This window comes from Dipteris shenzhenensis, chromosome 10 (genome assembly GCF_047967505.1).
Source record: "Dipteris shenzhenensis isolate YYH24624 ecotype China chromosome 10, Dip_SZ_1.0, whole genome shotgun sequence".
Lineage (NCBI taxonomy): Eukaryota > Viridiplantae > Streptophyta > Polypodiopsida > Gleicheniales > Dipteridaceae > Dipteris > Dipteris shenzhenensis.
The window spans coordinates 55,742,409-56,319,124 of NC_141605.1; the positions used below are offsets into that span (position 1 = coordinate 55,742,409).

Genomic DNA, 576,716 nt, shown 5'->3' on the forward strand with positions numbered 1-576,716 from the left:
GTACCTTTCCCTTTTTCTTGCTCCTCCTTGTTGAGAACCCTTGTTGCAGCTCACATCTCACCTTAGGGCTTAATGCTATTAGTTGAGGGAGCATGATGCTCAAAGATCGATGAGCAAGGTCCTGAATGACCGAATAGTCCTCTTGCCTGAGCCGATGGGAAAATCCAAGGGCGACCACTTACTCCTACGAGATCTTTTAGCCTTCTCTGTTGGTGGGTCTGCCATCTCAGCATCTGAGGGCTCTGAGAAGGACACCTTCTTTTTGGGGTAGCCCGGTCCACAGTTTGGAGAGGGGTTTGAGGTGGTATGACTTCTTTTCCCAAGGTCAAGGATCTCTACATTAGAATCCTCAGTGCCTGATTCACTTAGAAGATTCACCCTTGGAATGTTGGGACATTCCGTGCGAGAATGACCCTTCTGGTGGCACTCGTAGCACACAACATTGGCACGTTCTCTTGGAGGGCAATTGGCTTGATGCCATCCGATTTCTTTTTTAATTTGTAGACCCACCGGGTACCAATGGCATGCTTACCGAGAGGGAGATCTACTAATTCCCTTGTGTCATTTTTGGCAATAGATTGTAGCTCAGCTCTCATTGCATCCATCCACTCTTTGCTGTCAAAAGCATCTTTATGGCACAAAGGCTCTTCATTGCAAGTTGTAGAAGCAAAGAGTGCAAACTCAAGAAAATGACCATGCATCTGTCTATTCCGTGATCTTGTCCGAGCAGCAAGAGGTTGATCTTGTTTGTTGTCCCTCAATGTGTCAAGAAGCCATCTGGGAGCTTGCCTTTGCTGTGTATTGATAGCTCTTTCTTCAATCACTGCATCATGAATAGTGGGATCATTTTGTGCTAGAAGAGGAATCTGCAAATCAGCATGGGGTGTTGGCTGATCGGAGGATCTGCAGGAGGCTCATGTTGTTGGTCAAAGTCCCCCTTAGACGAAAGCAGAGGTAACCAAGAGTTAAAGGCATCAAACATGTCAACTTCTGGCCTAGATTTGCAGTCCACAAGAGGAGAAGCCGAATGTTTAGCAAAGATTACATCTCTAGTGACAATAATCTTCCTAGTATTTGATTGATACAACCGATACTGTCTGCTCTCCTGGTTGTAGCCAATAAATATGCATTTTATTGATTTGTCATCAAGCTTATGTCTCAGATGAGATGGTACATGAACATATGCAAGAGACCCAAAAACTCTCATGTGTGAAAGTGAAGGCTTCCTACCTTTCCATGCTTCATAAGGTGTAATAGCCCTCAATGCCCTTGTATGTGATCTATTCAGCACATAGTTGGCACACATCATTGCATCAAGCCAAAATTTATTGGGCAAGGAATTGGCCTTAAGCATGCATCTGGCCATCTCCATAATGGACTTGTTCTTTCTTTCAGAAACAAGATTTAGCTGAGGAGTGTAAGGAGTAATGCATGAGTGAACAATGCCCCGTGAATACAAAAGTGCATCAAACTCTTTTGATATATACTCTCCCCCCCTATCTGTGTTGAGGGTGAAAAGCTTGCATCCTGATTCATTCTCAACCATATTCAGCCACCTCTGAAAGCTTGAGAACACTTCGAATTTGGTGTTTAAAGCATATACCCAACAATGTCTTGTGAAGTCATCAATTAGAATCGTGAAATATTTGTACCCTCCAATGGCATTTGTCCTCATTGGGCCACAGACATCACTGTGCACTAGCTGCAATTTCCTTTGTGAGAATTTTGGACAATTCTTTTGAAAAGGAAACCGATGCATCTTTCCCAAAAGACAACCCCTAGCAAATTCTTCAAAGTGGTTGTGAGTGCACTATACTCTGCAGGCATGCTTTTAAGAAGAGTTGCAAGTGCATCTTTTTCCCCTACTTTTGCATTTATGCCTTCTAGTTGGGTCATAATGCTTTTGATTTTATTGACAAATTGTGCCATGGATTCATTAAAACCCATGTGCAAACCACAGAATTCAATCTTAAGATGGATTTCTCGGTTTTTGGCTTTTGCACAAAACACTGTGTTCAACTCATCCCATGCATCCTTGATCCTTGGAATCTATATGATGAATTATGTTTGGACCCAAGTGCAAACCAATGAGTGATAGTGCTACTTCGTCTTTTTCCTTCTAGGCATCATTTTGAGCAGTGGGGTATGTCTTCTTTTATAGTCTTCCAAAGATTTTGATGCATCAAGAGATAGCTCATTTGTGTAGACCACTTGTGAAATGAGTTGACAAGCGCGTAGAGCTCAAAAAATCGGTTATTTTTTGTTTTTGGAGCGTGTGCAATTTCCTCTTGGATTCCAAGTTATGCCTTGTCGAAGTTTCTATGAAGAAGAGAAGGCCTTTGCTAATGTGGCACAAGGATTCACATGTAGAATTCCATACTATGCCTAGCAACGATTATTGTGTGCTTAGGTGACACTATGCCATGTGGTAATTTCTTAATTGAATTGATTTAACCCATGTCTAAGCAAACTTAACCACAGTTAATTGACCAAAAACTAACCATGGTGATTCTTTACCACAGTTACTTGACCACAGCCTTATCTACCATGTGGCATTTCCAAGTGGCCTGAGGTTATCAAACCTTTGGCTTCTTGATGGTTGCACAGAGACTATGTCATGATGGAGCACAGACGTCGGTGGAGGTGTCTTCCTCGAAGCGTGTGGAGGTTGGAGTCGGGCTAGTCTGCAAAGTTTGATAGAGGTAGAAGGTCGTTGATGAAGCATGTCTGTTCGTAGTCTAGAACTATGGCATGGCTGGAGACTATAGTTTGTTGCACAGCCACAGAGCCGGGAGCTTTTGGAAGAGGCTAGAGGATCTGTGCTGATGGGGGAATGCCATATATTGGTCGTGCTACCACAAAGAGAGATTAGAGGTTGCTGGGAGAAGGTGTTGTTGAAGGCGATCTCTTGTGAGGGAGTCGGTTGTTGGGGTAGTCAATTGTGGAAGCCGAGCATAGCTTCAATCGGAGGCTTCATTGCCTCTGCTTGGTGGCTCATAGGAGAAGTTGAGGCATCCACAAGGAGCTAGGGGCTAATGGAGCAACGGGAAGCTACTACGGATTGGAGATGGCAGACTGTGTCAAGCATGAGGAGCCGTGTGAGGTGGCTACCTTGTTGCCATTGCTAAAGAAGATTATGTTGAGGGAGCGTTGGGCTGTAGGATGGCGCTACAGATCAACGGTGTTGAAGGAGGCTGTTAAAGCTCTGCGTTGGCGACTTGGAGCTATGATGAAGCCTAATGTTGAGTGTCCTCTTCTTTCATATCTCTCAGAGAATCCATCACACTGAACCTCTCCATCTCATAGAAGGAGCCTCAACACAAAAATGACCATATCTCTCTCTCCATAGCTCAAAATGATGAGCTTTCTGAACTGAATTGGAGAGGAAGACTAGCTCTACAAGACGAAACTCTCAAGGTAAAGAAGATGCCTGAAATGGAGGGCTTATCACTCATGAAGGGGGTGGGAGCACCATCAGCTCTAATACCATGTCAACGTGAGGGATCAAGGAGGATCAAAGCACCACAAGTGAGACATAGGGTAGCAAACACTCAATCTATTGTAAATGTGTATACTCAACAATACATGATAGGCTTCTTATATAGAGAGAGCCTTTAGAATAGTCAACACATGTGGGATCCTCTCATCCACATCTCTCCTTGTGGATATCATCAATCCACATCTCCACATCATGTTGTTCACATCCTAGGGTGGCTACTTTGATTCTTTCCTTAGCATATACCTTAGCCTCTAATTATGTGCTCATGGCACCACAACTCTCAACATGGGGATCTTGTCAGAATGGCGACGAGTACTCCTCCAAGCTACTCTATGTTGAGAGCAAATGCATGCAAATGCCATAGGTCTAGGAAGTTGTAAAGATGGCGAGGTAAGAGAAATGTGCAAGAATTCAGAGAAGTGCAAAGTTCTGATCATTCACAACACATATAGACATCAATGAGAACAAATCTCCATCAACATTTATGCTGAGGGATACGACCAAAGAGATGCAAAAAAGATTGTAAGTTAATGATTTTTTGCCAATGCTTTTGTTTCAATGTTCTTAAATTGATGATTTTTAATAAAGATAATTGATATGGTTATTACAACTCCCAAGATGTCATCGAAGCGATAAGTAATGTTCGGGTCCAGGCTAAGGCATAGGTGTGGACTTAGCACTAGGCTAGTACATGGGGATGTTCAATCGCCAAAGCATTGTGTGCATACATCCTACATTTTTGCATCATGGAGAGAAGGAGCTGATAAAATGTAGAACAATTTTAAATATGATATCCATTTTTCCTTTCCATGCATAAATATATAGCATTTGTCCCAAAATGATTTTGGGGGAAATTGGCCATTTTGCCCCATGTCCAAGCAGGCGTGAAAATGGGCTAGATAGCATTGCGTCTGGCCCATTTGCAAGCCCATGTGCACATGGGGGAAAATGACCAATTTCCTCCTAAAGTTTTTTTGGAGAAAATGCTTAAAATGGTGCCCAAAACTAACCCCCTAAAAAGTTTGGGAGAAAAAAGTTCATTTTGGTCCCATGTGCAAATGGTTCAATCATGTACCAATCCATATCCATCCATGCCCTACTTTACATTCTTTACCTTTCTCAACATACCACTTCAAACACCCAATACATTATCCAAGGCACAAAAAGTTTAGCCATCTATTTACAAAAAAGGGCCCTATCCTTGACTGCCACATCTTTTATGCCCTATCCATCCTTGGATTTTGGAACCTTCAAAGAATCCCATGGAATTAAATTAATCCTTTGCTTCCATTACCATGAAAGGTCGCTCTACCTTAGCCCAATGAGACTTCTTGAAATGCTAACAAGAAACTTGATAAACTATAGTTACTAGCTATTAACACATGTTGAACCATAAATCAGTGAAATCTCTATTTCAAGGTCAAATCCAGACCTAATGGAGTACCTAGGTACTTGATAATGGACCCTCTTTCCACCCACTTAACTCGAAGTGATTCCAAGCACAATGGCCTGTCCCCTTGCCACCCAACTACCGAAACCCTTACTCCAACTACAAAATAATCCTAAAATAAAGGAATGATGTTCTTTCATCTTCTAAATCCATGATCATGAGATCATCACAAAGTCATCAATATATCATTGAGAGCAAAATTGCTTTCCCAACTCGAGCACCAGACCTAAAATTCTGCCTTGTGGGGTTCACTATATGCAAATCCTCTAATCAAGTGTTCAAGGCCAGTTTTAACAAACCTTTATCTATAAACTTTTCATATATAAAACATGATATGTTTCAATTCAAACTGTGAATGTCCCCTTTAAAGGTACCCTTCTATAGGTAAAAACAATGTTAAAAAGGTCTTTAAAAGTCCCTTAGACTATTCCAACCAACGTGATGCATGTATTTATGACTAGGTCCATGTTTCATGCCAAATTAAAACACATTAAGGTGCACTATCACTTCATCAAAGGAGAAGTTATAAGTGCAGAAATATATGCTATCCATGGTTTGATACAAGGATACTTGTTAACATCTTCATAAGCCACTTATGTCAACTTGTACTCTATGTAAATCTTTCTAGTTTGCACTCAAAGTGTTTGTGCACCTGATGTTTTTACATATACATTATTTTTCTTTCAAATCTTTCATTTCTAAAAAGATTATAGACATGTTGCAACACACTTCTATGTATGTATTGACTGAGAGGTTGTGTTGGATTATTTAAGTATAATTGGAACTAATAGACTTTGACATTCTAGTTTCGGTTTTCTCACGTTGTGACCTTTGTCAATGCATAAGAGTTGAAGTGCATAAGTGACACATGCAAGAGGGAAGACGAGGACAATGAAGGGAAGGGAGCACAAAATTCTTCATGAAGCTAAAAAAGAACATCCCATTGATCAAGATTACAAGAACAGGAGTTAGGATATCTACCCAGTAGATACCTTCACCCTTTGGTGACATAAGGAAATGGGTTGCCATCAATTGTCTTTTTAGGTGACTTTTGATAAGTGTCCCATCAAAAGATTATCATGAGTCTTTTATCCCTCCCTATTCCACATGTCAACATCCTCCATATTCCACAAACAAATTCCAAAAGGATTCCTCTTGATCCCACACTCCTCCCTACACTTGGTAGATGGTCTTTGTATTATTTTAAACATGATTGAGTCTATGTAGGCATTTGGCTCATTCTAATTATATGACTCTTTTCTATTTCCCTATACGATCCAATAATATTGCACTGCCAAATCATTATATTCCCATACCAAGGTATTTATAATTCATACACATGGTATTTATAATTATCCACTCCACTCTATGGACATGCATGATCAATGAAACTAATTATAAACCTGTATTTATTACTACATGAGATATAGTAGTTGGCATCAAATGATAATCTAGTCACAAATCAACATAAGTTGCCAAAAGGTGTCACCTATTTTGTCGAGTTGTCCATCATGCTTCTCAATATTCCACGTGTCTTGGTTGGTCTATCCTACAAACATATCTCTTCACAAATTAAGTCTCATTCCAAGGGAGATTTCTAATATTCCATCTCACCCATAACAAACTAGAACTCTTTCCTTAGAGTTTCCTAGCCTTACCAGATTAGAACCAGGATGATGAAATAAAGAGAGTTTAGGTTGGTTCACCTAATGAGAGTATGTACCATCAAGCTCCTCAAATTCATGCATTCCATTGTCATGGTAAGATTCCTTCATACGATGATGGGCTTTTTGTGTGAGGCCAATAGCTTTTTGTAAAAGGATGAAATGTCATGTAAGTCACATGTAGGAGCACCAGTGTATGGTAGTACTAGCAATGATATGCACACATGTTAGCTAATATAGATAAGACAACATATGATAGCTAGGGAGTAGCCATAGAGACTTCTTTTATTTTTTTGTGATCTTGTTTCGTATGGACCATGTCTTCATAAATAAACTATTTTCTTGTATTAGATCCCTAATTGTGGGAAACGATGACATGAACTTTGCTGCCATATGTTATGATTGCATGACCATTGAAGTTAGGATGCAAACTTTGGGATCTTGCCTTTGGTATATGGAGTGGATAGTGGAATGAGTAAAGACCATAAAGGGAAATGTGCTCTCAAGGGGATTCGAGTAGTGAAGGGAGGGTGAAATGGCACAAAGTCATGAGGCAACCAAAAGGCTTTACTATAAAGCTATGAGTAAAGGATGATGGTGAAGTGCTCCCTTGCATGTTCTACAAAAAAGGGTTGGTTCCAATTTTCTTTAGGAAAAAGGGATTGCATAGGATGGTAAAAAGAAGGGTCGAGTATAAAGGGTTGCGGATACAAAGAGCCAATCACAAAAGGTAAAGGTTGGCAAGAAAAACGACAACCATGTAAATCGAAAGGTTGTGAAATGCTTTGTGAACAAAGGCAGTTCTCCTATGGAGGGGTGAGGGTTGAGTGAAGGTGAGGTCAAAAAATCTCCCCCCCTCCCCCCTTTTTTTAAATAAAAAAGGGCGGTTCTCCCACATGGGGAACTCAGTGTGCTTGATGGTAATGGCAAGCCCTTGTGTGATTCTAGCTGTGTATGATACAGAGGAGTTCTGCATTTGATTTATGAAGGTAGACAGTTCACTAGGAATAGCTAGACCCTCTATGTGAGATGAGTAGAAGCAATTGTTGGGGATAAGCTCAAGTAATTGCATGCTGGCTATCATGCGGATAGTTGCACGTTGATTAAGAGTGACCCTTGTGCACACTTGCTTGGTTGTACTATAGAGCCATATAGTTCTTCTTGTAGGTAGTAAAACAGCTTTGATGTGCATGCTATGTATGCTCCAACTATACATGTTTTAAAATTTCTCGAATCTCTCATCTCTCATAAGTGCTAAAATGAATATTTTCTTTTTTGTGCAAATTCATGACTACTATCTTTTTTAAGGGTATATATTAGATATGTCAATGGGACAAAGTGTTTAGTCACTAGACATTGTCAAGAGGTGTCTTTGTATAGGATGAAAACAGACACACACACACACACGCACGCTGTTATGGATAAATTTATCTAAGAAAAAAAAGGCATAAATATGTGTGTGTGTTTGTATGTGTGGTAATAGTATAATAAAATATGGTGTGCATAGGGCCCAGGGTTGAGGTGGCAAGGCATGACCATGTGCCACCCTTCCACATAAGAGGACCCATAAGGTGTGATGTACATAATCCACGGTAGTAATATTATAAAATGCAAGGTGGCATGGTTCCTCCATGTGCCACCCCTCCACCTAGGCGGTCCCATGCTTGCATTTAGTGAGATATGGCCCAAAGTCCATGGGAAAAGTAATATAAAATAGGTGGAGATGGATATTATATTGGGTTATTCCCTCCATGTAGGATAGGCCCATGTGGGGGGGGTATAGATAGTCCAAGAGTTAAATAATGGGGAAAGTAGGATGAGGTGGCAAGATTCCTTGTGCCAACCCTCCACTTGTCCTCCTAGATGTTTGAACGTATTATAAAATTGGGAAGAGACCAAGGGAGTATCATAGACTTGGGATATGGGAGTTGATATATGTGGAAAAATGTTGCCAAGTGTTATCGCACACAATTGAGAGTGCGTAACCGCCTAGCCCACATGGGAGACTCTTCCACACACACCATGCATGTGGGAGGATGCATTTATTGGGAGAGACCCTCTCTCTTGGCTATAAAAGGAGGGGGCTATTCCTTGATGGAACACGCTCATTCTTGTAAAGCCACCTAGCTAGTACTTTGATTCCTCCCTTTCCTTTGAAATAAAGCATGGCCCTCTTCCCTTGATGTCTCCATCTTTACATTCCTCCTCCCATCATGTACATGCTTCTCTTCCCCCTCTCCCTTTCTCCTTGTGCCATAGTCTCCCTCTTCATTCCCTCCCCTTCTAATCCCTTTTCCCCTCCCATGATAATGTTTTGCCCTCATGTTCTCCTTTCCTCTATGGCCCTTGAGCGTTGCCATGCTTAATGTCTAGCCTCTTGTCCTGATTTCTTTTCTAGGTAATAGAACTGGTGTGGCTACTGGGATTAGTTGCTTGATGTGATGTTCTTGTTTCTTTTGTAGCCCAAAAATGAGTGCCGAGTACTCAGCTTGGTTGCAAGTACTTGTAGGTGCAGATTTGCTATAACAATACTCCTCACCACCCGGTGAAGTGAGCTTCACACCCACGCCAGCAGCCTTGGTCGAAGGTTTGTAAGCTCCATCAAATTGAAGAATCCAAGATGTCATCACACCAAGACTAAAATCCGGACATCCCAAGTTTCTCGGTAGCCCAAGATAGGTAGAAGGAGAGGGTGGGGAGAATTCAATACTTGAGCCAAACATTCAACACCAAATATAGTTTATCTTTAGACCAAAAATAATTACAACTTGAAGCTCAAAATGAGGCACAAAGGGTTGATTAGGTATAAAGGGATTCCTTGGTCGAAACATTACCAACCATAGTCGAGCCCTAGAAACCTTTGTAGTGAGATTGAGAATAGACCATTCAAGACGAGCTAATCCATAGGAATTAATAAGCAGATGCGCCAAATCTCCCCCCAAGCGTGGGGAGCATCCCACCCTTTTTTGAAGGACACCCTTTTAATTACCTCCGAAGCAGCAAGTAGCTCGATCACCGCACAATGAGTAGAATTGAAATCAAAGTCCTCCCAATGTATCACTAGTTCTTCACCTTGAATCATCCACGGTGTTCCATCCCACCCATCGTCTCCTTGAGCAATGCACTGTACAATCAGTTGTTGAAGATCGACATGAAGATCAATAAAGAGATCACGCCCATTGGTAGCCGTAAGGTGCGGAGGACCAAGCACCAAATCCTTGAACTCGTCAAGAAGTGACATAAATATCCACCCTCCTCATGTGATGTGCATCCGTGAAGTGAACTTGAAAAAGTTTAGAATCTGCAATCTAGTAGGAGATATGAGTAGAGCACATGAAGTGAAGTACTTTTGCTTTTTACAGCATGTGAAAACTCCCCACGGTTAGAGAGTTACAGTTCCCGAGATTTTAATATATAAGCAAAAATCATTACATTTTTATCACTTCTTATCTGCTGGCCCAATGATAAGTCTCCCTTTTGTGAAGGGGGAGGTCTTGGGTTCAAATCCCACTCTTTAATAAAAAGAGAGGAGAGGAGAGGAGAAGGAGAAGAGAAAGAGAAAGAGAAGAAGAAGAGAAGAGAGGGGGGGTGCGGGATCTGTTACAGTTTTGCAGAAGCCCAGAAAACTGTCCGTGACCAAAAGATGCAGGAGCCCATAAAACTGTCGCGATCTGTGTTCGCGATGCATGTGGGTGTACACAGTAGACGCGCAAATACATGTGCAAGAACTCAGAGGGAGCACGGATGTTATAGTTTTGTGGATGCGACCGGTACGAGCAGAAGATTCGCAAGCCAGAATACACGTAGGAACCGCGAGTAGAAAGCAGGCAGACTAGAAGCGCAGAAGTAGGGAGGTTTTGTAGCCGTAGAGACAGGAAAGACACGCAGTTTGAAGGTGTAAAAGTAGAGAACTGCGCACAGAAGAGGCCGCAGAGCCGCACCTAGTCATAGGAGTAATAGGTTTCTTGGTAAAAATTCAGCATATCCCTCGATCTCAAAATCTAGTTGCTGATTTCTTGGCACGTGAAGCTTGTACTTCAATCACGCATAAAGCGAGTGGAAGCACCACCCCGATAAAGCCGCAAGCCATGAAGGAGGGTGATCATTTGTAAGGAATGCAAAGGTTGTGGTCATCATGAAACTAAGTGTTGGGCATATTTGATACGAGTTTACCGACTTTGGAAGATCATTCTGGCCAAGGTTGACAGCGGCGATGATTGAGTATTTTACCAAAGAAGAGGAGCCAAAGAATGTGTAACTGCAAGTGGCAAACTTGAAGCAGTCAGAAGGTGAGACGGCGCATCGATATGTGGATCGAATGGTCATGCTCCTGGACCGTTTGATTGGCACGCAAGAGGACAATGCTAGATTTTGAGCTGGAATGGCTCAGCATGTGTTGGGCTACCTTGTAGCATGAGCAAGTGACGAATTCCGCCTCAAGCTTAACTGGCAGAATCGAGAAAATATGGTGCTAGCACATGAGATTGCTCAAAAGTTTGATAAAGTACAGTCTGACCTCGCTTCAAAGAAGATGATTGTCCCTCCGCAACCCCCTCCGCTCTGGCAACAACAACCTAGGGGGTCCACCCCAGGGGCATACTCCCACCCCCCATCAGGGATGTATCCACCGCCTCCACCTCAAATGTATGGTCCTCCCTTAGATGCTTACCCTCAATAAGGTGTATATCCTCACACTCCGCCTGGAAGATTTTCCCAGCCTCGCCCATGACCCCTCTAGCTAAAGAGGCCCCTCCTGCTAAAGAACCCGGAGTCAATGACCTAGCCAAGGCCCTGAATTGATCTTCGGCTTGAGATGGTGGGAATCAAAAATCAAGCCAATGACCCTCCAAGAGAACGTGCCAATGTTGTGTGCTACGAGTGCCACCAGAAGGGTCATTATCGCACGGAATGTCCCAACATTCCAAGGGTGAATCTTCTAAGTGAATCAGGCACTGAGGATTCTGACATAGAGATCCTTGACCTTGGGAAAAGAAGTCGTACCACCTCGAACCCCTCTCCAAACTGTGGATCGGGTCGCCCTAGAAAGAAGGTGTCCTTCTTAGAGCCCTCAGATGCTGAGATGGCAGACCCACCAACAGAGAAGACTAAAAGATCTCGCAGGAGTAAGTGGTCGCCCTTGGATTTTCCCATCGGCTCAGGCAAGAGGACTATTCGGTCATTTAGGACCTTGCTCATCGGTCTTTGAGCATCACGCTCCCTCAATTAATAGCATTAAGCCCTAAGGTGAGACGTGAGCTGCAGCAAGGGCTCTCAACAAGGAGGAGCAAGAAAAAGGGAAAGGTACGAGAGGTCTCTTCTATCTTTGAAGAAATTGATCGGCACCCACGTATAGTAGATGTCATCATAGATAATTGCCGTGTCAAAAGTGTGTGTGTTGATGGGGGAGCCGCATGTAATATCATGGTGCCCCGAATCATGAAGAAATTGAATTTGAAATGTACAAGGCATTCCTCCACTCGAATCAAGGTAGTAGATGGTCAACGACTTGCCACCCTGGGAGTCATTGAGGATTTGCCCATCACTGTCAATGGGTTGACCACCACCCTCAATTTCTATGTAGTGGATATTGAAGATACATGCATGAGTTACCCAACCATACTCAAGAGACCATGATTGAGAAAGAGTGATGCAGTCAGCTACTAGAAGATAGGACACATGTGTTTTGGTGCTTCTAAGGAGAAGATCCTGGTACAACCAAGTGCCACAGAACCGAAAGAAGAAGAGGAGCAAGACAGTGATACTCTCTCATCCTCGGTGTCTGAATCAAAGGAAGAATCAGACAAGGGGGAGGAGTTCTCAGAAGAGGAAGTTTACATGATGGGGGTGTCTTCAACCCTGCCGCCTGCAGAAAAGGTAACAGCTAGTCCTCAATAGCTTGAATCTATGCTTTCCCCAGACCTCGCTCCAAGTGAGAAAGACGAGTTCCTAGAAATGTTCAAAGATTTCCCTGACCTCTTTGCAACTAGCTACCGCCACCTTTGCCATGTGACTGCCATAGAGCACAAGATAGAGCTGAAGCCTGATGCGAAGCCTGTGGCTCAGAAGTATCGGAGATTAGGACCCCTACAAACTGATGCTTTGCGCTCAGAGTTGCAAAAACTTGTAGAAGCTGGGTTTATTGTTTCGGTTCACAATACTGAATGGGTTTCACTAGTGGTCGTTACCCCAAAGAAAAGCAACAAGTGGCGGTCTGCATCGACTATAACAAAGTCAATGCAGCCACCAAGAGGGACCATCATCCTCTTCCATTTCAAGACCTCATTCTTGAGAAGGTAAGTGGTCATGAGATGTATACTTTCTATGATGGTTACTCTGGGTTTTATCAAATCAAAATTGCCGAAGAAGATGTGCTTAAAACCACATTTGCCACACCCTGGGGGACGTTTGCATTCAAAGTAATGCCATTTGGCCTCACCAATGCTCTTGCTACCGTTCAAAGATTTATGCAGATGGTGTTTGCTCCTTATTTGGGAGATTTCTTGGAGGTGTTTTTAGATGATTTATGTATATTCTCGTCATGTGAGGAGCACGTCATGAAGGTTAGGTTGGCCTTCCAAAGGGTCAATGATGCGAATGGCAGTCTCAACCCTGAGAAATGCACCATTGGAGCCACTCAAGGGAGGTTACTGGGACATATTGTCTCATCTGATGGCGTCAAGCCTGACCCCAAGAAGGTAGAAGCTATCCTCAAGCTCTCCCCGCCAACAACCAAATGTAAGGTACACTCATTTGTCAATCTAGCAGGATACTATCGCTACTTCATTGATCAATATGCTACTTTGACATGACCCATGACTATGCTATTGAAAGAAGTGGTTGATTTCTCTTGGAATGAGGATTGTGATCATGGGTTTGCACAAATCAAGAATGCTCTGGCTTCAGAACCCATTCTACGCAATCCAAATTGGTCAAAGACTTTCTATATCAATCCTAGGTTTGGTGAGCACACTCTGGCAGGTATTCTTCTCTAGCAAGGGGAGGATCGGTTCATGTGTCCTGTTCGATTTGCATCTTGACAATTGCTCGACACCAAACGACGCTACTCAGAGGCTGACAAGCATGCCTTGTCTTTGCTATTCTGCATTGAGAAATTTAAGCATTATGTGGCTGGAAAGTCCTTCATTATACTCACACTAGCACTGGTCTTGCAAAGCAGGTTCTTCAATCACCAAATCCCATGGGCCGATTGGCCAAATGGTTGGCAGTTTTACAAGAATATGATTTTTCTTTCAAAATTGTAAAAGGGGGTTGTTCCAACTTAAAGAATGCTTTGATTGATTTAGAGGAGTGCCTTGATGTAACCCTTGTAGCGGCCATAGAAGTTGGGGATCCATGGTATGGCGGTATCTACAGGTTTCTGACTGCTTTCTCCTTTCCTCCAAAAAGTACTAGCTATGAGAGAAAGAAGATCCGCAGAGATAGTAGGTGCTACACTCTCTTTGGTGGGGTGTTGTATCGTCAAGGCATGGATGGGATACTAAGATGGGCCATTGATGCAGATGAAGTACCTAAGGTATTGAAGCATTATCATGATGGATTTTGTGGAGGCCACTATGCCAGTGACTATATAGCTAAGAAGATTTTACATGCTCGGTACTATTGGCCGACCTTGTTCAAGGATGTCACTATGCATTGCAAAACTTGTGAACCATGCCAATTCTTTGGTAGGAAGGATTTGTGCCTTGGGCAACATCACCCAGTGATGTCCATCCATCCATTTTAGAAGTTGGTTTTAGAAGTGGGGAATAGATTTTGTCGGGCCCCTGCCCATGACTACGCACAAAAAGAAGTATCTTTTGGTAGCCACTCAGTATGTCACTAAGTGGGTTGAAGCTATTGCCCTCCCCGAAGCAAATGGTAAGGCAGTTTCAAATTTCATATTTGAACGTATCTGCACAAGGTTTGGGACACCCATGGAAATAGTATCTGACAATGGGAGTCCACTCTTAAATAAAGCAGTGGAGTTACTCATTTACCGCATGGGTATTGATCATTGCACTTCTAGCATCTATTATCCCGCATCCATGGGTCAAATGGAGCAGACCAATGGCCTCCTTTGTAAAACCATGGGAAAAATGGCTACAGGGAACAGGAGCCAGTGGGATCAGAAGGTCACAGAATCTACTCCCTCGGCCCCTCTAGCTAAAGAGGCCCCTCCTGCTAAAGAACCCAGAGTCAATGACCTAGCCAAGGCCTTGAATGATCTTCGGCTTGAGATGGTGGGAATTCATTTAAAGATACATGGCTTGCAACGCTACCGGCTTTATGAAATTCCTATTGAAAGATTACCATGGATTTACAAACCTTGGCTCACTAGTGAGTGTTGGGGGACCTAATCCAAGGATCTAACTCCTATCCTCCAGTTACACCTAACTTTTTTCCAACACTTGACAATCCATCCCTTAAGAACTATCAAGTTGCTAAATCCATTTGCCATGCTCTCCCTCTACTTTCCACCAACATCCCTACTTCTACCTTTTCCAATTCACTACTTGCTTCGACATCAAGTTTTTCCCCTATAACCTCTTCCTCTCCCCCAAGACCACATATTCCTCCAATCTCCCTTGAGTTTTCAATGGAAGACACCATTAATGATTCCATCAATGAGCTTCAAGAATTGGATAATCCAATTCAAACACCCACACGGGAGTTGCAACAAGATACAAATAGGATTCCCATGCCTGGTAATTCCATTGGTGATGTTTGGAGATCATGCGGTACCTACCTCACCTAGCTAACCAGGTGAGCCTCTGATTATAGCAATCACAAACACTCACAGCAAACCCTCTCTTTATGTCATTCTCGATAATTATAAAGATCTTGAATAACCCAAAACTTAGATGAGGCTCATATCATACTCTAAAGCTGCATGCCAATGTCTAATCTCTACAAGCGTATAGAGCACGAAAGAGATCAATCTGATTAGAGTGCGCAAGATATTGATGTCTCAAGTTGCAATATGAATATAACTATTGAAATTCAGGTAATATGCAAGTATCTTATCCATTCACAAGACTTATTAGTGACACTACTTGATGCAATATTCTCGATGTTCTGAAACTCGATGCATCTGGAAGGGCCTGTTTCCTCGGATTATAAATCTTTGGGAAAGGAAGCGTGTCACCTCCTTGCCCACTCTACGTGTGGTTATAATAATTATATTAATATTATTATTGAATATTTTTAATTGTTTTTCTTACCCTTTTACTTCAATCTAAATTCTTACAACATTCCTTTCTTTTGATGCATGTCATGATGCGAGGGAACGTTCGGATAAGGTTGAAGGATGACAATTCATATGTTTGTAGTTCATGTATAATATTATATACGTTGCAGCCAAGGATGAATTACGAGCTCTTATGAGCATAGCCTTATTCATATATTTATTGGGCTTCAATTCTAAAAAAACACAAGTCTTTGGACATGACCACCCTTGACATTTGCAAGGATAGTCGGGTCCAAATGGAGATATTTCAACTCATTCTTTCTTTTTCTTTAAATTTTTTTCATAAAAATATTGGATTCAACTTCAATTCCAAGTTAGTAGTTACCTGCTCCGTGATAAAAATGGAGTAGGCCATAATCTTCTATTTTTAGGTTATATGTTATTGTCTATATTTTGGCCTGCGTCGAAGGGGTAGGGCTTAGTAATCGATTGATGGTGAAAGAGAAAAAGCACCCTTTTTGTTGATTTTTTTCTCCTCTCTTTTTTGGCTTCCTCCCATTCGCACAAGTGTTTTTGGAGTTCCGTTTGATGCGATATTCTTGCAAATGGTGAGCTGTGCCATACTTCCCTTCCTTTGCTTTCTCGCTGTGTAGTTTTGTCCTACTCCTCTCTCTCAAATTCTTTCGCAATTCATTTTTTTTTCGCTATTTTGGATTCCTTTTCTGCTCTATGCGCTCTTTAGGTCAGAGAATTCGTGATGGCACAAGCATCGCAAATCCTTCTGGCAGTCTTCTGAAATCTTTACACAATTTTCAACTTGGCGTCTCTATCATGGACATTGCCGTTGGCTTGTGTATAAAGAACACCACTGGCAGGATGTGGAGGTCCTTGACTTCCCATTTCAACGACTTGCCACTGAGTCCGTTCCTACTAAGTACGAGCCCTTCGTAGTAGTTCTTCTATCCTTGCTGCTCTTGCCCTAGGCCTCAACCCAGCTATATCTTGTGGATGGAGAAGAAAGCCTTCTCATGAGCAAGGGAAATTTAGTCGTCAAGTTTACAAAGGAGTCCATCAGGAACTACTAATGCCAGGTAAGAGGGGAATTGTTGGGTTGCGTTTAATCTACTGCACTTTGTGTGTGGACAACGTTGTGTTTCGAGTTGTAAAAGTTGCACTTACTGCGGTTATAAACAACTATCATTCCTTAAGCCTCTCATTGCCACCCTCTTCCTGGTTGTCATCTTTTTTTCCCTCCAACTGTCTTCTTAGCAGGGGCCAAGGCCCACTGAATGTAGTTCAACTTGTTAGCACTCCCTTCCAGGTAGCGCTCTACTTACACTTGCATTAAAAAAGCGTCCCACGCAACCTTTTGCTGTGTGGAGTAGCCCATTTCTTTCTATTTTTGTGCTGTCTCTCTCCCCCCCCCCCCCTTCCCTTTCCCTGCCCTTCCCCCTCCCGTTCGAGTAGTGAAGTCACTCCTTCTCTGCCTCCCTTCCGAGTCCCCCTTGCTCCTTCCCTCCCTCCCTCCCTCCGTAGTAAAGGGAGTGCTCACGAGTATGTGTAAGCGCTTGTTTCCTAAATTGGTTTGTGCTTCGTGGATGATGGTGTCTAGTGTGGTAACTCTAGGTGAACCCAATCTAGGTCGGGGTCTATGGGGTGGTGAGAATCCAAACCTGAGGACGAAAGTTTGATGGCGGATAAAATGAGTTGGAGGACAGGAGAAGAGAGGTGGTAGCAGCAAAGAGAAGAAGAAGATGGCGATGGCAAAGGCCATGACAGACTCGCTCGCCTGCCCTCGCTGCTCCGCAGCTGCCTTTCGATGCTTCTGGACTTTCACTTCTTCTTCTTCTTCTTCTTCTTCTTCTTCTTCCCGCTCGCTCCCGTTTCCTCCTTCCATTGCCTTTGCTTCTCGCCTCCCCGCCCCCCTCCTTCCCCGACCTCGCCTCCATATCCGTTGCCTCAGCACCGTTGCTCCTCACAAACACTCCCTCGTCTCCGAACGCCGCTCCCCTGAATCTCCCTCTCCCGGCTTCAATGCAGCCAGCGTGCCGACCTTTCAGCAGGCTACCCAGCGGCTGCAGGCAAGTAGCTATGCTTCTTTCGGTTTTGCGCATCAGTGCAGTTGCGCCACACGTCAAGTTTTGCGAGCGACTGGCTTTCGCTTCCACACGAGTGTTGCGATCACCTCAATTATGGCTGTTGGTCACGCCAATCAATACCGAGAGAAAATCATGCTTTATTGCTTTGTTTTCCGAGCCAGTTATACCAAAGCCACTGTGAGAAAAATTGGCATATTGCTGCGCACATAGGTGTCTATCACACACGCAGTCAATCTTGAGTACCGATTGGCTATCGTAGGGCTCGCTTTCGTCACAGACGTCACAGTTAAAAGCGTTCTGAAGTATGCAATCTTTTAAATTCATTTGATCCGAAGTAAGTCTTCGGTGTGCAACTTTTTGCGACTTCCGATCTCCGTTGAATAACGTCACTATTTAGGTGGTTCAGCTCCCAATGTGTTTCACGCCAATTAGTATCTCTAAGGCATGCGCAAAATGCTTGCAGGTTATTTAGGATGTGCACATCCAAAATACGAAGTTAGGATCGTTTAGAAATTAGCACCACTTGTGTGAATGATCCTTGTAATTAATGAACTCTTAAGTACTCTTTACGGTTCTAAGCGACACTTTCGAAGCAAGTATTAGCGTAAGAGAGTTAATGCCGTAACTATAATACTGCACCAGAAAACTCTCTTACGATCGTCTTGGGCTATTTGTGCGTCCACAGGAATACTGGGCATCGGTTGGTTGCGCCGTCATGCCATCAAGCAACACAGAGGTACTATGAAAGTTTTTGCTTGTGCTTCTTCGACATTTGCCATATTCATTAGCGCAGTCGACGTTAGTTACATAATACAATCCTTGATTAGTACACGTCATCAGTTGTGACTCGAGCTGACTGGAATAGGCTCTGCCTATGCTGACCTCAAATCAATATTCTGTGTTATCCACTAAGGCTGTCTACATCTCCCTTTTCACTTCTATCGACGTCTTGCAGGCATCTCCTCAAAAGTTTTAGCTGGCAGTCTAATTTATTTGACTCCAGTCAACAAATCTAGAGTAAATATGCGTTCTGCTCCTACAATTCAATCATGTCTCTCTGCTTGAAGCATGTGTTGTAATTTGGGAAGTTCATGATTGGAATACAACCATATTTAAACAGACATGTGCCTATTAGATCATGTCACATGCATCTTTGTTTGTCAAGTTGCAATGTGCATGCTTCCCATCATTTGTGTCCTTTTCCTGCTTTAGTACTTCGTAGTACCCCATAGAGTAGTTTTTTTGGTGGCCTTTCTTCCCAGGAAGGGAAGTTTCAAATATTTTGGTGCATGTCCTTTGAATAAGATAGTGTTGGGAAGTATGGGAACAAAATGGTGGCAAAGCAAGTAGATCTTTATTCATGATATGAGCCTCTTATATAGGCAAGAAATTACAAACCACCAAAGTCCTCAAATCTCTCAATCAATCCCTACATTGTCTCAATAACTCACCACACACTCCTTGATTCACTCAAATCACACCTACTAGAATCCTTACCCACTCTAGCACACCTACTCTCACACACTTGTAGCCCTTAGGCACACACCCATACATCAATTTGACTCTACATACCCCGCCACAAATTGATGACCTCATCCCTCGGCAATAGTACATGGGATGCTCCATGATGGCCCCTACCAATATCTCACTCCTCTCTCGGTAGTAGTATCTGGGATGCTCCAAGTCATGGCCTCAACCAATACTCACTCCTAGGACTCTTGGTTTCTTATGTATCTTGGAGTTTTCTTGGTAAATTGACTAAGGGTATAGACCTAGGACCTAGACATCTTAAAAACACTCAAAACCCAATACAATCATTTTAGGAGGACTATCCATGGAAGAGTACCATTATTGACACACACAAAATATTCGTAATTTGAATAGATGGGGAAAACTCCCTCCTTGATGGAAGTCCTTTTGCGTCTTCATTTCCATGCCACCATGGTGTCGGTTCCATATATGTAAAATGAAATATTCGATGACGTCCATGTGGATGATGATGTCAATCGTGCCCATGTCGATGTAGACTCTTGTCTGTACCTCGGTCAAATTCTTAATAGATAAAGAGTTTCGAGGCTTGGAAAGTTTGATGATGTGACAGTTCTGTTTCTATGTAGAACCTGTGCTTAAGAGGCACTGTGCTTAGCAGGAAATATCTGTGTTCACATGCAGTAGAATAACTGTGCTTGTAGAGATCTGTGTGCCACGTGGCTGCTGATGTGACAGCTGTGTTCCTATGCAGAGGAAACTGTGCTTCACTGGAGGTTATTGTGTGCCAGGTGTCAGCAATCTGGAGGGTCTAGAAACCAGGCAAAGTCCTCCAGAAGAAAGCGCGCTGATTTGCTTCAGGTTGGAAATTGACAGAGATGAGAGGCGGAACTGTCACATGGGTTTACAGCAGGTAAAGGGCAGCAGTCGGGCAGATAGGCAAGCTGTTGGGCGGCGGAAATGATAGAGCGAGAATATGAGTGGCTGCTGATAACGATATGAGAACCTCTTCCTCTAGCCACAATATATGAGGAGCTCATGGGAATGGGCAACCAAAGGAGGAAGACCAACTTCCATTTGCGGGTAGGCCTTCTGCAACACGGAAGTCTTCTTGTGATCTCAGCCAGACTAAAAAATGCGACAAGGATAAGGTACCAAGGATAAGGTACCAGGGTGTGAGAGAGAGAGTAACGGAGAGTTCAAGGAGGATGGAGGCAGAAATCCATGGTTTAGAGAGAGAGAGAGTACACGAGATAGAAGCAATGGCAAGTTAGCATGATTGCGGGACAGTTGCTGAGTGCTCAGTTTCACGTAGGTAGATGCAGCAAATGGCAGCTAAGTGACTGAGGCATTGCGGGCAAGAATGCTGAGAAGAATGGCCGGAAATGTGCAGCAAAGCATGGTTCTGAAAACACTGAGGAAGATGGGCGGAAGTTCTCACGTAGCAAACACTATGTCGGGGCAGTAAATCTTTCAACTCAGGGCAGCTCCATGTTGGTGAGTGAGCTCCTCTTCATCGGTGAGGCTAGGGTGGAGAAGAGGAGAGCTGAAGGTGGAATGGAAGGGCTCTCATACCACATGTTGGGAAGTATGGGAGCAAAATGGAGGCAAAGCAATTAGATCTTTATTCATGATATAAGCCTCTTATATAGGCAAGAAATTACAAACCACCAAACTCCTCAAATCTCTCACTCACTCACCACACTCCTTGATTCACTCGAATCACACCTACTAGAATCCTTACCCACTCTAGCACACCTACTCTCACGTACTCCTAGCCCTTAGGCACACACCCATACATCAATTTGACTCTATAGATAGTCACGAGAAACTATCCAGTGAGAGATCAAGAATCTCCTGCCCAGTGAGAGATCAAGAATCTCCTGCATAGGAAAGTCTAAGCCGGTTCAATTTCTGGACCAAGGGACTATCAGTGGTCAACCATGTAGTCATTTATGTTTACAGTCATTTGTCAGCAGACACAACAGCTTGAGAGAACACATGGAGAATTGCTTCAGCTTGGAGGACTGGCCATGTGGCATATGGTGGCTGGCCTATTTACTGTGCAGTGTGTGGAGATACTATGTGGTAAGTGTAGGTGAAAGGAGATCCCAAGTCAGCCAAAATGGCAATGAGTTCATTCATGAATGGGAGTCATGCTTGATGTAGGAAGCTAGAGACGAGAGACAAATAGAAGCAGACAGGAACCACTTTAGGTTAAATCATGACTATGTACATTAAGGAGACACTCCTTAATTTCAACAGTTGATTAGGTCTTAGGCCTTAAATTGCTGCATTTTCAAGCTTATGTGCTTAGAGTTGAAGTCTATACCAATAGTTGGGAGTCATATGAAGCCCAAAATGCTGATGAAAAGCCCAATCTGCACAGCAATTAAGCACTATTAAGTCTTATGCTCTCATAGACTTTTTGCATGGTCCCCATCCGCTTATAGTGTATTTGGAGACTTGGATTGTGAACTCTTGGTCAAGGAAAGGTTTTAGTGTTACTATTGTGAGGTTCCTTTGCAAGTACGGAGTGCACCTCTTCCCTTCAATCATGTGTAAGAGAGTGACTTGTAGCCTCACAAATTCAACCCACTCGCCTCTCTAAGGTCTATTGTCGAGAAGGCTAATTCTGCTAGTACGATATTGCGTGGAGTGCATGTCTTCCCTTGAATCATTCATGAGGTATGATGACCTCTAACCTCTTGATGCTCAATATAGCGCTTTTGGTCTCTAGAGTTAAAAGGGAGGGGTTTTGTGTTCACATGTAAGTGCGCGTGGAAACTATGTCGCTCCAACCTCACTAGAGATGCATGTCGACTGGTCAGGTGTGCCTGGGTGTCACGTGCCCCAGTGCAAGGCACAGGTGGCAGTGACACCTGGCTGCATAGTCATCAACTTGCGGCAAGGATTAAGGGCATTTAGGGCTATCCAAGCACCCAGGGTCGGTTCAAAGGGCTGACCAGGTCGGGTCAAAACGTGCTGGAGGAAGGCTAGGAAAAGGCAAGGCAGTAAGCCCTCGTGCGAGATTCGTCATACAATAATCAAGCGTCATATTCCTTCTTTGAAAGATGAGCCACAGGGGAATCTCAACCAGCCAAAGAAATCCAACGATTTCACTAGTTATCTGCGCATAACTGCCAATCCCATAGGATCTTCAGAACATCAAGGAGAATATGAAAATCCTATGCATCATACTTGAAAATCACTTGCGCTTACTTACCTCTCTACCTGTTGTGAAAGGGCGGCTCTGATACCAAATGACATGACCCGCATCATCTAACCCTATCATTGACCTGGAAACTCATCCTTAATCAGGCGCCTCGATCCTTGTGACCACCCTTGAGCACGTGGGCTACAACTCGACTCATCCATAGGCTCGTATCTAACTGAGGCGTCCCATACCGCCTGAGTCCCCCTTCGATGTAGATGGCCAGAGTCCCGGCCTGGGTCCAAGCCACATCCATCAGTTGAGGAGCGCTCAACTGAATTGCCACAATAGCACTGGCCCTCCCTCTATATAGAAGGAAACCCACTATAGATAGCATGATGCTATGAATAGCTCCCCATATAAAGCAAGCACTATATATGAAGCAATCTCTATATATAGCAATCTCGGCTAAGAATAGCCATCCAGCCCTATTCTATCATATAACCCACGTTCACGTGCTATCCAACCTTATGCACAGCATGCACATGACACTTATCCTCTAGCTTATGCCTGATCTGAGATGGAAGATGTGTATATGCCAATGACCCAAACACCTGCATGTGGGAAATCACAGGCTTCCAGGCGGTCCATGCTTCATAGGGAGTAATTGTCTTCAATGCACGTGTGGGTACTTTGCTGAGTACATAGTTGGAACACATAATGCCATCCAACCAGAATTTGTTTGGCAAAGGCTTGCTCTTAAGCATGCATCTGCCCGTTTCCTTTTTGTCTGATTTTTATGCTCGGCAAGGCCATTTTGTTGACTACTCCCCCAACGCCTGCTGCTGCCGCAGACTCTCCAACACCCGAACAGATTTGTGGGGATCAAAGAGATGCACAGGCACATGTAGTGATTGCTATGAGTAGCAAGAGGGAGGTTATACCTCACATTCAGTCTTGCAAGACATCCAAGGATGCATGGGATACTTTGGGCAGTCTTTATAAGATTTGCAATGAGGCCCGGGTTAAGACGAACGAGGGGGGACAGCCTATCTCACCAAGATTAGGGATTTTAGAGAGCATCTCATCGATGTTGATGAGATTGTACCAGATTCACAAGTTTACAACACTTGATGGGCTCCCCGACTTATACCAAGGATTCGCTATGACACTGAGGCTACAACCACTATAGCTTCAATCAGCTTGTTGTCCTGCTGCTGCAAGAGGAGCAGAGCCGCTCCAATCAGGCTGCCTCCATTCATGCAGGTCAAGCTTTTTCTATAGATCACCAAGGCAAAGGTAAAGGGGCCAAGAATTTCAGCAAGCCCAAACCTTTTGGCACTTCGTCTACTTCTGCCCCCTGATGGGGGAAAAAAATCAAAGTGCTATAATCAAAGAAGCCCTTCGTGACATCTCAAAATGTCGCAAGCGCATTGCTTCAGAACAGAAAAAACCACAAAAAGATCTTGCTGTCACAAATGCTCCTACTGCCTCTGAACATTCTCATGCGGCAGCAAACATGGCTCATGATGAGTGGGAATTTGTTGTGACATGTGAATACCATCCGGAGAAGTATGCTTCAGCCTTATCTATTTCAGACTCTAAGTCAGATTGATATTTTGACAGCGGTGCATGCATGGGGGGGAGGTCTACCACCATATCATTTGAATGATTTTCACCAAACTTTTGTAATTTTGGAATTTTGCATGCTGTAAGGGACAAAATGCATCAGTTCTCATTTCCCAAAGATGGGACCGTTGGTGCATCCAGGAAGTTGCATCTCGAAGGCCAAGTCAAATGTCTTCTCTTGTTTCAAGCGCTTTCTTGCCATGGCTGAGAATGAAAGTGGGAACAAAGTCGAGTCTCCACACTGGGTGAGTATATGTACTGTGAATTTTTAGATTTTTTACCTGCGTGGGGCATAATTCACCAATGCATAGTGCAACCAAAAGTGGTATAAGTGGCTGCCTGTGGTGCAGAGACAGGTCTAGTCTTTGATCCATTTACAATACCCCAAAAGTTCTGGGATACCAACAAGTGGTGCACCAAGTATGACCACATGGGGTAGTTGGTACCATCAAGCTTGTCTTCATGGGCAAGCATTCCAAGAGATTGATGGTGGGCCATTGTAAAAGAGAATCCCCAAAAGAAAATGACTTGCAAATGTCAAAGCCTCAAGGCTATCTCCTCACAGAGTTGGTTGCTCAAAGTATCTGATTGCTAGCTACAAATGTTAGGTAAGAATTGACAGCAATCTCTGCAAATGTGAATGCCAAAAGTGGCTGCTCATACATTGAGCAACATGCACAATCTGTCCCAAAAATCTGTTGCAAGAATCTGTCCAAAATACACTGGCCTGCAAAAGGCTGTTTTGCAAAAGTGACCAACCCAAATCAAAGGGCAAATACGTGCAAATCTATCCAAGGAAAATTTGAGTACAATGTGCACACAAACTGTGGCTAAATGTCCCTGCAAAGCAACTTCCAAGGTGCAAGAGCCAAGTGGAGTGCTCGGGAGGCAAAAGGCCCAAATGCTAAAGGCAAAGTACCCAAATTAAAGGGCAAATGCAAATCAAACCCAAATTTGGCTGTATCAAGTAAAAGTCACTACAGAAAACCCTATATTATATCAAAGCAGCCAAATGTCATTGCAATGAGTGCAAATGTGACAAAATAACTTGCTAATCTGAAAACATCCCGCAATTTGCTAGCAATAGATCTAAAATTCCCAATTTTGGAGTCAAAAGAGGGCAAATACTGCAAAAGCCCCAAAATGTGACCAAGAGGAGCAAATGTTATTGCAAAATCTGCAAAAATTGTACGGGATAGATATCTAGAGGCTGTACGGACTGTGCACAGTCAAAAACACCGATTTCATACAATTGTACGGATGTGTACGGACATCCCTATGGACTTGTATGGACATAAGCAGAATGGTGTCGCTTTTGCGCAGAAACAGTTCAAAACTGCAAAAAAAGTCAAAATTGGACATGAAATCGTCAAAAAATAGTTCTTGGACTTTTTTTTTGTGCCTAAAACAGTTTCCTGCAGTCAAGGCTGCTGCAAAGTTGTTTCAACACCAAAGAAAGTCTGTGTAGGTGCTGGCTGAAGGTTTGGAGCAGGCTGGAATGCAAGACACGTTCAAAATGAGTTTTAATCAACAAAAATGAGCTGTTGAAATGCAAAAACGAGCTGCACTGTTGGCTGGCTGAACTGAAGGTGAGCATGGGAGAAGGCAAGAATGAGCAAGAGAACTTGCTCTGGTACCACTGTGGGTACAGGGAGCAATGGAATGGAGATGGAATGCAAGGGAGCAAACAACAAGCTGAGGAAACGAGGAGTACTTGCAAGTGGATAGTGTGAAAGTACAAGAGGTGGCTAATATAAACCCAAAGTCAACCATAGGGGTTGACCAAAGAAGTCAACCTAAGGGTTAACTGATGCACTACATAGGGCTAAGTGCTAACAAAGCACATACCAGGGTTAAATGCTAACAAGAGTGCGTGGTCGTCCCCATGAACAACTAAGGCATGTAACCGGTATAAGCCATCCTCCTTGACACCTTGGGCCACCACATTTCCGTCTTCTTTGAAAGTGACGGTGACTTCTCCATTTTCGAAGAGTACTGACATCATGTGCTTATCCATCTGACTCACAGAGAGCAGCTTCTTGCAAAGATTTGGAACAAACAACACACCAATATTACCATTTCTTCTCCTGCTGTCGTATGGAATATTGCCTATCCCCTTGACAGGGCATGTTCAGCTATCCCTGACGGTCATCTTCGAATCAGGATGGGCCTCGTCCATGGTACTTGAACCACTCCTTCCTGTTTGACGTGTTTTGAGGCGCCGCTGTCTGCGTACCAAGCCTCCTTGTTATTGCTCGCTACATGAGCGAAGCAATGCTCTATGCACAAGAAAAGCTCTCCTGTAGTGACATTGGCTGTGTCTGTCTGAGGCTCCTACTTGCTCTTGGACTCCTTTTTCTTTTGATCTGCCTTCTTCTTCTGGCAATCCTTTGCATAATGATCGAGTTTTTCACAATAGAAACATTTTACCTTATTTTTCTTCTTTGAGTCAACGGCCTTGCCTTTGGAGTCCGTGGGCTTGCCCTTACCGGGCTTGTCCTTTGCCAGAAGTGCTTCATCGTCGTCCTTGTTGTACAACTTCTCCTAGGCTTCCTCCTGCAGTAACAAGGACCCAAGCTCTTTGAATGTCAGGGAGTTGATCCTTTCGCCTGCTGTCATAGTGGTGACGAATCCCTTGAAGTTGCACGGTAACATCCCAAGTGTTAGCAGTGTCAGCTGACTGGAGCCCACCTTCTGACCAACCGATGCGAGTTGATCTCTTACCACTTTGTCTTTCATTAAGTGGTCTTGTACCAACTCTCGCTCATCCATGCTCATATTGAAGAGTTGGTGTTGTAGAGTCAATATACGAGATGTATTATATGCCTCGTACAGGTCGTGTGGAGTGGCCCACGTCTTTACTGGTGTATGTGCCATCTGGATATGAGGAATTGTAGAGTCCGTTGTCGTCCCTATGATTAAAGCCAGGGCTTGGGCACCTCTATCCTCCCATGCTTCGAGTTCATCTTTGTCCACCGGCACAAGAATCTTGCCCTTGTTGTCTACAACATCCTCCGGCTTTGTGTCCGCTCCCGTTGTGAGCTTCCACAACTTCCAAGCCACAAGATGACTCCAGATATTTTCCTTCTAGATGGGGTAATTTGTCCCATACAGCTTCCCGGACTCTCCAAAGTTAGGGATGGTATAAGAGGGAATATGACTAGAGGAGGAAGTAGGAAGAACAGAGGCAGAAGAAGTTCTTGACTGAGACATGTTTGCTGCAAATTTCATAGAGTAAAGAGTTGCCAAATACAGTGTGTGGTAGATGAAATAGAACTCTGCAAACCTGATTCGAGGAGTTGCTTTCGAGAAGAAGAACTCCTTCCTTTGATGTGTGAGCATCAAGAGCTGAGAATTGTGCTTTGATACGATGTGGAAATGAAGGATAGAATCTTGGTATTAGAGCGCCCCTTGCCCCCCTCATTTCCCATCAGCCATTGAAGCCAGACAGGCAGCACGGAGCAGGAGTTGGATATCTTGTGCTCACTTTGGGCTTGGTTTTGCCCACAATTTAGTGGAGGAAAACATTTGAGTTCTCTTTCATATTCCCTCTCTTATATGCTGTCTACACCCTATTTTCTGCGTGAGGTGTGGTCTGCATCATTGAGTGTGTGAGACGGTGCTGTTCCTATTCCGCATAGTTTGTGATGTTAGAGAGATTCTATCCTTCATTTCCAACAGGTTGACTCAACCATTACTTTGGATGCATGGTCTTGAAGGGAACTGAACAAGCAAAAGGGGGAGAAAGTAAATGCATTGAAATTGAGATAGGTGGATGAACTAAGCAACTATATGAGAAAGAGGTCACTGTTTAAAGATAAATTGGTAACGATTGAGCAGGGGATGAGGTGTCTTGAATGAAGTATACTTTTACTATATCATAACAAAGGAAAACACTTTATTGAATGGGCTAGTTGTGGATAATGCTTGATAGCTATGTTTTAGGTAGGTTTGGGCTAGAATAAAATTTAGCATATAATAGTTTCAAGATGTTCAAAAGGGACAAAAAGTCTTAAGGGACAAAAAGTGTTATTTAGACTTTGGTAAGTGTGGATGTATATGTATTTGATCTTATAGCTCTCTTTTAAGTTAGACTTTGTTTTGGTACTTGACCACAGGTTGGAGCAGGAACAATGAACCCTGCAACCTTTTTGAGGGTGCTTGGACCAGAGCCTTGGAATGTTGCGTAAGTGCCTTGCTTGTACGAGTTCTTGAATGGGTGTATCTTTAGTATATTTGTGTGCATGTTCACATTCCACATCTTTTTCATGAGAAGCATGTTGTGCAATCTTTTGGAACTCTTGCATGTAGTTTGTAGGCTAGGGTAAGCAATGGAAGCTCAAGAAAAGAGGTAATGGAAGAAAGAACGAGCTGCTGAATTGTATTGCTGCAATGAATGAACAAGTACAAAGTACACCCAATATAACTAAACCCTAGGACAAGGTGTCCTAGTTGGACTAAGTCCTAATTGGTACGTGTACTAACTGTACCAAGTGTCCTAACTGCCTATAACTAGGCCTACAAGGCACATACAAGGCACATACCAAGAAATGAGTGGCACCTATGGATAGCCCATAGAATGGCTTACAAGCCCCCCTCCATGGTATGGGCTGAAGTATCTAGGACACGTCTTAGAATATGTAAATAACTAATGTCATGGTTGCACATGTTCATCCTATAGCACTGCCATCCTGAGATAAGAAGTGAAAACGAGGCTCTAATGGTGTGGATACTGGCTTGCAATCTTCAAGCTGAAAACGTTGCAAAAGCTGTCCAATATACTTGGATTGTGACATCAGAATACCCCCCTCACTGCTAGCAAATTGAATGCCCATATAATAATGCAAAAGACCAAGATTAGACATAGCAAATGTCTTCTGCAAGTCAAGCTTAAAAGCTGCAATTCTCTCAGCATGTCCCCCAGTCACAAGCATGTCATCTATGTAGAGTACCAAAATCAGCAAATCTGTCCCATTGTTACAGATGCAAAGGGTAGCCTCTGTAGGGCTGTTTTGAAAGCCAAGACTAAGCAAATGAGCTTGTATCCTGGAATACCAAGCCCTGGGTGCCTGCTTTAATTTATAGAGGGCTTTCTTTAAATGGCATACCTTCCTTACAGAACCTTCAACCTCAAAGCTAGGAGGTTGGGTAACATAGACTTCCTCATGAAAGTGCCCATGAAGAAAAGCTGTCCTAATATCAAGCTGATGTACCTCCCAATGAAAGTGGGCAGCAAAGGCAATAACAATGCTGACAGTAGTGATTCTGGAAGTGGGGGCAAAAGTCTCCTCAAAGTCAATGCCTTGTTGCTATGCATAGCCCTTAGCAACATAGTCCACTGAACCATCAGCTTTGTGTTTAATCTTGTATTCCCACTTAGTTCCAATGGCATTCTTGCCAGGAGGCAAGTCACACAACTCCCACGTGTTATTTAGATCGATAGAATCCCATTCAGCTTGCATAGCCTGCAACCAACATTCATTTTGAGAGGCATCCTTATGGCATAATGGCTCTCCATTGCATGCTGTAGCAACCAATGCAAAAGCAACCAAAGTAGCATGTTCTTTCTGGACAGCTGCTCTAGTACGGGCTGGCAGAGGAGCACCTTGTTTGCTATCTTTTAGAGTTTCAAGAAGTCAATGGGAAGCCTTTTGGGTTCCTGAATTTCAGCTCTCTCTTGGTCAGTAGCCCTATGCACAATATCTCGATCAATGTGAGGCATATCAGGCTGTAAATCATGCTGATTTTTAGACTGCACATGTGCTGAAAATGACCAATGGAAGAAGGTGGAGTAACCTCAGATATGACATTATCATGAGAGTGTGACAGAAACAAAGGCATCAAGTTGTTAAAGAGATCTAGGGCATCAACCATGGGCTGTTTTTGACAGTCCAGCAAAGGCATAGATGAAGATTCATCAAAGGCAACATCCCTACTGACAAAGACCTTGCCCGTGTGGGGCTAGTAGAGCTTGTAGCCCTTGTGTTCTGAGCTATACCCAATAAGAATGCATTTGACAGCTTTACCATCCAACTTTGTGTATGTCTGAGAAGGCACATGTGCATATGCCAAGCATCCAAAAGTCCTCATGTGAGAAATCCTGGGCTTATGACCTGTCCAAGCCTCATAAGGTGTGATGTTTTTCAATGCCTTTGTGGGACATCTGTTCAAGATATAGTTTGCAACCATAACAACATCGAAACACAATTTGTTAGCAAAATGCTTGCCTTTCAACATACACGTGGCCATCTCCATGACTGATCTATTCTTTCTCTCAGCCATGGGATTCTGTTGAGGAGTATAAGGCACATTACATTGATCATGTATGCCACGTGAGGCCATAAAATCAGCAAATTCCTTTGACATATATTCACCCCCCCTGTGTCTATTGATGTGGGCAATTTTCAGCCCGCTTTCATTCTCTACCAAGGCAATGAAATATCTGAAACATGCAAAAACTTCAGAATTGGATTTCAAGGAAAAATCCCAAGTATATCTGGTAAAGTCATCAATGAAGGTGACAAAATAGTAAAATCCACCAAGAGCTGCAACCCGAAATGCAGCTTGTGAGATGCACCAACTCTCCCATCCTTGGGAAATGCAAAGCGATGCATTCTTCCAAGCAAGCATGCTTCACAGACATGCTTTGAAGGCATATGCATTTTAGAAAGATCAACAACCATATCATCCTTTTGTAACTTCACCAAAGCCCCAAAGTTGAGGTGCCCAAACTTCTTATGCCACAAATGAGTATCTGCAATGGTAGAAGCATAGGCTAGGAGGCTGGCCCAGAAACCGACATAGGGGCCGCCATTTTGTACCCTTCAGGGGTCGGTGCAGTAGGCTGCAGCCTGGCCAGTTTGAGGCCTCCTATAAAAAGGCCTCCACTCCTCCTTCATATCACCTGCACAGAACAGCCTTGCACAGGCAAGCACGCAGGGAGAGGAGTAGACTCAGGATTTGGCCCAGCATCTCTTGGCTGGTTGTATGCTCACCTTGGAGCTTTTGTCTGCCCACATCTGTGGATGAATATATATTTGAGTTTTGCTATCTTTCTCTCCCCTTCTCTTTGAGTGTTGTTTGAGCTGCGATCAGGAGTGTGAGGAGTGAGTGATTCTATCCTCTACTTTCCAACATGGTATGAGAGCAAGGTTTCCAGCTCTAGAACGGAGTACTGAGTTTCGTGACTACGGTCACTGCAGGACAGAGAACCAAGCCTCTCACCTTGGAGGAGCTTGGCCCTTTACTATTGCAGGAAGAGGCTCGGGAAAAGCTATTTACTCAATCGGACGAGAAGGCTCTTGTGGCAAGGGACAAGCCTGGCAAGGGTAAGTTCACGGACTCCAAGTGCAGAGAAAAAGAGGCAGATGAAGTCCTTCTACTGTGAGAAGCTTGGTCATTCTGCTAAGGAGTGCCGCAAGAAGAAGGCGGACCTCAAGCGAAAGGAGTCCAAGTCTAAGGAGGAGCCAAAGACTGAATTGGCAAGCGTCATGATCGACGCTCTCTTCATCATCATTGAGTATTGCTCCGCTTATTCAGACAATGAAGGAAAGGAAGGTAGGTACGTGGACAGTGGAGCATCAAAGTACATGTCCAACCAAGAGTGATTGAAATCCATGGAAGATACGCATCCCGATTCCAAGGTCATTGTGGGGGATAACCAAACATGCCCTGTGAAGGGTGTTGGTAGTATTCCATTCATCACGACTGCAGGAAACGAGGAGCTGATTTTCGAATTTCTGCAAGAACCTTTTGTCTGTCAGTCAGATAGATAAGCACAATATGTCGGTCTTATTCGACAACGGCAAAGTCACTGTCACATTCCACAAGGAGGCTGGAGCCTGAGAGCACGGAGGCTGGAGGAGCCTGGAACGAGGAGCCTGGATGAGCCTGGAGCGAGGAGGCAGAAGCCTGAGGCGAGGAGGCTGGAGCCTAGGAACGAGGAGGCTGAAGGAGCGTGGAGCACGGAGGCTGGATGAGCCTGCAGCGAGGAGGCAGGAGGAGCCTGGAGCAAGAAGGCTGGAGGGGCCTGCAACAAGGAGGCAGGAGGAGCCTGGAGCAAGAAGGCTGGAGGGGCCTGCAACGAGGAGGCAGGAGGAGCCTGGAGCAAGAAGGCTGGAGGGGCCTGCAACGAGGAGGCAGGAGGAGCCTGGAGCAAGAAGGCTGGAGGGGCCTGCAACGAGGAGGCAGGAGGAGCCTGGAGCAAGGAGCCTTGAGGAGCTGCTGGAAGAAGTGCAGAAAGAACTGAAGGGAAGGAGGCCCTTTTATAGGGCAGGCCAGGGGGGGAGTCGGCCAGTCTGGCTGGACCGACCAGCCTGGTCGGTTAGGCCAACTGGCCCGACCAGCTGGTCGGCCAGCCTACCCCCTCTGGCCCCCCTTGCTGCATGGGGGCTGGCCACTCCTGGAGATGCTGATTCTCAACATCGTTTGGCCTACGTATCGTTTGGCGTAGACTATCTTGACGGAGATCTCATACGGTCCTTCGACATCGGTGCTTGGTGGCTGACCAGATAAATACGAAGCCATGGGAAGGAACGTGGTCCGTCAACAAGTACGGGACCTCTTTTAGTCAGCGGATAATCTACCTCGGGGGATTTTGACGGACGACTGCATGGAGAAAATAGTTGACGTAACGAAGACTGTACGGGACGGGACCTGGTTGACGAGCACTTACGTTTATTTACGCAGGCCTCCCTCCATCAGAACGCTGTCATCTATAGCTTACAGAGATCCTGGTTGATTGACGGTGTAACAAGAAAAACAGGAAGAGTCGTCATCGCCATTGTCTGCCAGTTTTTCGTACCTAATTGACATTACAGGTCCAGAAGGTTGCAGGTGAACCGACGCGCATCAGAGGCGCTTTGGTATCTTTAACGGTGGATGGAAAAGATTGTGGTTAGCCCAGGAGGGTTAAAACCCGATCATTGAACTCGGGATATATATAAAAAAAAACGAACCAGAGATAAATACGACAAAGAGGACCAATCGAAATTTTGAGGAGAAATCAGGGAGCACCTTCTTTCGATACAGTTTTTATATATGGTCCTGTTATTTCTGCACCGTAAAAGGAACGTTCAGAGTATTTTATAATTGGGAGTTTAGGGCGCAAGAGGAAGAAAAACAGGAAAGCAGAATAGAAAAGAAGTGTATATATATCTTTTATAGTGAATGCTGGTCAGAACGAGATCAGGGAGATGGTACAAGCCTTGTTGGCTAGACCGTCTAGAATTGATAAGGGCAAAGCTCCAGCAGAGCCAGAGCCCAGTATACATTCATTAGAGCGCGCAAGGGTCAAAGTGCCTAATATCGCTAATTATAGACCAGAGAAGTACGCTGGTCGGATGACCGAGCGCAGCTCTGATGTGATCGAGGTTTGGTTACACAAGTGGGAAGAAGCCTTCGCCATTTGTGAAATTAGATCTGATCTAAAGATAATCCGTGAGGCCACACACCTGTTTATTGAGGCAGCGGATAGATGGTAGATAAAGCAACAGAAGGATCAAGTTGCTCCTACCACCTGGGAAGGGTTTAAAGCTGAATTTAAGAAACACTTTCTCCCACCTGATGAAGAGTCCCGAGCTTGGGATGCTTATAGAAATCTTCGTCAGAGGAGTCTGTCGGTGGCAGAGTACACCGATAAATTCAGGGAATGTGTCATGAAAATAACAGACCCTCTCCCTATGTCGGTTCAGTTAAAAGACTATATCTATGGACTAAACGACAAAATCAAAATGGAAGTTCGGGCTAAATATGTGACTACATTAGATGAATCTATTGCAGTAGCCTTGAACTATGAGGATGCTAGGGGCAGATCTGGTGGATTTGTGCAGGCAAGGACTCAGTATGAGTACCCGAAAAAAGGGGGATTTCAGAGGAAATGGACTTCAAAGACAAGTGTCTCGCAGCCAAGTGGCCAAACCAAGTAGGTGAAGCCGGTTGAGGGACCAGTAAAAACAAGTACCACCGTTGGGGTGAAAAGGAAAATAACTCCAATGGCAGCCCGGGCTTGGTCAAAGTCCTCGTTGACCCATGAACAAAAAGAGAAAGCTAGAAAAGAAGGACTGTGCTTCGGCTGCCTTCAGCGACATCAGTGGAAGGATTGTCCACTGAATAAAGACCGTCGCACGGCTAATATGATAATATCTGAATGAGACGCGGAAATGCAGGAGAGTCCCAATGCGGAACATATGCAGATGCAACTGGCGGGACCTTCTCAGAGGTTAGTACCTTGTTTGTTATGTGTATCTGTTGCTAAGTTAGTGACGAGTGCACCTGATAACATCCTATCTAAGCCCGCAGCAACGGGGTATACGGCCTTTAATGATACGGAGTTAATTAAAATGAAAGGGCAAGTGGCCAGTCATGATGTCATTGTGTTGTTTGACTCGGCGTCAACTCACAATGTGATTAACTCCAAGCTCGTGAAGAGGCTGAAATTAAAAACAAGCCCATCTGACTATGCGTATACAGTCAGAATGGCAGATGGAAGTTCAACTGAAGTATGGGACCAAAGGGTTACCCAGTTGGAGCTTCGGATTCAGGACTATGCTGAGAAGCTTGATTTTGAAATGACCAAGCTTGCTCATGCAGATATAGCCCTGGGTATGGCGTGGCATTCTAGGAAGAATCCAGCCATTGATTGGAAAAAGCACGTATATCAATTCAAGATGAATGATGTGCTTTATGTCTTGCGAGGTGAAAAAGATATACCTCAGGGACCGTTGGTTTCCGTGATGGAAATCAGAAAAGCTCAAGTAGAGTTTTTATTCCTTTGCATAGCATCGGTAGAGCCGGTTGATGATTCTTCGGCTAGCACTGATGTTACGCAAAGTGGTGAGATGGTCAAGCTGGCTAATCTTATAACAGAGGAGTTCTCTGAATGTTTTAGGGATGAACTACCTTATGGGTTACCTCCAGAGCGGAAAGTTGAGCATAAGATTGAGCTGATCCCGGGGGCAGAACCTGTAAATAGACCTCCCTATAGAATGAGTTTTACCGAAGAGGCGGAGGTGCGTAGACAACTGGAAGAATACCTCAAGTTGGGGCAGATTCAACCAAGTTTCTCACCTTTTGCTTCGCCAGTGATATTAAAGAAGAAAAAGGATGATACGTTTCGTCTCTGTATAGATTACAGAGCATTGAATAATATCACTGTTAAGCACATGTATCCGATGGCTCGGATTGATGATTTGCTAGATGTATTACATGGAGCCGTGATTTTTAGCAAGATAGATCTTAAGTGTGGCTACCATCAAATCCGGATTAGAGCCGAGGATGTGCATAAAACCGCTTTCAGAAGCAGGTTTGGTCATTATGAGTTTTTGGTAATGCCCTTCGGACTTACCAATGCTCGAGCGACCTTCGTCATGCTTATGAACGATTTACTACGTCCGTATATCGGAAAGTTCGTAGTACATTTTATTGACGATATCCTGATATTCAGTAAAAGTATTACTGAGCATCGTGAACACTTAAGAATAGTGTTCAGTACTTTGAGGAAAGCTAGTCTTTATGTGAATAAAAAGAAAACTATACTGTCTATGGTTAGGCTTGAATATTTAGGGTTCATAATTACTCCACAGGGGGTAGAAATGGATCCGAAGAAAGTGGCTGCGATACTAACTTGGCCAATCCCTCAGAGTCTGACCGCGTTTGCGATCATTCTTGGGATTTGTCCAGTTTTATAGAAGGCATACCAAAGGATATTCCGGAATAGTATCGCCATTGACTGATCTGACCTCAGATAAAGTACCTTTTATTTGGGGACAGAATCAACAAGAAAGTTTTAACACCATAAAACAAGCTGTGGTCACAGGACCGGTGTTAAAAATAGTTGATCCTCAGAAACCGTTGTTCCTAGAAACCGATGCAAGTGGCATTGCGGTAGGAGCAGTTCTCCTTCAAGAGGGAAGGCAAGTAGCCTTTGAAAGCAAGAAGCTTTCTCCCTCTCAAAGGAATTGGCCAACTCATGAATTGGAGTTGTATGCTGTTATCCATGCTTTGAAAACATGGAGGCATTATTTGTATGGTTCAGAGTTTTATGTGGATGTAGATCATGATACTCTGAAACATTTTTGTAAACAGCCTGACTTGAGGGGCCGCCAAGCTAGGTGGGCAGAGCTCATGCAGGAGTTTAATCTAACGATTCGGTACCGAAGAGAAAAAGACAATAAGGTTGCTGATGCGTTGTCTCGCATTATGCACAACCTGAGTTTCACGGTATTAGAGAGTGCTCTAATGACCGAGATAAGAGAAACTCAAAAAGTGGACGAGTTTGTCCAGAGCTTGTGGCCTAAAGCTCATGTGTTAAAACCCGGGGAAAATGAAAAGGATGACCTGGCATCCAGAAAAGGCCAAACTTATGCAAGATATACCATAAGGGATGGTATGCTAGTTAGAAATGGCAAGGTTGTAGTACCTAGTCAGAATGATCTCAGGCAGAGAGTCATTCGACAGTGCCATGATAGCCCATGTGCAAGACATCCAGGTGTCGAGAAGACATATGATCTCGTGAAGCGAGATTTCTTTTGGCCAAAAATGAAAAAGCATATTCATGAATATGTGACACGGTGTTTTTCGTGTCAGGTAAGTAAGGCCGAGTGGGTGAAGCTACCCGGACTTTTACAGCCCTTGGAAATACCACTAAGTAAGTGGGAGAGCATTTCCATGGACTTTATAGTAGAGCTGCCTACGACGCAAGGAGGGTATGATTCTATCCTTGTGGTGGTTGATCGTCTAATCAAGATGGCTCACTTCATTCCGACTAGAGAGTTTGTTAGTGCCCCGCAAGTTGCGGATTTGTTCATTGGACATATATTTCGTCTGCATGGATTGCCTAGATCCATAGTGTCAGACAGAGATTTGAGATTTACCGGTCATTTTTGGATAGCGGTATTTGAGACACTAAGGACTGAGTTGGGAATGAGTAGTGGGGATCATCCTGAGACGGATGGTCAGACGGAGAGAGTCAACCAGACTTTGGAGGATATGTTGAGGGCATATGTGTCATTGAGGCAACATATGTGGGATAAGTGGTTGCGATTGTTAGAGTTTGCCTACAATGATAGAAAACATTTATCTACAGGGTTCAGTCCGTTTGAGCTGAACTATGGTTATAGACCAGTCAATCCAACTATAGTTGGAGTACCTCAGAAAGTGCCTAGTGCCGCGAACTTTGTGGTTCAGATGCGGGAGATGCTAGCACTTGCGAGAGCTAATATCCGCCAGGCTATGGATAGAGCCAAGGTGTATGCGGATGAAAACCGGTCTATAAGGGTATTTAAGGAAGGGAAAAAAGTTTTTCTCAGAGTTCCTTCGCACTCGAAGTCGTTGACTTCAGGAGAGTGTGCTAAGTTATCACCTCGATACTGTGGGCCGTGGTTAATTCTAAAGAGAATAGGCAGTGTAGGCTATAAATTAGAATTGCCACAGGGGTGTAAGGTGCACCCGGTTTTTCATGTGTCGCGCTTAAAGAAATTTTTGCATACAGATGACTCACTAATCGAAGGTGTGGTTTTGTTTCAGGAGATAGAGGATATTGCAAGGCGCAAGCCAACAAGAATCCTGGATCGAGGAACAATGCTAATACGAAATCGGAAGATACCCACGGTGTTGGTTGCATGGCATGGTCAGCCTCTATCGGAAGCTGCCTGGGAATCCGTATACCAGTTACGGAGAGTGTTCCTAGATTTCATCATCGAGGACGCTGATGCTTGAAGAGGGAAGGAATGTTATGCTCTAGCCGAGATAGCATGACCTCGGAAAGATCGGTGGGCATTTTCTCTTAGATGACCAACTTTTGTAATAGTTAATGTGCGTAAATGAAATGGTCAAGAGAAGTAACTGCCAAGGTCCTAGGTGAGGGTGACATGGCATTGACTAGGTAGTTCTGAGTGCTAAGGCCAAGGTGCACCTAAATGTGCAATAATGCCAAGGGGCAAGTGGTTTTAAATGGGCCCCAAGAGAGGGGTAAAAGGTGCACCAAGTGGAAAGGCTAAAATGATGACATTTGGCAAGGGGAACTATCTAGGGAAATGAGGGCCTCGTGGATATGCATGAAAAAAAGAAAAGAACGAATTAATCAGAATACATGTGATCTACGAGAGTAGGCTGGGAGGAAAATACAGATGCCATCGCCCGTGATCTGTGTCAACAAAGGAATAGAGTTTCTTTCAGTAGAGATAGAGTCTTTATCAGTGGTAGATCCAAATTGTGGCATGAGCGGTTCGGTCACGTCAATTATGGCACTCTTGCCGAGATGCATAAGTCAAAGATGGTGGATGTGTTTGCAGGGCTTGCTTGGAGGGGAAGCAACACAGGGACAAGTTCCCACAAGAGGCCTCATCACGGGCCAAAAAGCCGCTGGAGTTGGTTTTTTCTGACATTTGCGGCACAATGTCAACAAATTCATTCGCAGGTTCGCGGTATTCTCTTTCATTTGTGGATGACTACAGTCGCATGACGTGGGTATTCTGCCTAGCCATTAAGTCTCAGGCTTATGAGAAATTCAAAGATTGGAAGGCCCAGGTAGAGAAGGAGAGCGGAGAGGTAATCAAAGCCTTCCCCACAGACAGAGGGGGAGAGTTCACTTTTACCGAGTTCAATGGATTTTGCAAGAAGCACGGGATCAAGAGACAACTCACTACAGCTCGCACTTCTGAGCAGAATGAAGTTGCTGAGAGGAAGCACAGGACCGTCACAGAGACAGGTTTGACCATGTTGCGAGGGGGGAATCTCTTGAAAGCTTACTGGGGTGAAGCCGTGAACAATGCCGTTCACATCCTCAACAGAACCAAGACCAAGGATGTTGATGACAAGACTCCAGATGAAGCTTACTATGGTAAGAAGCCAATAATATCTGATTTACGGGTTTTTGGTTTTAATGCATTTGTTCATGTGCACAAAGATGAGCAGACGAAGCTTGATTCCCATAGGCAAAGATGTATCTTTGTGGGATACAGTGAAGAATCCCAGGCCTATCGTCTTTTTGACTCGGAAAAGAAGAAGATCCTTATTAAGAGGGAGGTGATCTTTGAGGAGTCAGATCCACAGCCTGCAGAAGAGGTTCCTGAAGTTCCGTCATTAGCCCCACCCAAGGTCACCATCTAAGAGGTGGAGATGACTGAAGATCTTGAGGAGGAGGAGGAGGAGGAGCATGCTATTCCAGAACCGTCTCCTAAGGTGACTCCAGCAAAGGCACCTCCATTAGAGAAGAAGCTACCTCAGTGGTATCTGAAGACTTTAGCAGACTCACGGGTCACGGACATTCCCGAGAGCAGTTCCGGAGTGCGACTGTCTTAACGCAACATGAAGACTCCCTCCGTGAACTATGCTATGGTGGCTCAGCTTGAGGAGCCCCGTTCCTTCTAGGAAGCGAAGGATATTCTAGAATGGCAGGAAGCCATGCAAGCGGAGATGGATGCCATTTTGAAAAATGACACCTAGGATTTAGTGCCCAAACCAACCAAGCGGAAGGTCATTGGGACTAAATGGGTGGACAAGCTTAAGTTCAAGTTAGATGGGAGCTTGGACAAGTACAAAGCGAGATTGGTGGTGAAAGGCTATGCATAGTCAGAAGGACTTGACTTCAACGAGACCTTCGCTCCCATAGCTAGGATCGTGACCATTCGGACAGTCATTGCCTTGGCTGCTCATCACAGTTGGCCTATTTTTTAGATGGACGTCAAGTCTGCATTTTTGAATGGAATGTTGGAGCAGGAGGTATATGTGGCAGAGCCACCAGGATTCAGATTCCAGGATCCCCATCAAAAGTTTGCAAACTGTGGGTGTGTGGATTTGTATGAGTGAGAGCATATTTTTATACTATGGTCTACACCCATTGTTGGGCGCTGACGACATCAGTGGGGATGTCATAGTAGCTAGTCCCTACTATGCGTGATGGAGTTTATGGTTTTCAATCTTATGAGTGACTATCGTGAGATTGAAACTGCACTATGTTGTGTTTTTAGAGGATGAGTTTGGGAATGTTTTTGGATTCATCTAATTATATGCTACTGCCGTATTAGCGGACATGCAAATTTCACCTTGTGAAGTTTTCGTCCAAGTTGCGACCTGCTGGTATTGTGATAATTCTTTCATCTTAAATGGTAACTAGATTTAGATGCTCGTTTGGGAGAGACTAAAATGAAATTGTTTAGACTTCACAAGTAGTTGTAGCTTGAATGAAGAGATTTTAGACTACTTTTTGATTAGCCTTCTCCTTTAGTGCTAGCCTTCGTCATGGCTGAGTCTGCCCTTCACCTCCGGAGTGCCGACAGAAACTCAGTACAAAGACTTTGTATAAATGTGTGCTCGAGTATGTGTGGATGTGTGGATTTGTATGTGTGAGAGCATATTTTTATACTATGGTCTACACCCACTGTTGGGCGTTGATGATGTCAGTGGCGATGTCATAGTAGCTAGTCCCTACTATGCGTGATGGAGTTTATGGTTTTCAATCTTATGAGTGACTATCGTAAGATTGAAACTGCACTATGTTGTGTTTTTAGAGGATGAGTTTGGGAATGTTCCTGGATTCATCTAGGTATAAGGCCTTATACGGGCTGAAACAGGCCCCTAGAGCTTGGTACCAACGGATAGATGTATTCTTTTAGAAGATTGGGCTTCAACGGAGTCCATCAAAAGCAAATCTTTATCTCGACATAGAGGGGGATTTGCGGCTGGTATTAATTCTATATGTGGATGACCTCATCATTACAGGGGATCATACGAAGAAGATTGCTATGGTCAAGAGACTTCTCATGGAGGAGTTCGAAATGACTGACTTAGGCATACTTCACTACTTTCTTGGAATTGAGGTGAAGCAAGGAAAGAGCTGTATCTTTATTTCACAGGAGAAATATTGCAGGGAGCTGCTCAAACGCTTTCAGATGGAAAATTGCAAAGTAGTAGTGACTTCCATGGAAACTGGTCTTAAGCTGGGTGTGCGACATCCATCTCAGCTGGTTGATTCATCACTATATTGATGCATGGTGGGGAGTTTGCTTTACCTCACCAATAGCAGAGCGGATATTTTCTACTTAGTTGGATTTCTCTGTCTATACTTGGCCACGCCCAAGAAGGTCCATTGGGACGCAAGTATGAGGGTGCTAAGGTACTTAAAGGATACTTGAACCTATGGCATCACTTATACGAGAGGCATTGAGTTGGGAGGTTTTTGCGATAGTGATTGGGAAGGTGATATTGATACCTGGAGATCGACCTCTGGATATTGTTTCTTACTCTCATTAGGAGCTGTGTCATGGCTGAGTAAGAAACAACCCACTGTCGCCCTTGCATCTACAGAGACGGAGTACAGGGCTGCTTGTACAGCGGCATGCGAAGCATTGTGGCTCAGGTCGATCTTGGAGGACGTGAATGTGGCCCAAGAAGATGCGATGGTGGTTATGTGCGACAACCAGAGTTGCATAGCGATTGCCAACAACCCCGTGTTTCACACACGGACGAAGCACATCGATGTCCACTACCACTTTGTTCATGAACTCATCGACGAAGAAGTCATAGAGTTGATGTACTGCCCGACCGACGACAACATCTCGGATGTCTTCACGAAGGCGCTTTCCAGGGAGCAGATGGAACACCTCATTCCACGCATTCGGATCGCGATGCCTGCAGTTGTGTCATTGAGAGGGGGTGTTAGAAATGTCACTGCCCCACCTGTGAGCCCCCAATTTGAGGTGACAAGGGGGCAGGAGACTATAGGGGGATAAGGGCTGAGAGAACCTGGCTGTTTGGAGGCAGATCTCTTCCAGATCTGTGACAGCACCCTGCGTGGAGGATTGCGCCAGCACCATGGGCCCATGCGGGGGCATTTGCAGCAGTACTAGGACCAGCCAGCAGCATCCCAAAGGTCCAGCATATGGGGCCACCAGAAATCGACCTAGGGACGGCCATTTTGGGGGCCCCCTTCAGGGGTCGGTGCAGTAGGCTGCAGCCGACTGGCTTAGTCGGCCAGGTTGAGGGCACCAGGCCCTCCTATAAAAAGGCCTCCACTCCTCCCTCATTTCTCATCACTTGCATAGAACAGCCTTGCACAGGCAAGCACGCAGGGAGAGGAGTAGACTCAGGATTTGGCCCGGCATCTCTTGGCTGGTTGTATGCTCACCTTTGAGCTTTTGTCTGCCCACATCTATGGATGAAATGAGTTTTGCTATCTTTCTCTCCCCTTCTCTTTGAGTGTTGTTTGAGCTGAGATCGGGAGTGTGAGGAGCGAGTGATTCTATCCTCTACTTTCCAACACTCTAGTCAATGTGCCAGTCAACATATGGTAAAGGCATGTGTAGCATCATAGACTGCACACCTAACACCATCAAAGAGAACTTGATATCCACAAGTAGCTATGGCTGAAATGGATATCAGGTCTTTGCGGATGCCTAGTACATAAAGTACATTGTGTGGAGTGACTAGACCACCAAAAACAGAAGTAATGGTAACTTGCCCAATGCCTTTCACTGAATAAGATGCATTATTGGCACATGTAACTATCCCCCCCTTTGGTGCATTAGCAAGTGAGGTGAATAACGTTCGACAGGAACTGATGTGCTTGCTAGCACCATTATCAAAGAACCAGGCTCAGAAACATGTGAAACGGGTGATCATCCGGACTAGGAGTACTAGAAACTACAAGAACAGACTGCTTCTTTTCTCTTCCTGCACTCAGAGATATCATGTTCGAGGTTTCTTGCAATAGTTACATCGCTTTTTCTTCTTCTTCTCCCAAGAAGTAGATGCATCATGGAAGTGACAAGCATGTGTATGAGGGGGCTTCCCAGCTGAAACCTTGCCTTTGCTCTTGTTTTTATGTTGTGCAGCAAAGGCTTGATCACTAGCCATAGAAGCATTTGTATTAGCATTTGTAACCAGGCGGTCAAAGGAGTAATGGCTAACACTGCAACTAACATTGCCACTTGCAACGAACCTCAAAGTAGTAGCAAAGACCTGGTAGGAATCAGGCAACCCATCAAGTGTTATAGAGACAAGCTAAGAATCAGGAACCACCTCATCAATGTTGGTCAGCTGCTCTTTCAAATCCTTCACAGTGGCAAGATAGCTTTCATATTACCACCCTCTTCAAGCTTTCAGTCTTTCAACTGTTTGCAGAGATAGGCAACCCTCGCATCGTTCCTCACCTAATATAAGGATGCAAGCTGATCCCATGCTTGCTTAGCTATCTTGCATGAATGGATATGAGGGATACTGACCCTTTTCATTGAAAGAGTAATCTAGGCATATATGCATTCCTTCTACTATCACTAAACAGCTAACTGGCACTTTGGTTGGATGAACTTCACCAAGGCATTGTTGACTGAGTGTTTTGCATCCGAGTCCTATCTATATGAGGAACAAGTGCTTGGTACGGATTCGCTTTGCTCCCATTGTACAACTTGGAGAATACATTTCCTTGCAAATCTTCAAGTTGTGCTTTCACATCATGTCCATCCCACTGAATCTGCTCCTGAGTAGGAGGCAAAGTACTGTTGGTGCAGAGACGAGACACACGAGGAGAGAGCAAGCACAAAAAGCTCGAATGATTGATTGATTCAGAAGATGTGACTAAAGTCACATCATATACATGGAAAAGGTTGTGCTTGCTAAGCACACCTTGCAGTTCACATGGAAGTGTGCCTGCCAAGCTCGGGGGAAAAAACCTCCACTAGTTGGAGTAAAAAGTGCCCCGGGCCTACACCTAAGGTGTCACCCTACACTCCCAACACATAGGTGCTAACAAACCCCCTGGAGTGATGTGGTGACAGTGTACAAGGCAAATGTGATATCAATCACCAAAAGGAAGTAAGTTCAGAAGCTTGCGAAAGCCTTCGAACTTCTCACGAGACAATGCTTTGGTGAATATATCTGCCACATTGTCATGTGTAGGCACATAGATCATGCTGATTTCTGAGGCAGACAATCTCTCTCTGACATAATGATAATGAACCTCAATATGCTTTGTGCGAGCATGGAAGACGGGATTCTTTGCAACTGCCAAAGCACTCTGACTGTCTGTAAAAATAGAGGTAGCAGACTCCTGTCTCATACCCAAATCAGCAAATAATCGCCTGAGCCAAACACACTCAACGGTGGTTGTGAAAGCTGCCCTGTACTCAGCTTCACAACTGGAAGTGGCCACGGAGGGTTGCTTCTTACTCAACCAAGAGATGCATGACTGCCCAAAGTAGAAGCAAAAACCTGAAGTGGACACTCTTGTGTCAAAGCATCCTGCCCAATCGGAGTCACAGAAAGCATGCAGCTGTGGATCAGCCCCCTTGGGAAAGAATAAACCAAGGTGCATAGTACCGTGCAAATAGCGGAACACCCGCTTAACAGCCTGCCAATGCTTGGTTCCTGGGCAATGCATGAATCTGCTCAATAAGGAGACCCCAAACTGAATATCTGGCCGTGTATTGCATAAATAAATCAAACAGCCCACAGCCTGCTGGTACAATGTCTGATCAAAAGCATCCCCAGAATCTTCAATGCTGAATTTCATCCCAGTCTCCACAGGAGTTGCAACTAGCTTGCAATCTTGGAAAGAGAACTGCTGAAGCAACTTCTGGATGTACTTAGTTTGTATCAGAACAATACCATCATCCCGCTGTATAAACTGAATGCCCAAATAAAAATGCAAAGGGCCCAGATCACTCATCTCAAATGAGGAATGTAATTCAGCCTTGAAGGCTGCAATATTTTGCTCATTGGGGCCTGTGAGCAGCATGTCATCAACATATAAAACAATGACCAAAAAAACATTCCGAGTCCTTTTAACATAGAGGGTACTCTCAGTTGGACTGTTGCTGAATCCCTGGTCAACCAAATATGTGTGTATCTTTTCATACCAAGCTCTAGGTGCCTGCTTAAGGCCATACAGAGCTTTGCGAAGCCTGCACACCAAGTGTTCCTGTCCATCCTGCACAAATCCACGAGGCTGTGTAACATAAACCTCCTCATGCAAATCTCCATGTAGGAACGCTGTTTTGATGTCCAACTGATGTACTTGCCATCCATGATGGGCTGCCATGGCGATCATGCATCTGATAGTGGTCATGCGAGAGGTAGGGGCAAAGGTTTCATCAAAATCAATACCCTTTTGCTGAGCGTACCCTTTCGCAACGAGTCTTGCTTTGAAGCGGTCTACTGAACCATCAGCCTTCCGCTTAATCTTGTAGACCCACTTAGTACCAATGGCCTTTTTGCATGGAGGCAATTCAGTTAAGTGCCATGTTTCATTTTGCATGATGGAATCATATTCTGAATGCATGGCTGCCATCCAATTACTGTCCTCTGCAGCATCCTCAAATGTCAGAGGTTCTTCATCACTGCATGTGCTCTGAAAGGCATAATCAGTAAACAACCCAGATGCATGATGAGATTTTGCGCGAGTCCTCGCAGGTAAAGAGGAGTATGTAACCTGCTGTCCCGTAATGTTTCAATCAGCCACCTGGGCACCCGTTTTGATGACTGAATGGCTGTCCTTTCCTCATCAACTGCCTGGTCAATATTTGCCTCATCTATAGGCATATGTGGTTCAGCCACAATAGGCTGATTAGTTGCTGTACCGGCCTGCGTAACAGCATCGGGAATCAAACTGGAATGTTCTGAAAATGAGGGACCTTCAGTTGTCATGGGCAGCATTTGTTCAAACACATCCCTGGAGTAGACATCAGGCTGTTTTTGACAGGACAGCAATGGTTGAGTGGAATCCTCAGCAAAAATGACATCCCTGCTTGTAATAATCCTCCTGCTGGATGGATGATACAGCCGATACCCTTTGCTTTCAACACTGTACCCCACGAAAATGCATTTGAGAGCCTTATCATCAAGTTTAGTACGATGTTGCTGTGGCACATGTGCATAGGCCAAGCAACCAAATACTCTGAGATGAGCAACAGAAGGCTTCTTACCATGCCATGCCTCATACGGGGTGAGATTATGCAAGGCCTTTGTGGGACATCTGTTAAGTACATAATTTGCACACATGAGAGCTTCCATCCAGAACCTGTTGGGCAAACCTTTGCCTGTGAGCATACATCTACCCATCTCCATTTCCGACCTGTTTTTCCTTTCAGCGAGCCCATTTTGCTCTGGGGTGTATGGAGTGGTACACTGATGGATGATGCCTCTCTTGCAAGATATGCATGAAATTCCTTGGACATGTATTCTCCCCCTCTATCAGTGCGAAGTGTCCCCACTTTTTCTGAGGCATAATTCTCAACCTGAGTAATAAAATGTCGGAATTTTGTAAACACCTCTGACTTCTCCTTCAATGGGTAGAGCCACGTGAAATGAGAGAAATCATCAATGAAAGTGACAAAATACAGATATCCCCCAATAGATGGAGTCCTCATAGGACCACAAACATCACTGTGTATAAGCTGTAATCTACGGACAGCTCTGACAGTCCCATCTTTGGGAATCGGTGTGCGATGCATCTTCCCCAAGATACATCCCTTGCATACATGGCGAGTCGGAGTATGTATGTGTGTCATCTCGGACACCATTTCATGGCTGTGTAAACGCAGTAAACTTCTGAAATTGAGATGGCCAAATGGAGCATGCCATAATTCAGCATTTGCCAACTGTGATGGGGTGGTGGTGAATAAAGCATCATGCAAAGCACTCTCATAGTGATCAAGTCTGTAAAAACTGTGGCATAAAGTTCCAGAAGCCACAATTGTATCACCATCACTAATGTCATGTATGGTGCATCTGTCATCCAAAAACTTCACCATTAAGCCACCACGGGCAATGGCTGAAACTGAAAGCAAATTCTTTTTGATGCCAGGCACCCATAGCACATCAGAGAGTGTAAATGCACCACCATTTGCTGCGGTAAGTACAATCTTTCCCACTCCTTGCACAGGATGGGAGGAGTTGTTGGCACATGTCACCGTGCCTCCATGAGAACCAGCTGCATAAGATGTAAACAAATCCTTCTGTGAGGTAATGTGCTTGCTAGCACCACTGTCAAAATACCATACATTGGCATCACTCACAGATAGGCATGCATCATGAATAGACGGATTGTAACTGCATAACACTGCAAAAGCCCATTTCTCATCATGGGAGGATGTATAAGTGTAATTTGCAGCCTCTTTGTTATCCGACTTGGGGACATTATCCGTCACTGCCATGCTGGCCCCTTTGCTCTTTTCCTTCTCAAGCCTCTTGCGACATTCATTAATGTAGTGTCCTGGCTTCCTGCAATAGTTGCACTTCCCCTTTTTCTTGGGTTTATCACCCTCTTTTTCATACTTGCTAGATGGCTGGCCTGCATCTTTCTTGGGCTTGCTGCCTCCCTGAAACGCAGCCTTACCTTTGCCTTTTTGGCTGGCAATAAAAGCCTGATCAGCCACACGCATCATGGTCCTATCATATCTGGACTGCTCCTCTTGCAAGAGTACAGAAACAAGCTCATCGAAGGTAATTGAATTGGGATTACCCTTCATCATAAGCCGCGTAGTAGTGGACACATTCTGATACGTGTCGGGGATGGCCTGCAACACTGTAGAAACCAACGAGGCATCCGGAATAATTTCATCCACAGATGCTAATTGCTCCCGTAAATCCTTTACCTTCGTGAGATAATCATCCATGGAATCACCATCAAGCATAGGAAGAGTCTCCAATTTCCTCTTCAAGTATGCCACACGGGCTTCATTCCTGACTTGGTACAACTTTGCCAAATTTTCCCAAGCTGCCCTTGCTGTTTTGCATGATCGGATGTGAGGAATAATGCTTCTTTTAACAGATAATGCAATCAAGGCATGTGCATTGGCATCTCGGCCATCCCATCAACTCTGCTCTGGAGTAGGTGATTGTGATATCTTTGTAATCCGAGATGACTCACCCTCTGAACTAGGTGAAGGAGTATTTGTTGGTGCATGTGGACGCAACTGAGTGCCATCCACAATGCCCCAAAAACCTTTGGCCACAAGCACATGTCGCATCATATACGACCAGAGAGGATAGTTGGTCCCATCCAATTTATCTTCTGCAAAGAGCAATCCAAAAACATCCCTTTCTGCCATTGTAATTGCACAAAATTTTCCCAAATTTCTTCAAGAAATTGTACTGCAAAACTGAAAGCCCCAAATTTCGAGCTTGAAATTGCGATTAGAAAGGGGCAAATTCACTAAAAGCCCCAAATTTGCAATTTTTGAACAAAAGCCCCAAATTTTAGACCAAATCTGCAGATCTGTGTGCAATGTTTGCTTTGCAAGTAACTGTGAACCTGAGAATACCCAAATGACAGCAAAGAACTGCAAATATCTGCACAAGTACCACGAGATCTACTGGTACTGGAACTATACGGAAGTAGGACTGACGACCTACTGTACGGAAGCAGAAATGAAGGACTGACGACCTGATGTACGAAAGCAGAAATGAAGACCTGCTGTGCGGAAGCAGAGCCTGTACGGAAGCAGGAATGAAGACCTGCTGTACGGATTGTACGCGCAGGTACAACTGCTACGTAAGGCGATGACGTAGGTGATGACTGCAGTAGGTAGATCAGGTACACGATGGTACGGTAGGTACGACGACGATTACGCAGAAGGTACAAGTACCACACATACGGCAGATATGGAATCAGGACTTGTACGCAAATAGGTACGACAACCTGTTGTACGGTGTACTCGTGCAGGTACGGCAATAGCAGGTACAGCGCCCGTACGAAAGGTATGTCGACGGTACGGAAGGTACGTCGACTTTACGGACGGGGCAAGCGTACGGCGTAGACACGTACGTGCCTTCAGGCTGTATGGCGCACTTGCAGCAAGCTGTACGGCAGAATCATTCGAAATGTACGGACGACAATTGTACGGATGGCATGCTCCAATGAGAATACAACGTACAGACAGAATGCAACAGGAAGAAGAGCACGAACTATCCGGGCAGGTGGAGCTTGGGCTGGAAGCAGGAGCTCAACGAGGCTCTGATACCATTTGTTGGTGCAGAGACGAGACACACGAGGAGAGAGCAAGCACAAAAAGCTCGAATGATTGATTGATTCAGAAGATGTGACTAAAGTCACATCATATACATGGATAAGGTTGTGCTTGCTAAGCACACCGTGCAGGTCACATGGAAGTGTGCCTGCCAAGCTCGGGGGAAAAAACCTCCACTAGTTGGAGTAAAAAGTGCCCCGGGCCTACACCTAAGGTGTTACCCTACACTCCCAACATATAGGTGCTAACAAGTACCTGTAGTGGAAGGTGCAGCTGCACCAGAAGTAGCAATAGACCCATCCGCAGATGAGCCTCTGTAAGAGAGGTCACGTTTCTAACAAGTATATGGAGGACAGATGGGTCTCACACGCATTGAGGATTGCCATCGGATAGATATGGGTCTCATCCCACCTGCTAAGGATCGAGGTCATGAGAGCCACAAGCATGCCTAGGGAGCAGAGGATAGCAGGCTATGCACACTAGCAGAGCTATAGACAGAGTAGCACTTTCTATACGCTTGCCCAGCATACTATGAAGAAGGTACCACTGTCTCTTTTAGAAGGGTCATGACTTTGGGCCACTCTCTTGATTGATCCACTTTCATGACCGGATGTTATTATAGCAGATCAGGCAATATGAGTTGGCAGTTCCAATGAGGCTGATCGTGCACGATTTTTTTGCTTTTGAGTCATCTACAAGACAGTGTGGAGTAGAGGAGGAGGAGATAGCAGACATGAGGACAGCGTGGATTAGCAGGAAGAGATGGCACAGAGCGGTGGAGCCAGAGACATAGAGTCACACATGATGTAGAGGATGACCAGAGCACGCACTATGGAGGTGTAGCTCATCCTAGCTCTACTCAGAGGGAACAATTTCCGAGGTGTTACTCTTGACATGGCCCACTAGATACAAAGATCTCGAAGACCACCCCTTCCGCCCTGCGAGAGACGATTCTATAGAAATGAATCCGAGACATCTTCACAGCTCACAAGAGATCCACCATGGCACTTGGTTATATCTTTGGAGTACTAGCTTGCAATACTAGTTTTTGAGTTTGAGTTTTTGTACCATAGCACTCAGCAAAGGCCTTAGCGAGCCCTTTGCTTCAGCCTATAGTGGCTTGTATGAGTTACACTTGGATTGTACTTCTGTCTCATAGGATCGCGAGGCCTCCTAAAGACGGTAATACATCTTCCTTTCTTTCTTTCTCCAAAGTTGACAAGATGGATGCCACCAGGCTACCACACAAGGCACTGGAAGCTACGCAAATCATGGGATGGCATAGAATGGGAATGAAATGGATGGAATCATGGGGCATAACAGCCACTAATAGCCAACGCAGTCCCATAGATCCTGACGCGGACTTTAATGCAATTATATAAATCATATCGTTGCATACGGGATAGATACCTTAGCCCCGATCTTAGCAAAGCTCTTCAATGCAGCAGTTTGCACAAGCTTCCCACACACTTGGACCCTTAACACCATCACACCCATACACAAGGTAGGAGATCCCATGAGGACATCCCACGAGTCATGAAAGCTACAGGACCATTATGATTGGAAATGTTATATCCAAGATCTATGCATGAGTTTTCGATGCAGAGGTTAGCTTGGGCTTAGACCTCGGGGATTTAGAGCCATGGGGCATGCAAGATTCCGTGTAGATCAACAATGGACCAGATACTCACACGTAGGAGGATCATTGAGGAGGCAAGGGCATGGAGACATAAGGTGCATTGATGATTTGTTCCGCAAGGCTTTTGACATGCCGAGAGCCAGACTCATCAAACACCTATAAGAGTTGAGATACGATCGAGAGATCATCGGGGAAGTCATGGCACTTTATTAGAGAGTCTCAGGTATGGTTTGGATCTGTGCAAGGTGGACAGAGGAGATCATGAGCACCATCGGGGTCAAACAAAGTTGTCCAGTATCACCAACCTTGTTCGGCCTTTACTTAGATGAGCTTGAGACCTTTATTGGGACTCTAGGAGGCACATAGAACACTTTGCCTTGGATGGGTTGCCAGTGGAGGCAGTTGCAACGTACACATACCTTGGGGTCCTATTCTCGGCCTGATTTTTACGATGTGACCATCACTACAGGCTCGACTGAGCAGGGGGGTCCACTACGCAAGCTAGACTCGAGAGTCAATGCTTTTATTCTCACTACTAGGATCCTTAGACCAAGACTCTTCTCTTCAACTCTTTGGTTCGACCCGCGGGTATGTATGGCAGCCCTTGTTGGGGGCCTGATCTATTTGAAAAGGAGTGGGGGCTCGAACTGAGAGGCTTCAGGTTCTTATGCTTTCACGGATGGTCCACACTAAGCTTTTTGCTTCACATCAGATAGTTCTGGCTGACTTCGGGGCATCCCCAATAGCTTGATGCAACATTCTAGGTCATCACATATCTCTTCAGCATTCGGCAGTATGGATCTTACACCACAAGGCGACGTAGGCTTCCTTGGCTGGCTTTATCCTTCTCCATGGCATTGGCAGGAGAGGGTGACAAGAGGTGTTGGTATGCACGCACTTGCAGATGGTTTGAGAGTCTTGCGCTCCATATAGACAAGCTACCTCCCTTCCAATATAGTGTTGAGGCCCCCTGTATCCCACTCACATATCACAAGGTAAACCAGTCATCTGAGAGGATCTCCTACAGTTACACAGATTCAAGGCTTGATTGGCACCTCATGAGGTCCCTATGAAGCTCAGCTTCTATAGAGACCACTGCCTACGGATTTGAGAGGAGGGCTTCACTCATAGACCCTCCAGGATACACACGGATCAACACTCCATGAGAATTTTGATCGGGCAGTTACGGGTCTCATTACACCGTCTCCGTATAGAGAAATGGTCAAGCGAAGGGCATACTCGGAGAGGGTCGCGTTTGCACCTTGTGCGATTCCTGTGAGAACGAGTTAGAGAAACATTTTGCTTTGAGGTGCCCGGGGTACTACGAGATTAGAGGTCGGTATCATTGCCATTTCAGAGATGGCTTTGGCCACCTACCCAGCTTGTTGTTTTTATATCTAGGGTGCTTGTTGGCAATCTTTATTCATGAGGCCGTACGACAAGGGAGCGGTTGATCAGGGTTCGTATGGGAGATCATTCACACATAGCCAAGCTCCACTCATTGCTTTTTTAAAGCCGGACAATACTGAACAACAGTTGTCATGGTGGCGACGGGTATGGGGACTTGAGGCAGAGTTAGAGACATGACAGACTCGTCAGCGTATTGAGGCACCGATCACGCTAGGGGACCTTCTCTCCATGCTTACTAGACCAGATGCACAACCCACAGGAGTGACCGTGGCACTAGTTCACTGCCGCAGGGTAAACCCCACCCGAGAGAGAGAGACGCGAGGAGACGGGCCATGGGGGGGCCGTGGAGAGGAGGGGACAAATCGGTGCGGCGGCAGGCTGAATCTCAGTGGATCGTAGCAGCAAGGCTACTCTGCCACTTACAATACCTGGTCACATATTTAAGTCGTCTGCAAAGGATTCATCTCCCCGATCGTTTGGAATTGCCATTCAGAGTCCACGAGGCGGCTCCTTCGGCCACCTCGAGGGAGACTCTTGACACATGCTCTCGGGGACGCACAAGCGTCCCTATTATCAGTCGGGTAACAACTGGGGAGGTAGAGAGCGCTGCATCTAGCACCCAGGGTTAACACTCCTTGGCTTTCCCTTAGAGAGCTTTCTTTTTATGTACAGATGTCGTTATTGGCAGGATAATGGTTTGTCTTTGGGAGACTTTAATAGACTCTCTCTCTCTCTCTCTCTCTCTCTCTAATTGATCGTCTAGTCTCTAGCTGCAGACATGACAGAGACCCCAACCCGACGACCGCAACATGACACACGAGGCATCGAGGGGACACACAGATCACTCTGGGGGACCTCCCGTCACTATTTAGACCTAGGACACGTTCCACGGGAGTCACGGTGGCTCTGGTCTTGAGTCGAGCCTCCTCCAGGAGACCGAGACACACGGCACTCCTTGACAGACACCAGCATCCATCACTGGCTACGCACCAGCCAGGGCGACATGACATACGGAGGATTCAGCTCCGCTCCAATATTTTTCCTTTTCCTTTTCATTGTCACACCCAGATGTATTTGACTATGTATGATTAGATTTAGGACTCAGCACGGGTGATGATGCTCGTTTAGTAGCTCTACCCTTATTGTGGTTTGTATCAGGTTTTCTTTCAGTCTTATAGACCCATTGGTCTTCCGAAGACTCTAATAAAATTTCTTTCTTTCTTTCTTTCTCTCTCTTTTGTGTACCTTGTCCCATAAACCTGTGAGGTCTCCCGCGGACGTTAATAGATCTTTTGTTCTTTCTTTCTCTCCCGCACCGTCCCTCCCGCAGCAGCCTTCCTTCCCCGCTTCCTTTCTCCGCCTAGCTCCTCCCGTCGATTTTCCCGCTCCCGCTTCTCCCGACTGCTGTAGTCATAGAAGCACAACACACAGCAGCAAGGGACGGCCTCCAGAACTAGTTTGCAGCAGCAGCAACGTCAGAACCAGCAGCTTCGAATCCAGGTCGCACAGGAGGGGGCAGCCCTCTTTTCGCAGATCATCAGCCTAAGAGAGGTACAGGAGCAACCTATCTTGAGCCCCTAGGCTGAGCTGAGCTGAATAATGGCAAACAAGACATCATACATGATGTACTACAGATACACAAGGAAGCAACACCTCCACCACAGTTGGTAACCTAAGGCCATGATATGGTTACCAATGACATCAAATCGATCAAAGAGGACATCTCAGCAACAATGGACAACAAAATCAACAAAAGTGAAGTATATGGAGAGGTACAAGAACAGGAAAAAAGGGCGGCTAATGCTCGATGTCACGCATTGGAGGATTACTTGAAGATTGGCATGAAGGGAGCCTGGCAGAAAAATTGATAATATCATCACAGCAACCCCTCAGATTGAGTGGGACTTTAAGGATATAACCATTGTGGCTCCTATTGGGACACAAGCTAAAGTGGTACTCAATGACAAGAAAGCAAGAATCAAGATTCTCATGCAAACAAATAAGTTGAGAGGCACAAAGTTATGGATATCAGAGGAGCTCACCTCGATTCAGCTCAAGATGAAGTCCACAGCATTGAACAAAGTGAAGGATGCTTGCAAAGAAGGGAAATGGGCTGTCTATAGAGATGGAAAAGCACTTATCAAAGATTCAAATCCAAACCCAAGGGCTCTCAGTCTTAAACTGATGTAATACAGGCTGACTATGTCACCTAGTACAATGTAGCTTATCTATAATAACTTTTGGAAGTGGTATATGCACTCCCAAGAGACTCTTAGTCTATAATCGATGTTTGGAAGATGCAGATCAAACATAATAGTGAGTGGAGGAATGTATGTCTGGACTCTTGAATAAGAGAGAGGCTTTATGGCACTCACAAGTAGCAATGAAGTACCTTTTATGAATTTATTTTCTTATCAATATCTCGCTGTTAGAGTATGTGGACATCTTCCCTTGTTTTCTTCTGACTTGCACAAGAAGAGTATTTTGCGGTGAAGTAATCAAGCAGCTAAGTCTGATTTCTTTCATATAGTGCTTTTCTATGGAAGTGCTTCTCTAAAAAATATATAGAGTATATACTGGGGTTATGGATATTAACATCTACTTTATTCTAGATATGCAGTATGCTTTTGTACGTAATTGAATTTAAATGATGCTAAGCAACATACTGAGGCTAGCATTCTAAGTTTGAGTGTACTTGTGCTTTCTAAGTTAGAAATGTATTTTTGCCTTTTTGTAGAAACGATACATAAGTGTAAAGGGCCATTTAGCTTTTTATGTTTTAAATAAGAGAGAGAGAGAGAGAGAGAGAGAGAGAAAGAAAGAAAGTTTATTAAAGTCTTCGGGAGACCGTGAAGGTCTATGAGACTAAAGAGAACTGATACAATGAGCATAACGGTGGTGGTCTCAAAACGGGCCAACCAACCGTTTCTACAAAAAAGAGGTTATGAAGGACTGTGTGTCTAGTCCTGATACAAAAAATATGTGTCTACCTCCAGATGATACAAAGAAGAAGGGGGGGGCACCAAAAATGGGGCAGAGGGGGGAGATAGTGCAGGTGGTGATCGTCAGAGACCAATCATAGAGGGGCCATTAAATGGGAGGTCGGAAAAAACCCTGCGATAGATGATTGGCCTCTGACGTCACGCGGCCTAGTCGAGCTCGGTCGTCGGGGGCGGCGGTTGGCCCTGTGGATGAGGGCAACGGTAACCCCGGTGGGGCGGACAGAGAGCAGAGACGAGATGTCATGGACCTGGATGTGTGAGTCTGTCCGCTGACGCAGCTGTTGTGGCTCTGGCTCTCGCTCACGCCCGCGTCGTCGGCTAGACTGAGAAGAGGTATCCTGTGACTGAAAGAAGTCAGTGATAGGCCGCTGGGTGTCCTCACGCTGTGTGTGCTGCTCGTGTCGCCGTGCTCGGAGAGAGGTATCTCGGTGGCGAGTCATCTCATGTAAGAAAGCGGCTAGGCATCGGCCTCGAATGGCATAATAGATAGGACATCTGAAAGCAAAGTGCTTCTCCGACTCGATCTCCTGCAAGTCGCAAAGTGGGCAAAGGCGGTCCTCTCGTGGGATACCCTGTGCGCGTCCGCTCTCAATCCGTAATCGGTGTGACGAGACCCTAAACTGATCGAGGGAGATCCGGAGCGCATGTGGTAGATGAAGCTGTGTGTAACCCGAAGGTGTGATGAAGCCCTCCTGTGAGATCTGGAGGCAGTGTCGACGGTAGAAGTCGAGCTTCACAGGAAGCTCGGAGTGAAGAAACCATGTTCGCCAGGTGTGGAGCTGGAGCAGATCCGCTCGAATGAGCCGGTTGACCTCCTGGTCAGTGGGGGAGAGGGGAGATGGTGGAGCGTCGAGGCTGTACTGAAAAGGAGGCAACCGGTCTAAGTCGAGGCCCAGTCGAGTGAACCAACTGGAAAGACGACTATACCAGCGTCGCTGGTCCCCATCAGCGGATAAGGCCATAGAGGAGGATAGGGCTAACCAAGGTAGGCGGAGGCGACCGCTAGCGGAGGAGCTGGAATCCCTGACTCTGTGGAGATAGGTGATAGTCTGAAAAGCCGCATCAAGCTGTAGGGGTGAGGCGCCGAACTCTGCTAGAATGATCTGGTGTGGTACCGATGGTTTGCTACGGATCATCTGAGCAAACATCAGTATCTGTAGGCGCTCAACTCGAGCCCACTCTGTGTCTGAAAGGTCGACTCCCCACCAAGGGCTACCGTACATGCCTGCTGGGCGGACCAAAGAATAAAAAAGGAGAGACTTGGTCCGCGGGTCCTGGAAGTGGGAGTGGTAGCACTGTCGCTCCAGCCTGGCAAGAGCGGCGTATCCCCGGCTGATCCTGGCCTACATGGCCGGGCGCATCGTGAAGATCGGGCCTGAGAAGACAACGCCCAAGTATGTGTAAGAGTCAACTATCTCAACAGGGTCGCCGGCGAAGAGGAACTGCTCTCGGTGCATAGCGGGTCTGGAAGTGTTGAAGATCATCACCTTGGTTTTCCCAAGGTTGACCTTCAAGTCATGTGTATCACTGAAGACCTGAAGTCCATCCAGGTGTCGCTGAAGACCAGTAGCAGAAGAGGATAGTAGTACTACATCGTCTGCGTATAGGAGAATCTGGATGACAGCCTCCGCAAGAGAGCAGCCTGCATCTCCGAGTGTCCTGATGGTGGTCTCGAGCTCGTCGATGTAGAGGCCAAATAGAGTCGGTGACAAGGGACATCCTTGTTTGACTCCGATAGTGCTCGTGATCTCTGGGGTCCAGCTGGTGCCAATCTTGACCTGCCCCGTCACCCGCTCATAGAGAGCTACTACTGCCCAGATAATCACCGAGTTGTAGCCTAACTCCTGTAGACGTCTGATGAGTCGGGCGCGGGGAACGGTGTCAAATGCCTTGCGGAAATCCACAAAGCAACAATATACTCTCTGTCTCCTGTGTCTGGCCTCCTCAATGATCCCTCTAAGTGTAAAAATGTGATCGTAAGTCGAGTGATCCGCCTTGAAGCCGGCCTGTCCGGATGCCCTGAGCCCCTGTACCTTTGCGCGAGCACTGACCTCGCCATCTAACACTGATGCATAGATCTTGGACATAACATGTCCAACCATGATGGTCCTGTAATTCCCTGGATCCATGGGATCTCCTGCTTTGTGGATGGGTGTGATAGTGTTCAGGGTCCAGGCTCTGGGGAACCCGTGGCAGACAGCTTCATTGAACAGTGTTGCCAGGATGGGGGCTAGAGTTTTGATGCCATAGGCAACAAACTCTGTGCATAGGCCCTCATGATCCTTAGCTCGACCGTTATGAAGCTTATGCGCTGCGTGGGTGACTCCCTGGGTTGTGAAGAGGATACAAGAATTGGGGCGGGGGGTGGCTGAGAGGTCGGGAGGAGGCTGATCAGGGATATCATATAGTGTGTGTGCGTAGGTGTGCCAGAGGGAAGTGTCCGTGAGGGGGGAGGGGGATCGGCGTTCTAGGAATTTCCTCCAGAAATCCTTGGAGTTGCTACTAAACAGAATGTTCAGTAGCGTATCCTCATTCTGGCGCAGGAAGGCTAGCTTCTTGCGACGGACTAGTCGACGATAATCCCTGGTGAGACGTGGGTTGGCCCTAGCGTTTCGCTGGGTCGTGAGTCGGAGTGTGCGGCGTAATGCTTTGCACTCGTCATCATACCAGCTGTTGCAAGGGGTGGAGCCAGCGGGTGGAGGGCGGGTGGACCGAGTAGTGGAAGGAAAGATGTGGCGGGCTGCATTGTGAAGGGAGTGGGTGATAAGGGTGGCTCGGTGATCTAGAGAGGGTATGGTATCTATGTGTCTGAGGAGGGAGGCTAGGTGGGCTGAGTAATCAGGTGAGAGGTTATGATCGAAGTGTATATCATGATAGGTAGTGTAGTGCGGGGTGTGGCTGGGAGGGGCTCGGGACGCAAGTATATGAAAGAACATGTAAGTGTGATCGGCTCCTGGAGGTAAGGGTGCAGTGCGGAAGTCAGTGATCTGTGGGGCTAAAGCAGGAGATCCCAGAATTTAGTCGACGACACTGGCTCCTCCGCCATGTGGGAAACATGTGAAACCAGAGGAGGTAGGCCACCGGTCTAGTCCATTGTAGATGACCAGATCATGTATACGTCCAAGGTCCAAAAGAGCCTGCCCATACCCAGTAACGGGAGCGCGACTGTCAGCCGAGGAGCGGGGGAAGCCGGAGTCCTCTGTGTCCATCTCAGGTAATAGGACCTGATCTGAGTGGAAGTCCAGGAGTGATGTCTGACGTGCACCTGTCCTTGCGTTGAAATCCCCAACTAGGAGGACCTCTCCGCGTCTGGAGAACTCCACAATGTCTGAGTAGAGATCTAGATAGGGGGATACCCCCGTATCCTCACGAAGCATTCGTGCGAAATGTGACGTCTCAGGAGGAAAGTAGCAGACTGCAATAAAGAGGTCGCGTGTGGAGGGGCGTCGGAATCGGAGCCATAGGTAACGGGCATGGACATCCCGTCTAACCATGGATGTCAAGCTCGTGAGCGCTGAACGAAGGAGTACTGCAACTCCACCTGACCCTCGGACCCCCCCAGTATATCTAGTCTCCTCACGGAATACTGACTCCCAGGTATAGCCACTGACCGAGGGGAGAGGGCGCTCGGGGCTCTCATGTGTCTCTGTATAGAAAACGATGTCGCGTCCAGTGTATGACTCTAAGAAGTTCCCAGGGTCAGACCTAGGGTACCATTACAGTTCCATATGGTGCATGCCAAGGGTACTGTGTGCTGAGTCTGAATCTCATAGACCATGTCTCCCTATTTGGGGGGAGTCTGCTATCGTGTCTGGAGTACTTGGTGGGGCTCGGCGGCGGGGGCCAACTAATAGGCGGCAATCTCGGACGACAGCCCACTTCCCCTCTGACGGGCTACATCTCGCTGCTGAAGCAGGGGGTGCGCCGCTCTTCCACTTGCATAGGTGTGAGATCCTCATCCATGAAGATAGTAGGGTGGTCCCGTAGTGTAGCACGCTGCCTGAGTGTTGCAAGTCGAGAGAGAGTTTCTAGTTTTTTGGAAGTTTTTGTTTCTTGACTTGCTTGTTTATTTTTGCTTAGTCACCTGCTTCGTTTCTTCTTTATTTCTTGTTTTCATTCTCTTTTGTTTATTTGACGTATTTTAGTAAGCACTGGGTTTGTCCAAGAGACTCCGCGGGTCTTTAGAAACCCAGTATAGCTGCTTATGCTTGGGCACTGATGACGACATAAGTGTTGCTTTGCTTGCTAAGTATGTCTTTCTTTTGTTTTTCATAAAAGTTTTTGTTAACCTCTTTTTTCTTCTCTTTCATTTTCTCTTTTATTTTCTTTGTAGATTTTTGATCTTTAGAACAACAAAAATTCTAAATTTTTATGATTGGACTTATTCTAGTCTTACAAAGGTATATATAATCGATGTTTGGTGTTTACTCTTTTGATGTGTGCGCTTTGTCTCATAGTCCCGTGATTCTGAAGACATTAATCTCTTTGTCTCTCTCTCTCTCTGTCTCTCGGTGATCCTTTAGGAGTGTTTAACTTGGGCACCTAGACTTTGTCTCTCTCTCTCTCTCTGATTTACTGGGAAAGAATAGAAACTTTTACATAAACGCTTTTCATAGGGGAGTTAGGGGTTAAGGCACAGACACCCTAACCCATCCTTAGGATACCATGCAAGGCAATGGAAGCTCCACAAATCATGGGGCGGCACAAAGAGGGGATGAGACACTATACTCTTCTACATATTAGGAGTCATCTTCCATGGCTCCAATATCGGTATTGCTCCTTCATGGTTGTTGTGCACTGCCCAATTCACCCTCTAAGGGTCCTTTCCATTCATGCATGTGAATGTTTCACACTCACCATTGGGCGCTGATGGCATCAGTGGGGATGTCATAGTTAATCCCCTGCTATGCATCATGGAGGTTATGGTTTTCAACCTTTGTGAGTGACTGTCATGAGATTGAAACTGCATTATTTGTTTTGTTTTTAGAAGATGAGTTTGGGCATGTTCTTGGATTCATCTAGATATATGTGAATGTTTCAAGCTCCTTATCTTGGCTCTAGCTTAGAAACATCTACAATGTCTATAGGTCAAAACATCTAGATTTCGTTTGGCATGCCTTTGCATAGCTCAAGGAAGATGCACCTGTTAATTAAGACACTACAATATTAGATGGATATTTATAATATCGATTGGGCAAGTTTATCAGGAATAATTATGTGAACTTTGTCCAAGCTGTTCATTTCTAGATCACTAGTTGCAGCAGCTAAGTATTTTCTTGCAAATGTCTGGCCAACTGGTATATGGGGTACTGATAGCCCTTGAACCTATTCTCTTCAGGTATGTGGAGCCAAGTGTAAGACCGGATGATAGTCGGTATGGAGACAATCCAAATAGGTTACAACGCCATACACAATTTCAGGTAGGTGCAGATTTGTAATGGGAACTGTTTTTTACTGTCTATCTAGTTTTGTTTTTTACTGTCTATCTAGTCTCTTGATATGATTGATTTCATTCATTCAGATACTATATCAGTTAGCTGTATCAAGTAATTGTTCAAGATCATGTATTTTTTCTGAAGTGCTATGTAAGTATGATCCAAACTTGAACAGTATAGTGAACCCAGCCCATCCCATGACTAAATTGCAACTATCCCTGGTCACTTGCAGGTCATTTTGAAGCCTGATCCAGGAAATTCACAGGAACTCTACCTTGGAAGCCTTGCTGCTCTTGGTAGGACACTAGAAGTGGATAATTAATTGAGAGTTTGATGAAAGTGGCAAGGACTGGAGCGCTCTATGTGTGAACTTTGTCCATTTGAATCCCTGGAGTCTGTCTATTTCTTGTTGTACTTTATGCAAGATTCCCAAAGCTAATTCTTGGGATCCTGTGAGAAGGATGCGACTGAACAGTCTGCATGTGTTTGAATGTTTTTCTAGCTAAATGCTTAAAGCTTGCATATCTTCTTTTCTTGATGGACTTTATCTTCTGTTTTCTATACGGGTTCAGGAAAGTCAAAACTCCACAAGCAGGGTGAAATGAGACTAATACTATTAATAACAAAAACATGGACTAAGAATATTCTAGAACTTAGAAGTAGCTGCCACAAGAGCTCAGCCAAGGAGCTGACCTGTAAACCTCAACCAAGGGGATGGAAAGCAGATGATGGACAGTTATCCCTCTCCACAAGATGCGCACCCTATCAACAGTAGTTTAGAGAGACAGCCAGTAAATTCCCAGGGAGGCAATCCTCCCCCCCCCCCCTGACACGGACAGCAATGATGCCCCGAGATCAGGCTCTAGTCCAGGCTAGACCAAGCCCAAAATGAGCGGGCCTAGCAAATGTTAGCTTCAACCAGCCCTTCACAACCCTTCAAATATTCCTGGTTAGGCTCAAGACATGTAAACCACTGTGGGCACATATCCCCTCATCCTATCTTAAATCTAGAGCCCTCAGATCTTACTACTCACTGAGAATTTGGACTATTCAGCTCACACTTACTGGAGCAAGCATTGCTGTTCATCTTTTCTGTAATTTCTGCTGTTCTTGGACAAATCTGCTTTTTTCTTTCATACACTTGTTGGTGTGAGTTTGAAAGTCTTTTGCTCTTCTACCTTCTGCTGTGGCAGACTCTGATTCAATTAAGTGTTCCCTCCTTTTATCTTTGAAACATTCAACTGCACGGTGCGAATATGATATATTTTCTGTTGTCATTGCTTTACGTTTGCCTATCCCCACTTTTATTTTTTGTATTTTACTATTGGTGGGTGATGGGTGAAAAATAGGGAGGGGGGGCATTTGCAAAGGTGAAGATGCGAAGCCATATGGTGGAAACCAACAGGAATAATGGGTTGCCTTTAGAGAGGCATAGTTACTGCTGGAGAGAAAAAATGAATAGAGAAGGTACTTATTCTTCGCTCATTCTACAATAGAATTGTTATATATTCTACAAGGTTGGGAGTGTCCTTGAATAGGTCCTTCACTTGGGTTTGCATAAATTGTCTTTCATGATGAGAGACGGTATGCACTTCTTTACTGCGAGAGGAAGAGTTTTTTTCCGTTTTTGGGTAAATTTGCAATAGGAGTATTTTGCGTTTCTTGTGGTGGTGCAGGCCATGCTTACTGAACCTTTAGTTGAACATTGGCAAGGTCTTATGAGCTCAGTGCATCACATAGTATTTGGGAAGCAAAGGAAGGCAATTGAGGGTGCTTCCCTAGATTAAGTGAGAGTCCAGCAATTATTTCGGCATACGGGATAAGCTGTAACTTGCATTTGATGGCTGATTTGGACTGATTTTGATGACCAGCTAGATTCCCATGTTTTTGCTTGTATTTTTTCTCCACCTTTTTTGGCTCCTCTTCTTTGATCGAAGTGGCCCGTTGTCAGCAATTTTACTGTACAAGTTCATAAACATTGGGTGATACGGGACCCAGAAGCTTTTGCAACCACGATGGTAGCTTGTGCTTGAGTAATTTTAAGATCATGACCCTTTCATTTACTAGGTTTCCTTCATGTTAATTTGGTTGGACTTGTTCAGTTGTCTTGTGCTACATCTTGAATTTGGTGTAATCTGTCTTCTAAAATGTCACTCTTTGTTTGAAATTTCTTCCATTCGGTACTTTTCACTACTTGTCAACTTCATAAGTTTGAATTTAGTCTCTTCTTACAAATTATTTTGTCTTTTTGTTGGATTGTATGTTTTCAGGGATAGATATTCAATCTCATGATGTACGCTTTGTGGAAGACAATTGGGAGAGTCCAGTTATGACATCATGCATTATCTTTCTAAGTTGAAGTTCGTGAAGGGCATGCCGAGCACTTGGCTATAGCTATAAAGGGGCATGCTATTGCTATAAGTTTCTTGTCCTTGGTTCTTAAACATTATTATCATCACTTCTCACCTATAATGATGCTCAATATCAGGTACTAGGTGCATGGGGTTTGGGTTGGGAGGTCTGGATGGATGGAATGGAGATTACACAATTTACTTATTTTCAACAGGCAATTACGCACCACCTTTGCGATGATGTTAAATTAGCATTCCATCAATCATGTGTTCTATAATAACGCGTTTTCCTTCATCATGAAGAATCTGTTGTGATGGTGTTATGGTTGAAAAAATCCATTGGTTAGTATTGTCTTCTTTGGATATCTCTATTGGGAGTGTCTACTGGGCTGGCAGAGATCATCAGAAGGTTAAAGGACACCTGATGTTAGTTTTTGCTGTGGTCATATTACTCCTTTGAAGCCATAGATAAAAGTGTAAATTTTGTTGACCAAAATTTCCAAAGCTGCAATTGGGCTTATGGGTCTGTGGGTATTCTTCGATAGGCTGGAAGCATGCCCTTAATGCCTATTTCTGTGGAGATAACTTATGGCCTGGAACGGATTCTTATGGCAGTACAGGTGTTTATCCCTTAAAACCTCTTGTTTTTATAGATTGGTTCTCTTGACATTGTTTCTAAGGAAGGAGGGCCTCACTGTTGGGTTGCAGGGGGTGGATCACTTCAAAAAAATCCAATATGCGCCTGGAATCACATATGGCGAGTTGTTCTTTGAAAATGAGTATTGCAACCTTAAACCGGTGACGTTTTGAGTTATTTTCACAGTAATTTAGCAGTCCTGATAGGCAGGCCAAGAATACTTGCCTTTTGTGAGGGATAGTGCTCCATAGTTTGTTGCATGTGGTACATACGACTTTGTGAAAAGAAAGAAATTGGTGTGAGAAAAGCCAGTACAGATCATTTTATTGCTAAACTTTGGGCCATTCTTCTGAGTTTTTTTTTCTTCTGGTTCTCATTTTTAAATTTCAAGACTTTAAAAAATGCTTTCAGGAAGGAGATGAGTACCTACTATCTGGATTCTGCGACTGTAGAAAGAATTCAGCTGCAATTTGATTTATTTGATGCAGAAGCACAGGCTTTATTAGACAAGGGTCTGGCTATTCCTGCGTAGGTTTTTCCTTTGAAACCTCTTTGGAGCTTATGTTTTGCAAATATATCGCATAATCTTTATTGTTTGCATAGCCTTAAGAAAGCTCAACATTTTCAATTAGATTTTCTTGTTGATATACACCTTGTATATATGTGTGTATGTACATTCACACATACATACATACACATATATGTTATGTCTTCACTCAGTGCTTTTTATGCATGTATGTGGCAGGTACGATTATGTATTGAAGGCTTCTCACGCATTCAACATTTTAGATGCTCGGGGTGCTATTGGGGTCACAGAAAGAGCAAGATTTTTTGGTCGCATGCGCAGGTGACGTCTTTTCTTTGTGGGCAGAAATTCTACGTCTAAAGTGTCTATGTGGATATTTTAGTGATTCTTGGCCATGCTACTATGGAAGCTTTGACAGACTAGATTTCCCTTTTTTAAGGGAGGATAGCATATCACCTAGGGGGACACAAACATTATAGCAATAGTTACCAGGTTGGCCTTATGAAACCTTTGTGGATGAGTAGATTCATCGGCTATTCTGCACAATATCATACTCAATGAAGCTGAGAAATGGGATTGTTCTCTCCCTGTAACAGTCTCTACTAGAATTGAGCTGCTGTTTTGTTTTGCCCTTTGTAATCGATCTGTTTTAATAAAGGAAGAAGCCGTGGTTGTACCTTGCTTTCTCTTGGAAGCCAAGAAAAGAAGCAAATTTTATGAATCTGCTAGTATCAAACTTAGGCTTGATGTCTTTGGACGTTGGGGATGGGGGTATACTTTCTAGATCCACGGATGATATTCTTCTAGAGGTTGCCTTTCAACCTGTCAGGATTGCTGGCTTTGTGGATCATGGAGCGGGCTTGCAGTGGTATTTAGACCCTGACCCTCTGCTCTTGGCCCTGGGATCTTGGAGATTGTGGTTATATGGAGGTGTACCTATCAGGTGCTTACAGTGGGACCCAGTAGAGTGGGAGTGGATATATCATGGGCACCGAGAGAGGGGGATTCCCTTCTTTCGTTTCACGGTTGGTAATGCTAGGAGATTTCAGTTGAGCAGTAGGGGTTGGATTCCCTCTAGAGCGCCTCCTCCAATAGGCCGGACGATCATGTTTGCACGTGGGGGCATATACATTCAGGATCCCAATCTTGGACTCTCCCATCTTGACTCCCATCCAAACTGCCCACCTTGGGATAAGCTCACCTTGATCGTAGACCTCTGGGGCCACCACGGAGATGCAAACCCCTCCGCCCCGTCCTATGGCAGGAGACCACACATCCAGGCCTCTCTTCGGAAGAAGGTGGTGGCGTCGTCAAATGTCTGATGCTGAGAACATGTGCTTCTGCATCAAAAGGAAGTCCACTGCTTGCCCTACCACTGCCCTCTGCAACTCTTGCCAAAGGATTAGGTAGTGCGGCTAACTACGAGCATAGTCCTGGAGCCCGTGCACGTTCCAACTCACGCTGCGGTTGCTGGACCTCCACTAAGGAAGGATCACCTGGCCGGATAGTGGCCCCTACCACTGGGGGGAGGGGTCTCCAACCAAGAGCTCCTGTAGCTGCTCCTCCGCGGGCGCTTCTCGATCTGTTCTCTCTCTCTCTCTCTCTCTCTCTCTCTCTCTCTCTCGGGAGGCAGTAAAATGGGCTGTATATAGAGATGGTAAAGTCATTATCTGCGAGAGACCAGCTAGGGAAGAGAAGGAAGATGGGGAGTTATGACGGTGTCGGACCAATGGGATGAATGCACATAATGAACTCAAGATGGCAGTGTGGAACTGCAATGGCACACTCTGGTCTAACCTAGGAGGATTCTCGGAGACATACACTGGGAGAGAGATGATCTTTTACACCGAGACACATGAGAGTCCAGAGAGAAGACTGCCCACTATGGCAGGATATACATGGGAGTCAGCCCACCGGAAGGAAATGAGGGGAGACAGTGGAGTGCGTGGCTCTGGAGGAGTGGCCATCCTCTTCAGATCACATTTGAGACCCCTCATTTCAGTGGTTCGGAGAGAGGAACACGTGTGACATATGTGGGTCCGTGTCCAGATACCTGATGCCCGACCAATCTACATGGTAGTGTGCTACTTTCCCTTAGATACATTACATTATGCACACGCAGTCACTACAAAGGGACATAGCCCATATGAGACGATACATGATGATCTCATTGAGTTCTCTAGACTAGGAGACAACCTCCTTCTTGGTGACTTCAATGCACGCACAGGTGACAGGCAAGTGGGCCTACTTGACTTTACATCAGACTCTCTCATAGTACCAGAACTAGACACTACAGAGCTTGGGACAGTGAGACACTCAGCGGATGCATCACACGTGATGGGATACGACCGGCATCTACTTGACCTAGGGGCTATCCATGACCTAATCATATATAATGGCCTACAGAGATGGCCATTATCTGGTGGGTTCACTTGTTTCTCGCATGGCGGAGGTAGTAGTACAGTGGATTACGTACTCGGTCCACTATCCTTCACCTCATGGATACATGACTTCGTTGTGCCCCCTCCCCCGCTAGGTGCTGACCACTCATACCTATCCTTCAGATCTCCACCACTATGCCAATCACATGGAGAGCCCCCCCCACTCCCACTTGTGTACAAGTCCACTTTGACCGGATCCTTGACCGCGTTTACGTGAGCCATTTGGCATAGGAGCTCCCAGGTTTACTACTTGGGGACGAGGTAGACCTCGCCCATGCATCGGACATCCTTGCCACAGTGGTCACGAACGTAGTTATCAGATCTTTCCCTCTGCCTGGGCGCGTTTCAGTAGGAAAGATGCCTCAGAACCCCTGGTATGATGATGAGTGCAGAGAGATGAGAGCTCACCTCACACGTGAGCAAGCCCTTGGCCACTTGATACCACCTGAGGCATAGAGGATCTCACGATGCTGACACACCCCAAGCGGCGGGCTTTCCTCACCCATAGGATGGACGAGGTGATTAGAGGAGGGGATCCTACTATTGGATTGGGGCTCCTATTGGAGAGGAAGCCACCTATCCCCATCACAGACCTGGGTGTTTGGCACACATACGCATGCTCTCTCTATGATGTTCCGATGTAGGCACCACCTGATATGTCCACTATGCCTAGACCCGCCACTTGTCACTTGTTCACTGCACAGAATGGCGGCACTCCGTCGGCTACATAACCGGAGAACATAGGATCATGAGGGGCTACAGACGGAGCATTTCGCACACGGGCACGAGGTTTTGGCCCCGATCCTAGCGCAGATGTTCAACCATGCCATATGTCACGGCTTTCCACTCTCCTGGAGCACTACCACCATTGTCCCAATACACAAGGCAGGTGACCCCACGGACACTGGGAGTTACCGCACTCTCATGATTGGCCACAGTTTGGCCAAGATCTATGGATCTGTACTACAGAGAGAGATCAGTAGTCACACAGAGGCACATGGGCAGCGTGCCCTAGGACAGGCATGATTTCGGAGACAGTATTCCACCTTAGACCACATCTTCACACTAAGGGCTATCATTGAGGAGGCTTGGTCGAGGCGTTAGAAAGTCTTCGGAGAGAGATCAGTAGTCACACAGAGGCACATGGGCAGCGTGCCCTAGGACAGGCAGGATTTCAGAGACAGCATTCCACCCTAGACCACATCTTCACACTAAGGGCTATCATTGAGGAGGCGAGGTCGAGGCGTCAGCAAGTCTATGCCTGCTTCGTAGACTTTTGGAAGGCTTTCGATACTGTCCCACGATCCCGCATGATCAGCAAACAGGCTGGGTGGAGAGCACGATTGGGATGAAACAGGGATGCCCCCTCTCACCGACTCTCTTTGGCCTCTACATTGATGAGATCACATCCTTCATAGACTGCCTGGGAGGCGAGGGGTCACTGCTGGCTGATTTGTTGGTACCGATACTACTATATGCCGATGACATAGTCCTCTTGTCGTCCTTAGCAGAGGGTTTACAGAGACATTTGGAGGCCCTTGAGGAGTTCTGCACAAAGAGAGATCTAACAGTTAACCTTGGGAAGACCAAGGTTATGATCTTCAACACCTCATACCCTGTGCTCCATCGACATAGCTTCACTTACCGAGGTCAGCCAGTAGAGATTGTGCAGTCCTACACATACTTGGGTGCAGTTTTCACTAGGCCAGCTTTCACGATGATCCATGCAGCCCGAGCACGCCTCACACGAGGATATGGTGCTCTGGCCCGACTAGAGCGATAGTGTTTCCAGGCGCACTTCCAGGACCCAGTGACGAAGTGCTGGCTTTTCGACACCCTAGTGAGACCAACTGCCATGTATGCAGCACTGTTCAGGGGGTGTGATATTTCAGCAGCAGAGTGGAAGAGATTTGAGCGGCTACACCCTCAGTCCCCCATGAGATAGTACAGGTAGAGTTTGCTATGACCCCTCTTTAGATCGATGCCACCTTTCAGACAATGAACTTCCTCCATAGAGTCTGGGATCTACCTCGTGAGAGGCTACCGAGACTGGCATTGGAATCCTCTATCCGACTAGCATAAGAAGAAGAAGAAGAAGAAGAAGAATATATTATCGTCCTCTGAAGACCAAAAAATCGGCCTATGGGACCTGAGCAATACAAAATCCTCGTACACAAAGACTCCTCCCTTGGAGGGGAGGGTATTAAGAGAAACTACCTTTATGTCTTAGGTGAGTTCCTGTGCTTGAAAAGCTTATAGACAAACGTTCCTAAAGCTGGGGGTGACCCGCTATGTAGCATATCAGCCAGTCTGTTATGTCCCTCGAGAAGAGAGCTAAATGCTTTCCGGATGTGAGTATAGTAAGGGCATATCATTACCATGTGTTCTTCAGTTTCTGCCATTCCCTGGTCACATAATTGGCATATTCTGCTCTCTTTTGGCATATCTTTCCATCCTCCTATTTCAATCTGCAGCTGGTGTGATCGGGTGCGAAGTGAGGCCAAAGCTCTTCACTTATGTATTGCCATAGGTGTGCAAATGTACTTCTGCGTGGCTGTTTCTCTTCTTGTATAAGTAGCCCAATATTCGGGGTTAATAAATGTACGGTAGTACTCAAACTTATCTCTGTTTTCAGCTGTTTGCCATTTCCTGTGTAGTGCATTCAGCAGGTCATGATGAAAGGCATCCTCATCTACCTCCTCTGGAGAGTAGTCCAAGTACCTCTCTACCTCCCATTTTTGGAACCATTTTTTTAAATCTAGTGCCCATCCAGATGCCAAAATCTTACCCTTATTCGTCTTTTAGGACTTTTGACTTTCTACCCATGCCCTCTTTGGCAGCCTTTCATTATTCATGCGCTTGACCTTTGCGATGTATCTGAGTACTCTCTTCAAGGCATGGTATGCAGAGAGTGGGTTTGATACAGCATGGTATGCACGCGTCTCTGCTTGGTTCGCCAGTCATGGCATTCAGATGGACAGGCTCCCTCCTTTTCAGTATAGCATGGATGCACCCCCCGAGCTGATTTCGCGAGATGAGATTAACCACATCATACGATTAGACCTCCTCCAGCTTCACACACTTCGGACTTGGGGGGGGACTATGATTTCCCCACCAAGACCCATCTCTACTATGACCATTTCTTGAGAGTATCGGAGGATGGCCTCATCATCAGACCCCAGTATCTTGAGGACAGACGAGTCTCACATGCACTAGGATTGCCATTGGACAGATGCGAGTCTCCTCCCATCAGCTGAGGATTGAGGCAGGGAGAGCTGCAGGCATACCCAGAGAGCAGCGGGCTTGTATGCTATGCACGATGGGTCAGGTCAAGATCGAGGAGCATTTTCTTTGTATATGTCCCGCCTACTACGAGTTCCGAGGGCGCTACCATTGCCTTTTTCAAGAGGGACACGGGTTTGGCCCACTCTCACGACTGATCCACTTCCATGATCAGGTCTGCATTGGGCTCTACCTGATGGAGATGTGGAGACACAGAGAGACACTATTGCGACAGATCAAAGAGCAGCATGATGCGACCACCACGTCACAGGACACTGAGGTGGACCGAGCACAGAGGCAGGTCACCGACTTCTATGCATTTGAGTCAGCCCCAGGGCACTCTGGAGTAGAGGAGGAGGAGGAGCTAGCTGACTTGAGAGATAGATGGGTCAGTAGAGGGAGTTGACACGACACCACTACTTCTTCTCAGAGGCGACTGACAGAGACGCACCCAGGCGCCCTTCTCACCTCGGCCTCCCAAGATTTGGTGGGGACATAGCGGTTGGGGGGATGTTGCAGTGGAGATCGAGGAGACCACGCCCCCCATGACAGTGCCAGACAGGTCGATAGATGCAGATACGTGAGCTCTTTGTGTCACACCAGAGAGCTATCACGGAGCCTGGATACATGGAGCGAGATCATGTTCTTGGATCATTAGCCCTGAGCACTTGACATGCCCCACTCATGTTACACACTATTTGGCTTTTCTGGCCTGACTTGATATGATGTACTACATTGGTATTTCAGTTTGTGTGTTTTCTAGTACTCAGCTAGGGCCTTAGCGAGCCTCTCGCTCTAGCCCACTGTGGCTTGTATGAGTTTACTTTGTTTCTGCACTTTTGTCCCATAGGCCCGCGAGGCCTACCGCAGACGTTACTACATCTTTCTTTCTCTCTCTCTCTCTCTCTCTCTCTCTCTCTCTCTCTCTCGCTATGTGTGTGTGTGTGTGTCCCCGCGTCTATCCCATTGCCTACGGCGCTTTAGAGCCAATTTGCTTGGTTTCTTTTCTTGCCCACCTGGGTCCGCTCTCCCGGAGAAGGTGTCACCCAGGGGGTCTGAGACTCCTGCTGCTCTTGTTTGAGGTGGTGTTGGGCCCTGGCCTGCTGACTCTGCTGAGCGGGAAGGAGCCCGGCCTTGACCTTGAGGGCGGTTTCGGGCTAGGTGGTCCATTTGTGTGCAAGGACGACACTGGCCTGGTAAACCTGAAATCTCCACTCTTTGACGAAGTGTACCCACCTCAAGGGTCTCGAGGAGGATAAACTCTGGGAGGAACTCTGGGCTCTCAACCACTAATCTGGTCCTGGGGACTCCGTCGTCTACTACCACTGATGCTGCCGAGTTTGACGGGGACTCTAGCATCATGCCAAACGCTCCACCAATGGAGGGGAGGATGGCTTTGTATTCCTTATGGGAGCCTCAAGAAGCGGAGTGTCACCGGGAATTGGGGAACATGGTGTCATGTCCATGTCCTCCATTGTAAAGGCATGGTACCAAGGGACAAGGTACACCAAATGAGGGCCAAAGAGGATGGGGCTCTACTCCACAAGTGTCAAGGCGGTAGCGAAGTGTTGGAAAGGTCACCTCCCCATCTGTAAGCCCCCATATGAGGAGAGCATGGGGGAGGGAGACCTAGGGCAGAAGATGCCCAGAGGAGAGAGAGAAGGGGCTGCCACATGGGCAGCGCACAGGCTGTTATGTGGGCAGCAAGCCAAAGAAAAGAACCTGGCTGTCAGGGGCAGATCCATGGAGGACTGTCTCGCTGGAACAGGTCACGGATGACGTCAGCAGTAGTACGGAACTGTGGTGCACACGTTTGGGCAGATCAGGGTGCCGGCAAGGGGCACAACAGGACAGGGCAGAGCAGCAGAGGGAGTCGGCTATATGAAGACGCTGGTTGGGCTGGTTGGAGCCAGCCAACCAGGCCTTATGTAGGGAAGACCTAGGGGCTGGGACCCTGCCTTGAAGTGTGGGCCAAAGGCCCTAGAAAAGAGGGCCCCAAAGGGGCATTTATAGGTAGACCAGGTCAGGGCCTGGTTGCCCTGTTTGGGTCGGCCATAGGCAGCCTGACTGGTCCGTTTTATGACAGGCCTTAGGGCCTATAAAAGCAGAGGCACTTGCCTCATTTCATCATCCAGCAGCCAGCAGTTCCAGGGCAGAAAGGAGCAGCAGGAAGCCTACTCCCTGGGCCTATCTACAGGAGGTGAGAGAGTGCAACAAGGGCTGCAGACTTAGCTAGGAAGGGCTGGACCTTGGCTGTCTTCTAGGGCAGCAAGGTGCTGAGATAATCACACCTTCTGGAGCACCCATTCACAAGCAGGTTGGAGCAGTGGAACAGCTATCTTGGGGCCTACATTTAGGAGGACCAAGGGGACTTGTGTGCTGCAGACAAAGCTTGGCAGGGGCTGCCCACCTAGGCTGATTCACAAGCAGTAAGTTGGAGAAGAACACACTGGACGGATAGTCTACAGAAGCTCGAGGTGGAGCACGCGGGCTCGAGTCTAGAGATAGCCAGCAGATAGGAGAAGTACCTTGTGGTAAGATTAGAGGACCACACCATTGGTGGGACTCTGGATCTATATCTTTTGTATTGTGTCCATAGTTTTGGACGGAAATATATTTTGGTGGTTTTTCTATCTGGGTGGTTCATTGTCTATTGATGAGTCTGCACATCTATGTGATGCACATTAAGTAAAGAAGTTTGTGATTCCACACCCCACACCACAGTGTGTGAGCTCATGGGCATTACTATAAGTCTTCCGCTGTGCGTACCCTCTGTATGTTGTCGCCTTCTAGTGCCAAGCTCGCCTGGATTCACTCTCTCACATGTCTCCGTGGCCCACACTTCTGCCCATGACTTCCTTGTCCTGAGGTGACTGAACTGCATGCTGCACCTGTTGCTTGTCGGTTGGAGAAAGAATGCATTTTAGGGTGCTGCCACAAAGCCCCTCTGGCTAGACCAAGGGTCACCACCAAGATTTTCTTTCTCCGAACAAGCACAAAACTCCCGCTGCGAGGAAGGGGAAAGAAAGAGAAGGGCCACCTAGAAGGTGGGCAGGGAAGCTGCCTCACCCCCAAGAAAGGCTAGGGAGAGCCCTTGAAGAAGAAAGAGGCACCTTGAAGAATCCCCTGCGACCCAAACCCGAACACACCCAAGGCCCGAGGGTCGATGGAGGAGTCGAGAGAGGACTCGAAGGCTGCAAGGAGGTCCTTTGGAAAAGGAAAAAAAGGCCCAGCCTGCTTCCTACAAACGGGCTATAAGCAGCACGGGGGCTTACTAAAGCAGCACCTAGTATGGGTTTCTGCTCCAAGGTACACGGGGCTTTGCAGGCAGCTCTGAGAGTTGCCACCCACAGGCCACAAACCAAGGGGCGAGGCACAAGTACAAAAGGTGGGCTGGAAAGGACAGGGCGGGGAAGAAAGAAGGGCACGGGAGGGAGGCGAAAAGGAGGAGGCGGGGAGGGAGAAGTCGCAGGTGGGAGGAGAGAGAAGGTGGTAAGGGGGGAAACGGGGGAGAGGAAGGCGGGGAAGGAGGCAGGGGAGGATGCTGAGGGGAGGCGGAGAAGGGGTGAGATGGAGGCCGAAAGGGGGGGAGGAGGAGGGGGAAGGAGGAGGCAGAAGAGGGATGGAGGGAGGAGGGAGATGGCAGGGAGGGCAGGCAGTGGGAGCAGCTAAGGTGCAGCAAAGACCGGAGGGAATACTTTTAGAGGAGATGTTAGAAACAACACATTACTTTCAAACTCTTGTGCCGACATGTGACTCTTCCTGTGAGACCTCCTCGCGTTGCTGAACCAGTTTGGGCCTCATTGGCGTTTTGTTGAACCTAACCTTCACAGGCTATTACAATGGACTTTGACTTATTTCCAAATGGAAGGTAGGGTAGAATCAGTTCAGCATAGTACGGATTGTTTCTGTAATCATTTCAAATTTTGTGTGCCAAGGAACTATCTGAGTTGTTTGATGACTGACTGATTGCTAGATTTTCATTATGTAAGACAAACATTGATCATTAGTCTTTCATAATTTTTTGTGTGGTAAACAGAAAATGATCAATGTTTATGCTAATTAGTGAAGCAGATTCCTTGTGCAAACAAGGTGGGCTAAGCCTTCCTTTCTGGATTACAGGCTGGCACGTGAATGTGCCCAGCTGTGGGTTAAAACGAGGGAGGATTTGAAGCATCCTCTGGGCGTGTGGGAGGCAAAACCTCTTGTTGAACATCCTCGTGAAAGTATAAGAGAAGCAGCTTCAAAGGTCAGATTTGAATTTTTTTTTTTTGGGGGGGGGGGGGGGGCGGGGGTGGGCAAGAAAGGAACCTCTTTTAAGTATAACCAAATTACAAAAAATCGGAATAAGATTCTGTAAAAGCCTCATATTAAATTATGCGGAAAAGAACTGAGTTTGTTGTAACCATCTGGGATGAGTGGAAGTTCCATGAAGGCGCTGCAGTGGAGCTGCGTAAATGAGAGCGGTGAAGGGAGCACCAAAAGTTGAGAGATATGGAGCTTGAGAAAACTGTGTGAAAGCTGAGAGATGCAGAGCTAAAAGAGAGCTGAGAAAAGAGCTAAGAAAGAGCTGAAAACTGGAAAAGAAAGTTGCTGAAACTGGACCCCAAACCTCTACTTCGAGCCCGGCTATGGTGTGACGTGGACACTCTCCTAGAATCACAATTGGGACTGCCGAGTATGCTGGCGTCTTGTAGGGATTTTTGGAGGGGCTAGAGGCTGCTCCTGAGCTGCAGAGGGAGGCTTGTTTGCTGAGGGACTGAGTGAGGAATGAGGGCAGCAAGCCCCCTTTTAAGTAGGGTCTGGAAGGGCTTGGGTGGCTAGTCCAATCAGGACAAATCAGCTGACCAGCCAGTCGGCTGGTTGTGGCTGGCTGGTTGGCCTTAAAAGCCAGCCTTCCAGGCTGCCTAGGGAGTGGCAAATGGCAGCCTATAAAAGGTGCCTTTCCCCAGCCCTTTTCCCCTGCTGTGGAGCTGCCTCAGGGGGCCCTTTTGGGGCTCCTTCCTTGGCTGCTCCTGTGTTCTTCTCTTAGTCCAGCCCTTGGGGCCCTTCTGGGCTCCTACCCTAGGCTGAGACGTAGACCTAGATGAACCCTAAGATGGAAACACTAGCCTATTGAGTTCTCCAGTCGGTACCAGTGAACAAGGACTGATCTAAGGCTTGAGAGACTGACCTACGTAGCTCGTGCTTGACTGTCCCTAGACTAGGGCTCACACTGGATCATGGCATATGAGAAAATCACCAGATTAGGGATCTCCTTGCACTTGTCGATGTAGACAGGTGTCACCTAGCACCCAAGTGCATGGGTGCATGTGACAACCTGCCAAGTGCTCACACTTGGGATTGTACGTTGTAGATTTAGGTAGGTTGTAGGCTCCATGCCGTAAGCCTTTATCTCGTTGACCCTACCTTCTTGTGCTGCCAGCCTGCATTGCCTTACCTGCTGCTTTTCCCTTGCATGTCCACCTTCTCCTCATATCATGATGTGCCCCCTCGCCTACAACCTCTTCTCTCCCTCCCAACCTTTCTATTCCTCTATACAATTGTCTCATGCAAAGCATCCTGGCTCAAGCCAAACGAGATTAAAACTGCTGCTCATGGAAAAATCCAGGCTCTTTTCATTTCATTTTCTTTCACGAGCGTATACACAATGCCCCCTAGGTCTAGGATCCGAAAGTGCTCGAAGATGCCCTCAAAAAACATAGGCAACCAGGAGCCTTAGCATGAGAACTTCAGTGGGTGGAAAAGACACAGCTTGAAAATGCCGGGAGGGTAGGGAAACAGGTTACAAGGGAGAGGCTCCTCATTGTCAAATTCAAACATGCATGAAGAAGGCAAGAGTTGCTTATGAGGATGGCTGTCCGGAAGGGGTCAAATGCCTATGTCAAGGAAAACCTTATGTAAATGCAGGTGCAGCATAAGAGAGAGAGGGTCTCATGAAGTCTATGGAAGCTCAGGAGAAAGGCAGGCCGCAGATGTGCTGTTCATCGACATGGGAGTGTCATCATGCAAGGTAGGAAACCTCCAACCCCTCCCAAATAAGGACATGTTGTGTGAGACCACTAGTACTTTAGCAGTCAAGTCTTTGGAATGCGAATGGGGGGATTGACTCCACACCAGGCATGTTTTGAGAGTTGTTCCAAGGAACGGATCTTGTGTTCTACACAAGAACACACCCCAAATGAAGGTTGCCTACGGTATGAGTGGCTATCCTCTTCTTGGTTGAGAGCCCTCATGAGGAGTTATGATCGTGGATAGTCATGGATGTCAATCCATAGGACAAAGACTCATTTCAGTGGAGGGGTGAGAGGATCAGGAGGGTGATAGCTCTAACCTGCTTCCATTTTCAGCCTTATGTCAGAATGTGTGCCAGAGGCTTGTGTATCTGCTTTAGGAGACCTTTCGCCTGAGGTGTATATTGCAGCACGCTAATTCCCTTTGGAGTCATGAGAGTAAGTTGAGCTTGCCATGGGTAGGGCATGGATCTCATCTTCCTTTGAACTGTATGAGCACGTTCAGAGATATGGACCACATGGAAAGATCTTATGCTTCGGGGCTTAAATGCTAGAACCCACACCATATAGGTAGTGCTGTTGGACAGAGAAGTCATCTTGCTGCCATAGGTAGATATCATGCATAGTCTTCAACGGGTATATGAGGACATACATGGGAGGGCAGATAGGATAGTAGAGGGAGCACTTTGCACATATGTGTACAACCCATAGGCTGATAGTATATACTGGCCTGTATAGATGGCCAGGCTCAAAACAAAACCCTGGTGGACACTGTGATGTCGATTATATCATAGGATCATGTGCTTTTTCTTCCCAGATTTGACCTCTTCGCAAGGCACTGAGTTATATCTAGAGCCAACCACGTGCACACCTCATTCAACAAATCCCTTTCATACTCCTTCCCACCTCTTGCTCCACATCCTCTGTTTGGATATTACCACTATGACTTGGACCACTCTCTAGATCACACATATGACAACCACTTTGCTAGATTCTTAGAGCACTTGGCACATTCTGTCCTACCCAACACTTGATTATAGAGCCTGATTCCTCACTCATGCCATCACACTACTGCACACCACTCGTTCCCTTACATGGTCAAGTCCATGTGAAAACCGATTGAGGTGTCTGTTCCGCAAATTGGTTGGTACAATGATGAGTGTAAGGTGTTTGGATAGCATTGGCATCTCTCAACAATCAAAAGCAACTCGTAAGAAAGAAGTGGACTAGCGAAAACCGATTGAGGCGTCTGTTCTGCAAATTGGTTGGTACAATGACGACTGTAAGGTGTTTGGATAGCATTCGCATCTATCGACAATCAAAAGCACCCGTAAGAAGAAAGTGGACAAGCAGACAATACGGGCTACTAGTGAGGTGCAGGAAACAAGATTTTCTTACCTACCACAAGTAGGAACTCTTGAGCATCCTCTACAATGGCAATTCGAAGGAGTTCTGGATGAAACTTCTAGAGAAGAAGTCATAGTGCCCTATTCAGGTTCATGCTCTCTCCAAGAGCTATATCGATACCTTAAATGGTATCTTGAATCAACCCCTACCAGGGTCTTTCTTAGAAGTCTGCTCTTTCTTCCTAGAGGCCTCACATTTTTCCAGGGAGGTGAGATGTCGCCATACATAGCGTTGTACCCAGATATATGGATTTCTCAAGCCATTGGGAAGTTCTCCTTCTTGAGAATTGCAAATGACCAGGTATTGATTATTGACTTTCAACATGACTGAATCATATTGCCTGACATTGATCTAGATGAGGCAGGTATGTGTGAGAGCATAATTTTATACTATGGTCTACACCCACTGTTGGGCACTGATGACGTCAGTGGGGATGTCATAGTAGCTAGTCCCTGCTATGCGCGATGGAGTTTATGGTTTTCAATCTTGTGAGTGACTACCGTGAGATTGAAACTGCACTATGTTGTGTTTTTAGAGGATGAGTTTGGGAATGTTACTGGATATATCTAGGTATATCCCGAGTCTCCACAAATATGTCCTAATTACCTCATATGGGTACTCAATTATGGATATGGTTAGGATGCATGACTTGATTATCTAGAGTGCCCCTAACCCACTTATTACATTACATTGGCCACTGCCTAGAATATGATAATAATTCTAACACGGGTTTGGTCTCTCATCCTTATGTTACTATATATAGAAGATGTGGTTTTACTCCTCTTCAGTCGAGGGTCTCCAGTGAGACCCAGATGCACTATATGGCTGTTTGTGAGACACATGATCTGAAGGCGACCCTTATTAAAACCAAGGTGCCAAAGACTACACTTCGAGAGCAGTACTTCGAGAGCAGTTTAACTTTAATGAGGCACTGGTTGGGATGGTTACGATATCTACATGGGGTTCTCTTTTTAGGCTGTCAATGCTTTTTGTACCCAGACCAAGTCTCTCCTATTCGATTCTCTTGTTTACCCAACTGGGATGAATGGTAGTGCCCAGATTTAATTGATACAAGGTGGTTCCATTTAGAGAGACTATAGGTTCTACTTCTTGCATGGATGATCTTTAGAAAGCCATCGGTCCCACACCATGTATTGCCAGAAGACTGTGGGGCCATCCCTCTACGGCTTGATGCATCTTTTCAGGTGGCTATCTATCTTCACGGTGGCAAGGACTTTGGTACTACTACATCGGTACACTCAAACACACAGGTGATGTGCAGGTCTTTGGCTGTATATGGATAGATTGCCACCGGCATTAAAGGTAGGGGAGTTGGTGCATTCGGACACAGAGGTGGACTACAGGCCTTTGGCTGTATATGGATCTCAATTGGGCAGTTCCAAGTATCCTCTCATCGGCTATGGATTGAGATAGGATGGAAGAGGGCATTCCGCTTGAGAGATGGATCGGGATCGGCACTCTATGCGGCATGAAAGAGGTTGAGATAGAAGAGTGCTTTGCATTCAAATGCTTTGTGTACTATGAGATCCTTGGATGACATTACTGTCATGAGGAGTGGATTTGGAGCACTTAGATTTCTTGGCCCATCTTGATCAACGAGGCATGGCAACTTTTCCTCTTGAGGCTCAACGTCGGAGAGACTGACTCCTCTGATTGCAGAGGCAAGATGAGGGCCTGAATGGAGCCCAATTTGAGAGCGATCATCGGCTTCTTCCTCCTTGGTACTCGAGCCAGAGACAATAGGGGACATGACACTGTCGGGATTCAGAGAGCACGACATGACAAACTCGCCTTCGAGTCGACTTGTGCATGAGAAGCTTATATATCTCTTTTTAGTACTCGACTTGGGGAGTCTGACTCCCAAAGTGACAATGGTGCTCGTTAGACAGCGAGCTACTGCTCGAAGACCACAGTGGAGGAGAGAGGTCCAGACAGACCGATTACACTTAGCATCAACAATGCTCTATTTCTTACTCCTGCCTTGATGACGCTAGAAAGAAGAAAGAAAGAAAGTTTATAAAAATGTGCTAAAGGCCAATGGGTGTATGAGACTGATAGAAAATCTGATACAATGAGCAAAAGGGTGGAGCTACCAAGCGAGCATCCTAACCCATGCTAGAACACTGTGTGGAGATAGTCAATGCCATCCTCATACATGTCACCATAGTCATAGTCCTCCCTGGCATCATCATCATTATAACAGATGCAATTTGATCCGATACAGTACAATACAATGCAGCACACACATGGTATGAAACATCAAGGTACGCCCGACGAAGGACTAGGCAGTGTAGGCAAGAAGCCTATTATAGATAGTTGTCTGTTGTCTGGAGGACTAGTCTGTCGTGCCCTCCTGGCGGCTACTCTATGCTTGATAAGCACCACAATAATTCCTGTCGGCCGTATCCCAGGTCTTTTTATAGATGAGATGTCAACTAGTAGCGCGATCTGTGCGTCTGTCCTCTGTTGAGTGTGCTGCGTCTTGGTCTCAAGGTCTTTGCCTCTACTATTATGTTGTTTCAATGATGAATGATACTTGTTTAGAGTTGGTCTTCTAGATGACATACATAAGTTCTGACACTTAGATTTAGATGACAGATTTGCTTGATGATGGAGATCTTCATCCCACTTCTATAATGTGTTTTTTCTCACACAGATAGCCTTATGTGCACTCTCTCACAGAGATAGCGCTGTGTATTTCTCTTTATTGACATTCTCGTCTGAGACATTAGCCTTGGGAGTGGATGGCGGCTTTAGTGGCCCCACCTCTTAGCTTTTTGTATCTAGTTTTTCTTTCATTCTCATAGACCCTTTGGTCTTTTAAAGACGCTAATAAACTTTATTTCTTTCTTTCTTTCTCATTGCTACCTCCTTCTTGAAGAATGAAATAAAAAGGCTTCAATTAGGGCATATTCCCAGTGTTAAGTCACGGGCCTGGCTTGAGGCTGGTTGGAAGTGTGATTTGAGGCATTCAGGCTGCTCGAGTTTGTTTGGTGTATTCTCAGTTTTCTGTTCGCATCCGCTGCACTTTGACATGCTGTCACAGCAGCTAGTCGACTAGAAGCTGGGACCTGGAGAGCGGTTGGAGCAAGCAATAGTTTGGATTTCTGGGTGTTTTACGCTGGCATGGGGATATTGTTTCATACCATATATTCCACCCACCCTTACTACAACATGCATGAACGAAACATTGCTACTGGCTTGAGCAAGATCATGTAAAGATCCAGTTGGGGCCGACGGAGTTAGCTGCTGGAAGCAGAGGAACGCTTGAAGAAGCGAGCTTAATTCGGGGTAAAAGGCAATTCTTTGGAGAAGGTGTTGCAAGACGTGGACAACAAGAAACTATTGAGAAGGTGTTGCAGGCAGCAAGCATTAGAGCAGCCTCTTGAGTCCTCTCCCTTCCCACATTCTCTTCTAGCCTCCTTCTCTCTTCTTTCCCTAGCCTCCTATCTGCTCTTCCCTACCCCTCCTCCCCTCACAAGCGCTAGTTCTCCACCCCTGTATGATGCTAAGTTTACTCGAGATGGCTGAGAACAGGCCAAGACCCCCATTCTACCCACCTTTCCCATTGACTGTCAGCTGGATGGCAACAACTACGAGGTTTGGAGAGTGGATGATGGAGTCTGTTCCATTCTATGACTTAGCTGACTTCAGTCTTGTCAATATCAACAAGCCAGATCAGCTTGCAAAGCACCTTGGGTTATTTGAACAGAAGGAGGCCATGACCTTGGCCCAGCTCTAGGATTAGGTAAATGCATGTGTTTGTTCCTTTATTTTCTTGAATTGTTCTCCACACGTTATCAACGACGTCAAGCACATGATTCTGGTCAAGGGGATGTGGGAGCACCTGGTGTCCCTCTACAACCGAGTCTCCTCGATGAAGAGAGTCTCCCTCGAAGTGTAGATGAGAATGTTGAATCCCGCTAAGTCTACCACCATGTGGGAGCGCATGAACAAGCTTTAAGCACTTCAGTAGGAGGTTTTCTAGAAAGGGAAAGAGATCTCATCTGAGGACATGGCCATCACGCTGGGATGCGTCAATTTTACGAGCAAAAACCTATGAGCAGGTTTATCTGAGCGTGTTTTTCAAGAGATTTAAAAAATTGTATTTCTTTAGGAAACATGGTTTTTACACGTTTATTTTCACTAGAACTAGATTACTTTATCATAAAAATATACAAACTAGTCACTCATTCATTTTTACATAACATAAGTTTTCTTATTCATAGACATCCCTTTGTACCCCTGTTATTACCTTAAAAAAGTATTGAAAAATAATTCCTTTAAGAAACATCCCTCATAATCACTCTCAATGTAATAATATTATACATATGTAATTACTTATTAAACACATTTATATCATATGGCAATATCTTTCTAGTGTTTTTAAAGCATAAATAACAAGATATTTATGGACATGTTTCTAAAGAAGTTTAAATTACTATAAATAAGTATTAAATTGGGCTTATATATGACTCTCATAAAGTACACTTAATATTTAATACTCTATATGCAAGATTTTCCACCCCTTAGATGTGCTCAAATGGGATTTTCCAATCAATTTGAGTGGTTGAATGATTATATTTGGATATTGGATGTGAAAGTTATGTCACTTTTAAAAGTGCTGTCCAATGTAGTTTCGCCAGCGAAACTACCTTCGAAGACCTACTTCAAAGGGGTTTCGTTGGCGAAACTACCTTGATGGCTTGCTTCAATGAGTTTTCTTTGGAGAAACCCTTTCATGAAAATAGGTTGAGAGAGTTTTTCAATGTTACCCCCTATTAAGTTAAAGTTGTAAGAAGGATCATAAGGGCATTCCACATGGGGGGGGCTCCAGTGTTGTTGATTACATCATGGGATCCCCTGTCTTCACATCTCGCATTACTGACTTCACTGTAGCACCTCTCCCCCCAGGGGCTGATCACACATACCTTTTCTTTCGCATCTCCACCTCCCCTCGCAGAGCACCTTCCACCCCACTCAGGGCTTACTCCACCTACCACGATATACGCTTTGATCGGGATCACTCACCTTCTTACTCTGGCCGTCTGTACATACTTCTCGCTTATATTGACTTCATACTCCTTTTAGAGGATTGTGCTGCCCTCGTCACCCGCTCACTACACGAGGCTCCCATTCACGCCTTTCCCTACACCACCCGCTCCACCCGCCCACCATCCCCTGGAACCGTACCGTGTAATAGTTGGTATGATGATGAGTGTAAGGCCTTACGCCGTCAACTCAGATTCGAAACCAAAAACAGTCTTCCGAGTGTACCAGATACGCTACGTGAATACGGTAGACTGGTACGAAGGAAGAAACTAGACTTCGTTCTTCGAAACGAGGAGGAGCTACTGAAGATTTTGTTTAGTAAGAACTCTAAGGACTTCTGGCGGAGATTTCTAGAAGGACGGTCCCCTCCGCCACTCACTGACACCCAGATCTGGTTTGATTATGCACGCACACTTTTTGACATCCCAAATCAGCCAGTCCCTAGCCTCTCACACATGCCTCGTCCCACATCCTGCACCCTCTTCACTAGAGGAGGGGTAAAGGATGCTATAATGAAACTTCATAATGGCCGAGCAAAGGATCATGAGGGACTATGTACTGAGTTCATTGCATATGGGATTAACCTCCTAGCCCCGATCTTAGCAAAGCTTTTTAATGAAGCGGTTTGTTTGGGACTTCCACACACTTGGACCATTAACACTATCTCACCCATCCACAAGGCAGGGGATCCCATGAGCCCTGAGAACTACAGGACCATTATGAATGGACATGTCATGTCCAAGATTTATGTATCAGTACTTGACTTTGAGATTAGCAGACTTGCAGAGTGTCGAGGACTCAGAGTAGCAGGACAGGCCGGATTCCGGCGTGATCATGGAACCATGGACCACATTCTGACGCTTAGATGTATCATCGAGGAGGTGAGATCACGGAAGCAGAGGGTTTATTGTTGCTTTGTGGATTTTCGCAAGGCATTTGACACAGTCCCGAGAGCCCGCCTCATACGGCGCCTACAGGACTTGAGTTATGACCAGGAGATCATTTGGGCTGTCATGGCACTTTACGAGAGAGTTTCTGGCAGAGTTCGGGTAGGATCCGGGTGGACAGATGAGATCATGAGTACCATCGGGGTCAAACAAGGATGTCCTTTGTCGCCTACCTTGTTTGGCCTCTACATTGACGAGCTTGAGACAGTGATGCAGACACAGGGCAGCAGGGATTTACGGCAGTGCTTGTTGGGGACCAGACTTGTCGGATACAGAGTGGGCCCGTGTGGAGCGGCTACAGGTTCTCATGCTATCACGGATGATTCGTGGTAAGTCATCCGCGTTCCTCACCAGATCATTCAGGCTGAGTTTGGGTCACCCCCTTTACAGCTAGATGCTGCATTTCAGGTCATCACATATCTGTACTGAGTTAGGGAATATGGGGATTATACCTCGGGGTGTAGCAGGCTACCATGGATAGCTTTATTTTCTTCTATGGCACTTGCAGCAGGAGGAGATCAGAGGTGCTGGTATGCACGTACAGAGAGATGGTTTGAGCGACTGGGGCTCCACATGGATAGACTACCTCCCTTCCAGTATAGCATGGATGCTCCGTTCTCTCCCCTCTTATCACACGAGGTCAACCAGGTTATCCGTGAGGATCTACTACAGCTACACACTTTTCGGACCTGTTTGAAACCGAGTGAACTCCCAGTGAGGCTTAGCTTCTACAGAGATCACTTCTTACATATCACAGCGGAGGGTTTCATTGACCCACCAGGATACACACAGATTCACCTACCCCACTCGATGAGGATTTCTCTTGGGCAGTTTCGGGTCTCTTCACACAGACTTCGCATCGAGAGCGGCAGAGCAGAGCGACTATCCAGGGAGCGGCGCATATGCTCACTATGTGACATACAGGAGGTTGAGACAGAGGAGCATTTCATCTTCAGGTGTCCTGTGTACTATGAGATCCGAGGACGTTTCCACTGCCTCTTCAGAGATAGTTATGGGATTTTAGCCCATTTCCTCTCGTACCCAGACCAGCGGTGTTTGGCAGTTTTCATTCATGAGGCACTTAGACACCGCGAGAGGATACTCCGAGCACGGAGACAGGAGCAGACTTCTTCCTCGGTTGATCCCTCTCAGAGCTCTATCACGGAGTTCTTTCAGCTAGATCACATGGATCCCAACGAGACGAGGCCTTGACATGATCGTGACCCGAAACCCGTGACCCGACAGCTCAGACAGAGGGTCGACACACAGATCACACTTGGAGACATCCCCTCCTTGTTTAGAGTTGGAGCCCGACCGACGGGGGTCACAGTAGCCCTGGTTAGACGTAGAGCTACGACCAAGAGACGTGCCAGGTCCGCACCTCTGAGTGGCCGACAGTACTCTATTGCCGACTTCATGCCTCCACTGCCTCATCCATCTTGATATCTTGCTGTTGCTGGGGATGATGATGATGATGATATTGATGATGATGCTGAGATTGATATATAGTCGACCACCGACATCACTATGTTGTACTAAGGACTTAGTACTGCCACTCTGCATTTTTGGCATTTTGCATTTTGCATTGGTATGGACGCTCGTTTAGTAGCTCCACTACCACAGCTCGTTGTATCAGGATTTTCACAGTCTCATAGACCCATCGGTCTTCCGAAGACTTTAATAAACTTTCTTTCTTTTCTTTCTACATGTGGGTTCCTTCAAAAGCCATCCCATTATGTTCTTACCATTCCCAAAGATTCACGTAAGGAATTTTGTATACAATAGGCATTGCTATAATACTTTTCATATTTCTAAGTGAAACTGTGTTTTCTTTTGATCTATTTTTGCCATATTTTTGTGTAGTTAGAAAGTTTTTTTCCCTTTGCTCAGACGCTCGGAAGATTTTGCTTGGAAAATACTCGTCCCCCATCACGCTGTTGTCCCATCTTTCATCCCAGTGCACATCTTTCTATTCTTCTCTTATTACTAGTGGGAGGTTGAACACTCTCACATGGGAAGAGCTCATGCCAAATGGTGGTTGATCAAGAGGAATGTTTTTAGAGTCCTAGGAGATGCGGAGGCTTTTGGCTGCCTTGCAGAACCAAGGACAGAGCAAAGGGAAAGGGAAGTGGAACCTTCAATTCTCATCCTTAGAGAAGATTAATGTAGAGAGAGAGGCCTTGAAGGCGAAATGTACACGCAACCATTGTTGCTAGAAGGGTCACTATGGAGAAAGTGTCCTGAGAGAAATCGAGGCCAGGGTACTGGCTCCTTGGCTGCAACTATAACCCTGCCTTTGTTCATTTGCAAGGCATGGATTCTTTATCTTCTTCAGGAGGAGAGGGAGTTGCCCTCAAAGTTTGTGAGACTAGGGAGTGTATCCTTGATAGTTGTGCCTCTCGGCACATGTCTCCATTCTTGGTAGAGTCCTAGGACTTTTAGTTAAAGTCATGTGACGTGGCTCTCGGTGATGGTTGTCCCATCTTTCATCCTAGTGTACAACTTTCTATTCTAGTCTTATTACTAGTGGGAGGTTGAACACTCTCACATGGGAAGAGCTCATGCCAAATGGTACTTGATCAAGATTCAGGGTGAACATTTTTAGAGTCCTAGGAGATGCGCAGGCTTTGGCTCTACAGAACCAAGGACAGAGCAAAGGGAAAGGGAAGTGGAACCTTCAATTCTCATCCCTAGCAACCATTGTTGCTAGAAGGGTCACTATGGAGAAAGTGCCCTGAGGGAAATCGAGGCTAGGGTACCGGCTCCTTGGATGCAACTATAACCCTGCGTTTGTTCATTTGTAGGGCATCCATTCTTCATCTTCTTTAGGAGGAGAGGGAGTTGCCATCAAAGGTGGTGAGACTAGGGAGTGTATCCTTGATAGTGGTGCCTCTTGGCACACGACTCCATTCTCGGCAGAGTCCTAGGACTTTCAATTAAAGTCATGCGACGTGGCTCTCAAATGTTTGCTGGTATTCAACCTAGGGCACATTGTCCTCCTCTATGGCACTTTCAGTAGGAGGTGACTAGAGATGTTGATATGCTCGCACACAGAGATGGTTTGAGCGACTCGGGCTCCATATGGATAGACTCCCTCCCTTCCAATACATCATGGATGCTCCGTTTTCTCCCCTTCTGTCACACGAGGTCAACCAGATAATCCGTGCGGATCTCTTACAGCTATACACAATCCGGACCTGGTTGGATGTGCCAAGGAGGAAGTCTGCTCCTGTCTCTGTGATCGAAAGTATCCTCTCGTGATGCGTGAGTACCTCAATGTATGAAGCCTGCCAAGTATCTCTGGTCTGGATAGGAGAGGAGTCGGGACAAAACCCAATAGCTATCTCTGAAGAGGCAGTAGAAACGCCCTCGGATCTCATAGTAAACAGGACACCTGAAGATGAAGTGCTCCTCTGTCTCAACCTCGTGCATGTCACATAATGTGCATATGTGCCTCTCCCTAGGTAGGCGCTCTGCTTTGCCGCTCTCGATACAAAGTCTATATGAAGAGACCCACAACTACCCAATAGAGATCCTTAGTGAGGGGGGTAAGTGGATCTGCCTGTATCCTGGTGGGTCAACGAAACACTCCTTTGTGATATGTAAGCAATAAGCTTCACTGGGATTGGATAGATTGATTGATTTGGCCAACTATGCAGCTGTAGTTGACGATTTCTATGACTATGATTTTGTTAGCATAGATTAGTACTTAGCAAGGGTCCTAGCGTACCCTTTGCTTCAGCCCACTGAGGATTGTATGAGTTCGCTTTTTGTGTACTTTGTCCCATAGGCCTGCGAGGCCTCCCGTAGATGTTAATATATCTTTCTTTCTTTCTTTGTCTCTCTCTCTCCAGCCCCCTCCCTCCCCCTCTGAGGAGGGATAGTGGGGTACAAGGATCCGGAGGTGTGGCTGTCCTTTTCAGATCACATCTGAGGCCACTCCTCTCTATGATACGAAGGGAGGAGCATGCACGACACATGTGGATTCGGATCCGGTTACCAGACACACATCCAACCTTCATTGCAGTATCCTATTTTCTCCTGGATACACCATCCTATGCATGAGAGGTCACCACTGATGTTAGACTATTCATGATGATATCACAGAGTTCTCCAGACATGGGGACACTCTCCGCTCTGGTGACTTCAATGCACGAACTAGAAACAGAGAGGTGGGCTTGCTAGATTTCGATGAGGATTCCCTCATAGTACCGGAGATGGATGCAGCAGAGCTAGGGATCGTGAGGTAGTCGGTAGATGCAGATGCACCAGTAACAGCGTATGGGCGACATTTACTCGAGCTTGGTGCTATACACGACTTGATCATATATAGTGGTCTTCGCAAATGGCCATCATCTGGCGGGCTCACCTGTTTCCCACATGGAGGGGGGAGTAGTACGGTAGACTACCTGCTCGGTCCACTAGCATTCGCCCCACAGATACATGATTTTATGGTGCCACCTCCTCCACTTGGAGTTGACCATTCATATCTCACTTTTTGTATATCGGTCGCCATGCCAACCATGAGGAGGGCCGCTCGTGTTCAGATTCATTTTGATCGTGCTCTTGACCTGGTGTATGTGAGCCACCTGGCTTCTGAGCTTCTAGTACTACTTGGCGATGGGATGGACCTCGTGCATGCATTAGACACTCTTATATTGGTGATACATGATGTTGCAGCCAGATCCTTTCCCACAACATGATCTGCACGTGTCCCAGATGGAAAGATGCCCCAAAATCCCTGGTTTGATGATGAGTGCAGAGAGATGAGAGCCCACCTTACACATGAGGTAGCACTGGGACATGTGACTTCACCATAGGCGCAACGGATCTCACGCCGAGTGGTAGGGCGTAAGAAACGGGCTTTCCTCATGCACAGATGGATAAGGTGACTCCACAAGAAGAAGAAGGGAAAGGGGAAGGAGGAAGGAGAGAATGAGAAGGGGAGGGGAAGAGGAAGAAAAGAAAGGAAGGGGATGCAAGTGTGGTAATCACAAAAGGAAATACATGGAACCAAGATCAAACTATAAGAAAAGAAAGGAAGGGGATGCAAATGTGGCAATCACAAAAGGAAATACATGGAACCAAGATCAAACTACATGAAAGAGAAAGAGAGAGCATATGAATGACACGATGCATAGGAATGCACAAGTGTAGATCACACAAAGAATGCTTCTTGAGTATGCAGAGTTATCAAGGAGCTTTAATCCAATTCAACCATTTTTCAAATGTTATAGGAGAAATTTGGGTGGGATAATGAAGAGATGGTGTGGATCTTGCATGCTTCAAATGTGGTCTCCAAGGGGATCCTTACGCTTGTATCAGCTCCTTTCGCGGAGGAGATTCTACTACGGGATGGGGACTCTTATCAGAAGGAAAGCCACCCATTCCGATCACAGATCCCACAGTTTGGCACACATATTCTTGCTCCCTATATGATGTCTTAGGTCAGGCATCACTTGATATGTCCTTTATGCCCAGGCCCACCACATGCCATTTGTTTACTCCACAGAATGTACGAGCTGCTCTTCTCCGGCTTCATAACTGACGATCACCAGATCATGAGGGATTACGCACTGAGCATTTTGCGCATGGGCAAGAGATCCTGACCCCAATATTAGCACAGCTGTTCAACCATGCCATATGCCATGGCTTCCCACCTACCTGGAGCACCATCACTATAGTACCGATACACAAGGCAGGTGATCCCATGGACACTGGGAACTACCGTACTCTTATGATTGGCCATATTTGGCTCAGATATATGGGTTGGTACTAGAGAGGGAGATCAGCAGCCGCACAGAGGGTCACGGACAGCGGGCACTTGGGCAGGCGGGATTTCGAAGACAACACTCCACCCTGGATCACATTTTCACCCTGAGGGCTATTATTGAGGAGGCGAAGTCGAGGCATCAGAAAGTCTACACTTGCTTCGTAGACTTTCGTAAGGCAGGTCCCCAGTCCAAAAATCGGCTGTTCTAGATGAGTTGGAGGCTAGGAGCAGCCCCGAAAATGCTTCTGGTATAGGCGATTCTGCAGCACCCTAAAATGACTAAAAAATGCAATAGCAGATCCAAACTAGGTCGAAAAAGCCTCCAAAAGCCTTGAAATTCTGGAACCAATGCACGTAGATGGACAGCTCTGCTGCAGCGGCTTGGAAACCCTAGAATCGGCGTTGCAAAGCTCCAAAACGGCTTCGAAGATCCACACGTGCACGCGTGCCTTGAACAGTGTGCCGACCAGCAGATAATAGGGCCGCTCGTAGCTCCAAAAAGATCCGAATAGATGCGAAAAGAGGAGGGGAACGGAGGCGACAAGCTTTGGAGATTGTAGACAGACAGAAACAAAAGGAAGTGGTTATGGAGGAGGCTGAATGAAGGCAGCAATGAAGGCGGCTGTGCAGAAACCCTAATCGGGTAGGAGCAACTGAAAGGAGTAAGCTAGACGAAATTAGGGTTAGAGCTGAAAGGATGATGACGTTACGAAGGACGGTGTGTCTAGTCCTGATACAAAAAATATGTGTCAACCTCCAGATGATACAAAAAAAGTAGGGGGGGGCACCAAAAATGGGGCAGAGGGGGGAGATACAATATATATGTGCAGGTGGTGATCGTCAGAGACCAATCATAGAGGGGCCGTCAAATGAGAGCCCGGAAAAAACCCTGCGATAGATGATTGGCCTCTGACGTCACGCAGCCTAGTCGAGCAGAACGAGAGGAAAGGGAAGAAAGAGAGGGCCCAAGGGAGGCTAAGAATAGCAGTGTGGAAGCGCAATGGTACCCTTTGGTCCGACCGTGGGGGTTTCTTAGAAACATGCACCCACATAGACATGATCTTCTACACCGAGACCCATGAAAGCCCGGAGAGAGGGCTGCCGACAATGACGGGATATACCTGGGAATCAGCCCACAGGAAGGAGATGACATGAGATAGTGGGGTACGTGGGCAGGAGGTGTGGCTGTTCTTTCGGGATGCAGTGGAGCTGGGGATCGTGAGGCAGCCGGCAGATGCAGATGCACCAGTGACAGCATCTACTCGAGTTGGGAGCTATCCATGACTTGATCATATATAGCAAGATCCGGAGATGGCCATCATCTGGTGGGCTCACTTGTTTTCCACATGGCGGGGGGAGAAGTACAATGGACTACTTGTTGGGTCCACTGGCCTTTGTCCCATGGATACACGATTTTATTGTGCCTCCTCCTCCACTAGAGGTTGACCACTCATACCTTGCCTTTTGTATATCGACCACCATGCAGCCATGAGAAGGCGCCCCCGCCACCCACTCGTGTTCAGATCCATTTTGACTGTGCTTTTGACCCGGTGTACTTGAGCCACCTAGCTTCTGAGCTTTCAGTCTTACTTGGAGAGAGCATGGACCTCGCACACGCATCAAATACGCTTGTCTTAGTGATACAGGATGTTGCCACCAGATCCTTTCCGACGACTTGATCTGCACGTGTCCCAGATGGGAAGATGCCTTAGAATCTACTGGTTTGACGATGAGTGTAGAAAGATGAGAGCCCACCTCACACGAGAGCAAGCACTGGGACTTTTGACTTTACCAGAGGCACAACGGATCTTACGCCGAGTGACATGGCGGGCCTCATACACAGGATGGATGAGGTGATCGGATTCTTTCGCGGTGGAGACCCTACTACGGGATGGAGGCTCTGGTCTAAGGGGAATTCGCCCATCCCCATCACTAATCCAACAGTCTGGCATACTTATGCATGCTCTCTCTATGATGTCCCAGGTCAGTCACCACCTGATATGTCCTCTATGCCCAAACCCACTACGCGTCACTTGTTTACAGCACAGAATGTGCGGGCTGCTCTTCTCCGACTTCATTACCGGATTTCACTAGATCATGAGGGACTACGCATTGAGCACTTTGCACATGGATAGGAGTTCTTGACCCTTTGATCTCTATATATTTGTATTTGAAAAGGGATATTTTGTACTATGGATTTGTCTTCTTCATTTTGTCCCCTAAAAGCTCCCGAGAGTGACATGTTTTTTATAGGTTCTAGTTTAAGATGGAGTTATTTTACCAATCTATCACTAAGTCATAATTACATCCATCATCTAGGAGAACCACTATTCTCTGTCCATTCATGAATCCATGTACCTTAAAAAGATCACGAGGCCCAAAGGTATTGGCTGAATGGACAGCTTTCACTATTGGCTCAATAGTCACGCCACATGGTAGATTTCAAGGATGACTAGGTAGAAGCCTCACCATCTTGCTTGGATACCTTGGCTTTCCCTTTTACCGAATTCGTCTTGGCAATTTTACCCAAGAGAACATGACACTTATGCCATACGTGCCCTGGCTTATGTTTCTTACATCCGAAACATTTTCCTTCCTTAATAAACTTGTTCTTCTCTTCATCCGTCATAGAAGGAAATGGCACCCATCTAGGACGTGATTGGCTGTTCACATTCCTTACAAGAGCTTTACCCTTCCCTTTATTATTCTTAAATTGGTTTGGTTTCCTAAAAATGGTTATGTTGTTGGTCTTAGATGTTGGCCCAACCCCCTTATTGAAGGGCTTATGAGGATTCAATTTCCTCTCAGCTATTTCAGCCAGCTTAGAGAGGTCCTTAAGCGTGGTCGGGTTAAACATTTCAACTTCGTATCTTACTTTTGGGCTTAAGGCTGCTAAATACTTCTTTCTCCTATCTTCCTCACTCTTTTCAGATAACTCTAGAGAGAGTTTCCAAAACCTGGCTGTAAAATTTGCATTACTCTCATTATCGAACTGCCTAAACCTGTCCCAACGAAAGGTTAGGTTCTCTTCATGCCTCGGTGACATGAAAGTGGCTTTCAATTGCTCCACATTCACGAATAGGCTCTTTTCTTATTTGTGACAAAGACCACCACATTAGGGCATCCTTTTGCCGATGCAATGTGGCAAGAGCAAGCTTCTCTTGCTCGGTCTTGTCTTGATGGGCAAAGTATAGCTCAAAATGGCGAATCCAATTGAGGATTCTGCCAGCCTCCCTTGCCCCATCATATTTGGGGAACTCGATTCTCTCTTGCGGTTGGAATTTGGATATTTTAGGAGTACTCAACTCTTCATCCCCAAAGTTTAGAGACCTCTTAGTCTCTAATCTTGTCATAATGGACTGTTCAATCATATTGCTAAGCTGGAAAATCAGTTTATCAACAGGAGTCTCCTCTCCTCCTCTTGCACTTGGATTATAATCTATGTGTGCTGGGTTTCAAGTTGAAGGCGTAAACTCATCAGCTTGTTCTTGGATGGTCTCATTTCTTCTTTCATTACGAAAGGAGAACTCCCTATCAAGAGGTTCTTGAAGGAGACACTGCTGTAAATCTATTTGTGGGTTATCCTACTCAAGTTGTGTGTGACTCTCACCTAATTTATCCTCTTCAGGAGGGGGTGAAGGTGTTCTTTCTCTCTCTCCTTCGGGTAATGGAGGAAACGGATAAGGTTCATTGTTATATCTCCCTTCCCCTTCCATTCTTTCCTTTTAGTAATACAAGAGAGAAAATGAGTTGCTGTAATTTCAGAATAGGGGTTAATTTTACAGAAAAAGTCAAGTGTTGTAGAGATGGCGGTACTTATCCGACTCCTGCTTCGCTTGTGTATAAAAACCACTTCAAATGACCTCTTTTTCGCTCTCTTTTAGGCTTTTCTTCTTCTATTTCTGCTGTAAACTGGTACACTCTGTCTGGGCTACTTATATTGAGTGGATTGGAGCTCTAGATACCGTTATAGGGGATACTTGGTGGGTGGATCACCCCCCTAAAATCCTATTCCAATCGGACTTTCCGTTGGGGAGAATGGGGGGGTATGTTTTCCTCACAGTTTAAGGATTTTAAGTGTACATTCACACGGGGGCCGGGGGGGGGGGATGCAAGTCATTTTCTCTCAGACACCATCAGACATCTCTCAGAGCAAGATCACAAAGTTCTTCCTATTGAGTGACATTGATCGTCCAGTCTCTAGCCGCAGACGTGACAGAGACCTCGATCGGACGACTGCAGCACGACACACGAGACATCGAGGGGACACACAGATCACTATGGGGGACCTCCCGTCATTGTTTAGACCCGGGACACGTCCCACGGGAGTCATAGTGGCTTTGGTCTTGTGTCGAGCCTCCTCCAGGAGACCGAGACACATGGCACCCCTTGACAGGCACCAGCGTCCCATCACTGACTATGCACCAGCCAGGGCGACATGACATATGGAGGATTCCGCTCCAATCTTTTTTCTTTTCATTGTCACACCCATATGTATTTGATCATGTATGATGATGAGACTTAGGACTCAGCACGTGTGATGATGCTCGTTTAGTAGCTCCACCCTTACTGTGATTTGTATTAGGTTTTCTTTCAGTCTCATAGACCCATTGGTCTTCCGAAGACTCTAATAAATTTTCTTTCTTTCTTTCCTTCTCTTGTAGTTTTAGCTCTCAGATTGTTGTCATTGATCGCACGTTGTGCGCCGCTTGTCGTCGAGTGCCTTCGCACACTATGGTGTCTTTCGGACGTGCCTTTCTACCGTCACGTTCGCGATCTCTGTCGTGCCACGCTCTTCTTCGCGCCACCCTCTGCCTTCCTCTCCTGCTTCTCATCCGCGTCGTGGATTGTCACCACTATGATACCAAATGTGAAAACCAAACTTCTCGAGAATGCAAATTTGTGCAATGCATGCAGAATTTGAATGCTGATTGGCCCTCCAATGAGGAAGAGCGCCCTCGTGAGAGTACTTGTTTCTATTTCGACCTACATGCACTATGAAGGGTGATACCCTTTCATTAATGTCCCTTGAGATCACTCAAGTTCTATCTTCCCATTTACACCTACTGTTATCCTATGACCCATGCACCTACCATTTAATGCACTCTTATACACCCCTCCCTTTCCTATTGCTCCTAGGACCTAGACCCGTTTGAGCACATCTTTATTACTAATCATTGGCCAATGTTACATAGTTTAGCGGTACTATTTACACCGATTGATCGATCATAAATACAAACATATAACTGCACCATCAAATTAGCGCCTAATAATAATAAGGTTCTAATGACTATTAATTAACTAAATAATCATTTCTCTTGTCATGACATTTTCACCTTGAGGGCTATCATTGAGCAGGCGACGTTGAGGCATTAGAAAGTCTACACTTGCTTCATAGACTTTCGTAAGGCATTTGATACTGTCCCACGTTCTCGCCTGATTAGGAGGTTACAGGAGGTGCAACTCCCAGAGATCATGATCTGGAGGGTCATGAGTCTATATGAGTCCGTCAGAGGGAGGGTATGTGTCCCGGGAGGTCTATCAGATTGGGTTGAGAGCACTATCAGAGTGAAACAAGATTGCCCCCTCTCATTGACTCTCTTTAGGGTCTATATTGATGAGATCACTTTCTTTGTAGATCGCCTAGGTGGAGAGGGTTCACTCTTGGCTGAGCTAATGGTGCAGATACTCTTGTACGTAGATGACATAGTCCTCATATCATCCTCAGCAGAGGGATTGCAGAAACATCTAGAGGCTCTGGAGATGTTCTACAGAGAGAGACTTGACAGTTAACCTTGGGAAAACCAAGGTTATGATCTTCGACACCTCGCGAGCAATGTCCCGTTGCCATAGCTTCACATAGCGAGACGTGCTAGTGGAGATAATGCTGTCTTACATATATTTAGTGATAGTGTTCACCGGACCAGGCTTATGATAATCCATGCAGGGAGGACGGGGTGCTTTGGCCCGACTAGAGAGGCAGTGCTTCCAAGCATACTTCCAAGACCCTGAGACGAAGAGTTGGGTTTTTGACACGCTGGTGAGACCGACTGCCATGTATGTAGCACATTTCTGAGGGAGTGATATTTCAGCGGCAGAGTGGAAGAGATTTGAGAGGCTACATGTGATTATGGGATCGAGGTTGATTCGGAGGAAGCCCTCAGTCCCTCATCATATTATAATGGCAGAGTTTGCCATGATCCCTCTCCAGGTTGATGCCATCTTTCAGACATTGACTTTCCTTCACAAAGTCTAGGCCTTACTCTAGTGGAGATTACTGAGGCTAGCATTGAAGTCCTCCAGGTGACTAGCAGAGAGCAGTGTTGATACAACATGGTACGCATGGGTATCCACATGGTTCGGTAGTCACGGCATTCAGATGGACAGACTTTCCTCCTTTCAGTAGAGCATGGATGCAACACCCAAGATCATCCCACGAGATGAGATCAACCGTATCATACAGTTGGATCTTCTCCAGCTCCACATATCTAGGGCTTGGTGGGGAGAGGAGCTCCCCACCAAGATCTAGCTCTACCATGACCACTTCCTGAGGGTCTAAGAGCATGGTCTCGTCATGAGACCTCGGTATCTGGAGGATATGAGAGTCTCACATGCATTGAGGATTGGCATCGGTCAGTTGCGAGCCTCGTCACATCAGCTGAGGATCGAGGTAGGAGAGCTGTAGACTTACCTAGAGAGTAGAGGATGTGCACACTATGCCGGAAGGAGGAGATCGAGATAGAGGAGCACTTCCTATGTGTTTGCCCAGTCTACTATGAGATCCGAGGGCGATATCACTGCCTCTTTGAGGAGGGGCATGGCTTTGGTCCACTTACATGGCTGATCCATTTTCTTGATCAGGTTTGTGTTGGGCTCTATCTGATTGAGGCGATTGGGAGATATACTGATGCGATAGACCAGAGAGCAGCAGGGATTGATGCCATAGTTCACCGAGATTGAGAGAGCACAGACACTTGTTATAGATTTCTAAGCATCTAAGTCAGCTGTTGGTGATGCTGAGGGAGAGGAGCTTGATGAGATGAGAGCATGATGGATTAGTAGTGGGAGTGTCCGCAACGATGCTGCCAGATGAGAGATACGCACTCCACGTGGGACACGGAGAGGGAAAGTTAAAAATCGTTAGTTGATCAATCTGTTGGTGATGGGGTGCAAAATTGTCTTGATGTGCGGTTTTTTTTTCCTTTCTAAAAAATATATAATCAAAATAGTCGGTTTATGGCATGCTACATCATTTTCTTTACACTGTTTGAGTGGACATGCACATCGTATTAAACTTTGTAGCATGAATTTGTAGATCTCTGTGGGAATTGAAATTTTGTTTTGCATTTGGAGAAATTGTGTCACTATGTAGAGGTAATCTTTTTTTTTTTTTTGGGATCCATTTTCTTGGTCTTTAGGTGTTGACTGCTCGCAATTTCGTGCTTGAGATTGGTTCAGAGGAGTTGCCTTCAGAAGATGTAACAAGTGCCATTGGCCAGGTATGCTAAATGCGCCTCTTTGATTTATTTGGAGTTCACCTTTTTGAGATTTTTGATGTCTTGACACAATGGGTGTTAGCTAATTGCATGTATTCGTGTTGAAGGTAGTTTTGGTGCTTATTTCCTAGTTCTATATAGCTGTATTTAGATAGATTTGGAGATACTCTGTGATGAATGTTTGTAGGTGTGATGAAATATATGTGTCCATTGTGCAGCTAGAAGAAGCAATTCGATCATTCCTGAAAATGCGACGATTAAAATACAGCCGTGTTTCTGTATTTGGAACCCCTCGACGCTTGGTGGTAATGCTACATCCTGAAAATTGTTGCTGAAATTAAAATGAATGATACTTGTGGAAAGCATGTTGGGCAGAGGAGGACATAATTTAATCTAGGGGAAACTATACCTATGGTGGGAAGTCTCATTATAGAATGGGCGTGACAATCTAAAGCAGGTCGTTCCTATGTTGTACTATGTGAAACCTAGCCAAAGATATGCTTTGCATGCCAAACCAAGATGAAAGGCGTTTTGGTTATGCCATTAAGTAGATTACTAGGATCCATGCATAGCCAGTTCATGTGAGCGTGCTATTCGGCTTTGGGAATGGAGACCTCTTTCTTGATGCAGTGGCCCCCTAAGGTGGGCATTGAGCCAATTTTGCCTTTGGCACTCATTGCACAGATATTGAATATGATGGAAGAATTAATGAAGGAACCTAGTTCAGACTGCATCACTTTCACCGAAAATGGTTTTCCAAAAAAATCTGTTTGTCTGATGTTCTTATATATTGAGCTGTTAAAATAACTACATCTATGTCAACTTAAAGGGCTACAACACCAAGTCAATAGCAGCTCTGAAAATGGTAGATACCAAGATGGCATCTGAGCTGGACCATAAGAAGTGTGACATGCGCGAGTCGCTCCTTTGGCCCCAAATGAACTACTGCCCTCATCTATCTTGCGAGAAGGCAATATTCAACATAGTAATGTGACCATGGTTATCCATAGTTCCTTCCCTTGCTGTCACAACCACTCCTTTATCATATGGAACATATGGCCCCGCATCATAAGGTCAAAGAGAAGGGGATCCATTGCTGCTCTCTTGTGGCTACAATGTTGAAGCTCCAAAAAGGACAGGAGGGGCTCCCACTTACTTTGATGGAAGCCCCTCTCTGGGGCAATAGGTGTTAGCACTTAGCCCTGGTATGAGCCTTGTAGGTCAGGTCAACTCTCTGAGTTGCCTTCTTTGGTCAACCATATGGTTGACTTGGGGGCCATATAGGCCACCCTTTGTATTTTACTCTTATCCATTTTGAGCAGTACTACGTTTTGCTCCAGCTTGTTGTTTGCTTTCCCCACTCCACTCTCTAGGGAGCATCGCATATGCATATTGTGCGACTATCAGGAGGTCGAGTCGGAGGAGCATTTTATTTTCAGGTGCCCAGTGTACTACGAGATTCGAGGTCACTACCACTGTCTCTTCAGAGACGGCTCCAGGCTCTTTTCTAGATTCCTCACCTACCCAGATCAGAGATGCCTCGCGGCCTTCATTCACGAGGGGGTCCGACACACAGAGCACTTACTCAGGCGATGGGGCTTGGCCACACCATCAGACACCTCTTAGAGCAGGATCACAGAGTTCTTCCCACCGAGTGACATTGATCGTCCAGTCTCTAGTTGCAGACGTGACAGAGACCTTGACCCGACGCAGCACGACACACGAGACATCGAGGGGACACACAGATCACTCTGGGGGACCTCCCGTCATTGTTTAGACTCGGGATACATCCCACGGGAGTCACAGTGGCTCTGGTCTTGCGTCGAGCCTCCTTCAAGAGACCGAGACGCACGGCACTCCTTGATGGACGCCAGCATCCCATCACCGGCTATGCACCAGGGCGACATGGCCCTCTCAGATTTTGGGGTTTTGCCAGATTTGCTGTCCATTGCAGTGACATTTGCTTTATTCACCTCAATTTGGGTATATTATGCATTTGCCCCTTGGTTTGAGCTTGTTGTCTTGTCAGATTTGAGGCACGCAGCCTCCATGTGGGACATTTACAGCTCAATTGATCATTGGATACCTTTGCAGACATTTGCCCCTTGTTTTGGGCTGATATTTTTGCAAGACAACTATCTTTGGCAGGGGGTTCGTTTAACCGGACAGATAGTGTTTTGCAGGTCATATTTTTGGGGACAGCACGTGCATTTAGCTCATTGTTGGAGCAGTCAATTTTTGGTTTGTCACTGGCTGACATTTGCTGTCATTTTTGGACAGCCAGCTAATTTTGCATTGAAAGCCTTGAGGCTACTCTTGAGCGCACATTTTTCCTTGGCAAATTTGGTGGCTGAATCTGTAATTTCAGATTCCCACTTATAGCATGCGAGGTTGGTCACCTCAACTACAGAAGCTTGGTTAAAATGCATTCACAAAACATGATGGTTACTCTCCCACCCATGCATGCACTGGTTAAGCATGTTTGTGAGGGATGCTTGTTGGGCAAAATGCACTGTTTCTCATTTCCAAAGGATGGGACAGTTGGTGCATCCAGGAAGCTTCACATTGTGCATAGTGATGTGTGCGGGCCGATGTGGACAGCATCTCTTGGGGGCTACCTTTACTTTTCTACCTTTGTGGATGACTACACCAAATTTGCTTGGATATATGGCATGAAGGCCAAATCTGATGTGTTCCCATGCTTCAGACATTGGCTTGCCATGGCTGAAATGAATTAGGGAACAAGCGGGTCAATGCTAGAGAGCTGCTGCTGCTCCCCGACTCCCTTGCTGCCCCCTCTCAGCCTCCTCCTGCCTTACTCCCCGCCCCCTCCCTCCTCTCAGCCCCCTCCCTCCCTTACCTCTCCCTCCTCCCTCAGCCCCTCCTTGCCTCCCTACCCCCACCTTCTCAGCCCCCTTCCCTCGCCCTCTACCCCCGCCCACTACCTCGCTGCTCAGCCCTCTCTCCCCTGCCCCCTACCCCCGCCTCTTAGCCCCTCCCCTACCCCCTATCTCCGCCCCCTACCCCCGCCTCTCAGCCCCTCTCCCCCGCCCTCTACCCCCTCTACACCCGCCCTCTACCCCCGTCCTCTACCCTTACTCCTCAGCCCCCCTTCCCCCGCTCTCTACCCCCGCCCCCCTCCCTCGCCCCCTTAGCCCCTACCCCCACCTGCTCCCCTCGCCCCCGCAGCCCCTTTCCCTCGCGGCCCCCTCCCCCCGCCTCCCTCCCTTTCAGCCTACCTCTTCCCTCCCCTACTCCTTCATCCCCTCTCCCTTCATCAACATCCTCACCCTTCCCTTCTTCCTCCCTTCATCCTCACCCTCACCCTTCTTCACCCTTCATCCCCTCTTTCTGCCTTCACGCCCTTCCGAAGCAGCTTTTTAGTCGGAGGGTGCTGAACAGTGTTCGAGTCGGCCTTTCCACCCTGATAGACGATGGCTCTGACAATCCTCGTCCGCTTCCACCGGTCGCGAGAACCATCACATTCTCAAAAGACGAGCAGCAGCAGCCCAAAAAAGGTACTGAGCAGGAGAGCTTGACATCGCTCTTTGCTCGCATCCATGGGTCCCACCCTTCTAGGTTACAGGCCAGGGATTGGATGCTCGCAACTCTACCTGGAGACCTTGCAGGGCACTTCACAGATGTTCGTCTGCTTGGGCAAGGTTTCTTCCAGATTGTTTTTGACGACTCGGAGGTAGCACGTACAATGCTTCAGGCTAGTTTGCTAGCACTGGGATCCAGGAGGATTTTTCTGACCCCCTTTTCACTGGGGCTTGATCTTGTCGAGGAAGACAGCCGGACGACGTCACTCTTTATCAGATTTCCAAGCCTTCCTCACGTGTACCATCGATTGCCACATTCCATTGGAGCCGCCTGTGGAGTGGTTACTGAGATCCCCCCTCTCCCTGAGATGCGTTCTTTAGCAGCAAAGGCAGTCAAGTCTGATGAGGTACCGCGTGTTAGGGTCATTGTCTATGACCCTAACATCTCGGATGACCACATTATGCTTCAGCGTCCAGATGACTCCTCCTTCAGACAGAGAGTTGAGATTATAGGATCAGTGTAGGATTTGCAGGACCCTTGGGCACTTTGCCAGAGATTGCCCAAGGAAAAAGAAAAGACCAAAAAGATCCACGGGTGCACCTCATAGCTTCAACCGACTTGGACCTTCTTCACGACCAGTTCCTACCGCCTCGCGCTGCTAGACCTTCGACTTCACAGCCAGGACCATCAGCCTCTCGTCCTGGTACTTCTACAGCGCGGACAAGACAGTCAGCACGTCCTGCTTTGGTCGTCCTCCGTTGGGTGCCTATCAAAGTTGGTGAGCCAGTACCTCAGGTGACCACTGACGAGGCCACAGACCCGTCTCTTCAGGCAAGAGACATCCCTGTCCTGGTTCCATGTGTAGATGAGACTGTTCCCAACCCTGTTCAGATGCAGTAGTGCTCATCTAGGGAGAACCTTTCTGCAGAGACCCTTGCTTTATGTGAAAGTAGTGACAAAATTGTGGCTGAGGTCATGAATTTGTGGCCATGTCTGTCTACACCTGACAGAGGTAAGGGGGTTATTGGTTCCACTCCTCCTTCTGCAGGGCTCCTTCGCACTCCTACGCCAAAGGTTCTTTGCAAGAATTCTTTTCAGTTCTGGCAGACTTGGCTGAGTTTGAGGCAGAGGAGGAGTTTGTACCCTCCACGCTTGGGGAGCATATCTTGCAGGACAGAGTTTACCCCTCAACAGAGGGGGGTGTGCTTTTTCTAGTTGAATTCCCTCCTCTTGATAGGAGGAATTTTTCGTAGGAGAGGGTTTTCTTCGCTACCAGGTCGGGCAGGATCTTCCATCCGGCCTCCTCCTCTCGCAGATGAGGATTGTCAGTTGGAACGTTCAGGGCCTTGGGGGTGTACCTCACTACTGCCGGAGGCAGTTGATTTGTAACCAACTTCATCCAGGTGTTACTAGGGGTCCCTTGGACATTCTGATGATTCAGGAACACAAGTTGGATGCCAGGGGGATTGTTCCAAGTCGGGTAAGCTTCTTTCAGGCCACACTTTTTGGTCACCCGCCTTGGGCACCAGGGGAGGTACTTGCATTTCTGTTTCTTCTTCTATACTCCCCTTAGTGATTGGACACGGGATCATAGTCCGCTCTAGAGCTGAGTGGATTATACTTTTGATTGATGGGCATAAGGTTGGTCTCTTAAACCTTTATGTACCCAAATCTAGAGGGGATCTTGTTCTTTTTTGGAAGGAACTGCTCTCTTGGTGACATATTGCAGATGCTTGGATTATAGGGGGCAATTTCAACATGGTTGAAATGCCCTCTAACAAAAGGGGTGGTAGGGAAGGTGGCCTTTACTCCCTAGAGAGAGCAGCATGGGATGCCTTTCTTTTTTAGTATAGGGGCAGGGATGCTTGGCATGATGATGCTTTTCACACTCAGCCACATTCTCTCCTGTTTTCTTGGTGAAACAGGAGATTGCAGATATGCCTATACATGCAAGGATTGACAAATTTTATGTGGATGATTGGGCTCTTGATAGAGGCGGTACTGTTTGCATTGCAGTTGGGGTGTCCACTTCGGATCATTTTCCAGTGGTTTTGATGGTCTTAGATCCCCATGTGAGGCGCCGCTCTGCCAGTGTTAGGATTTCGGATTCTTCTATGCAGAGGAGGACCTTACAGAGACAGTGTTGAGGACTTGGGTATCTGATTTGCAGGTGGGCTCTCCTTCAGACTTAGTCGCAGCCCTCTCTGATATTAGTGAATTTTATCTTTTAGTTGCTCGTATCAGAAGGGGTGAGATCCTCAGGCGTGAGATAGGTATCTGCCAGCAGTTGGCTGCCCTCCAGAGGGATGAGCAAAAGAGGCCTACAGATGCTTGGATTCAGGAACGGCTTACTACAACAAGGGCTTAGCAGCAGCCACTTTTAGATCAGAGAGTAGAGTATGCCTTTCACGCCAGAGAGTCATTTTGCACATAGAAGGGAGGTAGGGTTAACAAGCAGTTCTTCTCTACTCTTGGCCCCAGACGTAGTAGGGAGAGCGTCTCACAGCTTGTTTACTCAGGTGGAGTTCTTCAGAACATCCAGATGTCGTCTTCCAAGTTATCACCGATTCCTATGTCTCCCTTCTTACAGCAGATCAAGACACTCAGGCCACAGATGAGGCTAGAGTGGTTATTTGGCGACACTTACCTGGGTTGGTGATAGGGGATATGACTGTTTCACTTGGTGCACCCTTCACCAATGTAAGGTTTAGGACTACTCTCTCTACCCTTCACAAGGGCAAGTGTCCTGGTTCAGATGGACTTAACCCCTTATTTTTTATTACTTTTTGGGATCAGATTGGGGATCATATTACCTCAGCCCTGCAGGGTGTATGGGACTCGGGTGAGATGCCAGACCAACTTACGGAGGGCCTCCTTCATTTGATTCCGAAAGGGGGTTGCAGGAATTTAGTGTCTCAGTGGCCCCTAAACCCTAAACCCTAAACCTTGCTAGGTACCTTGTACAAAATCCTAGCTAAAGCTATCAGGCTTCGTTTGCAGCTCTTTCTGCCAGATCTTATCCATGATACACAGACGAGGTTTGTGCATGGCAGGAGCATCTTTGATAAAATCTTCTCATTTTGGGAGGCTTCGGAGTGGGCCATGCATAATGGCCACAGGCTGGCCATTCTACTCTTGGACTTTGAGAAAGCTTATGATAGGGTAGACTGGGGCTTTGTGGAGGGCACACTTACTCGCTTTGGCTTCTCAAATGCATGGATAAGAGGGGTGTTAGCCCTCTACAAATCAGCCCAGGGCCAAGTTCTTATTGGTGGAGTTAGGGGAGACATGTTTGAGATTACCAGATCAGTCCATCAGGGTTGCCCCCTAGCCCCCTTTTTATTCCTTTTTTTGGCTGAGGCTATGAACTATTACATTAGAGGTCAAGCTGGAATCGTAGGGCTCAGGCTTCCTCTGAGGTAGGAAGATGAGCTCTTAGACAGTGAGTTGGCAGATGACACGGCTGTATTTTTGGATGCCACTCCACAGACACTGAATTCATTCAGGACAGCATTGGATTTGTTTTGCATTGCGGCAAGTGCACACATTAATTGGAATAAATCCAATGGCTTTTGGATCAGTGATGATGAGGACACTGCAGTCTGGGGGATTGACATAGGGTTCACTTGGACTCAGAGGGGAGTCTCCGTCAGATATTTGGAATGCCAGGTTGGGTTGGGCATCTCTCCGGCACATCAGTTCGCTTCTGTGTTGGAGAGTATCAGGAGGAAACTCATCTTTTGGAGTTCAGCCAGATTTGACCTTGCATCCAGAGTTGTGGTTGTGAACCAGGTATTGTTGGCCACTGCTTGGTTTGTTTGCTCATGTTGGTGCAGATCTAGAGGTTGTATCGCTTAGCTCATGAGACCTATCAGGAACTTTCTATGGAGCGGTTTAGATGGCACCTCAGATGTTGTAGCCAGGGTGTCTTTGGAGACCCTGATTCTTGTAGTGCATGGCCTTGCTCTACAAGTTTGTAGTACGTGGATTGATGCCTAGACAGGACCCTTGGAAGGATTTCTTCTCATGCAGCATTCAGTCTTGCACCCCTTCTCATGGGGGAGATTGGTTGGACAGCAGCAGATGGATCTTTACTTCAGCCCATCTCAAATCCCCCCCTTCCCCTATCATGGCTGCTATTCTGAAAGCTTGGGGCTGCTTCAGAAACACACTTCGTAGAGTTCCACCCACTTCTCGTGACTAGATTCATAGGCAGCTGGTCGTGTGGAATTACTCGATTTTGGATCATCATGGCAGGTAACTTGGAGTGTCACATTATATGCAGTGGTCTAGATGGGAGAGGGGACCTTCGTCTACTGTAGGTGCTTGGCAGGCCTGTATGAGACTTCTAGAGGATCAGAGACTTTTAGCAGTTTGCCACCTCAGAGGGAGTGCACTCAAGATACTGTAGATACATGCAACCATTCCGTCAGAGTGTATTGACACAGATGACATGCCACTTACAGAGTCCACTTGGTGGGGAGCGTTCTCACGGATGGGCATTCCGTTACAGCTCATTGCATTGCAAAATGCACATGAGGATACGCTTGTCTTTGATGTTCAGTCCGAAGGGAGACTTGTCTGATCTTCTGATGATATTCTTTTGGAGGTTGCATTTCAGCCTATCAGGATTGCAGGTTTCATTGAGTGTGGTAGGGATTCATAGTGGTATCTTGACCCTGATCCTATTCTCCTTGCGTTGGGGTCTTGGAGACTTTGGCTGTATGGTGGTTTCCCTATTAGGTTCTTGCAGTGGGACCCAGGGCATTGGGAATGGTTCGATGAGGTACACCGAGAGAAGAGCTTTCCCTTCTTTTGCTATACAGTTAGAAATGCCCGGAGGTTTCAGCTTAGCAGTGGAGGTTGGAGGCTCTCCAGAGCGCCACATTGGGATAGTTTTCAGATTTTCGTAGCTGTGCGGAAGAACTTTTGGCGTAGGCTCTGAAAATTCCTTAGGAATTTTCATGGAGGGATTGCAGTGAACCTGTGGAGATCCAGGTTCGGGGCTGACCCTACTTGTCCTCGTTGTCACATGGCAGTCAGTGCAGCATTGCCTTTGGGAGTGCAAACAGGCGAGGACGATCTGGAAAGGACTTGCTAGGATTTTCAGCATCTTGCATACATCACCTTTCTATATGACCTGGGGTTCAGTGGCTTGGTTATCTCTTACTGGCCCACAGGTGTTTTTCGAGGGATATGATCCAGATCGAGCTTTCATTGTATGGCAACATTCAGTGGAGTCTTGTTCTCTCCAGGATGTTTCCCTCACTCCTTTCAGAGCTGCTCATGCCTTTCACGCGAAAATCTGCTAATCTCCTAACTGATTCTTGATTCACGGGCATAGGCACCTCAATTTTCCTCCCAGCCAACCTCAGTGGTAGCAAGCTCTTAGCCAAATCAACCGTTACGTGAAGCTCCTGCCTACTAAATTCCACCAAGCCCCTAAATTCCCTAGATGGATCTAGTATGCCACATGTCTGCAAATTAGGGTCCTTCCTTAATGCATCATTTACCCCTCTCTTGGGATATCTATGAAACCATTTGCCCCTAGGCACATTTAATGCATTTAGGTCCCTTTAGTCTTAGATCCACCTAGTCTAGTGCCAAATCACCCTCACCAAGGACCTTGACCTTTATTCCTTTTTGATCATTTACATGAAGCCCAAACAAATATAATACAAACATTGATCCTTTAAAGGAAAATGCCGATTGACCCTTCCGAGGTCATGTTACCTCGACTTGAGCGTAACATTCCTTCCCTCTTTAGGCATCAATGCCCTCGATGATAAAGTCTGGGAACACTCTTCGTAACTGGTATATGGATTCCCGGGTAGCTTCTGATAGAGGTAGACCATGCCATGCAACCAACACCGTGGGTATCTTTCGATTGCATACTTGCATTGTTCCTCGGTCCAGGATTCCTGTTGGTTTGCGTCTTGCATTATCCTCTATCTCCTGAAACAAAACAACACCCTCGATTAGTGAGTCACCTGTATGCAAAAATTTCTTTAAACGAGAAACATGAAACACTGGGTGCACCTTACTGAGAGAGAAGGAAGAGTGAGAAGCACAATGGGGAGAGAGTCAGAGAGAGAGTAGACACCAAAGATGCGGGTGTGAAGTGATGAGCCACACCACAAACTCATTAGTTTTATTAGGATTAGGTTTTACCCTATGACTGTCTTAAGACAGTCATAGGTGTCCTATCTTTAATAAAGGGGTGGCAATGTGCCTTTACCCCAACAACCTCCCACCTAACGGCCAATGTGCCTAAAGGGGAGAAAAGAATAAAAATTACAGCAATATACAGTTACTGTATACAAGACCATAAAATAAGAATGGTCTTATCCTAATCCCATGATGTGGCGGCAATGTGCAAACCGCTCTGTAGGCAAGCTCTTAGTGAGCAAATCTGCAGGATTATCATCAATGTGCACTTTCACAAGCTCGAGTCGCTTGTCTTCCAGTACCTCCCTGATAAAATGATATTTCACATAAATGTGCTTGGTCTTTTGATGAAAGACCGGATTCTTTGCCAACATGATAGCACTTTGACTATCACAATGCAAAACTGGCATATCTCCTGTAATGCCCAAATCTCCCACCAGCCGAGTAAGCCATATTGCTTCCTTGCAAGCCTCAGTGGCTGCAACATATTCAGCTTCAATGGTTGACAGTGCAATGCATTTCTACAACCGAGACACCACCTCCTGCAAATGTGAAAATATAACCGGTAGTAGACTTCCGGTTATCTGCATTCCATGCATAGTCTGAATCTGTAAAACCATGCACCAATGCATCCTGCCTACCATAGCATATGCACAAGTCTTTGGTACCCTTGAGATACCTCAAGACACCTTTCACTGCTTCCCAGTGCCTCTTGCCTGGATTTGCCATATACCTGCTGATGACTCCCACCGCAAAAGCAATATCCGGACGAGTGGCAACCATGGCATACATCAAAGAACCAACTGCAGATGCATACGGAACCTTGGCCATTTCAGCCTTATCATCATCTGATCTGGGGCTGTCCTTACTGCTGAGTTTTAAATGTGGAGGCAACGGGGTACTAATAGACTTCCCCCCCTCCATTTTAAACCGCTGCAGTACTTTGTCAATGTACTCCTTCTGTGACAGAAACAAAAGTCCCTTGGACCTGTCACGAGTAATCCGCATGCCAAGAATATGATTTGCATCACCCAAGTCTTTCATGTCAAAAGACTTATGCAGTTGTTTCTTCAAAGCACTAATCTCATGCTGAGATTTACTGGCAATAAGCATGTCATCCACATATAGAATGAGTAGCATCAAACTGCCATCCTTTGCCCGTTTGGTGTACAAGCAATGATCGGTCTCACACCTATGATACCCTTGGGACTGCATGAAGGCATCAAACTTCTTGTACCATTCTCTTGGCGCCTGTTTGAGTCCATACAAGCTCCTCTTGAGCTTACACACAAGCTGCTCTTTCCCTTTAACAGCATATCCCTCTGGCTGACTCATATAGATCTCATCATGGAGATCTCCGTGAAGAAAAGCTGTCTTCACATCCATCTGACATAAATCCATGTCGTCATGAGCAACAAGAGCTAACACTGCTCTCAAAGTAGTCATCTTGACTACAGGGGAAAAGATCTCATCAAAGTCAATGCCCTTCTCCTGCTTAAATCCCTTGGCAACCAATCTGGCCTTATACCTCGGTAAAGCATTTGAATCCACTTTGACTTTGTAAACCCACTTGCATGGCAAAACCTTTCTGCCTGCAGGTAGCTGCACCAAGTCCCATGTATCATTTTGAAGTAGGGAGTCCATTTCTGACTGCATGGCTTTCTCCCACTTCTTTTTCTCTGTTCTTCCCATAGCTTCCTTGAAGCTGGAAGGCTCACCACAATCTGTCAGCATGATAAAATCAGCCACATTATTGGCTCCTGGAACAGACCTGGCAGGAGGCCGTTGTACACGGGTGCTCCTCCTAACAAAATGTTCCGGATTAGGCTGCTGTCCAGCCTGTTCGTCATGCATGACGGGTGGCTGTACCACCATATCTGGCTGTTCTACAGCCCCATCTGCTGGCATATCCAGTGGTGCATCATTGGCAAAATTATCTGGCTGATTTTCAGCCTGTATACCCTCTTGAACAGGGTTATCTGCAGCAGCCTGCTGCTGCATATAAATGGGCATTCTTTGTTGTCCGACATCATCATAAATAACCCTCCTGTATTCCACAGGTTGCACGGGTTCCTTGTGTACACTATCCTCTTTAAAGATGACATCATTGCTGCGTATAATCTTCCGTTTAACGGGATCCCATAACCTGTACCCCATTTCACCTTCGTCACCATAACCCATAAAGATGCATCTGATAGACTTTGGATCCAGTTTGGTGCGCAGTTCTTTGCGTACATGAGCAAAGCACTCGCAGCCAAATGCACGTAAGTGCTTATATGAAGGTGGCTTGCCAGACCACACCTCCTCTGGCACTTTCAACTCCAAAGCCTTGTTTGGCGACCTGTTAATAATGTGAACTGCTGTTTGCACGGCTTCTGCCCAAAAGCCATGGGGTAATGCAGCATAAAAGACAACATACATCGAACCTTCTCCTGAATAGTTCGATTCATCCGCTCACTTGCACCATTTTGAGATGCATTATGAGGGGCTGTGAGTTCCTGTTTGATGCCCTTAGCTTCACAAAACTGCACAAAAGCATGTGACACATACTCACCCCCATTATCGGATCTGAGGCATTTCAGCCTGCGACCTGTCCGATTCTCAACCTGAGCGACAAACTTCTTGAAAGCATCTAAAGCATCGCTTTTATGCTTCAAGAAATAGATCCACACTTTGCGTGTGGCATCATCAATAAAAGTAATAAAATACTTTGCACCCCCTAGTGATAACTGTGGCATCTCACACAAATCAGTGTGCACTAGATCAAGCGGTGCTCTATTCTGGGGAGTTCTCCTCTTATGAGGAGTCAAAGAATGCTTGCCAAATATGCAATGATGACAAGTAGGTAAATCTGAAAAAGAAAGAGACGGCAGATAACCCAAACGTGACAGTTCTTGCATTCCTTTAACAGACATGTGTCCCAACCGGCTATGCCACAATGAAACCTTTGGCAGCTCGGTTATGGCAACAACATGATTACCCACACTGGAAACATAAAGAGGGTACAAGGTATCACTCTTATAACCCTCAGCCACTACAACCTGGCCATCAATAATCACCCATTTGGAATCCCCAAATGTGGTGTGGTAACCACTGTCATCCAACAAACCAGTGCTAATCAGATTTTTCTTGATTTGCGGCACATGGCGGACACCATCAAGCATAAATATGCGTCCATCAGGGAATACTATCTGTATACTGCCAATCCCTGCAATCTGACATGCATAGTTGTTCCCAAGATGAACAACTCCATAAGTACCTGTGTAGGAAGTAAACCACTCCCTATGAGGAGTAACATGAAAAGAAGCACCTGAGTCCAAGAGCCAGGTGTGCATGTCATGGCCATCAATAACCAAAGTATGTGCTATTACAGCAGAAGAGCATAAAACATCATGTATGTCACTGTCACTGTCCTCTGCTGCAACATTCACTGCATCCAAGTCATCTGCCTTGGCCTTGCCTTTGCCTTTGCTTCCATTGCCTGCATCCTTTGTTTCAGCCTTCTTGCTTTCTGATCCCGTATGAACTTGAAGCACTTAGACTTCACATGTCCCTTCTTGCCACAGTAAAAGCATTCAATATCCTTTTTACCACGGGACTGACTGCGGGATTTGGACTTACCAGCAGATCTGCCCTTCTGCTGAGTCCTGCCTCTATCCTGTACCTGCAAGGCATTTGAAGACTTGCTGATCGCATTATTCTTCCTGCTCATCTCCTCCATAAGGAGAGAGCTCTCTACATCAGCATACATAAGAGTGATATTCGAATTTGACAGGGTGGTCTTGAAAGTGTCCCAACTCTCAGGGAGGGTACACAACAAGAAAGTAGCCTTGAACTCCTCATCAAGGTTCAATCCCTGTGCAATAAGCTGTGTAAAGAAGGCATTGAACTCACTCAAGTGTGAGGTCATAGCTGTACCTTCCTTCATGCGAAGATCAACCAGCTTCTTCAACCAATAAACCTTACTGGCTGAGCTCTTTTGGGCATACAACTCTTCTAGCCTCTGCCATAGGCCATAAGAGGTCTTTTCAGCCTGAACATTGAACACAAGAGTATCAGAAATAGTGAGCATGATAGCTGCCCTTGCGGACAAATCAAGCTCTTCCCAGTCATCATTTGTCATGTCAGATGGCTTGACACCCTTCACCCTTATGGGCTTAGAAATCTTCTTTAACAGAAGTACATTCAAACACTGTTCTGCCCATAATGCATAATTGTGTGCCCCTTCCAACTTCTTTATGTTCAGAATTGATGATTCACTTCCCCCTGATGCCATATCAGATAAGGAAAGTGCCTGATTCCCTGGAAGTAAAAAAAAACTGAATAAAATTCTGATTTCTCAGAAAAAACCTGCTCTATCAAGAGCCAGAAGCACTCACAACAGAAGGTACAGTAACTGGAGGAATTTTTACTGTTTTGCTGCAGATTCTTTTGACAGTAAGAACAGCACACTGTACCGTGCTCAAACAGGCATAAAATTCTGATTTCTCAGAAAAAAAAAATTTTCAGAATGCTGCAGTTGCTCCACAAGTGCTTTAACAGTGCATCATCAGCTGACAAAGCACAAAACACTGCTGTAAACACTGCTGTACTGATCACTTCTCCCACCTCAGATGAGGTATTGCACTGATTTAATATGCATAAACCACTTGGCATACACTATTTTGTTCACCAAAAAAAAATCAGACACTTCAGCCTGTCACAAACCTGCAACAGAAAATGGGATAAATCCCAAGCAATCACCCTTCTGCCAAGGGGATAAAAGGCATCTGAAGATCTCTGACGATAACCCAAGTGTTCTCAAGCAAAATCTGGGCAAAAGTCCCTTGATCTGACACTTGTACCAAGTGAAAACAACCTCAACAATGAGGGATAAGGCATACAATGTGCAAATCTCTCTGACAAAATCAACTAACAGTGTAATGCAAATACTGCCCTGTGTAGAAAAGGCATACACAGATCCCAACGTACAAACACTCAATGAGGAACCTTTTGAGCACTATCAACGATGGACAGTTAGGGACCGAGTAAACTCGATGCGCCCTGGCCAAGCGTGGCTCAACTGAGGTTCTTTGAGTGTTGCACAAGAAATGTGACCTGCATGAAAATGTCACCTCCACGCTGCGGAAATCGAGACAAATGTGTGCTCTCTGGCACCACACTACCTCAAGGCATACAAAGCATCAACTGCCAGGCAAAAGCCCTATGATCTGCTCACCCGTAAACTGAGATTCAAACCCAGTAAAAGCATAAAAGTCCTCTGCAAAATCAAGGCATTTCCTTCACGAAAACAGATAACTGTGCAATCAACCACACACTGTGGTTCTGTTCACCTCAAGCACGAGGGAGATGAAGGTACTTGCTGTACTTTCAAGAAAACACAGTTTTGAGAACTGAAAGATGATCCTGAATGAAGAGCAGAGTGCTCTCTTTCCTTTCTTTTCACCCCCAAAGAAAAACTGATGTACCTGTTGTACTTTTGTACCTTTGTATCTGTGTAGGGTACAAATGTACCTGCTGTACCTGTGCAGGGTACAGAAAAAAAATTTCGAGAAAAAGATTTTCCTTGATGCAGATCCCTGACGTACGGCGGTTCCTGACGCTGCTCCCAATCGAAAAAAGACACCTCCCTGTCGCCATATGTACGGCGGTCCGTACGGTACGGTCGACAGTACGGTGTCCGTACGACCGTACACGCCGCCCTGTACGAAAGCCCGAAGGCTGTAATAGCTAGCAGCAGCTAGCTGCTGCTGTGCAGCTAGTGGCGCTGCTCGGCGCCGCCACCCTGCTGGCCCGCGCTGTCGCCCTGCTGGTGCCCGCGCTGCCCCCTGCGCGGTCTGCTGGTGCCCGCGCTGCCGCCTGCTGGTGCCCTGCGCTGCCACCTGCTGGTGCCCTGCGCTGCAGCCCTGTCCCGCGCTGCAGCCCTGTCCCGCGCTGCAGCCCTAGCTGCTTGTGCAATGCCAAGGGCACAAGTCCCGAGGGGGTTAGAGGGGATGGTAGGCAGGAGTAGAAGGGAAGAGAGGCTGGGAGGTTGGCTCTAATACCAGTTGAGAGAGAAGGAAGAGTGAGAAGCACAAGGGGGAGAGAGTCAGAGAGAGAGTAGACACCAAAGATGCGGGTGTGAAGTGATGAGCCACACCACAAACTCATTAGTTTTATTAGGATTAGGTTTTACCCTATGACTGTCTTAAGACAGTCATAGGTGTCCTATCTTTAATAAAGGGGTGGCAATGTGCCTTTACCCCAACACTTACAACCCTGTGGCAATTCTAATTTATAGGCTACCTTGCCTATTCTTTTTAGAATTAACCATGGCCCACAATATCGAGGTGATAACTTAGCAGACTCTCCTGCAGTCAAAGACTTAGAGTGCGAAGGAACTTTGAGAAAAACTTTTTCTCCTTCCTCAAATTCTCTAGCGGATCAGTTTTCATCCGCATACGCCTTAGCTCTATCCATAGCTTGGCGGATGTTAGCTCTCGCAAGTGCTAGCATCTCCCGCATCTGAACCACAAAGTTTGCGGCACTAAGCACTTTCTGAGGTATTCAAACTATAGTTGGATTCGCTAGCCTATAACCATAGTTCAGCTCAAACGGACTGAACTCTGTAGAGGAATGTTTTCTATCATTGTAGGCAACCACTTGTCCCATGTATGTTGCCTCAATGATACATATGCTCTAAGCATATCCTTTATAATTTGGTTGATTCTTTCCGTCTGACCATCCGTTTCTGGATGATCCCCACTACTCATTCCCAACTCAATCCTTAGTGTCTCAAATACCGCAGTTCAAAAATGACCGGTAAATTTGACATCTCTGTCTGATACTATGGATTTAGGTAATCCATGCAAACGAAATATATGTCTAATAAACAAATCCGCCATTTGCGGGGCACTAACAGACTCTCTAATTGGAATGAAGTGAGCCATCTTGGTAAGACGATCAACCACCACAAGGATAGAATCATATCCACCTTGTGTCGTAGGCAGACCTATAATAAAGTCCATGGAAATGCCCGAAAAACAACATATTCATGAATATGCTTTTTCATCTTTGGCCAAAAGAAATCCTGTCTCACGAGATGATATGTCTTCTCGACTCCTGGATGTCCCGCACATGGGCTATCATGGCATTGTTGAATGACTCTCTGCCTGAGATCATTCTGATTAGGTACTACTACCTTGCCATTTCTTTTCAACATACCATCACTTATGGCATATCTTGCATAAGTTTGGCCTTTTCTGGATGCCAGGTCATCCTTTTCCCCGGGTTTGAACACATGAGCCTTAGGCCAAAGGCTCTGGACGAACTCGTCCACCTTTTGAGTTTCTCTAATCTCGGTCATTAGAGCACTCTCTAATACCGCGAAACTCATATTATGCATAATGTGTGACAACGCATGAGCAACTTTATTATCCTTCCCTCTTCGGTACCGAATCTGTTGGAATCGGAGTCCTAGTGTGTGTGGTCCTAGTGTGCGTGGTCCTACGGAGTCCTAGTGTGTGTGGTCCTAGTATGCGTGGTCCTAGAGTCCTAGGAGTGTCCTATAGTTGTGTGTGTGAAGAGTCTTGAGGCCACTTGTGCCACCTCATGTGGTAGATGTGATTCCTCACCTAAATTATAGGATCTAGATTCTCTTCTGTGTGACCTCATCTATGAGGTGTCTGTGTGGGAAGATAAGGCTTGCCCAGCCTATAAAAGAGGCTATGTACTTGCTGTGATTTAACCCATCTATCAATCCACATCAGTTCATGCCTCAGCTCGTCTCCAATCATGTGTCTCTCACCTTCTCCCCATTTTCAACAGTTGGTATCAGAGCCACGTTGAAGCTCCTGCGTGATGGCATTCCTCTTGCCCACTATCTCCTCCGCTGCACCACTCTTCTGCTGCGCCACTCTTCTGCTGCGGATCTCCTACCCGCTCCTTTGCTCGTCATCTGCTCGCACAACATGCCTGGTTCGTTGCTCTACGCTGCACCTCTCTGCCCACGGTGCTGCTCCTGCAACAGTCGCCATTCAACCCTACACCCCGAGCCTTAGCAAGGAAGGTCCGTGCGGATCTGCAGCACCCACCATCAGAGCACATAGGCGCCCGCATGACAGGCGCTGCATCCTGAGTACTACCGTAACTCCCCATCTCTGGTTGAGCGCAACAACTCGTAACCTGCCCGACATATCCTTTGAAGTTGCATCACTTCCGCTGCGTATCTCTTGGGCTGATCTCCTGAGTACAGGTCGCCAGGTAGGCAAAGGTTTTCTACGTGGCTGCTCTGCGTTTGCATTCTTACCACGCTTTCCTGTGCAAACTACCCAGTTCGTAATTACCTAATTTGCAAGTTGGAGTCTAGATTCTGATCTTCTTCGTAATTACCTACCCAAGCCTCATCATCGATTGCTCTTTAGCCTCAGCATCAGTGTACAAGAGCCCGTATCAGCCCGGACCTATGCCTCTCCATTGACTAGCAAACAGTCCCTCTGAGATATTCTGCGTTTTTGAAGATTTTTGCCTCATTTTGGGTGAATTTGTTGGGGATTTTATGATCTGAAGCTCCCCTAGTGTTGCTAGAACACTATGCTCTAGGAAATTTTGAAAAGCCCCAATTTTCTGCAAACCCTAATTTTTGCAGCAACCCTAACCCAAAAATTTAGGGCTTTTCTGTCCTATGTCTTCCTTTGGCATAATTGAAGCTTCTACCATGTAAAATTTGGGATTTTCTTGAAATTTGAGTAAACATTGTAGGGGATTTAGACACTGGCTGTAATAACAGCTAAGACCTTCCCACCAATGGATAGCATAAAAAACTCCTCGTTCATCGAGAAATTCTCAGGGAGCAATTTCCCAACTTGGCAGACAAAACTCCGGCTTCTTCTTATGCGAGAAGGCATATGGAATATCACCAATGGCAAGGAGCCAAAACCCCAAGGTGATGATGCTAGAACCAGTTGGTGGGAGAACCAAAATGATAAAGCAATTGCTATCATTGTCCTAGCTTTAGCTGACAACCTTATCCACCATGTGGATTTTGATAAGACAACAAACGACGTTTGGGAAAAGTTAGAGAAATAAGATCAATAATTCCAAAGTATTTCTCAAACAAAAACTCTTCAAGCTCAAGATGAAGGAAACTGAAACCCTCAATGAACACTTGAGCAATCTTGGGTCAATTCTCCAACAATTATCTGCCATCCGAGCCATTGTTAAAGATGATGATCAAGTTGCTGTACTTCTCTCCAGTATTGAAGACATTTCCAAGTACAATGAGATCCTTGCTGTCCTAAGAGTCAGCCGCAATATGAGCTTTAAGGATATGGTAGCTCATCTCATTGATGAGGACCGTAGGCTTACAGAGAAAGAAGAATCTTCATTCGAATCTGGCAAAGCATTCTTTCTCAAGAATAAGCCCAAGAAGAACGGAAAACCTCTTAAATGTTATTACTGTCAGAAACTTGGCCATCCAGAGGATCGTTGCTTCAAGAAAATGGCAAAGGTACAAGCCAAAGAACATGCCAATCTGGTTGCGGAGCAGAGCGAGGACGAAGACGATGAAGCTACACCTTCTGGACCTGAGGAACAAGCCTGCACTGCTGCTATTTCTGGTCTATCCCTCCATGAGGTGATAGATGAAGTGTGGGCTTTCTAGAGTCATGTGTGTTAGGTACTCTGCCTTGGGTAGTCCCCCTAAAATGATGTAATAATTTGTCATTTTGTGTGGCTTGTCCTATAAAAGGCTCCACTTATTTCCATGTACCCAGTTAGGAGACAGGGGGGTTGTTGTGTCTTTCCTTTATCAGGCCTGGCCGAGTTCGAGGATGCGGGTGTACTCCCTAGACCTATGAGTTGGTCATGCATCCATGCTCAGATTTGAGTCTCTGATCACGTTGACACCTAAGCCATGAGAGTGCTTGGTTCAACCTCTGAAATATGCTCAGCTGTTAGCCTCTGAGATTGCCTGGGATGCACAGTCTGGATGATGTCATAATTTCTCACCCTAGCTCCGAAGGGGGGTTGCTGGAATCGGAGTCCTAGTGTGTGTGGTCCTAGTGTGCGTGGTCCTACGGAGTCCTAGTGTGTGTGGTCCTAGTGTCCGTGGTCCTAGAGTCCTAGGAGTGTCCTATAGTTGTGTGAGTGTGAAGAGTCTTGAGGCGACTTGTGCCACCTCATGTGATGGATGTGATTCCTCACCTAAATTATAGGATCTAGATTCTCTTGTCTGTGACCTCATCTATGAGGTGTCTGTGTGGGAAGATAAGGCTTGCCCAGCCTATAAAAGAGGCTATGTACTTGCTGTGATTTAACCCATCTATCAATCCACATCAGTTCATGCCTCAGCTCGTCTCCAATCATGTGTCTCTCACCTTCTTCCCATTTTCAACAAAATCGTCAAATTAAACTCCTGCATGAGTTCTGCCCACCTAGCTTGGCGGCCTCTCAAGTCAGGTTGTTTACAAAAATGTTTCAGAGTATCGTGATCAACATCAACATAAAACTCTGACCCATACGAATAACGTCTCCATGTTTTCAGAGCATGGACAACAGCATACAACTCAACTCATGAGTTGGCCAATTTCGTTGAGAGGGAGAAAGCTTCTTGCTTTCAAAGGCTACTGGCCTTCCCTCTTGGAGGAGAACTACTACCGCAATGCCACTTGCATCGGTTTCAAGGAAAAACAGTTTCTGGGGATGAACTATTTTTAACACCGGTCCTGAAACCACAGCTTGTTTTATGGTGTTAAAACTTTCCTGTTGATTCTGTCCCCATATAAAAGGTACTTTATCTGAGGTCAGATCAGTCAATGGCGATACTATTTCGGAATATCCTTTGATATGCCTTCGATAAAATTTGACAAATCCCAAGAATGATCGCAAAGCGGTCAAACTCTGAGGGATTGGCCAAGTCAGTATCGCAGCGACTTTCTTTGGATCCATTTCTACCCCCTCAGGAGTAATTATGAATCCTAAATATTCAAGTCTTACCATACACATTATAGTTTTCTTTTTATTTACATAAAGACTGGCTTTCCTCAAAGTACTGAACACTATTCTTAAGTGTTCATAATGCTCAGTAATACTCTTACTGAATACCAGAATATCGTCAATAAAATGTACTACAAACTTTTCGATATACGGACGTAGTAAATCGTTCATAAGCATGATGAATGTAGCTGGAGCATTGGTAAGTCCAAAGGGCATTACCAAAAACTCATAATGTCCAAACCTACTTCTAAAAGCGGTTTTATGCACATCCTCGGCTCTAATACGGATTTGATGGTAGCCACACTTAAGATCTATCTTACCGAAAATTACGGCCCCATGTAATGCATCTAGCAAATCATGGATTCGAGCCATCGGATACCTATGCTTAATAGTGATATTATTCAATGCTCTGTAATCTATATAGAGACGAAAAGTATCATCTTTCTTCTTCTTTAATATCACTGGCGAAGCAAAAGGTGAGAAACTTGGTTGAATGTGCCCGAACTTGAGGTATTCTTCCAGTTGTCTTCCCACCTCCGCCTCTTCGGTACAACTCAACCTATAGGGAGGTCTATTTACAGGTTCTGCCTCCGGGATTAGTTTAATCTTATGCTGAACATTCCGCTCTGGAGATAACCCATAAGGTAGCTCATCCCTAAAACGATCATAGAACTCCTCTGCTATTTGATCAGCCAGCTTGGCCATCTCTCTATTTTGGGCAACATTAGTGCTAGCCGAAGAATCATCAACCGGCTCTACCGATGCTGTACAAAGAAACAAAAACTCTTCTTGAGCTTTTCGAATTTCCATCACAGAAACCAACGATCCTTGAGGTATATCTTTTTCACGTCGTAAGACATACAGCACATCATTCATCTTGAATTGTTAAATGTGCTTTTTTCAATCTATGGCTAGATTCTTCCTAGAATGCTAAGCCTCACCTAGGGCTATGTCTGCATGAGCAAGCTTAGTCATTTCAAAATCAAGCTTCTTAGCATAGTCCTGAATTCGAAGCTCCAACTGGGTAACCCTTTGGTCCCATACTTCAGTTGAACTTCCATCTGTCATTCTGACTGTATATGCATAGTCAGATGGGCTAGTCTTTAGTTTCAGCCTCTTTACGAGCTTGGAGTTAATTACATTGTGCGTTGACGCTGAGTCAAACAACACATGACATCATGATTAGCTACTTGCCCTTTCATCTTAATTAACTCTGTATCATTAAAGGCTATATATCCCATTGCTGCGGGCTTTGACAGGATATTATTAGGTGCACTAGTTACTAACTTAGCAACAGACACAGATAACAAAAAAGGTACTGACCTTTGAGAAGATCTCGCTAGCTGAATCTGCAGCTGTTTTGCTCTGGGACTTCCCTCCATTTCCATGTCGCATTCCGAGACCACCATCTCAGCCATCCGACGATCTTTGTTTCGTGGACAATCTTTCCACTGATGAGACTGAAGGCATCCAAAACACAAGCCTTCTCTTCTCGCTTTTTCCCTTTGCTCTACGTTCAAAGAAGACTTTGACCAAGCCCGGGCTGCCAGTGGTGTGACTTTTCTTTTCATTCCAATGGTGGTACTTGATTTAGGAGTCTCAACTGGTTTCGCCTGCTTGGCTTGATTACTAGGCTGTGAGGCACTCCCTTTGCTAATCCATTTCTTCTTAAACCCAGTTTTCTTCGGATACCCATACTGAGTCCTAACCTGCACAAACCCAATTGGTCTGTTCCCTTTTGCATGCTCATAGTTCAGGGCTATGGCAATTGCTTCATCTAGTGTGTTCGCATACTTAGTTCAAACTTCCATCTTGATTCGATCATTCAATCCAAAGATAAAATCTTTTACTTGGATTGACTGAGGTAGGGGTTCATCAACCTTCATTACACTTTCTCTGAACTTATCAGTGTATTCCGCCATTGATAAATTTCTCTGACGAAGGTTTCGATTCTGATCCCAAGCTCGGGATGCTTCGGCAGGAGGTAGGAAGTGTTTTCTAAATTCCTTTTTAAACCCCTCCCAAGTAGTGGATGCTACTCCATCTTTTTGTTGTTTTATCCACCACCTATCCGCTGCCTCATTAAACATATGGGTGGCCTCGCAGATTTTCTTCATATCATTCCTGATTTCACAAATGGCGAAGGCCTCGTCCCATTTGTGCAACCAGGTGTCAATGATATCGGAACTACGGTCAGACATCCGACCAGAATACTTTTCTGGCCTACAATTGGCAATATTAGGCACCTTAGCCCTCCTAGGCTCGACCGTACGAACACTGGACTTCGGTTCCATTGGAGATTTACCTTTCTCCACACGAGATGGTATGGCAGACATACTATGTACCATTTTCCTAAGCTCAGATTGTGCTACATGTGTTTGTAACTGCTGCGCTAAAATATGTTGCAATGCATCCTCTAACATTGCAATTCTGCCAGATAGTGTATGACCTGCTGGGCGCGACACCTGCGGGGTCGGCTGGACTCCCGACTCTACGGGATCCATCCTGGAGGCTTCTTCTTCTACTTCCATTTAGGTCGATGGATGTGTGTGTTTGTTTTAAAAAAAAAATAAAAATAAAAATAAATAAATAAATAAAACACCGCTTGAAACTGTAATTACAAATCGAAAGTCCAACTTCCAACTTTACAGCTAACAAAGCATATATCACACTGTAACCAAACCCACTTTTCCTTGTACTAGGGAAAACTTCTACAATCCAAATTGACTCAAACACGGAGGCAAATAAACAAGCATAATCTCCAACAAAACTTAGAAGGCATAGAGAGCTCCCTGGTTATAATTCTTGCTGCATGAAGAGATCAACTAGTCCCTGTAGTCCACTCCAAGTCTGCATTTATGACGTAACTATTGTAACTCACGGGCTTCGCACAGCAATTGACCCATGATTCGAACGCCCCCCCCTCCCACAGCCTTCAGTACTAACTAAATTATTAACGTGCGACTGTCCTCATCCTCTGCACAGAGTTTTGATTCAGCATATAGAGCACGGAGCTTAATCCAAAGCTTCTCTGCATACTTCTCAGCTGTTTCTAGAGCAGTCTGCGATAACTTTTAGGTGAATTTTGTTGATCTTCGATATGACAGCGTCCTGAGTTCTCCGCAAGCGTTCCAATTCCTTGAAATACAACCAAGCTTGCTGTATATCTGACGTAGCAATCCCTTCGATCTTTCTGCTTCCACTCTGCGTAGCAGTTCACCGTCACGACGAAGGCACAAGACTTGGGCTTAACTACTCTCCAAAATTGCTCTGCAATAAAGTAAGAGTAATACCAGCGTGGTCTTTGTCCGGCTAGCTGTTCACCATAACGTGCGTAACTCTGCTGGCTACCTCACCTTCAACTCGTCAACAGCTTACGTGAACTCAACCATCCTGTGACAGCTAGTTCCGTGACCAGCGCTGTGATGACGTCCGTAAACACACAGTAACTTTGGTCGTGCGCTGCTCATCAGCGCTACCCCTCATCACCTAACGTGGATATTAAAAGCCAGAGTTCTAACTCCACTTCTCGTGATCAACCTGAACGCTCTGATACCAAATTGCACGCGAAAATCTGCTAATCTCCTAACTGGTTCTTGATTCACGGGCATAGGCACCTCAATTTTCCTCCCAGCCAACCTCGGTGGTAGCAAGCTCTTAGCCAAATCAACCGTTACGTGAAGCTCCTGCCTACTAAATTCCACCAAGCCCCAAAATTCCCTAGATGGATCTAGTATGCCACATGTCTACAAATTAGGGTCCTTCCTTAATGCATCATTTACCCCTCTCTTGGGATATCTATGAAACCATTTGCCCCTAGGCACATTTAATGCATTTAGGTCCCTTTAGTCTTAGATCCACCTAGTCTAGTGCCATATCACCCTCACCAAGGACCTTGACCTTTATTCCTTTTTGATCATTTACATGAAGCCCAAACAAATATAATACAAACATTGATCCTTTAAAGGAAAATGCCGACTGACCCTTCCGAGGTCATGTTACCTCGACTTGAGCATAACAATGCCCCTGTAGACACATCTTGGGAGATTTTGGCTAGCATTGTAGCTTGGCATATTTGGAGATCCAGGTGTACAGTGATGGAGGGTATCCAAGTTCACCCTTCCGAGACTATGGCCACTATTTGGTCTGACACTGTACACACTCTGATGGCCATTTGGGCGAGCATGCAGGGATCCTCTAGAGCAGCCAGTACCAAGAGAGTTACTAGTTCTCTATCCCTTTATCAAGATACAATGTTGTATCATTTATAAACGTTGCATAAGAAGCTCCTCCAAAGCTGTAGTGGGCATCTTGATGCCACAATTATTCATGCCTCTGTTTCTCAGAAAGCTGCTCATAGCCTTTGCAATAAATAGAAAAAGTAGAGGGGCCAAGGGACATCCCTATCTCACTCATCTGGCTATATAAAAGTTGTCCCTTTGCTCTCCATTGACTAAAATTTTGCTGTGTGTTGAGGAGTACCGACACCGCTATTATCCATTGTCTTAGGTAGCCCATCTTGTCTAGAGTCCCTTTAAGAAACTCCCAATCCACCCTATCATAGGCCTTCTTAAAATCAAGAAGCAAAACAAATAAATGTTTTGGTAGGACTATGCCAAAGCTGTGGCCTCCCAAAAAGTAAATATGTTATCTTAAATGCTCAGTCCTGTATAAAGCTTGTGTGGATGGGCTGTATAATGTTTGGTAAGAAAGTGGCATATCTTAGGCTGATGGCCTTAGCTAGGATCTTGAAAGCAGATCCAAGCAAGATAATGAGCCTCCACTGTGAAATCTCAAACCCATCTTAGCTGCCCTTAGAATAAGGTGAATCAGCCCCTTTGAAAGTCTATCTGGCATATTCCTATCTCCATGACGTCTTGAAAAGCTATGAGAATGCATGAGCTCATAAGCTTGCTATAATCGCTCTCTCGAGCTCATCAATTGTGAAAGGCCTCATAGGACCCTCATCTCCTTTGTGAGCACTCTCCTCGTACTTCTCCAAACCTCCTCCTTGGCTGCGAAATATTTGTGCGGTTGTGAAGTAGTGCCAAGCAATGATCTATAAATCTCGGTGGACGTCCTATGGGCTAGCTGCAATGGTGCTATCTAGCCTCTTAAACTCGTAATGTTTGGGGTGGTACCCTTGACTTGCTTTGCCAAAGAACAATGCTTGCTTGCTAGTTTTCTCTTGGAAAAGGCCAAGAGGTGAATTCTTTTTGCATGGAACAATGTATTTAAATGTACTTCCATAATTGACTGTGTTGATCTCCGAACTTCCTCTGTTGCTCTCCGATCTGCCTGTGACCCCGCCACCCCACTCAGTCCTGCCCACTCCGAGCCTTTTTGCTTAGCCCTACCCATTCCACTCAGCCTGGCCAGCGTTTAGTCCTTGTTACTCAGCTTTGCTTAGCCTATCCATGCTCCTGCCCTTCCGCTCAGCCTCGCCACCCCTTCAGTCAAGCCTTGCCCCTCCTTAGCTTATTGATGTGCTTTTACCAGACCTCTATGTTTTCAATGGTCATGAAACGTTGCAAAGATCTTCAAATGAAATAGGCCCTTACACAACTTGTATGGCGGGAGAGGCATATTTCCTCATTTTTAACCATTCATGGTACATAATTGCCAAAAAACTGTGCATCGGTATGTTTGATGGTAATAAAACTTTGCAAAGACCTTCAAATGGGTAATTAGCTTATATTGGCAAAATTGCATAAGGATCAGACTTGACTTGTACAATGAGGCACATTTTCTCATTTTTAATCATGCTTGGTGCATAACATGAAGTCCATGCAATGTATATGTCAAACTATATTGAGTATGAACTTCCTGCTTTCTGAAGGTCTCATATGTTTTATTTGTGTTTATCGTGTAATTCTGATAAGTCTTTATATGTTTTTAATTGTCAGATCGATCCAGATGAGTCGAAGACTAGTTATTCTTTGCGCTAGTGTCTTTCATTTGTAGAGACTGTGGGTTGGAGGGCACAAGTGGATAATGAATTATTAAGTTATGTAGATTTAAGAAGCCTTCTAAATTGATCTCAGTCTTTTATATTCATCTTAGCCTTATATATTCATTTCCTAGACGATCATCACTTTCTCTTTTTTGTTTCTTTCCATCCATGTTAAGGTGATGCTAAAGACTTGAATGAAGAGATTTGGACTACTTTTTGATTAGCCTTCTCCTTTAGTGCTAGCCTTCATCATGGTTGAGTTTGCCCTTCACCTCCGGAGTGCCGACAGAAACTCAGTACAAAGACTTTGTATAAATGGATGCTCAAGTATGTGTGGGTGTGTGGATTTGTATGTGTGAGAGCATACTTTTATACTATGGTCTACACCCACTGTTGGGCACTGATGACGTCAGTGGGAATGTCATAGTAGCTAGTCCCTGCTATGCATGATGGAGTTTATGGTTCTCAATCTTATGAGTGACTCTCGTGAGATAGAAACTGCACTATGTTGTGTTTTTAGAGGATGAGCTTGGGAATGTTCCTGGATTCGTCTAGGTATATGCTTCTGTCGTATTAGCGGACATGCAGATTTCACCTTGTGAAGTTTCGTCCAAGTTGCGGCCTGTTGGTATTGCGATAATTCTTTCGATCTTAAATGGTGCGTTGCCCTACCAGCTAGATTTAGATTTAGATGCTCGTTTGGGAGAGACTAAAATGAAATCGTTTAGGCTTCACAAGCAGTTGTAGCTTGAATGAAGAGATTTGGACTACTTTTTGATTAGCCTTCTCCTTTAGTGCTAGCCTTCGTCATGGCTGAGTTTGCCCTTCACGTCCGGAGTGCCGACAGAAACTCAGTACAAAGACTTTGTATAAATGGATGCTCAAGTATGTGTGGGTGTGTGGATTTGTATGTGTGAGAGCATACTTTTATACTATGGTCTACACCCATTATTGTTGGGCATTGATGACGTCAGTGGGGATGTCATAGTAGCTAGTCCTTGCTATGCATGATGGAGTTTATGGTTCTCAATCTTATGAGTGACTCGCGTGAGATAGAAACTGCACTATGTTGTGTTTTTAGAGGATGAGTTTGGGAATGTTCCTGGATTCGTCTAGGTATATGCTTCTGCCGTATTAGCGGACATGCAAATTTCACCTTGTGAAGTTTTCGTCCAGGTTGCGGCCTGTTGGTATTGCGATAATTCTTTCTATCTTAAATGGTGCGTTGCCCTACCAGCTAGATTTAGATTTAGATGCTCGTTAGGGAGAGACTAAAATGAAATCGTTTAGACTTCACAAGCAGTTGTAGCTTGAATGAAGAGATTTGGACTACTTTTTGATTAGCCTTCTCCTTTAGTGCTAGCCTTCGTTATGGCTGAGTTTGCCCTTCACCTCCGGAGTGCCGACAGAAACTCAGTACAAAGTTTTTGTATAAATGGATGCTCAAGTATGTGTGGGTGTGTGGATTTGTATGTGTGAGAGCATACTTTTATACTATGGTCTACACCCACTGTTGGGCACTGATGACGTCAGTGGGGATGTCATAGTAGCTAGTCCGTGCTATGCATGATGGAGTTTATGGTTCTCAATCTTATGAGTGACTCTCGTGAGATAGAAACTGCACTATGTTGTGTTTTTAGAGGATGAGTTTGGGAATGTTCCTGGATTCGTCTAGGTATATGATGCTAAAGACATTGCAAAGAAATGGAAGGTTGTACATGTCCTTATTAGATGTGTATATCATTTGGTATTGATGCGATTCCTTTTATTGTAGGTTAATATTGAAGATCTAGCACCAAGGCAAGAGGAACTGGAAAAAGAAATCAGAGGACCACCATGCAAAACTGCATATGATGGTGAAGGGAAACCCACCAAGGTAAAAAGGCTTTTTATTATTTTCCTCACTTCTTATAACTTCCTTAGCCAGGGTTTGCTATGTATAAAGTTTGTTGTGTGTTTGGCGACAACTGGTTCATTTTTTAATTTGGTGCAATCATTGAAATTCATTGTGCATCCTACCTACGTATTTGTGTGAGGGCATTGTTGTTTACTGAGCCTCCCCTATTTTCCTTTAGTATAGTGCGGAACGACCTCGTTTCAAACTTGCCTAACTAGGTGTTAGATCCTCTGTATGCCATCAAGAGATGAGGGCTACCTGTCGCGGTGGAGGATAGAGGAAATAATCCTAGTAGACAATGGCTCTGTGAAGGCTAGCATTGCTGAGGAATGAAGCCAATAATATGATGTTGCTGGTGATCAGGCTAGGTAGCCCGTCCTTGTCCATTTCTCCTTCTCTATGGTCTTCAAGAAATAATGTTTGCCCTGGTAAGTGCCATTGTCTATCTCCCCAAGAGGTATGATATGATAACATTGTATTAGAGTCGTCTTGAGACCCTGCAAGACCTGTGGACTAGAAATTACTATAGAAACAATAATAGCTCTTCACATCAATCTCATACAAAATTTGACAATTCCTAAGTTGTAAGTATGTGCTTGGTCAGCTGGTTGGTGATCATGTGTGTGTGTCAGGGAGAGAGATATGATATGATGTGATTGTATTAAATTGTATTTGAGACCCTTAAGGATCTAGGAAACCTCTATTAACTAATAGTTGTTGTTTTATATATGGAAAAAAACAATCTTTACAAAACTTGTTATGTCGTGAGTATTTGCTTAGCTAACTTGTGTGCTAGCCAAGGACTTTGTTCCGGTGTCCCAGACTTCCTTTAAGTTGCTCCCAGACTATTTGGCTAGTTGTTCCAAGAGGGTTTTCAAAACTAATTGTATTTGAGACCCTTAAGGATCTAGGAAACCTCTATTAACTAATAGTTGTTGTTTTATATATGGAAAAAAAGAATCTTTACAAAACTTGTTATGTCGTGAGTATTTGCTTAGCTAACTTGTGTGCTAGCCCAAGGACTTTGTTCCGGTGTCCCAGACTTCCTTTAAGTTGCTCCCAGACTATTTGGCTAGTTGTTCCAAGAGGGTTTTCAAGTTGTCAGTGTTGCCGCGATCTTTTTCTAGATTTGTGCATGTTAGAGTTATTCCCTTGTATGGCCTTGTAGGCCTAGTACTCCTAGTTCTAGGTATTTTTGGACATTTAGTCCCCTTAGTCTCAGTGTATGACTCTAGGACTAGTAGTCCTCATAGTCCTACACTAGAGCTACTTATTATTATGACTTGTGCTTTCATTTTATTTCAGCTCTACAGTCTATGTATGATGCCTACCACTCCCTCAAGAGTTCCTTGTAGTTGGTGACTACTTCTAAAGCTGGTATTACCTAAGTCTCTCTTAGTTGGGATTTGCTTAGTTGGTCAGCTACTTTATAGTTCGAGTTTCGGAAACAGGGAAACGGAAACGGTGTTTCGGAGTTTCGGGCACCAGAAGAAACGGTGGAAACGGAGTTTCGGTTTTTAAGGTTAATAAAATATATGTTATATATGTAAGTATTATTAATACATGTCATACAACAAGGCCTGAGAGGACAACAAGGAGGAGAGGAGAGGGCAAGGGCTGAGGAGAGCAAGGAGAAGAGGGCAACGGCTGAGGAGAGCAAGAAGGAGAGGTTGGAGAGGAGAGCAAGGAGGAGGGGAGAGGAGAGGGCAAGGCTGAGGAGAGCAAGGAGGATATTCTAGAGAGGAGAGCAAGGAGGAGGGGCAGCGGGTGTTGGAGTTAAGTGCACACTAAGTGTACTATTTCCTAGTCTACCTTTGTCTAAGTCTAAGTCTAAGTCTAAGTCTAGTCTTTATGTCTTGAGTGTGTGCCATGTGGCACTTCTACAATTATCCCATAAGCACTCTTGCTTTATGTCTTGTACTTTGGCCCATATATTCAATGGGTCACATCATTGTAATCTATCAGTCTAGCTTGTGTCTTGTCTACACTCTTCTCAAGGTATTTCTTGTCTTTCAGTCTTGTCATTTCATTTCTAGTTTCTAGTTCTAGTTCTTTCTTCCATATTCCAACAGCGGGCTGAGAGAGGGGTTGTAGGATGAGAGGAGAGCAAGAGGAGAGGATGGAGAGGGAGAGCAAAAACTGTTCAACCGCCGATGGGGTTCTAACTTCTTACTTGGTGGTTGAGGCGGGTGTGTGTGTGTGCTGGTACTTTTACTTCTATAGCTGAGCATTGGTGTCTACAAGCTCTTACATTGCTGCTCTATATATATGTTTCCTTGGATAAATTCCAGAGGCACTGCAAAAGCACAAAACCCAATTTTATTTATTTATTTATTTATTTATTTTTGCCTATCTGAAACGGCATTTCTGGTTTCGGAAATGGCGAACTGTTTCGGGTGCCGAGAAACGCCATTTCTGGGCACTATGCAAGCAACAGTGCACCGTTCCATTACTTGCCGCCTTTGTCAAACCGTTGTGGTTGCCTCTACATAGAACTAGTAGCTGTTGTAGACATTCTTAACAGTGGCTTCTGCCTTGCTACTGGAGCCATTTTTACCAGGCTTGCTACATCCTATAAGTCGACATTTATTGTGCGCGAGTTTGATTTAGCTTAGATTTGTTGTGTGCTGCTGCACTCTAGATTTTGTTGCTTAAGCTGGCTGTTTTACAACAGTTCATACTGTCTGTAAACTCCAGATAGATTGTATGGAATTTGGTATTTTTGAGTTTCTTTTGCTATTGATTGCCTTAAAGGCTTTTTTGCTATGGTTTGGACATGATTTGCCTTGGTTTTGGCACATTTTGTCTCTCAGAATTTGGGGCCTTAACTTTATCCATGACTTTAGTAGCTGATGGCAATTAGAGGTTCTGGTATGCACGTACACACAGATGGTTTGAGAATCTGTGGCTCCGTATGGACAGATTACCCCCCTTTCAGTACAACAGAGGTCCGTGCTCACCTACCCCAAGGGGGACGAGCATTTTCCGAGCGAAATCTTCCGAGCGTAAGAGCGAAGGAAAAAAAAAGCTTCCAACTATGAAAAAATATGACAAAAATGGATCAGAAGAAAACATTGTTTCACTTAGAAATATGAAAAGTATTATAGGAATGCCTATTTTATACACGAATATTTATGTGAATGTTTGGGAATGGTGAGAACATAATGGGATGGCTTTTGAAGAAACCCACATGTAGAGTAGACTTCTCTATGAAAATTCCCTTATGATCCTTCTTACAACTTTTTACTTAATAGGGAGTGACATTGAAAAACCTCTCTCAACCTCTCTCAACCTCTCTTCATGAAAGGGTTTCTCCAAAGAAAACTCATTGAAGCAAGCCATCAAGGTAGTTTCGCCAGCGAAACCCCTTTGAACAAGGTCGGAAAACCCCATTTGAGCACATCTATGGGGTTATATTTTGGAAAACCTTGCATATATAGTATTAAATATTACATGTATTTTATGAGAGTGATATATAAGCCCAAGTTAATAATTATTTACAGTAATTTAAACTTCTGTAGAAACATGTCCATAAATATCTTGTTATTAATACTATAAAAACACTTGAGAGATATTGCCATATGATATAAATGTGTTTAATAAGTAATTATTTATGTATAATATTATTATATTGAGAGTGATTATTAGGGACGTTTCTTAAATGAATTATTTTTCAATACTTTTTAAAGGTAATAACAAGGGTACAAAGGGATGTCTATGAATAAGAAGATTTATGTTATGTAAAAATGAATGAGTGACTAGTCTGTATAATTTTATGATAAAGGGATCTAGTTCTAATGAAAATAAAAGTGTTAAAACCATGTTTCCTAAAGAAATACTATTTTTAAAATCTCTTGAAAAACACGCTCGTATAAACCTGCTCATAGGTTTTTGCTCGTAAAATTGACGCATCATACCACGAGCTTAACCATGTTATTTGGGAGAATCTCTTACAACTACATGGATTGAGGACCTGGTTAGCGAACAATGAGCTTCCTGTGAAGCTCAGCTTCTACAAGGACCCCCGCTTACGGATATTTGAGGAGGGCTTTATCGACCTTCGAGGCTTTACGCGGATCGTCGAGCTCCCCCATTCTTTGAGGATATTGATGGGGCAGTACCGTGCCTCATCACACTGACCTAACAGTGGGTGGGCTGAGGGCATACCTAGAGAGGGTCACATTTGCATTCTATGTGATCTGCATGAGATTGAGTTGGAGGAACACTTTTTCGTTAGGATGCTTTGTATACTACGAGATTCCAGATTGTTACCATTGTTTTTTTGGGGATGGATTTGAACCCCTCTCCAGTCTTTTGTCTTATCCGGATCAGAGATGCTGGGCGACGTCCATTCATGAGGCGTCTGAACACAGAGACCATCTACTTGGGGCACATAGACACGATTATGGTGCAGAGCTGAATTCTACTCAGGCATGGTCATTGAGTTTTTCCATCCAGATAGCACAGACCAGCAGGCCCCAGGGAGACAGTGTATCCGAGTCCTGTAGTGAGAGACATGACAAACTTGGCAACCAGTGGGTCGATGCATAGATGAGATCTTCCCTTCATGTTCACTAGTCCATAGACGCAGGCATGGGTGCGGAACTTGTTTGATGTAGGGACAGAGCCAGGAGACCACAGTGGAGCACACACATTGGTGAACACCCACAGTCTATCATAGGTTTTATGCCGCAGTCTTGTACATTCCTGGGGTCTCCCATGGACTGAAACCCTCCACCAGCATCCAGAGGACCATCTCATTGATCCCACACAACGGCTTCCATTCCTCTCCATGGGCTTAGACATTTTATATACTAGTGTTTCTTTGTTCATTTTTGCACTTGTCTTGAGTGTAGATGCGTGCTTAGCGGTTCCACCCATTCAGCTTATTGTATTGGGTTTTTTCAGTCTTATAGACCCTTTGGTCTTTTGGAGGCTTTTACTTTACTTTCTTTTTTTCTTTCTTTCTTCCTTGGTGGGGAAGTGATGGTATTCCAAGTCGTTGATAAGAAAATGTCCCTGGTGTATTCCATATGCTAAGAGTAGACTTGGTTTGTTTATCCTTAGTGACACCTTGAACATGGCTATGTAATTTGATTTTTGAAGTTTTACTTGTGACAAATCATGAACTGAGGGCATATGTGTGCTTTCCAAATATTGTTGTTCAAAAGGTGGATGTCACAACAGTCTGTTGACTCTACAGAAATTGTAAAGAAATGTGGAATCTGGCATTTAGTAGTCAGCGTTAGCAACACACTACACATTTGGACACCTTGCAGTTGTTGGATTTGGTTGAGAACGGCAAGGATGGTAGTTAGCTCAGATATCTAACAGAATGTTTTGGTTTTTGATTGTTATCACACATGTTTTAAAAAAAAAATTGTTTCTTGTCTGATAGCGCAGCTCTGTTCCTTTCTTTTTGGCTGTGTACTATATTTTCTTCTTTACTCCTTAATCCTGCTACTACTGCCAGGAATGAGTTGTAAAAAATAATGATTGAGCTATCTCTGTTTGTGCAGGCTCTAGAGGGATTTTGTAGGAAGAACAGCATAACTAAAAAGTGTGTATTCACCAGAACAGAGGGCAAGTATCCTGCTTTGCGTATCTCTACCCCCATGCCCTTATTTAGCGTGGCTTATAGCTAAAAGCATCCTTTTTAGTGTTGTAGCCTAGATTATATGGTCTGTCAAGTCGTATTCATTGCTAATCTATGTCTGTTTGGTATTTGATTTTAAGTAAGAAAGTCGGTGCTCTAATTTGTGGCGGTGGACTTGGAAATTTAATAATGCTCTTTTCCTTTATATAGGTAAGATTGATTACATTTTTGCGACTGTAAAGGAGCAAAGCAGGCATACCGTAGAGGTATATGCTTGATCTTAGAGATTTAGAGACCTGTGCCTTGACATCATATATTTTGTCGGTCAGAAAGTTTTGTCGTTGAGTTTCTGTCGCTTCCAGTGGGGAGGTTATAGTTGCATTTAACAGAGGAGAATCAATTTTCAGGTTTTATCGGAAGATTTACCAGGCATTATTAGGGGGATTTCATTTCCAAGAACTATGCGATGGAATTCTCAGGTCTGTGTTATTGTGCAGTCATTTGCGAGCAAGTGCTTAACAATGAGTTTATTAGGAGACAGTCTAGTATAATGAGAAGCTGATTGTAAAATCTACTTGTGTTACATATTTCAGATATCACACAGTAGGCCAATAAGGTGGCTTCTGGCTGTTCATGGTGATGCAGTGGTGCCATTTTCTTATGCTGGGATCTCCAGGTCAAATATCAACTACTATTATGGATCTTTTGGAATCACTTCCTGCCTATGCTTTTGCATTCTTCTCGCCATACTTAATTTCATCTCCTGGATTACTTCTGTCTACAATGCATGTGGAAAGTACTTTTTTTATTTTCAAGGAGTAGAAGTACAAATCTGACAAGTTAGAAAATGCAACAACAAGAGTTCATCTGTTATCGGGAAAAATCTTCTTTAAGAAGCCATGTAGTGTTCATATTTTCGGGTGTCAAAGAGTAATGCTTTATTGTGTACTTGGGATCTAGCAGTGGGCGAACGACACATATCTTGAGAAATTCACCTTCTCCAGTGGTACAGGTAAATGTCTATTTTTTGTGCAAATAATGTGTATGTTTCACAAAAGTATTCTCAAGACTAAAATTGCTTGGTAGAAAACTTTAGTTTGGCTTCCCTAAGAACACAAAATATTCTAAGAACAATGTACCCCTGTTTTTTTTTTTCAATAAAATTACTTCATTAAGTATGAATGAAAACCGCGAGAGCAAGCTTAAGTGTGGGAGACATCATGCAATGCATGAGAAAAAAAACAGCTCAAAATGAGCTAATAAAAAACCAAGGCAGAGGCTGAAAACGCCACCTCAACCTTGAGGGAGACTCAGAGAAGAAAGGAGATCCTCTCCAAACTCTGGAAAAAGTAACTCTTCTGGCAGTAGCTGCTCTGGAGGATCCCTGCATGCTCGCCCATATGGCCATCAGAGTGTGTACTGTGTTAGATCAAATACTAGCGATAACCTCAGAAGGGTGAACCTGAATACCCTCCATCGCCTCTGTACGCCTGGCTCTCCAAATATGCCAAGCCGCAATGCTAGCCAGAATCCACCACAACGTGTCTATTGAGGCATGAGCAGCTCTGAAAGGAGTGAAGGGAACATCTTGGAGGGAATAAGACTCAACTGTGTGTCGCCGTACAATGAAAGCTGAATCTGGATCATGTCCCTCGAAAAATACCTGTGGGCCAGTAAGAGCTAGCCAAGCCACTGAACCCCATGTCATATAGAGAAGTGCTTTATGAAAGATACTGAAAATCCTAGCAGCTCCTTTCCAGATCGTCCTCGCCTGTGTGCACTCCCAAAGGCAATGCTGTACTGACTCAACTGCAATGTGACAACGAGGACAAGTAGGGTTAGCCCCGAACTTGGATCTCCACAAGTTTACTGCAATCCCTCCATGAATAGAAAGGCAAAAGAAAATAGTGATCTTTCTATTCCTGAGGGATTTTCAAAGCCTACGCCAAAAGTTTTTTCGCACAACTGCGGAAATCTGAAAACTATCCCAATGAGGCGCACTGGAGAGCCTCCAACCTCTACTGCTGAGCTGAAACCTCCGGGCATTTCTAACTGTATAGCGAAAGAAGGGGAAGCTATTCTCTCTGTGTACCTCTGTTTGTTTTTCCAACCTTTTAGAAAGGTATCCTTGAAGTTTGATGTCAGTTTGGACTACTAATACCAACATCATGCTAGTTTTGTTTATGGGTTGCATTGGATGAAGATCATGACCTCGGTTTTATCAAGGTGGCCTTTGTATTGCGGGTGTTACAAAACACTTTTAAGGCAATGAAATGCTTCTTTAGGGCGGGCCCTCTTCTGTGTCTGAGACCAGCACTACATTATCTCCTTTAGTGCTAGCCTTCGTCATGGCTGAGTTTGCCCTTCACCTCCGGAGTGCCGATAGAAACTCAGTACGAAGACTTTGTATAAATGGATGCTCAAGTATATGTGGGTGTGGATTTGTATGTGTGAGAGCATATTTTTATACTATGGTCAACACCCACTGTTGGGCGCTGATGACGTGAGTGGGGATGTCATAGTAGCTAGTCCCTGCTATGCGTGATGGAGTTTATGGTTTTTAATCTTATGAGTGACTATCATGAGATTGAAACTGCACTATTTTTTGTTTTTAGAGGATGAGTTTGGGAATGGATTCATCTAGGTATAAAAGTATGTGCCAGTGACGATCCGTGGTCACCCCATGTACCAACCACATGGTTGGACATACCATGTACTGTACGAGCCCTGCCTATGATCCTCTACAATAAAGATTGACTCCGTTGTGACATCGACCTTGCTGCCTACGTCGCCTTTCAGAAGTCAGTATTCTCTCTAATGTAGGTGTTCGGCCTCCTTGTAATAAATAGTCCACAGGCTAAACCTGTTGTCCAGGCTAAGAGGCACTCGTGATTGTAGGCATTTCCATTCTTCAAGTTTTAGATGGTGGTGTTGTTACGATAGGAGTGGTGAGAGTGTGGAGCTGGTGAGATGAGGCATGCTGATGAGGTGAGGTATTGGCTGGTTGAGTACATCATATAGGTTATCATTGTAGGTTTTCTTTCCCCCTCCCAAGGAAAAGTAACGTCTATTAGAAGTTTTGAAACTAATATATAGATTTAGCAATCCGTGAGGCATTGGAAAGAGAGGTGGCTTTCTTGCATTTTGCCACTCAGAGTTCCAATGTCCCCCCATTCCTGCTGTCTGCTTGCTCCTGCTGCATTGTCCGTACTCCTGCTGTCCGCTGTCCCTTTGCAGCGTTCTGACACCAAGCAGCCACACAGGCTGCTTCCTTAGGTGTTGAGGTTAGGCGTTGGCGCCATTTCTGCTCAGATGCAGCCTTTTTTTGAGGCAGAACTTGGAACTCAAGCAGCCCGGGAGGGGCCCAGCCAGTGGACAGCCTCAAAAGAAGCTGGCAAATTTCTGTCTAGAAATCCGGCGTTCAGAGGAAAATGCCTTCAAAAGAGTCCCCTCACCCCCTACCTCTCCTACAGCGCGCCTTCACTCCCTCTTATCCCTCTAAGTCCAAAAATGTACTCAAAACCCCCACACAAGAGCAAGAAATGACTTCCAAGAACCACCACTGATGGGATTTTGAGCGTCAAAAGAGGGGATTCTCAGAAATGTTGGCTGCCCACATCAGCATCAAGGAGATACCACACTTTTTTTTTGTCAAAAAATGACGGGGTGTGTTTATATTATATCAGAATAGAAACGAGCACATCCTTATATCTCTTCCCTGGTATTCCAAAAACGGAGGAAGGACATATGAGGCGACCTATAATCATAGGTATGAACATAACTATCAAATGTCATCTTCTCAACAACAAAACAAAGCAGAGGAAAATTCTCAGACGTCACCTTCTTCCTAGGGAGCCATAGTGTCGAGTCGGCAAAGCACTCCGAGGATTATTGTGCCAGGGATAGCAGGAGGGAGTAGGCAGCCTTGGCTAGAACGGGCTTTTCGCCGGTAGAACGCATTTGGGCGTGTATTAGTGGCAGCATCAGAGGCAATGGGAAGACTAGGTGCTGTTGAGGTGGTATCAGCAGTAATCTTCACAGGGGGTGCAGTAGCAGAATTCTTGGCAAGTAGTAGAAGCAATAGATCTGTCACCAACAGGAAGAAACTGGAAGTTCAAAGGTCTCATGCCTGACTTTGTAGGTTGCGCTTGCAGGGTCCTTCTAGGAGGCAAGACGCTCAAAGATAGTTTTCTCGATCTGAGGCTGGGGTGCTGGAGTCAAGCGTGAGAGGTCGAGGTCCTTTTGAGGAAGGGAGGGTCCCGTAGGAGAATAGTTGTTGCCAATGGGGGAATTGATCAGGTCTTCCTTTAGTGGCTCTAGTTGATTTGCGTCAGAGGGTCCTCCTTTTCCTCAACGGCTGCAATTAGATTCCGCACCTGCTCCATAATCACAGCTTGTTTCTTAGCATATTCCATCTCTCATACAATCCCGAACCTGTTTAGAGAGCTTTGCATGAGCTGAAGGTTGCCTCCACGGTCCTGGGGACATCATCAAAAGCGAGAAAACATCATCAGTTGGAATCGTCTCGTTAGAAACACCTTGGCACATCTTTGAATCGAGATGCACCATAAGACATCGATTCGAATAGAGTTCTATTAGTGTGGGGCCCTAGTGGGCTGATCTCTTAGTAAGATGGCCAATTCTCCTAGCTCTGCTAGCTGTCCACACCGCTTTGTGCAAAATTAGCCACAAAAGACAGGATTGTTTCTCTGGGATACACTTGTCCCACAGTTTCATACCTTTGTGCCCATCTCTTTTCTGAATCTTGTCTGAGCCATTTTTTGTTAAGTTGATCTGTCAAGATCTGCACATCCAAACAAATTGGAATCGGGAATAGATAATTTTCCCCTGCCCATTTGAATTCTCGCAAGGAGGCTTGCAGCTTATCTCCCATCCAAGGAAGATTGTACCTTTTCCAGAGGTTCTTGCTTTCCTGGATCAAGAGTAAGTCGAACCTATTCAATCTGAATCTTTCTTGGAGTACATCGTCTTCAATCCACCGGCTCTGCCCACGATTCCAGAGGTCGTCCCAAACTCTTACTCCTTGTTTTTTAAGCCTTATTGCACCTTGAGTGCATTGTCTGAAAGCGGGCTGTCGCCCTAGAATAATGGAGAACTAAATAGAGTCATGACTGGAAAAGGTTCCGTCTTCCTAGTAAATCCTTTCCAAGTTCCCTTCCAAAGTTCGGATCCTTTAGTTGTGCATGGTTCTCTCCCAAAGAGGGCTGCTCCTAACGGGAGGTTTTTCCAGTGTTTACATCTCGTTATCTTTACTCGGGAGATACTTTTAATGATCAGGGATCCGGGTTTTAAAAGGCTTTCAATATCCATTGCACCATAAATATGGCCGCAGATTTTTCAACGTCTACAACGCCTAACCCTTCAGCCGCCCCCTTGGGAGGGTGTAGACTTGCCACCTGACTTTTGCCATCTTTCTTTGTCCCATTTCCTTACCCCAAAGGAAGGTCCGGAAAAGACTGTTTACTTGGTCAAAGCCTTTCTTTGATGAGAACACAAGCAGGATATAAAATAGATTAAAGAAGGATAGATATAGTCCAAACTTTCTTCTAGCAAGAGAGGGTTGGAGTCCCTGCCATCTTTGCACTTTTGTTTTGATTTCGTCTAAAACCCACTCCCATTTGTCTTTGTTTGAGCACTTGAAGCCCATTGGAATTCCGAGCAGTTTGAAGATTTCTCCTTCCTTTATGAGTTTGCACCCTTATCAACCAAGACATGAGGGGACCACTCAATATTTCTATGGTAGGCGGTGGCAAAAGACCACATTGACCATATTCTATTGGCGGAACATGATGGACTTTGATGGAAACTCTGGAGTTTCATAAAAAACTGAAGCTGATCTTTTTGGATCATCAAAACAGCAAGGTAGCACATCGATTTTGGAGGGCTATGTGTGTGTGTTTGGGTACCAGGCCTAGTTGGAAGTCTTTTTAGTTTTTTGTAGTAGCGGTCCCACTCTAGGACAGCTATGAATGTACATTCTTCTTAATGCAAAGTTTTTTTACAAAAACAAAGTGTGTTTTTGTGTGTATACATACATACATACATACATACACATAGATATACACATACACACATACATACGTACCTACATACATGTATTTATGTATGTATGTATGTATAAATGTATATATATATACACACACACACTCACTGTTTTTAGGGGGGTGAAATTTGTGTATTTTTATATTACAAGGGTGGTCCCCAAAGTGTAGACCAGCAAATGCAAGATCAGAAAATTTCATTGTAAGACAAGTAAACAATGTAATCTATTTGACAAACATACAGGCAATCATAAAAGGATGCCTGAGCGACATCCGGAAATAGTAAAGCATGGAAGAAGTAGGTTCTCGAAAGACTCTGGGGTTCCACAGAGTCTAGAGTTCCCAATATGGAACCCATGTGAAAAAAAGATCAAACTCCACCCTCTGTGGATGAATGCCGAATATCCAAAAAAGCTTGCCACAACAAGCAGTAGGAAAGCGGGCCACACACACACACAATTTTTTTTTTGTGGTAATATCTAGTGCAGTATATTTATATGCTCATAAATTTACATGATGGAAGGTCTCCGAAATGGAGCGTATCCCAAAGATCAGAAACATGAAAAGAAAAGCTCTATGCAAGAAGCATCCATATCACCCTCATGGCAGGCATCATATAAGGATTGCCGCAATGAGGCTCGAAAAGATTCATATGACTTGTGAATTTGCCGACCCAAGTATGCCAAATTATGCTCACTCCAAATTGTCCAAAGAGCCCAATATCGCACCCAAGAGAGAAATAGTGAGTATTGAGACAAAGACTTCATAAATCTGCCCAAGAGCTAGAAATGTTTCCCAAATCTGTGACTCGGGAAACGGATCCAAAGATAATATGAAATTCTCCTGAGGAAGATCCTAGTACATGGGCAGTGCCAAAGCAAATGAATAACAGTCTCTGAAGGAGCCTGACATCTTAAACATGTGGATGGTGCAATGCGACGTTTAGCAAGTTTGACCCCCACTGACAATGTACCTGTCATACATCTCCAAAGAAAAAGTCTTTGTTTCAATGGCCTTTTACACTTCCATAACATCCCGGGATTCTTCCGCCACCATGAGAGGGGCTTCCTTATATGCCACAGAGAATTGGCATATTGCTGAATCCATGGAGCAGGTTGAAGAAGCCTATAGGCTTTGATGGAGGTTAAGGCAGGAAGAGGAACAGGATGAGTGCATGTAGCAAAGGGTTGCAATTGCCAATCCGTAAGCCTGTCTGTGTCAGCCACAGGAGGAGCAGGTAGAAAAGGATGTAATAAATCAGCAATTTTCTTCCATATAGACCTATGATGCATTCCCAATGCATAGGAAGCAGTGGCCTGAGGAAAAGATAAGACATAGCCCTGATCATCTACCACATTATGTATGTATCTAATTCCCAATTTCATGAGATTGTATGCCCAAACAGGTTCCTGTAAAGCGAGTGGAATGTCAAAGATGGCACTCCAATGAATACTTTCTTTCCTCATTGAGTTTGTCCCCGAGCAATTATCAGGAGCCCATTTGACCTTAGAAAGTACTTGTTTCCAGTCAAGTATCAGAGCAGTAGAGAAAGGACAGCCAGGTATCTTCCCTACAAATTTGCCAATGACAACCTCCCAATGATCAGTAGTCCAATGACCATAAGCAAAAGTCCTCATGTTGACACACATGGATGCTAGCATACAAGTCCATGGCTGTTGTTGGCGGAAAAAAGTGTGGAGCATAGTTGCCTTCCTTGCAAGCACATGATATCTTATATTGAGGACATTCAGTCCACCATGCATCCTAGGAGAGCACACCATTTCCATCTTCATGAGTCTCAATGCTTTCACAGCAGTTTTTGTCCTCCATAACATCTCCATAGCTTGAGACATAAAGGCTGAAATATCCGTGGAGAACCAATGCAACAAGGCAAATAGAATTGGACATAGGACATTACAATGTACTGTAGAAATCTTCCAGTATTCCAGTTTATGTTGAAGTCTTTGGAAGATCCATTTTAGCTGCTGCTTCCTGATGGTGCAATGTGACGTTTGGCAAGTTCAAACGCCACACACTTTTTTTTTGGTGAAACGAGTAACTATAAAACTAGCATGAAATCAATGTACATGACATTAGACTCCAAAGGAGAGCCTAATGAAAGAACTCAAAAACAGTGAGAAAACACTTCAAGGCTAGTAGCATCCAAGTCCCTCGCAGCATAACTATCATATAAAGATTGCTTGAGGGACATTCTGAAGAAAGCATGCCTGAGGAAACTGTTGTCCCATCCTAAAATGCAATCTCTGTGTCCAAATAGTCCATAGTACCCAAAAGCGAGCCCAGTGAAAGAAAAGGAGGAATGGAGACATGTGAGGTGAGAAGCATCCAAACATCCAGAAGAGTTCCCGAATCTGATAGAGGGAAACCGGAGCCGTAGCAAATGAGAGACATGAGTGATCAGTATTCGAGAGTGCGGGCAAGACCATAACAAATGCGGAAGTGTCTCATGGTGATGCGAGCAACGGGGGTAGGAAGAGGAAGGAATACGACGTGCTTCCAATTTCACCCCAATGGAAAAGGCTCCCACTATACATCTCCAAAGGAAGAGCCTCTGTTTCAATGGCAATTTAGCTTTCCAAATATTCATGAGTTTTGATTGCCACCAAGATAAAGGCCTATCCAAATTCGAAAGAGTGTTGGCATGCTTATCAATCCATGGCGGTGGAAGAAGAAATCTGTAGACCATCGAAGATGTCAAATTATGCAGTGAAAGTGAATAGGTAGCAGGATACAAGGAAATCAGATTCCAGTCCAATAATCTGTCCTGAACAAACAACGGAGGAACAGGAACAAATGGCTGCAACATAGTTGTAAGTATTCTGCAAATGGGCCTATGATGCAGACCCAAGGGGAATGTCCTGCAAGCTTGTGGAAATGAGAGCACATAACCATGTTGATCCACCACATCTCCGACAAATCTTATGCCCAATTTCATAAGATTATATGGTTTAATTGTTGGAATCGGAGTCCTAGTGTGTGTGATCCTAGAGTCTTAGGAGTGTCCGACAGTTGTGTGAGTGTGAAGAGTCTTGAGGCCACTTGTGCCACCTCATGTGGTAGATGTGATTCCTCACCTAGATTATAGGATCTAGATTCTCTTGTGTGTGACCTCATCTATGAGGTGTCTGTAAGGCTTGCCCAGCCTATAAAAGAGGCTATGTACTTGCTGTGATAATCAATCAATCCACATCAGTTCGTGCCTCAGCTCGTCTCCAGTCATGTGTCTCTCACCTTCTCCCCATTTCCATCAAATGGTATCAGAGCAGGTTTTCCCTGACTGAGCCTTACCTCCTTCCCGCCTCACCAATGGCCAATCCTTTAGTCAACCCAGAAGCCCCTTCATCGACCTACAAGAAGATCGCACAGCCCACTGCAAATCAGCCGTACAGCCTGTACGGCTTGCCTGCCGTACGACCGTACCTGCAGCATACAATCTTCCGTACAACTTGATCTCTGCAGGTGCTGTATGATCTGTCGTACTGCTGTACGATCTGCCGTACTGATGTACGATTTGCAGTACAGCAGGCTACCAAACAGCCCTGAAATCTCCACGCTTCTGCTCTACGCTGCGCCATTCTGCCGGCTAACTCCTTCCCGGACCTCTCCTATGGAGACCTGCTCATCATACTCGTGGAGCTGCTGTCTGAAATCTGCGCCAAACTGAGCTCCTTCTGCTGCGCCACTCTTCTGCTGCGCCATCTTGCAGATCTTCTACCCGCTGCACCTCTCTGCCCACGCTGTTGCTCCTGCGCGCCATATAGCCTCTGCTGCTGCTGCCCGAACACCTGCTGGTCCGATCTGCTGGATTCGAACCTGCTGCTCCCGCCTGCTGAGTGCCCGTTGCCCACGCAACTTCTCCCATGAACAATGCGATGACTTGGCGTCGACAGCAGGGTATTGCTTGGCGATGACTTGACTCGGCGACTGACGCTTGAGGGCTGTGACCATCGACTCACCTCATGATCGTCCATGATTCGGCTCATTGATTCCTTGCTGCCTCCCTGTCTCTTGAGGATGCCTTGATGCAGTAGCAACCCTGCTCTATCTGTGTCGAAGCTCGCAGCAATTCAGTGACCAATTTCCTGCCCGAAACCCTAATTTTCGCCCTTTTACAATTTATGCTCAATTTCTCGAATTCTTGGGTGATTTCATGATGTGAGGGTTCCCAACCGTTGAACGAGAACTCTTCTGTCAGAAATTTAGAAAAGCCTCAATTTTCTGCAAACCCTATTTTTTGCAGCAACCCTAACCCTAAAATTTAGGGCTTTTCTGTTCTGTGTCTTCCTTTGGCATAATTGAAGCTTCTACCATGTAAAATTTGGGCCCTTTTTGAAATCTGAGTAAACATTGTAAGGGATTTAGACACTGGCTGTAATAACAGCTAAGACCTTCCCACCTATGGATAGCATAAAAAACTCCTTGCTCATCGAGAAATTCTCAGGGAGCAATTTCCCAACTTGGCAGACAAAACTCCGGCTTCTTCTAATGCGAGAAGGGATATGGAATATCACCAATGCCAAGGAGCCAAAACCCCAAAGTGATGATGAAATGATAAAGCAATGGCTATCATTGGCCTAACTTTAGCTGACAACCTTATCCAACATGTGGATTTTGATAAGACAGCAAACGACGTTTGGGAAAAGTTAGAGAATTTGTTTGGAAATAAGATCAATAATTCCAAAGTATTTCTCAAACAAAAACTCTTCAAGCTCAAGATGAAGGAAACTGAAACCCTCAATGAACACTTGAGCAATCTTGGGTCAATTCTCCAACAATTATCTGCCATCCGAGCCATTGTTGAAGATGATGATCAAGTTGCTGTACTTCTCTCCAGTATTGAAGACATTTCCAAGTACAATGAGATCCTTGCTGTCCTAAGAGTCAGCCGCAATATGAGCTTTAAGGATATGGTAGCTCATCTCATTGATGAGGACCGTAGGCTTACAGAGAAAGCAAAATCTTCCTTCGAATCTGGCAAAGCATTCTTTCTCAAGAATAAGCCCAAGAAGAACGGAAAACCTCTTAAATGTAATTACTGTCAGAAACTTGGCCATCCAGAGGATCGTTGCTTCAAGAGAATGGCAAAGGTACAAGCCAAAGAACATGCCAATCTGGTTGCGGAGCAGATTGAGGACGAAGACGATGAAGCTACACCTTCTGGACCTGAGGAACAAGCATGCACTGCTGCTATTTCTCGTCTATCCCTCCATGAGGTGATAGATGAAGAGTGGGCTTTCTAGAGTCATGTGTGTTAGGTACTCTGCCTTGGGTAGTCCCCCTAAAATGATGTAATAATTTGTCATTTTGTGTGCCTTGTCCTATAAAAGGCTCCACTTACTTCCATGTACCCAGTTAGGAGACAAGGGGGGGTTGTTATGTCTTTCTTTTATCAGGCCTGGCCAAGTTCGAGGATGTGGGTGTACTCCCTCAACCTATGAGTTGGTCATGCATCCATGCTCATATTTGAGTCTCTGATCACGTTGACACCTAAGCCATGAGAGTGCTTGGTTCAACCTCTGAATTATGCTCAGCTGTTAGCCTCTCAGATTGCCTGGGATGCACAGTCTGGATGATGTCATAGTCTCTCACCCTAGCTCCGAGGGGGGGTTTGTTGGAATCGGAGTCCTAGTGTGTGTGGTCCTAGAGTCTTAGGAGTGTCCTACAGTTGTGTGAGTGTGAAGAGTCTTGAGGCCACTTGTGCCACCTCATGTGGTAGGTGTGATTCCTCACCTAGATTATAGGATCTAGATTCTCTTGTGAGTGACGTCATCTATGAGGTGTCTGTAAGGCTTGCCTAGCCTATAAAAGAGGCTATGTACTTGCTGTGATAATCAATCAATCCACATCAGTTCGTGCCTCAGCTCGTCTCCAGTCATGTGTCTCTCACCTTCTCCCCATTTCCATCATTAATTGGTGCCTGTAAAGCAAGAGGCGATTCAAATACCTTGCTGCAATGGATGCTTTCCAAACGAAGAGAGTTACCATGATGGGAGGAAGCACCTGACCATTTAGCATAAGAGAGAATTCTCTTCCAGTCATGAATAAAAGCAATGAATAAAAGCAGTAGAAATAGGACAGCCAGGAATTTTCCCCTGAAATGTGGTCATGTCAAATGCCACACTCTTTTTTTTTTTGGTGAGACCAGTAACTATATTATTAACATGAAATCAATGTACATGGCATTAGACTCCAAAAGAGAGCCTAATGGAAGAACTCAAAAACAGTCAGAAAACACTTCAAGGCTAGTAGCATCCAAGTTCCTCGCAGCATAACAGTCATATAAAGATTGCTTGAGGGACATTATGAAGAAAGCATATGCCTGAGTGAAAGAAAAGGAGGAATGGAGACATCTGAGATGAGAAGCATCCAAACATCCAGAAGAGTTTCTGATAGAGGGAAACCGAAGCCGCAGCAAATGAGAGACATGAGTGATCAATATCTGAGAGTGCGGGCAAGACCATAAGAAATGGGGAACTGTCTCTCGGTGATGAGAGCAACGGGGGCAGAAAGGGGAAGCAATGCGACGTGCTGCCAATTCGACCCCAATGGAAAAATCTCCCACTATACATCTCCAAAAGAAAAGCCTCTGTTTCAATGGCAATTTAGCTTTCCAAAGTTTTTTGAGTTGTGATTGCCACCAAGATAAAGGCCTATCCAAATTCCAAATAGTGTTGGCATGCTTATCAATCCATGGCGGTGGAAGAAGAAATCTGTAAACCATCGAGGAGGCCAGATTATGCATTGAAAGTGAACAGGTAGTAGGAGATAAGGAAGTCAGATTCCAATCCAGTAATCTGTCCTGTACAAATAGTGGAGGAACAAGAATAAATGGCTGCAACATAGTTGTAAGTATTCTCCAAATGGGCCTATGATGCAGACCCAAGGGGAATGTCCTGCAAGCTTGTGGAAATGAAAGCATATAACCGTGTTGATCCACAACAACTCCGAAAAATCTTATGCCCAATTTCATAAGATTATATGCTTTAATAGGAGCCTGTAAAGCAAGAGGCGAGTCAAACACCTTGCTCCAATGGATGCTTTCCAATCGAAGAGAATTACCATGATGGGAAGAAGCACCTGACCATTTAGCATAAGAGAGAATTCTCTTCCAATCATGAATAAAAGCAGTAGAAACAGGACAACCAGGAATTTTCCCTTGGAATGTGGTCATGACTGCTTCCCAGTGATCTGTAATCCAATGCCCATATGCATGGGACGTCATGTTTGCACACATAGCTGCTAGCATAATAGCCCATGGCTGTTTTTGCTGTAAAAAATGAGCAATCATAGTGCTCTTTCTTGCCAACATATGAAACTGAAGATTGAGAATATTCAGTCTCCCATGAGTCTTAGGAGAACAAACAGATTGCATGGGAAGCAGTCGCAAAGCCTTTTTGTGAGATTTGCTTTTCCAAAATATCTCCATAGCCTGGGACATATAGGAAGCCAAATGCTTAAAAGACCAGGGAAGAAGAGACAGATAAAATAACACATATGCCATAATGATAGACTGTGCTATCCGAAGTCGAACATGTAGAGGCCAAGTGGACAAATGCCAGTATTCCAGCTTCTTGTTTATCTTTTGAAGCACCCGTTTGAGCTGTTGTTGAGGGGTGATATTCCAGCCAATGGGATACCCTAAATGCCTCACAATAGTATGGGAAGAGATAATGTGACCTGGCCAGAGAAGTGCGTGCCAATTAGCTTGTTTCAATGCTAGAAGATTTGATTTCTGAAAGTTAATATGGAGTCCAGCAGCTATGCCAAAATCGTTCAGAGTATGCATCAAATGAGAGAGATCATTTTGAGAATTCCTGGGCATGAAATATGAATCATCAGCATATGCCTGTGCAAGAAACTGCTGTGCCCCTGGAATTTGCAAGCCATGAAGCTGTCCTATATCTGCAAGATGATCCATATGCAACAATAACGGATGAGTAGCAATGGCATACAGTAGCGAACTAAGAGGGCAACCCTGTCTCACTGAGCAGGTCATAGTCCATGTTCTTGACAACCCACCACCAAGCAAACACTGCGCGGTGGCATGCGAATAGAGCCAGTAAATAATATGGACCAGCCGAGGGCCAAATCCCAATTTATGCATAGTCTGAGAAATAAAATCCCAATGGACAGTATCAAATGCTTTCGCAATGTCCACTTGCAGAATGAGAACATCTTGGTTAGAATATTTGGCATACTCAATTGCAAGCAAAGCATTGGAGATGTTGTCAGTAATCTGTCTTCTGGGAACAAACCCAGACTGCCTGGGATGAAGTCCTGCTTGCAAGATAAATCGAATCTTGAGGACAATCATTTTGGCAATGAGTTTGTAAATGACTGGCATAAGAGATATGGGCCGCCAATCAGCCATTGTCTCACACAACCTTTTTTTGGGGATCAATTTGACAAGACCATGTTTCCAAGAAGGAGGAAGAGATTGTTCTGCCCAAGCATGATTGATCATAAGAAGCAGCGTTTTCTTGAGATCACCCCAAAATGCACGGAAAAATTCAACAGTCAATCCATCCCAACCAGGAGAGCTGCCTTTACGTAAATGACTCAAAGCATCATCCAGTTCATTAAGCATAAAGGGCTGCTCCAATTCATGAGCCTGTTCCGTAGACAATATAGGCTGAACATGCATAAGAAATTGAGACCTAGCTGCATTCACTTGCATTGAATGATCAGGCTGAGGAGAAAAGAGATGCTGGAAATGACTAGAACATTGCAATTCCAATTCTGATTTGGAGGTAGTCCAGGTGCCATCATCTTGCTTGATCTTGCAAATATCCTCCTTTTGCCTATCCACATGCAGGCTTTTGAAGAAGGCTTTGGAGGAGCAGCCCTTATCCAAAAGGGGTTTCATGCGAGCTCGGATTTGCCACTTCTTTAATTTGCGAAGATCGTTTTGATGGATTATATGAACCGCATAAGCACAAGAATCCTGTTCAGAGGAGGTGAGCTGCCTATAAGAGCTGATTACATCCATTTTTTGCTTGTGAGATTGAGCCCATTTCACCTTAAGCCTGAGGTCTCTTATGTAACTCCGTCCATAATCTTGAATGACAGCCTGCAAACGATAGGCAAGACTGGATCCAAGCGAAATCCATGTCCTCCTGAGCATGTAAGAGGAGAGGGCGGACAGTTACTCTCACCATGTTCTGAAATTGTTGATGAAGCAAATAAGCACTATTAACATGGAGTAGGCGATGACCAAAAAAAGGCATATCATCTGTCAAACGTGCTATAGATAATGTCAAGCATACTGGAAAGTGATCAGATAACAAAAGGGAATGATCAACCCATAGTGCACATGTGAAACTAGCATATTGCTGAGAATGCAACAAATACCATCTGTCAAGTCGAGCCCAGTAATGAGTAAAGGCATTGTGATGGTATATGTAGCCCATATCTCTATCCCTTGTTGAGAGCCATAAATCTTCTGCATGCAAGAAAGAAAGCATATCCTCCCAATGTCGAAGCTCAGTGGGGATCATGCGAGAACGATGAGTGGTGTTGTCTTGAATGGCAGGCGAGTTATTGAAGTCTCCACACAAAAAGGCATTAGATAGCCGTGGATATTGTTTGAGGGAGGCCCACATTCGAGCTCTTGTCGCAGAAGTTTGAGAGGCATAGACAGATGCTATTTCATAAAGATCAGCATGATAGGTGCATCTGATCACCATCCATGTCAAATGCCACACACACACACACACACATTTTTTTAGTGAAATCTTTTATTTCTGTGTGGGAAATCCCAAAAAGAGGTAAAAACCCACCAATTAGTACAAAGAAAAAATTTACAAGTCTCAGAGCAAAAGTCATGAGGCAGCCAAGTAAAAATTTACAAGATCAAACTGGAGGAGGATCAAACACAACATCCTCCAGTTTCAGATTGTTGCTTTGCAAAAATTGATGCAGTGACAAGACTGCACCATCAATTAAAACCACCTGATTTTTGTCCTTCTGATTCTTCTTAATATAAGCTGGAAGTCTGAATTTTCGAATCACAGGGTCAAAAACCTGTTGCAACATAGGATGAAAAGACTCCAGAGAAAAAGAAACATCTGTATCCTGAAGAGAAAGAGACTCTGGCACAGTCTTCACAGTCATAAGAACGGGATCAATATCTGTACTCTTTGAAGGAGTACCGTACGAAAGAGCTGCATCAAATAAATCATGAGTTAGCATGTCAGCTTTAGTCGGGATATCAACCTGAGAGAGAGCATATGAAGCATCTTGTATGATCCCCTCTGCAAGGGGCACATCCATATCCTGAGGAGAAGAAGGCTGCTGGTGCACAACAGGGGTACAATCCTGAGCTTCTTTAGCAAGAGAAAGATTGACTTGAGATTTATCTACCTTCTTCCAGTAGTGCTTCGGAGCAGTAGAAGAAGGCTTCTCCAATGAAGCCATAGCAGAAACCGGAGGAGAAGGGAGAGTAACCTTGACAGCTGAAGGAGCAGGAGGAGTCCTGGATGTAGAAGGACAATCGTGTGCAAAATGACCAACCTGTCGGCACCGATAACATGCAGTGGGAAAAGATGCATAGTGTAGCTTGATGCGCATCGGTGCAAATCCCAAATCAAGATCTAGAGTAGATGGCACGGGTGTTGGAACTATCGGAGTCCTAGTGTGCGTGGTCCTAGAGTCCTAGGAGTGTCCTATAGTTGTGTGAGTGTGAAGAGTCTTGAGGCCACTTGTGCCACCTCATGTGGTAGGTGTGATTCCTCCCCTAGATTATAGGATCTAGATTCTCTTGTGTGTGAGCTCATCTATGAGGTGTCAGTGTGGGAAGATAAGGCTTGCCCAGCCTATAAATGAGGCCATGTACTTGCTATGATTACACAATCTATCAACATCAGTTCGTGCCTCAGCTCTTGTCTCCAATCATGTGATTGAGTGTCTCTCACCCTCTCCCCATTTTCAACAGTTGGTATCAGAGCCACCTTGAAGCTCCTGCTTGATGGCATTCCTCTTCGATTGAGCAGCTCTACCTTTGCCAACAAAGACTTTCTATTTTTGCTGTTGTGACTGGCTATTGGGAGCTGCGGAGATGTTTTGCCAGTTGCTAGAGCTCCCCGGCCATTGTTGAAGTGGACTTGCACCACTCGTCATTAGCTCACGGCTCATCATCTATGTTGTTCATGGAGTTGATGTTGTTTGTTGCGCCATCAGCCTCAAGAATGCCGAAGTCGCGACAGTAATCCTACCCACGCTGATGCTACCTCTTTCATGCTAACTCCTCTACCCGCTACCTCTCTCCTCCGCTGGGCCACTCTTCCGCCATCTCCACGTTGCTGTCCAGCAGGCCGCTTCAGTTCTGCCCATTGCTGCTGCCGCCTCTCAGCTCTCCTCCTTCCGCCCCTGATCTGCGTGATCTCCAGCAGCAGCATTCTGCCCCAATGCCGTGCAAACAGCCCGCCATTCTTTGCTACGATTTGCTGCCCTGACTGCTCGAGCTGAAGTCAGGCCGTTTTACTACTGCTGTTGTTCGTGATCAAATGTCTGCTCCAGCTTCATGCCCACGATTTGCTCCAGCAATCTGCCCCTTGTCTCTTGATCAGTTCACGAACTGCCCGTGGATTTAGTTCGTGGCTCCGTGCTTCATTAGTTGCTGCTCATATCCTGCACGAGATTGCAAATAAATGCCATTTTCGACTCTTCTTCGAGGAGTTAAAGGCAGTGGCGCATGCTACATCATCAACTAGGTCTTCATCATCGTCAGATCGTGTGTATGATACGTTTCTGTTCAACAACGGAGTTCATTTCAACAATGTCGTGGGAGTTCATTTCAACAATGATACACACCTTTAGGACCTGGTTGGAGCCGATGGAGCTTCCAGTGAAGCTGAGTTTCTACAGAGATTACTGTCTTCGCATTTCGGAGGAGGGATTCATCACACCACCGGGGTACACTGAGCTTCATATGCCTCACTCACTATGGATCTCCATTGGACAGTTTCGGGTATCATCACACCGCCTCCGCATAGAGAGCGGCAGAGCAGAGGGGATTCCTAGGGAGCATCGCTTATGCATACTGTGCGACTGTCAGGAGGTTGAGTCAGAGGAGCATTTTATTTTCAGGTGCCCAGTGTACTACGAGATCCGAGGTTGCTACCACTGCCTCTTCAGAGACGGCTCCGGGCTCCTTTCGAGATTCCTCGCCTACCCAGATCAGAGATGCCTCGCAGCCTTCATTCACGAGGGAATCCGACATAGAGAGTACTTACTCAGGTGACGGGGCTTGGTCACATCATCAGACACCTCTCAGAGCAGGATCACAAAGTTCTTCCCATCGAGTGACATTGATCGTCTTGTCTCTAGCCGCCGACGTGATAGAGACCCCGACCCGACGATTGCAGCACGACACACGAGACATTGAGGGGACACACAGATCACTCTGGGGGACCTCCCGTCATTGTTTAGACCCGGGATACGTCCCACGGGAGTCACGGTGGCTCTGGTCTTGCGTCGAGCCTCGTCCAGGAGACCGAGACGCACGTCACCCATTGACGGGCACCAGCGTCCCATCAGCAGCTATGCACCAGCCAGGGGGACATGACATACGGAGGATTCCGCTCCGCTCCGCTCCACCAGTCCTTTTCTTTTCATTGTTACATTCAGATGTATTTGATTATGTATGATCAGACTTAGGATTCAGCACGGGTGATGATGCTCGTTTCAGTAGCTTCACCCTTACTATGATTTGTATCAGGTTTTCTTTCAGTCTCATAGACCCATTGGTCTTCCGAAGACTCGAATAAAATTTCTTTCTTTCTGTCGTTCTTTCTTTTTCCAACAACATTTCACTTATTGTTGTGGGATCCATGTCCACGATCTGAAATCTCTCTCAGGCAACAGCACGAAGGCAGAAATTGCAGATTTGCTCTTTCAGTTCGTGGGTTCACTCTTGCGGTCTAGATCTTGCTACAACCGGTACTATTCTGCAACAAATTGGGGATTTTCTGTTTGTACTATCTATTGTTCGCAAACATACATTGATTTTACTTCCTTACCCAGAATTGAAGCCTCATGCATGTAAAATTTGGGGCTTTTTTTGCAAAATTTGAGTAAACATTGTAAGGGATTTAGACACTGGCTGTAATAACAGCTAAGACCTTCCCACCAATGGATAGCATAAAAAACTCCTCGTTCATTGAGAAATTCTCAGGGAGCAATTTCCCAACTTGGCAGACGAAACTCTGGCTTCTTCTTATCCGAGAAGGCATATGGAATATCACCAATGGCAAGGAGCCAAAACCCCAAAGTGATGATGCTAGAATCAGTTGGTGGGAGAACCAAAATGATAAAGCAATGGCTATCATTGGCCTAGCTTTAGCTTACAACCTTATCCACCATGTGGATTTTGATAAGACTGCAAATGACGTTTGGGAAAAATTAGGGAATTTGTTTGGAAATAAGATCAATAATTCCAAAGTCTTTCTCAAACAAAAACTCTTCAAGCTCAAGATGAAGGAAACTGACACCCTCAATGAACACTTGAGCAATCTTGGGTCAATTTTCCAACAATTATCTGCCATCCGAGCCATTGTTGAAGATGATGATCAAGTTGCTGTACTTCTCTCAAGTATTGAAGACATTTCCAAGTACGACCTTAGGCTTACAGAGAAAGCAAAATCTTCCTTTAAATCTGACAAAGCATTCTTTCTCAAGAATAAGCCCAAGAAGAAAGGAAAACCTCTTAAATGTAATTACTAGCTTGGCCATCCAGAGGATCGTTGCTTCAAGAAGATGGCAAAGATACAAGCCAAAGAACATGCTAATCTGGTTGCGGAGCAGAGCGAGGACAAAGACGATGAAGCTAGACCTAAGGAACAAGCCTTCACTGTTGCTGTTTCTGGTCTATCCCTCCATGAGGTGATAGATGAAGAGTGGGCTTTCTAGAGTCATGTGTGTTTTAGGTACTCTGCCTTGGGTAGTCCCCCTAAAATGATGTAATAATTTGTTATTTTGTGTGCCTTGTCCTATAAAAGGCTCCACTTATTCCCATGTACCCAGTTAGGAGACAGGGGGGTGGTTATGTCTTTCCTTTATCAGGCCTGGCCGAGTTCCAGGATGTTGGTGTACTACCTAGACCTATGAGTTGGTCATGCATCCATGCTCAGATTTGAGTCTGTGATCATGTTGACCCCTAAGCCATGAGAGTGCTTGGTTCAACCTCTGAATTATGCTCAGCTGTTAGCCTCTGAGATTGCCTTGGATGCATAGTTTGGATGATGTGATAGTTTCTCACCCTAGCTCCAAAGGGGGGTTTGTTGGAACTATCGGAGTCCTAGTGTGTGTGGTCCTAGAGTCCTAGGAGTGTCCTACAGTTGTGGAAGTGTGAAGAGTCTTGAGGCCACTTGTGCCACCTCATGTGGTAGGTGTGATTCCTCCCCTAGATTATAGGTTCTAGATTCTCTTGTGTGTGAGCTCATCTATGAGGTGTCAGTGTGGGAAGATAAGGCTTGCCCAGCCTATAAATGAGGCCATGTACTTGCTATGATTACACAATCTATCAACATCAGTTCGTGCCTCAGCTCTTGTCTCCAATCATGTGATTGAGTGTCTCTCACCCTCTCCCCATTTTTAACAACGGGCTGCATCATATCCCACAGAACGCAAAGGCGAACATCACGGGAAGATTGCAAGAACTCCTGTTGCGGAACATGAAGAGGCCTCCCCAAAAGTGCTACAAGAGTAGGAAGATGCTGAAGAAGAGGCACATGCAACGCTTTGAGAGTAATCCAGACTGGACAGTGTGTTAGAAGGGTAGCAGATGGATCGAAAAGTGGATCCCAGGGCTGACAAGTCGTTCCAACCCCAGGAACACCAGCACGACTGACAAGTCGTTCCACCACATTAGTTGAAGAACAGTGGGCATAATAAAACCCTTTGCCCAGAAAGACAAAGGAGGAAATACAATCCGAACCCATTGTTGCTTAAGCCCACCGACGAAGATGAGCTGTAGAAAGAACTCTGCCCATAAAGTAGAGATAGACCCCAGACTGTTGAGCCTGTCGAAGACCTGAAACCAGAAGGGCAGAATCCAAAGAACAAACAAAGGGGGAACCCGATGAAGGAACATCTGTAATAGAGGTTGAACATAACTGGCGCAGAAGATCTAGCTGAAGGGAAGAAGAAGGGCCATTTGCGAGATCAAGCTTCGCCGATTTGAAAGAGCATGAAGGAGCCAAAACACCTCGCTTCCGTCGAACAAAGACACGCGCAGGAGGAGAAGAGGCAGAAGGAGGAGCTGAAACGGAGAAGACAAAAGGAGAATCGGTTGAAGCAACATCAAGGAAAGACCGGGAAGAAGTTGGCTGCTACAGAGAAAGGACCGGCTGTACAGAAGAAATATCCAAAAGCTGTATGGGCAAAGGGTTTTGCACAGGAAAAGGCGAAACAGCAGCGTGAAGAGGTACGGTCGTCCATACAGCTTGTACGGATGACCGTACAGACTGTATGGATGGCTGTGCAGGTCGTCCAGCATGCAGGCAGGGTACGGATGAAGCTGTACAGGAGGTCGCAGCTTGGAACGCGGGCTGGGTACAGGCAGATTTGCAGAGGGTGCAGGGGTGTACGGACAGGGTACAGCAGCGGACTTAGGGACAGACGCAGGTACAGGCAGGGAGGAGGGAGGAGAAGCTCTCCATGGCACCCTCACCTCTCATATTCTAACATCCCCCCATCACACACACACACGCACACACACACACATTCACATTTTTTTGGGCGGGGTGAAAGTTGTTGATACTTTATATTACAGAGTAGCTATCCCAAAATGGGATGTGGCAAAGTACATTAGCAGAAGATCTCACTATATGTGACAAGTATACATTAGAGTCTATGTATTGAGTTTGCAGACAATCAAAGAGAATGCTGCAAGGAACGCCTGAAAAAGGAGAAAATACTCTATGATGTCTATCCTTCCATAGCGTCTAGAGTGCTCAGTAGCGAATCCTCGTATGTCTTTAACTTCTTTGTTACACACCACGGATGTAATGCACCAAGTCCCATGATGGATGTACTAGGAACTGCACTAGGGCGGTATGGCACCCAGTCCCATGATGGATATACTTGAAGCCAAGTGAGTCTACCCCTCTTTTTGTAGACATAGCAGAGGTTCATATTCTTCTCTTTAGCAATATAGATCTAATGAATGTTTGAAAAAACGTAACTTTTGGTTATGCCTATGGTTTCGTTTCAGTTACAATTTGCTCAATTACAGATGCGCAAAATCCTGATGATGCTGTATATTTCTTGACAGGTTTCAAAAGCAGAAGACTACTTAGATTGTGTAGAGGCAGCTGGCATTACATTGTGCATGCAGGTAAGCTTTCTTCTGTGCATAGAGATGTTCAAGGCAATTTGCAAATTGATAGTGTATAGAGGTCTGTGCTGTCACATGTGACCTGTTTCTCTTGCAGTTTCATAACGTGCTGGGTAATCCTAAACTATTTAATTGAGAATTGTTGGTTTATTTGTTTTTTTTGACATTTAGGATGTGAGTTTAATTTCAATGTAAGTAGTAATGGAAATTAATATAAGGAATATGGACTGACATTTTGCCTTTGCATAGGGACTTAGTTTCAATAATATGGAAAGTGATGTTTTTTCTCCTTTATCTTAATTACCATATGCCTGGTTAGTCAAGTCTTTTTTAAGTCTTTTTTTGAGGCATTTTTCTATTCAGGATAAAATAAATAGTGCTCAGTTGCTATTTATAACTAAAAACAAAGTATTGCATTTCATCAAATGACTCTATGTGTAAATTCTCGTTTGCAGGATCGTAAAAAACAAATTTTGGCAAAAAGTATTGCATTGGTCAATGGCTTTGGAGGCCGACTCCGAGAGGAGGCAGTTAGTGGGCTCCTTGATGAGGCATGTCTACCTTGTTTGCTCTTTGGCTTTGTTCAGCAGAAGAGGTCTTGTTGTGGTCAAAGCCTCCCTTTCATGCTCCAGTTCTCTCATGCAGGTTGCAAATCTAGTAGAGGCACCAGAGCCATTGTTGGGAACGTTTGATCCTTCATTTTTAGAACTCCCCTCGGAGGTTTTGACAACGGTGATTTACTGTAAACTCAAATTCCGTCCTTGGTAAACACATTCCGTGATTATTTCTGACTTTAGTCTGATTTCAGAAAAGAAAAAGAAGATTATGCCTCATGATTGAAGTTTGTAAGATCTGATCCTACAGGTGATGCGTAAACATCAAAGATATTTTCCAATAGAAGATACTGGAACGGGCAAGCTGTTGCCTGCATTTATTGCAGTATGTTTCTGTTCTACCAGCTTGATTATGCTGTTATTTCTATGAAGGCATGACTTTTAGTTTTATGAGTGGCTATCTAGTGTGTTGCCAGTCTCCTTTTTTCAAACATTTAAATCATTGAACTGAACTATCTAGGTGGCAAATGGAAAAGTGGATCAAGCATTAGTCCGAAAGGGCAATGAAGCTGTTTTGAGGTCTTTTTGAAACCTCTTGAGATGCTGTTATAGTTCTATGTACTGATTGTGCCTGTTAAATGCAATCATTGATGGTTTGACTTCAAGTTTTCATTGTCTGAATTATATTGTTTAATTCTCATTGAACTTCAAGCTTAGTTCAATGGTAGAAGTAGGAATGATAAATGCTGTTTTCTGACTCTAACTTTTCTTAATGGATGTTTTAGATAGAAAGAAAGAAAGAAAGAAAGAAAGAAAGAAACACACACACACACACACACACTTTCTTTTTTTGTAATATCCAGTGCAGTATATTTATATGTTCATAAATTTACAAGATGGGAAGTCTCCGAAATGGAGAGGATCCCAAAGATCAGAAACATAGAAAGAAAAGCTCTATGCAAGAAGTATCCATATCACCCTCATGGCAGGCATCATATAAGGATTGCCGCAATGCGGCCCGGAAAGATTCATATGACTTGTGAATCTGCCGACCTAAGTATGCCAAATTATGCTCACTCCAGATTGTCCAAAGAGCCCAATATCTCACCCAAGAGAGAAATAGTGAGTATTGAGACAAAGACCTCATAAATTTGCCAAAGAGCCAGAAATGTTTCCCAAAACTATGACTCGGGAAACGGAGCCGAAGATGATCTGAAATTTTCCCGACGAGGTTCCTAGAACACGGGGAGTGCCAAAGCAAATGAGGGACAGTCTCTGAAGGAGCCTGACATCTTAAACATGTGGATGGTGCAATGTGACGTTTGGCAAGCGTGACTCCCACTGACAATGTGCCTATCATGCATCTCCAAAGAAAAAGTCTTTGTTTCAATGGCATTTTACACTTCCATAATATCCGGAGATTCTTTCGCCACCATGAGAGGGGCTTCCTTATATGCCACAGAGTATTAGCATATTGCTCAATCCATGGAGCAGGCTGAAGAAGCCTGTAGACTTTGATGGAGGTCAAGGCAGGAAGAGGAACAGGATGCGTGCATGTAGCAGAGCGTTGCAATTGCCAATCCCTAAGCCCGTCTGTGTCAGCCACAGGAGGAACAGGTAGAAAAGGATGTAACAGATCAGCAATTTTCTTCCATATGGACCTATGGTGCATTCCCAATGCATAGGAAGCAGTGGCCTGGGGAAAAGATAAGACATAGCCCTGATTATCCACCACATCATTTATGTATCTAATTCCCCATTTCATGAGATTATATGCCCGAATAGGTTCCTGTAAAGCGAGTGGAATGTCAAAGATGGCACTCCAATGAATACTTTCTTTCCTCATTGAATTTGTCACCAAGCAATTATCAGGAGCCCATTTGACCTTAGAAAGTACTTGCTTCCAGTCAAGTATTAGAGCAGTAGAGAAAGGACAGCCAGGTATCTTCCCTACAAATCTCCCAATGACAACCTCCCAATGATCAGTAGTCCAATGGCCATAAGCAAAAGTCCTCATGTTGACACACATGGATGCTATCATACAAGTCCATGGCTGTTGTTGGCAGAAAAAAGTATGGACATGATATCTTATATTGAGGACATTCAGTCCACCATGCATCCTAGGAGAGCACACCATTTTCATCTTCATCAGTCTCAATGCTTTCACAGCAGTTTTTGTCCTCCATAACATGTCCATTGCTTGAGACATAAAAGCTGAAATATCTCTGGAGAACCAATGCAGTAAAGGGAAAAAGAACTGGACATAGGACATTACAATGAACTGTACTATTCTGAGCCTGACATGACGAGGCCAAGTAGAAATTTCCCAGTAGTCCAGTTTATGTTGAAGTCTTTGGAAGATCCATTTTAACTGCTGCTTCCTGGTGATATGCCATCCAATAGGATATCCCAAATGCCTGACTACATCTTTGGAATGCACCACCTGACCTGGCCATAGAATAGAATGCCAGTCACATTGTTTCAGGGGAAGAAATTTAGATTTGTCAAAATTGACATGCAATCCCACTGCCAAACCATACAATGATAGGGTGCTCATGAGCATGTGAACTTCCCGGGGAGAATTCTTTGGCATAAAGAAGGAATCATCAGCTTATGCTTGTGCGAAAAAAGATGCAGCCCCAGGGATTTTAAGACCAGTCATCTGTCCTGTGTTTGTAAGATGATCAAGATACATTAAGAGGGGATGGGTCGCAATGGCATAAAAGAGAGCACTAAGAGGGCAGCCCTGTCTAGCTGATCTGCCCAATGTCCATGACCGAGATAGATGACCCCCAAGAATACACTGAGAAGTAGAGCCAGAATAAAGCCAGTAAACTGCATTTGCTATCTTGGAACCAAAGCCCATCTTTGTCATGATTTGAGAGATAAAATCCCATTGAACAGTGTCAAATGCCTTAGCAATATCTACCTGCAATATGAGCACATCTTGATGTGAATACTTAGCATATTCAATTGCAGTCAAGGCATTGGAGATATTATCATGGATTTGTCTGCGCGGCACAAACCCTTATTGATGAGGATGAAGTCCCGCATTCAGTAGCCTGTGAAGCCTATACACAAGCATTTTGGCAATGAGTTTGTAAACTACAGGCATCAAAGTAATAGGCCTCCAATCTGACATATGGTCAGACAGATGTTTTTTGGGCACAAGTTTGACTATGCCATGCTTCCAAGAGTGCGGCAATTGATTTTCTTGCCAGACACCATTGATCATTTGCAAGAGGATGTCTTTCAAATCATCCCAAAAGAAAATATAAAATTCCACCGTTAAGGCCATCCCAGCTAGGGGACTTGTATTTACTGAGGTGGAACAATGCATTATCAAGTTCTGTGTCAATAAAAGGTCTCTCCAAGATAAGAGCATCATCCATTTCCACTATTTGAGAAACATATTGGAGGAATTCAGTCCTAGCATCAGTCATTTGATTGGATGGGGAACCAGGAGCAGATAACAATTTCTGGAAGTAATTTTGGCATTCATCTTGGAGATCAGAGAAAGAGTGTGTCCAAGAGCCATCAAGCTTCCTTACCCTTAGACATGAGTTTTTATTTCGAGTAGCATGTAAGCCATGGAAAAAAGCTTTTGATGAGCAGCCCTTATCCATGAGGGGTTTCATTCTTGCCCTGATCTGCCATTTATGCAATTTCCTCTGATCATTAGCAGTCAATTTAATCTGAGCATTTGATAGGGTATCATTTTCTGAATCAGAGAGAGGCCGCAACTGAGAAAATTCAGTCAATTGTTGTGCTGTCCTTTTTGCCCATTTAACCTCATTCCTCCATTCAGTTATGTGCCATTTGCCATACTCCCTAATGACATTCTGCATACGAGAGACAAAACTGTCCCAAGCATAATTCATGTCCTCTTGGGCATGCAAAGGCAAGGGATGAATTGCAAGTCTGATCATTTGCTGGAAATAGTGATGTCGGAGATAAGCCTGATTGACATTCAATAATTTACTGGAAAGAGGTGGCAAATCATCCAGAGGCATGCCAAGCTGCAAATTCATCCACAATGGGGCATGATCTGACAAGCCCGATGAGAAATCTATAAGGAGATGAGGGCTAAAATCTGCAAATTGTTGTGGATAAAACAAATACCAACTGTCAAGCCTTGCCCAGTATGTTGTAAGTGCATTATGATGAAAAGTATATCTAGGCACTGACCCTTGGAGTAGTAGCCATAAATCTTCAGCCTGCACGGAAACAAGCATGCTATCCCATTTCTGCCTTTCCAATGATAGCATATGAGATCTTGAAGTGGTGTTATCTCTTGGTAGGGGGGAATTATTGAAATCTCCACAGATGAATGCATTGGATCTCCATGGATATCTGCATAAAGAATCCCATAATGAAGCCCTCATGGCAGAGGTTTGGGAAGCATAAACTGATGCAAACTCAAGAATATCACCATTAACATTACATTGTATGACCATCCATCTACCACTGCTGTCATTGAAGGCCAACTGGGGTTCCAGCTCATGTCTAACCAGTATGCATACACCTGAGTAGGTAGTGGTACCAGCATAATATATATCATAACCGCCAAAATAATCATGATGACCAACCTTGGAGTGTTGATTATGTTCTTGCGATATCTGGCTGCATTCTATGTACATAATTCCAAAAAAGCCGCCACTTGGAGACATTGCAGAGGCTCTATACATCATATGTAAAGCACTTTAGTGTTTGGAGCATGAGAGAGGTATATACAGGAAAGTATCAAAATAAAACAAGACATCAGAGAGGCAAAGCCTCTGCCTGCATGGGCTGCATTCCTTCATGATCCATGAAAGACACATCATTTTCTCCTTCTGAATCACATATAGGGATGCCCTTCTTCAGTACCCCCACCCAATTTTGAAGGATAGGAGCTGAAGTAGAAGCCTGTCAGGGAGAAGAAGCATCCCATTGACGAGATTGAAGAGGGCATTGCTTCAATACAACCACCTTCTTAGGTTGTTGAAAACCATCTTGATCAATCCCTGCAGAGTCTTTCATCTTCTCTTTTCCTTTATCTTTTCCTTTTCCAGCAAGTGGCTGCACCTGATTGATTGGTTTGGCATTCTTTGCTCCATTTCTATTTGCTGTCTTAGCCTGCAAATTCTCATTTTTTTCCCGTGTTTGGGGTGGCAAAGCATTGGGAGGGGGCTGATGCAGAACCATCGGGCATTCAGAGGCTAGATGCCCAAACTTGTGGCAGGCAAAACAAGCTGCTGCAAACACACCCCACTTTAATTCAAAATACTTTTTCCCCAATTGTACTCCCTTAACTTCAACTGCAATAGAAGGAGGGGTAGGTGTGTCAGTATCCCACAGAATGTAGAACCCGTTACGGTTTCCCATGGGCCGTGGAGGGCAAATGACCTGTCCCAAAGAAGCAGCCAGGCCAGGCGACTCTTCACGCATATAATCCGGGAAGTTAACCACCTCAACCCATATAGGACAATGATGTCGTATAAGACTTTGGTAATCCTTGTTTGGGGACCAGGGCATAGCATGTACAATCTGCTTCCCATAAAACAGGGGAGAGAACTCAAGTAGCCTCTGCTTGCACGAAGCATCGGATAAATGCACTTCATAGAAACCTCTGGAAGCAAAATACACTCCCTCTATAAAGCATCCTCCAAGGATGGACTCCACTGTGCAACATCACTAACCGCTGGGATTCTTCCTCGAAAGGAAATTATGACAGCAGTTTGAGACAACTTCCAGAGAGGATTGACGAGGGATGGCAGTTTCAATTTGTACGTGACCTCTGGAACCGATTTGCCCCATTCCTGTCGTGACTGCTGAAAGTCGACAGGATTGTACGGAAATTCAGAGAGGGGACTGTACGGAGAAACTGGACAGCGATCGTACAGTTGTACGGAAACTGTACGACAGACAGGACAATAGCGTGCGAGAAAAAAAACTATACGGCAAACAGCGTACGGGGCTGTACGAAAAGCAGACGGGATGTCAACGTACGAAATCTGTACGGCGACCGTACAGATGTACGGAATCTGCATGGCTGAAAAACAGAGATCGCACCACAACACACACACAAAAGACGAGGAGCTGTTGGAGGCTGAAGACGAGGCGGAAAAGAAACCAGATGGAGCGATAGAGAGGCGGCTGATAACAGCGGACCATAGGCAGGAGTAGGGGTAGGTGGAGATCACCAACAAAGCCAGGTGAGGGCTGGAATCGGCGCCATGGCTAGAGCTCCTCTTCTCACACTTGATCCATTCACACACACACACACACACACACACACACACACACACACCCCCCAACTGCACACACATTTTTTTTAAGTAATATCCAGTGCTGTATTTATATGCTCATAAATTTTCAAGATGGGAAGTCTCCAAAAAGGAGAGTTTCCCAAAGATCAGAAACATAAAAAGAAAAGCTCTATGCAAGAAGCATCTATATCACCCTCATGGCCGTCATCATATAAGGATTGCCGCAATGAGGCTCGGAAAGATTCATATGACTTGTGAATCTGCCGACCTAAGTATGCCAAATTATGCTCACTTGAGATTGTCCAAAGAGCCCAATATCTCACTCAAGAGAGAAATAGGAAGCATTAAGACAAAGACCGCATAAATCTGCCAAAGAGCCAAAAATGTTTCCCAAATCTGTAACTCGGAAAACGGAGCCGAAGATGATCTGAAATTTTCCCGAGGAGGTTCCTAGAACACGTGCAGTGCCAAAGCAAATGAGGGACAGTCTCTGAAGGAGCCTGACATCTTAAACATGCGGATGGTGCAATGCGACGTTTGGCAAGCGTGACTCCCACTGACAATGTGCCTGTCATGCATCTCCAAAGAAAAAGTCTTTGTTTCAATGGCATTTCATGAGATTGTATGCCCGAACAGGTTCCTGTAAAGCAAGTGGAATGTCAAAGATGGCACTCCAATGAATACTTTCTTTCCTCATTGAGTTTGTCCCCGAGCAATTGTGAGGAGCCCATTTGACCTTAGAAAGTACTTGTTTCCAGTCAAGTATCAGAGCATTAGAGAAAGGACAGCCAGGTATCTTCCCTACAAATCTCCCAATGACAACCTCCCAATGATCTGTAGTCCAATGTGACCATAAGCAGAAGTCCTCATGTTGACACACATGAATGCTATCATATAAGTCCATGGTGGTTGTTGGCGGAAAAAAGTTTGGAGCATAGTCTCCTTCCTTTCAAGTACATGATATCTTATATTGAGGATATTTAGTCCACCATGCATCCTAGGAGAGCACACCATTTCCATCTTCATCAGTCTTAATGCTTTCACAGCAGTTTTTGTCTTCCATAACATCTCCATAGCTTGAGACATAAAGGCTGAAATATCTCTGGAAGACCAATGCAGCAAAGGCAAAAAGAACTGGACATAGGACATTACAATGGACTGTACTATTCTGAGCCTGACATGAAGCGATCAAGTAGAAATTTTCCAGTATTGCAGTTTATGTTGAAGTCTTTGGAAGATCCATTTTAATTGCTGCTTCCTGGTGATGTGCCATCCTACAGGATATCCCAAATGTCTGACTACATCTTTGGAATGCACCACCTGACCTGGCCAAAGAATAGAATGCCAGTCACATTGTTTCAGGTGAAGCAATTTAGATTTGTCAAAATTGACATGCAATCCCGCTGCCAATCCATACAATGATAGAGCAGTCATAAGCATCTGAACTTCCCTGGGAGAATTCTGTGGCATAAAGAAGGAATCATTAGCATATGCTTGTGCCAAAAAAGATGCAGCCCCAGGAATTTTAAGACGAGTCATGTGTCCCGTATTTGTAAGATGATCAAGATACATTAGGAGGGGATGGGTCGCAACGGCATAGAAGAGAGCACTAAGAGGGCAGCCCTGTCTAACTGATCTACCCAATGTCCATGACCGAGATAGATGACTCCCAAGAATGCACTGAGAAGTAGAGCCAGAATAAAGCCAATAAACTGCATTTGCTATCTTTGGACCAAAGCCCAACTTTGTCATGATTTGAGGTATAAAATCCCATTGAACAGTGTCAAATGCCTTAGCAATATCTACCTGCAATATGAGCACATCTTGATGCGAGTACTTAGCATATTCAATTGCAGTCAATGCATTGGAGATATTGTCATGGATTTGTCGTCTCGGCACAAACCCATACTTATGAGGATGAAGGCCCGCATTCAGTATCCCATGAATGAGTTTGTAAACTACAGGCATCAAAGTCATAGGCCTCCAATCTTACATATGGTCACACAGATGTTTTTTGGGCACAAGTTTGACTATGCCATGCTTCCAAGAGTGCAGCAACTGATTTTCTAGCCAGGCAACATTGATCATTTGCAAAAGAACATCTTTCAAGTCATCCCAGAAAGAAATATAGAATTCCACCGTAAGGCCATCCCAGCCAGGGGACTTGTATTTGCCGAGGTGGAACAAGGCATTATCAAGTTCTGTATCAGTAAAAGGTCTCTCCAAGGTAAGAGCATCATCCATTTCCACTATTTCAGAAACATATTGGAGGAATTCAGTCCTCGCATCAGTCATTTGATTTGATGGGGAACCAGGAGCAGAAAATAATTTTGGCATTCATCTTGGAGATCAGAGAAAGAGTGCGCCCGAGAGCCATCTAGCTTTCTTACCCTTATTTATGAGGGGCTTCATTCTTGCTCTAATCTGCCATTTGTGCAATTTCCTCTGATCATTAGCAGTCAATTTAGTCCGAGCATGTGAAAGGGAATCATTTTCAGATTCAGAGAGAGGCCTTAAATGTGAAAATTCAGTCAATTGTTGTGCTGTCCTTTTTGCCCATTTAGCCTCATTCCTCCATTTAGTCATATGCCAGTTCCCATACTCCCTAATGACATTCTGTATACGAGAGACAAAGCTGTCCCAAGCATAATCCATGTCCTCCTGGGCATGCAAAGGCAAGGGATGAATTGCAAGTCTGATCATTTGCTGGAAATAGCGATGTCGGAAATAAGCCTGATTGACATGCAATAATCTACTGGAAAGGGGTGGCAAATCATCCAGTGGCATACCAAGGTGTAGATTCATCCATAATGGGGCATGGTCTGACAAGCCCAATGAGAAATCTACGAAGAGATGAGGGCTAAAATCTGCATATTGTTGTGGGTAAAACAAATACCATCTGTCAAGCCTTGCCCAGTATGTGGTAAGTGCATTATGATGAAAAGTATATCCAGGCACTGACCCTTGGAGAAGCAGCCATAAATCTTCAGCCTGCACAGAAAGAAGCATGCTATCCCATTTGTGCCTTTCCAATGATAGCATATGAGATCTTGAAGTGGTGTTATCTTGTGGCAGAGGGGAGTTATTAAAATCTCCACAAATGAATGCATTAGATCTCCATGGATATTTGCTTAAAGAATCCCATAAAGAAGCCCTCAAGGCAGAAGTCTGGGAGGCATAGACTGATGCAAACTCAAGAATATCACCATTGATATTACATTGTATGACCATCCATCTGCCACTGTTGTCATTGAAGGCTAACCGAGGCTCTAGCTCATGTCTAACCATTATGCATACCCCTGAGTAGGTAGTGGCACCAGCATAGTATATGTCATAACCGCCAAAATAATAAGAGATTTCAAATGCAAGCCCCAAGACTCTTAGACTTAAATTGATGCTATTTAGGCCACCGATAGTATTTAAATGTAGCTATGCTATAATAATTCGAGACTGAGCTGCTATAGTCACTCCCTCCATTCTCTCTGGGATTTCCCAGATGGTGTTAAGCCAGTTGACGTCTTATACGTTGTTCCATAGGTCCGCGAGGCCTTCTGCGGACGTTAATCTTCACATAGACTTTGTATCGAGAGTGGCAAAGCAGAGCTACTACCCAAGGAGAGGCGCATATGCACATTGTGTGACATGCAGGAGGTTGAGACAGAGGAGCACTTCATCTTCAGGTGTCCTGTTTACTATGACATCCGAGGGCATTTCTACTACCTCTTCAGAGATAGCTATGGGATTTTGGGCTGATTCCTCTCCTATCCAGATCAACGATGTTTGGCCGGTTTCATTCATGAGGTACTTAGATACCGTTGGAGCATACTTCGAGCACAGAGACAGGAGCATACTTTTTCCTTGGCTGATCCCTCTCAGAGCTCATCACGGAGTTTTTTCAGCTAGATCACATGGACCCCCACTAGAAGAGGCCTCGACATGACCGTGACCCGAAGCTAGTGACCCGACAGCTCAGACAGAGGGTTGACACACAGATCACACTTGGGGACATCCCCTCCTTATTCAGAGTTGGAGCGCGACCGACAGGGGTCACAGCAGAGCTATGACCAGAAGACGTGCCAGGGCTGCATCTTTCAGTGGCCGACAACACTCTATCGCCGATTTCATGCCCCCATTGCCTCATCCATCCTGATGTCGTGATGATGATGATGATGAGATTGATATATAGTCGACCACTGACATGACTATGTTGTACTTATGACTTGGTACTACCATTCTGCATTTTTTCGCATTTTGCATTGGTGTGGATGCTCGTTTAGTAGCTGCACCACCACAACTTCTTGTACCAGGTTTTTCACAGTCTCATAGACCCATCGGTCTTCTGAAGACTTTAATTATCTCTCTCTCTCTCTCTCAACATGCCTCACCCGCTCAGCCTCTCCGCCTCAGCGTCCCTGGCTGTCTCAGTGCCGCTCGTACAACAGCCCATACATCAGCGCTGCCCATACGACAGGCCGTACAACAGGTCGTTCAGCTGCGCCGTATAGCAGGTCGTCGTACATAGCTTGTCGGTACTACCTAGCCCGTACACTGGTCATCGCCTTCGTACAGCTTGTTATTCCCGGCTGAGCTGAGCCCTTGGCTCAGCCTCGGGGGTTAGCTTCAGTGAAGGGCTTGGAGAATCTGCAAGGCCACCATGGATTTCCCGAAGGTGAAGACTTTCACCACGACCCCTGTTAGTAAGCCCTCTTACTCCGACATTGCAGCAACACCCAGTCCCTATGCTTTGACCTACAGGAAAAGGATCGGAGTAGACCCTCAGGAGCACATTTACCACTTGGAGCATGAAGTCAGAGAGCTTAGGTTACTAGTTGCAGCTCTTAGCAGAAAGGTGAACGAGATGGAGAACAAAGGCAAGCGAGAAATTATTGTAGAAGCTATGGAGAAATTCAGCACATTTCCACCAGCTCCAACTCTTGTCTCCAAGGTCAAGGAAATGATCAACACCCAGGTGAGTTCAGCCAAGGAAGAGATGGCTATTGTTGCGGACAGCAAACTCAACAAAGCGGATTTGTACAAAGAAGTAAAAGAGCAACAGGCTATAGCACATAATAAGAAGATACTACACATTGGAGGGCTGCCCATGGTTCGCCTTGGCCCATTTAATGAAGAAGAAGATTACACAGCGGATGAGAGGATTGCATGTCTCAAGAAGGAAATACCATAAGTAGAGTGGGATCATAACGATATCAGCTGTGTCTCCCAAACATGAATGCAAGTATAAGTGTTTTTCAAGGAGAGAGCGGGAAGAATTAAGATTCTTTGACTGTTTGGATTTTTTGCTAGCGACGTGGTTATGATTTTCTCCTCTTGAGCCTGAAGGCATTTGACCCTCTCTTTAATGGTGTTTAATTCATCATTCAGAGGTTGCTGGAATTCTCCTTCTTCCCGTTGGGCAATGCTTTCAGCACTTCATTTTCTGCCTTAAGAGCGGTGATTGACCTTCTAGCTTCATAATAATTAAGGCATGATGGCTGTTATTCTCTTCTATTTTCTTCTCATGTCCTCTTTCACCTGGCTGATCTGAATTTTCCACTGTGCGTGCATCTCTTCTTGCCATTTGTGCATACTTTCTTGCATGTGAGCAACGACGATTTCTGTTTTGGCAACGACAATTTCTACATCGTGCATCTTGAGTATCTCCTTAATAGTGGAAAAGCACGATTTGGCATTAGCATCAACCACTTTATCTGTTTTTGTCCAGTTAACACTATACTCGTCTCTTTTCCATTTGAGTTTTCTTTTCTGGAGGGGTGTCCATATTTCAAACTGCAATTTTGTATGGCTGTGTATGCCAATGTGAACTTAAAGCAGTCCAAAGGGTATTTTGGTGCCTTTTGCCCCCGATTTCAAAATTTTGAAATTTTACGAGTGATGAATGATTGCTTCATTGCTTGCAGTTACCTTGGTGGGCTGCAATTTCTGCTGGTCGACTTCAGATGGCGGGCATGTGTGGTTGGGGGGCCAAGTGCCTCTGTGCGAATTAGGATGGAAGGGCAAGGGGATGGTCCTGCAGTGGGCATGTGGCACATCATTCATAGGCTGGGGGGGGGCTTTGGTAACCTTTGCACTCGGTTAGCCCAGCAACCACTTGGGCGGGACAGGCAGGGGGTCCTAGGAATGCCTGGCGACCAGTTTGGGTGGGCAGTGCTGCACACCCGCAATGCTCTTGGCATTTCAATTTTGCAGCTAGTGTAGCGCCATGGACCCCTGCAGCAGGTGGGCCCAGTTGGGCACATGCAGTGGGTGTGTCGATGTGTGGAAGCAGCAGGATGGTGGGCAAAGCGAGGTGAACTAGGCGCTCCAACCAGCTCCAATGACGCGAACCATGCGCTCCAACTAGCTCCATTGCAACTCCACTCAGTTCAAGGTGCCGCAACACCTTGAACTGTGATGTGAGCAACATTCAGCGATGTGAGTAGGGAGAGAATGGGAAGGATAGGTTGAGAGGTGGGAAGAGAGAGAGAGAGAGAGAGACAGGTTCTAAGCGGTGGGGAAAGGGAGGAAGAGTGGAGAGCAGTGGGAGAAAGAGTGGGAGAGAGTTGTTACAACCTCATCAATTACTGCCTGCTTACCAGGCCCTTGTAGAATGTGAAGTCGAGCTTTTACTTCTGCTAGTTCCAATCATAGCTCTCTCACTGCTTACTGTAGATAAAAAATCTGATGCTGTTGCCCAAGGAGGGGTCAATTTGAGCCTTCTTGTTGATAATTGCGTGCATACGGAGAGGGTGTCATTGCTGCAACTATAGAGTACCGAGTCCTGATGGAGGTTGAAGGAGTTGAGGGGGACTTGGAGGAGAGGGTAGGCCAGTCCATAATTGGCTGTCTGTAGAACCCCCTAGCTGAGCCGAACCCTCAGGTTGGGCTAGGGGTTTAGCCCAACTCGGGGTTAGGGTTAGGGTTTAGTCCAACTCAAGGTTAGGGTTAGGGTTAGGGTTGGGGGGGTTTGTTGTTGACGATGTCATGACAAGAGAAATCACTAATCCGTGATTAGTAGACATTAAAATATTATTTGCATTTATGATGGGTACCGATTGATTTGTTATGGCGGTGGATCATCTCAGTAGATAGGACTAGTCGAGTTGGAGCCACTGCTTCAGACGGCATCGAATTTGAACATGTGATACTTATTCTATTAATAAAAATGTGCACACACGTGTCTAGGTCCTAGGGGCAATAGGAAGGGAAGGGTGCATTAAGGGGCATTGAATGGTAGATGCATGGGTCATAGGCTAAGGGTAGGTGTAAATGGGAAGATGGAACTTGAGTCTCAAGGTACATTAATGAAAGGGTATCACCCTTTCATTGTGAATCTCACGTAGCTTTCTCTCTATTCACCTTCTATTCATCCGCCATCTCTCTCACACACTTTGCATGTAGGTTGAAATAGAAACAAGTACTCTGAGGAGGGCGCTCTTTCCCATTGGAGGGGGGCCAATCGGCATTCAAATTATGTATGCATTGTACACATTTGCATTCTTGAGAAGGCTGGTTCTTCACATTTGGTATCAGTGCAACAACAATCCACGACTGGGACAGTAGGAGAATGTGCGAGGCGGGAGGCGAAAGCTTGTGAGACAGAGGTATGGAGAGGAAACCCCAACGTAGAAGAAGACCGTGCAAAAGGGGAACCACGCAAGAGGGAGATGTGCGGGAGAGGCCTGTACAGGAAACGCAGCAAGGGAGAGGACGGAAGGGAAGGCACGACACATGTTGACCGTATGTGAAACAGGCTCGCGTTTGTACGTCGCGCAAAATCCTAGGAGCAGCTTGGAGAAAGCTTGCAGGAAACTGCGACGGATCTGCAGATCCTCCGCTTGGAAAGAGTCTGCGGAGTTTCTTGAACCCAGCAATCTTTGAATTCTGGAGTATCCAAGGGAAGGGCTTTGTCTGATTTTTTGGGTCTTTGGACGGGAAACGGGGTGCACCCCCGCGCCCCCCCCCCCTCTCCTCCACCCCACCATGCGAATAGACCCTTAAAACCCTTAAATCGTGGGGAAAAGAGACCCCCCCATTCTCCCTGACGGAAAGTTGGATTGGAATAATATTTTAAGGGGGTGATCCACCCAATAAGTACCCTCTATAACGGTATCGAAAGCTCCAATCCGCTCAAAACAAGTAGCCTAAACGGAGTGTACCAGTTTACAACATAAAAGCAAGGAAGAAAGGCTAAAAGAGAAGGAAGATGTCATTTGAAGTGGTTTGTTGACACAAGCGAAGCGGGAGTCGGATAAGTACCACCAACTCTACAACACTTGACTTTTGATGTAAAATAAACCCCTTTTATGAAATTACAGCAAGGCATTTTCTCTTGTATTACTAAAAGGAAAGAATGGAAGGAGAAGGGATAATAAGTAATGAACTTGTCCTTTTTCCTCCACTGCCAGAAGGGGATAGGGAGAGAACACCATCACCTCCTCCTGAAGAGGATAATGTAGATGAGAGTTACACACACATTGAGTACGATAACCCACATATAGAATTACCTTCATCTCTCCTTCAAGAATCTCTTGATAGGGAGTTTTCCTTCAGAAATGAAGGGAGAAATGAGTTCATCCAAGAGCAAGGTGCTGAGTTCACGCCTTTAACTCAAGATCCGGTACACATGGATTATAATCCAAGCGGTGCGAGAGGGAGATACGAGTCTCCTGTTGATAAGCTGGTTTCTCAACTTAGCCATATGATTGAACAATCCATTATGATAAAATTTGGGAGTAAGAGAGTGTTGAATTTTGGGGATGAAGATTTAAGTACCCCCTCAAAGAGAGCTGAATTCCAATCTCGAGAGAGAATACAATTCCCAAAGTATGATGGAGCAAGAGAGGCGGATAAAATCCTCAATTGGATTCGCCATTTTGAACTATATTTTGCCCATGAAGATAAGACCAACCACGAGAAGCTTGCTCTTGCCACATTCCATCTATAGAAGGATGCTTTGATGTGGTGGTCCTTATTACAAACGGGAAAAGAGCCTATTCTTCAATGGTCTAAATTGGTAGAGCAACTTAAGGCCACTTTCGTGCCTCCGAGGCATGAAGAAGAATTGACCTTCTGTTGGGAAAGGTTAAGACAATTGGATAACGAAAGTAGCGCTGAATTTATAGCTAGGTTCTGGAAACTCTCTTTAGAGCTACTTGAGAAGAGCGAGGATGATAGAAGGAAGAAGTATTTAGCAGCTCTAACCCCGAAAGTGCGGTATGAGGTTGAAATGTTCAACCCAACCACCTTGAAAGACCTCACGAAATTGGTTGAGATTGCTGAGAGGAAATTGAATCCTCGGAAGCCTTTCAACAAAGGAAAAGAGAAAGCTATTGTACAAAATGTTAATAGCCAATCATGTCCTAGATAGATACCATTTCCTTCCATGACTGACGATGAGTAGAAAAAGCTAATTAAGGAAGATAAATGTTTCGGATGTAAGAAACATAAGCGAGGGCATCCATGGTATAAATGTCCTACTCTATTAGCCAAAATTACCAAAACGAAAGGGAAAGGCAAAGCATCCAAGCAACAGGGTGAGGCTTCTACCTCCTCATCCCAGGACTCTACAGTGAACATAGAAGTAAGAGTAAATGCTATCCATTCAGCCAACTCTCGTGTATGGATGTGTGAACTGAATAGAGAGTAGGCACATTCATTGTAGAGTATGGACAGAGAATAAATATTTTTCTCCTCCGTGTAGAGTGTCTTATAGGATGAACAGGGCTGAAATAGAAGAGTTGGAAAAAGAGATTGAAGGTCTACAGTTTCTATAGACTAAGAAGCTCTCCATTGCAAAATCGTCTATAGCTAAGGTCTACCTAGTTCAATGAAACATTTGGGTGGGAGAATCATTTTAATACTGATCAGTTTGTTGAGAACATGTTTCAGCTTATTGAGTAGGTTACTAAAACGAGATTTCAGCAGCTTCGTATTTAGAAGAAGATTCTGAGCATGAAGAGATATTGAAGAGGCATTGCAATGGTACTTACTACCAAGAGAAGACTATTTGCAGATTGAAGAGGAGATGCAAATGAAGTAAAGAGAAGCACACACAAGAGAAAGAGACAAGAGAGGATCTAGAAGAGGACTTGTGCCCATTCAAGTAGGAGGGAGTGTCATGACAAGAGAAATCACTAATCCGTGATTAGTAGACATTAAAACATTATTATCTATTATACGCCAATGGTGTAAACATGTATTTGTATTTATGATGGGTACCAACGGATTTGTTATGGCGGTGGATCATTTCAGTTCCTAATATACGGGTGTAGTAAATCGTTCATAAGCATGACGAATGTAGCAGGAGCATTGGTAAGTCCAAACGGCATTACCAGAAACTCATAATGTCCAAACTTGCTTCTAAAAGTGGTTTTATACACATCCTCGGCTCTAATATGGATCTGATGTTAGCCACACTTAAGATCAATCTTGCTGAAAATTATGGCCTCATGCAATGCATCTAGCAAATCATTGATTCGAGCCATTGGATACCTGTGCTTCACAGTGATATTATTCAATGATCTGTAATCTATACACAGGCGAAAAGTATTGTCCTTTTTCTTCACTATCATTGGCGAAGCAAAAGCTGAGAAATTGGGACGAATATGCCCCAGCTTGAGGTATTCTTCCAGTTGTCTTCGCATCTCCGCTTCTTCGGTAAAACTTAACCTATAGGGAGGTCTATTTGTAGGTTTTGCCCTCGGGATTAGTTCAATCTTATGCTGAACATTCTGCTCTGGAGGTAATCCATAAGGCAATTCATCCCTAAAACAATAAGAGAATTCCTCTGCTATTTGATCAGCCAACTTGGCCATCTCCCCATCTTGGGTAACATCACTGCTAGTCGAAGGACTATCACTCGGCTCTACTGATGCTGTACAAAGAAACAAAAACTCTTCTTGAGTTTTTTGAACTTCCATTACGGAAACCAACGGTCCTTGAGGTATATCTTTTTCACCTCGTAAGACATACATCACATCATTCATCTTGAACTGATAAATGTGTTTTTTCCAATCTATGGCTGGATTCTTCTTAAAATGCCAAGCCTTACCTAGGGACATCTCTGCATGAGCAAGCTTTGTCATTTGAAGATCAAGCTTCTCTGCATAGTCCTGAATTCGAAGTTCCAACTGGGTAACCCTTTGGTCCCATACTTCAGTTGAACTTCCGTCTACCATTTTGACTATATATGCATAGTCAGATGGGCTAGTCTTTAATTTCGGCCTTTTTACAAGCTTGAAGTGAATTACATTGTGCGTTGACGCTGAGTCAAACAACACAATGACGTCATGACTAACTACTTGCCCTTTCATCTTAATTAACTCCGTATCGGTAAAGTCTGTATATCCCGTTGTTGCGAGCTTTGATATGATATTATCAAGTGCATTGTTTACTAGCTTAGCAACAGACACACATAACAAAACAGGTACTGACCTTTGAGAAGATCCTGCTAGCCGAATCTGCATCTGATTTGCTCTGGGACTTTCCTCCATTTCCACGTCGCATTCTGAGATCACCATCTCAACCATCCGACGATCCTTGTTTCGTGTACAATCTTTCCATTGATGAGGTTGAAGGCATTCAAAACACAAGTCTTTTCTCCTCGCTTTTTCTCTTTGCTCTAGGTTCAAAGAAGACTTCGACCAAGCCCGAGCTGCCATTGGTGTTACTTTTCTTTTCACTCCAATGGTGGTACTTGGTTTAGAAGGAGTCTCAACTGGCTCGCCTGCTTGGCTTGGCCACTAGGCTGTGAGACACTCCTTTTGCTAACCCATTTCTTCTTAAACCCAATTTTCTTCAGGTACTCGTATGTTTCCTGCACAAACCCACTTTGTATGTTTCCTTTGGCATCCTCATTGTTCAAGGCTATGGCAATTGCTTCATCTAGCGTGTTCACATTCTTAGCCCGAACTTCCATCTCGATCCGGTCAATCCTTTACCTGCATCAACTGAGGTAGATCTTCATCAACTTTCATTACACTTTCTCTGAACTTATAGTGTATTCGGCTACTGATAAATTTCTCTTACGAAGATTTCGATACTGATCCCAAGCTCGGGATGCTTCGCCAGGAGGTAAGAAGTGTTACTAAATTCTTTTTAAAACCCCTCCCAAGTAGTGGATGCCTCTCCATCTTTCTGCTGTTTTATCCATCATCTATCCGCTGCCTCATTAAACATGTGGGTGGCCTCACATATTTTGTTCATATCATTCGGCGAAGGTCTCATCCCATTTGTGTAACCAGGTCTCTATGATATTGGAACTACGGCCAGACATCCGACCAGAGTACTCGTGGTCTATAATTGGCAATATTAGGCACCTTAACCCTTCTAGGCTCGACCGTATGAACACTGGTTTGAGGCTCCATTGGAGCTTTACCTTTCTCTTCATGAGATGGTCTAGTAGACATACTATGAACCATTTTTGTGAGCTCAGATTGCCCTACATTTGTTTGCAATTGTTGAGCTAAAGTCTATTGCAAGGCGTCCTCCAATAATGCAATTCTACCAGATAGTGTATGGCCTGCTGGGCGCAACATCTGCAGGGTCGGCTAGACTCCCGATTCTACATGATCCATTCTAGAAGCTTGTTCTTCAACTTCCATTTAAGTCGATTGGGTTTTTTTTAATTTAAATAAATAAAAAAACCCATTATCCAAATGATACAAACTCGAAAATTGTATTTACAACTGTATATAATAACTTTCCACAACCCCGCTTTACAAGCATATCTCCAAATGCTCACAACTGAAACAAATACGCTTTCTCTATGCTAGGGAAATATTTGCTAATCTTTAGCAACAAGAGATAACCAATCCCACAATAAAATTTTAAAACTCAAACAACTCCAAGGCATAAAGAAATAGAAAGCTCCCTGGTCCAAACTTCTGTGTTCAGGCCCCTGATCGCCTCAATTCGATACCATGCCACTTCGATATATCCAAATCCACTCAAAAGCACCTCCAAACTGAGTTTCCATCAAGTTCCGTCAAGTTCCGTCAATATATGGACGGAAAAAAACGGGATTCCGTTAGTGATCGACAGAAATTCCTTAACCAAAATTTTTTTTCCTCTCTGCCTTGAAGCGACTCTAGTATCCAACCAAAATAATAGACTATCACACCTTTGCCTCTACGAAATCTCTATACGGGAGTTCCTGTAGTTGATCTATCATCTGATGCACCTGCGTTGAACGTCCTTCAACAGCCTATGAAGTATGTCTTCAAAGCACCTTGCAAGAACTCATTCGGCATACAAGGTACATGCCCTTTCTAATTTCCACAGACTCGGGTCCCTATGGCACAGCCTGCACTTTCTCTTACGCTGTCTTCTATAATCCGTAGCCACGTCGCTTCCCACGACTTTACGGGTTTAGCCACGTTCATGGATGATCCAGCCTCCACGCTTCAGACGCACCCCGACGACCATTGTGCTTCACGTGTATGAAATACATGATGACCAGCAACCACCCTACGCTTTGATACCAAAATGTAACACACCTACGCTCTCTCTTGCGTCAGTGTGAACGTAATTCTTTCTCTCTTCATGGGTGATGGCACGCTATTGTTCCACCTAGCCAAGTCTCTGTGGTAGCAAGCTCTCTAAACATCAATCGCACGTGAAAGATCCGGCATGCTAATCCACAAAGCCCCAATTCCCTAGATGGATCTAGCCTGTCCCACATGTCTTTATTCTAGGGTACCTCTTAAATGCACCTTTTCTATCCCTCTCTTGGGATATCAATTAATTCACCTTCCCCTAGGCGCTTTCACACACTTAATGCATTTAAGACCCATAGCCTTAGACCCATTTAGTTAGTGCCTTGTCACCCTCATCAAGGACCTTGACATTAATCCTTTTGAGCATTTGCATGAAGCCCAAACAAATATAATACAAAGTTTGCTTCTTTAAAGGAAAATGTCCACTGACCCTTCTGAGGTCATGTTACCTCAACTTGAGGCTAACTGGAAGTAAGATGGAAGAGTGGGGGAAGCTGAAGAGGTGGAAGGAACAATAAGAGATGAAGATGGGGAAGGGGCAGTAGCTGTGGGAGATGTAGAGGTCGAAGGTGAAGGAAGAAGCCGTGTCCCCGTTGTGATGATGGATGGACACGATCCTCATCTGAAATCACCGTGATATCTGGTCTAGTGTCTACTCGAGGGCGTTTTGGACGAGGAATGTCTCTAGGGGAGTTTCTGGAAGCCGTGCCTTGGGAATTCTGTGGGAAGAGGAGACGTGGGAAGAGGAGAAGACCCGGGGGCGGGCTCTGGAGGAGCCTTGGAACTCATGGCATAGAAGGGAGTGGAGAGTATCCTTCGGTAGGTGAGGCTTGTACTTTGGACGCGATTGTTGCATGAACCTGCCTAAGCGGAAGTGGCTTGGTGATGCACGAGGAATAGGGGAGGGAAGGTGGTGAGGGGAGGGAAAGGAAGGAGTGGTCGAGAAGGCGAGAGGGGCTCCGCGTAGGAGAGGGTGAGGAGGAGGGGCTGCAAGTAGTAGAGGTCAGAGAAGAAGGAGGGCAGGCGTGCGCGATGGCGAGGTGAGGGAGGGGGCGGGGCTGCCGAGGGAGAGGCGAGAGAGGGGGGGCTGTCTGGTGGAGAGGTGAGGGAGGGGAGGGGAGAGTGCGTGATGGAGAGGGGGTGAGGCTGCCGATGGAAAGGTGAGAGAGGGGGGGGGGGGGGCTGTGATGGAGAACTAAGGGTGGGGAGGGGAGAGTGCGTTGCTGCCGATGGAGAGGCGTGAGGGGGGGGGGGGCTGTCAATGGAGAGGCGAGAGAGGGGGGGGCTGTCCGATGGAGATGTGAGGGAGGGGGAGGGAGCTGAGAGGGAGAGAGGTGGGGGGGTGGCCGATGAGAGGTGAGGAAGGAGCTGAGAGGGAGAGAGGGAGGGGGGTGGCCGATGGAGAGGTGAGGGAGGGGAGAAAAGAGCCGAGAGGGAGAGAGGGGGAGGTGGGTGTGGGTAGGCGAGAGAGGGGAGGAAGGGAGGGGGGTTGGGCGTGGGTAGGCGCGAGAGGGTAGGAGGGCGAGAGAGGGAGGAGGGGAGGGGCATAGGTAATAGAGGGGAGGAGGACGCCGAGAGAGGGAGGCGCACAAGGAGGAGCTGCAAAGGGGTGAGCACGGAGAGGGTGAGAGATGTCGCACAAGGGGCTGGGGTGGAGCATTGTAGAGGAGAGGGAGGGGGCTGTAGTTGTGCACAAGAGAGGAGAGGGAGGTGTTGACACACACAAGAGAGGAGGTGGAAGGGCTGAATGATTGGAATGTGGGCTCCAACTGATGCAAGGGAGCCTAAAAAGGCATGAAGGGTGGCTGAAATAGAGGAGGAAAGATAAAATTAGTGAAGGAGCTGAATATGGCACAACAGGCGGGATACAAATAGCTAGATTGATGCCAAATTAGCAAGAGATGGCTAAACATAGTGAGTGCTTGCCAATTTTAGCAAGTTTCGCCAAAAATAGCAAGAGTTGTTCCAAGACGTGACCACAATGTTGTAGGCTCATGGAAGCAAAAGGATGCACAAGAGTGGAGCAAGAAGTGGAAGCCGTCACATCAACTAGTAGTATGAAAATGAAAGTACAAAGTACTATAAACAAGAACCCTAGGACCTAGTGTCCTAGTGGTACCATTAGTACTAGGTGTCATAAGACACTAAAAGTACTAGGTGACCTAAGTGCCAATAACTAAAGCTACATGGCACATACCAGGACCCAGAGGGCATCAATACGACCAGGATAAGATGGCCTACAAATCCCCCTCCATGGTATGGCCTAAAGTATTCTGGAAACGTCTCAGAATACTAGGTATTTTTTGGGCATGGTGGCACATGTTCATCCAAAACGATATAGCCACCTATGAATGTTCAAGATATGCCAGATCATGTAACAAAGGGAACCAAGTGTAAAGCTTGTCGAAAGACTTCGAACTTGGGAGGAGGAAGTGCCTTTGTAAATATATCTGCTATGTTGTCCTTTGTGGGAAGGTAGGACAACTCTATGTCTCCTGCTAACAACCGCTCTCGAACATAATGATAGTGAACTTCAATGTTCTTGGTACACACATGAAAGATTGGATTATGCGCAATGGCCAAAACACTCTGGCTGTCAGTGTAGACCATAGTGGAGGATGTCTGGCGAATACCAAGATCTATAAGTAACTGTCGAAGCCAGACACACTCTACTGTAGCGGTGAAGGCTGCCCTGTACTCAGCCTCACAGCTGGATGTGGCAATTGTTGGTTGCTTCTTGCTGAGCCAAGAGATACATGAACTGCCAAGCAAAAAACAATTGCCGGTATGTGTCACTCTGGTGTCAGAACAACCTGCCTAGTGACTATCCGTGTAAGCATGCATGGTAAGTGAACCGTGATCACCATAGAAGAGGGCTAAATCCTTGATTGCCTCATAGATATCTGAAGACTCTCTTCACTGCTTGCCAATGCTGTGAAGTAGGCATGTGCATGATTCTACTGAGTTGGGATACTGCATATTGTAAGTTAGGTCTGGTGTGGCATAAGTAAATGAGACATCCAACAGCTTGTTGGTAAAGAGTGATATCACATGGTGGGCTCCCATCGTGAGCTGAAAATTTGAAGCTAGGGTCCACTGGAGTAGAGATTGGCTCATGTTGCTGGTCAAAATCCCCCTCTGAGGGAAGCAGAGGTAACCAAGAGTCAAAGGCATCAAACATGTCAACTTCTGGCTTAGCTTTGCAGTCCACAAGAGGAGAAGTCGAATGTTCAGCAAAGATTAGATCTCTACTGACAATAATCTTCCCAGTATTTGGTTGATACAATCGATACCCTCTACTTTCCTAGCTGTAACCAATAAATATGCATTTGATTGCCTTGTCATCAAGCTTATGTCTCAGCTGAGATGGTACATGAACATATGCAAGAGACCCAAAAACTCTCATGTGTGAAAGTGAAGGCTTCCTGCCTTTCCATGCTTCATAAGGTGTAACAGTCCTCAATGCCCTTGTAGGTGATCTATTCAGAACATAGTTGGTATACATCATTACATCAAGTCAAAATTTATTGGGCAAGGACTTGGCCTTAAGCTTGCATCTGGCCATCTCCATAGTGGACCTGTTCTTCCTTTTAGGAATAGGATTGTGCTGAGGAGTGTAAGGAGTAGTGCATGAGTGAACAATGCCCCGTGAAGACAAAAAATGCATCAAACTCCTTTGACATATACTCTCCCCCCCTATCTGTGTTGAGGGTGACAAGCTTGCATCCTGATTCATTCTCAACCATATTCAGCCACCTCTGAAAGCATGAGAACATTTCAGATTTGTCTTTAAAGCATAGACCCAGGAGTATCTTGTGAAGTCATCAATTAGAGTCATGAAATATTTGTACCCTCCAATGGCATTTGTTCTCATTGGGCCACAGACATCACTGTGCACTAGCTGCAATTTCCTTTGTGAGAATTTTGGACAATTCTTTTGAAAAGGAAACCGATGCATCTTACCCAAAAGACAACCCTCACACACATGTTTGGAAACTGTGTGAGTTTGAGGTACATGATTTGTCATGCCCTGTGAATGTAATTTGGCAAGAGCTCTATAATTGAGATGACCCATTCTCTCATGCCAAAGATGAGTTTCAGCAAGCTGTGAGTCTGAAATAGCAAATGCTTCAATAGAAAGTGCAGCTGAGTGATGATCAAGGTGATAAAGCCCCTTTTGCAAAGTGGCAGTGAGAACTATGGCATTGTCATCATGAAGATCATATACGAAGCATCTGTATCCATCAAATATCACTCTGAAACCTGAAGTGGCAATTGCTGAAATTGAAATCAAGTTGACTTCAATTCCAGGCACAAAAAGAACATTTGTCAAAGTGACAGGATGGCTTGAAATGGATGTGAGCTGCACATCTCCATTTCCTTTTAAGCATAGGAAGCATTATTAGCACATGTGACAGTCCCCCCTCGAGGTGCATTAGCTAAGGAATGAAACAACTGTCTGGAAGAAGTGACGTGCTTGGAAGCACCACTATCAAGATACCAAGACTGAGCATCATTAGTAGTAAAGAATGCATCAACTTTGGAGGGATCAAAAGAGCAATGGACAGCCCATGCCCAATCATCCTAGAGAGCATGTGCATGTGAGGCAACTGCTGGCTCATGGGATTCAATTGCATGTGAGGCATTGACTGTCAATCCTGCTTTCTTTTTCTCCAAAGCAATGGGCTTCCTGCATTCTGAAATTTCATGCCGTGGCTTGCAACAATAGTTGCATCTTTTCTTCTTTGACTTATTTGCTGTATTTTGAGGTGCATTAGAGGAATTGCCACTGTTAGGTGCATTTTTAGGCTTGCCCATAGGCTTGGAAGCCTCGCATTTTCCTATCTGCTGTGAAGCAAATGCATGATGAGGAATAGTAGCTTGCGTATTAGCAAGACTTTGCTCTTCCTGCAAAAGCAAAGTGACTAACTGATCAAAGGAGTAGTAGTCTGGATTACCCATTGCCACTAGTCGAAGGATTGTAGCAAACCCTTGATATGTATCTATCTGGCAGCCCATTCAATGTGGTATTGACAAGCTGAGAATTTGGCACCACCTCATCAATATTGGCAAGTTGTTCCATGAGGTCCTTGACCTTTGTCAAGTATGCATCCATAGAGTCACCTTCATTCATACTGACTTTCGAGGGTGACAAGGGTTCATTGGAATAACTATATGAGAACCCATTGACAAGGAAGTAACTAAGTTGAGCATGGTGAAAGGGGGTAACAAGGTTGTCACTGGAATGATGAGGTGACAGGGTTGTCACTGAGATGACAAGGTTGTCACTGGGATGACCACGAGGTAACGAGGTGACAAGGTTGTCATTGAGATGACGAGGTGATGAGATTGTCAGTGGAATGACGAGGTGACAAGGTTGTCACTGAGACAACGAGGTGACGAGGCCGTCACTGAAATGACGGGGTGACGAGGTTGTCACTTGGACGACAAGGTGACGAGGTTGTCACTTGACATGACGAGGTGACAAGGTTGTCCATGAGAGTACAAGGTGACAAGGTTGTCCATGGTGAAATGGGGTAACAAGGTTGTCACTAGGAAGACCAAGTGACTGATCCCAAGTGACGACGAGGTTGTCACTGAGATGACAAGGTGACAAGGTTGTCCATGGTGAAATGGGGTGGCAAGGTTGTCACTGGTAAGACCACGTGACCAAGTGATCATGGAGACATTGGGTGACAAGGTGGTCATTGGAAGACCAAAGGACAAGAGTATACATGGTGAAATGGGGTGACAAGAGTGAACATGGTGAAGCAGAGGGTGACAAGGTTGTCATTGGAATGACCCAGTGACAAGAGTGAACATGGTGAAGCAGGGTGATAAGGTTGTCATTGGAATCACCCAGTGACAAGAGTGAACATGGTGAAGCAGGGTGATAAGATTCAACATGGTGAAGCGAGATGACAAGGTTGTCACTGGAATGACCCAGTGACGAGTGATGAGGGTGACAAGAGTGAACCTGGAGTGGACATGGTGAGGAGGGTGACGAGTGAATGTGGTGAAGCAGGGTGACAAGGTTGTCACTGGAATGACCCAGTGATGAGAGTGAACATTGTGAAGCGGGGTGATAAGGTTGTCACTAGAATGACCCAAGGTGACAAGAGTGAACCTGGAGTGGACATGGTGAAGAGGGTGACAAGAGTGAATGTGGTGAAGCGAGGTGACAAGGTTGTCACTAGAATGACCGAGTGACACTAGTGACAAGAGTGTTCATGATGAAGTAGGGTGACAAATTTTTCACCTTGATAACCAAGGTGAACAGAGTGGAGCGTGAAACGGGGTGACAAGGTTGTTACCTCGGAACCAAGGTGATCAAGGTGACAAGGGTAACGAGGGTGAAAAGAATGAGAAGATTGTCATCATATTACCAAAGTGAGGGAGAGATAGTACCTTTTTTAAAAATTAAAGTAAGGGTAATACAAGAATCGCCATAAGAGATATGCTTACTTAACATGATACTTCCGTACCCTTGAGCCATTTACGGGTGTTGCTAACCTTTTGCCTTCCAAGGTGGCCAAGTAAACACTGGCACTTGGAATAATTTTGGTGATGTAGAAAGGACCTGTCCACCCACTAATGAACTTAGGTTTATGCTTCAAGAACTTACTCGAATATAACAAGACCAAGTCACCAACTTTGAACTCCCTCTCTTTGAGGTTCCTATCATGCCATGCGTTTTGCCTCCTCTGCCATACTTCCTGAGCAAGGATTGCTTCACGGCGGCGATGTTCATCCCATAATCGCTCAAGCATGCATGCTTCCAAGTTATCATCCATCTCTGCCATAACCCTAGTAGTTTGCATGTGGAATTTAAAGGGGATAACCACCTCCACGCCGTAAACTAGTTGAAATGGTGAGTACCTAATGCTCACCTTGTATGCTGTCCTGTAGGCAAAAAGAGCGGCTGGTAGTAGACTTCTATTAAGTATTAAAGAAAACCATTAGAGCAAGCTCCATACGGGACACCATGCAATGCATGAAAAGCTCAAAAGCCAAAAAGAAAAGATTGGGGCTGATAGTGCCATCTTAATCCTGTAGAACCCTCGGAGAAAAAGAGAGAACCCCTCCAAACTCGTAGGAATACAGTCCTCCTAAAAGAGGCTGCCCGTGAAGGGCCGTGCATGCTAGCCCAAATGGCTATCAAAGTATGAACCATGTCAGTCCAAATACCCGTGAACACCTATGAAGGGTTTATCTGGGTGTCATCCAGGGCCTCTGTACATCTGGCTCTCCAGATGTGCCAAGAGGAAATGCTAGCCAGAATCTCCCAGGAAGTATCCACTGAAGCATGAGAAGCTCTGAAGGGAGTAAATGGTACATCCTAAAGAGAGCAGGTCTCTATCACCTGCGTGCGGACCGAGAGTGCCCAAGAAGAAGGCTCACCCTCATACTGTGGAAGGGAGAGTAGGGAGCACACCGACACACACAAGCAGGATAAGACACAAGAAGTGTGGGGATAAAACGTATGTGTGTACCTCCCCTAGCACACAGTCAAACTTTTATATGAAAGGATAAGGTTACAACACTAAGTACGGTGTACTTAGTGTACTTAACAAATAAAGTACTAAGTGTACTAACTGTACTTGGGTGGCCATAGAGCAGCTAGTGCCTAAGCATCATCAGATGTGCCAGTGGGCTTCACACCTTTGTGTATAATAGGAGCATGAAACTGCCTGAGAATTAGCACATTCAGGACCATCTTTTTCCACATTGGGTAGTTAGCAGCACCTTGCAACTTTTTAATATTGAGAAGAGAAGATTCCGAGGATGAAGCCATTACAATCAGCAAGAAATATAACCCACACTTGGGTGCCTGACTCCCTGCAAACTAAGTGCACAGATGCACTTGTAGTTGTGCTCAAAAGTTAATTCCTGCAATTTTCTCCCACTTAACAGTAAATACTGTCTGTTTCCTGCCGGCTGCAGGTCCAGAAAAGCAATACTTAATGCATTAATTGAGGCTTTGTAGTACAGTACAGCAGTACCTTGATTTGACACAATGTATGTCCCTGCTGTAACAGTGAAAACAGCACTGTTTTATGCACTTTAAACTTCAGTAAAGTGACTGTTTCCAGTCCAAAAATTGACTCCAGACAGTACCCGACTGTACTTTCTAGTACAGCAACAGAAATTGACTGTATAACTGTCCAAAACTGTTAGAATTAGACTTTTTCTTGCCTCTATAACTGTGTTACACAGTTTAGAACTTGAATGAGGCAAAAGCCCTTTGACTAGAAGCCAATTTTGAAGATTTTAGTGCATACACCGCTTTCCCAAAGCTCCACTGATCACATAAAGCATCTAGGTGTTTCCCCCAACACTGATATGCATAACAATGTCAAAAGCCCCAATTCATATGCATCTGCCACTGTCCCGTAAGTCATAAAATGCATCAAATCCTTGCACAAATCAACTCCAATCAGGAGGATATACGCAAATAAGTGCGTGTATAAGCCAATGCTTGGCTGTGGCTACAAAAGCCCCTTGATTCCACAATTCAAAAAATGAGAATTTCTCTCACATAGGAGGCATAGATCTGCAGATCTACCTCACTGACAACTGAAGAAACAAAAAAAACGGGTGAAGCGGGCTGCTCTACGATCGTGAACGTCTCCTACCCCAACACATACAACATCTGGGGCCTAGTAAGGGATAACTAGGTGACTGAGCCCCAAGTCATGAAGAAAGGGGAGGTATGAAAAATGCTGAGTATCCGAGCAACCCCTTTCCAAACAGTCCTCGCTTGACTGGAGTCCCAAAGGCAATGTCACACTGACTCCTTTGCAGAATGACAATGAGGGCAAGTAGGGTCAGCCCCAAATCGTGATCTCCACAGGATCACTGCAATCCCTCCATGAATAGAAAGCCAAAAGAAAAGAGTGATCTTTCTATTTCCGAGGGATTTCCAGAGCCTCCTCCAGAACTTCCTACGCAAATCTGTGGTGATGAAGAAGCTGTCCCAATGGGGGGCTTTGGAGGGAATCCCAATGGGGGGCTGTGGAGGGAATCCAACCCCTACTGCTCAATTGAAATCTCCTTGCATTACCAACCGTGAAACAAAAGAAGGGAATCCCCCTCTCTTGGTGCCCATGATCTTTTTACTCCCACTCTCCTGGGTCCCATTGTAAGCACCTGATAGGTGCACCTCCATATAACCACAGTCTCCAGGATCCCAGGGCTAAGAGCAGAGGGTCGGGGTCTAAATACCACTTCAAGCCCGCTCCATGATCCACAAAGCCAACAATCCTGACAGGCTGAAAGGCAACCTCTAGAAGAATATCATCCGTGAATCTAGAAAGTATACCCCCATTCCCAACGTCAAAGACAAGTGCATCCTCCCCAACACCTCGAAGAGCGATCACCTGAAGAGGAACTGCTTTCCTCGAGAAAGCTCCCATCCAAGTGGCAGAAGTAATAGGCATATCAACTGTCCAGTCCATCGGGATGGCTGCCTCTATCTGCTGAATCCTGCGTGCTACCCCTTTGAGGTGACTCACGAACTGTAGTATCTGATCCTCAGGTAGCCTGATAAATGCTTTCCAAGTGCCTACTGTGAAGGCGGGGCCTCTCTCCCATCTAGACCACTGCATGTAATGCGAAGTGCCCAGTGGTCTGCCATGCTCATCAAGAATATTGTCATTCCAAATGACCGGCTGCCTATCAATCTCTTCGAGGGTAGAGGGCGGAACCCTGCGAAGTGTATTCCTGAAGCTGCCCCAAGCTTTCAGGATGGCAGCCATGAGAGGAGATGCAGGAGATCTGAGAGGGGCGGAAGTAAAAATCCAGTGAGGGCTGTCCACCCAATCATCTCATGCCTGGGCAGGAACCTTGGAAGGACTTCTTTTTTGGATGCATTCAGGCTTGCACACCTACCTTGGGATAGACCCCTCACCACCACCTTACAAAACAATGCCTTGCATTGCAGGTGTGGGTCAATGATATTAAGGCCCCCTTCACATGTAGGGAGAATAATGGTCTCCCAGGCCACCCTCGCTGCGACATCTGCCGTGCCATCGAGTCCACTCCATAAAAAATTTCTGATTGGTCTAATGAGCTGAGTGATGCACTCTCTAGACCTGCACTAGCATGAACACACAAACCAAGCGGTGGCCAAGAGAACCTGGCTTGCTACCACAACTCTAGATGCAAGGTCAAGTTTGGCTGAGCTCTAGAAGAGAAGCTCTTTCCTTATACTCTCCAGTACTGGGGTAAACTGCTGTGTTGGAGAGATGCCCAACCCTACCTGGCATCCCAAATATCTGACAGGAACACCCCTATGAATCCAGGAGAAGCCAATGTCAACTCCCCAGCCTGGAGTGTCCTCGTCGCTGATCCAAAAGCCAAAGGATTTATGCCATTTAATGTGTGCTCCTGCAGCTAAGCAAAAGATATCCAAGGCTGTCCGGAAAGCATCCAGTGACTGCGAGGAGGCCTCTATAAAAATGGCAGTGTCATCAGCCAACTCATCGTCTAGAAGCTCCTGCTCCTATCTCAAGGGCAATCTCAACCCATATAAACCAGCCTGAGATCTAAGAAAATTACTGATAGCTTCAGCCACAAAAAGAAAAAGGAAGGGGGCTAAAGGGCATCCCTGACGGACTGATCTGAAAATCTGAAACCTGTCACCCCTTACCCCTCCAATCAAAACCTGGCTGTGGGCTGATCTGTAAAGGGAGGCCACCCCTCTAATCCATGCATCTGAAAATCCGAATCATAGAAGAGTGCCCTCAAGAAAACCCCAATCTACTCTGTCATAGGCTTTCTCAAAGTCGAAGAGTAGAATTGCCAGCCTCTGCCTGATCTGCATAGCCCACTCTGAGGCTTCCCAAAAGGAAAAGATGTCATCAAATATGCTCCTGCCATGCACAAAGTTTGTCTGAGTATCATGGATGAGGTCTGGAAGAAGGGGCTGCAGTTTGATGCTGATCGCCTTGGCAAGGATTTTGTATAGAGTGCCCAAAAGAGTGATGGGTCTCCAATGGGATAGAAAATTCTTGTTGCCACCTTTCGGGATAAGGTGTATAAGTCCCTCGGTGAGTGAGTCAGGAATCTCACCCGAGTCCCAAATTCCCTGCAGCTCTGAAGTAATATGATCACCTATCATATCCCAAAAGGCTATTAAAAAAGATTGAGTAAGTCCATCTGAACCAGGGCACTTGCCCTTATGAAGGGTGGAGAGAGCAGTCCTGAATTCTGTGTTGGTAAATCGTGCATCAAGTGAGCATATCATCTCTGGTGTGACCAACACATGTAAATGCTGCCAAACCGCATCTCTAGCCACATCTTTGGTCTGTGTGTCAGGGTCTGTAGCCAAACCGCATCTCTAGCCACATCTCTGGTCTGTGTGTCAGGGTCTGCAGAAACAAGAGAGGCATAAAAATGCCACTTAGTGCATGACGGTATCCGGATGAGACTGCAAAACCCCGTTAGAGTCAATAAGCTGCCTGACACTCTCTCTACTATGTCTAGGACCAAGTGTAGAGAAAAAGTGTTTATTGACTCTCCCTCACATGTGTATCTAAAAAGACTCATGTGCATGGAAGGCATACTTTCCTCTCTGATCTAGCAATGTCTGCAAGTGAGCCCCTGCTCTGCAGCAAGGCGCTCCTCGAGCCAAGGATCTGAGGGTTGTTTTTGCTCCTCCCTCTGTAGGGCTGTCAACTGCCGGCGGATATCGATCTTCGGCCTGAGTACCTCACCTCGCCTAGTACTAGCGACAAAATGATAAAAGTCACTGATACTGGCAAGTGCTGTGGCCACATGTGAAGGTGCGGCCACCCCCCCTGCATGTGAGAAACCTAGATCTCCAAGACTGCCTCTGTGAGAGTATCATCTGTGTATAAGGCATCGGGGATCCTGATACTGGAAGATCGTCCTCTTAGATGAGGCTCTGAGATGGACAAAACTACCGGAAAATGGTTGGAGGTGGAAACGCCAGGTGCATTGCAAACTATCCCCCCTCTATCAAGAGCCCAGTCATCCACATAGAATCTGTCAATCCGAGCATGGATAGGCATCTGTGCCCTACGGTTCGACCACGAAAACAAGAGTGACTGAGACTGAATATGAAATGCATCATCTGGCCAAACATCTCTGTCACTGAATCTGAACAAGAAGGCATCCCAACCTGCTCTCTCAAAGGAGTGAATACCACCTTCTCTTCCCCCTTTCTTATCGGATGGTGCCTCAACCATGTTGAAGTCACCTCCAATAATCCAAGAATGTGCAATGTCAGCCCGTGAGAGCAAGTCTCTCGAAAAAAGAACACAGTTCGGAGCGTAGAGGTTGAGGAAACCAACCTTATGTCCGTCAACCATAAGCAAAATCCACTGGGCCTTGGAGGGGGTGATGCTACCGTCTCCAATGACTAGAGGGAGGATAGAGTCTGAAACTGATATGCAAGTACCTCCTCTGGTTCCCAAGCAGGAAGCCAAAAAGTCTGGTCTGAAAGCAGCCTACTTGACTAGGAGCAATCTCTGGCATCGAGTTTGTGTTCCTATACAAAAAGAATGTCTAAGGAACCACGTGACACACCTGGATGAAGCTGATACCTTATCAGCTGTCTACGACGTCGATGAGGGATGCCGCGCAACCCCTGTATATTGCAACTGGCTATCCTCATCAACGGGAGAAAGCGAGTTGGAATACCTTACCCGATCGGGTGGCATAAAAAGAATCCTCTATTGGAGTTGACCTCCTGCCATACACACGAGGTCCAAGGGGAGGAAATTCCACTAGTGAGAGAGAAGGATCTGTCAAGGGGGATGCCGATAACCGTGTCTTGGAAAGGGGAGGGTACAAAATCATCATCTGGGAGGTCAGAGAGGTCCTCAAAAGCAGAAACGAAATTCCGCTGAGCCCATCCTGGGGAAGGGGTCCGAAGGATTCCTACCGAAGCAGGGAAAGAATGTAAGACCCCTTTCCCTCTGTCAACAGAAGGAGGCACTTGTGTTGCGTATTGATCAAGAAGTGCTGCGGACGAGGTGCCAACAACCTGGGCTGCTGAATGAGGCACAGCCTGATCCTGTGGTGGAGCGGAAGAAGGCTCCTGAACAAAAGGCTCCACGGCGGTAGCCTCCCGAGGCTCTTGAGGGGTAGGCTCCGGAGCGACGGAAGTAGGATCTGAAGTAGAGGGCCTAACCACGAATGAAACCCACCGGGGGCCAGAGGTAGTGTGCAGGAGGGACTCGGGCAGCCCTAGGAGGAGGGGGATCACGTGTCTGAGGTGGTGCCTATGGAGCGCTAGGTCCTGCTCCTGATCTTTGTTGTAACCTAGTACGAGCTGGTTGCTTTTTTGGCCTCTTTTTCTTCTTTGGGCAATCTCTGTTGAAGTGCCCGGAGGATCTGCAAATGCTGCAGTGGTCCTGACGACTTGCAACCTCAAATCTCTGGCGAAAGAATGACCCATCGGGTCGCTGTAGCATGATGTGGTCATCTGAAATGTTAGGGTCCTTGACAAAGACCCTAATTTTGGGTACCCCATCCCTCTTGACCGCCTCAGCAACCGACGAAGGCTCGCCAGGAATCTCTGACCACACCAAACCTCTCGCCAATAATTGAAAGAAGCCGGTGATAAACTGAAGGTAGACCAGGGAACTTGATGAAGATTGAAACTCCGTGCTTGTCCTCCTCAACTGGGTCAAAGCCCAGTTGAAAGGGAAATAAAAAAATCCTCCTGTAGCCTAGAAAGAGAAACCCAGTCTGTAGCAAGTCTCTTGTGACGTCCGGGGAATCTAGGCACACCTGAAAGAAACCTTGTCCCAACACGTCATCCTTAAGGTGGGGAGCGAGCGCCTGAGGAAGTGCCGCAAGCATCCAAATCTCTAGCCTGTGATCTGGAGGGGTGGGAGCAATAGACGCGTGCGAAGAGAGTCGTGGAAGACTCATGCTCCAAATCAACTGCTGGAGCTCGTCTTTTGAGAAAGTGATGGTTCTCGCGGCCGGTGTGTGCAGTAACGGATTCTCTGAATGGATACCCATTCGTTAATCGAGGTGGGAAAGGCCGACTCAAACACAAAGAAACTCCGTCCGCTTTCATGAAGCCCAGGAGACCCCCAAAAAATAGGGGGTACACTTGATGAAGGGAGAGGGTGACATAAGGGAGGGAGAGAGAAGATTGAGCGAAGGAGAATGAATGAGGGGGAGGAGTCAGAAAGGAGAAAGGGAGGACAGCAAGAGGGAGAGGGGAAGGGAAGGGGGTAGGAGAAGGAGAGGAGGGGAGGGTAGAGGAGAGGAGGAGTGGAGGAGAGAAGGGGGGGGGGGGGGGGGGGAGCGAAGAAACAGCATGGGGGGCTGTGCAGGCAGCAGCGCGGGGGGGGGGCATGCAGGCGGGCAGCAGCGCGGGGGGGGAGGGGCTGTAGCAGCGCGCGGGGGAGGGGCTGGCAGCAGCGGGGGTGGGGGCTGCAGCAGTGCGGGGGGTAGGGAAGGGGAGAGAGGGAGGGGAGGCGAGGGGGAGCAGCAGGTAGGGGGGGGGGGGGGAGGGAGGAGGCAGCAAGGAGGGGAGGGAGGGGGCAGCAAGGAGGGGAGCAGGAAGGAGGAAAAGGGCAGCAGGAGGAGCGGAGAGCAGGGGAGGCGGGGGGGAGCAGCAGGTAGGGGGGAGGGGAGGGAGGAGGCAGCAAGGAGGGGAGGGAGGGGGCAGCAAGGAGGGGAGCAGGAAGGAGGAAGGGCAGCAGGAGGAGTGGGGAGCAGCAGCAGTTTTTTGTAGCCTCAGCCAAGCCATTGGCTTGAGGGTAGTATGAACTAGATGTTTTGTGAATGATTTGTAGTTGGGTGATGAAGTCAGCAATGACATGATTGAGAAAATGGGTACCTCTGTCACGTATCAATTTCATAGGACATCCAAACCTTGAGATGATTTGATCATACAAGAAGGAGGCCACAACTTGAGTGGTACAGGTTTTCACAGCCTTAGCCTCCACCCACTTGGTGCCGTAGTCTGTAGCAATCAGGACGTACTTGTTCCCTCTTTGACTGGCAGGAGAGATGGGTTCAACAAATTTTTTTTTCTTGTGTTTCATGAGGGAGCACGTACCGCCTTAAAATGTGGTATCTCCCTAGCTTGTACAGCTGACTCGCAATTAGTTTGAAAGGAGCAGCCTGAACAATGTGCCTCCGCTTTTTTGTTGGGATTAGCCCTTTGGGGAACTCACCTGTAGACAACAAATGTACAATGTTTGCATACCATGGTGGGAAGCAGTCCACCGCAAATAGGCAGTCATCGTTTGGTACTATGACACCGACACGGAAGAGGGCCACATCTGGAAGGTCATCATCAACTCCTGTGGGGCTGCTTCACCTGAAGAGATCCTTGACAATTGATCAGTAGGTTGATGCAATCATCTTGCTCTCACTAGGATGTCAAAGTCTTGAAACAGAATATCCACTTGCTCAGTCTCCCCCCAAGCATGGGTTTGTTCAGCAAGTATTTGAGAGTTTGATGATCAGTAATGATAATAAACTTATTTCCCTGGAGATAGTGCTAGTACTTTGTCATGGCAGAGACCATGCCCAAGCCCTCAGATTCAGTGGTGCTATAGTTTCTTTCTGCTCCGTTGAGTTGTGTGCTCGCGAAATACACAGGTAGGTCCAGTTTGTGCTCTTCATCCAGTTGGGGCAATATCGTGCCAATTCCCAGCCCACTTGCATCTACATGTACATGGAAAACAACATCCCATTGAGGCTGCTCTGATGGTGCCTTCACCAGACGGTCGTGGAGATTGTCAAACGCCAGTTGTTGAGGTGCAGGACCAAATGAAGGACTGTTCCCGGTGGCGAAGGAGCTCCGCCAGCGCCACTGCTATGTCAACAGAGAAGCAGATGAATCTTCTATAATAACCCACATGTCCCAAGAAAGACTTGACTTCTCGGGATGTGCGACGAATAGGCAAGGTCAGTATCACCTCCACCTTCGCTGGGTCCGTGGTCTTCCCTTAACCGAGACAATGTGGCCAAGGAGAACCCCTCGCAAGGAGAGGAAGAAGCACTTGTCAGGATTTAAGCATAACCTGACTTCTCTGCACTTATCGAAAACCCACCTCAACTTACCAATGTGATGAGTTTGAACAACAGGGTCGAGGTGAGATGCATTCTTAACATTGAAGCCGAGAAGTCATCCAAGAATACATCAAGAAACTTTCTGATGTTCTCTTGGAAGAGTTTGGTAACAAGACGTTGAAATGTTGCCGGTGCATTGCATAGACCAAAGGGCATCATCCGGTAAGCATACGTTCCTCATTGGGTGACGAAGGTGGTTTCATCTTGCTCTCGCACCTGAACGTGGTTGTACCCACTGTATCCATCCATGAAGGAGTATAGAGCACGACTAGCTACGGTTTCTGGCACCCTGTCAGTGAACGGGAGAGGGAACCTATCCTAGCGTGTGGCTGTATTCAAACTCCTATAGTCGACACAAATACAGAGTTTGCCACTCTCTCTTTTGGGCACCACTACAACGCCACTGACCCATTCAGAGTAGTCAACAAGGTAGATCAACCCCGGTTGCTCCATCTTTTGAATATCAGCATGAACAGCCTTGCCATAGTTAGGATTCATGCGATATGGTCCCCTGATCACTGGGTCTGCTTCCGGATACAGATCGATGCGATGTGCCATGAACTCAGCAAGTACTCCTTTAAATCCTTATATGACTAGGCAAAGACATCGACATACTCTTGAAAGAAATCGGACAATGCAGCAAGGAGATAATCATGCTCCCGGACCCAACTGGCTACCTTGAGATGTCGCAGTTGGTCCTCTGTACCAATGTTGAGATACTGCCAACCTGAGGTATGTTTGTTGATGTGGAGTTGTTCAGTTCCTTGGCTCCGACTGCTTGGCGTGCAGGAGTATCATCTAAAGGGAAATGCCCTGCTATTGCTTCCATCCAAGACCTCGGAAAGGATGACTTGGTGTCTTCTTGAAATGGTTGAGATGTGGAGGCAGCATTTGGGGCCATTCTCTTTTTGCTTCTTTGTGCTTGCTTCAGCATTCCTGTGTACGGTAGTCCATCCACCTCGTATGTATCTTTGGAAGGTTAGCTTCTGATAGGTATAAGTCGAGTAGTGCAAGGTCTGCGACATCTTCTCCATGTATGCTATGGGCTTGCCCTTAAGGTCTGAAGTTCTAGACTCCAGTGCGAAAGTGAATGGTTCCTCCAAGTTGTCCTACCTCCTGGCCCCTCCTAGGTTGGATAGGATGCACAATGGAGTCAGCTACCATTCCAAGAGTCATCTGCGGCACCACTCACCTTCGGGTAACATCAGTGAGTATGTGGTCATCCTCTTCTTTGGTATAGGAGGGATCTCATGGGTCTGCAGTTCCATGAGTGTCTCGTGTAGTACTATCACTATCAGTGTCTTCTTTAGCGCCATCACTGTGCTCAACCAGTTGATCATCTTCCTGTATAGCATTATTAGCCTCATCAGATTCCTCATCTTGTGTTGTTATCCCATGGTCTTTTTCCTGGTATGAGTCATCCATGTCGTGTGTCTCCATTGCTGAGTCATGGATTTGACTTTCAGTCACCCCGTTGACCTCTCCACCACCTTGTGTAGTGCTTGTGGTCATCATCAGCTGATACATTTGGGGATTATTACAAAGACCAAAAGGCATCCGTTCATACATTAGATCAGCCAAACAAGGTGAAGATGCTTCCTGGCTTACGTCTTGCACCATCCATGAAGTACTAAGATGGGCTTCAGGATCCTCTTCTGGGCATAACTCCACCATATTGATGGTTAAGGATCCCAGGGCCCCAATCCAATCCTTCTTCCTCGTCTGGTCCAACATGTTCCAACAAGTACGTCAACCTCTCACCATGATCTCGTGCTGCTGTTGCATAAGTTTCATCTTGGAAGGGTGAGTCCTCCACATAGGCCAACTCTTCTTTTCGTATGGGCTAATCCCGAAGTGCCCATTGCTCCTCCTCTACCCCTGCTTCTTCTTCAAAATCCTCTTCCCCAAGTTCCACAGGTCGGTGATGAGCCCTACCAGTCACCATGTCTATCTCTAGGGATGTGGATCCCAAAGGTAACCGAACTTCATCACTTGACCAATCTTTGAATGGCCCTTGCTGATCGTAACCATGGTCTACCGAGAAGTAGAGGATATGTCTGCTCACCTTTCGTCATATCAAGTATGATAAAATTGGACAGGAATGTAACTCTCCCAATTTTCATGTGAACACCTTTGACCACCCTAATAGGCTTCACCTTTGCGTTGATTCGCCATGCGCACTTGAAAATGAACATCAGTTGTCAATTTTAAGCCCAGTTACTGGAGCGTATCTCTCGGCATGGCTGCCTCACCATCCAAGAAGACATCTTTCAGCTCCACCCTGTTGATTTCCACCGTGAGCTTGGGACTTTGTTCACATGTGAGGGAGGCATAGGCTGAGCAATTGTCTAGTGTCACTGCGTCTTGAACCGTTACTGTCTCTGGTGCGGGCCCGCCTTGAAAAGATTCCTTTTGGCAACCTCCTGGCATGGGATTCAAGAATGCAAGAGTCTGATGCTTGATGTTGGGCCTAAAATCCATCAATCAAAGATTAGGGCTGGACAGTAGCAGTAGCCTTTTGTGCCCTCATCCATCGAGCTTCTGGCCGAGGGTCGATGCTCATGTGAGGGAGAGAAGATACCTCTGGATTCTCAATCAATATTTTCTGTGGTGACTCTTCCATCACCCGTTTCCCCTTTTCTTGAGCATCACTAGGCTTCACTCTCATCTCCTTCTCTTTGTTCAGTGTGCTCCTGAGTGGAAAGTAGATGGGCTTGCTTGTGACTCCTTCTATCGCTTTTGTCCTAAAGTTGTCACTTCCGTTGCAAATCTCACTGTTCTCGACTTGCGGGAGGGAAACTGCGGTGTGATTCCTTCATCTTTAGAACTAGATTGAAGATATTTGGTGACACTCTTGACCATCTCCTAGTAGCTTGAAGGCATAGACTGCTCACTTGGGGCTGAAGTACTTTTAGAGCTAGTGACAGGTCTTGATGGTTGTGAAGCTCTTCGAATTCTTTCAAATCCACTAACAGGAGAAGACAAGGGTGATGCATTCCTATGCCCACTGTCCACCTTGGAGGAAGGAGGTGGGGATGCTTCTCTAGTGACTCGGTTGGTACTAGTTGGTGATGAGGCCTCTGATATTGATGTTGAGTCATCCTTACTACTGTTACCTTTCGTTTGTGACCTTGTCACAGCTCCCAACACTACACCAATCAAATGGGTTTGTCACCCTCCCCTGCCACTACTACGTCAACCATGTTGACTTGGCACGTTGATTCCCCTCTGCCATTGGGACAATCTCGGTGTAGTGGTCGTTTGTGTTGCACTATGTACAAGAGAGTCCCTCGAACGGTTGTGTACAATCATCTTGGTAGTGGTCGTACTCGCAACATCTGTAGCACATGATGGGTCTGTGGAAGTTGGTACCTCGGCCTGAGTAGATGGGCCTGCGGAATTAACCTACTCAACTAGGGCACTGCATAGTGTTTGTCAAGACATGTGTTGCATAAATCGATAAGTTAAGCGTATTTAATAAATAGAGGCATCAAAAGGTTAATTGGCATCATGGCCGAACAACTTACACCTCAGCTCCATAGGAGTAGAGAAGGGCTTGCAATTCTGGAATCTGAACCGTTCCAGAAGCTTACCAATATACTTGGTCTGCAACAGCCCAATACCTCTATCATTCTGTATAAAGTAGATGTGCAAATGGTACTGAAGCTGATATCTCAAACATATGCTGTATTTCAGCCTTACAATCGGCAATTTTCGCACCATTAGTTCTATAAAGCAGCATGTCATTGACACAGAGAACAATGATGAAAAAATCCCTCCCTTCATTCTTTACATAGAGGGTGTTCTCATGCAGACTATGCTGCATTCCCTGGCTAGTGAAAAAGGCATCTATCTTTGCTTACCAAGCTCGAGCAGCTTGCTTAAAACCATACAAAGCCTTTCTCAGCTTGCATACTTTGGCGTCCTTACCAGGTTCCACAAATCCACTGAGAAACATGTACCTCCTCTTGAAGATCCCATTCAAGAATGCAGTTTAATATGTCCAACTGATGGATCTTCCATCCATGAAATGCGCCAATGCAACCACAGACGTAACGACGGGCATACGAGAAGTGGGGGCAAAGGTTTCATCATAATCTTTGCCTTTTTTCTATGCATAGCCCTTTGCTATACGATGAGCTTTGTACCTATGTACGGAACCATCTAAGCTTGTCCCACTTCATTTCAATTGCCTTCTTGCTAGCAGGCAAGTCCACCACCTCCCAAGTGTGGTTTTTCTTAATTGAGTCAATCTTCGCTTGCATTGCCTGCTTGCAATGCACATTGTCTCATGCATCATCAAAACTGTCAGCCTCATCTTCCTCAAGTATGAGTTAATCCAACTATATTGGAGAGCTCTTGTAGCGCTTCCAATTTGAGGACTGTAAGCCCATTTCTACTCCATTGGAACCTGGCTTTCGTTGCTCGTCCGAGGATGGGAGTGCGCTGTTTCCCAATTAAGCAGGTACATGCACAAGCCCTGCACACAGGTTTGGTAGGTAGTTAAGCTTGTCTTCCATTACTTGAAGGCCACGAAGCATTTAAGACTCTTCTATGGTGATCAGTCTTCACTGGTTTGCATGCATTCTCGGACACTGATTAGGCAGGTTGTTATGACACATCACACATTGGCAACTGTTTTATGCTTGGCTCTTCATGCATCTCTTGGTGCAGCAAGAAGCAGCCCACAGTTGCTACTTTGAGGTGTGAAGCTAAGTACAGGTCAGCCTTCACAGCCACTGTGGAGTGTGCTTGGCTTTGCAAGCTACTTGCAGATCTTGATGTCAGCCATATCTCTTCTTCCATGATCTACACTGAGAACCAGAGTTCTTTGGCCGTGCGCGTAATCCTACCTTCATTCTCATACGAAGTACTATTGAAGTGCACTATAGCCATCCATGGAGGGGGTTTTGTTAGCACTTAGCCTTGGTATGGCCTTGTAGGCTAGTTAGCACATTTAGTCCTAGTCCTAGTCAACCAGTCAACTAGTTGACTTTGGGGCCATATATTGGCCACTGTTCTACTTTCTTCATTATCCATTTGCAAGTGCATTTTGTTTCCTCAGCTATTGTTTGCTGTGTTGAATTCTATCTCCATTTCTTTGCTCCCCACATCCAACAATGGGATTCATTCCAATAGCTTCTCCAACTTGGAGGCATAGAACTTCTTTGGGGGCGTGGGGGTGGATTGTGAGCATGCATTGACATTGTTAAGATAGATGGCCTTTGTTTGTCAAGAGCTATGCTAAGTAGCAGAGTGAAGGGTTGACAATAAGGTTTGGCTACTCTTAACAATCTCTCATCCTTGGTAAATTGGTAGTGGAAGGCAACAATTCTTCTAATCCTTGTGTCTGCCGTGTGTAAGACAAAAAAATTTATACTCCTTATTTCTATGCTCTATTTGCATTTATGGTGAGACCTTCATTGACAAAGCTTGGTATCCTCTCTAGGACAGCCTTCTTGGTCACAATGCCCCATTTCACGTGTGCATCTTTAAACTTCATAATAAGAGGCATTTCTCTTTATGGCATTTTCCCCTGCCCTTCATGCATTATTGATTTGCATTCTTCTGATCCTGAACTTTTATTGCATGAAGTTTCTTGAAATGGCTGGATTTCTCCTCCTTAATCCCAACCATCTTGAGATTGAGGTCTTTATTCTGTCTTCTTTTTTGCTCCTCAAAAGTCTCTTGAATGATTATGTTGCAGGGCTCGATGTGAGGATGCAAAGTTCTTCTATCATTCTGATTTATCAAAGCATCTAGCAGATTTCCGTCCAAAGCTAAGTGGTATTCTTTTCCAGGTCAGGGAGTATTTTAAATGCTGAGCATTGAGATCTTTTTCAAATGTGTTATGCCATGCTGGATCTGACATGTCCTCCATACAAATTGCCCGTGTGCTACAGGAGAAGCTGGGCTCTATGCTGGATAAAAGTATCCGGGTTGAAAAAATGATTTCAGAACTTGGTACACTGATGGGTTTGGATAATGAAAGCATTGTGGTAGCTCAGAAGGCAGTACCTTTAGCAAGAGCAGATCTGGCTACTGCTCTTGTCACAGAATTTACAACCCTTGCTGGCACTATGGGTAGACATTATGCTTTAAGAGAAGACCAAGGAGTTGCGGTGAGTGAGTCCCGCTCTAGCTTACAAAGCCTTCATGGCAGTACTTTGATTTTTACTTTGTGAGCCTGTAAATCTTATGGCTTCATGTTTATCTACCAGTAGAACAACTATTATGCTGCTTGTGTTCAGGTTGCAAATGCCATTTTTGAGAGTTGTCTTCCTCGTCATGCTGGAGATATGCTACCAACTTCGGAGCCAGGAATACTTTTGGCAGTGGCTGACAGGTGTTTCTACCCTCACTGGTTTATGGTACTTTGTCGCCCGTTTTCAACATAAACCCAGTGTAAGAGAGAGAGAGAGCAGTTTTATAAGTGATGTACATGATCAATTATTAGAAAACAAAGGAGAAACCAGTCTTGTGACTTGTCCTACTCAAGAAACTTGTTTGGTATTCTGATGTTTAGCAAGGATAGATTTGAAGTATTGAGCTGGTTGATAGGATTCAGGTTGGTAGAAAATTTCGAATAGTAGTGTTCATACACAAGAATTCAAGGCAATATATGTGACTCAGATGTAAAGGTTACGTGACTCAGATGTCAAGGTTGTAGTAGAGGCATGCAATAATTCACCATCGGGGCTAAGAGGACAAGGATTACAAAAGCTATTCAGTCAGCCAAGGTGTCTTGCAAAAACAAGCAGAGGGCAACACTAGTAAGAATTAGACAAAACTATGATGGCAAGTCTTGGCCGGCTGGCGAAAATGTGTACAGCCGATTGGATAAACCTTCACCTCCACCATTTAGTGGAGCTCTCCACTTCCAAGGGTCTCCAGTAGGATCTTAGAAGTAAGGACTTGGGGTCATCGTCTACCGAGCAAACTTTTGGTACTGCATGATCCATGCGTACTGCAACTACTGAAATGGGAAGCTCCAAGACAAGACCAGAATCCACCAAGGGAGGAAAGGATGTCTCAGTATCTCTTGGGTAGGCTGGAGAACATGACATGACCAGAAACCTTGGCACATGGTGCGTTGTTTCCATGTCATCCACCATGGAAGCATGTTACCGGAGCAATATGTCCAGTAGGGATTAATAGGGTGGCCTGCATGTGGCTACATTTAATTCTCTTCCTCACCTATACTTCTGCACAATTCAGGAATTTAGAGATGTGGTTTTGAGAAGCTATCATTATCCGAGCAATTGCAAGATTTGGTCTGTAACACTAACTGAATCCATGTCTATTATCTTATGTATGGAATACTTAATCACATGCTCAAATCCCTATTGCACTTTGTTGTCATATATAATCCGTAATGGTATACACTTCTACTTTCAAGGGAAAAGACCACTATTGATTTGAACTAGCGGAATGGGATAGGTTGAAGGAATTATTACGTAATGTGAAGCTCACTAATGTCACGACTCACTTCAATGCTTTGAAAAAATCGCATTGGTGTGTGCGATGAATTCAAAGACTAACAAGGGATGTTGGCCATTCTACGGGAAAAGTGCCCTTATGTGAATATTATGCTATGAATAGGGAGACCCTTTGTTACCATTGATAACACCCACCACTCATATGCACTTTTCTTAGCCGAGTATACTTGGCCTAACTTTAAAAGGTCTTATTGCATTTGTCGCTAGGATCTGGTGTGCAGGTGTTGGATTATATCTATAATGGCCAACATTCCACATCCTCTCTGTCTGTTAACCATTATCATTGCTATAGAATCTTCTTTCGACCCACCCAAGGGCTATCACCATTTGAAGGTTTTTACAAAGGGAGTTTACAATTGTCTTGTAAAGAAGTAGATGCCCTCATCTGCATGTTATTAGTGAAGGACTATTGTGTGCCTTGATTCGACTTTAAGAAGTAGCATGTCCTTTAGTTTTTGTATTCGTTTTGTCTTTTGTGGTTGACTTTTACTACTCAACCTGCACACATTCAACTACTAAAAGGAATTTTTGTTAGCTGAAATGCCATTGGTGGGCTTAGTTGGTGTTTTTGTTACTTCTAACATTAGTTGAGAGGGGGATTGATAGGTATTCTTAGATGATCTTTGTCATATGGGAGGTGATGACTTGTCAAGGGTTGCTTCGAGTTATGTTTGGTGTTATTTGGAAGCACCCACGTGGAGATTGCCCATGCAAATATCTGAAGGTCATGATAAAATCATGGATCTACAAGTTAATAGGTATGGTGATTGAAGTGAAATTTTGTGGAGGCAATTGTGGATGGTGACCAACCATGTTGCTGATCTAGATGTTAGTGAGTTGCTACACAAATACTACAAAGGGAACATTGATCCCCCTTGGAACAGAAGTGGAAACTCCAAGGAAACGGGAATGGGAAGGGTATTCCCCATCATCATACACATCAATCAACACATACATTTTACAAAGATACATACACATCTGGACCATTTCACTTTAGAAATGAGTAACAAGCCAGATTTATTCTAAGAGTTTCTATCTTCAAATAAACTAATTTTTGTGATTTACAAAGCTAAGGACCTTCAGAAGTTTAATTTAAACTTAAAAAGAACATAACAAATGCTTGAGAGATTCAGGGTAACGGAGTCTCTGACGAACATCTATAGATTTATGATGATGGATTGTCAAATGATTATCTTGGTAAAAGCCTCTAGTGACAGTCATCGAATAGAAGAAAACAGGCCTCATAAACCAAGATCTAGAAAGATGAAAGCTGGAACTATTGTCTCTTAAGACTTTTTTAGAATTTGAAATATTAGATTCAGTTTTTGTTTTGCATGCAAATGGAAAAGCATGTGTAGATGTTTAATAGCCGTTTCACAATGCATACGTTCAATAGGTGTTCTACCCTTCTACACGTGCTCTATAGTTATTCTAAGTAAAATGTTGTTCCAAGGTTCCATACCAAGGGAATGGCGTTCCTTAGTAACTATGGTGAGTTGTGCAAAGTTCTGATGCTATACATGCACTATTCAACTCTTTAGTCTATGAGTACTCATATAATCACTTTTTTAGTTATCACAATGGTTATTCCGAATTGATGAATGCTTTATAGTCCAAGCATTCAGTCCAATAATTCATTTCCTTTCCTTTTTACGATTTGCTTCATCGAGTTCAAGATATTGTAAAGCTCCACTCTGTTGTTCCCAATGTTGGGCTGAAGATTGGGGAAGCACATGTAGAGTCTATGTGCATTTGAACTTTAAGCATAAGTTTCAAGACCTTCTAGTCACTCTCCTTATCCATGTGGTGTAACCTCTTTGACCTAGAGGCTGTTATGTTTAAAGGGCAAAAGTGTGGCTATGCTCTGTGTTTTATTTCTTGATTGCTTTCAGAAGAGTGCATTTTCTTCAACATGCAAGGTGGGAAATTCTAGCTTGCGTCCATAAATTAAATAGGCTCAATTAGGTTAAGGTTAATTCAAAACGTCATATCCATATTAGCAACTTTTTAGGGTCACAACTCCAATCATAGTTAGGAATTGTAAAATTTCTCAGGCTTTAGTTTCTTATGCTCCCCTTATTGGAGTCTCTTCTTACTAATTGTCTTCTTTTAAAGGGATGCCTTCTTGCCATTCTCAATTAGAGATGCTATCAAGAAAATCTTGAGTGGCCTTACCATTGACAAGGGTTGGCATGTGAGGTGGTGACTCATTTGGTGGTTGCTATTCCTTGGTTCTGATGGTTGATTGCGAAATGGTCGTTCAAACCTGCAAACTATCTCACGTTGAATACCGGGTGGTGGCACATAAACTAACCTCCCAGCCCATCTCTACAGTGAAGATTCGACGTATGACACGATGCACGTCTTTCTTTCTTTCAACTGTAAAGCCGCATTTCCCTAGAAAGATCTAGATGCCACATGTCAATTTATAAAGGCCTATCTTTAATGCCACTTTCACCTCTTCTTGGTGTCCACTTTAATTCACTTGCCCCTAGCACATTTCACAAGTAGGTGCACCAAGAACTCTGCTGACCTTAGATCTATCCACTCAGAGCCATTTTACCCACACTGATGACCTTGGCATTAAAATCTTTTGACCATATACATAAAGCTCAACACAAATAAATGTCGATCCTCTAAAGAATGCTGATTGACCCTTACGAGGTCAGGCTATTTCGATTTGAGTATAACATTCCTTTCCTCTTCAGGCACAATGTCCTCAATGATGAAATTTGGGAATGCTCTTTATATCTCGTATACAGATTCCCAAGTCGCTTCTAATAGAGCTAAGCCATTCCATGCATCCAACACTTTGGATACATTTCGATTGTGTACTTGCATTTATCCTCAGTCTAGCATTCTTGTTGAGTTGTGCCTTACATTATTATTCTCTCTTGAAACAAAACAACATTCTTGATTAGTAAGTCACTTGGGTGCAAAAACTGTTTTAAATGAGAAACACGAAACACTTGGTGCACCTTACAATCTTGTGGTAACTGCAACCCTGTGGTAATTCCAACCTATAGGCTACCTTGCCTATTCTCAAATTTTAACTTAGCACAGTGTCCTGTGGCCAAAGACTTGGAGTGTGAAGGAATCCTCCTTCTGTAAACTCTCTAAAGACTATTATGATTGGCATATGTTGTAGCTTTGGCCATAGATTGGCGAATATTAGCTCTGGCAAAGCGCTAGCATTTCCCTCATATGAACAACATAGTTCGTGGCACTAGGTACTTTTTGAGGTATTTCAACCATTTTTGGATTTGTTGGTCTATAACAGACTCATTAATGCTTTCTATGTGGTTGTATGGCAAACTCCCAAAATGGTAACCACTTATTCAACGTATGTTGCCTCAATGATACATATGTCCTCAGCATATCCTCTAAGGTTTGCTTGACTCTCTCCATGTGACTATTTGTTTCAAGATGATGCCCACTACTCATTTCCAACTTAGTCCTTAGTGCATCAAAAACTGCAATTCAAAAATGATTGATAAATCTAGTATTCTTGTCTGGCACTATGGATTTGGATAATCAAATCTGCTTCTTGTGGGGCACTAAAAGACTCCCTAGTTGGAATCAAGTGAGCCATCTTAGTAAGATGATCAACCACCACAAGGATATGACCTTATCCGCCTTGTTTCATAGACAGATCAACTATAAAGTCCATGGAGATGCTCTCCCATTAGCTTGATGGCATCTTCAAGGGTTTTAAAGGCTAGGTGGCTTCACCCACTCTGCCTTTGTCAATTGTCACGAGAAACACTATGTCACATAGTTATGAATATGCTTTTTTATGTTTGGCCAAAAGAAATCTTGTTTCATGACATCATGTCTTATTGACACCTAGATGTCCTGCACATGTGCTACCATGGCATTGTTTAATTACCCTTTGCTTGAGATCATTCTGACTAGGTACAACTGCCTTGTCATTACATTTTAGCATACCATCATCTATGGTATATCTTGCATAAGTTTGTCCTTCTGGATGTCAGATCATCTACTACCCTGGGTTTAATCACAATAGCCTTCTACCAAAGGCTCTGGACAAACTCGTCCAGTTTCTGAGTCTCCCTAATCTCGATCATTAGAGCACTCTCTAATACTGTGAGACTCATATCACTTATAATGCGTGGCAATGTTCAGAGTGTCGTGCTGTACATCCACGTAAAAATTTGAATGATACAAGCAACGCCTCCATGCTTTCAAGGCATAAATAACAATGTACTTGTGCATGAGGTGGCTAATTATGTTGACAGAGAGAAAGCTTGTTGCTTTCAAAGGCTATTGGCCTTCCCTCTTGGGAAAGGATTGCTCCTATCCCAATTCCACTTGAATTGGTTGCTAAGACAAATGGTTTCTTTAGAATAATAATTTTTAACACTAGTTCTGAGGCCACTGCTCTCTTCATAGTGTTTAAAATCTCATGTTGATTTTGTCCCCACATCAAACCTACTTTACCAGAGATCTCGAAATATCCTTTGATATGCCTTCGATAAAATTAGATAAGTCGCAAGAATGCTCACAATGTGGTCTTTTTTTTTTTGGGGCAAAAAAAAGACTTCCATTAAGTATGAACAAGACCCGTGATAGCAAACTCAAAGTGGGACTACATCTTGCAATACACGAGGAAAAACCGAAAGAGGTGGAAAACAACCAAGGTTAAGGCTGAAAATGCCATCTCAACCTTGTACTAGACTTAGAGAAGAAGCGGGAACCCCTCCACTCTCTAAAGAACTCAGCACTCTTAGTAGAAGCTGTGTGAGAGGACCCCTTCATGCTCGCCCATATGGCCATCAGTGTATGTATAGTGTCAGTCCATAAAGTGTGAGAAGAGTGAACGTGGAACCCATCCAATGTCTTTGCACATTTGGCTCTCTAGATATGCCATGCTACAATACTCGCCAGTATCTCCCATAAAGAGTCGAGTGAGGCATGCACGGTTCTAAATGCTGAGGCAGGAACATTATCCATAGAGCATCACTCAACTAAGTGGCATCGAATGGATAAAGCCCAAGAGAATGCATGTCTCTTGTAAAACACCTGAGGCCCCGAAAGAGAGCCAAGCAACTGAGTTCTAAGTCATGAAATGGCAAACGCGTCATCCCATTGTGTAACGAGCCCTTAATGATATCAAAGCTATGTTGTGCTTTCGACTAGAATACTTTTTGGTCTACAATTTGCAACATGCAGCACTTTTACCTTTGCAAGTTTGACCTATGCACACTCGTCTCTTCCTCCATGTAAGCCGTTTCTTTGTCTTCTTTGGATGGTCTCATAGTCAACGCTTGAACGATCCTTTTTAACTATGACTGCCGTAGATTAGCTTGTATCCGCTGAGTCATAATTCGTTGTAAGACACCCGCTGCAATAACAATCCTACCAGTCAGTGTATGTGCCATAAGGCGTGATACATACATGGTCGGCTAGACGGCTGATTCTACAGGATCCACATGTGAGGCTTTTCCTTCAACCTCCATTTCTACTATTTTTTCTGTTTACTAAGGGTGGTGGTTTTCAGAAAAATACACTGTCCAAAACTATAATTACAACAATACCTATGCACAGCCTTAGTAAATTTTTTTCTGCTTGTTTTCAGTGGTCAAGTTTTGACAGAGACGATGAAGATGATTCTGTCATCTCTCTCTCTCTCTCTCTCTCTCTCTCTCTCTCTCCCCCCCCCCCCCCCCCCCCCCCGCCCCGCTCAGCCTCACCCGCTCTCCTGCTCAGCCTCCCCGTTCTCCTGCTCAGCCTCTCCCGCTAGCCTCCCTGCTAGCCCCTCCGCTCTCCCTCTCCTCCGCTCAGCCTCTCCCTCTCTGCCTCCCCTTCGCTCAGCCTCTCCGCTAGCCACCCCTCACCCGCTCTGCCTCCCCTTGGCTCAGCGTCTCCGCTAGCCACCCCTCACCCGCTCTGCCTCCCCTCCGCTCAGCCTCTCTGCGCTAGCCCCTCCACTCAGACTCTCTGCCTTAGGCACCCCTCACCCGCTCTGCCTCCCCTCCGCTCAGCCTCACCGCCTCAGCCCGCTCCCGCTTCAGCCCCTTCCCACCTTCGCCACCCTTTTTTTTTTTTCAACTTCAAAAGAAAAAAAAAAGAAACTCCTTGCCATCTTAGCCTCTCCTTCTCCACTTCCCGGCTGCCTCTCCACCTCAGGCCTCCACCCCGCCTCTCCACCACTTCGCAGTGGACATGCCTCCCATTATGGGGGGGGAGCCGGTGCTCTTGCTCCTGGTCAGACACTAAGACCTGCACCCACACCAAAAAAAAAAAAAAAAGCGGGTCCAAGAGACATGGGGGACAAAGCCAAGAAAGACGACAACAACAACAACAAAAAGAAGCAAACGACACAACTGAAATTGGAGGATGTGAACACACGTTACAACCGAAGTGGACACGGGGTAGACAACAAGGCAAAGGCAGGACCCGCCTCAGCTTCGTCAGCCTCTATCTCTACCTCAACCTCAACTCGCACTACAGTTTCAGTTTCGGTTTCAGCTCCAGCCTCAGCTCCCTCTATCTCTATCTCTACTTTGCCCCCTCTTTAGGCTCAGCTCTAGTTCCAGTCTCAGCTCCTTCTACATCTACGATCAGCGACATACTCATGCCCATGGCGCCGGTTGTTGTTCCCTTCCCCTCCTCTCCTGTTACAGCTCTCGTACAGCTTATGACCCCTACTTTGGAGGTGTCATACACTGTTCCACATTACGCTTCACTCTCCCCTCTCCCTCTCAGTCAGCCCACGCTCCCACACCCCGTTGGGATTGCCTCATCCATTCCACTGTCATCTCCGTTCCTCACTCAGTCACCATCCAGTTTCCGGACTCAATCCCACACTTTCATGCCACAGTCACCACAGTTTCAGCATGGACATGGGTGGACTGATACACCAGAGGCCCGTGAGACCTTGCTTATGGAGATACATAGTTTTCGTGAGCGTGAGATGGAGCTGACTCGCTTTGCACGGGAGCAGGTCCGCTTCAACTAGGAGTAGGGCTGCATCATACAGGAGCAAGCTAGGGCCATTCGGCAGGAGGCGGGTCTTATTCAGGGACTGAGACAGGATATCATGCAGCTCTGACAGGAGGTCACAGCCATATACACTGTCCCAGGGAATACCCCGTTGGTCGAGGCACATATTGCGAGCATGCAATCTGCTATTGAGGAGACATTCAGATGGGTTGATGTGGCCAAACGAGAACTCGCAAGGGTAACCATTTCGGCTACCCTCATGGAGCAGCAGAAGAGAGCCAGTAAGGCTCTCAACATCAGCGGGATCCCATGCATTGAGGCTACACTGATGGTAGATGCGACTGCATTCGTGGCCGCTACCCTGGGTGTGGCTGAGCACATGATAGAGAGGGTATGGCGGGTGAGGAGAGATCCCAACCGAGAGCAACCCCTGATCATCAGTTCCATGACACTCAGGCACGACTTTTAGCTCTCCGACGCAGGTCAGTTCTTCGAGATCAGCCCAGCGATCTCTATGGATGAGGACCTGACACCTCTACAGGTTGAGGAGAGGCGCTCTTTGCTGCAGCAGTGGGATCAGGCTCGGAAGGAGGGGAAGTGGCCAGTGGTGCGAGAGGGACGACTTCTTACAAGCCCGCGTAGGGCACCTGCCCCCTCCCCTACATAGGGAAGCGGAGTCTCTGAGACTCAGATATCCGAGACCCTATCCTGCACCATTTGGAACTGTAATGGTACCTTATGGTCAGAACCAAGGAACTTCTCAGAATCCTATATAGGCCACGACATAGTCTTTTATACAGAGACACATAAGAGTCCAGAGCGTCCTCTTCCAATAGTCAGCGGATATACATGGGAGTCTGCCTACAGAGATCAGACGAGGGGTACAGGATGAGTTCGAGGTTCATGTGGAGTTGCAGTCCTTTTCAGATCTGCACTTCTGGGGACCATTTCGGTAGAGGAGAGAGATACACATTCCACATTTCTTTGCATCCGGATTCGACACATGGATAGCCGGGATCTGTTTGTCGCAGTTTGCTACTTCCCCCCTGAGACCTCCCGCTTTGCCAGAGATATCCGAGGTGATGATGAGACATCCCCATTTGCTGCCCTTTATCAGTCCATCGTTGACTTCTCTAGCCGCGGAGAAGTCCTTCTAGTGGGGGACTTCAACGCGAGGACAAGGGCCTGTCAGGTACCACTTCTTGACTTCAGAGATGATTCCACTCTACTGCCAGATATTGACCTTGAGGAGGCAGGTATGCTACGGGTTTCAACTGACAGGCGAGGTCCATTCTCATCTTATGGGCATGGCCTATTAGACCTCGGCAGGATACATGATCTCATTTTCTATAATGGTCTTGATAGATGGCCTGCTTCAGGTGGTTTCACATGCTTTCCACATGGGGGGGGCTCCAGGGTGGTTGATTACATCATGGGATCCCCAGTCTTTACATCTCACATTACTGACTTCACTGTAGCATCTCTCCCCCCAGGGGCTGATCATACATACCTTTTCTTTAGCATCTCCACCTGCCTTCACACAGCACCTTCCACCCCACTCAGTGCTTACTCCACCTACCACGATATACGCTTTGATCAGGATCACTCACCTTCTTACTCTGGTCGTATGTACATACTTCTCGCTTATATTGACTTCATACCCCTTTTAGAGGATCGTGCTGCCCTTGTCACCCGCTCACTACACAAGGTTGCCATTCACGCTTTCCTCCACACCACCCGCTCCACCCGCCCACCATCCCCTAGAACCGTATCCTATAATAGTTGGTACGATTATGAGTGTAAGGCTTTACACCGTCAACTCAGATTCGAAACCAAAAATAGTCTTCCAAGTGCACCAGATACGCTACGTCAATACCGTAGACTGGTACGGAGGAAGAAACTAGACTTCGTTCGTCGGAACGAGGAGGAGCTACTGAACATTATGTTTAGTAACAACTCTAAGGACTTCTAGCGGAGATTTCTAGAAGGACGGTCCCCTCTGTAACTCACCGACACTTAGATCTGGTTTGATTATGCACGCACACTTTATGACATCCCAAATTAGCCACTCCCTAATGTCTCACACATGCCTCGTCCCACATCCTGCACCCTCTTCACTAGAGGAGGGGTAAAGGATGCCGTAATGAAACTTTATAATGGCCGAGCGAAGGATCATGAGGGGCTATGCACTGAGTTCATTGCATATGGGATTAACCTCCTAGCCTCGATCTTAGCAAAGCTTTTTTAATGAAGCTGTCTAATTGGATATGTCATGTCCAAGATTTATGCATCAGTACTTGACTCCGAGGTTAGCAGACTTGCAGAGTGTCGAGGACTTAGAGCAGCAGGACAGGCCGTGTTCCGACGTGATCATGGAACCATGGACCACATCCTCACACTCAGATGTATCATCGAGGAGGCGAGGTCACGGAAGCAGATGGTTTATTGTTGCTTTGTGGATTTGCGCAAGGCATTTGACACGGTTCCGAGAGCCCGCCTCATATGGTGCCTACAGGACTTGGGCTATGACCAGGAGATTATTTGGGCTGTCATGGCACTTAACGAGAGAATTTCCGGCAGAGTTCGGGCAGGATCCGGGTGGACAGACGAGATCATGAGCACCATCGGGATCAAACAAAGGTGTCCTTTGTCGCCTACCTTGTTTGGCCTCTACGTTGACGAGCTCGAGACAGTGATGCAGACAAAGGGGGGTGTAGGTTGCTCTCTTGCGAGCGCATTGATCCAGATTCTTCTCTATGCAGATGACGTGGCTCTCTTGTCTTCCTCAGCAGAGGGGCTTCAGAGACACCTAGACGCACTACAGGCCTTTTGTGAGCCTTATGATTTTAGGGATTATGGGGATTATACCTCGGGGCAGGCTACCATGGATAGCTCTATCCTCTTCTATGGCACTTGCAGCAGGAGGAGACTAGAGGTACTGATATGCATGTACAGAGAGATGGTTTGAGCGATTGGGGCTCCACATGGATAGACTACCTCCCTTTCAGTACAGCATGGATGCTCCGTTTTCTCCCCTCTTATCACATGAGGTCAACCAGGTTATCCGTGAGGATCTACCACAGCTACACACATTTCGGACCTGGTTGGGACCGAGTGAACTCCCATTGAAGCTTAGCTTCTACAGAGATCACTTCTTACATATCATAGCAGAGGGTTTCATTTATCCAGGAGGATACACGCAGATTCACCTACCCCACTCGCTGAGGATCTCTCTCGATCCGGATGCTCCAAGCCCTAGCGAGCCACCTGTTTCCTCTCCTACCCCGACCAGTGGTGTTTGGCAGGTTTCATTCATGAGGCACTTAGACACCGTGAGAGGATACTTCGAGCACGGAGACAGGAGCAGACTTCTTCCTCGGCTGATCCCTCTCAGAGCTCTATCATGGAGTTCTTTCAGCTAGATCACATGGACCCCCATGAGACGAGGCCTTGACATAACCGTGACCCGGAGCCTGTGACCCGACAGCTCAAACAGAGGGTCAACACACAGATCACACTTGGTGACATCCCCTCCTTGTTTAGAGTCCCGACCGATGGGGGTCATAGTAGCCCTGGTTAGACGCAGAGCTACAGGGGACGTGCCAGGACAGTGGTCGACAACACTCTATTGCCGACTTCATGCCTCCACTGCCTCATCCAACCTGATATCTTGCTGCTGCCAATGATGATGATGACGATGCTGAGACTGATATATAGTCGACCATTGACATGACTATGTTGTACTTAGGACTTAGTACTGCCATTCTGCATTTTTGCATTTTGCATTGGTATGGATGCTCGTTTAGTAGCTCCACTACCACATCTTGTTTATCAGGATTTTCACAGTCTTATAGACCCATCGGTCTTCCGAAGACTTAAATAAACTTTCTTTCTTTCTTTCTTTCTTTCCTTACACAAATGCCCAATTTGACCTAATCTGAAATTTATCCCTATAAATGTTTGTTGTGGAACACCAATTGCTTGTCGATTGTTGTGTCATAGAATACTCCTTTGTTGAAGTCCCAAACTTAAATGCAGTGGTTTGCTCCTTGATCATTCTATGCAAAAGGTTACAACTAATTTTGCAAACCTACATCTTGCTTTACGCAATTCCAATTCGTAATGCTAGCCCAAAACCCTAATTCATGAAGAATCTATCGCTATGTTGTGCCCGTTCTCTACCATCACAAGTCTTACAACTTGAGTTGGCTTCGTCTACCATTAGTTATTAGTCTACCATCACAAGTCTGACAACTTGAGCTGGCTTTGTCTACCATCGGTTATCTGTGTTGTGCTAACGTGATGTTGCACTCTACGCATAACAACAAATTCTGTAAGCTCAAAGGTGTGCGCGTGTATGGGTCCTCAGCAACGTCCTCCGTTAGTACGGCTAGCATGCGGCTTGCCACCAACTAGTGATGATGAATTGACATGCTTATTGTATCTTCCACTCAGCCCTTTGACAATTATATACTCTTTTTCATCGCAATTATTATATTTTCTTCCCCCTCTAGTTCCTTCAAGTACCAATTTACCCACATCACCCGATGAATTCAGCGACACCTAGCATAATAGCTATTCAAAATTCAAGCTGATTAAATAAATGTATAAGTCAGATGCTCCCTTCACTGTTCTACACACAAATTTGCAAAACAAGCCCTTCCAACAATAGTCTGATGCTTTGATACCAAATGAAATCATCCCGTAAAACGTGCATACTACCTTACATAGAATACTGGGTGGTAGCACACAAACTAACCTCCCAACCAATCTCTATAGCAAAGGTCGTGACTACGATATGGTTCACATTTTTCTTTCTTTCAGTTATAAAGCCTCATCACCCTAGAAAGATCTAGATGCCACTTGCCACTTTATACTTTGATGCCTCTTATAGCCCTTCTTGCGATACACTTTAATTCTTTTCCCTCTAGGCGCATTTTCCCAATTACATACACCATGGTTTTGGCCTTAGATCTATCTAGTTAGTGCCATTTACCCACACCGGTGACCACGGCATTAAAACCTTGTGACCATATATATAAAATGCAACATGAACATTTAAACCGTAGCACAACATTGTGTACATTATAACCTCAGCACAACATTGCCTACTTAGCCAACCCATGGGGGAACCCTAGCCCGATCCATAGATCATAGGTTCACTGACCACCCTAAACCAGCTGGGCCACTTATACGACCCATGCATCAGAAACACATCCAAGAGATCCCATGACACCATGGGGACACCTTTTCCTGCCTAGTGGACATGAGTGACCTTCACTCAATTTTCCACAATTTGATGATGGACATACTAGAGAGGCGGTAGAGCCCTGGTGTACACACATTGATAGATCTTTTGAGTGTCAGATGGACCCCTAATCTCTAATTGATTTTATTACTTTCGGTCTCATAGGTCCTTTGGGCCTTTTGTAGACGTTTAATACAACTTTCTTTGTTCCTCTTTCTGCGACCTTTTTGCGTTTGCTTGCCTTTTGTGGACGCCCATCCTCCTTAGGGCCCCTTCATCTTGTCCGAGCTTGGGGAACATGCATTTTCTCTCTCCTACGCTCCGCTAGCCTTGCACTAGCCCTGTGTTAGCCTTGTTGTTGTGCCATCAGTTGCCTCGTCAGTGCTAGCCCGTCAGCAACGCCCTCCTCGTTAGCACTAGCTTGTGACTGAAAAAGGAGCGATTGCGCCGCCAATCGCCTCGTCAGTGCAAGCCCGTCAGCAGCGTCCTCCTCGTCAACGCTAGCGCGTCAGCTAGAGCAGGAGCTTTTAGCAAGACTCATGCTCTAGGGTTTTGGCTGAGCCCCCAACCCAACCGTGGGGGTTAGTCAGAGCAGGGGGGTGCCCAATATACACACAGGCACCATGAATGGGGAAGCTAGGACGCCCGTGGCCACCATTTTGAGACAGGCCACCATGCAGGAGATCCTCTCCAAACGTTGAAAAAAGTAACTCTCCTGGCAGTAGCTTGTGAAGAGCCAGCCTCCTCAAGAATGCAAATGTGTGCAATGCATGCAGAATTTGAATGCCGATTGGCGGATGAATGCAAGGTGAATGAAGAATGCTACGTGAGATTCACAATGAAAGGGTGATACCCTTTCATTAATGTCGCTTGAGATCACTCAAGTTCCATCTTCCCATGTACACCTACCCTTAGCCTATGACCCATGCATCTACCATTCAATGCACCTTAATGCAGCCTTCCCTTCCTATTGCCCCTAGGACCTAGACACGTGTGTGCACATTTTTATTAATAGAATAAGTGTCACATGTTCAAATTCGATGCTGTCTGAAGCAGTGGCTCCAGCTCGACTAGTCCTATCTACTGAGATGATCCACCGCCATAACAAATCGGTCGGTGTCCATCATAAATACATATGTATAATATATAATAATGTTTTAATGTCTACTAATCACGGATTAGTGATTGCTCTTGTCATTACATGGCTGCTCTGCTGCATGCTCGCCCAGATGGCCATCAGAGTGTGTACTGTGTCGGTCCAAATATTGGCCATAGACTGAGAGGGGTGAACCTTGGTACCCTCTATTGCCTCTGTACACCTGGCTTTCCAAATATGCCAAGCTGTAATACTAGCCAGAATCTCCCATGATGTATCTATTGAGGCATGAGCAGCTCTGAAAGGAGTGAAGGGAATATCCTGGAGGGAACAAGATTCCACAGAGTGTCGCCGTACAATGAAAGCTGGATCTGGATCATGTCCCTCGAAGAACACCTGGTGAAACAGGAAATTACAGCAACATTGGATACTAAATTCAACACATTGGATGTATATGAAGAAGTACAAGAACAGGAAAAGAGGGTGGCTAATGCACGATAGGAGGGCTACCAGAGGGCTGGTTTGAAGGAAGTCAAAAGGAAAAGCTGGAAAATATCATAGAAAGAACCCCACAAATAGAGTGGGTGCTGAAGATGTAATAGCTGTCTTACAGGAAGGGACACACGCCAAAGTATGATTTCAAAACTAAATGGAAAGAAGCAAGATTCCCAAGCAAACCAATAAGTTGAAAGGTACTAAAATATGGATAGCAGAGGAGCTCATCCCAACTCAGCTGAAACTAAAGGCCACTGAACTGACTAAAGTGAAGGATGCTCGAAAGGAAGGAAAATGGGCTGTTTACAGAGATGGAAAAGCACTAATCAGAGATAGATTTCAAATCCAAACCTAAGACTCTTAGTCTTAAACTGATGTAATGCAGGTCAATCATCTTTTGGAGTAGACCGTGGTTAACCTATAATAACTTTGTGAGTGCTATACACACTCGCAAGAGACTCTCAGTCTATAACTGATGTTTGGTGTTTACCTTTGGTGTGTGTTTCCCACCCTAATTTTCTGTTCTCTTTTCCATCTCCTTTTCACTAGCAAGTCAAGATTTTGTTTGATTCAATAAGTTAGATGGGACCTTTTCGGTTTGGCTAGAGGAGCTCACATGGCAGCATTCTTGATCCCCATTACCATCTGGGCTTGCCTCTGTTATGATCAATGACATTCACCAACTGTTATAGTTGTGGCAGTGATGGTGTCGAAATTGTGTAGACTTTATTAGTAATCGCTGTGGTTATGTGTTTATCTATAAGATTGACACAATTATTGAGATGGCCGTACTATTTCGATTGTGGGTTCTTATGGAGCCGTCATGTCTTGATGTCATGGATGGTACCAACAAACAATGTAGTATTGATCAATACTCATTAATATATATTGAGTTCTCCTCCCTGGATCATGATTTCCCTGTTACAAGCGAAAGAATCGAACCTTGATTCGACTGTAATGCTATGCATTTCTGTGGGGGTTGCAATGGCTTACTGATAAGGTCTCGATGAGCTTCGTGCAGGCATGCTTTCTTGCACTGACTTAATTATTTCTGTCAACAGACTTGATAGCTTGATTGGACTTTTCGCTGTTGAATGTCAACCTTCTGCATCAGCTGATCCTTTTGGCCTTCGAAGAAGTGCATATGGACTGGTAATTTTCTCAAAGAGATTGCTTAATTGTTGCTAGTGTAGAGCTTTTTGCTTGTCTGATGCGGGTGTCTGGGTTATGCAGGTGCAGGCACTGGTAGAGAATAAAAAGAATTTGCATCTAGTTGAAGCATTGCATGTTGCAGCATCTGTACAACCTCTTCCTGTCACTGATTCCAGTATAAATGAGGTTTGTACTCATTGTCAAATTACACTCTATTCCTAGCTGCATATGAAATCTTGTGTTGTAAATTTTGGTTGAGCTGAAGCTTGTGTTGTCTAATTCCTTCAATGAAGCTTATATTTTCCTGGTGCAGGTTTTCACCTTTGTGACCAGAAGGCTGGAGCAGCTCTTGGTGAGTCTTGATTACATAACAGATTCAGTTGTGTTAATATACTGCTGGTGGTTTTTTTGTGTTTCAAAGCTTGAGCTAGAGTATATCTGTCAAGACATAGGCACTGATAAGTCTACAAGCTACATCTAGAATAGATTTGTCTAACAAATCAAATGCATGCTGTAATGGAGTGAAGAGAAATAGCTTGCGAGACCACTACCTAGATAACAAGCTCTGCATGGACAGATTGACCGAGGAGTCAACGTGGAAATTGTGCGGGCTATCATCTCAGAACGTGGAGGAAATCCATTGCTGGCTTCTAACTCAGTGAAGCAGGTATCACCTGCAGAAGCTGATTCACAGTTTTGACAATGAGCTATCTAGCATTAAGCTAATTGAATTGTAGGAAATTGTAATGTTTTCTGCTGATTCAGACTACTCTTTGCATCTTTGGAATTGATCGCTAAGAGTATTCTGAACAGTTGGAAGAGCTCTCAAATGGAGACGTACTAAGAAAGGTTATTGTTTCTTATTCGCGGCCTACAAGAATTGTACGCCCAGAGCTTGTGGATCAGTCATGGGAGGTAGTGCCATTTTCAATGTTATTTCAGAATTCTTTTTGGGAAAATTCAGCCTATGAAAAATAATATGTTTTTCGAAGATGTATACTATATCATACTCCTTCATAGAGCAACAATGTATCACCTGATATTATAAATTTCACATTTAGCTACCAGTCTACTTATGTCATGATTTGTTTTAATGCTTGTGAAGTGTGCGACTCCAAGTAGTGACAAGGTATACATTTTTCCTTGCATAGTGAGATAGGTACTAACCTAGATAGAACAAAGTGTGTAGGGCTCCCGCTTTGACTCTCTACTACCAACGTGTGGTCTTCCTGCATAGCTACACACAAAGCCCACCGTTCCCTAAATGATTCTACTTGCCACATGTCACATTTCTAGGACCATCCTTTAGTGCACCATTTACCCCTCTCTTGGAGTACAATTTAATTCCATTTGCCCCTTGGCATTTAAGACACTTTTGGTGCTCCTAGGCCCCTCTAGGCCCCTGACCTTCAGAACTATCTGTCAGTGCCAGACCACCCACATCAAAGACCTTGGCATTGACTCCTTTGACCATATGAATAAAGCACAATGAATATATTACATAAGTTGGTCCTCTAAAGGAGAATGTCGACACACCTTTCCAAGGTCATGTTATCTGAACTAGAGCATAACATGGTCCGTGCTATCCAATTAGAAAAACTCGTTGGTCATCTTTTGAGTAGAGGTTGGCGACCGAGTAGATGGTCCTTGTGTTATACGGGCTCATGAACAAAGATCACTAAACGTCTTTGAACATGATGAACTAAGAGTGCTGACAGTTTCGGTCCCTCACCCGGTTAACTCAGAAGCGCTCGGATTACGACCCAATCCTGTGTGGTGTTTAGTGAAGATGCTCGGTCTTGCAGTGCTAAGGAGAGTGTGATCGGGTGCAAAACAGGTGCCAAAGTATAAAACACTCGGAGGTTGGGGTTACCTATTGGAGGAGAATTGTGTGATGACGGGAGAACGCCGAGTCATAAAAACACTTAGATAATGGACTCAAGACAACAAAACAGTATAGAATAGAAGAGAGAACTTATTGCTCATTCACTTCTATTGATCAAACACTCTTGATACAACCAAACCGCCTCGGCTTCCAGTGAACACTCCCTATCCTAGCAACCGAGGTCAGAGGAACTCGACACACCGCTCGCTTGTTCTCTTCTTTGCCTACTGTTACGATCAAATAACTATTTAAAGAACTGCTTTTTAAAAGAGTGCGCGCTCGGTGCGCCAACCTCCATTTGCCTATTGGCTGTATTGCCACGATCAACTACACCTCTGTTACAAATAATGCCACATTGAAAGATCAAGTATTTGACAATGACTTAGCAATCTTGCAAGGCCGTAGAATACCTCAAGATAGACCCTCCAGCACTAGCTAATAGCAATTGGTAAAGGAAAAAGGAGGAGGGTGTGCAACGCCAAAAGGCCAAGATAGAGCACTTTAATGAATTGAAAGAATGCAGACTAGAGTGGTAGAATTGTATTTGACAAAGGCCACAAAATCACCTGAGCCCCGAAATTCGGAATGGGATCCTAAAGGACTTGAAAGTGCATGTATGGCTGAAGAAGACTCCTATAGTTGTACTCCGAGCCGAGTTGTCTCGGAATGCCTTAGCTTCTGCCCATTTAGTAGCATAATTAATAGCAACGATGATATCCTATTTTGGGTGAACCTAGCTGGTTTGAAAGGATCAACAAAATCCAAATCCCAACATTGAGAGGCTTCCCACGGGTTGGTTGCAAAGGCATAGATTGATTAGCGAACAATTGTCCAAGGTAGTTACAAAACATCAAATTGCATACACCCGGTTTGAGCATCCTTGAATAAAGTTTGAGCATTTGGCAATTCCATATCAACTCCATGTGTTTGCTCGGGTGCGGATAAACCGTCGGCTCCCACATGGCTCTTATCCGGCTTATGAATAATTTTGAAGCTGGATTCTTGCAGCAACAGTATCCAATGAACAAGCCGTCTTGAATGACAGTCTTATTTATAAGATAAAGCAAGGCTTGATGATCCACATAAAATACCAAGTGGTTACCGAGTAAATAGTGCCTTAGTTTTTGCACATTGAATACCATTCCCAAAGCTTCTGGCTCGGTGGTGTTATAATTTGTCTCGATAGGTGTTAGCAATCGGCTAGCATAATATACTGGATAGTCCTGTCGACCATCCGGCTTAGCCAGAATATTACGCAAAGCATAACCAGAAGCATCCACATGTACATGAGAGCTAACATCCCACTTTGGTTGTCTGTGAATTGGAATAGCGATTGCTCGGTTTTTCAAATCATTGAAAGCTACTGTCAACTCAGCCTTCCTTTCAAACTTAGCATCCTTTTTTGTCAATTCATACAAAGGCGCCGCAATCCTGACAAAGTCTTTGATGAATCTGTGGTAGAAACTGATAAACCCCACAAAAGAACATAACTGAGTCAAGTTGTGAGGCTCAGGCATGTGCTGTATGGCTTTAATTTTACCTGGCTCGGTTCTAATACCATCCTTGGAAATAACATGGCCGAGTAGAATACCAACTCGGACATAGAATACACTCATAGCTGGATTTAAGGAGATACTCGCTTTTCTGCATCTCTGAAAAACCTTGTCCAAGTATGCCAGATGATCGATATCTGAAGAATATACACAAAAATCATCTAAGTAAATAGCAATAAACTCGGGGAGATAATCTCTAAAAGTGTCAACCATAAACTTGTGAAAGGTTGATGGGGCATTTCTTAATCCAAAAGGCATCACTTCAGTTGCATAGGTGCCCCACTTTGTAATTAACACAATTCTTAATTGATCCTCTGGAGCACTGTAATTTGGTTATACCCACTATAACCATCCATAAATGAGTATATTTCATGTCCTGCAACTTGATCCAAAATTCCGTCAGTAAAGGTTATGAGAAATGGATCAAGAACTATCTAGGCATTCAATTCCATGGAGTCCACACAGACTCGGAGTTTGCCATTTTTCTTAGGCACATTAACAATAGGAAAAAGCCAGTCAACTACGATCAATGGCATACATAAACCTAGCATGCAAGAGTTAATCGAACTCGGCTTTGACTTGCTTGGCATAGTTAGGATTCATTTTGTACCTTTGTTGCCGTACTGCTTTAGCATTAAGTACTAAAGGTATCTTATGTTGACACAACTCGGGAGGAACTCCCCTTGAATTGGTGTAACTCCATGCAAACACATATTTGTATCTGAGGAATTGATATCTTATCATTCCGAGTTGCTTGGTAGACAGATTGGTGCTCACCACTATCATAGCGGGGTGATCTTGTGTTCCAAGATGCAATTCTTGTGTTAGTTCTGGAACTAACTGTTCAGTTTCGAGTCGAGTTTTCGAGTCGAGTGATAGTTATTGGCAATTCAGCAATCTTCCTCTCTCCGTCAAAATCTTCAGTGAAATCACTCGGAAAGAGATCTTTCTGTTTAGCAATTTGCTCATCTCTTAACTTCTGCTTGATGTCTGCAGCCACTTGAAAAAAATCTATCTCACCAACAGGTAAGATGTGCAACTCCATAAACTGAGACTCAATGTCCTGCGGAAATGGATCTTTGACTTCCAAATTCTTAGGTCGACAACAACTCGGGACTTTCCGAGGGTTGATCGGTATACACATATCTTGACCATCCGTCTTAATAGTCATCTCTTCTGCTCCCCAGTCATGGAGTACTTTTGCACTCTTCAGCCAAGGTCTTCCCAACAAGATTGGTGAGCATGCTGTTCCATAGCAATCACAATGAAAGAAACTGTATAATAGATGCCGCCTTATGGAAATGACCATATCTTGCAGCATACCTTTGGAGTCAATTGGTCGTTGATCTGCCATGCATACTTGGAATGGCGATGGCATATATGATTTGAACTTTAGCCTTTGTGCAATCTCTTTAGAAATTATATTCACTCTTGATCCTCTGTCCACTATCACACCCGGTATAGTTTGCTTCTTAATCTCGATAGTGTTTAGTAGTACGTCCTCATCAACTACCGGAGTATCAATTACAGGCATAGTGGCTAAGTATTGCACTTCCTTTGGTGGCTCGGATGACTTCTTAATTTGCCGAGCAAAGAAGTCTCGACAATATGGAGCTATTTGCATTAGCTCAGCAAAGGTCAAACTAACGTGCATGTTCTTGAATGTTTCGCATGCTCTTGCTAGCTCTCTGCTAGTTTCCTGTGAAGTGTTTGGTTCTGCTTCTTTAGACCCGGATTTCGAGGATTCTCCTCACTCGGTAACAAAGTGCTGAATCTGCTTAGGCATTTCTACTGTTGGAGCTTTTCCTTTCAATTCCCTTGCAATTTTAGCTGCCAACTCCTTCTGTACTTTCCAATTGATGTCTTTACCTGAAGCATCAGTGTCTTCAGCTGTTGTTACTAGCCCTTTTGACTACAATTGCTCGGCATTCTGGATCCACCTCTTTTCTTTCCATGTTATTCTTCAAGACCTTTAAGTGCTCCGCCCAGATTAGACAATCAGAACGAAAATGATTTTCTCCACAACTGTAACACTTAATTTTAGATGGATTAGTTTTCTCTTTACCATTCTTACTCATCTTCTTGCTCGGGACGTGGTGGTTTGCCGCTTAGTACTCGGTTATCAGTCGCCACTTGGTTTGCTAACACTTGGCGATTTTTACCATTGAACCAGCAATCAGATTCATCATGGCCAAATTTGGTATAGGTATTGCAATACTTAGTCTTGCTCCTGCTCTGTCAACCATCGCTACTCCTGCTCCATTGCTGCCCATCGCTGCTCCTGCTCCTACTCCTTACGTTGCTCTCTACGCTGCTCCATTGCTGCTTGTACGCTGCTCCTGCTCTATGTGACATAGACCCGTGAGGTCTCCCGCTCCCTACGCTCAGCCTCTCCCGCTCCCTACGCTCAGCCTCTCCCTACGCCCCCTACTCTTCCTACGCTCAGCCTACCTAGCCACCCCCTCCCTACGCTCAGCCTACGCTCATACCCCGCTCAGCCTATGCTCTACGCACCCCGCTCAGCCTACCCCGCTCAGCCTATGCTCAGTCTGCTCTGCTCAGCCTATCCCTACGCCCCCTACGCTCATCCTACGCCCCCTACGCCTACGCCCTACGCTCAGCCCAACCCCTACGCTTAGCCTACCTAGCCACCCCCCTCTCTGCTCCTCCCGCTCCCGCTTCAGCCCCTCGCCAACAGCCCCTCGCCAACTTTGCTACCTCCCTTTAAAAAAAATTTAAAAAAAAATTAAAAAAAAAACTCCTCGCCATCTTAGCCTCTCCTTCTCCACCTCCTGGCTGCCTCTCCACCTCAGGCTTCCACCCCGCCCCGCCACCACCTCGCACTGGACGTGCCTCCCATTATGAAGGGGGAGCTGGTGCTCCCGCTCCCGGTCGGACACTAAGACCTGTACCCAAAAAAAAAAAAGGGTTCAGGAGAAATAGGGGACAAAGCCAGGAAAGACAACAACAACAACAAAAAAAGCAAACGACACAACTGAAATTGGAGGATGTGAACACACCTTACAATCGAAGTGGACTCGGGGTAGACAGCAAGGCAAAGGTAGGACCCGCCTCAGCTTCTTCAGCGTCTATCTCTACCTCAACCTCAGCTTCGGCTATAGTTTCAGTTTCGGTTTCAGCTCCAGCCTCAGCTCCCTCTATCTCTATCTCTACTTTGAATTCAGCCCCCGCTTCAGGCTCAGCTCGAGTTCCAGTCTCAACTCCCTCTACATCATGGCCATGGCGCCGGTTGTTGTTCCCTTCCCCTCCTCTCCTGTTACAGCTCTCGCACCGCTTATGACCCCTACTTCGGAGGTGTCATACACTGTTCCGCATTACGCTTCACTCTCCCCTCTCCCTCTCAGTCAGCCCACGCTCCTACACCCTGTTCGGATTGCCTCATCCATTCCACTGTCATCTCCGTTCCTCACCCAGTTCACCCAGTCACCATCCAGTTTCCGGACTCAGTCCCACACTTTCATGCCACAGTTACCACAGTTTCAGCATGGACATGGGTGGGCTGACACACGAGAGGCCTGTGTGACCTTGCTCATGGAGATACATAGTTTCTGTGAGCGTGAGATGGAGCTGACTCGCTTTGCACGGGAGCAGGTCCGCTTCAACCAGCAGCAGAGCAGCATCATACAGGAGCAGGCTAGGGCCGTTCGGGAGGAGGCGGCTCTTATTCAGGGACTCAGAAATGATATCATGCAGCTCCGACAGGAGGTTACAACCATACACACTGTCCCAGGGAGTACCCCGTTGGTCAAGGCACAGATTGCGAGCATGGAATCTGCTATTGAGGAGACTTCCAGATGGGTTGACATGGCCGAACGGGAACCCGCAAGGGTAACCGTTTCGGCTACCCTCATGGAGCAGCAGAAGAGAGCCAGTAAGGCTCTCAACATCAGAGTACGCGGGATCCCACGCACTGAGGCTACACCCATGGTAGATGTGACTGCGTTCGTGGCTGCTACCCTGGGTGTGGCTGAGCACAGGATAGAAGAAGAAGAAGAAGAAGAAGAAGAATATATTATCGTCCTCTGAAGAGCAGATTTGCTCACTAAGAGCTTGCCTACAGAGCGGTTTGCACATTGCCGCCACATCATGGGATTAGGATGAGACCATTCTTACTTTATGGTCTTGTATACAGTAACTGTACATTGCTGTAATTTTTTATTATTTTCTCCCCTTTAGGCACATTGGCCTTTAGGTGGGAGGTTGTTGGGGTAAAGGCACATTGCCAACCCTTCATTAAAAGATAGGACACCTATGACTGTCTTAAGACAGTCATAGGGTAAATCTAATCCTAATAAAACATAAGTGAGTTTGTGGTGTGGCTCATCATTCCTTCACACCCGCACTAGAGTGTCACTCTCTCTCACTCTCACTCTCTTGATCTCTTCCACTTCTCTCTCCCCTCTCAGCTCATTCTTCGGTTGACTCTCCATGGGAGGTCTTAGCTAGCATCGCAGCATGGCACATTTGGAGAGCCAGATGCATTGAGGCTTTGGAGGGTTCTCAGGTTCACCCTTCTCAGATATTGGCGAGTACTTGGACAGATACGGTACACACTCTGATGGCCATTTGGGCGACCATGCAGGGATCATTCATCTCGAGCAGCCTCCTCCAGGAGAGTTACTTTTCTCAGAGATTGGAGAGACTCTCCCTTCTTTGTTGAGACTTCTACAGGGTGTTGGCATTTTCAGCCTCAGCCTTGGTTTCTTTCTACCTTATTTCTCTGAGGTGTTTTTATTACATGCCTAGCATGTTGTATCACCGCACAGAGCTTGCTCTTGCAAGTTTCTTTCTTACTTAATAGAAGTTTCTTTTTTTCCAAAAAGAAAAAGATGTAACCACTGCCTCTGGCTCAGATGCTCTTCACGTCTGGCCGCGTATCTTCTTGTCTTTCGGAGCGTGTGTCAGCCATTGCTTAAGTCAAAGAGTAGTCGAAGAGCAATCTGAGTACATTCTGTGTTTGATGCCCCCGTCTTAAAGCACACTACCAGTTGACGCCACGCGTCTAGAGTTACTTGAATAAATTTTCTATAGTAACCGAGGATTCCCAATAGTTATTTCACTCCATCACGTGCTATCATGAACTCTCTTCTTTTTCTACTTTGTTACTAAGCTTACGAACTCGGCTCTCTAAACCTCCTACCCTAAGAGCTCATCAACTTGGAATTCACTTGACCCTTCCCTAGCTCGATCGCCAAAATGTGGACAGTTTTGGGCCCTCACGTGGTTAACACAGAAGTGCTCAGGTTACGACCCAACCCAGTGCGGTGTTTGGTGAAGATGCTGGCTCCTGCAGTCCTAAGGAGAGCGTGCTCGGGTGCAGAACCATGTGCTAACATATAAAACGCTCGGATGTTGGGGTTAGCTGTTGGAGGAGAACCATGTGATGACAGGAGAACACCGAGCTATAAACACACTTAGATAATGGACAGGAGAACACCGAGCTATAAAGACACTTAGATAATGGACTTAGATGACTGGAGAACACCGAGCTATAGACACACTTAGATAATGGACTTAACACAACAAAACATAGAACATAATAGAGAATCATTTGCTCATTCACTTCTATTGATCAAACTCTCTTCATATAACCAAGCCGCCTCGGCTTGCAGTGAACACTCCCTATCCTAGCAACTCAGGTAAGAGGAAGCGAACTTGGCACACTTCTCTCTTGTTCTCTTCTCTCCCCGTTACAATGAAATAACTATTAAAAGAACCGCCTTTTAAAAGAGTGTGCGCTCAGTGCACCAACCTCCATTTGCCTATTCGTTGTAGTGCCACAATCAACTGCACGTCTGCTACAAAATGGGTGCTCAATCGTCTCCACTACTTCTCGCTCTGAAATGAGGCCTCGGTGACCATGTGCCACTGTAGCCTACTAACGCGGGGCTAACAAAGAGGTTGGAATGGAGTATGATTACATCTTTGAAGAGACAGTGGTGAGTGCCTGGGATGCCATAGGACATTGATCCCGTAGAAGCTGAGCTTCATTGGAAGCTTGCTAGGTGCTAATCAAGCCTTGTATCTATGTAGCTGTATGTGATTATTGGCGAATGACGTGGTTAGCGTCATAATAAGTGATTCGAATAGAGAGGGCCCCATCACTATACTAGAAAGGGAAAATCTATCCATGAGTCCAATACTTGCAATGTTGGTAAACTGAAAGGAAAGAGTAGAGTGGACACAAATTCAGAATACTTGCATATAGAATGAAGAAGAGTGAGGTCCTTATGTAGGCACCTCTTACATGCTCACTGACATCACTGATGACTTCAGAGCTCCACAATCATCTCCTCAATCTGCTCCTAGATTCTCTCAATCATCCTATGTGGCTTTCCACCACCTAACTGTGCTTATGGGCACCTAACTGTGCCTCTAGCACTCACACATAGAAACCAAGGTGTACGTGAGGCATACACCTTGATATATCCCAACAAACCCCCCCTCAAGGGAATGCCTCAGGCTATGTCAATACAGCTAGCACAAGGTGTCTCATGCCATCTCATGGTGGTCATGGATCTATCAATGGCTAGGATCTCAAGCTAGCAAGGGTTCCCATGGGTGTAAGGTAAACAAAAGGGATACAAAAAGACCTTCCAATGGTTATCTCCCCTGCATGTACATGCACACAATGTCCGCAGGAGGTACCATGGAGCAAAACACATATACATGGCCTACATCATAAGGTGACCAGAGGTGTTTACAAAACACACAAAACACAATAGTTTATTTCATTCATTTTGGAGGACTATCCAGGCTGAGTACCTTGACTCAACATAAAAAGAGAGATCTGGAGCATACATAGAGATGATTTAAAATGCATAATCTTCAAAGGATGCCTCATCTTGTGGAGGCACATCAACTGAAAGTAGATTGGCATTTTCTGTCTTTGCTTTGGCTCTGCAAAACTTCTCATGATGATTGTTTTTGCCACAGTGTTTGCATGGATTGATTTTGAAGCAGTCCTTTGAAAGGTGATTTGTCTTCCTACAATGATTGCAAGGTGTAAACTTGCCCTTCTGGATTTTTACAGCATAAGCTGTGTCATTGCCTTTCCTGAGCTCCATGTGCCTTTCTTCTTCTTGGAGAGTAGAGATAATACCTTCAAGATTAGGATTAGGAAGATTTTTCAAAGTGGTAACAATATGATCATAATCTTCAGGCATACTCTTAAGCAATCTGCCATAGCATCATCTGTAGTGATAGGAGAGTTGATAGAAGCAAGTTGAGTCATAAGACTCTGCATGTAATTGACATGGGCTGCCAAAGGAGTGCCACTAACCATCTTCAATTCAAAGAAAGAGATTTTAAGTGATAATTTAGAGATGTGAGAGCTAGCACCAAAAATCATGTCAAGCTTCTGCCAAGCTTCTGAAGGAGACTCTAAGTCAGAGATGTGATGAATATAATCATCTCCTAAAGCAAGAGCAATGATACCATATGCTTTCTTCTCTCTAGCGGGATCCCTTGTAGGGAGTCTCGGAGCTGAGGATTCTCCAACATTGGAGGTTGTAGAAGAAGAAGTTGAAGTCGGTTTGACAAGTCCCAGAGGTTTTCCCTCATCAATGCAAATTTCACCTTCATCTGCCATGTGTGGAAGCCCTTTCCATTGAACTTATCTATATTTAATATGGTAGCCATGAGAGGGTCTAACCCAGGTATTGGGCAGTGTCTTCTCTCTTACAAGGCTAGAATAACAACTGAAAGGCTTCCAAATATAAGCATTTAATGTAGCAAAGACTAGTGACCAAAATTCAATCAATGATGCTTTTTCTTACATGCTTCATAGAGGTGGAGCTTTCCAATCAAAACCAGGTATAGCAACTCAAAGTAAAGCTGAAGCCACAGTTGTACTGATGTTATTGAAAACTTCAAAAACTCAGAAATGCTAGAGTAGCATCTTATGTAGCATCACTCTCAAAAACTTGTCAAAACTGTCAAAATCAAAAGACGGAACTTGGAGGGCTTGTGTCTCACTCTTCAGAGCAAAGGAAAAGGGGGTTTCTAAGGCAAAAGAGAGCTTATATACCACAGAAGGTCCACTGAGGAGAAGGGGCACAAAATCGCGTTAGGGCGCCATAGCTTGCTTCTCCTTTTTCGACTGGTTTTTCTCTGTTTTCAGTTTGAATATGCAGCCATTGCTGCTCAGATTTCAGCACAGGATAGCTCTAGGTATGGACAAGGTCCCTCTGAAAGGAATTAGAGAAGCATGGAGCATTCTGAGAGAAAACACAGGAAGAAGGGTCGACGATCTGCGTGAAATGGCGACGAGCAGAGGCGATAATTCGTCAATTCCTTGCAGCCAGGGGTTCGCCCCTTCGAGGTGTATCTCCAGCAGGAAGGGCATGGAGAATGGCAGAGAAACGGAGGAGAAAAGGCTTAAGCAAATTTTGGGAAGAAGAGGAAGAGATGGTGAAGAAGAAGATGGAGAAGAAGAAGAAGAAGAAGAAGAATATATTATCGTCCTCTGAAGACCAAAAATCGGCCTATGGGACCTGAGCAATACAAAATCCTCGTACACAAAGACTCTTCCCTTGGAGGGGAGGGTATTAAGAGAAACTACCTTTATGTCTTAGGTGAGTTCCTGTGCTTGAAAAGCTTATAGACAAACGTTCCTAAAGCTGGGGGTGACCCGCTATGTAGCATATCAGCCAGTCTGTTATGTCCCTCGAGAAGAGAGCTAAATGCTTTTCGGATGTGGGTATAGTAAGGGCATATCATTACCATGTGTTCTTCAGTTTCTGCCATTCCCTGGTCACATAATTGGCATATTCTGCTCTCTTTTGGCATATCTTTCCATCCTCCTATTTCAATCTGCAGCTGGTGTGATCGGGTGCGAAGTGAGGCCAAAGCTCTTCGCTTATGTATTGCCATAGGTGTGCAAATGTACTTCTGCGTGGCTGTTTCTCTTCCTGTATAAGTAGCCCAATATTCGGGGTTGATAAATGTACGGTAGTACTCAAACTTATCTCTGTTTTCAGCTGTTTGCCATTTCCTGTGTAGTGCATTCAGCAGGTCATGATGAAAGGCATCCTCATCTACCTCCTCTGGAGAGTAGTCCAAGTACCTCTCTACCTCCCATTTTTGGAACCATTTTTTTAAATCTAGTGCCCATCCAGATGCCAAAATCTTACCCTTATTCGTCTTTTGGGACTTTTGACTTTCTACCCATGCCCTCTTTGGCAACCTTTCATTATTCATGCGCTTGACCTTTTGATGTATCTGAGTACTCTCTTCAAGGCATGCAACTCTATGGGTATGCATCCTGTCTCTAGGAGTAGGAGAGAGTAGGGTGTGGTAGCCTTGATGCCAAGGTGTCTTCTAATGAAAGATTTCTGCATTTTTTCTACATCATTCCATTTTGATGTAGAAAGAAGATGATGATGTGGCAGAAATGGGATCAAGGGGGATCAAATGGCTCTGATACCATGTTGGTAAATTGAAAGGAAAGAGTAGAGTGGACACAAATTCAGAATACTTGCATATAGAATGAAGAAGAGTGAGGTCCTTATGTAGGCACCTCTTACATGCTCACTGACATCACTGATGACTTCAGAGCTCCACAATCATCTCCTCAATCTGCTCCTAGATTCTCTCAATCATCCTATGTGGCTTTCCACCACCTAACTGTGCTTATGGGTACCTAACTGTGCCTCTAGCACTCACACATAGAAACCAAGGTGTGCCTGAGGCATACACCTTGATATATCCCAACATGCAAACCATATGATGCATGGACGTGCATACCAACACCTCTGATCAGCCTCAACTGCTAATGTCATGGATGTGGATAAGGCCGGCTATGGTAACATGGGAGGTCGAGGAATAGAAATCCCTTACTCGATTGAGATATGTGATCACTTGGAATGTTGTGTCAAGATGGAGTGGGGGACGTAGAGACCAAATAGAGTTGGTAACAATGGACAACCCTGTTTGACCCCAATTATGCTATTGATCGCATTTGTCCAGCCCGAAGCCTTCCGAACCGTATGTGAGACCCTCTTATAAACTGTAAGGCGTCTGAAGATAGGGGCTCTCAGCGTTGTAGCAAAAGCCTTGCACAAATCAACGAAGCAATAGGAAGCTCTATGTGTCCATGCTCTGGCCTCCATGATGTGATCTAGAGTCGTTTGATCAATGTGAAAGCATGTGTCTCTATCAGTCCGTGGCTCTCTATGAACCGTCCAACGGGTATATTGAGCATTGAGCATGACATGCCTAATCATCATGGTCCTGTAGTTTTCCAGGCTCATGGGATTTGTTGCCGTGTGAATGGGAATGATGGTGTTAAGGGTCTAGGTGTGGGAAGAACCAGTGTAGACTATTAGTGCACGTGACGTGGGTTGGTGTAGGTGTGAGAGGCCAGGTGGTCGCTCATGGGGAATGTCATATTTTGTCCGCAGGAGGCCTCGCGGGCCTATGGGAGAAAGTATAAAGTACACCGAAAGGAAACTCTCATACAAGCCTCAATGGGTTGGACCAAAGGGCACGCTAAGACCCTTGCTGAGTACTATGCTGAAATAAAGAGCTCAATAGCTCGAGCAAAATCAAGTACAAAATGTAGGCTATGTGAAATAGGCTAAGAATTGGGACTTCGAAACCGAAACCCAGCACTGTGGTGACTCGTCTCTAAGCATTGAAAATATCTTAGATTTGCGTATGTTAGGGTGTCTCTTGCTGTGGTGGCAGAGGGGACGTGGTCTCCTTGATCTCTGAACCCACCGAGCTATGTTCAAAGTGACCCCTCGTCTTGGGCAGTATCCTTTGAGGAAATCTGCGATAGGATGGACCTCAATGGAATGTGCTCTAGTCGCTCTCCGTGTCATGGGTGGTCTCTGCATCTCTCTCTCGGTAATCAAGATGGCCCGCATATCAGCTAGCTCCTCCTCCCCCCCATTGTGTCTTGGAGATGACTCCGATGCATAAAAATATGTGACACGTCGTTGTGTCTGGTTGACCTCTGTATCCTGTGGTCTGCTGGTCGCCTCCTGCTGCTCTCTGATTTGTGGTAGCAGAGTCTCCCTGTGTCTGCGCATCTCAAGCAGATAGAGCCCAATGCAAACGTGGTTATGAATTCGATCAATCATGATAGTGGGCTGAAGCCGCTCCCTTGCTAATATAGGCAGTGGTATCATCCCCTGATCTCATAGTAGGCTAGGCAGGCACAGAGAAAATGCTCCTTTGTCTCAATCACTCCCAATGTGCATAGCATGCAGATCCATTGCTCTCTAGGTATATGTGCTGCTGTCCCAGTCTCAATCCTCAGATGATGGGATAAACTCGGATCTGTCCAATGGTGATCCTCAATGCATGTGAGACTCCTCTATCCTTGAGATACTGGGGTTTGATGATGAATCCCTCCTCTGATACTCTCAAGAAGTGGTCACGATAGATCTGGGTCTTGGTGGGGAGCTCCTGATCTCCCCCTAAGTCCAGGATGTGTGCAGCTAGAGGAGATCTAACCATATGATTCGGTTAACCTCATCTCGTGGGATCAACTGAGAGGGTACATCCATAGTGTACTGAAAGGGGGGAAGCCTGTCCATCTGAATCCCGTGCCTGGCAAACCATGTGGATATACGTGCATACCATGTGTCTGCTCCGCTCTCAGCTAGTCATCTGGATGACTCTGGGGCCAGCCTCCGTAGTCGCCATCGGGCAAGTCCGAGACTCTATGAATGAATGTCACTGTCTGGAAGATGGCATCAACCTGTAGTGGTGTCATGGCGAACTCTGCCTATACTATCTCATGTGGAACTGAGGGCTTACTTCGAATCTCATCCGTGATCCCATAGTCACTTGTAGTTGCTCCAATCTCCTCCACTCTGCCATCGGTATACCACATCCCCAGAAGGGTATTGCATACATGGCAGTCGGTCACACTAGCGTATCTAAAAGCCAGCCCTTTGTCGGTGGATCCTGGAAGTGTGCTGGAAGGCTTTGGAGGTGCTACTAAATAGAATGTTTGGTAACTGCTCCTGTTTTGGCGAATGAATACCTTCTTCTTATGGTGGACCAAACAGTGATCTTCGTGAGCTTGTTAGGTCTGTCAAATGCAATCCATTGACTCCAAAGCTGCTTTAGTTGTTTTGCATATGGCGCATCCTTCATGATTTGTAGTGACTTACACTCTTCATCGTGCCAGCTTTTGCAAGGGACTGAGCTGATAGGCTGCGGGCGAGTGAAGCGGGTACTGTGTGTGAAAAAGTGCAAGGCGGCCTCATGGAGGGAACGGATAATCAGAGTGGCTCAATTTTCCTAGAGTAGAATGTTCTCGAGATGTGTGGGTGTTGGAAATGGAGCAAGAGTTTGGAAGTTGAAGCAATAAGAATGAGGGAGAATACTAGGGTAGTTATATAGACAAAACCCTACGATGGACCCTAACTGGGGTCAACATATATGTGGTGACGAAGTCAGCCATAAACTCAACCTCGAACTGATATTCTACATCTGGTGACTAGCTCAACCACAAACTCAACCTCTATTTGAGGTCAGGGGACAAGAACCTTAGAGGGAGAAAAGTGCCCCTAGCCCCTTGTTACATTGGTCATCGCCTTAGAGATTAATATTTCTAACACCCCCTTGCACTGATAGTGTCCAAATATTAAGGAATAACATCAATCACCAAACGGATATAAGTTTAAAGCTTTGTGGAGAGCCTCAAACTTTGGACTCATTATCATTCCTGCAATACACTTGAGCTGTTACGTACTCCTTGCGCTCTTGGTATTGGAGCAACTAGGAACATGCCTGCTTCAATCTCCCATTGCCCTCGTGTTCCCTTGTGTGTGCTTGGCATCCAGCTATTTGTCGTTGCCACGTCCTGGAAGAGTTCTTGGCAGGTTATTGTCCTACAAGCTGGTGCTGGTCATTGCCAAACGGGTTCTGCCTATGGCCGCCAAGCGAAAACAGCTTGCTGTCGATTCATTTACTGACGCCAGCCCCTACTACAGCCGCAACCAGCTCCTTGCTCATTCTAGCTTACGAGCAGTTCGACCTGCTCTGCTCCATCTACTTTATCAGTGCTGTCCCACAACTAGCTACTTGTCACCAGCCTTCAGTTCATTTATCAGAGAAATGTCACCGTTCTGCACACAGTTGTCTCCTTGTGCCTGGTTGTTGCAACATGATGCTTGTTTATAAACCAAAGGACAAATTATAGAGAGATTTTTCCCCCAAATGTTTTACTGCTTTTGTCATGCAATACGCTTCCATATCTGTTGAATTTATGTATCAGCTAATGTGAATTTTCTACACAATCAAATAGAGCAGGCTGTGGATTATTTGGTCATGGAGAATGTCTGTGTTCTTATATATTCTCTTTCCATTGGCTTTTCCTTTTTGTATTTTAAAATTTCCTTTCTCCAGTATCATTTTCAAATTCACTTATGAGTATGAATGTGTGAACAAGATTTGATGAATCTTTGATGCATTCATCTGTTTTCTGCACATAAGGAGTCCAATGACTATAATCAATATTTAGCCAAGATCTCTTGTACAGATTTCGGATGGGACTTCATATTTGTTTTTTGAGCAGGATAGCATCTAGCTTATGAAAAACCATTGGTAAAGTGATGATATATCGTCTGGAACATATGGAGCAGGTGAACGAAAAGTTTTTCCAGCAACCAGAGGAAGGGGCATTGTGGACTGCTTACAAACAAACAGCTTCAAAACTGCATGCAGGTGTTGCTTCAAGTAATGTGTTAGTAATAACCAATGAAGAATCATTTACTATCAGGGCTCCTCAAAAAAATTTGAAAGAAAATAGCTGAGTGTAAATGTTATGGTTCAAGTTGCTCATCCAGGTTTTGTTTTTGAGATCAGGGTATCCCTTAACTATGTGATGGAAGTCTTGAATTATTGTCATAAAAGCTAACCTCTAGTCTTCCGTAAGGAAGAACATGCACTTGGACATTGTCACCCACCCGCTTGAAACCTAGGAAAATCAGGGAGAGGGTATCTTGAATTAACGAGTACAAACTAGAATCAACAAGGAGCTTGTTGCCATCGAGGCTAATTTAGCAACACATTAGATTGCAAGGATCCAAAACTCTATGTGAATCAGCTTAGTATGACCAGTGCTATGGACTCACCAGTCATTACATATGTTGCTCCTCTAGGGAACCGCTTATCTCAAGGAAGTTTCTTTTCCCCGGTTCCATTTCCGTGGATATCATGGTGGATAACAGTCATAGAACCACTGAAAAGTTCAAATTTGGAAAGAAATAGAGCTTGAGATTTCAAAATTCGGCGAGTGTACTATTTTAACTATCTCATAAAATTAAATTTGAAGTTTCAAGAGGAGAATTTATGTGGTGGACGCATGTCAAAGTGCAACAGTAGAAAACCACATAGAAATAGTGAGAAATAAAGAAAGCTTATTAAAGTCTTTGGAAGACCGATGGGTCTATGAGACTATGAGAAACCTGGTACAAAACAAGCTGGAAGGTTGGAGCTACTAAAATGAGCATCAGCGCCCATACAAGCTAAAATTATAATAACATCAGTGATAACATCATATCAATATCTATATCCAGAATTTGGTTATCTCCATCCTCACTACTACCACTTGTCATCAGAGTACAAGACAAGATCCGGTTCAGTATCACAGATGCAGCCCCTCCCCCCTTCCCATCTCAGGGACGGTGAGGGAGTGGTAACACGAAATCAGAGATACAGTGTGATCGACTGTCTGTGGGTGCGGCCATGTGCTGTCTCCTGGTTGTGGCTCTGTGTCTGACAAGGGCTATGGTGATCACTGTCGGTCGCGCTTCATCAATCCTGAACATAGAGAGAATGTCCCCAAGTGTAATTTGTGTGTCTGTCCTCTATTGGGTGTGTCGCGTCTCCGGCTCTGGAACACGTCCGTGTTTGAGGCGTGTGGGGGAGAGCCTACGTGGTCCGGCTGGAATAACTAAGTGATCATGCTCTGAGAGGAGTTTGCTAGTGTGCCCAACCCGTGTCTCTAGGATCTAACCAACTGCTCTTTGTGGCTGTCTCATGGATGTAAGCGGCAAAACTAGAAAACAGAGAAAGCGGGAAAGCATCTTTGAAGAGACAGAAGTAGCGCCCTCGGATCTTGTAGTACAATGGGCATCTAAAAAGGAAATGCTCCTCCAACTCGATCTCTTGCAGATCACATAAGGTGCATATGCGCCTCTCCCTAGGTATTCCCTCAACTTGGCCACTCTCGATGCGAAGTCTGCGAAGAGAGCCGAAGCTGCCCAATAGCGATCCTCAGTGAGTGGGGAAGATGAATCCGAGTATATCTTGGAGGGTCAACAAAGCCCTAATGCGTAGGCGGTGATCTCTGCAGAAGCTAAGCTTCACTGGGAATTCATTCGGTTCCAACCAAGTCCGGATGTGTGTAGCTGTAGGAGGTCCTCACGTATGACCTGGTTAACCTTGTGATACCCTAGTGGAAGAAATAGTGCATCAATACGTACTAGAAGGGGGGAAGTCTATCCATGTAGAGCCCTAATCTCTCGAACCACGTGTCTGCACGTGCATACATCTCTGGTCACCCGTAGCTACTATGGCCATGAATGAGGATAGTGCTAACCATGGTAATCTACGACGCCCTGAGGGGGAGTCTCTGTAACCTCTGACACGCCATAGGTATGTGATGACCCTGAATGCTACATCAAGCTATAGTGCGGATGATCCAAACTCGGCCAGGATAATCTGGTGGGGAACCGACGGCTTACTGTGAATCATATGTCATATTATACAAACCTGTAAACGCTCAACCCGAGCCCACTCTGCATCCGAGAGCCCCGGTCCCCAACAAGGAGTCAAATAGAAGAGCCCTAGTTCGAGGGTCCTAGAATTGTGAGTGGAAGTGCTGTCTCTCCAATCTAGCCTGCGAGGCATATCCTCTGCTCAATCGGGCCTGTATTGCCGGTCTCATCATAAAGAAAGGGCCAAAAAAGAGAACTCCTAGGTATGTGTAGGACGAAACTATCTCAATTGGTGATCTATCAAAGGTGAACCCCTATCTATGCATGGTTTCTTTGGATGTATTGAAGATCATAATTTTGGTCTTACCCATATTGACCTTCAAATCTTGGAACTCACAAAAAGACTGTAATGCATCTAAATGTCTCTAGAGGCCCTCTTGAGAGGAAGATAGAAGTACCACATCATCTGTGTATAGTATATTTTGGATCAAAGTGCCAGCGAGAGAGCACCCAGCCACCCCTAGTGTGTGCATAAATGTCTCAAGCTCATCTATGTAGAGGCGAAACAAGGTAGGTGAGTGAGGAAACCCCTGTTTGACCCCAAGAGTCCTCATGATCTCATCTATCCACCCATGTTCGAACTCTACTTGAAACCTCTCGTAAAGCGCCATGATAGCCCAAATGATCTCTCGGCCATAACCCAACTCCTACAAGCGTTTGATGACGCAAGCTCTCGATACTGTAGCAACAAATGCCTGCTTCTTTCGATGTACCAATTGACGATACTTGTGCATCGTCTCTGATTCGCTCGGATGGTTATCCTTAGCCTCGAATCTGAGCTGATGGCGGCGGAGAGCGTTGCACTCATCATCGTACCAGCTATTAGAGGGCATGGTCCCAAGTCGTGGTGGTGGACGAGTGGAGTGAGTAGTGTAAGGAAAATTGTGAAGGGCAGCATTGTGAAGTGAACGAGTAATCAAAGCAAATGTATGAAATCGATATATGTGACAAGTGTGTAGAGGCGGGTGGAGTATCTAGGTGAAAGACTACGGTCCAAAAGTGTGTCGTCGTAGGTGGTGTATGGTGTAGGTGGTATTGCGAGACAGGGACTGGAGATTTGTGCAAATACCGTATGGAAAAATTCCTTATGGGAAAAGGCTTATGGAAATTCATCACAAGTGAGGATAAATACCCCAATTTTCCAAATGAGAATCCAATAAAGGAGCAAGTGGAAGGGTATAAAGCATGGGTTGAAGAATCTCGAAAAGTGTTGCATTGGATTTCTATTTGTGTTTCAAAGACTTTGATCCCCCACATCAAGAAAGCTATGAATCCAAAAGAAACCTAGGACATTATTGTAAAAAATGTACGGCATGAAGGTGGCAAAGAAGAGGTACGTGTGATCCAAGCAGAGGTGGTGCAATCTCATGATATAGTCAACAACGCTGGAGTCTCCTCCATGTAGGAAGCAAGTAAAATCACCTAAGGAGGGCCATCTGCTGAGACCATTATAGATAATGAGATCATGCACTTTGACTAGATTCAACAGTGCGTGCCCATAAAGTGTGATCGGGGCCTGCTAACTAAGACTCGCATCATACCTGCATCCGCCAAGTGAATATCTGGTAACTGAACAACATCATCTCTGAAGTCAAGGAGTGACACCAGGCATACACCTATCCTCGCATGGAAGTCCCCAACAAGGACTTTCCTTCCGCTCGAGAAGTCTATAATGTTTGCATAGAGGGATGCGTACGACGATGTCTCAATCTCCTCTTGCACAACAAAGTGGAAAGACTTGGGTGGAAAGTAGCAAACTGCAGAGTGAGGACTGTTTAATTTGTGTCTAATGAAGCCAGGGATAAGTTTGAGTCGAAGCGCTAGCATCCTGCAAAAGACCGGATCCAAAGAAATCTGAAGTGTATATCTCTCCTCTCTATTGAGATCGCCCCGAAGAGGAACGACCTATAGAGTACTACTACCCCTCCTGAACCTTGTACCCTACCTGTGCCCCTCCTCTCATCTGTAAAGGTAGTCTCCCATGTATACACGTTGACCACTGGTAATGGGTGCTTTGGACTCTTGTGAGTCTCTGCCTAAAAGACCATGTCGCGACTTGTGTAAGACTCCGGGAAATTCTCTGGTTCTCAGCATAAGGTACCATTATAGTTCCAAATGGCGTAGGACATGGTCTCGGTGTCCTGAGTCCCATAGACCCCATCTCCCTAGGTGGAGGGGGGATTGGTGTCTGACGAGGGCTTGTATGACTACACTACAGTATCTTGTATTTAATAGTATTCAATACAATCCTAATAAGAAATAGGTGCTAATCATTAGATTGGCCGCCGTTAACCTACATTAATCACTTCGCACATGGATAACATCATGTTAAGCATTGATATTTTTTATCCAGCCTCCAATGCTTAATTGGAACTGAATCAACACTAGCTGAATCTGAAGCGGGGAAACTCCTCTCTTCCTATAGCTTTTTGATGTTAGAAATACAAAAGTAACAATATTAATCCTAGCTGAAATTTGAAGTTGTGAAACTTGTTTCTCGATATCGCTTGGTGTATCCTTTGATTTACAAATTGAGATATAAGTGCGTTATCTTGATTCTGTAAGGATGATTTGTTCGATGTACTTTATATACATGATTGATGCAACTCTTGCTTTCATAGAAAATGATTGTAGGATCTACTTGTAATTTCCCAAAAACTTCAAATAAACATCTTAACTAGACACACTTGTAGTGCATTGCATAGTGCGTTGTATTTAGGCTCCTTGGAACAATAGGCTGTTTCCTGTCACAGCAAGCAACGATTGCAATGTCAAATAAGATATTGATTTTTGGTTCTATAATGATACCAAACTTTTTACTATAGCCCGTGATACAAACTTTTGTTCGACTTAGAGGTTTAGATTCGAAGGGCAAGTGTCTTGGTATGGCAACATTAGCTAAAATGGCAGCATCCTGTAACACCCGTCATCTTCCAAGTTACCTTTTCCCTTAAGGACACACAAGTTAATGAGGCTGTCCAAGAGCTTCATTATAAGGATATGGTAGGACTCATTTGTGGCTCACCCCTATTGGACGCCAATTTCAAGATTGGTTTTAGTTGAGCTGAGCATTTGGAGGGTGACCATATATGGGTGCGGAATTGCTTCTCCAACCATGTTCCATAGAGCCTAAGTAGACTGGGCTCATGTCTCATTTATGTCATTCTTAGTATGCGGGAAATTCGTTGGATGACATAGAGACTAGGCACTTTAAGCCACCATTTTTAGTCATGCTGAGATGCCTCAGCCTTCTCATTGAGTACATGGACAATATCTTTTATTGATAGGTACCCATTTTCACTCTATATTAGTGACCACCATGATGGTTTCTTTTGTTTGATGAATGATAGGTACCAGAGTTAAACTTGATTATAGAGGATCTAGATCGTATTGAAGACATACAGCTTCCAATGTGAATTCAGCAAGCCTACCTGAATAGTGCCCCCAAGTTATAGGGAGATGAGTTGTTTGGCCAAGGCTTGCTTGCACTTCACAAGATGGTATTGGACACCACCCCCATGGGGGCTTCTTTGTTTTGATGGATGATGGGTCTCAAAGTTACACTTGGTCATGGAGGATACCGATACTCTCAAACTAGAGGTCATACTAGAGACATTTGGGGGAGAGACGTGACATTGCATGAAGTAGCAGGCTCTTGTAGTCCTATGGCTTAGAGCATCTAGACGGATTGGATTCTTTGTTTGGCCAAGGCCTGCTTGCACTTCACAAGATGGTATTGGACACCACCCCCATGGGGGCTTCTTTGTTTTGATGGATGATGGGTCTCAAAGTTACACTTGGTCATGGAGGATACCGATACTCTCAAACTAGAGGTCATACTAGAGACATTTGGGGGAGAGACGTGACATTGCATGAAGTAGCAGGCTCTTGTAGTCCTATGGCTTAGAGCATCTAGACGGATTGGATTCCTTGTATGAAGAAGCTTTGGAGATCTTCTCACAAATTTATTTTTCAAGGAAAATAGTCCCCCCTCACTAGTTTATTTTCAAGGGAAATAGTCCCCCCCCCTTTCTTCTCCTTGGATGGACACAATGCTTGACAAAAACTACTCAAAGAAAGAATGCAACAATTGAGGAACAAGCACTCAATTGTGACTCTCTTTTAGAGAAAAAGGGAACATTATGGCATGACCTTGCTTCTATTGAGAGAATCAGAGAGTAGCCGTCTGGCTTCTCTTGGCTGGCAAAGTAGGGTTGATGAGCGTAGTACTCCTATCATTCCTCGGGAGCATGGTGAGTGCAGTAAGGAGACAGCAGGAATCATGAAATTATTGAGATCATAGAGCCTAGGTTGATAAGGATGCAAATCCAACGACTTCACGATTAGGAGAGTTGAATACACCTAGACCCCAAGAGATCCAAGAGATGGCCACATCATTTCGTGTGGCCTAGGTCCTATCAGTGATCCCGAAGTCAAGGATGACCTAGTTGGAGGCTCTGTTTACAAACCACAAGTTGCTTGAACTTTTAAAGGCATACGAGTGCACAAATACTGGGGAGAGGATGGTTTTTCTCGAGTCTTCTTTTATACAATTCTGGGAACTAATTAGCCCCTTATTCCAACATGCTCTTGAAGAGATTTCTTGATTTGGAGTGATGCTCCCCACTTTATCCCCAAGGCGGGAGATGGACTTGACTACCTACAAATGGTGGGGGAGGATGGGTTTTCTCGAGTCTTCTTCATTTAATTCAGGGATTTGATTAGCCCCTTATTCCAACATGCTTTTCAAGAGATTTCTTGATTTGGACTGATGCTCCTGTCTTCGTCCCCAAGGTGGGAGATGGAGCTGACGTTAGGTACTCGATTGATAATTGTCCTAGATACAATATCTTAGATATTACCCAAGTCTTGAGTTTTCCTTGCAACCCCTCCTTGCATTATTCATGACATGGGGAGCATCTCTAGACAACATCTTTCATATGTGGGAGGCCATCAATTGGGCCTGTTTGGAGTCTAATCCTTACGAGATCCTTGTATTGGATCTTGAGAATGCCTATGATAGGGCGGGTTAGATCTTTGTGGACACTAGAAGGGGACTGGGCTTTTCGGCACAATCCATAGACAATTCTTGTTAGTAACTCATCGTAGGTCGTAGAGTGGAGGCCTTCTCTCTTTCATCCTCAGTACAATAGGGGTGCCGATTGGCCCCTATTCTATTCTCTCTTTCATAGATGCTTTAGGGTATTTTCGAGATTGCAAGAGGAAGGTCTAATAAGGATGCTGTAACCAAACCTCAAGATACTTGAAATTACTTGAGCAATAACAACACTGCTATCATGACACTTTTGAGCAGTTTGCAACACACAAAACAGTTTTTAGGCCTTGTGGAACCTCCTTTTTGTGCTTTTCTCCCCACTCTTGGGTCCTTTTTGCTGTCTTTTACGTCCTACACATTGCACAAACAAGTTCTAACACTTTAACCCATTAGAGGCTAGCGAAATGCACTCCTAGTTCTTGGACTAATCCTAGTCCCTTGTGGGCACCCCCATAGTTCTCTTTTACCAATGCAAAGCAAAAGTAAAGATAGTAAACCTTATTCTAGTTAACTAAAGTCAACTTTCTTTGACCGTATAGTCAATCTGATAAAGACTCCTCTTTATTTCTTGGGAGAAACACCAGTTGGTGACAGATGCACCTTAATTTGATAGGACAAGGAGCTACTAGACTCTTGAGTTTGGTGATGAGACATCCTGTATTGTGGAGTGAATAGCAGCTAGTTTGGAGAGGGTGAGTCTCCATTTGGAATGGTATTGTTTGGCCTCAAGCATTATAATCAACTAGCACAAGTCAATGGGCTTTTGGCCTCGTTGCATCAAACGGAATTCGAGCCTTCGATATTGTAGATAATCTTTTAAGGCATTACACATGGGTTGTCTTAGAAAGGGTGAGTAATTCCCTTTTGGCTGAAGCCACATCTTCCCCCACTCTTTTTTGCCTTTACATTGATGAGCTGGCCTCTGTTTTGGAAACACTAGTGTGAGATTCAATTTTGGCAGAGTCTATCATACCTCTCCTACTATATGTGAACGATGTATTGCCGATCTAAGACACAACATATCTTTGTAGGCGTTTTGTGAGTACCTAGACATAAAGGTAAACGCGGGTAAAACCAAGGTCATGATGTTGAACGCTCATGATGCTCAGCTTATTTGTGAGGCTCACATAGTTGTAGAGGAGCCAAGCAAGATAGTTGCATCCTCTGTTTACTGGGGGGGCCTGTCCATAGGACTTAAGTTTACCGTGAGATTGGCATATGAATATGAAATCACTCCTCTTTGACCCTTTAGTTTGACCAACGGCCCTATATGCAGGTGCTTTTTGGGTAGTAGACCTCAGAAGGGATGATTGGACCGATTACAAGTCATGATGACATCCTAATAGAGTTTGCAGCAAGCGTCCTCCATATAGATGTCTCATTCCAATTTATTACCTTTCTACACATGGCAGTAGATGGGTAGTTCGGCTAGATAGATGCATCTTAACAGAGACTACCATGGCGGGACTAGGTTCACAAAGACTACTATGAAGGGCCCCCTCATCATCTATGCACCTTGCAGGTGAGGGAGACGAGCAATGTTGGTACATACGATTTTCCAGATGGTTCCGGCGTGTTTGTAGATCACTTAATCAATATTCACTAGAGGTCCCTTCTTGCATTTGACACAGCAAGAATCATTAGAACATTTGGGACAACCTTTGGCAAGTATATATCTATATGACATCAGTATTTCCTTGCAACCACATGTGACCAAGATGCTCTCTATAGAGAGCATTTCCTTGAAGAGCAATGTATTTTTAAGTTACATTTGTGAAAATACATTTTAATTATAATTTAGCATAAAATAATTGTAAGACATATTTTAATATTTAATCATGATTCAACTATTGACCAATGATAACTCCTCATATATATTCTCAGGAAAAAATTAGTATGAAAAATGTTGGGTTTACCGTTTGCATTAGTCAAAACACCATTAAGTGTAGAGATGAGTGGTGTTCCCAAGTCCCAAGTTATTTTTAATTATCTTTGATTTATTTTTTTGGGGCAATTTTCAATTGTGATTTTGTACCCTCGTATATTCATGGACATTGGTGGAAGTATTCTTCTAAATAAGGGCATATTCTCTACAATTGTAAATTGTTCTGATCTATTATAGAGGGACAAAATACACGCCATGAAAAAAGGTATTCAAAAACTACAAAATCTTGGAAAATAATAAATTTAGATCTCTAAATTAGTGTCAATTAGGAGGGTTTGATAGTTCAGATTACATGTGGATTTTCGGTGAGTCGTTTATAACTTTTGACCACTACTCCTTGATTTTTCAATTTATATCTTTCATTTGCAGTAATAACCCCTAGAAGTAGGGTACTACAGTTGCAAAAGTGATCGTTGACAATAACCATCATTAATTAATACTAATTTGTTTTACATTATATAGCAAGAGTCCCAATACAAAGCCAAAGCATGGAAGTAGGGCCCCATTATAAAGTCTTATTATAAACATGTAAGTAGGTTGATACACAGTTAGGGCCCCATTATAAAGTCTCATTATAAGATGGGTTACTACATATGGGTGTCCAATATGTAATGGCTAAAATGGCATGTCAATGGACATAGTGCATGTCATGACAAGAGAAATGATTATTTAGTTAATTTATAGTCATTAGAACATTAATATATTAGGCACCAATTCAATGGTGCGGTATATGTTTGTATTTATGATCGATCAAGCAGTGTAAATGGTGCCGCTACACTATGTAATATTGGCCAATGATTATTAATAAAGCTCTGCACACATGTGTCTAGGTCCTAGGGCAATAGGAAAGGGAAGGGTGCATTAGAGTGCATTAATTGGTAGGTGCATGGGTCATAGGCTAACGGTAGGCCTAAATGGGAAGATGGATCATGACTGATCTCAAGGAACATAAATGGAAGGGTGTCCCCTTTCATTGTGATTGCACGTAGGAGTCTCTCTACCATCTTGGATTCATCTGCCATCTCTCTCTCACCTGGCATATAGGTCACACAGAATCCATTTGCATTCTTGTCAGTCTGAAACTTCACAGTGCAGAAGCATACTTTTTTTGCAGCTTCTCATGTCATAAAAAGAAAGAATGTTGCAAAGTTATAGGGGTGACATAAACATTTCAATAGTTTCAAGTTAATTTTTTCTGTTTGCTTTCTAACAACATAAGTTCGAGCAATTGAAAAAATTATTGCTTTTCTGTTTCAGGTGTTGGGCTGGATGTATTCGTGGAGGCTTCACTAGAGTTAGTGCAACCACTTGAAGACTTTTTCAGCAACGTTTTTGTGCTGGTGGTGAGGGACTCATACTCATTTCGTCCTTTCACAGAGCATTGATCTAAGACATGAGTTTTTCGTTTTTGAGATCTTATACTGTATGGTAATGTTCACATGATAGGTTTTTGAAAGGGCTTTTGTACACCTACGTATAATACTCACCTTGATATTAAAGCCATACATTCCATTTGAACATATCAGCAGAGAGGTAAAATTATGCTCCTATGTCTCTAACATTAAAGCCAAGGGGACATCGACTAGCTTCAGAAATCCTTGGCTGAAAACTCACTGTGGCAGAAGCTACCCATGTTCTATGGAGACTTGCATTCTTCTGGGCATCCCAATGCACTCATTGTAGAAGTCTATATACCACATGCGCTGGAGCATATGTGACACAAATACCACATCTACAACCTACACATGCATGTCTGCAGAGCTCCTCTATAAGATCTTCTGCAAACGAGATTATGGCTCCTCACCTATCATCCCCTACATTTCTCCGTATGTCTGCCAAGAATAATGCTAGAGATGAACCATCTTGAGAAGAGATTAGAAAAGTCTGTGCTGTAATGGAAATTCTATCAAAGAGTACTTGTCTCTAATACCCCTATGCATGGAAGGCTAGGTATTGTCAGTCTTGGCATGAAGAGGACAAACGAACGTGCCATTTTCTCCCATGACACTCATCCACAGGAGTGGAGATATACTTGAGCATCTCGCTGCCAGATCTGTTCCACAACTATAAACTCCCGTGGCATACTTGAGGGCTGCTGACTAGAGATGTGAGAGGTAAGCTTATTCCCTATCCCATATGATATTGCTGAAAGGCCAAGGGTTAAGCCTAAAGCTCTAGAAAAACTCTAGAAAATCCTTTGTCTGAAAACCAGAGAAGATGACAATGGGATTCCAGATCTTGAATGCAAATGTTTGCATGTCATCAAGTGAATAATTTTCCTATGGGTGCATGAAATCAAGGTCTCTTTTGCTTCTGTACATAGCATCTTTTCGGCTGAAGGCCCACTGAAGCCCAAGGAATACGTTAGGTAAAGGAAGATGATTGCGATAATGATGTTTTAGGAAAATGTAATGCGCAAGCAGAAGGCCATGCTGATGTGGACCTGATGATGAAGAAGATCCATCCAGCCAAGGAGGCCATCGGTCTATCACATAGACCCTGTCTAATGTTTGTACACTGGCAGCATCCACTAACATAGAGGGCTCCTACGACTGGTGCCTCCAAAGGCACCAAGCAGGTACCTAGCCCATTGCAAGCCTAGCAGTCACCTCTAATGATAGGTCCACTCCCTTGTCCTGCTAATTCTGGAGTCTGAGCCTTGCCCCTCGTGGGGCTGTTCCTGGCCTGAGCCATTCTCCAGTTTCTGAGCCTCTGCCCCCTGCCTCCGACATCTTGCCAACAGCCCTTTTTGCTCTGATAGACATTCTATGGGCCATCCCTGGCAAGGAAGATTTCTTCAGAGTGACTTATCGCACTTTGGATGTGGCATTGGCCGGCACTCAAAATTAAGCAGGAGCCTTCCAGCCTCTGATCTATTAGCCTCCAATACACTGTATCCTTGGCCACTAGTACTAACACAAGCCACCGAGGATTTAAGGGTACCATGTGTGTTGCATGCCACGGGTTCAGAGTTTGGACCTTCTCTAGGTCCTCTGCCTCGTCCGTCACCCATTTCTCTTTGCCACCAATGGTCTGCCCCTAAGCATGTCAATGCTTCTACCACTCGCAGGCGTTCCAGAATAGTTTGGCCACCTCGAAGAACGGGTCCTTCGAGCTAGTCCATGATTTTGCACCACATTCGTGTTGACATGAAATATTGTCCTTGGGTTAACTTTTACTCAACCTTAGCCCCCAAAGACTAGGCACTCAAGTTAGACCTCCAAGAACCGAAGCAGTGAGTGTCCGATCAGTCAAGGCACGCAATAGAATGTTTAGCAGGCGGTCCAATACGTGCCTAAAGGTGAAGAAGATTCCGGGTAGAATTTAGGAAGTTAGTTTACCAAACTGCCAAGCTATAAGGAGGTCCTAGGATTATTCAAGTATAGAGTTTGAATTAGAAGGTCGGACCTCAATCGTGCGTGCTCTGGTTTCCCCACGTGTCGTGTGTGGTCTCCGCGTCTCTCATCCAGCCGTATACTGGTGACGGATCTCACTGCTGATCCATAGTGCTCTCGTCTCCTCGAGCCATAATGTTGCATATCTTTCACCATGTCTCTACGTAGAGAAAGTCTGAAGCTTTCCACAAAGTTTAGGGCTTACTTCCCTTCTGTACGTGCTATTACACCTTGTATATCACGAGTGTCATTGCAAGGGGAGAGGGGGATTTTGAAATGTTGTTATAAGGTAGTGCCAATGTAAAAGTAGTTATAATGGTTGAAGATCAAACCTTGCTATGATCTGCTAAGGACCTTTGTCGACTGATCCATTCAAGCTCAATATAATTTTACCATATGCAATGGTGCTCATCATGGTGGAGATGATTGATTCAATGCAAAAACATTGATGGTGTAAGGATTAATTGCGAACTCATAGTTTGTAATGTATATACAATTAAAGTAACTTATACTTATCAAAAGGAATACTGTAGTCAATTCATCTGTGGCTAGAATAATGCATGAGACCTGAGCTCAATGTTATAGGGATGCCAGTTTGCTCAAGACAGAGAAGTTCTTATGACTATTCCCCCTAAATAGTTGATTGCTGTTGTTGCCAAAAAAGATTTTGGCAATTTGGGATCAGTGTTATGATTAGAAAGTATCAGAGGAAAAGATAGAGGAATAATAAGGCCCATAGTGGCCATTAGCATGCTTTGCTCGTTTGTTGTACATTTAAGTGCTATATATTGAAAACAATTCTCTGGTCTTGTATTTTTGGTCATGTAGGACGACAAAAACTTGCAGAAGAATAGGGTGGCCTTGCTTCATAAAATTGCAAAATTGCCAAAGGGGATTGTTGACCTCTCTGTTTTACCAGGCTTCTAAGAAACTGTTTGTAAGCAATCCCTTACTCTAAACCCTTCTCTCTTTTTCCTTTTCCATTTTGCAATCACTTCGTTCTGACATGGACTCGGATTGGTAATAGGCCACTTCAAGCAGGTTTGAAAATTAGCCTGGCCTCACAGACATCCATGAGTAAAACAACATTACCAGGGAAAGCATTTCTTTTGCAAGAGTGATCTGGTGCCTTGCCATGAGCTGAAGCAACATACCTATGGCTATCAAAGGTGTCATAAGTCAGGAAGGCATTAATGCCTTTTGGATTTTGTTTTGTAGTCGTTTTTTTGAAAGGCATCAGGTGCGGAATCACTCAAGTTTAAGAGCTGATGCTGCTGATTAGTGGGCATCCTTCTAGGAAGGCAGTCTCTAAAGAAGATGTAATAACTCCCACATATTGCCTTGATTCTTCAATTGTGGTGCCTATTCCAATCTTTTGGGCTGTATATACCTATTGGGAGCAGTCAATAGAGTACATCAGCGGTAGAAGGTGGAAGAAAGGTCAACCCTGGCTTTCTTCTGTGAGCGAATTTGCAGGTATGCTACTGACCCTACAAAAAACACTTATAATTGGCTGTATTCACGATCATCCCCTTTACACAATGGCCGTCAAGAATTTTAGGCTGCTGTACGAGTAGTTGGCAATTACTTGCAACCATTCACCAGCACATGTGTAAATTGTCGTTGAGGGAATTCGTAAACAGTTTAATAAAGGTCCAATGATTGAATTCTTTAGGACATGAAGATAGAGAGAGATCTCATTGTTCTTACAGATGACAGTACCATGTAGCCAGTTCAAGCACAAAGATTTGTATGTTTTGTGTGGCTCGATTCGGGCTGTCACATGCTCATGTTATCCATTTATGATGTTAATATCTGTTTTGCCAAGGTCAATAACTAAAAAGCTATGGAAGGCCTGGAAATAAGGCCCTACAGAACATTGTTACTCTCTCTGCATCGAGGCTTTCCTGTGTTTTGGCCAGAGAATCTGAATGGATACTGATTTCAAGGTTTGAGATTGCAACAGATTACCAACCACAGAACATGGGTCTTGCATGTTAAAGAAGCCCCATGAATTTTTAATTTTGGAAATAATATTTTCCTGCCGCGGTATAGGTACTCTTAGACATGGCTTCTGTTTGTAATGACAAGCTTGCTTTCGCAAGCATATTAACAATTCAAGTCTCCTGTGCAGTAATGCTTATGTTGGTTCTGTATGCAGAAAGGCATTTCTTGATGTCCCTCAGACTTTTCAAAAGCATTTGCAAACCATAGCAATCTGTATCATGTATCTTAAATTGACTGCAGACATAGCAGAGTGCTTCTGCTTTCAAGATAGTAATAGTGCCTCATTTTCCCCTTATCTTTAATATGTTGCCTAGTCCTAAAATTTTCGTCAACTTGTTTTCTTTAACAACACTCGGCGGACAAAAACTCAAGTAAGCTGTTATGCGACCTCCGCACCTATATGATGTTACAGCTAAAAGAACTAACGCTACAAGTGAGTGACCCTTGACAAGATTTGCACTAGCAGGTATGTGCAAATCCCAAGCATCTGGCAAACAATTCTAATCAAGTAGCAGCAGGAGACAACAAAATTGTGCATACACTGTCTCTGAACCATATCCAAACATCCTAAATATGTAGGTTTGTACCGCCAGTAAATAGGGAATGTATTACCTATTGTCTCGTGCCAGGTCATTGTCATGGCTTACTACTGTCACAAGACACGTTTCTAGAAACTTTCTAGATTCTGACAGGCTTTTCGTGTAGAAAAGGGTAAGAATATGGTAGTTTTTCTAAATTTTATTTACTTCATAAATAATTATTTGCTCTCTCTCTCTCTCTCTCTCTCTCTCAGCCACCTCTGTCCTAGCCACCGCCCCAGCACTCGTCTACAACGTAGTCGCTGCCCCAGCTCTTCTTGCCGCCACAGCACCGACTATTTTTCTTTTCGTTTCCTCTTGCCTCCAAGCCTCCGCTAGTCTAATTTATATTCATAGTTCAGTTAAGTTCACTTCAGTTCGGTTCAGGTCGGTTCAGCCTAGCAGTCCGGCTCAGTAGAGTTCAGTTATTTAAATAAAAGAAAAGTGATATATTCCATTCAAAACGAATCATACAACAGGTGGGAGAGAAAGTACTCTATCCCTAGCCTCAACAATGTGGCAAAAAAGCCATGGTGGTGGTCTAAAATGCCACGACATCCCAAAAGGGGTCAAATGAAAAAATAATGAGCAGTCCCATGTCCTCATGAAGGATAAAAGTCTCCCACGAGCTGCCAAAGAGGTGCTTGTACACCGCTCCCACTGACTCCTGAGAGTGAAGATAATCTCCGCCCAAATGGAAGCGAGAGTGTCAGCCTCCGTGCATAAATGGCCCCCAAGGACAAAAGAACATCGCGAACACCATATCCGCCATAGAGTAATGCTGGAAATCACCTCCCAGGCTGACCCTGCAGGTGAAGTAGGCATGGAATCCTGAGCTGGTACATGTACCAAAAGTAAATCCTGCGGCTCCATGATGCTGACATTTGTGGGACCCCGTCTCTGGCGACGTTGCATGAAGAAACCATGGTCTCCTGGCTCTGACTCAAAGAGAGCAAAGGCTCCAGATCCTCTCCCCCAAAGGGCAGCGCCCCATGTCATAAAAAAGGACTCAGATGTAACATATGAGAACAACCTGAAGATACCTGTCCATACCACTTTAGAGCTGGGGCAGCTCCATAAACAATGCTTACTAGATTCCTCTGCAAGCTGACAACGCATACACAAGGAGGGTCTACCCATCTGCTGAAGCCAAGTACCCACAGGTATACCCCTATGTAAAGTGAGCCAAAGAAAGTAGGAGACTTTCCTGGCTCTACCGATGCCCCAATAGTGAGTCCAGTAGCTCAGCAAGAGCTCTACAGTAAGTCCCTGTGTGTGCCAATGCTGTGAGGCAGATGGTAGGTGATGAGAGTCTCTCTGTTGAAGCCTGTAACCTTCCCTCGTCGAGTACTGGAAAAAGGAAAGAGAACGAACGCCTGCCACTGGAGCAGGCCACGTCCACTCACCTGGGTCCCACTCGAGCTCCGCGAGAGGTCAACCCTGAAAAATCCAAAGTCTCCATCTGGGATCCTCTGCAATGGTCAACCTGGAAGGATCTGTGGCCCATTCCTTACCGAGGCAACCAATGAACCTGACTCTACCAAAGAGCTCCTGTTGATCCAGGGGTTGAGTGGGATACAATCTGTAAGAGTCGTCCGTCTCAAAAAAGTAAATGGTGTCGGTCCTAAACGAACTCCAATGCATAGCCCAGCCTCACTAAAACAACCTGACCGAGTAGAGATGGGATGAACATAGGTTGGATCTGTAAGCATATCCCTCCACTCTTGAGGAATAGCTCTCATGATCAGTAATCTGGTGGCAGCAATCTGTCCATGTGGCCCGTGTCTATCTCTGATCTCCTCCTCTGACATCTCCACACCTTCCCTGAACCAATCTCCCACTGACTCCTGAGAGTGAAGATAATCAACTCAGCTTATTGACCCTAGATTCGGTTAAACCCCTGGCCCAACTTGGAGGATAGGGCCAACATTGAGGTAGGCAGTTTAATACAGGCCCACTATGCCCCCCCCAACTTCTGGCACAAAGACCTACCATCCAATGAAGATCATCTCAAATCCATAGGAGCACATCTATTACCTAGAGCTTGAAGTTCGAGAGCTCAAGCTTCGGCTTGCAACTCTAGAAAGGAGGGTTTCATGAAATGGAGGGTAATGGAAAGCAAGAAGTTATTCATGAGGCAACACAAAAATGTAATGCATCTCCACCGACACCTCAATTAGTTTCTAAAGTGCAAGACATGGTCACCACTCAAGTGAAATCTATGAAGCAAGAGATGATTGCTGTTGTGAACAGCAAAGTGAACAAAGTTGGTCTTTATAAGGAAGTGAGAACAAAAATCTAGGGTGAATAATAAAATGATGTTACCTGTTGGGGGTTGGAAAGATGGATGCCTTCATGAAAAGAAAGACCTAGATGATATAATGATATGCCTTAAAAAGGAAATACGGTAAGTTGAAAGGAGCAAGAACGATATAAGCAACATTTCTCAAACTGGCACTTAATCACAAGTCTACTTCAGAGGGAGGGCACCAAGAGTTAAGATCCTAAGACAAATATATAAGTTGAAGGGCATAAGGATTTGGATATTTGAGGAGCTCATGTCACCTTGCTCAAACAAAGAAATAATGAACTTGCCAAAGTAAAGGAAGCACGCAAAGCAAGTAAATGGGTAGTTTATTGAGATGGGCAAGCATTGATGAGGGATTTCAAATCTAAACCCAAAGGTTCTCAGTCTTAAACTGATGTTCAAAAGGCCACCATTAGAATGTACTTATGCCCTATAATAATTCGGAAGGAGCCGAGCTTTGTGCACTGCCTTGATCCTCTCTGGTTTTTTAGATGTAGTCAGTCACTTTTTGAAGATTGTACTTAGTCTCATAGACCCATGAGGTCTTCTGCAGATGTTAATCTCTCTCTCTCTTTCTCTCTCTCTCTCTCTCTCTCTCTCTCTCTCTCTCCAGGTAAAGAGTCCACCTAGTTATACCTAGGAAGTTTTGCCCTATGCATGCACGTTTTTTCAAAATATTTCGGATAGAAAGTCTTCACATTTAGCATGCTCGAAACACTTTTTTTGGCAACATTGTAATTCAATGAAGGATAGCCTCCGAGTGAAGACTATTATCTGATTTAGAACCAATATATGTATCCACAAGAGGATGCACTAGCATTCATGAGCATTTACACACACTATAAAAGAGCTATATAGATGCTTTGAAAGCATGTCAATCCAATTATATACCAAGATATGGTTAAGAAGCTTCAAGTTTTAGACAAAGTCATTGGAGAAGCATGGGAAAGTCGTTGCTTCAAAGAAGAGATGGGCAAGGCAAGGGAGAGCGTATTGGATTAAGGGAGGCCATGCGAGAACTCCAAAAAGAGGAGGCCCAAAAGCAAGCAACCCTTTGTAAAGGCAAGTAATGTGGAAGACAGGTCATTTAAATTTAAAAGTGAATGCTAACATGAGAGTGGGAGATAGTATAAACCAAAATGGAAAAAGGAGATACATACATAACGTCATGACAAGAAATCACTAATCCGTGATTAGTAAACATTAAAATATTATACGCCAATGGTGTAACATGTATATGTATTTATGATGGACATCGATTGATGGTAGTGGATCATCTCAGTAGATTGGACTAGTCGAGCTTGAGCCACTGATTTAGACGGCATCGAATTCAGACATGTCATACTTATTCTATTGATAAAAATGTGCACACACGTGTCTAGGTTCTAAGGGCATGATAGGATATGTCAAGGTGTATGCCCCAGGCACACCTTGGTTTCTATGTGTGTGTGCTAGAGGCACAGTTAGGTGTCCATAAGCACTGTTAGGTGGTGGTAGAAGCCACATAGGATGATTGAGAGAATCTAGGAGCTGATTGAGGAGATGATTGTGGAGCTCAGAGGTCATCAGTGATGTCAGTGATCATGTAAGAGGTGCCTACTTAAGAACCTCACCTTTCTTCATTCCATAAGCAAGAATTCTCAGTTTGTGTTCACTCCATGCTTTCCTTTCAGTTCACCAACATGGTATCAGAGCACTTTGATCCTCCTTGAGCCCACTTGTGCCACATCATCTTCTTCTTCTCCATCTTCTTCTTCTTCATCTTCACCATTTCTTCCCTTTCTTCCCAAATCTTGCTAAAGCTTGTTCTCCCTTGGTTCTCCGCCATTCTCCAAGCCCTTCCTGTTGGAGATACCCCTCGTTTGGGTGAACTTCCACCTACAAGCAATTGGAGAAAGGTCGTTGCTGCTAGTCGCCATTCCACGAAAATCGTCGAAATTGTCTTCTGTGTTTTCTCTATGTCTGCTTCAGCTTTCTCTAATTCCTTCTAGGGGAAGCTTCTCCATACCTTGGGCTATCTTGTGTTAAAATCTGAGCAACAATAGTTGCATATTCAAGGAGAACAGAGTCAAAAACTAGTCGATTTTGGCGACGCTCCAGCCAGCAATATCCCTCGTCATTTCGCCTAATCTTTGTGCTGGATCTTCTCTAGTATATGAGCTTTCTTTTACTTCAGAAAGCCCAGTTTTCTTTGCTTTGAAGAGTGAGATACAAGCCCTCGAAGTTCAGGCCTTTGTTTTGGACAGTTTTGACAAGGTTATGAGTTTGATGCTACATTAGATGCTACTTTAGCATTTTTGAGGTTTTAAAGTATTGAAAAGCATCAGTACAACTGTGGCTACAACTTTCTTTTAAGTTGCTATACTTGGATTTGCTTGGAATACTTTCATTTAATCACCTCTATGAAGCATGCAAGTGAAAGCATCATTGATTTGTAGTATGGATTTTTGCTGGAAGTCTTTGCTACTCTAAATGCTTGTATTTTGAAGCTCTTCACCTCTTTCTAGCCTTGTAAGAGAGTAGACACTAACCATTTTTTGTTAGACCCTCTCATGGCTACCATCTTGAATATGGATAAGTTCAATGGTAAGGGCTTTTACACATGGCAGATGAAGGTTAAGTTTGCATTGGTGAGGAAAAACCTCTGGGGGCTTGACAAACCGGCTTCAACTTCTTCTTCAACAGCCTCCAATGCTGGAGAATCCTCAGCTCCGACACGCCCGGCAAGAGATCCTGCTAGAGAGGAGAAAGCCTATGGCATCATTGCTCTTGCCTTAGGAGATGACTATATTCATCATATCTCTGACTTAGAGTCTCCTTCAGAAGCTTGGCAGAAGCTTGACATTATTTTTTGTGCTAGCTCTCACATCTCAAAATTGTCACTTAAGATTGCTTTCTTTGAATTGAAGATGGTTAGTGGCACTCCTTTGGCTACCCATGTCAATTACATGAGGAGTCTCATGACTCAACTTGCTTCTATCAACTCTCCAATCACTACAGATGATGCAATGGCAGTGTTGCTCAAGAGTATGCCTGAAGATTATGATCATGTTGTTACCACTTTGAAAAATCTTCCTACTCCTAATCTTGAAGGTCTTATTTCTGCTCTTCAAGAAGAAGAAAGCCACATGGAACTCCGGAGAGGCAATGACACAGCCTATGCCATAAAAATTCAGAAGGGTAAGTTTTCACCTTCTTGCAAACATTGTGGGAAGACTAATCACCGCTCAAAAGACTGCTTCAAGATCAATCCGTGCAAACAATGTGGCAAAAACAATCACTATGAAAAGTTTTGTAGAGCAAAAAAGGAAGCAACTACAAAGTCAGAAACTGTCAATCTACTTTCAGTTGATGTGCCTCCACAAGATGAGGCATCCTATGAAGATTATGCTTTTTGAATCATCTCCATGTATGCTCCAGATCTCTCTTTTTGTTGAGTCAAGGTACTCAGCCTGGATAGTCCTCAAATGAATGAAATAAACTATTGTGTTCTTTGTAAACACCTCTGGTCACCATATGATGTAGGCCATGTGTATGTGTTTTGCTCCATGGTACCTCCTGCAGACATTGTGTACATGAACATGAAGGGGAGATAACCATTGGAAGTTCTTTTGTATCCCTTTTTTTTACTTCACACCCTTGGGAACCCCTTGCTAGCATGAGAACCTAGCCATAGATTTATCCTTGACCACCATGAGATGGCATGAGAAACTATGAGACTAGATGTATCCTTGACATAGCCTGAGGCATTCCCTTGAGGGAGGTATGATGGGATATCTCAAGGTGTATGCCCTAGGCACACCTTGGTTTCTATGTGTGTGTGCTAGAGGCACAGTTAGGTGCCCATAAGCACTGTTAGGTGGTGGTAGAAGCCACATAGGATGATTGAGAGAATCTAGGAGTAGATTGAGGAGATGATTGTGGAGCTCAGAGGTCATCAGTGATGTCAATGATCATGTAAGAGGTGCCTACTTAAGGACCGCACCTTTCTTCATTCCATAAGCAAGAATTCTCAGTTTGTGTTCACTCCATGCTTTCCCTTCAGTTCACCAACAGGCTGGTGATGGAGGCAATCATCAAATGGTAGGGGTGGGGTCATAAGCTAAGCACTTAATGTTGGAGTTAAGAAAGGCTCGAGGGATTCACATCAAATGGAATGAACTAGCAAATAGGGAGGCCCTCAAAATGTGGCACCTTAAGTAGAGGATTAGTGAGACCTCAAAATGTGGCACCTTAACTAGAGGATTGGGGATCACAAAGATACCTTTGTTATGGGATTAATACCTCCACATGGCACAAGGTGATCCTCTCATCAATCATCACATCCCATTTGGATCTATATATAGTATAAGGACCTCAATCAAAGTATGTGGACTGCATAGTATCACCTCACAGTCTGGGGGATGCCATGGAAGCAATTGGGATGGCCATGCAAGCAAGTAGGCACCATTCAAGCATGTCTATCTAAGAAGGCTCATATAAAGAAAGACTTATGATGAAGAGCTAGACCTACTAAGCATAGACTCAAGTTTAGTTAGGCTACAAGATTGAGACTTGTAATAAAGACTTGAGAACTTGCTTGGATACTTTAACAATACAAGAAGTCTTCTTATATAGAGAGATCCTTTAGAATAGTCAACACTTATGTATCCTTTGATCCACATATCATCTAGCGGTAGCCCATGCTCCACATATCATCTCATGTAGTCCACATCCTTGGGTGGCTACTTTAATTCACACATACCATACCTTAGCTCATACCTTTGCCTCTAATTGGAACCATATCTCTCAACAAGCTACTTGTTGATAAACAAAATGACAGATACAATACATCAATGAAGGATGAACCTCATTTAAAAAAAAACATCAGTAAATTGAGACTAAACTCCTTCTTCATTTGAGTTACCACCTCAGTCATCCACAAACGTGTAAGCCAGTTGCTTCATCATGCAAACTCTACATCATATCAAATCTGTCTTCCAACAATGGTTGTGCATTTGATCCAACCATGATTATGCATTTGATTCAACCATAGTTATTGACCTAAAAAATGATAAATTAGGCCTTTTTTTTTCAAAAAGATATTTTATACCTGAAAAGTTATAAATGGTTTGTTTATAAGGGCTTGAATGTAGGTGATTGTGCAATTTTTTAAAGAGTGACCACCGTGGTATGTAAAGGGTACTCTCACAATATGGAATTTTAATTTCTTAAGATTTTATGTGAATATGATGATTATGAAGGATGGAGTAACTTTGGGATGTTTTTATTGAAGCTATGCTCATATATTAATATAAAATCCTAGTGAAAGTTTTGAAGCTCCTTTTTTTTAGTTTCACAATATCAGTAGAATTTAGTATCATTTTAGATACTTTTTTTTAAATTTTGAAGAAAAAATATAAATCCTTGCGAAACTTTTTTTTTTTTTGCGTAAAAGTTTCAAATCCTGGCGAATGTTTCAAACATTTATTTTTGTTAGGGCATACAAACTTTCGTTGCTAATATAAAATTTTAGCTTCTTAATGAAAGTAACTTTAAAAAATCATCCATGATGGATTTGCTTTTATGAAGGGACTCTTTTTCTCAAAAAATTATCCTAGATGTGAAAGAGTGGGTTCCAAGTGCTCGCTTTGAGTTTTAGATGTAAAAGGATGGGTTCCAAGTGAATGGTTTAATATGTAGAAGGAAAAATGAAAAAAATGATAAAAAATTGAATGTATAGCTTAAATGGATCCTAGGAAGCAAGATGAGTGCAAATGAGTTCAAAGTGGACTAATGGGACTACTCATGATAGCATAGAGTGTATAATCCACTATTAATGCTTGGTAGATTTAGGAGATGATTGTGGAGCTCAGAGGTCATCAGTGATGTCAGTGATCATGTAAGAGGTGCCTACTTAAGGACCTCACCTTTCTTCATTCCATAAGCAAGAATTCTCAATTTTTGTTCACTCTAGGCTTTCCTTTCAGTTCACCAACAGGGCAATAGTAAGGGAAGGGTGCATTATGGTGCATTGAATGGTAGATGCATGGGCTATAGGCTAAGGGTAGGTGTAAATGGGAAGATGGAACTTGAGTGATCTCAAGGGAGATTTATGAAAGGGTATCACTTTTTCTTTGTGAATCTCATGTAGCATTCTTCATTCACCATGCATTCATCTCTCACACCCACCTTGCGTGTAGGTTAAAAATAGAAATAAGTACTGTTATGGATAAATTTATCCAAGGGAAAAAGGTATAAATATGAGTGTGTGTTTGTATGTGTGACAATAGTATAATAAAATATGGTGTGCATAGGGCCCAGGGTTGAGGTGGCAGGGCATGACCATGTGCCTCCCTTTCACGTAAGAGGACTCATAAGGTGTGATGTACATAATGTACATAATCCATGGTAGTAATGTTATAAAATATAAGGTGGCATGGCTCCTCCATGTGCCACCCCTCCACCTAGGCTGCATTTAGTGAGATATGGCTCAAAGTCCATGAGAGAAGTAATATAAAATAGGTGGAGATGGATATTATATTGGGTTATTTCCTCCATATGGGATAGGCCCATGTGGGGGAGGTATAGAAGGTTCAAGAGAGCAAGTTAAATAATGGAAAAAGTAGGATGAGGTGGCAAGATTCCTTGTGCCAACTCTCCACTTGTCCTCCTAGACGTTTGAACATATTATAAAATTGGGAAGAGACCAAGGGAGTATCATAGACTTGAGATATGGGAATTGATTTATGTAGAAAATTGAGGCAAAGGGTTGTCGCACACAATTGAGAGTGCGTAATCGCCTAGTCTACATGGGAGACTTTTCCACACACACCATGCATGTGGGAGGATGCATTTATTGGAAGAGACCCCCTCTTTTGGCTATAAAAGGAGGGGACTATTCCTTGATGAGACATGCTCATTCTTGTAAAGTTACTTAGCTAGTACTTGGATTTTTTCCTTCTCTTTCTTTCAAATAAAGCATGGTCCTCTTTCCTTGATGTCTCCATCTTTACATTCCTCCTCCAATCATGTATATGCTTCTCTTCCCCCTCTCCCTTTCCCCTTGTGCCATAGTCTCCCTCTTCATTCCCTCCCCTTCTAATCCCTTTTTTCCTTCCATGATAATGTTTCACCCTCACGTTCTCCTTTCCTCTATGGTCCTTGAGCGTCGCTATGCTTAGTGTCTAGCCACTTGTCTTGATTTCTTTTCCGGCTAATAGAAATGGAATGGCTGCTGGGATCGAAATCTCCACGGCTAGTGGTGTAAAACATGTTACTCCTACAACTGGGTGCGGCTCTGCAACCTCTTCCGTGCATAGTTCTCTACTTTTGTACCTTCAAACTGTGTATCTTCCTTGTCCCTACGGCTACAAAACCTCCCTACTTCTGCACTCAGACTGCATGCTTTCTGCTCACGGTTTCTACGTGTATTCTGGTCGGAAAATCTTCTGCTCGTACCGGTCGCATCTGTAGAACTGTAACATCTGTGCTCCTTTTGAGTTCCTGCGCGCGCATTCGATCGGCGCATCTACTGTATTCACCCGTGCGACAGTTTCTAGGCTCCTGCATCTTCTGGTCACAGACAGTTTTTCTCGTTTTCGCGCATCTACTATGTTCACCCGCGCGACAGTTTTCTAGGCTACTGCGTCTCCTGGTCGCGGACAGTTTTGCAAAACTGTAACAGCAAATCCCGTGCCCCCTTCTCTCTTTTCTCTTCTTCTTCTCTTTCTCTTTCTCTTCTCCTTCTCCTCTTCTCTCCTCTCTTTTTATTAAAGAGTAGGATTTGAACCCAAGACCTCCCCCTTCACAAGAGGGAGACTTATCATTGGACCAACAAGTTGGAAGTGATGAAAATGTAATGATTTTTGTTTATATATTGAAATATCGGGAACTGTAACTCTCTAACCGTGGGGAGTTTACTCTTGCTGTAAAAAGCAAAAGTACTTCATTTCATGTACTCTATTCACATATCCTGCTAGATCGCCGATTCGAAACTTTTTCAAGTCCACTTCACGGACGCACGCCACACGAGGAGGATGGATATTTATGTCACTTCTCGACGCGTTTAAGGATTTGGTGCCTGGTTCTCCGCACCTTACGGCTACCAATGCACGAGATCTCTTCTTTGATCTTCATGTCGACCTTCAACGACTGATTGTCCAATGCATTATTCAAGGAGACGACGAGTGGGATGATACACCGTGGTTGATTCAAGGTGAAGAACTATTGATATGCTGGGAGAACTTTGATTTTAATTCTACTGATTGTGCGGTAATTGAGCTACTTGCTGCTTCGGAGGTAATTAAAAGGATGTCCTTCATCGAAGGGTGGGATGCTCCCCAAGCTTGGGGGGAGATTTGGCGCATCTGCTTGTTAATTCCTGTGGATAAGCTCATCTTGAATGGTTTATTCTTTATCTCACTACAAAGGTTTCTAGGCCTTGGCTATGGTTGGTGATGTTTCGACCAAGGAATCCATTTGTACCTAATCAACCTTTTGTGTCTCATTTCGAGCTTTAAGTTATAATTGTTTTTTGTCTAAAGATAAACTATTAACAAAGGATTGCAAGTTTATTTGATGCTGAACGTTTGACTCAAGTGCTGAATTCTCCCCACCCTCTCCTTCTACCTATCTTGGACTATCGAGAAACTTGGGATGTCCGAATTTTAGTTTTGGTGTGATGACATCTTGGATTCTTCAATTTGATGGAGCTTATAAACCTTCGACCATGGCTGCTGGCGTGGGTGTGAAGCTCACTTCACCAGGTGGTGAGGAGTACTGTTATAGCAAGTCTGCAGCTGCAAGTACTTGCAATCAAGATGAGTACTCAGCGCTCATTTTTGGGCTACAAAAGACACAAGAACATCACGTCAAGCAACTGGAGATGCAAGGAGATTCTCAACTAGTATGTGAACAAGTTAGTGGAAGATGGAAGGTGCGGAGCAAAGGCTTGGTTCCATGACATCAACAAGCATTGGAACTTTGCAACCAATTTGAAGAGGTAAAAATTCAGTATATCCCTCGAGCTCGAAATCTAGTTACTGATCTCTTGGCACGTGAAGCTTATACTTCAATCACGCATGACGTGAATGGAAGTACCATCCCAACAAAGCCGCAAGCCATTAAGGAGAGTGATCATTTGTAAGGAATGCAAAGGTTGTGGTCATCATGAAACTAAGTGTTGGGCATATTTGATACGAGTTTATCGACTTCCAAAGATCATCAGAAAGGTCCTCAAGGACATTGCTCAAAAGAAGGATGCCAGACCGCACACCCCTTGAAGAAATAGCATGGCGACTACAAGAACTGGAAGAAGCTGAAGGTGATGTGCAAGCTCTCCAACTATTGACATTTGTCATGGCATTCTTGTTTGCCTTGATGAACAATCTCATGCAGCGCCGTGTCTCTAACGCTCGCTTGTAAAGATGGATGTGATATCATGAGGGTTGGTACTTTTAAGATTGTCTATGTGCTATTCTATACTGAAGATTCTTTCCGTGTGGTATTTCACAATACACCAGTCACACCCTACCCTGCCTATGTGTGCTTTGTGGATGTATCTTTCCCCGATTTTCAGTTCAAGCTTCCTCTTTCTATTGTTTGTCCATAGATAAGCCTCGTCTTGCCTCTCTCTTTTCCATCTTCCAAGCATGGCTGACATTCCCGTGTTTTGTGGACGGGTGGAAGAAAATCCAAATGAGTATCTTGTGGCCTTCAAGCACTGTTGTGTTTCTCTCAACTTTCTAGACAGATGGTTGTTGGTTCTTCCCATATTTCTAGAGAGTGTGGCTCAAGTGTGGTATGAGAAGCAGGCCGAAGATGTTCGCCAAAGCTAGCCAAGGTTGACAACAGCGATGATTGAGTATTACATACAGTAGATGTCATCATAGATAATTGCCGCGTCAAAAATGTGTGTGTTGATGGTGGAGCTGCATGTAATATCATGGTGTCCAAAATCATGAAGAAATTGAATTTGAAATGCACAAGGTGTTCCTCCACTCGAATCAAGGTAGCAGATGGTCGATGACTCGCCACCCTAGGAGTCATTGAGGATTTGCCTATCACTGTTAATGGGTTGACCACCACTATCAATTTCTATGTAGTGGACATCGAAGATACAGGCAGAAGCTACCCAACCATACTCGGGAGACCATGGTTGAGAAAGAGTGATGCAGTCAGCTAAGATAGGACACATGTCTTTTGGTGCTTCTAAGGAGAGGATCCCGGTGCAACCAGGTGCCACGGAACCAGAAGAAGAAGAGGAGCAAGACAGTGATACTCTCTTATCCTCGGTGTCTGAATCAATGAAAGAATCAGACAGGGGGGAGGAGTCCTCAGATGAGGAAGTTTACATGATGGGGGTGTCTCCAACCCCGCCACCTGCAGAAAAGGTAACAGCTAGTCCTCAATAGCTTGAATCTATGCTTTCCCCAGACCTCACTCCAAGTGAGAAAGATAAGTTCTTAGAAATGTTTAAAGATTTCCCTGACCTTTTCGCAACTAGCTACCGCCACCTTCATCATGTGACTGCCATAGAACACAAGATAGAGCTGAAGCCTGATGTGAAGCCTGTGGCTCAGAAGTATCAGAGATTAGGGCCCCTACAGACTGATGCTCTACGCTTAGAGTTGCAGAAACTTGTAGAAGCTGGGTTTATTGTTCTAGTTGACAATATTGAATGGGTTTCACCAGTGGTAGTCACCCCAAAGAAAAACAACAAGTGGCGGGTCTGCATCGACTATAAGAAACTCAATGCGGCCACCAAGAGGGGCCATCATCCTCTTCCCTTTCAAGACCTCATTCTTGAGAACGTAAGTGGTCATGAGATGTATACTTTCTGTGATGGTTACTTCGGGTTTTATCAAATCAGAATTGCCGAAGAAGATGTGCTCAAAAACACATTTGCCACACCCTGGGGGACATTTGCATTCAAGGTAATCATTTGGCCTCACCAATGCTCCTCCTACCTTTCAAAGATTTATGCAGATGGTGTTTACTCCTTATTTGGGGGATTTCTTGGAGGTGTTTTTAGATGATTTCTGTATATTCTTGTCACGTAAGGAGCACGTCATGAAGGTTAGGTTGGCCTTCCAAAGGGTCAATGATGCGAATGGCAGTCTCAACCCTGAGAAATGCACCATTGGAGCCACTCAAGGGAGGTCACTGGGACATATTGTCTCATGTGCGGGCGTCAAGCCTGACCCCGAGAAGATAGAAGCTATCCTCAAGCTCTCCCCGCCAACAACCAAACGTCATGTATGCTCGTTTGTCAATCTAGCAAGATACTATCGCCGCTTCATTGATCAATATGCTGCTTTGACACAACCCATGACTATGCTATTAAAAGATGGGGTTGATTTCTCTTGGGATGAGGATTGTGATCATGGGTTTGCACAAATCAAGAATGCTCTGGCTTCAGAACCCATTCTACGCAATCCAGATTGGTCAAAGACTTTCTATATCAATCCTGGGTTTGGTGAGCATACTCTGGCAGGTATTCTTCTCCAGCAAGGGGAGGATTGGTTCATGTATCTCGTTCGATCTGCTTCTCGACAATTGCTAGACACTGAGCGACGCTATTCAGAGGCTGACAAGCATGCCTTGTCTTTGGTGTTCTGCATTAAGAAATTTAAGCATTATGTGGCTAGAAAGTCCTCCATTATACTCACTAGCACTGGTCTTGCAAAGCAGGTTCTTCAATCACCAAATCCCAGGGGCCGGTTGGCCAAATGGTTGGCAGTTCTACAAGAATATGATTTTTCTTTCAAAATTGTAAAAGGGGGTTGTTCCAACTTGAAGAATGCTTTGATTGATTTAGAGGAATGCCTCGATGTAACCCTTGTAGCGGCCATAGAAGTTGGGGATTCATGGTATGGTGGTATCTACAGGTTTCTGACTGCTTTCTCCTTTCCTCCAGAAAGTACTAGCTATGAAAGAAAGAAGATCCACAGAGATAGTAGGCGCTACACCCTCTTTGATGGGGTGTTGTACCATCAAGGCATGGATGGGGTACTAAGATGGGCCATTGATGCAGATGAAGTGCCTAAGGTATTGAAGCATTATCATGATGGATTTTGTGGAGGCCACTATGCCAGTGACTATACAGCTAAGAAGATTTTACATGCTGGATACTATTGGCCAACCTTGTTCAAAGATGTCACTTTGTATTGCAAAACCTATGAACCATGCCAATTCTTCGGTAGGAAGGATTTGCGTCCTAGGCAACATCACCCAGTGATGTCCATCCATCCGTTTCAGAAGTGGGGAATAGATTTTGTCGGGCCCTCTCGCCCATGACTGCCCGCAAAAAGAAGTATCTTTTGGTAGCCACTCAGTATGTCACTAAGTGGGTTGAAGTTATGGCCCTCCCCATTGCAAATGGTAAGGCAGTTTCAAATTTCATTTTTGAACGTATCTGCACAAAATGAAGCAGTGGAGTTGCTCATGGATTGCATGGGTATTGATCATCGCACTTCTAGCATCTATTATCTAGCATCCATGGGTCAAACAGAGCGGACCAATGGCCTCCTTTGTAAAACCATGGGAAAAATGGCTGCAGGGAATAGAAGACGATGGGATCAAAAGGTCACTGAAGCCGTGTGGGCTTACAACATCACTCATAAAACGTCTACTGCTCACACTCCTTTTGAGTTGGTGTATGGTACTGAGGCAGTTTTACCACTAGAGATAGAGATTCCGGCCTTCAGATTGGCACAAGAACAGAGGATGACAGAAGATGAACATATAGAGGCCAGATTGGTACAACTTGAGAAGTTAGATGAAACCTGACGCCTTGCACTACATCAAACAGAGATCCAAAAGAATCGACAAAAGGCCCGCTTGGATGCTAAGATTCGCAAGGGATGGGAAAGACACTTTGCTGAGGGGGATGTTGTGCTATGCTTTGATAACAGATTGGACCACCAAATGGATAAGAAGTTTCTGCCACTGTGGACTGGTCCATACAAAGTCATTAAGGAACATAGCAATGGGTCTGTACAAGTTCAGGAGTTGCATGATCCATATGGCAAGAAGGTGATTAACAAGCGTTACCTCAAGCCCTTCTTTGTGCGTGATGGACCCAGGTATGGAAATGTTGTGCATTCCTTGCTTGGGGGGGAAAACTATTATGGATAAATTTATCTAAGGGAAAAAGATATAAATATGAGTGTGTGTTTGTATGTGTGGCAATAGTATAATAAAATATGGTGTGCATAGGACCCAGGGTTGAGGTGGCAGGGCATGACCATGTGCCACCCTTCCATGTAAGAGGACCCATAAGGTGTGATGTACATAGTCCATGGTAGTAATATTATAAAATGTAAGGTGGCATGGCTCCTCCATGTGCCACCCCTCCACCTAGGTTGAATTTAGTGAGATATGGCTCAAAGTCCATGGGAGAAGTAATATAAAATAGGTGGAGATGGATATTATATTGGGTTATTCCCTCCATATGGGATAGGCCCATGTGGGGGAGGTATAGAAGATCAAAGAGAGCAAGTTAAATAATGGAAAAAGTAGGATGAGGTGGCAAGATTCCTTATGCCAACCCTCCACTTGTCCTCCTAGAGATTTGAACATATTATAAAATTGGGAAGAGACCAAGGGAGTATCATAGACTTGAGATATGGGGCTTGATTTATGTGGAAAATTGAGGCAAAGGGTTGTCGCACACAATTGAGAGTGCATAAGTGCCTAGCCCACATGGGAGACTTTTCCACACACACCACGCATATGGGAGGATGTATTTATTGGGAGAGACCCCCTCTTTTGGCTATAAAAGGAAGGGGCTATTTCTTGATGAGACATGCTCATTCTTGTAAAGCCACCTGGCTAGTACTTTGATTTTCCCCTTCTCTTCCTTTCAAATAAAGCATGGTCCTCTCTTTGATGTCTCCATGTTTACAATCCTCCTCCAATCATGTACATGCTTCTCTTCCCCCTCTCCCTTTCCCCTTGTGCCATAGTCTCCCTCTTCATTCCCTCCCCTTCTAATCCCTTTTCCCCTCCCATGATAATGTTTCGCCCTCACGTTCTCCTTTCCTCTATGGCCCTTGAGCGTCGCCATGCTTAGTGTCTAGCCACTTGTCTTGATTTCTTTCCCGGCTAATAGTACTCTCATGAGGGTGCTCTTTCTCATTGGATGGCCAATTGGCATTCAAATTTTGCATGCATTGCACACATTTATATTCTCAAAAAGTGTGGTTCTTCACACATAGTATGAAGCTACTTTTGAGGGTTACATATACTTATATTATGCATCGTTCCACTATACACTTCGTTCTTTTCTTATCAATTGATGAACACTGGGTTTTAGACATTTTGAAACTCTTGCATTGTGGCAAAGTTCTCTTGGCGGAAAACATCAATGCAAGGGATTATGAGGATGGTTCTCTTCTTGGTTATCATGTTCCCGTTCAAGAGTTGTTTGGGTTGCAAATTTACTAGTCCCGCCAGCACACTTGCATTGGATATGGAATCAACATGAGATATTAGGTAACATCTTCATTGATAGTCCCAAAGAGCATGATGGGAGATTTATGGACTGTAGAAACTATGTAGGTTTCTAGGGACCCCAGAAACTCTTGCTTTATTGCGAATTAATGACAAGACTATGCATGTCTTGGCATTAATAGTAAGGGGATGGTTCTCTTCTTGGTTATCATGTTCTCTTACAAGAGTTATTTGGCTTGTAGATATGCTACTCTCGCCACCAGTCTTGCATGGGTGATGTGCATGTTGTGAGAAAAAATAAGTTCTTGCACATGGAATCAACATAAGATTTTAGATATCTTCACTAATAATTCCAAAGTGCAAAGAGTTGTTGGAGGAGTTTTAGTAGATAAAGTCTTCATGCTCCCTTAAAGACTCTTTGAAGTAGCCTTAAATAGACTCTTTGTGATATAGTCATCGCTCCATGTAAGGCATGCCAATCCCTTTTTGTACATAATTTTGAGCTCACCACTATGGTGGCCAAATAATCAAGTACCTCGATGGGAGATTGTGGACCCTAGAAACTATGTAGAGAGACCAATCATGTACATATCAACATGGGGATGCACATCAACCAATGCGTAGAGAGATTTTGGCTCACAAACTTGGACATGTGAGCTTGAAAAGAGACCTCTTTTTGTTATATGACTTTTTACTATAAGGGCTATTACTTTGTTGAAGATGAGGTAATTTGGGCATTTATAGATAGGGTGTGTACATATGTAAACATGGTGGTAGGGATAATGAGCATTGTTGGGCAGAACATGCATGCCTCTTTTTATCCATATTCTTTGGATTGTGTATCAATAACTTAGTTACTTTATTTGTAGATTACATAGGAGGGCTTATTGCATTTTAGATAGTAATCTCCATTCATTCATATGCAGATCAACAACTTAGTTACTTTTATTAGTAGATTACATAGGAGGGCTTATTGCATCTTAGATAGTAATCTCCATTCATTCATATGAAGAATATGTGATGCTCATGTCCTTGATTGTGGAGGAATTACATCAAGACTTACATTCCTTAATGGTTGAAGAAACAATGAATCTCCAAGTTGTTTATTACCTATATTGTTGGAGTCATTATCAAAAGTCATAGATATCCAAGCCTAATGGCTTTGTTCCTACATGCAGTCCATTCACAATATAAATATATTATGACCAAGTCGTGGCACTAAAATCAAAGATGTCACTTCTTTACATATTCTAGATGACATGACATTTGTCACCTTAATGAGCTTACAAAGCTTGGTAGATGAGTTAGATATTGAAGGATACCGCTAGAGTGGTAGCTAACATCTCATTTTCACACTAGTAGCATATGACTAGTAGTAGGCATCTAGCTCCAAGTCTTTAATTTCTCATACATCCAACGCTTGAGGGGCATACCAACAACTGGAACCTAATAGCTTGTTAGAGACAAATCTTGATATTTGTTGTTCTTCTTGATCACCGTTATGGGCACATTTTGCAAGGCAAGTATTGTTGTCAAACATCTTTGTTTTTGCAAGGGCCTTATGGCCCTTCTTTGTTGAGTGCCAAACTTGTATTCATAGCTCTATTTTGGTTGTTCATAGGTATTAATGAAGCTTTCACTTTTTTGCTTTCTTTGTGCCCAAACCCTTCTTTTTGCCCCTGGTTATCTTCTATCCTCCTTAAGGGAATGGGAGGATTCAATTTTCTATGCATGTTTTTTAGTATCTTTCATCATTTTTATGAATGATGATGACAAGGATTAAAGAGAATAAATGATGATGATGATGAGTTGAATTATGTTCCTATGAGTTAAATGATGATAACAAGGATTAAAGAGAATCTAAGCAAAAAGTCTCCATTAGATGTGTCTCCATGAAGTGCCACAAGAGCTTGAAGTGTTGTATCTACGAGCAAGGGCTTTTGTTTCATCTCTAGCTAGCTAGGATATTATTTACATAGGATATCCTACAAGTAAATTAGCATAATATTGAGCATCTTTTCTCAACATGCTTCCTCTATATCAAGATTATGAGTGTATGTTGTAAGATGGGTTGTTGATATCGAAGGTTGTCTTCCTTAGGAACAATTAATTTTCTGTTTGATGATTGGCTTGTGAAGCTTGCTAAAGGTCCATTTTTGTAACCATGCCAAATTTGGCCATACCAAGTTACAACATAAGGACTAGCCAACTATTTAAATATATTGTTAGCAATATTGGAGATTGCATTCTAGGTAAATTTAAAGTTGTGTAATGATAAGTTACAATCTTGCCAACTTGCCAACTTTTTAACATTGTTACATATGTGTGACAATTTCTCCTCCTGAGGTTAGTCTCCACATGTATGCATTATTGGTGATTCTTTCATCTTGTTAGAAAATTTGCATGTACTAAGAAAGAGATCGCACTATTAGCACACCATATGTCACAAGACAAGAAGTGCATATATACCTCAAATGTGTTCTATAGAAAGAAATTAGACAAGGCTATTACCTCATTCCATTTCTTCCTTGTAGTGGCATTTTAGCACGTAATTTCAATTTCCATATGCAAATTGTATAGTTAATATTCATAAACTTTAAATTTCAACATATCCTTTTTTTCATGCATCAGATCATCATGTATATTTTGTTTGCATGCACGCATGAGTGGCGGTGCAATTTTCATTCCTTATCAATGTGCATGGGCCTGTATGTCCGGTTGGGTGGGTGAATGAGTGGCGGGATCAATAAAGATATAGCTATACTTTTTCACTTCAACAAGGGGTCTTCTTGTGTGTTTGAATGACACCATAATGAGTGATTTATGCACATCAATAGAGCAAGAAAATTAATTGTCTTTTCTTGCTTATATTTATTTGTGCCTTTAGGTACATCTTCCTCTTGCATTGATCTATAGTGTTTGTAAATCCTTGAATGCCATTCAAGTGCTGTTTCAATGTTTGAATGTAGAGCATGTTGAACAAAACTATGCATGCCACAAGTAATTGTCAAATGTGGTCATGCTTTGCATACATGTTCTAACTAGTTTCCTAGCTACTTAATGTTGTAATTGGTATGGTCATATCTTTATTGAAGTTGGTCTTTTCCTTGTAGAGTTGCATCAAGATCCAAGATCAAAATGCCTCTCTTTATGTAGATTTCCCATGGTCTATGTCCTAAGGGAAATGTAACTCTGCAATCATAGGCGAAGGACACTAAATGCATACTTGCAATGACTCTTTCATCTCCAAATACCCAAACAACAATGTGTTGTTCGATAGAGTATTATAGTTTTGATTTATTTTTGAAGTGTAGTTGGTTAAATCAACACTCACGGCTTCATTATATACAAAATGCTGAACTTGGGATTTTTGCGATGGGATTATGCCATCAACCTTATTATTGAGGCAACACTAGTCACGTTGCTTCACCATCTCAAGGGTTGAAAATAAATGAACAAATTGAAAACAAAGGAAAAAACCAATCCACCCACCAAGGTACACATAAATCTATCTCCCCCACTCTTTGAGAATTTCATGAGGAAGTTTCATGTTTTCTCACACGGATTATGCATTGAGACTCGATGAGTTGAGGGCATACCTATAGAGGGCCACATATGCACTCTATCTAATCTACAAGAGATAGAGTCAAAGAAGCACTTTTCTTTCAAATGCCTTATGTACAGTGAGACACCATTATCTTTTAGAGATGAATTTAGACCCCTCTCTAGCATATCGGCTCATGTAGATGATCATAGATTTCATGCGAACGTAAGGCACAGAGACCAACTACTAAAAAAATGAGCTTGATAAACATTCGTCAAGATTTTATATTAATATATAAGAATAGCTTTGATAAAAACATCTATGCTAGGTCCCCATGCTTATTTTACAGAGAAGTATGCTAGTTGATTACTATGTCTCAATGCACGCACAATTCCCCACCCAATGGACTTTCCCTCTATTTAGGAACATCAAGAAACATAGTCATCACTCAACATCAAGTGAAATGATGCTAAATCATGAACGAAAGCTTATGCTCTCAACATCACTCTCAGCTCCACAATGAATTAGACCTTACTTAAGGAGTACACAGCTTATTCCGACTACATGTGTTCTTTTACTTTTATTCCAATTTATAGATATACCAACCGCACCTTATTTAAAAGGATTTTTCCCATGTCACAATCATCATGGCCCAATCATCAAATATAGATATACAAACCATACCCTATTTAAAGGATTTACCCCATGGCACAATCATCATGACTTAATGGACTATAGCACTCTACACATGGGAGATCACACGTGGGAGATGACAATTAAACCATCACCCTTGTAATACTACTTGCACATGGCATGTGTCATAATTAATATTCTCTAATTGACAAGTAAAAAGGTGTATCATTCTCACCTCCTCAAGTATTATGTTTTGGCATGTGGGTGTAGATTAGACTTGATGCATGCATGACTTTACTCTTTGGAGATAATGTGTGTAAATGTAGTCTCATATAATGTGTGAAGATAGATTTGGTGGTATGTCAATATAGATATACATTTGAGAGTATGCAAACTTACCTGCTTTGAAAATAAATACACTCTAAGTTATATGATTTTTAGCATCAAGCCTCGAACTATGAAGGCCTTGTCTTGCTCATCTATGGCAATAATTGATTTGTACATTGGACAATTATTTGTTGCATTGACAACCTAGCTTTCATTTGTCTTTATGCTTTTTAACTTCCGCAGATATTTGTAGATAGTCAAATTAACTCTCCTTTTGTTAATGGCAATTACTTATGCCTCAAGCTCTCAAATTAACTTTAATGGCAATTACTTATGTGAATCCATAGAGAAAGCAATGAGGCATAAATGTAAGCCTTTATTCAAAGAGTGGTTACATATATAGGCAACTGCCTCCATGTTGGTAGATCCCAAATCCACAATCATCTCCATGATTATCTTAATTAGTCACCTCCTATGATCACTCACACATCACACCAACCTGACACACCTAATTGATGAGTCACTAGAACCTTCTAGCACACCTACACTCACACACTCCTTGCATAGGACTCTAAGCCCATAGGCACACACACACACATACATCAATTTGCCCCTTTATTCCCCCCCACAAATTGATGACCTCATCCCTCAGCAGTAGTACATGGGATGCTCCATGGCTTGCCCACCATCATGTGGCAACACACATGGCCCCAACTCGTGACTCAATCTTAGGATTTGGTTTACAACTGGGAGATAGACAATGACTATGTATGAAAAGCCCAATGAGTCCAACAAGGAAAGAATCTCAAAAGACTAACAATCATTTAAGGATGGACTATCCATGGAAGAGAACCATTATTGACCTCTCACACACAACTTAGAAAACATATGGATCCTCACCCTTGTCAGAATTGACTTGGATGTTGTAAGCAATGAGAGCTTTGACATTCTCTGGTTCTTCTTCTTCTTCAATCTCTGCTTTCTCAACAAGATTGGCTGAACATCTCTTCTTGGCATAACATTCCTTTTCAAAGTGTCCAAGTTTGCCACAAAAGTTACACTTCATTTTGCGCTTTCCCTTGAAGTTGCTTTTGGCTAAATATGGCCCTTCTTTGTAATCACTTCTTTGTTTGATCTTTCTTTCCTCTTCCAAGAGGGATGCTTCAATTTTCTACCAAACTTATCTCTGGTATATTGGTGAGTGTGGTTACAATAGTGCCATATTCTTCAGTGAGACTTCTAAGTAAGCTGGCAATTACAATATCTTCATCAAGATTAAACTTGATGCCAGATAACTGTGTCAAAATGCTCTTCATTGAATTTAGATGTGAAGAGATGGATTCTCCTCTATCCAATTTTAAATCAAAGAACTTGATAAGCAAGCTAAACTTAGAGCATCTTCCTTATGCTTCAAAAACATGCTCAAGATGAGTCCATGCAGCATGAGCAGTCTCACATCCATCAATGTGATGAATAAAGAAATCACTCAAACCAAGAGAAATTATAGTAAGTGCTTTTTCATCTTTGGGAAGCCATGAAGCTTCTCCTTCTCTAGTTGTAGGTTTAGTTTCTTTTCCATTTGCTACCTTCCATATTCCCTTTTTCATGATAATAAACTTCAGTTTTGTTTGCCAAGTGTGGAACCTCTCTCCTTCAAACTTATCTATTTTCAGCCATTTTGGGAAGGTCTTACCAATTTAATGGGAGTGTCTAATCCCTTTACAAAAGATCAATCTTTATGGACAAAGAAATCACCTTCACCATATAGATGCAAATTGCAAGATAAGAATTCAAAAAATCCTAATTGTTTGGCATATGGATAACCAGTGGGCTTCTCCCACAACCTCTTAACTGGGGTCTTCTTTACCTTGTACTTTGTCTTTGTAGTCTTCTTGGCACTTGCAGAAGATTGATAGTTTGGCATTTTGTCAAGGAATCAACATCAACCAAACTTCAAAGAGCATTATCTGATCTGAAAAATAAATCTCTGAATCTCTGATTTGAATTTTAATTCCTCAAGCATCAAATTAGCATTTAATGTAGCATCTATTTTCAAAAAATAGTTAAGAAATGCTTGCAGAAACAAAGTAACCTTGGAGGATTTCTACATCACACCATAAAGTATCAACCAAAGGGTATTTGCTACACAATTAATGATCCTTGGGAGTAGAAGACTCAGTCCAAGTCTCAGACCAAAAGAAGCTTCACACCTCCAGGGGCAGCAACATCTTCTTTGCCTCAAAAAACCATCTCTTCTTGAAAAACCCGACTGGTTTTTTGTCATTTCTCCTCATTACTTAGACCATTTGCTCTCAAAATTCACCAGCAGGTAGCCCATAGGGTCGCCTAAGTGCACCTCAAACCGTTTTTGAAATGGTGGCTCCAGCAAGCTGTATCATTAGAAATGGCACAGGATAGGGCGAGTGTAAGCACAGGCTGTAGAGGCCATAATCCTTCAATTCCTATCAGGTGGAAGGGCATCCTAACTAGGGGAATCTACACCTGAAAGGGCTGGAGAAATGGTGGCTTGTAGGAGGAGAATGAGCTTAAGGAAATTCATAGAAGGAAGGAATAAGAAAACTCCATTTGGGAAAGAAGAGAGAATCTAGAAGGAATCTTCAAAGAATCTCTTCAAAGGCACTAGGATCTTCAGCAAGCTTTGATACCACGTGTGAATCCATAGAGAAAGCAATGAGGCACAAATGTAAAGCTTTATTCAAAGAGCAGTTACATATATAGGCAACTGCCTCCATGTTGGTATATCCCAGATCCACAATCATCTCCATGATTATCTCAATCAGTCACCTCCTATGATCACTCACACATCACACCAACATGACACACCTAACTGATGAGTCACTAGAACCTTCTAGCACACCTACACTCACACACTCCTTGCATAGGACTCCAAGCCCATAGGCATACACACACACACATCAATTTGCCCCTTCAACTTATGCATGAAGCTCTATATAGGGTTTATAAGACGCATCATATCTCTTAAACTAATAGGGCTTTTGATCTTTCATTCCAAATATTATACTTCTTGCCCCATTAATATTGAAATAAAATTAAGGAAAAAGAAGGTGTAGTCTTTCAACACTTGTGTTGTGTTTTTGAAAAATAAATAGCATTGGATCCTAGATAGAAAATAAAGAAAGTCCCAAAATTTTTAAGAGTTGCTGGCAACTACCATGTGCCAAGATTAAAATGCCCTAGATAGTATGACATGTGGGTTTTGTAAGCCCCCACCATCTAGGTACACAAGCTCTTATAGTTTGTTTCCCAAACGTCTCTAGGAGGATACTTTAGAAGCTCTTCTACTCCATATATCATGTTACCATGTGGGTTTATTAGAGACCTTAAGGGGCTATTACCCCCCTTTTCCTTTCACAACTTTGGGCCATTTGGAGAGAGGGGGAGTCTTGTGCTTCAAAAACTCTACACATAGGTCTAAATTGAGTAGATAATGTGGATCACCTACCCCTTTAGATTGCCATTCCTCCATAATTGACATAATCCCATCCTAGCCACTTGCGGTTTTTAGCTATCACGACCACTCACCAATTTTGTGTTCCCATGGTTCATTGTTAAGCATTTAAAAGGAGATTATCCCCCTTTTATTGATTTTGCATGTTTGGACCATTAGGAGAGAGGGTAAGGCCTTTACCCCAACAGTCCTGCATAGACAAAATTCGAGCATATATTGCAGATGATCTATCACTTACAAAGATATGGTGTTGTAGGCATAAAGTCAACCTTATGGTTGACCAGTAATACTTGGGTACTTTATATACCAAGTACTTGTATTGTTTCATTTGAACATTTCTATTGGAGCTTTCTTGTGTGTGCGCTCTTTTTCACAACCTATCTCCACCTTGTTCCTACATTTGGTATCAGAGCGCTTTCGTCTCTAGAGCCCATTCCCGCGCTTGCTTCTAGACTCCCGCAAGCTTGGTGCTTCAGTGCGCATTCCTAGTTCTCACATTCAGCTCTCTCGCTTTCGTTTGAGGTAGGCCCAATAGTCCAATGGGACTGTTTTTTGACATTTTGAGGTCCGATTTCGACGTTTTTTAAAATTTTTGAGCTACCCGCATACAAACAAGCCTGTCCCGCACCATTTCAAGCAAATTTTTTTTCTTGTTGTCCATACAGATCTATCCATATGATTGCGCAATAGTGCCGGGAGTCTGTACAACTTGTCAAAACCTGATTTCGAGTCCGTACGACTTGTTAGAAGGCGATTAGAGCAGTTTTCAGCTATTTTTTGACGTTTTTGCTCAGATCTAGACCCTTTTCCCAGCCTCTCCTGGGTGTATTCCAACAGCTCCAGGCATCTCCATACTTCTACAAGCTCTTCCCTACATGTGTGTTGTGTTTAGAAGTACTCCTGATAGCTTCATTTAGCTCCAAGCAGCTCACTTCAGCACCTTTTTCATCTCCAGCTTGCCCCCATAGTTAGTGGACTATTTTGTAGGTGTCTTTTGGGACAAGTTACACTTTTAGTAAGTGTTTTGAGCTGCGTATTTCACTTCGGGACTGTTTTTGCAGCCCATACTCTTGCACTTTCAGGTGCATTTGCAGACACTCTGCATTGTTGGGTGCATTTGCAGTTACTTTACAGTTGTGGATGCTTTTGAGCTCCGTTGGATGCATTTGAGCAATCGTGGGTACGCTAGTTCAGATTTGGGTTGTGCATTTTCAGTTTGGGATTGCACTTCAGATTGCAGCAGAGTGCGGTGATTGGTTTATGCCATTTTTGTAGTGATTGCATTGTGAAGTCAGTGGCATTTTAGAGCAGCTAGTCTTACTTTGCATTTGCAGTAGCAAGCATTTGTTTGGGATTTGCAAGCACATTTGTAGCTAGTTGCACTTTTGGGACTTGCAGTTCTTTTTGCAGGTACATTTGCAGCTTGTGGGTATCCCATTTTGCATCATGTCAACTCTTTCAAACAGTTTTGACAATTCGTTCGAGAGTGACAAGCTGGATGGACCAAACTATGCCTTGTGGTCATTCATGCTTAAGAACATCTTGGTTGGTAAGGGCTTGTGGGATATTGTTAGTGGGGATGAGGTGAGGCCAGCAGGCTCATCTACATCCAACACAGCTTTTTTGGGTTAGATAGCAGACTCCTACAGCCCCTCTTGCTAGTCCCATAGCATCGGCAGAGGAGCAGAATAAGTTGGACTGCCGCAATGCAAAAGCGATGTTTTTGATTGCCACAAATGTGAAGAGGCACATTATGACGACTATCAAGTTGTGCAAGGATGCAAAGGCAGCATGGGAAAGATTGGCAAACATGTATCATGTTAAGAATGAGGCAAGGGCCATTGCCTTGACAAATCAGCTTAAGGATCTCAAGATGCAGGAAGGCCAGGCCATCACTGATCATATTGCCAGGATCACTGATCTACGTGATCAGCTCACAAGTATTGATGAGAAAACTCTCAATAGCTTAGCGCCCTCATATGGCACATTCATCACTTCATTGACCATTGTTCTCAGGGCAGCCCCACTCTCGTTGGATGAGTTAGTTGGGCTTTTGTTGCAGGAAGAGGAGAGATGCTCAAATTTTGCCAAAGCCTCTCATCAGGGTGAGCAAGCGCTTGCCATGGGTGGAAAGGGCAAATTTCATAAAAAGTTTGAGCCAAAACACAGCCATACAACTCAGCCCAAGGAGGGGAATGCAAGCAGTTCAAGCAAAAATTAAAAAAAGGGCAAATGCAATTATTGCAAGAAGCCAGGGCATTACATCGCAGAGTGTTAGAAAAGGATTGCCAATGAAAAGAAGAGGCAAAGGGATAGCTCTAGCAGTAATTTTGTTGCCCCCACTGAAACTTGTGCTTTAGATGCACATGGTGAAGCTCATCTTGCCCAAGGTGATAGAGATTTTGTGTTTGCTGCATCTAATGAGAAGATGGATGCCAAGGGGGATTTGAATGCTGAAAATCAATCAAGGGATGCTTTCCTTGTTGCGAGTGATACATGGTATATCAACAATGGTGCTGCTAAGCACATGACTCCCCACCAGGAGTGGTTTGAGAGCATCACACCTGTTCATGGCAGACATGTTACATGTGCCAATGATGCTTCTCAAAACATCATCAGAGTTGGGCACATTCCTATTTAGCTTGATAATGGGAAAGTTAAGTATATTTGAGATACACTTGGCAAATAACCCACTCGTGATATGCCAGGGTGACTGTTGTGCATTTATGTCACCGACTTGTAGATGCGGTTGGTACACCGATCATGAATAATAGCTGGATGACACCTATCTTTATGTACTCTAGTTAGTGGCTCAATTAGTATGCCACCTAGGTTAGCTGAGTTTGGTTTGAGACCCACATATAGGGTTCACCTATTCCTTTTGTACTAAGAGAGAGTTCTTTTGGCTTTCACAACTAAGAAGAGGAAAACTGTTTTCAGCCTCCACCTTTGTGTGTATTCCCCCATTGTGTATGTGAGAAAGCTGCAAGTGAGACTCCTTACTTCTCTCCCACTCTTTTCACAGTGTATGTGTTGACCTTGATTGTGGAAGCTATTGACCTTGTGTATGTGTGGAACTTGATTGTGGAAGGTGTTGACCTTGTTGCCTTCCATATGAGGGTTGATTTGCACTCCATCCTCCAACTTCATGTTTCTTTGAGCATGTAAGATTATATGCTTTCTATTCCCACGTTACAGAGAGATCGTAATGAATATTTTGGTTGAAGAAGCTCTATGCTCCAAGCCATAGATACTCTCACTTTGAAAGGATTGTGGTCTAAAGCCTACCACTTGATGCCCATTGCCAAGTTGGAACAAGTCCTTGCAGGGGAAAAACATTATATTTTTTGCTCATGGAGCTCGAATAGCTTGTTTGATTATTGAGAACTTGTTTTGGTGCCAACTAGAGAGCTCAAGTATCAAAGCTATGCACCATAAGCTCATGCATAGGCATCAAAAATCTAGTTTTTGGATTGCCCATGGGGTTGGCCTAAGAGTTTTTGTATGCATTTTTCATCTTCTATGGGGAATGTGCAAGATTTCAATAAGCCTTAAAGGATGGTCATGATAGCTTTAGTAATGCACTCCAAAAGTTAAGACATTGGTAGAAGTGGGTAACATACATTAGTGATTAGGGACGTTAGCTGTGTTGTTGAGTTCCTTGGCTTTGGCATTTTTGGTTGTTGTTCTTGTTGATGTTGGTGTTGATCGTCTATGTTTCCTCCTTCATCATCTTGCTCAGCCTTATCAATGTTGCTCGTCTATGCTACTTCCATTCATTTATGTTGGCTCATCTATGTTCTTGCCCAAGCTCAGCCTCAGGCAATTGAGTTTTCTGCTCGGTAAGTGGCAATTTCTGTTGTCATATAGGTTGGATGTTTGTTTGATTGATCGAGGGTATGCTTCTTCATTAGTTCTTTTATGTGATTGCTTGAGAGCATGCTTTTGTGTTAGCTTTGAGAGAGGCAGGGTCCATTTCTGGGTAGTTCATTCACTTTCCTATTGCTAGTTTCTTCGATGAGTTGAAGAGAGGATTTGTTTCTCAGAGGTGAATTCGAATGTGCTATTTTGGGAAGCTAGGCATGTGAAAGATCGATGCAAAGACTTGATCTTTGGTTGACACATGGCTATCGACCTTACTATGTTTGTAGCTGAGTTGGTTTCTTCATCTATTTGCTTTCAAGCTTGTTTAGTGCATTGCTTTGCTGTGTGTAGCTCAAAAATTGATAGCTCATCTTGAAGGTCTGTTCATTATCCTTCGCTCAAAAATGGGGTTCAAAAATTGTTTAATGTAGGGTAGTATATTTCAATCTCTATGCTCTTTATTGTCTTTAAGTACCAATTTAGTTGGAAGATGAAATTTGATGCACAGTGTAGTATAAATGACTAGGGAGTAGTGAACCATATCACTGGAGGAAACGTCATGCAGAGTTCAACAACCATTAATGGATGGCTCCGTGATTTGCTATGGGCATAGGATTCCATCCCAGAAAGCCATACTTAGATTGTGTTTCATCTATGTCAACTGTACTTAAGCTATTAGATAATTATAGTCGATGGTATAATTGCTATTACCACCTCTAATTCAAAACCGTACATGAAATTGGTATGTATGTGATATCATTCTACAGGGCTCAGTAGGTAAGAGTGCCATATAAGCCCGAAGAATTTGATGCACTTGTGGGTGCTACACGAGTAGAAGATAAAAGCGGTTGGCTATTGGCTCATTTGGGTCATTTCAAATTCAATTGGACCACCCATCACACCCTGAGAATTATTTTTTATCGCTATGCATTTCACTGCTCCACCAAAAATTACCTTTGCCTCTATCGTACTCTAGCTCAACTGCTTGCTAACGCCTACCATTTGGAATGCCTCCTGGCTAATTTCCAAATTGGAATTGAAGGAATTAATAAGTCAAAGAAATGAGAGAATTGGAAATTTTTGGCGCAAAACCAGCTAGACTTCTTCATATTTCTTCACGGGAACCACTGTGAAAAATCGAGCTAAACCACAGAGCCACCCTGACCTACTTTTGATGGCTATTCAAAAGGGTCCCCTAGGAACAAATCAAGGAATGAACTACCAAGAACCATAAAGAAGTGGCAACCACAACTCATTAGTAGATTTGACACTTCATTTTGGGATTATGCATACGACGAATATCCTGGATCAAATAAAGAGCTTGGGTTTAGAAGCAATCGTTGCCCAGAAACACAAAGCCCAATGCTTCCGGCCTAGTCACACCTTGCTGCAATGCTTCCATCTCTAAATCTTGCTATACTATCCTTTGGCTTTAATTGGCGTCCAGCCACTCATGTTACTAGACAATGAATATAGTTCATCTTCTGTGAATTTAGACATGTACAATCCAATCGTTCCAACCTTTAGGTCTTGGAGGAAGTTGCTTCGCACATTGATGGTCTAGAAAGGTTTCACCTTTTTGTGTGGATCAATATGCCATGCGCCTATTAGATGCCAGAGTGCAAAGACAACCAGGAGGTTTGCCTAAAAGTAGCCACCCTTGAAAGAGTGCATAATAGCTCACTGATCAAGCACTCTTACACATGTCATTTTCTTTGAAAGGATCATTTTCTCACAACATCCCTATTAAAAGCAAGTTTTGAAGGATAAACATTTATGATATCCATAAATGGATCATTTAATACATGGCAAAATGAAATGAAGAATCGACATTTCATTCCAATATCTGGCATAGCAGTATTAACTAAGTGATGAATGACTCTAATCTTTGCATGGATCGAAGAAATGAGTTATATGGGAATATGTTTACTTTATATGTGTTTAGTTATGGATGGTTTCCTCTTGTATTTTTGGTCATTCTATTCCTCGTTTTGTTCTTAAGCTTTGAAAGGGTTATTTGCTGGTCAGTCTTATTTTTAGTTGCTCTTTCGATTGTCATAAGTCTTTGGAGGTCTTGGCAATCTTTCTAGTCTTCTTTTCTTCATGTGGGCTTTAGAATCTTTTCTTCTAGCATCTTTTTAGTTTTAAATTGATAGGCATAGGTGTTGTTTCCCTTTCTACCTTTGGAGTAGTGTCACCTATTGCTTTTTCATAATACACAGTATGAAACACGATGTGTGTGTGTGTGTGTGTGTGTGTGTTACAAACACACACACACACACACACATACATTTACTATACTTTACAAATACACACACACACACACACACATTTACTATACTTTACAAATACACAATGCACACACACACATACACACATCCATACGCACAAACTCCCTTTCTCTGACATAATTTTTTACCCTGAACTTATTGGTCCTCATGCCCCTGGCCTCACACACACACACACACACACACACACACACACACACACTCACACACATTCATTGTTCCATTTACTTGCTTTCCATCCCACCCAACCCTGTTTCCCCTTTTATTTATCCCCTATATTTTCTATAAATTAATCCTAACCTCAACCCTACAAACCCCCAACCTGTGTTCAACTATGAGCTTTCTATTCATGTATTGGCTTGATATATATATATATATATATATTCATTTATTGGCATGATATATGTATATATTTATATACACACACATATATATATTATATAAATATATCCCTTAATATATACATGCATGCTTATAATTTTCATTAAAATTATACACATGTTTTTAATTAAACTTTCCCCTTAAAATTTTTTATCCCCTGGGACTATATTTTGTCTTAATAATAGGACCTATTGTTAGGCATTAAAACCCAATTAATGATTTTCCCTTCTTCTCCCGTGTTAATTGCCCCCCGTATGGACTTGTTTGTGAGTAATAGTTTCATTGGAGGTGGATTGATTATAAGTTAAGATTTAATGCTTGCTCATAATGAATGATTTAGCCTTAACTTCATTTAATAATACAATTCGTTCCTATCTTAAAATGATATCCCAAGCAAGATGTAAAATTTAAACCAATCCTACATGGTCAAACAATTTCTTTTGGTCTTTAAACCATTCGTGATTTTCTTATAATGTGATAAATTTTTTTTAAGACATGGTATAATATGCCCTATGTAACATACTAATAACTCTATATTCACATAATTAGTGCATTTAAAACCAACTATTTTAAGAATCATTTACACTCTACACACGGATCCTATTGTGATGTTTAAGTACCGACGTTTAGCACGTGCGGGGCGTTAATCGTTGGTATGAAAAGAACGTCCCGTAAAGCGTCGCCATATAGCGACCTTAGGCAAACGTCGCTATATAGCGACTATTACAAAAGTCACTATATAGTGACTTTTAAGTGTCGCTATATAGCGACACTGAGATACTATTTCATAGCGATGTTTTCCAAAGGTTTTTTTACTCATATAGGCCTTAAAAGTTAGTTTTTTCCAATGATAAATTTTTTTAAATTTTCATATATGTTTGATCTTTTGAGAGAATAAAAAATTGAGAGCATGTACATCAAGCCTTTGAAGCTCATATATTCATGTCCAAGTTTGAGATGAAAAAAATCAATGAAGAGCATTTACATCACTGTTTCAAAGTCTAAGGCGCCAAACAAGTCTATCTCTAACTCTATACCGAGTTGATCTCCTATATCATCATACTCTAGCATCGTAAATTCACCTAAAAGTACTTGATCATCTTCCTCAATAAAGTGTGGTGAATCATCATGATCGTTGTCTTCTTCCTCAATATCTGCATCTCCATCTTCCTCCTACGTGATGTCATTATGTGCATCTTCCTCTTGGCTCATATTGTGATCTTCATCTTCTTCGCTAGATTCATAGGGATCAATTGGATCCGGCATTGGTAGTGGCATCTCCATATGCACATCTCTATCTTCAAAAATTTGCTTACTTCGTGATGCAACTTGGATCACGTACCACCATTTTGGATCAGAAGATCTGGATGAAAAACCACCTATATTGAAGATGGGTGCCAAATGTCGTTAATTATATATATGAAATTATGATCAAGTACATGTATCAATGGATCTTTAAAAACGAAAGCTTCAATTAATTAAATCATTAGTATGCACCTGCTCACAGTGCTCGGGAAGAACAAAAGTATCACTTTCATCGGTCTAATGTTTGGTGGAGTCTATTGCAAAGAAACTGCTACTATCTTTTCTCATTGTCACATGGGGACCATTGTATATATTTTTAAACCATTTTATATCAAGAATGAAAATACTAAATCGTCTAAAATTAACTTCATAGATTTCACATATGGTTCCACAATAATCCAACTATGAGGAGAGAAGATTGGTATCCGAAGCACTTGCTCGGCTATCTTGTGTGAAATTAGCCATGACTCCACAATCATACATGACTCTCTTTGAATCGATGCGTTCCACGTGAAAATGTCATCCATATGACCATAATGCACTGTACTTTTTGTACTGTAAAAGAGCATCATTAAAACAATGAAGATGCATCTATTTTATAGCGTATATTGCCACAAATAATTACTTAATTATGTCAAGAGGTAAGAAACTTACATGCATCATACATCCAGATAATAACTCTCAATCGCACTTGCTTATTGTCTCTCCATCACGTTCGGCTTTACGTAGAGCCTGTTGTAGCCAATCAAGTGACATGTGAGTGGGGAGAAGAGCCAGATTCCGTGGATATGGTTGTGATCGCCTATACATTACTCTGAATCTCGTCCTTGCATGTGTGCATCTAGGGGAGTCACATGTGTGTGTGTGTGTGTGTGTTGTAGAGGCACATCTAGTGCTATGATGTGTCTAGTGTGTGACCTACGTGATGATGTAAGCCAAAGTCCCCCACATGGGAGGTTCCTTTGATTTAGGCCAGTCCCACTGATGTAGGGGTTGATTGCCCCTGATTTAGGGGAGGTGCCTACACCATCCTCTCTTTCTATAAAATGGAGGTTATTACTTCATTCTAATACATTATTTTGCCTCACTTGTGCTCTCACTCTTTGTGCCATGATGCATCTCTTCTACCCCACACTCCTCTACATGATTTGCTTGAGATTGTCTCATTGAAGAGGTTTCATCCAGTGCTCTAGACACAATGGGTTTTATTGCTTTTCGGTGTTGCACTATCAATATATTGGTTTCCCAATCATCAAGTGCTAATGCTTCACGCAACCAAGGACGTCCAAGAAGGATTTGATAAGATTTCTTGGGAAGATCCAAGATTGTGAACTAAAGAGTAAAACGGACTCCTGCTACATTTGTGGATACTCCATTCACTATATCCAAGGGCTATGCACATGAATCATCTGTAAGGCATATGTTAAAATTATACTTTTTCATTGGTGGGAGACCCCATCCATCATAGAGATCCTTGGATAGGACATTCACACCTACTCCACCATCCACAATGGCTTGGACTTCATCATATTCTTTATGGATCAAAGGCATGATGATGTTGCGTATGTCATCTCTTTCACCCATCCACATAGGGATATCTTCTATGTCTTCCATAGGTGGAGGGGGATTGCTAATTCAATCCATCCTTTGAAACTCTCCCAGATATTGGGAAAATTTCAAAAGAGGATTCTAATGGGAATGGACATAGGGCAACTTAGAATGCTAGAGAGTGCCACGCCTTCAAGTTGGTGTATCAGTACATTATGTTGTGGATCTTGTTGTTGGAATAGAGGCTCGAGTATAGTGTCAATACTTGGTGGGGCCAAGTCAGGGATTGGATGTTGTGCTTGCTTCTCAGCATCGAATTGAGCTTTCTCTTTTTGCACCCATTGTTGAAGTGCTTGAAATCGAGCCTTCTCCACTTATGCATAAGGGTATGGAATTGCTTTTTATTTTAGGATGTGGATCTGATGTTGATGTGCTTGGCTGCTAGTTGCTTGGCAGAGGTATAGGCTCTTGTGCTTTCTTTTGGAGAGGTCTTCTTGATTGAATTGGAGTAGTAGGTCCCTTCGTTGCCTCTTTTTATTGGCATGTAATTACATTCACAGGTTGTGATAATATGTTTACGGGCCCTAGACTTTGATGGTCCACCCCAATAATTCCAATTGGGACATCAGGCTCATTTTGTGTGGGACCTTACTTTTCATGGGAAAATCCATACAAGCATGGTTGATGCCACAATCTCTGTAGAGTGGTTGAAAAGTATCAGGGCTACCATGATGAGGGCATTTTGTGATCCAGTGGTTCTCTCCACAACCATAGCACTTGATTGGCGCTTGATATATGTTGGGCCAAACTTGATTTGCAAAGACAGAGATTAAACCTTTTGCTCCTTCCACATAGTACACTCAGTACTTAACTTCATACTCGAATTGTGAATCCACTTCCTTATCTTGAAGTTGTTGCATTGGAACTACTGAAGGAGTTGGATTTGGCGCTCTTGAATATGGTCATGGATTTGGAATTCTGAGTAATTGCAGGACTTGGATCCAGACGAAAACATGAATTATCTTCAGAGCTGGGGGTGCTTGTGCAAGTGCTGGTCACATATACACTGGGATGGTGCTAGTTGGTATTGTTAAGGGTGGGGCAGGTTGTTGCACATGTTGAAGATGCAACTATTTTTGTCATGCCCACTGACTGCACATTGTGGCACCACGACCTTGGTGGTGGATTGGCTTGTGCATTGATCTTGGCTCTTAGGATGGGGCATTTATTTTCTATGTGATTGGCCATGCAATGTGGACACCATACATTTTCTCGCCTTGGATAAGTCTGAGGTGTCGGCTGAGACATGTGAATCTTTTGTTCCATGGCATGTATCATTTCTTCTCTGAGCTTCATGGTCATGGCACAATCTTCATTAGACATTTCTGCAGTGGACTTGCCTTTTCCCTTTTTAGAGTGCTTATCGCATGTACTGGCTCTTCCAACATCACTGCTGGTGTTAGAGTCTATCATGCCATCCTTAATGTCAATGGCTGCTGCATGAGCAACACTAAATTTTTCATAACTGCTAATTATTCTCATATCTTTGCGGATTTTCTTCCTTAGGATATGTGCGTACATCTTCCCCGTGACCTTGTTCGAGTTTGCTTAGTTGGACATCGGGATCATCTTGTAGTCTCGCCATTTGGAATTGCCTCTTGAATTCAATTTGCAGTAGGTACCATGTGGCTCATTCTTCCACTAGGAGGTCTAGGTACCATTTCAAGGCTTCATCAGTTAAGGCCATGGGGAACCATGCGACTTTGGTTTCATGTGATTGACCTCCTTCACCTCGGCATGCGGCATCAAAATGCTAGAGGAATATTGTTGGATCGCCCCATCCATTGTATTTGGAAAGTTTGAGTTTTTCCAGGGGTCATCTGCCTTGATTGTTATTGTTGCGGCCAAAATTGTTGTGAGGGTTAAAAGAATTATCCCCATCCGCTTCTAGTTCAAGGTCACCATCATCACAACGGTGATCTGCCATGTTGTGACTTGGAGGAGTCAAATCGATTGGATTAATTTCAAGGCGAAAGCTCGTGGTAGAGGGTTCCTAGAGCTATTGGCCGGATTCACCATGTTTGCAAAATAGACTTTAAAGCTTACTTGAGTAATGCATTCAAACTTGCATTGCTCCATCCATAGATGGTCTGCAAGTTTAGTAACCAAGGGAGGCACGTAGAACAGAGAATGTGCACACCTCAAACAGTGGAGTCGATGCTACGGTAAAAAGATCGTCCTGCTCCATGCTATCATCCCTACCTGAGGATTGATGGACATATAAATCCCGCACCATATCATCAAACACCTCCTCCTCCATGGCCTCATAAGGTAATGGCAGAGGGCTACTATCACCATCACTCCATGCATCCGTAATGGTCCCTCCTGAAGATCCCACCTCATATCGCTGACGCTTCGCCTCCTCACGATGAGCATAGGGCAACATATGTGGGTGTAGCACTGCATCCCGTATTAAATTAAAATGGGATCATAACTCAAACACATGAACACCCATAGGTATCTCAATCAACCTTAACTCTGTTGAGATATCGAGCTCCACTCGTGATATGCCAGGGTGACCGTTGTGCATTTATGTCACCGACTTGTTAGCTGCAGATGCTGTTGGTACACCACCCATGAATAATAGCTGGATGATAGCTATCCTTATCTACTCTAGTTCGTGGCTCAGTTAGTATGCCACCTTAGTTAGCTGAGTTTGGTTTGAGACCCACATATAGGGTTCTTCTATTTTTCTTTGTACTAGAGTTCTTTTGGCTTACACAACTAAGAAGAGGAAAAACTATTTTCAGCCTCCACCTCTGTGTGTATTCTCCCATTGTGTATGTGAGAAAGCCGCAAGTGAGACTCCTTCCTTCTCTCCCACTATCTTCACATGGTATCAGAGCCTGGTTCATGGTAAGGAGCTTAAGAAAGCAAACCAAGTTCGCAGTGTCCTAGTAAGAGGACCAATGTTACTTTCCTTTTTCGAGTTTGGGAGAAAATCTCTGTAGGTAGCACAGTCGGAAGTGCAAGAGTACACTGTCTCAGATTGAGATGCCCTTCGCGGTGTGGCAAGAGGGCAGTTTCAATTTCGGGGCCATTTCAAAGGCGGAAGTTCTTCGCAGGCACTCAGAAAAAGGCCCTATTTTTGCTGTGCGACCACTGCTCTACAGGTCAGTGAAAAGTTGCCGCAGAAATTGCATCGTATGCCTGTGCGCAGAGATATTGGGAGTTGCATAATCATCCTTGTTGCCTGTTGATGCAAAATCATCACTAGGAAGTGATTGTGTGGTCAAATACCACTTTCGTCAGTTTTGCAGATCTGCCTGTGTAAGGCAAAAGCTGTGTTTTTTGCAATGACAGAATATTTTGGAGTGTTCTATAATGGCGTCTGATTCTCTTTCGCAGATTGTCACTGAAAAGCTTGATAAGAACAACTTCCAGGCATGGAAGTTTAGAATGACAAATTTCCTTATGGGAAAATGTTGAGAGTTCACGCTCAACATCATGTGATCATGTGTGCATAGCACCATCACGTGATCATATGTGCATAGCACTAACCTTATAGAGTGCTATAAAGGAAAGGGTTAGATCCCCTAACCCTAACCCTAAAAGGGTTTGTATATATTCTATTTTTTCAACTAATTCTAGTGTACAGTTAGTCATGTACAGTTAGTCATTTGTGGTGTGCTCTCTAGCTGTGCCCTCTCTCCTCATCTCCACTCTTCTCCTCTCCCCTCTTCATATTTTGTCATGGTATCAGAGCATGGTTCTGTCTTCCGTTGAGGCACCATCCTTCTTGTGAGAGTGATTGAGAGATTGAGAGATCGAGAGAGATTGAGTGTTCCATTCTCTTCCATTGAGAGAAAATTCTGTCCATCGGAAGGAGATTTCCGTCATTTGTTCTTGAGAGATTTCCGTCATTTGAGAGAGTTTATTTGGTGTTTCTTGAGTTGAGAGAGAGAGAGAGTTCTTATTTCTGTGAGAGTAAGAGATTGAAATCCATTCATGCTGAGAGAAAGTGTGAGAATTTCTATAAGGAATAGAGGACTCTGAGAGATTAGAAGAAAGAGCCTCCATATCAGAGAGAAAGAGAGACTCCAAAGCAGCAAGGGCGGCCGACTAGCTACAACGACTCCATCATCGCCAAGAGCCAAGGCTTCCAAGGCTCTTCTACAACTTCATTGCACCGCTCCACAAGCCTCTACTAGCTGTCCTGACCACCTACACAGCCGCTCGACAGCAGCACCTTAGCCTCTCTCGTGACAAGGGGCCGTCAACCGAGCTCCAAGACGGCTACCTTGGAGACGAGCCCTTCGACTTTGGCTCATTCTAGTCCTTCTACAACAAGCAACTAAGGCTCTCCAATAGCAGGCATCACAGGCAACTCCAACACGTTGAGTGGTGCACTATTGGATCCATCAACACTGACGAACGAACGGTCGCAGCACTAGCTCTTCCAGCCAGCTCCAGCCCAACGCTTTTGCTCCACATCTCTAGGCTCTACCTATGAGAGCCGCAACTGCTCCAGGCTCTACCTCACGTACAACTGCTCCAACGCCTCCACAGAGTCTCTCCGCTCCTTCGCCTCTACAACCAGAGCTCTAGCTTCACACCACAATCAGTACGAGCTCTTGCTCCACCATCTGCAACGAGTCCGTTGATTGCTGGGCAGTCGTGAAGAAATGCGACTCTCCCTAGCCAACATCACTTGAGGCTTCGCTAACGGATGCCTCACCAACCATTGCCTAATAGCAGAGCTCCAAAGCCACAGCAACGCGACGGCTCAGCAGCTTGCACCGCAACAGCGCCATCTCCAAGAGCTCACGGGACTGCTAGGGAGAAGATGACAGAATCTCCAAGATTCCGTCAGAATCTTGGATAGATTCCGGTGCACCATTGGTTGACACGTGGCAGATAGGATAGAACCACGGTCCGGTGAAGATCACCTTGGGTTAACTGGCTGACCCACAGTTGGACATGTGGCACCTCATCTCCAAGTGCCACGTAATCTTATCTGACACGTGGCAACCGGTTGCCACGTCATCAGCCTATCCACACTGACACATCAGCATTGACACGTCAGTAATCCATGTCATCAGGCCACATCATCACCGACTGCCACATCACCTACCATGTCATCAATGACATGTCATCAGCCATGTCACTTGCCACGTCATCAGTGACACGTCATCATCCATGTCACCTACCATGTCATCATTGACACATCATTAGCCACGTCACCTACCACATCATCAGTGACACGTCATCAACCATGTCACCTATGCCACGTCATCAGTGCCACATCAGCATTGCCACATCATCCTGCTGACATCATCTGTGCCACCTCAGTACTGCCACCTCAGCAATCCAGTCAGCACTGACCCCTGCAGGCAGAGTCCCTTGCCAGGCACACTGTGCATACACTACATGTGCACACTCCTGCCACCTCAACACAGAGCTTCACTGGCACACCTCTTGCTAAGCACAGTGCCACATCATCACTGCATGTGACTCACAGTGACACATCATCATTGAGCACCATTTGCACTCCTTTTGCTCCTCCACCTAGATCAAGTCGTATCTCTTGATCCAGGAAGAATTTGAGGGTGCTCCAAAAAGGAAAGTCGCTCGGTTTTTCATGCTCTACGCGCTCGTTACATCACGTGCACATTTTGGTGCAAGTTACACTCACATTTGAGCCTCGCCGACAAAACCACTTCCTTCACGCACATTTGCCTCTACATCGACGCATCTGACCTAGCACTTAAAAAGAACAAAAGAAAAGGAATTATTTGCTGCTCTTTCATCCGATTGACGGTTGGTTTAGATCTAGATCAGAGTAGACTAGATCGCCATAGAGGGGACGCTTTGAATTCCCCAAGTTGCCAATCTAAGCCATGCCTGAAATTCCCGACTAGTACCTACTCAGAGTCAGTTCATACACTCACATCCAATTTCACATCATTACATTACCTGAAACCTTACGTTCATCAGTTCAGTGAGCAGACTTCAGAGTTCAGAGGCATTGCAGCTTGATTCAGTGGGCAGATAGCACTTGATTTCACACACACATGCCACCATTGTAAAGCCTATTTGGCTATCTCACAGCATCGTGCACATCATTTTTCAGCCTTGTAAAGCCTCTTGGCTATTCCCGGCATCATTGCCACAAGCCTTGTAACACAAATCAGATCTTATATACTGCAGTTCTATCTTCACCGACGGTACAGAGATTTCACTTGGCATCTTCAGTGTATTTGCAGTTGATTCATACAGAGATCTTCACGACACTTTTGAGTACATTTCTTGCACCATGTCGACTAGCAACCTCAATCTGGAGGCATCTGCTAAGTTAGACAACTCCAATTACGGTACATGGAAATACCGAATAGAGACCATTCTTGTGCTTCAGGACAAATGGGAGTATGTCGATGGATCTATACCTAGACCATTGGCCGATCCAGCCACCAGTAGCTCTACTCCATCTGTTGTCACAGCACCAGCAACGGGATCTACATCGGGATCTACATCTACACAAACAGTTTCCGCACCAGTAGCAGATCCTGCCATTGCCTGAGCTCAAGCAGAATGGAATAAGAAAGACAAGTATGCCTATCACCTGATCAAGCAGAATGTGCAAGATGTCATGCTAGGACAGCTCAACACAGTCAAGACATCAAAAGAAGCATGGGATATGTTCGCAGCTCTCTATGAGTCCAAGAACACATCCAGGATTCTCACCCTGAGAAACCAGATCAACCAGAGTTTTCGCAATAGCAATGAAACCGGTCATGCTTATGTACTCCGCATCAAAGACTACAACAATCAACTTGCAGCAGCAGGAGAGACTATGAATCCCGCAGAAATGGTTCAAGTAATCCTGAATGGACTAGGAGAAGGATATGAGAATCTAGTCCAGAGTATTGCCATCCAACGGCAAATTCCAACACTGGAAGAACTTCAGTCAGTTCTACTTGGTGAAGAACTCAGGACTCAGGCCATTCAAGCACGTAAAGGTCATTCTAATGATCAGGCATTCACAGCGTCAGACAGAAGTAGAGGCAAAAATCGAAACAGAGGTAGATCATATCAGAAAAGTGGTCATCATCAACAAAATCAAAGTCAAAATCAGCATCAGCATCAGCATCATCCTCAGCAACATTAGAATTAGCAAAGAGGAAATCATTCCAATCGAGGAAGATTTCAAGGACGAGGGAATGCATCCACCAATGTGTCAAACATTCAATGCAACTACTGTCACAAGTTTGGACACTATGAAAGAGATTGCCGCAAGAAGCAGTACGACCAAGGCGGTCAATCCAAAGGGAATTCCCAAGGAAGAGGAAATCATCGTGGTGGACATTCTAGTCACAGTCATTTTGCATATGAACATGGCAATATGTTTGTTGCAAGTGAGGAATTGCATCACACTGATACAATGCACCTAGACACACTGATTTCAATCCCAAAGAGGATTTCAGCTATCAAGTCGACCAAGTGGAACAGGATCCTTGGTACATCGACAGCGGTGCATCATCTCATATGACAAATCATCAGGAATGGTTCACAGAAATGAAGCCATTAGAAGGTCAAAAGAATGTCATCTACACAGCAGACAATACACTGAATCCGGTTCAAGGGACAGGTGTTATCCCTATGAACAATTTCACTGGTACAAAAGGATTAGTCAAAGATGTGCTCTATGTTCCGAAGCTCAGTAAGAACCTTTTGTCAGTAGGTCAAATGACGGAACACAGCTACAAAGTCATCTTTGGCGACGATGAATGCACTATCAGAGACAAATCCAAAAGAGGTCAGCTAGTAGCAAAAGGTGTCAAGGAAGGACGCTTATATAGGATGCTAGCTATAGTACCAGATAAGCATGCCATGTCAGCTCAAATGCAACATATGCCACTATCTGCAAAATGGCACAAGAGATATGGTCATGTCAACTTCAAGTACTTATTAGATCTCAGGAATCAAAATATGGCAATTGGGATTCCGAAGCTACAGTTTCTTGGAAAAGTTTGTGAAGCATGCTGTTTCGGCAAACAAAAGCGAACCAACTTTGTCAGAAGTACCTCTCATGCACGAGGTATTCTTGATTTGATTCATATAGATGTATGGGGTTATGCCTAGACCCACAGCATCAATGGTTCACTTTATTACTTGACCTTCATTGATGACTATAGCAGATATTGTTGGGTCTATTTTCTGAAAGAGAAATCTGAAGTGTTTGCCAGATTTCAAGAATTCAAAGCCATGGTAGAAAACCAGATAGGCAGAAAGATCAAGGTCATGAGATCAGACAGAGGAGGTGAATACATGTCTTCAGCATTCATGAACTTTTGCAAAAATCACGACATTCGAAGACAATTCACATGTGCAGATACTCCTCAGCAAAATGCAAGAGCTGAAAGGAAGAATGGGACTTTAGCAGACAGTGCTAGAGCAATGCTTAGTGAAAAGCATCTTCCGAATCAGTATTGGGAAGAAGCAATAGCTACAGCTAACTACTTGCTTACTCGGCTTCCTACCGAACCGATACAAGGTATGACTCCTTATGAAGCATTCACTGGACACAAGCCACGCATTGGGCATCTCTGCATATTTGGTTGCATAGCATATGCCCACATACATGATGATCATCGCAGGAAATTGGATGTGAAGTCATGCAAATGCATCATGGTTGGCTACAGTGAAGAAAGCAAAGCATATAAATTGTATGATCCCATCAACCGCAAAGTCATTATCTCCAGAGATGTAATCTTCGATGAGGAATCAGAATGGAAAACCTCACCTACACAGGAGATAGAAGCATCGCCTTCACAGTCATCTACAGAACAGGTTGATGAAGAAGAGCAAGAATTGCCAGCAACACCCCAATGCTGATCTGACACTAGCTCCCCTTGTGGCTCATCGACTGGCATGGCGTCGATGGGCGGTTCGAGTGCTGATGTGGTCTCAAGCTCTAGTGTTGATCTTTCCTCAAGTTCGGCGGGTGCCGACCTTGTCTCGAGCTCGGGTTGGTGCTGTTGGTGGAGACTTACTGGTTGCAGTTGTGCACCGAGCTGTAGCATTTCCTGGGGCAATTCCGCAATCTCGATTTCCAGAATAGGTACTTCTGCTAAGGCATCTGCACTTATCAACGTGATAGTTGAAGAAGTTGGTGACGGCTGACGGCTCCCATACTGGTGAGAAGGGTATGTCCAACTCCTCAATTGGTTTTGGTGACTGGGGCATTTCTCTTTCTTGTAGTTCTTTTTTGATGATTATAGCCAATAAGTGAAGAATTTTACATTTCTGGCCTGAAGAACCATCGAGCTTTTTAGTAAAGAAAATGACGAAGTGCTGGACCCAGTCTTGTTTTAGCTTCCTACTCAGCAAAACAAATGTGCGGAGTGGAAGGGAGCATTCCTTGCTGTACTTTATTTCCAGGATTGTGGATAGAAATTGTGCTGCTTCCTTGAGGCGATGGTCAAGGATTGTGTGAAGCAATATGCCATCTCTATGGATCAGGGTACCCTTGGTGAGGAGAGACTGTACTTCGATAAACTTTGTATCAGCAGACCGTTTAGGGTATTTGCCACCTTGTTTTGGTAGTGAGAAAGCCCTTTGAATGACTGTACTATCGAGGATAATGTTCAGTGGGCTCTGCTGTACAGTAATTGTACCGTACTTGCCATCCTTTGCATTGCTGGAGTAGTAAGAATGGAGAAAGTCCTTGATGTAGGTGGTCAGGATAGGACTGTCCTCCAAGGATTTGAGGCTCTCATGCAAACTGCCTAGACCCCATTGCTCTAAGTAAGATGTTGCTTCCTGGGAAAGAGCATAAGTCGATGTGGGTGGCCAGACAAGTTCCAGTGATTGGGCCTTGTTAACGGTTGTGTAGGCCGGTTGTGACTGGGGTGGCATTTGTTCTGCTTGGTCATGCACTGAATCTTCTTCGGAGCTATCGCTTTGGACCATGAATGCCTGTGGTTTCTGTGGTTGAGAGGATGTAGATGGCTGCAAACTCTAGAGGGGGTCCCGTGGTTGAGGCAATGGGCTCTTTCTGCACATCCTCTTTAGTGGAAGCATCTTTTCTGAACCTGCATCCATGTGCATGTAGTGTACCATTGATCATTAGATTGATTGGCATGCCGGTATGACCTTTCTGTGTGTGTGTGTGGGAGAGAGATATTTTTTTATACATCCTTTGAGAGTGTGGAATGAAACTGTGTGGTACAATTATTCATGCAATCATCTATGTGTCTAAGCGAAAGCGTGTGAGTGCATGTGACCTAGTAGCTAAGTAGGGAGCTAAGTAGGGACTAACTATATGATTTTTTTGCTGGGATTTTCATAGGGCAGCTAGAACTCATTCATCACTTTTGAGCTCTAGGTAAAATCAATTGATGCTACCTATATGTGTGAAGACGTACATATGCAAGTGAGTGCTTGTGATACAATCTAATCCTAACTAAGGAAGACTTGGTTTCCCAAATCTTCATTTTTGTCGGGGATGGCTTGCGTGTTGATGTAGTAGCGCTTCAGTCGGCTCTCATTTATTGTTGTGTTGAATTGGACTCCATCCAATGTTTCAAGTACCACAGCTCCAATGGGATTCATCTTTTGTACTCGGTATGGTCCTTGACCTAGATACTTCAGTTTCCCCTTGTGTACTTTGGCATTGTATAACAGGACTAAGTTGCCTTCCTTAATGTCTTTAGCTTTTAGATTCCTGTCAAACCATGCCTTTCTTCTATGTTTCTCTATTGTCATGGCATGGTAGGTGACTAGTCTTGTCTCTGTATGCTTTTCCAACTAATAGAGCCTTTCTTTCAAGGACTCATGATCACCCATGCGTTCCTGTACTACGATGCGTAGACTTGGTATTACAAATTCGAGTGGGACCATGGCTTCAAGGCCGTACACCAATTAAAAAGGTGTGTTCCCTGTATTGACCTTGAATGTGGTTCTCTATGCCCATAAGGCTGCATTTAGTTTCTCTGCCCAATCAGAACGCTGTGGTTCTACTACCTTGGTGAGGATATTGCATATGATTTTGTTTGTGGATTCTACTAGTCCATTCCCTTGGGGGTAGTAGGGTGCGCTTTTTCTATGGATTACCATGAAGCCAGACAAGAGTTCTTGGATTACCTCATTGACAAAATGTGTGCTTCTATCCGACACAATTTCAATGGGGCATCCGAATCGAGTGATCACATTTTTGTATAAGAATCTTGCTGTGCTTCTGGCATCTGCCTTTCTGACTGCTTTAGCTTCGGCCCATTTTATAAAGTAATCAGTGGCTACAATGATGTAGCGTGCCTGTGTTCCTTTTGCTGCTGGATGTATGGGACCCACATAGTCGATCCCCCATTTCTCAAATGGTTGTTGTGCAACAATTGGTGTTAGGGGATTGAAGTCTTTGTGTTGTGGTTTAATAGTCCATTGGCATACATCACAGCCTTTTACATAGTCATAGGCATCTGCCCATAGTGTTGGCCACCAGTAGCCTACGAGGAGAAGTTTTCTTGTTGTGGCTTCCCCTTGGAAGTGTCCTCCTGCAGTGCCTTCATGGACTTCACTCAGGATTGGCAGGATCTCATGAGGCATTACACATCTTCTTAATATCTGGTCCTTGCCCATCTTGTATAGTTGTCCTACAATGAGTTGATAGGGTGCAGCCTTTAGAATCAATTTTCTGGCATCTACTGCTTTCATGTCAGGGGGTGGTCTTCCTGCCATCAAGTACCCAATGATATCTCCACACCATTCTGGAACAGCATCTATTTGAAATAGTGTGGCATCTGGTAAGTCATCTTCTACTCCAGTGGCTTCTTCTCCTGACTTGAATCGAGACATGTGATCGGCAATGTAGTGTTGGGCACCTTTGCGGACCACGATTTTGAAGTTGAATTCTTGAAGCAAAAGGAGCCATCTGGTTATTCTTCCTGTGGTACATGGCCGGTTTACAAGATAAAGCAATGCTTGATGGTCGGTGTAGAAGACAAAATCATTTGCCAGTAGATAGTGCCAAAATTTCTTTACACTATACACCATTGCTAGGGCTTCTCTTTCTGTGGTTGTATAGTTGATCTCTGCATCATTGAGTTGACGATTGGCGAAGTAGAAGGGGTAGTCTTTCTTATGTTCACCAGGTTGACAAAGCACACTCCCAATTGCATACTTGGATCCATCAGTATGAACATGAAAATCAATATCCCAATTGGCTCGGGGGGGTCACTATGTATAAACCCTCTATACCACGTGCATTCAAGGCATATTTCTAAAATCCCTTATCTGTAAATTTTTCATTAATAAAGTGTACCCCTTTTTTATACAAATCTGTAAATTTTTTCGAAAACTATTTTAAATAGTCCCTTATGTATATTTATTTCTATAAATTTTAGAAATAAAAAATATCCTTCTGTTGAACTCACATGATAGGGCTACATATGATGAGTGACCCCCCCGAGCCAATTGGGAGATATAAGGATGGGTGATGTGATTAGGCGCCACTTTAAAAGCTCAAAGGCTTGGTCGCACTCTTGAGTCCATAAGAACTCCACTAATAATTTGTAAAGTGGTCTCGCTATCATGGCATACCGCAATATAAATCTTCTATAATAGCCGACATGTTCCATAAAGACCTATACACCTTTGGAATTTGTAGGAGGAGGCAATTCCGTGATGATTTTGATTTTGTCCATGTCAGTTGCAATCCCATGTTGAGAGAGGATGTGTCCCAAAACAACTCCGTGGGTGACCATGAACTGGCATTTTGTTGGATTTAGGGAGATGCCATACTCCCTGCATTTGATTAGTACTTCTTCAAGACATTTGAAGTGGTCCTGTTTGTTTGAATGGATGCACAAATCATCTAAGAACACCTGTAAAAACTTATTCAAAAATGACTTGAAAGTTGTGAACATGACTCGCTGGAATGTGGCCGAGGCATTACAAAGGCCGAATGGCATGACTCTATATGCAAAAATACACCATTCTATAGCAAATGCTGTTTTTGATTGGTCTTGAGGAGCAATTTGTACTTGGTTATAGCCACTGAAGCCATCCAAGAAGCTATATATTTCGGATCCTGCCACCTTTTCCAACACTGTTTTTGTTAAGGGTAGGGGATAGTGATCCCTAATTGTGGCGGCATTCACATTTTTTAAGTTTACGCATATTCTGAGCTTCTTGTTGCATTTAAGTACAATGACAATGGGTGAAACCCAATCAGTGTGCTCTATCTCATAGATGAATCCGGCAACTAGGAGTTTTTCTAGCTCGTCATAAACCATGGTGCCATATTTAGGATTTGTGCGATAAGGTCCACATACCTTAGGGTGAGCACCTTCCCTTATAGGTATCGTGTGTACTGCCACTTCTGGTGAAATTCCTTTCATCTCTTTGTATGACCATGCTAGGCAGTCACGGTATTCCATTAGGACGTCTTTGAGTTTGGTTTCATCTTCTTGACGGAGCTGTTTCCCAATGAAAACCAATTTTTCTTCCTCCCCTTCAAGGGTGAGGTTTATTGTGCATGTTTTTGCCGGTCCCTCATAGATTGGAGTTTCTCCAATGCTATCGGTTTCTTGAACTTCAGATTCTCTGAGTGGTCTTGGCATTGCTATTGGCGCACTGCCACTTGTATAATTCTTGAAGTATTCTGGCACTTCTCGAAGATCGGCCTCTGATGGAGTTGAACTACCCTGACATGTGTCATGTGTACTGGGTGGCATAGTTGCATTTATTAATTTGTTAGGCTCTTCTTTTCTTTCTTTTTCTGAAGTCGCTTGATCGAGCTTCATCTGCACATGTGGCTTATATTTCCGAAACTTCTTACGTTGGGAACTGTGGGGTAACTTTTCCACTAGTAAGGTGTTTCCAAGTAAGGGTTCATGTGCTGTGCATACTCCTTCTAGTCCCTTAGGGGACCATTTAAGAGGCGGTGGTTCTGATGTTGAGGGAGCTATCTTTGCAAGGTACAATTCCACAATCCTTGTTTGGACTCGTTCAAATTCATTGAAGTGCTCGGCCTTGGCTTTCCTAGGATTTCCTCCTGCAGCTTTCTTGCGGGATCTTCTACTGTTATTCAACTGCGGAGGTTCAACTTTTGGGAGCTTGACTGCCATTAGGGCATGTAGAATGGCTAGGTCATTATCAAAGATTTGATCTTCAATTTCAGCATTCGCAGCCTTTGTTTCAAGGTTCCAAGGAAAATCTGAGTCATCATTGGTATGGGTACCTTCTTCAGGTTCATTATCCCACTCGAGGTCAGCCATAAAGGATGGCATCTCTAGATCGATTGGTTCTTCATGTGTCAGTAGAGGATCAACTTGGAGTGCATTAGCATCTATCTGTGAGAAGATGGGGTCTAATGAATGGCAGTTGTCGATGGTTGCCAATGTTTGTATCCAGTTATTGACATTGCTTTGTGAGTCACCTGCTATGGCATGCTGTTACAAGGGAGCTGATTTGCTTGAGATTGTCGTGGAAGATGTGTCATCCAATGCTCTAGGAACAATTGGTTTAATAGCTCCTGTCCCCACATTCACCCTGACTGTAGCGTCTCTATTATGGATTGTCAGTCTATCAGTTCCCCAGTCATGGAGGACTGGTGCTTCCCGTAACCAAGGACGTCTCAGTAAGATTTGATAGGATTTTTGGGGGAGATCCAAGATTGTGAATTGAAGGGAAAAGCAGACTCCTGCGATCTTTGTGGACACGCCATTCACTATTTCCAAGGGTTTAGCCTGTGAATCATCAGCAAGGCATATGTTGAAATTAGCCTTTTGCATTGGTGGAAGACCCCATTCTTCATAGAGCTCCTTTGATAGGACATTGACACGTGCTCCACCATCCACTATGGCTTGGACTTCATTATATGCCTTGTGGATCAAAGGCACAGTAATGTTGCGTATGTCATCTCTCTCACCCATCCACACAGGGATATCTTCAATGTCGTTCATAGTTGGAGGGGGATTTGCAAGTTCAATCCATTCTTTGAAACTCTCCCAGAGATTGGGACAATTCCATAAGAGGATTCCGATGGGAATCGACACAGGGCAACTTAGGATGCTAGAGAGTGCGGCTCCTTTAAGTTGATGTGGTGGTATATTCTGTTGTGGAGTCTATTGTTGGAACAAAGGCTCGAGTACAGTATCAATATTGTGTGGGGCCAAGTCATGGGTTGGGTCTTGAGCTTGTTTCTTAGCCTCAAATTGAGCTTGTTCATTTTGGACCCATTGTTGAAGTACCTAAAAATGAGCCTTCTCCACCTCTGCATTCGGGTATGGAGCTTCTTTTATTTGAGGCTCGAGAGTTGATGTGGATGAGCTGCTCATTGCTTGGCGGAGGTGGAGGCACTTGTGCTTTCTTTTTCAGAAGTCGCTTTGGTTGGATTGGAATGATAGGGTCCTTCGTGGCCTCTTTCTGTTGGCGTGTAATTACATTGATAGGTTGTGACTTTACACTTGCCGGACCCAGACTTTGATGGTCCACCCCAATGATGCCGATGGGGACGTCAGGCTTAACCTCTATTTGTTCTAGGACCTTATTTTTCATGGGACAATCCATACAGGCATGTCCTATGCCACAATCTCTGCAGAGTGGTTGGAAAATAGCGGGGCTACCACGATGAGGGCACTCTGTGATCCGATGATTTTCTCCACAACCATAACACTTGATTGGTGCTCGAAATGTGTTGGGTCGTATTTGATTTGCATAAACTGGTATGAGACCCTCTGCACCTTCTACATAGTACACTGGGTACTCTGCTTCATACTCAAATAGCGAGTCTACTTCCTCGGCTTGTAATTGATGTATGGAAACTGCCTGAGGAGCTGGATTTGGTGCTCTTGGATACGATCGTGGATTCGGAATCCTGAGTAGTTGTGGGACTTGTGTCCGAACGGGAACAAGATTTAGCCTTGGAGTTAGGGCACTTGTGCGAGTGCCGATTGCCTATATATTGGCATGGGTGCTGCTTGGTATTGTGGAGGTCGAGGCGAATTGTTGCGCATGTTGAAGATGCAACTGTTCTCATCATGACCGTCGACGACGCAGATATGGCACCACAACTGTGGCGGTGGATTTGCTTGTGCAGTGATCCTGGCTCTTAGGACTAGGCACTCATTTGCTGTATGATTTGCCAAGTAGTGTGGACACCAGACATTTTATCGCCGTGGATATGTTTGAGTTGGCGGCTGAGACAAGTGGAGTTTTTGATCCATGGCCTGCATCATATCTTCTTTCAACTTCAAGGTCATGGCCTCTGGGCGATCTTCATTCAATGTTTTGGCAGTGTCCTTTGATTTACCCTTTTTCGAGTGCTTATCTCGTGTATTTGATCTACCGTCATCACTGCTAGTGTCTAAGTCTATCATGCCATCTTCGATGTCAATGGCTGCCGCACGAGCAGCACTGAATGTTTCATAGCTACTTATCTTTTTCATATCCTTGCGGATTTTCTTTCTTAGTCCTGCTATGAACCATGCTGTGAGGTACTTTGCATCTGGGTGTGGGTCACATTTGGTGATCAATCTCTTCATCTTTCCCAGGTATGTGCGTACATCTTCCCTTCGGCCTTGTTCGGATCTTGCTGAGTTGGAGAGCGGGATCGTCTTGTAGCCTCTCCGTTTGAAAGCATCGTTTGAATTCGGTTTGAACTAGGTCCCATGTGGCGCGTTCTTCCACGAGAAGGTCAAGGTACCATTTTGACGCTTCATCAGTTAAGGCCATTAGAAACCAAGCCACCTTGGTTTCATGGGACTGATCGCCACCTGCTCAACATACGGCATCAAAATGCTAGAGGAAGCGAGCTGGGTCTCCCCTACCATTATATTTGGGAAGTTCCAGTTTTCCCAAGGGGCGTCGGCTTTGATTGTTGTGATTTCGTCGATTGAAGAAGTTGTCAACCTCTGCATCGAGCTCGATATCACCATCATGGTCATGACGGCGTCCAGCCATGTTGGGCCATGAAGGAGTTAAAGGGAGTTGTTGAATCTCAGGGGGGGATTCGGGGTAGAGGATTGGCGGGGGCAGTGGTTGCAGCAGAGTTAGATGCAGATGTGGCGAGCGTTGGAGTCAAAGTCATTGGCTGGAACGTAACTGCATGCAGATTGTGCGTGATTTGCCAAGGGTGTCACTGCCCCAAGTGCGGGTGTGGATGTGTTGTGTTAGGAGAGTTAGAGTGGTGTTAGTTTGTGTAGGGACCGTCGTGTTAATAATGTGCCTAAGATTTTCCTATGTGTGTAGGGAAATGTGCCGGTGCAGACGGATCGTTAATCAGAGGTCACAGCGTGAAAATACGAGTGAATTAATGCAAAATGAGGCCCACACGGGGGCGCAAATGAACGTGTGCTAGGGGTGCCGAAATGGTGTGCAATGGGTTGGAAAAATACCCCTTAGCGTGGTGTTTTCGTGTGTGAAATCTGGGTTCAAACGAGGTTCAGTTTGGGTCCCAAACAGATGAATTATGAGGGGGTAAAGGAGGGGTAAAATTGGCCTTGGGGGGTCCTAATGGTGGTGTGAATGGACTTTAAGCCCAACCGAGGGGTTGAAACCAAGTTGATCTAGTTAGATGAACTAACCTATTGGTATAGTTAGATGCCTAATTAGTTAAGGTTAAACTAACCACAATTAGTTCAACTAACCTAGTTAGGGTAACTAACTAATAGTTATCCTAACTGTGTTAAGGTTAAAACTAACCTAACGTAGTTCAATACTAACCGAGGTGAAAAATAACCGAACCTAGCCTAGTATAACTAACTTAACCAAACTGCAGTTAAAACTAACTATAGGTTAAGACTAACCTAATCTAGGTATCCTAACTAACCTAACCTAACTGTAGTTAATGCTAGCCTATCTAAGGTTAAATCTAACCCGAGGGTTAGTTTTAGTTTTAGTTTTTTTTCCTATGCGGGGGTGTCCCGACGGCGGTGCCCCGGGGGGGTGGTGGTTTCGGGGGGTGGTTTCATGGGGGGTTTTAAGCAGGGGGCGGTTTATGTAGGGGGGGTTTTCGCAGGGGGGGTTTGCGCAAGGGTAGGGGGTTGGCGCAGCAAGGGGGGTTGGCATGGGGGGTGAGGGGAGGGGGCAGGGGGTAACGGGGGCAGGGGAGATGCATTGGGGGCGGGGGGTGACGAGGGCGATGGTGGGAGGTCACGGGGCAGTGGGGGCGTGAGAGAGAGGGGGACGGAGAGCAGCGTGGCGAGGCGGCACACACAGCGCCGCCGCGGGGCGGGGCGGGGCGTGAGAGAGAGGGGGCGGGTGGGGTTGGGCAGCAGGTAGCGGGGCGGGGGGTTAGAGCGCACGGGCGGGGCGGGGGGCTAGAGCGCACGGGTGGGGCAGGGGGCTAGAGAGAGGGGACAGAGAGCAACGGGGTGGGGCAGGGCGGGGCGGGGGTGTGAGAGAGAGGGGGCGGGCGGGGTTGGGCAACGGGTAGCGGGGCAGGGGCGGGCGGTTAGAGCGGCGGGCCGGGGGTGGGGGTGGGGGTCGCAGAGCCACCGCGGGGCAACCGGGGGGGGGGGGGGGTTGGGGGGGGTTTGGGTTGACAGAGAGGGGGGGTTTACAGAGAGGGGGGGTAAGGGGGAGAGAGAGAGAGGGGGTGGGGGAGAGGGAAGAGAGGAGAGAGAGGAGAGTGAGAGAGAGAGGGGGGAAGGGGGAAGAGAGGAGAGAGAAAAGAGAGAGAGGGGGGGAAGGGTAAAAGAGGAGAGAGTAAAGAGAGAGAGGAGGATGGGGGAGAGAGGAAAGAGAGAGGGGGGGGAAAGAAAAGAGGAGAGAGAAAAGAGAGAGGGGGGGAGGGAAAAAGCAGAGAGAGAAAAGAGAGAGAGGGGGGAGGGAAAAAGAGGAGAGCGAAAAGACAGAGAGGGGGGGAAGGGGGAGAGAGAGAGAGGGGGTGGGGGAGAGGGAAGAGAGAGAGAGTAAAAAGAGAGAGGGGGATGGGGGAGAGAGGAAGAAGAGAGGGGGGAGGAAGAAAAAGAGGAGAGAGAAAAGAGAGAGGGGGGAGGGAAAAAGAGGAGAGAGGGGGGGAAAGGGCGAGAGAGAGAGAGGGGGGTGGGGGAGAGGGAAGAGAGGAGAGAGTAAAGAGAGAGAGGCGGATGGGGGAGAGAGGAAAGAGAGAGGGGGAAGAAAAAGAGGAGAGAGAAAAGAGAGAGAGAAAGTAAGAGAGAGAGAAAGAATAAGAGAGAGAAAGGGGTAGGGATAGAGAGAGAAAGAAAGAGAGAGAGTGAAAGGGGGAGGTGGTGGGGGTGGTGGAAATGGGAGGGGGAGGGGGAAGGGGGGAGGGGGAGAGGGAGGGGGGGAGGGGGAGGTGGAGGTGGTGGTGGAGGGGGAGGGGGAGGGGGGAGGGGGAGGTGGAGGTGGTGGTGGGAGATGGAGGGGGGAGGGGGAGGTGGTGGTGGAGGGGGAGGTGGAGATGGAGGGGGAGGGGGAGGGGGAGGTGGAGGTAGTGGTGGAGATGGAGGGGGGAGGGGGAGGGGGTGGTGGAGGGGGAGGGGGAGGGGGGAGGGGGAGGTGGAGATGGAGGGGGAGGGGGGAGGGGGAGGTGGAGTGGGAGGGGGAGGGGAGGTGGAGGTGGAGGGGGAGGGGAGGGGGGAGGGGGAGTGGAGATGGAGGGGGAGGGGGAAGGGGGAGGTGGAGATGGAGGGGGGAGGGGGAGGTGGTGGTGGGAGGGGAGGGGGAGGGGGAGGGGGGAGGGGGAGATGGAGGGGGGAGGGGAGGGGGAGGTGGAGATGGAGGGGGAGGTGGTGGTGGAGATGGAGGGGGAAGGGGGAGGTGGAGATGAGGGGGGAGGGGGAGGGGGAGGTGAGATGGAGGGGGAGGGGGGAAGTGGTGGTGGAGATGGAGGGGGGAGGTGTAAAAAAAAGAGCAAAAAAAAAAAAAACTTGAAAGACGGAAATCGAAAAGGAGGGAGAAGTGGTCACTTGAACGCTCTCCAAGTCTTTCTCGATGTAACGGGATTGTTGCGGAACAATGGACGGTGGGTGGAAGGCTGGGTTATCGCTGCGAGAAGGGCTTGAAGTCACTTACAATTATGCGAGGATGGGAGTAAGGTGGTGGTCGATGGAGAGGGACGAGTGTCTTGTGTGGGGCTCGGAATGAAGAAGAGAATGGAGGCAAAAAGTGAAAGATGAAGAATGAGGGGGTGGAGTGGGTTTTTATAGGATGTGATTTTAGGTTTAGGGGTTTACCCTAAACTCTTCCCGAGCCATAACTCTTTATGGAGAGCTCGGTTTGCTTTTCTGTAAAAAGGTAAAGCTCTACGCATTCGTGTCCACTACCTTGCCTGATTGTATATCCTATGGCTTCTATTTAAGAAATTAAGAAAATTTCTTAAGGTAGTAACCCAAGGTTGATGCTTGGGGTTGATATGTTTGGCTAGAAATGGAAAAAAAAAAATTTACTCTCCTTGCCCTTGAGTGTTATCTTCGTGAAAGTTTGAAGTAGTGTGTTTTCTACACATACCTGCATATGTTTACTCTTACTTGAGACGCTAGTCTCCCCGGCAGTGGCACCAAATGTTGGCTCTTTCCTACTACTTTCATAGGAAGAGCTAGGTATTCTATGTTTGCAGGGTTCCGAGGCTTTTTGTCACCTACAGATATATTGGGGTTGTCGGTTGTAGTATATGTGTAGCTTAGGACCTTGAGTCGTGTTCCGGTGAGAGACGTAGGCTTAAGTGTGGTAAGCAAACAAAGTGCATGCATGTGTAAAAGGAACGTAAATCATCTTTGTCGAGGTAATGAAGACTTTCGCCTTCATTGGGGGTTGTAGGGTTTAGGAGGAGTTTAAGGGTTAGAAGGAGGTTCCAGGGTTCAAAAGGAGGTTCCATGGTTCAGAAGGAGGTTCCAGGGTTTAGAAGGAGGTTCCAAGGTTCAGAAGGAGGTTCCATTCTAGGTTTCAGAAGGAGGTTCCAGGGTTTAGAAAGAGTTCCAGGGTTCAGAAGGAGGTTCCAGGGTTTAGAAGAAGGTTCCAAGGTTAGGATGGAGTACATGGTGGAGAACTCGTCTCCCTCGTAGATCATGGAGTTTTAAGGGTTGAGGAACAAGGGTTTAGGGGAGCATAGGAGTGGGAGAGGAAGAAGGTGTAAGAGCATGGGGGAAAGAAGAGAGAGGAGGGAGGAGGAGGAGAGAGGAGGAGGAGGAGGGAGGAGGAGGAGGGAGGAGGAGGAGGAGGAGGGAGGAGGAGGAGGGAGGAGAAGAGGGAGAGGAGGGGTTGCAAGGTTGGAGGAGAGGGGAGGAGGAGTTGCAAGGTTAGGACATGCTTTTGGACGTGCAGTGCAAGGAAGCATGGACACTTGAGACAAATGCTTGGAATACCAAAGTAGACTCAACACAATGCCCCAAAGAGTGTGGGCTTCATTCCATTATGGGGTATTTATACAAGTTGGAGAGCTTCTCTCTAAACATGTAACACAAAGTTGTAACACAAAGTCGTATCACAAAGTTGTAACACAAAGTTGTATCACAAAGTTGTAACACAAAGTTGTAACACATTCTCTCTCTACATGTAGAAGTTGTAACACAAAGTTGTTACACAAAGTTGTAACACATTCTCTCTTTACATGTAGAAGTTGTAACACAAAGTTGTTACACAAAGTTGTATCTAGAAGTTATAACACAAAGTTGTATCACCTTCCCTTTCTACATAAGTTCATGTTGGCACAGAGTCAACATCTGCTTATAAGGTTTATAGCATCTATACCCTTTCTGCTACAAAGAATAACCAATAAAGATGCACTTCTTAGCTTTTGGATCCAACTTGGATCTCAACTCATCTGGCACATGAACATAGGCAATGCAACCAAAAATTTTCAAATGAGAAATATCTGGTTTCCTACCAGTATACATCTCCTCGGGCATCATGCCATGTATTGCTGCAGTGGGAGTCTTGTTCATTATGTAAACTACTATAGCAACTGCTTCAGCCCAATAATAATCTGTTAGCTCTTTTTCGTTAAGCATGGCACAAGATACCTCTCCAATAAGCCTATTTTTCCTTTCTGCAAGTACATTTTGTTGTGGGGTATGACTGCATGATTATTGCTGCTTTATTCCATGCTCCTGCAAGAAACTTGCAAACTCATTTGAGAGGTACTCTCCCCCTCCATCTGACCTTAGGCATTTTATTTGTAGGCCTGTTTCTTTTTCAACCATAGCTTTAAAAGCTTTGAAATGCCCAAACACTTCACTTTTCTTTTTCATAAAATACACCCAAACTTTTCTGCTATAGTCATCAATAAAAGTGACAAAATAATGATAGCCTCCAATAGATGTAGCCTTAGTAGTGCACACATCAGAGTGGATTAATTCCAATGGCCTCTTACTCTCTTGAACATGTCTAGGAAATGGTTTCATTACCTGTTTTCCAAATTGACAGGCTTCACATACCTTATGCATTTCTGCAACCTTGAACTTAGGCAATCCTGGAATAATATTTTGGGCCTACATTAATTTAAGTCGTTGTACATTAACATGACCAACGCATGTATGCCAGATATCAATATCTGCAACTACACCAGTACCATGTGCACACATTGCTGCACTCAATTCATGCATGTCCGCATCTAATGTAAACATCTTGCCCTTCTTCTTCCCTTTTGCTATCAAGTGACCTTTATTTTTCATATCCTCATCAGACAGGTATTTCTTTTTTCCATCCTGCATAGACAAAGGAATTTTACCAATCTGCACAATAGGATGTGCAGTATCATCACCAGTCTCCACAAATCCTAGTCTTTCCATTTTTCTTACATCCTGCATCCATTCTACATGACTTGTCATGTGGTTTGACGCACCTGAGTCAACATATCACACATCATTGCTTTCTTCTACACTTTTCACAGAATTGGTCATGTGCTGCACCATAAACAGATGCTCATTTCTGTCATCACCCTGTCTACTAGAGGATGCATAATTGCCTTGTTGCAATTTTCTAGTCATGATGTCATTCTACTTTTTATAGTAGTCTTTAACCATATGACCCATTTTACCATAGTAGTAGCATTCAACATTGTTGTTTGCATTTTGGCCTCTTTGCCATCCACCACGACCTCTTTGGCTCCCCCTGCCTCTAAAGTTACCACGTCCTCCTCCATAGGACTAGTTTTCTTGAATTTGCTGCATATTCTGCTTTTTGCCATGGCCTCCAAATCGACTTGCTCTACCTCTGCCTTTATCTCTTTCAGCATTTGAGTAGAAGACATCTCTTTCAGCATTTGAGTAGAAGACAGCTTCTTTTGAAGTTCCTCCTGAAGAAGATGCACCACCATTTCTCTGCTCTTCAAAAATTAGAAGAGCAATCAACTCCTTAAAATCAAATAATTTCTCACGAATGGCAATGGATGTCCAGAACTGTGCATAATCCTTTCCTAGACCATTCAAGGTCATGGAAACTAAATCATCATCTTCCACTGGCAACCCAATAGAAGCAAGGGCATTTGCAATCTTCTTCACCTTGATGTGGTAGTCATTGATGCTCATATTTTCTCTCTGCACATTATGCAACTCTTGCTTGAGTTGCATTTTCCTAGCTTGCGTATTTGTGCTATACATTTTTGTCAAAGTATCCCATGCCTCCTTCAGCGTGCTTGCATTTCGAATATGCACAATCATAGAATATAAAATACTGATAGACAGCCAGTACATAACTTTTCTGGCTCTCTCATGCTAGCCTTTAAATGCCTGCAACTCCTGTTGATTGGGAATATTAGGAATAATTGGTTCTTATTCAGCTTTAGTAATGAACTCCCAATAACCTTTTCCCTTAAGGAAATTTGTCATTCTAAACTTCCATGCTTGGAAGTTGTTCTTGTGAAGCTTTGCAGTGACAATCTGTGAAAGAGCATCAGATGCCTTTACAGAACACTGGAAAATATTTTGTCACTACAAAAACACAACTTCTGTCTCACAAGGGCAAATCTGCAAAACTGACGAGAGTGGTATTTGACCACACAGTCACTTCCTAGTGATGATTATGCATCAATAGGCAACAAGAATGATTTTGTCACTCCCAATATCTGCGCACAAGCATACGATGTAATTTCTACGATAACTTTTCATCGACCAGTAGAACAGTGGTCGCACAGCAAAAACATGGCACTTTCCTTAGTGCCTGCGAAAAACTTCCGCCACCAAAACGGGCCCCGAAATGGCCTCGAATCAAAAAAATAATTTCAACAACGGCCTCCTCTAGTCTCATAGCATATATTGTCCTCTCGCCACACTGCGAAGGGCGTCCCAATCTGAGACAGTGCACTCTTGCACTTTCCAATTGTGCTACCTGCAGAGATTTGCTCCTAAACTCGAAAAATAAGGAAAGCAACACTGATCCTCTTACTAGGACACCATGAACTTGGTTTGCTTTCTTGAGCTCCTTACCATGAACCAAGCTCTGATACCATGTAAAGAGAGTGGGAGAGAAGGAAGGAGTCTCACTTACAGCTTTCTCACATACACAATGGGGAATATACACAAAGGTGGAGGCTGAAAATAGTTTTCCTCTTCTTAGTTGTGAAAGCCAAAAGAACTCTAAGTACAAAAGAATAGGTAAACCCTATATGTGGGTCTCAAACCAAACTCAGCTAACTAAGGTGGCATACTAATTGAGGCAGAGTACATAAAGATAGCTGTCATCTAGGTATTATTCATGGGCGGTGTACCAACCGCATCTGCACCTAACAAGTCAGTGACATAAATGCACAACGGTCACCCTGGCATATCACGAGTGGAGCTCGATATCTCAACAGAGGAGGGAGGAGGAGAGGGAGAGGATGGGTTGCAAGGTTGGAGGAGAGGGGAGGAGGAGTTGTAAGGTTAGGACATGATTTTGGATGTGGAGTGCAAGGAAGCATGGACACTTGAGACAATTTCTTGGAATACCAAAGTAGAACTCAACACAATGCCCCAAAGAGTGTGGGACTTCATTGCATTATGGGGTATTTATACAAGTTGGAGAGCTTCTCTCTCTGCATGTAGGAATTGTGACACATTCTCTCTCTACAAGTAGAACGTGCATATAGAAGTTGCATGTAGGAGTTGCATGTAGAACTCGCATGTAGGAGTTGCATATAGGAGTTGCATGTAGAACTCGCATGTAGAAATCATATGTAGAACATGCAAGTTGGCATTGCATGTAGAACTCACATGTAAGAGTTGCATGTAGAACTCACATGTAGAACTCACATGTAGGAGTTGCATGTAGAACTAGCATGTAGAACTCGCATGTAGGAGTTGTATGTAGAACTTGCATATAGAACATGCTAGTTGGATTTCTAAGAGGGATTATTTATAGCCTTATGCAAGTATAAGCAGAGCTTTACTGCTACTCTACACACACATTTTGTTCTACCTAAGTCCATGTTGGCACAAAGACAACATCCACATCAAGATAGCCCTGACCAAAATATCATTGGTATGTCTAGGAGCTTCGAAAATATCAAAGACCTGCACTCCTCTCCATAAGATCTGTAACTCTATCAAAGGTGCCATGTATACATCCATATTTTTTGCCTTGTACTTCCCTAGCACAAGTAGTGTAAGCATGAGGTGTCCCTTCTTTATTGTTAGCCATGATGGGATATTGTAATTCACCAAGGCTATGGGCCATGTTGACCAAGATGTCGAGCGTAACCCGAAAGGATTCACACCATCCATGGCAAGCCCAAGATGTAAGTTGCATGGCTCCCTCGCAAGGTATGGCCAGTGATTGTCTATGTGCTTCCAAGCTACATAATCTGTAGGAATCCTCAATGTGTCATCAGTGGACCGATGAGATGCATGCCAAGTCATCAACTCTGCTATGGATTTGCATTAGAACATGTGTTGTATTCTTGCAATGATGGGAAAGTGTCTTAAGACCTTTACCCATATTTTCTTACCTTGCAAGTCATCCCTATATCGTTGTTAGACATCCTAGCACCCTCGTACAATTGTATTGATTGCAACTCTCACATATTGACCTCAGACTCGGACATCATGTGTACATGTGATGTAGTGACCCTAAAAATAGAATCCATCATGTCCACCATACCCTCGTCATTATCTGGCACATCTAGGAGACTATAGTCTTGCTCAAAGTGTGAAGGTTTATGTGCACCCTCGCCACCCTCCTCATCATGTCTCAAGGTTTTGTGTAAATATAAGATCTTGTCTCAAGGTTTTGTGTCATAATGGTATGCAATATTAATCACGAACTCAAATAGCATTGACTTACCGATGATCCATCACCACATGCAACACCAACGGTGGCTATTGGTTGGGGCTCCTCCCCATACATCCACAAGTGGCGCATGACAATACGATGTTGATGTCGTACTTCTCGCTTGCAATGAGTGCAATGACAATACAACCTCTCCGTAAGCCACTCTACGCTCCCAGGCATCGACGCATCATCTGATGAGCTTCCACTCGTCCCTTCCATCTGCACACCTCCAAAATCACAACATAAAAACAAGGAAATCTATTAAGATCCAAAAAATAGCCACCCATGAGCTCCTTTCCTCTCTTCTAATAATAAGTGCCCTGAACTATCGCTATATAGAGATGCTTTGTCCTGTTCCATTGCTATATAGTGACGCTTTTAGGATATAGACATCGCTGTATTCCCTCTCTGCTTGTGTGCAAGGAAGTTTTTCAAGAAGATGTGTCTCTTTAAGCAATGTAGGTTCATTATTTGTGAGATTTTGTTTTGTGAGTGTTGAAGCATGTTTCTCCTTGTATTGGTAAGCCTATGTACTAATTTTCATGCTTGATTTTCAGAGGTTAAGGACAAAAAACGAGATTTGGTGAAAGAAAGAAGACTCACCTCTTCTCTTTTTGGTTTTCTCTTCATCCTCTTTCTCCTTGTTTGTAGGCTTATGCTTTCTCCTTATTTATAGGCTTATGCTTGTCTCCTCAATCCATTCCCTTTGAAAAGTTGCTTCTCTAAACTCCTCCTTCCTCTAACTAGTTATCTAAAAAGATGGTATGTTTCCTCTTTTTTGTAGGCTAGTCCACGAAACACCAAGCGGGAGTTTTCCAGGTAAGAAAGTGCTTCGACTTTTTCCCTTTTGTTGTTTCCATTATTTGCATTGGCCTATAGCTAATGCCTTAAGCACTAGCTACAGTGATGGGTGTAGGAACCCTCTCGAACCCTCTCTTCTCTTATTCCCTCTTCTTTCCCTCTTTTCCTGATTCCTTTTCTTATGCTTATGCTTATGCTTTTCCTTCTCTTATGCTTCTGCTCTTTCCTTCTCTTATGCTTATGCTCTTTTACCCTCTTCTTTTCTTCCCTCTCTTCTCTTTTCCCCTCTTCCTTATCTTCTTTTCATAAGCATATGCCTATGCTTATGCTCATGCATAAGCATAAGCATATGCTTTCTCTCTTTTTCTCTTATGCTCATATGCTCATGCATAAGCATAAGCTTATGTGGAGTTCATTATTGGAGCTGAACAAGAACTAAATATTCCTAATGTTCCCAATCAACAGGAGTTGCAGGCATTTAAAGGATGGCATGAGAGAGCTAGAAAAGTTATGTACTGGCTATCTATCAGTATTTCAGATTCTATGATTATGCATATTCAAGATGCAAGCATGCCGAAGGAGGCATGGGATACTTTGACAAAAATGTATAGCACAAATACGCAAGCCAAGAAAACGCAGCTCAAGCAGGAGTTGCATAATGTGCAGAGAGAAAATATTAGCATCAATGACTACCACATGAAGGTGAAGAAGATTGCAGATGCACTTGCTTCCATTGGGTCGCCAGTGGAAGATGATGATTTAGTTTCTATGACCTTGAATGGTCTAGGAAAGGATTATGCACAATTCCAAACATCCATTGCCGTTCGTGAAAAATTTCTTGATTTTGAGGAGTGGATTGCTCTTCTAATTTCTAAAGAGCAAAGAAATGGTGGTGCATCTTCTTCAGGAGAAACTTCAAAGGAAACTATCTTCTACTCAAATGTTGGAAGAGGTAGAGGTAGAGGTAGAGTAGGCCGATTTGGAGGCCGTGGAAGAAATTAGAATATGCAGCAAATTCAATAAAACCAGTCCTATGGAGGAGGACGTGGTAACTTTAGAGGCAGGGGGAGCCAAAGAGGTCATGGTGGATGGCAGAGAGGCCAAAATGCAAACAGTAATGTTGAATGCTACTATTGTGGTAAAATGGGTCATATGGCTAAAGGCTGCTACAAAAAGTAGAATGACATCATGAATGGAAAATTGCAGCAAGGCAATTATGCATCCTTTAGTAGACAGAGTTTTGATAGAAATGAGCATTTGTTTATGGTGCAGCACATGACCAATTCTGTGACAAGTGTAGAAGAAAGCAATGATGTGTGGTATGTTGACTCAGGTGCATCAAACCACATGACAAGTCATGCAGAATGGATGTAGGATGCAAGGAAAATGGAAAGACTAGGATTTGTGGAGACTGGTGATGATACTGCACATCCTATCGTGCAAATTGGTAAAATTCATTTGTCTATGCAGGATGGGAAAAAGAAATACCTGTCTGATGTATTTCATGTCTCGAATATCACTAAGAACCTGGTTTCTATTGGTCAAATGGTTAAGCAGGGCTTGCAGGTCATATTTAATCCTCATGGATGCTTTGTTGAGGATATGAAAAATAAAGGTCGCTTGATAGCAAAAGGGAAGAAGAAGGGAAGGATGTTTAAGTTGCGGACATGCCTGAATTGAGTGCAGCAATGTTTGCACATGGGACCAGTGTGGTTGTAGATATTGATATCTTGCATAAACGCATTGGTCATGTTAATGTACAACGACTTAAATTAATGCAAGCCCAAAATATTGCTTTGCTATCTCTACTATTGTTATCAACGTGAAGCAGCGTGAACCAGAGACTCTAGGAATGAATGTTGTGAGGATCGCCAAATGTGTTCAAGGTGCATTTAACAAATGAAAACACAAAACACACGTCAACTCAAATGCAACAGGAGCAAGGAGTTGGACAAGAGGCTAACAAGAGTCAGATTGCATGTAGACTGAACTAAACAATGAAAGAACAACAGAGAACTCGTGAATTTGCAAAACCGATATATTATATTATGCTTCAGCAGAGATAAACAACAATTCAACCTCAAAATGGGTTGTTACAGGACTTTTATAGCTGTCCAGATCCCTTCCGACTGTTATAAGTCTGCAATCAGTTATGTCTTTTAGTAACAACCCTTATTACAACACATCATACTATTGCATTAGCCCACTACTTATCAGTTACAGAAAGTGGTATCCACTACATGCTTTAGTAACTACCTTGTGCCATGGGATTGACTTAACCTAACCTATGCTGACCGTGGGTTATTAGCCACGTAGGTGGAGACTAAGTCTTCAACATGACTCCACTCATATAAAAATGTTTGTACATAATTCTTCATTTGATCCCAACAACTAGCAATGATGCCTCGTCATGCAAAATCTTGGCAATAGTTGTTGTGCATTATACACGTTTCTCATGACATTAATGAATATGACACAAGTATTGTCCTTCATAATTGAGCTCCCGAATTTGTGCAAATAGAATTTATATAGACACTAGGTGAGCTTCAATAGCATTAAGTTTTTGAATGGATTCAATTGGTAGATTCATCTCAAATATCGAGTTTGCAAAAAAATCGGTGGCTAGCCTTGATTTAACTTTCGTGCACACTTCTTACATGTGACTACTTTTTGCATATCAAAAGCTCTATTGGTCAACTTGAATTTAGAAATAAAAGTTGCTACACCGTCCTCATTTAGCGATTATTGTTGTTTCTTGAACATTAGATTGCCACAATAGTAACAAGGATTTGAAGGCTTATCAACAACATTGTATTTCAAATAGTTGTGAGGTCTCACTTTACTTCTTTTGGATGGTCCTTCCTACCACTTAGCTCTTGGAAGCACAACTTTTCCCTTTTGCCATAGCCTATAGACCCTATCTTGGATTTGTTTGTCCATAAGTGTTGTCATTGGACAAAGCGCTCTGAATTGAGGCACAAGCATGCATGCAGTACTTCCTCCACTAGCTTCAAGTAGTTTTAGCATTGAGGACTCCTCTTTTGCAAGCCAATGTGCTCATTTTTTGTTTGTGTCAACAATCCCTAACATAGAAAAAATGAGGGAACTATTTTGGAGCACATCTCCTATGATAGCCTTTGTTTCACTTGTGCTAGTACTTGGGCCATAGGCTATGTAACCCCCCCGAGCCCCCAGATAGGTTGGTAATCAGGAAGAAGAAGCCATGTGGTGCCACTCTAGTGGTTGGTAATTAACTGCCAGTTCGGTGGAATCTTAGCCACGACAGACGTGGCTGATGAGAGCCACCACCACTGAGCAGTAATTCCCACAAAGGTAAATCATGAAGATAAAATTTCTCATTACATGTCTAATCACTCATTACTATGCACTCTAGTTTTCTACTGAGCATGTGATCCCAGTGACTAGTAATTTTTACTGCACTCATAGTGATCATGCATGCTAAAGTGCGGTGGTGGGTGAGCAATGGCATGGTGGAATCATAGCCATGTTAGATGTGACTGATGACAGCCACAACCATCGAACCGTAATTCCCACAAAAGTAAATCATGAAGCCTAATTACCTCTAATCCCTCATTACCATGCACTCTAGTACTCTCCTACGCATGCAAGCCTAATGACTAGTAACTCATAGTAATCATGCATGCAAGCCCAATGGTGGTAACTAGAAGCTGAGTAATTGCGGGCCACTGCGGTGGCTGAAAATTAACTATCAGCTCGGTGGGTCCTCGTCGCCACCACATACGTGGCTGGGAATCTTAGATGCTACCATCTCTAATCATTCATGTTGACTCTGTGCCAACATGAACTTATGAAGAAAGAGAAGGTGTTACAACTTTGTGTTACAACTTCTAGACACAACTTTATGTTACGACTTTGTGTAACAACTTTGTGTTGCAAGTTTGTGTTACAAGTTTATGTTACAACTTTGTGTAACAACTTTGTGTAACAACTTTGTGTAACAACTTTGTGTTACATCTTCTACATGAAGAGAGAGGATGTGTTACGACTTTGTGACACAACTTTGTGTTACAACTTTGTGATACGACTTTGTGTTACATGCAGAGAGGGAAGCTCTCCAACTTGTATAAATACCCCATAATGGAATGAAGCCCACACTCTTGGGGCATTGTGTTGAGTCTACATTGGTATTCCAAGCATTTGTCTCAAGTGTCCATGCTTCCTTGCACTGCACGTCCAAAAGCATGTCCTAACCTTGCAACCCTTCTCCCCTCTCCTCCAACCCTGCAACCCATCCTCTCCCTCTCCTCCTCCCTTCTCCCTCCTCCTCCCCCTCCTCCTCCTCCCTCCTCCTCCTCCTCCTCCCTCCTCCTCCTCCTCCTCTCTCCTCCCTCTCCCTCCTCCTCTTCCCTCCTCCTCCTTCCTCCTCTCTCTCTTACTTCACCCATGCTCTTACACCTTCTTCCTCTCCCACTCCTATGCTTTCCTAAACCCTTAAACTCAATGATCTACGAGGGAGACGAGTTCTCCACCATGTACTTTACTCTGAACCTTGGATCCTCCTCCTAACCCTGAACTCCTTCTAAACCTTGGAACCTCCTTCTGAACCCTGGAACTCTTTCTAACCCTGAACTCTTTCTAAACCCTGGAACCTCCTTCTGAACCCTTAAACTCCTCCTAAACCCTACAACCCCCAATGAAGGCGGAAGCCTTCATTACCCCAACAACAATGGTTTACGCGCCTTTTACACATGCTTGCATTATGTTTACTCACCACACTTAAGCCTACGTCTCTCACCGGAACACGACTCGAGGTCCTAAGCTACAAATATACTACAACGACAATTCCAATATATCTGTAGGTGACAAAAAGCCTCGGAACCCTGCAACATAGAACACCCAGCTCTTCCTACGGAAGCGGTAGGAAAGAGCCAACATTTGGCGCCGTTGCCGGGGAGACTAGCGTCTCAAGTAGCGAGCAAACTTGCGTAGGTAGGTGTAAAACAAGTCACTACTTCAAACTTTCACGCACATACCACTCAAGGGCAAGGAGAGTAAAAATTTTTCCAAATCTAGCCAAACATATCAACCCCAAACATCCACTTTGGGTTACTACCTTAAGAGATTTTCTTAATTTCTTAAATAAAAGCCGCATGATGTACAATTAGGCTAGGTAGTAAACACGGTTGCGTAGAGCTTTCAATTACGATCATTTTACCTTTTTACAGAAAGGCAAACCGAGCTCTCCATAAAAAGTTACGGCTCGGGAAGAGTTTAGGGTTAAACCCTAAACCTAAACCCTAACCCTAAAATCCAAACCTATAAAAACCTACTCCATCCCCCTCATTCTTCATCTTTCACTTTTTGCCTCCATTCTCTTCCACCTTCCGAGCCCCACGCAAGACACTCCTCCCTCTCCATCGACCGCCCCCTTACTCCTATCCTCGCCATGTAAGTGACATCGAGCCCTTCTTGCAGCAATGACCTAGCCTTCCACCCACCGTCCATTGTTCCGTGACAATCCCGTTCCATCGAGAAAGACTTGGAGAGCGTCAGGTAACCACTCCGCCTTGCTTTTCAAGTTCCGTCTTTCGGTTTTTGTGCTCTTTTTACCCCTCCCCCTTCACCACCATCTCCCCCTCTCCCCCTCCCCCTTCAGCTCCACCCCCCCCTCTCCTCTCAGTCTCCCCCTCCCCCTCCCTCTTCATTCCCCCCTCCCCCTCCACCACCTCCCCCTCTCCACCACCTCCCCCTCCTCCCTCCACCTCCCCTTCCCCCTCCATCTCCACCTCCCCCCTCCCCCTCCCCCTCCACCACCACCTCCCCCCTCCCCCTCCCCCTCCACCACCACCTCCCCCCTCCCCACCCCCTCTTCATCTCCACCTCCCCCTCTCCCCCTCCCCCTCCATCACCACTTCTCTCTCTCTCCCCCTCACCCCCCTCCATCTCCACCACCCCCTTCCCCCTTCATCTCCCCCTCCCCCTCTCCCCCCCCTCCACCGCCCCTTCTCTCTCTCTCCCCCTCACCCCATCCCCCTCTCTCCCCCTCACACTCTCTCCTCTCTACCCCCCTCTTTTCTCTCTCTTTTCCACCTCCCCCTCTCCCCCTTTCCCCCTCCCCCTCCACCCCCACCTCCCCCCTCCCCCTCCCCTCTTCATCTCCCCCTCCCCCTCCCCCCCTCCCCTCCACCGCCCCTTCTCTCTCTCTCCCCCTCACCCCATCCCCCTCTCTCCCCCTCCCCCATCCCCCATCCCCCTCTCTCCCCCTCTCCCCCTCCCCCTCCACCACCTCCCCCCTTTCCCCCCCCCTCCACCCCCACCTCCCCCACCCCCTCTCTCTCTTTTCTCTCTCCTCTCTCCCACTTTCCCCCCTCGTTCTCTCTCCCACCCCCTCTCTCTCTCACTCTCTCCTCTCTTCCCCTCATTCCCTCCCCCACCCCCCTCATTCCCACCCCCCTCGTTCTCTCTCCCACCCCCTCTCTCTCTCACTCTCTCCTCTCTCCCCCTCATTCCCTTCCCCACCCCTTCTCTCTCTCTCCCCCTCACCCCCCTCGCCCCCCCATCCCCCCTCTCCCCCTTCCCCCTTACCCCGCTCAACCCCGGCCGCGCCGCCCAAAGCCCCCCCCGCCCGCGCAGCGCCCTCCTGCGCGGCCGCGCCGCCGCCCGCGCCGCGCCACCCTGCGCGGGCCGCGCCGCCGCCCCGCGCCGCGCCACCACTGCGCGGCGCGCCGCCGCCCCGCGCCGCGCCCTCCTGCGCCGCCCCGCCCCGACTCGCGCAGCGCCACCCTGCGCGGCCGCGCCGCCGCCCCGCGCCGCGACCTCCTGCGCCGCCCTGCCCCCGCTCGCGCAGCGCCCTCCTACCCCGCGCAGCGCGCCCTCCCCCTACGTCACTCCCCTCCCACCCCGCCCCCTCAGCCCTCCCCCGTCACCCCCTCGCACAGCCCTCCCCTCCCTCCTGCGTCACTCCCCTCACTCTCCCCCTACGTCACTCCCCTCCCACCCCGCCCCCTCAGCCCTCCCCCGTCACCCCCTCGCACAGCCCTCCCCTCCCTCCTGCGTCACTCCCCTCACTCCCCCCCTGCGTCATTCCCCTCACACCCCCCCCTGCGCACACTCCCCTCACACCCCCCCCTGCGCACACACCCTGCGCACACAGCGCCGCCCCCCTTCCTCCTCCCCTGCGCACCCCCTTGCGAAAAAACCCCCCCCCGGGCGCCGCCGTCGGGCAGCCCCCCCCCCGCACAAAAAAACAATTTAACTAAACCTAACCTAAGTAACTATAGTTAGGTTAGTGGTTAACCTAGGTTAGGTTAGGTTAGGTTAGTCGATTAACCTTAGGTTAGTTAGTCCTAACTACAGTAAGGTTAGGTTAGTTAGGTTAGTTAACCCTAGACTGGTTAGTTAACCTCGGTTAGATTAGTTGACGTAGGTTAGGTTAGTAATAACTGAGGTTAGGTTAGTTTGGTCAACCTCCAGTTAGGTTAGACTAACTCTTCTGTTAGTATCTAACTACAGTTAGTTCAACCTCCCAGTTACAGTAACTGGGAGGATCTAGGTTAGTTAGTCTAACTAGAGTCACTTGGTTTCAACCCCTCGGTTGGACTTAAAGTCCATTCACACCACCATTAGGACCCCCCAAAACGCCAAATTTACCCCTCCTTTCACCCCTCGAAACTCATCCGTTTGGGACCCAAATTGAACCCCGTTTGAACCCAGATTTCACACACGGAAACACCACGTTACGGGGTATTTTTCCAGCCCATTGCACACCATTTCGGCATCCCTAGCACACGTTCGTTTGCGCCCCCGTGTGGGCCTCATTTGGCATTAATTCACTCGTATTTTCACGCCGCGACCTCCGATTAACGATCCGTTTGCACCGGCACATTTCCCTACACACGTAGGACAATCCTAGGCACATTATTAACACGACGGTCCCTACACATATTAACATCACTCTAACTCTCCTAACGACACCACCTCCACGCCCGCCCTTGGGGTAGCGATCCCCTTGGCAAATCACGCACCATCTGCATGCAGTTACGTTCCGGCCAACGACTTCGACTCCAACGCTCTCCCAATCCGCAAATTACTCCACTGCCACAACCGCCCCCGCCAATCCTCTACCCCGAATCCCCCCCTGAGGTTCAACAACTTCCTTTAACTCCTCCACGCCCCAACATGGCTGGACGCCGTCCTGAGCATGATGGGGACATCGAGCTCGATGCCGAGGCTGACAACTTCTTCAATCGACGAAATCACAACAATCACGGCCGACGCCCCTTGGGAAAACTGGAACTTCCCAAATATAATGGTAGGGGAGACCCTGCTCGCTTCCTCCAACATTTTGATGCCGCATGTCGAGCAGGTGGTGATCAATCCCATGAAACTAAGGTGGCTTGGTTTCCAATGGCCTTAACTGATGAGGCGTCAGAATGGTACCTCGACCTTCTTGTGGAAGAACGTGCCACATGGGACCTACTTCAAACCGAATTCAAACGTCGCTTTCAAACGGAAAGGCTACAAGATGATCCCGCTCTCCAACTCAGCAAGATCGAACAAGGCCGGAGGGAAGATGTACGCACATACCTGGGAAAGATGAAGAGATTGATCGCCAAATGTGACCCACGCCCAGATGCAAAGCACCTCACGGCATGGTTCATAGCAGGCCTCAGAAAGAAAATCCGCAAGGAGATGAAAAAGATAAGTAGCTATGAAACATTCAGTGCTGCTCATGCGGCAGCCATTGACATCGAAGATGGCATGACAGATTCAGACACTAGCAGTGATGATGCCAGATCCAATACACGAGATAAGCGCTCGAAAAAAGGTAAATCAAAGGACATTGCCGAAACATCCAATGAAGATCGCCTCGAGGCCATGACCTTGAAGCTGAAAGAAGATATGATGCAGGCCATGGATCAAAAACTTCACTTGTCTCAGCCGCCAACTCAAACATATCCACGGCGAGAAAATGTCTGGTGCCCACACTGCTTGGCAAATCATACAGCAAATGATCCACGACAATCTCGAGCAAATCAGATCCCTTGCAACAGCATGCCATAGCAGGTGACTCACAAAGCAATGTCAATAATTGGATACAAACATTGGCAACCATCGACAACTGCCATTCATTAGACCCCATCTTCTCACAGATAGATGTTAACACACTACAGGTCGATCCTCCACCGACACATGAAGAACCAATCGATCTAGAGATGCCTTTCTTTATGGCTGACCTCGAATGGGATAATGAACCTGAAGAAGGTACCCATACCAATGATGACTCCGATTTTCCTTGGGACCTTGAAACAGAGGCTGCGAATGCTGCAATTGAAGATCAAATCTTTGATAATGACCTAGCCATTCTGCATGCCCTAATGGCAGTTGAGCTCCCAAAAGTTGAACCTCCACAGTTGCATAACAGCAGAAGATCCCGCAAGAAAGCTGCAGGAGGAAATCGCAGAAAAGCCAAGGCCGAGCACTTCAATGAATTCGAACGAGTCCAAACACGGATTGTGGAATTGTATCTTGCAAAGGCAGTCCCCTCAAAGTCAAAACCACCACCTCTTGAATGGTCCCCTGACGGACTGGAAGGAGTATGTGCAGCACATGAACCCTTACTTGGAAACACCTTGCCAGTGGAAAAGTTACCCCACAGTTCCCAACGTAAGAAGTTTCGGAAATATAAGCCACATGTGCGGATGAAGCTCGATCAAGAGACTTCAGAAAAAGAAAGGAAAGAAGAGCCTAACAAATTACTAAATGCAACTATGCCACCCAGTACTCATGACACATCTCAGGCTAGTTCAACCCCATCAGAGGCCGATCTTCGAGAAGTGCCGGAATACTTTAAGAATTATACAAGTGGCAGTGCACCAATAGCAATGCCAAGACCAATCAGAGAATCTGAAGTTCAAGAAACCGATAGCATTGGAGAAACTCCAATCTATGAGGGCCCGGCAAAAACACGCACAATAAACCTCGCCCTTGAAGGGGAGGAAGAAAAATTGGTTTTCATTGGGAAACAGCTCCGTCAAGAAGATGAAATCAAACTCAAAGACCTCCTAATGGAATACCGTGACTGCCTCGCATGGTCATACAAAGAGATGAAAGGAATTTCACCAGAAGTGGCAGTTCACACGATCCCTATAAGGGAAGGTGCTCGCCCTAAGGTATGTGGACCTTATCGCACAAATCCTAAATATGGCACCATGGTTTATGACGAGCTGGAAAAACTCCTAGATGCCGGATTCATCTACGAGATAGAGCACACTGATTGGGTTTCACCCATTGTCATTGTGCCTAAACGCAACAAGAAGCTCAGAATATGCGTAAACTTGAAAAATGTGAATGCCGCCACAATTAGGGATCACTACCCCCTACCCTTAACAGAAACAGTGTTGGAAAAGGTGGCAGGATCCGAAATCTACAGCTTCTTGGATGGCTTCAGTGGCTATAACCAGGTACAAATTGCTCCTCAAGACCAATCAAAAACAGCATTTGCTACAGAATGGGGTATTTTTGCATATAGAGTCATGCCATTCGGCCTTTGTAATGCCCCGGCCACATTCCAGCGAGTCATGTTCACAGCTTTCAAGTCATTCTTGAATAAGTTTTTACAGGTGTTCTTGGATGATTTGTGCATCCATTCAACCAAACAGGACCACTTCAAATGTCTGGAAGAAGTACTAATCAAATGCAGGGAGTATGGCATCTCCCTAAATCCAACAAAATGCCAGTTCATGGTCACCCACGGAGTTGTTTTAGGACACATCGTCTCTCAACATGGGATTGCAACTGACATGGACAAAATCAAGATCATCATGGAATTGCCTCCTCCTACAAATTCCAAAGGTGTACAGGTCTTTATGGGACATGCCGGCTATTATAGAAGATTTATATTGCGGTATGCCATGATAGCTAGACCACTTTACAAATTATTAGTGGAGTTCTTATGGACCGAAGAGTGCGACCAAGCCTTTGAGCTTTTAAAGTGGCGCCTAATCACAGCACCCATCCTTCTATCTCCCAATTGGGATATTGATTTTCATGTTCATACTGATGGCTCCAAGTATGCAATTGGGAGTGTGCTTTGTCAACCTGGTGAACATAAGAAAGACTACCCAGTCTACTTCGCCAGTCGACAACTCAATGATGCAGAGATCAACTATACAACCACAGAAAGAGAAGCCCTAGCAATGGTGTACAGTGTAAAGAAATTTCGGCACTATCTCCTTGCAAATGATTTTGTCTTCTACACCGACCATCAAGCATTGCTTTACCTTGTGAACCGTCCGTGTACCACAGGAAGAATAACCAGATGGCTCCTCTTGCTACAAGAATTCAACTTCAAAATTGTGGTCCGCAAAGGTGCCCAACACTACATTGCCGATCACATGTCTCGAGTAAAGACAGGAGAAGAAGCCACTGGAGTAGAAGATGACTTACCAGATGCCACACTATTTCAAATAGATGCTGTTCCAGAATGGTGTGGAGATATCATTGGGTACTTGATGGCAGGAAGACCACCCCCTGACATGAAAGCAGTAGATGCCAGAAAATTGATTCTAAAGGCTGCACCATATCAACTCATTGCAGGACAACTATACAAGATGGGCAAGGACCAGATATTAAGAAGATGTGTAATGCCTCATGAGATCCTGCCAATCCTGAGTGAAGTCCATGAAGGCATTGCAGGAGGACACTTCCAAGGGGAAGCCACAGCAAGAAAAGTTCTCCTCGCAGGCTACTGGTGGCCAACACTGTGGGCAGATGCCTATGAATATGTAAAAGGCTGTGATGTATGCCAACGAACTATTAAACCACAACACAAAGACTTCAATCCCCTAACAACAGTTGTTGCACAACAGCCATTTGCAAAATGGGGGATTGATTATGTGGGTCCCATACATCCAGCAGCAAAAGGAACACATGCACGCTACATCATTGTGGCCACTGATTACTTTACAAAATGGGCTGAAGCTAAGGCAGTCAGAAAGGCAGATGCCAAAAGCACAGCAAGATTCTTGTACGAACATGTGATCACCCGATTCGGATGCCCCCTTGAAATTGTGTCGGATAGAGGCACACATTTTGTCAATGAGGTAATCCAAGAACTCTTGTCTGGCTTCATGGTCATTCATAGAAAAAGCACACCCTACTACCCCCAAGGGAATGGATTAGCAGAATCCACAAACAAAATCATATGCAATATCCTCACCAAGGTAGTAGAACCGCAGCGTTCTGATTGGGCAGAGAAACTGCATGCAGCCTTATGGGCATACAGAACCACATTCAAGGTCAGTACAGGGAACACACCTTTTCAATTGGTGTACGGCCTTGAAGCCGTGGTCCCACTTGAATTTATAATACCAAGTCTGCGCATCGCAATACAAGAACGCCTGGGTGATCATGAGTCCTTGAAAGAAAGGCTCTGTCAGTTGGAAAAGCATACAGAGACAAGACTAGTCGCTTATCATGCCATGACAACAGAAAAACGTCGAAGAAAGGCATGGTTTGACAGGAATCTGAAAGCTAAAGACATCAAGGAAGGCGACTTAGTCCTGTTATACAATGCCAAAGTACACAAGGGCAAATTGAAGTATCTGGGTCAAGGACCCTACCGGGTACGAAAGATGAATCCCATTGGCGCTGTGCTACTTGAAACACTCGATGGAGTCCAATTCAACACAACAATAAACGGGAGCCGACTAAAGCGCTACTACATCAACACGCGAGCCATCCCCGACAAAAACGAAGATTTGGGAAACCAAGTCTTCCTTAGTTAGGATTAGATTGTATCACGAGCACTCACTTGCATATGTACGTCTTCGCACATATAGGTAGCCTCAATCGATTTTACCTAGAGCTCAGGATTGGTGAATGAGTTCTAGCTGCCCTATGAAAATCCCAGCAAAAAAAAAGCATATAGTTAGTCCCTACTTAGCTACTAGGTCACGTGCACTCACACGCTTTCGCTTAGACACATAGATGATTGCATGAATAATTGTACAACACACTTTCATTCCACCCTCTCAAAAGATGTATTTATTTATTTTAAAAAAAAAAAAAAAAAAAAAAAAAAAGAGATCTCTCTCCCACACCCACACAGAAAGGTCATACAGGCATGCCAATCAATGTAATGATCAATGGTACACTACATGTACATGGATGCAGGTTCAGAAAAGATGCCGCCACTAAAGAGGATGCGCAGAAAGAGCCCACCACCTCAACCACGAGACCCCCTCCCGAGTTCGCAGCCATCTACATCCTCTCAACCACGGAGACCACAGACGTTCGTGGTCCAAAGCGATAGCTCCGGAGAAGATTCAGTGCATGCCCAAGCAGAACAAATGCCACCCCAGTCACAACCGGCGTGCACAACTGTTAACAAGGCCCAATCATTGGAACTTGTCTGGCCACCCACCTCGACTTATGCTCTTTCCCAGGAAGCAACATCTTACTTAGAGCAACGGGGTCTAGGCAATTTGCATGAGAGCCTCAAATCCTTGGAGGATAGTCCTATCATGACCACCTACATCAAGGACTTTCTCCACTCTTACTACTCCAGCAATGCAACAGATGGCAAGTACGGTACAATCACTGTACAGCAGAGCCCACTGAACATTATCCTCGACAGTACAGTCATTCAAAGGGCTTTCTCTCTGCCAAGGCAAGGTGGCGAATACCCTAAAAGATCTGCGGATGCAAAGTTTATTGAAGTACAGACTCTCCTCACCAAGGGTACCCTGATCCATAGAGATGGCATCTTGCTTCGCACAATCCTTGACCCTCATCTCAAGGAAGCAGCACAATTTCTATCCACCATCCTGGGAATAAAGAACGGCAAGGAACGCTCCCTTCCACTCCGCACATTTGTTTTGTTGAGTAGGAAGCTCAAACAAGACTGGGTCCAACACTTTGTCATTTTCTTTACCAAAAAACTCGATGGTTCTTCAGGCCAGAAATGTAAAATTCCGCACTTATTGGCTATCATCATCAAAAAGGAACTCCAACAAAGAGCAATGACTCTGCCCCAGTCTCCAAAGCCAATTGAGGAGTTGGACATACCCTTCTCACCAGTATGGGAGCCATCATCAACTGCTCCAGCTATCACATTGATAAGTACAGATGCCTTAACAGAAGTACCTATTTTGGAAAGCAGGATTGCAGAATTGCCTCAGGAAATGCTTCAGCTCGGTGCACAATTGCAACCACTAAGTCTCCCCCAACAACACCCACCCGAGCTCGAGACAAGGTTGGCACCCGAACCTGAGGAAAGATCAGCACCAGAGCTTGAGACCACATCGGCACTCGAACCGCCCATCGACGTCATGCCAGTCGATGAGCCTCAAGGAGAGCTCGTGCCAGATCAGCAGTATGACTATTGTCCACAAGGGAGTGAAATGCCATTGGAACAACCTCCCCCAAGTACTACAGAATCCTCGGGATGGCTACATGGGCACCACTTGTATCAGCAATATTGCCAGACCTCATCACCATCTGTCATTCTCCAGCATCAAGCTAGCCAAATGATCCAAATGTCCGAACTCTTCACTAGCTTGGCTAAGGAAGCATATGCAAGAGAATTGGAAAGGCAGACGGCATCAGAAATCGAAGACCAATTCCAGGCAATCGCCATCGAGGTCAAGGCTCTTCGGGCACAGATAGATGAGAAGGAGGTAGAAGAAGTGCGCATGAACCAGGCTCTCCAAGCTCAAGAGAAGGCCGTAAGGGATGTGACCTCCAACCTCCATCAAAGTCAAACACAGCTGACTGCGGCAGTCGAAGCCATGGCAATCCTACAGACCTCCTATAACTCCCTGACAACTGCACATGCGCAACAAACAGAGGAAGTGGCACAAGCTCGACTCACTCTCATTCACAAAGAAGACGAGCTCCAGGAATGCAGGGACAAGCTAGAAGACATGCAACAATCTTTGGCAGTACGTGCCTTTAGCATTGATGAGCTTACAAGGGAATGCCGACTCTTAAAAGACCAACTTGCTACTGTTCAAGAGGCCAGCACTTTACAAGCCCAGTTCTTGGACCAATGGTCCAATACCACTGAAGACATCCCTCAACAGGCAAAGGTCACCTTGCAAATGAAAAAGCTTAAAGAGGCATACACCAGCATCTACCATCAGTACAAAGAAAAGATGAATGAGATGCACTCCCAAAAAATAGCCATCTCCAAGCTTGAACTCCAATTGCTGGTGCATAACAATGAGGCATTGCAAGACAATGACGACCCACTACAATGCACAACCGTGGTGTATGAAGAGCTTGTGACTGCTCTCCAAATGGAAGATCACCTCCACGCACGCGTGCTGATCCAATGGAAGCAACTCCAACTCAAGATCATAGCTGCTCATCCAACAATCGACTGGAAACGATCCATCGGGATTAAAACCCTGCGCATCATTTGCCAAGACTTGTCTGAAGATGAAAAGAATATCTTCTGCCTGTCTACACATGCCGGGTTTATAACTCTCAGGACAGATGCTTTCATTGCATATGCCTGCCTCATGGGTAGTCCTCCCCTCAGGGTTATTGCAGGTTTGTTGCCGTTGCTGCAAAGGCCATCCCTATTATTTGCACGACATGACATAACGGGCATCCAACCCATGCAGCTGATCATCCCATCGCACCAGCAAAAAGAAGTGTCGGACGATGACAAGGCCTATCTCACATCCAACTTCCCATATCTAACCACTCTTTCTGCCAACATCATAACCTCACTTCCCCTTGCTGCTGCTACCCTCTTAACCTTCCCCGAGCTTCATCCTAACATCTATTCCCTCCATCGTCTCTTTGCTCATGCCTCTCACCATTTTCAACTTACCCAACAGTCCCAAACTTACGAGCCCCTCACACCTAGCTTTTTCCCCTCCCTTGCTAATCCTACCCTTGAGGATTACCAAGCTGCTCAAACCATTTGCCCATTTCTTCCCCCCCTCCCCTCTGCTCCCCCTTCCACCACTATCACTCAGCCATATTTCTCCCCCATGTCCCCTGCTTCTCTCCCGGCCCCGTCATCACCTCCGACACTTCTAGTGCTGCCATCAGCAGAAAATGATGCAGTATTTGATTTTGAATATCAGGATCCGGATAATCCAATTCGTACACCCATGCCAAGTTCCAATGATGAGTATGATTTTGATGAGATACCACTTCCCAGTAACCCCATCAAGGAATTTTGGAGCAAATATCCTGATATGAAAACTCGCGGTGGATGGACCCTGGGTAACTTCCCTACCAATCTTCGTCAGCACCAAATAAGTGAAGCTTGGATTAGCAAATTGGATCCACAACCTGATTGGCACCGTCCCAAGCTCTTTGATGTAAGCTTCTTAAAGGAGTACTTACGGGCACCTCCATGTCTCAGAACCCATCCCAAGTTCTATGCAGTTCCACGGCGTAAAAGATGGGAAGCCAACATACACACTTTGGCTGAAGATCGAGTCATTAATTGGCCAATGATCGAATCCTACTCTGGTGTAGAATGGACTATCCAAGGCGCCATGATCCGAGCACTTCAGCAGCATGAACAAACAATGCGCGGCAACATTGATCTTTTCCTTCGCCAAAGTGCCATATTCTGCAAAACATTAGCATTAATTCTGGAGGTCCCTTGTTACCTTGATTCCCATTTGTCTCCACTCAGCTTTAATCCCAATGAACGGATTGATGCTCAGATTACAAGCCGACTATACCAAAGAGTGATCTTCTTGGAGGCACGCCACATATCTCTGTTCGAGCAAATGGTGGATACAGGCTACCTGGAAACTGCGCAAAAATTGTATGGTGCTAAGGCTCTACAGCAGGACCGTCTGGCACGACACAAGTTCCACAGCCACTGGACTAAAAACATGGCAACCCAGGTACGTGATCGCAATAAGCCATAACCCGAGGACGGGTAATAAAATGGATCCGGGGGTATGTTGACTCTGTGCCAACATGAACTTATGAAGAAAGAGAAGGTGTTACAACTTTGTGTTACAACTTCTAGACACAACTTTATGTTACGACTTTGTGTAACAACTTTGTGTTGCAAGTTTGTGTTACAAGTTTATGTTACAACTTTGTGTAACAACTTTGTGTAACAACTTTGTGTAACAACTTTGTGTAACAACTTTGTGTTACATCTTCTACATGAAGAGAGAGAATGTGTTACGACTTTGTGACACAACTTTGTGTTACAACTTTGTGATACGACTTTGTGTTACATGCAGAGAGGGAAGCTCTCCAACTTGTATAAATACCCCATAATGGAATGAAGCCCACACTCTTGGGGCATTGTGTTGAGTCTACATTGGTATTCCAAGCATTTGTCTCAAGTGTCCATGCTTCCTTGCACTGCACGTCCAAAAGCATGTCCTAACCTTGCAACCCTTCTCCCCTCTCCTCCAACCCTGCAACCCATCCTCTCCCTCTCCTCCTCCCTTCTCCCTCCTCCTCCCCCTCCTCCTCCTCCCTCCTCCTCCTCCTCCTCCCTCCTCCTCCTCCTCCTCTCTCCTCCCTCTCCCTCCTCCTCTTCCCTCCTCCTCCTTCCTCCTCTCTCTCTTACTTCACCCATGCTCTTACACCTTCTTCCTCTCCCACTCCTATGCTTTCCTAAACCCTTAAACTCAATGATCTACGAGGGAGACGAGTTCTCCACCATGTACTTTACTCTGAACCTTGGATCCTCCTCCTAACCCTGAACTCCTTCTAAACCTTGGAACCTCCTTCTGAACCCTGGAACTCTTTCTAACCCTGAACTCTTTCTAAACCCTGGAACCTCCTTCTGAACCCTTAAACTCCTCCTAAACCCTACAACCCCCAATGAAGGCGGAAGCCTTCATTACCCCAACAACAATGGTTTACGCGCCTTTTACACATGCTTGCATTATGTTTACTCACCACACTTAAGCCTACGTCTCTCACCGGAACACGACTCGAGGTCCTAAGCTACAAATATACTACAACGACAATTCCAATATATCTGTAGGTGACAAAAAGCCTCGGAACCCTGCAACATAGAACACCCAGCTCTTCCTACGGAAGCGGTAGGAAAGAGCCAACAATTCATAACCATGCAAGTCAGTACTGTCGTCTTGAATTATTCAAAATTTGGGCCAACCATCGCAATGGCTCTCACCTTGGCAGTAGTCGGGCCACAACCACCACGGTGGCTCTCACCTAGACAGTGTATTCGGGCTACAAACCACTATTCCATTTCCTTCACCACTTCATCTTCTATCCCTCTCGAACATTTCTTTCTCCCTTGCAATCGGACTTTGCAATCGGACTGCAAACTCAAGCCTCCACTATTCCATTCCCTTCATTATTGCGTCTTCTATCCCTCTCGACCATTTCTATCTCCCTTGCTCTCTTCTTGCAACTTCTATCCCCTCTCGTAATGGACCCTGCACAACAATCCAGGAGATCATCACACAATCTTTCCTCCCCCTCTGCAGCACAATGCGAGAGCCCCTCCTCCCCTGATCTTGAAATCGTGACATAATGGAGCTCCTCTCTTGCTCTTCAAAAGCCCAATTTGGATGCTCTCCAAAACTTCACTAGGTTGGTACATGAGGTCAATGTGAAGGAGGGGCAACTAGTTTGTCAAGGTCAAAAGATTACGATCAATGAAAGCGTGATTGAAAATGCTCTAGGAATTTTTGGATGTAGTTTGCAAGCACACTTTTTTGAGAAGCAGTGGAAGAGACACGGTATTCTAGACATATACCCCAACGCTTAGATTAGTAAAGATGGTGGCCCTCTAAATTTCAAGCTTGCCAATAGACCTCCAAGATGTGCTGAAGAAGACCATTCACTTCTTTCCTGATATGAGAGGAACCTGCAAGTTCTAGCAGCTTCAACCAGTAGTAGAGCAACTAAAAGGACGTGATGTATCTTTCTCAAGGGCGATCTCCAAGAGCATGTTAACCAACCTGAAGAATTGTGTGGATGGCAAATCCCAATTGTCATCTCAGTCCACTAAAGTCGCAATGCACCTGATGGCATCTACGCTCAAAGGGATTTTTGAGCAATCTGCAAAGACCAGGATGAAGAGGACCCCCAGCAAAAGGAGGAGTTACTATGTGCATATAAGTCGACAGAGTCAAGCAAGCAGTGTGTAATCCGAGTGTGTGAAGAGGTCTGCCATTATGCAGCAAATTGGCTTGAAGAGCTAGGAGATGCTTGCTATAGTTGGGAGTCTGGAATTTCCTTGAAAAAGCAATATGTCGTTGTGTTTTGAAATAATAAAAATTTTATAGACATTTCTTGAACTTGTGGATATTCTCATGGTGCTCGTAATACCTGATTTTGTATTGACCTGCTTCCATGTTAGTACTTAAATGTTTTAAGTAGCCCGGTGGTTGAAATCTGACGGTTAACTATAACCAATCTAAAGGGCACTAGCACTAAGCGACAAATTTTAGGATAGCATGGCAATAGTGTAGGGATAGCATGGTAGTAGTGCAAGATTAGTGCAAAATAAGTTATCACCAGTGCGGTGGTTGGTTGCACTAGGATATGAATAGCCACTAGTGCGGTGGTTTGCTTCTATTATTACATGATGAATGGATTTGTTATGGAAAACCAGCGCAGTGGTGGTTGGGATATACTAAAAGAAAGCATGGGATGGAATATGATGGTTAACAAAACGACAAACTATCTAAAGGGCATTGTTCTAGTATAGCACCGTGCAACAAATTTTAGGATAGCATGGCAGTAGTGTAGGGATAGCATGGTTGCAGGATAAGTTAGCGCCAACACGGTGGTTGGTTTGCACTAGGATATGGACAGCCACAAGCACGATGGTTTGCTTCTATTATTACAAGATGAATGGATTTGTACGATGTGTGGATTCGTTATGGAAAACTAGCACGTTGGTTGTTGGGATATTCTAGAAACAAGCATGGGTTTTACCGTTTGGGATTTACAAAAACAATTTAATAAAACCAGCACGGTGGTTGTTTGGGATATATACGAAAAAGAAGCAATTTCAATACAAATTCCATTTTCTAGGACAAGTGGACATATTGTTTTCCTACAATGAGACTACATACATTTTCTTAGTACTATCTCAGTCGTCCTCATCCACTAGTGGCTCCAAGACACCCCAAGATGTGCTCATGCGTGTCTAAGTCCAATTTGAAGACACTCTCACCCTTCTTTCATTGTGGCACAGGTTGCATCTGGAACTTAATAGCTCTTACTAGATGAGAGTACACACATGTTTGTGAACTCTTATGTAGCAGTTCGTAATTGCGGCCTCCCTTGGATGTTTTTTTGTACCAAAAAACTCCGACTATGACATCCCACTTCTCATAGGTTGTTCCCCAATTATCCTTAAATGTTTCCTCAAGCTTGTACTTAGGTTTTGTGCACTATAACAAAAAGTATGGGTCATCTTCCTCATTCTCCCCAGAATTTGCGATAACTACAAAGCTATTCCCCTCTTCGAGACAGTCAGTGAGGTCATCGAAACTCTCCCCAAACTGTGGCGAGTCGTTCATTAGGAATAAAGGGAGCTCATATTGGGGCCCTGAGAGAAATTCACGATTTCTTCATTTTTTTTCCTATAAAACAATAAAATATGGCATAACTCCACTAACGTACGGTGCAAATTTTGGTATTTCTGACATCATCGGCGCGTTTGGAGCTAGCTAAAACACCCTAGGAAAGGCTTTTGAAACGCCAAAAATGAGCTGCCGGAGGCCCAGAAAAGGCCTGGAAAGCAACCCGTACAAATGAAGATGATTTGAGAGGTTGGACCGGTCCAACCTGTCAAATTGCTTTTATTTGTACGAGTTGCTTTCCGAGCCTTTTTGGGCTTTTTCGAACCTCCGAAGGCCTATTTTTGGCATTTCAAAAGTTTTTTCGAGGGTTTTGGCTCGCTCCAGACATGCTAGTGGTGTCAGAAATACCAAATTCTGCACCGTACATCAGATATAATAAAGTAGCTCTAGTGTTCTCATTGAATGCAAACTCGACTGCATTTCTTTTGTTTTCCTTTTTCTAAAATTTTCAACGTTACGTTGGCCCTTCTTTGATTGGTGGAGGGCTATTTTCTTTCTTGGCCAAAAGGCCCCAAAATGAGCTCTCCGTTTTCCTGATGTGTCTCTCCATTGTTTGTCACTCCATCTAGATGTAGAGGGAAAACTTGAACTCGCTCCCATGTCTTCGCAGTTGCAATATTCTCACAATCGTCATGATCCCCTATGATGCACACACTCCAAAAACAAGAAAGTTTTATCATTTTAATCACTTGGTTGTTTCAAAAGCCCCATATGTTGTGCAGACCATGAACTCCTTTAATTTTCTCACAATTGTGCTGGCTTCTCCTTTGCACTTCATCCACTTTCACTTCATGGAACACTCTGCGTACTATAGTATTCTTAATGCTTTGTTTACTATATGTTGAATGTGCTCCTATGAAGAGGTTGGTTGTAAGCCATGTTATAGCATCATGGGCATCATTGAGTTTTTCTTGAGGGCATGCTAATTGGTGTTTAAACAGAGCTTGCTTAATAACAACACCACATCCATCATGTTGACCCTTACCATGGCTAGAGCTAAGGAAATTCCATATCATGTCTAGACCAGTTAGATTTTCTGCATGGGGATTTTCCTTTTTCATCCATTCCCAATGCAGTAGAAAGCATGCTGCACAAATAGGGTGTCATGATCCCTATTATCTGAAATGTGGAAATGGTAAGGGTGTTGCACTAACCTGGACTCCTGTGAGTCAGCAAGAAGATTGGCATTAGGCGTGGAAGAATCAAGCAAATTATTGTTTGTGATATGCACAATAATTGTTATCTACTTGTACCAATGAGCACTTTGTATCTCATCTTGTTCTTGAAAAGAATAATTTTCTGCAAAATCTATGAAGATACAATAGTGTCATGGGGAAAATTAGCAAGGCACGTCCTGAACTGCTTATTTTACCAGCTGGCCATGAACCACGCGACCTACAAGCTCCCTTGGTTGGGTGCTCTTATATGATAGTAGCCATCTCTTTTTATCGGATCCTTCAACATTGACATTTTCAAATCTCCTCCACAATTGGGCAGAGCATTATAAGCCTTGGTACATCAAGAAACTCAAAGACAAGAATGTTTGTTGTTGCAAAACACACATAGAATTTGACCTGGCCTGGCAAGCTCTCGGGCAAGCTATGAATGACTTGAGATCTGGTCGTGTTGCAACATTGCTCCATGGGGATCGATGCCCATGCTTGCCCAATGAATGTGCAGTCCGTAGGCCACTTGGATCTTCATCATGTGTTCTAAGGGAGGGCAAGTTTTGTAGCTTGAGGTCTCTATGGGAGCCAGTGGTTTGTCCAAAGGGAGACCGTGAGTGGCACATGATTGAATGCATTTGTAGCACATGCAAACAGTGCAGTTTGAAGCTAAGAAGAAGACATTCAATGTCTGTCCAAATAAAATGAGTGAAGATAACCACGTTGCTCTACGGCGGATCCTGATCCACAAACTTGAGATACAACTCCATCTGCTAACCCAACATGTGGGAATAACTAAACAATGAGGCCCCCTTTTGCTACTACTAAAAGAATACAAAACACAATCTAATTGAAGTATATAATGAAGCAAAACAATTTTCAACCACCCTGCTGGCTTAGGACAATGACAATTTCAATCACCAGGCTAGTTTAGTACATGTTTAGGATAGTCAACCATCGAGCTGGTTTAGGACACGTTTAGGACAGTCACAATTTCAACCACCGGAATGGTTTAGGACATTGTCATAGTTTCAACCACCGGGATGGTTTAGCCTGACGGTTTCAACTTCACATATTAGACAATAACAAGTATATTGCTTTTCATTTGTGAATTTCACCATTAGAAAATAACAATATATTACTTTTCATTTCTGAATTCCACAATTTAACAGTGATATATGACCCGAATAGCATAAAATTAAATTTAACAAATTTAAGTACTAAGAAACACAATAATTTCAACCATCGGGCTGGCCAATAACTAATGTTTGTTCAACCACGCTGGTTCAGGACAATCACATAACTGGTGATTGAGTTGAAGCAGCCACGGTTGCATGATGTTCGAACCACCAGGGTGGTTTAGTAAAATAATAATATATTATGAAATATATTACTATTAATTTATGCTCAACCCTGCCACCGGGCTAGACAACAACTAATGTCTATTCAACCACACGGGTTCAGGATAATCACATAATTGGCAGTTGAGTTGAACCATCCTACGGTTGCATGATGTTCCAACCACCGGGCTGGTTTAGGACTCACATTTAGTCCAAGCCTGGTTTAAGAAATGAAACAAGTAAGTTCTATCCCAAAGCTCAATCTCACAAACAACCATCAGGCTGGTTTAGGCACCACTGACCTGTGTTGTATCTAGCATGTGTTACATGTATGATGTGCTCTTCAAACACCTTGCATCCCATCTGCTTCTTATAGATGTCCTTTCTATTTGGAGAAACTCTCGTATTTTCATGCCAAAATGTCGTCACTGTAGCAATGACTTTCGCAATTAGGTTGTCTCTCCTTTTCTTGCATTCTGTTGAAGCCCACAGACTTCTCGGATCGGGATGATCGTGCATTACTTCTACTCTACATTCAACTGCTGGAGCCACGTTGGGTTTTTTGATTGACAACATCTTCGACATTGTGCACCCAAGCCATTTCTCCTTTGTTTCAGGGGACACTAACATAGCTAATGTCACCCTCTTTGTAGTTAGTTGATCTAAGCTGTGCAGCCCTTTCACTTTTAGTAGGCCATTTCTGAGGTTAGAGAGCATCGCCTCTTGGGCATGCATCTCCGGAGGTGTTGGTAGGGTTGTTACTCTACGAACTTTAGGGTGCAGGCTGAAGCTTGTGAAGACTTGAGATTGGTAATCACTTGAATGTCCTGATGTTGCTACCTCAAATGCTCCCACCAATTGTGACACCACAACTCGTGTTCTTTGCTCCAATGGTAGTGATTGAATGCTTGCATCTGCAACCGCTTCTTGTTGCTGCTGTACAAGGAGTCTTCTTTCTTCTCATTGTTTCTCCCTTCGCAAATGTTGCAAAAGTGTCTTCCATTGCCGACTCAATATCATGCTAGTGCTTTCCTCAATCCCCACTCTGTTCCTTATGGCTTGACCTGGCTTTTCGGCTTTCCCATCTCGCAACCTCTATCTGCTTCTCTTGCAAGCCATGGCGAGCTGCATGTTGCCATTGACGCCATGGCCACAATCAATCTAGAATAGACCCAAAGAAGCTAGCTGGTGAGGCAAGCAAAGAATAGAAGGCAACTTACCTAAAAGAAGACAATGGTAAACCAAAGTCTGCGGAAGGTCACGTCGAGGTGCGTGCGGGTTGCAAGGCATTTGCAGGACAGGGACATGTTGCAAGTACTTAATCTTCCAATGACCCATTTATATATAAGTATAGGTTCAATAAAAACATCCTTGATGAGTTCTAGTATGGACTTGAATGCAGACTTTAAAGTGCTTGATCCTCTCTCTCTCTCTCTCTCTCTCTTTTATCTAGACTTGTAGTATTCTTCCACACCATCTCTAGTGGATTCTTTTTTGTTTGCATTTCTTATCTTGGGCAAGCCTTCTGAATGATTAAATATCATTCACCTTGTCTTTTGCCTCTCCATTCAAAGACCTTTCCAACACCTTCAATCATCTTTCCCTGAGTGCCCATCATGCATCCCCCTCCCTACCCATGATGTCTTTGGCTCGCATCTGCTCCCATTCATTGACCTACCCTCTGGGTAGCCTTAGCAATCGTTATGATTTTGTAAATCAAAAATTCAAAATTTTTAGGATTAATTTGCTTCTAAAATAGGTGTGATACTTTGATTGGCTACCGTCAAGTGGGAGTTAAGTGCACTAATGGCTTTGAGACGAGTTTGGCAGTGAGCATTCAGGACTTAGGGCCCCTTGTTTTTACTATCATTCCGTCTCTCTCTCCATTCACTACCTCCTTTGTTTTACATTTTGGGTAGGCCTTATGAATGACAAAAGTCATTCATTTCTTTCACTTGTTTCCTTCTCTTAATGTCATCACTTATCCTTGAGTATCTTCATATGTGCACGTGTGCATGCTTCAAATATTGCTAAGCACAGAGTTTCAATGTGAGAAAGATAGAGTAGGGTAAAGGGGCCGGTAAAGAGGGGCGTGCCTTTACAATGTCAACAGTCCCCCTTTTCTCTCCATGGGAAGACCCAATAAAGAGGCATGAATTTACATGAATAAGCTTAGGTGTCAAGCTCTCATAACAAGTTGAGCTAGTCCTCATGTGACATAGTACCGGCCCACCAATGCCTTTGGTATTGGGTCTTGAGGTTTTCCACCAAGCTAATTTTTTTCTCATTTTTTTTAAAATTTTATATTCTCCCTCCATCGTTATTTGTGCATATATTTACATGTTGAAAAACTTTAAAAAAACCATAGGCGTTGCCCCTTACACTATGAAAAAGTTGGCCCTCCAAGAAGACTTGGTCCCTTTACCCTAGCTTTTCGAGTCTCTAAAAGGAATGCAAAACTCGTTCCGTTCCAATCACGTCACAGTTGCATGTCCAACGGGTGTTGGTTGGAAGCTAAAGCTCAGAGGTGCTGTTGTAGTACCGCCATTACTCGATACATTTTGAACGGGTTGCGAGGCACTTAAACTCACCGTTTAAAGGAAGCCGAAACATGTACGAGCGAGCAGGCACACGTTGGAGGCTTTTGCGTATTACTTTCACGGAAGAATCATGGCCGTTCATACGATTGTACAGCTGCTGATGGAAAGGTGCGGATAACGTCAGGACTCAGCAAGATCCTTTGGCTGAGTCCGCGGCAACAGAGTTGACCTTGGCTGGAAAGAGCTGTCGACGATCAAACAGAACCGCATGTGCGCCATCATGCTTCTCAGCGATGTTTCCGACAATCCATTGCCCAATGCCAACCTGCCCCACTTCGACGGTGTGACCGTGCGCCGGCTCTCTGCGGTCATGCCAATGTAAATGACGTTGCAAATTTTATGTGTAAACTTCGTCGTGTCTAGACTATCGATATCGACATAAGTTTGAAGTTGGCAATAGAGCATAATTGTGAAACATACGGAGGCAGATATGGCCTTGAACAAAAGAAGCTATAATAATTGTAGATTGTTGTGGACTAAGTATAAAACGGCACCACTTGGATAGGAGGAAACAAATCGACACCCAATCTAAGCGTTCCTTAAATTTGTTGCTTCCACCTACTCTTTTAATAATCACAATATTATTTTATTTTATCTACGGAGCAAAGGTAGCTGAGGCGGTTTGGGCTTTCATCCACCTGAGCTAGCTACACACGTTTGATTCCCTCAAGAAGACCCCTATTCCCTACCGCCATGTGTCTGAGTGGAAAAAGACAAGTCACAATATTAGGTTATGCTATCACAACTAATTATCAGTTGGCTTGTTTTTCCAAACTCATTTGTGTTTATCTATAAGGTTGAATAATCAATGCAATCAATGCAATCATTGCAACCTACTACATAGATTTGCATAGCAAGACCATTTGCATCCTTATAAAAGCCCATAAATATGCACCTATATATTTCTTAATTAAAGCCATGTAGTCAAAGGTATGATAGGTCTACTGACTATTCTTTAGGATATTGATTCCATGTTATGGATCTTGCTACTAGCTCTAATAAGCCAAAATTATCCCTTCATCATCAAGTACTATAAACATGTATACATACTATAAAAAGGACTATGCAAATGCTAAGGTACAAAGTGAATCCTTGAACAATGTCATATTTTTGTGCTTTGACTATAAATTCACAAATTTTATAAAAAACAAAAAAAAATTTCAATGATTGTACCCATTAAACAAGCATATTGTAAATGTTACATCATTACAACATTATTACTTGTCATGATTCCTTCAAATAAAAATACTACCCTTTTCATAAATCCTGATTTGAGTATTGCACCTCCAAAGTAGTCATTTGTGATGCTGCCATAAAGTTGGCTCAAAAAAATATTAAGGTCTCAGATGGGTGGAATGGCTTGATTGCATATATTAACCTTATGAAATAGCATCAAAGAAAATCACATAATAAATATAGAACTCAAGTCGAGTTGTCACACAACTTGTTGCATTTGATACCTTTACCGAATGGTGGAAAAGAATCTTAGGACAATACATCAAAGCACATGAAAAGAGATCAAAGATGCACGTTACACATTCTTGCATTATCCATGCAATAATTATCTACATATGCAGGTCCTCCAAATTAATAAAAAATATGAATAAAACATATAGTTATGTTCTTATATGAGCTATAGCCTATGACACTTGTAATGTCCATTACTTTTCCCAATCCATTGTCACCATGAGACATTTGGCCTCTAGTTTTAGCTTTAGAAACTAGGGATCCTAGGTCTTGAGGTCAATTTAATCTTAAATTTACAATTTAAATCTTATATTTTTCTTTGATGCCTAGCATTACTAGTGTACTCTACACTCTATCATCCAGTGTAGTCTAAGCTCTACAATTTAAATCTTTTCTTTTATGCCAAGCATTAAGAGTGGATTATACACTCTATGCTATCATGAGTAGTCCCATTAGTCCACTTTGAACTCATTTGCACTCATCTTGCTTCCTAGGATCCATTTTAGCTATACATTCATTTTTTTATCATTTTCCCCCTTTTTCCTTCTACAAATTAAACCATTCACTTGGAACCCACCCTTTCACATCTAAAACTCAAAGCAAGCACTTGGAACCCACTCTTTCACATCTAGGATAATTTTTTGAGAAAAAGTGCCCCTTCATAAAAGCAAATCCATCATGGATGATTTTTTAAAGTTACTTTCATTAAGAAGCTAAAATTTTATATTAGCAACGAAAGTTTGTAGGCCCTAATAAAAATAAATGTTTGAAACATTCGCTAGGATTTGAAACTTTTATGCAAAAAAAATTAAAGTTTCACAAGGATTTACATTTTTCCTTCAAAATTTAAAATAAAATATCTAAAATGGTACTAAATTCTACTGATATTGTGAAACTAAAAAAAAGGAGCTTCAAAACATTCACTAGGATTTTATATTAATATATGAGCATAGCTTCAATAAAAACATCCCAAAGTTACTCCATCCTTCATAATCGTCATATTCATATAAAATCTTAAGAAATTAAAATTCCATATTGTGAGAGTACCGTTTACATACCAAGGTGGTCACTCTTTAAAAAATTACACAATCACCTACATTCAAGCCCTTATAAACAAACCATTTATAACTTTTCAGGTATTTAAGAAATTATTCTATGTATAAAATATCTTTTTGAAAAACAAAGGCCTAATTTATCATTTTTAGGTCAATAACTATGGTTGAATCAAATGCATAATCATGGTTAGATCAAATGCACAACCATTGTTGGAAGACAGATTTGATATGATGTAGAGTTTGCATGATGAAGCAAATGGCTTACACGTTTGTGGATGACTGAGGTGGTAACTCAAATGAAGAAGGAGTTTAGTCTCAATTTACTGGTGTGTTTTTTTTTAATGAGGTTCATCCTTCATTGATGTATTGTATTTGTCATTTTGTTTATCAACAAGTAGCTTGCTGAGAGATATGGTTCCAATTAGAGGCAAAGGTATGAGCTAAGGTATGGTATGTGTGAATTAAAGTAGCCACCCAAGGATGTGGACTACATGAGATGATAGGTGGAGCATGGGCTACCACTAGATGATATGTGGATCAAAGGATACATAAGTGTTGACTATTCTAAAGGATCTCTCTATATAAGAAGACTTCTTGTATTGTTAAAGTACCCAAGCAAGCTCTCAAGTCTTTATTACAAATCTCAATCTTGTAGCCTAACTAAACTTGAATCTATGCTTAGTAGGTCTAGCTCTTCATCATAAGTCTTTCTTTATATGAGCCTCCTTAGATAGGCATGCTTGCATGGTGCCTACTTGCTTGCATGGCCATCCCAATTGCTTCCATGGCATCCCCCAGACCGTGAGGTGGTACTATGTAGTCCACATACTTTGATTGAGGTCCTTATACCATGCATAGATCCAAATGGGATGTGATGATTGATGAGAGGATCACCTTGTGCCATGTGGAGGTATTAATCCCATAACAAAGGTATCTTTGTGATCCCCAATCCTCTAGTTAAGGTGCCACATTTTGAGGGTCTCACTATTTTGCTAGTTCATTCCATTTGATGTGATCCCCAATCCTCTACTTAAGGTGCCACATTTTGAGGGCCTCCCTATTTTCTAGTTCATTCCATTTGATGTGAATCCCTCGTGCCTTTCTTAACTCCAACATTAAGTGCTTAGCTTATGACCCCACCCCTACCATTTGATGATTACCTCCATCACCAGCCTGTTGGTGAACTGAAGGGAAAGCATGGAGTGAACACAAACTGAGAATTCTTGCTTATGGAATGAAGAAAGGTGAGGTCCTTAAGTAGGCACCTCTTACATGATCACTGACATCACTGATGACCTCTGAGCTCCACAATCATCTCCTCAATCTGCTCCTAGATTCTCTCAATCATCCTATGTGGCTTCTACCACCACCTAACAGTGCTTATGGGCACCTAATTATGCCTCTAGCACACACACATAGAAACCAAGGTGTGCCTGGGGCATACACCTTGAGATATACCATCATAACCCCCCTCAAGGGAATGCCTCAGGCTATGTCAAGGATACATCTAGTCTCATAGTTTCGCATGCCATCTCATGGTGGTCAAGGATAAATCTATGGGTAGGTTCTCATGTTAGCAAGGGGTTCCCAAGGGTGTGAAGTAAACAAAAGGGATACAAAAGACCTTCCAATGGTTATCTCCCCTGCATGTACATGCACACAATGTCTGCAGGAGGTACCATGGAGCAAAAACACATACACATGGCCTACATCATATGGTGACCAGAGATGTTTACAAAAAACACACAATAGTTTATTTCATTCATTTTGGAGACTATCCAGGCTGAGTACCTTGACTCAACATAAAAAAGAGAGATCTGAAGCATATATGGAGATGATTCAAAAAGCATAATCTTCATAGGATGCCTCATCTTGTGGAGGCACATCAACTAAAAGTAGATTGGTAGTTTCTGACTTTGTAGTTGCTTCCTTTTTGGCTCTACAAAAATTTTCATGGTGATTGTTTTTGCCACAGTGTTTGCATGGATTGATCTTGAAGCAGTCTTTTGAGAGGTGATTAGTCTTCCCACAATGTTTGCAAGGTGAAAACTTGCCCTTCTGAATTTTTATGGCATAGGCTGTGTCATTGCCTCTCTGGAGTTCCATGTGCCTTTCTTCTTCTTGAAGAGCAGAAATTAGACCTTCAAGATTAGGATTAGGAACATTTTTCAAAGTGGTAACTACATGATCATAATCTTCAGGCATACTCTTGAGCAACACTGCCATGACATCATCTGTAGTGATTGGAGAGTTGATAGAAGCAAGTTGAGTCATGAGACTCTGCATATGATTGACATGGGCAGCCAAAGGAGTGCCACTAACCATCTTCAATTCAAAGAAAGCAATCTTAAGTGACAATTTTGAGATGTGAGAGCTAGCACCAAAAATAATGTCAAGCTTCTGAAGGAGACTCCAAATCAGAGATGTGATGAATATAGTCATCTCCTAAGGCAAGAGCAATGATGCCATAGGATTTCTCCTCTCTAGCAGGATCTCTTGTCGGGCGTGTCGGAGCTGAGGATTCTGTAGCATTGGAGGCTGTTCAAGAAGAAGTTGAAGCCAGTTTGACAAGCACCCAGAGGTTTTCCCTCATCAATGCAAACTTAACCTTCATCTGCCATGTGTGAAAGCCCTTACCATTTAACTTATCCATATTCAAGATGGTAGCCATGAGAGGGTCTAACCCAGAATGGGCAGTGTCTACTCTCTTACAAGGCTAGAAAGAGTTGAAGAGCTTCAAAATACAAGCATTTAGAGTAGCAAAGGCTTGCAACCAAATCCATACTACAAATCAATGATGCTTTCACTTGCATGCTTCATAGAGGTGACTAAATGAAAGTATTCCAAGAAAATCTAGGTATAGCAACTTAAAAGAAAGTTGTAGCCACAATTGTACTGATGCTTTTCAATACTTTAAAACTAAAGTAGCATCTAATGTAGCATCAAACTCATAACCTTGTCAAAACTATCCAAAACAGAGGCCTAAACTTGGAGGGCTTGTATCTCACTCTTCAAAGCAAAGAAAACAGAGCTTATTAAAGCAAAAGGAAGCTCATATACCAGAGAAGATCCAACACAGAGGTTGGACGAAATGGTGCACGATATTGCTGGCTGGAGCATCGTCAAAATTGACTGGTTTTTGGCTCTATTCTCCTTGAATATGCAACCATTACTACTCACATTTCAACACAAGATAGCCCAAGGTATGGAGAAGCTTCCCCTGAAAGGAATTAGAGAAAGGTGGAGCAAACACATAGAAAATGTAGAAGACAATTTCGATGATTTTCGTAAAATGGCGACTAGCAGCAATGACCTTTCTCCAATTGCTTGCAGGTCGAAGTTCACCCAAACGAGGGGTATCTCCACCAGGAAGGGATTGGAGAATGGCAAAGAACCAAGGGAGAACAAGCTTTAGCAAGATTTGCGAAGAAAGGGAAGAAATGGTGAAGATGAAGAAGAAGAAGATGATGTGGCACAAGTGGGCTTAAGGAGGATCAAAGTGTTTTGATACCATGTTGGTGAACTGAAGGGAAAGCATGGAGTGAACACAAACTGAGAATTCTTGCTTATGGAATGAAGAAAGGTGAGGTCCTTAAGTAGGCACCTCTTACATGATCACTGACATCACTGATGACCTCTGAGCTCCACAATCATCTCCTCAATCTGCTCATAGATTCTCTCAATCATCCTATGTGGCTTCTACCACCACCTAACAGTGCTTATGGCCACCTAACTGTGCCTCTAGCACACACACATAGAAACCAAGGTGTGCCTAGGGCATACACCTTGAGATATCCCATCACAGCCCTTAGCATTTCCTTGCTTGCCTTGTGTCCACCTACTAGCACTTTTTTCTCCCCCCCCCTCGCATTTCCTCTTCCCTTTCCTGTTAGCGTAAGCATGCCCCCATAACCTTGCTTGCCTTGTGACCACCACTATCACTTTTTCTTCTTGCCCCTATCATTTTCTCTTACCCCCACACCCTTCACCTTCACCCTCCCTTGTTCCCTATGTCGTTTTACTTCCCACTCCCCTCACCTGTCTTCTCCATTGTTCATCCCCTATGCCATGGATGGACCCATGCCTATTTTGGAGGTCATATGCTTGACTTTTTTGGGTAGAAAAAAGTTTTTTTAATATTATAATATCAGCATCATCAACATAAATATTTACATGTCCTTTGGCAAAGAACAACCAGCCCCCAAGGGGAGAGTTTCATAATCGAAACATTTCTCAGAAATAGTCCTAGAGTTAACATAGTAGTAGTAGACTCAAAAGAGAGGAACATAGGAGTCATCTATGTCATATGTATTGTCATCATTGAAATAGTCAAAGTAGTTGAAGCTCTCTGAGTCCCCTGAGCTGTCAATGCCATCTTCCTGGGCTTCACATGGTGAGTCTACCTCCTCTTTAACAGTTGTGGAGGGTACCTGTTTAAGAAAATCAGTGATCTTAGCAGGGATTTCAAAAAGGGTAGTGTTGTCAATCCCAAAACAGCTTTGAGTGTGTTCTTACAAGTCTACATTGAAGAGGGTAGCCTCTGCTTTGAAATTGTGTATCATTTCTATGATTTTCTTCTGGTCCTGTTCAACTAGTTTACAAATAGTAGGTCAGCTTGCAATACAACTTGATTAAACTGGAGATTGTTGTTGGTAATCCATATAAACCAAAGTGCATGCTCTCTCAAGGGTGACCAAGTGTCTTGTTTTGTCTTTGCAAAATCTCCTAGTAGAATGGCCTTCTAGTTTATTAGTTCCCCTATCTCCAGTTGGACTAATTTCCAAACCATTCTGGCCATAGGGCAAGCTACAAAGAGATGGAAAATATCTTCATTTTGGTAGAGGGGTAGTTCATGCATTTGCCATTGCACTTTCCAATCCTAAGTCCTCTAATGTTGGTCCACACAGCTTTATGCAATATGAGCCACATCAAGGCACACATTTTGTCTAGGATTGGAGAGGACCATATGGCATAAAACTTGAATTTCCATATCTCTTTGAAGTCATGAAGTTTCCACCTATCATTAAGAGGTGTCCCATGTCTCTGCTTGGTGTGGGGATAGGGAAGAAAGAGGTACTCTCCACCCAGTTGAACTCTTTGCTATAGACTAGGAAAGATCCACCCTTCCATTGCCGACTACCATTCCATAACTGTATTCTATCCATAACAAGAGACTGACTTTGGTTGTTTAGACTGAACTCTCTCCTAATCTCTATCCAGGATTTCCACCTAAGTTCAGCTCTATTCTATAACTGCCCCTAGCATTGCAATCCCTTTTTAAAGAGAAAGGCAGCCTTAGCTAATTCTTCATCAAATAGCACAACTTCTTTGAAGATAATAGACATCCAAATTGAGTCCAGTGTCTTGAAAGGTCCTTTGCCTGAAAAGACAATTTGGCTTTTAATCCCTTCAAAGGCTATCCATAGAGAGACCCATAGCTAGCTGGCCTTTAGCTTTGCAGGGTTATGGGTTACAAATAGCTGATAGCATGGGGTAATTTTTCCACTCGAGGGCTCTGAGAGGTCTTAGGAAGCTGACATTCCTAAGGAGAATTTGGACCCAATCCTCAAGGGGGCGTAGAATTGCCTTAATTATCCAAGTTGAGGAGAGCCTCATAGCAGCCTACTCTATGTCAATAACCCTTAAGCCCCCCTCCTATTAGAGTTTGATACAGAAGTCCCATCTGACCTTGGCTATCTTGCCTCCCCAAAGAAAAGATCTGCAAATTTTTATGAATCTGTTAATTCCAACTTTAGAGGGGGACCATGCTGAGAGGTAGAAGATGACAATAGGGTATATGTAGTGGTTGAGGACATTTCTTCTTCCAGCTAGACTAGCTTCAAATCCTCTCCATTTCTCTATCTTGTTTTGGAATTTGTTCAGGAACCAATCCCATCTCTGCTTGAGGGAAATATCAAAACCCATGGGGATACCCAGTAATCTAAAAACTGAGCCATTCTTGATTTTCTAGCATGCCATCTCCTCCAAAACATGTTGTTCATCCCCTTTGAGGATAGCATATCCAGTTTTAGAGTAGTTGATTTTGGACCTAGAGGCTTTGCAAAATATATCTAAAGACTCCATATCCACCTAAAAATCTTGAGCCTCATTCCTGAGGGTTAAGCTTGTATCATCAGCAAACTACTAGCATATAAGGTGCTTGCCAGTAGGTAACTCAATACCTTTCAACTTGCCTTCTTGACTTTGTTGCTGTATAAGCCACCCCAAGGAGTCTGCAACCATTGCAAAGAGTAGAGGGGCTATAGGGCACCCTTGTTTCTTTGGCAAACTCACAACCCTCCCAGATATTGATGATGACTTCCAGTAAATGTATGCCCTTTATGAAGTCTTTTTGCTCTGGAAGTATCCACTTGGCCATTCTGTTTTTTAAACTCAGAGCCAGAGCTTTAGCAAAGATTTTATAGCTACATTTGAGCTTAGTGAGAGGTCTCCAATTCCACAATCCAGCCTTATCTCCTTCCTTAGGGATCAGTTTAATGACACCCCCATTGATGTGAGTAGGCAAGTTTCCATTTTTAACACTTTCTTGCCATAAGAGAAGGAGGTAAGGGCCCACAGTATTAAGAAAAACAAGAAGAGAGATACATGAAGCAACCAAGAGGGAGCAACAGTCTCGTCCACAATCAGCTCATATTCACCCCACACAATACCATTGAACACTACTAAGGTCACACCCATACATAGTAGATAAGAACTAACTACGGTTGAGTTAGTGTGACTCACCTTATTCACCTACTCACACAACAGGAATGATTCCCAACACTCCCTCTCAAGCTCAAGTAGGGAGCATAACACGAAGTAGCTCTCTAAAGCATGTAAACTTATCTCTACCCAATGACTTGGTAAAGATATCTACAACCTGATCTTTAGTCTTCAAATGCTAGCATGATAAACTGGATTACTTGCCAACTGCACACTACTCATGTTATCACAATAAAGTCTGACTGGTTTTTCCACATGCAGTCCTGTTAGATATCAATGCTCCACTCGTGTAACTACGCGGGAACCAGTAACTCTCCTTGTAAGCCCCCATATGAGGAGAAGACATTTGAGTAGCTCGGTTATCCGATAGGTCCTGGTTTGGACACTTGATGGGGGCCATGTGTGGCCTGATGGCTGGACAGCTTTAGATAGAGTTGGCACACCACCAACTAGGCTACACACAAGTGTAGGAAGGCATCCCTTGACTGACCGCACTGCGGGTAGATGGAGCATTTCTCGGGGTAGCCCACTCTCGAGTTGCGGGGCCCGTTTGGAGCCTCAGATGATCCCGGATGGCTGTGGGCCAAACGGTGACCATAGGTCAGTTGCTCTATTTTGAGCACCGGTTCTATCGTGTGGTTGGTGGCCTAGTTTGGGATCGACCCCCAATCGACCATTTTGGGTGGACTGGGTCGGTCACCCAATTGGCTCTAACCGACTACTTGTGGTGGCTATATAAGAGCAAGCCCGTGAAGCCCATTTCATCACTGGCTACAGCAAACCTGATTCCTTGGCATCCAGCCTTCGTCTTCTACTATTTCCAGCTTGCCATCAAAGCTTCTTTCACAGGAGCACACGGTTGGGAGGCAGCGCCATCTATTGTATCAGCTCTATAGTAATCAAATTTTTGATTCTCCATACTATCTGGTTTTCTCTCTTGTGTACGAGATCCTGTTATCTATTGAGCACAGATGTTGTATTATTTTCTTACATGGTATCAGAGCCTAGACTCTAGCAAGAAGATTTGGTAGTGTGTTTCTGTTTATGAGCAGATTGTGAGAGATGGCCCAGCCCGTAAGACTGCAAATCCCACCGTTCGGCAAAAGCAAAAAGTTGGACGGCTCTAACTATCCACTCTGGAAGTTCAAGATGAAGACCATCCTAAGCGCATACGAGCTTTGGGACACTACTAATGGGGTGTACATGAGGCTGGTTGCGAGACCGGATCCAGCCAATGTAGGACAACAGATAGTACCAACTGCGAATGAGATTCTCACGTGGACAAGAAGAAATGCAGATGCACTGTGTTCTATTGTCTGCATTGTAAGCGATTCCATCATGGCATTAATTCAACATGTCACCACAGCGGAGGAGGCATGGATGGTCTTGAAAAATTAGTATGAGACCACAAACCAGACGCGGATTCAGAATCTGGAGACTCAACTCGCGAACAAGAAACTTTCTAAGTCTGAAGTAGCAGAGAAGTTCATCACCAGGGTGAAGAATCTGCACAATCAGATGACTACGATTGGCATCACTATCACTAGTGAGAATCTAGCATGAAGGTGCATACGGATTCTCCCACCGAAGTACGACGGTCTTATTACGGCGCTGAATACGCAGGATTTCAGTGCGATGCTTCTGGAGGAGGAGATGCGTCAAAAGACGAGGACTGGAGAAGATTCAGCTTTCTAGACCGGATCAAAGAAAGGTAAGGGTAAGGACTCTCGTAACCCATCTTCTTCTGATGATAAAAAGAGAAAGAAGAAGATCAAGTGCTTCTATTGCAACAAGGCAAGGCACAAGCAGAATGAGTGCCGAAAGAAGATTGCAAATGAGAAGAATGGAGTAAAGAAAGAGTCCAGCAACAGCACGTAGGTAGTACCAGTAGAGTTGTTCGTAGCAATTGAGGAGATTTGCACGGAGGCAGTTCATGTACCTGCAGATGAACCGTGGATCATTGACAGTGGTGCATCGTGCCACATGACCAGTCGCAAGGATTGGTATACCTCTCTACAGCCGATAGGGAATGACATCCTGGTAGCAGTCGACAATGATGCAAAATGTCCAGTAAAAGGAAAAGGTACGATTGCTCTCAACTCAGATGGAGTTGTAAAACAGTTGTCCGATGTTCTTTATGTGCCAGATATCAAGAGGAACTTGTTGTCTATTTCTGCGATCATGGATCGAGACCTCAAAGTTCACTTCGATAAGAATGACACACAGATTGTGGATCTTCAAGGGAAGGTCATTGGTAAAGGTACACAATGCAACAACATCTACGTAGTCTAAGCTTTTAGTGCTCAAGCCGATGTGAAGAACACTAAGGTGTGGAAAGAGAGGTTTGGTCATCTAAACCTTAGTTCTTTGAAGGAGATGCATAAAAGTGGAATGATTGTAGACCTACCAGAAATTTCAAATCTGCCTGATGTATGTGAAGCTTGCATGATGGGCAAGCAGCATCGGCATCCCTTTCCTAAAGAGGCCAGCAGAGCAAAGGCTCCTCTAGAGCTCGTTCACACAGACCTCTGCGAAAAGATGGAGACGGAAGCTTTGGGTGGTTCCTACTACTTCATGACGCTGATCAATGACTACAATAGAAGGATATGGATATACTTCCTAAAGACTAAAGATGATGCTTTTAGTAAGTTCAAGGAATGGCATGTAATGGTCAAGAAAGAATCGGGGAGGAAGGTGAAGAAATTGACATCAGATAGAGGTGTGGAGTTCACATCAACTGAATTTGAAAGTTACTGCAAAAGTCACGGGATCAAGAGGCAGAAACCCCTACCACATACATCACAGCAAAATGAAGTAGTAGAATGCAAGATGTGCGTCATCTGCGAAATGGGCCGGAGTATGATGAAAGGGAAATATTTGCCAAAGACTTTCTGGGCTGAAGCATGTAACACGGCAGTTTACATCTTGAATTGTAGCTACACGAAGGCTGTGAATGGGATGACTCCACCGCAGGCCGTTTCTGGTAAGAAACCTTCAGCTGCACGTTTCAGAGTTTTTGGATGTGACTGTTTTGTGCATGTCCCTGATGTTACTAGGACCAAATGGGAACCGAAGAGCCGGAAGTGTATTTTCTTGGGCTACAATGAAAAGGCGAAGGGTTACCATCTCTATAACCCTATTACCAAGAAGGTAATTATAAGTCACGATGTGGTCTTCTCAGAACATCCGCATCAATGGGAGGAGGATGCTTCCTTCCCAGACAACCAGGACCAGGATATCCATCCAGTACCGCCACCAATAGCAGACCGAACTCCCCCAATGGTGCTTGGGAGGATTCAAGACAAAGAAGAGGAAGAAGAGCATGCAGAACCACAACGGCAACGGCCATTCTCGAAGTGGGTAAAGCAGCTTTTGGACGGCAGAGAACCTCCAACCATTGAGGAGGAACCATCTAAACACCACCGGTCCAAGAGATTAGAGGAGCAAAGAAGGGCGCAGGAACACTTGGTCAACTACACTTTGATGACAAAGGTGATCCGTGCTTATGAACCCAAGTGTCTTAAAGAGGCACAGGGTGATGACAGGTGGATAAAGGCTATGCAGTCAGAGTATGGCTCCATAATGAAGAACAACACTTGGGACCTTGTGGATCGACCACCAAAACGCGAGGTAATCGGCACCAAGTGGGTGTACAAGACCAAGTACAAGTCCGACGGCACATTGGATAAGTACAAGGCTCGGCTCATGGCAAAAGGATTTGCACAGATACATGGTTTTGATTATTAGGATACTTTTTCTCCCACAACTTGACTAACCACAATTCGCAGTGTTTTGGCTTTAGTTGCCCAAGGAAGTTGGCCCGTGTTTTAGATGGATGTAAAATCCGCCTTTCTGAATGGAGATCTCAAGGAGGAGGTATACGTGGAATAACCACTAGGTTTTGAGATCCCCGGTTCAGAAGGTAAAGTCTGTAAACTAAAGAAGGCACTTTACGGGCTGAGACAGGCCCCACGAGCATGGTACCAGCGAATTGATGCCTACTTTCTGCAAAACGGGTTCAGCAGAGCCCATCTGATGCAAATTTGTATATCTTCAGAGAAGGAGGCAGGTGTATGATCGTGGTCCTTTATGTGGACGACCTTGTCATAACAGGAATTTCTGTTTGGGGATTGAAGTTTAGCAAGAGCCGAAACAGATCTTCATTTCATAGCTGAAGTATGCTGGAGAGATACTGAAGGCATTTGGCATGGTTGAGTGCAAGACAGTTGTTACCCCTATGGAGGTTGATGTGAAGCTCTCAAACAAGGATTCATCACCACTAGTGGACGAAGCGAAGTATAAAAGGCTAGTGGGCAGTTTGATTTGCTTGTGCAACATGCGGCCGGACATCAGTTTTGCGACTAGTGTACTAAGCAGGTTTTCCAATAAGCCCTAGGAGAACCATTGGAGGGCGGGGATGTGGGTGCTGAAATACATCAAAGGCACACTTGATTATCACATCACCTATACCAAGGGCAACATCTTGACCGGATTCTGTGACAGATTGGGCAGGAGATGTGGACAGCAGGAGATCAGTGACAGGTTATTGTTTTTCACTGGGATCTGGAGCTGTGTCATGGGTCAGCAAGAAGCAACCCACAGTTGCTCTTTCTTCTACTGAGGCCGAGTACAAATCAGCATGCTTTCTTGCGAGGCAGTGTGGTTGAGGAGGATTTAAGGGGACATGGGTGCAGTGCAGAATAAGCCTACACAGTTATCATGTGACAATCAAAGTTGCATGGTGATTGCAAAGAACCCTGTGTTCCACGCTCGCACAAAACACATTGAGATTCAATATCACTTTGTACGCGAGCTCATCATGGATGGAGAGGTCGACTTGGTGTACTGTCCGACTACATAGAATGCTGCGGACATCTTCACGAAGGCTCTTGGAAGAGACTTGCTAGAGAGGCATCTTCATCAACTTGGCATTGGGCCGAAAAAGTAAGTTCACTTGTGGGTGGACATTGAGCGGGGGTGTTAGATATCAATGCTCCACTCAGGTGTAGCATGCGGGAACCACTAACTCTACTTCTAAGCCCCCCATATGAGGAGAAGGAATTTGAGTAGCTTGTTATCTAGTAGGTGCTGGTTTGGACACCAGATGGGGGTCATGTGTGGCCTGATGGCTGGACGACTTCAGATAGAGTTGGCACACTACCAACTAGGCTACATGCAAGTGCGGGAAGGCATCCCTTGACTGATCGCACTGAGGGTAGATGGAGCATTTCCCGAGGTAGCCCCCAACTCTCGGGTTGTGGGGCCTATTTGGAGCCTCAAATGATCCCGGATGGCTATGGGCTGAACGAAGACCGTAGGTTAGTTGCTCTATTTTGCGCACCGATTCTATCATGTGGTTGATGGCCTATTTTGAGACCGAACCATTTTGGGCAGACTGGGGTCACCCAATTGGCTCTAACCGACTACTTGTGGTGGCTGTATAAGAGCAAGCCCGTGAAGCCCATTTCATCACTAGCTATAGCAACCCCGATTCCTTGGCATCCAGCCTCCGTCTGCTTGCCATCAAAGCTTCTTTCACAGGAGCGCACGGTTGGGAGGCAGCGCCATCTATTGTATTAGTTTTACAGTAATCAAAATTTTGATTCTCCATACTATCTGGTTTTCTCTCTTATGTACAAGGTCCTGTTATCTGTTGAGCACATACGCTGTATTATTTTCTTACAAGTCCCAAATCCTGCAAAAGCTTTTGAAGCCAAGTAGTCTCACATGCAACCAATGCTGCACCTCTATACTCTGCTTTTGTACTAGACAATGCCACTATGGGTTGCTTTTTACTACTCCAACTCACCACTGCACTACCAAGGCTGAATGCATAACCACTAGTGGATCTCCTGTCATAGGCACATCCTGCCCAATCTGCATCTATGTATCCAACCAGTTCTATATCCTTTCCATACTCATAAAAGAAACTCCTCACTGCATCCAAGCGAGGCTTCTGTGGCTTCTGCATAAACTGACTAATGAGTCCCATAGCATATATTAAATCAAGCCTAGTAATAGTCAGATAAATCAAGCTTCCAACCATCTGCCTATACATGGTAATGTCATCAATCTTCAATTTTTGATCCAAGGGGATATTCATTGGTTTGCAATCCTTCATGCCAAACCTCTCCAGCATATTCAAGGCATACTGCCTCTACATAAGCTGAATGCCATCAGGTGTTCTCAACACCTCTATGCCAAGAAAGAACTTCAAGTCCCCTAGATCCTTCATATCAAACTCCATTTTCAGCTTGCTCTTAATTTCAGCAATGCCATCATCATCACTACCAGCCAGAATTATATCATCAACATAAATCACAGTCACAATATATCCAACAATTGTCTTCTTTGTGAACAGTGAATGATCAGCCTTCCCAACTACAAAACCAAGCTCCTACAGGTATCTATTGATCCTTTCATTCAATGCTCTAGGTGCTTGCTTCAGCCCATAGAAAGCTTTCTTCAACCTACAAACATAGTTGGGATAGTCAAGGTGCACATAACCCTCGGGCTGAACCATATAGACTTCCTCCAACAAGTCACCATTTAGGAAAGCATTCTTGACATTCATTTGCTGCAATTTCCAGCCATTTGCAGTAGCCAATGCTAGGACAGTTCTCACAGTTGCCATCTTGGCAACATGGCTGAAAGTTTCCTCATAATCTAGCCCATACTGTTGTGCATACCCTTTGGTAACCAGCCTTGCTTTATACCTTTCCACTGATCCATCAGACTTGCATTTTACTTTGTAGACCGATTTGCAACCAATAGGATTCTTGCCTTCAGGCAACTCCACCAAATCCCAAGTCTAATTAGTGGCAAGGGCATCCATCTCCTCATCCATGGCATTCTGCCAATGACCATGTTGCATAGCCTCACCAAAGATAGTTGGCTCAGTATGTCCCATAACTTTTGTCATATATGCATAATGCCAAGAAGCATAACCACTACAAGTTAACCTGTCAACAGGATACTTGACTCTGTGACCTTCTTGCTAGAGTGCCTGTCTCTCCTCGTTCATGAGGAGGTATGTACCTACTTCCCTTGACTCTAGGTGTAGACACAGATGCTATAACTAGCTCACTATCCAAACTGTCACTACATGACGAATCATAGCCACAATTTGATGGCCCAGGGACATCATTTTCAGCTTGCGAAAGCACCTCAACAACCTTGGCTTTCCCTTTATCTCTCCCCCTCACTGACATAGAAGTGTCACCGAAATTGTGTAACCTGCTAGACCCAGGATTCATTGTAGTAGAACCAGTAGATGTAGGCCCAGATATGGATGTACTAATTTGTTGATTTTTATCATATGCATGACTTGCAGATGCATCATTTGGAATAGCCACTTTCGGCTTGCCATACCAAGATTCCAACTCATCAAAAACAACATCCCGACTCACCATAGTCTTCTTGGTCGATGGGTTGTAGCATTTGTAACCCTTCTGGTTCTGTGCATAGCCAATAAACACACATCTTTAAGCTTTGGGATCCAACTTCAATCTCTTTTCATCTGGTATATGCATATATGCCAAACTGCCAAACACTTTTAAATGACTGACTTTAGGCTTCTAACGATACAATTTCTCATATGGTCTGAGCATATGAATGCCAGCAGCAGGAGTGCGATTCAGCACATACACTGCAGTTGCAAGTGCGTCCACCCAATAATAATCAAGTAAGTTATTTTCATTCAACATGGCTCTACCAGATGAACCAATCACCCCATTCTTACGTTCAGCCACTCCATTCTACTGTGGTGTATATGGGCATGTAAGCTCCCGTCTAATCCCATGATAGGCCAAGAAGTCATCAAATTCATTTGACAGATATTCACCTCCACTATCTGACCTCAAGCATGTGGTATATGACCCAAACTCCTTTTCAACATGTTGCTTGAAATGCTTGAAGGCAGGCATGACCTCATTCTTATGTTTCAAAAAATATAGCCATGTATATTGGCTGAAATCATCAATAAATGTGACATAATATGATGAGCCTCCCATCGAGGTAGTCTGAGTTGGTGGACCCCAGACATTAGAGTGAATCAATTGCAAAGGTCTACTACTCTCCCGCACATGATTAGTTTGCAGAGAGGCAGTTCATGTACTTGCGGATGAACCTTGGATCATTGACAGTGGTGCATCGCGCCACATGACCAGTTGGAAGGATTGATATACCTCTCTACAACCAGTAGGGAATGACATCCTAGCAGCAGTCGGCAATGATGCAAAATGTCTAGCAAAAGGAAAAGGTACGATTGCTCTCAAGTCAGATGGAGTTGTAAAATAGTTGTCTGATGTTCTTTATGTGCCAGATATCAAGAGGAACTTGTCTGTTTTTGCAATCACGGATCGGGACCTCAAAGTTCACTTCGATAAGAATGGCGCACAGATTCTGGATCTTCAAGGGAAGGTCATTGGTAAAGGTACATGGTGCAACAACATCTATGAACTCTCAGCTTTCAGTGCTCGAGCGGATGTGAAGAACACTATGATGTGGCATGAGAGGTTTGGTCATCTAAACCTTAGTTCTTTGAAGGAGATGCATAAAACTGGAATGATTGCAGACCTACCAGAAATTTCAGATCTGCTCGATGTATGTGAAGATTGCATGATGAGCAAACAGCATCAGCATCCCTTTCCTAAAGAGGCTAGCAGGGCAAAGGCTCCTCTAGAGCTCGTTCACACGGACTTTTACGAAAAGATGGAGATGGAAGCTTTGGGTGGTTCCTACTACTTCATGACGCTGATCGACGACTATAGTAGAAGGATATGGATATATTTCCTGAAGACTAAAGACGAGGCTTTTAGTAAGTTCAAGGAATGGCATGTAATGGTCGAGAAAGAATTGGGGAGGAAGGTGAAGAAATCGAGATCAGACAGAGGTGGAGAGTTCATATCAACTAAATTCGAGAGTTACTGCAAAAGTCACGGGATCAAGAGGCAGAAATGTTAAGAGTTCACGCTCAACATCATGTGATCATGTGTGCATAGCACCATCACGTGATCATATGTGCATAGCACTAACCTTATAGAGTGCTATAAAGGAAAGGGTTAGATCCCCTAACCCTAACCCTAACCCTAACCCTAAAAGGGTTTGTATATATTCTATTTTCTCAACTAAATCTAGTGTACAGTTAGTCATTTGTGGTGTGCTCTCTAGCTGTGCCCTCTCTCCTCATCTCCACTCTTCTCCTCTCCCCTCTTCATATTTTGTCATGGTATCAGAGCTCCCTTGCCTTCTGCTGAGGCATTGCGATTCTTGAGTGAGAGAGATTGAGAGATTGAGAGGTTTCTATCTTTCATTCCGTTGATGAAAGATTTCCATCCATTGAAAGAAATTTTCGTCATTGTTCTTGAGAGATTTCCATTGTGAGAGAGTCTGAGATTTGAGAGAAAGAGCCCGAAGCTCTACTAGTTCAAGTGAGAGAAAAGAGGTAGTTGGTTGAAAGAGAGAGAGAGAGAGCTTGATATTCATTCGTGTGAGAAAGAGATAGAGGTTTATTTGATTAAGAGGACTTACGAGTTCTCTGCTATTGTTTTGGTTCTTAGTTGTTCTTCTTCATGAGGAGTGTTCTCTTCTGCAACAAGTTCTAGCAAAGACCTTTCATATCGACTCCAACAACAGCCAATTTCAAAGCTCAACTCCAACATAGGCAACTCTACAACTAATTGCAAGAGAAAGGCCTTCCAAATGAGCTTCGGCTGTAACTGGCTTCCTGCATCCTGTAAGCCTATTCATAGCGAGAAGCCGAGCCCACTCCAATAGCGCTCCAATAGCCTCAGACCCAAGAGCCTTCCAATGCCAACGTTAGTCATAGAGGATCCACAGCTCATGTGCGTAGGGAGCGTACCTCCAAAGCCTCCTAAGCATCACTCGAGCCTCACGTCTGCCTGCAACAATGCCAGTCTGCTCCTCCAGCGATGGCTTATGGTAGCGAAGGTCCAAACGGCTCCAAACTCCCTAAGTAGATGGCTCCTACGATAGCCCATAGCAAGGCTTTGATCCATACTTCAACGGGCTCATCGCGGGCTCATGGGCCATCTCCATCTCCAACGCTCATGGCCCGATTGCACTAAGGAGCTCTAAGGCTCCTCCCTATGCTCAGCTGCATCACTCAATGAGCCTCTTTAGCAACGAGCCCATGCCTCAAGACATCTCCAGCCTTTAAGCCAACAGCCCTGCCACAGGCTGCTCCAACACCAACAGCCAGTGCCAGCGCAATCTCGTAACTCACCTTCTATGGTTCCTCGAAGACCTTTGCAACCACGGCTTCTGAAGCACATCCTCGACCACGTAGTGCAAGGGAGTCTCCAGCAAGCAGGAGAGATGACGACGGACAGAATCCTGAGATTCCGTCGGCATATTGTGAAGATTTCGTCGAATCTTCAACAAGATTCCAGCAACTCGTAGACTAGGACCATAGTCTACCATGTGGTAGACCTTATCTGCCACGTCATCCCCTCACTCTATCTGCCACATCAACCTCGCTTGCCATGCCAGCAGTCTCTCACATTTGCCACATCATCATCTTATCCACTGCCACATCAGCTAACACATCATCAGCCACATCAACACAAACATGTCATCATCGACTGACACATCATCATCGACGATTACCACATCATCATTGACTACCACGTCATCTACTACCACATCACCACTGCCACATCATCAGTGCCACATCTGTCATCAAGCCACATCATCACTACCATGTCACCTTTGCCACCTCAGTAATGCCACCTCAGCAGTACCACCTTAGCACAGAGCTTCACTAGCACACCTCTTGCTAGGCACAGTGCCACATCATCACTGCATGTGACTCACAGTGACACATCATCATTGAGCACATTTGCACTCCTTTTGCCCCTCCACCTAGATCAAGTCATATCTCTTGATCCAAGAAGAATTTGAGGGTGCTCCAAAAAGGAGTCACTCGTTTTTTCGTGCTATATGCGGTCGTCACATCAGACACATTTCAGCACAAGTTACACTCACATTTGAGCCTCACCAACAAAACCACTTCCTTCATGCACATTTGCCTCTACATTGACGCATCTGACCCAGCACTTAAAAAGAACAAAAGAAAAGGAATTATTTGCTGTTCTTTCATCGATCTACGGTTGGTTTAGATCTAGATCAGAGTAGACTAGATCACCATAGAGGGGATGCTTTGAATTTCCCCAAGTTGCCAATCTAAGACATGCCCGAAATTCCCGACTAGTACCAACTCGCAGTGCATACGCTCACATATGGTTTCACATCATTACATTACCTGAAACCTTACGTTCATTAGTTTAGTGAGCAAACTTCAGAGTTCAGAGGCATTGCAGATTGATTCAGTGGGCAGATAGCATTTGATTTCACACACACATGCCACCATTGTAAAGCCTATTCAGCTATCTCACAGCATCGTGCACATCATTTCAGCCTTGTAAAGCCTCTTGGCTATTCCCAGCATCATTGCCACAAGCCTTGTAATACAGATCAAATTTTATCTACTACAGTTCTATATTACCGACGGCTCAGAGATTTCACTTGGCATATCCAGTGTATTTGCAGTTGATTCATACAGAGATCTTCACAACACTTTTGAGTACATTTCTTGCACCGTGTCGACTAGCAACCTCAATCTTGAGGCATCTACTAAGTTAGACCATTCTTGTGCTTCAGGACAAATGGGAGTATGTCGATGGGTCTACACCTAGATCATTGGCCGATCTAGCCACCAGTAGCTCTACTCTATCTGTTGTCACAACACTAGCAACGAAATCTACATCAGGATCTACATCTACACAAACAGTTTTCGCACCAGTAGCAGATCCTGCCATTGCCTGAGCTCAAGCAGAATGGAATAAGAAAGACAAGTATGCCTATCACCTGATCAAGCAGAATGTGCAAGATGTTGACAAAATATGAAGAGGAGAGAGGAGAAGAGTGGAGATGAGGAGAGAGGGCACAGCTAGAGAGCACACCACAAATGACTAACTGTACACTAGATTTAGTTGAAAAAATAGAATACATACAAACCCTTTTAGGGTTAGGGTTAGGGGATCTAACCCTTTCCTTTATAGCACTCTATAAGGTTAGTGCTATGCACATATGATCACGTGATGGTGCTATGCACACATGATCACATGATGTTGAGCGTGAACTCTCAACACCTTCCCTCAAGATCAACATCATGAAGTAGGCCTTCCCTCAAGATGATGATTCTGGGGAATCGAAGAAGGACTGAGCATTACATTCCATCACACCCCTTTAATGGGAATGTCCTTCCTCTGCATCAAACCAAGAGCTAGTCGGTGTTTCTCAAATAGCTCTTTACCGAGTGGTTTGGTAAAGATGTCTGCAACATTTTCTTTGCTATCACAATGCTGCAGTGTGATGTCACCAAGTAACACTCTTTCTCTGATGACATCAATGTGCTTTGTCCTGGAGTGATATACTGGATTTTTGGCCAATTCTTGAGCCGATTGATTATCACAGTATATTGTTGTTGGCTTTGACTCATCAAAGTAATCTGTTTCTGACAATAGTCTTCTGAGCCATATAGCCTCACATGCACCTGTAGTGAGTGCTCTATGTTCTGCTTCAGTCGAAGACAAAGAAACAGTTGGTTGTTTGTTTGACAACCATGATATAGCACCTTGACCAAGGAAAAATGCATATCCCTGTGTCGATCTCCTGGTCTCATGATCTCCAGCATAGTCACTGTCACAGTATCCATGCAACCGTGGATGACTTCCTCTGTATTCTATCCCAAAGTGTCTTGTACCTCTGATGTATCTCAAGACTCTTTTGGCTGCATTCCAGTGAGACTGTTTTGGATTTGCCATAAACTGTGCTAGTGAGCTTACTGCATAACAAATATCTGGCCGTGTGATTGCCAGATATATGAGAGATCCAATGAGCTGCCTGTAGTATCTGTCATTGACTGTAGGCTTTTCTGAATCTTTAGTAAGTTTCAAACTCTGTTCCATGGGAGTGGCTGCAATCTTACAATCTGCCATATGAAACTTCTTCAAGAGACTGTCAACATACTTGAGCTGACTCATGAATGTGCTATATGAATCTCTCCAGAACTCAATTCCAAGACAATAGTGCATAAGTCCAAGATCTTTCATGTCAAACTCTGTAGATAAGTCTTGTTTTAATTTTTTGATGAAGCTATCCTTGCTTCCTGTCACAATCAGATCATCTACGTACAAAAGTGCAATAGTAATGTCCCCCTTGAACTTTGTAGTAGAGAGTATGATCTGCATTGGACTTTATGTATCCCAGATCAGCAAAATACTTGTCAATTCTGCTGTACCAACTTCTGGGTGCTTGCTTTAAGCCATAGAGACTTTTCTTTAGATGGCAAACCTTGTTCTCCTTTCCTGGTTCAACATAACCGGCTGGTTGTTGCATGTAGACTTCCTCGTCTAGATAACCATTGAGAAATGCATTCTTGACATCGAGCTGATACACATTCCATTTACTGAGTGTCGCTAGTGATATCAAGAACTATATGGAATCCATCTTTGCTACTGGAGCATAAGTCTCATCATAATCTTGGCCATATTGTTGTGCAAATCCTTTTGCAACTAATCTAGCTTTGTATCTCTGAATACTGCCATCTGGATTGTACTTCACTTTGTATACCCATTTGTTGGCTATGGCCTTCTTTCCTGGTGGAAGGTCGCATAATTCCCAAGTGTTATTTTTATACAAAGAATCCATTTCTTCATTCATAGCAAATTGCCATTCGGGCTTGTCTACTGCATCTTCAAAGTACACTGGCTCTTCTGTAGCCATGATGGTAGTCATAAGAGCATAGTTGGTGGTTTCCACCTGAATTGCTTTGCCTTTCTGAGCATATGTCAATCTGGCTGGTGGTCTGCTTTCCCTAGTAGATCGTCTGAGCTGTTGTGGCACTGCTTGGGGTGTTGCTAGCAATTCTTGCTCTTCTTCATCAACCTGTTCTGTAGATGACTGTGAAGTCGATGCTTCTATCTCCTGTGTAGGTGAGGTTTTCCATTCTGATTCCTCATCGAAGATTACATCTCTGGAGATAATGACTTTGCGGTTGATGGGATCATACAATTTGTATGCTTTGCTTTCTTCACTGTAGCCAACCATGATGCATTTGCGTGACTTCGCATCCAATTTCCTGCGATGATCATCATGTATGTGGGCATATGCTATGCAACCAAATATGCGGAGATGCCCAATGCGTGGCTTGTGTCCAGTGAATGCTTCATAAGGAGTCATACCTTGTATCGGTTCAGTAGGAAGCCGATTAAGCAAATAGTTAGCTGTAGCTATTGCTTCTGCCCAATACTGATTTGGAAGATGCTTTTCACTAAGCATTGAACTAGCATTGTCTGCTAAAGTCCCATTCTTCCTTTCAGCTCTTGCATTTTGCTGAGGAGTATCTGCACATGTGAATTGTCTTCGAATGCTGTGATTTTTGCAAAAGTTCATGAATGCTGAAGACATGTATTCACCTCCTCTGTCTGATCTCATGACCTTGATCTTTCTGCCTGTCTGGTTTTCTACCATGGCTTTGAATTCTTGAAATCTGGCAAACACTTCAGATTTCTCTTTCAGAAAGTAGACCCAACAATATCTGCCATAGTCGTCGATGAAGGTCAAGTAATAAAGTGAACCATTGATGCTGCGGGTCTGGGCATAACCCCATACATCTGTATGAATCAAATCAAGAATACCTCGTGCACGAGAGGTACTTCTGACAAAGTTGGTTCGCTTTTGTTTGCCAAAGCAGCATGCTTCACAAACCTTTCCAAGAAATTGTAGCTTCGGAATCCCAATTGCCATATTCTGATTCCTGAGTTCTAACAAGTACTTGAAGTTGACATGACCATATCTCTTGTGCCATTTTGCAAATAGTGGCATCTGTTGCATTTGAGCTGACATGGCATGCTTAACTGGTACTATAGCTAGCATCCTATATAAGCATCCTTCCTTGACACCTTTTGCTACTAGCTGACCTCTTTTGGATTTGTCTCTGATAGTGCATTCATCACAGTCGAAGATGACTTTGTAGTTGTGTTCCGTCATTTGACCTACTGACAAAAGGTTCTTACTGAGCTTCGGAACATAGAGCACATCTTTGACTAATCCTTTTGTACCAGTGAAATTGTTCATAGGGATAACACTTGTCCCTTCAACCGGATTCGGTGTATTGGTCTGCTGTGTAGATGACATTCTTTTGGCCTTCTAATGGCTTCATTTCTGTAAACCATTCCTGATGATTTGTCATATGAGATGATGCACCGCTGTCGATGTACCAAGGATCCTGTTCCACTTGGTCGACTTGATAGCTGAAATCCTCTTTGGGATTGAAATCAGTGTCTAGGTGCATTGTATCAGTCTGATGCAATTGCTCACTTGCAAGAAATATATTTCCATGTTCATTTGCAAAATGACTGTGACTAGAATGTCCACCACGATGATTTCCTCTTCCTCGGGAATTCCCTCGATTACTGCTGGTGGATTGACCACCTTGGTCAGACTGCTTCTTGCGGCAATCTCTTTCATAGTGTCCAAACTTGTGACAGTAATTGCACTGGATGTTTGACACATTGGTGGATGCATTCCCTCGTCCTTGGAATCTTCCTCGGTTGGAATGATTTCCTCTTTGCTGATTTTGATGTTGCTGATGCTGATGCTAATTCTGACTTCGATTTTGTTGATGATGACCACTTTTTTGATATGATCTACCTCTGTTTCTGCCTTTGCCTCTGCTTCTGTCTGAAGCTGTGAATGCCTGATCATTAGAATGACCTTTACGTGCTTGAATGGCCTGAGTCCTGAGTTCTTCACCAAGTAGAACTGATTGAAGTTCTTCCAGTGTTGGAATTTGCCGTTGGATGGAAGCTGCTGTGCTTTGCTGTTGCAGGAGCTTTAGACGAGCTTCGTCTACTGTAGGAGAGGCGATGGAGCGTATGCGCTCCAAGCACAAGAGTCTTTGCTGCAAGCCGGTCGGTCTGTGTGCTAAAGCATGCTATTGGAGAGGCGCGCAAGTTGTTGAAAGAAACTCTCTTTTTGTGAACCATGAGAGAAAGAAACTCTCTTAGCTACTATGTAAATCAAGACCTTTCAAAGCAAGAACTCTCTTAACGAATACTCTCTCAATAGATTTCTCTCAGAATGAATAGATTTCAATCTCTTTCTCTCACAGAAAGAAGACACTCCCTATCTTTCTCACGAAACCTTTGAAGACCTCTCTATCCATGGAAGTCTCTCTCTCTCACATGGATGGAATTGTATGATGGAAATTCTCTCTATCAATCTATGGAAGTGAAAGGAACACTCAATCTCTCTCGATCTCTCAATCTCTCTCACACTCTCAAGAATCTCAATGTCTCAGCGGAAGACAAGGGAGCTCTGATACCATGACAAAATATGAAGAGGAGAGAGGAGAAGAGTGGAGATGAGGAGAGAGGGCACAGCTAGAGAGCACACCACAAATGACTAACTGTACATTAGATTTAGTTGAAAAAATAGAATATATACAAACCCTTTTAGGGTTAGGGTTAGGGGATCTAACCCTTTCCTTTATAGCACTCTATAAGGTTAGTGCTTTTTCACATATGATCACATGATGGTGCTATGCACACATGATCACATGATGTTGAGTGTGAACTCTCAACACCTTCCCTCAAGATCAACATCATGAAGTAGGCCTTCCCTCAAGATGATGATTCTGGGGAATCGAAGAAGGACTGAGCATTACATTCCATCAGATGTCATGCTAGGACAACTCAACATAGTGAAGACATCAAAAGAAGTATGGGATATGTTTGTAGCTCTCTACGAGTCCAAGAACACATCCAGGATTCTCACCCTGTGAAACCAGATCAACCAGAGTTTTTGCAACAGCAGCGAAACCGGTCATGCTTATGTACTCCGCATCAAAGACTACAACAATCAACTTGCAGAAGTAGGAGAGACTATGAACCCTGCAGAAATGGTTCAAGTCATTCTGAATGGACTAGGAGAGGGATACGAGAATCTAGTCTAGAGTATTGCCATCCAATGGCAAATTATAACACTGGAAGAACTTCAATCAGTCCTACTTGGTGAAGAACTCAGGACCCAGGCCATTCAAGCACGTAAAGGTCATTCTAATGATCAGGCATTCACAACTTCAGACAAAAGTAGAGGCAAAGGCAGAAGCAGAGGTAGATCATATCAGAAAAGTGGTCATCATCAAACAAATCAAAGTCAGAATCAACATCAGCATCAGCATCATCCTCAGCAACATTAGAATCAGCAAAGAGGAAATCATTCCAACCGAGGAAGATTTCAAGGATGAGGGAATGCATCCACCAATGTGTCAAACATTCAGTGCAACTACTGTCACAAGTTTGGACACTATGGAAGAGATTGCTGCAAGAAGCAGTACGACCAAGGCGGTCAATCCAGCAGTAATTGAGGGAATTCCCAAGGCAAAGGAAATCATCGTGGTGGACATTCTAGTCATAGTCATTTTGCAAATGAACATGGAAATATGTTTCTTGCAAGTGAGGAATTGCATTAGACTGATATAGTGTACCTAGACAGTGTACCTAGACACTGATTTCAATCCCAAAGAGGATTTCAGTTATCAAGTCAATCAAGTGGAACAGGATCCTTGGTATATCGACATCGATGCATCATCTCATATGACAAATCATCAGGAATGGTTCACAGAAATGAAGCCATTAGAAGGACATAAAAATTCTACACAGCAGACAATACACCGAATCCAGTTCAAAGGACAGGTGTTATCCCTATGAACAATTTCACTAGTACAAAAGGATTAGTCAAAGATGTGCTCTATGTTCCGAAGCTCAACAAGGACCTTTTGTTAGTAGGTCAAATGACGGAACACAACTACAAAGTCATCTTCGACGGTGATGAATGCACTATCAGAGACAAATCCAAAAGATGTCAACTAGTAGCAAAAGGTGTCAAGGAAGGACGCTTATACAGAATGCTAGCTACAATGCCAAATAAGCATGTCATGTCAGCTCAAATGCAATAGATGCCACTTTCTACAAAATGGCACAAGAGATATGGTCATGTCAACTTCAAGTACTTGTTAGATCTCAAGAATCTAAATATGGCAATTGGGTTTCCAAAGCTACAGTTTCTTGGAAAAGTTTGCGAAGCATGCTGCTTCGGCAAACAAAAGCGAACCAGCTTTGTTAGAAGTACCTCTCGTGCATGAGGTATTCTTGATTTGATACATACAGATGTATGGGGTTATGCCCAGACCCGCAGCATCGATGGTTCACATTACTACTTGACCTTCATCGATGACTACAACAGATATTGTTGGGTCTACTTTTTGAAAGAGAAATCTGAAGTGTTTTCCAGATTTCAAGAATTCAAAGCCATGGTAGGAAACCAGACAGGCAGAAAGATCAAGGTCATGATGACAGAAGTGATCCGTGCTGAAGAACCCAAGTGTCTTGAAGAGGCACAGGGTGATGACAGGTGGATGGAGGCTATGTAGCCGGAGTATGGCTCCATAATGAAGAACAACACTTGGAACCTTGTGGATCGACCACCAAAATGCAAGGTAATTGGAACCAAGTACAAGGCTCGGCTCATGGCAAAAGGATTCACACAGATACATGGTTTTGATTATCAGGATACTTTTGCTCCCACAGCTTGACTAACCACAATTCACAGTGTTTTGGATTTAGTTGCCCAGGGAAGTTGGCCCGTGTTTTAGATGGATGTGAAATCTGCCTTTTTGAATGGAGATCTCAAGGAGAAGGTATACGTGGAACTACCACGATGTTTTGTGATCCCCGATTCAGAAGGTAAAGTTTGCAATTTGAAGAAGGCACTTTACGGGCTGAAATGGGCCCTCGAGCATGGTACCAATGAATTGATGCCTACTTTTTGCAAAACGGGTTCAGGAGGAGCCCATATGATGCAAATTTGTATATCTTTAGAGAAGGAGGCAAGTGTATGATCGTGGTCCTTTATGTGGATGACCTTGTCATAACAGGGAACCATGAAGAGAAGATCTCACAGATGAAGCATTTACTCGGAAGAGAGTTTGAAATAATAGACCTCGGACTGATGCATCTCTGTTTGGGGATTGAAGTTTGGCAAGAGCTTTAACAGATCTTCATTTCACAGCTGAAGTATGTTGGAGAGATACTGAAGGCATTTGGCATGGCTAAGTGCAAGACAGTTGGTACCCCTATGGAGGTTGATGTGAAGCTCTCAAACGAGGATTCATCACCACCATTGGATGAAGCAAAGTACTGAAGACTTGTGGGTAGTTTGATTTACCCGTGCAACACATGGCCGGAGATAAACTTTGCGACTGGTGTACTAAGTAGGTTTTCCAATAAGCCCCGGGAGAACCATTGGAGGGCAGGGATGCGGGTGCTGAAATACATCAAAGGCACACTTGATTATGGCATCACCTATACCAAGGGCAATATCTTGACCGGATTCTTTGACTCGGATTGGGTAGGAGACGTGGACAATAGGAGATCAGTGACAGGTTATTGTTTCTCACTTGGATCTGGAGCTGTGTCATGGGTCAGCAAGAAGCAACCCACAGTTGCTCTTTCTTCTATCGAGGCCGAGTACAAATCAGCATGCTTTGCTTCTTGCGAGGCAGTGTGGTTGAGGAGGATTTTTGGGGACATTGGTGTAGTGCAGAACCAGCCTACGCAGTTATCATGTGACAATCAGAGTTGCATGGCGATTGCAAAGAACCCTGTGTTCCACGCTCGCACAAAACACATTGAGATTCAATATCACTTTGTACGCGAGCTCATCATGGATGGAGAGGTCGACTTGGTGTACTATCTGACTACAGATATCTGACTACAGAGAATAATGCGGACATCTTCACAAAGGCTCTTGGAAGAAACTTGCTGGAGAGGCATCTTCATCGACTTATCATTGGACCAAAAAAGCAAGTTCACTTGCAGGTGGACATTGAGGGGGGGTGTTAGATAACAATGCTCCACTCTCATGTAACTATGCAGGAACCAGCTAACTCTACTTGTAAGCCCCCCATATGAGGAGAAGGCATTTGAGTAGCTCAGTTATCCTGTAGGTCCTGGTTTGGACACCAGATGGGGGCCATGTGTGGCTTGATGGCTGGGTGGCTTCAGATAGAGTTGGCACACTACCAACTAGGCACATGCAAGTGCAGGAAGGCATCCCATGACTGACTGCATTGAGGGTAGATGGAGCATTTCCCGGGGCAGCCCACTCTTGGGTTGCAGGGCGCATTTGGAGCCTCAGATGAACTCCGATGGCTGTGGGCCGAACCCATAGGTTAGTTGCTCTATTTTGCGCATCGATTCTATCATGTGGTCGGTGGCCTATTTCGGGACCGACCCCCAATCAACCGTCTTGGGCAGACTGGGTCGGTCACCATATTGGGTCTAATTGACTACGACTGGTGGCTATATAAGAGCGAGCCCGTGAAGCCCATTTCATCACTAGCTACAGCAACCCTGATTCCTTAGCATGCAGCCTCTATCTTCTACTGTTTTCAGCTTGCCATCGAAGCTTCTTTCACAGGAGCGCATGGTTGGGAGGCATCGCCATCTATTGTATCACTTCTACAGTAATCAAATTTTTTGATTCTCCATACTATCTGGTTTTCTCTCTCGTGTACGAGATCCTGTTATCTGTTGAGCACAGACATTGTATTATTTTATTACAACAACGTATGTGCTCAACTGATAACAGGATCTCGTATGCAAGAGAGAAAAGCTGATAGTATGGAGAATCAAAAAATTGATTACTGTAGAACTGATACAATAGATGGCGCTGCCTCCCAGCCGTGCGCTCCTGTGAGAGAAGCTTCGATGTCATGCTGGAAACAGTAGAGGATGGAGGCTGGATGCTAAGGAATCATGGTTGCTATAGCCAGTGATGATAATGGGCTTCACAGGCTTGCTCTTATATAGCCACCACTTGTAGTCGGTTAGACCCAATCGGGTAATCGACCCAGTTCTCCCAAAACGGCCGACTGGGGGTCGAGGCCACTGACCACAAAATAGAACCATGGCACAAAATAGAGCTACTAACCTACGGTTGCTGTTCGGCTTAGAGCCATCTGGGATCATCTGAGGCTCCAAACGGGCCCCGTAACCCAAGAGTGGGCTGCCCCGAGAAATGCTCCATCTACCCTCAATGTGGTCAGTCATGGGATGCCTTCCCACACTTGCATGTAGACTAGTTGGTGGTGTGCCAACTCTCTCTAAAGCCGTCCAGCCATGAGGCCACACATGGCCCCCATCTAGTGTCTAAACTAGGACCTACCAGATAACTGAGCTACTAAAATGCCTTCTCCTCATATGGGGGGCTTACAAGTAGAGTTAACTGGTTCCCACAACACATATTTCATTAATTTTGGACTTTTTGTGTTGTTTTTGGACGAAGCCCAAAAATCCTTCCCAAATGAAAACTTTACTTTATGAAAATATCCTTTCCAAATCAAAATTTTACTTTCTAAAAGGTTTCTTCCCAAATCAAAAGTTCACTTTGTGGCACTGTCATATTCACATAAAAATATTATTTTTTCAATCTATACTTTTGCACCAACATGCAAGAATTTAAAATAATCCTATATTAGAAATTCTAGCTATATCTAAGTTATTTGTTAATTTAATTATTTTTAATATTTTTCATTGACGTTTTTCCTTCCCAAATCAAAAGTTCACTTTGTGGCTCTATCATATTCACATACAAATATTGTTTTTTCAATCTATACTTTTGCACCAACATGCAAGAATTTGAAATAATCCTATATTAGAAATTCTAGCTATATCTAAGTTATTTGTTAATTTAATTATTTTTAATATTTTTCCTTGACGTTTTTCGTTGACGTGATAAATTTATAAATCCATGAAAGGAGACTTAAATATTTCATGAAAATAACATTGTCACTCGGCAATATGCACAAAATTTAACAAAACTTTTAATAAATAGAAAGAAGACATGATGCCATAAGACCAAAGAGGGATAATAGCAATTGTAGCTTTATGTATATGATTACATTGAGAGACGTTGCTCTTAGCTAGAGTCTTTATATCCAAAATGATATAGATTGAACATATGTTTACAATTTAAATTGTTGCTCTTAAAGAGCCTGAATTCGTGCCATCTGCATAATTTGACACCCCATTGTCTTATTGCTCAATGTCACGACAGTCCCTTGCCAGTTGCCATCTGCATAATTTGACCTAGGCTTGTCTTGCCAAGCCTTGCCCCTTGGGTGCATTGACTCCCCATTGTCTTATTGCTCAATGCGATAGTCCCTTGCCAGGTGCCATCTACATTAACTCCCTGTTGTCTTGCCAAGCCTTGACCCTTGGGTGACATCCAGTGCAAAATACAGGTGCCATCTGCATTAACTCCCACAAGTTATCTTGCCAAGCCTTGCCCCTTGGGTGCATTGACTCCCCATTGTCTTATTGCTCAATGTGATAGTCCCTTGCCAGGTGCCATCTGCATTAACTCCCTATTGTCTTGGCAAGCCTTGACCCTTGGGTGACATCCAGTGCATATTTTGACTCTCATTTGACATACGAGGTGATGACTCTGATTATAATTGTCTTGGATTGGCTCCTTGCCTAGTACCCAAATAAAATCCTTCTAAATCAATGGACTTCAATACAAAGCTTTAATCATGGACATTCTTCATTTGCGCTGTCTCCTTCTACTTCCTCCATGGCGAGCATCTTTAAAAATTCGTGTATATGCAAAATAGTTTGCTGTGGTATTTTTAATTTTCCTTCTACCTCATATCCCATGTGCTTCTTTGATTTCTTTGCCCTTGAATGCCAAGACACTATGATTGTCTCCGTCGAAACTTGAGAGACTGCTTCATCATTTGGGACCCACTCCTTCATTATACAATTAGTATATAATGTGTTGTTATCCATATTCTCCTTCCTGCCCTTTGGCTCATACCATACCGCTGTAAATGTTGTAGCTCTCCCTTGGTCATCTCTTTGCACATCAACTACTTTTGCAACCCAAAACTTCACATTCTCATATTCATCATCCGATGGCCGAACCACAACAAAACAATCGACCTCTATATCTACTTGTGGCATAAACTCTCTCTTCTTCGGTCCACAATATGGACGTGGGAGTAATGATACAAAATCATTTTCAAAGACTGGAGCTGGGCGCAAATCGTTATGAACATTTGGCCAAAACATATTGCATTCTTCCTTGACATCCTTTGAGCCTCGCATTCTCTCAAGGTCCTTTATTAAATTTCGTGTCTTGTTAATTACAGTGGTAGTGTGTTCTCTCCAAGTAGGCTTCGAATCAGGATATCTCCGGAGCATTTCCTCTTTGTATGTAATAAATGCTTTTAATCCATCTATTTCACAATTAGACCTCTCATTAAATTCTTGTATAGGAGCCCATGTTGGATACCTTTCCTTGCTGGGAATTGAAGTTAAGAGACTGTAAGGTTCTTCAGGTTCCCATTTTGTATCATGAGAATACTGTTGCCATTGCATTACGGGTTTTTCATCTTTTAAAAAAAAACGAAAGTAGTGTGGATTGGTATGACCTGTCAATGCATCACCACCCGTTTGTATGAAAGGTAGAATGAAGCTCTTCCAATCATACATTCTTTCGAGCCTCTCACATACTGTACTTTCCTTACGACCACCAACTTGCCTGCCACATCTTCTTACCAAGTCATCTATTGTCTCCACATCCTTGCATTTAAGCTCCCTTGAGACTGTGCTAAAAACCTGATCGATATCCTCATGTGTATGCCCAACATACAAAAATCCACATTCGACCTCATTGAAGATTCGATGAGCAACTAGCATGGAGCCAACCCTTGGCCTCATTTTTCCACATATATCAACCCCCATATCCCAAGTCTAAGATACTCCCCTGGTCTCTTTCCAATTTTATAATACGTTCAATCATCTAGGAGGATAAGTGGAGGGTTGGCACAAGGAATCTTGCCACCTCATCCTACTTTCCCCATTATTTAACTTGCATTCTTGGACTATCTACACCCCCTCCCACATGGGCCTCTCCTACATGGAGGGAATAATCAAATTTAATATCCATCTCCACCTATTTTATATTACTTCTCCCATGGTCCTTGGTCCATGTCTCACTAAATGCAGGCATGGGACCACCTAGGTGGAGGGGTGGCACATGGAGGAACCATGCCACCTTAAAATTTTATAATATAACTACCATGGATTATGTACAACACACCTTATGGGTCCTCTTACATGGAAGGGTGGCACATGGTCATGCCCTGCCACCTCAACCCTGAGCCCTATGCACACCATATTTTATTATACTATTGCCACACATACAAGCACACACATATATTTATGCCTTTTACCTTGGTCAAATTTATCCATAACAGTTCCCCCCCCCAGGCAAGGAATGCACAATATTTCCATGCCTTGGACCATCATGAACAAAGAAGGGCTTGAGATAACACTTGTTGATCACCTTCTTGCCATGCAAACATGAGTACATTCTTATTTTCTCGCCAGCAATTATCAGCTTGTATTCTCAAAGTCGGTGGCAGGCGACCTTTTTCTGCATGTACATTGCGAATTGCCTTCATAATAGATGTTACAACTTGATTGCTATCATGTAGATGCAAGGAATCAATCCATATATCTGCAAAGAACTTAATTCCATGCACTAACACTCCACATAGATGTGTCTTTAGAAAGTGCTTTCCTTGTAATTTAGGTGGAGTGGCAACAAAACGAGGCAATGTTGTTGTATTCTGATCCATGCCATCTACAATAAGGCACATGTAGTCATCAAGATGCGAAATAGCTTGCTCCTTCCAAAATGCATATTTTTGTCTGGAATGTCGAATAAGGTCATGATGAGATTTTTGGTTTTTTTTGTATAATTCCCTTTGATTTGGACATGTTGCACTCTCAATCGCTCGCTTTAAATCATCACAGGCATTGCACTTTGACATTTTTTGCCTCCTTGGGATTTTAACATATCCAAAGTTCTTCTTCCAAAGAGTATACAAAGTATGAGAAGAAGCTACGGCATCCCCTCTTTGCCTTTGCTTTTCTGCAATAGAGTCAAATACTTCGAGCTTTGTCAAGCCCATTGGAAGGTGCATTTCAGTGATCGCGTCACCGTTAGGGAGTTTGATAGATATATGGGGTTTGAGGCAAAGCATTTTCATGTATGAAGTCTTGCAAAATTGCTTCTGCCCTGACAGTTGAGATTCTTGATTTGGACCTTCCTCTATTACCGTGAATGCTAAATTTGTTGCCGCCCTTTGCCTTGGTGACTAAATCCCAATATGTACCATGGGATAATCCAGTAATATTGCGATATGCCTTATTGCAAATCCTTTTTCCATTTACGAGAGGTTTTACCTTTTGTCTTGAACTTAGCCTTTTATTGCCATTCTGAAGAAAGCAAGAGAGACTTGTGAGAAGGTATTCATTTCTTTTGCTTCCCCTTCTTTGCCACACGTGTCCTCTACATTCCCTAATGTCTGCAAGATCAATGAAGCGCATACATCTTCGCTTGCAACATAGATATCCCAATGCATTTAACATGTTCTCCTCCTTCATTACTCTCTTCCTCTTTGGTTGCTTTTGTGGATCTGCCTGGATTCTCTTTCTCTTCATGCATATGTATGACCGTTTTCGTTCCTCGTGCACATTGTTATCTGTATTTATGCACTTCTTCTCCTCACATTTGTTTGTAACCAAGCATCCATGATTGGTCGTTGCATCCTTGTTCATATCACAATCAAAGTTAAATACTGAATAATCCTCTGTTGATCTCATCCTCGTTTTTAACATACTCTTAGGACCATTCAATGAATTCAATATTCTACGAGAGTATTGAGAACCTTGAAACTCTTCCACTCCTGAGAGAACATCACTCATTGGGACATCTTGCATGGCTTTCACAAATCCACAACCTTGATTGACACCAGGTTTGTTAATATGCATGAACTCATCCACACTTGACAAGACATCGCTATTGAAACCTTTGCCCTTCTCACTGTGCAAGAATTCATCCACCCCTGATAAGGCTTCGCTTCTAAAATCATTTTGTTTCTTGGAACCAATGAACTCATCCACTCCAGATAAGATGTCACTTCTATAATTGAGTATATTGAAATCATCCACATTTGAAGTGATAGAGCCTGGCACATGGGCACGCTTTTTAGGTCCTTTGATATTGTAGTATACGTTGTCTTTATCATTGAAAACCACGTGCCTCTTTCTCATGCTTAAAAATTGCATGCTCCATCTCATATTCTTGCCTACCTCATAGTAGGGATCACATAAGGATGTTATGTTATCAACCATACCATCATCAGTGACTTTTAGAATCCTCATCTGCGCAAATGACCATTGCTCCACTTGTTCAAATCCCAATACTTCACCTTCTGCTACAATCTTATTTGCAAATGATCTCATTTGTAAAATGTCCCCTATAGTAAAATCCAAGGTGGTGCACTTTGTATTCTTGATAATGTCTGTTGCATAAGTCTCATCTTTGTCCCATGCTATAAATGATTTGTTGGATGTATTGTAGGGCATAACATCTCCAAGTGTTTCCATATCTCCACATTTATACTTTAGCTCAACATGTGCGCTAAGAATCTTTGATACAGTAACTGCTACCTTATCTTCGCCAAGTCTTCGAAAGTGGCAAAGTGAATTGGGATCACTATCATGGATTGTAGCAAATGCAACTACTTCTCTTTTGCTACATAAAATCACATCCATTTCTGGAACAAAATCTATAGCCATCTCCTTTGTGAGAGTCCTTCGCAAGCAAGCTGCAGTGGCAACAATTACATAAATATTAGTCTCTTTTTAATAATCTACTTATTTATTATAATTTTTAATTAGTACTTAATTTATTAGTGGGAGAAGTTATCCGATCAAGTACTCATCAGATGGACATGCCAAGTTATCCTTTGCATGGTCAATCAAGCATTAAATACTATTTTTGCTCTAGTGTCATGCACATCCGTAAAAAAACATGAGCCTACTAGGTACGTTATCCAATCAAGCACTAATGGGATGCGGGTGCCACTTTGCATGTAAGTCAATTCCACCTAGTTGAGGTGTACAAAAAGTGTTGTGCCCATCGGATATGCCTTGCATGGTCCATCGAGCATTAAATACTATTTTTGCTCCTGTCATGCACATCCATAAAAAAAACACGCTGCTAGGTGTGTTATCCGATCAAGTACTTATGCGATGGGAATGCCACTTTGCATGTAAGTCAATTCCACCTAGTTGAAGGTGTGTGTAAAGTATTGTGCCCATCCAATATGCTTTGCATTGTCGATCAAGCATAACACACTGTTTCTGCCTTACTGTCATGCACAACCATATAAAAACACGGCCATAGGTGTGTTATTCAAATAAGTACTTATCAGATGGGGGCTCCACTTTGCACGCAAGTCCGTTTTAACTACGTTGAGGTGCGTGCAAAGTATTGTCACCATCGGATATGATTTGCATGGTCGATCGCGCATTATACACCATTTTTTTCCTAATGATATGCACATTCGCACAAAAACACGCCATTAGGTGTGTTATCTGACCAAGTACTTATCGAATGGGTGTGCCTCATTGAGAACATTTCAATACCACCTAGGTTGAGGCGTAAAAAAAGTTTTGTGCCCATTGGATATCCTTTGCATGGTCAATCGAGCATTAAATACTATTTTTACTCTAGTGTCACATGCACATCCGTCAAAAAACACGCTGCTAGGTATGTTATATGATCAAGCACTTATGGGATGGGCATGCCACTTTGCATGTAAGTTGATTCTACCTATTTGAAGGTGTGTGCAAAGCATTGTGCCCATCGGATATGCTTTGCATTGTCGATCAAGCATAAAACACCGTTTTTGTCTTAGTGTCATGCACATTCGTCAAAAAACGCAGTCCTAGATGTGTTATTCAGACTAGTACTTATCGGATGGGGGCTCCAATTTGCACGCAAGTCTGTTTCAACTAGGTTGAGGTGTGTGCAAAGTATTGTCACCATCGGATATGATTTGCATGGTCGATCACGCATTATACACCGTTTTTCCCCTAGTGGTATGCACATCCGCAAAAAAACACGCCCTTAGGTATGTTATCTGACCAAGTACTTATCGGATGGGTGTACCTCTTTGACAACATTTTAATACCACCTAGGTTGAGGTATAAGAAAAGTATTATGCCCATCGGATATGCTTTGCATGGTCGGACGAGCATTAAATACCATTTTTGCCTTAGTGCCATGCAGATCCGTAAAAAAACACGCTGCTAGGTGTGTTATCCGATCAAGAACTTATGCGATGGGAATGCCACTTTGCATGTGAGTCAATTACACCTAGTTGAAGATGTGTGCAAAGTATCGTGCCCATCCGATATGCTTTGCATGGTTGATCGAGCATTAAATACCATTTTTGCCTTAGTGCCATGCACATCCATAAAAAAACACGCTGCTAGGTGTGTTATCTGATCAAGCACTTATGCGATGGGCATGCCACTTTGCATGTGAGTCAATTACACCTAGTTGAAGGTGTGTGCAAAGTATTGTGTTCATCGGATATGCTTTGTATTGTCGATCAAGCATAACACACCGTTTCTGCCTTAGTGTCATGCACAACCATATAAAAACACGGCCACAGGTGTGATATTCAAATAAGTACTTATCAGATGGGGGATCCACTTTGCACACAAGTTTGTTTCAACTATGTTGAGGTGCATGCAACGTATTGTCACCATCGGATATGATTTGCATGGTCGATCATGCATTATACACCATTTTTTTCCTAATGATATGCACATCCGCAAAAAAACACGCCATTAGGTGTGTTATTTGACCAAGTACTTATCGGATGGGTGTGCCTCATTGAGAACATTTCAATACCACCTAGGTTAAGGCATACAAAAAGTTTTGTGCCCATCGGATATCATTTGCATGGTCGATCGAGCATTAAATACTTTTTTTACTCTAGTGTCATGCACATCCGTCAAAAAACACGCTGCTAGGTATGTTATCCGATCAAGCACTTATGGGATGGGCGTGCCACTTTGCATGTAAGTCTATTCCACAAGTTTGAAGGTGTGTGCAAAGTATCGTGCCCATCGGATATGCTTTGCATGGTCGATCGAGCATTAAATACCATTTTTGCCTCAGTGCCATGCACATCCGTAAAAAAACACGCTGCTAGGTGTGTTATCTGATCAAGCACTTATGTGATGGGCATGCCACTTTGCATGTAAGTCAATTACACCTAGTTGAAGGTGTGTGCAAAGTATTGTGTTCATCGGATATGCTTTGCATTGTCGATCAAGCATAACACACCGTTTTTGCCTTAGTGTCATGCACAACCATATAAAAACACGGCCATAGGTGTGTTATTCAAATAAGTACTTATCAGATGGGGGCTTCACTTTGCACACAAGTCCGTTTTAACTACATTGAGGTGCCTGCAAAGTATTGTCATCATCAGATATGATTTGCATGGTCGATCACGCATTATACACCATTTTTTTCCTAATGATATGCACATCCGCAAAAAAACACGCCATTAGGTGTGTTATCTGACCAAGTACTTATCGAATGGGTGTGCCTCATTGAGAACATTTCAATACCACCTAGGTTAAGGCATACAAAAAGTTTTGTGCCCATCGTATATGCTTTGCATGGTCGATCGAGCATTAAATACTATTTTTGCTCTAGTGTCGCACATCCGTCAAAAAACACGCTGCTAGGTATGTAATCCAATCAAGCACTTATGGGATGCGCGTACCGCTTTGCATATAAGTCTATTCCACCTAGTTGAAGGTGTGTGCAAAGTATCGTGCCCATCGGATATGCTTTGCATGGTGGATCGAGCATTAAATACCATTTTTGCCTTAGTGCCATGCACATCCGTAAAAAAACACGCTGCTAGGTGTGTTATCTGACCAATTACTTATCGGATGGGTGTGCCTCATTGCAAACATTTCAATACCACCTAGGTTGAGGCGTACGAAAAGTATTGTGCCCATCGGATATGCTTTGCATGGTCGATCGAGCATTAAATACTATTTTTGCTCTAGTGTCATGCACATCCGTTAAAAAACACGCTGCTAGGTATGTTATCCGATCAAGAACTTATGGGATGGGCGTGCCACTTTGCATGTAAGTCGATTCCACCTAGTTGAAGGTGTGTGCAAAGTATTGTACCCATCGGATATGCTTTGCATTGTCGATCAAGCATAAAACTCCGTTTTTGCCTTGGTGTCATGCACAACCATGAAAAAACACGGTCCTAGGTGTATTATTCAAACTAGTACTTATCGGATGGGGGCTCCAGTTTGCACACAAGTCCATTTCCACTAGGTTGAGGTGTGTGCAAAGTATTGTCACCATCGGATATGATTTGCATGGTTGATCACGCATTATCCACCGTTTTTTTCCTAGTGGTATGCACATCCGCAAAAAAACACGCCCTTAGGTATGTTATCTGACCAAGTGCTTATCGGATGGGTGTGCCTCTTTGACAAAATTTTGATACCACCTAGGTTGAGGTATGAGAAAAGTATTATGCCCATCGGATATGCTTTGCATGGTCGATCGAGCATTAAATACCATTTTTGCCTTAGTGCCATGCACATCCGTAAAAAAACACGCTCCTAGGTGTGTTATCCGATCAAGCACTTATGCGATGGGAATGCCACTTTGCATGTAAGTAAATTACACCTAGTTGAAAGTGTGTGCAAAGTATTGTGCCCATCAAATATCCTTTGCATGGTCAATCGAGTATTAAATACTATTTTTACGCTAGTGTCATGCACATCCGTCAAAAAACACGCTGCTAGGTATGTTATCCAATCAAGCACTTATGGGATGGGCGTGCCACTTTGAATGTAAGTTGATTCTACCTAGTTGAAGGTGTGTGCAAAGTATTGTGCCCATCGGATATGCTTTGCATTGTCGATCAAGCATAAAACACCGTTTTTGCCTTGGTGTCATGCACAACCATGAAAAAACACGGTCCTAGGCATATTATTCAAACTAGTACTTATCGGATGGGGGCTCTAGTTTGCACGCAAGTCCGTTTCCACTAGGTTGAGGTGTGTGCAAAGTATTGTTACCATCGGATATGATTTGCATGGTTCATCACGCATTATACACCATTTTTTCCTTAGTGGTATGCACATCCGCAAAAAAACACGCCCTTAGGTATGTTATCTGACGAAGTACTTATCGGATGGGTGTGCCTCTTTGACAAAATTTTAATACCACCTAGGTTGAGGTATGAGAAAAGTATTATGCCCATCGGATATGCTTTGCATGGTCGATCGAGCATTAAATACCGTTTTTGCCTTAGTGCCATGCACATCCGTAAAAAAACACGCTCCTAGGTGTGTTATCCGATCAAGCATCCGATCAAGCACTTATGCGATGGGAATGCCACTTTGCATGTAAGTCAATTCCACCTAGTTGAAAGTGTGTGCAAAGTATTGTGCCCATCAGATATCCTTTGCATGGTCAATCGAGTATTAAATACTATTTTTACGCTAGTGTCATGCACATCCGTCAAAAAACACGTTGCTAGGTATGTTATCCAATCAAGCACTTATGGGATGGGCGTGCCACTTTGCATGTAAGTTGATTCTACCTAGGTGAAGGTGTGTGCAAAGTATTGTGCCCATAGGATATGCTTTGCATTGTCGATCAAGCATAAAACACCGTTTTTGCCTTGGTGCCATGCACAACCATGAAAAAACACGGTCCTAGGCGTATTATTCAAACTAGTACTTATCGGATGGGGGCTCTAGTTTGCACGCAAGTCCGTTTCCACTAGGTTGAGGTGTGTGCAAAGTATTGTCACCATCGGATATGATTTGCATGGTTGATCACGCATTATACACCGTTTTTTTCCTAGTGGTATGCACATCCGCAAAAAAACACGCCCTTAGGCATGTTATCTGACCAAGTACTTATCGGATGGGTGTGCCTCTTTGACAACATTTTAATACGACCTAAGTTGAGGTATAGGAAAAGTACTATACCCATCGGATATGCTTTGCATGGTCGATCGAGCATTAAATACCATTTTTGCCTTAGTGCCATGCACATCCATAAAAAAACACGCTGCTAGGTGTGTTATCCGATCAAGCACTTATGCGATGGGAATGCCACTTTGCATGTAAGTCAATTCCACCTAGTTGAAGGTGTGTGCAAAGTATCGTGCCAATCGGATATGCTTTGCATGGTTGATCGAGCATTAAACACACTTCTACGTGTGTTATCTGATCAAGCACTTATGCGATGGGCGTGCCAATTTTCATGTAAGTCAATTCCACCTAGTTGAAGCTGTGTGCAAAGTATTGTGCCCATCGGATATGCTTTGCATGGTCGATCGACCATTAAATACTATTTTTGCTCTAGTGTCATGCACATCCGTAAAAAAACACGCTGATAGGTATGTTATCCAATCAAGCACTTATGGGATGGGCGTGCCACTTTGCATGTAAGTCAATTCCACCTAGTTAAAGGTGTGTGCAAAGTATTGTGCCCATCGGATATGCTTTGCATGGTTGATCGAGCATTAAATACCATTTTTGCCTTAGTGCCATGCACATCCGTAAAAAAACACGCTGCTAGGTGTGTTATCTGATCAAGCACTTATGCGATGGGCGTGCCACTTTGCATGTAAGTTAATTCCACATAGTTGAAGGTGTGTGCAAAGTATTGTGCCCATCGGATATGCTTTGCATTGTCGATCAAGCATAAAACACCGTTTTTGCCTTGGTGTCATGCACAACCATGAAAAAACACGGTCCTAGGTATGTTATTCAAACTAGTACTTAAGCGATGGGAATGCCACTTTGCATGTGAGTCAATTACACCTAGTTGAAGATGTGTGCAAAGTATCGTGCCAATCGGATATGCTTTGCATGGTCGATCGAGCATTAAATACCATTTTTGCCTTAGTGCCATGCACATCCGTAAAAGAACACACTTCAACGTGTGTTATCTAATCAAGCACTTATGCGATGGGTGTGCCACTTTTCATGTAAGTCAATTCCACCTAGTTGAAGGTGTGTGCAAATTATTGTGCCCATCGGATATGCTTTGCATGGTCGATCGACCATTAAATACTATTTTTGCTCTAGTGTCATGCACATCCGTAAAAAAACACGCTGATAGGTATGTTATCCAATCAAGCACTTATGGGATGGGCGTGCCACTTTGCATGTAAGTCAATTCCACCTAGTTAGAGGTGTGTGCAAAGTATTGTGCCCATCGGATATGCTTTGCATGGTTGATCGAGCATTAAATACCATTTTTGCCTTAGTGCCATGCACATCCGTAAAAAAACACGCTGCTAGGTGTGTTATCTGATCAAGCACTTATGCGATGGGCGTGCCACTTTGCATGTAAGTTAATTCCACCTAGTTGAAGGTGTGTGCAAAGTATTGTGCCCATCAGATATGCTTTGCATTGTCGATCAAGCATGAAACACCGTTTTTGCCTTGGTGTCATGCACAACCATGAAAAAACACGGTCCTAGGTATGTTATTCAAACTAGTACTTATCGGATGGGGGCTCCAATTTGCACGCAATTCTATTTCAACTAGGTTGAGGTGTGTGCAAAGTATTGTCACCATCGGATATGATTTGCATGGTCGATCACGCATTATACACCGTTTTTTCCCTAGTGGTATGCACATCCGTAAAAAAACACGCCCTTAGGTATGTTATCTGACCAAGTACTTATCGGATGGGTGTGCCTCTTTGACAACATTTTAATACGACCTAAGTTGAGGTATAGGTAAAGTATTATGCCCATCGGATATGCTTTGCATGGTCGATCGAGCATTCAATACCATTTTTGCCTTAGTGCCATGCACATCTGTAAAAAAACACGCTGCTAGGTGTGTTATGCAATCAAGCACTTATGCGATGGGAATGCCACTTTGCATGTAAGTCAATTCCACCTAGTTGAAGGTGTGTGCAAAGTATCGTGCCAATCGGATATGCTTTGCATGGTCGATCGAGCATTAAATACCATTTTTGCCTTAGTGCCATGCACATCCGTAAAAAAACACACTTCTACGTGTGTTATCTAATCAAGCACTTATGCGATGGGCGTGCCACTTTTCATGTAAGTCAATTCCACCTAGTTGAAGGTGTGTGCAAAGTATTGTGCCCATCGGATATGCTTTGCATGGTCGATCGACCATTAAATACTATTTTTGCTCTAGTGTCATGCACATCCGTAAAAAAACACGCTGATAGGTATGTTATCCAATCAAGCACTTATGGGATGGGCGTGCCACTTTGCATGTAAGTCAATTCCACCTAGTTAAAGGTGTGTGCAAAGTATTGTGCCCATCGGATATGCTTTGCATGGTTGATCGAGCATTAAATACCATTTTTGCCTTAGTGCCATGCACATCCGTAAAAAAACACGCTGCTAGGTGTGTTATCTGATCAAGCACTTATGCGATGGGCGTGCCACTTTGCATGTAAGTTAATTCCACCTAGTTGAAGGTGTGTGCAAAGTATTGTGCCCATCGGATATGCTTTGCATTGTCGATCAAGCATAAAACACCGTTTTTGCCTTGGTGTCATGCACAACCTTGAAAAAACACGGTCCTAGGTATGTTATTCAAACTAGTACTTATCGGATGGGGGCTCCAGTTTGCACGCAAGTCTATTTCAACTAGGTTGAGGTGTGTGCAAAGTACTGTCACCATCGGATATGATTTGCATGGTCGATCACGCATTATACACCGTTTTTTCCCTAGTGGTATGCACATCCGCAAAAAAACACGCCCTTAGGTATGTTATCTGACCAAGTACTTATCGGATGGGTGTGCCTCTTTGACAACATTTTAATACGACCTAAGTTGAGGTATAGGTAAAGTATTATGCCCATCGGATATGCTTTGCATGGTCGATCGAGCATTAAATACCATTTTTGCCTTAGTGCCATGCACATCCGTAAAAAAACACGCTGCTAGGTGTGTTATCTGATCAAGCACTTATGCGATGGGCGTGCCACTTTGCATGTAAGTTAATTCCACCTAGTTGAAGGTGTGTGCAAAGTATTGTGCCCATCGGATATGCTTTGCATTGTCGATCAAGCATAAAACACCGTTTTTGCCTTGGTGTCATGCACAACCTTGAAAAAACACGGTCCTAGGTATGTTATTCAAACTAGTACTTATCGGATGGGGGCTCCAGTTTGCACGCAAGTCTATTTCAACTAGGTTGAGGTGTGTGCAAAGTACTGTCACCATCGGATATGATTTGCATGGTCGATCACGCATTATACACCGTTTTTTCCCTAGTGGTATGCACATCCGCAAAAAAACACGCCCTTAGGTATGTTATCTGACCAAGTACTTATCGGATGGGTGTGCCTCTTTGACAACATTTTAATACGACCTAAGTTGAGGTATAGGTAAAGTATTATGCCCATCGGATATGCTTTGCATGGTCGATCGAGCATTAAATACCATTTTTGCCTTAGTGCCATGCACATCCGTAAAAAAACAACGCTGCTAGGTGTGTTATCCGATCAAGAACTTATGCGATGGGAATGCCGCTTTTCATGTGAGTCAATTACACCTAGTTGAAGATGTGTGCAAAGTATAGTGCCAATCGGATATGCTTTGCATGGTCGATCGAGCATTAAATACCATTTTTGCCTTAGTGCCATGCACATCCGTAAAAAAACACACTTCTACGTGTGTTATCTGATCAAGCACTTATGAGATGGGCGTGCCACTTTTCATGTAAGTCAATTCAACCTAGTTGAAGGTGTGTGCAAAGTATTGTGCCCATCGGATATGCTTTGCATGGTCGATCGACCATTAAAGTACTATTTTTGCTCTAGTGTCATGCACATCCGTAAAAAAACACGCTGATAGGTATGTTATCCAATCAAGCACTTATGGGATGGGCGTGCCACTTTGCATGTAAGTCAATTCCACCTAGTTAAAGGTGTGTGCAAAGTATTGTGCCCATCGGATATGCTTTGCATGGTTGATCGAGCATTAAATACCATTTTTGCCTTAGTGCCATACACATCCGTAAAAGAACACGCTGCTAGGTGTGTTATCTGATCAAGAACTTATGCGATGGGCGTGCCACTTTGCATGTAAGTTAATTCCACCTAGTTGAAGGTGTGTGCAAAGTATTGTGCCCATCGGATATGCTTTGCATTGTCGATCAAGCATAAAACACCGTTTTTGCCTTGGTGTCATGCACAACCATGAAAAAACACGGTCCTAAGTATGTTATTCAAACTAGTACTTATCGGATGGGGGCTCCAGTTTGCACGCAAGTCTATTTCAACTAGGTTGAGGTGTGTGCAAGGTATTGTCACCATCGGATATGATTTGCATGGTCGATCACGCATTATACACCGTTTTTTCCCTAGTGGTATGCACATCCGCAAAAAAACACGCCCTTAGGTATGTGATATGACCAAGTACTTATCGGATGGTTGTGCCTCTTTGACAACATTTTAATACGACCTAAGTTGAGGTATAGGTAAAGTATTATGCCCATCGGATATGCTTTGCATGGTCGATCGAGATACCATTTTTGCCTTAGTGCCATGCATATCCGTAAAAAAACACGCTGCTAGGTGTGTTATCCGATCAAGCACTTATGCGATGGGAATGCCACTTTGCATGTAAGTCAATTCCACGTAGTTGAAGGTGTGTGCAAAGTATCGTGCCAATCGGATATGCTTTGCATGGTGGATCGAGCATTAAATACCATTTTTGCCTTAGTGCCATGCACATCCGTAAAAAAACACACTTCTACGTGTGTTATCTAATCAAGCACTTATGCGATGGGCGTGCCACTTTTCATGTAAGTCAATTCCACCTAGTTGAAGGTGTGTGCAAAGTATTGTGCCCATCGGATATGCTTTGCATGGTCGATCGACCATTAAATACTATTTTTGCTCTAGTGTCATGCACATCCGTAAAAAAACACGCTGATAGGTATGTTATCCAATCAAGCACTTATGGGATGGGCGTGCCACTTTGCATGTAATTCAATTCCACCTAGTTAAAGGTGTGTGCAAAGTATTGTGCCCATCGGATATGCTTTGCATGGTTGATCGAGCATTAAATACCATTTTTGCCTTAGTGCCATGCACATCCGTAAAAAAACACGCTGCTAGGTGTGTTATCTGATCAAGCACTTATGCGATGGGCGTACCACTTTGCATGTAAGTTAATTCCACCTAGTTGAAGGTGTGTGCAAAGTATTGTGCCCATCGGATATGCTTTGCATTGTCGATCAAGCATAAAACACCGTTTTTGCCTTGGTGTCATGCACAACCTTGAAAAAACACGGTCCTAGGTATGTTATTCAAACTAGTACTTATCGGATGGGGGCTCCAGTTTGTACGCAAGTTGATTTCAACTAGGTTGAGGTGTGTGCAAAGTACTGTCACCATCGGATATGATTTGCATGGTCGATCACGCATTATACACCGTTTTTCCCCTAGTGGTATGCACATCCGCAAAAAAACACGCCCTTAGGTATGTTATCTGACCAAGTACTTATCGGATGGGTGTGCCTCTTTGACAACATTTTAATACGACCTAAGTTGAGGTATAGGTAAAGTATTATGCCCATCGGATATGCTTTGCATGGTCGATCGAGCATTAAATATCATTTTTGCCTTAGTGCCATGCACATCCGTCAAAAAACACGTAGCTAGGTATGCTATAGGATCAAGCACTTATGGGATGGGCATGCCACTTTGCATGTAAGTTGATTCTACCTAGTTGAAGGTGTGTGCAAAGTATTGTGCCCATCAGATATGCTTTGCATTGTCGATCAAGCATAAAACACCATTGTTGCCTTAGTGTCATGCACAATCGTCAAAAAACACGATCGTAGGTGTATTTTTCAAACAAGTACTTATCGGATGGGGATGCCACTTTGCACACGAGTCAATACTGCCTAGGTTGAGGAACGTGTAAAGTCTTGTGTCCATTGGATATGCTTTGCATAGTCTATCTCACATGATACACCATTTTGTTGCTAGTGTTATGCACAATCGTCATAAAATACATAGGAGGTGTGTTATCCGAACAAGTACTTATGAGATGGGTGCACCACTTTGTATGCAAGTCAATAAGACCTAGGTTGAGGAGTGTACAATGTTTTGTGCCCATTGGAGAAATGTAGATGCGATAATATTAGAAAATTCTCGGTATATGTATATGTGTGTGTGTGTGTGGCAAACAATTTTGGCACAAAGTAAACACCTAGTGCACAAATTATGCACTTCATACCTTGAGTAAATAAGCTTGTTGATGAGGATAAATATGCTCTTGAATAAAAGCACAGTTGTTGTATGACCACAATAGGATCGCTTTGACACCTGTGATTTTGCCCATATGTAAGTTTACAAATAGTATAAAAAATCATGTAATAATATATTAATAGTTTGCAAATGTGTATAGCAAGTGAGTAATGGGAAGTGGAAGTGGGAATGAGGAGGGAGGAGTGGAATAGGATAGGGAAGTAATAAGGGTGTATGATAATAAGTATAAAAAATAGTATAATAATATATTAATACTTTTTAAATGGCAAGTGAGTAATGGGAAGTGGAAGTGAGAGTGGGGAGGGAAGAATGGAATGGGAGAAGGGAAGGTAATAGGGGAGTAGGCTAATAAGGGAGTGAAATGAGTGAGGAAGTTAATAGGGGATGAAAAAGAGGAGGGTGAGATGGGGAAATATGGGATTTTGGGAAATGGGAGGAGTATGGGACGTGGTGGAAATGTGGGATGGGAGTGGTGGCAATGGGGAGGAAGAAGAAATGGATGGATGGGAGGAGGGCTAATGGATGAGGGATGGGGGTTCAATAGGAGAGGGGGAGTAATGGGAGCCAATGGGAGAGGAGATAAATGAAAAGCCAATAGGAGAGAGGGGAGAAATGGAAAGCCAATAGGAGAGGAGGAGGAAAACCTAATTTTTCTTATATATAGTCTTCCTTCTTCATTCATTCTCCCCTCATTTCATTCACTAAGCAAGAAAGCAAGAAAGCAAGGACGATCAAGTCTCATGGCTACCATATTTAATCTTGAGAAGTTCAATGGAAAGGGCTTCCATACATGGCAAATGAAGGTGAAATTTGCATTAATGAGGGAGAACTTATGGGGACTTGTCAAACCTACTCCTACCGCTTCTTCTACAGCCTCCAATGCTGGAGAATCCTCAACACTGACACGACCGGCAAGGGATCCAGCTAGAGAAGAAAAAGCATATGGTATAATTGCTCTTGCTCTAGGTGATGATTATATACACCATATCTCTGACTTAGAGTCTCCTTCGGAAGCTTGGCAGAAGCTTGACATGATTTTTGGTGCAAGCTCTCACATCTCTAAACTATCACTTAAAATCTCTTTCTTTGAATTAAAGATGGCAAGTGGTACTACTTTAGCAGCTCATGTCAACTATATGCGAAGTCTTATGACTCAATTAGCTTCTATCAACTCTCCTATTACTCCAGATGATGCTATGGCAGTATTACTTAAGAGTATGCCTGAAGATTATGATCACATTGTTAGCACTTTGAAAAATCTTCCTAATGAAGGAATACCTAACTCATCATCAATGCTCTGTTCTGAGCCACTGGATTCACCATCCGCATAAGAGTGACCTGCATTCACATCAAACATGGGCTAATCTACCTTCTCTTTTCCTTTTCGTGATACCTACGTACCACTATCTGCATTGCTTTGAGGAGATTCTCCTGATCTCAATCTGCCTATCCATGGCGAAGTATGTGAACCACTGCTAGAGGACACTGCAGGTTCACTAATATTTTGTGATTGCTGCTGTGAATTCTGTGTAGCATTACCATTTTGTGCATCTACATCATCAATCACATTTATTGGTTTATACCAGCTGCTCATCTCATCAAAAACATCTCTGCTCACAAAAAACTTACGAGTAGAAGGGTTATAGCATCTATACCCTTTCTGCTACAGAGAATAACCAATAAAGACGCACTTCTCAGCTTTTGGATCCAACTTGGACCTCAACTCATCTGGAACATGAACATAGGAAATGCAACCAAAAATTTTCAAATGAGAAACATCTGGTTTCCTACCAGTATACATCTCCTCTGGTGTCATGCCATGTATTGCTACAGTGGGAGTCCTGTTCATTATGTAAACTGCTGTAGCAACTGCTTCAGCCCAATAATAATCTGGAAGGTCTTTTTCATTTAGCATGTCCCGAGATACCTCTCCAATATGCCTGTTTTTCCTTTTTGCAAGTCCATTTTGCTGTGGGGTATGACTGCATGAATATTGCTGCTTTATGCCATGCTTTTACAGGAACCTTGCAAACTCATTTGAGAGGTACTCTCCCCCTCCATCTGACCTTAGGCATTTTATTTGCAAGCCTGTTTCTTTTTCAACCATAGCTTTGAAAGCTTTGAAGTGCCCAAACACTTCACTTTTCTTTTTCATAAAATACACCCACAGTTTTCTGCTGAAGTCATCAATAAATGTGACAAAATAGTGACAGCCTCCAATAGATGCAGCTTTAGTAGTCCACACATCAGAGTGGATTAATTCCAATGGCTTCTTACTCTCTTGAACATGCCTAGGAAACGGTTTCCTTGCCTGTTTTCCAAATTGACATGCTTCACATACCTTATGCATTTCTGCAACCTTGAATTTAGGCAATCCTGCAACAATATTTTGGGCCTGCATTGATTTAAGTCGCTGTACATTAACATGACCAATGCGTTTATGCCAGATAACAATATCTGCAACTACACCGGTCCCATGTGCAAACATTGCTGCACTCAATTCAGGCATGTCCACATCCAACATAATCATCCTGCCCTTCTTCTTTCCTTTTGCTATCAAGCGACCATTATTTTTCATATCCTCAACAAAGCATCCATGAGGATTAAATCTGACCTACAAGCCCTGCTCAACCATTTGACCAACAGAAACTAGGTTCTTGGTGATGTTTCGGGACATGAAATACATCAGATAAGTATTTCTTTTTCCCATCCTGCATAGACAAAGGAATTTTACCAATTTGTAGGATGTGCAGTATCATCACCAGTCTCCACAAATCCTGGTCTTTCCATTTTCCTTGCATCCTGCATCCATTCTGCATGACCTGTCATGTGGTTTGGTGCACCTGAGTCAACATACCACACATCATTTCTTTCTTCTACACTTGTCATAGAATTGGTCATGTGTTGCACCATAAACAGATGCTCATTTCTATCATCACCCTGTCTACTAGAAGATGCATAATTTCCTTGCTACAATTTTCCATTCATAATGTCATTCTGCTTTTTGTAGCAGTCTTTAGCCATATGACCCATTTTACCACAATAGTAGCATTCAACATTGCTGTTTGCATTTTGGCCTCTCTACCATCCACCACGACCTCTTTGGCTCCCCCTGCCTCTAGAGTTACCACACCCTCCTCCAAAGGACAAGTTTTCTTGAGTTTGCTACATATTCTGATTTCTACCACGGCGGCCTCCTCTACCTCTGCCTCTACCTCTTCCAACATTTGAGTAGAAGACAGTTTCTTTTGAAGTTCCTCCTGAAGAGGATGCACCACCATTTCTCTGCTCTTCAGAAATTAGAAGAGCAAACTTCTCAAAATCAAGAAATTTTTCACGGATGGCAATGGATGTCCGAAACTATGCATAATCCTTTCCTAGACCATTCAAGGTCACAGAAACTAGATCATCATCTTCCACTGGCGACCCAATGGAAGCAAGTGCATCTGCAATTTTCTTCACCTTCATGTGGTAGTCATTGATGCACATATTTTCTCTTTGCACATTGTGCAACTCTTGCTTGAGCTGCATTTTCCTGGCTTGCATATTTGTGTTGTACATTTTTGCCAAAGTATCCCATGCCTCCTTTGGCATACTTGCATCCTGAATATGCACAATCATAGAATCCAAAATACTGATAGACAGCCAGCACATAACTTTTTTGGCTCTCTCATGCCATCCTTTAAATGCCTGCATTTCCTGTTGATTGGGAACATTAGGAAGAACTGGTTCTTCTTCATTTCCTATAATGAACTCCCAATAGCCTTTTCCCATAAGGAAGTTCATCATTCTAAACTTCCATGCTTGGAAGTTGTTCTTGTCAAGATTTTCGGTGACAATCTGTGAAAGAGAATCAGATGCCATTACAGAACACTGCAAAAAATTATGTCACTACAAACACAGCTTCTGCCTCACACGGGCAAATCTGTAAAATTGACGAAAGTGGTATTTGACCACATAGTCACTTCCTAGTGATGATTTTGCATCAACAGGCAATAAGGATGATTCTGTAACTCCTAGTATCTCTGTGCACAGGCATATGATGCAATTTCTGTGGCAACTTTTCACCGACCTGCAGAGCAGTGGTCGCACAGCAAAAACCGGACCTTTTTCTGAGTGCCTGCAAAGAACTTCCGCCTCCTCGAAATGGCCTTGAATCAGAAAAATAAAGTCACCCTAGGCCTTGCCCTCGCCCTCGCCCGTAGCATATACTACCCTCTCGCCACACCGCGAAGGGCGTTTCAATCTGAGATAGTGCACTCTTGCACTTCCGACTATGCTACCTGCAGAGATTTTCTCCAAACTCGAAAAAGGAAAGCAACACTGGTCCTCTTATCAGGACACCGCGAACTTGGTTTGCTTTCTTGAGCTATTTACCATGAACCAGGCTCTGATACCATGTGAAGATAGTGGGAGAGAGGGAAGGAGTCTCACTTGCAGCTTTCTCACATACACAATGGGGGAATACACACAAAGGTGGAGGTTGAAAATTGTTTTTCTATTCTTAGTTGTGAAAGCCAAAAGAACTCTAGTACAAAGAAATAGGAGACTCAAACCAAACTCAGCTAACTAAGGTGGCATACTAACTGAGCCACGAACTAGAGTACATAAGGATAGCTATCATCCAGCTATTATTCGTGGGCAGTGTACCAACCGCATCTGCAACTAACAAGTCGGTGACATAAATGCACAACGGTCACCCTGGCATATCACGAGTGGAGCTCGATATCTCAACAACCTATGGGTAATAGTGATCTCCCCTTAGCAAGAAGACATCAATTGGACAGCTCCCAAGCCAAATAGAAGCTGGAAATCGCTACTTCAGTCCAAAAAACGAGATCTCTTCTCATCACTTCGAAGCTTCGGAGTAGCAAAAGCACTCCCGCAAGATTCCACAAGCAGTGTGGGCAACCAGAAGGTAAGGAATGGTAGCTCTGATACCATATTAAGAAAAATAAGAAGAGAGATATAGGAAGCAACCAGGAAGGAGGCAACAGTCTCCTCCACCATCAGCTCATATTCACCCCACACAATACCATTGAACACTACTAAGGTCACACCCATACATAGTAGATAAGAGCTAACTATGGTTGAGTCAGTGTGACTCACCTTATTCACCTACTCACACAATAGGAACAATAACCGAGAGCTTAATTCCCAACACACAGTGTACTAGAATTTTTTGTAGAATTCCATTAGTAGACCATCCTCTCCTGGTGTTTTACCATCAGCCATCACCTTGACAGCTCCAAATAGCTCTTCTATAGTCAAGGGTTTTTCCAAGTACTTATTGTCAAAGCTGAGAACAATGTTTTTTCTAGCTTCGTTGCAAATTTCCCTGGCTTTGATCACTTCAGTGTCTACAAGAATGGTGGAAGATAGTAAATTCTAAAAATGAAGCTGGATGAGGTCAATGTTCTCCTCAGTATAGATAGGGCCAAAGAGTTCTCTTCTTTTCTGAGAAGGGGGACCTCTTCTTTGGACCTTTTCCTTCTAATAAGTTTGAAATACTCCTTGGTGGGTTTTGCCAGCCCACCAATCTCTGAAGTATATTTTGGAGTCATTCAACAAAATCTGCTCTTGAATCCTAAATTCATTTCTTTTGAGAACCAGGTCAGCCTATGCATGTGAGTCCCCCTATCTGGCTAGGGTCTCCAAGGAAGTAATCATGTTCCAGATGCTGTCCATTCTCTTGGCCCTAATTTTAGCTCTATCCCTTCTAGATTTTCTGAGCCGATCCTAAGCTTTTTGACTTAAGGAGTGTACAAGAAGGTGTTAAATCTATTTGGCTCAAGGCTTACACTGATTGTCCCTCAGCCAGTGAGTCCTGGTGTACTGTAGTAGACTAGACTCAGATGGTTCTCCATTCAGCTTCTCCTATGATATCTTGCTATCAGAGAATGATACAAAATTTGCACACATCAATGGCATTGATATAGAGCATTTCATAACAATGAGCGGTCATGCTTGGGAGAAGCCATGCATATTTTTCATAGATGAATTGCAAGACCTTGCAGTGTCACAGATAGTAGACTTAGGATCTAGCTTCTTTCGAAGCTCTTTTGGCACATGTGCATATGCCTCACACCCAAATATATGCAAATGAGAGTAAGAGGGCTTCTTGCCACTCCATGCCTCTTCAGGAATACCACCATCCAAACTCTTACTAGGTGATCTATTGATCACATGCACTGCAGTCTTCATTGCCTCAGCCCAAAAACCACCAGAAAGACTTGCATTGGAAAGCATGCATTGCAACCTTTCTTGAATGGTACGGTTCATCTTTTCTGCAACTGGATTTTGCTCTAGAGTACGAGGGGATGTGAGCTCCCTCTTAATCCCACGTGTATCATAGAAATGCTGAAAGTCATGAGAGAGATACTCTCCACCATTGTCAGTCCGCCGTAGGCATTTAAGCATTCTACCTGACTGATTCTCAACCAAGGACATCCATTTCTGAAATACCTGGAACACATCACTCTTCCGAGCTATAGCATAAGCCCACACTTTCCTAGTTGCATCATCAATGAATGTCACATAGTATTCAGCCCCGCCTAATGACCGTGTAGGCATGGGACCACATACATCTGAATGCACCAAATCAAGTTTTTCAAACTCTTTCTTTTCCCTTCTTTTATGGGCTGATTTAGTCTGCTTCATATAGAGACAGTGCTCACAAAATTTAAAATCAGAGAAACTCAAATGCGGTACATAACCCAAATGGCATAAGAGTGTTTCATTCCATTCTGGCTCATGTGCCCCAACTGCAATGCCTCAAAGAAGTGCTTGGCTGCTTGGTTATTGCAACAACATGATCAAATACCCCTGATACATGTAAGGGACACAAAGTCCCACACTTGGTACCCCTGGCCAAAAGCATAGAGCCCTTCTGAATTTTCCAACTTTGAAAGCCAAAAGTGTGAAAACCAGCATCATCTAGCTGACCCACTGAAATAAGACTCTTGGTCAACTTAGGAACATGTCTCACATGTTTCAAAATAAATGCAGACCCATTTGCAAAAGAAAACTTTATGTCACCTTCTCCCACTATGTCACATGCATAGTCATTTCCAAGATGCACAGAACCTGTCTTTCCACTGTCATAGTGGAGAACCATTCTCTATGGGGAGTAACATGGAATGAAGCACCAGAATCCAAAATCCAATCCTGGGAATATGCATCATCTGAAGTGGTAAGCAACTCTACAGATAAAGTAGACATGTAGAGAACGTCATTGTCACTATCATGTGTGACTGCATTGATCTCCTCGATCTTCACTTTTCCTTTGTCCTCCCTTGGACTCTCTTCCTTCTGATTTGCACCCCAATTTGCATTCTTTTTCTTATCCTTTTTCTCTCTTTTCAGCTTGTAGCAATCCTTTTTCATATGGCCCTTCTTACCATAGTGGTAATACTCAATGTTCCATGCCCTGGATTTGCTACAAGACTTCCCTCTTTCTTGGGACTTCCCCTTGAACTGTGATTTGCCCCTTTGCACATTTAAGGCTGCATCCTGCTTGTTGCTGTCCATAGGCTTCCGTCTAATCTCCTCGGCCAACAAGCTACCCACAACATCATCAAACTTCAGTACTCCACCAGGTGCAGAGTTACTGACAACTGTACGAAAGGTATCCCATGAGGATGGAAATGAACATAAGAGAAATATTGCCTTAGTCTCTGCATCAAAATTCATCTTTTGAGCCTGAAGTTGGCTGAAAATAATGTTGAATTCATTCAAGTGAGAAGCAATGGAGACCCCTTCCTTCATCTGCAACTCAAACAACCTCTTCATGATGTAAACTTTATTAGAGGCAGTTTCCTTCTCATAAGTGGCACATAGTTTCTTCCACAAATCTTCCGTAGTCTGCTCATTTAATACTGTGAAATAAACTGACTCTGCAAGATGAAGTCTAATAGTAGACTTTGCTAATGCATCCAACTCATTCCAATCATCCTCGGACATATTTGCAGGCTTCAATCCCTACCAAGGGTTTAATCTACTTCTTTTGAATAAGCACATCCCTTATCTATTCTTTCCACAAAGAAAAGTTTGTCCCATCAAACTTTTTAATGCTGAAAAACTCCTTTTCAGAAATGGAAGAGGATGCCATGATGCAAATGAAACAAAATCCCAAATGCTAGTACCTGCAAGAGAGAATCACACCAAATACTAGGTGCACCCAAATGTGTATGCCACAATAGAGTGAAATATCACCAAAACTCAAAGCTCAAAGCATCAAAAGATACAGTTGACTCATGTGCATGTACTATGCATCCATGTGAGCAAATCTGGCCCAAAAGAAAATGCCAACTGCAATGGCAATCCAAAATGCCAATAAGTGCCAAATGCCTCAAGCATAAACATCGTCCATGGGCATAAGTATCAATAATATCTCATCCAAGAGAGCATAACACTATCAGTGCATCACCTACAATGTGTCAAAGCTGTCCCTCAGCATAATATAGCATCCATGTGCAAAGCGTCCATAAAAAATAGCATCCCACAAGGCAAATTGGGCATATCAGTGCATCCAATAAGGATCGCAATGCATCCAAATGGCCTATAAATCATCCACTACAACCCAATGCACACCACGAATGAGTGCACATGGCTCAAACTCCAACCAGTGTGATCTGCATAAAGTAGGCTCAAGAAATCATGGTCCCATGGAAAAGACCGCTACTGAAAATAGAACCTGAGATGCCTTAAAACATGGGTGCCATTGCATAATCGAACTCAGCAAGAAAATTTGCAAATATCTCTCTTCTATTGGAACTCCCAAATCCCAACCGATGAGTGAGAAATAGGAGTCAACACTTATCCACTGCCATGTGGCATAAATCTAAGGTTTCAAAACCTTAGAATGAAAAATGCATAATAGAGAGACGAAATTGAATACATAGGGATCTATAACTCTGAAAATAGTCCACCGAATCAATAAGAACTGATAGGTAGTGGTTTTTGGGCATCCAGAATGCAATGGGACACACGGTTTTGGAAACTGTGGTCTCAATCACTGGGTCAAACCCAGGACTGAAAAACGTTTTTGGAAATAGAACTGTTTGTAAACTCCACCAGAGTGCAAATGATGAGCAACAGAGAAGTTTTAGGACCTCCTGAGTCCATTGGAACTAACAGATCTGCAAATGGTTGCTCCAAACTTGAGTTCCAACACTCGGGCAGAGAAACGCAAAAACTGACACAGTGAGTCCGAAATCCAATGAAATGATCCCAGATTCAAGAATGAAGGTTTTTCCAAGCTCCTAAAGTGAAGTGGACACCAAAAGCAAGCAATAGTTGCCTCTACAAGTCAATACGGAGTCTCTGTCATCGAATGGATCAGGGAAAAGCTCAAAAAACACACTTTAACAGGCTTTCAAAACCACTTCGCAAAACCAAAGTGACTTTTCCAAAGGTTCCTCCAAGGTCTCTGCATAGTCGGATGTAAGTAAAGTCACCCACAAAGCTTCCCACAGAGCTTCTCCTTCCTCCCACAGAGCTGCTGAGCTTCTAGGCATTCATGCACACTCACCTAGATCACCCGGGCTCTGATACTAGTTGAGAGTGCTCTCAACGGAAGTAAGAACAGAAGAGGGAGAGAGAGAAATAGAGAGCCACACAAGTTTTAGTGGGTGCAGAATACCCTAATCTTCTTTTTCATTCATTTATATGTGTTTGAGTATTGTACATAATCGGGGTAAAGGCACAATGACCTTTAACCCCCAGAAAAGGTGTGTGCACACCACTTATACATAAAGTTGTTTATTTACACCACCTTTCTAAGAGAATTGGTCATCTATTGATGTTCTTAGGTGATAGTAGCTCAATTCACAAGAAGTTATGAAGATGTTTATGTAGACCACCTTTGTAAGAGATTTTTGTGAAGTTATGAAGATGTTTATGTAGACCACCTTTGTAAGAGATTTGGTTATGCATTGATGTTCTTAGCACTTAATCATCAAATCTTTTGTTTTGAGTTGTCAAATCTAGTTCAAAAAACAACATTACTAGTATATTCAAAATTTTTGGACTATTTTTTAGTCCATTTCTCAAATTGGACTTTACACAAGTCCAAAAATTTTGAATAGTGTGTTTCCTTTGAAACCCTCAAACGAGCTCTAGCCACCGCACCAGTGTTGAGGTCACCCGACTAGAATTTAATATTCCATCTCCATATTGATGCCTCTAACTTTGCCATTGGATGTATGTTAGCCCTTGAACCTGGGAAACATAATCTAGATTACCCGGTATACTTTGCGAGTTGCGAACTAAACGATGCCGAGGTCCACTACACCACAACCAAGAGGGAAGGTCTTGCTATTGGTCTATGTAGATAAGAAGCTCAGGCACTACTTGTTGGCTAACAAGTTTGTCTTCTTCGTGGACCACCAAGCATTGTTATACTTGGTCAACAAACCCTACATGAGTGGACGTATCACTAGATGGATGTTAATCCTTCTAGAGTTTGACTTCACAGTCATTGTACATAAAGTAAAAACCCACATCCTAGCCAACCACCTATCAAGGATCCCAAACGGTGAAGCCTCAACAGGAGTAGAAGATGATCTCCCAGACGCTCCTCTCTTCTTCCTCGACATCATTCCAAAATGATCCGCAAAATCGACCACTTATACTTAGCCAATAGATTACCCCTGGGCCAGGCCCTTAAGAAAGATAGAGCCTACAAACTAATTAAGGACACAGTGTCATATCAATTAATAGCCGACCAACTATACCAGAAATAGAAGAACCCTATATGTGGGTCTCAAACCAAACTCAACTAACTAAGGTGGCATACTAACTGAGCCACGAACTAGTGTAGATAAGGATAGCTATCATCCAGCTATTATTCGTGGGTGGTGTACCAACCGCATCTCCAGCTAACAAGTCGGTGACATAAATGCACAACAGTCACCCTGGCATATCGCGAGTGGAGCTCGATATCTCAACAGGTTGCACTAGGATATTAACAGCCACCAACGTGGTGGTTTGCTTCTATTATTACAAGATGAATGGATTTGTAGGATGTGTGGATTCATTATGGGAAACCAACGCAGTGGTTGTTGGGATATACTAAAAACAAGCATGGGATGAAATCTGATGGTGGATAACAAAATGATAAATAGTCGAAAGGGCACTATTTTAGTGTAGCACTATGCAACAAATTTTAGGATAACACAGTAGTAGTGCAGGATATGTTATCACTAGTGCAATGGTTGGTTTGCATTAGGATATTAACAGCCACCACCAGCATGGTGGCTTGCTTCTATTATTACAAGATGAATGGATTTGTAGGATGTGTAGATTCATTATGAGAAAGCATCATGGTGGTTGTTGGGATATACTAAAAACAAGCATGGGATTTACCGTTTGGGATTTATAAAAAAGCACTTTGGTTGTTTGGGATATACTAAAAAGAAGCAATCTCAAATACAAATTCCATTTTGTAGGACAAGTGGACATATTGTTTCCTTGCAATGAGACTACATACATTTTCTTAGTACTATCTCAGTCGTCCTTGTCCACCCCTCCAAGACACCCCAAGATGTGCTCATGCGTGTCTAAATCCAATTTGAAGACACTCTTGCCCTTCTTTTGTTGTGGTACAGGTTGCATTTGGAACTTAATAGCTCTTACTAGATGAGAGTACACACATATTTGTGGACTCTTATGTAGCAGTTTGTAATTGCAGCCTCTCTTAGATGTTTTTTTGCACAAAAAGCATCGACTACTACATCCCACTTCTCATAGGTTTCTCCCCAATTATCCTTAAATGTTTCCTCAACCTTGTACTTAGGTTTTGTGCACTGTAACAGAAACTCAACAGAAAGTATAGGTCGTCTTCCTTTTCTCCCCAGAATGTGCGACAACTGCAAATTTATCCCCCTCTTCTACATAGTCATTGAGGTCATTGAAACTCTCCCCAAACTGTTGTGAGTCATTTGTCTCTCCATTGTTTGTCACTCCATTTGAACATAGAGGGAAAACTTGAACTCGCTCCCATGTCTTCACAGTTGCAATGTTCTCACAATCGTCATGATTATTTTAGTTATTTCTTTATTCACTATACTATTATGAAAGCTAAAATATATTATCAATTTAGTATTAGGTATATTGAATAAACAAATATAACTTTTAAGCACTTATGCTAAAATATATTTAAAATTTTATTATCGATTTTAAAATATATTTAAAACATTTCTTCATATCAAAATATATTTTAATAATTAAAATGTAGTAAATACATTTTAATAAATAAAATATTTATAGACTACAACATTTTTCAAAAATATATTCTATATTTATATATTTACATATATAAATATTTATTATTAATTAAAACATAACAAATAATTAAAATATAGTAAACTATATTAAGCTATATTTTATTTAAATATATGTTAGTAGTAGATTTTAGAGATTTATATGATATAAATATTATATGCATATATACATATATATATATAATATATATAACAAAAATGTAACAACATATATCTCCATATTAAAATATATTTTAATAATTAATATGTAATTATGTTTTAATAAATACTATATTTATAGAATACTAAAACATTTTCTAAATATATCATATGTTTACATATTTACATATATAAATATTTGTTATTAATTTAAATATTAAAAAATTACTAAATATAGTAAAATATATTAAAATATCTTTTAGTTAATTATATTTTAGTATGAGATTTTAAAAGATTTTAAAAAAATTCTAGCATTATAATTTATTTAATTGATTTAATTATGGCTTAAGCCAAATTATAATTGATATACTTGTTGAGTATTATAATTCTTTCAATTCATAAAACGTACTTTAGTACAATTGAACTATTAAAATATATTTAAATAGGTAGATATTCAAATATAAACTATATTTAAAAAATCAAACCTAGTAATAAAATACGTTTGTGTTTTGCTTTATGTATATGAATAAATAAATACATTTTAAATACATAGTCGAAGGAATAAATTAATACATTTTAAATACAAAACTCTCTATTTTCTAAAATATACATGATAAGTAATAAATAAATAATACTAATCCGAATATGAAAATCAATAAATTAATATTTTTGAAATACAAAACTCTCTATTTTATAAAATATACATAATAAATAAATAAATACATAACACTAATTCTAATATGAAAAGATAAGGGGATAAAGGGAAAAGGATTTCACCTTCATACCCTAATCAAAGATTAAGGATTGGGGGATGAAGGGGAAGGCCTTTGCCCTTCATCTCCTCAACCAAGATCTTGGTTGATGGGATGAAGTACAAAGGCTTTCACCTTCATTTCCCAATCCTTTACCTTGGATTGGGGGATGAAGGTGAAACTCTTTCCCTTCATCCCCCTCAACCAAGCTCATTTCAAAACCGATCTTAGTTGAGGCGATGAAGAGTAAAGTCTTTCACCTTCATCTCACAATCCTTTGTCTTGGAAGAGGGGATAAGGGATTGCCAGGGGATGAAGATAAATCCTTTGCCATTCATCCTCTCAACAAAGATTGGTTTCAAAACCGATCTTCATTAAGGGAATGAACAACAAAGTCTTTTACCTTTATCCCCCAATCCTAGTTCAATTCATTAAATAATATTACATACTTAGTGTACGTCATTTTTAGAATAGAAAATTCAAAACAAAAAAACGAAATCTTTAAATTTGGATTGAAATCTCAAATTGGAATTGGTTTGTTAATTTTTCAAATATCGGTCTTAAAATCGATCTTGGATTGGGGGGATGAAGGAAAAATTCTATGCGCATTGAATGAAAATTTTGTAATTTGGAGTTAAAAATTTAAGATTTGAATGCCAAGTTTTACATTCACTTCTAAGTTTTTCTAAGATCACTTTTGATACCAATCTTGGTTTGGGTGATGAAGTACAAAGGCTTTTACCTTCATCCCCAATTTAAGATCAGTTTTAAAACCAAACTTGGATTGGGGGCTCAAGGTAAAAGGCTTTGTCCTTCATCCCCTTAGCCAAGATCGATTTCAAAACTGATCATGATTGAGGGGATGAAGGCCAAAGGATTTTACCTTCAAAACCAATCTTGGTTGAGGGGATAAAGGCCAAAGGCTTTTACTTTCATCCCCCAATCCAAGATCAGGTTTAAATCCAAGATTGGTATTAAAAATGTTTGGCTTTCATCCCTTCAACCAAGATCGACCGATCTTGGTTGGGGGCTTGAAGGCCAAAGGCTAGGCTCTTTATCTCCTAACCAAAATCTTATTAGGACATGAAAGGCCTAACATTTGCCCTTCATCCCCAAATCATGCCCAATTTTAAAACCGATCTTGTTGAGGCTTGAAAGGCCTTTCTTTTGCCATTTATCTTCCCATTAAATATCAGTTGTGAAACCAATCTTGGATGGGGAGATGAGAGAAAAAGGTAGGCCTTTCATCCCCCAACCAAGATCAGTTTTAAAACTGATATGGGCAAAATTGAACTTGAATTGGGTGATGACCTTCATCTCCTTATCCAAGAAGGGTTTGAAAATCGATCTTGGATTGGGGGATGATGGTAAAAGCTTTTGGCCTTCATCCCCTCAAACAAGACATGTGGTTTCAAACCCAATCTTGGTTAAGGGGATGAAGACCAGATTTTACCTTCATCCCCAATCCAAGATTGGGTTTAAATCCAAGATCGGTTTCAAAACCAATCTAGGATGGGAGATGAAAGTAGGTGTGAGCTCCTGCGAGCCTCCCCTCCCCCCCTCGCTATCTCTACCTCCCCCTAGCTCCTCCTCGCCTCGACCACCCCCACCCCTTGCCTTCTGCCCTCACCCCCCCCTCACCCGCCGCCTCACCTCGCCGCGCCCCTCGCCTCCGCTCTCACCCCCCCTCGCCCCCCTCCACCCCCCCTCGCCTCTCCGCCTCATCCCACCTCTCCGCTCCCCCACCCCCTCACCCCTCCACCTCACCTCAACTCACGCCGCCCCCCCTCGCTACACCTCACTGCCCCCTCTCGTCGCTCCGCCTCACCTCCTCGCCCCCTCGCTTCACCTGCCCCCTTCGCCCCCACTCCGCTCCTCCCCCGCCCCCCGCTTCACCTCCCCACCCCCTCGCCACACCACCCCCCCTGCACCTCCCGCCCTTCCGCCCTCCGTTCCTCCCTGCACCCTTCACCTCGCCCCTCTGCCCCCGCACCTCCCGCCCCCTCACTCCACTCCGCCCCGCCCTTCTGCCCCGCCCCTCCACCCCGCCACCTCTCGCCCTCCCGCCTCGCCCTGCCTCTCCCCCGCTCCCGCCTCCTCCTCACTTCACCCACTCTCCGTCCTCACTCCCCCACCCCGTGCCACCTCTGCCTCCTGGCCTTCCACCTCGTCTCCTCCGTCCTCCGCCCTCCATTCTCCCCGCTTTCCACCTTCGCACCCGTCCTCTTCACACCCAGGCTCCACCCTCCCGCATCTATCCCCCCCTTTTTTGGGTGGCAGTCTTTTCTTGATCGGAAGCCTCGCAGTTTGTCTTGGTGGTATGGCAGCTCCCTGCCCAGAACCGGAGGGCCAGTCGGACCCTCCCTCTCCAGATGCCTACCGTGTTATCCTGACATAGCAACAATCATCTTGGGTTCAGGAGGTTTCCAATGACTTTGCCCTTACCTCTGTTTACGACAGAGTCATTGGACACTCCCCCTCCAGATCAGCCATTAGGGACTGCACTCTCATGCTAGAGGACGGCCATATTGAGGAGGTGGCCCTCATGGGAAGGGGCATCTTCTAGCTCAAACTCTCCAATGCGAAAGCTGCGAGCAACCTGATTGCTGGTTCCCCCACATCGGTGGATGGAAAGATTATCATGATAGTCCCGTGGTACTGTGGATTCAGCGTAGCGGATTTTGATGTTCGGTTCCATATACCTCGCCATCCAGTGACGCTAGTTTTTCCAAGTCTTGCTGCTGAGCTGCGGCCGATTGTCAGGGACCTGGGCTCCCATTTTGGCTGGGTTATGCACGACACTTTCGCCGACGCGGTGACTACGGCAAGAGTCCTCTGAGTCCGTGTGGCTGTGGCGGATCCTGCGACTCTCCCTGTAGTGATCGAGATCGTGACAGATGCCGCAGCATCACCCAGAGCATGGTAGTCACCAGATAGCCAGGCTAGTGCCTGAGGTGTCACGGCTTTGGGCACTTGGCAGCTGCTTGTCCACGATTCGCCAGCTCTTCTCAGCCTCCCCCGCCCCTGCCCCCTCCGCCCCCTCCCCCCCCCTCCGGGCAGCCACGTCAGGAGGAGCCGAGGCAGCCGGAGTCCGGTCCAAAGTTTAGTGGGCGGTTGGACTGAGGTTAGAAGGAAAAGAGGAAAGAACAAGAAGATTTCTGATAAAGGCAAGGAGGTAGAGGTTACCCATCCTCCTGCACCCTCAGAGACCTGACAGGCAGCCGCCCCAGGGACCTGGGAGAGCTTCTTCTTCGACGGTAGCCTGTCCTTCACAGCCTCAAATCCCCCTCTCTTCTGCTCCCCCGTCCCTTTCCACTCAGTCCCAGCCCCTTCCCCAGTTTCACCCCCCTTCTCCCGACCCGTAGCTTCAGCCCCCGCCTCTTCCTCCTCAGTCTCCTCCTCCTCCTTCTCAGCCCCAGTTCCAGATGCATCCCCCTCCCCCTCCCCCCGCCTCTCTCAGCTCTCCTGCAGAGTTAGCTGCACCGACGGCTCCCCAGCCGAGGGCAGCCCCCGCTCCTCCTCCACCTCCTCCGCTAGTTGCCTCCGTGGAGTCTGAGTTGCCTACCCAGCCTCCTCCCCCCCCCTCCACTGGCTGGACACTCGGAGTCTACACCACCACTGGAGCAGGCTTCCCTGTCCGCTAGCCCCTCAGTGGCAGACTCTGATGGGTCTCAGCTTCAGGAGAGAGAGCTTCCTCGAGACTTTTATAGATCTGGCCCCTGGGACTACTTGGATGTGGCCGACCTCGGGACCTTCCCGGCTTGTCTCGACATCAGTATCTTCCTGCTCCGCAAAGGGGCGGATGGGAAGATTGCCGCCTTGGCCCCTAGGGATGGCCCTAGCTTTGCTTTCACGTTCCTCAGCAACGGCACCGAGACTTGGACAGATGACTCGGTCTGGGAGGCTCTCAGAGAGCAGACGCACGCTAACGTTTGCTCCTGGATAGGCCCGTCCAGTGGGCAGCTTCTCGAGACTCAGTGGTCCGAGGGCGACGTGCGCCTGCGGTGGCGTTGCGCTGCCAAATGCTTCCGACTAATTGTGATCCTCAGGCCCCCCTTCATGGCCCCTCCCCCAGGATGTCAGAGCCTGGACCCCTCAGAAACTCCGAGCCTTCTACGGGATGACTACTTCAGAGATCTCGAGCTGGCTCGAGAAAGCATTTGCTCATGGCACCAAAGGCCTCTCGCCTTTGCTGAAGGTGTTGAAGAACGGGCAGGATGACCCCGCCTCCCCCTCCAAACCTTCTCATAAGCGGCAGCGCCTCCACTCCGAAATGTCAGCTTCTTCATTGACTTCGACCACGAGCAGACAGTTGTTCGCAGCCTCCCAATCCTCACCATGAGCCTACACCTCGTATCCTGGAATGTGAATGGGTTTCATTCTTCTGGCACCCGTGGTCCTAGGAAGCTCATTTTGCGACAGGAACTTCAGCCAGCAGTGATTGGTCGTTTGGATGTACTTCTGCTCCAAGAGCACAAGCTTTCTGTAGCTGTGGGAAGATTCTCCTTGGACGTTCTCACACTTATTGGGAGCCCTCGATCGGCGCACAGGGGAGGAGTGGAGGTGTCTGTACTTCCGTGTGCGAGCAGCTAGCCCAGGGAGTTTTCGGTCATGGCACGTTGATCCCAGGCCGTGCCCTTTGGGTAGGCCGGGAACTGGAGGGTTCCAAAATAGGAATCCTCAACATTTATGCTCCCACAGACCTCTGGTGCAGAGCCACCTTCTGGAGGACACTTATAGGGATTCTTCCAGACATGGATTCCTGGATTGTTGGAGGTGACTTCAACAATCTGGAGACCTTGGAGGACCAGCAGGGCAGAGGTCCGGAGTTTATAGGTATGGCTCAGGCAGAGCAGTCCGCTTGGGACTCTTTCATCTTCGCAACAGGAGGTAGGGATAGTTGGAGAGACCTGTCCTTCTGGCATTCGCACGGGAGCCTGGACTTCTCGTGGGGCTTCTGCAAGGAAGGAGGCAGACTCCTGGAGAGGCTGGATAGATTTTATGTCAGTGATTGGGCCATTAGCAGAGGCGGTTAGGCGGGTATAGTTCCAGGGATGACACTTTCCGACCATGCGCCTATGCTCCTATCATTAGACTCGGCAGTTCAAGCCCTTCCCCCCCGTTCATGCCGAATTCCCAACTCCATTTTCTCGAGGGTGGACGTGCGCAGCAGCAGTATCTGCAGTCTATGGGACAGAGATTGGGGCGAGTGCGTGGATCTGGTTGATTCGGTGGTGCAGGCTTTGTAGGAGTCCAGCCAGATTTGCCAGCTCGCAACCCTACAGGTTCGACAGGAGTGGTGGGGCAGAGAGAGAGCTCTTCGGAGGGACCTCGCCTCCATTCAACAGCTCCAGCAGGCAGCCCCGGGCTTGGAGGAGCTTCGGCGGATCCAGGCCCTTCGAGCTAGAGCCCTTCTTGAGGAGACCCTCCAGCGCCATTCAGAGTTTTCCTATCACGCGTCTCTCTCCTTCTGGGCTCGGAAGGGTGACCGGATGTGCAGGGAGTTCTCCAGGACGCATGGCTAGAGAGCAGCAGAGGTGATCAGCATCGGAGTCTCAAGACAGCAGAGGGGCACATTGTTACGGATCCGGGTGAGGTCTTGGGGTTGGCTACCAACTTCTATAGGACTCTTTTCCAGCAGGAGCTACTTGCCCCTCGCACTCGACGCTCCCGGGAGGAGGTGTGGAGGCACATTCCATCCCTGGCAGCCCAGCATGCAGGCGACGTTGTTGGCACCGTTCATTACGGACGAGATGTTGGAGGCCTTGATGGCCATCGACGGGCAGAAGTGCCCGGGCAAGGATGGGCTATCCCGGGCATTCTTCACCTCCTTCTGGGATCAGATCCATCAGCCCCTCCTAGCAGCTCTTCAAAGGATTTTTAGCAGCGGTTATATGCCAGAGAGCCTCTCCTCGGGACTGATTTGCCTCATCTCGAAGGGAGGAGATAGACAAGAGATCTGTCAGTGGTGCCCGATCACCCTACTTACCACTGCTTACAAAATCCTTGCCAAGATGATCAGCGCCAGAGTTCGGCCTCTACTCCCAGACCTCATTCATGACACTCAGACAGGCTTTGTCCAGGATCGCAGTATCCTGGATAATGTCTTCACCTTCTCAGAGGCGGCGGAGTGGGCTCAGCACAGTGGGTCACACCTAGCCATCCTACTTCTCGACTTTGAGAAGGCCTACGATCGAGTGGACTGGTCCTTTTTGGAGGGGACTCTGGAGCGACTAGGTTTCCCAGCAGGATGGATTCAGGGTATTTCAGCGTTGTGCAGGAAAACTTCTAGCAGGGTCATCATTGGCGGCAGGATGGGTGAGCGTTTTCGTCTGGAGAGATCAGTGCGTCAAGGCTGCCCCCTTGCTCCTTACCTGTTTCTCTTCTTCGCTGAGGCTATGACATACTACCTTTGAGTGAGGTCTACTGGACTCAAGGGTGTTCGCCTCCCACTCCGGGAGGACACGGAGCTCCTGGACTCAGAGTACGCGGATGACACAGCACTGTATGTCCAGGATGATGAGATGATGCTGGAGAGGGTGAGGATGGCCCTAGAGATCTTCTGTTTGGCTGCCGGTGCGAAAATCAACTAGAACAAATCAGTTGGTTTTCTCACAGACCCCGGGGCGTGCTCTCAGTGGGGGAGGTTTTTGGGTTTCAGGTGGATTCCGCGGGGACAGACAGCTAGATACCTCGGTTTTTAGGTCGGCTTGGATATCACGCCAGCTCAGCAGTTTCTCCCGGTGCTAGATTCCATCCGATGGAAGCTGGCTTTCTGGAGCACTACTAAGCTCTGCCTTGTAGGTTGTGCCCTAGTAGTCAACTAGGTCCTCCTAGCCGCGGCCTGGTATGTGGCTTCCTGTTGGTGTTTCTCGAGATCCAGCGTGGCACAGCTTAGGAGGTTGGTTCGGAACTTCCTTTGGTCCGGGCAGGATGGCCTCAGAGATACCAAAGCCAGGGTTGCTTGGTAGACAGTCATTCTTCCTGTTGGCTCTTTCCTACTGCTTTCGCAGGAAGAGCTGGGTATTCTATGTTGCAGGGTTCCGAGGCTTTTTGTCACTTACAGATATATTGGAATTGTCGTTGTAGTATATATGTAGCTTAGGACCTCGAGTCGTGTTCCGGTGAGAGACGTAGGCTTAAGTGTGGTGAGTAAACATAATGCAAGCATGTGTAAAAGGCACATAAACCATTGTTGTTGGGGTAATGAAGGCTTTCGCCTTCATTGGGGGTTGTAGGGTTCAGGAGGAGTTTAAGGGTTCAGAAGGAGGTTCCAGGGTTTAGAAAGAGTTCAAGGGTTCAGAAGGAGGATCCAGGGTTTAGAAAGAGTTCAAGGTTAGAAAGAGTTTCAGGGTTTAGAAGGGGGTTGAAGGAGTCCAGGGTTAGAAGGAGGGTCCAAGGTTCAGAATAGAGTACATGGTGGAGAACTCATCTCCCTCGTAGATCATGGAGTTTAAGGGTTTAGGAAAGCATAGGAGTGGGAGAGGAAGAAGGTGTAAGAGCATGGGTGAAGGAAGAGAGAGAGGAGGAAGGAGGGGGAGGGGAGAGGAGGAGGAGGAGGAGGGAGGAGGAGGAGGAGGAGGAGGAGGGAGGAGGAGGAGGAGGAGGAGGATGGGTTGCAAGGTTAGGACATGCTTTTGGACGTGCAGTGCAAGGAAGCATGGACACTTGAGACAAATGCTTGGAATACCAATGTAGACTCAACACAATGCCCCAAGAGTCTGGGCTTCATTCCATTATGGGGTATTTATACAAGTTGGAGAGCTTCCCTCTCTGCATGTAACACAAAGTCGTATCACAAAGTTGTAACACAAAGTTGTGTCACAAAGTCGTAACACATTCTCTCTCTTCATGTAGAAGATGTAACACAAAGTTGTTACACAAAGTTGTTACACAAAGTCGTAACATAAACTTGTAACACAAACTTGCAACACAAAGTTGTTACACAAAGTCGTAACATAAAGTTGTGTCTAGAAGTTGTAACACAAAGTTGTAACACCTTCTCTTTCTTCATAAGTTCGTGTTGGCACAGAGTCAACATACCCCCGGATCCATTTTATTACCCGTCCTCGGGTTATGGCTTATTGCGATCACGTACCTGGGTTGCCATGTTTTTAGTCCAGTGGCTGTGGAACTTGTGTCGTGCCAGACGGTCCTGCTGTAGAGCCTTAGCACCATACAATTTTTGTGCAGTTTCCAGGTAGCCTGTATCCACCATTTGCTCGAACAGAGATATGTGGTGTGCCTCCAAGAAGATCACTCTTTGGTATAGTCTGCTTGTAATCTGAGCATCAATCCGTTCATTGGGATTAAAGCTGAGTGAAGGCAAATGGGAATCAAGGTAACATGGGACTTCCAGAATTAATGCTAATGTTTTGCAGAATATGGCACTTTGGCGAAGGAAGCGATCAATGTTGCCGCACATTGTTTGTTCATGCTACTGAAGTGCTCGGATCATGGCGCCTTGGATAGTCCATTCTACACCAGAGTAGGATTCGATCATTGGCCAATTAATGACTCGATCTTTAGCCAAAGTGTGTATGTTGGCTTCCCATCTTTTACGCCGTGGAACTGCATAGAACTTGGGATGGGTTCTGAGACATGGAGGTGCCCGTAAGTACTCCTTTAAGAAGCTTACATCAAAGAGCTTGGGACGGCGCCAATCAGGTTGTGGATCCAATTTGCTAATCCAAGCTTCACTTATTTGGTGCTGACGAAGATTGGTAGGAAAGTTACCCAGGGTCCATCCACCGCGAGTTTTCATATCAGGATATTTGCTCCAAAATTCCTTGATGGGGTTACTGGGAAGTGGTATCTCATCAAAATCATACTCATCATTGGAACTTGGCATGGGTGTACGAATTGGATTATCCGGATCCTGATATTCAAAATCAAATACTGCATCATTTTTTGCTGATGGCAGCACCAGAAGTGTCGGAGGTGATGACGGGACCGGGAGAGAAGCAGGGGACATGGGGGAGAAATATGGCTGAGTGATAGTGGCGGAAGGGGGAGCAGAGGGGAGGGGGGGAAGAAATGGGCAAATGGTTTGAGCAGCTTGGTAATCCTCAAGGGTAGGATTAGCAAGGGAGGGGAAAAAGCTAGGTGTGAGGGGCTCATAAGTTTGGGACTGTTGGGTGAGTTGAAAATGGTGAGAGGCATGAGCAAAGAGACGATGGAGGGAATAGATGTTAGGATGGAGCTCGGGGAAGGTTAAGAGGGTGGCAGCAGCAAGGGGAAGTGAGGTTATGATGTTGGCAGAAAGAGTGGTTAGATATGGGAAGTTGGGAAGTCCGACACTTCTTTTTGCTGGTGCGATGAGATGATCAGCTGCATGGTTTGGATGTCCGTTATGTCATGCCGTGCAAATAATAGGGATGGCCTTTGCAGCAACGGCAACAAACCTGCAATAACCCTGAGGGGAGGACTACCCATGAGGCAGGCATATGCAATGAAAGCATCCGTCCTGAGAGTTATAAACCCGGCATGTGTAGACAGGCAGAAGATATTCTTCTCATCTTTAGACAAGTCTTGGCAAATTATGCGCAGGGTTTTAATCCCGATGGATCGTTTCCAGTCGATTGTTGGATGAGCAGATATGATCTTGAGTTGGAGTTGCTTCCATTGGATCAGCACGCGTGCGTGGAGGTGATCTTCCATTTGGAGAGCAGTCACAAGCTCTTCATACACCACGGTTGTGCATTGTAGTGGGCCGTCATTGGTGTTGTCTTCCAATGCCTCATTGTTATGCACTAGCAATTGGAGTTCAAGCTTGGAGATGGCTATTTTTTGGGAGTGCATCTCATTCATCTTTTCTTTGTACTGATGGTAGATGCTAGTGTATGCCTCTTTAAGCTTTTTCATTTGCCAGGTGACCTTTGCCTGTTGAGGGATGTCTTCAGTGGTATTGGACCATTGGTCCAAGAACTGGGCTTGTAAAGTGCTGGCCTCTTGAACAGTAGCAAGTTGGTCTTTTAAGAGTCGGCATTCCCTTGTAAGCTCATCAATGCTAAAGGCACGTACTGCCAAAGATTGTTGCATGTCTTCAAGCTTGTCCTTGCAATCTTGGAGCTCGTCTTCTTTGTGAATGAGAGTGAGTCGAGCTTGTGCCACTTCCTCTGTTTGTTGCACATGTGCAGTTGTCAGGGAGTTATAGGAGGTCTGTAGGATAGCCATTGCTTCTACTGCCGCATTCAGCTGTGTTTGACTTTGATGGAGATTGGAGGTCACATCCCTTACGGCCTTCTCTTGAGCTTGGAGAGCCTGGTTCATGCGCACTTCTTCTACCTCCTTCTCATCTATCTGTGCCCGAAGTGCCTTGACCTCTATGGCGATTGCCTGGAATTGGTCTTCGATTTCTGATGCTGTCTGCCTTTCCAATTCTCTTGCATATGCTTCCTTAGCCAAGCTAGTGAAGAGTTCTCACATTTGGATCATTTGGCTAGCTTGATGCTGGAGAATGACAGATGGTGATGAGGTCTGGCGATATTGCTGATACAAGTGGTGCCCATGTAGCCATCCCGAGGTTTCTGTAGTACTTGGGGGAGGTTGATCCAATGGCATTTCACTCCCTTGTGGACAATAGTCATACTGCTGATCTGGCACGAGCTCTCCTTGGGGCTCATCGACTGGCATGGCGTCAATGGGTGGTTCGAGTGCTGATGTGGTCGCAAGCTCTGGTGCTGATCATTCCTCAGGTTCAGGTGCCAACCTTGTCTCGAGCTCGGGTTGGTGCTGTTGGGGGAGACTTAGTGGTTGCAGTTGTGCACCGAGCTGAAGCATTTCCTGGGGCAATTCTGCAATCCTGCTTACCAGAATAGGTACTTCTATTAAGGCATCTGTACTTATCAATGTGATAGCTGGAGCAGTTGATGATGGCTCCCATACTGGTGAGAAGGGTATGTCCAACTCCTCAATTGGCTTTGGAGACTGGGGCAGAGTCATTTCTCTTTGTTGTAGTTCTTTTTTGATGATGATAGCCAATAAGTGCGGAATTTTACATTTCTGGCCTGAAGAACCATCGAGTTTTTTGGTAAAGAAAATGACAAAGTGTTGGACCCAGTCTTGTTTGAGCTTCCTACTCAGCAAAACAAATGTGCGGAGTGGAAGGGAGCGTTCCTTGCCGTTCTTTATTCCCAGGATGGTGGATAGAAATTGTGCTGCTTCCTTGAGGTGAGGGTCAAGGATTGTGTGAAGCAAGATGCCATCTCTATGGATCAGGGTACCCTTGGTGAGGAGAGACTGTACTTCGATAAAATTTGCATCCGTAGACCTTTTAGGGTATTCGCCACCTTGCCTTGGCAGAGAGAAAGCCCTTTGAATGACTGTACTGTCAAGGATAATGTTCAGTGGGCTCTGCTGTACAGTGATTGTACCGTACTTGCCATCCGTTGCATTGCTCGAGCAGTAAGAGTGGAGAAAGTCCTTGATGTAGGTGGTCATGATAGGACTATCCTCCAAGGATTTGAGGCTCTCATGCAAATTGCCTAGACCCCGTTGCTCTAAGTAAGATGTTGCTTCCTGGGAAAGAGCATAAGTCGAGGTGGGTGGCCAGACAAGTTGCAATGATTGGGCCTTGTTAACAGTTGTGCAGGCCGGCTGTGACTGGGGTGGCATTTGTTCTGCTTGGACATGCACTGAATCTTCTTCGGAGCTATCGCTTTGGACCACGAACGCCTGTGGTCTCCGTGGTTGAGAGGATGTAGATGGCTGCGAACTCTGGAGGGGGCCCCGTGGTTGAGGCGGTGGGCTCTTTCTGCGCATCCTCTTTAGTGGCGGCATCTTTTCTGAACCTGCATCCATGTACATGTAGTGTACCATTGATCATTACATTGATTGGCATGCCTGTATGACCTTTCTGTGTGTGTGTGGGAGAGAGATCTTTTTTTTTTAAAAAATAAAAATAAAAATACATCTTTTGAGAGTGTGGAATGAAAGTGTGTTGTACAATTATTCATGCAATCATCTATGTGTCTAAGCGAAAGCGTGTGAGTGCACGTGACCTAGTAGCTAAGTAGGGACTAACTATATGCTTTTTTTGCTGGGATTTTCATAGGGCAGCTAGAACTCATTCACCAATCCTGAGCTCTAGGTAAAATCGATTGAGGCTACCTATATGTGCGAAGACATACATATGCAAGTGAGTGCTCGTGATACAATCTAATCCTAACTAAGGAAGACTTGGTTTCCCAAATCTTCGTTTTTGTCGGGGATGGCTCGCGTGTTGATGTAGTAGCGCTTCAGTTGGCTCCCGTTTATTGTTGTGTTGAATTGGACTCCATCAAGTGTTTCAAGTAGCACAGCTCCAATGGGATTCATCTTTCGTACTCGGTAGGGTCCTTGACCTAGATACTTCAGTTTTCCCTTGTGTACTTTGGCATTGTATAACAGGACTAAGTCGCCTTCCTTGATGTCTTTAGCTTTCAGATTCCTGTCAAACCATGCCTTTCTTCGACGTTTTTCTGTTGTCATGGCATGATAAGCGACTAGTCTTGTCTCTGTATGCTTTTCCAACTGACAGAGCCTTTCTTTCAAGGACTCATGATCACCCATGCGTTCCTATATTGCGATGCGCAGGCTTGGTATTACAAATTCGAGTGGAACCACGGCTTCAAGGCCGTACACCAATTGAAAAGGTGTGTTCCCTGTACTGACCTTGAATGTGGTTCTATATGCCCATAAGGCTGCATTCAGTTTCTCTGCCCAATCAGAGCGCTGTGGTTCTACTACCTTGGTGAGGACATTGCATATGATTTTATTTGTGGATTCTGCCAGTCCATTCCCTTGGGGGTAGTAGGGTGTGCTTTTTCTATGAATGACCATGAAGCCAGACAAGAGTTCTTGGATTACCTCATTGACAAATGTGTGCCTCTATCCGACACAATTTCAAGGGGGCATCCGAATCGGGTGATCACATGTTCGTACAAGAATCTTGCTGTGCTTTTGGCATCTGCCTTTCTGACTGCCTTAGCTTCAGCCCATTTTGTAAAGTAATCAGTGGCCACAATGATGTAGCGTGCCTGTGTTCCTTTTGCTGCTGGATGTATGGGACCCACATAATCAATCCTCCCCCATTTTTCAAATGGCTGTTGTGCAACAACTGTTGTTAGGGGATTGAAGTCTTTGTGTTGTGGTTTAATAGTTCGTTGGCATACATCACAGCCTTTTACATATTCATAGGCATCTGCCCACAGTGTTGGCCACCAGTAGCCTGCGAGGAGAACTTTTCTTGCTGTGGCTTCCCCTTGGAAGTGTCCTCCTGCGATGCCTTCATGGACTTCACTCAGGATTGGCAGGATCTCATGAGGCATTACACATCTTCTTAATATCTGGTCCTTGCCAATCTTGTATAGTTGTCCTGCAATGAGTTGATATGGTGCAGCCTTTAGAATCAATTTTCTGGCATCTACTGCTTTCATGTCAGGGGGTGGTCTTCCTGCCATCAAGTACCCAATGATATCTCCACACCATTCTGGAACAGCATCTATTTGAAATAGTGTGGCATCTGGTAAGTCATCTTCTATTCCAGTGGCTTCTTCTCCTGTCTTGACTCGAGACATGTGATCGGCAATGTAGTGTTGGGCACCTTTGCGGACCACAATTTTGAAGTTGAATTCTTGCAGCAAGAGGAGCCATCTGGTTATTCTTCCGGTGGTACACGGACGGTTCACAAGATATAGCAATGCTTGGTGGTCGGTGTAGAAGACAAAATCATTTGCGAGAAGATAGTGCCGAAATTTCTTTACACTGTACACCATTGCTAGGGCTTCTCTTTCTGTGGTTGTATAGTTGATCTCTGCATCATTGAGTTGTCGACTGGCGAAGTAGACGGGGTAGTCTTTCTTATGTTCACCCGGTTGACAAAGCACACTCCCAATTGCATACTTGGATCCATCAGTATGAACATGAAAATCAATATCCCAATTGGGAGATAGAAGGATGGGTGCTGTGATTAGGCACCACTTTAAAAGCTCAAAGGCTTGGTCGCACTCTTCGGTCCATAAGAACTCCACTAATAATTTGTAAAGTGGTCTAGCTATCATGGCATACTGCAATATAAATCTTCTATAATAGCCGGCATGTCCCATAAAGACCTGTACACCTTTGGAATTTGTAGGAGGAGGCAATTCCATGATGATCTTGATTTTGTCCATGTCAGTTGCAATCCCATGTTGAGAGACGATGTGTCCCAAAACAACTCCGTGGGTGACCATGAACTGACATTTTGTTGGATTTAGGGAGATGCCATACTCCCTGCATTTGATTAGTACTTCTTCCAGACATTTGAAGTGGTCCTGTTTGGTTGAATGGATGCACAAATCATCCAAGAAGACCTGTAAAAACTTATTCAAAAATGACTTGAAAGCTGTGAACATGACTCGCTGGAATGTGGCTGGGGCATTACAAAGGCCGAATGGCATGACTCTATATGCAAAAATACCCCATTCTGCCATAAAGAAAGGCATCTCTAGATCGATTGGTTCTTCATGTGTCGGTGGAGGATCGACCTGTAGTGTGTTAACATCTATCTGTGAGAAGATGGGGTCTAATGAATGGCAGTTGTCGATGGTTGCCAATGTTTGTATCCAGTTATTGACATTGCTTTGTGAGTCACCTGCTATGGCATGCTGTTGCAAGGGATCTGATTTGCTCAAGATTGTCGTGGAAGGTGTGTCATCCAATGCTCTAGGAACAATGGGTTTAATAACTCCTGTCCCCACATTCACCCTGACTGCAGTGTCTCGATTCTGGATTGTCAATCTATCCGTTCCCCAGTCATGGAGGACTGATGCTTCCCGTAACCAAGGACGTCCCAGTAAGAGTTGATAGGATTTTTTGGGGAGATCCAAGATTGTGAATTGAAGGGAAAAGTAGACTCCTGCGATTTCTGTGGACACGCCATTCACTATTCCCAAGGGTTTAGCCCGTGAATCATCGGCAAGGCGTATGTTGAAATTAGCCTTTTGCATTGGTGGGAGACCCCATTCTTCGTAAAGCTCCTTTGATAGGACATTGACACCTGCTCCACCATCCACTATGGCTTGGATTTCATTATAGGCCTTGTGGATCAAAGGCACAGTGATGTTGCGTATGTCATCTTTCTCACCCATCCGCACAGGGATATCATCAATGTCGTTCATAGGTGGAGGGGGAGTTGCGAGTTCAATCCATCCTTTGAAACTCTCCCAGAGATTGGGACAATTTCGTAAGAGGATTCCGATGGGAATGGACACAGGGCAACTCAGGATGCTAGAGAGTGCAGCTCCTTCAAGTTGACGTGGCGGTACATTCTGTTGTGGAGTTTGTTGTTGGAACAAGGGCTCGAGTACAGTATCAATACTTTATGGGGCCAAGTCATGGAGTGGGTCTTGAGCTTGTTTCTGAGCCTCAAATTGAGCTTGTTCATTTTGGACCCATTGCTGAAGTGCCTGAAAATGAGCCTTTTCCACCTCTGCATTCGGGAATGGAGCTTCTTTTATTCGAGGCTCGGGAGTTGATGTGGATGAACTCGGCTACTCATTGCTTGGCGGAGGTGGAGGCACTTGTGCTTTCTTTCTCAGAAGTCGCTTCGGTTGGATTGGAATGATAGGTTCCTTCGTGGCCGCTTTCTATTGCCGTGTAATTACATTGATAGGTTGTGACCTTAGACTTGCCGGACCCAGACTTTGATGGTCCACCCCAATGATGCCGATGGGGACGTCGGGCTTAACCTCTGTTTACACTAGTTATTGATGAGCATGGTGGTTGAAATTATTGTGTTTCTTAGTACTTAAATTCATTAATTTAATTTCTTGCTATTTGGGTCATATACCACTGTTAAATTGTGAGATTTAGAAATGAAAAGCAATATATTGTTATTTTCTAATGGTGAAATTAAGAAATAAGAAGAAATATACTTGTTATTGTCTAATATGTGAAGTTGAGACCATCAAGCTAAACCATCCCAGTGGTTGAAACTGTGACAGTGTCCTAAACCTCTCGATGGTTGAAATTGTGACTATCCTAAATGTGTTCTAAACCAGCTTGGTGGTTAACTATCCTAAACATGTCCTAAACTAGCCTGGTGATTGAAATTGTGGCTGTCCTAAACCATCAAGGTGGTTGAATTTTTTTTTGCTTCATTTTATACTTTAATTAGACTGTGTTTTGTATTCTTTCAGTAGTAGCAAAAAGGGGACTCATTGTTCTGTTGTTCTCGCATGTTGGGTCAATAGACGGAGTTGTATCTCAATTTTATGGATCAAAATCCAAACATTTCAATTGGGAAGAGGAGCTTTGAGCATTGTAAGCCCTGGTACATCAGGAAACTCAAAGATAGGAATGTTTTTTGTTGCAAAACACACAGATTTCGACTTGGCCTGGCAAGTTATGAATGACTTGAGATCTGGTCATGTTGGAGCATTGCTCCATGATGGGGATTGATGCCCATGCCTCCCCAATGAATGCATAGTCCCTAGGCCACCTGGATCCTCATCATGTGTTACAAGGTAGGGTAGGTTTTGTAGCCTAAGGTATCTATGGGAGCTAGTAGTTAGTCCAAAGGGAGACCGTGAGTAGCACAGGATTGAATGCATTTGTGGCACATTGTAGTTTTAAGTTGAAGAAGAAGACATTTAATGTCTGTCCAAATGAAATGAGGGAAGACAACCTTGTTGCTCTTAAATGGAGGAGATTTGAAAATGTCACTGTTGAAGGATCCGATAAAAAGAGATGGCTATTGTCTATAAGAGCAACTAGCCAAGGGAGCTTGTAGGTCACGTGGGTTAATCCATCCCAAAATACGTGCTTCACAATCAGGGAAAAAATTAGGGGTGAATTTTTAGCCCAAGGGCTAATTTAGAGGCTTTCTCAAGTTGATTGGGCTAATATTTAGAGCTTTAAATTTGATAAATTAGCCCACAAATAAAGGTGGGCTAATTTTTAGAGCCTCCAATCTGATAAATTCACCCTAAAAGTGGTAGAAGGGCTAATATTTATAACTCTATATGGGGAAATATTTGCCCATTGACCTACATTGTCATAATATTGTTCCCTCATAATTTTTTACCCTGTTCACAATTTCACGACCAGCTACTGGCAGGATAAGCAGTTCAGGAAATGCCTTGCCAATTTTCCCCGTGACACTATTGTATTTGTCATAGATTTTCCAAAAAATTATTCTTTTCAAGAACAAGATGAGATACAAAGTGCTCATTAGTACAACAAGAAGATAACAGTTCTTGTGCATATCACGTACAATCATTTACTTGACTTTTCCACGCTTGATGCCAATCTGCTTGTTGACTCATAGGAGTCCAGGTGAGTGCAACGCATGCACCATTTTCACATTTCAGATGGTAGGGAACATGACACCCTATTTAAGCAGCATGCTTTTCTACTGCATTGGGAATGGCTGAAAAAGGAAAATTCCCATTCAAAAAATATAAAGCAGTATTGGGTGTGGTCAGATGATGCTGCCTCTCAATTTAAATTAGCAGGTGGATTCTACTTCATCTCAAGGTTCAAATCCTTGATGACTAGTCTAGATATGATGTGGAATTTCTTTGAGTCTAGCCATGGCAAGGGTGAACATGATGGATGCAGTGCTGTTATTAAGCAAAGTCTATTTAGACACCGATTAGCATGCCCTAAAGAAAAACTCAATGATGCCCATGATACCATAACATGGCTTACAACCAACCTATCCATAGGCATGCATTCAATATATAGTAAACAAAGCCTTAAGAATACTATAGTACACAATTTGTTCCATGAAGTGAAAGTGGATGAAGTGGAAAAGAGAAGCCAGCACAATTGCGGGAAAATTAAAGAAGTTCTCTACCCCAATCTAACCATGGTGAGTTGCAATCTGCCACATGTAAGCGTCTTGTGTGCCAAAATCTTAGAAGGTGCTGACAAAATCTTTGGAGATTCCGTGTGTCCCATTGATGATACCATGATAAATATGAAGAGGGGAGAGGAGAAGAGTGGATATGAGGAAAGAGTACACAGCTAGAGAGCACACCACAAATGACTAACTATACACTAGATCTAGTTGAAAATGTAGAATATATACAATCCCATTTAGGGTTAGGGTTAGGGCATCTAACCCTTTCCTTTATAGCACTCTATAATTGTTAGTGCTATTCACATATGATCACATGATGTTGATCGTGATCTCTCAATAAAGTGGCTGATGACAACATGACTCAAAGGTGAAGTGAACCTACCATGGAGAACAATCCACATTCACCCTGAGGTCGATAGTATTGCAACATAGCTCCAATAAGGAAATATAGTCTGTGTTGCCTTCAGGGAGTACATGCTCAATTCGAAGTTGTCCACCTCAGCACTTCATCTCACTCTAGATGACAAATTCCACTACTCCAGTGCCAAGTCAAGTGATATGGAGATGTTGGTTGGCAAGAAAGCCACCCTAGAGTAGATCCTTAGCAACCATGCCAAACCTAATCTCATCCCTTGCTTCAAATTCTTTCTTTAATTGATTTGGTTGCAAGTAAAAACTACTAACATATCGGCTACTACAACAAGATGCTTGATGTAGGCAGAGGAAGGGAAGTGCATGGCATGGACATGGCTATTCCTAGAGCACTTTCTCAATGTGGTGAAACACTTTGTACATAAGGAAAACGCTTGGAGCCACGTTGGCTAGGTTTACTGTATCTTATTTCCCTTCTCAACACCACCAACAAGTAAAGCATTGGAGGCCAACCGAATAGTGATGTCCAAGGCTATGAAGTGATGCTCAAAGCACATGCAAGAGAAGAATATTGGGTGTAGCAAGAACAATGCCAGCTCATGGGGGTCACTTCTCTTATGTAACCCTATCACATGAGTTCAACAGAAGGATATTCTTAATTTCTAAAATTTACAGAATTTAACTTACATAAGGGATCATTTAAAATTAGTTCGGGAAAAAATTACAGATTTGTATAAAAAAAGAGTATATTTTATTAACAAAAAATCTACAGATAAGGGATTTTACAAATAATCCTTGAATGCAGGTGATATAGAGAGTTTATACATAGTGACCCCCCCGAGAATGCCAGATGCATTGATTTGGAGAACACTAGACTCGATGAGAACCTCAGTGAGAACCCTGGCTCTGAAGCCTCAATTGATGATGAGTTCAATCCAATCACCTTGTTCCCTTTGTCCATTGGTCTCAAAATAATGACCTTCTATGAGGCACCTCCATCAGCTCCATCAACGAGCTCAACTATCCTAGCACCCCTTCCCCTTGTTTTGACTATCTTTTCCTCAATCATCTTTGATCATACCACTCGCTTCTGTGTCTATTCGGCCTCCTCTGATGATTGTAGCTACGATGACCACAATAGGGGCAATTATCAGGCTCATCGACCATAAAAAGGTGCTATTTAAGAGGAAGGCTAATTAAGGCCCCCATCATTGAGTTTGCCACCACCGTTAGCCATTCCGCCTCCACAATAGAAGGGTGGTTCCATTGCCCAATCAGCAACTTGCTACACTGGTGGAATAGTTGGCCAACAATGATGTAGTAGTAATGTTCACCTTTTGTAAATTTTGACTGGTTCCTTCTCATCTTTGGATGTCGGTTTAACTATTAGATAAGTCAATCCTTATTTGCATTGCCTGCTTTCTGGATTGCTTGACACACTACCAAATGATGTGATGGAGCTCACCACCATATGCAACCCAAAGAGAACCCAAAGACACCATCTTTAATCAAGCTTATCATGATATGTAGCCCAAAGGCAACATCTTCCAACCAAGCTTACCATGATATGCATCCTAAGGGCAGCATATTCTGAGTCATTAGGACTCGTTCAACAGCAACTTTCGAGTCATTATTTGGGTTCTTAGCCTTGGCCATGCCATAAAATGATGTAATTTATTTTTCTATCATTATTTCTATTAATATAGAATTAGATTCTCTCCAAGGTATCTAACTTCCCCTCAGGCCTTTTGGAGGTCTTAATTTTTGCAAATCGTTCCCTTGGGAGGTGCCAAAATCTTAAACACCCATGTCTAATAGGAATTTCACATGCATTCAAGAGGATGACTGCTCCTTGCTCAATGCAAAGGTGTCCCTAGTTAATGCAGCACCACCTATGTAGTCGTAGTAGCTGTTTATTCATACGACAATTATTTCAAACGCCAAGACACCTTATGATGACTATTGGAGGAAGGTAGGTTTTATAAGGGATACCTTGCTACTCTTTGAAAGTAGATGATTCCAAAATTTTGGAATACAAGTGAATTTACTCAGTTATACCCAACAGTTGAGTTGAAGTACTATGTGATAAACTTTGAGCATTTTATTCCTCAGTTCTCAGTTTTGGATTCCAACCGTCTCTTTTGTGTCTTTCACTATGTGTTTCTTTTAGTACTTTATCATCGTGTTTCATTAAGAAACTCGATGTGATTGTGTACTATTAAATGTCTAACTGATTGCTTCATTTGCTAGCTCACGGTTTTGCTAGAGAAACATTGCATCAATATGGTCGATTAATGTAGCATGAAAATCCCTTTAACAACTCATATGCATGTTGATACAATGCAGGTCAATGGTTGCATAAACTAGCCCAGTGGTTCTTTGCGATTGAGTTCTAGAATATTTTAATTATTTAATTTAAAAATCAAGGTGGCTTGGACTCAATGTGATTGTCCTAAACTAGGTTGGTGGTCGATTTACATCATGTGATTGTCCAAATCTAGCTTGGTGGTTGTCTATGATTGAGTTTTGGGATTTTTAATTTCTACATCGGGTTGTTGTTGGGATATCTCAAGGTGTATGCCTCAAGCACACCTTGGTTTCTATGTGTGAGTGCTAGAGGCACAGTTAGGTGCCCATAAGCACAGTTAGGTGGTGGTAGGCCACATAGGATGATTGAGAGAATCTAGGAGCAGATTGAGGAGATGATTGTGGAGCTCTGAAGTCATCAGTGATGTCAATGAGCATGTAAGAGGTGCCTACATAAGGACCTCACTCTTCTTCATTCTATATGCAAGTATTATGAATTTGTGTCCACTCTACTCTTTCCTTTCAGTTTACCAACATGGTATCAGAGCCATTTGATCCCCCTTGATCCCATTTCTACCACATCATCATCTTCTTCTCCATCTTCTTCTTCACCATCTCTTCCTCTTCTTCCCAAAATTTGCTTAAGCCTATTCTCCTCCGTTTCTCTACCATTCTCCATGCCCTTCCTGCTGGAGATACACCTCGACCCTTGGCTGCAAGGAATATTGAATATAGATAAGTTCAATGGAAAGGGCTTCCACACATGGCAGATGAAGGTGAAATTTGCATTGATGAGGGAAAACCTCTGGGGACTTGTCAAACCGACTTCAACTTCTTCTTCTATAGCCTCCAATGTTGGAGAATCCTCAGCTCTGACACTCCCTGCAAGGGATCCCGCTAGAGAGGAGAAAGCATATGGTATCATTGCTCTTGCTTTAGGAGATGATTATATTCATCACATCTCTGACTTAGAGTCTCCTTCAGAAGCTTGGCAGAAGCTTGACATGATTTTTGGTGCTAGCTCTCACATCTCAAAATTATCACTTAAGATCTCTTTCTTTGAATTAAAGATGGTTAGTTGCACTCCTTTGGCAGCCCATGTCAATTACATGCGGAGTCTTATGACTCAACTGGCTTCTATCAACTCTCCTATCACTACAGATGATGCTATGGCAGTGTTGCTTAAGAGTATGCCTGAAGATTATGATCATATTGTTACCACTTTGAAAAATCTCCCTAATCCTAATCTTGAAGGTATTATCTCTGCTCTCCAAGAAGAAGAAAGGCACATGGAGCTGAGGAAAGGCAATGACGCAGCTTATGCTGTAAAAATCCAGAAGGGCAAGTTTACACCTTGCAATCATTGTGGGAAGACAAATCACCTTTCAAAGGACTGCTTCAAAATCAATCCATGCAAACACTATGGCAAAAACAATCATCATGAGAAGTTTTGCAGAGCCAAAGCAAAGACAGAAAATGCCAATCTACTTTCAGTTGATGTGCCTCCACAAGATGAGGCATCCTTTGAAGATTATGCATTTTAAATCATCTCTATGTATGCTCCAGATCTCTCTTTTTTATGTTGAGTCAAGGTACTCAGCCTAGATAGTCCTCCAAAATGAATGAAATAAACTATTGTGTGTTTTGTGTGTTTTGTAAACACCTCTGGTTACCTTATGATGTAGGCCATGTGTATGTGTTTTGCTCCATGGTACCTCCTACAGACATTGTGTGCATGTACATGTAGGAGAGATAACCATTGGAAGGTCTTTTTGTATCCCTTTTGTTTACCTTACACCCATGGGAACCCTTGCTAGCTTGAGATCCTAGCCATTGATAGATCCATGACCACCATGAGATGGCATGAGACAACTTGTGCTAGCTGTATCCTTGACATAGCCTGAGGCATTCCCTTGAGGGGGGGTTTGTTGGAATATCTCAAGGTGTATGGCTCAGGCACACCTTGTGTTGGCTCTTTCCTACTGCTTTCGTAGGAAGAGCTGGGTATTCTATGTTGCAGGGTTCCGAGGCTTTTTGTAACCTACAGATATATTGGGATTGTCGGTTGTAGTATATGTGTAGCTTAGGACCTCGAATCATGTTCCGGTGAGAGATGTAGGCTTAAGTGTGGTAAGCAAACAAAGTGCAAGCATGTGTAAAAGGCACGTAAACCATCTTTGTTGAGGTAATGAAGGCTTTCGCCTTCATTGGGGGTTGTAGGGTTTAGGAGGAGTTTAAGGGTTCAGAAGGAGGTTCCAGGGTTTAGAAAGAGTTCCAGGGTTTAGGAGGAGTTCCAGGGTTCAGAAGGAGGTTCCAGGGTTCAGAAAGAGTTCCAGGGTTCAGAAAGAGTTCCAGGGTTCAGAAAGAGTTCCAGGGTTTAGAAGGAGGTTCCAAGGTTTAAAAGGGGTCCAGGGTTAGAAGGAGGATCCAAGGTTCAGAGTAGAGTACATGGTGGAGAACTCGTCTCCCTCGTAGATCATGGAGTTTAAGGGTTTAGGAAAGCATAGGAGTGGGAGAGGAAGAACGTGTAAGAGCATGGGTGAAAGAAGAGAGAGGAGGAAGGAGGAAGAGGGAAGAGGAGGAGGGAGGGGGAGGAGAGAGGAGGAGGAGGAGGAGGGAGGAGGAGGAGGAGGAGGAGGAGGAGGGAGGAGGAGGAGAAGGAGGAAGGAGGAGGAGGGAGGAGGAGAGGGAGAGGGTGGGTTGCAGGGTTGGAGGAGAGGGGAGAAGGGTTGCAAGGTTAGGACATGCTTTTGGACGTGCAGTGCAAGGAAGCATGGACACTTGAGACAAATGCTTGGAATACCAATGTAGAATCAACACAATGCCCCAAGAATGTGGGCTTCATTCCATTATGGGGTATTTATACAAGTTGGAGAGCTTCTCTCTCTGCATGTAACACAAAGTCGTATCACAAAGTTGTAACACAAAGTTGTATCACAAAGTTGTAACACAAAGTTGTAACACATTCTCTCTCTACATGTAGAAGTTGTAACACAAAGTTGTTACACAAAGTTGTAACATAAACTTGTAACACAAAGTTGTGTCTAGATGTTGTAACACAAAGTTGTATCACAAAGTTGTATCACCTTCTCTTTCTTCATAAGTTCATGTTGGCACAAAGTCAACATACTCCCGGATCCATTTGATTACCCGTCCTCAGGTTATGGCTTATTGCGATCATGTACCTGGGTTGCCATGTTTTTAGTCCAGTGGCTGTGGAACTTGTGTCGTGCCAGTCGATCCTACTGTAGAGCCTTAGCACCATACAATTTTTGCGCAGTTTCCAGGTAGCCTGTATCTACCATTTGCTCGAACAGAGATATGTGGCGTGCCTCCAAGAAGATCACTCTTTGATAGAGTCGGCTGGTAATCTGAGCATTAATCCATTCATTGGGATTAAAGCTGAGTGGAGGCAAATGGGAATCAAGGTAACATGGGACCTCCAGAATTAATGCTAATGTTTTACAGAATATGGCACTTTGGCGAAGGAAGCGATCAATGTTGCCGCGCATTGTTTGTTCATGCTGCTGAAGTGCTCGGATCATGGTGCCTTGGATATTCCATTCTACACCAGAGTAGAATTCAATTATTGGCCAATTAATGACTCGATCTTCAGCCAAAGTGTGTATGTTGGCTTCCCATTTTTTATGCCGTGGAACTGCATAGAACTTGGGATGGGTTCTGAGACATGGAGGTGCCCGTAAGTACTCCTTTAAGAAGATTACATCAAAGAGCTTGGGACGGCGCCAATCAGGTTGTGGATCCAATTTGCTAATCCAACCTTCACTTATTTGGTGCTGACGAAGATTGGTAGGAAAGTTACCCAGAGTCCATCCACTGTGAGTTTTCATATCAGGATATTTGCTCCAAAATTCCTTGATGGGGTTACTGGGAAGTGGTATCTCATCAAAATCATACCCATCATTGGAACTTGGCATGGGTGTATGAATTGGATTATCCGGATCCTGATATTCAAAATCAAATACTGCATCATTTTCTGCTGATGGAAGCATCAGAAGTGTCGGAGGTGATGACGGGGCCGGGAGAGAATCAGGGGACATGGGGGAGAAATATGGCTGAGTGATAGTGGCGGAAGGGGGAGCAGAGGGGAGCGGGGGAAGAAATGGGCAAATGGTTTGAGTAGCTTGGTAATCCTCAAGGGTAGGATTAGCAAGGGAGGGGAAAAAGCTGGGTGTGAGGGGCTCGTAAGTTTGTGATTGTTGGGTAAGATGAAAATGGTGAGAGGCATGAGCAAAGAGACGATGGAGGGAATAGATGTTAGGACGGAGCTCGGGGAAGGTTAAGAGGGTGGTAGCAGCAAGGGGAAGTGAGGTTATGATGTTGGCAGAAAGAGTGGTTAGATATGGGAAGTTGGATGTGAGATAGGCCTTGTCATCTTCCGACACTTCTTTTTGCTGGTGCGATGGGATGATTAGCTGCATGGGTTGGATGTCGGTTATGTCGTGCCGTGCAAATAATAGGGATGGCCTTTGTAGCAATGGCAACAAACCTGCAATAACCTTGAGGGGAGGACTACCCATGAGGCAGACATATGCAATGAAAGCATCCGTCCTGAGTGTTATAAACCCGGCATGTGTAGACAGGCAGAAGATATTCTTCTCATCTTCAGACAAGTCTTGGCAAATTATGCGTAGGGTTTTAATCCCGATTGATTGTTTCCAGTTGATTGTTGGATGAGCAGATATGATCCGGAGTTGGAGTTGCTTCCATTGGATAAGCACGCGTGCGTTGAGGTGATCTTCCATTTGTAGAGCAACCACAAGCTCTTCATACACCATGGTTGTGCATTGTAGTGGGGTGTCATTGGTGTTATCTTCCAATGCCTCATTATTGTGCACTAGCAATTGGAGTTCAAGCTTGGAGATGGCTATTTTTTGGGAGTGCATCTCATTCATTTTTTCTTTGTACTGATGGTAGATGGTTGTGTATGCCTCCTTAAGCTTTTTCATTTGCAAGGTGACCTTTGCCTATTGAGGAATGTCTTCAGTGGTATTGGACCATTGGTCCAAGACCTGGGCTTGTGAAGTGCTGGCCTCTTGAACAGTAGCAAGTTGGTCTTTTAAGAGTCGGCATTCCCTTGTAAGCTCATCAATGCTAAAGGCACGTACTGCCAAAGATTGTTTCATGTCTTCAAGCTTGTCTTTGCAATCTTGGAGCTCTTCTTCTTTGTGAATGAGAGTGAGTCGAGCTTGTGCCACTACCTCTGTTTGTTGCGCATGTGCAGATGTCAGGGAGTTATAGGAGGTCTGTAGGATTGCCATTGCTTCTACTGCTATAGTCAGCTATGTTTGACTTTGGTGGAGGCTGGAGGTCACATCCCTTACGGCCTTCTCTTGAGCTTGGAGAGTCTGGTTCATGCGCACTTCTTCTACCTCCTTCTCATCTATCTGTGCCCGAAGTGCCTTGACCTCTATGGCGATTGCCTGGAATTGGTCTTCGATTTCTGATGCTGTCTGCCTTTCCAATTCTCTTGCATATGCTTCCTTAGCCAAGCTAGTGAAGAGTTCTGACATTTGGATCATTTGGCTAGCTTGATGTTGGAGAATGACAGACGGTGATGAGGTCTGGCGATATTGTTGATACAAGTGGTGCCCATGTAGCCATCCCGAGGATTCTGTAGTACTTGGGGGAGGTTGTTCCAATGGCATTTCAGTTACTTGTGTACAATAGTCATACTACTGATCTGGCATGAGCTCTCCTTGGGGCTCATCGACTGGCATGGCGTCGATGGGCAGTTCGAGTGCTGATGTGGTCTCAAGCTCTAGTGCTGATCGTTCCTCAGGTGCCAACCTTGTCTCGAGCTCGGGTTGGTGCTGTTGGTGGAGACTTAGTGGTTGTAGTTGTGCACCGAGCTGAAGCATTTCCTGAGGCAATTCCGCAATCCTGCTTTCCAGAATAGGTACTTCTGTTAAGGCATCTGTACTTATCAATGTGATAACTGGAGCAGTTGAAGACGGCTCCCATACTGGTGAGAAGGGTATGTCCAACTCCTCAATTGGCTTTGGAGACTGGGGCAGAGTCATTTCTCTTTCTTGTAGTTCTTTTTTGATGATTATAGCCAATAAGTGCGGAATTTTACATTTCTGGCCTGAAGAACCATCGAGTTTTTTGGTAAAGAAAATGATGAAGTGTTGGACCCAGTCTTGTTTTAGCTTCCTACTCAGCAAAACAAATGTGCAGAGTGGAAGGGAATGTTCCTTGCCGTTCTTTATTCCCAGGATGGTGGATAGAAATTGTGCTGCTTCCTTGAGGCGAGGGTCAAGGATTGTGCGAAGCAAGATGCCATCTCTATGGATCAGGGTACCCTTGGTGAGGAGAGACTATACTTCGATAAACTTTGCATCAGCAGACCGTTTAGGGTATTGGCCACCTTGTTTTGGCAGAGAGAAAGCCCTTTGAATGACTGTACTGTCGAGGATAATGTTCAGTGGGCTCTGCTGTACAGTGATTGTACCGTACTTGCCATCCGTTGCATTGCTGGAGTAGTAAGAGTGGAGAAAGTCCTTGATGTAGGTGGTCATGATAGGACTGTCCTCCAAGGATTTGAGGCTCTCATGCAAATTGCCTAGACCCCGTTGCTCTAAGTAAGATGTTGCTTCCTGGGAAAGAGCATAAGTCAATGTGGGTGGCCAGACAAGTTCCAATGATTGGGCCTTGTTAACGGTTGTGTAGGCCGGCTATGACTGGGGTGGCATTTGTTCTGCTTGGACATGCACTGAATCTTCTTTGGAGCTATCGCTTTGGACCATGAACGCCTGTGGTCTCCGTGGTTGAGAGGATGTAGATGGCTGCGAACTCTGGAGGGGGTCCCGTGGTTGAGGCGGTGGGCTATTTGTACGCATCCTCTTTAGTGGCGGCATCTTTTCTGAACCTGCATCCATGTACATGTAGTGTACCATTGATCATTAAATTGATTGGCATGCCTGTATGACCTTTCTGTGTGTGTGTGGGAGAGAGATCCTTTTTTTTTTTTTTTTGTTAACATCCTTTGAGAGTGTGGAATGAAAGTGTGGGGTACAATTATTCATGCAATCATCTATGTGTCTAAGCGAAAGCGTTTGAGTGCACGTGACCTAGTAGCTAAGTAGCGACTAACTATATGCTTTTTTTTGCTGGGATTTTCATAGGGCAGCTAGAACTCATCATCACTTCTGAGCTCTAGGTAAAATCGATTGAGGCTACCTATATGTGCGAAGACGTACATATGCAAGTGAGTGCTCATGATACAATCTAATCCTAACTAAGGAAGACTTGGTTTCCCAAATCTTCGTTTTTGTCGGGGATGGCTCGCGTGTTGATGTAGTAGCGCTTTAGTCGGCTCCCGTTTATTGTTGTGTTGAATTGGACTCCATCTAGTGTTTCAAGTAGCACAACTCTGATGGGATTCATCTTTCGTACTCGGTAGGGTCCTTGACCTAGATACTTCAGTTTTCCCTTGTGTACTTTGGCATTGTATAACAGGACTAAGTCACCTTCCTTGATGTCTTTAGCTTTCAGATTCCTGTCAAACCATACCTTTCTTTGACGTTTTTCTGTTGTCATGGCATGATAAGTGACTAGTCTTGTCTTTGTATGCTTTTCCAACTGACAAAGCCTTTCTTTCAAGGACTCATGATCACCCATGCGTTCCTGTATTGCGATGCGTAGACTTGGTATTAGAAATTCGAGTGGGACCACGGCTTCAAGGCCGTACACCAATTGAAAATGTGTGTTCCTTGTACTGACTTTGAATGTGGTTCTATATGCCCATAAGGCTGCATTCGGTTTCTCTGCCCAATCAGAACGCTGTGGTTCTACTACCTTGGTGAGGATATTGCATATGATTTTGTTTGTGGATTCTGCTAGTCCATTCCCTTGGGGGTAGTAGGGTGTGCTTTTTTTATGGATGACCATGAAGCCAGACAAGAGTTCTTGGATTACCTCATTGACAAAATGTGTGCCTCTATCCGACACAATTTCAATGGGGCATCCAAATCAGGTGATCACATGCTTGTATAAGAATCTTGCTGTGCTTTTGGCATCTGCCTTTCTGACTGCTTTAGCTTCAGCCCATTTTGTAAAGTAATCAGTGGCCACAATGATGTAGCGTGCCTGTGTTCCTTTTGCTGCTAGATGTATGGGACCCACATAATCAATCCCCCATTTTTCAAATGGTTGTTGTGCAACAACTGTTGTTAGGGGATTGAAGTCTTTGTGTTGTGGTTTAATAGTTCGTTGGCATACATCACAGCCTTTTACATATTCATAGGCATCTGCCCACAGTGTTGGCCACCAGTAGCCTGCGAGGAGAACTTTTCTTGCTGTGGCTTCCCCTTGGAAGTGTCCTCCTGCAATGCCTTCATGGACTTCACTCAGGATTGGTAGGATCTCATGAGGCATTACACATCGTCTTAATATCTGGTCCTTGCCCATCTTGTACAGTTGTCCTGCAATGAGTTGATAGGGTGCAGCCTTTAGAATCAATTTTCTGGCATCTACTGCTTTCATGTCAGGGGGTGGTCTTCCTGCCATCAAGTACCCAATGATATCTCCACACCATTCTGGGACAGCATCTATTTGAAATAGTGTGGCATCTGGTAAGTCGTCTTCTACTCCAGTGGCTTCTTCTCCTGTCTTGACTCGAGACATGTGATCGGCAATGTAGTGTTGAGCACCTTTGCAGACCATGATTTTGAAGTTGAATTCTTGCAGCAAGAGGAGCCATCTGGTTATTCGTCCTGTGGTACACGGACGGTTCACAAGATAAAGCAATGCTTGATGGTCGGTGTAGAAGACAAAATCATTTGCGACTAGATAGTGCCAAAATTTCTTTACACTATACACCATTGCTAGGGCTTCTCTTTCTGTGGTTGTATAGTTGATCTCTGCATCATTGAGTTGTCGACTGGCGAAGTAGACGGGCTAGTCTTTCTTATGTTCACCAGGTTGACAAAGCACACTCCCAATTGCATACTTGGATCCATCAGTATGAACATGAAAATCAATATCCCAATTGGGAGATATAAGGATAGGTGCTGTGATTAGATGCCACTTTAAAAGCTCAAAGGCTTTGTTGCACTCTTCAGTCCATAAGAACTCCACTAATAATTTGTAAAGTGGTCTAGCTATCATGGCATACCGCAATATAAATCTTCTATAATAGCCGGCATGTCCCATAAAGACCTGTACACATTTGGAATTTGTAGGAGGAGGCAATTCCATTATGATTTTGGTTTTGTCCATGTCAGTTGCAATCCCATGTTGAGAGACGATGTGTCCCAAAACAACTCCGTGGGTGACCATGAACTGGCATTTTGTTGGATTTACGGAGATGCCATACTCCCTGCATTTGATTAGTACTTCTTCCAGACATTTGAAGTGGTCCTGTTTGGTTGAATGGATGCACAAATCATCCAAGAACACCTATAAAAACTTATTCAAAAATGACTTGGAAGCTGTGAACATGACTCGCTGGAATGTGGCTGGGGCATTACAAAGGCCGAATGGCATGACTCTATATGCAAAAATACCCCATTCTGTAGCAAATGCTGTTTTTGATTGGTCTTGAGGAGCAATTTGCACTTGGTTATAGCCACTGAAGCCATCCAAGAAGCTATATATTTCGGATCCTGCCACCTTTTCAAACACTATTTCTATTAAGGGTAGGGGGTAGTGATCCCTAATTGTGGCGGCATTCACATTTTTCAAGTTTACACATATTCTGAGGTTCTTGTTGCGTTTAGGCACAATGACAATGGGTGAAACCCAATCAGTGTGCTCTATCTCGTAGATGAATCCGGCATCTAGGAGTTTTTCCAGCTCGTCATAAACCATGGTGCCATATTTAGGATTTGTGTGATAAGGTCCACATACCTTAGGGCGAGCACCTTCCCTTATAGGGATCGTGTGAACTGCCACTTCTGGTGAAATTCCTTTCATCTCTTTGTATGACCATGCTAGGCAGTCACGGTATTGCATTAGGAGGTCTTTGAGTTTGCTTTCATCTTCTTGACGGAGCTGTGTCCCAATGAAAACTAATTTTTCTTCCTCCCCTTCAAGGGCGAGGTTTATTGTGCGTGTTTTTGCCGGTCCCTCATAGATTGGAGTTTCTCCAATGCTATCAGTTTCTTGAACTTCAAATTCTCTGATTGGTCTTGGCATTGCTATTGGTGCACTGCCACTTGTATAATTCTTAAAGTATTTCGGCACTTCTCGAAGATCGGCCTCTGATGGGGTTGAACTAGCCTGGCAGGTGTCATGTGTACTGGGTGGCATAGTTGCATTTAGTAATTTGTTAGGCTCTTCTTTTCTTTCTTTTTCTTAAGTCTCTTGATCGAGCTTCATCTGCACATGTGGCTTATATTTCCGAAACTTCTTACGTTGGGAGCTGTGGGGTAACTTTTCCACTGGTAAGGTGTTTCCAAGTAAGGGTTCATGTGTTGCACATACTCCTTCCAGTCCCTCAGGGGACCATTCAAGAGGTGGTGGTTTTGATTTTGAGGGGACTGCCTTTGCAAGGTACAATTCGACAATCCTTGTTTGGACTCGTTCGAATTCATTGAAGTGCTCGGCCTTGTCTTTTCTGCGATTTCCTCCTGCAGCTTTCTTGCGGGATCTTCTGCTGTTATGCAACTATGGAGGTTCAACTTTTGGGAGCTCAACTGCCATTAGGGCATGCAAAATGGCTAGGTCATTATCAAAGATTTGATCTTCAATTTCAGCATTCGCAGCCTCTGTTTCAAGGTCCCAAGGAAAATCTGAGTCATCATTGGTATGGGTACCTTCTTCAGGTTCATTATCCCATTCGAGGTCAGCCATAAAGAATGGCATCTCTAGATCGATTGGTTCTTCATGTGTCGGTGGAGGATCGACCTGTAGTGCGTTAACATCTATCTGTGAGAAAATGGGGTCTAATGAATGGCATTTGTCGATGGTTGCCAATGTTTGTATCCAATTATTGACATTGCTTTGTGAGTCACCTGCTATGGCATGCTATTGCAAGGGAGCTGATTTGCTTGAGATTGTCGTGGAAGATGTGTCATCCAATGCTCTAGGAACAATTGGTTTAATAGCTCCTGTCCCCACATTCACCCTGACTGCAGTGTCTCGATTCTGGATTGTCAATCTATCCGTTCCCCAGTCATGGAGGATTGATGCTTCCCGTAACCAAGGACGTCCCAGTAAGATTTGATAGGATTTTTTGGGGAGATCCAAGATTGTGAATTGAAGGGAAAAGCGGACTCCTGCGATCTTTGTGGACACGCCATTCACTATTCCCAAGGGTTTAGCCCGTGAATCATCGGCAAGGCGTATGTTGAAATTAGCCTTTTGCATTGGTGGGAGACCCCATTCTTCGTAAAGCTCCTTTGATAGGACATTGACACCTGCTCCACCATCCACTATGGCTTGGACTTCATTATATGCCTTGCGGATCAAAGGCACAGTGATGTTGCGTATGTCATCTTTCTCACCCATCCACACAGGGATATCTTCAATGTCGTTCATAGGTGGAGGGGGATTTGCGAGTTCAATCCATCCTTTGAAACTCTCCCAAAGATTGGGACAATTTCGTAAGAGGATTCCGATGGGAATGGACACAGGGCAACTCAGGATGCTAGAGAGTGCGGCTCCTTCAAGTTGACGTGGCGGTACATTCTGTTGTGGAGTCTGTTGTTGGAACAAGGGTGTAAAGAATAAGGGAGAGAGATAGGAGACTCAAGTTCAGCTTTCTTCACAACACACAAAAGAGAGAGGACACAAGGTTGGAGGGTGAAGCCTTTCTTTACTTTTGCACACAACAACAATACAATAGAAGAGGGAAATACCCTATATGTCAAACCCTAGAATACGTGGTTCATATGTGAACCCAAACCAAAAACATACGTGGTAGTCTAACTACACCCCACGAGTACAACTAACATAGGCGGTGACATAAATGATAGTCATCCAGGAGATGTATCGTGGGTAGAGCTTGATATCTCAACACTCCCCCTCAAGCTCAAATCCATCTCACGTACACCAAGCAAGCTCCTAAATCTGCGAAGCTAAAAGCTCTACACATCCGTGTCCACTACCTAGCCTAATTGTATATGATGTGGCTTCTATTTTAAGAAAATTGCTTAAGGTAGTAACCAAAAGTGGATGTTTGGGGTTGATATGTTTGGCTAGAATTGGGAAAAAATTTTACTCTCCTTGCCCTTGAGTGTTATGTTCGTGAAAGTTTGAAGTAGTGACTTCTTTTACACATACCTACGTATGTTTACTCACTACTTAAGACGCTACTCTCCCCGGTAGCGGCGCCAAATGTTGGCTCTTTCCTACTGCTTTCGTAGGAAGAGCTGGGTATTCTATGTTGCAGGGTTCTGAGGCTTTTTGTAACCTACAGATATATTGGGATTGTCGGTTGTAGTATATGTGTAGCTTAGGACCTCGAGTCGTGTTCCGGTGAGAGACGTAGGCTTAAGTGTGGTAAGCAAACAAAGTGCAAGCATGTGTAAAAGGCACGTAAACCATCTTTGTTGAGGTAATGAAGGCTTTCGCCTTCATTGGGGGTTGTAGCGTTTAGGAGGAGTTTAAGGGTTCAAAAGGAGGTTCCAGGGTTTAGAAAGAGTTCCAGGGTTTAGGAGGAGTTCCAAGGTTCAGAAGGAGGTTCCAGGGTTCAGAAAGAGTTCCAGGGTTCAGAAAGAGTTCCAAGGTTTAGAAGGAGGTTCCAAGGTTTAGAAGGGGTCCAGGGTTAGAAGGAGGATCCAAGGTTCAGAGTAGAGTACATGGTGGAGAACTCGTCTCCCTCATAGATCATGGAGCTTAAGGGTTTAGGAAAGCATAGGAGTGGGAGAGGAAGAAGGTGTAAGAGCATGGGTGAAAGAAGAGAGAGGAGGAAGGAGGAAGAGGGAAGAGGAGGAGGGAGAGGGAGGAGAGAGGAGGAGGAGGAGGAGGGAGGAGGAGGAGGAGGAGGAGGAGGAGGGAGGAGGAGCAGAAGGAGGAAGGAGGAGGAGGGAGGAGGAGAGGGAGAGGGTGGGTTGCAGGGTTGGAGGAGAGGGGAGAAGGGTTGCAAGGTTAGGACATGCTTTTGGACGTGCAGTGCAAGGAAGCATGGACACTTGAGACAAATGCTTGGAATACCAATGGAGACTGAACACAATGCCCCAAGAGTGTGGGCTTCATTCCATTATGGGGTATTTATACAAGTTGGAGAGCTTCTCTCTCTGCATGTAACACAAAGTCGTATCACAAAGTTGTAACACAAAGTTGTATCACAAAGTTGTAACACAAAGTTGTAACACATTCTCTCTCTACATGTAGAAGTTGTAACACAAAGTTGTTACACAAAGTTGTAACATAAACTTGTAACACAAAGTTGTGTCTAGAAGTTGTAACACAAAGTTGTATCACCTTCTCTTTCTTCATAAGTTCATGTTGGCACAGAGTCAACATCTTGGTTTCTATGTGTGAGTGCTAGAGGCACAGTTAGGTGGTGGTAAGCCACATAGGATGATTGAGAGAATCTAGGAGCAGATTGAGGAGATGATTGTGGAGCTCTGAAGTCATCAGTGATGTCAGTGAGCATGTAAGAGGTGCCTACATAAGGACCTCACTCTTCTTCATTCTATATGCAAGTATTATGAATTTGTGTCCACTCTACTCTTTCCTTTCAGTTTACCAACAGTTGTCTTGGACTTAACGTAGTTTTCCTACACCAACCTGGTGCTTGGAACATCACGTGGTTTTCCTAAATCAACTGGATGGTTGTTTGTGATTGAGTTTAAGAATGTTTAAGGTGTTTGTACATGCAAGCTTGATATGTAGAGCATGCAATGTGCCATTGCCCAAGTCATGGAAAGATCAAATGTGCCTACCTACTCTACTGAGCTGCTACTCCTATCCACGACAAGAAAGTAGGTGATGCAGCTCAATTTGCCATTTGGACAAAAATTGCAAAAGACAAGGAGCTTGAATTGAAGAAGGCCAATGACTACAAAGAAAAGGATCCTGAGGGGATCAACTAGCCCCCTTCAAGTTAGGAGCAAGAAGGGCCGAGCCTACAACTAGGGAGCTCAAAGTAAGGAAAGAGGAACTGACATGAAGGGAGGGGCCGGGCCCTCAAAGGGAGGAACCAACCCCCTTTAGCAAAGGATCAAGGAGGGCCGAGTTTGCAATCAGGGAGATTAAAAAGGTGACCTCCTCAAAGCAATGTGGAACCAGCCCCTTCAGGAAAGGAGAAAGGAGGGCCGAGCCTATAATCACGGAGCTTAAAAAAGTGACCTACTCAAAGCAATGTGGAAAAAACCCCCTCAAGCAGAGGAGTATGAGAGATATAATCTATGTAATCTATATCTAACCTATTGAATTATTAATATTCTCCAAAGTTTACTTGGGCAATGCATTTGGATAGCATGGTGGTAGTGCAAGATAATGTTCACTAGCATGGTGGTTGGTTGCACACTAGGATATTAACTACCACCAGCATGGTGGTTTGCTTCTATTATTACAAGATGATTGGCATACAATTCATTCATTTAGGATTTGTGGTTGTTTGGGATTTAATAAAACAAGTGTAGTGGTAGTTTGAGATATACTAGATGGAAGCGTGGGATTTATCATTTGGGATTTACAAAAACAATTATGAAAATAAGCGTGGTGGTGAGTTTGGGATCTATTGAAAGAAGCGTAGTCTCAAACACATTTTCCATTTTCGAGGATAAGTGGAATATTGTTTCCTTGCAATGAGACTACATTTTCTTAATACTATCCTAGTCATGCTCGTCCACTACTCCAAGATACCCCAAGACATTTTCTAGGATAAGTGGAATATTGTTTCCCTGCAATGAGACTACATTTTCTTAGTACTATCTTAGTCACCCTCATCCACTACTCCACTACTATCTTAGTACTTTCTTAGTCATCCTCGTCCACTATTGCAAGATGTGCTATCTTAGTACTATCTTTGTCATCTTTGTACACTACTCCAAGACACCCCAAGATGTGCTCATGCATGTCTAAATCCAATTTGAAGACACTCTTGCCCTTCTTTTGTTGTGGCACAAGTTGCATCTAGAACTTAATAGCTCTTACTAGATAAGAGTACACAAAAGTTTAAGGACTCTTATGTAACAGTTCGTAATTGTGGCCTGTCTTGGATGTTTTTTTGTACCAAAAAGCTACAACTACTACATCCCACTGCTCATTTCTCATCGTCTGAATTATTGATTCTAGGTTATAGTCTGCAATATTGATTCTGGGTTTTTTTAAAACATTGAAGTAGTTGTTACATAAGCTAAGAAACTCTAATATGTGGTGCATAGATGATGTGAAAATGAGAAGTGACCAATCAAGATAAAGTGCAAGTATGGGAATGTCTTTTTTAAATGCATGAGGTTCTTAGAAATGGAATGAACAAAATGGTAAAACTTGCAAGTTCCAGGTGCTCATGTTTGTCTTGTGTCAGTAGCTATAGACATGTAGTTTACAATCAGATACTATGAGGAATATAAATCCTATAGTTTGCAACCTTATGCTAGTTTGTATGAGGGAGGAGGAGGAGGACGAGGAGGAGGGAGGAGGAGGAGGAAAAGGGAGGAGGAGGGAGGAGGAGAGGGAGAGGATGGATTGCAAGGTTGGAGGAGAGGGAAGGAGGAGTTGCAAGGTTAGGACATGCTTTTGGACATGGAGTGCAAGGAAGCATGGACACTGTTATGGATACATTTGTCTAAGGGAAAAAGGCATAAATATGAGTGTGTGTTTGTATGTGTGGCAATAGTATAATAAAATATGGTGTACATAGGGCCCAAGGTTGAGGTGGCAGGGCATGACCATGTGCCACCCTTCCACGTAAGAGGACCCATAAGGTGTGATGTATATAATCCATGGTAGTAATATTATAAAATGTAAGGTGGCATGGCTCCTCCATGTGCCACCCCTCCACCTAGGCTGCATTTAGTCAGATATGGCTCAAAGTACATGGGAGAAGTAATATAAAATAGGTGGAGATGGATATTATATTGAGTTATTCCCTCCATATGAGATAGGCCCATGTGGGGGAGGTATAGAAGGTCCAAGAGAGCAAGTTAAATAATGGGGAAAGTAGGATGAGGTGGCAAGATTCCTTGTGTCAACCCTCCACTTGTCCTCCTAGAGGTTTGAACATATTATAAAATTGGGAAGAGACCAAGGGAGTATCATAGACTTGAGATATGGGGCTTGATTTATGTGAAAAATTGAGGCAAAGGGTTGTCGCACACAATTGAGAGTGCATAACTGCCCAGCCCACATGGGAGACTTTTCCACACACCATGCATGTGGGAGGATGCATTTATTGGGAGAGACCCCCTCTTTTGGCTATAAAAGGAGGGGGATATTCCTTGATGAGACACGCTCATTGTTGTAAAGCCACCTAGCTAGTACTTTGATTTCCCCCTTCTCTTCCTTCCAAATAAATCATGGTCCTCTTTTCTTGATGTCTCCATCTTTACATTCCTCCTCCAATCATGTACATGCTTCTCTTCCCCCTCTTCCTTTCCCCTTGTGCCATAGTCTCCCTCTTCATTCCCTCCCCTTCTAATCCCTTTTCCCCTCCCATGCTAATGTTTCACCCTCACGTTCTCCTTTCCTCTATGGCCCGTGAGCATTGCCATGCTTAGTGTCTGGCCACTTGTCTTGATTTCTTTTCCGGCTAATAGAAATGGTGTGGCTGCTGGGATCGAAATCTCCATGGCTAGTGGTGTAAAACCTGTTACTTCTATGACTGGGTGCCGCTCTGTAGCCTCTTCTATGCACAGTTCTCTACTTTGCACCTCCAAATTTGCACCTCCAAACTGTGTACCTTCCCTGTCCCTACGGCTACAAAACCTCCCTACTTTTGCACTTTCAGACTGCCTGCTTCCTGCTCACGGTTTCTACATGTATTCTGGCCGACAAATCTTCTGCTCGTACCGGTCGCATCTGTAGAATTGTAACATCTGTGCTCCTTCTGAGTTCCTGCACGTGCATTTGATCTGTGCATCTACTGTGTTCACCCGTGCGATAGTTTTTTGGGCTACTGCATCTCTTGGTCACGGACAAGTTCTCCTGAGTTTCTGCAAAACTGTAACAGTAGATCCCGTGCCCCCCCTCTCTCTTCTTCTTCTCTTTCTCTTCTCCTTCTCCTCTCCTCTCCTCTCTTTTTATTAAAGAGTAGGATTTGAACCCAAGACCTCCCCCTTCACAAAAGGGAGACTTATCATTGGGCCAACAAGTTGGAAGTGATGAAAATGCAATGATTTTTGTTTATATATTGAAATCTCGAGAACTGTATCTCTCTAACTGTGGGCAGTTTACTCTTGCTATAAAAAGCAAAAGTACTTTCTTTCATGTGCTCTATTCACATCTCTTGCTTGATCGCCAATTCGAAACTTTTCCAAGTCCACCTCACGGATGCACGCCACATGAGGAGGGTGGATATTTATGTCACTTCTCGATGCGTTTAAGGATTTGGTGCCTGGTCCTCCGCACCTTACGGCTACCAATGCACGAGATCTCTTCCTTGATCTTCATGTCAACCTTCAACGGCTGATTGTCCAGTGCATTGTTCAAGGAGACGATGGGTGGGATGATACACCATGGTTGATTCGAGGTGAAGAACTATTGATACGCTGGGAGAACTTTGATTTTAATTCTACTCATTGTGTGGTGATCGAGCTACTTGCTACTTTGGAGGTAATTAAAAGGGTGTCCTTCATCGAAGGGTGGGATGCTTCCTAAGCTTGGGGGGAGATTTGGTGCATCTGCTTGTTAATTCCTGTGGATAAGCTCATCTTGAATGGTTTATTCTCAATCTCACTACAAAGGTTTCTAGGCCTCGGCTATGGTTGGTGATGTTTCGACCAAGGAATCCATTTGTACCTAATCAACCTTTTGTGCCTCATTTCGAGCTTCAAGTTGTAATTCTTTTTGGTTTAAAGATAAACTATCAACAAAGGATTGCAAGTTTATTTGGTGCTGAACGTTTGGCCCAAGTGTTGAATTCTCCCCACCCTCTCCTTCTACCTATCCTGGACTACCGAGAAACTTGGGATGTCCGAATTTTAGTCTTGGTGTGATGACATCTTGGATCCTTCAATTTGATGAAGCTTACAAACCTTTGACCAAGGCTGCTAGCGTGGGTGTGAAGCTCACTTCACCGGGTGGTGAGGAGTATTGTTATAGCAAGTTTGCACCTGCAAGTACTTGCAATCAAGCTGAGTACTCGGCGCTCATTTTTGGGCTACAAAAGGCACAAGAACATCACATCAAGCAACTGGAGGTGCAAGGAGATTCTCAACTAGTGTGTGAGCAAGTTAGTGGAAGGTGAAAGGTGCAGAGCAAAGGCTTGGTTCCACGACATCAACAAGCATTGGAACTTTGCAACCAATTTGAAGAGGTAAAAATTTAGTATATCCCTCAAGCTCGAAATCTAGTTGCTGATTTCTTGGCACGTGAAGCTTGTACTTCAATCATGCATGACGCGAGTAGAAGTATCATCCCAACAAAGCCGCAAGCCACGAAGGAGGGTGATCATTTGTAAGGAATGCAAAGGTTGTGGTCATCATGAAACTAAGTGTTGGGCATATTTGATACGAGTTTATTGACTTCGAAAGATCATCAGAAAGGTCCTCAAGGACATTGCTCAAAAGAAGGATGCCAGACCGCACACCCCTTGAAGAAATAGCATGGCGACTACAAGAACTGGAAGAAGCTAAAGGTGATGTGCAAGCTCTCCAACTATTGACATTTCTCATGGAATTATTATTTGCCTTGATGAACAACCTCATGCAGCGCCGTGTCTCTAACCCTTGCTTGTAAAGATGGATGTGATATCATGAGGGTTGGTCCTTTTAAGATTGTCTATGTGCTATTCTATGCTGAAGATTCTTCCCGTGTGGTATTTCACAATACACCAGTCACACCCTACCCTGCCTATGTGTGCTTTGTGGATGTATCTTCACCCGATTTTCAGTTCAAGCTTCCTCTTTCTATTGTTTGTCCATAGTAAGCCTTGTCTTGCCTCTCTCTTTTCCATCTTCCAAGCATGGCTGACATTCCCGTGTTTTGTGGATGGGTGGAAGAAAATCCAAATGAGTATCTTGTGGCCTTCAAGCGCCGTTGTGTTTCTCTCAACTTTCTTACTGAAGACAGATGGCTGTTGGTTCTTTCCACATTTCTAGATGGTTTGGCTCAAGTGTGGTATGAGAAGCAGGCCAAAGACATTTGCCAAAGCTCTTTAAGGTTGACAACAGCGATGATTGAGTATTTCGGCAAAGAAGAGGAGCCAAAGAATGTGTACCTGCAGGTGGCAAACTTGAAGCAGTCAGAAGCTGAGATGGCGCGTCGATATGTGGATCGAGCGGCCATGCTCCTGGACCATTTAATTGCCATGCAGGAGGACAATGCCGGATTTTGAGCTAGAATGACTCAGCATGTGTTGGACTACCTTGTAGTAGGAGCAAGTGACGAATTCTGCCTCAAGCTTAAATGGGAGAATCCAGAAACTATGGTGCTAGCACATGAGATTGCTCAAAAGTTTGATAAAGTTCAGTCTGACCCGCTTCAAAGAAGATGTTTGTCCCTCCGCAACCCCCTCAATTCTTGCAACAACAACCTAAGGGGTCTAACTCAGGGGCATACCCCCACCCCTCATCAGAGATGTATCCACCACCTCCACCTCAAATGTATGGTCCTCCCTTAGATGCTTACCCTCAACAAGGTGTATATTCTCACCCTCCGCCTCGAAGATTTCCTTAGCCTCGCCCACGAGCTCTGCTCTTTCTACTCCCTCGGCCCCTCCAACTAAAGATGCCCCCCCTGCAATAGAACCTGGAGTCAATGACCTAGCCAAGGCCCTGAATGAATCTTCAACTTGAGATGGTGGGCATCAGAAATCAAGCCAACTGCCCTCCAAGAGACCGTGCTAATGTCGTATGCTACGAGTGCCACCAGAAGGGTCATTATCACACAAAATGTCCTAATATTCCAAGGGTGAATCTTCTAAGTGAATCAGGCACTAAGGATTTTGACGTAGAGATCCTTGACCTCAGGAAAAGAAGTCGTACCACCTCGGACCCCTCTACAAAGTGTGGACTGGACCGGGCCGCCCCAAGAAGAAGGTGTCCTTCTCAGAGCCCTTAGATGCTGAGATGGCAGACCCACCAACAGAGAAGACTAAACGATCCCGCAAGAGTAAGTGGTTGCCCTCAGATTTTCCCATCGGTGCGGGGCAAGAAGACTATTCAGTCATTTAGGACCTTGCCCATCGGTCTTTGAGCATCATGCTCCCTCAACTAATAGCATTAAACCCTAAGGTAAGATGTGAGCTGCAGCAAGGGCTCTCAACAAGGAGGTGCAAGAAAAAGGGAAAGGTACGAGAGGTATCTTCTATCTCTGAAGAAATTGATCGGCACCCACATACAGTAGATGTCATCATAGATAATTGCTGTGTCAAAAATGTGTGTGTTGATGGGGGAGCTGCATGTAATATCATGGTGCCCCGAATCATGAAGAAATTGAATTTGAAATGCACAAGGCATTCCTCCACTCGAATCAAGGTAGCAGATGGTCAATGACTCACCACCCTGGGAGTCATTGAGGATTTTCCCATCACTGTCAATGGGTTGACCACTACCATCAATTTCTATGTAGTGGACATCTAAGATATAGGCAGGAGTTACCCAGCCATACTCGAGAGACCATGGTTGAGAAAGAGTGATGCAGTCAGCTATTGGAAGATAGGACACATGTCTTTTGGTTCTTCTAAGGAGAAGATCCCGATGCAACCAGGTGCCACGGAACCAGAAGAAGAAGAGGAGCAAGACAGTGATACTCTCTCATCCTCCGTGTCGAAATCAATGGAAGAATCAGACAGGGGGGAGGAGATCCTAGATGAGGAAGTTTACATGATGGGGGTGTCTCCAACCCCGCCACCTACAGAAAAGGTAACAGCTAGTCCTCAACAGCTTGAATCTATGCTTTCCCCAGACCTCACTCCAAGTGAGAAAGATGAGTTCTTAGAAATGTTCAAAGATTTCCCTGACCTTTTCGCAAATAGCTACCGCCACCTTTGCCATGTGATTTCCATAGAACACAAGACAAAGCTGAAGCCTGATGCGAAGCCTATGGCTTATAAGTATCAAAGATTAGGGCCCCTATAGACCAATGCTCTGCACTCAGAGTTGCAGAAACTTGTAGAATCTGGGTTTATTGTTCTAGTTCACAATACTAAATGGGTTTCACTAGTGGTAGTCACCCCAAAGAAAAACAACAAGTGGTGGGTTTGCATCGACTATAAGAAACTCAATGCGGCCACCAAGAGGGACCATCATCCTCTTCCCTTTCAAGACCTCATTCTTGAGAAGGTAAGTGGTCATGAGATGTATACTTTCTGTGATGGTTACTTCAGGTTTTATCAAATTAGAATTGCTGAAGAAGATGTGCTCAAAACCACATTTGCCACACCCTGGGGGACATTTGCATTCAAGATAATGCCATTTGGCCCCACCAATGCTCCTACTACCTTTCAAAGATTTATGCAGATGGTGTTTGCTCCTTATTTGGGGGATTTCTTGGAGGTGTTTTTAGATGATTTTGTATATTCTCGTCACGTAAGGAGCACGTCATGAAGGTTAGGTTGGCCTTCCAAAGGGTCAATGATGCGAATGGCAATCTCAACCCTGAGAAATGCACCATTGGAGCCACTCAAGGGAGGTTACTGGGACATATTGTCTCATATGAGGGCGTCAAGCCTACTGACCCCGAGAAGGTAGAAGCTATCCTCAAGCTCTCCCCACCAACAACCAAACGTCAGGTATGCTTGTTTGTCAATCTAGCAGGATACTATCACCGCTTCATTGATCAATATGCTGCTTTGACACAACCCATGAATATGCTATTAAAAGATGGGGTTGATTTCTCTTGGGATGAGGATTGTGATCATGGGTTTGCACAAATCAAGAATGCTCTGGCTTTAGAACCCATTCTATGCAATCCAGATTGGTCAAAGACTTTCTATATCAATCCTGGTTTTGGTGAGCACACTCTAGCAGGTATTCTTCTCTAGCAAGGGGAGGATCGGTTCATGTATCCCATTCGAAATGCTTCTCTACAATTGCTCGACACTGAGCGATGCTATTCAGAGGCTGACAAACATGCCTTGTCTTTGGTGTTCTGCATTGAGAAATTTAAGAATTATGTGGCTGGAAAGTCCTTCATTATACTCACTAGCACTGGTCTTACAAAGCAGGTTCTTCAATCACCAAATCCCATGGGCCGGTTGGCCAAATGGTTGGCAATTTTACAAGAATATGATTTTTCTTTCAAATTGTAAAAGGGGGTTGTTCCAACTTGAAGAATGCTTTGATTGATTTAGAGGAGTGCCTTGATGTATCCCTTGTAGCAGCCATAGAAGTTGGGGATCCATGGTATGGTGGTATCTACAGGTTTTTGACTGCTTTCTCCTTTCCTCCAGAAAGTACTAGCTATGAAAGAAAGAAGATCCACAGAGATAATAGGCGCTACACCCTCTTTGATGGGGTGTTGTACCATCAAGGCATGGATGGGGTACTAAGACGGGCCATTGATGCAGATGAAGTGCCTAAGGTATTGAAGCATTATCATGATGGATTTTGTGGAGGCCACTATGCCAGTGACTATACGGCTAAGAAGATTTTACATGCTGGATACTATTGGCCAACCTTGTTCAAGGATGTCACTTTGTATTGAAAAACCTGTGAACCATGCCAATTCTTCAGTAGGAAGGATTTGCGTCTTGGGCAACATCACCCAGTGATGTCCATCCATCCATTCCAGAAGTGGGGAATAGATTTTGTCGGGCCCTTGCCCATGACTGCCTGCAAAAAGAAGTATCTTCTAGTAGCCACTCAGTATGTCACTAAGTGGGCTGAAGCTATGGCCCTCCCCGTTGCAAATGGTAAGGCAGTTTCAAATTTCATATTTGAGCGTATCTGCACAAGGTTTGGGACACCCATGGAAATAGTCTCTGACCATGGGAGTCCATTCTTAAATGAAGCAGTGGAGTTGCTCATGGATCGCATGGGTATTGATCATCACACTTCTAGCATCTATTATCTAGCATCCATGGGTCAAACGGAGCAGACCAATGGCCTCCTTTGTAAAACCCTGGGAAAAATGGCTGTAGGGAATAGAAGCCAATGGGATCAGAAGGTCACTAAAGCCGTGTGGGCTTACAACATCACTCATAAAATGTCTACAGGTCACACTCCTTTTGAGTTGGTGTATGGTACTGAGGCATTTTTACCACTAGAGATAGAGATTACGGCCTTGATGTTGGCACAAGAACAGAGAATGATAGAAGATGAACATGTAGAGGCCAGATTGGTGCAACTTGAGAAGCTAGATGAAACTCGATGCCTTGCACTACACCAAACAGAGATCCAAAAGAATCGACAAAAAGCCCGCTTGGATGCAAAGATTTGCAAGGGATGGGAAAGACGCTTTGCTAAGGGGGATGTTGTGCTATGCTTTGATAACAGATTGGACCACCAAATGGATAAGAAGTTTCTGCAACTGTGCACCGGTCCATACAAAGTCATTAAGGAACATAGCAATGGGTTTGTACAAGTTCAGGAGCTGCATGAGCCATATGGCAAGAAGGTGATCAACAAGCATTACCTCAAGCCCTTCTTTGTGCATGATGGACCCACGCATGGAAATGCTGTGCATTCCCTGCCTGGGGGGGGGAACTGTTATGGTAAATTTGTCTAAGGGAAAAAGGCATAAATATGAGTGTGTGTTTGTATGTGTGGCAATAGTATAATAAAATATGGTGTACATAGGGCCCAGGGTTGAGGTGGCAAGGCATGACCATGTGCCACCCTTCCACGTAAGAGGACCCATAAGGTGTGATGTACATAATCCATGGTAGTAATATTATAAAATGTAAGGTGGCATGGCTCCTCCATGTGCCACCCCTCCACCTAGGCTACATTTAGTGAGATATGGCTCAAAGTCCATGGGAGAAGTAATATAAAATATGTGGAGATGGATATTATATTGAGTTATTCCCTCCATATGAGATAGGCCCATGTGGGGGAGGTATAGAAGGTCCAAGAGAGCAAGTTAAATAATGGGGAAAGTGGGATGAGGTGGCAATATTCCTTGTGCCAACCCTCCACTTGTCCTCCTAGAGGTTTGAACATATTATAAAATTGGGAAGAGACCAAGGGAGTATCATAGACTTGAGATATGGGGCTTGATTTATATGAAAATTGAGGCAAAGGGTTGTCACACACAATTGAGAGTGCGTAACCACCTAGCCCACATGGGAGACTTTTCCACACACATCATGCATGTGGGAGGATGCATTTATTAGGAGAGACCCCCTCTTTTGGCTATAAAAGGAGGGGGCTATTCTTTGATGAGACACACTCATTCTTGTAAAGCTAGTACTTTGATTTCCCCCTTCTCTTCCTTCCAAATAAAGCATGGTCGGCCATTCATTGGTCTGCTAGAGTTGCTGCTCCTCCCCGCTCCCCCTTGCTACACCCTCTCCCTCAACCCATCCGTCCCTCTCTCCCTTGCCCTCAGCCCCTCCCTCTCCCTTAGCCACTCCCTCCCTTCCCCTCCTCCCCTTCAACCTGTCCCCTTCCAGCCTGCTTCCTCTCCTCCCCCTCCTTGCCTGTTCCCCCGCCCCCTCCTTGCCTGTTCCCCCGCCCCCTCCCTGCCTCTCTGCCCCCTCCCTGCCTGCTCCCTTGCCCCCTCTCTGCCTCTCCTCCCCCTCCCTGCCTCTCAGCCTGCCCCCTGCTCCCTTGCCCCCTCCCTGCCTCTCTGCCCCCTCCCTGCCCACCCCCCCACCCCCTCCCTGCCTCTCTGCCACCTCCCTGCCTCTCAGCCTGCCCCCCGCTCCCCCGCCCCCTCCCTGCCTCTCTGCCCCCTCCCTGCCTGCTCCCTCGCCCCCTCCCTACCTCTTCGCCCCCTCTCTGCCTCTCAACCTGCCCCCTCCTCTCCCTCTCCTCCCCCTTCCCTTCACTCCCCGCTCCCTCTCCTCCCCCTCTCAGCCTGCTCATTGCCCCCTCCCTGCCCCTCCCTCTCCTTCCTCTCCCTCTCCTCTCCCTCTCAGCCCACCCCCCCTGCCCCTCAGCCCACCCCCTTCCTGCCTCTCCTTCCTCTCCCTTTCCTCTTCCTAGCCTGCCCCCTCTCTCCCTCTCAGCCTGCCCCCCTCCCCTTCAGCCTCTCAGCCTCTCCCCTTTACCCCTCCCCTTCTCGCCCCTTTCCCCCGCTCCCTCTTCACCTCCTTTCCTTGTTTTCTACCCCCCCTTTCTCCCGCAGCTTTTTTGGGAACGGAAGGAGCCTCCAAATTGTTAGAGTCAGCCTCCTCACCTCGATTGGCGATGGATACTCCGTGAGCCAATCCTACTCCACCTCCACCGGCCGCAAAAACTATTACCTTTTCTAAAGATGAGTTGCAACAGCTCAAGAAGGATGTAGAGATTGAATGCTCTACCATGTTGCTAGCACGCATCTTTGGGTCTCACCCCTCTAGATCCCAAGCCAGAGACTAGATGCTTGCAGCTCTCCCCCCAGACCTCACTCCATGATTGTTAGATGTTCGTCTTCTGGGATGAGGTTTTTTCCAGGTTGTTTTTGACACTCCAGAGGCTGCGAGCACTGTGCTCAAGGCTGAGTTTTTACACATGGGACACAAGAAGATCTTCTTTGAAGCCTTTCATAGTGGTTTCAACCCAGTGGAGGCAGATAAGGAAATCTTTTCGCTCTTCATCAAATTCCCCGGGCTTCCCCAGGTTTACCATCGACTTCTTTTTGTTATTGGGGAGCATTTTGGCATAGTTGCTGAGATCCCACCCCTCCTTGGGTTGCCATTGACTGCAGCAGAGGCAACCAAGGCTGATGGGGTACCTAGAGTTAGGGTCCTCTATAAGGATCCTAACCTCAAGATGGATCATGTTATGATCCAGCGCCCGGATGGTTCCTTTTTTTGCCAGAGTAGAGATTTCAGGAAGATAGGACCAGTGCAGGATTTGCAGGATCATTGGACACTTTGCCAGGGATTGCCCTAGGAAGAAGAAAAGGCCCAAGAAGCCCTCGGGTATAGCTACTGCCCCATGGACTCAACAGGGGAGACAGGGGGGTGGTATAGGTCTAGCACTTGCTCCTCGGCCTTGACAGAGGGGTGGTAAAGGTCCAGCACCTGCTCCTTGACCTTCGCATGGCGGTCCTCCTCAGGATGGTGGTGGTACAGGTCCAGCACCTGCTCCTCGGCCTCAACAGGGGGTTGTATAGGTCCATCACCTTCTCCTCGACCCCCACCTACCTCAGGGGCATGCGACGCTTTCTAGTGGGTTTCGGCACGTGTGCAGATCCCTCCTTCAGCTCACGAGAGTACATTAGTGGACTCTGCTTCACCTCGAGTTGTCCCTCCAGTCTCACCTTGCACAGTCCGAGACACTGAAGCTTCGACCTCCTCCCCAGTTGTAGCTTCTTCCCTAGATCCTCTTCTTTAAGGCAGTAGAGGTCTCTGCGGCTGGGCAGACATAGGATAGAGAGCAGTCCTCACTTCCTCCCTTGGACAGGGGGAAGGGGATGGTTTACACTATTGATCCTCTTCCCTCAGAAGGGATCCTTCGCACTCCGGTGTCTGGCTTGCTTCACAGGAACTCATTTTCAGCCCTGGTAGATGGTTCAGATTTCCAAGAGGAGGAGTTTGTGCCCGCTACTTTTGGGGAGCCAGTGATTGGGTTTCCTATTGACAGGGCTTCTTCTTCAAGTGGCAGGGTTCTTTCCCCTGTTGATTTTCTGCCACTTGGTTCCATCCCTCCCTCCTCAAGCAGGATGTCTTCCCCTATTGAGGGATTTGTTTCCACCACTAGGTCGGGTAAGGTGTTCCATTCTACATCCTCCCGCCGATGAGGATTATTAGTTGGAACATACAGGGCCTAGGTGGCATCCCACATCGCCGCCGTAGACAGCTGATCTGGGATCACAGCTTCATCCATGTTACTGGGGGTTCCATTGATATCTTATTTATTCAAGAGCACAAGCTAGATTCTAGATATTGTGCCAAGTCAGGCAAGTTGCTTTCTGGCCATACTTTTTGGTCACCTTCCTTGGGCACCAGAAGGGGCACTTCTATTTTAGTTTTGCAGTCGGTTCTCCCCTTAGTTGGACACGGAGTCATTATTCCCTCTAGAGCTCAGTAGATTATTCTTTTGATTGGAGGGCATAAGGTTGGTTTCCTTAACCTATATGCCTCCAACATTAGAGGGGAACGTGTCCTTATGTGGAAGACTTTGCTCTCCTAGGCCCCCATTATGGATTCATGGGTGATTGGAGGTGACTTTAACATGGTCGAGTTACCATTATACAAAAAAGGGGGTAGAGAAGGCGGACTTCACTCTTTGGAGAGAGCAGCTTGGGATGCCTTCCTTTTTCACTTCTGTGGCAAAGACACTTGGTGTGATCATGCCTTTCTTATTCAGCCACAGTCCCTCCTGTTCTCTTGGTCGAACAGGAGGTAGCAGATGCCTATTCATGCATGCATTGACAGATTCTATGTAGATGACTGGGCACTAGACAGAGGTGGATGGGTATGCATTGCTACTGGGGTTTCCACTTCAGACCACTTTCCTGTTGTGCTAGCTATCTCGGAGCCACACTTGAGAGGCCGGTCTGCCAGCATCAGGATTCTAGATGCCTTTTACACAGAGGAGGACCTTACAGAGGCAGCCCTGCAGATATGGGTTTTTCATGTCCAGGGTGGGGAGCCATATCCATCACATGTAGCCGCTGCCCTTTCTGGTATTAGCGACTTCTACGCTCAGTTGCTTGTACCAGGAGACGATATATTCTCAGACGTGAGATTGGTGTTCGCCAACAGTTGGCAGCTTTGCAGAGGGAAGAGCAGAAATGGCCTTCAGATGCTTGGATTCAGGAGCATCTTGTTGCAGCAAGGGCTCATCAGCAGTTATTGCTTGATCAGAGAGCAGAGCTCGGGGGGGTCACTATGTATAAACCCTCTATACCACATGCGTTCAAGGCCTATTTCTAAAATCCCTTATCTGTAAATTTTTCATTAATAAAATGTACCCCTTTTCTATAGAAATCTGTAAATTTTTCCCAAAACTATTTTAAATAGTCCCTTATGTATATTTATTTCTGTAAATTTTAGAAATAAAAAATATCCTTATGTTGAACTCACATGATAGGGTTACATATGATGAGTGACCCCCCCGAGGAGCAGAGTATGCCTTTCAATGCATTGGAGTCCTTCTAGATTCAGATGGGTGGTAGAGTCAATAAACACTTTTTCTCTACTCTTGGCCCTAGACATAGTAGAGAGAGTGTATCCCAGCTTATTGACTCACATGGGGTTTTACAAACAGAGCCTGATGAGGTCTTACACATAGCTTTAGATTTCTATGCCACCCTTCTTACTGCTGATCTTGAGACACATGATAGAGAGGATGCTAGACAGGCTATTTGGCAGAGCATCCCTGTGTTGGTGAATCCGGGTATGCATGTTCTACTCGATGCACCTTTCACTAACACAGAGTTCAGGACTGCACTTTCACCCCTTCACAAGGGTGAGTACCCAGGTTCTGATGGCCTCACCCCGTCTTTTTTCATTGCCTTTTGGGATATGATTGGAGACTATATTACTTCAGCCCTGCAGGCCATTTGGGACTCTGGCGAGATTCCTGGGTCGCTTACAAAGGGCCTCATCCACCTTATCCCAAAAGGAGGTTGTAGAAATTTAGTGTCCCAGTGGAGGCCTATCACACTTCCAGGGACTTGTTACAAGATTCTAGCCAAGGCTATCAGCCTCCGATTACAGCCACTTCTCGCTGATCTTATTCATGACACTCAAACAGGATTTGTGCATGGCAGAAGCATTTTTGATAACATTTTTTCTTTCTGGGAAGCTTCAGAGTGGGCCATGCAGAGTGGCCATAATCTTGCCATTCTACTTTTGTATTTTGAGAAAGCTTATGACAGAGTAGATTGGGGTTTTTTGGAGGGCACCCTTCTACGCTTTGGCTTTACTGATGCTTGGATCAGAGGTGTTTCCTCTTTGTACAGATCAGCCCACAGCCAGGTACTTATTGGTGGGGTAAGGGGTGAGAGATTTCACATTTTGAGATCAGTCCGTTAGGGATGCCCCCTTGCTCCTTTCCTTTTTTTGTTTGTGGCCGAAGCTATGAGTATCTATGTTAGATCTCAAGCTGACATCTTTGGGCTGAGACTTCCCATCAGAAGGGAAGAGGAGCTACTTGACAGTGAGTTGGCAGATGACACAGTAGTTTACTTAGATGCCACTCCACAGATGCTCACTTCTTTCAGGACAGCATTGGACTTATTTTGCTTGTTGGCGGTAGTTTCGCAGATAAATTGGCATAAATCCAATGGCTTTTGGATCAGTAATGAGGACACTCCAGTTTGGGGGCTTGACATAGGATTCACTTGGGTTCAGAGGGGTGAGCCTATCAGGTATTTGGGCTGCTAGGTCGGCTTGGATATTTCTACCACGCAGTAGTTTGCTCCCGTTTTTGAGAGCATCTGAAGGAAGCTTCTTTTTTGGAGCTCAGCCAAGCTGGATCTTGCCTCAGGTATTTGGGCTGCCAGGTCGGCTTGGATATTTCTACCACACAGCAGTTTGCCCCGTTTTGGAGAGCATCAGAAGGAAGCTTCTTTTTTGGAGCTCAGCCAAGCTAGATCTTGCCTCTAGAGTTGTGGTGGTCAACCAAGTCCTCTTGGCCACGGCCTGGGTTTGTTTGTTCATGCTGGTGCCATTCTAGGGACTGCATCATTCAGCTCAGAAGACTGATCAGAAACTTTCTCTAGAGTGGGCTTGATGGCACAGCAGATGCCTTAGCCAGGGTGGCTTGGGAGACCCTCATCCTCCCTACACAGGAAGGGGGTCTCAATATTATTGATCCAGATTTACAGTGCAGAGCTTTACTTTGCAAGATGGTGGTGCGGGGACTTATGCCAGGGCAGGAACCGTGGAAGGACTTTCTTATCAGTAGCATACAGAGGTGCACACCTTCTTCAGGAGGAGACTGGATGAGCAGTGTTAGGTGGATCTTCACCACAGCACACCTCAGATCACCTTCGTCCCCTCTCACGGTTGCCATTCTGAAAGCTTGGGCCAGTTTCAGAAGCACTCTTCGGAGGATTCCTCCTTCCTCTCAGGAAGAGATTGATAGGCAACCCATCATGTGGAATGACATTATTTTAGATGATCATGGTAGACCACTGGGTGCCTCACTACTATACATGCAGTGGTCCAGGTGGGAGAGGGGACCTGCATCTTCTATGGGGTCTTGGAAAGCTTTCTGCAGGCTTCCAGAGGAGACCAAGTCAAGGTTGACAGGACATCTCAGAGGGAGTGCAGGGAGGATCTTGTAGATTGAGGCAACCCTTCTAGAGGTTTGGGTAGACACAGATGATATGCCACTCACTTCCTCCACTTGGGCAGGTACTTTTTCGAGAGGCAGTGTTCCGCTTCAGGTTTTGGCCTTTCGAGATGCACAGGAAAATGCTTTGGTTTTTAGTGTCCAGGATGGTGGCAGATTGCTCAGGTCCACAGAGGACATCTTGATTGAGTCTGCTTTTCAGCCTATCAGGGTTGTAGGTCTTTTGGTGTAGGGATCAGATTCAGAGTGGTTCCTAGACCCATACCCCCGGCTACTCTCCATCGGGTCTTGGAGGCTCTGGCTCTATGGGGGAGTTCCCATCAGGTATTTGCAGTGGGACCCGGGAGAGTGGGAGTGGATTGACGTAGAGCATCGAGAGAAGAGCATCCCCTTCTTTCATTACACGGTCAGTAATGCCAAGAGATATTAGCTCAGTAGTAGAGGTTGGAGACCTTCCAGAGTTCCTCATTGGGAAACTTTTGATATCACTGCGGATCTGTAGAGGTGCTTCTGGAGGAGACTCTGGAAATCCCATAGGAATAGAAAGATCACTATCTTCTTTTGGCTTTCTATCCATGGTGGGATTGCAGTGAACCTTTGGAGGTCCAGGTTCGGAGCCGACCCTACTTGCCCTCGATGCCTTTCTACTTCGGAGACTATTCAGCATTGTTTATGGGATTGCAGATAGGCGACGATGATTTGGATGGGGGTAGCCAGGATTTTCAGTCACTTTTCCCACTCCCCATTTTTTATGACATGGGGCTCAGTGGCTTGGCTTTCTCTTACAGGACCTCAGGTTTTCTATGAGAGAGTTGACTCCTCTCGGGCCATCTCGGTTCGGTGTCATTGGATTGAGTCCTGTTCGTTGGATGTGGTACCACACCTTCCTTTTATAGCTGTACATGTCTCTATGGATACTTATTGGGAGATTCTAGCGAGCATAGCATCCTGGCATATCTGGAGAGCCAGATGCATAGAGGCTTTGGAGGGTACTCAGGTTCATCCCTCGCACACATTGGCTAGTATCTAGACAGACACCGTACATACTTTGATGGCCGTATGGATGGGTATGCAGGGAGACTCCCGTGCAACCTCAGCTAGGAGGGCTTCTTTCTTCAAGGAATGGAAGGATTCTCCTTTCTTCTCTGAGACTACTACAGGGTTGAGGTGGCACTTTCAGCCTCAACCTTGGTTGTTTTCCACCTCACTCTGAGGGGGGTTTTTTATTTATCCTTATGATTTCATGATGTATTCCGCTTTGAGCTTGCTCTCGCGGGTTTTTTCTCTTACTTAATAGAAGTCTTTTTCTTGAAAAATTAAAAATAAAAAAAAATAAGGCATGGTCCTCTTTCCTTGATGTCTCCATCTTTACATTCCTCCTCCAATCATGTACATGCTTCTCTTCCCCCTCTCCCTTTCCCCTTGTGCCATAGTCTCCCTCTTCATTCCCTCCCCTTCTAATCCCTTTTCCCCTCCCATGATAATGTTTCACCCTCATGTTCTCCTTTCCTCTATGGCCCTTAAGCGTCGCCATGCTTAATGTCTAGCCACTTGTCTTGATTTCTTTTCCGGCTAATAACACTTGAGACAATTGCTTGGAATACCAAAGTAGAACTCAAGACAATGCCCCAAAGAGTGTGGGCTTCATTCCATTATGGGGTATTTATACAAGTTGGAGAGCTTCTCTCTTTGCATGTAGGAATTGTAAGACATTCTCTCTCTGCATGTAGAACTTGCATATAGAAGTTGCATGTAGAGGTTGCAAGTTGCATGTAGAACTCGCATGTTGCATGTTGCATGTAGAACTCGCATGTTGCATGTTGCATGTAGAACTTGCATGTAGGAATCGCATGTAGGAGTTGCATGTAGAAGTTGCATGTACTCGGGGGGGTCACTCATCATATGTAACCCTTTCACGTGAGTTCAACAAAAGGATATTTTTTATTTCTAAAATTTACAGAAATAAATATACATAAGGGACTATTTAAAATAGTTTTGGAAAAATTTACAAATTTGTATAGAAAAGGGGTACATTTTATTAATGAAAAATTTACACAGATAAGGGATTTTAGAAATATGCCTTGAACGCACGTGGTATAGAGGGTTTATACATAGTGACCCCCCCAAGTGCATGTAGAACTCGCATGTAGGAGTTGCATGTAGAAGTTGCATGTAGAACTCACATGTAGGAGTTGCATGTAGAACTCGCATGTAGGAGTTGCATGTAGAACTAGCATGTAGAACTCACATGTAGGAGTTGCATGTAGAACATGCAAGTTGGATTTCTAAGAGGGATTATTTCTAGCTTTATGCAAGTACAAGCAGAGCTTTGCCACTACTCTACACACACATTCTATTCTACCTAAGTCCATGTTGGCACAGAGACAACATACTCCCGGATCCATTTTATTACCTGTCCTCAGGTTATGGCTTATTGCGACCACGTACTTGGATTGCCATGCCTTTAGTCCAGTGGTTGTGGAACTTGTGTCATGCTAGTCAGCCCTCTTGTAAAGGCTTGGCACCATACAATTTTTGCTCAGTTTCCAGGTAGCCTATATGCACCTTTGTTCGAATAGAGATATGTGGCGTGCTTCTAAGAAGATCACTCTTTGATAGAGTCAGCTTATAATCTAAGCATTGACCCATTCATTGGGATTGAAATTGAGTGGAGGAAAATGGGTATCGAGGCAGCATGGGACCTCCAGAATGAATTCCAATGTTTTATAGAATATAGGACTTAGGCAAAGGAAGCAATCAATGTTGCCATGCATTATTTGCTCATGCTGCTGAAGTGCTTGGATCATTGTGCCTTGGATATTCCATTCTACACCAGAGTATGGTTCGATCATTGGCCAATTAATGGTTTGATCTTCATGTAAAATGTATATGTTGGCTTTCCACTTTTTATGTCATGGAACTGCATAGAACTTGGAATGGGTTCTGAGACATGGAGGTGCATGTAGGTACTCCTTCAAGAAGATTACATAAAAGAGCTTGGGACGACGCAAATCAGGTTGTGGATCCAACTTGCTTATCCAACCTTCACTAATTTGATGCTGACGAAGGTTGGTAGGAAAGTTGTCCAAGGTCCATCCACCTCGAGTTTTCATATCAGGATATTTGGTCCAAAATTCCTTGATGGGGTTACTGGGAAGTGGTATCTCATCAAAATCATACCCATCATTGGAACTTGGCATGGGAATACGAATTGGATAATCCAGATCTTGATATTCAAAATCAAATACTATGTCATTTTCTGCTAATGGAAGCACAAGTAGTGTCAGAGATGATGATGAGGCAGGGAGAGACTCTAGGGACATGGGGGAGAAATATGGAAGAGTGTTAGTTGTGGAAGGGGGAGCAAAGGGGAGGGGGGGAAGAACTAGGCAAATGGTCTAAGCAGCTTGGTAATCCTCAAGGGTAGTATTAGCAAGGGAGGGGAAGAAGCTAGGTGTGAGGGGCTCGTAAGTTTGTGACTACTGGGTTAGTTGAAAATGGTGAGAGGCATGAGCAAAGAGATGATGGAGTGAATAGATGTTAGGATGGAGCTCGGGGAAGGTTAAGAGGGTGGTAGCAGCAAGGGTAAGTGAGGTTATGGGAAGTTGGATGTGAGATAGGCCATGTCATCTTCCGACACTTCTTTTTGTTGGTGCCATAGGATCATCAGTTGCATGGGTGGGATGTCAGTTATGTCGTGCCTTGCAAATAATAGTGGTGGCCTTTGTAGCAATGGCAACAAACCTTCAATAACCCTGAGGGGAGGACTACCCATAAGGCATGCATATGCAATGAAAGCATCCGTCCTGAGTGCTATAAACCTGGCATGTGTAGACAGGCAAAAGATATTTTTCTCACCTTCGGACAAGTCTTGGCAAATTATGTGCAGAGTTTTGGTCCCTATGGAACATTCTCATTTGATTGTTCGATGAGTAGATATGATCTTGATTTGGAGTTGCTTCCATTGGATAAGCACACATGCATTGAGGTGATCTTCCACTTGTAGAGCAGCCACAAGCTCTTGGTACACCACTGTTGTGCATTGTAGTGGGGCTTCATTGTCGTTGTCTTCCAATGCCTCATTGTTGTGCACTAGCAATTGGAGTTCAAGCTTGGAGATTATTATCTTTTGGAAGTGCATCTCATTCATTTTTTCTTTGTATTGCTGGTAGATGGTTTTATATGCCTCCTTAAGCTTTCTCATCTATAAGGTGACCTTTGCCTGTTGAGGAATGTCTTGAGTGGTATTGGACCATTGGTCCAAGACTTGTGCTTATGAAGTGCTAGCCTCTTGAGTGGTAGCAAGTTGGTCCTTCAAGATTTTGCATTCCCTTGTAAGCTCGTCAATGCTGAAGGCATGTACTGCCAAAGATTGCTTCATGTCTTCAAGCTTGTCCTTGCAATCCTAGAGCTCTTCTTCTTTGTGAATTATAGTGAGTCGAGCTTGTGCCACTACCTCCATCTAGTGAGCATGTGCAGATGTCAAGGAGTTATAGTAGGTATGTAGGATTTCCGTTGCTTGTACTACTGCTGTCAGCTGTGTTTGACTTTGGTGGAGGTTGGAGGTCACATCCCTCTCTTGAGCTTGGAGAGCTTGGTTCATGCACACTTCTTCTATCTCCTTCTCATCTATCTATGCCCAAAGTGCCTTGACCTCGATGACGATTGCTTGGAATAGGTCTTCAAGTTTTGTTGCAGTCTATCTATCCAATTCTCTTGCATATTCTTCCTTGGCCAAAGCTAGTGAATAGTTCTAACATTTGGATCATTTGGCTAGCTTGATGTTGGAGAATGACAGATGGTGATGAGGTTTGGCAATATTGCTGATATAGGTGGTACCCATGTAGCCATCCCAATGATTTTTTAGTACTTGGGGAGGTTGTTCCAATGGTATTTTAGTCCCTTGTGTACAATAGTCATACTGTTGATCTGGCACTAGCTCCCCTTGTGGCTCATTGACTGGCATGGTGTCGATGGGTAGTTCTAGTGATGATGTAGCCTTAGGCTCTGGTGCCAATCTTTCCTTAGGCTCTAGTTGCTGCTGTTGTTGGAGATTTATTGGTTGCATTTGTGCACTGAGTTGTAGCATCTCATGGGGCAATTCCTCAATCCCGACCTCCAAAATAAGTATTTCTTCTAAGACATCTGCACTTGTCAATGTGATAGTAGGAGAATTGGTGACGGCTCCCATACTGGTGAGAAGCATATGTCCAACTCCTCAATTCGTTTTGGTGACTGGGGAAGAGTCATTTCTCTTTCTTGTAGCTCTTTTTTGATGATTATAGCCAATAAGTGTGGAATTTTACATTTTTGGCCTGATGAACCATCTAGTTTCTTTGTAAAGAAGATGACTAAGTGCTCGACCCAGTCTTACTTGAGCTTCCTACTCAGCAAAACAAATGTGTAGAGTGGAAGGGATCGATTCTTGCCGCACTTAACCCCCAAGATTGTGGATAGGAATTGTGCTGCTTCCTTGAGGCGATGGTTAAGGATTGTGCAAAGCAATATGCCATCCCTATGGAACAGTGTGCCCTTGGTGACGAGAGACTATACTTTGAGAAACTTTGCATCAGCAGGCCGTGTAGGGTATTTTGCACTGTGTGTTGGCAGTGAGAAAGCCCTTTGAATGACTATACTATAGAGGATAATGTTTAGTGGGCTTTGATGTATAGTGATTTTACCGTACTTGCCAACCTGTGCATTGCTAGATAGAAATAAGAGTCAATTTTCCCCTTGCACTTTTTTGCCAAAAAGAGTGATTTAGCTTACTTGTTAATAGTTGAAAGTTTTTATAATAGCACTCTACCTCACATATCTATCATAAGATGAAAGAATAGAACTATTACATAGAAGAAAGTGCCCAATGAGAGATGCTCAATAAATTTTCCTCATGCTTTTTCTAGACAAAAGACCAAATTTATAGTCTTCATTCATACTAAAAAGTTCTTACAATGCCACTCTACCCAACATATCCATAATAAGGCCAACAAAGCCCATCTAGCCATGGGTAGAGAGGGCTGATTTTTGCTATTATAATGGCACTCTAGTATCCATCTCACTAGAAAAGAGAGAGATTACTTTAGCAGGGAGGAAAAACATTTTATCTCTACTGCCATCACTGAGGGGAATCTTATCTCCTTCATCACTAGAGGACGCCCTATCCCTACCGCCTTCGCTGGAGGATGCCATTTCCTTTGGAGTAGAAAACCCGATTTCTCATCTGATTAAAACACATCTATTCTAGTTTCTCATGTGAAATCTTAATCGTCAGTGGTGGTTTAATTATTTTAGACAACTATGATCAAATCATTCTTGCCTTGTTGATCAACGAAACTCATCCCAACTCTTCCAATTTACTAAGCATGCGCCCAATAGATTAGCATTGTACTTAGACACAGAGGGATGAAACCTCATAGCTATAATTATACAAATAAAATCTCCACAAAACTGGAGACATCCTCAGAATACCAAAGATCTTCTTACAAAAACTAGGAGTATGGTAACACACAAAAGAAGAAGTTCTTATTTCTTCCTTGCAACAGCCTCAAACAAAGTCTTCAGGTGCCTCTGCTACACTTTAAAAGTGCCATGAATATTAGCAAGAAAATTCCATATTCATTGGTAGCAAGCAATTATGCAACATCTATGCCACATCCAATTTCATTTCATCCAATTTCATTTTCTTAGTGAGCATTTGCATAGTAGCTCCTACCTTTGCTAGCAATATCGAACAAATTTGAGCTAGTAGAAATACAAAAATGATATAAAATTATAGTCCATTGAAGCAAGAAAAAATATAGGATCACAGTCATGCATAGACTTTGATCCCCCTACCAACTTCATAGTCTATCTAGCATTAAAATCAATACGTAGCTTAGCTTGAAACCTAAAGATGAGCTATATGATCACAAACATAATTCATGTTGCCCACATATCCATGCCAAACACACAGTAGTTTCTTGCAAATAAGCCTTTTTTGGACCATTTTTCAAAAACCTTCTCTGAATATTCTTCAGTTGTCATGCCTTTGTAATGTCTTATTATATCACTAAAAAACACTCTATTGCTGAAAAAGAAAATGGAAACTAAAAGAAAATCAATGGCATCCTCATACTGAATGCAGTTGCATATTGCTAGGTAGAAAATCAAACCCATTTGTCCTCACTTAGGTTGAATTTTCTTAATAGGCTTAAATCATGGATTTCAATTGATAGTAATTATCAATCCTATAGGAACCCATCAACATCTAATCTTAAGATTTCTACAAACATAACTAAGAACAAAAATAGATTAACAACACTACCTATTTCTCAAAAATCTCTACAAAACTATGAATCTTCTTCCATGAGTTTTTTATAAATGCAACACAACCATTACAATATAACTCCCAACTAGAAATCATGGAACTTAATTTAACACTCCCAAATAGGCTACCAACACAATCAATTATAGGTAATAGACAATGACTCCTAAAAAAAGCTAAATGACTACTATTCTCAAAACACTCACCAGATACAAAGACTCTGTTTTGTATATCAAAACAATGACTTGCTCTGACATGGAATCGTCTTTCTTTATCAACTTCTACCATTCCAACTTATTTGACAAATCACTCTGATAATAGCAAAGGCATGATTGTGGAAGATGATATTTCTTTCTTGACAAAGTGCTCCTTCATAGCTCTGATACCATGAAAGAATAAATATCTAAGGAGGCTCATATCAAGAAAGACTCATGATAAAGAGCTACACCTACTAAGCATAGACTCAAGTTTAGTTAGGCTACAAGATTGAAACTTGTAATAAAGACTTGAGAGCTTGCTTGTGTACTTAAACAATACAAAAATGCTTCTTTAATAGAGAGAGCCTTTAGAATAATCAACACTTATGTTATCCTTTGATCCGCATATCATCTAGTGGTAGCCCATGCTCCACATATCATCTCATGTAGTCCACATCCTTGGTTGGCTACTTTAATTCACACATACCATACCTTAGCTCATACCTTTTCCTCTAATTGGAACCATATCTCTCAACAAGCTAGTTGTTGACAAACAAAATGACAAAAACAATACATCAATGAAGGATGACCCTCATCAAAAAACAAAACACTAGTAAATTGAGACTAAACTCCTTCTTCATTTGAGATACCACCTCAGCCATCCCCAAACGTGTAAGCCATGGTTGTGCATCTGATCCAACCATGATTATGCATTTGATTCAACCACAGTTATTGACCTAAAAAATGATAAATTAGGCCAGTTTTATTCAAAAGGATATTTTATACACTGAATAATTTCTTAATTACCTTCAAAAGTAATAAATGTTTTGTTTATAAGGGCTTGAATATAGGTGATTGTGCAATTTTTCAAATAGTGACCACCTTGGGATTTAAAGGATACTCTCACAATATGGAATTTTTATTTCTTAAGATTTTATGTGAATATGATGATTATGAAGGATGGAGTGTTACTCTAGGATTTTTTTATCGAAGCTATTCTCATATATTAATATAAAATCCTGGCAAAAGTTTCAAGCTCCTTTTTTTTAGTTTCACAATATCAGTAGAATTTAGTTACCATTTTATATATTTTACTTTAAACTTTGAAGGAAAAACGTAAATCCTAGCAAAAACTTAAAATTTTTTGCATAAATCCTAGTGAAGATTTCAAACATTTATTTTTATTAGGGCATACAAACTTTCGTTGCTAATATAAAATTTTTGTAAGAAAACAATACGTCTGTGCTCAATAGATAACAGGATCTCGTATGCAAGAGAGAAAAGCAGATCGTATGGAGAATAAAAATTTTGATTACTATAAAACTGATACAATAGATCCACTACCTCCCAGCCATGCGCTCCTGTGAGAGAAGCTTTGATGGCATGCTAGAAACAGTAGAGGATGGAGGCTAGATGCTAAGGAATCAGGGTTGCTGTAGCCAGTGATGATAATGGGCTTCACAGGCTTGCTCTTATATAGCCACCAGTCGTAGTTGGTTAGACCCGATTGGGAGACCGAACCAGTTCGCCCAAACCGGCCAACTAGAGGTCGGTCCCGAAATAGGCCACCAACCACATGATAGGACCATGGTGCAAAATAGAGCAACTGACCTATGGTCGTCGTTCGGCCCACAGCCATTCGGGATCATCTGGGGCTCCAAACGGGCCCCGCAACCCGAGAGTGGTGGGCTGCCTCGAGAAATGCTCCATCTACCCTCAGTGCGATCAATCATGGAATGCCTTCCTGCACTTGCATGTAGCCTAGTTGGCAGTGTGCCAACTCTGTTTGAAGCCGTCCAGCCATTAGGCCACACATGGCCCCCATTTGGTATCCAAACCAGGACCTATCGGATAACTAGGCTACTCAAATGCCTTCTCCTCATATGGGGGGCTTACAAGTAGAGTTAGCTGTTTCTCGCGTAGTTACACAAGAGTGGAGCATTGATATCTAACACCCCCCCTCAATGTCCACCCACAAGTGAACTTAATTTTTCGACCCAATGCCAAGTTGATGAAGATTCCTCTCCAGCAAGTCTCTTCCAAGAGCCTTCGTGAAGATGTCCGCAGCATTCTCTGTAGTCGAACAGTACACCAAGTCAACCTCTCCATCCATGATGAGCTCGCATACAAAGTGATATTGAATCTCAATGTGTTTTGTGTGAGTGTGGAACACAGGGTTCTTTGCAATCGCCATGCAACTCTGATTGTCACATGATAACTGCGTAGGCTTGTTCTGCACTGCACCCATGTCCCCTAAAATCCTCCTCAACCACACTGCCTCACAAGAAGTAAAACATGCTGATTTGTACTCAGCCTCGGTAGAAGAAAGAGCAACTATAGGTTGCTTCTTGTTGACCCATGACACAGCTCCAGATCCAAGTCAGAAATAGTAACCTATCATTGATCTCCGACTATCCACGTCTCCTGCCCAATTCGAGTCACAGAATCTGATCAAGATGTTGCCCTTGGTATAGGTGATCTTCCATAATCAAGTGTGCCTTTGATGTATTTCAACACCCACATCCCTGCCCTCCAATGGTTCTCCTGGGGCTTACTACACCAGTCGCAAAGCTGATGTCTAGCCTCGTGTTGCACAAGTAAATCAAACTGCCCACAAGCCTTCTGTACTTCACTTTGTCCACCAGTGGTGATGAATCCTCATTTGAGAACTTCATGTCAACCTCCATAGGGGTGCCAAATGTCTTGCACTCAGCCATGCCAAATGCCTTCAGTATCTCTCCAGCATACTTCAGCTATGAGATGAAGATCTATTTTGGCTCTCGCCAAACTTCAATCCCCAAACAAAAATGCATCAGTCCGAGGTCTGTCATTTCAAACTCTCTTCCCAGCAAATTCTTTGTTTGTGAGATCTTCTCTTCATGGTTCATTCACAAGGTCCCAAGTGTTGTTCTTCATTATGGAGCCATACTATGACTGCATAGCATCCATCCACCTATCATCACCCTGTGCCTCTTCAAGACACTTGGGGTTTTCAGCACGGATCACCTCTATCATCAAAGCGTAGTTGACCAATTGTTCCTGTGCCCTTCTTTGCTCCTCTAATCTCTTGGACCGGCGGTGTTTGGATGGTTCCTCCTCAATGGCTGGAGGTTCTCTGCCATCCAAAAGCTACTTTACCCACTTTGGGAATGGCCATTGCCGTTGTGGTTCCGTAGGCTCTTCTTCCTCTTCTTTATCTTGAATCCTCCCAAGCACCGTTGGGGGAGTTCGGTCTGCTGTTGGTGGTTGTATTGGATGGATATCCTGGTCTTGGTTGTCTAGGAAGGGAGCATCCTCCTCCAATTAATGTAGCTATTTTGAGAAGACCACATCGCGACTTACTATTACCTTCTTGGTAATAGGGTTATAGAGATGGTATCACTTCACCTCTTCACTGTACCCCAAGAAAATACACTTCCAGCTCTTCGGTTCCCATTTGGTCCTGTTAGCATCAGGGACACACAAAACAGTCACATCCAAAAACTTTGAAATGTGCAGCTGAAGGTTTCTTACCAGAAAAGGCCTGCAGTGGAGTCATCCCATCCATAGCCTTCGTGTAGCTATGATTTAGAATGTAAACTGCCGTGTTACATGCTTCAGCCTAGAGAGTCTTTGGCAAATCTTTCCCTTTCATCATACTCCTACCCATTTCGCAGATGATGCACATCTTGCATTCTACTACTCCATTTTGCTGTGATGTATGTGGCGGGGGTTTCTGCCTCTTGATCCCGTGACTTTTGCAGTAACTTTCGAATTCACTTGATGTGAACTCACCACATCTGTCTGATCTCAACTTCTTCACCTTCCTCCCTGTTTCTTTGTCGACCATTACATGCCATTCTTTGAACTTACTAAAAGCCTCATCTTTAGTCTTCAGGAAGTATATCCATATCCTTCTACTGTAGTCGTTGATCAGCATCATGAAGTAGTAGAACCACCCAAAGCTTCTGTCTCCATCTTTCCACAGAGGTCCGTGTGAATGAGCTCTAGAGGAGCCTTTGCCCTACTGGCCTCTTTAGGAAAGGGCTGCCGATGCTACTTGCCCATCATGCAAGCTTTACATACATCGGGCAGATCTATAATTTCTGGTAGGTCTGCAATCATTTCACTTTTATGCATCTCCTTCAAAGTACTAAGTTTTAGATGACCAAACCTCCCATGCCACAGCTTAGTGTTCTTCACATTAGCTCGAGCACTGAAAGCTGAGAGTTCATAGATGTTGTTGTGCCATGTACCTTTACCAATGACCTTCCCTTGAAGATCCAAAATCTGTGTGCCATTCTTATTGAATTGAACTTTGAGGTCCCAATCCGTGATTGCAGAAACGGACAACAAGTTCCTCTTGATATCTGGCACATAAAGAACATTGGACAACTATTTTATAACTCCATCTGACTTGAGAGCAATCGTACCTTTTCCTTTTGCTGGACATTTTGCATCATTGCCAACTGCTACCAAGATCATTCCCTATCGGCTGTAGAGAGGTATACCAATCCTTCCGATTGGTCATGTGGCACAATGCACCACTGTCAATAATCCAAGGTTCATCCATAGGTACATGAATTGTCTCTGTCCAAATCTCCTCAATTGCTACAAATAGCTCTACTAGTACCGCCTATGCACTGTTGTTGGACTCTTTCTTTACTCCGTTCTTCTCATCTGCAATCTTCTTCCGGCACTCATTCTGCTTGTGCCTTGCCTTGTTGCAATAGAAGCACTTGATCTTCTTCTTTCTCTTTTAATCATTAGAATAAGATGGGTTACCAGAGTCCTTACCTTTTTTTGATCTAGCATAGAAAGCCGAATCTTCTCCAGTCCTCATCTTTTGACGCATCTCCTCCTCCAGAAGCATTGCACTGAAATCCTTAAAGTTGAGGGGTAGATTTCTGTTCTGCGTATTCAGCACCGTAACAATACTGTCGTACTTTGGTGGGAGAATCCGTATGCACCTTTGTGCTAGATTCTCACTGGTGATGGTGATGCCAACCACAGTCATCTGAATTCTTCACCTTGGTGATGAACTTCTTTGTTATTTCAGACTCAGACAATTTCTCGTTCACGAGTTGAGTCTCCAGATTCTGAATCCGCATCTGATTCGTGGTCTCGTGCTGATTTTTCAAGACCGTCCATTCCTCCTCCGTTGTAGTGACATGTTGAATTAACGCCATGACAAAGTCACTTACACTGCAGATAAGAGAACACAGTGCATCTACATTTCTTAAACAGCGAGAATCTCATCCGCAGTTGGTACTATCTGTTGTGTTGCATTGGCTGGATTCGGTCTCGGAACTGGCTTCAAGTCCACTCCAGTAACAGTATACCAAAGGTTGTATGCGCTTAGGATGGTCTTCATCTTGAACTTCTAGAGTGGATAGTTAGTGCCATCCAACTTTCCGCTTTCATCGAATGGTGGGATTCGCAGTCTTGTGGGCTGGGCCATCTCTCACAATCTGCTCACAAACAGAAACACACTACCAAATCTTTTTGCTAGAGTCCAAGCTCTGATACCATGTAAGAAAACAATAGAACGTCTATGCGCAACAGATAACAGGATCTCGTATGCAAGAGAGAAAAGTAGTTAGTATGGAGAATCAAAAATTTGATTACTGTAAAACTGATACAATAGATGGTGCTACCTCCCAGCTATGCGCTCCTGTGAGAGAAGCTTCGATGGCATGCTAGAAACAATAGAGGACAGAGGCTAGATGCTAAGGAATCAGGGTTGCTATAGCTAGTGATGATAATGGGCTTCACGGGCTTGCTCTTATATAGCCACCAATCGTAGTCAGTTAGACCCAATTGGGAGACCGACCCAGTCTACCCAAACTGACTGATTGGAGGTCGGTCTCGAAATAGGCCATCGACCACACGATAGAACCGTAGCACAAAATAGAGCAACTGACCTATGGTTGCCGTTCGGCCCACAGCCATCCGAGATCATTTGGGGCTCCAAACGGTCCCCGCAACTCGAGAGTGGGCTGCCCCAGGAAATGCTCCATCTACCCTTAGTGTGATCAGTCATGGAATGCCTTCCCACACTTGCATGTAGCCTAGTTGGTAGTGTGCCAACTCTATCTGAAGCCGTCCAACCATCAGGCCACACATGGCCCCCATCTGGTGTCCAAACCAGGACTACCAGATAACCGAGCTACTTAAATGCCTTCTCCTCATATGGGGGGCTTACAAGTAGAGTTAGCTGGTTCTTGTGTAGTTACACGATAGTGGAGCATTGATATCTAACAATTTTAGCATCTTAATGAAAGCAACTTGAAAAAATAACTGGAGTTGCTTATGAAGGGACATGTTTTCTCAAAATTTTATCCTAGATGTGAAAGAGTGCGCTCCAAGTGCTTGCTTTGAATTTTTAGATGTGAAAGGGTTGGTTCCAAGTGAATGCTTTAATTTGTAGAAGCGAAAAGGTGAAAAATTATCAAAAAATGAATGTATACCTAAAATGGATGCTAGGAAGGAAGATGAGTGCAAATGAGTTCAAATTGGACTAATGGGACTACTCATGATAGGATAGAGTGTAGACTCCACTATTAATGCTTAGCATAAAAGAAAAGTATAAGATTTAAATTGTAGAGCTTAGACTACACTAGACGATAGAGTGTAGAGTCCACTAGTAATGCTAGGCATAAACAAAAAATATAAGATTTAAATTGTAAATTTAAGATTAAATTAACCTCAAGAGCAAGGATCCCTAGTTTCTAAATCTAAAACTAGAGGCCAAATGTCTCATGGTGACAATGGATTGGCAAAAGTAATGGACATTACAAGTGTCATAGGCTATAGCTCATATAAGAACATAACTATATGTTTTATTCATACTTTTTATTAATTTGCACTACAAGGCACAAGCCATTTCACACAGGCTAGATAAAACTTTGAAACCTTGTTTGCTACTTCAAAATTTCCCTTGTGAAAGGGGTGATACGAAATCCCTCAAACGAGCCAAGAGACAAAAGCATATACATGCCGAAGTATATACAACCTTATTTGTTACAAAATTCCCCTTTCAAAAAGGGTGATACGAACGCTCAAATGAGCTGACATACAAAAGCATTTACATGCCGAAGTATATACAAGCTACTACTAATACTAATACTACTACTACTCATCTGAATCATCATCGTCATCATTGTCATCGTTGTGGTCACCCTAGCCTGATCCTTGGCCCTCGTGAGCATTGCCTAATCCCTGGACCTCTTCGAAGCCGTCTAAGCCAACAAATCCCTCAAGACCTGCCTCCTCATCGTCACCGCTCGCCTCCGCTAATGGGATGTTTGAGCTTGCACCCTAAGAGTGAAACCACATTAATTGGAAATTAGATTAGAACTTAAAGAATAAAACAATTTAAAAAGTGAGATTACAAGTAGGAGTAGACTTATACCAAGCGAGCAGCACCTGAACCCAATTGACTGCCACTCCCTGCACCTCCATCTCAATAAACCACATGTTGTCTCTTCGTTTATGGGAAGACAACCCATCATATCTTGCTATGGACCCAAGTTACGAGAGTTAGATAAAGTGCATGCAATATGTAATAAAACAAATAGAACAATAAATTAAATGAGAAGAAGTAAACTTACAACCCATGCCTCGAACACGGCCATTTTGCCATTGCCGAGGTGCAAAGTACCTATGGTGTCTAGCCATCTCCTCGCAACCCTCCTCTAACTGTCAAACTTTTGGGGGTGGTCCCTTTACTCCTTCCACAACTTCCAGTCAACTTTATCCGTCCAGCTGGGTTTAGCCAAAAGAGAGGAAAATAGAGGAGAAAAGAGAAGGAAAGAGAGGAGAAAAGAGAGTAAAAGAGAGGAAAAAGAGGAGAAAAAAGAGGGAAAAAGAGAGGATGAAAGAGAGGGGAAGAGAGGAAAAGAGAGGAAAAAAGAGAGGAAAAGAGAGGAGAAAAGAGAAGGAAAGAGAAGGGATAAGATAGAAGGAAAGGTAGAAGGTAAGAGAGAAGGAAAAGACAGGAAATAAGAGAGGGGAAAAGAAGAGAAGGAAGAGGATGAATGGGAGGAAGAGAGAAGAAAAAAGAGAGGGGGAAGAGAGGAAAAGAGAGGGGAGGGAAAGAGGGGAAGAAAAGGGAGGGAAAGAGAGGAAAAGAGAGGGGAGGGAAAAAGAGGAAAAGAGAGGGGAGGAAGAGGGAGGGAAAGAGAGGAAATAAGAGAGAAGAAAAGAGAGGGGAAGAAGAGGAAATAAGAGAGAAGGAAAGAGAGAAAAAGAGAGGAAAAGAGAGAGGGGAAAGAGAGGAAAAGAGAAGAGCATATGAGCATATGCTCATGCATAAGCATATAAGCATAAGCATATGCAAATGCATATGTTTATGAATGCATAATTCATGATACACCATTCAAAGCATATCCGATGGGCACAATACTTTGCACACACCTAAATCTAGGTGGTATTGACTTGCATGAAATGTGGCACACCATTTCGATAAGTCCTTGTTCGAATAACACACCTAGGGCAGTGTTTTTTGATGCTTGTGCATGACACTAAGGCAAAAACGGTGTTTAATTCTTGGTCAACAATGCAAATCATATCCAATGGGCACAGTACTATGCATGGGCCCCAATCCAGGTGGTATTGACCTAGTATGCAAAGTCACGCAACCATCCCATAAGTACTTGTTCAAATAATAGACTTGGGAGCACATTTTTTGACGGTGGTGCATAACACTATGGGGAAAATGGTGTATAATTCATGATTGACCATCCAAATCATATCCAATGGACACAATACCTTGCACACTCCTCAACCTAGGTGGTATTGACTTGCAGTAAAAGTGGCACCCCCATCTGATAAGTACTTGTTAGAAAATAATACACCTAGAAAATGTTTTTATCATTGGGCAAAACTCTCTTTAAAGGTCGGTATGGGGAAAAACACTCTCTGTAAAACATCGGTATAGGAAAGTGTCTTAGAGTCGTTATATAACAACCTTTTACAAGTCTAGTAAAGGTCGCTATATACCCACTATTTACAAGTCTATTAAAGGTCGCTATATATTCACCTTTTACAAGTCTAGTAAAGGTCGCTATATACCCACCATTTACATGTTTGGTAAAGGTCCGTATATACCTATGTTTTTCAACCCGCCTTATGTACCAAGGATGAGTGCACTGCACATGCTAAACTTTGGCGCTTAATCGTCGGAACAAGGCCCTTGTGTAGTAGTGTTGGAGCACTTGCATATGTAGATAATTATTGTATGGATAATGCAAGAATGTGTAACGTGCATCTTTGATCTCTTTTCATGTGCTTTGATGTATTGTCCTAAGATTCCTTTCCACCATTTGGTAAAGGTATTAAATGCAGCAAGTTGTGTGACAACTCGACTTGAGTTCTATATTTATTATGAAATTTTCTTTGATGCTATTTCATAAGGTTAATATATGCACTCAAGCCATTCCACCCATATGAGACCTTGATATTTTTATGAGCCAACTTTATGGCAGCATCACAAATGACTACTTTGGAGGTGCAATACTCAAATCAGGATTTATGAAAGGGTAGTACTTTTATTTGAAGGAGTCATGAGACAAGTAATAATGTTGTAATGATGCGACATTTACAATATACTTGTCTAATGGTTATAGTCATTGAAAAGTTTTTTGTTTTTTTTTAAATCTATGAGTTTATATTCAAAGCACAAAAATATGACATTGTTCAAGGATTCACTTTGTACCTTGGCATTTGCATAGTCCTTTTTATAGCATGCATACATGTTTATAGTAATCGATGATGAAGGGATAATTTTGGCTTAAGTAATAGAGCTAGTAGCAAGATCCATAACATGGAATCAATGTGCTAAAGAATAGTGAGTAGACCTATGATAACTTTGACTACATGGCTTTAATTAAGAAATATATAGGTGCATATTCATGGGCTTTTATGAGGATGCAAGACTAAGTAGTAATGGACTTTGTTGAAACTCTTTCACTTCAAGAACCGTGTGCTTCATAAACAATAACATATGATAAACCAATATTATCCCACTCAAACATCTTGTAACCTTATCATGGGGATTTCTAGCTTTGGAAGTTCACAAGACCAATTTGAAAGAGTTTTCTACAAATGTGAATGATGGTAAGTACACGTCGAATGGGTACTTTTATCCTTTAGTGGGCACTACTAATGTTTCACTTGAGCCTTGTAGGTTGCTTTCAGGCATTAACTCTTATAATTTGTGGCCTATTAGAAAGACTATATAAACCAAGTGGAGCATATAACATCATTTTGATTTGTAAGTACTCGGGAAAAGGTATTACATTAAGAAAAGGTACTAAATTAATGGTCTTAGAAACCATAATGTAAGAGTGAAGCTATGTTAATTTTTATATTCAAAGCCTTTTTGAAACGTTTTGAACAAAAGTAGTGTCATATATATGGAAGAAGAAATATCTTAAAATTTTAGAAAAGAATATAGAGCTTACACATGTCAAGGCTCGTGTAATTGTGTTGTAAAAGGAAAAACCTTGTAGGTTCAAGAAATTTGCTACCTAGTTTACCAACACACGATACGAAGGTGGGCTAAATGGTCTTGGTATGCAAATCTATGGAGTAGGTTGCAATGATTGCATTGATTATTCAACCTTATAGATAAACACAAATGAGTTTGGAAAAAACAAGCCAACTCATAATTAGTTGTGATAGCATGACCTAATATACTTAGACACACGACCATCTACGAGAGACACAACACTCATGGCCTATACTGGCAGGCAGTAGTGGTCTTCCTGAGGGTATCAAACGTGTGCAGCCAGCTCAGGTGGATGAAAGCCCAAACCGCCTAGCAACCTTTGCTCCGTACATAAAATAATATAATGTTGTGATTATTAGGTGGAAGGAGCAAATTTAATATTGGGTGTCAATTTGTTTCCTTCTATCCAAATGGTAGAGTGAACACTGCCTTTTATACTTAATCCACAACATCTACAATTGCTTCTTTTGTTCAAGGCGATATCTGCCTCCGTATGTTTCACAATTATGCTCTGTTGCTAACTTCAAACTTATGTCGATAGTCTAGGACTCTAGAGATGACGAAGGTAACAGAGAAAATTTTCAAACGTCATTTACATTGGCATGACCGCAGAGAGCCGGCGCACGGTCACCGTCGAAGTGGGGCAGGTTGGCAACTTGGCATTGGGCAATGCACTGTCGGAAACATCGCTGAGAAGCGTGATGGCGCACATGCGTTTCTGTTCGACCGTCGACAGTCGTTCTACCCAAGTCAACTCTGTTGCCGGGGACCCGGCCAAAGGATCTTGCTGTGCCGACGTTATTCCGCACCTTTCCATCAGCAGCTGTACAATCGTATGAACAGCCAGCACTCCTCTGATTCTTCCGTGAAAGTAATACGCAAAAGCCTCGAGCATGTGCCTGCTTGCTCGTACATCTTTCGGCTTCCTTTAAACGGTGAGTTTAAGTGCTTAGCAACCCGTTCAAAACGTATCGAGATACTAATGGTGGTACTACAACAGCACCTCTGAGCTTTAGCATCCAGCCAACTGTGTGATTGGAACGGAAAAAGGAATGAAACGAGAGACTCGACAAGCTACTCTATCTTTCTCGCATCGAAACTCTTTGCTTAGCAATATTTAAAGCATGCACACGTGCACATGGATGAAGATACTCACGTTAAGAAAAGGAAGAAAATCGTTGAATGTGGTAGTGTGTGTGCGTGTATAGACATACGCACACACAATACCATACACACCACATGTGCACGCTCGTGCGTGGGGCACATACATGCATGCACACACACGCTTGTGCACTTGTGTGTACAAGGCGCACACATACACACCACATGTGCATGCACACACGCACGCATACATGCTTGCATGCATGCATGCTCGCACATGCGCATGTGCATGTGCACGCACACGCAAGCGTCCAGACACACAAGATAAATGACGTGAATTAAAAAAGTTGCAAATTTAATCCACTAATACATGTAGTTTTTGAAATAATGTGCGAAAAAAAGTGCAGAAGAGAAAAAAGCATCCCCATCATTTGTTTCATTGGGTGTAAAAGGTGTTGCGACAACCCTTATCAAGTTTGAGCGATTGTTGACTACCAGATTCGCTAGTCTGCTATATTTGCCCCTGCCCACAAGTACAAATCCTCAGCGCGGAAGAGAATCCCAAAGTACCCCAAAGACTTACATATAGTCAATGGGGAAGGTGGGACGCCTGCAAAGTTTCCCAACAGCTTAGAGCTTGGGAAGGCATCTTTCTAAATTAGAATGGATGGGGAGAGGAGGGGTTGCTTCTATTCCAGTCCCTCCTAGAAGGGGTTCCTGGAATAGATCCAGTGGAGACGGGGCCTGTAGCTCATGGCGTCACCATCTTGGGGCGATTTCTCTGTTGACGGATGGCTCCAGTGTATCCGTGGTTTCTGAGGGAATCACATGTGGGATAAGAATATTTTGTTTGTTGAAAATATCTCAATTAAACATTTCTACTTTCCCTTCTCGAATCTAGCTTAAGTATTAATTTAGTTAGAAGATGCAATCTGGCGCGTGTGGTAGTATAAGTGACCAGGGAGTAGTGAGCCATATCACTGGATGAAACTTCGCGCAGAGTTCAATAATCATTAATGGATGGCTCCGTGATTTCCTATGGGCACAATTTTCCATCCCAGAAAACCATACTTCAACTGTGCCAATTATACTTAAGCTATCATATAATTATAGTCGACGGTACAATTGCTATTACCACCTCTGATTTGAAACCATACACGAAATTGGGATGTATGGTGATCATATCATTGCGGATGCTCCTACAGGGATCAGTAGGTAAGAGGACCATATAAGTCCTAAGTCTTTGATGCCCTTGTGGGGGCTACGCGAGTAGAATTGTCTATTGGGTGATCTAGGTCATTTTGTTATTGTGGTAGGTCCGTCTCCATCATTACATCAATGTGGATCACCCTGAGAACCCTTAATAGAGCCTTCCCAAGCCTTCATAATGCATAATTCAATTGGATTGCCCATGATCATGATAATTCTTTCCGACCTCTACGCATTCACCACTCTATCAAAAATTCCCTCTGCCCCTATCATACTCTAGCTCAGCTGCTTGCTAACACCTAGCATTTGGAATGTCTCTCGATTAATTTTCGAATCGGTATTAAAGAAAAAAAGAAGTCGAACAAATGCAGGAAATGGCAATTTTTGGCACAGAACCTGAACTTCTTCATATTCCTTCACGAGAACCACTGCGAGCAGTCGAGTTAGACCACAGAGCCGCCTTGACCTACTTTTTATGGCATCTTGGAAGGGTTCCTTGGGAACAAGCTAGGGAATGGGCTACCAAGAACCATAAAGAAGCAGCAACCCACAATGAGACAACTCATTAATAGTAGGTTGACACTTCATTTTGGGATTACACATATGACGAATATCCTAGATCAAATAAAGAGCTTGGGTTTGGAAGCAATCGTTGCCCAGTAGCACAAAGATCACTGGCCTAGTCACACCTTGCTACAACGCTTCCTGCTCCGAATCTTGCTACATTGATCCTTTGGCCCTCCTTGGCTGCCAACCACTCATGTTACTAGACAATGAATATAGTTGGCATCTTCTGAGAATTTAGACATGTACAATCCAACCTTTATGTCTTGGAGGAAGTTGCTTTGCGTGTTGATGGTCTAGAAAGGTTTCACCATTTTGTGTGGATTAATATGCCAGGTGCCTCTCACATGCCAGAGTGCAAAGACAGCCAGGAGGTTTGCCTAGAAGTAGCCATGCGTAATTGAAAGCACTCTTATGCTTATCATTTTCTTTGAAAGAATATTTTTCTGACAATATCCCTATTAAAAGCAAGTTTTGAAGGATAAACATCTATGATGGACTATTTAATACATTGAAAATTTTAAACTTACTAACATTAAATCAAACTCTTAATGGTGAACCTCTTATTGAAATAGTGAAATGAAGAATTGACATTTCATTCCAATATCTCGCATAGAACTATTAAGTGATGAATGACTCTAATCTTTGCATGGATTGAAGAAATGAGTTATATGGGAATATGATTACTTTATATGTGTTTAGTTATGGATGGTTTCCTCTTGTATTTTTGGTGATTCTGTTCCTCGCTTTGTTCTTAAGCTTTGAAAGGGTTATTTTGTAGTCAGTCTTATTTTTAGTTGCTCTTTGGACTATCATAAGTCTTTGGAGGTCTTTTGGTAATCTTTCTATTCTTCTTTAGTTCATGTGGGATTTAGAATCTTTTCTTGTAGCATCTTTTTAATTTTAGATTGATAAGCATAGGTGTTGTTTCTCTTTCTACCTTTGAAGTAGTGTTTCTGTTGCATTTCAAAGTTGCAACCCTTATAGAGTGTGTCATTCATGATTTTCTTGGTTCAAGGTTCTAGCCCTTTAAAGAGGTGAGTAGGATTTGTGGTTGCAACTTGGCTTAGCTTGGTGTCTCGTAGTGTGTGTGACACCTCAAGCTTTTGGTGGGTATTGTTTCTTTTTAAAGTTTTGCTTGCCAGGTTTTATAATTTGGCTTGTTGCTCTTTTACTCAAGGGTAGTAGACATTGTAGAAGTAAGTGTATGAGGTGTTAAATGGTCTACTATGCTATGGGTTAGTTTTATTAAAAGGAGACAGTGGCATAGGTATGGCTCACTTGTTTGTTAATTTTTGGCTTGTTGGGCATGAGTCTCTCCCATTTGTCTCTTGTTTTCGTAACTTGCAGCTTCTTCTCTTCTCCACTAGCCACCTTTTTAGACAAAGTTGGTCTTTATGGTTAGGAAGTAGCTTGGTTCTTTTGGTGTCATTGAGTCTTCTCCATATATCTCTTACCACAGAGGCAATTTTTTGGAATCTTTGCTCGATCTTTGCTCGATCTTTGCTCGATCTTTGTTTCTTGCAATATTGTTGAAAGTGGGGGCTTGATTTGCTTCATCATTCTTTATAGGCTTCTGTTAGGGCTTGTTGTTCTCTCAATTGTGTAGTTCCTTTTACTTACCGCCTCACTCAAAGTTTAACCTAGCTTAGTGTTTGTTTTGGTCTCAGAGCTAACCTGTCTTCCCTCGGTGGGATGTGGTTTTGGTTGGCATGGTCAACCATCCCTCAATTTCTCATTGTCTCTTGTGTTTGCTTTGTTTGGTCTTTTTAGTTTGCTTAATATAGCTAGTGAGAAGCCATTCTGAGTATTGTAGGCCGTTTCGTTCTTTTTATTGTTAGCTAGGGTGTGGTTAGTTTGAGGTTCTTTTAGCTAATGTAGTTTTGGAGTTCTCAAGCTTTGATTTATTGGGCTTCATGGTTTGGGTCTATGTTTGCTTGGACGTAGACATTTTTGGTGAGGTTATAGAATTGTTTGTGTATATAACTTGCCTGACCCACAACTTATTCATTGCTTAATGGAATTTACTCTTCTCCTCTCCCCTCTTCATATTTTGTCAGATGAAACAAAGTTAAAAGCACTCCTAATGGAATACTGAGACTGCCTAGCATGGTCATACAAGGAAATAAAAGTAATTTCACTAGAAGTGGCAATACACATGATACCTATTAGGGAAGGTGACCACCCTAAGGTATATGGACCATACAGAACAAATCCAAAATATGGCACCATGGTCTATGACGAACTGGGAAAACTCTTAGATGCAGGATTCATCTATGAGATAGATCACACTGATTAGGTAAAACCCATCATCATTGTGCCTAAATGCAACAAGAAGATAAGGATATGTGTTAACTTAAAGAATGTAAATGCCACCACAATCAGGGATCACCATCCCCTACCCTTAACAGAAATTGTGTTGGAAAAGGTGGTTGGATCATAGATACATAGCTTCTTGGATGGCTTCAGTGGCTATAACCAAGCGCAAATTGCACCCTCCAACCAATCAAAAATATTATTTGCTAAAAAATGGGGTAGATTTGCCTATAGAGTCATGTCCTTCGGCCTATGTATTGCCCTGACCAAATTCCAGAGAGTCATTTTCACCTCTTTCAAGTCATTTCTAAGCAAGGTCCTACATGTGTTCTTGGATGATTTGTGCACCCATTCGAATAAGAAAGACCACTTAAAATGTCTTGAAGCAGTTCTAATCAAATGCACGAAGTATGGCATCTCCCTAAATCCAACAAAATGCCCATCACCCATAGAGTTGATTTGGGACACATCATTTCTCAACATGGGATTTCAACTAATATGGAAAAAATAAAAATCATCATGGAATTGCCTCCTCCTACAAATTCCAAAGGTGTACAGGACTTTATGGAACATGCCAGCTACTATAGAAGATTTATCTTACGTTATGCCATGATAGTGAGACCACTTTAAAAATTGTTGGTGGAATTCTTATGGACTAAAGAGTGCAACCAAGCCTTTGATCTTTTAAAGTGGCACCTAATCACAACACCCATCCTTATATCTCCCAATTGGGATATTGATTTTCATGTTCATACTGATGGCTCCAAGTATGCAATTGGGTGTGTGCTTTTCCAACCTGGTGAACATAAGAATTACTACCCATTCTACTTTTCCAGTCGACAACTCAATGATGCAAAGATCCACTATACCACTACAGAATGAGAAGTCCTAGCAATGGTGTATAGCATTAAGAAATTTTGACACTATTTATTGGCAAATGATTTTGTCTTCTACACTGACCATCACACATTGCTTAATCTTGTGAACGGTCTATGTACATAGGAAGAATAACCAAATGGCTCCTCCTGCTTCAAGAATTCAATTTCAAAATAGTGGTTTGCAAAGGTACCCAATACTACATTGCCGATCACATGTCTTATGTCAAGTTAGGGAAAGAAGCCACTAGAGTAGAAGATGACTTGCCAGAAGCCACACTATTTCAAATAGATGCTGTTCCATAATGGTGTGCAGATTTCATTGGGTACATAATGGCAGGAATACCATCCCCTGAAATGAAAGTAGTGGATGCCAGATAACTAATTCTAAAAGTTGCACCCTATCAACTCATAGCAGGGCAACTATACAAGATGGGCAAGGAATAGGTTTAAAGGACATGTGTAATGCTGCATGAGATCATGCCAATCCTTACTTAACTCCATGAAGGCATTATAGGCAGACATTTCCAAGGGGAAGCAACAACAAGAAAATTCCTCCTCACAGGCTACTCATGGCCAACACTTTGGGCAGATGAAAATGTCAAAATCTATGATGTATGCCAACGGACTACTCAACCAGAACACAAGGAATTCAATCCCCTAACAATAGTCATTACATAAAAACCATTTGAAAAATGGGGGAATGATTATGTGGGTCCCATCCATCTAGTAGCAAAGGGAACACAGGCACTCTACATCATTGTGGCCACTAATTACTTTACCAAATGGGCTAAAGCTAAAGTAGTTAGAAAGGTAGATGACAAAAGCACAGCAAGGTCCTTATGTGAGAATGCGATCACTTGATTTAGATGTCCCACTTAAATTATGTCAGAGAGAGACACGTATTTTGTCAATGAGGTTATCCAAGAACTCTTTTCTAGATTTATGGTGATCCATAGAAAGAGCACACCCTACTAACCCCAAGGGAATGGATAGGCCGAATCAACCAACAAAATATTATGCATTGTCCTCACCAAGGTAGTAGAACCAAAGCATTCTAATTGGGTAGAGAAACTAAATTCAATCTTATGGGCATGCCGAACCACACTCAAGGTCAGTACATGGCATGGATGATTTTTTCAATTTATTTTCATTAAGAAGCTAAAATTTTATATTGGCATCGAGAGTTTGTATGCCCTAATAAAAATAAATGCTTGAAACATTCACCAAAACTTGAAACTCATGCAAAAAAATTTTAAGTTTTGCCCAGGATCTACATTTTTCCCTTCAAAATTCCAAAGAATATATATAAAAAAGGTACTACATTCTACTAATATTGTGAAACTTAAAAAATGATCTTGAAAACTTTCGCCAAGATTTGATATTAATATATAAGTAGAGCTTTGATAAAAACATCCCTGGTACATGGAATACACCTTTTCAATTGGTGCACATCCTTGAAGCTCTGGTACCACTGAAATTTTTAATACCAATCTTACGCATAATAGTACAGGAATGCATGGGAGATCATGCATCCCTTAAAGGAAGACTCTATCAATTAGAGAAGTATATAGAGACCAGATTAGTTGCCTACAATGTCATGACAATAGAAAAATATAGAAGGAAGGCATGGTTTGACAGAAACCTTAAAGCCAAAGACATCAAGGAAGGTGACCTGGTTTCGCTATACAATGCCAAAGTCTACACTTAGGGCAAACTCAAATATCTAGGTCAAGGACCTTATAGAGTCAAAAAAATGAATCCCACCATCAGAGATGTGCTACTAGAAACATTGGATGGAGTCCAATTCAACACAACCATAAAGGGGAGCCGACTGAGGTGCTCTTACATCAACACGCAAGACATCCCCAACAATAATGAAGATTTGGGAACCCCAAGTCTTCAATAGTAGTTAGCACTAGATTTTTACACATGCACTCACTAGCATATGCATGTTTTTGCACATATTATTTGCACTAGATTGTTACACACACACTCACTGACATATGCACGCTTTTGCACATATAGGTAGACCTAATCAATTTCAACCTAGGGATGATTGAGTCTTAGTTGCCCTATGAAATCCCATAGATAAGCATATATTTAGTCCCTACCTAGTCAATAGGTCATATGCACTCACACAATTTTGCATAGGCACATAGCTCATTGCATCAACAATAGTATCACCCACTTTCACTCCACACTCTCATAGCATGCAATGAGTTCACAAGAAGCGATTCCAAATCTCAAGACAATTCAACGAAAGAGTCTGCAGCCTCAGCAATGCGAGACCCCCACCAAACATCATAGTCATATCACACTTGCATCCAAACTAATCTACAAGTTCAATGATCCAGCTACAATTTCATCCAGCATGAATGCTGGATAATAAGAAATGAAAAAGATACAAAAGATTTGATGGCCTCAGCAATAAGACCCTTGTGCCAAACCTCTTCTCAAGAAGATTCGACAACAAAGTTCATAGCATTAGCAACAATGAGATATCCCCCTCTAAAATGTAGAGCCATCTACCTCCCCTCAAGTGGTTACAAGCTTCTTGAAAATAGATGAGACATTGTATGGCTTAAAGACAGTACAACATGATCAATAGGCATGCCACAAGTTCCATAGCCACTGGGTTTCGTGCATGGCATCCCAACTTCGTGATCACAACAATAAGCCATAACCCGAGAATGGGAAATAAAATGGATCTCGAAGATTGTTAACCCTGGATTTAAGTCGTATAGAATGTGTGTGTACAGTAGTGGCAAAGCTTCGCTTGTACTTGCTCTTAGGAATCTAGAATCCGACATGCATGTTCTACATGCAAGTCCTACATATGATTCCTATATGCATGTTCTACATGCGAGTCCTACGTGCATGTCCTACATGCGTGTTCTACATGCAAGTCCCCCATGCAAATGCTACATGCATGTTATGCATTCCAATCCTACCTAAAACTCCTACATCCATGTTCTATATGCAAGTCCTACATGCAAAATGCAACTCCTACATGAAACTTCTATATTCAAGTTCTACATGTAGAGAGAGATTATCTTACAATTCCTACATGCAAAGAGAGAATCTCTCCAACTTGTATAAATACCCCATAATGGAATGAAACCCACATTCTTTGGGTCAGCGTGTTGAGTTCTAATTTGGTATTCCAAGCAATTGTCTCCAAGTGTCCATGCTCCCTTGCACTCCACGTCCAAAAGCATGTTGTAACCTTGCCTCCTACTACCCTTTCCTCCTCCTCTCCCTCTCCTCCCTTCTTCTCCCTCTCCCCCTTCCTTCTCCTCCCCCATGCTCTTATGCCTTCTTCCTCTCCCACTCCTATGCTCCTCCTAAACCCTTCTCCCTTAGATTAGTCCCCCAACCCTTAACCTCCATGATCTACAAGGGAGATGAGTTATCCACCATGTGTACTCTACTCTGAACCTTGGATCCTCCTTCCAACCCTTAAGCTCCTTCTGAACCCTGGAACCTCTCTAAACCTTGAAACTCCTTCTGAACCCTAAAACCTTTTCTAGACCCTAAACCTGTTCTTAACCCTTGAAACCTCCCTCTAACCCTTAAAATCTTTCTAAACCTTTCAACCCCAAATGGAGGCGAAAGCCTTCATTACCCCATCCATGATGATGCATGTTCCTTTCATACAAACATGCATGATGCTTGCTTATCACACTTAAGCCTATGTCTCTCATCGGAATATGACCAGAGGTCTTAAGCTTCACTTACACTACAAAGGATGATGTTGATATATCTGTAGGTGACAAAAAGCCTCAGAACCTTGCATACCTAGAACACCCTACTCTTCCCATGGAAGCCGTGGGAAAGAGTCAACAATGATCGCGTCCATAATCCATGATGCCAAATTAGTGTCAAGATGACACTAATAATGCCTTGCTAGGGGGGCATGTTATGCCACTTGGTAAAGGGATAACCACAGAGCTACATAAAGTTATCCCACAAGGTCTTCTTCTTCGAGATGTGACTGCTTATCAGTTGTTCGAGATGTGATTGCCTATCAACTATTTGTTCGAGTGTTGATCTATTCTTTTCATATTCAAATGTGTATCACCGTGGCTGTGTATTAAGTCTTCACTTTGCTGCCATTGTAAAGTTCAAGAAAAAATTAGCCTTCTAAATCCTCAATCTGAATAGTGCCATTTGAGAAAACTTCAGTCAATCTATAGGGTCCAGTCCATCCAAGCTTGAAATTGGATTTGAAAGGCCCTATTTTTACCGTGTATAACAACACAAGCATCCCTTTATCCAAATGATTTAGTTTAAAAATGGGCTTGATGGGCTTGCTCTTATATAGCCACCAGTCATAGTCGGTTAGGCCCAATATGGTGACTGACCCAGTCCGCCCAAAATGGTCGGTAACAAAATAGTCCACCGACCACACGATAGAACCGGTGCACGAAACAGAGCAACTAACCTACGGTTATTGTTTGGCCCACAGCCATCCGAGAACATCTGGGACTCCAAACAGGCCCCGCAACCCGAGGCTGGGCTGCCCCAAGAAAAGCTCTGTCTACCCTCAATGCGGTCAGTCGTGGGATGCCTTCCCACACTTGGATGTAGCCTAGTTGGTGGTATGCCAACTCTATCTAAAGCCGTCCAGCCATCAGGCCATACATGGCCCCCATCTGGTGTCCAAACTAGGACCTATCGGATAACTCGGCGGGGTCGATCATTCATCATATGTAACTATATCACGTGAGTTCAATAGAAGGATATTTTTTATTTCTAAAATTTACAGACATAAATATACATAAGGGACTATTTAAAATAGTTCTAAAATTTTTTTACAGATTTGTATAGAAAAGGGGTACATTTTATTGATGAAAATTTTACAGATAAGGTATTTTAGAAATAGGCCTTGAACACACATGATATAGAGGGTTTATACATAGTGACCCCCCCGAGCTAGATAACCGAGCTACTCAAATGCCTTCTCCTCATATGGGGGGCTTACAAGTAGAGTTAGCTAGTTCCTGTGCAGTTACATGAGAGTGGAGCATTGATATCTAACATCCTCTTCATCTTGCTCTTTGCACTCTATACATCTTCGAGCCTCTTTCATGTCCTACCAAAAGAAACCTACATCGAGCCTACATCATGAGCTTGACAAGTACCTTAAAGGAGCATAAAAAATAATAGCCAGGGAAATTAATAATCACCATCTGTGCCGACTCCAAGTAATACACCCACCACCAAGATGCCATCCAACATTGTTTTCAAATAGAACAAAAGCATTCCAAAGTCTTTTGGGTATGCCATAGATTCGCAGTAGGTGGATTGGTGTACAGAGTTTTGGGGCTAGATTTCGTAATAGACTCTTAGTTGTGCCTGCATTGTACTTAAATATGGAGAGAGCTCATTGAGCCCGACCTTCTCATTCTTGAGTCTCATGTTAGTTGTCTAATCTAAATCTTTCATCTCACATTAGTTGTCTAATTGAAATCTTTCATGGTACAATAGTTCACTAATCGAAATCTTTCAGTCTCACATTAGTGATCTAATCAAAATCTTTCATTTCACATTATGTGTCAAATAGAAATCTTTCTTCTCATTATCATCACCATTTTGGCATGGATCAAAGGACGCTATCTAGTCACTTAGTTGAGAAAACATTGCCCAAGTAAACTCTGGAGAAGATTAACAATTCAATAGATTACACACAGATTACATAGATTACTTGATTTAAGCTTACTCTTTCCTTGATTTAAGCTTCTTGGTTGCAGGCTCGGCCCTTTTTGCTCCTTTCCAAAAGGGGGATGGTTCCTCCCTACACACTCCTTTTCCTCGCAGTAAGGTTCGGTCTTGGCCTTTTTCAATTTGAGCTCCTTGTCTTTAAGATCTTTTGCCCAAATGGCAAATTGAACTAAAGCATCTACTTTCTCATCGTACATAGTTGTAGTAGGCAGGCACATTTTTTATCTATCCATGACTTGGGCAATGGCAAATGACATTCTCTACATAGCGAATTTGTATGCACCAACACTCCAAAGCAAAAAATGTGCATAGCGTGGTAGCATGCAGGCCATTGAATATAGTAGTCATCTATGATGGGGGTATGGTAGACCATGCATTTTGGACCCTGCTAACTGTAGGCTATTTCTTGCTGCTCCAAGTGACTGCAGCACTCCAAAAGAGAACACATATCCACTGGTAGATCGTCTATCAGAAATAATACCAGCCCAATCAGCATCAGTGTATCCATGCAACTGTATCTAAACCCTAGTCTCATAAAATACTCCATACTGCAATATGGACTTCACATACCTCAGTATGCATCTAGCCGCATCCAAATGCGGTTTCCTTAGAGCCTGCATAAACTGACTTACCAAGCCAATAGCATAGCTCAAATCTGGCTTGGTAATAGTCATATAAATCAAACTTCCTACTATGCGTCTGTACATAGTAGGGTCTTCGAGAAGCTCACCTGCATCTGCGCTCAACTTCATATTCTGCTTCAAAGGTACTGAAATAGGCTTACAGCCTGTCATCCCATATTTGGACAGCATGTCCAATCCATACTGCCTCCACAAGAGCCATATTCCACTTGTGGACCTAATCACCTCAATGCCCAAGAAGTAACACAGCTCTCCCAAATCCTTCATCTCAAACTGAATCTGCTTCAATAGCATTTTCACATGAAGGATATCTTCATCACTATCACGTGTGATGATCAAATCATCAACATAAATGACAAGCAACATAATGCCTTTCTCTGTTTTTCTCACATAACGTGAGAAATCTACCTTGGAAATCTGAAAGCCAATAGTGACAAGATACTGTCCTATCTTGTCAGACCATGCTCTGGGTGCTTGCTTCAAGCCATACAAGGCTTTCTTCAACCTGCAAACAAACTCAGGATGAACAGCATGAACATAACTTGGTGGCTGCTCCATATAGACCTCTTCTTGCAAATCACCATGCAAGAAGGCATTCTTTACATCCATCTCATGTAAAGACCATCACTTTGATGTAGCCATAGAAATGACTGCTCTTACAGTTGCCATCCTGGCAACCAGACTGAATGTTTCTTTATAATCAATGCCATATGTCTGTGCATACCCCTTGATAACTAATCTTGCCTTGTATTTGTTCACAGAACCATCTGCATTGTGCTTCACCTTATAAACCCACTTGCATCCAATTGCAATCTTGTCTTTAGGCAAAGGCACCAATTCCCATTTAGCATTTTCTTCCAAGGCATCCATGGCTTTCTCCAATTTTTCTTTTCCTATGGCTTGCTCAAAAGAAGTGGGTTCTGGTTCTTCTATCACTTTGACCATATAGGCATAGTGAATGGCTGTAAATCCATCATATTTCAACCTATCCACAAGATACTTAACTCTGGTAGACCTACACAAAATAGGCTCACTGCCAGGTGCTCTCAAAACATCCCTTGTCTTCCTTACTCCAGGTGTAACAACAGAGGGAATACCCAACTCATCATCAAGGCTCTGTTTTGAGCCACTGGATTCACCATCCACATAAGAGTGACCTGCATTCACATCAAACATGGGCTGACCTACTTTCTCTTTTCCTTTTTGTGATGCTTGCATACCACTATCTGCATTGCTTTGAGGAGATCCTCCTGATCTCAGTCTGCCTATCCATGGTGAAGTATGTGAACCACTACTAGAGGACACTATAGGTCCACTAATATTTTGTGATTGCTGCTGTGAATTCTATGCAGCATTACCATTTTGTGCATCTACATCATCAATCACATTTACTAGTTTATACCAGCTACTCATCTCATCAAAAACAACATCTCTGCTTATTGTAAACTTACAAGTAAAAGGGTTATAGCATCTATACCCTTTCTACTGCAAAGAATAACCAATAAAGATGCACTTCTCAGCTTTTTGATCCAACTTGGATCTCAACTCATCTGGCACATGAACATAGGCAATGCAACCAAAAAATTTCAAATGAGAAATATCTGGTTTCCTACCAGTATACCTCTCCTCTGGTGTCATGCCATGTATTGCTGCAGTGGGAGTCTTGTTCATTATGTAGACTGCTGTAGCAACTGCTTCAACCCAATAATAATCTGGTAGGTCTTTTTCATTGAGCTTGGCACGAGATACCTCTCGAATATCCCTGTTTTTTCTTTCTGCAAGTCCATTTTGTTGTGGGGTATGACTGCATGAATATTGCTGCTTTATGCCATGCTCTTGCAGGAACCTTCCAAACTCATTTGAGAGGTACACTCCCGTCCATCTGACCTTAGGCATTTTATTTATAGGCCTGTTTCTTTCTCAACCATAGCTTTAAAAGCTTTGAAATGCCCAAAAACTTCACTTTTCTTTTTCATAAAATACACCCAAACTTTTCTGCTATAGTCATCAATAGAAGTGACAAAATAATGACAGCCTCTAATAGATGCAGCTTTAGTAGTCCACACATCAGAGTGGATTAATTCCAATGGCCTCTTACTCTCTTGAACATGTCTAGGAAATGGTTTCCTTGCCTGTTTTCCAAATTGATAGGCTTCACATACCTTATGCATTTCTGCAACCTTGAACTTAGGCAATCCTCGACAACTCCACAAAAACAAAGCCAAGTCGAAGCAAAAACAATTGTACTAGATAATCTTCGTCTGTGACTATGCCACTCATACAAACCCATAGCCCAACCGAATATGGTAGCGAGGCTAGAGCGGTGAACGGGCTAGATGCAAATGACCACCAATGCAAGCTACATCCAAACAAGCTAGGCTGCATCAATACAAAATTCCTCAGACAACAATAATCAAATTATTGGCAGAAAGAAAACCAACAACAAACAACAACAAATCAAAACAACAATAGTCGGATTACCGACGGAAAGAAGACCAACAACAAATCAAAACAACAACAGTCAGATTAGCGATAGAAAGAACACCAACAATGGATGACAACAAATCAAGACAACAACAGTTGGATTACTGGCGAAAAAATGATGGGCAATAGACGATATAAAAAACAACAACAAATACAATCCAACACCAACATGGAGTTGCAATAAGCAGAGCATCATTCGAGGCTTCAAAGTCAAGAACAATCAATGACTGAAATCGCATGCGTAAAACTTTCTCTATTTATTTCATGGAAAGCACAGTCCATGTCAAATAGGCCTAAGGAAGATATCTCTCCATGTCACGTTGGTATTGCATACTTCACATGAAATAGAAGTCGAGCAAAGACTGCATCATAAATGAAAGATCTAGATGACATTCTACATGACTCTAATTATATTCCAAGTGGCACAAGTTCCTCAAATAATTCATTACATAGCAAGGAACTGCATGAAGCACAAGCTGAATTACAAAATGCTGCCCAGTCCTACACAAGAACTCCTACAAAGAGCACTTGCAACAAATATTGCAACTAATGTATTCATGAAACTGCAAGACAAAGGCTAAATTTCAATCCTCTCTCCAAACCTCCTGAAAAGAAGACTTCCCAAGTGCAAGCTAGTGCACCAATACAACCAAAGCTGCAGAACCCACTAGTCAAAGCATCCAAATTTATTGGCAAAGATAAGAAGACCCCGACAGTCATGTTGGATAGCTTGAGACAAGATGGATAGCTAGTGGATTTGGAGAATTGCCAGATGCTACCAAGAAAGAATAATTTACAGCAACCTTCAATGGCAAAGCAATGAACTGGTTTATGTAGTATGGTGTCACTCATTTTGCTGACTATGACACATTAAAAGTAGCATTCTTGAGTCATTTTAGAAAAGAGAAAACTCTAGAGGATATCCTCAAGAAATTGATAACTATGAAACAAAAAGATCTTATGGTTGAAGACTATTCTCAGACGTTTAGAAACCTCAACAAAAGACTAACAGCGAACCAACAACCCACCCAGGAGCAATTGGGGGATTACTTTTGCAAAGGATTAAACAAAGAATTGAGAACTGCAATAGCTAGCCGGGGCTTGGAGGGGCCAATGACTTTAATAATATGGTAGAAGTAGCCCAACGGGCAGAAAGGAGACTTGGTACAGTATCAAAGTCTAAGAAGACAGAGGAAAAAGCATTCAGATTCACAATCTGATTTAGATATGGACATTGATAGTGAAGCAGAAGAAGACACTAATGAAGAAGAAGCTACCTCATCAGAAGATGATGAGGAGGATGAAGAATATTCCAAGAAGAAAAAGAAAGAGAAGAAGCAGAAGAACAAAGAAAGATCCATAGCCAAAAAGACAGCAGATAAAATCTCCAAGCTGGATAAAATGATCAAAGTCAGATACATGGAAAGATTATAAAGTAAGTGATGATGAAGAAGAGACTCTAGACATTTATACATCTACAATTGAAGATGTGGACTATCAAGTGCCACTCATTAATGTCATATACAAAAGGCACAAAATTCCAGAAGTTTTAGTTGATGGAGGTTCAGGTGTGAATATCCTATCAGAGTATATATTTAAACAATTTTGTTGTAATGAGCTGGTTCCAACACCATTCCAAGTGAGGATTGTAAAGAATAAGGGAGAAGGATAGGAGACTCAAGTTCAGCTTTCTTCACAACACACAAAAGAGAGAGGACACAAGGTTGGAGGGTGAAGCCTTTCTTTACTTTTGCACACAACAACAATACAATAGAAGAGGGAAATACCCTATATGTCAAACCCTAGAATACGTGGTTCATATGTGAACCCAAACCAAAAACATACGTGGTAGTCTAACTACACCACGAGTACAACTAACATAGGCGGTGACATAATGATAGTCATCCAGGAGATATATCGGGGGTAGAGCTTGATATCTCAACACTCCCCCTCAAGCTCAAATCCATCTCACGTACACCAAGCAAGCTCCTAAATCTGCGAAGCTTCTCGGTACCCAATGCCTTCGTAAAAATATCAGCCACCTGCTCCTCAGTGCTGACATAGACAAGATCAATCTCACCAGCTAGAACCTTCTCTCTCACAAAGTGATAATGCACCTCAATGTGCTTCGTTCTATCATGATAAACTGGGTTATTAGCAAGCATGATGCTGCTAATGTTGTCACAATGAATGACAACTGCTGCATGAATTAACTGTCCCATATCTGCAAGTAGCTTCCGTAACCAAGCTACCTCACATGCAGCCATTGCTACACCCCTGTACTCAGCCTCTGTGCTCGACAAGGCAATTGTTGGCTGCTTCTTGCTGCTCCAACTGATGGCACCACTCCCAAGGGAAAACATAAAACCACTAGTAGATCTCCTGTCTGAGACACTACCAGCCCAGTCAGCATCTGTGTATCCATGTACCTGTAATGCACACCCAGCTTCATAAAACAGTCCATAATGCAATGTGGACTTCACATACCGCAGTATATGCCTAGCCGCATCCAAATGTGGCTTCCTCGGTGCCTGCATAAACTGACTCACCAGCCCCACAGCATAGCTCAAATCTGGTCTGGTTATAGTCATGTAAATCAAGCTACCTACTATGCGCCTGTACATAGTAATATCTTCAAGAAGCTCACCTGTCTCTGCATTGAGCTTCACATTCTGCTCCAATGGAACAGAGATAGGCTTACAGCCTGTCATCCCATATTTGGACAGCATGTCCAAACCGTATTGCCTTTGCAACAGCCATATCCCACTCGGGGATCTAATAACCTCAATGCCCAAGAAGTAACGCAGCTCTCCCAAATCCTTCATCTCAAATTTCTGCTTCAACAGCAGCTTCACTTCATTAATGTCTGCATCACTATCACCTGTAATAATCAAGTCATCAACATAGATGACTACAAGCACAATCCCTCTGTTTGTCCTTTTCACATAAAGTGAAAAATCTGAATTGGAAATCTGAAATCCAATAGTGACAAGATATTGCCCTATCTTGTCTGACCATGCCCTCGGTGCCTGTTTTAAGCCATACAAGGCTTTGCACAACCTGCATACAAAATCGGGGTGTGAATTATCCTCATAACCTTCTGGCTGCATCATATAAACCTCTTCCTGCAAATCACCATGCAAGAAGGCATTTTTCACATCCATCTGATGCAAAGACCATCCCTTTGCAGCAGCCATAGCAATTACTGCTCTCACGGTTGCCATCCTTGCAACTGGGCTGAAAGTTTCCTCATAGTCAATTCCATATGTCTGCGCAAAACCTTTGGCAACCAATCTTGCCTTGTACCTACTAACAGACCCATCAGCATTGTGCTTTACTTTGTAAACCCACTTGCAGCCAATAGCCTTCTTATCATGAGGCAAAGGCATCAAATCCCAAGTGTGGTTTGCATCCAAGGCAGCCATCTCTTCATCCATAGCTGCTTCCCAATTTTTATGCCCTGCTGCATCCTCAAAACATGTGGGCTCTGGCTCCTCTAGAACCTTGACCATATAAGCATAGTGATGTGCTGTATACCCATCATATCTCAGCCTGTCAACTAGATACTTAATACGAGTGGACCTCTGTACAACTGGATCAGTTGCAGGAGTCTTTAAATCATGCCTGCTTTTCCTTGTACCAGGTGTAACAACAGAAGGAATCCCAAGTTCCTCATCAAGGCTCATTTCAGAGCCGCTTGACTCTCCATCAACATGAGAGCTACCAGTAGGCACATCAAACACTGGAGCATGGTCTACTTTTTCTTTTCCCTTATGTGATACCTGCACAACACTATTAGGGCTGCCATGTGACGATTCACTAGATCTCAATCTCCCTGTCCATGCATTAGATCCACTAGTAGAGGACTCTCTGGGTCCACTCAAGGCTTGAGATTGCTGCTCTGCATTTATTGCAGCATTCCCATTTCCTGCATCTGCATCTCCTACCATAACAGTTGGTGCATACCAGCTACTCATTTCATCAAAAACAACATCTCTGCTCACTTGCATTTTGCGGGTGGAAGGGTTATAACAGCGATACCCTTTCTGGTGCAGAGCATATCCAATAAAGATGCATTTTTCTGCCTTTGGATCCAGCTTTGTTCTCTTCTCATCAGGAACATAACATAAGCTATGCAACCAAATACCTTCAAGTGAGAAATATCTGGTTTTTGGCCTGTATACATTTCTTCAGGCATCATGCCATGGACAGCTGCAGTGGGGGTTCTGTTCATAATATAAACAGCAGTTGCTACTGCTTCAGCCCAAAAATAATCAGGCATGTTTTTCTCATTTAGGATCGCCCGTCCTACTTCTGCAATATGCCTGTTCTTCCTTTCTGCAACCCCATTCTGCTGAGGGGTAGACCTGCATGAGTACTTCCTTTGAATTCCCTGTTCTTTTAGATATTCACAAAATTCTTCTGAAAAGTACTCTCCCCCTCCATCAGATCTTAGCACTTTAATATGCACACCTTTCTCTTTTTCAACCATGGCCTTAAAAGCCTTGAAATGGCTGAACACTTCACTTTTGTGCTTCATAAAATAAATCCACACCTTCCTAGTGTAGTCATCAATAAACGTCACATAATAATGGCATCCACCAATAGAAGCAGCTTTGGTTGTCCAAACATCTGAATGGATCACTTCCAAAGGTCTTCTGCTCACCTTAGCATTTTTGGGAAATGCATGTCTGGCCTGCTTACCCATTTGGCATTCTTCACATACCTTTTGCATTCCCTCAACTCTGAATTTAGGCAAACCTGCAACAATGTTTTTCGTTTACATAGATTTCAGCCTTTGTATATTCACATGCCCAATGCGCTTGTGCCATATCTCAATATCTGCAATGACAGCTCTCCCATGCGCAAACATAGCAGCTTTCACCTCAGGCATATCAACATCCAAGGTGAACATTCTGCCATTTTTGTTGCCTTTTGCAACCAAGCGGCACTTATTTTTTAAGTCCTCAACAAAGCATCCATCAGGATTAAATCTAACCTGCAGACCTTGCTCGACCATCTGGCCAACTGAAACCAGGTTCTTAGTGATTTTTGGAACATGAAGTACATCTGCCAAGTACTTCGTTTTGCCATCCTGCATAGCCAATGGCACTTTACCAACCTGCGTAATTGGGTGCGCAGTATCATCATCTGTTTCAACATAACCAGGCTTATCCAAATTTCTAACATCATGAAACCACTCACCATGACTGGTCATGTGGTTAGAGGCACCTGAATCAACATACCAAACATCATTGCAAGCTGTAGCATCTCCTGACATGGAGTTAACCATATGCTGCATCACAAAAAGGTGCTCATTTCTGTCGTCACCATGCCCACTTGATGATGCATAGTTGCTTTGCTGCAACGTCCCACTTTTGATGTCATTCTGCTTTTTATAGCATGTATTCTCCTTGTGTCCAGGCTTTCCACAATAATAGCATTCTGTGCTGCTATTTACTTGCTAGTTCCTTTGCCATGAACTACGGCCTCTTTGGCTCCCCCTGCCTCTGGAACTACCACGTCCTCCTCCATAGGACTGGTTTTCCTGTTGTTGCTGTTGGTTCTGATTTCCTGCACGGCCACCAAAACGGCCTCTTCCTCTACCCCTGCCTCTACCTGTATTCGAGTAGAAAGCAGTTTCTTGAGAAGTTGAGGTGGCTGAACCACCATTCCTTTGCTCTTCACTCAGCAAGAGAGCAATAAGTTCCTGAAAATCAGGAAATGTTTCACGGACTCCAATGGATGTCCGAAACTGTGCATAATCTTTCCCAAGACCATTCAAGGTCACGGACACTAAGTCCTCATCATCAACAGGTGCTCCAATGGAGGCAAGAGAATCTGCAAGGCCTTTCACCTTCATTTATATTCAGATTTTTCCTTTGCACATTGTGCAACTCCTGCTTTAGCTGCATCTTTCGTGCTTTGGTATTTGTGCTATACAGATTCACCAATGTATCCCATGCCTCCTTAAGCGTCTCTACATCCTGTATATGCACAATCATAGAATCTGAAATGCTAACAGACAGCCAATACAGGCATTTTCTCGCTTTTTCATGCCATTCTTTAAAGGCCTTCAATTCAGCAGGAGTGGGAGCAGCACCCAAAACTGGTTCTGCAGTTTCACCACTGATGTACTCCCAAACTCCCTTTCCCATAAGGAAGTTTGTCATCCTGAACTTCCATGCTTGGAAGTTGTTCTTGTCAAGCTTCTCACTGACAATGGTAGACAGATTCTCAGACATTTTACAAATCACGAATTGCAACAGCAACCTGTAAACACAGCAAATGCCTCACAAGGGCAAATAGCAAAACTTCTGCAAAAAGCCTCACAGGGGCAGATCTGCAACACTGACGAAAGTGGTATTTCACCACACAGTCACTTCCTAGTGACGATTCTGCACACAGGCATACGATGCAATTTCTGTGGCACCTTTCCACCGACTAGCCGCGCAGTGGTCGCACAGCGAAAAATAGGGCCTTTTTCTGAGTGCCTGTGAAGAACTTCCGCCTTCAAAACGAGCCCCGAAACGGCCTCAAATCAAAAAAATAAAGTCACCAAGGGCTTCGCCCTCACCCGAGCATATACTGCGCTCTCGCCACACTGCGAAGGGCCTCTCAATCTGAAACAGTGCACTCCTGCACTTCTGGCTATGCTACCTGCAGAGATTTGCTCCCAAACTCGAAATAGGAAAGCAACACTGGTCCTCTTACCAGGACACCACAAACTTGGCTTGCTTTCTTGAGCTCCTTACCACGAACAAGGCTCTGATACCATGTAAAGAATAAGGGAGAGAGATAGGAGACTCAAGTTCAGCTTTCTTCACAACACACAAAAGAGAGAGGACACAAGGTTGGAGGGTGAAGCCTTTCTTTACTTTTGCACACAACAACAATACAATAGAAGAGGGAAATACCCTATATGTCAAACCCTAGAATACGTGGTTCATATGTGAACCCAAACCAAAAACATACATGGTAGTCTAACTACACCACGAGTACAACTAACATAGGCGGTGACATAAATGATAGTCATCCAGGAGATATATCGGGGGTAGAGCTTGATATCTCAACAAGGATGGCTAACCAAAGAAGAATCCAACCTCTTGGAATCTTGAGAGGGCAAGAAATTACAATCTTAGGTATGACATTCACAGTTACACTTGTGGTACTCAGAATGGAGGAAAAAGATTCTGCTTACAACATGCTCTTGGGAAGGCCATGGTTGAGAGCTGCCAAAGTCAAGCAAGATTGGGGCTCAGAGAGAATCACTATCAGGAAGGGAAAAAAAAAATCAAAGTTAACTTATCTTCTACAAAAAGTTTTCCCAGAAAAACATAGCCACTAGAAGCAAAGGGCATCAATATGATTTCCGATATTGATGAATATGAGGAATAAATTTTTCTCAAAAGGAACCCCACTATCTTCCCTATTTTTGAAATTGATGTTGTGAAGATTATTGATCAATATGTTGACCGGTATGAACAAAAATAGCAGTCCGACACACTTCCAGCTGCTGCAGGACAGACCAGAATGGGAACATAGTCAGAAAAGCTTCTGACATGAGAATCTACAAAAAAGGATATAAATGTAGACAACAGCGATGCAAAAAGATCTCTTGCTTCTACATCACCAAAATAAGCAATTCAAGAGGCATAAATTCAGTTTGAAGAGCAAATGCAAAGGAGTGCTAAGGTAAGACAAGATGACTTGGAAGAAATGAATTTGGGAGACAATGATAACCCACAAATAGTCATGGTAAGTACAAATATTCCCCCACCATTCAAAGTGGCTCTCAAAAAGTTATTAGAATAGTACAAGGACATTTTCACATGGCATTACACTGATATGAAGTGGGTAGATCCATCATTCTATCAACATAGAATAAATCTAAAGACAGATGTAGTACCAATCATTCAAGGGAGATATAGAATGAATCCAAATTATGCCAAGTTGGTAAAGGAGGAACTTGACAAGTTGCTAAGGGTTGGTTTCATATATCCCCTAACACATGTGACATGGTCCAATTGTTATTGTTCCAAAGAAAAATGGGAAACTGAGAATATGTGTTGATTACAGAAAGTTGAATGGCAGCAACCATCACTGATCCATTCCCTCTTCCATTTTGTGACTCATTGCTTGATGTTGTGGCTGGACATGAGATTTACAAATTTTTAGATGGTTTCAGAGGGCATAACCAGATCAGAATGGCTCCATACGACAGAGATAAAATTGCATTTGTAACAGAATGGGGTGTATTTGCATCCAAAGTCATGACCTTTGGATTGAAAAATGCACCACCCACTTTCCAAAAGTATATACAAGATGTATTTGCAGAGTACCTAACCTCAATCATGAAGGTATTTCTGGATGACTTCTCAGTATTTGGAAAAAGGATAGATCATTTGCATCACTTGTCATTATGGTTTGCTAAATGCAGATTTGCTAGTTTGAGTTTAAACCCAACAAAATGTGCTTTTGCTGTCAGTAGATGTTTTCTTTTGGGACATGTTATCTCACAAGATGGCATGGAGATTGACCCTAACAAGGTCTCAGCAATCCAGAATGCTAAAGCTCCAAAAAATATCAAGTAACTATAGAGATTCATTGGCCAAATAAAATGGCACTGCAGATTTCTGAGATACCTTGTTGATATCTGTTATCCTCTTACTAAACTCACAAGGGATACTGAACCATTCATCTGCGACACTCCTCAAGAACAAGCTTTCAACATTCTCAAGAAGATACTGATGGTTGCTCCTGTATTATAGCCTCATTGGTCTCTTCCTTTTGAAGTCTTTGTGGATGCATTAGATTCAGCAGTGGGAGTAGTCCTCATGCAACAACAATCACCTAAGTGGTTCAAACCTATATATTATGCAAGCAAAATCTTGACAAAGCATGAAAAAAACTATGCAACAACAGAAGGAGAAGTACTTGGTATGGTGTATGCTTTGAATAAATTCATACATTATCTTTTGGCTAACAAAATACATTTTCATGTTGACCACCAGGCTTTAATTTACTTGGTCAACAAATAGCATCTAATAGGAAGATTAGCAAGATGGATGCTATTTTTGCAAGAGTTTGACTACACAATTGTCCATAGACTAGGGAAACAGCATGCAATTGTAGATTATCTGAGCAGGCTACAATCAGGGAGCCTCCGACAGGTATACCAGATGAACTTCCTTATGCAAATTTGTTCATGGTACAAATTGATGAGCAGCCAAATTGCTATGACAAAATGTTATTTTTTCTCATTGATGGACTAATCCTGGAAACAATGAATCAAGATCAAAGAAAGAAGATAGTGTCACAAAAAAGACCTTTTCTTATCATTGCTGGAGTGTTGTACAAAAGGGGCATTGATCAGGTCATCAGGAGATGTGTCCAGGACCATGAGCAAAAAGCTATATTAATAGAAGCACATGGAGGTACAGCGTGAGGTCACTTCTCGAGAGATATCACAGGCAAGAAAATCTTGTAGGCTGGATTATGGTGGCCCATAGTGTTAAAGGATGCCCTTAAATATGCAAAATCATGCCTACCTTGCCAAAGAGATGATAGACCAATGGAATGATTAGAGGTGGTGGCATCTAAGATTCCTAGCCATGTCTGTGGTGGCAGCTAAGATCCACCGGGCTCTCAGTTAATTACCAGCCACCGTAGTGGCCCACGATTACTCAGCTTCTAGTTACCACCATAGGGCTTACATGCATGATTACTACACCACTGTGGATTGCGAATGCACATTTCATCGGATTCAGATTGAAGGAGACTTCCCTGCATCATTGGAAACGTTTTTGCAAGTGCTCCAGGTGCTCATCGAATGTGCCGAACACACTAAGGTCATCCAAGAAAATCCTCATGAAATCTATCAAATAGGACTCGAAGGTCTCCTGCATTGCCCACTGAAAGGTCGAGGGAGCATTCCGCAATCTGAACCACATAACTATGCAGACATAGACCCCCCATGATGTGATAAATGCTATTTTGGGCTGGTCTTCGAAGCCATTCAGATTTGGTTGTACCCACTATATCCATCCAAGAAGGAGTACACCTCATGCCCTACCACTTCATCAAGCATAGAATCCATATAGGGAAAGGGAAATGGATCAGGAACTGTGGCTGCATTCAGGTTGTGGTAGTCGACACAAATCCACAATTTCTTGTTTTTCTTTGGCACAATGACAATCAGGGAGATCCACTCTAGATTTTCAATCGATGCGATGAATCCCGCCTGCAACAAGCACTCCAGTTCTTCGCGCACTTGCTTGCCCATGTGCGGATTCATACAACACCTCTGTATCTTCATTGGAGTAACATCTGGTTTGAGGTTGACTTGGTGTTGGTAAGACTTTGGATACAGACCCTTCATATCTGCATAGTCCCAGGAGAGCACATCAAAAAATTCCCACAAGAGGGCAATCAATTCGTTGCAAAATTCAATTGTCAACAAAGTGCTAACTTTGACTGGTTTAGATGCTCCATCCGCTCTAAGGTAGATCGTATCCAGAGCATCTTCCTGAACTCGCATGACTCTACTCATCCGTTCTTCAAATTCCCTCTCCTGCAACAGGAGATCCCATATATCCAATTCTGCTCTGCTACTTGCTCGGGGGCTCAGGCGACTCCTTTGGAATAGGGCTGACCACATTTGCCAAGAAACTTTGATGCATGTAGCTATTCATAATGCCTTCCACATCAATGTTGAAGATAGGAACCAAATCTAGATTTGCCTTGAGAAAGGCTTTCTCCTCATCATTCTCCAATTCGTTCGCCATGTTCACCGTCTCGGCCAACACAGGTTGGACTGCATCCACCAATGGTGCCGCCACTCCCATTGTGACCTGCACTTTCTTCTTTCCTCTCCACACTGAAATGACATTCTGCTCCCAATTTTGCTTAACTTTTGCTTGCCGCAACCAAGGCCTACCCAATAGGATGCTATACTCTGGTGTTGCAACTTCCATGTTGAGCACTAGAAAGGACACCACGAATGATATGCCCACCGCCTCTAGAACACAATGGCCTGCAAGATTTCGAGTGGTCAAACCTAGCATTGATCACCCATGCAAACTAAGAATGGCACCGGCTCCCAAGACATCAATTTCATTTCTTGGCAGGTCTTCAAAGTGACAATATTGACCCCCAAATTGCCATCTACCAGCACTTGAGCAAAACTCTGACCTTGTGCCTTTGCAAAAATCACTGGAATTCTCATGTCGATCAAAGAAACTAGGCATGAATCAGCTTGACATAGCTCCACCTCTTTTGGTTCAGACTTCGTGTGTAGGGAATGCAACAATTGCCGGTGGAATCCCAAAACTAGATTAAGCAATCTGCCCAATGAAATTTGGATAGGAGCCTCCAAAATGCACTCCACCCCAGCTCCCTTTGCGGAGAATTAGCCTGCCTCTTGGATTTGTTAGCTACCAACAATGGAGTTTCTTCGATTGCCTTCGGACCATTTCTTGGTAAGTGTAACTTGAACTTGGCTTGAGTCTCCACCTTTGATTGAAAAACTGGTTCCACAAACTGCACCTTACGTGCCTCACTGGGCGTCATTGCAGACTCTGGCAGGGCCATCAATGGTGGCTCCTTTGTCACCAACTCATAGACTTGGCATCGAGCGTGTTCTTGAGCTATTGACCTCGGGGGGGTCACTCATCATATGTAACTCTATCATGTGAGTTCAACAAAAGGATATTTTTTATTTCTAAAATTTACATAAATAAATATACATAAGGGACTATTTTAAATAGTTTTGGAAAAAAATTACAGATTTGTATAGAAAAGGGGTACATTTTATTAATGAAAAATTTTACAGATAAGGGATTTTAAATATAGGCCTTGAACGCACGCCTCATTGGAACATCAGTTGTTACTGGGGCTAGAACGCTTGTTGCTATGGCTCTTCTTGCATAAAAGATGCAGTGGGATCTTGCTTCTGACCAACTGCTCTTTGGCCATGCCCATTGTAGTGGCATCCCACCGTGTTGTGTGTATTAGTCAAGCAAATCGTGCACCAATTCGCATTAAGAGCACACTCGATTGCAAAGTGACCAGGATTGCAGCAACGAGTATACCATATCCCCTTCAAGCCTTTAGCTACTGATCCTTCTATGGAAGCCACTGGCATGCCCTTACCTCCTTTTGAGGCTCTTTGGGTCTTCATCTTTGCTTCCGAGATGGAATCCTCCGAACTGGTACATTCACACCTTCCATCCGAACTGGCGCATCCGAATCTTCCTCACTATCATTTGACTTCTTTGATTTGGACATTTTCTTCTTGGATTTGATCTTCTCCAATTTGCGGTTCTTGGATGTCCTCCCATGCAGTGATTCCCCCACTCGCACTGCTTGTGTCATGACTACCATGAGTGTTGTCTGTGTCCAGTCCAGTGTGGCCAACGCCATCCACAGATCCCGTGATAGCCCCGAAATGAAGTAGTCATTGAGTACCTCCTGAGAAGGTCTTGGAGCCGAGCCGCAGGCACACGTTGCAAGAGTAAATTGAATTTGGATGCATAACTTTACGCATCTTGATCGCTTTACTCCAAGGTACACAATCTCTCTAGAGTTTGCAGAATCGTTATTTCTTGATGAAGCCACCTCAAGAATGCATCACGGGCCGCATCATATGTGGCAAAATGGTTCATTGCGTACTCTTCCAACCAACGTGCCACCTTACTTGATAAGGTTGACTCAAAAACTGCCTCTTGTTGGAGTAGTACCACAACTCCCAGATTGTTGATCCCATACACCTTTTCGAACATCCGGACATGCGCATCAGGGTCCTTTGACTTTTTCCTTGAAAACTTGGCATACTTGACGTTACCCAGCTTCCACAGCCATCATAATGACTCCAATGTTCGGTGCTCCTCTAGACAACCTTCCTTGACCGAAGAGATTGCGATAAGCCGTTGAAACTGTGGTTGGAGATGAAGATGCACTCAGCACTTGATGTGCATCAATCGAGACCCATAGTCGGAGCTTTGGCATTGAAACTAACTACGCAAGCGGACTCTGATGCCAATTGACCCCTCTCGGAGCTTCTTGTGGACTGTCGTCTCCATGAACAGGATCATTGTTGTGCTGCCACAACTGCATCGACAGTGCCAAGGGATCAGGAGGTCCTTTCGAGCATGTGTGCATGCATGCCTACTAGGTGGATAACAACCACAAAATGCACTACCATGACCACCAGATGAGGTTCTGTGGGGGTTAAAGGTCACTGTGCCTTTACCCCGGTTATGTACAATACTCAAATACATATATAAATGAATGAAAAAAGAAGATTAGGGTGGTTCTGCACCCACCAAAACTTGTGTGGTTCTCTGTTTCTCTCTGGTTCTTGCTATTGGCTAGCAAGAATACTTATGAGCTAGATTCATTAAAGACCAAGTTGCATGAGGCCTTTGATATGAAGGATTTGGGACTTGCAGGTCATATTCTTGGTATGTGCATCACACATGATCGGAGTAGGAAACTCCTTTGGCTGTTTCAAATACCTACCTTACAAATACATTATCTAATTTTTCATTCTTCAACTAACTAACAAGTATTATACACATGGAAAAAAAGCATACATGCTAAAAGGACGTGTGTAAAATTTAATATTTTCTTATTTTTTAAATTAATTCAATTCTTTGATTGACTACTTTTTAAAATTGAAAGGTTATTAGTATATAATCTACATAATTTTAAATGTTATTAATGTATAATATTAATAATTTATAAATTTATTTAAATTTATATAAGAATTAGATTATATTTATATTAGTTTTTAAGTTAATAATGTATAGAATAGCAATATATTCACTAATTCTTCATTGTTTTAAGAATAAGTATTATGTAAAGCACATATGCTAGAAGACCTCCCTTTCAAGTTATATTTTTTTAATTAATGTATTTATATATTTATTTATATAATATTTATATTAATTTATAAATTAATAATATATATTTTTAGCAAAATTATATTTTAACATTAGTTAATAAAAATTTATTATATTATGGAGTAAAAATATTATAAATGGATTTCTTACATTAATAAAGTGTCATGAGAAGAGTTTTTTGGAGAGATTTATGATTAACTTTTGTTTTGAAGTTGTTGCGTACGCAATAGGTACGGAGGTTTGACTGGTTTTGAGGTTGAGAGAGAAATTTGTAATAAAGTGTCGTGAGAAGAGTTTTTTGGAGAGATTTATGATTAAATTTTGTTTTGAAGTTGTTGCATATGCAATAGGTAGGGAGGTTTGAGTGGTTTTCAGGTTGAGAGAGAAATTTGTAATAGATTGTTTTTTTTTTATTGAGGAGTTTTTTGGAGAGATTTATGATTAAATTTTGTTTTGAAGTTGTTGCGTACGCAATAGGTAGGGAGGTTTGAGTGGTGGTTTTGAGGTTGAGAGAGAAATTTGTAATAGATTGTTTTTTTTTAATTGAGGAGATTTTTGGAAAGATTTATGATTAAATTTTGTTTTGAAGTTGTTGCGTACGCAATAGGTAGGGAGGTTTGAGTGGTTTTGAGGTTGAGAGAGAAATTTGTAATAGTTTTTTTTTTTTAAATTGTTGCATGCCCAATAGTCTAGGAGAGAAATTTCTGAAAATAGGTTGTGAGAGTTAGAGGAAAATTTGTGGGAAAAAAGATTTAATGCAAAAATGGTTTTTTGAAATTATTGCGTACACACAAGTTTTTTAGAAAAGAATCGGATTTGAAAAAAATTTCAAATTTACAAAAACTTGATTCTTAGAAGTTCTTGCGTACGCAATAGATTAGAAATGAACTCACCTCTTGCAACATTTTGAAAATTTTTGAGAATCCTACAATAGGTTAATGAGAGGAGAGAAGCATGGAGTGTGAAAGAATGAGCTTTGAATGAAAGAGAGAATGAAGAATGTTCTACTTAAAGTGAACCTAAAACAACTAAAAAAACCTTAAAAACTAAAAAAAGCTGACTTGACCTAAAAGCTACCCATTTCCTGTAAAACTCTACTTCTTCTCATTCTCTCTCACAACTTTCCTAGAGCTCCTCCACCACCTCTCCACCCAGGTACTCCCTCCCTCCCTCTCCTCCCTTCCCCCTCCTCCCTCCCCTCCTGCTTCCCATCCCCTCTCCTCCCGCTTCCTCACTCCCCTCCCTTCCCCTCTCCTCCTGCTTCCCCTCTCCCTCCTCCCGCTTCCTCTCTCCCCTCCCTTGCCCTCCCCTCCCCTCCCCCTCCCTTCCCCTCTCCTCCCCCTTCCCTGCCTCTTCTCCCGCTTCCTCTCTCCCCTCCCTTCCCCTCTCCTCCTGCTTCCCCCCTCCCTCCTCCTGCTTCCCCTCTCCTCCCTTGCCCTTCCCTCCCCCTCCCTTCCCCTCTCCTCCCCCTCCTCCCCCTTCCCTTCCCCTCGCTTCCCGTCTCCTCCCTTCCTTCCCTCCCTCTCCTCCCGCTTTCCCTCCCTCCACTCCCTTCTCCTCCCTCCACTCCCTTCCTTCCCTCCCTCTCCTCCCGCTTTCCCTCCCTCCACTCCCTCCACTCCCTTCCCCTCTCCTCCCACTTCCCCCTCTTCTCCCTGTTTTTTAAGGTGAGGTGCAGTGAGGAGGAGGAGAGGGGGTCGTAGACAGGAGGTCGCAGGCGTGAGGGAGGGAGGGGAGGGGGCCAATGGGAGGGGGAGGCAGGGAAGGGGGAGGGGAGGCAGGGAAGGGGCGACGGGAGGGCGGGAGGAGAGGAGAGGGGGGGAAGGGGGAGGGGAGGCAGGGAAGGGGCGACGGGAGGTCGCAAGCGGGAGGGAGGGAGGGGAGCGGGCTGATGGGAGGGGGAGGCAGGGAAGGGGGATGGGAGGTGGGGAAGGGGCAACGGGAGGGCAGGAGGAGAGGAGGGAGGGGGGAGGAGAGGAGGGAGGGGGCGACGGGAGGGCGGGAGGAGAGGAGGGGGGTTAACCCCCCCTTCCTCCTCTCCTCCCACCCTCCCATCACCCCCTCCCTGCCCTCCCTTCCCCGCCTCCCCTCCCCCTTCCCCGCCTCCCCCTCCCGTCGACCATTAACCCCCCTCTCTCCTCTCCTCCCGCCCTCCTGTCGCCCCCTCCCCGCCCTCCCTTCCCTGCCTCCCCTCCCCCTTCCCCGCCTCCCCCTCCCGTCGGCCCCCTCCCTTCCTCCCTCCGCTCCCTTCTCCTCTCTGCTCCCTTCCCCTCTCCTCCCGCTTCCCCCCCTCTTCTCCCTCTTTTTTAAGGCGGGGAGCGGTGAGGAGGATGGGAGGGGAGGGAGGAGGGAGAGGAGAGGGCAGATGGGACGGAGGAGGCAGGCGAGCAGGCAGGAGGGCGAGAGGGAGGAGGGAGAGGAGGTAGGTGGGGAGGCGGGAGGTGTAAAGATAGTGGGAGAGAGGGAAGGAGTCTCACTTGCGGCTTTCTCACATGCACAATGGGGGAATACACACAAAGGTGGAGGCTGAAAACAGTTTTCCTCTTCTTAGTTGTGAAAGCCAAAAGAACTCAAGTACAAAGAAATAGAAGAACCCTATATGTGGGTCTCAAACTAAACTCAACTAACTAAGGTGGCATACTAACTGAGCCACGAACTAGTGTAGATAAGGATAGCTGTCATCCAGCTATTATTCGTGGGCGGTGTACCAACCGCATCTGTAGCTAACAAGTCGATGACATAAATGCACAACGGTCACCCTGGCATATCGCGAGTGGAGCTCGATATCTCAACACTCCCCCTTGAATCCCAATTCCTGCACACCAAGCAGGTCTCTGAACTTGCACAGCTTCTCTGCACCCAATGCTTTTGTGAAGATGTCAGCTACCTGATCCTCTGTGCTGACATAAACTAGATCAATAAGACCTAGTAACACTTTCTCCTGCACATAGTGATAATGCACCTCAATGTGCTTTGTTCTAGCATGAAAGACTGGGTTCTTTGCCAAGTGTATACTGCTCATGTTGTCACAATAAATGACAACTGGCCCATCTGTAGACTGATGCATATCATGGAGTAGCTTATGCAACCAAGCTACCTCACATGCAGCCATTACTGCACCCCTGTACTCAGCCTCTGTGCTCGACAAGGCAACTGTAGGCTGTTTCTTGCTGTTCCAAGTGACTGTAGCACTCCCAAAAGAGAACACAACCCACTGGTAGATCATCTATCAGAAATACTACCACATCACTGTATCCATGCAACTGTATCTGAACCCCAGCCTCATAAAATAGTCCATACTGCAATGTGGACTTCACATACCTGAGTATGCGTCTAGCCGCATCCAAATGCGGTTTCCTTGGAGCCTGCATAAACTGACTTACCAACCCAACAACATAGCTCAAATCTGGCCTGGTAATAGTCATGTAAATCAAACTTCCTACTATGCGTCTGTACATATGCGTCTGTACATAGTAGGGTCTTCCAAAAGCTCACCTGCATCTGCGCTCAGCTTCACATTCTACTCCAAAGGAACTGAAGTAGACTTACAGCCTGTCATCCCATATTTGGATAGCATGTCCAGTCCATACTGCCTCTGCAAGAGCTGTATCCCACTTGGTGATCTAATCACCTCAATGCCCAAGAAATAACGCAGCTCTCCCAAATCCTTCATCTGCCTCAATAGCATTTTCACATGAAGGATATCTTCATCACTATCACCTGTGATGATCAAATCATCAACATAAATGACAAGCAGCATAATCCCTTTCTCTGTTTTTCTCACATAGAGTGAGAAATCTGCCTTAGAAATCTGAAAGCCAATAGTGACAAGATATTGTCCTATCTTGTCAGACCATGCTCTAGGTGCTTGCTTCAAGCCATACAAGGCTTTCTTCAACCTGTAAACAAACTCAGGATGAATAGCATGAACGTAACCTGCTGGCTGCTCCATAAAGACCTCTTCTTGCAAATCACCATGCAAGAAAGCATTCTTTACATCCATCTGATGTAAAGACCATCCCTTTGATGCAGCCATAGCAATGGCTGCTCTTACGATTGCCATCCTTGCAACCGGGCTGAAAGTTTCTTTATAATCAATGCCATATGTCTGTGCATACCCCTTGACAACTAATCTTGCCTTGTATCTATTCACAGAACCATCTGCATTGTGCTTGATCTTATAAACCCACTTACAGCCAATTGCATTCTTGTCTTTAGGCAAAGGCACCAATTCCCATGTAGCATTTGCATCCAAGGCATCCATTTCTTCATCCATGGCTTTCTCCCATTTTTCATTTCCCATGGCTTGCTCAAAAGAAGTGGGTTCTGGTTCCTGTATCACTTTGACCATATAGGCATAGTGAATGGCTGTAAATCCATCATATTTCAGCCTATCCATAGGATACCTAACCCTGGTAGACCTCCGCAAAATAGGCTCACTTCCAGGTGCTCTCAAAACATCCCTGGTCTTCCTTACTCCAGGTGTAACAACAAAAGGAATATCCAACTCATCATCAATGCTCTGCTGCTCTGAGCCACTGGATTCACCATCCACATAAGAGTGACCTGCATTCACATCAAACATGGGTTGATCTACCTTCTCTTTTCCTTTTCGTGATACCTGCATACCACTATCTGCATTGCTTTGAGGAGATTCTCCTGATCTCAATCTACCTGTCCATGGCGAGGTATGTGAACCACTACTAGAGGACACTGCAGGTCCACCAATATTTTGTGATTGCTGCTGTGAATTCTGTGCAGCATTACCATTTTGTGCATCTACATCAATCATCACATTTACTGGTTTATACCAGCTGCTCATCTCATCAAAAACAACATCTCTGCTCACTGTAAACTTACGAGTAGAGGGTTATAGCATCTATACCCTTTCTGTTGCAGAGAATAACCAATAAAGATGCACTTCTCAGCTTTTGGATCCAACTTGGACCTCAACTCATCTGGCACATGGACATAGGCAATGCAACCAAAAATTTTCAAATGAGAAATATCTGGTTTCCTACCAGTATACATCTCCTCTGGCATCATGCCATGTATTGCTACAGTGGGAGTCCTGTTCATTATATAAACTGCTGTAGCAACTGCTTCAGCCCAATAATAATCTGGTAGATCTTTTTCATTTAGCATAGCCCGAGATACCTCTCCAATATGCCTGTTTTTCCTTTCTGCAATTCCATTTTGCTGTGGGGTATGACTACATGAATATTGCTGCTTTATACCATGCTCCTGCAAGAACCTTGCAACCTCATTTGAGAGGTACTCTCCCCCTCCATCTGACCTTTGGCATTTTATTTGCAGGCCTGTTTCTTTTTCAACCATAGCTTTGAAAGCTTTGAAGTGCCCAAACACTTCACTTTTCTTTTTCATAAAATACACCCAAAGTTTTCTGCTAAAGTCATCAATAAATGTGACAAAATAGTGACAGCCACCAATAGATGTAGCTTTAGTAGTCCACACATCAGAGTGGATTAATTCCAATGGCTTTTTACTCTCTTGAACATGCCTAGGAAAAGGTTTCCTTGCCTGTTTCCCAAATTGACAGGCTTCATAAACCTGGTGCATTTCTGCAACCTTGAATTTAGGCAATCCTGCAACAATATTTTGGGCTTGCATTGATTTAAGTCGCTGTATATTAACATGACCAATGCATTTGTGCTAGATATCAATATCTGCAACTACACCGGTCCCATGTGCAAACATTGCTGCACTCAATTCAGGCATGTCCGCATCCAACATAAACATCCTGCCCTTCTTCTTTCCTTTTGCTATCAAGCGACCATTATTTTTCATATCCTCAACAAAGCATCCATGAGGATTAAATCTGACCTGCAAGCCCTGCTCAACCATCTGACTAATAGAAACTAGGTTCTTGGTGATGTTCGGGACATGAAATACATCAGACAAGTATTTCTTTTTCCCATCCTGCATAGACAAAGGAATTTTGCCAATCTGCACAATAGGATGTGCAGTATCATCACCAGTCTCCACAAATCCTGGTTTTTCCATTTTCCTTGCATCTTGCATCCATTCTGCATGACCTGTCATGTGGTTTGACGCACCTGAGTCAACATACCACACATCATTTCGTTCTTCTGCACTTGTCACAGAATTGGTCATATGCTGCACCATAAATAGATGCTCATTTCTATCATCACCCTGCCTACTAGAAGATGCATAATTGCCTTGCTGCATATTTTCCATTCATAATGTCATTCTGCTTTTTATAGCAGTCCTTAGCCATATGACCCATTTTGCCACAATAGTAGCATTCAACATTGCTGTTTGCATTTTGGCCTCTCTGCCATCCACCACGGCCTCTTTGGCTCCCCCTGCCTCTAGAGTTACCACGTCCTCCTGCATAGGACTGGTTTTCTTGCATTTGCTGCATATTCTGATTTCTACCACGGTCCAGATTGGCCTCCTCTACCTCTGCCTCTACTCCTTCCAGCATTTGAGTAGAAGATAGTTTCTTTTGAGGTTCCTCCTGAAGAAGATGCACCACCATTTCTCTACTCTTCAGAGATTAGAAGAGCAATCAACTCCTCAAAATCAGGAAATTTTTCACAGACGGCAATGGATGTCCCGAACTGTGCATAATCCTTTCCTAGACCATTCAAGGTCATAGAAACTAAATCGTCATCATCCACTGGCGACCCAATGGAAGCAAGTGCATCCGCAATTTTCTTCACCTTCATGTGGTAGTCATTGATGCTCATATTTTCTCTCTGCACATTGTGCAGCTCCTACTTGAGCTGCATTTTCCTGGCCTGCATATTTGTGCTGTACATTTTAGCCAAAGTATCCCATGCCACCTTTGGCGTACTTGCATCCTGAATATGCACAATCATTGAATCTGAAATACTGATAGACAGCCAGTACATAACTTTTTTGGCTCTCTCATGCCATCCTTTAAATGCCTACATTTCCTGTTGATTGGGAACATTAGGAAGAACTGGTTCTTCTTCATTTCCTGTAATGAACTCCCAGTAGCCTTTTCCCATAAGGAAATTCGTCATTCTAAACTTCCATGCCTGGAAGTTGTTCTTGTCAAGCTTTTCAGTGACAATCTGTGAAAGAGAATCAGATGCCATTTCAGAACACCACAAAATATTCTGTCACTGCAAAAAACACAGCTTTTGCCTCGCACGGGCAGATCTGCAAAATTGACGAAAGTGGTACTTTACCACACAGTCACTTCCTAGTGACGATTTTGCATCAACAGGCAACAAGCATGATTCTGCAACTCCCAATATCTCTGCACACAGGCATACGATGCAATTTCTGTGGCAACTTTTCATCGACTAGCCGCGTAGTGGTTGCATAGCCAAAACAGGGCCTTTTTCTGAGTGCCTGCGAAGAACTTCCGCCTTCAAAACGGGCCCCGAAATGACCTCGAATTAGAAAAATAAAGTTAGCATATAATGCCCTCTCGCCACACCGTGAAGGGCGTCTCAATATGAGACAGTGCACTCTTGCACTTTCGGCTGTGCTACCCACAGAGATTTGCTCCCAAACTCGAAAAAGGAAAGCAACACTTGTCCTCTTACCAGGACACTGCGAACTTGGTTTGCTTTCTTGAGCTCCTTACCACGAACAAGGCTCTGATACCATGTAAAGATAGTGGGAGAGAGGGAAGAAGTCTCACTTGTGGCTCTCTCACATGCACAATGGGGGAATACACACAAAGGTGGAGGCTAAAAACAGTTTTCCTCTTCTTAGTTGTGAAAGCCAAAAGAACTCAAGTACAAAGAAATAGAAGAACCCTATATGTGAGTCCCAAACCAAACTCAACTAACTAAGGTGGCATACTAACTGAGCCACGAACTAGTGTAGATAAGGATAGCTATCATCCAGCTATTATTCATGGGCGGTGTACCAACCGCATCTGTAGCTAACAAGTCGGTGACATAAATGCACAACGGTCACCCTGGCATATCGCGAGTGGAGCTCAATATCTCAACAGGAGGGAGGGGAGGGCGCAGACGGGAGGGGGAGGCAGGAGGGAGGGGAGGGGGCCGACAAGAGGGCATAGACGGGAGGGGAAGGTAGGGAAGAGGAAGGGAGAGGCGGGAGGGCAGGGACGTAGGAGGAGAGGAGGGAGGAGGGGGGTTAACCCCCAACCTGTTGCGCATGCAACTCATCATATGTAACCCTATCACGTGAGTTCAACAGAAGGATTTTTTTTATTTCTGAAATTTACAGAAATAAATATACATAAGGGACTATTTAAAATAGTTTTGGAAAAAATTTACAGATTTGTATAGAAAAGGGGTACATTTTATTAATGAAATTTTTTACATATAAGGGACTTTAAATATAGGCCTTGAACGCACGTGATATAGAGGGTTTATACATAGTGACCCCCCCGAGCCCTCCCCTACCCTAAGCCCCCAAAGGGGCTTTAAATTTTTATTTTATTTTTTAAAGACAAAAAAAACTAATTTTATTTAATTTAAAAAAGAAAAAAAAGACGAAAAAAATTAATTAACTTAATTTATTTTTAAAAAATAAATTAAGTTTAATAAATAAATAAATAAAACTTAAAAAAATTTTAAAAAATTAAAGTAAATTTTAAATATAAAAATAAATTAATAAAATAAAATAATTTAAAAAAAGATGAAAAAAATAAATTAATTTAATTTAATTTTAAAATTTTTAAAAATTAAAAATAAATAAAACTTAAAACAATATTTAATTAGAAATTTTTTTAATATTTTGAGTTTGAAAATCATTGTAATTCTCATTTTTTATTTTTGATTGTTTTTTAGAAAACTATGGCTTCCAGTTTTGGTTCCAAGGTGTCTTTCAAATACCTTGAACATGCTTGGTATTTTATGGAGCATAAATCAAAGTATTTTTTGGTGATCACTGTAGAGAATGTGTCAAGCGTGAAATATTCTCCAGAGGCAATAAGAAATGGTGGCATGGTCTCAAACATCAACATTAAAGAAAACAATTTGATAGAAGTTGTGTGCAAAGGGAAGAATGACGAGGTGGTTTACAAGTTACGAGTTACGCATAAGCACTTCTTGAAGTGCTTACCAGATTCAATTGAGGGATCCCAAGAATTACTTAGTGCCTTAGAAGCATTGAAGAAAATGTGGGATGTATTTCCAAGTGCTGGTGTTGTACCTTCAGCAGCAATAAGTGCAGCAGTAAGTATGCCATCTATAGCATGTAACCTCAGGTTGTATCACCAATATCTGTGGTGATAACTATGGTAACTCCAACAAGAGTAACTACAATATCTGTGGCAATAGCTACAGTATCTCCAACTGTACCTACACCATCGACTGCTGCAACTATAGGCACAAAGAAGGAACCAGGAATTTGGAAGATTTTTATAGGGAAGGGGTTGTTCCCTATACACAGTACCATTCCTGTTCACCATTACCAATGTGTTGGGTAGGTCCTCAACAATATTCATTTTGATACAAACTTGAGGGTTAGCTCTGGGATTAATGAAGTTTTCCTTCTCAACTCCAACTACCTCACCCAATCCACTACACAAAGAGGCTAATTGGTTGAAAAGGGATAGGGGCAGATCTGGGAGCTCAACCCAAACAGGGGTAATAGTGGATCGAGGTAGATTAGGGTTGAAGTTCTGCTTCCACTTCTCTAATTAGAGAGGTTGGTGTCTGATAGTCCAAAGGTTTATAGTTAAGAGCCTTGGAGGCCATGTTAGGAGATTCAAAGAGGAAGACAAAGAACCCCTTTCTCAAAAATCTAACATTGGTGACACTAATACCCTGTCTAATCCAATTTGCTCTCACCCAGTTCTCAATAAAGGCTAGAGGAGGTCTAGGACCTAGAAGGAATCCAATTAAGGCATGGGTGCCAAGCCATTCAATAGAATCAGAAAGCAGGTCTTCATTGATGAAGGTAGCAATCTACTTCCCTCTTGGAGATTTTTGGCTTTGACCACAAGAAGTCTCTTCCACTTTAGCAGATTTGGTGCTATCTTCTAGTGTCTGTGGGTCATTCTTTTCCTCCTCGTGGTGTGAAGGGGCTCTTTGGTTCCTTCTTCTTCTCTTCCCTGGAGCCTATCGCTCTCGTTTCAGAGTGCTTTTTTGTCTACAGTTGCTCTTGGTGTTCCTCTATCTCCTCCTTTACTTCCTTGAGTGTTACGAGTGTCTCCTCTTTCACCTCCTTTGCCTCGCTTAGATTCTTTCACTCTATGCTGAGGGTCTCTAGCTTCTTCTAGATTGGGGGAAAAAGAAGTGCATCCTTCAATGTCCTCACTGCCGTTCCTCCCTGGGCTGGCAAAGCAAGTAGTAAGCTCCTTTCTCGTTGGAAGGGAAAAGAACCCTCCTCTAGAATTCTGCGCAGCGGTCGAGTAAGATACCGTGGCCCCCCCTCTCCCAGCCCTGGAGGCTGACGGGAAACACCCATCTTTTTCTTGAGGTGGTGGAGCTTCTCTCAAGATGGGGGATGCTATGCTTTGTCTAAGGTCCCCTAAGCCCCTTTTCAGGCTTGACTGGCAGAGGTCAGCTGCAAGATTTTCCTCTCTAGGGAGTTCGGGGAATGCATCCTCAAAGGTCACATCAATAGACCACTTTGGAAGGGATCGATGATCATGTCGGGTCAAGCCATCAGCTTTGTCTATTGTTTCCATGTCAACATCATCGTCTGTTGGTTCTCTCCTAGTGCTTTCATAGGAAGAGCTAGGTTTTCTTAGTATGTAGGGTTCTGAGGCTTTTTATCACCTACAGATATAGTGGGGTTGTCGGTTGTAGTATATGTGTAGCTTAGGATCTCGAGTCGTGTTAAAGTGAGAGACGTAGGCTTAAGTGTGATAAGCATGTGTAAAAGGAACGTGTATCATCATGATTGAGGTAATGAAGGCTTTCGCCTTCATTGGGGGCTGTAAGGTTTAAGAGGAGTTTAAGGGTTACAAGGAGGTTCCAGGGTTAGAAGGAGGTTCCACGGTTCAGAAGGAGGTTCCAGGGTTAGAAGGAGGTTCCAAGGTTTAGAAGCAGCTCCAGGGTTTAGAAGGAGTCCAGGGTTAGAAGGAGGATCTAAGTTCAGAAGGAGGTTACAGGGTTACAAGAGGTTCTAGGGTTTAGAAGGAGTTCTAGGGTTTAGAAGGAGGATCCAAGGTTTAGGGTAGAGTACATGGTGGAGAACTCATCTCCCTCGTAGATCATGGAGTTTAAGGGTTAAGGAACAAAGGGTTTAGGGGGAGCATAGGAGTGGGGGAGGAAGAAGGTGTAAGAGCATGGGGAAAAGAAGAGAGAGGAGGAAGGAGGAGGAGGGAGGAGGAGAGGGAAAGGATGGGTTGTAAGGTTGGACGAGAGGGGAGGAGGAGTTGCAAGGTTAGGACATGCTTTTGGACGTGGAGTGCAAGGAAGCATGGACACTTGAGCCAAATGCTTGGAATACCAAAGTAGACTCAACACAATGCCCCAAAGAGTGTGGGCTTCATTCCATTATGGGGTATTTACACAAGTTGGAGAGCTTCTCTCTCTGCATGTAGGAATTGTAACACAAAGTTGTATCACAAAGTTGTAACACAAAGTTGTAACACATTCTCTTTCTACATGTAGAAGTCGTATGTAGAAGTTGTAACACAAAGTTGTATCACAAAGTTGTAACACATTCTCTTTCAAAATGTAGAAGTCATATGTAGAATTTGTAACACAAAGTTGTACACAAAGTTGTAACACATTCTCTTTCTACATGTAGAAGTCGTATGTAGAAGTTGTAACACAAAGTTGTATCACAAAGTTGTAACACATTCTCTTTCTACATAAGTTCATGTTGGCACAGAGTCAACATACTCCCGGATCCATTTTATTACCCATCCTCGGGTTATGGCTTATTTTGATTTTAGAGTTGGGATGCCATGTGTGCAATCCAATCATTCCTGCTGTAATGCTTTTGCACCATACAATTTGTGGTCTGTAGTCAAGAAGCTTAACTCCTCTTAAGGAGGGGTAGTCCTTACTGAGGTTGTAGACACTGCCATCGAATCTTCTTGGGAAGAGGTTTAGCGGGGGTCTCGTTGTTGAGGCTGGCATTTCTTACTATCTTGCATACATGTTGGATGCAATTGCACCCATAGCATTGAGGTTGTAGATAATTTGTATGCAAGTTTGATAATATAGCATATAGGAGATGGCTGTGATGTTTGGCGGGGATCTCGTTGTAGAGGCTGCAGACTCTTTTGCCAATTCATCTTGAGTTTTGGCATAGCTTCTTGTCATGCTTGTGAATTCATTGCATGCCTTCAAAGTATGGAATGAGAGTGTGTGATACTATTATTGATGCAATCTATTATGTGCCTATGCAAAATTGTGTGAGTGCATGTGATGTGCCTAACTATATGCTTATTTGTGGGATTTAATAGGGAAAATAAGACTCAATCATCCCTAATACGAAATTGACTAGGTCTTCCTACATGTGCAAAAACGTGCATATGCCAGTGAGTGTGCGTGTAACAATCTAGTGCAAATTATATGTGTGAAAACATGCATATACTAGTGAGTGCTCGTGATACAATGTAATCTTAAGGAAGACTTGGTTTCCCAAATTGTTGTTTTTTGTTGGGAATGGCTTGCATGTTGAAGTAGTAGTGTTTTAATTGGCTCCCGGTTATTGTTGTGTTGAATTGGACTCCATCCAAAGTTTCTAGCAGCACAGCTTGAATTTCAGATGCTTTTCGTGGTCTTGGCATTGCTATGGGGACACTGCCACTTGCGTAATTCTTGAAGTACTCCAGTACTTCTTGAAGATCAGCCTTTGATGTGTTGAACTAGCCTAACATGTGCCATGTGTACGGGGTGGCATAGTATTATAATTTGTTTGGCTCTTGGAGACCCTTTTTTTTTTTTTTTTGGGTGAATTCTCTTGATCGATCTTCATACGCACATGTGGCTTATACTTTCGAAACTTCTTACATTGGTAACGGTGGGGTAACTTTTCCACTGGTAAGGTGTTTCCAAGTAAGGGTTCATTTGCTATGCATACTTCTTGCAGTCCCTTAGGTGACCACCATTCCAGAGGTGGTGATTCTGATTTTGAGGGAGTTGACTTTGCAAGGTACAATTCGACTGATTGGACTCGTTCAGATTCATTGAAGTGCTTGGCCTTGGCTTTTTTGCGATTTCCTCCAACTTTCTTGCGGGATCTTCTGCTATTATTCAACTTTGGAGGTTCAACTTTTGGGAGCTCGACTGCCATTAGGGCATGCATAATGGATAAGTCATTATCAAAGATTTGATCTTCAATTTCAGCATTCTCAACCTTTGTTTCAAGGTCCCAAGGAAAATCTGAGTCATGATTTGTATGGGTACCTTCTGACGAATTGGGGGATTGAGCTCTCCTAGTCATGAGACAACATCCTAATAAAACACTTATCTAAGGAGGATGCAACCTAAGTGCAAGCATGATGAAGAGAGTGCTCATGACATGTACCTCAAGTCAATTAGGTTCTAAGATAGATTAGCTTGGACTTATAAAGAGAATCTTAAGATAGTGCAAAGTGCTTGAATGATATTACTTCAAATGAACCTCCCTTTTATAGGTGAGGGTACTTACATCCATATGCTTGCTCACATGTGGGATATCTCCTCCATGCCATGTGGCAGCTTGCCCTTTACTCATACCTTTGCTCTACATGTGCTCATGGCACCACAACTCTCAACACCTCCCCTTGGTGCCATGATCCTTTGGCTACTGCAAGGTGGTTAGATGTGAGTTACAGGATCAAATCCTCCCCTGGGTGCTTACATAGCTACTCTTAGGTGGTCAGCTTTGATTTACAAAATAAAGGCAAGGTTGGCAAGTTTTTTGTTTCTCAATACATGTTGTTCCTGTCATTCTGCTCATGGCTTGATGATGACTCCATGTAGTTGACTTATTGGTTCTTCAATTTGCAATCTTCTTCCTTGTGTCCCAGCTTCTTGCAATGGTGACACTTTGGTTTGTTCTTCAATCTACAGTCATTTTGATAGTGACCCATCCTTCCACACTGGTAGCACTTTGTTGATGTTTTACTAAATAGTGCTTGTTCTTCATTATAGCTGTTGTGTGTAGATGTCGATGTCGATGTCGATGTCGATGCCTTTAACTCTCTTTCTTTTTCAAGAAGAGAGGATACACATTCCTCAAACTTTGGATCTGGCAAATTCTTCAAAGTGGTTGTCAGTGCACTGTACTCTGCAGGCATGCTTTTAAGGAGAATTGCAAGTGCATCTTTCTCTCCTACTTTTGCATTTATACCCTCTAGTTGGGTCATAATGCTTTTGATTTTGTTGACAAATTGTGCCATGGATTCATTAAAGCCCATGTGCATACCATAGAATTCAATCTTAAGATGGATTTCTTGGTTTTTTGCTTTTGCACCAAACACGATGTTCAACTCATCCCATGCATCCTTGGCATGATCCTTAGAGTCTATATGATGAATTATGTTTGGACCCAAGTGCAATCCCATGAGTGATAGTGCTGCTTGTTAGCCCTCTCTACTCTGAAGACTAACTCGAAACGCACTACTGCGACAGATTTACATGCGTAATCGAACTTCAGAACTGCGTATGAAAATTCATAGAGTAGAACAGTGATCGACAGAGTCATTCATGATAAAACAATAAGGTAGATGCAATAGAATATCTGTATTACACTTCTCCGAGCAGTACAACACCGTACTCTCTGATACATAACAATGTTCCTCTTCTGATCACACTGATCCTTGCTCCGATCCTCATCAATGAGCCCCGAATGATCGCTCTCTTCTCTTTTATCTAACCGGCACACATAACTCCTTCACGGTTGCCGTGACGGTTGCCGTGATGGTTGCCGTGCCTCTTCAGTTCTCCGCCTGGTCCTAGAACTTCCGTCTTTTCATATCTCACTATAAACTAGATACAACGTATTAATGATAATGATCTAAGGACTCCCCCCCTAGTTCCTCTTTGCTGTTGCTGCTTTTGCCCTTAACACTTGGCACTCCCGGTGAATCGGATTCCGGATCCGCATCCGAACCCACCGGTTCTCCGCTACGGTTCATCCTCGACGTCGCCACCGTCATCGTCCGTCGCCGCCGCTGCTGCCGCTGCCGCCGCCGGAACTGCTGGAGCCACCGGCGCCGGTACTTGTACTGCCGGAGCCGCTTGCGCCGGTCGAAGTAAAGGTAGCTGCTGCGGGTTGAGAGCATGGGCATCCACAAAAATTTGGAGCTGTCCATAGAAAGGTGGTGCCGCCGCCCCCGCCTGCTGAGCTACTGCCGCCATCCGATGAATATAGCGGCATGCTGTCCGCAGGTCGACCAACATAGCTGCTCTCTCAACATGACTCGTTCTCCGCAGTTGTTGTAGCTCCTCTTCATGCAGTCGGGTCTTCGCAGATAGAGCGAGTTCGAGATCGGTGACCTGCATACTGCGATCTGCTTTCTTCGCCACACCATCCATTCGTTTCATTACCCGCCCCAATTCCTTGGTTTGGGCACCTGTTGATTGTTCTGCCGTAGTAGCTCTGATCTTCAGCAAATCTGCCATGAGGCTCTTCACCTCAACTTCATGTTGATGGTGCTCTTCTTTCCGGGCGAGCTTGAGTGCCAACAGCTGAGATCTGGCATCGTCACACTGCTGTTGCACCACCGCGACGTGTTCTTGCAGCTGCAAAAATTGCCTTGCGTCAAAGGATTCCCCGTCCGCTGGCTCCGGAAAAGCTGCCACAAAAGCGGCTGCTGCGTCCGCTTGGGGTCGTGGCTTCATTGCGGGAACCTGTGCGATCTCGGGTCTTTTTCCTCTGGCCTTCGCTCTTCGGAGGGCTTCTTCCAGTTCGGCGATCCGTTTGACATAGCCTTCGGAAGAATCCACCGGTCCCGCCGCTGTCTGCTTCCCGAGAGTATTTGCCGATGTAGAACTTCCACCCTCCAGTAGTGCCGCAGTTTCCGTCACCGGTACTGGTGGTAAAAATGCTGTTCCTGCGCCCCCTCCCGCCGGATCATCCTCATCCCTCCGGGCCAACCGTCGATCGAGAGGCCTGCAAGCCCGCTCCAGCTCTACTCGCAATTGACGTTGATGATCAAGAAAAATACCCTGCATCTCTGCGACGAAGGCTTCCGATAAATCCAACAAAAGTGCCTCGTCCAGCATGCGTGTAGAGCTAGAGGGTTGCCGGTACCCCATCACTTCCGCTTCCAACAACTGCACCCTGGCGGTCGCAGTTGTAGCCTTCTCCATCAATTGTTCCGTCAGCCGCAGGTGTTCTTGAGTTTGGGCGACAATCGCCGTCCTTGCTTCCTCCATATCCTGCTGTCGCCGTGCATCCATCTGTTGGAATTGTAACAACTGCTCCTGCAGCTGTTGATTGCGTTCGAGCAGCCTGGCATTTTCCTGGCGCAACTTCGCCTCATTCTCCTCCAGCTGCCCCTTCTGAAAACATTGGAGCAAGCGCTCCGCCAACCGTCGTGCTGTGACCAGATCATATGTCTCCACCGGCGGAGATAGCTGCAGCTCACCACTCCCCCTTGGGACTATACGGGTTTCCTCCTGACATGCCTGTCTCCCCGAACTGTCCTCCCGAGTGTGGACTGAGCTTTCCCCTTGCAAGGCCTCCGCTTCCGGGCGGGTTTTCTTCAACATTGCTCCTTCCGGCACAAGAGCCAACTTTCTTTTCAATAAACTGGCCATGCGGCTCGATGTTGCTGAGACCGCTGGCCTACTCCGCTGGCTGCCCTGTGGAACTTCTGCCGGAACCACCACCGCAGGTACTACCGCCGTAACCTCCACTGCAGGTACTACCGGAGTCACCTGGTTCCTTGGCGTCAGAGCTCCCTCCGTTGTTGATCTTGCTGGTTCCACCTCCTTGGACTCCTTGTCCGAAGCATCGTCTGTGGACTCCTCCACCTCCACATACGACCCTGGGACTACCGGTTCCGCATCTGGTCCGAACAAAAGAAATAAGACTTGCCCCATCCGGGATGTTGCCGTGGGCTTCAAGAGCTTCTTGGCCACCTCCAGAATTCTGTCCGCCATCAGCTTCGCCCAGGGAACCGGTTTCCCTTGCTCCGCCCTCTGGAAATAGGTAAACTGGGCCTGTCCCAGTAGCTCTGCTTTCACCTTCTGCCAGAGTGCCTCCGCAATAAACTTGTAGCAGGTCTTCTTCGAAGCATCCAGCTTCTTCATGTTGTACTCCCCCTTGCAACCTGCGCCGAGAGCTGCCTCCATGGCACTGCTGGTAAGCTTCGTGACTTTGCATGGACCATCCACCGGCAAGTGCAACCGGGCCGCTACCAGCTCCTTGCACAAGGTGAAAGTCTTTCCATACACCACGACCTTGCGCCCGCGTGCAAGCTGCGCCAAGATATCTTGCGCCAATAGATGAACTGGTGTCGTAGCCCATGGCAAACCCGCAAACTCCACCAGACGAGTTCGTGTCAGCCAAGACTGCACAGCCTCATCCCCAACAGGTAACGGATTGATCAGATGGAAGACCACCATAGCGGCGAGAAGCTGGGATGCGAGGGAGAAGAGTTCTGGAAAACAAAGAGTTGGAAATAAGCCCCCTTTTGCTTCCAAATTGCCTTTTGGATGCCCTGGTAAACTCCTTGTTTGCATGCAACGATCAAGTGTCCCATCATCCTGATAAAAGCCCCACTTCGAAGATTCAGTAGATTGCATGGCAGCGTCCTCGCTCCGCGACACGAAGCTTTGCTCCCACCGTTTCTCGGAATAAAGTGAGTGATACCATACGTGCGTACTAATAGCCCCCATCATCGGTTTCTCCACCGAAATGGCTATAAATGCATTGGAAATGATCATCTCAGGTGGTATCTCCGGAAATGGGTAAGGTGGCATGGGCCCTGTATATGGTCGGAGACGAAATCCATTTACCGGCTTCTGCAACAGCTCCCCCTGTACTGTTCCTAATCGGAACGTGCCATCACCATAACGCTCCACCACCCAATACGGACCTCCCCACCGTAACTTCAGCTTACCCGGATGCGGACCCATCCGAGTGTTAAACAATATCACGGCATCTCTCCGTTTGAAGGTCTTCTTCTTTGAATGACGGTCCACCCAGACCTTCCGTCTGTCCTGGACTACCTGTGCAAGATACGCACTGTTGAACCGCTCCTCACCCAGCCGATCCAGCTGTTCAATCCTCCGGTCTACGGACTCGTCCCAGCCCAATTTCTCTGCCGCTGCAATCCGCAGACTCGGTACTAGGAATTCCATGGGGACCACTGCTTCAACTCCGTAAACCAACTTGAATGGCGTGAACCCCGTCGCAACCTTATAGGAAGTCCGGAACGCCCATAATGCGGAGTAAAGTTTTTCATCCCAATCTGTCCGATTTTCATTGACCAGCTTTTTCAGAATGACTAGCAACACCTTATTCGAGGACTCCGCCTGTCCGTTTGCCTGAGGGTAATACACTGTGGACTTCTTATGAATGATTAGGTGCCGGGTAACCAGTTCCCGTAACACCGCATTAATGAAATGCCCACCTTGATCCGTGACGAGCTCAACCGGACATCCGTACCGTGTCATAATGGCTTCATAAAGGAATCTGGCCACAGCCTTTGCCGAATTATCCTTCAGTGCTCTGGCCTCCACCCATTTGGTACAGTAATCCGTCGCCACCAGGATATACCGGTTACCTGTCCTCCTCGCTGGCGGCGAAAACGGACCTACAAAGTCCAGCCCCCACTTCATGAACGGTTCGAGGGCCAGTATGGGATTATGCGGCATCCGGTCCCGACCTGATGGCTGGCCCAACCTCTGGCACACATCGCATCTTTTGACGAACCTATGCGCATCCCCCATTAATGTTGGCCACCACAGACCTCCTTGGAGTACCTTCCGTCCGGTTACTTCTCCTGCGAAGTGTCCACCGCTGATTCCTTGGTGAGCCTCTTCCAGGATGACCTCCTGCTCATGTGGGTACACACACCGTCGCAACACACCATCTAGCCCCTGCTTATACAATTGGTCAGCAATGATCCGGAAGTCTCTGCTCTTGAGCGCGAGCCGTTTCTGCTGGTCTCGCGACATTCCGTCGCGCATCTGGCCCGTGTCGACAAAGTGAAACATGTCGTCGTACCACGTCTTTGGAGCTGCCGGTACCACCGCCTCCAGTTCGAACAGCTGGGCATCCGGAAAATCGTCTTCCACACCCATTGGGTCTTCGCCAGATTCCAACCGCGAAAGGTAATCCGCTACGGCATGTGTACTTCTTGGTCGATGGACCACCGTGAAGTCGAACTCCTGTAAAAGCAGCATCCACCGGGCCAACTTTCCAGTGAGCTCGGGCTTGTGTACCAAATACAACAAGGCGGAATGATCCACATGAAACGTGAACCGATTCCCCAACAGGTAGTGACGAAACTTTGTTACGGAATAAATCATCCCCAATGCTTCCCGCTCCGTCGTAGAGTAATTCCGTTCGGCTTTTGACAACCTGCGACTTGCATAATACACCGGTCGGAACCACTTGCTTGTCGCTTCCTGCATGAGGACACTGCCAATAGCCACGTCCGAGGCATCCACGAAGACATGAAACATCTTCGTCCAATCTGGCGGCTGAACCACCGGTGCTGTCGCCAACATCAGTTTGAGCCGTCGAAAAGCTAAGTCACAAGCAGGAGACCAGACTACCGGTACTTTGTTGAGTTGGTCATACAGTGGTGTCGCCACATCCGCCAGATACCGCAGCATTCGGCTGTGCCATTTAACCTGCCCTAGGAATCTCCCGAGCTGCTTACCGTTGCCAGGAACCTTTGCCTGCCGAATCGCTTTGACCTTCGCCGGATCTACCGCAATGCCTTCCGCCGAGACAATGCAACCCAGCAGCATACCGCTACCCACGGCGAATGCACATTTCATAGGGTTCAGACACAACCGTGCCTCCCTACACCGGGTTAAGCATTTCTTCAGATGCTCAAGGTGCTGCTCGCGACTCCCGAAAACACTGAAATCGTCCAGAAATACCTGCATAAAGATTAGTAAATAATCATCAAATATTTCTTGGACCATGCGTTGAAATGTTGCCGGAGCATTCTTTAGCCCAAATGCCATCACCAGGAAAGCAAATGCTCCCCACTCCGTGATGAAGGCTGTTTTCTCTCGATCTTCTGGTGCCATCTGCACCTGGTTATACCCACTGAAGCCATCCAGAAAAGAATACATCTCGTGACCTGCCACTGTATCCAGCATAGTATCATTAAACGGCAAGGGAAACGGATCCGTGATTGTCGCCGCGTTAAGCTTTCTGTAGTCAACACAGACCCGCAACTTCAAATTCTTTTTCGGAACAATCACTATTGGCGAAAGCCACGTTGCACGGTCAACCGGATAGATAAACCCGACCTTTAGCAGCCTGTCCAGCTCCTCCTTCACCCTCTGGGCATAGTTCGGGTTCATTCTATACCGTTGTTGCCGAACCGGTATCGCATCCTTCTGCAGATTGATCCTGTGCTGATAGAATTTGGGATCGATGCCGAGCAAATCTGTGTAGTCCCAGGCGAACACGTCTTTGAAGGATTTCAGCAATGTCTCCAATTTTCCCCGAAATCCTTTATCGAGCTTCGCACTGACACAGACGTTCTTTGGCTCCGCCTCCGTCCCGAGGTTAAGATCCAGCAGCTCGTCTTCTTTGACCCTCCGCGAGCGACGGAGTTCCTGCTCGAAAACTCTTTCCGCCTCCGCCACTCCTGCTTCGTCCGGCATGTCTCCTGTGCCTTCCGGTAGACTCCCTTCGACTGGTTCTTTCGTGGAACTGGATGACTCCTGCGTAGCCGAGGGAATCTGATGCTGATATTGCTTTAAAACGGCAACCACATCGACCTCGAACAAGCTTACCAGCTCCGTATTCCTACTGAAGTAATCATCCTCCTCTTCGACCCCCATTCCGTCCATCATATGGATACCTTCCGCCATCGTCGGTCGGAATGGTGTCCTCAGCCCTTGTTTGGTATGTACCGAGAGCTTCAGCTTCTTTTTTCCTTTCCGAATGGTGATGCGGTCTAATTGCCAGTCTTGTTTCACACGGGCCTGCCGCAACCACGGTCTTCCGAGCAATAACGGGTATGACCCGCTAATATCCTCCATCCGGAGAATCACCGCAGCGATTTCGAACTTCACGCCGCAAACCTCCATTTTCAATCCACGGAGCAATCCTAACGGCTGCACTCTCCATTGGTCTGCCATCCGAACGACGAAGGGTGCTGATTCCCATTTTGTGATACCCAATGGCACCAGCATTTGTTCAGACAGGATGTTGACCCCAGACCCTCCGTCCAGCAACACCCCTCCCACACGGCTGTTCTCCAGTGTTACGGAAATTACCGGGACCGCTTCGTCAAAAACAGGAGGCTGTACTTCCGCTGCAGGCTTTGCAGATTCGTCTGACGACACTTCCATTGTTACCGCTTCCATCTCCGACTCCATCGCCCTGACTGGTTCCGTCAATTGTTTGATGAGAGAACTCCGGAAATTGGGTACCAATGCTAACAATTGCTCCATTGTCATGTGTATTTGCTGTTTCCGCAAATCCTGCCATAAATCATATGGTTCAACACCCTCCTCGCCGGTCATCAGGCTGTCCTTCTAACTGGTAGGTAGACAAGTCGCTTCTGGCTGCTCTCCTTGCAGGCGCCTTGCCACCTTCGCACCATTCTCCGTCACCGAGACTGCCTTTTCCGCGCTCGGCCTAGGTAACACCGTTGGGGTTTTCTGGACCCATTCACCGACCGTCGACCGCACCTTTTGTTGTGCCTGCCAGTCCAACGCCGTAGGTCTCCCCTTCTCTTGCTGGGCCTTGTATTCCCGCACCTTTTCCTGGGATCGTGTGACCACGAGCACATCTCCGCTCGCACTTCCTCCCACTTTGCCTTCAACAGGGACACCCGCCGGTACTTCTGGTACTTCTTCGGACTTCGGACTAGGCTCCTTGCTATCCTGTGGCTGACTGGCATCATCGCATTCGATAATCAGAACCGCATTCACTGCTGGTGTGGACTTGCCTTCTCTGGATCCCCGGATTGCTTCCTTTTCCGCCTTGTGGCGCTTGAATAATTCGCAATCTACCTTTCGATGTCCGGGTTGATTGCAATAAAAACATAGGAACGTCCGTTCCCCTGCTGGTTCATCTGCACCTGTTCCAGCCGTTCTCGGCCGCCAAGGTCTCTTCGCCGGTGCGGCTGGTACCACGGCTGGTGCTGCGGCTGGTGCCGCAACTACCGCCGCCACCGCTGGTGTCGGGGCTATTCGTGCGTTATAGCGGCAGATCTCCGTGGTATGCGTCGCTGTTTGGCAAATCGCACACCACCGCTCATTCAAACCGCATTCCTCTGCTAAGTGTCCTGCATTCCGGCACCGATTACACCAAGTATCCTTGCGAACTTTTGAAGAGGACCCTATTCCACTATCCCGGCTTTTGGCTCCGGCAGTAGATCCTTCCGGAAATAACTTCCCTGCCGCTTTTCCAGCCTTTCGCCTCATGGAACGTTTGTCCTCCTCCTCATCCGACTGATCCGACTCCTCCTCATTATCGGTATCGGAGTCTCCCTCAGCCTCCTCATACTTCACTTTTCCTTTCCTTCCCTTGGAAGTAAACAGAACTTGTTCCGCCCTCACCGCTGCTTGGACGACTTCTTCCAATGAAAGAGCTTCCAGATCCAACGATGCCAGGGACCTTTTCAATCCTTTAATCAGCCCCTCCATGAAGTAAGCATTTTGGATGGGGACTGCCGGGGTAGTTGCTGCATCGAGGCGGCGGATCAACGACCGAAACCTGGCCGCATACGCCTCCACTTCTTGGTTCTTCTGTTCTAGTCTCCCCAGTTTGGCCAGGACATGAACACGGGTCTTGTCCTCCCGAAACCGGAGCAAAAAGGCATCCCGCAGTAGATCAAACGTGGCGAAATGGGTAGCTCCATATTGCGCGATCCATACTGCCGCCTGCTTCTGCAGTGTCGGGATGAAAGTCACCATCTTCATAAGATCTGTCGCCTGCACTGGTGGAGCCGTATTCACCATCCATGCCATCTCAAATGACAGTATATGTGCATCCGCATCCTCCTTATCCCGTCCCGAAAACTTGGGGTACTTCACCGTCATCCTGGGTACCAGTGGTGGAATAGCCGCGCTACTTACCGCCGGAACTCCACCCCCGCCTCCGCCTCCACCGCCTCCACCTCCCCTACCGGGATCTGGTGACGGACCTGGGGCTCCGCTTCCTGCAGGCACACCACCCCTCCGTCTCCTGGGACTCGGTGGTGGGGAATTCCGCAACGGTGACGCTTCGTCTTCCGGAGGAGTACTTGTTAAATCGAACGGGCTACTGCGGTCGGAGGATTCGGCTTCCTCCTGAACACCGGAAACGACTGGACCTTCCTCTCCTGGGATCAGCGGAGGTGTGTCAGAGCGGCTACTACTCTCACTATCCGTGAAGAAGCCGAAGAGAAGATCACGTTGAGCCACATATCTGTCATGCCGTTCCTCGCGGGTTGTACGTGCCGATACTGGAGTTACAGGCTCCCGAGGCCGTTCCGGAGAGCGCGATGTTCCCCCTGGCTCACTCCCAGCGTCATTCATGCGCTAGTCCACGCACCGAGGAATCAGAGTATTACAGATGGGGAGCATCCAACCTCTCCGGGGTATCCACCGCGACGAACATGGAAATCTTCCGTGGTCGCCAAAGTGTTAGCCCTCTCTACTCTGAAGACTAACTCGAAACGCACTACTGCGACAGATTTACATGCGTAATCGAACTTCAGAACTGCGTATGAAAATTCATAGAGTAGAACAGTGATCGACAGAGTCATTCATGATAAAACAATAAGGTAGATGCAATAGAATATCTGTATTACACTTCTCCGAGCAGTACAACACCGTACTCTCTGATACATAACAATGTTCCTCTTCTGATCACACTGATCCTTGCTCCGATCCTCATCAATGAGCCCCGAATGATCGCTCTCTTCTCTTTTATCTAACCGGCACACATAACTCCTTCACGGTTGCCGTGACGGTTGCCGTGATGGTTGCCGTGCCTCTTCAGTTCTCCGCCTGGTCCTAGAACTTCCGTCTTTTCATATCTCACTATAAACTAGATACAACGTATTAATGATAATGATCTAAGGACTCCCCCCCTAGTTCCTCTTTGCTGTTGCTGCTTTTGCCCTTAACACTGCTTCATCTTTTTCCTTCCAAGCATCATTTTGTGTAGTGGGTATGTTTTCTTTTACAGTCTTCCAAAGATTTTGGTGCATCAAGAGATATCTCATTTGTGTAGACCATGTGTGAAATCCTTCCCCGGTGAACTTCTGAACAGTTGGGGTGCGGATTGCCATTGCAAAGGCCTTACCAGTTGATGATACTTTCAAATCTAGCAGTGTCTAATTGCATATAGAAAATCTGAGTTGATAAGCGCGTAGAGCTCAAAAAATTGGTTATTTTTCCTTTTTGGAGCGTGTGCAAATTCCTCCTAGATTGTAAGTTACGCCTTGTCAAAATTTCTGTGAAGAAGAGAAGGCCTTTGCTAATGTGGCCAATGATTCACATGCAGAATTCCATACTATGCTTAGCAAGGGCCTCTTTGCTTAGGTGGCACTGTGGTGACCTTGTAACCCAGCTTAGTTAACCCAAGCTAGAAATTTTAACTATGGTTATCTTTTGACCTAACATGGAGCTAACCTAAGGTCAATCTTGACCTAAGTTGAGTGGCTTATCTGCCACGTGTCTTCTCCTTTAGCTACCACGTGTCACTTGTAGAAACCTTAGGAAAAATGAGAGAGAGAAACTTTGAATCTGCTATGACACTCGACGCGGTGGAGATTCGGAGAAGGCGACGTTGTTTCTTTGAGGGAGATGCAGTAGAGGCTACAACCCTTGGCTGTAGATAGTAGGAGAAGGCTGGTCTACAGATGGAATGCCTGTGGGTCAGCTACATGAGCTTTGGCATTGGCAGCTAGCAATCGTAGATGGTGCAGGGAGTGCTAGAGTCGGTTGCTAAACACGGGTTGCGTTGATGGAGGCTGAGCACTGTGGAGGCACTGTAGGAGTCGATGATGACAACAAAGGCTTGGTTCCTATTGTTGGAAGCCTTTCTGTGATGGAGCGACTGAATGTTGGGAGTGAGGCGCTGTTGCCATCTGAATGCTATGTCGTACATGATGAGGCCGCCTGTAGCTAGTGAAGCCGCTTGATGGAGAGCCATTTGATGTGGCTCTTGGAGCATGACTATGGAGTGGAAGGACTGTGTGTAAGGAGCTAGAGATTCATGGCAGAGTTGGCGAGTCATGGCAGAGCTGGTGTGTTGTGGGCAGCGAAGGTGTTGCTGTCGATGTGGCATAGAGGCCCAAGAAGCCCTCGTGCTGGATTAGCCTACAAAAGCCTGAGGCACTTTGTTGTAGGCTATGGCACAACCGATACTCACAGTACCCCGCAGGAGGGCACTTAAGCTGATCTGCTTGCGAGCAACCTCAAGAGGATACATGACATTAGTGGAGACGAAGCATGCTGCTGTAGATTGTGCGGTTCACTGGAGTCATTTAAGATGGACTCAAGTCTGCTGGGTGTGGAGCTTTGCTTGTAAGAGGCTGCTAGAGGCTTTGTTTGTGGAGGCTTAGCTTAGATAGAGAAGCTCCCAAAGAACAAGATCTGAGACATCTCCCTCAGAATTGTGAAGGCTAATGCAGGACATTGGACGCTATCTCTTCCTATTTCTCAATGAATCTCTCTCTCTCTCTCTCTCAAGATTATGAAGGAATCGCTCTCTTTCAGAATGGGGGGACGAAAATTTCATAAGAACTCTCCTTTACAAAAACATCAAGAAACCAAGAAGGAACTCTCCATCTAAAATCTACATCTAATCTAGGAGAGCTAGGACCTAAGTTCTGATACCAGTTTTCTTTTATTTCTAAGTATTGTTTCTTATTTGGATATATGCATTAGGCACAACTCATGATATATCATGCATAGAGCATGCATTGGAGGATGAGATATGTAATGTCACAATTGAATAATGTAATGATGATGAAGAGTTAAATTGTATAAGTAGGCAAACATTCCCAAATATAACAACACTTACATTTCCTTATTGCGTGATGCACTCCATGCAGTGACTAGTGAAGCTTTAAAAAATGATCGAGTACATCAGGACATGCTAGTGGCAATTGAATGATGAGATTGTGAATCTTCAAGAGCAAAACTTATGCTTGCAAGAGAAAATTAAAAAATTAAAAGCAACAGAGAGGAAATATTTTCAAGTAGAAAAATTTTAAATCCAATTAAAAGAGCAAGTACTCATAGCTCAACACTTATGTTGATGAAGATGTGAGGATTGCATTACAACACATTGATAATGGGGGTCGTGTTTTTTATTTTGATCGTGACATGGTTGGACTAGCAGTAAGAAGGCCATGAAATCTACCAAATGCACTTCTTATCAATCCAGATGGTCCTATATGTCCAATATCCCATGATCCCTTTGATAGTACCACTAGATGTTACACAGTTTCATGTGAGCAAAGCTATCATTTGGCATGCTTGGCCAATTCTTTGAAGGAAGAAGTGCATGTGTCTTATGCAATGCATGCATATCAAAGGATTTGTATAGTATATCTGAGACTTATAATTCAGATCCCCAAATTAGAGACATTCAAATAGGCCATCCTACGAATTGTATGACATTATACAACTTTGATATGACAATATTATTTCCTTTATAATGTGAGTTTGTAACCGTTTGTAGCAAAATTCATGTCATGCGATTATTATTTGTCATAAATTCCATGACGAGAATTTGTGTCCCTAAATGATGATGGTCTTTATGTATGAATTCAATGCAATTTGGAAATCCATGAAAGAAAATGAATGCATCATTTCAAAAAGATTAGTAGACATTGAATCAATCTCTCTCTCTCTCTCTCTCTCTCTCTCTCTCTCTCTCGTGTTTGCATGTGTGCTTGCACACACACACACTTAATATTTTTTAATTTATGCTAATAAAATTTGAAACCAAATATAAAATAAATTATAAAATAAAAAGGCAGTTTAAAAAAACATGTTGTAGCACACCTTCTTATCTTGTCCTAAAGGAAAGTCTGGGCTAGCTAATTTCCTTGATGCCTTCTTTTTCTTACTATGATGTTCCTCTTCCCAATGTCCTTCTTCTTCGTTTTCTTTACCACACCCTCATTTAGCCATCATTACCTCTCTTTTCTCATCCCCTGAAGAAGCTTCTATCAAGGGTACTTCCTTTTCTTCTTTCTTTCTCAATCTAGGACACTCAGGGTGATAATGACCTTTTTCATTACATTCATAGCAAGTGACCCCACTCTTATCTCGAGGCCTATCCTCACCCTTGGGTGCTCTAGGTTGTCATTCATTAACCAAATGCAATTTCAAATTAGCAAACTCTACCATCAATTGGGAGATATTATGATCTAACTCGAAGGACTTTGGTACCTGAAGAGTTCCCATTACCTCCACCTTAGAAGTTGAAATTGGTGAAGACATAGAAGAGTATTTGATCTGTAAAGAATCTTCTTTCTTGGTCACAATGTGGAGTGCCTTCATGTACATTGTTGGATATTTATTCATTACCTTTAAGCAAAGATGAGGCTCCAAATCCATCACAAATTTGCTTATCTTTAAGTGGTCCATCCGTGAGAGACTTTGAGGAGCCAATGATGTAGATGACAGCTTGCAAAGCTACCTTTCATACTTTTTTCACAAAGCTTCATATTGGATTCCAACATAGAGCCTATCTCATGCTCTCCTTGATAGAATTGTTCTAGCTACAACATCAAAGCATTTGGCAACTCCACTGCCCCAAATCTCAACTTCATTGTAGCCACCTAAACTTGGTCCCAGTCCTGCTTGGTAGAGTTTAGCAAGGCCTCATGCCAACTCAAGGCTACATCTTCAAGAAAATAGAAAAAATTCTCCACCCTTTCCTTCATGGTCCATCCAAAAATCCAGCATCCTCAAACAAAATCCCAAAGATAAGACTCTGGGTCTTCCATTTGGATCCCTCGAAACACTAGAATCTTCACCATGATGAAACACAAAAGGGAAGCACCAAGATCCAAACAATATCCCAAGAAAGATCCAAACAAGCTTCCATAGAGCCTTAGTATACCAATACCAACTTATTATGCATAACCACTTGTTCAAAAGCCTCCACAATGTGATCCTCAACCAAATCTTAAAAAATAAGGGACCAACGTCCACCGTGAAAATATTGTGTATGCATGCATTCAAGAATCGCCCTTCTTATAATTGGAAGTCCACATAATATCTTCAAGATATTGTACTCATCATCAATTTCATAGCAAAAGAAGTTGAAAGCATTGAGAATCACCACTTCACTATTCTAGTCAAAAACCATCCAAAGACTCAACTCTTCTTCACACAAGGCTGCCGCCAATGCATGAATCAAATTCCAATCTTTCATTGTGTTTAATGGTGTTGTTGATTCACCAACATATTCAAGAGTGCAAACATAAAGGATATGATCATGATGACCATGCAAAAAGCTTGTGCATCACCTTCACAATCTTCTAGTTCTCTTAAACAGGTTGCAATCTCTTTTAATGGAGTTCTTCTAGGCATTGTCTTTATCACATAGGAAAACACATGCCAATATTAGGCACATGCAATCCACCACACCCAAGATGGTTTAGTAAGGTAGGATGAATCCAATACCAAATGTACTTGGCGTCTCCACCAAAAGATGTGACATGAAGTTGGGGGTAATAAAACTTCACACACCTCTTAGCTTCCTACTACTTCCAAACTTAGTGAGACAGAGACCTTTATCACTTGGAAAGGGGAAATAAAACAGAAACTATCATGCTAAGAGACCACACCACACATTCTTCCCTTAGATGAGAATGAAGATGGTAACATCCCAAGGGATGTGTTAGTCTAGCATAGGGAGAAGGAAAGGATCAGCAAAGGCCATAATCTCACCAAGATGATCTGTTCCAAAGAGTAGAGAATACATTGTTGAAAGAAGACCTTGTGGCTCAATATGACATGAACTGATATATATTGAGGGGTTTGACGGGGCTGATTAGGTTGGATGGGTAGGTTCCGAGGAAACATTATATCTCCTTCACAGATACCTCTACAAGTATCTCAAAACACTCTGCAAATTATCACCAAACACAGAGGCCTATAGCTTCTAACATAGATATGATATCAAAGATTCAGGTACATGTAGAGATGTGTCTTGAAATGGTCTTTGGGTCTTTCTACTAATGCCAACTTGGGAGAATAATCCCTCGATGCTCAGACTTTATCAATGATCCAAGTTCCATAGAGGTCACCTAGGAGAGAAGTAAGCGCTACAAGAGGGAGTAGGAGCTCCAAGACTACTCATAGAAAGAGAATAAACTTGAGAGATATGGACTCAAGAGGTGTTTGCTGGGAGTCGGAGAGAACTAAAGGAAGAAGGAATTTGTGAGAAGGGTGAAAATCAAGGAGGGGACTCGAGCTACATAAGAGGAAATCTACAAGAAGGAGAGAGAGAACACTGATGGAAGAGGCTTGAGGAGACTAGAGCTACAACAGCATGAGGCTTAATGGTGGAAGATATGTTGAACAAGGAAGAGGAGGGATCCTTTTATTGACATTTTGTCCCCCTCCTTCACCCATTTGTAATTGATGTCTGTAGACTCGTTCCCCCATCAATCACATAATCCCATATGTCCCCATCCATGTACTTTTTGGCTACTCTTGACATGTGTCCCATCAAAAGATTCTCATGAGCCTTAAAATATTGAGAGAGTCAAGGGTCTTCCCACATGGAGCCCATAGATACCCTCTCTTTTCCATATGTCTACATTCTCCTTAATCCATATAGGAATTCTAGAAGGATTCCTCTTGACTCCACACTCTTGCACATTCCTCTACATGCCTTCTACATTCTTGATATGTGTCTCTTATATTATTGGAAAACATGGACATGAGGCCCACCTCTTTATATGACTCCCTCTTCATATTTTCTAAAAACCCCATAATATCCCATACACAAATAAATCTCACCCCATACCAAGGTATTTTTCATTCACATGGTATTTACAATGATCCATTCCACTCATCCTCTCAATCCCATAATATCCCATACACAAATAAATCTCACCCCATACCAAGGTATTTGTCATACGCATGGTATTTACAATGATCCATTCCACTCATCCTCTCAATCCCATACAATATCTTAGAAAATGGAAATAAGTGAGTGCCACTAGGCTATCACTTGATACTCACACTCTTATCAAACATATAGAAAAGCAACACCAATTCCAAATAAAAGATATCAATTTTTGGTGTCACATCTTTCCCCCTTAGTAGATCCTCTCTCATAAGAGAGAGGGTCTGTTGGCCCTCAAGGTGGTTGAGCATAGAAGAATTTAAGGCGATACTCATTAGTGTGTCCAAGTATCACCATGCCATCAACATCCTCAGGCTGATGGGTTCTATTGGTGAACTTCTTCTTGACTCAATATGGTTCCTCCCATTGGCTGATAAACTATGTCTAGTCCAAATGACTATCAAATCTCATGACTAAATCTCCTTCTACAATACCCTTCTTCTTGCATATTTTGGTGTCAAAAATGGCCTTGCACCATTTTTGAGAAGCTTCCAAGTTTTGTAAATCCTATAATATGCATTCATCCAAGGCTTCTAACTCTACCAAGAATTGAGCATAGTCATCTTCCTATCCTTCTATTCTTGCAATAGCAATGCAAAGACTATGTATCTCCAATTCAACGGGCAAAATGGCTTCTGTCCGATATACTAGTTGGAATGGTGTAAAGTCAATAGCTAGATTGTATGTGGTTCTATAAGCCCATAAAATTTCTATCAAGTGCCTATCCCAATGTCGTTTCTTAATGTCTACAAGCTTTCCCATTGAATTGCACAACAATCCATTTGTTTTCTCAACCAAGCCATTACATTGGGGATAGTATGGCGTAGACATGCTATGACTTATCTTTAGCTTATGCATTACATCTTCAATTAGTACATTTTATAAAATAGTTTCCTCCATCAGTAAGAATTTCCAAAGGAAATCTAAAGCATGAACAAATTTGGTCAAAGAGAAATTTTGCAACTGTGCTTGCCTTGTTGTTGATTTTGGCCTTAGCCTCTATCCACCAAGTCATGTGGCCACAAATAAATAATGCTTGGAGCAAAAGAGTGGTCCAACCCCCACCTCTCAAAAGGTCCATATACATCGTTTTGGCTCACTGTACAACTTTGACATCAGTCATATACATCGTTATGGATACGTGGCCAAAAGTAATATGCATTAAGAATTCTCCTAATGTGCTCACTAAAGCAAAATGACTGGAGCATTCATGGCACAATTCTAGGATTCCCTTATTTTTTGTGGGATGGACCACCCAACAGATCACCTTATCTTTTCCCAATTTATAAAGAATGTCATCAACAATAATATAGGGGCAAGCCTTTCTACCAATCTCTACTTTTGTTGTGGAGATAACCCTTGAGGAAACATGCCTACTTTCACATATTGCTAAGCATCTTGCAGTTATGTCCATCCAGTGTCTATCAAAGAAACCAACCCCCCCCTCGTGTCTTGTACTGCATGGCTTGAGTAGCTAACTTATCTACCCTTTGATTTTCTTTCTTTTTATATGAGCAAACTTGCAAAAATCAAAATGACTACATATTGCCATAGTCTTCTGATTAACCTCCTTCAAATGAGGACTTCTTGTCTTGTAATGCCCTTGTATATGTTTAATAATAAGCTAATAATATCCTCTTACTTTAAATTCTTTAACTTGAATTTGAAGAGAACCCTCCAAAACCAAGAATCAAAGCATTATAATCACCTAAATTATTAGTTGTAATACTTGGAATCTCTTGTCCTCTTGCCCATACCTCGTGACCTTAAGAATTCATCAAGACCACCCCCCCAGATCCTTGCTGGTGTGAAGGACTAAAATCCCCATGAAAATACCCCAAAAAAGTTGTTGGTGGTGTCTCCCTTTCATCTTTAATATCCTCCTTACATTTCTTTTCATCTCCTGGATCCTTCAGTCATGTGAGTAAATCTGCCATAGTGAACCTAGTGGTATTTTCAATGACAAAAGAGAGAGAGAACTCTTTGAAGCCCTAACAACCATTTTGCAAATCTCCCCCTAGGGTTAGTATTGTGAGCTAGATATGTTAATACAGACTAAGAGAGAAGGAAGAAAAAGGGTTGAGCCAATAAATAGGAGTAAAATTTTATGACTGAAGACACCCAAGAGAGAGCATGTTGCTCCATTTCTTCCTACCTTGTTTCCACCTCTGTAAGCTATTCTACCTACCTCTCCTTTTTGTAGCAATACAACACCAATTGAATGCAAAGATACACTTAAATTTACATAAAAGTCTTGGGACCAAATTAGGGGGCTTCAATATTGGTCCCTTATTCATGGTCTCCTTAAGTCGATGAAAAGACTCCTATTTCTCCACACCCCATTGGCAAGAAACTCCTTTTCTTTTCAACAAGCCCATTGGATACACTATCTCTATGAAATCATTAAAAAAATGTTGATAATATCTACTCTTTCCTAGAATTCTACGAACACTAGTCACACTATCAGGAGTTGGCAATGACATGATTGCTTGAACCTTGTTAGGATCCATTTGCAAGCCTTATTCAGACAAAATATGCCCCAACATATGTCCCAACAAGACTACCTTTTTTAAAGCCAAGTGACACTTGCTAGGATTTAGATAACCTTTTGCTTCATCAATCCTAGCTAAGACCATCTTTCACTTCTCCAAGTGATGTATGCATCGAGAATACATGAAAAAATCATCCAAAAATACCCTTATGAACTTTCCCAAGTAAGGCTCAAAAACTTGACTCATGAACCTTTGAAATGTAGCTGATTCATTGGTCAACCCAAAAGGCATCACTCCATAAGTAAAGACTCCCCAAGGTGTCACAAATGATGTCTTCTTTTTATCTTCCTCCCGAATGTGAATTTGAAAGTACCCAAAATACCCATCACATAAGAATACATTTCATGCCTTGCTACTTGGTCTAGTATTTCATCTTGGAATGGCAAAGGAAAATGATCCTTCTTGCTGCATGCATTCAAAGGATGAAAGTCCACACAAACCTGCCAGTAATTTCCTTTCTTTGGTTTGACAACTATAGGAGATATCCATTCTAAATCATCAACACCACTTCAAGAGCGGCATAGCTACTGACTCACGGTACCAAGATGAGGGAAAGAAGAAGGCAGTCATTGATGAATTGAAAAGATAATGGACTCCTTGGAGCTATACCATGTCTCTTATTCTTCATCGGTTAAGTCAAAGCTTGAACTTTTTGATATTGAAGACTCCTCCTTGATAATGGATGAGGTTTGAGGAGACTAGAGCTACAGCAGGATGAGGCTAAATGGTGGAAGAGATGTTGAACAAGGGAGAGGATGGCTCCTTTTATAGAGATTTCATCACCCTCCTTCACACATTTACATTTGCTTCTTGTATATTCCTTTCCCCATCAATCACATGAGCATGTATATCACCATCCATGTCCTTTTTGGCTACTCTTGACTTTTGTCCCATCAAAAGATCCTCATGAGCCTTAAAAGATTGAGAGAGTCAAGGGTCCTTTTTCCATATGTCCACATCGTCCTTATTCCACATAGGACTTCTAGAAGGGTTCCTCTTGACTCCACACTCTTCCACATGCCTTCCACATGCTTGGAATGTGACCTCTCTTATATCATTAGAACACATGGACATGATACCCACCTCTTTATATGACTCACTCTTCCTATTTTCTAAAACCCCATAATTTCTCATACACAAATAGCTCTCACCCCATACCAAGGTATTTATCATTCATAGACATGGTATTACAATGAGTCATTCCACTCATCCTCTCAATCCCATACAATATCTTAGAAAATGAAAATAAGTGAGAGCCACTAGGCACTTGATACTCAAACTCTTATCAAACATAGAGAAAAGCAACACCAATGCCAAATAAAAGATATCAATTTTTGGCATCATAGTGTAGGAAAACAATACAATATCTGTGCTCAATAGATAACAGGATCTCGTATGCAAGAGAGAAAAGCAGATAGTATGGAGAATCAAAAATTTGATTACTGTAAAACTGATACAATAGACGGCGCTTCCTCCTAGCCGTGTGCTCCTGTGAGAGAAGCTTTGATGGCATGCTAGAAACAGTAGAGGACGGAGGCTTGATGCTAAGGAATCAGGGTTGTTAAAGCCGTGATGATAATGGGCTTCACGAGCTTGCTCTTATATAGCCACCAATGGTAGTCGGTTAGACCCAATTGGGAGACCGACCCAGTCCACCCAAACCGGCCAACTAGAGGTCGAAATAGGCCACCAACCACATGATAGAACCGTGACACAGAATAGAGCAACTAACCTACCTCACCGTTCGGCCCATAGCCATCCGAGATCATCTGGGGCTCCAAACGGGCCCCGCAACCTGAGAGTGGGCTGCCTCGAGAAATCCTCCGTCTACCCTCAGTGCAGTCAATCATGGGATGCCTTCCCGCACTTGCATGTAGCCTAGTTAGCAGTGTGCCAACTCTATTTGAAGCCGTCCAACCATCAGGCCACACATGGCCCCCATTTGGTGTCCAAACCAGGACCTACCGAATAATCAAGCTACTCAAATGCCTTCTCCTCATATGGGGGGCTTACAAGTAGAGTTATCTGGTTCCCACGTAGTTACACGAGAGTGGAGCATTGATATCTAACACCCCCCCTCAATGTCCACCTGCAAGTGAACTTACTTTTTTGGCCCAATGCCAAGTCGATGAAGATGCCTCTCCAGCAAGTCTCTTCCAAGAGACTTCATGAAGATGTCCGCAGCATTCTTCGTAGTCGGATAATACACCAAGTCAACCTCTCCATCCATGATGAGCTCGCATACAAAGTGATATTGAATCTCAATGTGTTTTGTGCAAGCGTGGAACACTGGGTTCTTTGCAATCGCCATCCAACTCTAATTGTCACATGATAACTACATAGGCTTGTTCTGCACTGCACCCATGTCCCCTAAAATCCTCCTCATCTAGATTTTGTTCAAGACCTTTATGAGTCTACTATCGTTTTGCCACATTGTCATTGTGAGCTCATAACATCGAATTGCAGTTTGCCACCAATACGATTGCTCAATAAGGCTTGTTGGAGAGAGATTGTTTTGAAGATGTAGTTATCTCTAACAAGACTTACTTGGCAAAGATCACCATAGAAGACAACATCCAAGCCACCAAATGGTGTTTTGTGGCTATGTTTGACTGATCTAAGCTGAAGGTCAACCAAGTCTAATATTCTCTATTCATCCTTTACTAGATCCAGGATGTGCCTACTTTCTTGCTTTGTATCTGGGTTGTGTCGCATTTTTGTCCTTTTCTCCCTATATTGGATACTCACATGAGGCTTCTCAGTCGAACTTTGTGCTGCAAATTCGAATAGAGCAATGATGACTGGTGAAATCTTCGAGTGTGCATTTGTTGATGTTAAGTCCTTTTTCACAATTTCGCTCACGACCCTTGAATGTAGGATATGAGCCCAACTAATTCTGGTTCCCTTTTCAACAATTGCATTCTCTCCAAATACCAAATTAATTGTTGCCTTCTCCCACTGTCTTGCACATTACTGACAATAAAATACTTTTTGGCCATCTCAGGCAGATTGAAATCTTACTGCATCTCTTGATCAATATCCTTTTGATATGTTACCTCCTCCCTTATCGATGGTAATTGAAAAACTTCAGCAATGACTTGGGGGTAACCATCAATATATATGTCAACTTACCTCCCATTTTTTGGAAATACTTGTATTGTTTGAGAGCATCGGGTGAGGATTTCCAAGCTGCCCAGGGCAGTGTTGCATAGTGCAGCAAGCCAATCCTCTTCGGCCACTTTTGGTTCTTCTGCACGTCTAGAGATACTTTGAATCTGGGGAAGATAGTTGTAATTATCTACTTCTTCAGTGCTGGCTGTGGCGTCTCATAGTCGCTCTCTATCTCTTCATTTGCTTCTGCCATGACAGTTTTCTCTATAGCAGGGCTCTGGCATGGGCTCTTTTGTACGGGGGTCATTGGCTTCTTCCTGGAAGCCATGTTCGAGTCGAGGAGGGCGGTAGAGATGAGAAGGTCGAGGGATGGCTGTTGAGGATGAGAAAAGATCGGGCTTGTGGGGCGAGACTTACATTTTGGTGCCATATGTACCAGTTTTGTGGTGTGGAGCTTGCAGGGACTGGCGTTTTTTGGTTGATCTTTGTGGAGCTTGTTTGTTGTCGACTGGCAGTCGGAGTTGGTGATTGGGAGAGAGTTGCATCAAGCTCCCATCATCGGATTATGCGAATCCTTGTGAGGATTGCATCGGTGTTATGTGTAATTTCCATGATTGGCCACACCGAGGCTAGAGCTTCACATGAAAGTGGGGAATTATCCACATAGTGTGGGTGGTGAGGGCGTATGCTCGCATTCTGAGGCAAGAGCATGATGAACTTCACGAATTGTGCATCAAATGGGACAAAATTCCCTTGCCGATGGATAGTCGACGGGTGATAGTCAGGGGTGCAGATGGTGGACTTACTGGATTTGGGGTGAAGTCGGATGCTGGGCGGTGTGCGCACCTTTAGTCGAAAGAGGGGTGGATGCGAGTCAGACCTCGTATGTGTCAATCGGACGTGACACATTGCCTTAGGGTCAAACAGACTTTGGCCGAACAGATTGTGGTAGAGCACTGGCAAACACGAGTCGGCGGTGTTGAGAGTTGTGGTGCCATGAGCACTTGTAGAGCAAAGGTATGAGTAAAGGGAAAGCTGCCACATGGCATGGAGGAGATATCCCACATGTGAGCAAGCAAATGGATGTAAGTACCCTCACCTATAAAAGGGAGGTTCATTTGAAGTAATATCAATCAAGCACTTTGCACTATCTCAAGATTCTCTTTATGAGTCCAAGCTAATCTATCTTGGAACCTAATTGACTTGAGATACATGTCATGAGCACTCTCTTCATCATGTTTCCACATAGGTTCCATCCACCTTAGAGCACTCCATAGATCCTGAGGCACGCATGTTTTGTCATGGTATCAGAGCATAGGTTTAGCTCTCCTAGTTTAGCTTATTAGTAGTTCACTAGGATTGCTCCCACTCCTAGATTAGTTGTAGGCATGTCTTAGGAGCTCATGTTTTTTCTCTTAGGTTAGTTTTAGTTTTTAGATTGTAAGAATTCCGTCCATGAGAGTTGAAGATTTTTGTTCAATTATTTTGTGAGAGTCCACTCTTTGTGCTGAGAGAGAGAGATAGAGAGGTGTTCCAAGAGAGTTTGAGAGTGTTTCTTTTGTTAAAGAGAGGTGAGAGATTTCAGTCTGAGTGCTAGCGCTCCTTTCGACAAGCAAGACAGCGCTCCTTCCAATGAGCAACAAACTCTGCAGCTCCCCATCTCCAAGAGCAAGCTATCAAGTGCCTCCATAGATGGCTCTCCATCGACGTGCTCAACACGGCCTCTACTGAACCGACCTCCTATAGTATCTCTTGGCGGCTCCATGCACATGGGCTAGCTCCAGCTTCCAAATCTTCAACTGCCTTCCACACAACCAGAGCCTTCAAGCGCTTCAGCCCTCAAGCACGACTGATGTCCTTCAGTCGGCCTTTGCAACACCATCTCTAGCTTACAGCGCAGCTAGCAAGCTTCTTCCACCGACCTCTACAAAGAGCTCTACCAATAGCGCATCTGGTAGCCCACGGGCTTTGACTGGATCATCCCAGCATCGACTAGACGGACTCTCTATCCTCCGAAAAGCCCTTCAACCAACAAAGAAGGCGACTTGACGCAGAAGGCAGCAACTCTCCTCCGTCTCCAAACGTGGCGACTCCAGCGACCGAAGCAAACTGCGAACGACTCCCTCCATTGCAACGTCGACACACAGGTTGATCTTCCATGGCAAGTTCGTGAGTGAAGAGCTCAACCACTTCCTCCTCGGCGTCGAAAGTTGCTACAGTTCAAAAGTTCCCGAGAGCTTTGCCAAAGACCATGGTGGCGCGCTCGTGAGCAGTAGCGATATCTCCGAAGAATCCCTTCATGCAAACTTGTTGTTCAAGGACGTAGCTGCGCAAAGAAGCCAAGCTCGCGAGATGAATCTCTCCTAGCCACACCTCCACCCGTCATCCTCGAGCTCCCTCCGTCGAAGCCGCTCATCTGTCGTCGACCTTCCCTACACAACGAACCTTCAAATCTCCAAGGTTCCTTAAAAAAGTGACACGTGGCAGATAAGGTTTGAACTGTGGTTAAGGTCAACCTTGGTTAGGTTTATGGTTAGTTCAGTTACTTGGATCATGGTTAAGTTAATCTAGACTTGGGTTAACTAATTTGGGTCAGAAGACTGCCACATGTCAACAATGCCACCTAAGCACACAGCCCCTGCCAAGCACAGTCCTGCAAGCAGCATGTGAATAGCCAAGCCACATCATCAAGGCCCCCTCTTCTTCACAAAAGCTTCAACAAGCCATAACTTGCAATCCAGGAAGAATTTGGACATGCTCCAAAAAGGAAAAGTGATCGTCTTTTTGAGCTCCACGCGCCTGTCATGTCAGAATCATTGTATGCAATTAGACACTGCCAATATTGAAAGAATTCAATTGGTAAGACCTTTGCAACAAATGGAAAAGCAAAGCATGAATGCACACATTATTGTCATAAGCATGCCAAAAGCACAAGTGTATGAGATGACCATAGCCCGAAGCATGGCATCCACACAAAGCATCAAGGCACATGGAAGAACAAAGCATCATGCACCAAGCAAAGAAGCAAACGAGTCGTCATCAAGCCATGAGCCAAAAGGTGACATCAATGGAATGTATTGAAAAGCCAAAAACCTTGCAAACCTTGCCTATATTTTGTAATCAAACCTGACCACCTGAGAGTAGCTATGAAAGCACCCAGGGGAGGTATTGACATGTAAAAACTACACTTTACCACCTTAAGTAGCAATGCAAGCACTAAGGGGAGGTGATGGAATGTAACTCACATCTGACCACCTTGCAGTAGCCAAAGGATCATGGCACCAAGGGGAGGTGTTGAGAGTTGTGGTGCCATGAGCACTTGTAGAGCAAAGGTATGAGTAAAGGGAAAGCTGCCACATGGCATGGAGGAGATATCCCACATGTGAGCAAGCAAATGGATGTAAGTACCCTCACCTATAAAAGGGAGGTTCATTTGAAGTAATATCAATCAAGCACTTTGCACTATCTCAAGATTCTCTTTATGAGTCCAAGCTAATCTATCTTGGAACCTAATTGACTTGAGATACATGTCATGAGCACTCTCTTCATCATGTTTCCACATAGGTTCCATCCACCTTAGAGCACTCCATAGATCCTGAGGCACGCATGTTTTGTCAGGCGGATATATCCGACTGAGCTAGTTGTGCTATCAAATGCGAGCCAAACTGTGCCTGTCCTAGTTGTACCAATTGGACTACGTTGTCCAGGGAGTCGGACTCCAATCGGATTTCTGCTTTGATCACATATAGCTTTTTTATATGCTCCAGTTCTCTTGTGATGACATTATAAATTAATCCCTTATTTGCCAAGATAAAATAAAATTACCTGATTTGATAGTTTACTACTTTGTAGTTGGTTTGAGTGTCCTGTCGGGTGGGCTGCCGCTTAATGTCAAAGCTATTTTGTCAGGGTGGTGGAGAGATGTTTGCTTTTGCTACTGCTTTTGTAGTAATCTTTGTTGTTGCTACTTCACATAGTGCTCTTTAGTTGCTACTCTTGATTTCTTCCATTTGTTGGTGTGCAAAATAATTCAGATATTGCATTATTTTCTTCATTCATCACTAGAGATAGTTTTGCTTTGATTTTCTGTAGACTGAACAGTTGTAATCTCTTAAATCCTTGTAAGTGACGTTCTTCTGCAGGTCCTTGTCTATGTGATATACATAGAGTTTGTACTTTGGAGATGCTTGGTACTTTGGTAACCTGAAATGTTGAAACAGAGCGAAAATATTCTATTGTATATAGAGGATCATGCAAAGAAACAGTATATATTTTTACGTCTATTGAAGGATCTTCGATGTATGGTTTCAATATGAAGCCATTTACTGGTTTGTCAAATGTATTACCATGGAGATCTGAGAGAAGAAATGTCCCTTGTTCACATGCCTCAAGTACCCTAAATGGACCATCATATCTGAGCTTGAATTTTCCTGGCATTTTTCCTAGTTTGGTGTTGAATATCAACACTAAATCTCCCTTTTTGAAAAGCTTAATTTTTATGTTTCTATTTATCCATGTTGCTCTTCTTCTTTGAATAATGCCAACTGTGTGAGAGCTTGTTTGTCTATCCTCATCCAATTGTAAAAGCTGCTCCAATCTTGCATTGATGGAGACTTCTGGGTAAAGTTTATTGTCAATTTCTACTCTGAGACTTCTTGCAATAAATTCCATGGGTACTACTGCCTCACATCCATACACTAGCCTGAAAGGTGTCAATCCTGTGGCTACCTTGTGAGCTGTCCTTAGTGCCCAAAGTACTGAGTCTAAATGATGATCCCAATCCTCTGGATGATTATTTTCCTCTTCTTAGTTATGAAAGCCAAAAGAACTCTAGTACAAAGAAATAGAAGAACCCTATATGTGGGTCTCAAACCAAACTCAGATAACTAAGGTGGCATACTAACTGAGCCACGAACTAGAGTACATAAGGATAGCTGTCATCCAGCTATTATTCATGGGCGGTGTACCAACTGCATCTGCAGCTAACAAGTCGGTGACATAAATGCACAACGGTCACCCTGGCATATCATGAGTGGAGCTCGATATCTCAACACTCCCCCTTGAGCTCAATCCCAATCCTTGCACACCAAGTAGGTCTCTGAACTTGTGCAGCTTCTCTGTGCCCAATGCCTTCATGAATATGTCAGCTACCTGATTCTCTGTGCTGACATAAACTAGATCAATAAGACCTAGTAAAACCTTCTCCCGCACATAGTGATAATGCACCTCAATGTGCTTTGTTCTAGCATGATAGACTGGGTATATTGCCAAGTGTATACTACTCATGTTGTCACAATAAATGACAACTGACCCATCTGTAGACTGATGCATATCACAAAAAGCTTATGCAACCAAGCTACCTCACATGTAGCCATTGCTACACCCCTGTACTCAGCATCTGTCTCGACAAGGCAATTGTAGGCTGTTTCTTACTGCTCCAAGTGATTGCAGCACTCCCAAAAGAGAACACATATCCATTGGTAGATCGTTTATTAGAAATACTACCAGCCCAATCAGCATCAGTGTATCCATGCAATTGTATCTGAACCCCAGTCTCATAAAATAGTCCATACTGCAATGTGGACTTCACATACCTGAGTATGCATCTAGCCGCATCCAAATGCAGTTTCCTTGGAGCTTGCATAAACTGACTTACCAATCCAGCAGCATAGCTCAAATCTAGCCTGGTAATAGTCATATAAATCAAACTTCCTGCTATGCATCTGTACATAGTAGGGTCTTCCAGAAGCTCAGCTGCATCTGCGCTCAGCTTCACACTCTGCTCCAAAGGAACTGAAATAGGCTTATAGCCTATCATCCCATATTTAGATAGCATGTCCAATCCATACTGCCTCTGCAAGAGCTGTATCCCACTTGGTGACCTAATAACCTCAATGTCCAAGAAATAATGCAGCTCTCCCAAATCCTTCATCTCAAACTTCTTCTTCAATAGCATTTTCACATGAAGGATATCTTCATCACTATCACCTGTGATGATCAAATCATCAACATGATGGGATATCTCAAGGTGTATGCCTCAGGCACACCTTGGTTTCTATGTGTGAGTGCTAGAGGCACAGTTAGGTGCCCACAAGCACAGTTAGGTGGTGGAAAGCCACATAGGATGATTGAGAGAATCTAGGAGCAGATTGAGGAGATGATTGTGGAGCTCTGAAGTCATCAGTGATGTCAATGAGCATGTATGAGGTGCCTACTTAAGGACCTCACTCTTCTTCATTCCATAATGCAAGTATTCTGAGTTTGTGTCCACTCTTTGCTTTCCTTTCAGTTTACCAACATGGTATAAGAGCCATTTGATCCCCCTTGATCCATTTCTACCACATCATCATCTTCTTCTTGTTCATTTTCCTCCTTCTTCCCAAAGTTTGCTTAAGCTTGTTCTCCTTTGGTTCTCAACCATTTCCCACGTCCTTCCTGCTGGAGATCTACCTCGAAGGGGCGAACCCTTGGCTGAAAGGAATCAGAGAAAGACGCCCTCGTTTCGTTGCCATTACATGAAGATCGTCGACTTTTGCTTCTGCGTTTTCTCTTAGAATACTTCATCTTCCTCTAATTCCTTTCAAGGGTAGATTCTCCATGCCTTGGGCTATCCTGTGCTAGAATCTGAGCAGTAATGGCTGCATATTCAAGGAGAAATCAGTAAAAAACCAATCAACTTTGAAGGGGCAAGCTATGGCGACCTCACGCGTTTTTGCGCCTCTTCTTCCCAGAGGACCTTCTGTGGTATATCAGCTCTCTTTTACCTTAGAAACCCCCTTTTCCTTTGCTCTAAAGAGTAAGCTACAAGCCCTCCAAGTTCAATCTTTTGGTTTTGACAGTTTTGACAAGCTTTTGATGATGATGCTACATAAGATGCTATTCTAGCATTTCTGGTTTTTTGAAGCTTTCAATAACATTAGTACAAGTGTGGCTTCAGTTTTGCTTTGAATTGCTATACCTGGTTTTGATTGGAAAGTATTCATTTTAGCCACCTCTATGAAGCATATAAGAAAAAGCACATGCTTATATTTTGAAGCATTTTTGTTTTTATTCTAAGTCCTGTAAGAGAGAAGACACTGCCCAATATCTGGGTTAGACCCTCTCATGGCTTGCTTATGCAAAATATGTGAAAAGCCAAAACATAAAGCAATGTCTTGTTATGCTACAAAGGAAGAAAATGCCAACCTGACTTCCTTGTTGAAGATTGCCAAAACAATGGTTGCCAAAAAGGAAGCAACTACCCTCTCATGGCACTTTTATTTGACTCTAAGTACAAGAAAAAGATGAAGGTCAAATACCTAAGATATGCTTCTCTACACAACTATGGAGATGACAAGATAATTGTTCTCTTGAAGGATATGATTTTCAGATCCACTTGTTCTACTTCTTTTATCATGGTACCATCTTATAAGGCACTAGACACTGCCCATGTGGTAAGACCTTGCCTTGACATGGATATTTTGCCTCCACAAGATGAGGCATTCCATGAAGATTATGCATTTTAAATCATCTCTATGTATGCTCCAGATCTCTCTTTTTCAATGCCATATGTTTGTGCATACCCCTTGACAACTAATCTTGTTAAAAGAGAAGGAGGAGGTGGAGAGACAATGAGCACAAGACACAAGTGTTGAGGAGTAGTAGGAAGACTACTATGTGTGTCCCCTTTTCTTACTTTTTATTCCATCATACCCTAAGTCCACATATGACTAACATAGTGGTCATAGTGTACAAGACATAAGTCTATCTAGTAATATCAAATCCTAGATGAACAACTGGCGGGTAGCTATCGCTTACTCCGCTATACATACTGCCGATAGAACGACATCCACACAATAAGATCATCCATCAGGTGGATGATGACGGCTGGAGCTTGCTATATCTGCAACACTCCCCCTCAAGCTCGAGTCGAGCTTGTGAACTCCCATGAAGAATCGGAAGTTCTCAAATCTCTCGAGGTAGTGCCTTCGTGAAGATATCAGCAACTTGCTCTCCTGTCTGCACATAGGACATGTCCCATCATCAGAGACGAGCAGGGGCAAGGATCGGACGCAGGTGCCGATGACGAAGGAGAAGACGCAGGTGTCGGGGACGAGGGAGAAGATGCAGGTGCCGAGGACCAGGGAACAGCCCAACAAGACGATTCCGAATCCGAATCGTCTTGTTGGGCTGTTCCCTGGTCCTCGGCACCTGCATCTTCTCCCTCGTCCCCGACACCTGCGTCTTCTCCTTCGTCATCGGCACCTGCGTCCGATCCTTGCCCCTGTTGATCGCTCGTCTCTGATGATGGGACGCTTGAGCTTTGACCCTGAGACTGAACCATATAAATCGAAAATTAGATTGGAACTTAAATTAAAAAGTGAGATTACAAGCAGGAGTAAACTTATACCGTGCGAGCAGCCACCTCAGCCCAATCGACTGTCGCTCCCATTGCCTCTTGCTCAATGAACCACGGCTTGGTTCCTATCCGAAATGCGCGTCGCGTCTCTGCATCCGTAGGAAGACGACCCATCGCAGCTTGCTGTGGATCCAATTTACGAGAGTTAGAGTTAGCTAAAGTGCATGTAATATGTAAGTAAAACAAATAGAACAATACATTAAATGGAAAGAAGTAAACTTACCACGGTTGCCTCGAACGCATACCGTCCACCTGCACCAAAGTGCGAAGTACCTACGACATCCAGCCGTCTCTTCGCAGCCCTCCTCTGACCCTCGAACATTTCAGGATGGTCCCTATTCTGCTTCTTCAAGAACTTCCAATCAGCTTTGTCTGCCCAGCTGGGTTTAGACAACCCCTTTGTAATGGAAGTACGCATGGTTGATCTGCGATGCTTTAGGACCAAACCCATGCGCTCGAGCATATAACTGTTATTAAACTCCACATTTGGCGGATTAGGAAATCTGAGTTTTAACTCATCGATCACCGCCTGTTTCTTTTGGCCATCTTGATACCGCCAATCGATATTTATTCCGCTCTTGAAGTGATGACTCATCAACCGCCTCATGGCGGCCATCACTGCTTTGCCCTTTTTGTCTTCTATTATCTCTCCGGCAGATGTGATTTGATAGGAGAGATCCCCTGATGAGTAAGGGGGACTGACGGTAGCAGAGTCTGAAGGAGTGGAAGCTGCGCGACCGCTTCCGGATCGAGGAGTAGCTGTGGGAGTAGGAGAGGGAAAGGGACCTGACTGATACTGTGTCTCCGGACCAAGTGGAGACCTAAAGGAGCGTGAGTGTGCTGACTCGTCTACATCTCCTGAGTCAGCACAACATGAGCCGCCCATCCTACTCTTCCTTCCCTTGCGGGAGGCATGCGCAGGTGATGATCCCGCGGTCGAAGGGGCGCGAGGGGATGGCTGGGCTGTACGTCCACCCGTCGGTGTAGGGGAAGGAATTGCGGAGGTCCTCTGAGAGAGCAGAGAGAAGAATCTCGCTGCCTCCTCATCGCTCATCTGCGCTACAAACTCGTCGGGAGTCCCAACAAAGCCATGCGCGGCTAGCAAAGGAGTCCCCTGAGGGGTAGTCGCAGTGCTACGTGGAAGAGGGGTCGGACCAGGGGTAGTCACAGTGCTAGGACCGAGAGGAGTCGGAACAGGGGTAGTCCTCGGGGTAGTCGCCTGAGAGGAATCAAAGTCCTCTGGAGCATATAGATCGTGAGCTCTCCTCCTGCGAGGCTGTCCGTACTCGTCCGATGAGCGACGTGATCCCATGTCTAACATAGACACAAACACGAAAACAGAAAACAAATAAACAAACATGAGCATTCTCATAGGCATAGGCATAGGCAAGAAGAAAGAAGAGGGAAAGGAAAGAAGAGGGAAAGGAAAGAGGGAAAGGAAAGAGGGAAAGATAAGAGGGAAAGAAGATGTAAAGGAAAGAAAAGAATGAGAACGAGGAAATAGAGAATGAGAGAAAGGGAAAGAGAAGGAGAAGGAGCTTATGCTCATGCGGAAATAGAGAAGGAGCTTATGCGGAATGAGAGAAGGAGCTTATGCGGAATAAGAGAAGGAGCTCATGCGGAAACTTGCGAAAACTTGCATGCGGAATAAGAGAAGGAGCTTATGCGGAAAAAGAGAATGAGAGAAGCATATGCTTCTCTCATTCTCTTTTTCCGCATAAGCTCTTGCGGAAACTTACGCATAAGCTCATGCTCATGAATGAGCATAAGCATGAGCTTATGCTTAAGCATGAGCTTATGCTTATGCTTGCGGATGAATGAGCATATGCTTATGCTTATGCTTGCGGATGAATGAGCATAAGCATGAGCTTATGCTTATGCTTATGCATAAGCATAAGCATAAGCATAAGCATAAGCTCATGCTTATGCTCATGCGGAAATAGAGAAGGAGCTTAAGCGGAATGAGAGAAGGAGCTTATGCGGAAAAAGAGAATGAGAGAAGCATATGCTTCTTTCATTCTCTATTTCCGTATAAGCTCTTGCAGAAACTTACGCATAAGCTCATGCGAAGAATGAGCATAAGCATGAGCTTATGCTTATGCTTATGCATAAGCATAAGCATAAGCATAAGCATAAGCTCATGCTTATGCTCATGCGAAAATAGAGAATGAGCTTAAGCGGAATGAGAGAAGGAGCGTATGCGGAAAAAGAGAATGAGAGAAGCATATGCTTCTCTCATTCTCTATTTCCGTATAAGCTCTTGCGGAAACTTACGCATAAGCTCATGCGAAGAATGAGCATAAGCATGAGCTTATGCTTATGCTTATGCATAAGCATAAGCATAAGCTCATGCTTATGCTCATGCGGAAATAGAGAATGAGCTTATGCGGAATGAGAAAAGGAGCTTATGCGGAATAAGAGAAGGAGCTCATGCGGAAACTTGCGAAAACTTGCATGCGAAATAAGAGAAGGAGCTTATGCGGAAAAAGAGAATGAGAGAAGCATATGCTTCTCTCATTCTCTATTTCCGCATAAGCTCTTGCGGAAACTTACGCATAAGCTCATGCGAAGAATGAGCATAAGCATGAGCTTATGCTTATGCTTATGCATAAGCATAAGCATAAGCTCATGCTTATGCTCATGCGGAAATAGAGAATGAGCTTATGCGGAATGAGAGAAGGAGCTTATGCGGAATAAGAGAAGGAGCTCATGCGGAAACTTGCGAAAACTTGCATGCGAAATAAGAGAAGGAGCTTATGCGGAAAAAGAGAATGAGAGAAGCATATGCTTCTCTCATTCTCTATTTCCGCATAAGCTCTTGCGGAAACTTACGCATAAGCTCATGCGAAGAATGAGCATAAGCATGAGCTTATGCTTATGCTTATGCATAAGCATAAGCATAAGCTCATGCTTATGCTCATGCGGAAATAGAAAATGAGCTTATGCGGAATGAGAGAAGGAGCTTATGCGGAATAAGAGAAGGAGCTCATGCGGAAACTTGCGAAAACTTGCATGCGGAATAAGAGAAGGAGCTTATGCGGAAAAAGAGAATGAGAGAAGCATATGCTTCTCTCATTCTCTTTTTCCGCATAAGCTCTTGCGGAAACTTACGCATAAGCTCATGCTCATGAATGAGCATAAGCATGAGCTTATGCTTAAGCATGAGCTTATGCTTATGCTTAAGCATGAGCATAAGCATAAGCATAAGCTCATGCTTATGCTCATGCGGAAAAAGAGAGGGAGCTTATGCGGAAAAAGAATGAGAACGAGGAAATAGAGAATGAGAGAAAGGGAAAGAGAAGGAGAAGGAGCTTATGCTCATGCGGAAATAGAGAAGGAGCTTATGCGGAATGAGAGAAGGAGCTTATGCGGAATAAGAGAAGGAGCTCATGCGGAAACTTGCGGAAACTTGCATGCGGAATAAGAGAAGGAGCTTATGCGGAAAAAGAAAATGAGAGAAGCATATGCTTCTCTCATTCTCTATTTCCGCATAAGCTCTTGCGGAAACTTACGCATAAGCTCATGCTCATGAATGAGCATAAGCATGAAGAATGAGCATAAGCATGAGCTTATGCTTATGCTTATGCTTATGCTTATGCCGCATAAGCTCCTTCTCTCATTCCGCATAAGCTCCTTCTCTATTTCCGCATGAGCATACGCATGAGCTTATGCTTATGCTTATGCATAAGCATAAGCATAAGCTCATGCGTATGCTCATGCGGAAATAGAGAAGGAGCTTATGCGGAATGAGAGAAGGAGCTTATGCGGAAAAAAGAGAATGAGAGAAGCGTATGCTTCTCTCATTCTCTATTTCCGCATAAGCTCTTGCGGAAACTTACGCATAAGCTCATGCTCATGAATGAGCATAAGCATGAGCTTATGCTCATGCGGAAATAGAGGAGGAGCTTATGCGGAATGAGAGAAGCATAAGCATAAGAGAATAAGAGGGATGCGGAAATAGAGAATAAGGGGGAAAGGAAAGAGAGAAGGGAAAAGAGAGAGGGGGAAAGAGAGAATAAGAGAAGAGAGAAAAAAGAGAAGGGGGAAAATGAGAAAAAGAGAAGGGGGAGGAGAGGGTTCCTACGCCCATCACTGCAGCTAGTGCTTAAGGCGCTAGCTGCAGGCAAATGCAAATAACAAAAAGCTTAAATGGAAAGAAGAGAAAGCACTTACCTGTAAAAGTATGTCCCGCTCGGTGTAGTGGACTGGGCCCACGAAAGAGAGACTATGTCCCGCTCGGTGTAGTGGACTGGCACTACAAAAGAGAGAAAACAATCCATTTTTTCAAATAAGATATTAGTGGAAAGAGGAGATCACAAAAGCAAATTCTTGAAAGGAGACAAGGAAAGAGAAGATTGAGGAGACAAGGAAAGGAGGAGATTGAGGAGAAGAGAAGGAAGAGAAGGAAGAGAAATACAGAAATAAGAGGTGAGTTTCTTTCTTTCTTTCTTGAAATTTTCTTTCTTTCTTGAAATTTCGTTTTTTGTTTGAATCCTTTCTAATCAAGCATGAAAACTAGTTTAAAACTTTAGCAATACAAGTAGAAACACTCACAAAACCAAAGCTAACAAACAAACAACCTACATTGTTGAAAAAAACTCACCTTTTGAAGAACTTTCTTTCTGGAAACCAAAGAGGGAAAAAGGAGAGAGAGGGTGCACAAGAGGTAGGAGGAGGGTGAGGAGTGGGAAATAGGGTAGGAGGTTGCTTGGAATAGATGGGAGGTCAGTGAAAATAGGTGGGAGGAGATTTTGGAGAGCTTAGTTTAGAGATTAGGAAAGCTTTGAGCAAAACGCCGCGGGTTTCGGCGTTTCGGGTTTTAACCCACAGCGTCGCTATATAGCGACGCTTATTCGTCGCTATATAGCGACGTTTTTAATTGAAAACGTCGCTATATAGCGACGCTTTCAATTAAAATCGTCGCTATATAGCGACGGAACAGAGCGTCGCTATATAGCGACGCTTACTGTTTGTTTTTTTAATGAGGCCTCTTGTGACTCAAACATGCTATGCCTATAATTGTCAATATCTCCTCTTACTACACAGCCTTACTATATAGGATTTTTTGTTTCAATCCTTACTATATAGCGATGTCATTCTTTTTATATAGCCTCAAGAGAAGCTCAAATTAAACATGCTATGCTCATAATTGTGTACATCTCCTCTTCATGCTTATGTTATGGTTTTATAAGTGTAGATGGAAGGGACGAGTGGAAGCTCATCCGATGATGCGCCAACGCCCGGGAGCACGAAGTGGCTTACGGAGAGGTTATATTGTCATTGCACTCATTGCAAGCGAGAAGTACGACATCAACGTCGTATTATCATGCGCCACTTGCGGATGTATGGGGAGGAGCCGGAACCAGTACCCCCCGTTGGTGTTGCACATGTTGATGGATCATCGGTAAGTCAAAGCTATTTAAGTTCGCAATCTTATTGTATACCCGGAATTAGAAGATCTTCTATTTACACGAATGAGCTTATGACAGGATGACGAGGGTGACGAGGGTACACATATACCTTCTCACTTTCAACAAGACTATAGTCTCCCAGATGACGACGAGGGTATGGTCGACATGATGGATTCCATTTTTAGGGGCACTACATCCCACGTACACGTGATGTCAGAGTCTGAGGTGAAAATGCGAGAGTTGCAATCAACACAATTGTACGAGGGTGCCAGGATGTCTAAACTACGTGCTTGTCTCTCAATCTTGAATCTACAAGTACAGTATGGATGGTCGGATACAAGTGTCTCGGCCTTAATGAGGTTAGCCCTTGCATTAATTTGATTGACTCATTATTTGGATATTGTTTGTTTTGAGAATCATCATTTGGATAGTGTCTTTGTCATAGGTTGCTCCAAAAGATGTTGCCTGCACCAAATACCATGCCCGCATCAAGAGATGAAGCGAAAAAGATGCTAACAATGGTGGGTATGGATTATGATACCATCCATGCTTGCCGTAATGATTGTATTCTCTTTCGTCGTGAGCATGGAGATTTGGCTAGTTGTCCAAAGTGTGGGGAACAACGATATAGAGATGACTTGCAGGGTGAGAGGATACCGGTAAAGGTCTTAAGACACTTTCCCATCATTGCAAGAATACAACACATGTTTCGATGCAAATCCATAGCGGAGTTGATGACATGGCATGCATCTCATCGGTCCACTGATCACACATTGAGGATTCCCGCAGATTGTGCGGCTTGGAAGCACATAGATAATCAGTGGCCGGACTTTGCGAGAGAGCCACGCAACTTACATCTTGGGCTAGCCATGGACGGCGTGAATCCTTTCGGGTTACGCTCGACATCTTGGTCGACATGGCCCATAGTCGTGGTGAATTACAATATCCCACCATGGCTAACAATAAAAAAGGGACACCTCATGCTTGCACTACTTGTGCCAGGAAAGTACAAGGCAAGAAACATGGACGTGTACATGGCACCTTTGATAGAGGAGTTACAGATATTATGGAGAGGAGTGCAGGTCTTTGATATTTCCAGAGCTCCTAGGCATACCAATGATATTTCCGTCAGGGGTATCTTGATGTGGACCATGCATGACTACCCAGGATATGGAGAGTGCGCAGGTACGTGGTTATGTCTTTACATGTACAATGAGGGATTATGCTTTTTTTACTCTCTTTTGCACGCATGTCTTGTACTAACATATTCATGCACGCGTGCAGGGCTTGTTACAAGTGGGTACCATGCTTGTCCTGTTTGTGGACCCGCTCTGAAATCGCTTGCACGCTACTCCAAACACATGAGGAAAAATGTTTATGAAGGTCATGCTCGATACCTTCCGCTCGAACATCTCGCACGTGGAGGTCAGCTTGATCCACCACCATCATATTTGAAAGCAAGTGATTGGATTCAAGCTTGGAGGGAGAATGGAGAGGAACCTCCTCCTGGTATGAAGAGGCTATCGATCTTTCACGAGCTTCCTTATTGGGGTCAGTTACAAATCAATCATCTCTTGGATCCCATGCATATCTTTAAGAATGTGGGGGCTACCATTTGGGCACACTTGGTTGGTTCCAAGGACTCGAGAGGAGTGCGAGAAGACTTGCGTGCTATGAATAGGATGTCTCGTTTGTGGCCCCAAGTGCATGCTTCAGGAAAAGTTGTCCTCCCGAAAGCAACGTGGATCCTCTCTACGAGGGAGGAGGCAGCGATCAAGGCAGACATTGCCTCTTTTCAAACACCGACAGGGTACATGCGTTGCTTGAAAGGAGCATTTTCAAAGGACAATAAGCTTAGTGGCCTCAAGTCCCATGATTGGCACAAGGTCTTACAGGTATTCTAAGTAGAATTAGTGTACCGATAATAGTACAAGGGATTAGCGTAATTATTATTATGTTATATTGTTGACATGATTTCATTGTTGCTTTGATAGTTCATCCTTCCAATTACAATAAAAGGGTGCTTACAAGAAGATGTTAGAAATGCTATATTCAAGATCTGTGGTATTGTGAGGTATGCTTACTATCAATTCGCATTATGTATTTTCTTCATGTCCATGTGAAATAGGTGGATATCTCAAATATCTTACATATGCATGGACATGTGAAATAGGTGGATATCTCAAAAAGAGATCTCTATATCGAGCATCGAGAAGGCTAGGGTGGAATCCATCGAAGCCGTATGCTTGCTTGAGAAGCACTTTCCCTCAAGCATTATGACAACTCAAGTCCACTTGCTTGTGCACATAGTTGATGAGGTGGCTATAGCAGGTACCGTTCATAATCGATGGATGTTTTTTCTCGAGCGGTTTATGAAAACTCTAAAGGGGTTTGTAAGACAAAGAGCAAGACCAGAAGCAAGCATGGCAGAGGGATGGCTTGTGCAAGAGTCATTAGTATATATCACAGAGTTTCTTGCATCCACGGATCCTGATATGCCGCAAGCTTGGCACAACAAGGATGATGATCGCATCATTGGCGAGGTCCCCCAAGGAAAAGGGATTGAAAGAAAGATGAGCGAAGAGCAAATGGAGAAATTCAATAAGTTTTGTATCCTCAATAGCCCTGAGATGCAGAAGTGGATTGAGAGATATGAAGTGGCCAAAGCAGAAAGAATAAATGCAAGGACGAGATTCAGAGTAATGTACAGGCGATCACAACCATATCCACGAGATCTGGCTCTTCTCCCTACTCACATGTCACTTGATTGGCTACAACTGGCTATACGTAAAGCCGAACGTGATGGAGAGACAATAAACGAGCGCGAGCGGGAGTTATCATCTGGATGTATGTGGTGCATGTAAGTTTCTTATCTCTTGATGTAATTAAGTAATTATTTGTGGCAATATATGCTATAAAATAGGTGCATCTTCATTGTTTTAATGATGCTCTTTTACAGTACAAAAAGTACAGTGCATTATGGTCATATGGACGACATTTTCGCATAGAACGCATCGATTCAAAGAGAGTCACGTATGATTGTGGAGTCATGGCTAACTTCACACAAGATAGCCGAGCAAGTGCTTCGGATACCAATCTTCTCTCCTCACAGTTGGATTATTGTGGAACCATACGCGACATCTATGAAATTGATTTCAGACGATTTACTATTTTCATTCTTGATGTAAAATGGTTTAGAACTACTTACAACGGTCCCCATGCAACTGTGAGAAAAGATGGTAGCGGTCTCTTTGCAATAGACTCCACCAAACATTGGACCGATGAAAGTGATACTTTTGTTCTTCCCGAGCACTGTGAGCAGGTGCATACTAATGATTCAATTAGTCGAAGCTTTCGTTTTTTAAGTCCATTGATATATATATAATTGACGACATTTGGCACGTGATTTTTCATCTTCAATATAGGTGGTTTTTCATCCGGATCGTTCTGATCCAAGATGGTGGTACGTGATCCAAGTTGCACCACGAAGAAAGCAGATTTTTGAAGATCGAGATGTGGATATGGAGATGCCACTACCAAATCCGGATCCAATTGATGAATCTAGCGAAGAAGATGTAGATCACCATATGAGGCAAGAGGAAGATGCGCATAATGACATCGCACGGGAGGAGGATGGAGATCACGATATTGACGAGGAAGACAACAATCGTCAAGATCGATCACCACACTTAAGCTTAATTGAAGAAGATGATCAAATACTTTTAGGTGAACGTACGATGCTAGAGTACGATGATGATATAGGAGATCAACTCGGTATAGAGTTGGAGATAGACTTGCTTGGCGCCTTAGACTTGGCTCAAGATGAAACAGTTGATGTAAATGCTCTTATTTAATTTGATTTTTCTCATCTCCAACTTGGACATGAATATATGAGCTTCAAAGGCTTGATGTACATGCTCTCATTTTTTATTTCTCTATGAGCTCAAACATGTATGAAAATTTAAAAAAAAATTTCATTGGAAGAAAATAAATTTTAAGGCTTAAAAAAAAAAAAAAACCTCTCTGGAAAACGTCGCTATAATATAGTCTCAGTGTCGCTATATAGCGACTTTTAAAAGTCGTTATATAGCGACTTTCGTAAAAGTCGCTATATAACGACTTTTAAAAGTCGCTATATAGCGACCATTACTAACGTCGCTATATAGCGACTTTTATTAAGAGTCGCTATATAGCGACGATTTACGACACCCGATTTTTATACCGACGATTAACGCTAGGCGGGCGCTAATCGTCGGTACGTAAACGTCGCAATAGGATGCGTGTGTAGTAGTGATGTTATCACAATAGAGAGCAACAGGATCCTTGACATACTGCCCCAAATCTGCAAGTAGGCTGCATAACCATATAGACTCACAAGCGGCCAATGCTGCCCCTCTGTACTCAGCCTCTGTAGATGACAATGCAACTGTGGGTTGCTTCTTGGAAGACCACGTGATAGCGGCACTTCCAATGCTGAATACATACCCAGATGTGGACCTCCTATCCATAGAACTACCTGCCCAATCGGCATTAGTGTACCCGAACAAGATGAGATCACCAAAAGATCTGTAGTGAAGCCCATACTGCACAGTGGACTTCACATATCTGAGGATCCTCCTCACAGCATCCAAATGTGGCTTTCTAGGCGTCTGCATAAACTGGCTAACCAAGCCAACTGCATAACTAAGATCAGGCCTAGTGATCGTCATATAAATCAGACTACCAACCATCTGCCGATACATAGCTGGATCTTCTAAGACATTCTGCTTTAAGGGAACTGAAACTGGCTTACAAGCCGTCATCCCATAGCGTGAGAGCATGTCTAGAGCATACTGCCTTTGCACCATCCAAGTGTCATAGGCATCCCTTATGATTTCAATGCCAAGAAAGTATCTCAGCTCACCCAAGTCCTTCATGTCAAATTCAGCCTTGAGTTTGTCCTTCATCTACTGTATAAGCACATCACTGCTTCCTGTCAATATCAGATCATTAACATATAGAATCAGCAATATCATATGCTCCCCCTGAATATATACATACAAGGATGAGTCTGACTGGCATGTCTGAAAACCAATTTTCTGCAAGTATGCATTTATTCTACCATACCAAGCGCGTGGCACTTGCTTCAATCCATATAATGCCTTCTGCAACTTGCATACTTTTGTGGGCTGATTTGGGTCTTCATACCCAGGTGGCTGCATCATATACACCTCTTCCATAAGATCACCATTCAGAAATGCATTTTTAACATCCATTTGATGCATAGCCCATTTATTGTGTGTAGCCAAAGCAATGACAGTTCTAACAGTTGCCATTTTTGCAACAGGGCTGAAAGTCTCCTCAAAATGAATTCCATACTCTTGAGCATAGCCCTTAGCAACCAATCTTGCTTTGTATCTACCCACTGAACCATCAGATTTATGTTTCACCTTGTACACCCACTTGCATCCAATTGCTTTCTTGCCCTCTGGCAAATCTGCAAGTGTCCATGTGTGCTGCTTACTTAGTGCATTCATTTCCTCATTCATGGCATCAACCCATTTTGGGCTATCACATGCTTCCTCAAGGGAACTTGGCTCCCTCTCTTGGATAACCTTAACCATATATGCATGATGCACTGCCATAAAACCATCATAAGTAAGCCTCTGAACTGGATAAGTAACTCGCATTGACCTGCGGGGAACTGTAGGTGCATTGTGTCTATCAACTATGACTGTACCTGGAGAAAAAGAAACCCTTCCTGATGATTGTACTTCTGGATTTTCATACGCAGCATCAAAGCCCATATTCTCATCAAATCCATGAGTCCCAGAACTGAAGTTTGGACTATTATAACCATTATTTCTTGGCTGTCCACTTCAAACTGCTGCACCACTATTTCTTGGACTGTTTTGAGTCCCCAATTGTTGTGCATTTCTCGCTGAATTTTCCGCGGACTGTCATGGGCTGATCTTTGCTGCCCTAAACCGCCCATATTTGACCTTAGTCTTCCTGTCCATGGAGTGACAGTTTTGGGACTGTTATCAACCTCTCCGGGCCCCAAACTTGCACTGTTTAGTGGGCTGTCCGCTACGGGCCTGCGCACTGCATTGTTTTCTGTTTCTGCCAAAACACTGGCATCTTGCCCATTGGCATGAGGTGGCTTGAACCATGAGTTCAGCTCATCAAAAACAACATCCCTGCTAATATAGAACTTCTTGGTAGAAGGGTTGTAGCATCTATACCCCTTTGACTCTGAGGCATAACCCAAAAACACACATCTTACTGCCTTGGGATCCAATTTCCTTCTCCTTTCATCAGGGATATGTACATACCATAAACAACCAAATACTTTCAAATGAGAAATATCTGGTTTGACACCTGTAAAGGCCTCTTCAGGCATCATGTCATGCACTGAAGATGTAGGTGCCCGATTCATGAGATAAACTGTGCATGAAACTGCCTCTGCCCAATATGGTCTAGGCATATTCTTCTCATCCAACATGGCTCTGGAAACTTCTGCTACAAATCTGTTCTTTCTTTCAGCCTTTCCATTTTGTTGAGGGCTGTAACCACATGTTTTCTCCCTCTTAATGCCATGCTCCTTGAGAAGGCATTAAACTCATCAGACACATATTCGCCCCCATTATCTGATCTGAGGCACAAAATGCGCTGTCCTGTTTGCTTTTCCACAAGTGCTTTGAACTCTTTGAATTTTGCAAGTACTTTAGACTTCTGTTTCATAAAATAAACCCAAGTCTTACTTGAGTAATCATCAATGAATGAAACATAGTACTCATAGCCACTCAGACTAGGCTGAGATGGTGTCCAAACGTCACTATGTATAAGCTCTAAAATTCCGCGAGCTCTTCTCCCATGTTGGGGAAATGGCAACCTGGCTTGCTTGCCTATTTGGCATGAACTGCAAACTGTGGATGGACCACTAACCTTAAATGCTGGCACCCCTGTAACTATGCCTGAGGTAGGCAAAGTTTTCAGCCTTTGGTAGTTCATGTGTCCTATCCTCTTATGCCACATTTCCATATCTGAAATTTGCGCATCACTATGAGCATACATGGCTGCCTCTACTACAGGCATATTGGCATCCAATTTAAACATTCTGCCTGTCTTTTTTCCTTTTGCAACCAGCTGCATGTTATTGTTCATATCTTCAATATAACATCCTGTTTTGTTGAAGCAAACCTGCAAGTCCCGCTCAACCATTTGACCAACAGAAATCAGATTTTTGGTGATGCTAGGCACATGCAACACTTCACCCAATGCCTTGATATTGCCTGCATCTGTATTAACTGGGACATTTCCCATGTTTGTGATCTCATGTTGAGAATCATCACCTGTGAACACATAAGATGGGGCTTTTACTGGTTCCAAGGATGTGAACCATTCCCCATGAGCAGTCATATGATTTGACGCTCCTGAATCGATGTACCAATCTTCTGCACTTTCCTGCATAGTGTTATCCATTGAATGTGTCATCGCCAATAGATGATCACTTCTGCTGGTACTCTCATAGTCTGTAGAAGCATAATTATTTTGTGGCAGCTTGCCACTTCTTATGTCATTTTGCTTCTTGAAACACTCCTTTGCCCAATGTCCTTTTGCACCACAGTAGTTGCATACACCAGGCCTTCTTCCTTGATTCTGGTAGTTACCTCTACCATGATTATTTCCTCTGCCTCTTGCATTCTGCTGAACATATTGCTGTTCATTTTGAGCATCTCCTTGTCCTTGCTGATTTTGATTGTTTTGGCCTCTTCCTTGTGCGCCATAGCGTCCTGCACCTCGGCCTCTATTATGACCACGTCCTCTACCTCTCCCCCTGCCTGCAATCAATGCATGTTCCTGGTTTCCACCAATGGATGTAGAATGTCCAAGCCTCATCTCTTCACTGACAAGAAGAGGAATAAGCTCATTAAATGTAGGGAAGGTATCTCTTACAGCAATAGATGTTTCAAAGGGTTTGTACTCTTTGCCAAGACCCTGCAGAGTAACAAGCAGCAAATCATCATCATCAATGACAACCCCAATGCTGCCAAGTTGATCTGTTAGTGCTCTTATTTTTAGCACATAGTCATTGATGCTCAATGACCCCTTCTTTACTTCATTTAGTTACTGCTTTAGTTGCAGCTTACGTGCCTTTGTAGACGTCTCAAACAGGTTTGACAGTGTATCCCAAACTTCCTTGGGTGTCTCAGCATCCTGTATGTGGCCAATCATACTATCACTCACTGTGATAGAAATGTAGTGAATGGCCTGCCTTGCTTTCTTTACCCATGCTCTTACTGGTGCATCTGTAGCATCACCTGCTGGCTTTTGATCCGTGCCAATGCATAGCTCCCACAACTCCTTGCCCATCAAGAAGTTCTTGATTCTGAACTTCCAGGCAGGATAGTTATTTTTATCCAACTTCTCTCCTGTGATGTGAGAGGCTGAAGCTTGTTCTGTCATATTTACTGGTCATATTTACTGTATAAACACAGCAAACTAATGAACACAGCGAGATGAGAAAAAACACAGCAAATCACTGCCTTGCAAGACCTTTGACTCAAGTCAAATAACAACAAAAACTACTGCAACTCTGTGCATAAGAAACCTGCTCTTGCTGAGCATACAAGTATCACTTTCACTGCCTTCCAATAGCATACAACTCTGCAATATTCAATTGCATAAGGGCATACAACACCAAGAGCTCAGAAATACAGGACTTCCACTGCCATATGTAACTAGCATAAGCTTCGAAGCATGAATCAAACAACTCTGCCAAATGGTGACTACAGCGTCCAACCAAACTGGCATAAACAGTTCACTGTTCCTGCATCAAATCTGATACCTGCAGTGTACCTGTCCTCTTTCCTGGCATATACAACCTTGCAAAATAGAAGGTAGCAAAGGAAAAACTTTGGACAGAGTCCAGAATGAAAAACAGACTCACTTTCAGGATGCGACCACTCTGTCGCGCAGAAACAGGGTGTCTGAAATCGCCTGCAGAAATGACGAATTTCAAAAAAATGAAGGTCAAGATGGCCCCGGAATGCTGAGAGACCTTGACCACCCGAAGCTTCACCGTGAACGGCGTCCCAAAATTCCACCGTTGGATTTTGTGGTATGGCGGTTGCCCCTCCTCTGTATGTGCTCAAAAAAGCTGCTCACTAGCTGAGCATAAGACTCTCTCCGATGCAACTCCCTCGTGACTACGAGATGCACACCTGGTGCTTTGATACCATGTTAAAAGAGAAGGAGGAGGTGGAGAGACAATGAGCACAAGACACAAGTGTTGAGGAGTAGTAGGAAGACTACTATGTGTGTCCCCTTTTCTTACTTTTTATTCCATCATACCCTAAGTCCACATATGACTAACATAGTGGTCATAGTGTACAAGACATAAGTCTATCTAGTAATATCAAATCCTAGATGAACAACTGGCGGGTAGCTATCGCTTACTTCACTATACATACTGCCGATAGAACGACATCCACACAATAAGATCATCCATCAGGTGGATGATGACGGCTGGAGCTTGCTATATCTGCAACAAATCTTGCCTTGTATCTGTTTATAGAACCATCTGCATTGTGCTTCACCTTATAAACCCAATTACAGCCAATTGCATTCTTGTCTTTAGGCAAAGGCACCAATTCCCATGTAGCATTTGCTTCCAAGGCATCATTCATTCATCCATGGCTTTCTCCCATTTTTCTTTTCCCATGGCTTGCTCAAAAGAAGTGGGTTCTGGCTCCTGTATCACTTTGACCATATAGGCATAGTGAATGGCTGTAAATCCATCATATTTCATCCTATCCACAAGATACCTAGCTCTGCTAGACCTGCACAAAATAGGCTCACTTCCAGGTGCTCTCAAAACATCCCTGGTCTTCCTTACTCTAGGTGTAACAATAGAAGGAATACCCAACTCATCATCAATGCTCTGTTCTGAGCCACTGGATTCACCATCCACATAAGAGTGACCTGCATTCACATAAACCATGGGCTGATTTCCTTTTCATGATACCTGCATACCACTATCTGCATTGCTTTGAGGAGATTCTCCTGATCTCAATCTGCCTGTCCATGGCGAAGTATGTGAACCACTACTAGAGGACACTATAGGTCCACTAATATTTTGTGATTGCTGCTATGAATTCTGTGCAGCATTACCATTTTGTGCATCTACATCAATCACATTTATTGGTTTATACCAACTACTCATCTCATCAAAAACAACATCTTTGCTCACTGTAAACTTACGAGTAGAAGAGTTATAGCATCTATATCCTTTCTGCTGCAGAGAATAACCAATAAAGATGCACTTCTCAACTTTTGGATCCAACTTGGACCTCAACTCATCTAGCACATGAACATAGGCAATGCAACCAAAAATTTTCAAATGAGAAATATCTGGTTTCCTACCAGTATACATCTCCTCTGGTGTCATGCCATGTATTGCTGCAGTGGGAGTCCTGTTCATTATGTAAACTACTGTAGCAACTGCTTCAGCCCAATAATAATCTGGTAGGTATTTTTCATTTAGCATGGCCTGAGATACCTCTCCAATATGCCTGTTTTTCCTTTCTGCAAGTCCATTTTGCTGTGGGGTATGACTGCATGAATATTGTTGATTTATGTCATGCTCCTACAGGAACCTTGCAAACTCATTTGAGAGGTACTCTCCCCCTCCATCTGACCTTAGGCATTTTATTTGTAGGCCTATTTATTTTTCATCCATAGATTTAAAGCTTTGAAATTCCCAAACACTTCACTTTACTTTTTCATAAAATACACCCAAACTTTTTTGCTGTAGTCATCAATAAAAGTGACAAAATAATGATAGCCTCCAATAGATGTAGATTTAGTAGTCCACACATCAGAATGGATTAATTCCAATGGCTTCTTACTCTCTTGATCATGTTTAGGAAATGGTTTCCTTGCCTGTTTTTCAAATTGATAGGCTTCACATACCTTATGCATTTTTGCAACCTTGAATTTAGGCAATCCTGCAACAATATTTTGGGCCTGCATTGATTTAAGTCGTTGTACATTAACATGACCAATGCGTTTATGCCAGATATCAATATCTGCAACCACACCGGTCCCATGTGCAAACATTTCTGCACTCAATTTAGGCATGTCCACATCCAATGTAAACATCCTGCCCTTTTTCTTTCCTTTTGCTATCAAGTGACCGTTATTTTTCACTCGGGGGGATCACTATGTATAAACCCTCTATATCACGTGCGTGCAAGGCCTATATTTAAAATCTCTTATTAGTAAATTTTTTCATTAATAAAATGTACCCCTTTTCTATGCAAATCTGTAAAAATTTTCCAAAACTATTTGAAATAGTCCCTTATGTATATTTATTTCTGTAAATTTTAGAAATAGAAAATATCCTTCTGTTGAACTCACGTGATAGGGTTACATATGATGAGTAACCCCCTCGAGATTTTTCATATCCTCAACAAAGCATCCATGAGGATTAAATCTGACCTGCAAGCCCTTCTCAACCATTTGAGCAACAGAAACCAGGTTCTTGGTGATATTTGGGACATGAAATACATCAGACAGGTATTTCTTTTTCCCATCCTGCATAGATAAAGGAATTTTACCAATCTGCACAATAGGATGTGCAGTATCATCACCAGTCTCCACAAATCCTGGTCTTTCCATTTTCCTTGCATCCTGCATCCATTTTGCATGACCCGTCATGTGGTTTGATGCACTTGAGTCAACATACCACACATCATTGCCTTCTTCTACATCTCTCACAGAATTGATCATGTGCTGCACCATAAACAGATGCTCATTTCTGTCATCACCTTGTCTACTAGAAAATGCATAATTCCCTTACTGCAATTTTCCATTCATGATGTCATTTTTCTTTTTATAGTAGTCTTCATTCAACATTGATGTTTGCATTTTGGCCTCTCTGCCATCCACCATGACCTCTTTGGCTCCCCCTGCCTCTAGAGGTACCACGTCCTCCTCCATAGGACTGGTTTTCTTGAGTTTGCTGCATATTTTGATTTCTACCATGGCCTCCAGATCGGCCTCCTCTATCCTCTGCCTCTACCTCTTCCAGCATTTGAGTAAAAGATAGTTTCTTTTGAAATTCCTCCTGAAGAAGATGCACCACCATTTCTCTGCTCTTTAGAAATTAGAAGAGCAAACAACTCCTCAAAATTAGGAAATTTTTCACGGACGGCAATGGATGTCCGGAACTGTGCATAATCCTTTCCTAGACCATTCAAGGTAACGGAAACTAAGACCGGTGTAGTTGCAAATATTGATATCTGGCATAAATGCATTGGTCATGTTAATGTACATCGACTTAAATTAATGCAGGCCCAAAATATTGTTGCATGATTTCCTAAGTTCAAGGTTACAGAAATGCATAAGGTATGTGAAGCCTGTCAATTTGGAAAACAGGCAAGGAAATCATTTCCTAGACATGTTCAGGAGAGCAAGAGGCCATTGGAATTAGTCTAGCCTGATGTATGAACTACTAAAGATGCATCTATTGGAGGCTATCATTATTTTGTCACTTCTATTAATGACTATAGTAGAAAAGTTTGGGTGTATTTTATAAAAAAGAAAAGTAAAGTGTTTGGGAATTTCAAAGCTTTTAAAGCTACGGTTGAAAAAGAAACAGGCCTGCAAATAAAATGCCTAAGGTCAGATGGAGGGGGAGAGTACCTCTCAAATGAGTTTGCAAGTTTCCTGCAGGAGCATGGCATAAAGCAACAATATTCATGCAGTCATACCCCATAGCCAAATGGACTTGCAGAAAGGAAAAACAGGCATATTGGAGAAGTATCTCTTGCCATGCTCAACGAAAAAGACCTGCTAGATTATTATTGGGCTGAAGCAGTTGCTACAGCAGTCTATAAATGATAATGAAGCATGGCCCCATTGTTAGTGAAATTTGGAAAGAGCGAGCAGGAAAGAAACACAAACCACATGAAGTCACTAATGCCAAGGAGACTGAAGGGAGAAAATGAATGGTTTTTAAGGATGATGCTGGGCATCTGAGAAAGAGACATCGAACATCTAGTTTGTATGTACTGATAGACAAAATACATTCTTCTCATCCTCATCCATTTTATGGCATAATTCCTGGAGGGTATTATGGCTTAGTGGCTTGGTCCAATGAAGACCAGTGACTACATGTAGCATTTTTAGCTACAAGTGATTGCATTGAATGCAAGCTCATCCTTGTAGATGATTTGCTTGTTTAAGTGTTGCAACAAGCCCAATCAATAATGCTCACCCACACAGATTTCCCATCTGGTGTGAAATACAGCAAATAGTTTCCGGCATATAAATCAGTGTTTCTGAACCCCCTCTCATGCACTGCATTCATTTCACTAGCAATAGCTACGCAAATGGCAAGAGAATTCTTACAGAATAGGCATGCTTGCATCTGACTCCATGTATCATGCCATGCATTGTGGGGTTTCTTGCGGGCGTTGCCTCGCCTTGCCCAGCTCAGATGATCATGATACATGGAAGGTAGGCTCATGAGCATGTCACGAATACTACCTCCATTGAAGTATGGACTGATTAACCAAAGATTGCTAACGTGTGTGTAACCAATTGCGCGACACATGGCCCTATGCATTACATTCATTGCCAGCTTTGTCTTCAACGATCTATGCGCATGTGCAATATCATGCCTGAACTTCTTGCCAGCATAAGATAGGGTTGGCTTTAAACCTGGCACACCCTCTATCTTACCCCATACACTTTTCCTTCCACCCCCCTGCCTAATTCCTCAAGAATTGTCAATGTGACTAGTGGGAAGTGTACCGTTGTAGAGCACATGTCAGCAAACTTCATGCACAAGTCTATTTGTGCCTTGCCATCTTGACTTCTCGTGTCTATTTTTTCTGACGAGCCACTTGCAACTTGGGTATAATATTGCATGGTGATGTTTGATAGTCTGATGGCTGCACCTTTTTCCTTTGGATTTTTCCTATGAATGGCTGCGCGAGATTCCTTCCATTCTATGAGCCACCTATCCAACTTTGACCTTGCTACATCTCTCAAGGGCTCTTATTGCTTTACCATTTCCCATTGTGCAACTATATCACCTAGCACTTTAGGTAGGAAACTTAGTACAACCTCTCACCAAAAGCTTGTAGGAGAGCGAAAAATAGCAAAGATGTGGAAAATTGTAGAAAATTCTAGTGAATTTCGGTGAACTATAGAAAAACGTGACGCAAAGGGGGCCTTTTAGAGAATCCAATTCGACATACAGACTAGTATATCCACACACCAGTTAGTTTTTGTGGCCAATGCATGCATGCCATGCATTCGATCTGTGCACATCGATCGGTGTCGCACTACACCGACTGATATTTTCCCGAGTATACCAGTCAGTGTGGTGATTCACCATCCAATTTGTTGTATACTCATCAGTGTGGTGATTCACTGACCGGTTTATTTTCACCGATCGGTCAATCCCAACACCAGTCAGTATTTTCAAGAAAATATTGGTCAGTGTTGGGAATTTACCAATCGGTATATAGATAGTCAACCGGTGCACATTGACTGGTTGTTAAAAACACATTTTTTGTGTTTTGAACATCCACATGCATTTTTAATTTGAAAAACACATTCTTTTCTTTTAAAAAATGTACTAAAAAAATCCCAAGCCTTAATAGCTCTCCTACAAGCGTACAAGGACTAGTGCCTGCTGTAGTAGTGCAGCACATAATTCCCATGCTAGACAACGATACATCAAAGCCCCTACCCTATGAATCCTAAATGCACACTCATAGTGAGGGAAGAAATATTGAAACTCATAGGTGCAGGATTCATCTATGAGATTGAGCATATGGACTGGGTATCACCCATCATGATACTCCTAAAGAAAAATGGAAAAATTAGAGTATGAATGGATTTGAAAAAGGTTAATGCTACCACGAGACGTGACCACTACCCCTTGCCATTCACGAAACATGTTCTAGAAAGGGTAGCTAGAAAGTAAGCATATAGCTTCTTAGATGGATTTTCAAGTTACAACCAAGTGTCGATCACCCCGTAAGATCAACATAAGACCACCTTTACAACCAATGCCCCTGCTACCTTCCAACAGATGATGATCATGGTATTCAAAGAGTATCTGAGAGACTTTGTGGAAGTTTTCTTGGATGACATCTGCGTGAACTTGAAGTGGGATGACCACCTAAAGTACCTTAGGCTTGTCCTTGAGAAATGTTGCTTATACCACATATCCCTCAATCCTCTTAAGTGCCATTTTTGCATCAAACATGGTGTCATCCTGGGTCACATAGTGTCCCAGAATGGAATCTCTACGGACCATAATAAACAAATCAAGAAAATTCCTCGATTTTTGCAATAGGTTGAGTGCACTATTAACCTATTCCACTTGCAACAAGTTGGGGGATATATCAAACCTATTGCACAAATTGAAAAAAATCATTATTTTTTTATTGTATTTTAGGGTTAGGGTTTAGGGTTTAGTATTTAGGGTTAAGTATTTAGGGCTTAGGATTTAAGATTTAGTGTTTAGGATTTCGAGTTTATGATTATGTTTTTAGGGTCTAGGGTTTAGTATATAGGGTTTAAGGTTTAGGGTTTAGGGTTTAGGATTGAGGGTTTAGGATTTAGTATTTAGGGTTTATGATTATTGTTTTAGGGTTTAGGATTTAGGATTTAGTTTTTAGGGTTAAGGGTTTAGGGTTTAGTATATAAGATCATGAGCTTAGAGTCTAGAATCTAGGGTTTAGGATTGAAAATTAGGTTTTAGAATTTAAGTTATAAGGGTTAGGGTTTAAGATTTAGGGTTTAGGGTCTAGGGATTATAACTATTATATAAGTTTAAGAGCTTAGATTGTATAACCTAAGATTTAGGGAACTTTAGGATTTAAGATTTAGGGTGTAAGATTTAAGGTATATAGACAGTTATATAAAATATGCATTCCAAAGTATTTAGTTTAGACATATATAGACTATATGTTATATGCTTTCCAAAGTGTTTTGTTTATAGGTACGATCCTTTGCAAAGGCTTTACTTTAAGTAATTATAAGTCTACCTAGTCAAAGTATCCTAATGATTAGGGACAAGCACATAGGCTAAAAGCACACCGATTCATATTTTCTTACATTCATGCTACATGGTGTATCAGAAGAAATGAAAAGGTATATGATAAGAAATATTCAGAAGAAATATGTATTCCATATCATGGATTCATACCATGGATATCTAGTGGTTGCTAAAGTAAAAAAATGATATGCCAGATGCAATGATACTGTAGTTTTGTGCAAAGCCTTAAACAAAGTTTAAGGCTTTTGCAAAGTATTACACATAGTAACAAAGATAAGTAAGTATGCTAAACCTCTTCTAGACTATACCTTGCCATACAATCATGACCACCTCTTGTACAAGAGTAGACACTACCCTTGCATGACAGGGCTAGTGGTACTACTTTAGCAGCTCATGTCAACTATATGCGGAGTCTTATGACTCAATTAGATTCTATCAACTCTCCTATTAGTCCAGATGATGCTATGGCAGTGTTACTTAAGAGTATGCCTGAAGATTATGATCACATTGTTAGCACTTTGAAAAATCTTCCTAATCCTAATCTTGAAGGTATTATCTCTGCTCTCCAAGAAGAAGAAAGGCATATGGAGCTTAGGAAAGGCAATGACACTGCTTATGCTGTAAAAGTCCAGAAGGGCAAGTATACCCCTTGCAATCACTGTGGAAAGACAAATCACCTTTCAAAGGACTGCTTCAAAATTAATCCATGCAAGCACTGTGGCAAGAACAACCATAATGAGAAGTTTTGCAGAGCCAAAGCAAAGACAGAAAATGCAAATCTACTTACAGTTAATGAGCCTCCACAAGATGAGGCATCCTTTGAAGATTATGCATTTTAAACACATCTCTATGTATGCTTCAGATCTCTCTTTTTATGTCAAGGTACTCAGCCTGGATAGTCCTCCAAAATAAATGAAAATAAACTATTGTGTTTTGTGTGTTTTCTAAACACCTCTGGTCACCTTATGATGTAGGCCATGTGTATGTTTTGTTCCATGGTACCTCCTGCAGACATTGTGTGCACGTACATGCAGGGGAGATAACCATTGGAAGGTCTTTTTGTATCCCTTTCTGTTTACCTTACACCCAAGGGAACCCTTGCTAGCATGAGAACCTAGCCATAGATTTATCCTTGACCACCATGAGATGGCACGAGAAACTATGAGACAAGATGTATCCTTGACATAGCCTGAGGCATTTCCTTGAGGGGGGGTTTGTTGGGATATCTCAAGGTGTATGCCTCAGGCACACCTTATGTTTCTATGTGTGAGTGCTAGAGGCACAGTTAGGTGCCCACAAGCACAGTTAGGTGGTGGAGAGCCACATAGGATGATTGAGAGAATCTAGGAGCAGATTGAGGAGATGATTGTGGAGCTCTGAGGTCATCAGTGATGTCAGTGAGCATGTATGAGGTGCCTACTTAAGGACCTCACTCTTCTTCATTCTACAACCAAGTAATGCAAGTATTCTGAGTTTGTGTCCACTCTTTGCTTTCCTTTTTGTTGGGATATCTCAAGGTGTATGCCTCAGGCACACCCTATGTTTCTATGTGTGAGTGCTAGAGGCACAGTTAGGTGCCCACAAGCACAGTTAGGTGGTGGAGAGCCACATAGGATGATTGAGAGAATCTAGGAGCAGATTGAGGTGATGATTGTGGAGCTCAGAGGTCATCAGTGATGTCAGTGAGCATGTATGAGGTGCCTACTTAAGGACCTCACTCTTCTTCATTCTACAACCAAGTAATGCAAGTATTCTGAGTTTGTGTCCAATCTTTGCTTTCCTTTCAGCCTTCCAACAGAAATGGTACCTGACCTCAATGTGTTTGGTCTTTGCATGAAAGACCGGATTCCGTGCTAGCTGAATAGTACTCATGGAATCACTATGCAATGTCGGTACACCTGTATGAATCCCCAAATCTCCCACTAGCCGATCAAGCCATATAGCCTCCTTGCAACCCTCTGTGGCTGCAACATACTCAGCCTCTGTGGTAGACAAAGCAATGCACTTATGTGCACGAGACATCCACGACACTGCACCACCTGCAAAGGTGAACACATAACTAGAAGTGGATCTCCTACTATCCACATTCCCTACATAGTCTGAATCTGTGTACCCAAGTACACGCATGTCTCCTGTACCAAAGCAGATGCACATCTCCTTGGTACCCTTCATGTACCTCATGATGCACTTAACTGCCTCCCAATGCCTCTTTCCTGGATTAGCCATATACCGGCTAACAACTCCCACTGCAAATGCAATGTCTGGTCTATTAGCTATCATAGCATACATAAGACTCCCAACCGCTGATGCATAAGGAACCTTGGCCATCATGGCCCCTAGCTCATCTAATTTGGGACTATCTGTATGACTCAGTTTCACATATGGAGGCAATGGAGTACTCACTGCCTTCCCTCCCTCCATATTGAAACGCTGCAATACTTTTGTAACATACTCTCAAAAAACCAGAAATGCTAGAGTAGCATTTTATGTAGCATCATCTTCAAAAACTTGTCCAAAACTGTCAAAACTGAAAAGCTGAAATTGGAGGGCTTGTAGCTCACTCTTTAAAGCAAGGAAAAGAGGGCTTTCTGAAGCAAAAGAAAGCTCATATACCAGAGAAGGTCCAGCATAGAGGTTGGATGAAATGGTGCGCACTTTTTCCCGGGAGAGTTGCTACAGGCTGAAACTGAGTTTTGACGATTTCTCCCTCGTTACTGAACCAAATGACCTGAAAAATGGCTCAAAATCTTCGTCTTGAGGTCGCCCATCTACTCCTAAGAGGGCTCAGGCAATGGCAGAGCAGGCAGGGAGTATTGAGAAACAGAAGAAATTCGCTGTTTGGAGAATGGCAGCCACCATAGACGTTTTTTCTTCAATTGCTTGCAGGTGGAAGTTTTCCCATACTAGAGGAGTTTCCAGCTCAGAGGGTTTGGGCAATGGTCGTTTGTAGGTGGAGAACCAAGCTCTCAAAGATTTTGGGAAGAAAGAGGAAAATGGAGAAGAAGAAGATGAAGAAGAAGATGATGATGTGGCAGAAATGGGCTCAAGGGGGATCAAATGGCTCTGATACCATGATGGAAGGCTGAAAGGAAAGCAAAGAGTGGACACAAACTCAGAATACTTGCATTACTTGGTTGTAGAATGAAGAAGAGTGAGGTCCTTAAGTAGGCACCTCATACATGCTCACTGACATCACTGATGACCTCAGAGCTCCACAATCATCTCCTCAATCTGCTCCTAGATTCTCTCAATCATCCTATGTGGCTCTCCACCACCTAACTATGCTTGTGGGCACCTAACGGATGCGTCAATTTTACGAGCAAAAACCTATGAGCAAGTTTATCCGAGCGTGTTTTTCAAGAGATTTTTAAAAATGTTTTTCTTTAGGAAACATGGTTTTTACACTTTTATTTTCACTAGAACTAGATCTCTTTATCATAAAAATATACAGACTAGTCACTCATTCATTTTTACACAACATAATTTTCTTATTTAGAGACATCCCTTTGTACCCCTGTTATTACCTTAAAAAAGTGTTGATTCCTTTAAGAAACATTCCTCATAATCACTCTCAATGTAATAATACTATGCATATATAATTACTTATTAACACATTTATATCATATGGCAATATCTTTTTAGTGTTTTTATAGCATATTTATGGACATGTTTCTAAAGAAGTTTAAATTACTATAAATAAGTATTAACTTGGGCTTATATATCACTCTCATAAAATACATGTAATATTTAATACTATATATGAAAGATTTTCCAAAATATAACTCCATAGATGTGCTCAAATGGGGTGTTCCGATCAATTTGAGTGGTTGAATGACTATATTTGGACATTGGATATGAAAGTTATGTCACTTTTAAAAGTGCTGTCCAAGGTAGTTTCGCCAGCGAAACTACCTTGGGAGACTTGCTTCAAAGGGGTTTCGCTGGCGAAACTACCTGGATGGCTTGCTTCAATGAGTTTTTTTTGAAGAAACTCTTTCATGAAGATAGGTTGAGAGAGGGTTTTCAATGTCACCCCCTATTAAGTAAAAGTTGTAAGAAGGATCATAAAGGAATTTTCATAGAGAAGTCTACTCTACATGTGGGTTTCTTCAAAAGCCATCCCATTATTCTCTCACCATTCCTACAGATTCACCTAAAGATTTTTGTATAAAATAGGCATTGCTATAATACTTTGCATATTTCTAAGTGAAACTATGTTTTCTTCTGATCGATTTTTGCCATATTTATGCATAGTTGGAAGCTTTTTTTTTCCTTCGCTCAGACGCTCGGAAGATTTCGCTCAGAAAATGCTCGTCCCCGCACCTAACTGTGCCTCTAGCACTCACACATAGAAACATAAGGTGCCCCTGAGGCATACACCTTGAGATATCCCAACAATTTCATCAGGGAGGTACTTGAGGACAAGTGCATAGAGCTTGTTAAGGTTCATACAGATGATAACCCTATAGATATGCTGACGAAGAGTCTACCTACTCATTGGTTTGAGTATTGTCATGTATTAATGGGCATTGGATAGTATGCTCACTAGTTGTTCTCCCTTAAAGGCACATTGTCCTTTAAGTGGGAGGTTGTGGGGGTTAAAGGTCACTGTGCCTTTACCCCGGTTATGTACAATACTCAAACACATATATAAATGAATGAAAAAGAAGATTAGGATGGTTCTGCACCCACCAAAACTTGTGTGGCTCTCTGTTTCTCTCTCTCCCTCTTATGTTCTTGCTTCCGTTGAGAGCACTCTCAAGTTCTTCACTGGAATTTCCGCACTCGCTCGATGGTAAGCAGGATGCTGGGGTTTCGATCGCATCGGATAGAGTTCATCTTGAAATCCACGGATGTGCCTCCTCACCGCAACAATCTCCTCCCGAATCTCCTTCAGAGTGAGTGCAACTGCGTGCAAACCTCCATGTGAAGTGCCTCCGCAATGACGATAAGGAGTGGATGACATGAATGCTCAATTTCCCGATAGCAAATTCCTTGCATGATGGTAAGAATGTGCATCATGATCGCCAATGTGTAGCATCATAAATATGCACAGACGCTACGAGAAACAATAGACAAACGATACACGTAAATCCACGAGAATGAAATACAGATATGAAGAGAATGACATTATGCTGAAGAACACTGTATTCTAGAGAAATAGGAGAGAAATAGCTTGCACACATCTATGTACACAATGACCTTGGAATGCTAGTAATAGTTGCATGCGTACAGAACCATTTGATGGTTAGAGAAGCAACCGTTGAAGACTACAACCGCTTGGAGATCCGAATCGTTAACCCTTGTGGCTAACCTACCCACACACACCCCTTTAGGTCACTGCTGCTAATCCGCATGGTTATGCAATAACACTCCCTCCCTTATCCAAGAGATCGTGCTACCGTGGCAGCGTGGATGCGATGACCAAAAAAATAAAAATAAAAATAAATTATTATTATTATTTTGGACGCCACGACAGCACGATCTCTTCCCCTCCTCCTCATCACCCACCTCTCTTTCTCTCTCTTTCTCTCTATCTCTCCCCCCCTCTACTTTCCTCGCTCTTTCCTTACCTTCATTCCTTTCCCCTCTTCTTTCCTCTCTTTTCGTCTCCATTCCATGTCTCTCCCCCTTCCCTTCCCTTTTCCTTCTTTCCCTCTCTTTCGCCCTCCATCAAGATGCATCATTTGAAGATGTGTGCTTCACTAAGTGCAAACACATCTTAAAAAACCTTTGTAACTATTGCAAGGTGTTTATAAAGCTCTTTGAGATTATACCAATGTTGCTTTTTGAAACTTTGAAAGGTGTTTATTGACACCATTATTAAGTCTTGGCGATTTTAGGGTTCCAAAACTCTAGAAGGTGTTTATTAACACTATTATTAAGTCTTGGAGATTTTAGAAGACTCAAATGGTAAATTAATCTCATACATGGACCTTAATTATATAACTATAAAAGCCTTACGGGCATTCCCATGCCACGTGGACAGTGCAGTGCACTGGTCCCACCATATGTATCAATGGCCTTTGATCGATGAACCAAGCACATGTACATTCCATGCATGCATGTGCAGCGTTGTGTGTGACTCCATATCTACCAGATTTTAGAGTTTTTAAACTCTCAAAAGGTTTTTGTTAATAACGTTATGATATCTTGAAGATTTTTTAGGACTCTTATGGTAAATTAATGTCATGCATGGGCCATACATACATACATACATGCATAGATACATAAATACATATATACATCCATACATACATGCATGCATGTGAGTATGCATTCATACATACATACATTCATGCATGCATACATATAAATTTTTCATACATTTAAATTGTTTTTATTAATTTAAGTGTAATTAAACTATTATTTTTTATTAAAATTATTAATTTAAATTGTTATTAAGTGCAACATTATAGAGATATATTCTAAAATTTATTACATGGAAATGACAGTGCCAAAAAGTAAACTTTTGATTCTCGAACAACATTTTCATAAAGTAAACTTTTCATTTGGGAATGAGTTTTAGGAATAGTGCAAATGTAGACATATGAGTCCAACATTAATGAAATAAGTGTTATGAGCATTGTTGTCACAAATGTAGATCTCATAGAGTTCTATGAGTCTAGATCTACGTGCTCAAATTTTTGTAAGTCTAGCCCAGTGTGGAAAAGTTGCACATAGATGATAGGTGGTGAGCTATGGGTAGATGACACATGGTGTAGATAATGGTACCGAATGTGAATAATACTGATGCATAAATATGCATACAGAGACTATGCAAAGGAGGGTAGAACTATTTTTGTAGTGATGTGTGTCAAAATCTGTGGCATTCAGAACAACAATTTACTAGGGGAAGTTTGGACTCAAAAAGGACCTCATTAGGGGATGATTAATGAATGCGCAACTTTTCTTTTTTTTGGATCAGAAGGTTGTGGTAATGTGGGATTTCAACTAACTCTCAAAGTCAAGTTGGCATGCATTAAAGATTTTTTGGCAAGCACAATCATTTAATTTTAATGGCTTAGATCATTTGATCTCCTTTGCATTGCATGGTCCAAGGATTCTACATCATGTTGCACCCTTTTCTATTCATTATATCTATTTAGATCTGATGGTCCTCATCCTGCTAGCTTCCATCTCAAATGAGCCTTTCCTAGCCATTAGATCTAAACTAGCCTAATGTCCTTAGCCGCTAGCTATCAGATCAAATCTCCATCAATTGGATCAAATTTGATCCAACCATCCATATAACTCCACAAGATCTCCTAAGGTTAGAAACTCCTTTACCTCTGTGAACTAGGTAACTTTGAGTGGGGACCATTTCTTTCGATCAACGTGCAGGAAGAAACCCTCCATTTTTTAATGCAGGTTGATCCTCCTCATTGGCCTAAGTCTTAAGCAAGATACTTAAGGGCCTTATTCAAGAGGATTTTTTTGAGTCCAAAATCTTCCTAATGTTTAACAAGTTTCATCTCATTATTACGCTAGTGTGGCAATCCTTACATTGGGAAAAATTTTAGTGAGAGCATGAGTCGACCCCACATTCAAAATCTCACCCACCAATATGTCATCTCATAGCCCAAAACTACCCATGCTACCATATTTATCATAGTCTTGTAATTGGCTACACCCAATCATGCATTGAGTGCAGTACTCAAACTAACACTAAAAGTGCAAAAAGGAGGTATATGTTGATGAAGTTCAGTGATGTGAACCAAAAGAATAAGTGTAATTACAATCTTATAAAGGACACACACAACTTCAACTGAGTTTCATGCTTTAGCAAGAAACACCAAACACAATTATTCTTCTATCCATTTTGTGTTGATGAGGACTGGGATCGGTGCTCCACAACTTGTGTCATACTAACTTGTAGAAACTAAAGAAACAAGTTTACACTAGTGATAGTTATTACACTTGCAAAGATGATTGCTAGATATCTTCGATGTAGTCCATGTGCTATGAAGATAGTGGGAGAGAAGGAAGGAGTCTCACTTGCTGCTTTCTTACATACACAATGGGGGAATACACACAAAGGTGGAGGCTGAAAACAATTTTCCTCTTCTTAGTTGTGAAAGCCAAAAGAACTCTAGTACAAAGAAATAGGAGAACCCTATGTGTGGGTCTCAAACCAAACTCAGCTAACTAAGGTGGCATACTAACTGAGCCACGAACTAGAGTACATAAGGATAGCTGTCATCCAGCTATTATTCATGGGTGGTGTACCAACCGCATCTGCAGCTAACAAGTCGGTGACATAAATGCACAATGGTCACCCTGGCATATCGCGAGTGGAGCTCGATATCTCAATGCTCCCCCTCGAGCTCAATCCCAATTCTTGCACACCAAGCAGGTCTCTAAACTTGTGCAGCTTGTCTATGCCCAATGCCTTCGTAAATATGTCAGCTACCTAATCCTCTCTGCTGACATAAACTAGATCAATAAGACCTAGTAAAACCTTCTCCCGCACATAGTGATAATGCACCTCAATGTGCTTTGTTCTAGCATGATAGGTTGGGTTATTTGCCAAGTTTACACTGCTCATGTTGTCACAATAAATGACAACTAGCCCATGTGTAGACTGATGCATATCATAAAGTAGCTTATGCAACCAAGCTACCTCACATGCAGCCATTGCTACACCCTTGTACTCAGCCTCTATGCTCGACAAGGCAACTGTAGGCTATTTCTTGCTGCTCCAAGTGACTGCAGCACTCCCAAAAGAGAACACATATCCACTGGTAGATCGTCTATCAGAAATACTACCAGCCCAATCAGCATTAGTGTATCCATGCAACTGTATCTAAACCCCAGCCTCATAAAATAGTCCATACTGCAATGTGGACTTAACATACCTGAGTATGCATCTAGCCACATCCAAATGTGGTTTCCTTGAAGCCTGCATAAACGGACTTACCAATCCAACAACATAGCTCAAATCTGGCCTGGTAATAGTCATATAAATCAAACTTCCTACTATGCGTCTATACATAGTAGGGTCTTCCAGAAGCTCACCTGCATCTGCGCTCACCTTCACATTCTGCTCCAAAGGAACTGAAATAGGCTTACAGCCTGTCATCCCATATTTGGACAGCATGTCCAATCCATACTGCCTTTGCAAGAGCCATATCCCACTTGGTGATCTATTCACCTCAATGCCCAAGAAATAACACAGCTCTCCCAAATCCTTCATCTCAAACTTCTGCTTCAATAGCATTTTTACATGAAGGATATCTTCATCACTATCACCTGTGATGATCAAATCATCAACATAAATGACAAGTAGCAGAATACCTTTCTTTGTTTTTCTCCCATAAAGTGAGAAATCTGCCTTGGAAATTTGAAAGCCAATAGTGACAAGATAGTATCCTATCTTGTCAGACCATGCTCTAGGTGCTTGCTTCAAGCCATACAATGCTTTCTTCAACCTGCAAACATAGCATGAACATAACCTGGGGGCTGCTCCATAAAGACCTCTTCTTGCAAATCACCATGCAAGAAGGCATTCTTTACATCCATCTGATGTAAAGACGATCCCTTTGATGCAGCCATAGCAATGACTGCTCTTACGGTTGCAATCCTTGCAACCGGACTGAATGTTTCTTCATAATCAATGCCATATGTCTGTGCATACCCCTTGACTACTAATCTTGCCTTGTATCTGTTCATAGAACCATCTGCATTGTGCTTCACCTTATAAACCCACTTACAGCCAATTGCATTCTTGTCTTTAGGCAAAGGCACCAATTCCCATGTAGCATTTGCTTCCAAGGCATCCATTTCTTCATCCACTTTCTCCCATTTTTCTTTTCCCATGGCTTGCTCAAAAGAAGTGGGTTCTAGTTCCTGTATCACTTTAACCATATAGGCATAGTGAATGGCTCTAAATCCATCATATTTCAGCCTATCCATAGGATACCTAGCTCTAGTAGACCTGTGCAAAATAGGCTCACTTCTAGGTGCTCTCAAAACATCCCTAGTCTTCCTTACTCCAGGTGTAACAATAGAAGGAATACCCAACTCATCATCAATGCTCTGTTCTAAGCCACTGGATTCACCATCCACATAAGAGTGACCTGCATTCACATCAAACATGGGCTGATCTACCTTCTCTTTTCCTTTTCGTGATACCTGCATACCACTATCTGGATTGCTTTGAGGAGATTCTCCTGATCTTAATCTGCCTGTCCATGGCGAAGTATGTGAACCACTGCTAGAGGACACTATAGGTCCACTAATATTTTGTGATTGCTGTTGTGAATTCTGTGCAGCATTACCATTTTGTGCATCTACATTATCAATCACATTTACTAGTTTATACCAGCTGCTCATCTCATCAAAAACAACATCTCTGCTCACTGTAAACTTACGAGTAGAAGGGTTATAGCATCTATACCATTTCTGCTGCAGAGAATAACCAATAAAGATGCACTTCTCTACTTTTGGATCCAACTTGGACCTCAACTCATTTGGCACATGAACATAGGCAATGCAACCAAAAATTTTCAAATGAGAAATATCTAGTTTCCTACCAGTATACATCTCCTTTGGTGTCATGCCATGTATTGCTGCAGTGGGAGTCCTGTTCATTATGTAAACTGCTGTAGCAACTGCTTCAGCCCAATAGTAATATGGTAGCTCTTTTTCATTTAGTATGGCCTGAGATACCTCTCCAATATGCCTGTTTTTTCTTTCTGCAAGTCCATTTTATTGTGGGGTATGACTGCATAAATATTGTTGCTTTATGCCATGCTCCTGCAGGAACCTTGCAAACTCATTTGAGAGGTACTCTCCCCCTCCATCTGACCTTAGGCATTTCATTTGCAGGCTTGTTTCTTTTTCAACCATAGCTTTAAAAGCTTTGAAATGCCCAAACCCTTCACTTTTCTTTTTCAGAAAATACACCCAATCTTTTCTTCTATAGTCATCAATAAAAGTGACAATAATGATAGCCTCCAATAGATGCAACTTTAGTAGTCCACACATCAGAGTGGATTAATTCCAATGTCTTCTTACTCTCTTGAACATGTTTAGGAAATGGTTTCCTTGCCTATTTTCGAAATTGATAGGCTTCACATACCTTATGCATTTCTGCAACCTTGAATTTAGGTAATCCTGCAATTATAATATTTTGGGCCTACATTGATTTAAGTCGCTATACATTAACATGACCAATGCGTTTATGCCAGATATCAATATTTGCAACTACATCGGTCCCATGTGCAAACATTGCTACACTCAATTCAGGCATGTCCGCATCCAGCGTAAACATCCTACCCTTCTTCTTTCCTTTTGCTATCAAGCGACTATTATTTTTCATATCCTCAACAAAGCATCCATGAGGATTAAATCTGACCTGCAAGCCCTGCTCAACCATTTGACCAACAGAAACCATGTTGTTGGTGATATTTGGGACATGAAATACATCAAACAGGTATTTCTTTTTCCCATCCTACATAGACAAAGGAATTTTACCAATCTGCACAATAGGATGTGCAGTATCATCACCAGTCTCCACAAATCCTAGTCTTTCCATTTTCCTTGCATCCTGCATCCATTCTGCATGACCTGTCATGTGGTTTGATGCACCTGAGTCAACATACCACACATCATTACTTTCTTCTGCACTTGTCACAAAATTGGTCATGTGTTGCACCATAAACAAATGCTCATTTCTATCATCACCCTATCTACTAGAGGATGCATAATTGCCTTGCTGTAATTTTCCATTCATAATGTCATTCTGCTTTTTGTAGTAGTCTTTAGCCATATGACCCATTTTACCACAATAGTAGCATTCAACATTTCTGTTTGCATTTCGGCCTCTCTGCCATCCACCATGACCTCTTTGGCTCCCCCTGCCTCTAGAGTTACCACGTCCTCCTCCAGAGGACTGGTTTTCTTGAGTTTGCTACATATTCTAATTTCTACTATGGCCTCCACATCGGCCTCCTCTACCTCTGCCTCTACCTCTTCCAGCATTTGAGTAGAAGATAGTTTCTTTTGAAGTTTCTCTTGAAGAAGATGCACCACCATTTCTTTGCTCTTTAGAAATTAGAAGAGCAAACAACTCCTCAAAATCAAGAAATTTTTCACGGACGGCAATGGATGTCCGGAACTGTGCATAGTCCTTTCCTAGACCATTCAAGGTCACAGAAACTAAATCATCATCTTCCACTGGTGACCCAATGGAAGCAAGTGCATCTGCAATTTTCTTCACCTTCATGTGGTAGTCATTGATGCTCATATTTTCTTTCTACACATTGTGCAACTCCTGCTTGAGCTGCATTTTCCTGGCTTGTGTATTTGTGCTGTACATTTTTGCCAAAGTATCCCATGCCTCCTTTGGCGTACTTGCATCCTAAATATGCACAATCATAGAATCTGAAATACTAATAGACAGCCAGTACATAACTTTTCTGGCTATCTCATGCCATCCTTTAAAGAGCCTTTAAATGCCTACATTTCCTATTGATTGGGAACATTAGGAAGAACTGGTTCGTCTTCATTTCCTGCAATGAACTCCCAATAGCGTTTTCCCATCAGGAAAGTTGTCATTCTAAACTTCCATGCCTGGAAGTTGTTCTTATCAAGCTTTTCAATGACAATATGTGAAAGAGAATTAGACGCCATTATAGAACACTACAAAATATTCTGTCATTGCAAAAAACACAGCTTCTGCCTCACACGGGCAAATCTGCAAAACTAACGAAAGTGGTATTTGACCACACAGTCACTTCCTAGTGATGATTTTGCATCAACAGGCAATAAGGATGATTCTGTAACTCCCAGTATCTCTGTGCATAGGCATACGATGCAATTTCTATGGCAACTTTTCACCGACCTACAGAGCAGTGGTCGTACTACAAAAACAAGGCCTTTTTCTCAGTGCTTGTGGAGAACTTCCGCCGCCAAAACGGGCCCCAAAATGGCCTCGAATCAGAAAAATAAGGTCACCGAGGGCTTCGGCCTTCTCCCGTAGCATATATTGCCCTCTCACCACACCGCAAAGGGTGTCTCAATCTGAGATGATGCACTCTTGCACTTTTCGGCTGCACTTTTCGGCTGTGCTACCTGTAGAGATTTGCTCCCAAACTCGAAAAAGGAAAGCAACACTGGTCCTCTTACCAGGACACCGCGAACTTGGTTTGCTTTCTTGAGCTCCTTACCATGAACAAGGCTCTAATACCATGCGAAGATAGTGGGAGAGAAGGAAGGAGTTTCACTTGTGGCTTTCTCACATACACAATGGGGGAATACACACAAAGGTGGAGGCTGAAAACAGTTTTCCTCTTCTTAGTTGTGAAAGCCAAAAGAACTCTAGTACAAAGAAATAGGAGAATCCTATATGTGGGTCTCAAACCAAACTCAGCTAACTAAGGTGGCATACTAACTGAGCCACGAACTAGAGTACATAAGGATAGCTGTCATCTAGCTATTATTCATGGGCGATGTACCAACCGCATCTGCAGCTAACAAGTCGGTGACATAAATGCACAACGGTCACCCTGGCATATCATGAGTGGAGCTCGATATCTCAACATGTGCTGCCATGATTTTTGATTTTGTAGTTGTGGGAGATAGAAATGTGGCTTGTGTGGCTAAGGATACTATGTGAGAATCCCAAGCACAAGCTATACACTCCTGGAGGATGTACCAAAGGCCATTATACTAGTAGACAATGTAGTAGTGGTCATCCTTCCAATGCTACAAGAAACAAAGGTGAAGGGTCACAAAGTTGTTTACTCTATTCCACATGACTTTAATTCCAAGATAATGGAAAACTTGTAACATCTTAATACCTATGTAATCCTGTTGGCACATTCAAAATTATGAACATGTGTAGATTTTGATTAGTTGAAATGTTTCTTGAAACCTGGTTTTGATTTCCTATAGTTGGGAATAGTCTAATTACCCTTTAAACTTCTATGCCAAGATGATGTGATCATGCAGGTCTTTGATGGTGTGTTTTTGTCTTACTTGCATATATTTTTTAAATAAAAAACAATACTTTAAAACAATACAATACAACATTTTTTAAAATAAAAGGCAATACTATAATTTCTAAGCTTAAGAGACCTTAAAACTTATGGTGGAAACTATGATGGATAGGTTGCACTCTTTTTTACTTTCGCATATATTGTAAACCTTTCCAAACCTAAAGCTATAAGATTTGTTTTAAATGTATATGACTCCACAATACATAATATATTCTTCTCAACAAAGCTGGGCTGAGGATTTTTAATGATTGTATTTCCAATAAGACATGATAATAATGAAGAACCAACCCAAATACACATAATAACAAACTTTGCATATCTGAATATTTCAATATACCATGAAGTTGTGCATAGGAATTTTTGAACATTTTAGTATAACATGAAGTGTGTATATAGTACAATCACCTGACACTCATTAAGCAGATATCATTCACTTAAAAATTGCATACATTATGTTCAATTAATGACCCTAGAATGACCTCACCTCCTAACCAACCTTCTCACAAGGTGACCTGATGGACAATCACCTTGGACATCTACATTTGCAATCTCTCTTGGGCCATACCCTGCATCTACAAGACATTTGAAAGTCTCATTAAGTTCCCTTTGCAACTTTGGTCTTGGATCTCTTGGATCTACATAAGTGACAATCCAACAATCATACCTACAGTTGAAATTGCAACTTTAGATTATGAAATTGAATTGCTACTTGCACACCCCTCACACCAATCACTAACTCTTCATTAGAAATTTGAAATGCAATTTGCAATGTGCACATTGTATATGAGCTAATGAAATGTCATCATACACACTCAGGGGGTGCACTACCTAGAAACCCTATGTATCACGTGCATTCAAGGGGTATTTTAAAAACCCCTCAACCAAAATCTCCCCCCCCCAAAAAACACCCCTCTTTACTTATAAACTAAGTGATTTTTTTCTAAAGTTGAATAAAAAAACCCCTCTTGTTATTGTAAACATGTTAAAATTTTCCAAAATGTTAAAATAAAATACCCCTCCTTTTGAATGCATGTGGTAGACTAAAAGTTTATGCGGTGAACCCCCCGAGAATACACATGGATGCATGTAACCATAGGTGTATCATATTAGCTCAGCAATGCATGAAAATAATCATTAATAGTATGGTTCTAAGAACTCATGCATAGCTAGAATCAAACATCAATTGGCCAATCAAATTTCCTACAATTGTAAACATCAATTGGACATTCTATTATACATGGAAATAAATTTTATTATATGAAAAGGCATTTTTACAAAGGACTACAACACACATCTATTGAGGATTGTAGCTATTTACAAGATAGAGACCCAAGATCTTTCAAAACTTCTAAAGGCCAACAATTTCCAATAGATTTTTTAAAAATTTCCTTTACAAGGTTTATGTATTGAGGAAAATACCTCAGATACAAGACTACTATATTGAGATGAATACATGTACCTATAAAGTATCTACAAGACTACTGTACTTAGATATCTATTCATGGCGATGAACACTAAGGGGAAGGTTTTCCATTTTATTGTCAATCTCACTCCACTCATCCAATAGAGGGTTTACAAAAAGAAAATGAAAACTGTGTTGGATATATTTATCATTGCCCTCTTCCTGACTAAGTATTGTGTTTTGAAGAAGATCAATGGGATGTATGCTAGCTTGTACCTTTGCAGTCAACAACTGCAAATCTGAAATAGTCATATAGTTGACCCTTCACAAACTCTAGTATTATGCTACAAAAGTATGGAAATTACATGAGGTATTCCTTACGAGATGATGAGTGCCAACTTGTCATCTATCTAGGCTCTATTTTAGGGTTGTATTGGATGTGGAGGGTTGCACAACCCTTTCTCCTAATTGTGACTCACTAGCAATGCATATTTGGGATCATAGATAATAACCATTTCATCAAAGGAAACAAGTGGTTTTAACTCTAACCTATGCTTCAGGTGTTAGATACCTTCCTAAATGCAACTAGACCGAAATAAGTGAACTTCATGTTTAGTGGGATAAATTGTGGATGAGGTCGATAAGCAGTACAACATTCTTCTCCATGACCGATGACCAAGTCCTCACATGAAAAAATGATCCTCTATACCCCAAAAAACATACTTATCTAGCCATGCCTTAGGGACACAACACATTGTCCCACTCTTTGCAATGGACCCTGTTGCAAAATTGGTATGTCTTTATGGAACCAACATTTCAAAAGTATACCATGAAAGTCAAGCATAATAAGATTCTTGTTTGGGAATGGGTCAAAGGACACTACCTAGCCCTAAGATTCTTTTTTCCAACAAAAATCATAATATATTGTCCATTGCTTCAACAAAGGTGAATGGATCTTGCTACAATACAAGTTAATGGATCTTTTTCATGAGCCTCATCAGTGCAATAGTCTTCTTATTCTTGCCTCTAGTGGCAAAAAACAAGAAAATGAAATAAGTAAACAAGTGAAAGAATAGTATTTATTGAGAAAACTGAGTTGAGGATTTGAAATAATGTGGTTGAATAATGGCAATGAGAGAGGATCCAAAGCTGTCGCTATGATGATGTGTATATATATCCAATATAATATATATTTCCAAAGTGATAAAAATGATCTTGTACAAAGCTCCAAAGTGATCCAATATTATAAAAATATCTCCAAAATGATGTTGTAGAAATATCATTAAAAGTTGCATGCTCTTCAATACAAACTAGTGAAGGAACATAGATGGAAAGCCACAGTACCAACGACATTTCTTCAGCCTATTGTCCTACAAAAGATGAAGCTATTTTGCAATGGGTCCCTTGGCAACCCAAGATTGTTGTACATGAGATTTGTCGATTGGAGGAAGAACTTAGTGTTCCACAACATTAACCCGAGATTGTGATTCAAAATATGGATCGATTGTAGGAGGAACTGTGGGAAGAACTTCGACATTATAAGGACCCACAGTTTGTGAAGCACATTGTTGAAGGCTCCCACTATGCCTGGTGTCAAGCACATGTCCTAGAAGCCTTGCACACATCACAAGTTCTTCAAAGACAAGCATGGTGGTGGTTAGTTTAGAATTTACTAATAGAAGCATAGTCTCAAATACATTTTTCATTTTCCAAGATAAGTGGACTATTGTTTCCTTGCAATGAGACTACATTTTCTTAGTACTATCATAGTCATCCTCATCCACTACTCCAAGACACCCCAATATGTGCTCATGCATGTCCAAATCCAATTTGAAGACACTCTTGCCCTTCTTTCATTGTGGAACAGGTTGCATTAGTAGCTCTTACTAGATGAGAGTACACAAAATTTTGAGGACTCTTATGTAGCAATACGTAATTGTGGCCTCTCTTGGATGCTTTTTTGTACCAAAAATCTCCAACTAGTACATCCCACTTCTCATAGGTTTTTCCTCAATGATCCTTAAATGATTCTTCAACCTTGTGCTTAGGTTTCGTGCACTGCACACAAAGTATGGGTCATCTTCCTCATTCTCCCCAGAGGCAGCGACAACTATAAAGTTATTCCCCTTTTCTAAACAGTCCATGAGGTGATCAAAACTCCCCAAACTATGATGAGTCGTTGTTTGTCTCTCCATTATTTGTCACTCCATTTATCTTGTGCAAACTATGATGAGTCGTAGAGGGAAAACTTGAACTCGCCCCCATGTATTTACAGTTGCAATGTTCTCACAAATTCCATGATCCCCTATGATGCACACACTCCCAAAAAAAGAAAGTTCTCTTGTTTTGATCAGGTGGTTGTTTGAAAAGCCCCATACGCTATGCAAACCACAAACTCCTTTAATTTTCTTACAATCATGCCGGCTTCTCCTTTGCACTTCATCCACTTTCACTTCATGGAACACTCTGCACACTATACTATTCTTAAGGCTTTGTATACTATATGTTGAATGTGTGCTTGTGGAGAGGTTGATTGTAAGCCATGTTATAGCATCATGGTCATCATTTCTCTTTCCTTGAGGGCATGTTAATTGGTGTTTAAATATATCTTTCTTAATAACAGCACCACATCCATCATGTTCACCCTTGCCATGGTTAGACCCAAAGAAATTCCACATCATGTGTACATTGATTAGGGATTTGAAGCTTGAGATAAAGTAGAATCCATAGGCTAATTCAAATTGAGAGGCAACACCATCTGACCACACCCAATGTTGTTTTATATTTTCTACATGGGGATCTTCTTCTTTTATCCATTCCCACAATGCAGTAGGAAAGCATGCTACACAAATAAGGTGCCATGTTCCCTATCATCTAAAATGTAAAAATGGTATGTGCATTGCACTGACCTGGACTCTTTTGAGTTAGCAAGAAGATTGGCATCAGTTGTAGAAGAATTAGGCAAGTGACTGTGCTATTAGATATCAATGCTCCACTCTCGTGTAACTAAACTAACTCTACTTGTAAGCCCCTCATATGAGGAGAAGGCATTCGAGTAGCTCGATTATCTAGTAGGTCCTGCTTTGGACACCAGATGGGGGACATGTGTGGCCTGATGGCTGGACGGAGTTGGCACACTGCCAACTAGGCTACATGCAAGTGCCGGAAGGCATCCCATGACTGACCGCACTGAGGGTAGATGGAGCATTTCTCAGGGCAACCCACTCTCGGGTTTGGAGCCCCAGATGATCTCAGATGGCTATAGGTTAGTTGCTCTATTCTGTGCCATGGTTCTATCATGTGCTTGATGGCCTATTTCAGGGCCGACCTCCAGTCGGCCGGTTTGGGTGGACTGGGAAGGTCTCTTAATTGGGCCTAATCGACTATGACTGGTGGCTATATAAGATCAAGCTCGTGAAGCCCATTTCATCATTGGCTACAGCAACCTTGATTCCTTAGCATCTAGCCTCCATCCTCTACTGTTTCCAGCATGCCATCGAAGCTTCTATCACAGGAGCGCACGACTGGGAGGCAGTACCATCTATTGTATCAATTTTACAGTAATCAAAATTTTGATTCTCCATACTATCTGCTTTTCTCTCTTGCGTACGAGATCCTGTTATCTGTTGAGCACAGATGTTGTATTGTTTTCTTACATGGTATCAGAGCTTTGGGCTCTAGCAAGAAGATTTGGTAGTGTGTTTCTATTTGCGAGCAGATTATGAGAGATGGCCCAACCCGCAAGACTGCAAACCATTCGGCAAAAGCGAAAAGTTGGACGACACTAACTATCCACTCTGGAAGTTCAAGATCAAGACCATCCTAAGCACATATGAGCTTTGGGATGCTGCTACTGGGGTGGACCTGAAGCCAGTTCCAAGATTGAATCTAGCCAATGCAACACAACAGATAGTACCAACTGCAGGTGAGATTCTCACGTGGATAAGAAGAAATGCAGATGCACTGTGTTATATTGTCTGCAATGTAAGCGATTCTGTCATGGCGTTAATTCAACATGTCACCACATCGGAGGAGGCATGGATGGTCTTGAAAAATTAGTACGAGAGCATGAATCAGATGCGGATTCAGAATCTGGAGACAACTCGCGAACGAGAAACTGTCTGAGTTTGAAACGGCAGAGAAGTTCATCACCAGGGTGAAGAATCTACACGATCAGATGACTACGATTGGCATCACCATCACTAACAAGAATCTAGCACAAAGGTGCATACGGATTCTCCCACCAAAGTATGACGGTCTTGTTACGATGCTGAATACACAGAATAAAAATCCGCCCCTCAACTTTGAGGATTTCAGCGCAATGCTTCTAGAGGAGTAGATGCGTTAAAACACGAGGACTGGAGAAGATTCGGCTTTCTAGTCTGGATCAAAGAAAGGTAAGGGTAAGGAATCTGGTAACCCATCTTCTTCTGATGATAAAAAGAGAAAGAAGAAGATCAAGTGCTTCTATTGCAACAAGGCAGGGCACAAGCAGAATGAGTGCCGAAAGAAGATTGCAAATGGAAGAACAGAGTAAAGAAAGAGTCCAGCAACAGTGTGCAGGCAGTACTAGTAGAGCTGTTCATTGCAATTGAGGAGATTTGCATGGAGGCAGTTCATGTACCTGCAAATGAACCTTGGATTATTGATAGTGGTGCATCACGCCACATGACTAGTCGGAAGGACTAGTATACCTCTCTACATCCGGTAGGGAATGACATCTTGGTAGTAGTCGGCAATGATGCAAAATGTCTAGCAAAAGGAAAAGGTACAATTGCTCTTAAGCCAGATGGAGTTGTAAAATAGTTGTTTGATGTTCTTTATGTGCCAGATATCAAGAGGAACTTGTTTGTTTCTACGACCACGGATCGGGACCTCAAAGTCCACTTCGATAGGATTGGCACACAGATTTTGGATCTTCAAGGGAAGGTCATTGGTAAAGGTACACGGCGCAACAACATCTACGAACTCTCAGCTTAAAACCCCGCCACATACATCACAGCAAAATGGAGTAGCAAAAAGCAAGATGCGCGTCATCTGTGAAATGGGTAGGAGTATGATGAAAGGGAAAGATTTTCCAAAGACTTTCTGGACTGAAGCATGTAACACAGTAGTTTACATTATTCTAAATCGTAGGTACATGAAGGCTGTGAATGGGATGACTCCCAGTGCAGGCCTTTTCTGGTAAGAAACCTTTAGCTGCACATTTCAAAGTTTTTGGATGTGACTGTTTTGTGCATGTCCCTAATGCTAATAGGACCAAATGGGAACCGAAGAGCCGAAAGTGTATTTTCTTGGGCTACAATGAAGAGGCAAAGGGTTACCATCTCTATAACCTTGTTACCAAGAAGGTAATAGTAAGTCACAATGTAGTCTTCTCAGAATAGCCGCATCAATTGGATGAGGATGCTTCCTTCCTAGACAACCAAAACCAAGATATTCATCTAGTACAACCACCAACAGTAGACAGAATTCCCCCAATGGTGCCTGAAAGGATTCAAGATAAAGAAGAGGAAGAAGAGCCTATAGAACCAGAATGGCAACAGCCATTCCCAAAGTGGGTAAAGCAGCTTTTGGATGGTAGAGAACCTCTAGCCATTGAGGAGGAACCATCTTGGTCCAAGAGATTAAAGGAGCAAATAAGGGCATAGAAACACTTTGTCAATTATGCTTTGATGATGACAAAGGTGATTCGTGCTGAAGAACCCAAGAGTCTTGAAGAGGCACAGGGTGATGATAGGTGGATAGAGGCTATGCAGTCAGACTATGGCTCCATAATGAAGAACAACACTTGGGACATTGTGGATCAACCACCAAAATGCAAGGTCATTAGAACCAAGTGGGTGTACAAGACCAAGTACAAGTCCGATGGCACGTTGGATAAGTACAAGGCTCGGCTCATGGAAAAAGGATTCGCATAGGTACATGGTTTTGATTATCAGGATACTTTTGCTCCCACAGTTGGACTAACCACAATTCACAGTGTTTTAGCTCTATCAACACAGGAAAGTTGGCCTGTGTTTCAGATGGATGTAAAATCCGCCTTTCTGAATGGAGATCTCAAGGAGGAGGTATACGTGGAATAACCATCAGGTTTTGTGATCCCCGGTTCGATCCTCAGTTCAGAAGGTAAAGTCTGTAAATTGAAGAAGGCACTTTACAGGTTGAGACACGCCCCACAAGCATGGTACCAGCAGATTGATGCCTACTT

The 576,716-nt window shown here is 43.9% G+C and overlaps 1 protein-coding gene and 1 pseudogene across 5 annotated transcripts; one reads left to right on the forward strand and one right to left on the reverse strand.

Moving 5' to 3' along the window:
- The first annotated feature begins 17,510 nt into the window (after positions 1 to 17,510).
- Positions 17,511 to 243,773, forward strand: EDD1 (glycine-tRNA ligase). Of its 5 annotated transcripts, XR_015541639.1 has the most exons (38): positions 17,511 to 17,881; positions 18,585 to 18,635; positions 28,289 to 28,356; positions 60,522 to 60,603; positions 60,851 to 60,914; positions 62,889 to 62,944; positions 63,107 to 63,184; positions 63,515 to 63,589; positions 63,678 to 63,748; positions 64,018 to 64,134; positions 64,352 to 64,453; positions 73,978 to 74,104; positions 96,488 to 96,568; positions 96,784 to 96,870; positions 124,978 to 125,079; positions 130,620 to 130,683; positions 130,907 to 130,962; positions 131,104 to 131,175; positions 131,290 to 131,372; positions 131,660 to 131,708; positions 153,053 to 153,115; positions 153,571 to 153,666; positions 153,761 to 153,847; positions 153,980 to 154,054; positions 154,190 to 154,248; positions 195,195 to 195,288; positions 195,391 to 195,609; positions 195,739 to 195,833; positions 211,853 to 211,943; positions 212,025 to 212,129; positions 212,257 to 212,295; positions 212,521 to 212,610; positions 212,757 to 212,858; positions 229,007 to 229,088; positions 239,404 to 239,489; positions 242,370 to 242,478; positions 242,569 to 243,017; positions 243,370 to 243,772. XR_015541639.1 is itself a non-coding variant. In XM_087379990.1 (37 exons), the coding sequence occupies exons 1-36, from the start codon at positions 17,555 to 17,557 to the stop codon at positions 242,466 to 242,468; spliced, it is 3,294 nt and encodes a 1,097-aa protein (XP_087236116.1). In that variant the 5' UTR covers positions 17,511 to 17,554; the 3' UTR covers positions 242,469 to 242,478; positions 242,583 to 243,773. The 5 variants fall into 5 exon arrangements, 4 of the variants coding, with proteins under 4 accessions (XP_087236116.1, XP_087236115.1, XP_087236117.1 ...); XM_087379990.1 differs by having other exon boundaries at positions 242,583 to 243,773; XM_087379989.1 differs by having other exon boundaries at positions 242,569 to 243,772.
- On the reverse strand, positions 43,963 to 44,682 carry LOC147898001 (secreted RxLR effector protein 161 pseudogene; annotated as a pseudogene).
- Positions 243,774 to 576,716: the final 332,943 nt, after the last annotated feature.

Coding starts and splice junctions, on each gene's coding strand:
- EDD1 (XM_087379990.1), top strand. CDS start 17,555: ATGGCGATGGCAAAGGCCATGACAGACTCGCTCGCCTGCCCTCGCTGC. Junction 17,882..18,584: donor AGGCTACCCAGCGGCTGCAG/GCAAGTAGCTAT, acceptor GTGCGTCCACAG/GAATACTGGGCATCGGTTGG. Junction 211,944..212,024: donor GAAGAAGTGCATATGGACTG/GTAATTTTCTCA, acceptor TGGGTTATGCAG/GTGCAGGCACTGGTAGAGAA.